Raw genomic sequence first — 540,385 nt, forward strand, 5'->3', positions numbered from 1 at the left:
CTGGAACTGAAGAGGATCATGGAGTTCAGGGTGGGGATTTGATGGTTACAATCTATGGAGTCGGAATGGAAAGATGGTAGCTTATTCAACAAATGCTTGCTGAAAATCTACAACTGTATAGGACATTTGCAATTTTTGTATCAGGAATTAAGTTTTCTGTACTTTATCGAGTATTTTTCAGATATTCCATAATGTAATATAATATTGTTTTTAAGTTTGTAACCACCTCCTTCTAAAATCTCTCTGTGCTTGACCAGTGATGACCAGAAAATGGAAGGTCTTCCAAATCAAGTCAGAAATGAGGAAAAATAGGGAGAACAAGACTCTGTGGAAAACACTCTGTTATTAGTTTCATGAAGATGAATTTTGAGCACTGCCAGTAGGAACACTGCTGCTGACCTGAATATCATGGCACACGGGTAAATTCTGAAAGGCATCCAGGTTGAAAACCTCTTAGGAATTTGCAGCTGGTAGGTAGCACCTGCTGTTATACTCTGACACACACCTAGAGCTTGGCTATGATGTGCTGTCTGCTGCATTTATCATTTTGTCTGTGCCAGATGCCAAAGTAGAAAATAAAAGTTGAATAAACATTTCCATAACCTAATTATGACAGTTTAAACCAGGTGGATCTACCTGGAGTTTGAACCACAGAAAATTTCAAAAATCATCTTTCCCTTTTGCTCAGCCTAAAGATTTCTCAACCTTAGCACTGTTAACTTTTGAGCCGGATAATCCTTTGTTATGAGGGGCTGTCTGTGACTTACAAAGACATTTAGCAGCATCCCTGGCCTCTACCCACTAGAGGCCAGTAGTTTTCCTCCTCAGCATGTCCATAAAAAAAAATAAATAAATAAATAACTGTGGACACTTTCAAATGTCCCCTGGGGACAATATTTCCCTCCCCTGGCCTCTACCCAGTTGAGAACCACTGCTCTATTTAGAGATTCAACCTATGCTGAAATATTCCAAATGACTCTGAGGTTCACAGAACCAAGAGAATGTTAAGAGAATATGGAATAAGGGCTCAGAAAAAGCCATTCTATTTGGCAATGTGAACAGCATAGGAGGTGAAAAGACACAATTCTAACGGAGTGAGAGTAATGTAAACTCTATTCAAGGTTTGAAAGAAAGAAAGATGTGATTTTTTTTAAAGTAGAAATTGGCTGCTTTTCTGTAAGTTGGCTTGAAGGGAGAGAAGTAGACAGATAGTTGGCAGTCCTCTGTGCCTCAATGAAAGTTGTCCTGAACAATAGAAACACATGTTGTGTGTTGTTTGTTTGCTTGCTTAACTTAGGATTGTCCCTCCAGGTTAGAGACAGCTGAGCAGATTTCAAGTCAGGAAAGAGTTAATAGAAAAGAGACTGAAGTCAGACAGAGAAACAGGAAACAGAGGTGGAAGGAAGAGTCCAAGGGGAGCAATGGGAGCTGGAGGGTGTCTCAGAAGGAGGATAATAACATAGCAGACAGAATAACATGGCTGGAAGAATTTGGAATCCAGAACTGGGCTGTGTGAATTTAAATTCTGGGTACATCATTTCTGAGATGTATGACCTTGAAGAAGGTGAAGACTTTTAATCTCTAAGACTTTCCATTTTCTTGTATGCAAAATGGGGATCATAATAACTCCCAAACTTGAAGGATCCTAAGATGTAAAAATGTGATGATGTCTGTAGGCATGTAATACAGGGCCTGCCCGAAATAGAAAAGTTGTAGAATGGTACTGAGGACAACACAAGTTCTACATGTGGTGGTTTCCACAGTGACTACTGTGAGGGTCCTTTGCAGTCCAGGTGCAGTGAAGGTTGGCAGCAAGATGTGGACATGGCCCAGTAGGCAAAATAGAAAGGAAAGGGGAACATTAAAAGGCTTGGCTGAACCACAGACACAGACTGAGCCAATAATCACCAGCTTTCTTAATGAATATCTGAAATGGGTAAACAGAAAAGGCATGTAATGTGTAATCTGCTAGGAGCATTGGCAAGCAAGAGAGATGACAAGTAAAGAGCTGTGGAAAGTTCAGGAATGGAGACACTCAGGCCATCCTCTTAGCAGGACAGCGGGGAGGAGTGCTGCCTGATTCTGTGGTCTAGGTGCTGCCTATACCATAAGAGCATACCTTCTCTATAGGAGTGGGACTTTGTGCTGAAATCCCAGTCTTTAAATGGCATCTTTCCTGTGTAACTGCTCAATAAATATGAGTGAGCAATAACATTGAAGCATAAATGAGGGAAATAGACAGCTTCTTTTCTGAAATACACTCTTCTTTCAAACCTTTTAAATCTTTATAGCAATTAAATTGCAAATTAAAAATCATGTTGGTAAATTTTGTATGTCAACTTGATTGGGACTTGGAGTGTGCATATATTTCATCAAACATTGTCCTAGGTGTCTGTGAGGATGTTTTGGATGAGATTATCATTTGAATCAGTAGAATGATTCTCCCTACTTAACTTGGGAGACCCGAATCCAAAATGGTGAAGACTGAAAGAAACAAAACAGCTCACCCTCCCATGAGTGAGACAGCTCTTTCTGATTAACTGATTGCACTGGGATATCAGTCTTTTCCCATGTTGGACTTGAACTGAAACATCAGTTCTTCTTGCACCTCGAGACTGCTATTCTGGACTGGAATTTATACCATCGTCAGCTCTCCTAATTCTCAGGCCTGTGTATTCCAACTGGAACTCTATATAATGGATATAACTTAAATTTTATATTTGCTGTTTAATTGTACCTTCTTTTCAATATAAATTACTGTAGACATTTGTTGAATTAAAATCAATTTTAAGGCAGTGATAGTGAAAAAAGCTGCAAATCTGTGATATCAGATTGGCTGGAGGGTCATAATTGGGTTCTGTTTTTTCACATTGAATCCATGCATATATTCTTGAGAATTTTTGAGAAGAGGATTTTTAAACTGTGTTTCTTATTTGGGTGATAACCTAAATTAATATCTAATCAGTTATAAACTTGATTTCTCAGGTGGTAATGCATAAATGAAAGATATTTTGATACTTTGAGTTCTTAAGTCAGTGCTTCTCTGAGTTAGACTTTTAATTAAAAGGAATTACTCTATTATTCATACTTAAGAAAATCTTGTTTGGGGAAGAACCCTGGGATGAGTATCAGGATGACAGCAGGATCTAGCCCTACCTCTGCTAACAACATTTGCTAAGTCACTGTAGACAACAATTTTGATATCCATGAAACAAGTGTTTTGAAGTTTATTGATTTCTGAGTTTCCCCCTCAGCTTTAAATTTCCATGTTTCTAAGGATACTGAAGTTAGCAAGGGAAGTGGAAAAGAATAAAAATGTGAACAAGATGGTACAAATTTCAAGAAAGGTGAAAACGGTACCTATAAAGCAGTGAAAACAACCAGGTATCAAGTATTTCCTTTTTTTAAGCCCTGTATTTGTAGCATATATATGTCAGGCATGGTTCTAGGCATTTGGGATTTTTCAGTGTACAAATCAAAATCTCTGCCCTCAGGAAGTTTGCAATGACTGCAGATTTTAATAAATGGGTAAGTGGATTAAAAAGAAAATAAGTAAATGAATAAATGAGTTAACATATCAAGTATGGGACTTTTGGTGGTCTAGTGGTTAAGAATCTACCTTGGAATTTAGGGGATGTGGGTTCAATCCCTGGTGGGGGAACTAAGATCCCACATGCTGCAGAGCAACTAAGTCTGCTTGCTGCAACTAATGAACCCACAAACCAAACTAGAGGGTCTGCCTGCCACTATCAAAGATCTTGCATGCCGTGAAGAAGAACTCTGTGCCACAACTAAGACTCAAGACAGCCAAATAAATAATAGTATATATATATATGTATATATACTATATATACATATATATATATACACACACATATATATAATATAAACCTATTATATATACAGTGTAGAAAACGTTTGTGCTTTAATTGAAAATGATGCACTGTCAGGAGGATATCCCTCTAATTTATCTGCTTTTAGTCATTCATCTTTCAGCAATTCTACAGTTCCGTAAGTTGTAGACAACTGATAGGCAATGTAGAATAAATCTTGTACACTTGCAAATTCTGTCCTGTCTAGAAGTACATTTGGCTTTTCTTCTCAATCTCCCTCCAATCTCCTCCACTCCTCTCAAAAAAAAAAAAAAAGCCTATTTTGTCTCTATTTGCACGTTCATTTCAATAGTCCTGATCTACAAGTTTGTCTAACACACAGATTTGTATGATGTTAGTTGAGGAGTGGTAGGGAATCTTTGTTTAGTTTTATGTCTTCTTGAGGCTTGTGATTTTAACTTTTTCTGAAAGTTACCTTTTTAACAATGGTTGAAACCTATGAAGGAAATACGTGAGGTTAGTGAGACAGAGATGGATGAGGCTGGAAGAGAGGCTGAACAGCTTTAGACCTGGTGGTCAGGGAAGACCTCTGGGAGAATGGAGTCATTGAATTGAGAGCTGACTGATGAAAGGGGGACACCTCAGAAGCCTAGAGGATGGTCATTCCAGGAAAAGGCAGCAAGAGGGGCAATGGTCCTGAACTGAGAATTTCTTTGGTGTGTTTAAGCTTCCAAAAGAAGGCCAGCATGTGTGGCTGGCATATGTGGAGCAAAGGGAATATAGTGTATGATAGAGAGAGATATGTAGGTGAGTCTCAGGTGTTTACAGCCTCAGAAACCTTGATAGTATGTTTGGATTTTATTCTCAGTGCAATTAGAAAGACATAAAAATGATTTGGATTGTATTTTTAAATAATATCTATGGCTAATACACTTGACTTATCGCTTTACATAGGGTTTCCAAGGTGTCACTAGTAGTAAAGAGCTTGCCTGTCAGTGCTGGTGAAGCAAGAGACCTGGGTTTGATCCCTGGGTCAGGAAGATTCCCTGGAGGAGGGCATGGCAGCCCACTCCAGTATTCTTGCCTGGAAAATCCTATGGACAGAGGAGCCTGGTGGGTTATAATCCAAAGGGTCACAAAGAGTCAGACTCAACTGAAGCAATTTAGCATGCATGCATTGCTTTACATGCATTACTTTAGTCAGTCCTCACATAATTCTATGGAATAGGGATTATTATATTACCCACTTCATAGATGAGGAAAATGAGGCTCAGAGGGTAAGTGAACAATTATTATCTACAAAGTAATGATCATTATTTATCAGTGTAAATAACAGGTGTTTCTATCCACTGTTTGTAAAATGATTGTGATTAAGCTTGAAGAAGTTCAATCATAATCAGCAATACTTTTCTGAACCATTACACTGAATTAAGTTTTGTAGATTTACTTTACAGAGTTTCTTGTCCTCTCTTTTCAGATTATTTTCTGGCCTTGCTTTCAAGAATTATTTGAAAAGTAAATTTTGATTCTGAGGTTGAGTTAATGCCAGTATTGAATCAATGCTGACTGTGAACGCATTGGTAAACTTTCCAGCTTTTATATTATTTCTGTGGGGTTTTACTTGTACATATAATGGAGCATACAGTAGCTTGCATTTTTTCTTAAACACAGAAGATATTTAATTGCTGTAATCACATAATATACTTAAAATGACATGTTTCTCAGACCTACGTGCTATATCAACAGCCAATAAAAATACAGTATGTTTCATCAAGTTTTTGATGGCTTCTAGGTTGCATTTACAACTTGATTACTTTAATAATAACTTGATCATTTTTTTCCAATTTAGTAAATCTAATCAAAAATCTTATTATTAACATTAATACCTCACTGTTTAAAGCTTACAGTATTCTCATTATTAGAGTAGGGAAATATCATTTTGGGGGAAAAATCAGTGAATCAGCAAGTAAAATCCTGCCAATGAATTGTGATGAGACTTGTCAGTGTCTGTAATCTCTTTAGCTTGATACCTTAGCTTTTCAGGAATTGTAATCCTTTTTCATGATGGTCTTCTGACTTCCTGTCACTATCGACTTTACTTTCTTTTCTTAGCTAGACAAGTTTACTATGTACTCAACTTGGAAGCTTTTTCATCTCAAAATACAGATGATTTTGACAAGCCAGACAATAGCAACTTGGACACACACTGAAATGAGCCACCAGTGGTTTCTTTGAAGAAGTAGAATGACTATTTTTTGTGATAACATTTCTCCCCAAGTCCCCTGAATCATTGAGCTTGGCTGCATCTCAATTTTCCTTTCAGCAAAAATGGAGAAAAGGAAAAAACTTGGATGACTAGCTAAACAAAACACAAGCTGCTTAAAGACCAAAGAAGCACAAAGGCTATTTCAGGAAGGGCAGTCAACTGGAAGTTTGAAGTCAAAAACTATCAGCTTGTTGGATCTGAAGACTTTAGGATTTCACACTTTACAAGAGCAAATAAAGCTACACCAATCTTCCTATATGAGTGTGTGTATGTATGTGTGTGTGTGTTGATATCGATACACTCATTGTGCATTTTACATTCATTTTAACTAGATTTTCCAAGCCAGATGGCTATGTTTGAGCAGATAACTTCCATACCCACAGTTGTACTGTGAGAAACAAAAATAAAACACTAAGCATATTAAAATGTGTAAATATTTTCTCCTACTGATTTTGTTAGCTGAGTATCTCATGTGTATCTTGCTCCTGCTTTAGCCTGTCAGTTTTATTCTCTTAATTCGCATTTTACTTCAGGTTGGGCAGAATGCCTCTGAGGGGAAGATAACTGATCTCCCTGGACTCCCTGGTTACCCCAGTGAAGGAGTGCTTTTATTGCTTGCCCAAGCTTAAAGAACACTGCTTGTTAAGCCTAAGAGATTATAATACTGTCCTTAAAAAACCCAGAAATAGGGTGCCCATGTGCTATACTAATCTCTCTTGGAGAAGAAATAGCAAACAGAATAACTTTTTTCTTACAAATCAAGCAGAGTATGGTTAAGGAAAACGGGTGACTGCTCTTCTGACAAGACCTTGAAGGCTTTTATTGACTACCTTCTTCTATGCACAGGAGTTATTGTATAAATTAAGATATCCATGTGTTAGGGATCATTTTTAGGGGAAAAAAAGCCTACTTACAGTTTAGGTACCACTTACTATTAGGATATAAGAGGTTTCATTAAAAACATCAAATAATGATAGGAAGACATTATAGATTGAGTCAAAACAGTTACTCTAACTAGATTAGAAGTTCACTTTAAAGTTCAGATCAATAAATATATTGCTTATTTTCAAGGTGGCAGTTACAACTGTCATTTTCCTTGTATACTGAACATTAAACAACACTAATTACTAACAGTCCTTTTTCAAAATGTTTAATGCATAGATGAATTGTTCACAAATTTTATATGTTTGTTAATTACTTAATGTGTCTTTGTTGGGCTCTGACATTGCCTCCATCTAGCACCTGTTATATAGCTTCTTTGAAGGTTAATGGAGCAGAAGGATGGAATTAAATTACACAGAGAGAAATATAACAAAAGGAGAATAAAGGAAAAATACTAGCCTTTCAGAAGCACATACTGGAAAAAATATCTTATGGCCTTTTATTGCTTCCGACATGGATTTTAAGGATTTTTTTAAATTAGATTCTCAATCACGTGAAGTTACCCAACTCTTACCTATTCTAGGCTTCCACATAGCTTTTATCTGGGACTTTAAAAATAGCTTAGAACTGTAGTCCTGAAATCCACTAAAACCACTTTTTACTCTAAACTTTTTTCCAACTTAATCAGGACCCACATTGTATAACCAAGCAAAAAACCTGAAGGCAATGAGATGGGACAAAAACACACATGAGGTCCAAATGGCCTTGGGTTCTCAGGATGGCCTGCAAAGCTGTCTGCAACTTATTGCTCTGTTAACGAATCTTGATGGAACCCTGGGGTGGAAAATTTGGATGATCCCGTTATCCTGGAACTATCCACTCTCCACCAAATAGTTTTATCTGCTTCTCTTCAAAATGGTAAGATGTCCCATTTGAAATTTTAAAATATAAATAAATAATAAAACTGCCCTATGATCCAGCTATTACATTTTGGCCATTTATCCACAGAATAAAAAACACTAATTTGAAAAGAAATATGCATCTGTATGTTCCATCACATTATTATATACAATAGCCAAGATGTGGAAGCAATCTAAGTGTCTAATGATAGATGAATGGATAAAGAAATAACAGTATACACAAGGAATGGAATATTACTCAGCCATGAAAAATGAAATCTTGCCGTTTGGGACAACATGGATGGATCTTGAGGGTATTACACTAAATGAAGTAAGTCAGGCAAAGACAAATAGCATATGATTTCACTCATATATAGAAAATAAAAAGCAAAACAAATGAACAAAGCAAACCAAACCAAAAAACTTGGGAATAGAGTCCAGAGTAGTGGTTATCAAAGGGGAAGAGGAAGAGGAGGGATAAAATGGGTAAAAGAGATCAAGAGTATAATAATGAATGGAAACTAATTTTTGGTGGTGAGCATGCTGTAATGGATACAAAAGTAGAAATATTTTGTTGTAGACATGAAACTTACAAAATGTTATAAACCAGTTACAACAATAAAAAGCATGATAAAAGGAGCTGCTTAGGCAGCCTCCAGAATTCTTTGTTCATCAACATTTCAATACTTAGTAGCAAAACTCTTGATTGAAAAAGTATAAATATCAAGACTAAACTTTAAAAAATTGCTTATGAAACTTAGAGCCTGTTTTATGAATAACAATAGGCATTTCTCATGGAAATAATAGCTTATGTCTATGTGAACTTAAAAATCTTTGAAGTAGTTTTACATTATATTCAACTTGATTCTTACACTTGTCAAGATAGGATAGCTTTTATTGTAATGACAAACCACCGCAGCATATCATTGGCTTAAAACAAGCCAAGTCTTGCCATGTATCATCCACACTTAGGCACCCAGGCTAAGAGACCCTATCTTTGCATTTCCAAGATGGGAAAGATGAAGAAAGGGAGTATGGTGACTGGTGTGCTTACTCCTTTTTTTTTTTTCAATTGGAGTATAATTGCTTTACAATGTTGTATTAGTTTCTGTTGTACAGTAAAGTGTATCAGTTATATGTATACGTGTATCCCCTCCCTCTAGAACATCTCTCCTACCCTCCCCCCATCTAGGTCATCACAGAACACTGAGCTGCTATCTATTTTACACATGGTAGTGTATATACGTCAATCCTAATTTGTCCCACCCTCCCCCCCCTTTCTCATCTGTGTCCACATATCCATTCTCTACATCTGCATCTCTATTCCTACACTGGAAATAGGTTCATCTCTACCATTTTTCTAGATTCCACATATGTATGTTAAAATACATTATTTGTTTTTCTCTTTCTGACTTAATTCACTCTGTATGTATTCTTAAGCTATGTGCTTGAAAGCGATTCATGACACTTCTGATCATAGTTTTGGGGTCAAGGCAAGTCACACAATTCCTTCTAATTTAAGAAGTAAGAAAGTTTAATCTTGTCTATGTCTAGAAAGACAAGAAATTGAATGTCTGGATGAGATCAGTAACTGTCATATTCCCTTTCACATCTCTATGAGAACATATAGCTAGTAAGGCAAAGCCATGAAAACCAGGAATGTTTTTCTAAAGATGGTGTCTAGTGAAAGAACAGAAAGTGACCCACTTGTGGTGATTCTTTTCCTTTTTGTTCATCAATATTTTCCACTCACCATGCCACAATGCCTAAAATTTTATTCTTCACTTCTTTAGACTGAGCAAAGCCTTGCTTAAAAGGCTAGTACCTTTCCTAACATATTGTTGTGCTAGTTGTCAAGAGATGAAGGGAAGATGCTCTTCAAGATGGATTGGGGTTCCTGAGGGCAGCATGGGAGGTAACGAGGTCTCTTAGGACTCTTGTAGTATAGTGAGGTGAGGAGGATGGGGGTTAAAAGGCTCTTTTTACTGAAAGGCTTGGCAGTCTCTCTATAGTTCCTGGGATAGGATCTCTGTAGACATTTTTACAGATAATGCACTGTGAAGGAGTTAAGTTTTATGTCCTCCTGAAGTTATATTTCTCAGAAAAGTAAGAGAAAATTAAAGGCAAAAGAAGAATCAAACATGATGCATTTAAACTGTGAACTTTATGAAAATTCAATAAGAGACAGAATTTCCTTGAAATTGCTGTGCTAGCACTATCCAAGGAATTGTCCATTCCAGTGAAGGTCATTTGGAACACTGAAATTCAGAATTAGAACCATGGAAGAAGAGACATCTGAGGAGATGTGGAGACATACTTCTCCAAAATACACTGAAGTCACCTTAGACAGAAAGAATTGAACGTTGATACCAAAATCATTCTCTGTACTATTTGCTTGCAATATGCATGTGCCTTTTTATAGTAACAAGGTGCTTTGGTGCTCTTGATCATGAAGTTTTTTGAAGCTTTCATGAAGTCTCATATCAACTTCTAAACTTTTTTCTTCTAGTGTTCTCGTAAAACAGTAGCATATTTTCAATCCACAGTTTTATTCATTCTTTTTACTCAAAAGCTCCAAATGGAAAGATACAAGTGGCTTTAGGCAAGTCATCTATTATGATAATAATTTTTCATGCTTAAACTAAGAAGTACTGAGATATATCATAATTTTAAAATATGAAGGGTTTTGTTCAAGCTTTTTATGAATTGTTAGCTTCAGGCAGATTTTTATATTTAGGGTATTACAAATGATAGAAATTTTAAATTGTTGGAAACATTTAAAAGTTTTAATGAAGTTACTGCATTGTTTTCTTCTAAAATATATGATAATAAGCATTTTCTTCCTTGTTCATCTTACTTTTTCCCACTTAAGAATAAATACTAAAATCCATCTATCCTGTTAACATTTACTGTTCAATTCCTTAAAATTAATTCAGTATACACCTTTTAGTCATTAAGATTTTATCTTGATTTCCAGTTTTTCAATTTGCATTTTGTAATAAAGTTTGCAAAGAAATTGCCTAACATTATTGTTTTATGATTTTATGCTGTATTTTTATTATCAAAATAAAACTATTCACTATTTACAAGGATGTACTATACAACAGGGGAGTGTAGCCAATATTTTGTAATAACTATAAATGCATATAAAATCATATTTTTTTAAATTAAACATTTACTATCTTATAAGATATTTTAAAAACTTAGAATATATTAATCATTGTTGAAATATATTTGTAAATTTTTACATTAGTGTCAGTCTTATTCTGAATTCCTATATAAAAATCAGGAGATGCTACTCAATGTACTCTTTTGACACACTGACCACTGAAGTCGGAAGACCACCAGAATTGGAGTTCTGGCTTTGCCTCTTAGGAGTTTTCAGACTTAAACCTAGTCATTTACCAGCTCAGCTATGACATGCATCAAAAGGAAACAATATTTGTCATGTCTTTCCTAGATTTTGTGTTTTGAAAATTAAATAAGTATAAATCTTGAAAAAATGCTTTGCAATTCTAAAGCACTATAGAAACTTAATTGGTATCACTGTTGAACCATTGGATTTGTTTCCTTACCTGTTGAAGTAAAGAATTCATTTTAATTAAGTGAGAAATAGAAATATTACTAAAAGACTTAGTTTCCTTTTGTGTCAGTTGAACGCCTTGAAGATTACAAAGATTACAAACGCCTTTTACAAATTTCTTGTTTCACATACAATTTAGGACCTAAAATTATTCATAGTTTGATAACAATCTCTTCTCAGTCCTAGAGGGAAATTGATCTCTTTATGAAGAGCCAATGAAATAGGAAGATGAGCTGGCCAACAGGACACAGACGATGTGTTTAAATTGGAACGAGGGAGGCCAGGTGGCTGATGTGGTGGATTCATCCCTCTTCTCCAAGATATCCAGGTATGATCAGTTCATTCCAAACTCTTCAGAAAAAATAATATAATTCTTGAAGAAATATAACTGAATCCAAATGGATATGAGAAAATTTATGATATCAAAAAGATAAGTTTAACATAAAGGAAGAATTTATTTGCATATCAGTTCAGTTCAGTCACTAAGTACTGTCTGACTCTTTGCGACTCCATGAATCGCAGCACGTCAGGCCTCCCTGTCCAAATCCAAATACCAGAAATATACACAATGGTAAGTGAATTGATATGGACATCTATTTAAATTAAAAGATGTTACAGTTTCTCCCTAAATATTATTGGATTAACAGACTCTATCACTTTAACAGTAAATGCCTCCTGGATAATAACTGGTCCTCCCAAATGTGGTCTGATTCTTTATCTGTTTATCTAAAATAACTTTAATGTTTCTCTTGACTTTTCCCCCTACAGTTTCTTGCCTATGGGTAATTCTCCTTCACTAAAGCAGCAAAACAATCATGATGTTCTTTATCTGTGGTGGAAAGAAATCAAATTAAGGGTCTGTGGTTTCTAGCATCATTAGGAATGTTAGACTTCCCATTTCAAAGGAAAAGGAAACTGCATTTTTCAAATACCCTTTTCTCCATTTCTCGAGAATCTTATTTGGGTAATTCTAGTAATAAGATAATCATCACATGGGTGCTTTCAGCAAATAACAGAAGGATGGAAAAGAGGAACTGTGTCTTCACTAATGCATAGGATGTGTACGATAAGAGAACCAAACTTTACCTGTGCAGGACTTTCAGGGAAAACAGTCTCAAGATATTTTGAAAGATGAGTCTTATTATCACACTCAAACTACCAACCTATTTGGTGTCAACTGGACTTGAAAGCAGAGTCCCACTCCCCTCCCACACATGTCTACAGCTGCAGTCAATTCCTTTTATTTTCTTTAATTTATTCATTTATTTATTTTTGGCTGTGCTGAGACTCCATTGCTGCATGCAGGATTTCTCTAATTACAGTGGTGAGTAGGGCCTACTCTTCCTCATGGGGTGAGGCCTTCTCATTGTGGTGACATTTCTTGTTGGTCTTGTTACACAGGCTCTAGGCACACAGGCTTTAGTAATTGTGGCCTGCAGGCCTAGTTGCTCCGCAGCATATGGAATCTTAGTTCCCTGACCAGGAATTGAATCAGTGTCCTCTGCAGTAGCAGGTGGATTCTTAACCATTGGACCACCAGGGAAGTCCCTATTCATTTCCTTTTACATTCCTTTTCCTCAACGATTCCAATGCCAATTCTCTCCTTTCCATCTCTAGTTTAGACCTCTACATGTCCAAGTTCAGGCTTCCCAAGTGGCTCAGTGGTAAAGAATCTGCCCTCCAATGCAGGAGACAAAGGAGACATGTGTTCATTTCTGGGTCAGGAAGACCCCCTGGAGGAGGAAATGGCAACACACTCTAGTATTTGCCTGAAGAATCCCTTGGATAGAGGAGCCTGGTGGGCTACAGTCCCTAGGGTCTCAAGGAGTTGGACTCAACTTAGCGACTGAACCCATGTCCAAGTTCAGTCTTTTCCCATTCTGACTTTGTTCATGCTCTTTCTCCATCTATAATCCCTTTTGGTATAACAAGTGAATTCTTATCTAAGTTCCTTTTAGATGTATTTTTAAATTGTCCTGCCCTGATGCACCACTCATGTACCATACACTATATTCCCCACCATCCACCCCCTCATTCATGCAGTAGATATCCCTCGTTTTACTTGGTTAACGACTTTTTTTGAGCATTGAACACAGTACATTTCTTATGTCACTTCTGTTAAATCATTTACCTGCTACTGACAAGTCTTCACTTCGTATTCCTGTTTTAGAGGATTTATTACTATCATAGATTTACCATCATGTTACCATTCCCTTCAACCTGAACTGTAACTGCCATCATTTTTTAACAAATATTTTTTAAAAGTATACTAGCTGCAGAATCTTATGTGATTATCGACTCACTTGGAAGAGACAGCCAATGAGGTGCTCTGTACAGGGGAGGTCTGTTAAATGCTGGAGTATTACTCAAGATGGAAGGATTATTTATGACAGTTTCTTCAGCCCTCTCATATTGTTACAGAATAACCTGTCAATAGTTCCTTATTGCTGTGGATGACTTGGCAACAAGGATAAAATTTAGGACGGTTGTTTTAATGGATCAATAGAGTTTGAGGAATGTGATGACCAAATTCTGGGTGTGTGGGGACACAGAAAGCATATGGCATTAGGAGAAGCACCAGATAGTGGAAAAACACAGTGAAGTGGCTAAGAAATGCTTCACAAATGGATTGGGAAGAGGGGGGACTGGGCAGGAAAGAAGGTTCTACATATATGAGTACATCTGTATTTACTCACATTTTAATTAGAATAAACTCTGGTCATGAAGTGAAAGTGAAGCGTTGGTCACTCAGTTGTCCCTGAGTCTTTGTGACCCCATGGACTTCAGCCCACCAGGTTCCTCTCTCCAAGGGATTTTCCAGCCAAAGATACTGGAGTGGGTTGCCATTTCCTTCTCCAGGGGATCTTTCCAACAGAGGGATCGAACCCGGGTCTGCTGCACTGCAGGCAGATTTTTTACCAATTGAGCTCTGAGGGAAGTCCAACTCTGGTCCTAGGGAAGGCATTTAAAAGGAAAGAAGGACATTATCAATGATTGATACTAGAGAGTATAGTATCATAGACACATGTACTTCCATGGGGTCCTAAAATGAATGTGTAGGGTGGGACCAAAGAATCTACACTTTCAATAAGCAGCCCAAGTGACTTTGATGTATGCAGTTGAAGGGCCATCCTTTGGGATTCTGGTAGAGACTAAAAGATTTCACTGTCAAAATGTGGCTAAGCATCTCCCAGTTAATTTACACCCTGCACTGTCCATGAATCTGGTGTATGAGTAGGAGGAAAACATCTAGATGGCTTTGCACACATATTGCTCACTCCTCTTGAAGCCACCAGAAGTCCAATTTAAGAGAGCAAAGAGATCTTCAGTTTTGACATATTCAAATCTTAAGGCCCCACATCTGCTGCATTTAGTACTACATGATTTCAACGAAACAGGATGTAGTTTTCCTTTCACATATTTTAAGTGGCTTAAAGTCTAACATCATGCACAGTTTTCACTAGTAAATGCTCTATAGATGCCCCAGTGATAATTCATAAAGCTTCCTACAAAAGCCAAACATGCAAGTATAAACACAATCTTTTAGCTTTTCAACTTTCAAACTACATCCAAAGAGCACAATTATGTCTCTGTGCAGTAATTTTCTCATGAAAAATGGTGAGTAAATGCTTCCCATAGATAATTTATTTTACTGTTATTGATTTTTTTTTTCCTTCTAAAAAGCTGTATTGAAACAACAGCCATTAAGGCTTGTAGAGCTTTACAACATCTGGTTATGATTGCAGACAATTGCTCCATTCCTTATTCTTAAGACTGCATATAATACCACAGAGAACACCTTCATTAGCGGCCTACTACTCCCTTTTCAGATGGCACCTGGGGAATGGCATGCAAAGGAGATAAAGAAATATCCGAAGGCAAAGCAATGGTTATTGTCCATAAATTACTTATGTCATTTACCCACAGTCTGCTCCCTGGTGTTGTGTTAGAAGAACATTTTGCTTCTATATCCGTTACTTGGAATAACTTTGCTCAATGTATTTAGTGAATTAAATACATTCATTTTAAATTAGAGGCATACTAGCACATAGTCGTCCACTTAAACAGTTCTGCATAAGTAAATTTCATCAATAGTTATTAGTAAATTTTGTTAGCAGAAAGAAACAAAAATTGACTCTGGTCAATTGAAGCTGAAAGATTTTATGAACAAGATGGATTAACTTAGGAAGCTCCTCAGAAATCTAGAAAATCAAATGCAAACAAGTGGCAACAAGGAATATCAGGCAGGTGGCAGGACCACAAGAGCGGTTATGTGAAGATATTGCTTCCCCTGCTACTGGAGCGGACATGGCTGCCAGCTATCCTATCTGGGAAATGGGTGTGGCGTCCACGCAGTTGAACGCATTCTGCTGTCTCTGAATTTAGTGTTACTCCCTCAAATGTAAAATGCCAGGAGTATCTTGATCTTGTTGACTAAACCTAGATCTCATTTATGAGAGAAGCTTGAATCCAAATTAACTGGGCTCTATGGAGCTTTGGTAGAATTCACGTGCTGCATCCCAGCAAGACACACAGTAGAAGCACAGGAAGGGGATTCAGATGCTGGGCAGTCAAAATATCCATGTGTCTGTCCACTCCACTTAGTGGGAAGATCCAACATGAAGTTTGAATTATGTTTTCTTCAATGCCTTTCGATTTTAAATGGTTAATTTTCAACATGGACCATATCACATCTGAAAGAGTAGAATCAATCACCAGGTCCAATTCACAGTATTAGTTCACTTTGCTAGTGACACTTTTTTTTTTACCTGAACTATTTCCTTCTGCTTATGTAGAGTTGACTCCTCACATACGTGTCCCTCCACTGTGCTCTATACATAATTTCATAAAGCACTCAAGCTACACTATTGTATTGTCTGTTTGCACACGTCTTCTACTATAATATGTTCATTGAAGACAAGAACAAGGTTAAATTCACCTCTGAACTCCTGATACCTACCAGGAGAGTTTCTTCAGAGAATCAAATATCAATATACTAAAAGATAAAGTTTATAAACATACAAATAGGTAATAGAATACCATCAAATAAATAGAAAAGTTTCGCATCATTCTTCCATCCCATCTTTCAATAAACATTTAGTGTTTTCTATAAACTAGGTGCTCTGTTAGGTATCAGGAGTTCAGAGGTGAATTTAACCTTGTCCTTGTCTTCAATGAACATATTATAGTAGAAGACGGGCAAACAGACAATACACTAGTGTAGCTTGAGTGCTTTATGAAATTATGTATAGAGCACAGAGGAGGGACACATATGTGAGGAGTCAACTCTACATAAGCAGAAGGAAATCGTTCAGGTCAAAAAAATAAAAAGTGAACAAGGACTTCCCCAGTGGTCCAGTGGTTAAGAATCTACCTTGCAATGCAGGAGACTCAGGTTCAATCCCTCCTTGGTGGAGGAACTAAGATCCCATGTGCCTGGGAGCAACTAAACCCGCATACCACAACTATTGAGCTTTTGTGGTTTGTGTTTTATGGGCTAGTTTAAGAAGGTTGTTCTGGTGTAAAGAATGAATTGGAGAAGACAAGAGGAGACAGGAAGATCTGGTAACTTCCCTGGGATAATATTCCAGGGAAGGGAAGAAGAGAGCCGCAACTAGTAAAATTGAAGTGTTAGTGGAAAATGGGAGAGAAATGATAAAGAAAAAAAAGGCAGGGATTTATCACTAGCTGCACACAGGGAGTAAGTAGAGAAGCATGCTGGACTGACAGTCAGTCTTTGGTGGAGGTATAGGGTGTCAATGGAAAATGAGTTAAAAGATTTGGTGGAAAAAGAAAGGATGTTAAGTAAATTGGATATATATGGATTTGGAATGCAAGAGAGATATTTTACTTAAGAGTACCACTAATGGCCATCTGTGTTAAATTCACCCATTCCCATTCATTTTAGTTCACTGATTGCTAGGATGTCAATGTTCACTCTTGCCATCTCCTGCTTGATCATATCCAATTTAATCTTGATTCATGGACCTAACATTTCAGGTTCCTATGCAATATTGTTCTTTGCAGCATTGAAGTTTATTTTCACCTTCAGACACTTCCACAACTGAGCATCGTTTTTACTTTGGCCCAGTTGCTTCATTCTTTCTGGAGCTATTAGCAACTGCCCTCTGCTCTTCTCTGGTAGCATATAGCATGATAGTGGTGCACGCATGCATGACTGGGGAAAAGCAGAGGGTGCTTATCAATAGCTCTAGAAAGAATGAAGCAGATGGGCCAAAGTGGAAATGATGCTCAGTTGTGGATGTGTCTGGTAGTGAAAGTAAAGTCCAATGCTGTAAAGAACAATACTGCATAGGAACCTGGAATGTTAGATCCATGAATCAAGGTAAATTGGAAGTGGTCAAACAGGAGATGGCGAGTATGAACATTGACATTTCAGGAATCAGTGAACTAAAATGAATGGGAATGGGCTAACTGAACTCAGGTGACCAATATATCTACCACTGTAGGCAAGAATCCCTTAGAAGAAATGGAGTAGTTCACATGGTCAACAAAACAGTCCAAAATTTAGTACTTTGGTGCAACTCAAAAATGACAGAATGATCTCCGTTTGTTTCCAAGGCAAACCATTCAATGTCACAGTAATCCAAGTCTATGCCCCAACCACTGATGCTGAAGAAACTGAAGCTGATCAGTTCTAAGAAGGCCTACAACACTTTATAGAACTAACACCAGAAATAAGATGTCCTTTTCACATTAGGGGATTGGGATACAAAAGGAGGAAGTCAAGAGATACCCAGCATAACAGACAAGTTTGGCTTTGGTGTACAAAATGAAACAGGGTAAAGCCTACAGTTTTGTCAAGAGAACATGCTGGTCATGTTCCAGCAACCCATGAGATGACTCTACACATGGACATCACCAGATTGTCAATATCAAAATGAGATTGATTATGTTCTTTGCAGCCAAAGATGAAGAAATTCGATACAGTCTGTAAAAACAAGACCTGGAACTGACTATGGCTCAGCTCATGAGCTCTTTATTGCAAAATTCAGGCTTAAATCAAAGAAAGTACAGGAAATCACTAGGCCATTCAGGTATGAACTAAATCAAATCCCTTATGATTATACAGTGGAGGTGACAAATAGATTCAAGGGATTAGGTCTGATGAACAGAATGCCTGAAGAACTATAGATGAAGGTTCATAACATTGTACAGGAGGCAGTGACTAAAATCAACCCAAAGAAAAAGAAATGCAAGAAGAAAAAGTGGTTGTCTGAGGAAGCTTTACAAATAACTGAGGAAAGAAGAGAAGCAAAAGCAAAGCAAAAGGGAAAGATATACCCAACTGAATGCAGACTTCCATAGAATAGCAAGGAGAGATAAGAAGGCCTTCTTAAAGGATCAATGCAAAGAAATAGAGAAAAACAGTAGGATGTGAAAGACTAGAGATCTCTTCAAGAAAGTTGGAGATATTAAAGGAACATATCATGTAAGGATAGGCACGATAAAGGACAGAAACAGTAAGGACCTAACAGAAGCAAAAGAGATTAACAAGAGGTGGCAAGAATAAACAGAAGAACTATACAAAAAGGGTCTTAATGACCCAGATAACCACAATTGTGTGGGCACTCTCCTAGAGCCAGACATACTGGAGTGTGAAGTCAAGTGGGCCTTAGGAAGCATTACTACAAGCAAAGTTAGTGGAGGTGATGGAATCCCAGCTGAGCTATTTAAAATCCTAAGAGATGATGCTGTTATGTGCTACATTCAGTATGCCAGCAAACTTGGAAAACTCAGCATGGCCACAGGACTGGTAAAGGTCAGTTTTCATTCCAATTCCAAAGAAGGGCAATGCCAAAGAATGTTCAAACTATCATGCAATTCTACTCATTTCACAAGCAAGTAAGATTATGCTCAAAATCCTTCAAACTAGGCTTCAGCACTATCTGACCTGAGAACTTTCAGCTGTACAAGTTGGGTTTTGAAAAGGCAGAGGAACTAGAAATAAAATTGCCAACATTCCATGGATCATAGAGAAAGCAAGGGAGTTCCAGAAAAACATCTACTTCTGCTTCACTGATTATGCTAAAGCCTTTGCCTGTGTGGATCACAACAAACTGTAGAATATTCTGGAAAAGATGAGAGTACTAGATCACCTTACCTGTCTCTTAAGAAACCTGTATGTGGGTCAAGAAGCAACAGTTAGAACCAAACATGAAACAATGAACTGATTCAAAATTGGGAAAGCAGTATGTCAAGGCTGTATATTGTCATCCTGCTTATTTAACTTATATGCTGACTACACCATGTGAAATGCCAGACTAAAGTAATCACAAGGTGGAATCAAGATTGCTTGGAAAAATACCAAAAACCTCAAATATACAGATGATACCACTTTAATAGCAGAAAGTGAAGAGGAACTAAGCTTCTTGAAGAGGGTAAAAGAGGAGATTGAAAAAGCTAGCTTGATACTCAACATTCAAAAAACTAAGATCATGGCATCTAGTTCCATCACTTCATGGAAAATAGAAGAAGAAAAAGTGGAAGCAGTGACAGATTTTATTTTCTTGGGTTCTCAAATCACCAAGGACAGTGATTATAGCCATGAAATTAAAAGATGGCTGCTCCTTGGAAGGAAAGCTATGACCAATCTAGACAGCATATTAAAAATCAGAGACATCATTTTGCCAACAGAAGTCTGTAGAATGAAAGCTATGGCTTTTCCAGTACACCTATGAGAATTGGACCATAAAGAAGGTTGAACATCAAAGAATTGATGCTTTGTATATACAGTGCTGGAGAAGACTCTTGAGAGTCCCTTGGATTTCAACAAGTTTGAAAGTCAATCCTAAAGGAAATCAACCTTGAATATTCATTGGAAGGACTGAAGCTCCAATACTTTGGAGCTCCAATACTCTGATGCAGAGTCAACTCAATTGGAAAAGATTCTGATGCTGGGAAAGATTGAAGGCAAAAGAAGGGGGCAGCAGAGGATGAGATAGTTAGATAGCATCACTGACTCAATGGACAAGAATTTATGCAAACTCCAGGAGATAGTGGAGGACAGAGGAGTCTGGCATGCTGCAGTCAGTCCATGAGGTCCCAAAGAGTCAGACGTGATTTAGTGGCTAAACAAGAACAACCACTTTTAATCACCAGGTTGGATTGTATGAGATCACTCTGGGAGAATATGAATATCCAAGAGAGAAGAAGACAAAATACAGGGCATGGAAGCACACCAACTTTTGAGGAATTGATGGAAAAAGAGGAGCCTGCAGTGGGAATAAAACGGGAATGATCCGAGAGGCTAAAGGAACCTGGGGACAGTTGTAACACAGAACCGTGGGATGGAGACAGATTGAAGAAAAATAGCATGACCGATACTCCATTAAACAAATTATTTTCTTTTTCTGTAAGGGCTTCAATAGAAGGGACAGTGATTTTTTAAACCCCAAATGACCCAACATCTAATAAAATATCTGGCACATGGTAGGTACTCAGAACCAGGGGCTTCCCTGGTGGCTCAGATGGTAAAGAATCTGCCTGCAATGCAGGAGACCTGGGTTCGATCCCTGGGTCGGGAAGGTCCCCTGGAGGAGGAAATGGCTACCCACTCCAGAATCCTTGCCTGGAGAATTCCATGGACAGAGGAGCCTGGTGGGCTACAGAACATGGGGTCGCAAAGAGTTGGACACGACTGCGTGACTAACACACACAGGTATTCAGAAGTGTTCTTTGGATTGAAGTATAAAAGAAGACGTAACAATCATAAATATATATGCACCCAACATAGGAGCACCACAATATATAAGGCAAATACTAACAAGTATGAAAGGGGAAATTAACAATAACACAATAATAGTGGGAGACTTTAATACTCCACTCACGCATATGGATAGATCAACTAAACAGAAAATTAACAAGGAAACACAAACTTTAAATGATACAATAGACAAATTAGATTTAATTGATATTTACAGGAGTTTCCACCCCAAAACAATCAATTTTACCTTTTTCTCAAGTGCACATGGAACTTGCTCCAGGATAGATCACATCCTGGGCCATAAATCTAGCCTTGGTAAATTCAAAAAAATTGAAATCATCCCAGCCATCTTCTCTGACCACAATGCAGTAAGATTAGACCTCAATTACAGGAAAAAAACTATTAAAAGTTCCAACATATGGAGGCTAAACAACACGCTTCTGAATAACCAACAAATCACAGAAGAAATCAAAAAAGAAATAAAATTATGCATGGAAACGAATGAAAATGAAAACACAACAACCCAAAACCTATGGGACACTGTAAAAGCAATACTAAGGGGAAGGTTCATAGCAATACAGGCGTACCTCAAGAAACAAGAAAAAAATCAAATAAACCAACTAACTCTACACCTAAAGCAACTAGAGAAGGAAGAAATGAAAAACCCCAGGGTCAGTAGAAGGAAAGAAATCTTAAAAATTAGGGCAGAAATAAATGCAAAAGAAACAAAAGAGACCATAGCAAAAATCAACAAAACTAAAAGCTGGTTTTTCGAGAAGATAAACAAAATTGATAAGCCATTAGCCAGACTCATCAAGAAACAAAGGGAGAAGAATCAGATCAACAAAATTAGAAATGAAAATGGAGAGATCACAACAGACTCCACAGAAATACAAAGGATCATAAGAGACTACTACCAACAGCTATATGCCAATAAAATGGACAACTTGGAAGAAATGGACAAATTCTTAGAAAAGTATAACTTTCCAAAACTGAACCAGGAAGAAATAGAAGATCTTAACAGACCCATCACAAGCACGGAAATCGAAACTGTAATCAGAAATCTTCCAGCAAACAAAAGCCCAGGACCAGACGGCTTCACAGCAGAATTCTACCAAAAATTTAGAGAAGAGCTAACACCTATCCTACTCAAACTCTTCCAGAAAATTGCAGAAGATGGTAAACTTCCAAACTCATTCTATGAGGCCACCATCACCCTAATTCCAAAACCAGACAAAGATGTCACAAAAAAGGAAAACTACAGGCCAATATCACTGATGAACATAGATGCAAAAATCCTTAATAAAATTCTAGCAAACAGAATCCAACATCATATTAAAAAGATCATACATCATGACCAAGTGGGCTTTATCCCAGGAATGCAAGGTTTTTTTAACATCCGCAAATCAATCAATGTAATACACCACATTAACAAATTGAAAGAAAAAAACCATATGGTTATCTCAATAGATGCAGAAAAAGCCTTTGACAAAATTCAGCATCCATTTATGATTAAAACCCTCCAGAAAGCAGGAATAGAAGGAACATATCTCAACATAATAAAAGCTATATATGACAAACCCACAGCAAACATTATCCTCAATGGTGAAAAATTGAAAGCATTTCCCCTAAAGTCAGGAACAAGGCAAGGATGCCCACTTTCACCACTACTATTCAACATAGTTTTGGAAGTTTTGGCCACAGCAATCAGAGCTGAAAAAGAAATAAAAGGAATACAGATAGGAAAAGAAGAAGTAAAACTCTCACTGTTTGCAGATGACATGATCCTCTACATAGAAAACCCTAAAGACTCTACTAGAAAATTACTAGAGTTGATCAATGAATATAGTAAAGTTGCAGGATATAAAATTAACACACAGAAATCCCTTGCATTCCTATACTCCAATAATGAGAAAACAGAAAGAGAAATTAAGGAAACAATACCATTCACCATTGCATCAAAAAGAATAAAATACTTAGGAATATATCTACCTAAAGAAACAAAAGACTTATATATAGAAAACTATAAAACACTGATGAAAGAAATCAAAGAGGACACAAGCAGATGGAGAAATATACCGTGTTCATGGATTGGAAGAATTAATATAGTGAAAATGAGTATTCTACCCAAAGCAATCTACAGATTCAATGCAATCCCTATCAAGCTACCAATGGTATTTTTCACAGAACTAGAACAAATCATCTCACAATTTGTATGGAAATATAAGAAACCTCGAATAGCCAAAGCAATCTTGAGGAAGAAGAATGGAACTGGAGGAATCAACCTGCCTGACTTCAGGCTCTACTACAAAGCCACAGTCATCAAGACAGTATGGTATTGGCACAAAGATAGAAATATAGATCAATGGAACAAAATAGAAAGCCCAGAGATAAACCCATGCACATATGGACACCTTATCTTCGACAAAGGAGGAAAGAATATACAATGGAGAAAAGACAATCTCTTTAACAAGTGGTGCTGGGAAAACTGGTCAACCACTTGTAAAAGAATGAAACTATAACACTTCCTAACACTGTACACAAAAATAAACTCAAAATGGATTAAAGATCTAAACGTAAGACCAGAAACAATAAAACTCCTAGAGGAAAACATAGGCAAAACACTCTCCGACATAAATCACAGCAGGATCCTCCATGACCCACCTCCCAGAATATTGGAAATAAAAGCAAAAATAAACAAATGGGACCTAATTAAAATTAAAAGCTTTTGCACAACAAAGGAAACTATAAACAAGGTGAAAAGACAGCCTTCAGAATGGGAGAAAATAATAGCAAATGAAGCAACAGACAAACAATTAATCTCAAAAATATACAAGCAACTTCTGCAGCTGAATTCCAGAAAAATAAACGACCCAATCAAAAAATGGGCCAAAGAACTAAACAGACATTTCTCCAAAGAAGACATACAGATGGCTAACAAACACATGAAAAGATGCTCAACATCACTCATTATTAGAGAAATGCAAATCAAAACCACAATGAGGTATCATTTCACACCAGTCAGAATGGCTGCTATCCAAAAGTCTACAAGCAATAAATGCTGGAGAGGGTGTGGAGAAAAGGGAACCCTCTTACACTGTTGGTGGGAATGCAAACTAGTACAGCCACTATGGAGAACAGTGTGGAGATTCCTTAAAAAACTGGGAATGGAACTGCCATATGACCCAGCAATCCCACTGCTGGGCATATACACCGAGGAAACCAGAATTGAAAGAGACGCGTGTACCCCAATGTTCATCGCAGCACTGTTTACAATAGCCAGGACATGGAAGCAACCTAGATGTCCATCAGCAGACGAATGGATAAGGAAGCTGTGGTACATATACACAATGGAATATTACTCAGCCATTAAAAAAAATACATTTGAATCGGTTCTACTGAGATGGATGAAACTGGAGCCCATTATACAGAGTGAAGTAAGCCAGAAAGAAAAACAACAATACAGTATACTAATGCATATATATGGAATTTGAAAGATGGTAACGATAACCCTACATGCGAGACAGAATAAGAGACACAGATGCATGGAACAATTTTATGGACTCTGAGGGAGAAGGTGAGGGTGGGACGTTCTGGGAGAATGGCATTGAGACATGTGTATTGTCATATGTGAAACAGAGCACCATTCCATGTTCGATGCATGTGACAAGGGCTCAGGGCCGGGGCAATGGGATGATCCAGAAGGATGGGATGGGGAGGGAGGTGGGTGGGGGGTCCGGGAAGGGGAACACATGTAAACCCATGGCTGATTCATGTCAATGTATGGCAAAAACTATTACAATATTGTAAAGTAATTAGCCCCCAACTAAAATAAATAAATTTATAAAAAAAAAAAAAATAAAATAAAACACATTTCCCTGCTAGAGAGGTATCTGAAGACAGCATTCGAATTTTTCCCCTAAGGGAAGTCTATACATTAGTGAATTAACAGGAATACCCTGTGTTGAAACAGTTATGGTGGTGTGACATCTATATTTCTACCTTCCAATAAATGGGAGAATTAATGTCAGCTGAATACAATTAGGACGTTATTCATCTGGCCTAGAAGATTATCTCTTATGTATCAACTAGAAAAGAAAAAACAGTTATAGAAAATAGTGGGGTGGAACAAAGACACAACCGGCCAAAGACTTCAAAGAAATCATATCAACCCTGGTTCCAGTGAGACACATGGAGAGCAGTCATTTTCACAGCAACAGTAATCAGTGGCAGGCATTTGTAGAGCATTTTACAAGAACCTGAAGCTTCCTTGGAATTGTGGTTGATGAAGGTGTAAAAGTGAACTGGGAGTATTTGTTGAAGTATCTGTTAAGAATACCAAGCAAGGGCCCTTGCATCACTGAACATCTCAGGATAAATTAATGTGGGTCAAATACAGCATGGAACACTTAGAGAACATCTGTATAATTTCAGACTCTTTGCAACCCCATGGACTGTAGCATGGATAGAGGACCGGGTGGGTTGCCATTTCCTACTTCAGGGAATCTTCTTGACCCAGGGATCAAATCCACATTACTTGTGTCTCCTTCACTCGCAGACAGATTCATTATCAATGAGCTACCTGGGAAGCCCATAAGAAGAGAAGAAGCTTCTTTAATAAGGAAGCAAACTAGTATGAAAAACTTACTATGGAAAAGATACCATTTATAATAGTTATTTATGCTTGTGCTAAATGAATAGCAGAATGTGAAGTCTCATCATTCCATAACACAAGTTCAGCTTGTTCAAATATTTTTGTTATAAATTCCCTTCTGGTATATTAGACATAGACAGAGAGATGTGGTATAGAGAGAGAGTCACAGGTTCAGATATATCTATTTATATTATACATATAGTTTAAACTGAAAATAAACTCAAAAAGTTTATTTCACATTATTAAAATTTAAAAATAAAATGCAATGATTTTTGAGGTTTACTCTGAAATATTAAGGGAAGGAAAAGAGGTGGTGCATTGATCAAACAAGACTAGATATGAGTTGGTCCTTTCCAAAGCCAAGCAATGGATACATAGATGTTATTTTACTAAATTGTCTGTTTTTGCACTTGTTGAAATATTTTTCTACAACTTAAAGTTTTTAAACAGTGAAATTTCACACCTCAGAGTTCTCTATGTTAAAATAGCATTTAACTCAAAACTCAACTGCAGGGTAGAGATTATTAAATCAGAGAATGTTTCAGAGGAGTGTCAAAAAGGGGCTTGGACCCGAGGTAGGACATAGAAGGGTAGGTCTAGTTTGGAAAGGCAAATGAGTTGTGAGGGCACTCTCAGCAAGGGAAAACAACGGGGGAAGGAAAAAGGGGTGTATCATTGAGGAACAAAAGTACCAGTTTATAAGAGTAATAGATGAATGATACAAATATTGAATTAGGCAGATAGCTCTGATTGTGAAAACTCTCTGAGTGCTAAAAGATTCAATTTCAAACCTACATAGCATAAAAATATGAACCCACAGTTTTTGATAGAGGAATAATATGAAGAAATTTACTGAGAGAGCACTTGAAGAAAAAATTAAATGATAAAAACTATCCAAAGGTAAGGCAAAGGGTTGCATATAGCACCAAAGTAAAGAGAACATTAAAGTAAACCAGTTTTTTATTTATAATAAGATAATTCTGGTAAGAACTGGGAGTTGATTTAAGGTTTTAAAAAATGATATGTTCAGACATTTTAAAAGATATACATCATTTAATTTTCCCAACCTGACGTTTTAGAAAGCCTGATTTTTTTTCTTGATCCATTTTCCTCTAATATCTATTACCAATATTCTGAATACATTCTATATGTAGGCAGGTATTCTGAATTAAACAGAAGAATGCAAGGACAGGGCTACTCTGTTAAAAGTTAGACTTTTCTTGTGTAGAGAGGAAAAAATATGTAAATGTACATTATAACACACCTATGCAATATAAGTCAATATTCATGAAACCCTATTTTCTACTCATTATATAAGAAGGTTAAGTACATCTCAATTGTTCACTTAATGCCACTGTGCGTCTAAGTTTATTAAGATTGGGCATAAAAATCAGTATTAAAATACTGAAGTGAATTTAATTCAGTATTTATGGAACTGAGTATATTTTGTTCTAATAGGGAGCAACTTAATGCAATTCAGAGTCTGAACAAATGCAATATACGCAGAGGATGAAGTGTAAGAGTGACAAGATGCCAACACATTATGACAGCTACTGTGCCGCCTGACCTGGAACATTTATGCATTTTCTAAAATTGCATAAAAAGCAAATTGTATCATTGTTTCCAGAACATCAACCTTACATTTTTAGTTTTTATCACCCATAATCCCATGGGCTCTGGTAAAACATTAAACTGAAGTTCATTAGTTAACATTTTAAACGGGCATGATTTTAAGATGCTCCCGAGGTTCATTGAATTCAGCAATTTTGCTTCCTATGCCAACTAGCAGACAAATCACTAGCCCTGAAAACAGCCAACAGAACTATTATTATCAACAATGAAATCCACCCACATATCGAACCAGCACCAACCAACCGCTCTGAAATGCTGACAGTATTGTGTGACTTTCCAACTGTGGGGACATGGAAAACAGCTGTGATGCCCCTCACTAAATGCAGATGGTGAGACGTTAGACTGATTTTGTTGGTGTTCAGGAGGATGGATACTGATGGGAAAATCACTAAGAACTTCCACAGAGGTACCCAATGATGAAGCAGTTAGTTCCAGATATTGGTTACAAACTGATCTTTTCATCTCCTGCCTGCTTCTCTTCCTCCATTTTCTTTCTCAGATCACTGCATTATCATCTACCTGATGGCCTAAGCTCCAAACTGGCTCTTTTGTACATTCGCCAACCACTCAAGTCAGGAAATCTCAATTCCATCTTCTTTTCTCTGGCCTCATTGCCACACTTCAGGTCCTTTTATTTCCCTCTGGATGATTTCTAGAGGTCTTAATTGGGTTTGCCTTTGGCCATAATTAATTGCTAACATAGTATTCTATCTTTAATAAATGATTAGGTGACATATTAGAGACTTGTTGCGAGAAGATTCAGAAACTATTAATTTAGAAACTAGAAATAAAATTAGTGATCGTTTCCATGGGGTGCTTAAACACACACTCAATATTCAAAGGGATGACAGATAAATTCTTTAATTAGAGATTCCAAATTTTCTAAGAAATGATACATTTTCTTCAGAAAAAAGCTACTGAGATCCATAAGTAGTATTGGTTAAAGCAGGATTTAGAAATCCTATCCTCCTGTTGTTGAGAAGTTAGTGAAGAATGTGTTTCCCAGATTCTTCTCCCTGTATGTATTTGTTAATGTTGCAAATCTGAGTTCTTAAGAGATTTATTTTGTAGAAAATTAATATGTTATCTTTGATTTTAAATTTCAAGATTGATATAGGCAGTGTCATATCACATTTTCCTTTTCTGCCACTGAACTCAATGTTTTGAGGAATTTAGTCAGATCTAGTCTATGTGTGACAGCTCTGAAAGGGGCTGTATTGATTACACTGGCCCTCTCCACCAGCCTTGTCAGAGGGCCTGCCCATTGCTACGTGACAAACTGTCACCTTGGAGACGCAGCAAGAGCAGCTTCATCCAGTGCCCTTTTCTTTAGTTACTCACTTTGAAAGCCACTTACACTTGAATGTATTATTTAACGTGGTGAAAATTGCATTACTCTCACAGACCTTCAGAGCTCAAACAAGTTTAAAAAGCTTTTGAGACCTTTCTAAAGCTAAAATAACTCTGCCCTTGGAAGAATGATGCAGTGTTCTTATCAGGATTATCAGCAGTGGGCCTGGATGAGTAAAAACAATTAAATGAACAGTTTTATGAAGTTTGGTGCTGTGATGCCTCCACCCCCCTGCTCACCTAAGAAGCTTAAAAGGGCTTCATATGTCATAAACCAATTATCTCCCCATCATGCTTGAAAGAAGTGCAAAATTCGTATAGTTATAGTCTCAAGGTAGTGTTAAATCCTAGACACACGATAACTATGGCAAAGAGAAGTGAAATAACTTGATCCAGCTTAAAGACCAAAGAATAAAATAGGGTTAACCAGATGTCCGATTTCGTGACAAATAGAATAAACTGACCTTGCTGATTGAATCAGAGATTGCCAATTCAATCAGGTCTTTTAAACAAGACCTAAAGAGTTTACATATTATTTTTCACCACACCTTTTGAGATATAGGCTTGAAGCACAGATGTGAAGAAAGAAAATGATGTGGAGTCTCTGTACTATGCCAGCTAAGCTAAGCTTGAAATATGTTTCCTAGAACTCTCTTCTCTGTATGATTCTGGTTGAGGGCTAATCATATGGGAAATTTGTGAAAGGAGTGGACTCTGGAAGTGAATCAAGAGGCTGGTTTAGCTTGGCAGGTCAGATGCTAATGCAGCTCACTATGTTGTTGTGAATATGCTGACTCATCATGTTGGCTTTTATCTAATCTCCTTGGGTTTCTCCCACACCTGGGTTAGGTGCACTTTCAGTATCCTAAAGAGTGTAAATCTCTCCTACAAGTCAACTGCCTCATCTAAATTAAAGGATTGGCAGTGATGAGAGATTAACTCAATTTTCAGCTTATCCTTTGGGTTCCAATATATCCTCCTGGATTATAGATTGTCCTTGCTCTTGTCTACTTCCCATCCATCTCTCCTTTCCAACTCCCTGCTCACTTCAGGTCCAGCACCAAATGCAAAAGCAATAGCCATACATAAATTTTTTAACCAACTCCTTCACTGGCTCAATGTCAAACACCTCTAATAAAGCCCTTATTCTATCTCATTTCTGATGGTTTTGCTGCTCTGATAAAATCCTGAATGACAGAGAAGGTACGCCAGGCCTTCTAATAGATGCATTGCTATACACTGTCCAATTAAAACCTCACAAAACTTCATTGTTAAGTAAATTAGGAAAAAGTACATAAAATTACTAAAGCCACACAAGAAAGTCCATGGCACCAAATGCAGATTTTATGCTATTTTCTCTGTGTCACAGAACTTGATGAAGCATCCTTCTTCCCCGCTGAAGCACATTAAGAGCCAATTTAGAGGAGTGTTGGTGACAGAGCAAAGAATTCAGCGCAAAGAGTTAGACTAGAATGATAGGGTCAGAAGGAAATAGGTTGACTATGATAGGGTAGAGCTGAGAAGCAGATGGCCAGGGTAAAATTTAGGGTCAGGAAATAAGTTGCCAATTGCTGGGTCCCAAATTCTCAGTAAGATTTTCCAGGGAGAACCCTCACAAAATGGAGGAAGAGGCAAGATCAGTGCAAGTGATAAGCCAGCAAAGAACCAGAAGATGTCAAATCCAGAGGGCAATCAAATACAGAAGATTTTAGAATTTTGGAAACCAGGTGATCAAACAGTTTATAAACACCTAAATTTATGTAAGATAAATTTGGGTGCCATGGGATTCGAAGAACAGAGCAAAACAAAAAAAGTAAACCGATAGTTAAGAACCAGGTCTTAGGGATTGAAGGAGAAGGAAGAACTCCAGGAGGACAAATTCAGAGAATGACATTTTCTGCCTGGGGATCTGGGTTTTTTGTTGAGTTAAGAATCCTTCTCAGTGGAGTTTGGTCTAAGTCCATGTCTGGTCTCAAAATTTAGATGCAAGGAGCAAGATGAAGATCCAGGTAGTCATGAGGACTCAAGCTTAGAGCCAGATTAGAGGCAAATCAGAATGACTTAAGTGTTGAACCACAAAGTTTTTCCTTGAGATTCTGTCACTCTTGCAGGAATTCAGGGCTGGTCTCATCAATGCTTTACACCAAGGCCAAGTGACTCCTGCAGCTAGGGAGAGCCAAAGAACCAGAAGGGATCACAAACTGTGAGGCTTGAAAAACAAACTGCATATGAGTAGGTATATTAACTATACATAAATCCTAAAACTCAAAATGGGTGATTATTAGGTAACATACTTGTGATATATATATATGTGTGTGTGTCTGTGTGTGAAAGTCGCTCAGTCATGTCTGACTCTTTGCAACCCCATGGACTATACAGTTCAGGGAATTCAGCAGGCCAGAATACTGGAATGGGTGTATATCCCTTTTCAAAAGGATCTTCCCAACCCAGGAAATGAACAGGGGTCTCCTGCATTGCAGGCAGATTCTTTACCAGCTGAGCTACCAGGGAAGTTTGTAATACATATATTTCCATATATTTTTTCCATATATATAATATTTGTATGTATAATATGTGTGGTACTTAACAGATCATATATACCTAATATATGTAAATAAGATATGCTGACCCCACTTTCATGACCATCATATTTAGTAAAGTGGAACAATATATATGCATATATGACCTGGTTTAATAATTAATTGAATTTCCTGAATTCAAAGAGCTATTGGATTTTCCTAAACTACTTACACTGGGGTAAAATAATTTTACAGATATTATTTCACAAGTATTATTTTTTCTTCTATAGTTATAGAGATCCATTATCACACATCAAGTTGTGCTCTTCCAATTTCTTAAACTCTTTTGCCAAAAACATGCAGATAAACAATTTTATTCAATAAATTTAACTTTGGGGTCCTAACATTTCCAGAATTTCACAAGATAGAATTTCAATGTTAATGAGTTCACAGATATATACTGCCATAACCTCCTAACCACCCCCTTAAAACTGACATTTGAAATAAGTACAAGAGGACAATTACTTGCTATTTATTGCCACAAAGGAAATGTTTGAAAAGCATATAGTTATGGCAGTTTTCTGGCTTTTTGGGCTATTAGATTCTATGATTAACAATAATAATTTTTGTAAGTACAAATCTCTAAGGCTCAGCGAATAAAAACTCGCAGTCAAGACATGATAAAGTTTGCAGAAGGAATCTACTTCAGCAGTATTGGCTTTGGTCCCATTTTGGTAATGATTCATTTTAATATCCTGTCTCTCTGAATTATTATACTTACTTTTATTTGCTCACTATGTCCTAACCAGCAAGAAAGCTATTAACAAGATATTCATGCATGATCCTTTCTTTAGATATTCTATTTTCTGTTCCCCTTCACTGGAGATAACAGCATTAAAATGAATATTAGATCATTATACTTTCATCTATGTGTAATTTTAATGCATTTAATCTGGACCAGGAAAGCCTCTCTGCTAGTAGAGCTATGAGCAAAGAGAAATTTCCAGGTTTCTCAGTTCAGAAACTTGGTGTGCAGTAGAGAATTGGGCCAAACTGATCTCTAAAGGAAATGGGATAAATCACATCATGGCCAGTATTATCTATTACCCTCAGGCTGGCTGTTAGATCAGACAGAACTACAGTTCTCACAGGGAGTTTTAGAAAGAGACATTTATAGTAAAAGTTCTGATCCCATGAAGATCATTTATATTGCCATTTGAAAGAAATGTGTGTGGACAAGGGGGAAGAATGACAGGTTGCTCCACACCAGAAAGGACTCACTTGACCTTAAGTACTTTCAGTTGTGTGGAAGGGCACAGGAGATGCTAATTTGAGCTACTGGAATTTTCTTCAAGCTGAGTGGTACCAAGGCCAGTGTTGGGAGTGGTCTGTCCTGGGCAGCAATAAGAGGAAAAGGGGATGATTTGATTCTATGGAATTGAAAAATAATACAACAACTGAAAGTGGCTGTATATTTCATTAGCACCATTAGTTGGCAATTCTTCACATTAGTGACAAATATCTCTCTCAAAAACTATTTCGCTCATTTAAGTTCTAAACAAATCCTTCAGTCATTGCTTGTTTTAGTGTTTACATATATATGTAATTTGTTTTTATTTGCATCTACAGTTTAAAACATGGAAACAAAGTGTGAAGTGATAATATTATAATATAATACTTTTCTGTGTTGGGTGCTAGTTTTAGTTCATAGGTAAAACATTCACTGAATTTGAATAATTTCTTTAGTTTTTAATCTTTCACTTTTATTAGTTTTTATTATAAAACTAAATAAAGAATCTAAAAATAATAAGTTTTGATTACTGCATTATTACCATAAATATTTTTGTCCTATAGAAGAAGGGGTTAAGAAAAATTACATGCTCCAGAGACTATATACTCTAAACAGACCACTCTAAAATAAGCCAGGTTCTGAGACTATGGTTTATACAGTATGTCAGGCACTCACTCCAGAGAAATAAAACAGAACCAGCTTGGAAAGGACCCTCAGAAGCATAGATGTGATCAGTTCTGTGATATGCCATGAGTAATTTATCACTTTGAGTAGTTAGCCTGTTCTAAATGTTCAATAATTTGATTTCTGTTTAGGGAAGATCCAAATTTTCTTAAAATAATAATCTTCATTCAATATATTTCAGAATAGGGAATAAGCCAGAACTATACCACCCCTGTAAGTCCTAGCTAGCTTTCTTGATTAAAGGTAGTTTGCACAGCTACTTTGTGAAGACTATCCAGTGTGGTTTAAAGATATCCTGAATCTAAGAGGAAGAGGTGGAGAGCTGCCTGTTTGCCCAGACTCTTAACTTGAATGTTGATTGTGGGGTATCAAGGGATATCCCACAAATGATTCATGCCATCTGTGATTTTTTACCACCATCCTTTTCAACATCAATTCAGTGTGATGTATTTCCATTTTTTCTGGACCCAGAAAATGTATTTAATAAATAATAAGAACTATTCTTTAAAAAGAGCTATTTTACTAAAAATTAATTATCAGCCTTGAACAAGGGTATAGCAATGTTGGACATGCCTGCTACACAAAGGATATATAAATGGAGCAAACGCAGGATTCAGGAGTATTTTTGCCTGTTTCAGTAGTTAATTTATTTAATGATGGGGAATCAGCAAATAGAGCCACTGTTGACTGCTTCATAGACAAGCATGGCTACTAACATAATCCAAAAACATTTCATTTTATATTTTTATACTTGCACTTGTATATAGGAGTATGTGATACCCTATGGAAAACAGTTAAAAAGGAAGTCATGGTCATAGTTGAGTAGAGTAAGGCTTCTACTATTTATTTGCCCCTTCTTTTATCGTCTATGCTTTTTAGGCTCCATGCTTTTATACATGAATAGAGAAAGTCGAGAGATGACTAAAAAGCTTCTTAAAAAGATCTTTCCTCATGTCCCAGACAAAGTTCAGACAGGGTCTCAAGTCTTCATTATTGATAGTGTTTGTAGTGATTGCCATCCTTAACCCTCATTTTCTTACTAATGAAAAAGCCAATGGGAGGTAAAGCAGTATATCACCAAAGGTGAAACAGCATAGTTCTGGTGGATAATATACTATAAAGATCATATTTACAGATATTATAAACACATTGAGGAGAATGACACTTTCTATCCACAGTATAGCACATGTATTAATAGTTGCTATTTTTAAAGTAAGGTTTCACTCTTGGTGACAAGAGAGTTTCACATATTAATCTGACTTTAGACCAAATTTGGATAAATAATTCAACAGGAACTTTGTTCAGCTTTCAACCTTGTCATATTTAATCATCGTATGAGTGAATATTATGGGAGAAATTTTGAGGTTACTTACATGTGAAATAAGTGCAACTGTGTGATAGTTTGAACATTTTTTGGTACTGCCCTTCTTTGGGATTGGAATGAAAACTAACCTTTTCCAGTCCTGTGGCCACTGTTGAGTTTTCCAAATTTGCTGGCATATTGAATACAGCACTTCAACAGCATTATCTTTTAGGATTTGAAATAGCTCAGCTGGAATTCCATCACCTCCACTAGCTTTGTTTGTTGCAATGGTTCCTAAGGCCCACTTGACTTCACACTTCAAGATGTCCGGCTCTAGGTGAGTGAGCACACCATCATGGTTATCTGGGTCATGAAGATCGTTTTCGTATAGTTCTTCTGGGCATTCTTGCCACCTCTTCTTAATCTGTTTTTCTTGTTAGATTCCATACTGTTTCTGTCCTTTGTTGTGCCCATCTTTGCATGAACTGTTTCCTTGGTATCTCTGATTTTCTTGAATAGATCTCTAGTCCTTCCCATTCTATTGTTTTCCTCTATTTCTTTGCATTGTTCACTTAAGAAAGCTTTCTTATCTCTCCATGATATTCTTTGGAAGTCTGGATTCAGATGGATATATCTTTCCTTTTCTGCTTTGCCTTTCACTTCTTTTCTTTCTCAGCTCTTTGTAAGGCCTCCTCAGATAACCATTTTGCCTTTTTGCATTCTTTTTCTTGGGGATGGTTTTGATCACCACCTCCTGTACAGTGTTATGAACCTCTTACTGCCTCTCCTTGTCTTTGACCTAGATACTTTCTGCCTACTTCTTTATATACATAAAATATGTTCCTTGCTTTCAAGGCCTTCTTGTATTTCACAGCTGCCTCCAATATTCTTAATTCCATTGTCTCGTACTTGAAGACTCACTATTTCAAGGTAGTATATACTAAACTATTATTAGATTTTAATAATAACATGCCTAGATTTGGTACAAAAATCTCTAATATAACTAATATCCAAAGATACTTCATATCTACTGAAGCAGAGAGAAAAAGGTGCTAAAATAGCATCTAATACTTTGGCCCACTGGTTCAAACAGTTGACTCATTGGAAGAGATCCCGATTCTGGGGAATATTGAGGGCAGAAGAAAAAAGGGGACAACAGAGGACATGATAGTTGGATGGCATCACTGACTGAATGGACATGAGTTTGAACAACTCCAGGAGATGGTGAAGGATGGGAAGCCTGGAATGCTATCATCCTTGGGTCTCAGAGTCCGACATGACTGAGCAACTGAACAGCAATAATATTTTAAATAGAAGCTTTCTTTAAAGTAAGCCCAGATTATTCTTGCCACCTTATTACAATTTGTTGAATATTTATGAATATCCTCTTCAAAGATACAATAATTAATCTTAGAGAAGTTGTGAAAGTCTCTAAAGTTAGACTGTGAGCTCAAATTATGACTCTGTGAGCTCAAATTATGTATGACTCTGTTGTGATGTTAGCAGGATAATCTTGGACCCGTGACTTAACATGTCTATGCCTCAGATCTTTTCACCCAAAAAAGTAGAACAGGGTTTTTGTAAGTATTAAATGAGTTAATATTTGTAAAGCTCTTGGACTAGCATTGGACATAGGTACATAAATTGCTCTGATACAGTGTAATTCTTACTCTCATAGAGACACTGGGTAAATATATAGTAAAGGAGAAGGGACTACTTATTTCAGTGATGATCAGGGATGTTACCACAGAAGAATGGACTCACACCAGTTGAAAGGAGAGACCATCAATGCTAAGAAGTTCATTTTTATTGTAATACTTCATATAAGAAAAAATGGGAGCCTGAATCGGAGCAACAGCCATGGATAAGTTAAGGACACCTTTGAGATGGTGAACAAAGAATCTACACAATGTGGCAAGTGGCTAGTTAAGTGAAGTGAGGGAACAAGGAGGACTAAAGGTAACAAGATATTGGCCTCAGCATCTAGTAGAAAGAGTACCTCTTAAAAGCACACAACACAGAGCACTGTGAGGTTTTGCACAACGTAGTGGTATAGTGAGACATTTGAGAACAGACCACTGCAGGAGCCTGAAGGCAAGTATACATGATTGATGGGAATGTGCCAAGATCAAGGCAGGGATGAAAGCAGGAGACCAGGTCCAAAAGTCAGGGTTAAGGAATGAGAACACTGAAACAGTGAGTGACCCAGTCTAGGAGCATGAATTAAGACATAAGATCAGAGAAGAAGCTAAAGTAACCATCTGTCTCCCAGGGTATTAGATTAGAGCATCCCAAATCTCTCTTTCCAAATGTCAAGATTCATCCTAGACACAAGGGAGTCATTATCATACTGTAGGAGTTCAACTAGAGAAGAATCAAGAGTCCAGAAAATAGGAGAAGTTTGCCTCCCTAAAATTCTGGAAAGGAATTTCTACATATTTGGATGATCCAATATAGGGGTTTCCGAGTAAAAATGGAGACCAAGAAATAATTATAAATATCAATCTTTTAAAGCAACTACTTGGAAGTGTGTAAAGGTTAGCAATGAAGGAAGTGTAAAAAAGGGGTCAGAAAATATTCAGATGTCTCTATTATGATGTACAGAGATTTGGTAAATTGAATTCAGGTCTTTCAGGTTAAGAATAGATGTAGTAACTAATGTACATTGTCAAAACATAACAACAAACAAATATCTGTGGGAAACTACAGCCTGCTCAAAATAAGTATAGTCTTTGCTTTGTTTGCTTTAATTTGGTTCAATTTAGTTTTCACAAAAGATATGAAAGATGTTCTTTGTTAAGAATGCATATACATCTGTGTAGTGTCAATAATTTATCTATAGAAATTAAACCTTTGGCTAATTATTGGAAATTAAAGGAAAGAGGGGATATGAAGAGGAAAAAGAGCTCCTGGAAGAACCAAAGACATATTTTGCTTAAGAGTTGTTCTAGGCTTGGGTCTGGTCATGAGACTATGGAAGCAGTCAACTGAGCAGACAGAAGTTAAGATATGACCTTATTTTAGGCCTCAGGTAAGCCCGTAGGAATTGTGATGGTAAGCAGATTGTGTTCTCAATAAGACTGCATCTCCAGATTTCCTAAGGGCCCAGTTGCTCAATAAGGTATAAGGAATATTTAACAATAGACTGTTTTGGTTATATCCTGGCTTCTGCAGCATGAATATTGAGAATACAATTTCTGAATAACAAATATCAGTAATCCTAAACCACAAGAATGTGCATGCAATTTATCTGATGCAAAATTATAGTGGACAATAGTTTCAACCACAAATCAAATATTGATGCAGATTGGGGACAGTGTGGTGAGGTCCACCACTTGGTATCGATCATCTAAGCCACAGTCTCACACACAGATGATAATTACCACCAGTCATAACCACAAAGATAGGACCACAACACTTCTCTTGTGCATGTCAGTTCAGTTCAGTCACTCAGTCGTGTCTGACTCTTTGCGACCCCATGAATCGCAGCACACCAGGCCTCCCTGTCCATCACCAACTCCTGGAGTTTACCCAAACTCATGTCCATCGAGTCAGTGATGCCATCCAACCATCTCATCCTCTCTCATCCCCTTCTCCTCCGGCCCCCAATCCTTCCCAGTATTAGGGTCTTTTCCAATGAGTCAACTCTTCGCTTGAGGTGGCCAAAGTATCTCAAAAACAACAGAATGATCTCTTTTCATTTCCAAGGCAAACCATTCAATTTCACAGCAATCCAAGTCTATGCTCTGACCAGTAATGTTGAAGAAGCTGAAGTTGAATACTTCTGTGAAGACCTACAATACCTTCTAGAACTAATACCCAAAAAAAGAAGTCCTCTTCATTATAGGGGACTGGAATGCAAAAGTAGGAAGTCAAGAAGCACCTGGAGTAACAGGCAAATTTGGCCTTGGAGTACAGAATGAAGCAGGGCAAAGGCTAATAGAGTTTTGCCAAGAGAACACACTGGTCATAGCAAACACCATTCTTCCAACAACTCAGGAGAGGACTCTACACATGGACATCACCAGATGGTCAATATTAAAATCAAATTGATTATATTCTTTGCAGCCAAAGATGGAGAAACTCTATAGAGTCAGCAAAAACACGACCGGGAGCTGTCTGTGGCTCAGATCATGAACTCCTTATTGCCAAAATGAGACTTAAATTGAAGAAAATAGGGAAAATCACTAGACTGTTCAGGTATGATCTAAATCAAATCCTTTATGATTATACAGGAGAAGTGTCAAATAGATTCAAGAGATTAGATATGATAGAAAGAGTGCATGAAGAACTATGGACGGAGATTTCTGACATTGTACAGGAAACAGGGAGCAAGACCATCTCCAAGAAAAAGAAAGGCAAAAAGTTTAAGAGGTTGTCTCAGGAGACTTTACAAATAGCTGTGAAAAGAAGAGAAGTGAAAGGCGAAAGAGAAAAGGAAAAATATACCCATTTGAATGCAAAGTTCCAAAGAATAGCAAGGAGAGATAAGAAAGCCTTCCTCAGCAATCAATGCAAAGTAATAGAGGAAAACAATAGAATGGAAAAGACTAGAGATCTCTTCAAGAAAATTAGAGATACCAAGGGAACATTTCATGCACAGATGGGCTCAATAAAGGACAGAAATTGTGTGGACCTAACAGAAGCAGAAGATATTAAGAAGAGGTGGCAAGAATACACAGAAGAACTATACAAAACAGATCTTCATGACCCAGATAATCACAATGGTATGATCACTCACCTAGAGCCAGACATCCTTGAATGCGAAGTCAAATGGGCCTTAGGAAACATTACTATGAGCAAAGCTACCGGAGGTGATGTAATTCCAGTTGAGCTATTTCAAATCCTAAAAGATGATGCTGTGAAAGTGCTGTACTCAATATGTCAACAAATTTGGAAAACTCAGCAGTGGCCACAGAACTGGAAAAGGTCAGTTTTCATTCCAATCCTAAAGAAAAGCAATGCCAAAGAATGCTCAAACTACTGCACAATTGCACTCATCTCACACACTAGTAAAGTTATGCTCAAAATTTTCAAAGCCAGGCTTCAACAGTATGTGAACTGTGAACTTCCAGATATACAAACTGGATTTAGAAAAGGCAGAAGAACCAGAGATCAAATTGCCAACATCTGTTGGATCATGGTAAAAGCAAGAATTCCAGAAAAACATCTACTTCTGCTTTATTTCCTACACAAAAGCCTTTGTGTGGATCATGACAAACTGAAAAATTCTGAAAGAGATGGGCATACCAGACCACCTGATTTGCCTCCTGAGACATCTGTATGCAGGTCAGGAAGCAACAGTTAGAACTGGACATGGAACAACAGACTGGTTCCAATTAGGGAAAGGAGTACATCAAGGCTGCATATTGTCACCCTGATTATTTAACTTATATGCTTAGTACATCATGAGAAACACTGGGCTGGATGAAGCACAAGCTAGAATCAAGATTGCTGGGAGAAATACCAATAACCTCAGATATGCAGATGACACCACCATTTTGGAAGAAGGCGAAGAAGAACTAAAGAACCTCCTGATGAAAGTGAAAGAGGAGAGTGAAAAAATGGCTTATAACTCAGCATTCAGAAAACTAAGATCATGGCATCCGGTCCCATCACTTCATGGCAAATAGATGAGGAAACAGTAGAAACAGTGGCTGACTTTATTTTTCTGGGCTCCAAAATCACTGCAGATGGTGACTGCAGCCATGAAATTAAAAGATGCTTGCTCCTTAGAAGGAAAGTTATGACCAACCTAGACAGCATATTGAAAAGCAGAGACACTAGTTTGCCAACAAAGGTTCATCTAGTCAATGCTATGTTTTTTCCAGTAGTCATGTATGGATGTGAGAAATGGACTATAAAGAAAGCTGAGTGCCGAAGAATTGATGCTTTTGAACTTTTCCCTCCAACTGGATATAAGCTGGATATAAGTTCCCTCGTGGTCCAGTGGCTAAGACTTTGTGCTCCTTATGCAAGGGATCCAGCTTAGATCCCTGGTCTGGGAACTAGATCTGGCTTGCCTCAACTAAAACTGGCACAGACAAATAAGTAAAAGTAAATATTAAAAATCATCGACACAATGGACATGTTTGAGCAAACTCCAGGAGACAGTGAAGGACAGGGAAGCTTGACCCTGGCGTGCTGCAGTCCATGGGATTGCAAAGAGTCAAACACAACTTATCGACTGAACAGCAAATTATTTTAAAAAAATTATAACTTTGGCAGAAACCAACACCATTCTATAAAGCAATTTAGTCCATGGAATTCTCCAGGCCAGAATACTGGAGTGGGTAGCCTTTCCCTTCTCCAGGGGATCTTCCCAAACCAGAGATCAAACTCAGGTCTCCCACACTGCAGGCGGATCTTTTACCAGCTGAACCACATGGGAAACCCAAGAATACTGGAGTCGGTAGCCTTTCCATTTTCCAGGGGATCTTCCCGACCCAGGGATTGAACCGGGGTCTCCTGCATTGCAGGCGGATTCGTAACCAACTGAGCTATCAAGGAAGCCCTATAAAGCAATTATCCTTCAATTAAAAAATAAATTAAAAAAATTAGACTCCTAAATTAAAAAAGAAAATTAGTTTCTCTCCCTTCTGCTGTCAACTCTGACTACTTAAATTTATTCCTTTCCTTTCCTTAAGTAACAACTATTTTTAAGCAAGTAGGATAAGTTTGCTTCCACTTTTTCACTATCTTCTTACTCTTAACCCCTCAAAGTCTGGGTTCTGCCATTACCACTCTACTGAATCTGCTATCTCAAAGATTCTACTTTCCAAATCTATTGGCATTTTCTGCCTTCTTTCTCTAGGAAGGTTATGACCCTGGGAACCAAGGTTCCCTTTGCTTGCTGACTCTAGTCCATTGGCCTCTTCTGTTGTCCTTCCTCTGTCTTCTTTGCTAGCCTCTATTTTCTCAACCACTACAAGCACTAAACAATCAAGACATAACAATGATTTTCATTATAGTAATGACTAACACAAATTACCACCACCAGAGGACTGATACTCAAAAATTATATCTTTATAACAACCCAGTGAGGCAGGTACTATTTTCTTGTACATGCTGAATCTGTCACAATGAGATTGATTCACCTATCCTTGGTGACAATATTAGTAATTGCCCACAGAGGATTTGAATTCAGAGTTTGACTCTGGTTTATAATCATCTGTAAATCTGGTCTAGATGATCATTTCCAGAACCTTTCCTGACACTCTCATCCAGCTCCTGCTTACTTCTCATTGGTACACTTCTATTGGGATAAGTGTATATTTACTTTGTGTGAAAAAAGTGAAAGTGTTAGTTGCTCAGTCGTGTCCATCTCTTTGCGACCCTATGGACTATAGCCAATCAGGCACCTCTGCTCATGGAATTCTCCAGGCAAGAATACTAGAGTGGGTAGCCATTCCCTTCTTCAGGGATAGTTACTTTATTTTCCTCCATTCCTTCTTGTCTCTAATACACTTTACACACTATAGTGAAATTATTGTCCTAGAATATAACTTTAATCATGTCACTCTCTTGTTGGTACCTTCAATAGCTCACCATTTTCTTAATGAATTCAGAACACATTTGCCATTTAGTAATGCACGTGGGGCCTACTTTATTTCAGCCTCCCTAAGCTTTTTGTCTTCATCTCTAACACATGGTGTAGTAAAGCCATCCCCCACCCCCTAAATTAATGCCATTATTTCACATATCCATAACTTTGTTTATACTACACATTTTATTTTCACCTCTCCCTCAATGCCACCCATCAACATAACAGCCATTGGAATTCTATTCTATTCTAATCCATCCATCAAATTACAGTGTCACTTCTTTTTCCCTTGAGTTCCAAACCTTTATAGATCCTTTATAGCACTCACCATATCATTCTTTAAGCAACAGTTAGTTATTTTACCCATCATCCCATTAAAAGTGGTGGGTGTATCTTACTATTACAGCCCTAGCAGCATAAAGCTTAGTCTTTCATAAATAGTAGATTTTGAAAAAATATCTCTGCACAAACCCATTAAATGAATTAGCTATGTGACTTTGTACACAGAAGAAAAAGATGGTTTACCAAGAACTTTCCTAATTGAAGCATTCAGTTATTTCACATGTTACTTTGGAATATTAAGTGTAAAGCAGCATCATAAACATTTTACTAGGACTTTGATTTGGAAATCATCTCCCAAAATCCATTCTGCTGTTTCTATTTCACCAAGTGACCCAGTATATTTGGCCAACCATATTATCACCCTGCTAAAACTCAAAATGTCCCAGTCATTCTTACACCTAAGTAGGGTCTGTAACTAAGTCTTGGCCAATGAATGTAATCAGAAGTGTTGTGTAGTATTTCTAGGAAGTCTCCTTAAAAGTTTGAGACCCATGTCTTCTTTCTCCTTTCTCCTGTATCTGCTGCTTGGAACACAGATGGAATGGGCTCTAGGAGCCATGTTTGATAGTGAGAATTAAAGTCCCCCCTTGGAATGATGAACCTGAAAACTAAAAGGAGTATGAGTTTCAGAAGGCTCTACAATAGTCATACTAGCCCTATTTTGGATAAAATAAAACAAAACGCCTATAGGTGGAAAAACTAACCTAAGATTACATCCTACTAAGGGATAGAGCTAGGGCCAGAACCCAGTGAGGCTTACCCCAGAGACAGCATTCTTAGCCATTGAGCTTTGCAGTCTCCTCAAGTCCTAGCTGCAATAGACTATATACTATAGATAATACTATAATTGATAAGCTAGAATGATCATAAAAATGAATACTTTGAGAATATTAGTATTTTTATCAGATAGAATGGGGACATATCTGGAGTTAGACAAAACACTCTTAAAGTGATATGAATAAGGAATAATATGGCACTAAAATTTGGGCCCAGTTAAGCTGCTAGTCATATGCTCGGTTCAATAATAATTTGTAAATTTTCAAGAAATTTAAACATTAAAGAAATGCTTTTAAAGGGCACAAAATATTGATTTTTCACCTCTTAATGAACATGCCAAGATACAACTTTATGTGTTGATTATTTGAAGATGATTATCTGTTAATGCATATGGGCTTCGCTGGAGAAGGAAATGGCAACCCACTCCAGTGTTCTTGCCTGGAGAATCCCAGGGATGGGGGAGCCTGGTGGGCTGCCGTCTATGGGGTCGCACAGAGTCGGACACGACTGAAGCAACTTAGCAGTAGCAGCAGCTGGGTCAGTAGGCAAAGAATCCACTTGCAATGAGGGAGACCTGGGTTCAGTCCCTGGGTTGGGAAGATCCTCTGGAGAAGGGCATGGCAACCCATTCCAGTATTCTTGCCTGGAAAATCCCAAGGACAGGGGAGCCTGGCAGGCTACAGTCCATGGGGTCACAAAGAGTTGGACACGACTGAGCGACTAAGCACATGTTACTGCATAGCTAAAAAACACTATATAGTACACATTTGAAATTAACACAGGGAAAGAGTTCCCATTTGTCTTCAAGTTACTTTCAAAAGAGAAACAGGATAACCTGCGAGGTTTTTCTGTTTTTTACATTAATGAGACTTTCAAGTAAGATAAAAAATATATCCAGCGCAGATTACCACAACATACTTCAGTATTTTCATGTTCAACCTATACTTTCAACTATATTATTCTTATTACTACTCATCAAAATTTATCTCTACAAGAAATAGAATACAGCTTCAAAGTCCTTTTATGCATTAGATGTTGTCATGTCTTATTCATTATAAATTACCTTTCAATCTAACAGCATTTAAACTGAGAAACATTTGGAGCCCTTTAAGCCCATTTTCTCAAGAGAAAAAACTTTATAGTAAAATGACCTTTTTTTGAAAAGGGAAGAAGTATCACTTTTAAAATTTTTCAACGATACGACTGTGATAAAGCAGGTGGCTTTTATCCAGATGTAATATCTAAGGCTCACCTGTGTTCATTGTATCAAACCCTTTTTTGTATAATTCTAACTATAGAAGCTGAAAATGGTCTCGTAAAACTTGTTGTCATGACAACAAAATCTTCTAAGAAATGATTCCAGTCTGAATGTGAAGGAAGTATTCATGACATGATTTAATAGAAAGATGCTTCAACCACCCACTGCAATCCCGTTATTCAGCTTGTCTACTGTTTGCTTTTGTTTTTTAACATTTAACAAAATTTCCACTCTACATAGCCTTTACTAAATATGCTAAATGTAGGAGTTGTTTTCAGCTTTCTTCTACCAACTGTTATCTATGGTAAGAAATGGGTATTAAAATTTGTCAATCTTTATATGTTATTCAGAAATATTTTTCTTGGTCACTTGGTTTGGTTTGAAGAAGCTCTTCAAACATCCTCTAATAGATTTCTTTATAACAGAAAATTTGATAACTTTGAGCAAGAAGAATTTATAAGGAGTTACGAATTTACTATTTAACAAAGCTGGGAATATAATAAGTGAAAAATAAAAATAAATTTAAATAGAAAAGCATAGCTGTGTTTGTCTTAAACACACACACACACAAAACCTTCAAAACCAGTGCCAAAAAGAAAACTTGCTACTTTACTTTTTAAAAATCTTAGAATCTAGGCTCTTAAATGGGGATAAATTCTAATAGCCTCAAAATGTAAAATATGGGTGATATTGTTGTGAGGTAAAAAGTAAGAAAAAGCAACTATGAAAAGCTTTGGTTTGTAGCCTTCATATCCTATGTGTCATGTTACTTTCTACCATTTGTTCTGGAATTTGGCATCTTTCCCACTGCAAATGTAAAGCACCTCTCTAATCCCTTCCTCCTATTACATCAAGAATTTAAAAACAAGAGTTTGATAATCTTCGTTAAGGTTATCAAATGTTAACCTTTGTTCTTGCCAAGTTAAACTTCTCATTGCTCCCTGAATAAGGTGTTAGCCACCTAATTTTTTTTTTTTCATCTCTCATCAACTGTTTTAGCCAGTGTAATAAGGCAAGAAAAGGAACAAAGTGTAGACTGATCAAAAAGGAAGAAATAAAACTGTCTCAACTTGTAGATTCTCTGTCTACATAGAAAATCCTAAGGACATTATAAAAATACTCCCAGAACAAATGAGTAAATTCAGCAAGGTCACAGAATACAAGAAAAACATTCAAAAATAAATTATATTACTATACAATGGGAGTAAGCTTGTAGAAACCAAATTAAGAGTACAATACCACCTACAATCACTCACAAACAAATATTTACATGTAAATCCAATAAAAGTTGTACAGGACTTGTATCCTAAAAACTACAAAATGGTAAAGATATTCAAGATATCTCTAAATAAATTGAGAAATGCTCTAAGTCACAGATTGGGAGACTAAAGACAGTGAAGATATTAATTCTCCGCAAATTTATATACAGGTTTAATGCAATTTCCATCAAATCTCAATGAAATTTTCTATAGATATAGACAAGATTATTCTATAATTTATATGGAAGACAAAGAGACTAAAGTAGTTGAAAATAATTTTGAAGAGAGAGAATAAATTGGGAGGAATTACTTTATGTAATTTTAGTTCTTATTCTATAGCTCTAGAAAGCAAGATCATGCAGTCCTGGTAGAGTAGCAGACAAATAAGCAGAACAGATTAGTAAGGCCAAATGATTATTTACAAAGGTGAAAATACAATTCAACAGAAGAATGAACTTTTTCACAAATGGTTCTAAAATAATTGAGCATCTGCAAACAAAAAAGGCATGAATCTCATACCTTTTACAAACACTAACTCTAAAACAAACCATAGATTTGTGTGAAACATAAAAATGTAAAACTTTCAGAAGACAGCATAGAAGAAAATGACCCAGCACATCGTGAAGAGTTCTTAGGCACAGTTTGAAAAGCATTATCTATTAAAAACAATCTACAAATTGAAGTTAATCACAGTTAAATACTTTGACTTTACCAAGAAACCCTGTTAAAAGGATGAAAAGATATGCTATAGACTGGGAGAAAGTATTTGCAAACCACACATCCAACAAAAGACTCACATTTAGAACATATAACTAATTCACAGAACTCAACATTAAAAAAATTAAACTTAAAAAATAGCAGATACATGAAGAGACACTTCCCGGAAAAGGAAATACCAATGGCAAATGAACATGAAAAGTTCAACATCACTAGCCACTAGGGAAATGCAATGTAAAGCCATCATAAGAAATCATTATACACCTGTTAGAGCAACTCAAGTGAAAAAACACAAACTGGAATCAAGATTACTGGGATGAATATCAGTGACCTCAGATATGCAGATGACACCACCCTAACGGCAGAAAGCGAAGAGGAACTAAAGAGCCTCTTGATGAAGGTGAAAGAGGCAAGTGAAAAAGCTGGCTTAAAATTCAACATTCAAAAAACAAAGATCATGGCATCTGGTCCCATCACTTCATGGCAAATAGATGGGAAAATAATGGAAACAGTGAGAGACTTTCTTTTCTTGGGCTCTAAAATCACTGCAGATGATGACTACAGCCATGAAATTAAAAGGTGCTTGCTCCTTGAAAGAAAAGCTATGACAAACCTAGATAGCATATTAAAAAGCAGAGACATTACTTTGCCAACAAAGGTCCATATAGCCAAAGCTATGGTTTTACCAATAGTCATGTATGGATGTGAGAGTTGGACCATAATGAAAGCTGAGCACCAAAGAACTGATGTTTTTCAACTGTGGAGTTGGAAAGACTCTTGAGAGTCCCTTGGACTGCAAGGAAATCAAACCAGTCAACCCTAAAGGAAATCAATCCTGAATATTCATTGGAAGGACTGATGCTGAAGCTTCAATACTTTTGCCACCTGATGTGAAGTTGACTCATTGAAAAGGACCCTGGTGCTGGGAAAGATTGAGGGCAGGAGGTGAAGGGGGCAACAGAGGATGAAATGGTTGAATGGCATCATCAACTCAATGGACATGAGTTTGAGCAAACTCTGTGTGATGGTGAAGGACAGGGAAGCCTGGTGTGCTGTAGTAGGTGGGTTCACAAAGAGTTGGACATGATTGAGTGACTAAACAACAAAAACAAGTGAAAAATAGTGACAGTACCAAATACTGGCAAGAATGTCGAGACACTGGGTCTTTCATGCATTGCTGGTAGGAACATAAAGTGGTACAATCTCTCTAGAAACACTTGGGCAGTTTCTTAAAATACTATAAAATGAAATATATGTATGAAATGAATTATTTTCTGCTATACCAGTAAACATGACTTAGTGACTGAACAACACCAAAATACCATGTCACAGCTATGTCACAGTCATCAGGGATTCTAGCCTTTCAAATGCAAATTTCTGAACCCAGGTTGTCATCTAGCAGTCATCAGCTGCTTCTTCATCTCCTGAGCTGAGGAGCTCAGGGAGGCAAGAAAGTGCAAGAGACAGCCATCTGCCACATCCACCACCCCTTAAGGTGATTGATGAATTAATCATGTTGTTGCTCAGTCACTCAGATGTGTCTGACTCTTTGTGACCCCATGGACTGAAGCCAAATTAAGGATGAGAACAATCAAAAAGCACAGTTTGGCCCCAGATAGCTGAGATGCATATGAAAAAAATGATTTCATAAAGCCTGGATGCTTGCATCTCCCCATACATAAAAGAGTGCTAATCATTTAATGCAAGAGATCTGGTTCTCCTTAATTAACAGTAATCTCTTAATATTCAGATTACCTACCTCTTGCTGAAAACTTCTAGGTAGCCTGGCTCCTCCCTTCCCCACCTCCTCAGAAACAGTTCTCTCAGGGTCACCTGAGATATTGTCTCCCGAGCTTGAAGTCCTCACGATTCCCACCAAATAAACTTACTCTCAACTTTTTAGGCACGTGTATTTTTTCCAAACGACAATACTAAACATGCACTTATCACATGACCCAATAATTTGCACTCCGAGACATTTATCTCTGACAAATGAAACTAATGTTCTCAAGAAAGGCCTCTACACGATTGATCACTGCAGTGTTGTTTGTAATAGGCTAAAAATGGAAACAATGAAAATGACCCTCAGTTGTGAAACAAACACGATGCATTCATATTGTGGAATGCTCTGCCAAAGTTAAAAGGAATCAACTATTAATACACACAATGAATTGGTTGGACCTCAAGGTTATATGCTAAATGAAAATGTCAATCTCATAAGATCTCATACTGTGTGAGTTTACTCACAAAATATTTGGAAATGATAAAATTATAAACGTAGAGAACAAATTTGTGCTTGCCAGGGTTGGAGATGAAAATGAAATGGGAGAGTGGAGGTTGTGACTAATAGGCAATAGAACAAGAAAGATCTTTGTGGAGGTGTTACAGCAGGCAGATAGCTAGGTAGGAGCAGAGAAATGTGGAAAGGGGCCAGATGGCAGGAAATCAGACATCTTGTTAACAGCAGGGTTCCATAGGCAGACAAAGCAAAGCAAGAAGCTTCAGACTGACAGGAAATCACACATTCAGGGTGATAAGGGTCCATTGTTGTTCAGTAGCTCAGTCCTGTCTGACTCTTTGCCACCCCATGGACTGCAGTACAATAGGCTTCCCTGTCCTTCACCATCTCCCAGAGCTTGCTCAGGATCATGTCCATTGTCAGTGATGCCACCCAACCATCTTGTCCTCTGTTGGCCCCTTCTCCTCCTGCCTTTAATCTTTCCCAGGATCAGGATCTTTTCCAATGAGTCATCTCTTCACATCAGGTGGCCAATATGAAAAGGCAAAAAGATAATGGTCTAGGTAGCAGACAAAGAAAGGGAAGGAAAGGAAGGAATCTCCTGCATTCAAATGTAACCCTTTGCTCATTGTGCTCTCATTATACAGAAGATTAGCCTTACAGATAAGAAGTATTCATGCACCATCACTTTGTCAGGCGACCGTATGCTCCTCGGTTCTGTCTCATCACAACAAAGATTTGGAGTGATGGACATTAGAGCCCTCGGTGGGTCACAGCTCTCGGGTCTTGGACAGACCGTGTTATAGCTCTCAAGTCTCGAACAGACCGTGTTACAGCTCTTAGACGAATCAGTGTTACAGCTCAGTGTTACAGCTCTTTTATTTAGACAATAGCAGGAAAATCCATCCTTGAAGCGTGAGGGCATGCCGACCCAAAGACATGAAGAGAACACCCCAGCACGCGGGAGAGAGAGAGAGAGCGTGCTTTGGCTCCTCTTTGTGTATGTTTTTTCCTCCCCCTGGGCCTGCTCTATGTAAGTTGCGTTAGCCAGTTGTGTTGTTTGTTCTACCTGAAGTCCTCACTCTGGTCCTCGGACCTTCCTTTGACTTTCCTTTGTTCTATTTTCATGGACTTTTCCCTTCCTTGTCTTTTAGCCACTGCCATTTTGGACTCCTGTTTTCTATTCTAACTACCTAACAGCTTGACACTTCTGATCTTAGCTAAATAAGGACAAAAAGCTCTTCTTCCCCAGGCAAAATGGAGCTGGGATGAAAATCAGGGGAAATGACCCCCAAACTTCACTTTCCCCAGTGAATATTCCACCCCTTCATTTGTGTGCCCCTTGTAACTGGCTTGCCAAAGTAACCCAGGGCAGCCGCATCACTTCATCTAACTGCCTGCTCTCCTTCTGAGAGTATATCCTTGCTTAAATAAACTTTTACTTTCTTAACCTCTCTGCTTCATCCCCAAATTCTTTCAAGACAAGAAAAAACCTGAAATTCACCAGGAACAATGGTAGAACAGTTCTGTGTTTTGATTGCCATCGTGGTTACCCCACCATACTACCCATGCGGGAAAAGACTTAGAACTATAAACACACATTGTGCCAATGTCAAATTCCTAGTACAAGTGGGTACACAGGACCTCTCCAAACTACCTTATGACTGCCCATGAATCTGTAAGTATTTCAGAATTATAAATTTAATTAAAAATGTCAGTGCTGGATTCTAGCCTTCAGAAATGGCCCATATGCCGCCTGTGGAGTGTGTTCCTCACTAATGAATTCCACTTCTTACCTATCTGTTCATTTCTGAATTCTTTCATGAAGAATCAAGAACTTTAAACTCACCATCAGCATATTGGCGAATCCAGCCAGGAGAATTGGGTAAGTCTCAGCCTCTCGTTTTCCCTGTGCTTGGGGGCTATTTTCCGTACTTCCCATCACTACTCTCCTACTCTCTCCCTTACCTCACTCTTGCTTTCCACTCTAATCTCATGCATTTCTCTGCTGAAAATGGAGCAAAAGAACTGCCGAGCATTTTCCAAACTTGCTGCTAGGTCTTCCATTACTTACTATTACATATGTTCAGGGCATGTGAGGAAAAGTTTCCAGCCGTCCTCACAGGCAGCTAGGGACACAACCCATAGGCTCTTCGCCCTCTGGGTTTGCCTTATCCATGTTACATTAACTGTTAGTAAGTCCAACTGTGTAAAATTATGAAATACAGCCTTACTTAGAGTTTGTGCCAGGATTATAGTGGCTGTGATCCCTTTGGGATCTCCCTCACACAGTAGGTGGTCTGTGCCTGTACCCCCAGGTATTAGGAGATGGGGGATGGTCATGCACCACGTGGTTGGGATGTTTGGGACTCATGGCAGTAAGATTATCATTCACCGCCCAGCCCACATCCTGGTGTTTGGCCCCCTCCAGGGTTCACCCTGACTCCACCCCTATCCCACCCTATTAGGGCAGGGCAGGATGCATTTCATAAACCATCTCCCTTAATGGCCAGTGACTGTTTTCCAGAACTTACCACCTTTGTAGAGAAAAAAGCTGGAACTTACATAGGTCCTAGAACCATGAGGATGCCTGTACCAGGGAAAGGTATCTACAGAGTCTATAGGAAAGGCTTCAGGAAGGCCAGCCATCCTTGGTACCATGGATGCTAGGATAGGACACAGGTCCCAGGACATAGGGACCAACAGGGCTGCCACAGGGCTGTAGCTCACCCTCATTGTGGATCAAGTGAACAGGATTAGGTGGACAGGGATGCCTGGATCCAGTCCTGATTTAGAGAGTCCTCCGAATGCAAATGCTCCTCTCTGGTATAGGAACATCCTCTCCCTGAAGGAACAGTGGGGAACAACTTCTTTCATTCCCAAGGAGTCACTCCTCAGGCGAATTTTGAGTCATTAGGACAAGTTTCCTCCAGACTTTTTAAAATGAAAAGGCTCACTTTCTTTAGTAATAAAGCTGAATCCCAGTATAAACTTGAAGACAATGAGGCCTGGTATGAGATTGGAAGTCTCAACTACAATACCATTCCACAATTAGACATCTTTTGCACAGGGCAGGGGAAATGGACAAAAGTTCCTTACGTACAGGCTTTTATGGCCCTAAGAGAAAATCCAGAGCTATGAAAGTCCTATGTTAGGTAACTTTGCCAGCTGGGACCCATTCAGGCTGCATAGAAGCCCTCTCAAGTGGCAGCCCTGGAAGAACAGGAGCCCCAGACAGAAGACCCAGGCCCCACACTCTTCTACCCTGTTTAGCCTCTTCCTTACCCTATAAGCCTCTTTACCCTTCTGTACCCAAAAATGCAGGCAGGGTCTCTCTGCCCCCATCAGGAATTAGTAGATGGGCCTCAGAGAATTATCAGAGTCCATACCCCTTTTCCCTTGCCTGACCTTAACCAATGTCACACCACTTAGGCAGATTCTCGGAGGACTCTAACTGGTTCACCAAAGAATTTGAGGCCAAAAGTTTGCCATGGCTCCCTAAACTCCTCTCAGCCATTTTACTGATACAGTCTTCAGTGTTTTTAATAAGAGAGACCAGGCTGAGGATAAAAAGAATGAACGGCCTGACTTAAGGAAGAGATGATGGCAAGCCAGGCTTTTGACAACTGTCCTGACAAGACCTAACCCACCTCTGAAAGGTGAAAGTGAAGTTGCTCAGTCGTGTCCAACTCTGCAATACCATGGACTGTAGCCTACCACTCTCCTCCATCCATGGGATTTTCCAGGCAAGAGTACTGGAATGGGGTGCCATTTCCTTCTCTAACCCACCTCTTGGTCATATCAAAAATACTCCCAGAAGACCTCTCCCAGGAAAAGGAGAAAATGTCAGTTTGGGGTGTCTTGAACACTGGAGTAAGGAATGCTCAGGAAATAGGTCCTAGCCTATGACCAAACACTGTGCTCCGTCTGAAAAAATATGGGCCACTGACAGAGGGAATGCCCCCAGGTCTAAAGGGGACAAGGAAATTCTCCCATGCCAGCCATGGCAGTGACTGACAGGACTTGGAACTTCCTAAGGCTCCCAAGAAGACAGTCATCATCACAAGGGAGAAACCACAGATGAGGTGACCATTGATGTGACAGTCTTTTGTCATTTATATTTTTGTACTCTGATGCTGTTACAAAAAGTGCTTCTTTTATTAAGGAGATTCATGGGAAGGTTAAGGAAACAGTTACAACAGTTCCACATCAAGATGATGGATATGCAAGGATTCCAGCTGATATCAACTTAAAACAAGGAGCTGTCCTGCCCCTGGGCCCACAGATCAGGTATCCAGAGATTTTAACTCCCTGACAGGCAGGGTCAATGGCCCTACTCAGCCTTGAAACAGTTACAGGAGATGAACCATGGACCGTCTGCTTCTCATAAAAACACAGGAGTAAAATCTTTGAAGGGAACAAGAAACAAGAGGCAATGGGGCAGGACACAATCTTTAAGAAAATGACAGAGCCATAGGACATGACAAAAACTGGTTAGAAGCAACATGGCAGACAAGTCAACCTCTAATAGACCTTGAGCCTTATCATACACTCATTGTAATACATTAGCGTAGTAAATGATACATCCACCAGCACCATGACAGTTCTGAGGCTAACCATAAAATGCCAAAAAGTAGGCAGTGGCCCAATTCCTGGAAATTTCCACCCCTTCCCTGAAATAATTGGGATAATCCTCCTACTCATTGGGCTTTCCTGGTGGCTCAGATGGTAAAGAATCTGCCTGCAATGCAGGAGACCTGGGTTTGATCCCTGGGTCAGGAAGATCCCCTGGAGTAGGAAATGGCAACCCACTCCAGTGTTCTTACCTGAAGAATTCCATGGACAGAGGAGCCTGGTGGGCTACAGTCCATGGACTGACAAGGAATTGGACACAACTGACCGACTAATACATATTCATTAACCTATGAAATTACTCACCCTGTAAAAATTAACCATGCCATATTTTGAGGCTCTTTTGCCTTCTGAGATGGCCCACACTGTCTGTGGAAAGTGTTTCTCTCTAAACAAATCCACTTCTAACCTATCGCTTTTTCTCCAAATTTTTTCATGACAAAGCAGGAACATTAAATTCACTGGCAACAAGAAGAGAAATTCAAATACATATAAGAAGAAGGGTGTTCACTTCAGAGTTCATAAAGCTCAGTATGTCATTTTAATTCAATTTGGAAAGATTTTGGAACATTTCAATAAAGTAAATAAGAGAGCCATAGACTCCCAATATTGGCCCACGCGAAGGTGACATTTGTTTGTCATCTTTAAATACATTTATTCAAGAACTGAGAGAAATTTCAGGGAAAAAGTCACTGAAAAGAGAAAACTAATGAAATAAATGAAAATTATTCTGACATCAAAGATAGAACTATTACCAAAAAATGTTTCATCATATCAAAAGAAGTAATTCAGTAAGTGGAAGAGTTAACTTTCCAATAGAATAATTATGAATAGATTCTGGGATTGTTTAATAATCCAGTCAGTGAAGAAGAGCTAGCCTTATAACTGTATTACAGAAAGACTTACATTCCTCACTGACAAACTGACACCTATGAGGATAATATACAATTCATAATACGCCTCTATAAAAAGGACATGGATGACCAACTGATTAATCAATCAATGATTATTTCTCAATTCAAAGAGTGTTTAAGATTAGTCACCGCTGAAAAAAACTCGATAGACTCTGGAGTCTTGAAATCGTATAGGAAAGAAATCTTGTTGGAAGTTTCCCCAAAATTGACAACTGTAAACATTTACATGACATTTCCAATAATGAGTCATGAAACTGGAAAATTTTTAAACTATCAATAAGAGAAAAATATTGAACAAACATGCTACAAATAAGACTGACTTGTCTCCTCTCTGCAGAGCTAGTATTAAATTGGTGACATTTGGAGAAGTAATCTGAGTAGATTTTTTGAATATGTAGCTCAAAAAAGTTAACAAAAGGTATTTTAGTCATACATCAGACAGCTAATAAAATATAATTTTTCTGGACTTTCTGATATTTATGGTATTGGTCAGAATTTTTAAGCTTTGAATTTTATGATTTCTTTTCTCATGCTAAGTAAATTATGACTTTCAAATCTCAAAAAAAAAAAAATAGTGCTGGAATGTATTGTTAAGAATTTAATGTGGAGTTTGAATTGAAAAAAGTGTCACTAGCCTTTTTAGCAAGGCAGTACTAAATGATGGTGAATTTTATTCCCTCACAGACAATAAAGATGGGGAGGTGTCTTCTGCAAAACTTGTGAATATCTAGAATAGTATAACACTCTTACAAATCAGAAAATAAAATAGTACATCTTTATATCTATAGGACACGCATTTTCAATCTAATTTCTATCCAATAAAATAATCTGGTTTCTATAAACTTCAAATCTTAACTCATAATAGACTCTGGGAGAAACTTAGGTAATGTGGTAAATTAATACATCTATGCTCAGAAAGGGCTTCCCTGGTAGCTCAAAAGGTAAAGCGTCTGCCTGCAATGTGGGACATCTGGGTTCAATCCCTGGGTTGGGGAGATCCCTGGAGAAGGAAATGGCAACCCACTCCAGTACTCTTGCTAGGACAATTCCATGGATGAAGGAGCCTAGTAGGCTACAGTCCATGGGATCACTCACTACTATGCTCAGAAAACTTAGCATGACAGGTCTGGAAGATGTTATAGGTTATTCTAACAACTTTTACCTCCCTTGAACTAGGGCATGGCTCACTCTGAGCATTATGTACACCTCTGGGACTCAGGAGTAGTGCCTTCTGGCCATCTGCCTTTTAGTTCACAGCTCTACATCCCTCAGAGTGAAAACTAGGGTAGATCTTACCACTAATGTTCCCATTTGGAAGTTTCAGAGGGATTCTTTCCACAATCATTTTCTCTGTTTCTTTTCCTATTCCTTCCACCTGTGCTAAGTCTCTTGATATTTGTTTATCTCTGTGCCGCCTATGGGGCTTCCCAGGTGGCTCAGTGATAAAGAATCTACCTGCAATGGTTTGATCCTTGGGTCGGGAAGATCCCCTGGAGAAGAGAATGGCAACCCACTCCAATACTCTTGCCAGGACAATTCCATGGACAGAAGAGAATGGGGTTATAAACAGTTGGACGTGACTGAATGACTAACACTTGTGCCTCCTATCCAAATCCTAAGTTCATTTGAAAGCAAGTTCTTTCTCTCTGATTTACCTCTGTAACTCTCCATTTCCAGGCATAGAAGTTCTATATAGTATAAATCTAATGTATGTTTGTAAAATAAAATACCTCTTCAGAATTAAAGGAAAATTAAAATGGCACAGTCATGCATTGGTAATTCCATATATTCTCTAATGTTGTTAGCATTTTATCAGAACATATAACTTTTGTTTCTTCATTTTAATTGTATTGCACCAAAAGGAACAAATTTAAAGAAAACTGAAAAGACTGAGCCAGAAGATAGTCTCTCTGGGAGGGAGCCAGTGAGGTATTTAGATATTACCTCAACACTGCAGTGTTAACATTTGACAATGTTAAGGTAACATTCAATGCTTGTTTAGTCAACAAAGAACTATTGAGTATATTCTAGATGCATGGCCACTTTCCAGGTTCTGAGCTAAAAATGGTGTCCAGGAGATGTGGTCTTAGTCCTCATGGAATCAGGTCACAGAATCAGTCCAATGGAAATGGGATTTTTTTTTTTTATAAATTAGTGGAAGACTGGTTTGAACTTATAAGCTATACTAAATATACTTCAGGACAAGTACATTTAGAAGCAGCACAGTCTGAGGTCCCAGGATTGTCAAACAGTTTTCAATAGGCACTTCTTTCAAAGTTTCACTGTGGCTTGAGATGTGGCAGAGAAAACTGAGCCAAAACACTAGGTTTGGAACAATACTGAATTCTAACTGTGAGCAAGTCTGTTCTGCTCTGCATATTCCAAGTCCTTTCTCATTAGGTTATTCTGGAAGAACAAATCAAGGCTAACAAGTCAAAAGAAAAAAGTCTTTTCTTCATAAATTTCCAAGAATGAGTTTGCAGTACAAACCAACATGGGTGGATCAGTATGTTCTATACCCCTACATTTCCTAAGCTTGAGAACTAAAGTAAGATTTTTCTAAAGAGAATATCAGTACATAGCACTGTTATATAGCCATGTCTACTTGATTTCAGAGCCAGAAGAATCTTTTTTAACTAAAAAAAGCAAAACAAAAAAAACCCACCAGTAAAAACTGCAGGCTGCTAAAGAATCTAGTGGATAAAACAAAATAGGTGACTTTTCTTCCAAATAAAGAATTTAACAAGTACATTTTTGAATAATGGACATGTTTTAGATCTGAATTATGGTGATGATTAGACAACTATATAAATTTACTAAAAGTCATTGAATTTTACACTTATAATAATAAGCGAATTTTGTTCTGTTTAAATTAATTCCATGAGGGGAGAGCAAATTAGCCAAGATGGCATGTACAGGCTCTCCCACCCCATGCTTTGTAAATAATGATTATGTAACAGCTGAGAGCATTTATAGCACTATGTATGTATGTCATGAGGTACTCACTTGGTCACAAGTCACTTTGTGCTGTAGGGATATGCGAGCTCCACTTAGAAAGTGGCGCCATTTTCTGCTGTATCACAGTTATGTCCGTTGGGTCAGTAGGTAGAGGAGAGAATATAGTGTGTCTACTGCTGTGGCTGCTGCTTCAGCTAGGAGGCAATACTGTTACGGCTGCTATGCCAGCCAGGAGAGAAATTGTGTGTGTTATGCCATGGCTGCTGCGTCAGCCAGGAGAGAATAAACATGTCTGCAGTTCCTACAGACCCTTTAGCCTCCTTCCGGCCTCTTAGCTTGCACCTTGCCTACCCTGGGTTCAATGAACAGTGCACACAGTGAGATACAGCAAGACAACTGGCGTCACGAACAGGATGAAGAGCGATACAACTTCAAAAAAGTTGTTTGTAAAGAGACAATAAAGCTTCTCCAAAGAAAGCTTATCCAATAGATCTTCACCCGGTAACGAATCTCTAATACCAGAAAAAATTCACTTGTACGACTTTGTATACTTTGGATACAAAGGGAGGCATATTTGTTGGAGACAATAAATATTTCTAGGAATCATGATATTCAAAAAGAAATGAGAATGAGGCTATTTGCTCAGATTATGTATTGTCTCCCAAACTTCATCCTCTCACATGAATGTGATATATGCATGTGCTCATGTCGAAGCCATCACATTTACTCTGAAGCTGTAATAACAGGAACAGGAACATGAACTCGTGCAGGCTCTCAATGAGTTTTCTCATTGACAGGCACAGGCAAGCTCACATCTCTGCCTCCAAGCTCAGACTTTCCTTCCAAAGATCGTTTAATGAGTCCATCAGAGCTATTACAACTTAGAAGGCAAAGAAGAAGGTGAAGAAGGGAAGAAATTCCAACAAAATTAAGCCAGTCTGCATTTCTTTAAATCATCCATAATGAGCCCAGAAAATATATTATTGTCAAAATTTATTCTCTCGTAATTTAAGCTGTAATATACTGGGTACTGCTTTTGTTTAAAAAAGGCTAATTTGTAATTTGAGAGATCCTTCAAAGAATCATTTAATTGTTCAGTGAGTTCTTCTAAAAATGAAACTTAGGAATTCAAATATTTTTCCATCCGCAAATTTCAAGTGAAAGAAGCATATATAAATATATGAAAAAAAACTTAAATATCAAATGAAAAAGATACAAATGTTCTGTAAAAGATATTTGAGCTGAAATTTACAGAATTAGACTGAGATCTGCCACTCTATCATGGCAGAATATAGAATGAATTCTGCTTTGGTCAGACAGGTAGGAAGAGATTTTTGGGTATAGAGACTATATACAAACTAAAACGGTTGAAAATTTTTGATGGGTTATACCATAGCCCCCAGTCTTTATTGTGTTTTGGACAGTTTGGGGCTGCTTTGTGGGTCAAAGCAGTCACATTATATTGTAGTGTTGTTGTTTTTTTTTTTTAATTTGAACAGAGCAAGCAATACACCCTATGGTTATGGTCTAAATAAAAAGTTTCTCAATGAGATCAATTATAATGTGAGTGGGTGTGTCTTTTGAGTGGGAGTGGGTATTCCACACTTGCAACAATTCTACGACACCAGCTGGGTGCCCTATGCATGCTTACATGCATAGTTGCTTCAGTCATACCCAACTCTTTGTGACCCCATGGCCTATACACTCCTCTGTTCATAGGATTCTCCAGGCAAGAATACTGGAGTTGGTTTCCATGCCCTTCTCCAGGGGATCTTTCTGATCCATGGATCAAACCCATTATCTCTTATGTCTCCTGCATTGGCAGGAGTGTTCTTTACAACTAGTGCCACCTGGGAAGCCTAGGTGCCCTATAATTCAACTCAATTTCAACACTATCCACCCAGAGACAGCATCAGATCCCATGGGTTAAGGGCACAGTCCCTCAAGTCTGCCTCCACTTCAGCTGCCAATTGCAGGTCCAGATTGTAACTTGTACTTCTGACTGACCAGGTATAAAGCAAAAGTTACCATGACCACCTCCTTGAGTTTAATCTGTTAGAGAGGCTCACAGAACTCAGTGAAACATTTTACTTGCTAGATTTCTGGCTAATTACAAAAAGCTATTAACTCTGAATCAGCCACATGGAAGCAGAGGGCAAGTTATGTAGAAAGAGCATGAAGCTTCTGTACTCTTTCTAGGCATGCCATTCTCCTCAAATCTCTACAGGTACACCAAGCTGCTCTATGAACCTAATCCTTCTGGGTTCAGGTAATGCTGGCCTCATTACCTAAGCAGAACTGATTAAATCTTTGGCCATTGGTGATTGAATTCAATTTCCAACTCACTCCCCTCCTCAGAAGTCACTGGGGTGGGACTAAAAGATTCCAACCCTCTAATCACATCATTGGTTCCTCTGGCAAACAGAACCCATCTTAGGTGCTATCTGAAAGTCACCTCTTTAACAAAAGACATCTCCATCCCTCTTATCATGTAGGAAATTCTAAGAGTTTTAGGACCTCTGTTCCAAAAACAGGGACAAGGACCAAATATATATTTTTTTCTTATAAATTGCAGTATCACAACTCAAGCTCATAATTATGGATATATTAGGCTACGTAATTTGTTATTATGGCAAGCTATTTGATACAATGAAGAATGCACTGCAGCCTCCTTGGTCTCTATCCAGTAAACACCCATAGCATTTCTGCTCCAATTAGACAACCAAAATGTCGCAGAAACTGACAAATCCCCCTGGGAGCAAAATTATCCATAGCTAAAAACCAATGGTCTGAATAATCAGTCCAAATTCTTTAGTCAAAAGATTGCATATGAATTTGGAAAAAATATAATGTCTCTCGCCATCAAATTATCCAGATAAACTATAAATCTGTTGATACCTAAACAATTCAAAGTGAGTATCTTGGAAAGTTTAGACATTTGCAAGAAGGAAAGTATCATTAGTTATGTTTTATTGCATCAGCAAACGGCAGCATCAAGAATAGTGAGGTAAATGAGTCTGTTCTAAACTTTCAAACTACATAAAAATAGACTGATTTTTACTACATGGCTGATCCCCATTATGCTAAATAAATTGCCTTTATTATGAAATATTAGCAATGAGTCAAAAGACAAAATCCAAAATCTATACCCAATCAAACTTTATCACCACATTTGACTACAAAACCCCACTGTGTATAGAGATTGTCAATTAATTAATTAAAATGAGAGGAGACATAATGTGCTTATTCTTGAAGAGCAGTGTTTGTTGGTAGACATTAAAATTCTCTTCAGTAAACTGAATTAACACTCTGTTCTAACTGCAACCCCTTCACTTTGTTGGTTATGGAAGAATCCACCATTTCAAATGGTGAAAGATGGTTAAACACACAACACCAAACGTTGGAAAGGTGAAATAGCAGTCAGAGTCACATATACTCACAGTCTGGGGGAGAACGAAACTCTGTTCCATGAAGGGCTGCACTGGGGTTGCATTTGAGAGCAGAACAAGCAAGAGCTGTGAAGGGAAGGCTTTGTAGTAACAAGAGGGTGGGAGCGGCCTTTGGTTCCCATCTGAGGTTGTGATTGGCTTGTTTGAAAAACTCATGGGCTGGCAGGGAAGTGAAATCTGTTTAGTTGAGGACTGAGAGGAACACAGCTGTTCTGACTGATAGAGAATTAGCCAGGTGGGGAGCTTTTCATGCTAAATGGCGCTGTTCATGCAACTATGGCAAGAGCAGGGAACTCATGGTTATCTTTGACAGGTGGAAGTGATGTACGATGCCTTGTTCATCCTGAATGCAAAGAGATGACCATGTGTTAGGTATATTTTGCCTGTATGAGTTAGCTGTGTTAAACCTTTTCAAACTGAAGTGAGTCTAAAAATAATAGACCTGTGATATTTCCAGCATCCTTTCAAGACCTGCACTGTGTACAGAGCACACTTGAGCACTGAGGGAAGCTATAGAGGAAGAAGAAAACACAGATTTTTTTTTTTTCTTTAAATAGCTTCAGGTCTACATCCTCAGATAATTTTGCATTGATCTCAGTGCTCCTGTGGGGCTTTTCCACACAGATCACCATGCAAAGGAGAAACTAAGGTGATGCCATGGATTGCAATATTTCACACCTGTGAACGTGCACCCCACACACAATGGTGAACCTTTACACTGTCTCATGCCCTAGAAACAACATAAGGTCAAACCCTGAAATTCTGGGCATGTGTGTGTGCTCAGTCGTGTCTTATTGTTTTGCAGCCCCATGGACTGTGGCCGGCCAGGCTCCATTGTCCATGGAATTTTCCAGGCAAAAATACTGGAGTGGGTTACCATTTCTTACTCCAGGGGTTCTTCCCAACCCAGGGATTAAACCCACATCTTCTGTATCTCCCACATTGGCAGGCAGATTCTTTACCACAGAGCCACCTGGGAAGGTTGAAATTCCGAGATCAGATGATAATTTTCTGTGAGAACCATGAAACACTGAAGAGTCCCCCCCAAGTAACATTAACATTTATTTTATTTCTTCAAATGCTATGTAAAAACCAGATATCTAACGCAAATCTGAGAGACACTTTAAGGCAAATGTAAACTTGGTGTCAGAGCTCTGGCTATGAAAACTTTCTCTGCACAACAGATGCAGTTCTGCATAAGCCACAGATATCCTGTCAGGGCATGGAAGGGAGGCTTATAAAGGAGGATATAGTTGTTGGTATTGAATTTTGGTCCCTGTGTCATGTTCAGTATAAGCACTAAATTGCCACACTCACTTGTAGGTAAAGAAGTTGGGTGAGAGTCCTAAACTAACTCAACATCTAGGGGCCTCTCTACTGCTTTACCATCAACTTTGGGAATTTATCTTATAGCTCTGAATCATAAATCAGAAAGGATGCTGAAATAGTACTTAATTTCCAGTTGGTGTAACAGAGATTTCATAAGATACTTTCATTGAAAGTAAAAATGTTGAATGGTACTGTTTCTTGAGAATTTCAGATTAATTAAATTAGGGCTATTATATAGCCTATAAGTTAATGAGGTTTTTAAAAAATATATTTTATTTCCTCAAGTGGGAGGTAGGACAGGAGAGGGTGTGTGGGGTATGTGTTTGCCTTTATGGTTGATAGGGAAGTAAAAGCACTCTAGCTGCTAGCCATGCTTGAACAAACTTTGATCTTGACTGATTTTCTCTATAAAGATGGTTAGAAAATTTGGGACATCAGTAGAAATTGGGTGTCATGTGTGTTACTGATATTTACGACTCCTCAAATAAATTCTAGGATCTACCCTTGAGTACCGGGAAAATTAATAGTACATAGAAAGAACCTCAAGTTTTGTATCAGCTTCCCAGGTGGTGCAGTGGTAAAGAATTCTTCTGCCATTGCCAGAGATTCAAGAGAAATGGGCTCGATCCCTGGTCAGGAAGATCGCCTGGAGTAGGAACTGGCAGCCCACTCCAGTATTCTTACCTGGAAAATTCCATGGACAAAAGAACCTGGTGGGTTACAGTCCATGGAGTTGCAAAGAGTCAAACACGACTGAGCGCGCGCGCGCGCGCACACACACACACACACACACAGAGTTTTGTATAACTCATTAATCTTTTCAAAGTACTTTCACTATTATCTCATCTGATTATGCCTACCTACTCCAGGCTGCACAAAAAATAAAGTACCCACTAATAGAGGAGAGGACTAGGTGAGAGGCTCCTGGCAGCCCCACAGCACAGAAGCCTCTTATGTACTGCTGGTGTGCTGAAAAGCAGGTCTCCTCCTTGCAGTCCATCCTGTCAGACCCTGTCATTAAGAGGGTTTAATGGTGATTGTTGGATATCTTGCTTTAATCTTCCTTTTTTTTTCCTGAGGCAGGCAGGGAGTCCCAAAGGTATCAGCTCAAGGTCACCTGCAGAGCGTTTCTTCTCCTCCCCCTGCTTAGAGCCCAGTGGAAAACTACAGGGAACAGCAGGTAGTGTGCATGCACAGCAGTGAAAGAAACAGGATTCTAAAAATCTGCTCTCTTCTCTCTTTGCCCAAATTGTTCAGTTAGAGGAATGGTGAAGAGGGTAGAAATTTAAAGAAGTTATGAGAAAAGAGATGAGATGGTTAGATGGCATTACTGACTCAATGGGCGTGAGTTTGAGCAAGCTCCAGGTGACAGTAAAGGACAGGAAAGCCTGGTGAGCAGCAGTCCATGGGGTCGCAAAGAGTTAGACAAGACTTAGCAACTGAACAACAACCACATGAGAAAGCTGAAATTCTTCCTTTTCTCTAAACCCAGGAATCATTCTTGGCACTCCTGCCAATCAGTAAATTAAATAGCTCAAAAGTCATTAGCATAAGCATTTGAACAGAATCTTGCTGTGGGTGTTAGAACAGAACATTCACAGCTCTGAAAGACAGCCAACCCTAAGGTCCATACCTTGGGTGTAGCTGTATTTGATCAATATGGTCATCATATCATACACAGAAGCAATGTTTGTTGATGGGTTGAATGATTCCAGGTGACAAGATGCCAGCACTTCTCTACCAGCCACTGACCATATTGACCACCTTTATTTATAAACTGTAACATAGACATATATTTTCCCTTTGTATTGAAACAGTCCCAGTGAGCTTTAAGAATTAAGGAAGATACCCTCCCTAAACACACACATATACATACATACACACATTTAAAGACTTAAGTTTGGGTACCAGGAGAGAGTAGAATCAGGCACAATGGAAAGTAATGTTTGATGCACCCACATGGACTGCAGGAGACAAAAGGCCCAGAAGTTCTAGCTTTTGCTCCTCACACAGTGATCTGGGTTGCTCAGCAACCAGTCAAGGTTTTGCATCTTCTTCAACTCTTTCCCAACTTACATCCATTAGTCAGATACAACAAACCTGATCTATTTAGTTCTGACTCTAAAATTCGTAGGAATATAGAGAGTATTATGATTGTAGGACACTAAACAATAATATCAGAGGGAGAGTACATCATTTGTGAGATACCATTTTAAGAAAACTGAAATAAAGGACACACAGCTTTAAGTAAATGGCACAGTCAGACAACTGTTATTTCAACAACACTCAGAGATGAGACTAGCAATGTTTTTGTAGCATTAGCTGCAATGTGTGTGTGGGAGACAGAGAGAGTGTGCACATGTTCATTGTGGAAAATGAACACAGCCATGTGATATAGCGGAACAGGCTTGGGCCTGGAATCACGATAGCTGAATTTCAATCCTAGCTCCTACGTAATTACAATAACCATACATATAATTTTGGAGAATCACTTACCCTCTCCAATTATTGGTATCTTCATTTCTTGAAGTGAGTGTGGTGCTGATTGATTTCCCAAGTCCATTCCAGCTGTAAAATGTCAGTTCTGGTTTGCTCACATTGGGCATATTTTTATTTAATCCAGTTAAATTATGCTTGTTGCTTGTTTACCTAGATTAAGCAAAATGGATATGACTGGTTTTCAGCAATGTTATAGAAAGCAAAACCTTCCTTGCTGGTTGGGAGTAGTAGCATGCTAATATAAGATTGAGAATCTAAAGGTTTATACAAGCTTTGTTCTTCACCATACACACTCAGGAGAAAATGTCTCATGGGAGAGAAATTTATGTCTCATCCTCCTCTTAATCTTATATAAATCCATAATATATTTTATCACGTTTTGAAAATTGATGTCTTTCTCTATTAAGGTATTACCACCAAACTTGCATGGAGAGACTGTAGTATATTGCTGACTGTGTGTGTGCAAGGAAAGAGAGAAAAAAGGGGGAAAGAGTAGAGGAAGCATTAATTACTGATATTTTGAGCAGAAAGTATGCAACAACTTTGATATTCATTTAGTTTTGTGTGATCATCATATCCTTGGCTTTCATATGAGAGCTGACTCCTCTAGAACCTCTGCCTTCTATAAATATACCCTAATGTATCCATACCAAAGAGAAAGCTTTATTAAGTTCTCTCTAAATCAAAAGGTTACATTTCAAAGAAAAGAAATAGATATCAATAACTATTCAGTGATGTTATTAATGCCTTAAGTGAACAATACAAAAACATAGAGGAAAACAATAGAGTGGGAAAAACTAGAGATCTCTTCAAGAAAATTAAAGATATCGAGAGAACATTACACACAAAGATGGGCACAATAAAGGACAGAAATGGTAAGGAACAGAAGCAGAAGACATTAAGAAGAAGTAACAAGAATACACAGAAGAACTAAACGAAAAAGATCTTAATGCCCAGATAACCAGGATGGTGTGGTCACTCACCTACAGCCAGACATCCTGGAGAGTGAAATCAGATGGGCCTTAGGAAGCATAGTGAAGGTGATGGAATTCCCACTGAGCTATTTAAAATCACAAAAGAGATGCTGTTAAAGTGATGCAGTCAATATGTCAGCAAATTTGGAAAACTCAGAAGTAGTCACAGGACAAGAAAAGGTCAGTTTTCATTCCAATCCCAAAGAAGGGCAATGCTGAAGAATGTTCAAACTACCATGCAACTGCACTCATTTCACATGCTAGCAAGGTAATGTTTCAAATCTTTCAAACTAGGTTTCAGCAGTATGTGAACTGAGAACTTCCAGATGTACAAACTAGATTCAGCAAAGGCAGAGGAACCAGAAATCAGATTGCCAACATTCATTGGATTACAGAGAAAGCAAGTGAATTCCAGAAAAACATCTGTTTCTGCTTCACTGACTATGCTAAGGCCTTTGGCTGTGTGGATCACAACAGACTGTGGGAAATTCTTAAAGTGATGGAAATAACAGACCACCTTACCTGTCTTCTGAGAAACTTGTATGCAGATCAAGAAGCAACATTTAAACCAGATATGGAATGACTTGTTCAAAATTGGGAAAGGAGTATGTCAAGGCTGTATATTGTCACCCTGCTTATTTAACATATATGCAGATTGTTGCTGTTGTTCAGTTGCCAAGTAGTGTCCAACTCTTTGCAACCCCATGGACTGCAGCACGCCAGACTTCTTTGTTTCTTGCCATCTCCTGGAGTTTGCCCAAGTTAATGTCCATTGAATTGGTGAAGCGATCCAACAGTCTCATCCTCTGTCACCCTCTTATCCTTCTGCTTTCAAACTTTCCCAGCTTCAGGGTCTTTTCCAATGAGTCAGCTGTTTGCATCCGGTGGCCCAAGTACTGGAGCTTCAGATTCAGCATCAGTCCTTCCAAAGAGTATTCAGGGTTGATTTCCTTTAAGATTGACTGGTTTGATCTCCTTGCATTCCAAAGGATTCTTGAGAGTCTTCTCCAGCACCACAGTTCGAAAGCAGCAATTCTTCAGTGCACTGCCTTCTCTATTGTCCAGCTCTCACATCTGTACATGACTATCGGAAAGACCATAGCCTTGACTATAGGATCCTTTGTCTGCAAAGTGATGTCCTTGCTTTTTAACACACTCTAGTTTTGTCATAGTTTCCTGCCAAGAAGCAATCGTCTTTTAATTTCACGGCTGCAGTCACCATCCACAGTGATTTTAGAGCCCAAGAAGAGGAAATCAGTCACTACTTCCACCTTTTTCCCTTCTATTTACCATGAAATGATAGGACCGGAGGCCATGATCTTGGGTTTTAATATTTAATTTTAAGCTGGCTTTTTCACTCCTTCACCCTCATAAAAAGGCTTTTTAGTTTCTCTTCACTTTCTGCCAGTAGAATGGTATCATCTACGTGTCTGAGGTTGTTGACTTTTCTCCTAGCAATCGTGATTCCAGCTTGTAACTCATCCAGCCTGGCATTTCTCATGAGGTGCTCTGCATATAAGTTAAATAAACAAGGTGATAATACATCATGTGAAATGCCAGACTCGATGAATCACAAGCTGGAATCAAGATTGCTGGAAGAAATATCAGCAAACTCGTATATTTATATATGTTCTCTAATGGCAGAAAGTGAAGAGGAACTAAAGAGCCTCTTGATGAAGGTGAAAGAGGAGAGTGAAAATGCTGGCTTTAAATTCAACATTCAAAAAATGAAGATCGTGGCATCTGGTCCCATCGCTTCATGGCAAATAGATGGGTAAACAGTGGAAACAGTGACAGATTTTATTTTCTGGGGTTCCAAAATCACTGTGAATGGTGACTGCAACCATGGAATTAAAAGATGTTTGCTTCTTGAGAGGAAAGCTATCACAGACCTCGACAAGGTATCAAGCAGCAGAGACATCACTTTACCGACAAAGGTCTGTATAGTCAAAGCCATGGTTTTGCCAGTAGTTATGTATGGATGTGAGAGCTGGAGCGTAAAGAATTCTGAGCACCAAAGAACTGATGCTTTCAAGTTGTAGTGCCAGAGAAGACTCTTAAGAAGCCTTGGATTGTAAGGAAATCAAACCAGTCAATCCTAACGGAAATCAACTTTGAATATTCATTGGAAGGACTGATGCTGAAGCTGAGGCTCCAATACTTTGGCCACCTGATGCAAACAGCTGACTCATAGGAAAAGATCCTGATGCTGGGAAAGATGTAAGTCAAAAGGAGAAGAGGGCAGCAGCGAATGAGATGGTTAGAGAGCATCACCATCTCAATGGACATGAGTTTGCGCAAACTCCAGGAGACAGTGGAGGACAGGGAAGCCTGGGGTGCTGCAGTTCATGGGGTCACAAAGAGTCAGAGACAACTTAGCAACTGAACAACTACATTCAGTGACATTCAAAAATGCACCTCTCAAACTGGATTTCTTCAATTAGAAAAAAAAAAAATGTAGTATTCTCAAATAACAATTTTTGTTATATATTCAACCCTTACCTTTTAATGCTTCAAGGGCTAGTGGCAGAACCATTTATGAATGTTTCCAAAAAATGAATTATACATTCTACCCTTATGCTTCATAGACTGGGATAAACCTATAATGTTAGGAAAATAATAACATTTTTATATGTTGATAGAATGAAGAAATAATAAGAAATCTTTTTTAAGAAAATTTTCTCCAAAATTCTATCTAGATTTTATTTTCTATCTTTCATAAAACAGATATATCTTCTAATTCAAGCACATTTACCACTGGGGTTTAAAATTCAATTTCAGATATGACTAATTTTATTACTTCTCTCATCACTACAATTTATCAGAGGAAAGGTGTTATAGAAGTTTAAAATAACATTTTAAGCTAATGTATTAATATCAAAAGATTTTTCTTTGAACCCACTGCTTCATATGTTTGTAATGTGAAACTTTTCATTTTCTAAACTAAATTCAAGACAATAATTTTCAACAAAGACTCAATTCAAACAAGTTCCATAAAATGCACATTTTATTCTGTATCATGAAAAAATATTCACATTTAAATAAAGTGGGAAAAAATGAAAGTTAATCCTCCCTGATGAAATACAGTTCATTGTGCTGAAACCCAGAATTCTTTTGGGTTAAAAATTTCCACCTGCCAATTCACTTTTTAAAAATGCTTTTTTCTTGAGAACAAATCTTAAGTAAAGTGATAATCACCACAAACTTCCCAGAAATAATTAAATTTGATCACAAGCATTCAAAAATTTTCACACATTCCCTCAGCAATCAGTTATAAGTCAATAGTACATACAAAATTTCTGTATTACACACTGCAATACCTTTAAGTAGAAAAAATGATCTATTAAACATGAATTAAATTTTGAACAGAAGAAACTAGCACTGCTTAGCATAGGTATTAAAAACATCACAAGAACTTTTTGCATTATTTCCTTGGCCAATACATAAATCAGTTGTTTCCAGTGAATTAACCTTTACAGATACAGACATTTTTAATACCCCAAATTCCCTTCAGTATGGTTGCAGTGGCAAAAACATTTACAAATTTGCAAAAGTGAATTTCCATAGTAACATTAGTGTTTTAGTCAGGAATCTGCAGTATAGTACACAAAACACTGCAACTAATGTAAACAAAGTCACTAGAGCATGGAATAAAAAGAAATCTATAGTCTCTGATATATCATAAATATGCACATTTTACTTTGTTTTGTCTGAGTACCAAGCACTTCAAGGAATCATTGCTTTTCCCATAAACTACAATGGACATTTAGGGTAGAAATAGATCTAAACTGGCTTCCGGTTTCAGTGCAGTAACAATCACATTGTTCTTAACATCAAATTCATGTTTTAGCTCACTTTAACTGTGAATAGAATCTAAGGAGGAAAAGGACTGCTCAGTGGAAGATGGTAGTGCTGCCAATAAGATGGATGGGAACAAGACATCAAGACATTTTTACCCTCTTTGAAAAAGAACACTGAGAATCATAACATGAAAACATTTCTGAAGAGGTCAAAAACCAATCTTTGCCACTATTTTTATAAATATGGACTACTTTAAGTAATCTTGATTTTAAGTGAAAGCACATTGGGCTTTTTTTTAATAAACTTGCAATGCATGACTATGATATATTGTTATTAAATACCCAGGTCTATCAAAATGTCTTTGACACGAAATTCAAAATGAATCTTGATCATAATTTTGCATAGTTTGCTAGCTGTTCTTCCTTTTTACTCAATCATGGTCTTATCAGGAATCTTTCCCATCATAATTTGGTTGGAAAAAGTTGAAGAGCAAATGAAGGATTCATGATACAAACATCTCTGTGACCTATAGGAATCTTTATGTTGCCCTAATCACAAAGTCCAGTTTCCCAATAGAGAGTCTGACTATGGAAGGAAGAGGTTAAATTTCATGTCATCGAAGAGGATTTAGCAGAGGAAGATACATTTTTTGGTAGTGAATGACTTAATTTGGTTACTATGAATACTCAATATGGTTTATTTAGGCATCATCGTAGACATTTTCAGCTTGACTGGGATAGTCATTCAACAGTCAGTATATATGCATGAATGAGAGAGTGATTGGATCCTCTTGGTTTTACTCCATGAAGATAGAATCCAACCAGCTAGGTACTTATGGGCCTCGGCTTCTTGGTAAGAGCTAGAGGTTCTAAACACAATTGATGGGGGAGCACTCATTTATATATGTATTAAAGCTATGGCACTTGACAAACTTTCACTTTCCTTCCTATGTGTCATTAAAGGTTCAATGATGTTTTTTGACAACGTGTTATCTGTAAATAAATAAACATCTAAAAGCATCACACAGAGGAAAACACATTAAGAGGAAGTAACTGTTATTTTTTTATATTTTTGATTTTCCTCAGTTCCTCTTTTTTATTTTCCTCAGTTATAACTCTGGCCCAATTGCACTTTTACATCAACTATTCCTTGAACAAATATATTTAGATGTAGCACAAGTCATGACCTTATTTCTATAGTAACACAGTGATAATGTAAAAGCCAGGGATGAAGGTGAGCCAACTATAAAAGCTTTATGCAGAGTCATCGGGGGCCTTCCCAGTTGTTATGAAAAAGGTAGACTGATCTTGTCTATGGTTACCTCTCACTGTATTATCATCAAAGTGAAAACAAGATGGTTTGGGCTGAGGATCCCAGAGTATAATGTAATACCTTGCTTTTCCTCCTTATACCAAAATATTAGCTTAAAAAATAATTCAAAGAATAGAATAAATAAATCACATTAAGAAAATCAACATTTTTTTCATTAGAGAAAACTATTTAAACTCTCTGAAGTAAATGTACATACAAAAAGTTCATTAAATTTGGAAATAATACAAATTGCTATTCTAAGCTGAAATAGTTCATTTGGATAATGCATTTAGTAGTGGTTTGGCCAAGAAGCCAACAGTGGTATAATTAAAAAAAGAAAAGATCTGCATAATCTACTTAAAACTCAGTGGGTCAAAATAAATTTTAAAAATAAAATATTTCTATAGTCTCATTCAAATACCAATAAGAAAAAATAAGAGAGATTATAGGCAAAAAAATCTGAATATTTCTTGTTTTTCTTGAATATCATACATTACCTCTTTATGTTAAAGTAAAGTTGGAAAAGGAAATATTAATACTAGTGACCACAATTTGCTTCTTACTTATAACCACATTTGGCAACTTACCGCTACTGATACCTGTCAATTGTTGGGAGAAATAAAGGAAAAGTTCATTATTAGGACAAGGCACTCTGTGCTTGCAACAGTTATGACTTCAATCTCTGTCATTTATTCTAATCTATTATGGAAAATTAAAAAGCTACATTTATATCATAGAGTGAAGTTTTTAAAATTATTTTAATTTTAGGAAACTTTTAAAGTACATATCTTGAAATATTTGAAATTTGTGGTTGGACTAGATAGCCCTTGCAATGACAGTAGTTTGTAAAATAAAGTTTTCTCTCCAAGGTCTGCCGGCCTATGTTAAAATCTCAATAGCTATGCTGTCATGACAAGCTTTCTCATCTACTCCCCAGCCATATATACATGATGATTAATGAAAGACTCAGACTTAGCTACCCCTTCTCATTGAGAAGGCTGCACATATTTACACAGAGCAGTCAATAAAAGTAATGTAAATCAACATACACCATTAAAACTAAGGGAAGTCAAAAAAAAAAAGAAAAAAATTCTCCATAAACTCACCAAAGTTGACCTGATTGTACCTGTAAGCTTTGCCAAAGACCACGCTTATATTTCCATGCACTAAACTGCAATCTCCATTACATTCTTTGTAGATTTGTTCTAAATGTGAAAATGCAAATCCTGATTTGGGCTCCTGAAATCATGCAGTCTGGCATGATTATCCTACTTAAAACCTTACTCTGTTTTTCTTCTGATCCTGTAGTCCCCTATGCATCACTTCTTGGTATGTTTGCTTAGGCCAAAATGAGAAGAATTTTCCTATAATGCCAAATTAATATATATCAACCCTCTAAAAAATAATAAATGTCATGCCATACTTGGAAGAGTCTTTATTACTGAAGCTGCTAACAACATTTAGGAAGTACAAGTTTATACTGAGAGCACGCTGCTTGAAACCATTTATTTACATATGCAAATACATATGTAATAAGACTGTGAGTTGGAATTCCACAGGCCCATCACAGTAGATAAAAATATGTTACTGATCACTTAGCAAATAACTCATAAGGATTACAATGCATAGCAAAAAGTCATGATCTATCTATCCCCTTAAACCTTCTCTAATACTCCTTGAAAGTTTCAAACATTTATAACTATTCTTCCTTTAACTTGAGATATTGTGTCTATTTTCAAAATAACGCCTAATTCCTAATTTTTAATAGCAATTTTAAAATTCTGATTTTATGGAAAGATTAGAAAATCCAAAAAGAGATCTAAATACCTCTTGTAGTACATTAAAACTTCCCCTTTGTTTCTACATGCTTTTGCTGTTTTCTTTGCTCAAAGGGTCACAGCAAACGTAGTACAGCAGGTTTGAGTGTATAGCTTAGCTTACAAGACTGTCTTTGCAGAATGAACAATCATTAAGAAAATGAATCTCATTTTTGAAAATAAATTTTTACATACTATAAGTGGCTTCTTTGAGTTATCGATATTACTAATTATAAATTATAACTTTTTAAAATTAAAACACTCTTATTAGGATACAACATGAGTAGTTCTCTAATGTAATTCAAATGGTTTTCCTTTTTTAAAACTGTTCTTTTTCCAGTTCAAGATACACACTGAAAAACTGATTGATCATTGGAAAGGAGTCTTTCATAGTTAAAAATTTTGGTATAAGAGTATCTACCTATGTGGAGCCATTATCTTGAGTAAGTCATGATTATTTTCATAGAAAAGGTTGAAGATGAAATATACCTTGAATGCTCAATTTGTTTACATTTTCTCACAAAATTGAGAATTTCTGCCGAGCTACATGATTAAATAGAATAAGAAAAATCATAATATTTATATATGACTTTTTCTCTTATTTCTCTCTTCCTTTCTAAAAGTCCTTCATTCTTTTCATGTTTGATTAGTAGCTCTATATTCCCAGATAATTTTCAAATCTTACATTCATATGTCATTGACCCATAATTATTTAGCCACTTAGTCTTTCTCTAGCAACCTCTGACCAGAGAAGTCTTCTCTAAAACCTAGAATATTTAGAAAATGCATTTTGGCTGGTATTCTATGAAAGAAAAAACAAAACAAAATGATAATTTGTTTTTAATGTTATTTTCATCAGAGAGGAAGATGATTTTCCAATGACCTAACATCATCTTGATATAAGAAGAGGACAGTTCTTATCTTATTAATTACTGATTTGGAAACTGAAGCCCAGATACACTAAAAAACAGCTAACTTGCCCATAGTTACAGTGATTATGACAACGGCAGATTCAGAATCCAAGACAGAGCTCAGATATTCGTCCTAGAATTGAATCCTAGTTTTCCAAAAAGTTGTTCTTTCTTCTCTCCCTTTCCATCTAGACCACAAGAGAAATACTCTTATACACAACAAAGTATGAAACACAACATTCATGTGATTACAAATATTCATATTTTAAAGTTATCCATGTATGATATGTACATTCTAGACAAATTTTCTCATTACCTACATGAAATTTTGGAAAGGAGACATAAAATAACTTAAAAGATAAAAATTATACAAGATAGTGGAATTTATTAGGGATATAACAAATAATTTTACTAGTATCAGCCACTGCACACTTCATAAACAATCACTGCTCTGAAGACTAATTTAAAAATAAAGCTTTCTAAAAGAATTTAGTTATTTAAAATAGAATAGGTGACCAAACCTCCTTAAAGTTAAGGACAGAAAACTGAGATTTTCATTTAGGCTCCAATAAGATTAGCTTTCAAAATGCATTTTAGTTAGTGGTCATAATTAATATTCCTATTAAAGTGCTGGGTACTCCAGGAATATATATTTGTTCTAAGGAGCAATTTAAAACTCCACACTTTCTAAATCTCTTGCTCTGATCTACATAATTCTTTTTAAACTGAATACTTAGGACATTTGTGTTGCTGTTGTCGTTCAGTTGCTAAGTCATGTCCAATTCTTTGCAATCCCATAGATCAGAGCCAGAGAATTAGAAAGGACATTTGTACTGCTATACTTAATGTAAGATGAAACTTGTGTCATAACAAAAAAATTTCCATTTTAACCATGAAGTCTGTGTCTCTATTCAACATCTATGCCCAGACCATTCTAAAGACTGTTTATGTCAATGTGGGACACGAGCTGCTTTGAAATTGTCATCTGCATTCTGTGTTCCTATTTGCCTTTATCATAAGTTCCTCTATTTACTAGATCAAATTTAGTGCAATAATACCCTAATATAGACTGATAAAACTTGTCATCCTGATATGCAGCTCACATTTTTTTGTTTGACTTCTGCTATCACATTGCAACCACCTGTCCAGGGTACAGCATTCGATCTTATACATCATCATAGAAGAGTATTGAAGATGTGTAAGTTGCTTTGGAAAATGTTCCAATTTTAAATACATATCTATTTACTCCTATTATTACATTGTTCAGAAAGATAGTAATAAAAAATTTTTTTTATTCTGGATGCACAAAGAGCATCTATACAGTGTAACAATAAAACATGCAGTCATCTGGTCCCCCAAAAGAGAACCTACTGTCTATGTGCTGGTTGAGGCAACACAGAACACGATTGTATCATTATTGGACATATTAAAGTAAGTGCTCACCTTTTACCCAAGTCTGAGTAAATGTGACTGGAAAGAGTTGTGGAATCTGGGAACCTATAAGATTGCTCTATATACAATGTTTGCTGAACACATGCATTCCTGCTGAAAACAGCAGAGTGTATTCAGCACCACATCATGTCATGCACACAGGAACAGGGGTGGCTGGAAAAGAATACTGTGATAACTGCACCATAAATAAGCAACTGATACTCTTTCCTCCTTTGTACTAAAGTAGTTCTAAACCATGTTTCTTTTCCCAATACATGAACATCAATATTGTAGGTCAATTAGATGAAGTCAATGTTAGAACACAGTAAATATTAGCAATGCTAATAAGCAAAGGCATGGCTTGCCAACTACAAACCACTCTGATGTTTCAGAGTTACTCATACTTTTACAACAACCGTTATTTCTGAAGCACATGGCTAAAGTTAAACTAACCATTTCTGTACTCAGATTATTTTTTAGCACTCACTTTTGAAAGCTTAGGCAAGCTTGTCTCAGACATGGTTAAATAGAAAATACCCTGAAATTCAATAAATATCAGAGGTCAAGGAAAAGTACCATCCTCATCATGAAAGCAGTGGAGTCCCACTTTCAACGTTGATTTCTTACACCATGATTATTTCATTGTCCTGTGCCTATGGTAGGTAGTTATTGTAGCACAGCATGAAGACATGCTACCCTGAAAACTTCCATGATGAGCAGTGGAAGTTATGGGCACAAAAATAGGAAAATGGAATCCATGGCACATAACATCTGTTCTGAAACTCCTGGATTAAAGAGGCACATCTTGTGGGCATGTGAAGAAGCTCTAATAGAAATTCTAAAATATCAACTGTTTTTACAAATCACTTTGCTTTATACTTCTCCAGGCTGATGGTCGTAACTTGTCTTTTAGTTCTGTTGTTTTTGTTTGGGGATCCTGGGAGATAGTTTAAAAAGCTCATAAAAAATGGGTATAATACATCAAAATATCTCTTTTGATTTTGCTATCACCTCGTGTATGTTAATATATATGTACAGATGGTCCAATAATATACAAATTACTGTTATATATTTTCAACTCAGTGCAAACATTAACTGCCCTGCTTCCACTATTAAATGTCATTCATGCACCAATTTAAAAGTATGCCTCTCTGATCAACTTTATAAAATAAACTTTAGTCAAAAGAAATAAACTTTTGTAAGTTCTTACAAATGAATGTGCATTTTATTCTCAATACATAGCATTTTAGAGTCTAGCTATACATGATCTTTTGATACTTTTTTTTCAGTTGATAATAGGCACTTTCTAAGAAGAGGATTTGTGGCCCCAAAGACTCTGAAATAAGGTCTTTAGTACCCTCCTTTCATAAGCAGATCTGCCTGAGCCATAGTAGTCTATTGTATCAACTCAGCAGAAATCCAGCAGTAGATCTGTGTGCAAAAAAAGCTTTAGAAAATTGTAACTAGAATAATATATAGAAAAGCAGTTGTCTGAGTTGAGCAACTTAACATCTACATTTTAGTGTTTGTTTTTTTTTTTCTAACCACATTTCATGTAGTACCTCTACAAGCAGTAAGAATCAGGCGTGAACAATTCTGTACCTGTGTTTCATTCTTTCTAAGTCACAAATATGCTACAAAACTTATCTTTTTATATTCTTTTCTATTTTATATCATTTTAGTTAAATTTTGTATACATTAAATATTGTTTTCTTGGAATTTTTTTTTTTTGCTAAGAACCTTTCAAGTTCATCTTTGAGTAAGTTTAAAAAAAAAACAAATTTAGAACATTCATCACCTTTGGAAAATCAGCATCTCTAACGTGAATTGTTAAAAGACACTTTTACCCTGTGGTGCAGTATTTCTATAATAATATACACTATATTAATAGTTCAGTATTTATGGGGTTGAAAAACATGAGCTTGTAAGATGGTGGCTGTTATCCAAGATGAAGGGAGTAGGGATATCCTTACATAAGAGTTAATGATTACTATCTAAGTAAACGTTAAACAAGGAGAGGTACAGTTGAGCAAAAATGCAATTCATGCACAAACCCCAGAGTAATAAGTTCCATATCCCATGTTGATGTCTGACTGAGGCAACAAAACAGTTATTTCAATGGAGCAAACACTGCCTGTTGTAGAAAATAACCTAACACTATGTTACAGAAAAATATCCTATGGAATGAGATCATAAAATGGCACTAATAGTTTCAAAGGTTGAATGATTCCTTGGCGTTAATTTATAATTTTAACTTAACAGAAGAGTGAGGATATGACAGATCAGTATACTCAGCCTGAGATCAAATTTGTCATGGCAACATTGGCAGGTTGGACCCTGATTCTTCAACTATTACACTGCCTTGGTTAACAAAAATCATACTTTTTAAAATTACAGAATAGAGATTATAAATAAATGTAAATTGTGCATGCAGTCAACTGCATAATATACAAGCAATATCTATGTTTTTAATAATTATCTTCTTTGGCAGGCCAGAATCCAGCTGGACATGCAATATTTACACATCAAAATCCATATTGTGTTCATCATATTGAAAGCAAGTGAAAATATATATATATGTATATACTGTATATACACACATATGTATATAGATGTATATACTGTTTTTAATATATTAACAAATATATACGTATATATATATATATTAAAAGTGGATTTCATCTTTGTCAGATTCAGGTGACTCAGGCCTTGAAACACTAAAAATATCCTGACAGGGTATTTGAGGAGGTACTTGGAGAGGCATTTGGGATTTTGGAGAAGAGATTGGGGGTGCGCTTTTCTCTGAGAGTATTTTTAAGATTTCTGCCACCTGCTTCTCCAGGGCAGTCATTCTGCAGCTTAGCAGCTGAATGTCCTCTTTGAGTTCGTGTTTGACTTCCTGCAGTGTGGTCTGTAAGGCCTGCTCAGGGATGGGATAAAAGGGGTGTTTGGCATCAGCCTGGATGGGGCTGTGCTCTAATGGACTTCGTGCCTCCCCAGCCTTATCCAAACGAAGGTCACTTTTTGTAATCCCACTGTCACAGGAATCCGTTTTCCTTAATGGGTTTTTGGTGACACTGTTCTCTGAGTCACTGCCCTTGGGGTCCTCGGATAATAGCCCCATCGACTCGGCTTTAGTGACGTTATTCCAGTCTTCTTTCTTCTCCTCATGGGCTCCCATATTATTCTTGAGTCGCAGCCACCCTTTCCCATTTCCATTCTTCATTCTTATGGGGCTGTTGACTTTGAGACATTTGGGGTCAGCGCCGCCACTGGGCTTGAGTTCCATGGCATCGCGGTTGTTTTGCTTGAGGGACTCGCTGGTTTTCACGTAGGCCAGAGATGTCTGAATGGGTGTGATCTGTGACACGGTGACCACACTGGTGCCGGTGATGGGGGCTCCATTCTGTAAGGAGCGGCTTTCTACCTGCAGCTGGTTCCGCTCGAGGTCACTCTGCGTTGACCCCTGATTCCGCAGCTCCTTCTGCTGCTTGAATTTCTGGAAGAGCTTTCTTACCGGATGGTCCACAGGGATGCTGAGGGTGACCTCATTCTTTTGCCTGAGGCGCTCCTCCTCTTCTTTCTTCACATCACTGATTTTGCGGAAAATGATCTGTGGAGGGGCAGAAAGATTAAAAACTTGACTATAAAAACAGATGACTTTATACCTGTGTGACAAGATACCAGGTATATTCTGTTTTCCAAAGGAAATTCTTGAAGATAGGGCAAGCAAGCCCACTTCTGAAGGGAAAAATAGTCTAGCGCCAGTTAACAGGTACAATACACTTGAAATCTGACACAGAAACACTGACTAAGCTTACTCAGCTCATTTTGTCCCACTTCCTTGCATATCAGAGGGGGAATGTAGTAAAGAGACAACTAAATAGAGCTATTTGCTTTCTTGTTCACGTTCCCATTTCACAGAAAATATACAAATACGTAAATATAAACATCTATTAATATGTTAGTATATATGTATATGCATATATGTATACATGCATGTGCAAGAAAACATATTTATCTCTTTGCAATATATCACTATTTTCTGTAAGTTTTTCTTTTTCCTTTTTGATCATATTAATATGATTCAAACCCATTCTTAATGTCACCCTCTGTTTAGAGGTCAAATAATAAGAGTTCTAAGCTATAAAAATACTGAAAAGTTAGGCAGTCTACCGACATAGCACCGTGAGTTGGGTGGAAGGAGGGATTAAATTTATTTATGTGGCTCTGAGGCCAGAACAAGGATTTATATATAGAAGCTTTGGGAAGGTAAATACCAGGTCAGTATACAAACTCCATTTCAAACTAGTACACATTAATTGATTACACTGCCTCAAAAACTCATGAAACTCACACCACTGAAATATTCGAGCAGAAATAAGAATGTTGTCCATGTAATACTTTCACTGAATAGGAGGCTGGACTCTTCAAATTCCAATATTTTAAAAATTCAAATATAAAGTTAAATACGTAGTACATGCAGGATTAGATGAGCACTCACAAATAAGTATGCATAGATTTTATTTCAAATGTATTTTGAAAATAATATTGTGAAGAAGTTACAACTCCATCAAGAAAAATATAAAAGACTGACTATGTAAGAAATTATTACCACTTATATTATCAGAGTCAGAGGTGAATTTGGAAAGTGCAAGATTTTTTACTCAGTCTTCTAAAGAACAAAATAACTACAGATGAGGGTTATAAGGGATATTCACAAGGGAGTTATATTAATGTGCTTTCAGAATCAGATAATTTTATGATGCTAGCAAAATTACTTGCCTCCATCACCCTCTCTTATTAAGATGTTGGTTGGATTAGAAATACATGTGAAGTATATAGTCTCTCTCATGTAATAGACTCTCAGAATACATTGATTATCTCCCTTGAACTCTCATAAAACACTTTCTGTTTGAAACCATTTTCATCACCTCTGTCTCCATATAGTCATTGATCTTATGCTAGAACCAATGCTAGTGATGATCACTGTAAACAGAGAAGTCAGGGAGAGGCAATTCTCCCTATAAAAGCACATTCTCTAAATTGATATTGATGCACTAAATATAGCTTATCAAGAAGTAATAATTTATACTTTAAAATAAATACTCTCTAAATTTGGTAACTGTCTATAAAGACCAGCATATTTTCCCTTCTCTACTAGTACATTAAATGGATCTTTTTGAAAAATGTAATTCTAATCTCTTTAGTCTGACATCAAAGCTCCAGCAGTTTAATAAGAAGTCTTTCAAAGGTTTGACATGTTTCTCAGGCTTCCTAGGTAAACAAGGCTTGTGCTAAACTTCAAGATATTAACACTTTTTGAGACCAGACAAATCCAAACATGGAAATGAAGATACTCTATTCCTGGATCATTCCCTTTCATTGTAAATGCAGTTACTTTGATTCTATGAAGTGACATGAAGGGACTAATGTAAATGGTGGGTCACATCCTTCTTCCCACTGGACTCCAGCCTTGTTTGTTTTTAAATGCAGTTACTTAGCCTTGGGAAGACATATCCTTGGTGAGGGGTGGTAACTGAGATTACCCTTCACATTTGGGGGTTGGGGAAATGCATCTATGTCAAATGAACAGTGGAGGAGGGCAAGTGCTTGGCGCACAGGGATGTCAGATAAAATACAAGACATCCATGCAATATTTAGGACACACTAAAAGATCATACATTATTTATCTAAATGGGATAAATTTATACTGCCATGTGAGGTTCACAGATGAAAGATTTGGGGTTCCTGGAGACTGAGAATTTGTGGGCATCTTAGGCCATACCTTTATGCTTTAAATTTTCAATACAGTGGCTAATAATTCCTTATAATTATTGTGTGCTTACCAAATTGCGGATGCTTTGTGATTTGAGGATGTGATATGCCCAAGTAAAACATCAGTTAAAAAAAAAAAGCCTTCTTTCTCCAGTTTCCCTTACCAGCCAGGCCCTCCCCATCAACCAAAAACCAACAAAGACCTTTGACACTGCTATCATTAAGTGGAGAACAAAGACTCCTAATGCCACACTACTGAGTACAAGGGGAGTTCTGTGACAGGGCCAGGCTGTCACTCTGCATCAAGGGACAAATGAGATAGAACTGTGTTGGCATATTTTGTCGCCAAGAAGATGTAAAAGGAAATGAGAAAAAGAAAGAATGAGGTTTTGTATAAGAAAAACAGAATCCGAAGAATTCATACCTGGATTTAATCAACTATTTAGCATAAATAGACTTGTAAGTCAGAGGTCACTTTAAAAAATAAAAAAACTCTTAAATTGAATGGAGTTTACTGAATGAGACTAAATTTATTTATTTTGACTGTAGAACAGAAATTATGACTTATTAAAAAATACTTATAAAAATACTTCTAAAAAAAGAGGTCACTTCTACAAGCATATTATCTCATTTAACTGCCATTACTCCTCTATGAGATAGGTCCTATTATTCTCATGTTACAGAAAAGCAGACTGAAGCACAAAAAGTTTAAATGGTCTGCAGTAGGTCACACAGCTAGTAAATGGCCAGGATACAAATCCATGGAGTCAGATTCCAAACAGTTAACCATTACAGTCCAATGCAGTTCTTCAGGATAACTTTGACACCACCTCCTGTACCTGTGAAAACCCAGACAGGTGAGTGGATGAAGTAGGGAGTGATACAGCAGTTTAACACCCAACAGGTAACCCTTCACAGAGCATTTGTCATGATGAACCATCCCTCAAAGTGGTGAAATGAATAAACAATTGAAGTTCTGTGCTTGTTGAAAGAGTTGACAAACACTTGCTGAGTAGAATTAAGTTCAAATTTTTGATCCACAAATCAATCTTTAAAGAACTTGAGTAAGAATCCTTGAACTGTAAGAACAGAATAACATCCATTAAGAATGTATTTTCTAGCTGATGACAAAGCGAAACTTTCCTAATGCAAGGTAAGAGGATATAGACCCTGAAATTAAAAAAAAAAATTACAGAGGTGTCACAAGCAGTTGGCCTATGTCTTACGTGCAAAGCCTGATAGACTTTGCTATGACTTATAAAAAATGTGTTATATAACAAATAAGAAAATAGAGTCACCATTATTTCTAAAACATTAAATGTAGTAACATTAAATGTAATAAGTGCTCATAGTTTGAAGATAATTTTATGACTCTAAACCCCAACTTTGAATAACAACAAGTTTTTATTATGAAGAAGATATTTCATCATAAAAATAGGATGGAAATTATTCTACATTACCATTACAAGCATGAACTTTCTCATATAAATTATATGAGTCCATGCTGAATCTTTCCTTCTAAAGAAGTGCTTCTTACCTTTAACGTTTTAATCATGTAGAATAAAATGGTTTAAATTCATAAGGAAGAGAAAGATTGATAATTTTTAGTTAGCTAAACCTTCAAAACAGTGTGTTTTTATTTTAGATTAAAATAATCTGCAGGCTACTTTTTGGCATTGTAGGAATCTTCAAACAATAAGAGTTTTCTTTATCTAATTGATTCTTACATTGGCAATGTGTCATACAGAAAGTAAAAAATTTCCTATTAATTCAATAATTCAATACATAAGCTATATACATTAATTCTGCCAAATGAAAACATGGAAATTATGATAATTTTTCCTTAGAAAACAAAGATTAAAAAACAAAATCCCGCAAAACATTATTTAAAAAATAATTAAAGGATCTGAGTGAAGTTCATAGGAGATCAATTTATACAAGAATTAAATCATGTAAAGAAACAACTTGGATTAAAATAAATCAGCTTTTAAAAATGCAATATTTGCTTTTTTCTTTAGTGTTAATAACCTACAACCTCTTGCACTTGATATATCTTGTGTCTATCTTTTGCTGAATGGCAAGTCAAATTGCTAATAAACACTAAAAAAATTAGGACAAAATTAGAAAAGAAAAATCACAAATCAGACTATGATTAGAGTCACACATTTATTGGTAGAATGCACAATAGCCTGTACTGTTTCTATGAGTAAAGGGGTTTATTTCATTTAAGCTTTTCTTCTCCTTGCTTCATTATGTTCTGTGGAGCCCATGCTTGAAGGTTTAATTTATTTAAATGATAAAAGCTTCTTAAACTTGACAGGGAACATGGCCAACTAAGCTTTCCATTTCAAAAGTAGGACATTTGATAATAAAAGGGATATCAAAATTGAATAATTTGAATGTGTACTGAACTTTGAAATCCAATAAAGGCAAGGGGGAAAAAAAGGGTTAGAATCATTTATTTAATGACACGGATTTAGTATTATGTAATTTGGAGGATAGAGGTATACTCTCTGAAATGGCTCATCACTTCCCAGATCTGTGAATCTACAGAATTGACTAGGAATTTATAGCTATTTATACAATCAAACACCAGCTCCAGATTATCTGACTCTCCTTAAGGACCTAGTTGGTATGGTGCTTTATTCCTTTTACTGTTTCTATAAACTTAGTCACTAATTCTAACTCTAGTCTTTTCAACCATTCCAATCTGAACTAATACAACAAAGAAGTACTTATCAATCACTATTTTGTATATATCAGACACTATAAACTTTTTTTAACAAAGGCCACAGTGACAGAGCTGTGGCAGCTCTGTGTGACTGAAGAACAACGATACACCATACTCTGATTTGAAATATGGCTGCCTTGCTTCATTCAGCCGTTCATAGGCTCTTCCAGGGCAAGGAATGTGTTATAGATGTAGTTTAGCCCCTTAGGTTCTAAATGAGCTTCGAGGAATTAATTAATTTAGTGATTAATACAAAGAAAAAGGAAGGAAGGGAGGTGAGTAGAAAGGAAAAAGGAAGGAAATGAGAGAAAAAGAAAATTGCTTGATTTTATTAATGTACTAGGAAATGCCTAATGCAAATAGGTGTGGTTAATAAGATGCAAATGCAGGACATTCTAGACTTAACTGATATAATTGCACATTTCTATTACTAAGGTTTTTATTTTCATTAAAAAATATAAAAGAAGGAAGCCAAAGTCTTCAAAACCAAGAATATAGCTAGTCCAAGGTAAAGCTGGCAAAGTTTAGATTCAGTATCAAATATTGCAATAATCCATGATTTGTCTTCCCTGTCTCAGTTTCTACCTTTATTTCCCTTTATTCCATTCTTTTCTATTATATATCAAATATGATAGCGTCCCACACACAAAAATCACAGAGTAAAATTAAAGCTCTTTAATGCAGTCAGCAAGCCTACAGTGGTTTAGTCAACCTTCCTTTCCAACTTCTGTTTTCCTTCACTCTCATTTGACCTTCACACACCAGCCACTGAGTCAATTTGAGATCTAGAATCTAACACTGCACATAGTGTTCTCTCCCCTCCTCCTCACCTGCTAGGGAGCTCCTACTTATCCTTTAATCCTCAGCTCACTCTGCTCTTCTTTATAAGGCAGGACCAGCTAAACAGTGCGCTATTTTTTTTTTTTTTTTAGTTGCTCGGTCATGTCTGACTCTGTGACCCCATGGACTGTAGCCCACCAGGTTCCTCTGTCCATGGGGATTCTCCAGGCAACAATACTGGAGTGGGTTTCCATGTCCTCCTCCAGGGGATCAACCCAGCGATTAAACTCTGGTCTCCTGCATTACAGGCAGATTCTTTACCATCTGAGCCACCAGGGAAGCTGCTAAGTCACTTCAGTCGTGTCTGATTCTGTGCGACCCCAGAGATGGCAGCCCACCAGGCTCCTCTGTCCCTGGGATTCTCCAGGCAAGAATACTGGAGTGGGTTGCCATTTCCTTCTCCAATGCATGCATGCATGCTAAGTCGCTCCGGTCATGTCTGACTCTGTGCGACCCTATGGACAGCAGCCCTCCAGGCTCCTCTGTCCACAGGATTCTCCAGGCAAGAATACTGGAGTGGGTTGCCATTTCCTTCTCCCCAGCGAACAACATATAAGGCCAAATACAACATAAAAATTCAGGGCCTCTAATAACGTACTTAATGGTAAAATACTGAAAGCTCTTTCAAGAGTTCAGGAAAGAGACAAGCACGTACCATTTGCCACTCCTATTCATCACTGTGCTGAAGCTAATAGTCAGGGAAATTGTCAAGAAAATGAAATAAAAGACATCCAGAATGAAAAAGAATTAAAATCATCTCTATTTGGAGAAGACATGATTAGGTACACAGAAAATCCTAAGGAATCCACATACAATTGTGCATGCATGCACACATACACAAACACACACACACAAAAACTAATAGAGCTAATAAAGGACTTCAGCAAGAATGTAGGATACAAAATCGATAAAAAGTTAGCTGTATTTGTATACTAGTAATGAATGATCTAAAAATAAAACTAAGAAAATAATGTCAGAAGACAACATCAAAGAAAATAGAATACTTAGGAAAAATTTTAACAAAAGAAACACAGGACTTATACACAAAAACTATAAAACATTGTTCAAATAAATCAAAGACCCAAATCAATAGATAGTCATGTTTATGAATTGAAAGACTAAATATTGTTAGCATGACAATATCCCCCAAATTCATCTGTTGATTTAATTCCTAAATTAATTAGGAATTAAAATAAAAACTTTACTTTTCAGGAACTGACAAAGTGACCCTAAAATATAGGTGGAATGTGAGGGACCCAGAATATTTAAAAATATCAAAATATAAGAATGTAGTTGGAGGATTTGTACTTCCAAGTTTAAAAACTTATTCCAAAGCTTTAGTAATCAAGACAATGTGGTACTGGCATAAGGACAGACATATACATCAATGGAATAGAACTAAGAGTCTAAAAATAAACCTGTGCATTTATGGTCAATGGCTTTTTGACAAGAATGCTAAGAGGATTCAATTAGGAAAGATTAACCTTTTCAACAAATGGAGCTAGAGCAACTGCATGTTCACACCAAAAAATATATATGTTTATAGATAGATATAGATATAGATACAGATGCCAGTCTCATACCATATAGAAAATTCAACTCAAAAATGTATCAAAGACTTAAATGTAAGAGCTAAAACTATAAAATTCCTAGAAAGAACTCAAGGCATAAATTTTAGTGACCTCGAATTATGCAAAGCTTTCTTAGACACCTAAATCTCAAGCTACCAAAAATATTAAATAAATAATTTGGACTTCACTAAAATTCAAAACTTAATCATAAAAAAGAATGAAATAATACCATTTGCAGCAATATGGATGGACCTAGAGATTATCATGCTAAGTAATTCAGAGAGAAAGACAAATATAATAACACATATATGAAATCTCAAAAAGCTTTTACAAATGAACTTATATACAAAAGAGAAATAGGCCAATAGAAATAGGACACAAATTTATGCTTACCAGAGGAGAAACAGTAAGGGGGAGGGATAAATAGTAATGTGAGTCACTTTGCTTTACACTTGAAACTAATACAACATTGTGAATCAACTGTACTTCAATAAAAATATATAAAAATAGTCAAAGAATTAGAAAAGATATTGACCCAAAGATGATATACAAATTATTAATTGGCGCATGAAAAGGTGCTCAGCATCATTAGTCGTTAGGGAAATGCAAGAGGATGGCTATCATAAAAAGATAACAAGTATTATTAATAGCAGAAAATACCAAGTGCTGGGAGGATGTAGAGTAACTGGAACCTCCACACACTGCTGCTGCAAATACAAAATTGTCTCTGTGGAAAACAGCTTGTCAGTTTCTCAAAAAGTTAACATAGAGTAGCCATACAACCCAGCAATTCCACTAGTAGGCATATATCCAAGAAAAATAAAAATGTAGTGATGCAAAAACTTGAACATGAATGTTCATAGTGGCATTATTTATGATAGCCAAAAAGTAGAAACAACCCAAATATCTAATAATGAATGAATCAGCAAACAAAATGTGGTATACTCATACAAAAAACATTACCTAGCCATAAAAGGAAACAAAGTACTGATCCATGTGCACCTTGAAAATATTACCCTAAGTGCAAGAAGCCTGATACAAAGTGTCATGCATTGTATGATTTCACTTATATAAAATGTTTAGAATAGGCAAATTTAGTCAGGAAGTAATGTTTTCCAAAGTTTAGGGGATATAAGAAATGGGGAATGAATACTAGCAAGTGTGAGATTTCTTTTTGGGGTAATGAAAATATTCTGGAATTAAATGGTGGTGATGGTTACACAATTTTGTGAACATACTAAAAATCACTGAACTGTATCCTTTAAAATGGTGAATTGTCTGGTGCATGAATTATATCACTAAAAAAAAAAAAGCAGGTCTCCTTGTTCAAAATGATGAAGAATTTCAAGATAGCAGCAACAGAGTATTCAACCAAGACCAGGGCTCTTCTCCTGAGAGCAAAGTCTTAAGGCTGGGCATCCAGGAAGCCACCATGCTGGAAGACTTTCACTTACTGCCCCCAGGTAGAACTGGTTCTGTCCTATTCTACATCCTCAGGGCATTTATTTCGTGACACATGAATGGTGGGATACAGAAGCAAATAAGATTACCATTCACACTGTATTTGTTAAACACTTACCATGTTTCAAGCCCTGTTTAAGAGTTATGTATATATCAGTAAACAAAGAAAACCTTTTAACTATTCCACAGAATGTCAGGTGATGTGGGCTACAAAGAAAAACAAAGAGTATAAGGACCTAGAGAAGGAAAAGTGGTTGGACCTCTATTGGGAAATGATATTGGAGCAAAGACAGTCATGGAATGAAGAAGCTGGCCATGCAGATGGCCATGGGGACAGGGGGAGCCTGAGCTGAGAGCATCTGCATGTTTGATGAACAGGAAGGAAGACAGAGCAGGTGGCATTTAGTAACCATGGGGAGAATTACTGCTGAGGATATTGGAGAGGAGGCCATGGACTTCAGTTTTTAAATGTGAGGAGACGCCATGGGAGACTTTGGAGCAGAGGGTCTCACTTCCGCCTGTAAGGATAGCTCAGGCTGTTGTAGGGAAAATAAATTATATGGTCAGAAGGACAGGAGGAAGGTACCAATTAGGAAGCTTTTTGAGTAACTGCTGAGACATCATGTTTGACTAAGACAAGAGAGATAGAAATGGAGGTAGTGACAAGTGGTCAAATTATTTATTTATTTTGCCAGTAAGACTAATGGAGCTTGCAGATGTACTGAATAAACAATCTTAGAAAATAAAAAAAAAAAAATTTAAAGTCTCTCTTTAGGCTACGCAAAAGTATAAAGAGCAGTACCATTTTCTGAGATGGTACAACATGATATGGTATCCTATAAACTAGAAAGACAAGCTATCTGTCCTCCTAGACACACACACACACAGATGCACACATATATACACACATGCATATATAAACATGTGCATAATGTATCAAAGTGGAACACAAGCAGTATAACTGACTTAAGACTCCCATTAAAAGCTGTAGGGGATCATGGCTCAGAGGCTCAGCCGTCACTGGTCCACAGCAATGATGAGATCTGCCAGGCAGGCACCGTGAGGGCCCTCTGCCCTGGCAGTGGGGTAAAGTCCTATATTAGTTTCTCAGTCTGCTATGTGGGATAAGCTCTACCATCCACTGCTCTCTGTGGTTCATGATTCCATTTCTTTGGATGCTCATTTTTGTCCATTTTCCTCTACAGTTCAACCTGTTATTGAGGTTGGAAAATTTATCCTATTTCAGGACTATAAACCTTCCTCAGCTTCTTCCTGCCTGCAGATTAGGGGCCTGAGGTTTGGTTTTGAGCTCACATAAAAAAAAAAAAAAAAATGATTTTTTAAGATCAAGCTTATGGTTTCTTTGGCCATATAATTATCCTAAAAATATTAGCTTCTGATCTGTTTACAGTTGATTCCATAGTCCTGCAACCTCACAAAAAGTTATTTCCTAGATAAAGTTCTCAAGTCTGGTTTACTCCTTTACTTTCTTGGCACCATGTCTCTCTGTTACTCTTGGTCTCTGCCTCTGTCTCTTTCTCCATGATGGAAACTACATTGAAAGCATCAGGTTTGATGGGATGTCACATCTCTATTTTCTGACCTGTGCCTTGTGAAAGTCACTCAGTTGTGTTTGACTCTTTGCAACCCCATGGACTGACTGTACAGTCTGTGGAATTCTCCGGGCCAGGATACTGGAGTGGGTGGCCATTCCTTTCTCCAGGGGATCTTCCAACCCAGTTATCGAACCCAGGTCTCCCACATTACAGGCAGATTCCTTATCAGTTGAGCCACCAGGAAAGCCATGAAACTGTCTAAATAGACTTTTTTTGTACCAAAAAGTCATTTTTGTACAATAACTTTTCCATCTTATTTTTACATTTTCATGTTCTAAATCCTTTCTATATCTGCTTACAGGCCAGCCAGCTCTTGCCTGTGATCACCTCTTTCTTCTCATGCCTTGCTAAATGTAACCAGTCACAACCCCCACTGACTACTAGTATTCTGCTTTACAAACTTTTCCAAAAGAACTAGTGCATTGGAACACAATCACAGGTGGCCACTATACCACGTTTTGTCACTGGAAAATATTGGTCTCCATCTTTTCATGTCTCAAGTATCAATTTCCTTACTTATTTCTACTCCTGTTAAGTTACTGCCTCATATTTTAGAATTAATGGTGGCAGAGTCTCACTCTTGGTATCAACTTAAGCTGATACCCAACAGTATTGCAATTTATTTCCAGTGACACAAATATGAGAATATGTTTAACACAGTGGACTGTATGGTTTAAATAAAGCTGGTAAATTTTTATGTTATGTTTTTTCCAACAATTAAGAATTCAAATAATATCTAAAAATAGAATCATAAACTTTTTAAAAAATTATCTTCAATTCAACAAAGTCCTCTTGCACCAAAAAAATATAAATTCATCAATAAATAGACATGAAATTAAGACTATTTCCATAACTACTGATTAAGACAAACTAAAACACTGATCATTAACCAAGAAGGAAAATAAATTACATAAGACAAGAACAATGGAGGGGTAATAATTAAGCAAACACATAGTTTTACTGGCAACAGATATATGGGAGATTCAAATTTCAATTCAACATCACAGTTTCAAGCGTACTGAGCAGAAAATTGTCATTTACATACTTGATATATAGATAAAAAGAAAAATGAAATTAACTTTGGGAAACAAGTCATAAAAAGGAAATAATTGTTAAGGCAGTGCTAAAAAAAAAATTAGAGAAAATTTATTTTCCCAGAATCTGAACACAACATACATATACTATTAAAACAAGGATTCTTATTAAAGAATTACAATTTTCAACTGCAACTATTTGTAAGCATTTACACATCTAGAAGAAGATTCAGAAGAATAAAGTTATTTTACTTTTAAGTTCTTATAGAATTTTTAGCACATCCAAGTTCAAAGGGACACAATTGATTAAAAAAAAATCACCATTACATGTTACTTGCTATGCAATGTAAGAATAAAGCCACTAGTATTGGTTTAAATCCATAAATGGACCATTAGACCACATGTGTTTGATAACATAAAAACCAGTTATTCTGGTCACAGTAGCAATTGTGTCCACATGTCTTCATCTTGGAATTGCTGCAATAAAAATACCAGATTGAGGGAATTGTACTAAGTATTTCCCATGGATTATTTTCTCATCTAAATTTAACAATAATCAATTTTATAGACTAAAACACTGAGGCTTAGAGAGATTTTAAAATCTTCCCCAAGTCTACACAACTCACGAGAGGCAAAACTAGGTGTCCAACCTTGTTCTGTTGGACTCAAAAACTATATTTCTCTGATTTAAGAATGTCTGATCTAAATTTAGGAGAGATGCAAAGGATCTAAAGGATCAAAGGCCTAGGGAGAAGGAAATTAAATGATAAATGAGGTTAAATCACTTTAGTAATAGCATACACCAAAGTCATGACTGGGCTGAAAGTTTAACACACAGAAGGAGGTACAGACATATGAATATGTAATAGGACTCTTCAGCATGCAAGTAGAAAGTAACACTGCTTAACATTTGTTAAATGTGATACATTTTATAACACACTTTAGCATATGTTGCCTCATCCCCCTTCTCCAAACTCTACAAGTCAGGCAGGGCAATTATTATTATCCCTATTTGACAGATGAAGGTCAGAGAAGTTACATGACTTGCCTGAATTCATTTAGCTAGCAAATGGCCAAGCTGGGACTGAAATCTATTTTCTACTGCCAACTCCAGTGTTCCTGTCACTATTCCATGCTGACACTCTTAATGCTATGTATAATTTTGTTTTATAGTTTACAATGTACTTTCAGCTATATTACTCTACTAGATCTCATTTGATACTATTTCTTTGTCCCCAGGAACACATCTAATATGTGGCTTTAGCATTTGCCTTGTAAGGTAATTGCTGTGACTCAGGGAGAACCATTATTGAGGTAAGGTAGTTACAATACCTTAAAAAATATTTTCTTAATGAAAGAAAATTTCTATGTTTTTTTCTGAAAAACCAACTCTAGTATATTTAAATATGTGTTAATTTTTGCCTTTGATGTTAAAAGAATGTTGCATTAAAAAGAATACATTTGAATCAGTTCTATTGAGATGGATGAAACTGGAGCCCATCATACAGAGTGAAGTAAGCCAGAAAGAAAAACACCAATACAGTATACTAATGCATATATATGGAATTTGAAAGATGGTAACGATAACCCTATATGCGAGACAGAATAAGAGACACAGATGCAAAGAACAGTCTTATGGACTCTGAGGGAGAAGGTGAGGGTGGGACGTTCTGGGAGAATAGCATTGAAACATGTATATTATCATATGTGAAACAGAACACCATTCCAGGTTCGATGCATGAGACAAATGCTCAGGACTGGGGCAATGGGATGACCCAGAGGGATGGGATGGGGAGGGAGGTGGGAGGGGGGTTCAGGATGGGGAACACATGTAAACCCATGGCTGATTCATGTTAATGTATGGCAAAAACTACTACAATATTGTAAAGTAATTAGCCCCCAACTAAAATAAATAAATTTATTAAAAAAAAAAGAATGTTGCAGCTTTTAGTTACTATCATACACAATTTCTTTGCTGCTGGGAAATATAGATTGATAGGTAAATAATTATCTCTACTGGAGTATTATCTTCTAGAAAGATTTAGCAATGTATATCTAGTCTAGATGATATCTTACTGTTTCAGTCTTTTACATTTGGAATCAAACTTACATAAAATAATTCTTGGATATTTCTTTATTTTGTGGAATTTGATAGCTGAAACTCAAGAGGAATCAAGTGAATGGGTACTTCGATGAATAGCCAACCATTCAGTTAGATTCAGAACTAAGTCCACTCTCTTGTTTGTAGATTAAAATGGTGATCAGTTTTTTTTAAAAGATGTCTCTAAGAGTCAGGAGACAAGGGTTTGGATACTATCTCTGACTACCTGTATAAAGTTGACCAAGCCACTCAGTCTTTCTAAACATCAGATGTACTTAAATATCTATTTATACAGGTAAATAAATCTCTATTTTATCAGGCTGATTTAGCTATTCTCTGTCAAACAGACATTAATTGCTTATGTTGAATCTAATGAGTGGTATAAATATAGCATATGTTGACCCAGCTGAATTCAAAATGGTGTCTGTAAGTATTTGTTGATTGCAAAATAACCAAGTTCTTGTGTAGAAATCACTCCTCTTTCATTCACTACTTGGATTATTGAACTTTCCATAAATGTGCAAGTAATTTTGTTAAATGTGCAAGTAATTTTGCCCTGCCTCTTTGGAACATCTCTATTCCATTTGAATAACTTGTACAATACTTTCAATATGTTACATTCTGGTAAAAGGCTAGTAGAAACAGAACTGGTGATAAGGGCACCCTTCCAACTTAAAAACACCTTTTGCAAGTGACTTGATGTTTAGAGGATCCAGTGGAAAGAACAATGATGGGTAATTTGGAGAATGGAGTTCTAGTCCTAGCCAGGGATTTAATGAGCTATGTGACCTTGTGTGCAAGTCCCATAATCTTTTGGGACTTTAGTTTCTTTAGTTAAACACTTATCTATTGGGCTTCCCTGATGGCTCAGCTTGTAAAGAATTTGCCTGTAATGTGGGAAAACTGGGTTCGATCCCTGGGCTGGGAAGATCCCCTGGAGAAGGGAAAGGCTACCCACTCCAGTATTCTGACCTGGAGAATCGCATGGACTGTGTCATCCATGGTGTCACAGAGTCGGACATGACTGCCAGCTTTCACTTCACTTATGACAAGGCTGGATTTAGTTCTTTTCAGCTCTAACTGTCTTCAGATATATGAAATAAGACAGACAATCTACTTTACTCTCTTTAAATTATTCCTAACCTAACTTCTTGCTAGAAAATTGCACCCTTGCCTCATTTTCCAAGTGTCAATATTCTTTTCATCAAACCCTGGCTCTGCTGAGTCTTCTATGACCCTCAGTAACAATTACAGAGCTAGGATACATACATGTGCTGCTTTTACTTTTGTTTTGATTCTGCTTCCTCCACAGGTAACTGCTCACATGCTGTGCTGAGATAAGATGAAAGTTTGCTGCTAATTACCAAGGTTGTGCTTCTAAAGACTGTGGGCCAGTAACTGAATTGCAGCATCTAGAGCTGAGTATTAGCTAATAACTTTGTTCCCACAGTGCTACACGGTAATTAGTTATTCTAGCCAAAGAGTGAGAAGCTGTTTCTTTAGTGCTGCAGTTGTCAGGAGCTGGAAACTACAGTTTTAAAAAGAACAGAGCTGTGAATTGACTGAGTGATTGAGATGTGTCAGTTCAGTTTCCCACCAACATGCATACAATGTGGGATACACACACTGCAGGCCAACAGAGGCAACTGGAAGTAAAGTTTGAGCTCTCATCATTGTAAGGTCTGGTTAAAGAGATCTAGGCTCTGGGAACAAATTTTGAAAAATTATATGTGAGTATTAGATGGCATTAGAATATATTATAACCTTACCTGAAACTTCCTATAATAATATATTCATATATTGGTACCAAATTACTATTCATTAATTAAAACATATATCTGTGATTTATTCTATTTGGAAATATGTTTACAAATATGCTTACAGTCAAGATACATCTGCCAGTATCATTTTCTATTTATTATTAGCTATTATTTATTGTTAGCTAGTTGTGTTATCCTTATGTGGAAGGTCATCATATTCCATACATTACTGTGGTTGGAGGTATTGTCTCCTAATAACACAGGTAAAATAATATGTAACTTGAGAAGAATCTTTGCCCTGTTTTCTTAGAAAGCACAAACTATATAGCTCATCTGATACTGCAGAGAATTTTGGATCTGAATGAAAGATAATCTCTGAGGAGTAAGCTAATTATTTTTAGTTGAGAATCACATGAGATAAAAGGGAAAAGTATGAGAGATCATAGTTGATTGAGGACATAAGCAGGGAAGGAGAGGGAGTATGAGAGTCTATGTTTTTGAGGGTCAGCTAGGTTCTGGGAAAATTTTGCATAGAGAATATAAAAATAAATGCAGAGACAGACCATGTGTATGGTTTGGAACACTGACTATTGTTATGATGGAAGAAGCTCTCCCCTAATTGATTCATAGATTTATTATAATGCAAATTAAAATCCTAGCAGGATCTTTTGAAGAATTAACAAGGTAATTTTATAATTTATATGGATATGTAAAATGTATATAATAGCCAAATCACAACCAATTGATAGGAAAGATACTAGAAGACATACTGCCTATATTTTCCTATTAAAAACTATAGTCATTAAGATACTGGGGTATAGCATATGTCTTAGTCTTGTCAGGCTGCCACAACAAGATTATAGACTGGGTGACTTAACAGTTCAGTTCAGTTCAGTCGCTCAGTCAGTCGTGTCTCTTTGTGACCCCATGGACTGAAGCACGCCAGGCCTCCCTGTCCATTGCCAACTCCCGGAGTTTACGCAAACTCATGTCCATTGAGTCAGTGATGCCATCCAACCATCTCATCCTCTGTTGTCCCTTTCTCCTCCTGCCTTCAATCTTTCCCAGCATCAGGGTCTTTTCAAATGAGTCAGTTCTTCACATCAGGTGACCAAAGTATTGGAATTTCAACTTCAACATCAGTCCTTCCAATGAATATTGAGGACTGATTTCCTTTAGGATGGACTGGATGGATCTCCTTGAAGTCCAAGGGACTCTCAAGAGTCTTCTCCAACACCACAGTTCAAAAGCATCAATTCTTCGGCTCTCAGCTTTCTTTATAGTCCAACTCTCACATCCATATGTGACTACTGGACAAACCATAGCCTTGACTAGACAGATCTTTGTTGGCAGAGTAATGTCTCTGGTTTTTAATATGCTGTCTAGGTTGGTCATAACTTTTCTTCCAAGGAGTAAGCGTCTTTTAATTTCATGGCTGCATGAATTTCATGGGTGACTTATAAACACCAGAAATTTATTTCTCACAGTTCTGGAGGTTGGGAAATCCAAGATCAAGACATTGGTAGATTTGGTATATGGTGAGGCCCACTTCCTGGTTTATATGTGTGTGTGTTTAGTCACTCAATCGTGTCCAAATCTTTGAGACCCCATGGACTATAGCCCACGAGGCTCCTCTATCCACGGGATTCTCCAGGCAAGAACACTGGAGTGCATAGCCATTCCCTTCTCCAGGGGATCTTCCTGACCCAGGGACAGAACCCAGGTCTCCTGCACTGTAGGTAGATTCTTTACCCTCTGAGCCACAAGGGAAGCCCTGTCTCATCTTTCACTGGAAGGGGAGGGAAGTTCTCTGGGGCCTCTTTAATAAGGATTCTCATCCCATTATGGTTCTACCAAATGACTTACTCACTTTCCAAAGGCCTTTCTTCCAAATACCATCACATTAGGGAGTAAGTTTCAAGACATGAATTTTGAGGGAACATAATTACTCACTCTATAGTAGCACATGAATAGACAAATAAACAAATGAACAGAATAGACTGTCCAGAAATAGACCCATACATATTTGGACACTAAATTATGATTAAAGTAATAGTATAGTAAATAGGGGGAAATAATCTTTTCAATACAGGTATATGATAAATGGAATACCTGAAATACCTTGCCCTTTATCTCACATTATAGCACAAAAATAAATGAGATAGATTGCAGATCCAAATAAGGAGAGCCATACCCATAAAGCTCCTAAAAGAAAATATAGGAGGAAATCTTCAGTACCTTGGATAAGAAAAGATTTCTTAAACAGCAAGCAGAAAGTGGGAATCAAAAAGAGAGAAAAGAATAAATGAAACTAACTACATTAAAATTAAAGCTTTTTGTTCTTTGAGAGACACCATGAAGGGAATCAAAAGACAATCAGAGTGAAATTCAATACCTATACCCAATAGAGGTCTCACATGCAACATTTATGAAGAATTGTTACAAATCATTAAGAATAAAGACTCATAACCCCAATAGAAAAATGAACATTTTACCAAGAAAAATCTATATATAAATTACTATTAATTATATGGAACAGTACTCATCTTAAATAGGAATCAAGGCAGTGCAATTTAAAACCACAATGTGTTTCCCTTACACACTCACCAGAACAGCTCAAATGAGAAAGAAAATAACAAATATTGGTGAGGATGTAGAAAAACTGAATGTTCATAAACTGCTGGTGGGTGTACAAATTCATACACTTGTAAAATTTGTTTGATGAGTATCTACTAAAGCTAAAGATAAACATACTCTAAGAAATTTCACTTCTAGGTGTATACTTCCTCTCAAAAAATTTATACAAATGTAAATAAAGAGGCATACACAAGATGTCTGTAGCAATATAGTTTATAATAATCCCAACTGGAAACCCAAATGTCCATCAAGAGTAGAACAGACAAATTGAAGTATATTTATTTAGTAGAAAACTACAATGGATGTTAGTGAACAACTATAGACAACATAAATGATACCAAAAAAACAATACTGAGTGAAAGAAGCCAGATACAAATGGGTAAGAAATATGTATTTCCATTCATATAACTCTAAAAATCAAAGAGCTGGAATTAATCAAAGTATTAAAAGTCAGAAGTCAGGACAGTAGTTAACTCTTGACCATAATCTGTCTGCAATGCAGGAGACCTGGGTTTGATCCCTGGATTGGGAAGATCCCCTGGAGAAAGGAATAGCAACACAGTCCAGTATTCTTGCCTGGAGAATTCCATGGACAGGGGAGCCTGGCAGGGTACAGTCACAAAGTGTTATGCTGAGCGACTAACACTTGAGATTTAATTTGAGATGTTACAACCATGAACACCTTAAAAAAGATCATAAGAGATTGTTATGAACAATTACATGCCAATAAAATGGACAATCTAAAAGAAATGGACAAATTCTTAAAAAGGTACAATCTCCTAAGACTAATCCAGGAAGAAATAGAAAATATGAATAGACAAAGTACCAGTACTAAAATTGAATCAGTAATTTAAAAAGTCCCAACAAGCAAAAGTCAAGGACCAGATCATTTCATAGGTAAATTCCATCAAATATTTAGAGAAGAGTTAACACTTATCCTTCTGAAATTGTTCCCCAAAAAATTTACAGAGGTAGGAACACTTCTGAACTCATTCTATGAGGACAGCATCACCCTGATACCAAAACCAGACACAGATATCACAAAGAGAAATAGAATTACAAGCCAATATGACTGAAGAACATAGATGTCAAAATCCTCAAGAAAATATTAGGAAACTGAATCCAACAATATATTAAAAGGATTGTACCCCATGAACATGTGTGATTTATCCCAGGAGTGCAAGGATTTTTCAATATATGCAAATAGTCAATGTGATTCACCACATTAACAAAATGAAGAATAAAAACCATATGATCATCTCAACAGAGGCAAATAAAGCTGTTGATAAAATTCAACATAAGTTTATAATTAAAAACTCTCCAGAAAATAGCTATAGAATGAGCATACCTCAACATAATAAAGGCCATATAACTGTCAACATCATACTCAATAGTGAAAAATTGAAAGCATTTTCTCTAAGATCAGCAATAAGACAAAGATGTCCATGTTCATCACTTTTATTCAACATAATTTTGGAAGTCCTAGCAATAGCAATCAGAAAAGAAAAAGAAACAAAAGTAATACAAACTGGAAGGGAAGAAGTAAAACTATCACTGTTTGTAGATGATGATGCTATATGTAGAAAATCCTAAAGATACTACCAGAAAACTACTAGAGCTCATCAATGAATCTGGTAAAGTTTAAAGATACAAAATTAATATACAGAAACCTGGTGCATTTCTATATATTAACATAAAACTATCAAGAAAAGAAATTAAGGAAATGATTACATTTACCATTGCATTCACAAGAATAAAATACCTAGGAAAAAACCTATCTAAATTTGGGTGGGCTCTGGGAGTTGGTGATGCACAGGGAGGCCTGGCGTGCTGCGGTTCATGGGGTCGCAAAGAGTCAGACCCGACTGAGAGACTGAACTGAACTGAATTGAAGAAGGTAAGACCTGTACTCAGAAAACTGTAAGACACTGATGAAAGAAACTGAAGATGACACAAACTGATGGAAGGATATAACATATTATTGCATCAGAAGCCCTCTTATTGTTAAAATGACAATACTACCAAAGGCAATCAATAGATTCAGTGATGGCCCTATCAAAATACCAGTGGCATTTTTCACAGACAGAGCTAGAACAAATAATTGTAAAAACTGTATGAAAACACAAAAGATCCTGAATGGCCAAAGCAATCTTAAGAAAGAACAAAGCTGGAAGAATCAAGCTCCCTGACTTCAGACTCAACTACAAAACTTCAGTCATCAAAAAAGTATGGTACTAGTGCAAAAACAGACACATAGATCAATAGAGCAGAATAGAGAGCCAAGAAATAAACCCACACACTTATTATCAATTAATATATGACACATGAAACAAGAAAAACTAATGGAGAAAAATCAGTCTCCTGAATAAATGGTGATAGGAAACTGGATAGCTACATGTAAAAGAATAACATTAGAATAGTATGTAACATTGTACACAAAAATATACTCAAAATGAATTAAAAACCAAAATGGATTAAGACTGACACTATAAAATTCCTAGAGGAAAACATAGGCAGAACACTTTTGGACATAAATTGTAGCAATATTTTTGGCTCTGTCTTTGAAAGCAAAAGAAACAAAGACAAAAATAAATTTAATTAAACTAAAAACTTTTCCCCAGCAAGTGAAACCATCAACAAAACAAAAATATAACCAACTAAATGGGAGAAGATATTTGCAAATAATATGACCAGTAAAAGGTTAATTTCCAACATATATAAATAGCTCATACAAGTCAATAGAAAAAGATTAAAAACAGGCAGAAAACTTGAGTAGATATTTTTCCAAATATGGCATACAACAAGCATCAGGCACATGAAAAGATGTTCACTATCACTAATTATCAGAGAAATACAAATCAATACAACAATGAAATATCACCTCATATCTGTCAGAATGACTGTCATTAAAAAGACCACAAATACAAATATTGGAGAGGATATGAAAAAAGAGGACCTTTTGTATATTGTTGGTAGGAATGCAAATTGGTGCATCCAGTGGAAAACAAGGATAGACATTTTTTTCTTGGGCTCCAAATTCACTGCAGATGGTGACTGCAGCCATGAAATTAAAAGACACTTGCTCCTTGGAAGAAAAGCTATGTCAAACCTATATAGCTTATTAAAAAGCAGAGACATTACTTTGCTGACAGAGGCCCGTATTGTCAAAGCTATGGTTTTTCCACTAGTCGTGTATGGATATGAGAGTTGGACAATTAAGACTGAGAGCCAAAGGACTGATGTTTTCAAACTGTGGTACTGAAGAAAGCCCATGGACAGCAAGGAGATCAAACCAGTCAATTCTAAAGAAAATCAGTCCTGAATATTCATTGGAAGGACTGATGCTGAAGCTCCAATACTTTGGCCACAAGATATAAAGAGCCTACTCAGAAGATCCTGATGCTGGGAAAGATTGAGGGCAGGAGAAGAAGGGGGCAACAGAAGATGAGATGGTTGGATGGCATCACCAATTCAATGAACATGAATTTGAGCAAACTCTGGGAGATAGTGAAGGACAGGAAGCCTGGCATACTACAGTCCACGGGATCTCAAAGAGTCAGACATGACTGAGCGACTGAACAACAACTATGGAAAACAGCATGAAGGTTTCTCAAAACACTAAATAGAACTAAATATGACCCAACAATTCCACTACTGGGTATATATCCAAAAAAAAAAAACCCCAAACACTAATTTAAAAAGATAGATGTACCCCAATGTTCATAGCAGCATTATTTACAATTGCCAAAACATGGAAACAATCTAAGTGTGCATCAACAGACAAATGGATAAAAATGGTGTAATATATATACATATATATGTATATATACATATATATATATTTACACACACATATATGTATGTGTGTATACAAAATGGAATATCATGCATGCTGCTCAGTCGTGTCTGACTCTTTGCAATCCCATGGACTGTAGCCCTCCAGGCTCCTGTGTCCATGGGATTTTCCAGGCAAGAATACTGGAGTAGGTTGCCATTTCCTCCTCCAGGGTATCTTTCCGACCCAGAGATCAAACTGCATCTCTTGTGTTTCCTGGATTGGCAGAAGGATTCTTTAACACTGAGTCACCTGGGGACCCCTAGCAGAATAGCACTCAGCCATTAAAAAAAAAGTGAAATTTTATCATGTATAACAACATAAAAGGACCTGAAGGACATTATGTTAAGTGAAATAAGTCAGACGTAGAAAAACAAATTCTGCACAATATTGCTTTAATGTGGAATCTAAAAAAGTACAGCAAACTAATAAATAATAAATAAACACAACAAAAGAAGACCCACAGACATAGAGGAGAAACTAATGGTTACCAGCGGGGAGAAGGGAGGGGAAGGGGCATTACAGGGGGAGGGGAAAGAATGGATTATAATGGGATTATATGAAATCATGCATGTGCAGCTTTTGAAAACTGTAAAGCACTACAGAATTTAAAGAATACTTCATTCAATTTATTTAATTAATTAATTAAAGTGATAAAAGCACAGTTCTTCATGAATGCAGTGAAGCAGGAAAAGTTCCGATGTGCTTACTCAGCTTTTCAAGCTAGATGGTGATTATATGTGTGTGCTCAGTTTGTAAAAATCTCTTAAGCTGTAGAAGTCAGTCCTGAATATTCATTGGAAGGACTGATGCTGAAGCTGAAGCTCCAATACTTTGGCCACCTGATGCAAAGAACTGATACACTAGAAAAGACCCTGATGCTGGGAAAGATTGAAGGCAGGAGGAAAGGGGACAACAGAGGATGAAATGGTTGGATGGCATCACCAACTTGATGGACATGAGTTTGAGCAAGCTCCAGAAGTTAGTGATGGACAGGAAAGCCTTGAATGCTGCAGTCCATGGGGTCATAAAGAATCAGACACAACTGAGAGACTGAACTGAATATTTTGGTTTATACATATATCTATATATAAGTTATTTACCAATTAATAGTTTACTTAAGTAATAAGTGGGTTTGTCCTTTCCCCAATGATTCTCATTGTAGTAGGTAGGAGTAGATCCTCTCATTAGCATGTTACTAAAACGCAGTAGGATAACTTAGTATAATTCATCAAAAATTTATATGAGCCCTTATCATGTGCATGATAGGTTTGTAGGAGCTGAGAATATAATGATGATTAAAATAAGCTTGCTTAGGTTGGATCTTGGGAGGAAGGAATAACTAAAGATAGTTAATTGTGTGAAGTCACTAATGTTGCCTTGGATGGGGACGGGGAAAGCTTCCTAAACTTTTGAGCAGGATCTTTAATCATGAGTAGAATGGAAGGAATTATAGGCAGAGAGACTCATCCAGTAGAACACGCAGAAGACTAAGATCATGGTACATAAAAAGAAACTTAGTCAAACTTTGACTTGGAGTCAAAGTTTCTTGGGACTAAAAGATGGAAGGTTAATCTAAAAATATAATTTAAATTTACTTTTTAAATTTTTCACTCTTTTTGAGAAGACTGTGAGTTCTATAGGGCTTCTCTGATAGCTCAGTTAGTAAAGAATCTGCTTGCAATGAAGGAGACCCCAGTTCACTTCCTGGGTTGGAAAGATCCACTGGAGAAGTGAATTCCATGACAGTAGTCATCATTTCTACCTTTTCTCCAAATCATGTGACCTCCACATTCTCCTGGTTCACTTCCTAGTCACTGGCCTTAGTTTCCTTATCTAGATCCTCATCTTCTTCCTGATTTCCAAATGCCAGAGTGCCCGAGGGTCCACCATTTTAAATAACAGCCATATCCCAAAGAATAACCAAAACATGTCTGTAGTCATAGTCTAAACTTCAAGCTTTCATATTCACATAACATATCATCTAAAATGAATATAGTTTAGATAGAGAAGTTCCTATTAACAATTATTCCAAGATAAGAAGCATAAATCAGGACTGTCCTGGGCAAAATATTCAGGGCTGATTTCCTTTAGGATGGACTGGTTGGATCTCTGTACAGTCCAAGGGACTCTCAAGAGTCTTCAACACCACAGTTCAAAAGCATCGATTCTTCAGCGCTCAGCTTTCTTTAATAGTCCAACTCTCACATCCATACATGACTACTGGAAAAACCATAGCTTTGACTAGATGGACCTTTGTTGGCAAAGTAATGTCTCTGCTTTTTAATATGCTATCTAGGTTGGTCATAGCTTTTCTTCCAAAGAGCAAGAGTCTTTTAATTTTACGGCTGCAGTCACCATCTGCAGTGATTTTGGAGCTCAAGAAAATAATCTCTCATTGTTTCCATTGTTTCCCATCTATTTGCCATGAAGTGATGAGACCAGATGCCATGATTTTCATTTTCTGAATGTTCAGCTTTAAGCCAACTTTTTCACTCTCTTCTTTCACTTTCATCAAGACGCTCTTTAGTTCTTCTTCACTTTCTGCCATAAGGGCAGTGAATTGATGCTTTTCAACTGTGGTGTTGGAGAAGACTCTTGAGGGTCCCTTGGACTGCAAGGAGATCCAACAGTCCATCCTAAAGGAAATCAGCCCTGAATATTCATTGGAAGGACTGATGTTGAAGCTGAAACTCCAATACTTTGGCCCCCTGATGCGAAGAGCTGACTCATTTGAAAAGACCCTGATGCTGGGAAAGATTGAGGGCAGGAGCAGAAGGGGACGATGGAGGATGAGATGGTTGGATGGCATCACCGACTCAATGGACATGGGTTTGGGTAGACTCCGGGTGTTGATGATGGATAGGGAGGCCTGGCATGCTGCAGTCCATGGGGTCGCAAAGAGTCGGACATGACTGAATGACTGAACTGACTAAGTTCAGTTCACCCATTCCAGTCCATTTTAGTTCACTGATTCCTAAAAAGTCGACATTCACTCCTACCATCTCCTGTTTGACCACTTCCAATTTGCCTTGATTCATAGACCCAACATTCCAGGTTCCTATGCAATATTGCTCTTTACAGCAATGTTAAGAGTGCTGTGCTGATGTGTTCAGTCATGGCTGACTCTTTGCGACCCTATGGACTGTAGCCCGCCAGTTTCCTCTGTCCATGGTATTTTGCAGGCAAGAATACTGTAATTATTAGTAATTGCAAGCTTCTTGTTACTACTTAACATCAGTGTCACTACTTAGAAAATGAATATGGAAACATTTTGGATATTGAAACATTTTGGATAGCCATGAAAAACCTAGTATTCTGATGTATTATAGGAAAGTTTTTCGAAGTCATGAATTGATATATTGTATGCAGCAGCCATATACCAGTATAAGGTTCTCTATTATGTGTTCACTTGAAATTAAGACAAGCACAACCAAGTACTTGGTGCAGAGCAGCCTGGGTTTTTACATCTCAAGAGCAAGGAAGGTGTCACGTCAAAATGTGTGAGAGCTGATATAATCACTCTATCCGAGATTCTGTTAGAGATATTGCAGGAAACAAAGCTTAATGATGTTCAGTTTGGAAAGTGGAAGGACAACTTTGTAGCATGCAGACTTTTAGGTTCAACAGGGAGAGTTGATATCAATTTTGGTGAAATAAAGAGATAACAAGAGTGCTGGAGCTGCAGCTGCAGTTAGTAAGTCCCTTGGGTGGCCTCTGGTATGGTAGTTATCCCAGTTACAGGGCAAAGCAAGCGGTAGAACACAGTGAGGCAAGATGACTTAGGACCACGTGAGCTACCTAAGGACCCCTTGAACTGAAGAGAGGTATTTGATGTCTGGTGTTCCTCAGATGCTTTCCTCTTGCATCACCTAAAAAATCTGTATTCGTATATACTTTTGAAATATATATCTATAATAATTGAAAATATATTTCAATTAGTCAGTAAATATTGATGCTTACTATTTCCACTAATACCAATACCATTCTGTTCTAAGCCACTATTACAGGCTGAATAGTGTCCCTCAGAAAAGATCTACTGAAGCTTTAACCTCTAGTACTTCAGAATGTGGCTTCATTTGGAAATAGACTTTACAGAGGTAATCAAGTTAAAATGAAGTCTTTAGGATTAACCCTAAACCAATATGACTGATTTTTCTCATAAAAAGAGGAAACTCAGAGATAGACATACACAGTGGAAAGATGTGATGACACAGGAAGAAGACAGCCACATGACTGAAGTGACATACCTACGAGCCAAGGAATGCAGAGGATTCAACAGAAGCTACAAAGGCAAGCAAGGATTCTCCCCTAGAGGCATCAGACAGAGTATAGCTCTGCTGGCACCTTGATTTCAGACTTGGGGACTCCAGAACTGTGAGACAATAGATTTTTGTTCTAAGCCGCCCATATTTTGGTGCTTTATGCAGGCATCTTTAGCAAACTAATGCAGGCCCAACACTTGAGTAGGTGCAATAGCCTCCTCACTGGTCTCTCATTTTGCAGTTCTACATCTCCCAGCTTCTCTACCCCATAACATATTCTTAGTGTATAAGATGAAGCAAGAGTGAATCTTTAAAGCATGTATGTCATCATGCCATACTAGCCTTCTACTCCAAATTCTCCCATGGTTTCCCATTTTATTCGGAGTAGAAATCAAAGCCCTTGTAGTAGCTCCTAGACTCTGTACCTTTTGATCTTATCTCTCGTTAGCCTCTTTATTGCTTGTCACAGTCCAGCCTCATTGGCCTCCTTTCTGTCCCTCAGACATGCTAAGAAAACTCCTATTTCAGCCCTCTGCACTTGCTATCTCCTCTGCATAAAGCCCCTCGATATCATAAGACTCTCTCCATCTTTTTTAGGTCTTGCCTCAAGAGTTACTTTTTCACAAGGTCTAATTATCCTATGTACAGTTGCAACCCTCTGAAAATGCACCAATCTGTTTCCCTGCTTCATTTTCCTCCACATTATTTATTACTATCTAATATATCATATATTTCCTTTATTGAATTTGTTGTTTTTCCAGCCTGAATTTAATCTTAAAAAAAAGACTTGATATTTGTTTTTTTGTTCACTGACGTACACTGAGTGCTTAGAACATACAGCATCTGGCACAATGTATAAGGTGTACTTGTTGAGTGAATAAACAGATTTCTAATTCCTTAGAGGTAGCACAAAGTAGAATGATACTGACTGCCACAGGAGTTAGAATTCCTGGGTTCTGTACCCCATGGAATTGCCTACTGAGGGTAAGTGGACTGGTGTGGGTCATCTCGGAGTCTGTTTATTCATCTGTAAAAATGAGAATAAAATCCACTCTATCTACTTCACAGTGTTGTTTTGAGGATCAACTTGGATGATACATATAAAAGTCCATATGTAATTTATACCATGCTATATAAATATGAGCTATTATTAAAATAAATCTATTCAGAGTTTTAGAGAGTGAAAGTGATTCTCTATATTAAGAGGTAAGTAATAAAAAATGGCATTCTTAATTGTGGATAAGTCAGACTTCCTGAAAATAGGTTCTAAAAAAGAAAAAATAAAATAAATCCCTGCCAAGCATGACTTCAAGATTTTTTAAAGTGGGAGCTGAGAAATGCAATATTCATTATTAACAACTACTACCTACTAAAGGTTACTGAGAATAAGAACCCAGGACATTTACACTTTCTTGAAACATGAAGAATTCGTTGTGAATGAATGAGACTCAGCACTATTGCCTGAAAGCATATCACTCCATAAAAAAGGGAAGAGAAAACACTTTAAAATATCATACTGTGATTTCAATATCATACTGTGATTTCTTTAATTTACTTTGCCCACTATGATTTACAATATGCTAACATATTCCTGTATGTTATGTATGGATGTGAGAGTTGGACCTGAAGAAAGCTGAGGGCCGCAGAATTGATGCTTTTGAACTGTGGTGTTGGAGAAGACTCTTGAGAGTCCCTTGGACTGCAAGGAGATCCAATCAATCCATCCTAAAGGAGATCAATCCTGGGTGTTCATTGGAAGGACTGATGTTGAAGCTGAAACTCCAATACTTTGACCACCTCCTGCGAAGAGTTGACTCATTGGAAAAGACCCTAATGCTGGGTAGGATTGGGGGCAGGAGGAGAAGGGGACGACAGAGGATGAGATGGTTGGATGGCATCACCGACTTGATGGACATGGATTTGGGTAGACTCCGGGAGTTGGTGATGGACAGAGAGGCCTGGCGTGCTGCAGTTCATGGGGTTGCAAAGAGTCGGACACGACTGAGCGACTGAACTGAACTGAACTGAACATATTCCTGCCAAGTAAGTATTCTATGGATAATGTATAGTGCTCATCTTCCTATCAAATCCTAAAATTGCATTTAGGACATCTGGTATCAACTTAACATTCACCCCGCAGTTAAACAGAAATCACCTTTTAAGTATCTATTGAGGGTCAGGCAGGGACTGATAGAGGGAGCAATGATGAATAAACATAATCTCGCTCTTATAGCAGGTTGCAATCTACTTAGGAATATACAGCCATATAAACCTCAATGCAAATCAAACTCTAAAAGGCCTTTAACAGAAGGAACTCTCTCACACACACATACAGAGCACATTATGAAAGATAGAACTGACTGAAGGGTTCTAAAAGAGATTTTAGAGATGGTACTATTTTAGCTGAATCTTAAAGGACTTAACAGAAAGAGAAGTAGGGAGGATGTAGGGCATGCCAGGCAGTGGGAGTAGCTTGATCAGGAGCAGTACCAACTTCAGGAAGAATTTAAACAGACTTGTGGTAACTTCATCTGTAAGTAGATTTTAATGGTAATGTGGATATTTAGGGGTCATCCTTGATCTGTGTAAATTAATAATGGCAGCAGTAAACTTTCTGTCCAGTACAAATTATAGTATGGTTCCAGAGTCAAAGGCAGGGGTATACAGCATGTCTTATTAACTAAATTGAAAGAAGTGTTCTACCTCTTGTGAGGTCATGTGCTTCTTTGTGAATATAATAAGGCTTATAAAATATCCCTCAAGAATATACATTGCCCAAGACATGAAACATTTTAAATTTTATTTCAAAAATTTAATAGATTTCTTTGAAGCTTGATTTGAACAAAGGTTTAGAAACTTTAGTCCAAATGGCATGGCTCTTTGAGGAACTTTTGTTTCCTTTTTTGTGTCAGTCTAAGTTTAAGAGTTCTTAGAGGGGGAGTTCTGAAGCAGTGCTAAGGTAACACATCATTTGAAAAACAAAACTTATGCATCAATGTGCTGAAGGACATCTAAGATATTGTTCGTGAGCTAAGTTGCTCCAGTCATGTCAGGCTCTTTGAGACCCCATGGACTGTAGCATGTCAGGCTCCTCTGTTCATGGGGATTCTCCAGGCAAGAATACTGGAATGGGTTGTCATATTCTTCTCCAGGGGATCCTCCAGACCCAGGATCGAGCCCAAGTCTCCTGCATTGGCAGGCGGGTTCTTTACTGCTAGCGCCACCTGGAAAGCCCAAGATAATTGTTTACTAAATATCAATATTTACCATCTTAACAGAGAAAACTGTTATGGAGCATAGAGAGTTCTGTGACCCATTGAAACTATAAATCCCAAGGGCTGTCAATTTCAATCATGGCACCATTGTGCAGATTGAAATACTATGAGAAAGTTCTGCATGAACATTTTAACTGGACGGAGATTTATGTTCCTATAGACTCAGGGCATGGGATTTGAGTGTTACTCTTTGTTATATAAACCTGCAAGAAGTTTGAAGAATTGAAGGGAAAGTTTGCTGCAGAGCTCAAGGATTGCCAGTAGCACATTATCTTTGATTTACAACAGCATTTAATGGTGTTTTATAGATAGGCCATAAACATAAAATATAATCAAATGTGAACCTTTTAGCAAAGTAAGATGGTGTTTTTGGTGATGTGGGATGGGAATGTTTTAAAATCTGAATCAGCACTGCTAAAAATCCTTTCTCTGACAAACAGACCATATAAATAGCTAAGCTGCTTTCCATTCCTAAAATCACACATTTAAATAAATCCGGTTAACTAACAGAAGAAAGAAAATCAAGTAGGAGTCAGTTTGTAATAGAATCATTACATGGACTAAGACATCAATGTATGTCTTTCAAACCAAAATGTGGCCACAGTATACAGCAGGTATGTATATGGGCATTTGTCAGGATATATTTGACTACAGAAAGACACATTTCTTGTCATTCCTCACATTTGTCTATTGTTCAAACTTTCTGTGTGTATATGTGTGTTTGTCTTATCTGATTTTATAAATGCAATTATAATAATGACCATCATATCTCTTGCTTAGGTGTTCAGACAGAGGTAGCCTCGTTCCATCTATTTTTTCAATCTATTGCTCTCCTCCGGAGAAGGCAATGGCACCCCACTCCAGTACTCTTGCCTGGGAAACCCCATGGACGGAGAAGCCTGGTGGGCTGCAGCCCATGGGGTCGCGAAGAGTAGGACACGACTGAGCAACTTCACTTTCACTTTTCACTTTCATGCACTGGAGGAGGAAATGGCAACCCACTCCAGTGTTCTTGCCTGGAGAATCCCAGGGACGGGGGAACCTGTTGGGCTGCCGTCTATGGGGTCGCACAGAGTCGGACATGACTGACGCGACTTAGCAGCAGAAGCAGCATTGCTCTCCTCTTGCTCACCAGCTCCCTACCCTATGTTGCTCTCCTGCTGATTTTCCCAACATTACACCCAAAATTTGTCCTTGCTTTCATCCCTTTCTGAAAAAGTCTTACTATTCTGTGAAGCTAGTTCAAAGAATGTGACTTTTAAGAGATATAATCCCAAAAAGAAAACATTCCTATGTACTCTAACCTCATTCTGGTTTGCTTCTTTTGTTTATTTTAGTAAGCTCATCTTGCTATTTTGACAAGCTATACATAAAAGATATTTAATACTGTGGTAGAAATGAAGTTTAGTCAACTCTACATTCACAGCTGATCGTTTAGTGTCAAGAAATCACTTTTGGATAATTCTTAGTCAGAATGAAATTAATATCCACCAACATATAAAGCCTTCTCCCTGTCTCTTTAGAGCAATACTGACTGATAAGCTCTATGCCACAATTTAAAACAAAGAACTGACGGGAAACCATTAATAGTCTTATTTCTGGCTTCCATTACTTACTTAACTAGACTTAATCTGCTAGTTTCCAGACATGTCTTATTTTTAAGAAGAAGTCACTTAAACATATGCCTTGATTTCACTGAGTGTGGAAAAAAAAGGAAAATGCTTATAAAAGACATCCTTCTCACATTTTGAGGGCAAGCATTATAATCTCAAACTCTGTAGATCACTATGTGAAGAAGACTTATAATGGAATGTTCCCAGCAAAACAAGTATACTTTCAGATGAAGTGGCTTGGACCTATTCTTCAGAACTTTTCTAAGGTACTTAATGCTTCAGATGTAGGGAAAAAAAGACTATACTGTATTTTCAGATGAGAGGATGATTGACAATACAAGGACCTGTTCTGTCAAGAGACTAGATTAAGATGGGAGAAAAGCATTAAGGATAGCTCATGATACTGCAGATAGAATGATCTTCTAACCCTGTGTTACAGATTGCCTGTAGATAGTGAACTACTAGCATAGTAGCATACTATGGCTCATTCTTTTAACGAACTGAACATGCCAAAGCAACTTTCAGTTAACACTGATTGAGTTATCCAGATTTTAGATTGTAAAAACTCTGTCATCTCTTCCAATATCTTGTAGAACCTCTGAGTCCCCTCCCCCCACCCAATAATAATATAAGGCTTGGAGAGAAGAATTCATCCACATGAGTGATATTTGCAACTTAGAATGACTTTTCAAAATGTATTGCCAGAGAGAGAGAAATGGAATATGATAAAGAAACTTTTGGCTAATAGAAGTTAGTATTATTTTCTAAAAATTCTATTATCTATCTAATCCTCTTCCCTAGCAAAACACAGCAATAAAATTTCATTCTCTGCTTTTATTTTAAAAACAGCCTCTACATTTGTGTTCTAGCAAAAAAAGAATAGAATTAGTGTTTTAAATGAGAAGTATTACAAATTGTTAATTCTATAAAAATCATCTGTGATTTATTTTTAGCTATAAGAAAAGACCACCAGCCTCAAAGGGAGATCCTGGTGCTTAATTCCATCTCAGCTGCTTATCAGGATTACACTCTTTGGTCTTAACTTTTGTGGATCTCAGTTTTCTGGATTACACAATGGAACCACAATATCTTCCTCAAAAGCCTGGTAGGATTAAATGTAATAACATCTGTAAACCAGTGGCATGAAAAGCATACAGAATATTTAGAAACTGGAAAAGAGAGCATGAGATACCCTATAATATGTGATTCAACTTACTTTTTTACAGCAAAGTTATTTTATTTTTTTAATTTTTCTTGCCACACAGTGTAACTAAGTGGTTATCTTAGTTTCCCAATCAGGAATGGAACCTGTTCCCGCTCCAGTAGATAGGCAGAGTCTTAACCACTAGACTGCCAAGGGAAGTCCCTCAGCTTACTTTATATTTTTGAAAGATCTTCAGGTTTTTGTAGGTTTTATTATCAGACTTTAAAATAAGCTAACACAATTATATTTTAATATGTAAAAATACTAAATAAAGTGAATGTGTGTGTGTGTGTATGCTCAGTTGCCCAGTCATGTCTGACTCTTTGTGGTCCCATAGTTTATAGCCCACCAGGATCCTCTGTCCATGGAATTTTCTTGGCAAGAATATTGGAGTGTGTTGCCATTTCCTACTCCAGGGGAACTTCCTGACCCAGGGATCAAACTTGCTTCTCCTGTGTCTCCTCCATTGGCAGATGGATTCTCAACCTCTGGCTCCACCTGGGAAGCCCAAATAAAGTGAATAAAATAATTCAATTACATTGTAATAATAATCCAAAGCAGAAAATCTTAAAAGATTTTATAGACTGAGTCTAAGTCCAAAAGGGGAGACACTCTTGCACAACAAACACCTAATTTTATTGATGAGTGGGAAGGGCCAGAAACTTTTTAAAAATTAAGGAAGAAATAACTATACTTTTCTCCCTTAGCTATCTGAGAAAGCTGATTTTTTAGATATTCATTTCAGTGAATTAAAAGATCTAGTCTGGTTTCCACAAAACAACCAATGAGATTGCAAACACTTGAAGCTCAAAAGTGGTATTTCTCAAAGTGTTTTCCAAGAAGCATCCAATTTATAATCATTTAGGGTAGATTCCTGGGTCCTACTTCAGATGACCTAAATCAAAATCTTTTAGGACAGGCCCCAAAGAATCTAAATTTTAACCAATATCCCCCAAGTGAATCTTATGCACGGTTTTAAAACCACTGACCTAAAACATGGTTTTCAACTCTGGCTGCACATTATAATCACTTAGGGAACATAAAAAATAAAATTAAAAGAAAAAGATATCTATGCATTGTTCCAAACCAATTTAAATTGGAATCTCTAGGGGTGAGGTCCAGCATCACACTTTTATTCAAAGCTCCCAGAATGATAGTGATTCTGAGCGCAGCCTGAGTGGAACTCCACTTCATTAAAGCGCTCCAAAATCCCAGCTTCCTCTGTCAAGGCAAGAGTTGAAACATGTATATTATCATATGTGAAACAGAACACCATTCCATGTTCGATGCATGTGACAAGGGCTCAGGGCCGGGGCAATGGGATGATCCAGAAGGATGGGATGGGGAGGGAGGTGGGTGGGGGGTCCAGGAAGGGGAACACATGTAAACCCATGGCTGATTCATGTCAATGTATGGCAAAAACTATTACAATATTGTAAAGTAATTAGCCCCCAACTAAAATAAATAAATTTATAAAAAAAAAAAAAAAGAGTCAGAAATCTGCATCAAAAGACAAACTTGACTTTACACACAAACCTCCAACTTGACCTCACTGCTAAGGCCAGGATGGTCCTTTACCACCCGAATGTATCTTGCCTACATTTATTTCAGAGGAGTAAATATTTGGATTTTTTCCACTGGACTCCATCTCCAACTTGGTTAATTTAACCAAGTCAGTTCTCAGATAAAACTGATGCTCAAAAGAGGTTATTTACTTCATTATGATTTTTCATTCCCTTCAACTTTTTGTTACACAATAGTCATTCAACACATATTTGTTGATCTACATATTTGTGGATCTCTGTCTTAGTCTGTTTGGGCTGTTGTAACAAAAATGACATAAACCAAATGGCTTATGTAGTTTGCACAGTTCTAGGGGCTGAGGGGTGCAATATGGAGATGCTAGCAGCTTCTGTGTCTGGTAAGGACCTCTTTTCTGTTTCATAGACAGTCTCTTCTCTCTATGCCTTCACATGGTGGAATGGGGTGAGGGAGTTTCTTGTGTCTCTTATTGTTTTTTATTTTTATAACTAATTGAACATTTATTATTTGAAAGACTCTGTTTTGCCCTACCTAGTTTGTGTTTTTCTTTTTTTAATGCTTTTAATTGGAGTATAATTGTTTCACAACATTGTGTTAGTTTCTGCTTGTACAACAATGTGAATCAACTATATGTTTACATCTATCCCCCACTCTTGAGCCTCCCAGCATCCCCCCATTCCACCCCTCTAGATCTTCATAGAACACTGAGCTGAGCTGCCTGTGCTATACAGCAGCTTCCCACTAGCGATCTGTCTTACATATGGTAGTGTATATATGTCAACATTACTCTCTAAGGCCCCTTTTATAAGGGAACTAATCCCGTTCACATGGAACACAGCCTGGTCTAACTCAGTGAAACCATGAACCATGCTGTGTAGGGCCACCCAAGATGGATGGGTCATGGTGGAGAGTTCTGACAAAAGGTGGTCTACTGGAGAAGGGAATGGCAAACCACTTCAGCATTCTTGCCTTAAGAACCCCATGAACAGTATGAAAAGGTAAAAAGATATGACACTGAAAGATGAACTCCCCAGGTCGGTAGGTGCCCAATATGCTACAGGAAAAGAGATGAGAAATAGCTCCAGAAGGAATAAAGAGGCTGAGTCAAAGCAGAAACAACACCCAGTTGTAGATGTGTCTGGTGGTGAAGGTAAAGTCTGACGCTGTAAAGAACAATATTGCATAGGAACCTGGAATGTTAGGTCCATGAATCAAGGTAAATTGGAAGTGGTCAAACAGGAGATGGCAAGAGTCAACACTGATATTTTAGGAATCAGTGAACTAAAATGGACTGGAATGGGTGAATTTAATTCAGATGACCATTGTATCTACTACTGTGGACAAGAATCCCTTACTAGAAATGGAGTAGACCTCATAGTCAACAAAAGAGTCTGAAAATGCAGTACTTGGGTGCAATCTCAAAAGTGACAGAATGATATTTGTTTGTTTCTAAGGCAAACCATTCAATATCACAGTAATCCAAGTCTATGCCCCACTAATGCCAAAGAAGCTGAAGTTGACTGGTTCCATGACAACCTACAATACCTTCTAGAACTAATACCCAAACAAGATATCCTTTTCATCATAGGGGACTGGAATGCAAAAGTAGGAAGTCAAGAGATACTTGGAGTAACAGGCAAATTTGGCCTTGGAGTACAAAATGAAGTAGGGCAAAGGCTACCAGAGTTTTGCCAAGAGAACACACTGGTCATAGCACCCTCTTCCAACAACACAAGAGAACACTCTACACATGGACATCACCAGGTGGTCAATACTGAAATCAGATTGATTATATTCTTTGCAACCAAAGATGGAGAAGCTCTATACAGTCAGCATAGGAACCTACTATATAGCAGAGGGAATCCAGCAGACGAATGGATAAGGAAGCTGTGCTACATATACACAATGGAATATTACTCAGCCATTAAAAAGAATACATTCGAATCAGTTCTAATGAGGTGGATGAAACTGGAGTCTATTATACAGACTGAAGTAAGCCAGAAAGAAAAACACCAATACAGTATACTAACACATATATATGGTAATTAGTTAATTGGTAAAGATAACTCTGTATGCGAGACATCAAAAGAGACACAGATAAATAGAACAGTATTGAGGACTCTATGAGAGAGGGTGAGGGTGGGATGATATGGGAGAATAGCATTGAAGCATGTAAATTATCATATGTGAAACGAATTGCCAGTCCAGGTTCGATGCATGATGCAGGGTGCTTGGGGCTGGTGCACCGGGATGACCCGGAGGGATGGGATGGGGAGGGAGGTGGGAGGGGGGTTCTGGAAGGAGAAAACATGTACACCCATGGTGGATTCATGTCAATGTATGGCAAAACAAATAAAATATTGTAAAGTTAAAAAATAGATAAATAAACTAATTTAAAATAAAAAAAATACTCTGTAATGGTCTATATGGGAAAAGAGTCTAGAACACAGTGGAAATATATATAACTGATTCACTTATCTGTACAACAGAAACTAACATAATATTTTAAATCAACTACAAAGATACAAATTCTTTGTAAGAAACAAATTCTTTAAAAATAATCAAGTCTAAAGGCTAAAAATCAAGTTTAAAAACTGCTATCCAACTACAAAGCTACAGTCATCAAGACAGTATGGTACTGGCACAAAGACAGAAGTATAGATCAGTGGGACAAAATAGAAAGCCCAGAGATACATCCATGCACCTATGGACACCTTATCTTTGATAAAGGTGGCAAAAATATACAATGGAGAAAAGACAATCTCTTTAACAAGTGGTGCTGGGAAAACTGGTCAACCACCTGTAAATGAAACTAGAACACTTTATAACACCATAAACAAAAATAAACTCAAAATGGATTAAAGACCTAATAAGACCAGAAACTATAAAACTCTTAGAGGAAAACATAGGCAGAATACTCTCTGACATAAATCACAGCAAGATCCTATATGATCCACCTCCCAGAAAATGGAAATAAAAATAAACAAATGGGGTAATTTATTAAAAAAAAAAAAAAAAAGAATGGAATTGTGTCCCTCAAGAAAAATATGTTCAGGTCCTAACCCGCAATAGCTTAGAAAGTGACCTTATATGGAAATAGCATCTTTGCAATTGATGTAATTAGTTAAGATGAGGTCAGACTGGAGTAGGGTGGGCCTCTAATCCAACATGACTGATGAATTTGTAAGAAAGCCCTGTAAAGACAGATACGCTAAGCAAATACCATGTGAGAGCAAAGCCCAGCCAAGCCACACAACACCCAGGACTGCCAGCAAACCACCAGCCTCTAGGAAGAAGGAAGGAAGGATCCTGCTAAAGGTTTCAGAATAGGCATGGCCCTGCTGACACCTTGACTTCAGACTTCTAACCCCCAGAACTGTGAGACAATAAACCTGTTGTTTTAAGCCAAAAAAAATAAATAAATAAACAAATGGGACCTAATTAAACTTAAAAGATTTTTCACAACAAAGGAAACTAAAAGCAAGATGAAAAGTCAGTCTTCAGAATGGGAGAAAATAATAGCAAATGAAGCAACTGACAAAGAATTAATCTCTAAAATATACAAGCAGCTCATGCAGCTCAATACCAGAAAAATAAATGCCCCAAATAAAAAATGGGCCAAAGAACTAAACAGATATTTCTCCAAAGAAGACATATAGGTGACTAACAAACACATGAAAAGATGCTCATCACTCATTATCAGAGAAATGCAAATCAAAACCACAATTAAATATCATCTCACTCCAGATAGAATGGCTGCCATCAAAAAGTCTACAAACAATAAATGTTGGAGAGAGTATGGAGAAAAGGGAACCATCTTACACTGTTGGTGGGAATGCAAACTGGTACAATCTCTATGGAGAACAGTGTGGAGATTCCTTAAAAAACTGGAAATAGAACTGCCATATGACCCAGCAATCCCACTGCTGGACATACACATTGAGGAAAGCAGAATTAAAGGAGACAAGTGTACCTCAATGTTCTTTGCAGCACTGTTTACAATAGCTAGAACATGGTAACAATCTAGATGTCCACCAGCAGATGAATGGATAAGGAATTTGTGGTACATATTCACAATGGAATATTACTCAGCTATAAAAAAGAACACATTTGAGTCAGTTCTAGTGAGGCGGATGAAACTGGAGCCTATTATACAGAGTGAAATAAGCCAGAAAAAGAAACACCAATACATTATATCAACACATATATATGGAATTTAGAAAGATGGTAATGACGACCCTATATGCAAGACATCAAAAGAGAAACAGATGTAAAGAACAGTCTTTTGGACTATGTAGGAGAAGGCGAGGATGGGACGATATGAGAGAATAGCATTGAAACATGTATATTCCCATATGTAAAATAGATGACCAGTGTAAGTTCGACGCATGAAGCAGGGCACTCAATGCTGGTGTTCTGGGACAACCCAGAGGGATCGGGTGGGGAGGGAGAGGGCAGGGGGGTCTCAGGATGGTGAGACACATGTACAACCATGGCTGATTCATGTCGACATGTGGCAAAAACCACCACAATATTGTAAAGTAATTAACCTTCAATTAAAATAAATTAATTAATTTTTAAAAACTGCTATCCAAATGTTTACCTCTATATTAACTTCTTTATTTCATATGAGCTTTGAATTCTTCTAATTTCAAGGAACTAAAGAGAAAAGTAAGAATCTCAAGGGTTTCACTAGTAAAAAAACAATCTTGCTTTATTAAATATTAATTTACCCTTGTATAGCTATTGATTTTTTAAAACCCTTTTTGCTCTACCTCACTTAACTGCTAATAATTCCCAGGGTTCTGTAGAACATATTCATATAAGGGAAAAATTAGTAGACTCTAAAGACAGGTTTTGGTTCCAGAACTGTTATTTCGCCATTTAATGTTGAGAGGTCTTGGTAAGTTATGTTGCTTTTCTTTTTTCTTTTTATGTTTTCTCACTTATTAAATGGAGATATGATCCCTGAAGGATACACAAAATATTGCATTTTAAATAGATTCCTAAACTTCAAGAGCTACAAATGTGTCAGATATTATAACTATTTCAATTTTAAAGGTGACCAGATTGAGGCACAACAGGTTAAGGTGGCCACTCAATAAAAAGTAAATAAGAAATGTTACCTTGGTTTAAATATAGATTCTCTCATTCTTAGTCAATAATTTTTTTTTCATATTACTACAAATACTCTCAGAACATGGCCAAATGGACTTTTTGACATCAAACCAAGTAAAAAAATAAATCTATGTCTATTTATATCTATCTATATCTACATATAGATATAAAGAAAGAGAATCAGAATTTTGGGAAAAAATCTAGTAAAATATCACAGCTTCCAGAATGCCAAATTCAAAATCTGATTTCAAATCTGAAAGACTCTTAGGTGCAACGAATGGAGAAGGAAGGAAACTGAGATAAGTAACCAGGAAGAATGTAAAGTGTATGTCCTTCCAAGGACATATTAATATCAACAGACTTACACAATTTAGTCTTCTCCTCTACATTTTGTTTTGACCTGGAGTTTAGCAGAGAGTTCTTTACCACTTGCTTTCCTGTGACTCTTATATTACACAAATTGACAGCAAGAGTGAAAGTCAGATCATCAGACTTTTAATGTACAAAAGTGATCTTGAATGGCAAATCAATTCAGTAGCTGGTTACTCAGTTTGTCTATGTAGATCACAGCTCATAATGTAGAAAGTCTTAAAGAATCACTCACTCCCCACCCCACCCCCCCTTAAGGCCTGCATTGTCCAAGACGGAGCAGCAGTCATATTACTTGTAAAGAATAACAAGCTGTCCTCTTGCTACAAGTGGTTGTCATCCTAGACAAGGCCACTTTAACCTAAAATCAGTATTGAGTCTGACTTTCCAATAAAAGCAGTATTTCCTCAGAATATCTACCATCGTAGGGAATGTTCTAAAACACCAAGTCGATCAACTCTCTAAACAAGGATGATTTAAAAGATCTATATGATACATAATTTAAAATGGGCTTCCCAGGTGGCACTAGTGGTAAAGAATCCACCTGCCAATGGAGGAGATACAAGAGATGTGGATTCAGTCCCTGGGTTGGAGTAGATCCCCTGGTCGAAGATTCCCTGAAGTATGAAGTGGGAACCCACTCCAGTATTCTTGCCTGGGAAATTCCATGACAGAGGAGCCTGGTAGGCTATAATCCATACGGCCACAAAGAGTTGGACATGACTGAGCGACTGAGCACACAGCACATGTAGTTTAAAACTTTCGGAGAACCAATCACATGTATTTTATCCATTTTTATTTAAGGAATCATTGGAAGAGGGTCTTTGGTTAGAGCTAGTGGCCAGAGAGATATTTAAGATAAGGACTGCAGGGGACTGAGGATTGGCCAGGGGGCAGGCATTAATCACAGAAGCCCAAAATAAGACAGACAGACTGGATACTAGTCAGTGCCCTGCTTCTCACGTGGACCAGATGTCCTAGTATAGACATAAAGTGCCAGAAATCTCTGGGAAGGAAATACTGCACACTTGGAACCATCCACAATTCCCTTACAAAGCAGCCATTTCCCTGGTTAGCCTTAGTGTCAGAAGAGTCTTCACTCAGAATCTAAAGACTTCATCTTCTCCATCTCTTTTCAATGGGGAACAAGGGATCACAAATGCTGGTCACAACCCTGGGTAAGCAGTAGCCACTTTAGCAATGGCTTTTCAACCATACTGGGCATGTGAATCACTTGGAGTGAATCTTCCTGATTCAAGGCTAATGTACTAGAAAGTACACTTGATAAAGCTCTAAAGCCACAACCTCCAATCTGCTTTATTAGTAATAGTCATATTTTAATCTCTCTTTTGGTTGCAAACATGAGTTAGACAAAGGGTTTTTATATCTTAGATCCTTCAGACCTCTACAACACTCCAAAAGATGTTTTGGTCAAAAGAATAATGGGTGTTTCTAAGCTCCAAAAAGCTACATGGAGAATAAAGCTTGGGGAGTAAGGGTAGAGGCAAAACTAGAGGTTTTAGAAGGTAGTAGGGAGATATGAATGCATTAAAGGAAAAAATTGTAATTTTTTTTACAACCTGTCTCTACTGCAGATTTTTATGACATAAGCTCCTCTTCAAACAATTCTTAAAAAAATCTAACCTCTTTAAACTTTTCTTAGAGATATTATTATGTTCAGTTCAGTTCAGTCGCTCAGTCGTGTCCGACTCTTTGCGACCCCATGAATTGCAGCATGCTAGGCCTCTCTGTCCATCACCAACTCCCGGAGTCCACCCAAACACATGTCCATCGAGTCGGTGATGCCATCCAGCCATCTCATCCTCTGTCGTCCCCTTCTCCGCCTGCCCCCAATCCTATCCAGCATTAGGGTCTTTTCCAATGAGTCAACTCTTCGCAGGAGGTGGCCAAAGTATTGGAGTTTCAGCTTCAACATCAGTCCTTCCAATGAACACCCAGGATTGATCTCCTTTAGGATGGACTGGTTGGATCTCTTTGCAGTCCAAGGGACTTTCAAGAGCCTTTTCCAACACCACAGTTCAAAAGCATCAATTCTGCGGTGCTCCGCTTTCTTCACCGTCCAACTCTCACATCCATATATGACTACTGGAAAAACCATAGCCTTGACTAGACGGACTTTTGTTGGCAAAGTAATGTCTCTGCTTTTCAATATGCTATCTAGGTTGGCCATAACCTTCCTTCCAAAGAGTAAGCGTCTTTTAATTTCATGGCTGCAATCACCATCAGCAGTGATTTTGGAGCCCAAAAAAATAAAGTCTGACACTGTTTCCACTGTTTCCCCATCTATTTCCCATGAAGTGATGGGACCAGATGCCATGATCTTAGTTTTCTGAACGTTGAGCTTTAAGCCAACTTAAGGGAATGTAAATCCATGTATATGATAACTATGTTCAATCCTCTTGCAAATAGGATGCACTCCAAATATTGATTCACTCAATTGTCAAAAACTGTTTGAACGACACAGTATAAAATGCTAATAGATGCTATGATTACACTATTCACAATCTTTGACCTCAAGTAGTTTACAATTATGTGAGAACAATGGACCAAATGTAAGAAATATAATAAGTGTACTAAGTACTAAGCTCAAGGAGTTACTTCTTTAAGTTACCATAGCTTTGATGCAAAAACATCTCATGCCCAGATGACACAGGTACCATCCAGGGTATAGATGAAGGTCACTTCAATGGCCTGGTCTGCCACCGATCGTGGAGAGAGTACTTCCCTGAGCTGTATTTTTGACTGGGGACTTTCTCTAATTCATGAGTTGCTCTTTTTAAATGACAGCTCTCTCTTCCTGCATTTCTTTTAATTAATAACCCTGTGGGATGTTTTTCATTAAAAATGAATTTTACCTTTACTATGAAATGTCAAACATGAATAAAATGAGCAACTTTTTCTTGCAGAGAATATTAAAAAAAAGAAAGATATTAATTCACTTTTACTTTGACAAATTTGACTGGTGGAATGAACTTGTTAAAGCAATATATCTCATTCTTCCCATACCAGAGGAGTCTCTATTCTGTTTTTTCACAAGCAGATGAATGGATGCAAACAATTTTTTTAAAATTAAGTCCTTCAAAGATGCCAGAATGTTAAGGGCAGGTGAAGCTAAAATTCTTATGGAAGCAAAATGTAGTCGCCTCTTACTTCTATAAGTGCAATTAAAATTTAGCTCAAGGTTCTAAATAAGAGTAGACTTAGCTCTTGGTTTATAAAACTACGTAATACTAAGCACAGATTAGAAAAGTTCTTTTCTATTTTTCCTAGTGCTTCCCAAGTGTTTCCCATTAAGTGAAACACATTTATGTAATAACATCACAATCTCTGCCTGTTCTCTTAACATGTATCACTAGCAAAATCATTTCCTCAAATGTTAGGGACCACAGCTGAGATTTTAACCCTAACAGAGGTTATGCATGCTGAATATGTGAAGTTGAGAAAAGGTAGAGCTACATATTGTTTAGTGTTAATAGAAGAAAGTAGGCATTTCTTTTGGGAAAAGGCAACATTATTCTGGGCAAGCATGAAAGTGCTTATTTCTACAATTCTCAGCTTGTTCCACTGCTGCATATGAAATTTGTCACCAGTACATATTATATTTGGCTTTAAGAGGAGGATTCTACTTTCTAAAGAGATCAGATCTGATCTGAATGTCTTGCTAACATTGCTCTTACTTTCATTGCTCTTACTTTCATATCACCAGTAACTTACAGATTCCAGTTATACTGAGACTAAAGGTTGACCTTTTCTTCCCATTAGAATTTTGAGAGGGTCTTGCATACCAGTCTGGCACAGACACTTAGGAAATGCATCCTTATCAACATCTTCATCACCATCATCATCCCCATCAATACCACTAATCTCCACTAAGACTCCCATGGAATAGTCTATGCATTTAACACTCGCAAAAACCCTATGAGGAGGGTACAAGACCCTAAGCCCCATGAGGACAGGAAACTTCATTTTATTCACTCCTAATACTCTTGATTTACAAAAGTATCTGGCACTTAAGAGGCACCTCTTGTATATTTACTTACTATTATCTCATTTCATAGATGTACAAACTGTGCCCAAGATCACACTCTTGAACCCAAAGCTGGCTCTCAAGTTCTCACAAAGACAGATCCTGGAACATTCCCTATGAAAGAGCATAGATGTCCCTTGACCATGGGTGTAAACAAAACTGCTTTTAGTTCTGAATCAGGTGGAAGCTGTGGTCCACTTTTCCCACCTGAGTTCTTTAGGAAAGAAGGAGCCATGTGTTTGAGACATATTTTCCCTTTTTCTCCTTTCACCAAAACAACAACTAAAGATTCATCCTAAATTCAGCACCCACAACTGGCAAAGAAAGAATTCAGTTACCTCTTGGAGAGTCCCCAATATTACCATTTTCCCTTAATATTTTTGGGTAGGTTTTAACCAGTTAAAATATATCTGCTGAGAGTTACCCAATGGCAAGCCTACATTTTTTATCTTTAATTTCCCAAGGAATGTTTTTAATTTCTCAAAAATGCAATCTTTGCAAATTCCTATTAAAGATGTATTCAAAATGATCCCAGTAGTTATCAGAATTTTAAAAAATACAAAATTGGATATCTCTTTTCCTGCTACTTTACTCTCAGTACTTACTCCCCCATGGGTATCGGGCTTTGCTGCCAGAAAGGGAAACAGCCCACAGTGCTTCAAAGTAATGAACTCTGCAATAGCACTACTCATTTGATCAACGAATGTCAGGGGAGTGCTGGAGCACAAAGAACAGTCGGATGTAGGGGATAATAGACATTTCTCTGTTTTTAAGAGCTTGACAGTCAATGTATGGGGACAAGGCATCTGTTCAATATGTATAGCCCTCCAAAGCAGTATACAGTAAACACTGAATAAATGACACAGTGGTGGGTGGTACAGGGGTAAAGAGAAGGGAGAGGTCTTGTGGAGCTGGAGTAGGTGGGGAGGCCAGTGGAGAAGGTGGGGGCAAAGCTGACCCTTGAGGAGAGAGAGGAAGTCATAGGATAGGTGATTGATTGCTTTTATAAAACAGCAATTCAAGTGGCACATATCTTTTTCCTTGTAATATATTCTTTTCCCATGCTCTCCTGTATTTGTCTAAATCTTGATGATTCCATTGTCCCATATTTTAAAGATGTGATCTCAAATTTTTAGTTTTGAGAAAAAAGTCTTTTATAATTCAATAAAGGAATACTTTTGCCCTTGTTCTGTATTGAAAATAACTACTTTTTTGTATGAATTGTTATACTTTGCCTTTATTATAACCCTGGTCATTCTTTTTTTTTTTCTTTTTGGCCACATAGTGTGGCATGCAGAACTTCCCTAGGGACTGCACCCAAGCCCCCTGTAGTGGAAGAATGGAGTCTTAACCACTGGACCACCAGGGAAGTCCACTCTGGTCATTTATTTTAGCTTGACTTTATTTTGGTGGTGCATTTCTGATAGTCTTTAATCAAAATTAATCAGTTGCATCTTTGACAAAGTAGAACACTCTGAGTGTTGGATACTTCCACTGTCTGAAATCTACACAAAAGTATCTGTTTTCTAATTTGGACATATTTTTCCAAAGAGGATTTGGACAAAATGAGAAAATGCCTGAATGATTTAAAGCTTTATGGCGATAATTATCAACTGATTTCTAGTATTTGGATATTTGACCATGGAAAATACAGAGGTGACTTTGCTTCCAAAAAAAAAAGTGATATGTTCAAAAAAAAGCTCAAAAGCTGGAGATCCAAATCTCTTATATTCTGTTATATAAAGTCAGCTTACCCTTCAAGCATCAGATACACTTTCATATAACTGCATTTGTTGCAAGTCTTTTCTGTTGACAGACTTGCTCTGATTGATGTTTTGCATTTTTAAAGTCATCTCCCTCTGCATTGTTTGAGCTTCATTACTGTTGCCAACTTCCATAGAATTTCTGGTTCATAATTAAAACATCCATCTAAAAGGAGTATGCCAAGTAGAATGGCCTAGGAACGTAAAACAGAGATTTTTCAGTTTGGCAAAACTACCAAATTCAAATCTACTTAAATAGTTTTCTCACCAGAGCAAAGGTCCACATTAAGTCCTCTTTTTGCAAGCTCTTTGGAAAAGTCAGCTGCATTAGAATGAAGGTGATGAGGCCTTGTCAGGCAGTTTTCTTTGCTCTCACTCCATACGCATTCCCAAGAGCCTACAGATAAAGTCCTCCTAGTGCCTGATTTCAGTAACAAGCCACTCCGTGACTGTCAGGTGTGACAATGTTGCTATTAGCAAACCACCAGTCAGCCTCATTTTATGGAGACATAAATCCAGCAGGCTGGATCTGATGTTTCATTCTCGCTTTTTGCTTGCATAACAGACCCTTCCCCATATAATAGCATGCCCTGCAATGGCTAAGTAGGTCATTCTACATCCTGGTGTCTGAATTTCCAAGCATTAGGAAACACTATTTTCTTTCTCTGAAGGGGCACAACGCATTTTCTCGTCACAGTAAACTACTTTCAAAGGACCTGTGTTACATGTCACCCACTTAACGTGCTGGAATTATGATGCAGTCCACAACCATACCCAAGGTAATTGCTAAGGCATCTGCTGAAGGAAGGAAGCAAATTCCTGGACAAGGTCCAATGCCCCATACCACCTCTCTGTGCTGCCTGCAGGGGAAACTGGCTGCATTTTACATGCAGATTTAGCAGTTACAGTTTTTACTCTGCAGTTTCCATTCCATACTGTGAACTTCCTAAGAGACAGCACCTCTGCTGAACTTCTACAGATGACATCACTCCCTAAAGGATAAAACTGTGGACACAGAACGAACCTAGGTAAAATTAAACGCCAGCTTCTCAAAATGTTGGGTGAATCAAGTGTAACCTGATTCAGAAAGAAGAGGCAGAAAATGAAGGATTTTTTTCTGGGAGAATCTAGCCTCTCTGGGTCCATCTGAGTGTCTCTGGCTATTTAGTAGAACGATTTGATTTGATTCCTTTGGGAAAAGATAACTTGATTGGAATGTCAAAATCTGTGACATGCACCTCTGAGCTGGGGAAAAAAATGGACATTCCAGGAAGGCAGATTCTATTTTGGTCAAAACAATCAACTGTTAAGAAGTAAATCTAACCACAGAGCAGCTCTCTATTTTCTCATTTGCAAAATGTATACAATGCTTTAAAATTCTTTTTTATTTTATAAAAATTGTAATGTTTTATTACAATATTTGTTTTACTTTATTGGAAAAAGTCTGAATTCACAATAAACATCTTGAAACTCCTCTCTGAATAACCAGAACCTTCTCAAAATATGTCCCACTATTAACTGTTACAAACCTACTTCTCAAAATCAGTGTGAAAGGCTTTTGAATATATGACTTTTGAGCTATTTCCTCAGGTACCTCAGAGAACAGAAAAGGCTGAGTCAATAGATTTTACTTAAAAAGTGAAGGAAAAAAATCCCTACAATAAAAGCTATATCATCAAGTTCAGGTGTTGTCTTGGGGATTGAGGAGGAAGGAATTCCCACAAAAGAACTCTGCTTAAAAATTCATTAAAATGCAGATCCATAAATAGATCCAGATTTGGTATTTTACATTCAGCCACATACATTGACTCCTTTTTGCATAAGAGAGAAAGGAAAAGAAAATACAATTGCATGCATACCAAATTTAAATCAATACCAAAGGCATTAGGGAATAAAAACTATGTGTATTTCAGCCTTAATACTAATAAAAATCTTTGCTTTTACATTAAAAAGGAGTATTTTTCTTTAAATGAAGATGGCATGATATAGCACCGGGCTTTCTGTGGTCCCTTGTCAAATATTAATTTCTGAGAATTAAGAATGTAGACATATTGGAAATGAACCATATGGCATACAGTTACGACGCTCCTAGAAAGGCACTACTGGAAGGCAGAATTCAGCTCTAAAATAAAACAATGATTGCTTCAAGTGATTGTTGGCTACTTTGAGAATTCCCAAGAAAAATAACTAATAAAATATCTACCTTCTTTTATTATGTTAGTTAAATACTCTTCTGTCTGCAACAAGTTTATTCATTTCGTTCTTGTTTACTACTAAAATACATACTTCCTTGCAATCAGAATAAATTCCAGTGTTGCAAAAAGTGGTCAAAGGACAGCATAATCTACTGGCAAGTATGTTGATAAATTATTCAATCTAGCCCCCACTCTGAAACTTGGGAAACTCGGTCCTTAGCTAATGCTTTGGAGGCATTATTGAAGAGCAATGGATCTGTGAACCTATGTCCTGGTAACTAAATGTGGGGAAAGTTTCTTTTCTGTCTGGAAGCAGACCAACATAGAGCTCTAAATAGAAGCAGCTTAAAGGCTCAGAGGACTGCATAATTAGGTTTCTGCTTCATCTAAGTGCACATGACAAACTTCTGGAATTGCTGAAAGTCCGCTCCTTTTTACCAACATCAGTGAAATGAGAGCCAGCTTGGAGTTGAGAAACCAAGGCTGGGGCCTCAGAACAGCTATCAGCTCTGTGGCCCCAAGCAAGACACCTCATCTCTCTTTGTTCACTTCCCTATAGTGTTGATTTGAAGCTAAAATGAGATAATGCCTGTGGTGTGCAAACTACATCAGTTTAGAGGTGAAAGTTCTACAAACCATAGCGTGTAAGCAGAGCAATTGCCAGCAGGGCCAGTCGTTCACAGTGAATTTGCAATCCTGATATTCAATTGAGGTCATGAGAGTTATAACAACACTCTGCTCAGATTCACATGTGGTGTGCAGATTCTTCAAAGGAAACTGCAAAATAAAAAAATGTTTGCTCTGCGAAGTTATTTAGAATGAGATTAAGGCACTGTCCTGGTAAACATAGCCCCTGGCATCAGGTGATCTTAATTCATTCAACAGTGATGTTAAAATTGCTTTACTATCCTGAGAACACTAGTATTATACAGAATCTACAGACATAAATGGTTAGAAACTGCAGCTGGAAGTTAACTGTAATTGTGATTTAACACTAATTAGTAACAGTCATTTTCATAATCCTATTTCATAAGGCTCTTTGCCAAAGTTGTCAAGGGTATCATTTGTTTCTCAGAATGACCGAGATTATTCTGTGCTGGGCAGCATGACTGATTCATATTTCACTCCTTCAATTAACAAGCACTCCAGGCACTATTCTGGTCACTGGCAATAAAGAAATTACAGAAAATACCTTCTTTAGGAAGCTCATTTTTCTGTTGAAAAAAACAGAAATATAGATAGGAAACCAAAATATCACAATCAATCCTGTGAGAGAAGTAAATATAGATACTATATAGAATACTTCAGAGCTTTACATATCTTTTGCTTCAACTGTGGACAACATTTTCCTAATGTCTTTTTCATGGGATTAAGAAATATGGATTTGTGGAATGAATGTGCTCCTATATTTTATCTAGCTGATATGGGCGGGAGGTGGGCAAAGGGAGTGAAGCTGGAATTCCCATTATCACCTTTCTAAACTATTTCTTCAAAGATGCCAGTCTTGAATATTAAAATACCCGTGGGCTACAATACATGTACACCAATAAAATACTTTAGACTTGTTTGATACCCAATTTCAGAATATTTTCCATCCACAAAAGGTAACTGCTGTAGAGATGCTCCATTGCTCACAGAAAGAAAGGCATTCTGTGCCACTGGATTTCCCATTTTAAGAATGCTGTCTGGAAAGAAACACCGTTACTTAGTTCTGAGCCTGTGATAATGCAAGAGTGGGTCTAAACCACTATTTCTTACCACTGACACATTAAAATACAGAATTGGTACTGTGCTTATCCATGAAATTGCCAGTTGGCTTCAACTGCCCTCTACTTAAAAACAATGCCTTCTGTGGAGGTCTCTGGCTTTATGGGGTGAAAAGAACACTACAGGTACCTCTATTTCTGTTTTTCCAATTGAGTATTTATGTTGATCATTCTTGGAAATTTTTCTAAATTTAAATGAGAATCCTTTTTCATATTCCTGTATTGTGAGTGCAAGAACATTTATCAAGTACTGATAATTATGCACTTCCCAGGAAAAAAAAAAATGCTGAATACTGATACTACTGAACATCCCCAGTAATACAGACCTATTTCAGCTGTAACTTTCGATTTTAGAATATTTCTAAAACTTACTCCTTCACATTTAATTTTAAAAAAATAAGGTTGTTATGGACTGAATTTTTCTTACCTGCCCTCCCAACTCATATATTGAAACCCTAACACCTAATGTGACTATACTTAAAGGTGGGACCTCTAAGGAAGCAATAAAGGTGAAAAGAGGTCATGAGAGTAGGCCACTGCTCCAGGGAAATTTTCTTTTTGCTTTTTTTTTTATTGTGGTAAAAGTTACATAGTATAAAATATACTATTTTAACCATATTTAACTGTACAGTTCAGTGGCACTAAGTATATTCACATTATTGCGGAAATCTTCCCATTATCAATCTCCTGAGTTTTTCCCCTTCCTAAACTAGAACTCTGTCCTCATTAAACACTAACTCCCCACTCACCTTCTCCATCACCCTTCCCCTCTCCCCATCAACCTCTGGCATTTAAAAATGTACTTTCTGACTCTATGAATTTGACTATACTAAGTACCTCATATAAATGAAATCAAACAATATTTTCTACTTCATACATCATGCATATATTCACTGTATAAAGTGGAAGTTGCTCAGTCATGTCCAACTCATTGCGACCCCATGGACTATACAGTCCATGGAATTCTCTAGGCCAGAATACTGGAGTGGGTAGCCTTTCTCTTCTCCAGAGGATCTTCCCAAGCCAGGGATTGAGCCCAGATCTCCCATATCGCAGGCAGATTCTTTACTAGCTGAGCCACCAGGGAAGCCCATACACAATACATAGCAATGTATACACATCAATCCCAATTTCCCATTCCATCCCACCACCCACCACTCCGCTTGGTGTCCATATGTTGTTTTCTATGTCTGTGTCTGTAATTTTTATAAAAAGAGACATAAAAGAGTCCACTGTCTCTTTCCCCACACTCACACACGGAGTAATGGCTGGCCATGTGAGGACACAGCAAGAGGGGAGCCATCTGTGACCCAAGAGAGTTCCCACCAGACAGCAACCCTGCCAGCACCTTGATCTTGGACTTATAGCCTCCAGATCCTGTGAGAAAATAAATTTCTGTTTAACCACCCAGTCTGTGTTATTTTGTTATGGCTTTCTGAGCATACTAATACAAGGGTTAAAAAAAACATCATTGAGGTGTTTCAGATTACCCTGCTTTGGACTAAAGGATACAGAAATGTATGGTAAAATGCAGTATCAACCAGAAGCAAGAGGAGTCTCTGAGGCAACATGGAGGCATTTCTTTGCAACTACAACTAAAAGGCAAGCATCTGTTTGGCACTGTTTTTTATCAATGTCCAATGGGCTCCCCTCCATGAATAAGCCTCCAAGGGTCCTCTCTCTAATTCCTCCAGCAATGAGCTGTGACAACACCTGTGAAGTGTTGCCACCAGGGAGGCTCATTATGGACTCAGTGCCCAGGGATTTTATTGGAGTTTAGCCAATAGGTATCCTCTGTCTGGCACATACTAAAATTCCACATTCCTTGAAGGAAAGCAGATGTCCAGCATGAATCATATTGTTTGAACAAACAGTAGGCATAGTGAGCCACTCTTATTAGTCAAAATATTAGAAACCATCTTGAAATTCAAGTTCTCAAATGCCAGCCAAGGGCCCACTTTGGAAGGAGGACTTTCAAAGTCTAGTAGTCATGCCTGCTGTGTTAACTCCATACACAAACTGTAAACATCAGTGTATAACAGGAGGCAGAATGAGCAGAAGTATGATGGTTACTTTTAAAGTCTGATTAGAATTCTTTAAAATTTAGATATCACCTTCACTGGTTTTGCTGTGTGCCTTCTGGGCTTGTAACTGAGTGCTGGTCCTCAAAATTAATAAAAGCATTTAGTCATTCCAGGAAATGGTATCTTAGATTGGTAAAGGAAATAATCTTTGAATAAAGTCAGAAAGTGAGGCAACCTTCCTTTGCTGCTCTCCTATGCCTTTTCTGAATATGTTTAAATTTATTGGAAACTATAGAATTGCCTTATTATTATTGAAAACTATATACCAATCAGTCCTTTTGCTCAACTTAGTCCAGTTTCTGACTCTCATATTGAGGGGAGGCAGGGCGTGGGTGCTGCCTTAATCTCCAGAAGTCTGGTAAAGCCTGTGAAATAGGCCTCATTCCAGAAGAGTTGCTTTAAATGCACAAAATAAAATACATAGTGTTGCAAAGGAAATATATTGAAATTCAATTATAAAAATATTAAGAGAAATTCACAAGACAGTAATCTATATGCTTTTTTATTAACACAATAACACATCTAGCAGCAGGTCTAAAAACTATCATAATTATGAAGCACTGATTAGTATAAACATTTCAGGATGTCTTCAACAAAAATAATATGCTGTGAAAACATAATCTCTTTTGATAACACTAGTAAAACTGTGGTTTGGTATCAACCTTCATAATTGAAAGAAAAGCTAAATTTCACTTATAAATTAATAATGTAATAATTTTTCTCATCCAAATTTTCAAGATCCAGGTAAAAATTTCAGGCTTCTAGTATCATGAGATCAGAGGTTCATGAAATCATTCCATTCAATTCACAAAATTGTTGACCAAGGGCAGGTAGACCTGTTTTGTTTGACTGAGATTCCAAGGCAAAATACAATCAGAGTGAGTAGCAGCTTCCCCTCCACATATGGTATGAGCTCTCTGGTCTTCACAGACACATAGTCTTAACTCATGTGTGTTGTCTACCTGACTCCTATAGCCATATCTTTTTTGTTTTGTTTGTTTGGATTTTGTTTTTGTGTGCATCCACCTCTTATATATGGCATTTTCCATTTCATGATAACCCTCTACCTGGGTGGCACTTAGTAGAGATTTGTTTTCTAATAAAGGGGAGAATTCTATCTGCATACCTTCTGCCATTCCCATCTAACTTGCAGGCTTCCACTCAGCTATTGACACACTCAGGCCCATCAGAAGCCACCTGTATTTGTAAATAAATTTTCACTGAAGCACAACTAACCTCATTTATTTACATACTCTCTTTGGCTGCTATGGACTGTATTGGTTCCTCATAAAATTAATATAGTGAAGCCCCAATTCCCCCAATATGATGATATTTGAAAAGTTTCGAGGAGATAATTAGGACTAGATGAGGCCATGAGGGTCCTCATGATAAAATTTAGTGCCTTTATAATTGGGCTTCCAGGTGGCTCAGACAGTAAAGAATCTGCCTGCAGTGCAGGAGAGCTGGGTTTGATCCCTGGGTCAAGAAGATCCCCTGGAGAAGGGAATGGCTACCCACTCCAGTATTCTTGCCTGGAAAATTCCATGGACAGAGAAGTCTAGTGGGCTACAGTCCATGGGGGGCAAAGAGTTGGACACAACTGAGTGACTGACACTTTTACTTTCACAAGAAGAGATACTAGAGAAATTGCTTCCAAACTCTCTGTCCACCACATGAGGGCAAAGCAAGAATCAGATGTCACCAAACCAGAAATAAGAGTCCTCATTGGGGAACTGAATTGACCAGCACCTTGATCTTGGAGTTAACCTCCAGAACTGTGAGATATAAATTCCCATTGGTGAAACCACCCAATCTGTGGTGTTTTGTAATGGCAACCCAAGTTAAGACAGCTAATATCATGCTACAGTAGGAGGGCTGAGTAGTTGAGACAGGAACTATATGGCCCTCAAATATCTTGTCCTCAGAAAAGTTTGCCAACTCCTACTCTAGTTTTTGGATGAAAATACCAGTTACAATTCTAGAAATTTTATACTGACAGACCTAACGATGTTTAGTGGGAGCTATATTTGCAAAAAAAGCATCTTGTTTCTCTTTAATGGAGATGGAAACAAGCAGCTCACGCTATCACATTCCTCCTACTGCAGCCACTGAGAACTACACACTATAAAAACTCCCCACTGAGACACCTTAAATGTTTATGTGGCCAGAGCTATAAATCTATGAAGGCTGAAAACCTGGGTCCCAAATATGCTTCTCCAACTTAGTAGGAGCACACTCTTAATTAATGGTTTTGATAGCTAGAAGACATGAATGGAATGCTAAGGACACAGACTTGACTCTGTAATTTACAACAAATATTCACTTCAAGAACGCTTAAAATAGTATCAATAAGAACAATATATTTTTTGTTAACAGTTCAGTGGGGAAACTATTAGTGGAAGTGTGTCTGTGGGATATCTTTGGGGGGAAAAAGTCAGCTCTTTGAAAAACAAAAGCAACATAGTATAAACTAAAGAATATGGGCTTTAGAACAGGCAGAGATGGATTTAAATCTAGGCTGTGACCCATAATTGATTTGGTATCCAGAAAAAGCAAGAGAGTTCCAGAAAAACATCTATTTCTGCTTTATTGACTATGCCAAAGCCTTTGACTGTGTGGATCACAATAAACTGTGGAAAATTCTGAAAGAGATGGGAATACCAGACCATCTGACCTGTCTCTTGAGAAACCTGTATGCAGGTCAGGAAGCAACAGTTTGAACTGGACATGGAACAACAGACTGGTTCCAAATAGGAAAAGGAGTACGTCAAGGCTGTACATTGTCACCCTGCTTATTTAACTGATATGCAGAGTACATCATGAGAAACGCTGGGCTGGAAGAAACACAAGCTGGAATCAAGATTGCTGGGAGAAATATCAATAACCTCAGATATGCGGATGACACCACCCTTATGGCAGAAAGTGAAGAAGAACTAAAGAGCCTCTTGATGAAGGTGAAAGAGGAGAGTGAAAAAGTTGGCTTAAAGCTCAACATTCAGAAAACTAAGATCATGGCATCTGGTCCCATCACTTCATGGGAAATAGATGGGGAAACAGTGGAAACAGTGGAAACAGTGCCAGACTTTATTTTTTGGGGCTCCAGAATCACTGCTGATGGTGACTGCAGCCATGAAATTAAGACGCTTACTCCTTGGAAGGAAGGTTATGGCCAACCTAGATAGCATATTGAAAAGCAGAGTCATTACTTTGCCAACAAAAGTCCATCTAGTCAAGGCTATGGTTTTTCCAGTGGTCATGTATGGATGTGAGAGTTGGACGGTGGAGAAAGCTGAGCGCCGCAGAATTGATGCTTTTGAAGTGTGGTGTTGGAGAAGACTCTTGAGAGTCCCTTGGACTGCAAGGAGATCCAATCAATCCATCCTAAAGGAGATCAATCCTGGGTGTTCATTGGAAGGTCTGATGTTGAAGCTGAAACTCCAATACTTTGGCCACCTCATGCGAAGGGTCACTCATTGGAAAAGACCCTAATGCTGGGTAGGATTGGGGGTGGGAGGAGAAGGGGACGACAGAGGATGAGATGGTTGGATGGCATCACTGACTCGATGGACATGGGTTTGGGTAGGCTCCGGGAGTTGGTGATGAACAGGGAGGCCTGGTGTGCTGCAATTCATGGGGTCGCAAAGAGTCGGACACGACTGAGCGACTGAACTGAACTGAACTATCTCACTTTCAGAACCTCAACCTCCTCATCAATGAAATGCAGGTTATACTGCCTAATTTGCAGGTTGTTGATATTTAATTCGATTAATTATATATAAAATATGTTGAAGCACATGGATATAAAATAGACTTTCAAAATGGTAGCTCTTCTCATGAATCACAGGAAGATATTGTCTCAGTTTCTCTTATTTATGAAAATACTTTTATCTGAGAACAAAGTGACACTGAAGAGAAATACACCTGAACCAACATTCAAGTTATTGGGACTATTCATCAATTATAGAAGGGCAGGAAATATTTTTTAAAAACAAGCAAACAAAAAACCTGACACACAATATAACAAGGAACAGGTTATTAAGGGAAGAAGCCATTTGATTTAACTCACACACTGGCACCTACAGAGGCAGGTGCACAATTCCTGGGTCCTCTTAAAAAACAGCACACATTTTCTACTCTACTTCTATGCCTGTCAGAGACAGACATGCTGCTGCACACACTTGGCTCTCATAACCAATGTGTGTGTGTGTGTATGCCCACACACGTGTGATATGCATGTGCTCAGATGTTTGAAAGAGAAAAAAAGATGACAGAGCTTTGTGATTAACACATTTTGAAGAACCAAAGTTTATTTTGTCTTTATTATCCCTCTTTGAGGAATGCAATCATTTGCATTGCAAGTATATCAGTTGGTTATTTAATATTAATCCCGCCCATGTGTTTTGAAGGGAAAACAACTGCCCTTTTTTCCCACAAGAATATTATAAACGTCAGATGAGATAATGTATAAACAACAATACCTAGAGGAGGACAGTGACAAATGATATCTGCCCCGAGGACTGTAAGGACAGATCCATGTTGTGGTAAGTTTGTAGTATGTGGGAAGATTCTAAAACTGGCAAAATGTATATTGGGAAGATTTAATAGGATATGAGTTTCAAATATCCACCCAGCAGTCTTATAGAAGAGGAATTTGTCACTAGAAAAAGTAGAACACAGAGTGAAGAGACATATTTCTGTGTAATAATAGACAGGACTCCAATCTCCCTAATGAAGGAGCAGGTGCTCTGTTTAGTTCTATTTGGCACCAGTCTTCCAGGTTTATCATTACCTTAAATCTCAATTACTTGTACAAAGAGATGTTTCACATATTTGCATTTTACATAACATTCACACTCGCCTGTCAGCTCCTTGAGCATAAAGACTGTGTTATTTAGGCCTCATGTTCTCTATAGCTCTTAACATTTTGTCTTTCAGGTTGTGGATGCTCAATAACTACTTGTTAACAAAATATAAACTGAAACTGCTTTTCAAATATAAATCAAGTGTTGTGACACTAGTACGAATATGACTCCTACAGTCTTATCCTCTCTTATAACCCTGAGTAGAGAATTATATTGATTTGCTTATGCTCATTTCTATGTTGATGCAGTATAGATGTTAATTTGCCACTTGGATTGATTTTTTTTCTCTATGTTAACTAGCAGGAAGGTTCTATTTAAGGGGTTGGTGGAAGGGAAGGCTTGTTATTTCAAAATACTTCACTGGAGACAGGCAATCATCTTAGATGAAATTCCTTAAGTGCAATTATCCAAACGTCTATTTCATTCTTGGCAATAAAAGAGCCCTCACCAATGTCCAATGACCTATAAATCAGAGCTAGAAGAATTCTTTATGCAAATTAAATTTGTGCCACACTCATCAATAAAAAAGAAAACAGCAAGAAGATTAAATTTGCAGCAGCCACACAAAGTAAAGGATTCCTGTATCTATTTGTAGGATATGTCAGTATGGCTTATTATTTTTTGAGATAGTGTGCTTTGAAAGAATTAATGGTGAATGAGCTTTATGATTATTAAATGAGAGGGAGGGTGTAAAGAGAGTCAGGAATATAAAGTAGGCAACCAGTTTGATTAAACTTAGCAGCTTTAAAAGACCCACATAATAAAGTAAGAGACACTGATATTAATTTTATAGCAGTATTATAAACCCCAAGAATTAACTAATTATATTATAGCAGAGTTTGTTTCTCCTCAGGTCCATTTTTCGTTTTACATTTAAATAATAGATATTCAAACCTTTATCCATGTATTCAGGGTTTTTATCACTCCTTTAAAAAGTAAGCAAAATAAAAAGAAAAGGGGAATATTATTTCACTTTACATTGATGTGAATGTACTACTACAAAATAAAATCACTATACCACTCTTTAACTAATAGAATATAATGTATTAACCCTCTAGAGGCTAGTAAGTGGAAATGGATCCAGACAACTTACCCGTTTTCTTAGATTGCAAGTAAGAGTGAGATTCCTTGAGAACGAGTTTGCAAAAGCTGTATAAAAGTCCAGGACTTTAAGCAAGGCTTCTCGCTTGATGATGTGGAGGTCACAGTATGTCAGTGCTCGGACATTGGCACACGCGTGAGCAAGGGTAGTTTCCTTCCAGAAGATGTCTCCAAATACATCCCCTTTCCCTGGAAAATAGTTAAGATAAATACATTCAAGTATCTACTCTAGTTTTTTTATCTTAGTCATGTTCTTTTTTCTAATTCAGTTTCATATGTTACTAATCATCTAACATAATTTAAAGTCTAAGTATGCAATACCACATATATACATATAACAATGTACAACACTTTCATATAATATGTAAAGTAACATCATACTAAATTCAGTCTTTGATGGAAATCTAGAGTGACATGAATAAATGAAATCCAACAGAGAAGCCAGGAACCTCATTTTAAGAAATAGTTTCATTACCTTCTGCCACCTTAACTTTTCCCATTCTGACTAAAAGGAGCAAAGGTGACTTCTTAGTTTCATCTTTTCTTCTGCTCCTTCTGGTAGAAATGACAGTAAAATGCAATATGCAAGAACCTCCTGTTATAGCTTTATAAATCTGGAACTGACTTGACATACATTAAACATAAATTTTTCAGCACCTAGGTCTTGTGCTCCAGGCAAACAAAAGCTCACCATGACTGATTCTCCAAGGATGCCTTTCCCTCTTCACAGAGCTAAACCTCATACACAGCTTCAGAGCCCCTGGAGAGACCTCCAGTTCACAATTATGGAGCCAAAGAAACTAAGCTGGGTAAAACACAGAGGCCCAGATTTGCTATGCCATAAACAGTTCCGTAAAGAGTGCTATACTGTAGTCAAATGTGGATGTTAAAATAATAGAACACAGAAATCAACTATTTACTTCAGAGCAATACCCACTGGTGACCTGGAATCAACAGTTCACCACCCTGAGTCAAGAGTACTTAGTTGCCCAAACACAGGGAAATGAGGAAACTTCAGAGTAAGTGCTAAAAGGTTTTTCTGCTGAGGCAGTTCCATTAAGTGCCCCTGGCTTGTGAAGGGCCATCAACTGCATTCTCCATTCTTCTGCAGGAAAGGGAAGGTTTTAAAGTGGAAAAGATGGGGAATATTTCCAGAAGGGAAAAAAAAAATCTTTCTACAGTCACTCTTCCAAAGATTTATTCTTTATGTACTCTAACCACAGAGATGAGTGAAGATTAAAGTGAAGATTAAAAAGCTCTTATCATGAAGATTAAAGTCAGGACTGACAGGAACTAAGGAAGAAGAAAGATGCCTTATAACACTTCAGATGTCAGACCAACAGAGAGAAAAGATAATATGCAACCAGAGAAATGAGAGAAAAAGAGAGAGAGAGAGAACAAGAGAGACAGAGAGGCTGAGGTTAAGTGAGATTATGGATTCTTTGCCCACCCCACACAGGAAGTTTGGGAATCCTTATAGAACCAAGAGCCACTCTGGGATGGAGAGAGAAAACACATATATCATTGAGGAGGTGGTTAAAACCACTATGTGATCAAATGATCATCATAAAATAACCATAATAGATATTTAATAAATATTGAGCAATCTCATTTGTTTCCAGATTCTCCCAACATTTCCTTTTTAGTTAGTGATGATGATCTTTTAAGCTGCTGATGAACAGCTTAACTGCATGACAGTCATATATTTGTTCAAGGAAGTATGATTAGGGACCTGAGAGGAAAATAAGGTGCCTGGGGTGATACAGCATCAAAGCAACCCAGGGAGACTTTAATCATAGAAATTTAAAAGATAAACCCTACCTCCACTTAACACAGATGAATTTCAGAGCTCCATTTTCTTTAAACTAGCAATTCCAATTATAGGTATTTATCCTAATTGCATTGTCTGAAGTACCAAGCTCACTGAAGTGATATTTATAATTGTCAGAAAGTGTAGAAACAAGATAAATGTGAGTAAAAATAAATAAATAACTAATGAAATGTAATGCAGCCTCTAAATATCATAATTTTTTTTAATGACAGTGAATTTGCCTTAGCACAGGTGGCACTGTGTCAGTCTCATAAAAATGACAGAGATATGTTCACATGATGTGAAATAATAAAAGCAGAATATTAAATCATACATATAGTACATATAGTATTATCTCATTTTAAGCACCCTCTTCTCCCCAGAAACACACACAAAGCAAATGTATCAAATAGTAGGTTTTCTTGTAACACGGTAATTATTGTTGCTGTTTTCAGTTGCAAAGTCATGTCCCACTCTTTGCAACCCCATGAACTGCAGCATGCCAGGCTTCCCTGTCCTTTACTATTTCCCTAAGTTTACTCAGACTAACGTCCATTGAGTCAGGGATGCCATCCAACCATCTCATTCTCTGTTGCTCCCTTCTCATCTTACCCTCAATCTTTTCCAGCATCAGGAAGAGTTGGCTCTTGAAAAGAACCAATGAGTTGGCTCTTCGCATCAATATAATGGATCAGTTTTACTATATCTTTTAATTTACATGTGCTATTTTTAACCAGAAGAAATCAACTATTATATTATTATAGTCCCCAGTGTTATGGAAATAACAGGACTTTTAAAGGGCTGCTTTGAGCCACTATTATGATTCATTTTCCCCTATTGTTATTGTTACTCTTTCTATACTGGGTTTTACATTGAAGAGAGACAAGTGATTACATTTCTTTCTGAATCATTTCTGAAACCTTTTCTCAAGTTATCACTTATAATACAAGCTCTGACCTATTTATAAATATTAATTACTTTTCAACTATTTGATTTTCACGTACAGCAACAACAATAATTATTAGTGTCTTTGACTCAGTAATTTTGCTTCTGGGACTCAATCAAAAGATTTAAAACAAATGCATATAATATTCACTAGAGTGCTATTAATTATCACCTCAGATTGGCAAAAATAAATAAATAAAAATATCCAAAGACAACAGAAATCTATAGCTATGTATATATTAATTCATGAGAATTAAAACTAGTTTCAGAAATTCCATGCAAAAATGCAGATATCATAATGTTAAGTAAAAAATAAAGATACAATTATGGTTACAGCTATAGTAAAATACATGATGTATGGGTCATGTATGGATGTGAGAGTTGGACTACAAAGAAAGCTGAGCACAGAATTGATGCTTTTGAACTGTGGTGTTGGAGAAGACTCTTGAGAGTCCCTTGGACTGCAAGGAGATCCAACCAGTCCATTCTAAAGGGAATCAGTCCTGAATATTCATTGGAAGGACTGATGTTGAAGCTGAAACTTCAATATTTTGGCCACCTCATGCGAAGAGCTGACTCATTGGAAAAGATCCTGATGCTGGGAAAGATTGAGGGCAGGAGGAGAAGGGGAAGAGAGAGGATGAAATGATTGGATGGCATCAGTGACTCAATGGACATGGGTTTGGGTGGACTCCAGGAGTTGGTGAAGGATAGGGAGGCCTGGCGTGCTGTGGTTCATGGGGTCGCAAAGAGTCGGACATGCCCAAGAGACTGAACTGAACTGATAGTAAAGTACACAAAAATGAAACTGAAACTCTAATAGAAGTTTCTATTAAAAGTCTATTTCTTGACATTTCTCCAAAGAAGACATACAGGTGGCTAATAAACACATGAAAAGATCTCAACATCACTCATTATTAAAGAAATGTAAATCAAAACTATAGTGAGATACACATCACGCCAGTCATAATGGCTATCATCAAAAAAATCTACAAACAATAAATTCTAAAGAGGATGTGGAGGAAAGGGAACTCTCTTGTACTGTTAGTGGAATGTAAATTGATAAAGCCACTATGGAGAACAGAATGGAGATTCCTCAAAAAATTAGGACTAAAACTACCATATGATGCAGGTATCCCACTGCTGAGATATATGCTGGGCGTACACGCTAAGAAAAACAGCAATTCAAAAAGACACATGTACCACAATGTTCATTGCAGCACTATTTACAATAACCAGGACATAGAAGCAACTTAGATGTCTATCAACAGATGAATAAATAAAAGAAGCATGGTACATATATACAATGGAATATTATTCAGCCATAAAAAGGAACGAATTTTAGTTAGTTGTAGTAAGGTGGATGAACCTAGAGTCTGTTATACAGAGTGAAGTAAGACAGAAAGAGAAAAATAAATAGAATATATTAAAGCATACATATGGAATCTAGAAAAATAGTACTCATGAAACTATTTGCAGGGAAGGAATAGAGAAACAGATATAGAGGACAGACTTGTGGCCACAGACGGGGAAGGAAAGGGTGGAATGAATTGAGAAAGTAGCACTGACATATATATACTACCATGTGTAAAAATAGATAGCTAGTGGGAAGCTGCTATGTAAGTGATGACCTAGAGGGGCGGGATGGGGGTGGGGTGGGAGGGAGGCTCAAGAGGGAGAAGATATAAATATATAGCTATGACTGATGCACGATATTGTGCAGCAGAAAACAACACAACATTGTAAAGCAATTACCCTCCAATAAAACATCTACTATTCCTTAATTTCTTAAAGAAGAGTAATCTTGATGGACACAAAACTATTATTATGTTTTATTATTCTATGTTAGTCTATATGGTATATTATAGGTTATTATTAATTTATCAATTGATAATAAATTGTGTTAAAAATAAAAAGGGACATAAGACAAAAGAAAATGCACGTAACTATTACAGAAATTGGCTTCAAATGATGTGTTTATTGTTTTCCTTCTCTCTACTTTTTGTTTTCTAAATTTTTTCTAATGAATTTTTTATTTAAAAATAACAAATTATTTCACAGATGTTTTTCCTTATACTTTTTAGTGAGACTGAATTAATAAAGTAGGTACACAGATCTGCAGAACAGTAAATAAATATTCATTGATAAATAAGTATATCATCAATAGATAAAAGATACTCAATATATACATAAATTTCTCCTTGCCAATATAGATCATTTTAAATTGTGGAGGCATTCAAATGTCTATTATATGTTTTATTTTAAATAAACTGATGAAATTAAAATTCTCACCATATTTCTATCAAAATTTTAAAATTTAAATTATTTATCTTTTTTAGTATCATGGGGAAATAAAAAGTCTATGAGGCTGAAAAGTAATATGGGAAGTTAACTGACTTAGCCAAAGTAAAATTACTCTCTATTCCTCTTCCTAAAATTGTCTAGAGAAGCATAGCAAAATTAATAAACATGGATTATCCTGCTCCAAACACGAGAACTCATGTTACATATAAGCAATACTGACTGTTTTATAACACAAAATTTCCATTAGGATACACAATATATCAATTAGACATTAATCAAACTATTGTTCTTTATCCAGTTCTCTATATCACCTAATAGTCATTCAATTCACAAGTTTTAAGGCACTTGTGAGAAGATGGTTGTCACGTAACTCAACTAATCAATTTACAACCTGACTCATGTTCCTCAGGAAATATTATGCACGTTTACACTGAGTAACGTGCAGGAATCACAGCTGTGAAGACAGAGGGTTATGTATGGACTGTCTAATAGAAAAGCACCCTTTTTTTCATCACAAAGGCTTTGTACACTTTTAGGACTGGGAAATCCTGTTCATCCTCTTAACTATAGAATATTTGATGTTAGTTTTTAGGTCAGCTCCCACTGGGTGCAAATAGTTTCAGCTATAAACATTTTAGAGTTTGAGAAAACTAACCTTTCCCCAAAGTGCTAAAATTAGTAGATAAGCTCACGCTCTACATGAAGTTGTTGTTTGGTCTATTTACATTTTCTCCGTTCTTTGCATCAAGTCTTATGAAGCATTTTGCTTCCAAACCACAGGATACTGGATTGTAACATAGAAGAAAATGTTAACAATTCATACAGCAGAAAACTGGAAAAATTAAGACAAAATAGAGACAAATAGTTACTACATAACTAAAGGAGTAATACAGATCATAGTATGCCAGTCCCCTGAGGTGATTTTACAGTGTTTTTATTTTAATGTGAAACACATCATTTGATGAGTTAATGATACAGATAAAATGAATTCATAAAAATTATCTCAGTTATTCATCAATGAGTACAGCAATCCACTATAGCCAATGAATTCCTAAAAACAGAGTGCTTGAGGCTTACTTAGGTAGTTTTCTGTGAGTGTATGTGGGGGTGTGGTGATAGCTCTATTTAATGATTCTTCTATAGAATGGACTTAATTCACCTATTTACTTTTATTAGTCAGCCCTTCACTATAACAGATTGTTTTAGTCGGCTCATAAACTTTATTGTGAATTCATATGCACAAAAATTCATTTATAAATTAACAAAGCTAAGAGTTGTTAAATTGTGTGATTTTTAAATTGACTTTTATAAACAGCAAATGTCATAAAGTAATATTTTGAAGGAAAAGAACATGATGAGCACTAAAACTTGGAGATTATAAAGGTGTGTTAGAATAGAGTTTTTGAAACATTTAGAACTGATGCCCACCAATCTTTAGTGATTGATCCTCAAAGTCATCTTGTTGAAAAATTATAACAGATGCAAATTTGACACCTTGAAAGAAGTAAATAATTCTTATCTACCAAAAAAATTACTGATTTAGCTTATGAATTTTTATTGACATGCACAGAGAATGAGCCAAATAGCTCTCATTAAGTGGATGTATAAAAACAGAAAGTATTCTGATTAATAAGTGAAGGACAACGGTGGCTACCTTTGCAGAGGTAGAAGATGTGGTAATAAGCAGGCTGATAATCCTGAATCTGGCACTGTTAGTATTAAGAACAAATTGGTTATATACAGAAATTTGAACATGTGTCCAAATCAAGAAAGTTAGTAGCATATTATTAAAAAACAGTCTAAGAAAGAGAGTAAATTGAAAAGTAGTTAAATCTTAAAATTCTATTTTCTCTTTCAAAGAAAGCATTCAGAGTTGAAGCTTATTATAATTTCATACTATAACTAAGTCTTATAACTGTCACGTCTGTCAAATGGGAGAAATGATGGCTGTCCACTTCACCCCATTCAATGAATGCATCCAGCATCCTAACCCTAACTCTACCACTACACTTAAGCTAGAACATGTGTTTTATACTGTGGGGGCTGTGGGGAAAAGACATGCAGAGAATAGAAATTCTGCTCTCAAGAACGTTTAGGTATATAATAAGAGAGACATGTCCAAAAAATATAGGAGAAGACAAGTACTGTAGGATCAGGAATGGCGAAGTACATAAGAGAAAATGTTTATTTTGAATTAAAGAGAGTTTCATTAAGACCTCACAAGTAAAACAGTGTTTGAGTTTAATCACAACAGAGTTCTTGAGAGAAGAGCAGTACTTTTTATGAAAGCGCAGCATGAACATGATCTGCCTGGGGCATGATGAGCGGTGTTAGCCCAATACTGGAAACCTATGGGATGCAGAGAGAAGGCCACGTCTGGAGGGAAAAAACAACATCCAAGAGGGAGAAACTTTAGTGCCATGCAATAGTCTGCTTCATCCTATTTCAAAGAGAGAACCACCAGAAGTGTTTCAAGTAAAGACAGTCATGGCCTATTCAGTGCTTTAATGCCAGAACTAGTGATGGTATGAAGAGTGTCAAAGGAAGTACTGTTACATCACTGTGAGACAACCATATGATATTTCACAGATTACAGATACATGACTTCACCTTGCCTCACAATCACCTCATCACAAGTTAAGACAGTGACAAGATTAAACAGGAGAGAAAGATATAAAGGATATGATGGTAGGAAACAAAAGCTCCATGATTTGCCTATTGATTTGAGTGAGATCGAGGGAGTAACATATTTAAAATACTCTAGGAAGAAATATGAACCAAGAATTCCATACCCACCAAAACTGATTTTCAAGAATAAAGGATGCAAACTATATCACTAATATAAAAGTACTCAGGGATTTTGCTCCCATGGATTTTCCCCATGATTAGTGAATACCCTTCAGACAACTAAATTATCTAGAGAGACACTGATACAGACTAGTGGTAGCCCTAACTATATAGTTACTTGCAGAATTAAGACTAAATGAAGGTTAAAGGGAAAAGGTACAGTATGCTATGCTATAGGCTCTGAAAATATAGAGCTAGTACAGCTGCTAAAAATAGTGATGGGTGGGGAAGAATGGGAAAACAAGCATATGCAAAAATCTTTATATGTATTTTCAGTAAGTATACTGGTGGTAACGGTATTAGTATTGTTATTCTGAGGTTGCTATATTTGTAATGTCACATAAAGCAATTGAGCGTTTATGCAATACTTTAATTTGATCATCCCCAGCATTCTCAATATGGAAGAAGTAGTTGAAGATGTAATATAGAAGTGAGTAAATAAAGCCCTAGTATAATGAATTTTAGTTAAATACAATCTGTATTAACTCATTAGAAATTTTATTTTTATCTATCTATCTATCTACCTATATATATATATATATGGGTGTATATACACATATACACAGAAACACAGACACAGAAATATTTTTTCCTCATTTTATTTATTAAGTGGACCAAGAAACAATGACCGACTCAGTAGCTGTAAATATCTGTAGGACCAAAACTGTGAAATAAATTTCATAAAAACGAATTCAAGCTTCTTGGAGAAATGCCTCATGAATGATTTCAGGTGTGAGGCAGAATTATACAAGATGAGGATCTGGTTATACTGCATAGCAATGAAGTCATCAAAAACTACTGTATCAAAAAGACATAGGAGCCAACTTGAAGGGGCTCTAACTTGGCAAAGGCAGGAAATTGGCACTTCAATAGTAGTCAAAATTGTAATGCACTAAAATTCATCATTTGTTTAAATTCATTAGTCCATAAGGATATTTTTAAGGAACTATCTAGGTACCCTTAAAGCACAGGAAACCAACTGGCTATCTTAAAAGTTGGTAACTAATGGAAAAGTATTAAGTATATATGCAGTCACTCCTATGTGAACTGCATGCTGCTGCTGCTGCTGCTAAGTCGCCTAAATCATGTCTGACTCTGTACGACCATAGACGGCAGCCCATCAGGTTCCTCTGTCCCTGGGATTCTCCAGGCAAGAATACTGGAGTGGGTTGCCATTTCCTTCTCCTGTGAACTGCATAATGGGTAACCAAATAGTAGTTGAGAGGTAACTCTCTATAAAAGCATTCCAATCAAAAGCAAAAATATAAAACTAGAATACTTTCCTTTTGCAACTCCCAATGAATTAATGGAGCTAGGCATTGAGTATTGACAGTTGCTAATGAAACAAAAACACAGCTAGAGTATCATGTGTCATCTGATGAAGGAACACAGACCCACTTATAGTCTTGCAAAGGGATTGAACCTGAGTGTGATCAGGCCTCTGGATCCAGCTGCTAGTTGACAGGAAATAGAGAGGATGGAGAAACCTGCTAAATGACAGTCAGGATGCAATCAGCAAAGTCCAGACTGTGGGAACTCTGCAGGACAAAGGGCTCAGGGTCTTCAGCAAATAATTATAAAGGAAAGAAAGGGGTAGAGGAGGAACTTGTAGATTTAAATGATAGATCAAATTCAGAAATAGGTGAATTAAACTTGGTGTTTAGAATGGATCACAAGGTGTAACTTCTCCCAGGTGTATGGAGATTGTAAAAGATCTTTCACTTGACCTGTGAAACAGTTACAAGATCTTTGAAATATAGAGCTCATTAGGTTATATGTTTATATTGTTATACTTTATGAACCTGTTTTTTAGTTTTCAAATTAAAAAATTCTAGTAGTTTTAATCGGAGAAGGCAATGGCACCCCACTCCAGTACTCTTGCCTGGAAAATCCCATGGACGGAGGAGCCTAGTAGGCTGCAGTCTATGGGGTCGCTAGGGGTCGGACACGACTGAGCGGCTTCACTTTCACTTTTCACTTTCATGCATTGGAGAAGGAAATGGCAGCCCACTCCAGTATTCTTGCCTGGAGAATCCCAGGGACAGAGGAACCTGATGGGCTGCCGTCTATGGGGTCGCACAGAGTCGGACACGACTGAAGCGACTTAGCAGCAGCAGCAGCAGCAGCAGTAGTTTTAATGTGCACCTACTCACTAACACCTCCACCTCCATACACCAAAAGGAAGACTGACTTCTCAATGGCATTCACAGAGCAAGTCAACCAACACCTAGAATTTACTAGCTTTGATCTTCTTAATGACAAAACAAAACCCAACTTATTAAACTTGTAATTAGTTAAACTTTCAATCCCTTAAAGACAAAAGCACACTTGATACTTTTGGAGAAAATATGAAATAATGAGCTTGACTAAGGGAAGGCAGAGCAGAGAAGGGTAGTGGGAGCAAGACATTGGTATGTAGTTAGGTATAAAAAATCTAGAAAAATAAAGATGAAGCTTTCTGTACATGGATGCCATGACTTCAGGAAAACAGAAGAACAACGAGAAAAGCAAGACAAGCCTCCCAACTCATTTCAGAAACTGTAAGCACTTAAGGGAAGAGTGGAGGACTAATCATAGGAACCAAGACAAGTCACAAGACCAGTACAAACTCAAGGAGTGGAGAAATAGACTCCACATCTTCATGGAAGAAACTTAAAAGATTTGTAGCCATTCTTGCAATCATGATGCATCCTCCACATTAATACCTACCAACTAGATGGACTCTGAAATTTTCCAATACCCACATGAAAGACAGAACTTAATATCCTCATCGTATGTTCTGAGGGCTCATGTCAGTTCTCCCCAGAACTAAACACCTTTATGGGGTAAACTAGTCACTTGGAGGAGGGCCATATTTGTAGACATTTAGTAGCTGATTAACCATCTTACACCTGGGTACTGTTTGGTTTTTGTAATATACACTGTATGGTACTTTTTTTTAAGATTTTTTTTTTTTTTATTGAAGAATGGTTGATTTACAATTTTGTGTTAATTACTGGTATGGTACTTAACACTTTTGTTAGAAGAAAAGCTATTGTTTGGCTGTGTGGCATGTAGGATCTTAGTTCCTCAACAATGGATCAAACCCATGGCCCCTGAATGGATGAGCAGAGTCTTAACCACTGGATCATGAGAGAAGTTCCAGAAAAAATATTTTTAGTAAAAGGAAACAAAGTGGTAAAGTTAATATTCAGCACTCTAATTTCTGTCAAGATTAAACCAAAATTTCAAAATTCTATTTTAAAATTCCTGGTAAAGAAAGCATCACATTTGAAATGTGATGGTTAAGAGAATGGACATTGAGCCAGACAAATCTGGGTTCAAATCCTATACCCACCATTTATTTTCCAGGTGTGACCTAGGGTGATTCACTGATACTGCAGAGCCTTGGCTTCTTTATCTGTAGAATGAATTCCCTAGGGCTCAGATGGTAAAGAATCTGCCTGCAATGCAGGAGATGACCTTGGTTCGATTCCTGGGTCAGGAAGGTTCCCTGGAGAAGGGAATGGCAACCCACTCCAGTATTCTCACCCTGGAGAATTCTATTGACAGAAGTGTCTGGTGGGCTACAGTCCATGGGATCACAAAAAATCAGACACAACTGAGCAACTAACAAGATGACTATACTAAGCACTTTTTTCACAGATAAATTAGAGAATTTGATGTAATAATATTTATAAGATAGTGAGTATTTAACAACTATTAGTATTTAAACCAGACTTTCAAAGGAGTCTAGGGGTCTAGACTGCATTTCTCAAAAATACACTTTAAAAGTTGTGATAGGAAATCTTAAAATCCAAACATATCGAGGTGTTTAAATTTTACTTAAGCATGGGCATGGACATGCTCAATTACTAACTAGAGATATGATGTTTCTTTCTATAAGTCCCTTTTAACTCTAAAGCATTGATATTCCAATAAATAATTCTAATTTGTAGATCTATTCATTCCAGTTGATGGTAAAAGTAATACCAATTTCAGGAATTAAAGCCAAATTCCCTTCCACAGAAAAAAAAATTTCTATCATGGCAAACAACCAGAGTGTAAGTTCAATTCTTTCTTGATTCTGGGAGTTGCTAATGGAGAACAAGGAAATAGTGTTTTATTAAAGAGTTTTTAGTGGCCTGAGATATTTAGCATTTATCCCTTCTTATTCTCTGTGTTCAAACTGCCCAACTAACAGTAGGAAAGTGTTTGCTCAGTTTGTATTAGATCTATGCTAAAGCTAGGATCTTAGAAAAACACATTTTACAAAAACCACATAGATGAAAGAGAAACAGAGGGTAGTCAGTATCTCAAGATAAAACAAAGAAAATGGCCACAGAATACAACGCAAGAACTAAAACAGCTATAGAAACAACTTAATGGCAAATCAAAGTGCTGAATAATTTGGCTCATTGAACCTTTACTGAGAACCTATTAAAGAGGTCCTTATCACAGATGAGAGAGAGACAAAAATGAGTGAGACCTTTCAAGTACTCACAACAGAGTAGAAGAATAAACAAGCAAAAGACAAAGAACCCTGCATAGGCATGTAACGGAGCCAGAAGAGAGGTCCTTATCCAGACCAGGGCAAGAACGGAGAGAGTGAAAGAAGATGAAGAAGCAAGAGACACACAAAAGCAGGAGAAAAGATGTTTTAAACAAAGAAGCAGTCTACTCAATAGCTTGCCAGGAAGAAACAACTTGGTGCTCAGAAAACTTTCTGTGATTCAACATGGTGAAAAGAGAGTAGGAGTAGTGAATGGCACAAATCAGGCTGGAAAGCAGGGCACAGACCAGAACCTAAACCTCGCAGTCCAGGCTAAAAGTCATGTTGTATTCTGGGGCTAAAAAGCCAATCCTAACAAAGAGACTATAAAGATATTTTCTATTTTAAAAAATTATTGTGATGGCAGCACAGCGTAGAATTGGAGGTTGAAGTTGACAACAGATAGCAAATAGATAGGCCTTTCAGGTGGTAGCCATGACCCAGAACCAAAATTTTAAGAGCAGTGGTCATGGGAAAGGACATTCAGTTCAGTTCAGTCGCTCAGTCATGTGTGACTCTGCAACCCCATGGACTGCAGCATGCCAGGCTTCCCTGTCCATCAACAACTCCCGGAGCTGAATCAAACTCATGCCCAATGAGTCAGTGATGTAATACAACCATCTCATCCTCTGACGTCCCCTACTCCTTCTGCCTTCAATGTTTCCCAGTGTCAGGGTCTTTTCAAATGAGTCAGTTCTTCGTATCAGGTGGCCAAAGTATTGGAGCTTTAGCTTCAACATCAGTCTTTCCAATGAATATTCAGGACTGATTTCCTTTAAGATTGACTGCTTTGAATTCGCAATCTAAGGGACCCTCAAGAACCTTCTCCAAACACCACAGTCCAAAAGCATCAATTCTTTGGTGCTCAGCTTTCTTTACAGTCCAAATCTCACATCCATACATGAATACTGGGAAAACCATAGCTATGACAAGATGGACCTTTGTTGGTAAAGTAATGTTTCTGCTTTGAAATATGCTGTCCAGGTGGGTCATAGCTTTTCTTCCAAGGAGCAGGGCAGTTCAGTTCAGTCACACATCATGTCCAACTCTTTGCGACCCCAGGGACTGCAGCACATCAGGCCTCCCTGTACATCATCAACTCCCGGAGTTTACTAAAATTCACGACCATTGAGTCAGTGATGCCATCCAACCATCTCATCGTCTGTCGTCCTCTTCTCCTCCCACCTTCAGTCTTTATCAGCAACAGGGTCATATCAAATGAGTCACCTCTTCACATCAGGCAGCCAAAGTATTGGAGTTTCAGCTTCAACATCAGTCCTTCCAATGAACATTCAGGACTGATTTCCTTTAGCATGGACTGGTTGGATCTCCTTGCAGTTCAAGGGACTCTCAAGAGTCTTCTCCAACACCACAGTTCAAAAGCAACAATTCTTTCTTAGTCCAACTCTCACATCCATACATGACGACTGGAAAAACCATAGCCTTGACTAGACAAACATTTGTTGGCAAAGTAACATCGCTGCTTTTTAATATGCTGTCTAGGTTGGTCATAACTTTTCTCCCAAGGAGTAAGCCTCTTTTAATTTTGTGGCTGAAGTCACCATCTGCAGTGATTTTGGAGCCTCCAAAAATAAAGTCTGCCACTGTTTCCACTGTTTCCCCATCTTTTTGCCATGAGGTGATGGGACCAGATGCCATGATCTTTGCTTTCTGAATGTTCAGTTTTAAGCCATTTTTTTCACTCTCCTCTTTCACTTTCATAAGAGGCTCTTTAGTTCTTCTTTACTTTCTGCCATAAGGGTGGTGTCATCTGCATATCTGAGGTTATTGATATTTCTCCCAGAAATCTTGATTCCAGCTTGTGCTTCATCCAGCCCAGTATTTCTCATGATGTACTCTGCATATTAGTTAAATAAGCATGGTGACAATATACAGACTTGAAGTACTCCTTTTCCTATTTGGAACCAGTCTGTTGTTCCATGTCCAGTTCTAACTGTTGCTTCCTGACTGCATGCAGATTTCTCAGGAGGCAGGTCAGGTGGTCTGGTATTCCCATCACTTGAGGAATCTTCCACAGTTTGTTCTGAACCACGCAGTCAAAGGCTTTTGCATAGTCAATAAAGCAGAAGTAGATGTTTTTCTGTAACTCTCTTGCTGTTTCGATGATCCACCAGATGTTGGCAATTTGATCTCTGGTTCCTCTGCCTTTTCTAAAACCAGCTTGTATAACTAGAAGTTCATGGGTCATGTACTGTTGAAGCCTGGCTTGGAGAATTTTGAGCATTCCTTTACTAGCATATGAGATGAGTGCAATTGTGTGGTAGTTTGAGAATTCTTTGGCATTTCCTTTCTTTGGGACTGGAATGAAAACTAATATTTTCCAGCCTTGTGGCCACTGCTGAATTTTCCAAATTTGCTGACATATTGAGTGTAGCACTTTCACAGCATCATCTTTTAGGATTTGAAATAGCTCAACTGGAATTCCATCACCTCCACTAGCTTTGTTCATAATGATGCTTCTTAAGGCCCACTTGACTTCACATTCCAGGACGTCTTGCTCTAGGTGAGTGATCACACCACCATGATTATCTGGGTCCTGAAGATCTTTTTTGTACAGTTCTTCTGTGTACTGTTGCCACCTCTTCTTAATATCTTCTGCTTCTGTTAGGTCTATACCATTTCTGTCCTTTATTGAGCCTATCTTTGCATGAAATGTTCTCTTGGTATCTCTAATTTTCTTGCAGAGATCTCTAGTCTTTCCCATTCTGTTATTTTCCTCTATTTCTTTGCACTGATCACTGAGGAAGGCTTTCTTATCTCTCCTTGCTATTCCTTGGAACTCTGCATTCAAATGGGTATATCTTTCCTTTTCTCCTTTGTTTTTTGCTTCCCTTCTTTTCACAGCTATCTGTAAGGTCTCCTCAGACAGCCATTTTGCTTTTATGCATTTCTTTTACTTGAGGATGGTCTTGATCCCTGTCTCCTGTACAATGTCATGAACCTCTGTCCATAGTTCATCAGGCATTCTGTCTATCAGATCTAGTCCCTTAAATCTATTTCTCACTTCCCTGTATAATCATCAGGGATTTGATTTAGGTCATACCTGCATTGTCTAGTGGTTTTCCCCACTTTCTTCAATTTAAGTCTGAATTTGGCAATAAGGAGTTCATGATCTGAGCCACAGACAGCTCCCGGTCTTGTTTTTGCTGACTGTATAGAGCTTCTCCATCTTTGGCTGCAAAGATATAATCAATCTGATTTTGGTGTTGGCCATCTGGTGATGTCCACGTGTAGAGTCTTCTCTTGTGTTGTTGGAAGAGGGTGTTTGCTATTACCAGTGCATTCTCTTGGCACAAGTCTATTAGCCTTTGCCCTCCTTCATTCTGTACTCCAAGGCCAAATTTGCCTGTTACTCCAGGCGTTTCTTGACTTCCTACTTTGTGTTCCAGTCCCCTATAATGAAAACATCTTTGTTGGGTGTTAGTTCTGAAGTTCTTGTAGGTCTTCATAGAACCGTTCAACTTCAGCTTCTTCAGCATTACTGGTCAAGGCATAGACTTGGACTACCATGATATTGAATGGTTTGCCTTGGGAAGGAACAGAGATTCGGTTGTTTTTGAGATTGCACCCAAGTACTGCATTTACAGACTCTTTTGTTGGCTATGATGGCTACTCCATTTGTTCTAAGGGATTCCTGCCCATAGTAGTAGATATAATGGTCATCTGAGTTAAATTCACCCATTCCAGTCTATTTTAATTCACTGAATCCTAAAATGTCCACGTTCACTCTTGCCATCTCCTGTTTGACCACTTCCAATTTGCCTTGATTCATGGACCTAACATTCCAGGTTCCTATGCAATATTGTGCTTTAGAGCATCGGACCTTGCTTCTATCACCAGTCACATCCACACCTGGGTGTTGTTTTTGCTTTGGCTCCCTCTCTTCATTCTTACTGGAGTTATTTCTCCACTGATCTCCAGTAGCATATTGGGCACCTACTGACCTGGGGAGTTCATCTTTCAGTGTCCTATCTTTTTGCCTTTTCACACTGTTCATGGGGTTCTCAAGGCAAGAATACTGAAGTCGTTTGTCATTCCCTTCTCCAGTGGATCTCATTTTGTCAGAACTCTCCACCATGACCCGTCCGTCTTGGGTGGCCCTCCATAGAAAGGACATTAAGTATAGGTTGAAGAGACACCAAGAAGATAGAATGAGCAAGATCAGTTTTGAAGGATGGTAGGGAGAGGGTGTGAAGTTAAGTCTTAACTTTGTGTTGTTGTTTAGTCACTAAGTCATGTCCAACTCTTGGTGACCCCATGGACTGTAGCCCTCCAGGTTCCTCTGTTCATGGGATTTCTTAGGCAAGAATACTGGAGTGAGTTGCCATTTCCTTCTCCTAGATATCTTCCCAACCCAGAGATCAAATCCGGGTATCCAGCACTGGCAGGAGGACTTCTTTTCTTTCTTTCTTTTTTTTTTTTTTTTTACTACTGAGCCAGCAGGAGGGAACCCCCTAAGTCTAAATTACCAGATAATAAAGACTATATTTTACCCTAAAATCTACATACTGAAGAACTCTAAAGTGTATAATTTAAGCCATAGACAAACAATGTTTTACTCACTACTTAGAAAGTTTAAAGGAAGACAGGCATGAGTGTTTTAAAACAAATAACTGGTTTACTTTCATAAAAATGTCTAAATTAACTAAGTTCATCATCATCACAATATGTAGAGCAAACTTACCTGGTTCATAGTACAGCAACTCAAAACAGAGAAATGTGGATACAAAAGAAAATTTTCTGGAGCTTGGGAAAAGCCCTTTAAAGAATTTAAGTGTGAAACACTTGACTTTCAACAAGTATATGGGAAGAAATCTTAGCTACAACACAAAAGTAACATTTTCACAAATTCTCAAAATAGAAGAATATTATTCATTCACATCTCAGGTTGCTTTTTTGGCAGGGGATAAAAATAAGAGGCATATTTTGAGTCCTTATGTTTTCTTTGAGAGAAATATTCAAATTCTTTGAAGATTTGATATGAACAAATGTTTTCTTTGATAATGGACAAATGTTTATAAGAGACGAACTGATTCTAAATAACTGATTCTAATTAAAATGGAATCTTTACCCAGGTAATAGAAATTACTCTTTTCATATTACTGTGTTATATTGTGTTTTGTTGTGTTGTGCTGTGTTGTGTTGTGTGTGTGCTCAGTCTTGCCCAACTCTCTGTGGACTATAGACCACCAAGCTCCTAAGTCCATGGAGTTTTCCAGGCAAGGATACTTCAGTCAGGTTGCCATTTACTACTCCAGGGGATCTTCCTCACCCAGGGATTGAACTTGTGTCTCCTGTATTGGAGGCACATTCTTTATCACTGTGCCACCTGGGAAGCTATTTTATATTATTAAGTTCATTTAATTCTGTCTCTTTATTCTTCTCTTATGCCTTCTTCCTTCAACTTAAAAACAGCATCTAAGCCTCTGTTCAAACTCTACATAAATAAGCATGGTTCTCTTCGGAACTTAAAGTTACAGTTAACAGACTTAGATATAGATTGCCTTAGATTAATAATTCTACCCATATAATTTTAATAATCAGTGAAGAGAGAAAAGTCAAAATGTAAATGTAGCAAATCAACTATTTTAGAAGATGGGTCTAAAGTTAGTGGAGAAATGCCATTTGTATAGTCTCTATAAGGTACAGTATACTTTGTCAGACACTTAAAAGTAATCTGGCTATTTTAGGCATACCAATAATCTGTTCACATTAAGTAATTATAGGGTAAAAATTAAAATGCAAGAAGATATAAAGCACATACAATATTATGTATGCATCATGAACTTAATTTGGAATTCTTTGTGCTTTATAAAAAGTGGGAAGGTCAAAAAAAAAAGGAGAGTTGTAAGAACTGAAAGAACTTCAATTTAGAAAAAGACATGAACTGCAATTATCTTCATGTGCCCTATTTAGAAAACATCTTGAAGCCATCTCTCCATGTTAAACGAGAAGGTATTTATTGACTATATTTTTATCTTTCCATTAATTAGTTCTGCTTCAGAACTTATTCATTAAACACCTTAACACTTTTGACACACTAAAGAATTATGGAGCTACCAAGAGACCGTTGAGAGGCAAAGATCCAAGGGAATGATCTGCACCTGGTTTTTGGATTCAGAGATTTTAATTAATTTTAAAATGACCTCACCTCTACTTTTCAACTGGCAAATAAATCAGCCTACGAGAGAACAAGGCCTACTTATTTCCCCTATCAGATCAACTTAGACAAATTCTCATTTTTCTGAGGTATATGCAGATGGGGGAGGAGATGCTGTTTCTGTCTGACCCTTACAAGGGTTGTGATGAAAAAGAAAAGAGTTCAATGCTAAAAGTCACAATTCAGCTGAAGGTATAATAGTTACAAATATCTGTGTACCAAATAACACAGTAATAAACATTACAAATAGCAAACTACAGGATATACAAAGAGACATAGATACAACACATTAATAACAAAATAACATGTCACTCTCAGTTCCAGGATAGATCAAGAGGAAAAAAAAATAAGTAAAGATACTGAAAACCTAATTAACTTACTCAATAAGGTAGAAAACCTTGATATTTGTCAAACTTCATGTGCTGATAACTTTTGCAACTTTTCATTAAGTTTGCAATTATTTCAAAATTTAGCTACCAAAAAATCAGAAATAAGAAAAAATAGGATTATAAAAAGAATGAACAGTCATCATAGTGTCAGAAGTGATGTGGATGAGTTACTCTTTTTCCGTCTCCCTCTCCTAAAACATTGTTAAACATCTTAAGTGTTAAATAAAAAACAAAAATCCTTTTTAATTATAAAAGAAAGTATTGTTGGCTTAGAAAAGTCTGAAAACATGCATCCCCAGTGGAAACCACACTGTGAAGTCACACAACAGAGCTGGTGAGACAACCTACAAATCAAGAAGCTGGTTCATTAAGAAAGACCCTTCTGGCAGGTTCCATGCCCCTTAGATGAAGCATAGGTGGCAACAGGCACAGGCTTCAGCAGGCTCATAGGTGGAACCTATAAGCCATGTGAGCACAAGAGCATATCTGGACCATGGCAGACACACTCCTTGGGGCATGTGGTGCAAACATCTCTCACATGTGACATCACACACCGTCTCCCACAGAAAGTCACTGTGAGTCCACACTCCTACTCTACAATCTCCTCAGACTGCCTTCCTATAAAGCCAGATTGGTAGAAGGTGCAACACCAAGGCAGAGTTCTCAAAGTTTCTCTCCACAACCATCTTGTCACTGATGATCCAAATCACAGTTACCATGAGGATGTGACTTTGGCCAGCACTAGGGCACCTAGACGACCCGTTGAGCCTCTCCAGAGTCACGCCTTCCCACACCCCCGCCCCCGCACTTACGTCTTCCTTGGAAGATCACTTCCAGGGCAAGTTTTTTTTTTAAACAGAAACCTTTTGATTGCCTTTTGGCTGAGCTAATCTTTGTTAGAAACCCACAGAGTAAAGGAAAGAAAGATTGCCAGAGAAGTATACATGTAATTTAACTCATTAAACCAAGAGATAAAAAATCTTTGAAATGTTCAGATTTTTGAGGAGGATAAACAAAAAGCATTCATTCAAAGAAATAAAATATGACGGATATATGATGAGATTGGACCAATACCTAGAGGCCCTGTGTTCATTTTTACTGTGTCATTGGGCAAAACTAGCTACCATTTTATTTTAAAATGAAAAGAAAATGCATTTTGTCTGTTTCACTGAGCATGATTCCAGCTTAGCAGACCTAGCCCAGAGGCACTGCACTCAGGGCTTTCTCAATCCATCTTTTTAGAAAAGAAGCTAGCAAGGTGAAGCTACAATGAAGAAAATGGGGCAAAACAAATGACAGTGAGTGCACAGTCTAGGAAATTTATCACAACAGTACTCATTTTAATATTTTTGATGTCTGCTATCCCACCCACCATTGAAATGAACATGTAGGAAAAAATACACCTGTTTTGGGCTTGTGTTTTATCATCTTCTTTAAACAAACAAGAATTATTGTAGTGTGTATATGCTACATTTTACCACAAAGGATTATTCTGGTGAAAAGTACATTTTTTATGAAGTATTATATAACTCCTTTATGCTCCAGGAAACAAAGCAGAACACACTAAGCAACATTAAACACACCCAGAGTGCTGATTCTAAGAGCTGCAGGCATTTTTCTAACCAAACAAAAAAAATAAATAAAAATAGCTTCTAAAAGAAATTTATGCATAAATGTAATATTATTTCACAACAGTTAAAGAAAGTTTTATGAACAATAGTGTTCAGTCATTTGCACCCTTGAACTATTTTTTGTAACCCTTACAAATTTATTGAACCTATTTTCTTAGGAAGAGTCACTGTTTATCAATTCTCAATTCTGTCTTTTTCAGGTAATTGTGCTTTTTGAATCAATCCTTCATTTTGGGGCTGGATTTTGCTTTTGCAGTTTCTAAAATACACCAGTCAATCTTTTACTTATGAGAATAAGTAGCATTCAAGCTATGGTAGGTTGACCTCAGTAGCTAAAAAATCCAATAGTTTAAAAATTGAGCTCATTTTTCATGAGACAGAAGCCATGAAAAATGTGATCAAAAGAGAGCTGACATCCTACAATTCTAACTTATTTCACTTGAAAAAACATAAGAAATGATTCTCCTCTGGCCTCATTATTGCTTCCTTTTTGATCTATGTGGACTTCATGCTGCAGATATTTGAGCAGAAAATGATCTAAAATATCATTTAGCAATTTTTTACCAGGATAAAATGTAAAATGGATTACACTGTCCCCAAACATGCAATTAAAAAAAATTTTTTTTTTCACTCACATGTACTGTCACTGCCTTTTTCCATTAGTACAACTATATCAATCAGGTCTCTGAATTTTAGAACAAATTTATTACTAGCTGAATAATTTTCCTCACTCAAATATAGATGGGTAGAATCAGCTTTAAAAACCTAAGTTTACTTGCATTGTGATCATTCCAATATAACCGGTCAAATTCATCTACCTCCTCATCACTTTCCATTCATTACTTAGGTCCACTGCGAGCAAGCAGAAAGATTTGGGGAAAGATGATCTGTACTCAAGTACTAATTCTCAGGTAACTAGCTGAACCAGGCACTGAATTGGTTGGCTGTTGTTGGATGTATAAAGCCTCAGTTTATACATCTCTAAAGGGAAGTGTTGATCTGCAAAGGTTCTGTTGTCCCTCTGAGACAAATACTGTAGGTTACTAACCTGACAATCATTTCACAAGCCATTTTCACACTTACCAACATGGAAGTTCAGTCACCCTAGGCTGTGATCACCTCTCGTCTAAAAGGCATTGTGGTACTGTTGCCAAAGAAAGTTGAATCAAACCCTCGTGCAGCCCATTAAGCTATGACCAATACTAATGCTCTTTGCTGAAATGGCATTACTAGTTTTCACTGAGATTCATCATCTCATTAGTGACCCAATTTCCAAAGTCACCCAGCAGAGGAAATTTCTCTTAAGAAACCTGAGAAATAAAACCTCTAAAACTGTTACACGTTTGCTACTACATTAGGAAAGTTCACAGTACCTAAAATAGCCACCACCTCATCATCCTGGATGACTTCCAAGGATCCTGACACCACAAAGCAGAGGGCATCCACACTTTCTCCAGCATGGTAAATGAGGTCCCCAGGAGCACAGTGAATAGTTTGGAACTCTACTGCCAAGGCTCGCAGACACCCATCGCTGGCCAATCGAAAAGCAGGATGTTCATTAAAAACCTTCCGGTTTAGATGAACACAGATATCAGCTCTCATGTCTTTGGGACAGATGGAGAGGACCTGAAGAAAGTGAGAGATGAATAAGTAAGAAGAAAAAAGAGAGAAAGACTATTTCCAACAAAAAGGAATCTGACAAATGCTTATTAACTATGGCACAGTCTGCAAAATGCTGTATTGAGGAAAAAGGTAATGAGACACAGCTCTGCTCTGAAAGATCTAATAATCCAGTGAGATGGGCTGATGAGCATATGGGCTATTATAACACAGCACCATGTAGTGAATCTTTGAGTGGGTATGAGTCTCATCATGGAGAGAAGACAGTCTTAAGATGGCTGGGAAGAGTCTCAGAAAAGAATATATTATAATGTCATCAAAAAATAAATCAAATAGGTCATTAACATTCATTTCAGTCTAGTTGCTACTTTATAATTTTTTTCATAACTACCTCAAAATTCAAGGTAACAGACCTTACTACACATTGGAAGTGGATTTATATTAACCAATTACAAGACAACAAAATCAACAAAAGCATCATTGCAATATGTCATGCAACTTGACATGGCTGATAACTCCACTTTCCATATGTTTTCTTCACTCTGAAATATTTTTATTTTACTAATAAATTTAAGTTCAGGGAGCAAAAGGGTATTCATCAGCCTTCTGTAAGGCTTAAAAAACTGGCAATGTCCACGCTGGCAGAGGTGGGCACTGCAGGCTGCATGGCAGCCCTTGCTCATTCAGGTCTTTGACTCCTGAAGACTGCTGAGAGCAACAGCAGAATTCAAGCTCCAAGCACCATTTAGAAGGGGAGGCAAATGACAGAAACATGCTTAAAGAGACGGAGGTATAGAAATTTTATTCCCGGTAGCTTTCAGACAAGGCAATTAAAGACCCAGATTAAAATGGACATATAATCACATTATCGTCAGAGCATCATCGAGCATGATTATAGAAGTCAGGACAGTCCCCGTGAAAGGTACATGTGCAAACTCAGAATCCCCTCCCAACTCCCTTGGTAAACTCTTATAATCAGAAATGTTTTTCTTTGATAGAATTTGAATCCCTTGAGCTGAAGTCTAAGTTGATTTGTCTTCATTAAATTATACCAAATAATGTTTTCATATAAAATAGTTTTCCTTCCTATGCTAATTGCATTTTAACCTTTAAAAAATGACCTAAGGCCTGGAATATTCCTTTCACTTGGAGCTCACTATCCATGAAAAGCAGGTTGCTTCTGTGTGTAGAAGATGAGCCATCATAAATGTAAAGACCCTTGATTAAATTATGCTTTCAATATCCATCCCCTGAACCTTTCCTAATACTGTGATACCATGTCACATCACTTCAGGATCTTTGCGGATTTTTTCTTACTCTTCTGAATTCCTATATGCAATAGTGATCAGCTCTCCTATCTTTCTGAAAGAGTTCATCTTTGAAAAAAGGAACATCTAACAGAACTATAGAAGCAATTGGCACTTGCCACATCAGTTAGTTTCCATAACAATACAATGTTTTCTTTACTATATTAACTTTCAGTGACTCCTGAAAATATTAGTCTTTCAATGGGCACTTACTGAGCTTCTACGGTGAGGCATGTCACTGCATTAAATTCCTGGAAATAGAAAGGTAATATGCTGTCTTTGCTTTGGTGGAGCTAACGATGAAGTAGGGGGAGGTAGGAGGTACAAAGACAATAATAATACAGTGAGAAAAGTATGATGGGGGAATGGCCATGAGGACATGGGAGAGTGCCTAGAGGTATCATGAAAGATCAGCCTCAGGAGGTCATAGGTCTGGGTACAGATCTACTACTTATCTTTGTAACCTAAGGCAACTTATTTATCACTCTGAATCTCATCTGTGAAATGGGATGATAGTGTTTATTTCATAGGTTCATTGTAGGAATTAAATGAAAGGATTTGAGTTTAGCCCAGTTTAGTCTTGCACATGGTAAATGTTAAAGAAAGGCTAGGCTTTATTTTCCCTACCGAACATTTGAGTAGTCCAACAAAATGTAATGCTTTTTTTAGCTCTCTTTAAAAGCAGTTTTTCTTTTTTTTTCATTCTCCACTCCTGCCTGAATTTTGTTTCTTGATTATTTGATGAGGTTCTAGGCAGAATTAAGAAAGTATTTCTGCATGAGCCTGAATATATTTCAAGTTTTAGCTAATGTTAATATTTTCCTCAAGTTGAAAATAGAATTTGTGCTAGGGGAGCAAAATCCATAAAAGTAATTTTAAAATATATACATACATGTATAAATATTACACTGAATAGTTTAATGGTCAAACAGATCAATCTATTTCTATTTTCATTACCTTAAAGAATTTTCATTGTTTTAGATTCACTTTGGTAACAGTCATTTTACATCCTTTTAATGATTTCTTTCAAGATTCATGCTGAAAATGAAATCTCCCAGTATTAGCAATATTCTCTGTTTAGTAGCGTATCAAAAGAGGACTTTTATTACATTTTAAGCGCATCTTTCTTTTCTTCACTTTCCTTAAGACATTGACTTTTTTATTATTTTGATTCACAGTATATACTAAAGTCCAAATGTCATAAAGTGACAAATTAAAACTAACTGTTAAATAGACCAAAGTCACACCTACTGGCAAGCTCAACCCCAGTCCCTTATATACAGCATGTGCTCTGTCATGGTGTGTCTGTCCTCAAAATATGAGCATAGATTTTTTTTTTTTTCTGTAAATGAAAGGCCAATAAGTATCTTTGTGCTTGATGCCTGTGCTCAGTCATGTCCAACTCTCTCTGATCCCATGACTGTAGCCCACCAGGCTCCTCTATCCATAAAATTTTCCAGGCAAGAATACTGGAGGAGTTGCCATTTCCTCCTCTAGGGGATCTTCCCGACATAGGGATTGAACCCTCATCTCTTGTGTCTCCTGCATTAGCAAGCAGATTATTTACAACTACACCACCTCGGAAGCTAATAAATGTCTTGCCTGAATGTGTGTGTGCTAAGTCACTGCAGTGGTTCCCAATTCTTTGTGACTCTATAGACAGTAGCCCGCCAGGCTCCTCTGTCCATGGGATTCTCCATGCAAGAATACTGGAGTGGGTTGTCACGCCCACCTCCAGGGATCTTCCTGATTCAGGGATCAAAACTGCCTCTCATGTCTCCTGCATTGGCAGGTGGGTTCTTTACCACTATTGCCAACTGGAAAGCCCAGTAAGTGTCTTATGCAAGGCAAAATTTAGTTTTAAGTTATAAAATAAAACTTTCAAGATAACTGTCACATCTGGTCCATTATTCCCAATTTCAATGTACTCTGCTTTGAAGGTCATATCCAATCTCTTGTCAGATAGCTCCCAACTGGATATCTTATCAGTTCACTTCAGTCACTCAGTCGTGTCCAACTCTGTGACCCCATGGAATGCAGTACGTTGGCTTCCCTGTCCATCACCAACTCCCAGAGCTTGCTCAATCACTTGTCCATCGAGTCAGTGATGTCATCAAACCATCTCATCCTCTGTCACCCCTTTTCTTCCTGCCTTCAATCTTTCCCAGCATCAGAGTCTTTTCTAAGGAGCCAGTTCTTTGCATCAGGTGGACAAAGCATTGGACCTTCAGCTTCATAATCAGTCCTTCCAATGATTATTCAGGACTGATTTCCTTTATGATTGACTGGTTGGATCTTCTTGCAGCCCAAGGGACTCTCAAGAGTCTTCTCCAACACCAAAGTTCAGAAGCATCAATTCTTCAGTGCTCAGCTTTCTTTATGTGAGAGGTTCAACTCTCACATCCACACATTACTACTGGGAAAAGCCATAGCTTTGACTATATGGACATTTTATGATAAAATAATGTCTCTGCTTTTAAAATGCTGTCTAGGTTGGTCATAGCTTTTCTTCCAAGGAGCAAGTGTCTTTTAATTTAATGGCGGCAGTCAACATCTGCAGTGATTTTGGAGCCCTCAAAAATAAAATCTGTCACTGTTCCCATTGTTTTCCCATCTATTTGCCATAAAGTGATGGGACTAGATCACAACAAACTGTGGAAAATTCCTAAAGAGATGGGAATATCAGACTACCTGACCTGCCTCCTGAGAATCTATATGTAGGTCAAGTAGCAACAGTTAGAACTGGACATGGAACAACAGACTGGTTCCAAATCAGGAAAGGAGTACATCAAGGCTGTATATGTCACCCTGCTTATTTAACTTATATGCAGAGTATATCATGAGAAATGCTGGACTGGATGAAGCACAAGCTAGAATCATGATTGCTGGGAGAAATATCAATAACCTCATATAGGCAGATGACACCACACTTACGGCAGAAAGTGAAGAAGAACTAAAGAGTATTTGATGAAAGTGAAAGACGACAGTAAAAAAGTTGGCTTAAAACTCAAAATTCAGAAAACTAAAATTATGGCATTGGGTCCCAACAGTTCATAACAAATAGATGGGGAAACAAAGGAAACAGTGACAGACTTTATTTTGGGGGGCTCCAAAATCACTACAGATGGTGACTGCAGCCATAAAGTTAAAAGACGCTTGTTCCTTGGAAGAAAAGTTATAACCAACCTAGACAGCATATTAAAAAGCAGAGACATTACTTTGCCAACAAAGGTCCATCTAGTCAAAGCTATGGTTTTTCCAGTAGTCATATATGGATGTGAGAGTTGGACTATAAAGAAATTGAGTGCAGAAGAATTGATGCTTTTGAACCGTGGTGTTGGAGAAGACTCTTTAGAGTCCTTTGGACAGAAAGGAGATCCAACCAGTGCATCTTAAAGGAAATCAGTCCTGAATATTCACTGGAAGGACTGAAGCTGAAGCTGAAACTCCAATACTTTGGCCACCTGATGCGAAGAACTGAATTATTAGAAAAGACCCTGATGCTGGGAAAGATTGAAGGCAGAGGAGCAGAGGACGACAGAGGATGAAATGGTTGGATGGCACCACCGATTCAATGGACATGAGTTTGAGTAAGCTCCAGGAGTTGGTGATGGACAGGGAAGCCTGGTGTGCTGCAGTCCATGGGGTTGCATAGAGTTGGACATGACTGAGCAACTGAATTGATGGGACTAAATGCCATGATCTTAGTTTTTGAAAATTGAGTTTTAAGCCAGCTTTTTCACTCTCCTCTTTCATTTTCAAGAAGCTCTTTTGTTCCTTTTCACTTTTTCCCATAAGGGTGGTGTCATCTGCATACCTGAGGTTATTGATATTTCTCCTGGCAATGTTGATTCCAGCTTTTGCTTCATCCAGACTGGCATTTCACATGATGTACTCTTATAGTCATAAACAAATGAAGCTACATTTCAGTAGACTATATCTAATTAATAGTGACTTCTTTTATTTGACTCCAGGGTTGATTTTTTTATCCCCTCTTCATGTCCTGCTGCTGCTGCTAAGTCAATTCAGTCGTGTCCGAATCTGTGTGACCCCATAGACTGCAGCCCACCTGGCTCCTCTGTCCACAGGATTCTCTAGGCAAGAATACTGGAGTGGGTTGCCATTTCCTTCTCTGTGTTCATGTCCAGGTAGTAATAAATTAAAGTGTATTCTTAATTAAGACAGTAAGCTTTGTCTTTGGAAGAACTCTGGCTATATATACGGGATCATTTTTAGAATTCTGCAAGTTGAGTTCAGTTCAGTCACTCAGTCATGTCCAACTCTTTGCAACCCCTTGGACTGCAGCGTGCCAGGTTTCCCTGTCCATCACCAACTCCCAGAGCTTGCTGAATATCGTCCATAGAGTCGGTGATGCCATCCAACCATCTATCTCATCCTCTGTTGTACCCTTTCCTCCTGCCTTCAATGTTTCCCAGCATCAAGGTCTCCTTAAATGAGTAATTTCTTTGCATCAAGTGGCCAAAGTACTGGAGCTTCAGCTTCATCATCAGTCTTTCCAACGAATATTTAGGACTGATTTTCTTTAGGATTGACATATTAGGATTGATACATATACGGAATCATTTTTAGAATTCTGTAAACCAAGTGTGAAAAAAGAGAAAGTATGCCATGGTCTGAAAAAAGATAACATTTTTGAGTATTTATGATACCAGTTTCATTAAACCCAAGATCAAGAGGTATCTTAACAGATAACCCTCAGACTCCAAAGAGCTAATCTCAACACTGAGACTCATATGCGTTTTACTCATAGTAAAACACAAATATCTCACTTTCTTAAAAATCTAAAGACTTGCTTCCCCACCAGATACAGCTCAAGTCCTAAGCAAGCATACAAGGCTCTTTATGGTGGGAGCCTCTTCCAGCCACATCTCTTACTATCTTCCTTCAACCTTGCACCCATGTCACATATTTCTTGCCTGCCTAAAGTTGGGCTTGTCTTGTGGCTCAGCTGGTAAAGAATCATCCTGCAATGCAGGAGACCTGGGTTCAATCCCTGGGTTGGGAAGATCCCCTGGAGAAGTGAAAGGCTACCCACTCCAGTATTTTGGCCTGGAGAATTCCTTGGACTGTACAGTCCATGGGGTCAGAGAGTCGGAAACAACTGAGTGACTTTCACTTTCATTTTCAAAGTTGCCATACTCACTTGTGGCTGTTTGCCTTTGTACATGCTGTTGGTTTGACTGGCATACCCCATCATCTCCTTCTCTGCCTTGTCACCTCCAATCCATCCATCAAAATACATATCATCCTTTGCTGTTTCACAAATACAATTTACACACAGCTTTATCATAGATTTTTAAATCGTATAGAAAGGGAAAATGAGAGTAAGAGGTGTTGTGATCTTCATTTTTTAAATAATAGCACAATAGTAACATTAAATTATCACAGTATTGAAAAGACTTTATACTAAAGCTTTTAAACTTTTATTTACAACAGTAGAATTATCCTTTACATTTTTAATGCAATCTTACCTTATACATGCGGCATTATGCTGGCTGAAAATCTGATAGAAAAGCTGACTTCAGGCAGGGCTCCAGAGGACACATTCATTCATTTAACTCACAGCTACTAAGTTCTGGTTATGTACTAGCCACATGCAGGCTACTATGCAGGCCCTCCAGATATGTGAGATAAAATTCTCATGGTGCTTATCTCCCCAAAGCTTCCAGTCAGGAACAGTTTGAAAAATCACTGTTCCTAGTCCAGTGCCCCATTTTACAGAAGGGTATCTGATGTGCTCAAGGCCTCTCAATAAATTAGCAAAGCCTAAAACTCTTGAGTTCCAGCTCTTAAGCCAATGCTCCCAAGCAAAGCTCAACCAGGATTAAAATATAACATTTGGCACTTTCTGATATTCTCTGGTTCTTAGTGTATTACAAAGGTATAACTGCTGATTTCTGAAAATCAAAGTCCAATTAATCAAACTAGTTTATTAGGAAATCAGTAATGCCACCACCACCATCACTGAACAGCCTCGATTTCTTTGCAAATTTGTTTCCGTTTCTAGCTAAACATTTTATTTTAGCTCCATTGGTATTGCATACAAAATGTGTTGGTAAAGACATGAGGATTCACTGACAAATTATTAGTTTATCTCATTACCATTTGACAAAGGGAAGGCATCTTATTCCATACATAAGTTTTAGCATATGTATTGAAAGGATCTGAACTAGATATTAGTATGAAAGTGAAAGTGTTAGTCGCTCAGTTGTGTCCCTGTCTGACTCTGCAACTGCATGGACTGTAGCCCACCAGACTCCTCTATCCATGGAATTCTCCAGGTAAGAATACTGGAGTTGGTAGTTATTTTCTTCTCCAGGGGATCTTCCTGACCCAGGTATTGAACCCAATCTCCTGCTTTCTGGCAGATTCTTTACCATCTGAGCCACCAGGAGGCCCAGATTATATCATACAGAGAAAATTTGATAAATGTCATTCAGGTAGGTCCCCTCCCCCAACACTTTCATCCTTTATGGTATTAGTGTTTAGAAGAAGCTTAGAAGAAGAGAGACCTAAATACTTTCACTAGAAACCAAGAAGTTAAATCAAGATTCTCTGAGGAAATGACTAGAGTCAAAGGAAGAAGGTTGATTCTCTTTAATTCATTCTTTGAATATACTTTAAAATGTATTTTAATACTCATCATACAAAACATGGGAAGTCAAAAAACTATAAAGAAGAACACAGGATTTTTTCATTATTTATACATATTTATACACATACACGGAGAAGGCAATGGCACCCCACTCCAGTACTCTTGCCTGGAACATCCCATGGATGGAGGAGCCTGGTGGGCTACAGTCCACCGGGTCGCTAAGAGTCGGACACGACTGAGCGACTTCACTTTCACTTTTCCCTTTCATGCACTGGAGAAGGAAATAGCAACCCACTCCAGTATTCTTGCCTGGAGAATCCCAGGGACGGCGGAGTCTGGCGGCTGCCATCTATGGGGTCGCATGGAGTCGGACACTACTGAGGCGACTTAGCAGCAGCAGCAGCATACACATACAGGGATTTCCATGGTGGCTCAGATGATAAAGAATCTGCCTGCAATGCAGGAGATCCATGTGGAGCTAGTTGAAAAGATTTCACCTGCCAATACAGGAGATATTCCATCCCTGGGTTAGAAGATGCCCTAAAAGAGGACATGGCAACCCACTCCAATATTCTTGCCTGGAGAATCCCATGGACAGACAAGCCTGGTGGGCTACAGTCTGTGTGGTCACAAAGAGCTGGACACAACAGAGTACACATATACACATGTAGAGTATTTTTATAAAACTTGAGTCTCCAAAGTTTTATTTCAGGCTATAATCACTCAATGTCATGTTATAATCATTTCCCATGCCATGAAATACTGATTCAAAAACATAATTTGAGTCACTGCAAAATAATTCCTAATATAATTATAACACAATTCACTTAACCATTGTATTATAATTGGATGTCAAGATTTTCAGTTTTCCTTTTCATAAATCAAGTCATAACAAATACCCTGAACCTTTTTTTTTTTCTAGCCATCAACACTTTATATCAGATTGTCTTAAGGACAGCAATTTTAGAAGTAAAATTACTGAATAAAGTATAAAAACATTTTTAAGGCTCTTGCCAAATTGTTTCTCAGAAAATTTGTACCAAATTACACTTTGACTGGTAGTATATGAGAGTATCTTACACGATTTTAGAATCTGTCTAAAATCTCTTGCTTGCATTTGAAAGAGAAACAAATGGCAATTTCATCTGAAACAAAAGAACTGTAAGACAGGGGCTGAAGAGCTTCAGTTTTAGTGGAGGTATCTCCTACCACTGCTCCTGAATTCAGTGACCATAGACAGACCACTTCTAAATCATCTTCAACAAATTTTTAATGTGAAAATGAGGATAATAAGTACAATTGTATTTTAAGTGCCTGAAGGTAGTGAACTAAACAAGGCTCCCTCTTGATGTCTCTTACTTCTCTAAAATATTTTATGGTTTATCTATAAAATCTTATATCAGGGACAATATAGTGCTAGTTATTTTTAATAATAGTTGATTAGTGAAAATGATCTCCCAGTTTTCTTTTTTAAAACAATGGAATAAATACATTGATGACATTATGATAGGCATTGAAGTCATCATTCACATTCTTCAAAATTCCTGCTCCCTTTGTTGCAATTAAGTTATGCCATGCTAATTAATCTCTGTCCACCAGTCCAACTGAATTAGTATTAAGTTAGTGAAAATCAGTTCAAAATGTCAAGCAAATGACATTTGCACTTAAAACATTTTTACAATCCTTCCTGGGAATGAGAAGCTCAAGACTGCCAACAAGTGAAGCAGTGTTTTCTGCAGGAACTCAATTCTCATTCACTTTATGGGAAGAAAAGAAAGCTCACCTTATTATTATTATTATTATTTTTTTGAGTATAGCCAGGCAGCCATGTGGACCAAAGCAGAGCAGCTGACTGGATGTTAGTCTGCCAATTCCCAGGGTATCAAAATCCCTACAGAATTAACTCAGAGAAATGTAATAAAATAAAGCCAAAGTAAATTAATTTCCATTATTTAAAAGTAAAAGGACATTTTTAGCAATAGAAGACTGCTATAACCATTCCAGGATTATAGGTTAAAATTCATAGGTTTCAATTTAAAGGTAAATTTTCTATGACTAGACTTCACATACAAAAGTGAGACATAAGGTTTTTGTTTAAAAAATACAGAAAACCACTCCTACCAAGCTTTTCATGGTCTTTGTTTTCTAACAAAATGAACAGTGAAAAAAGCAAATAGCAATTGTTATCAATTTTTAACTTGTGGAAGCTACTGTTTGGGACTTTTAACTTTCCAAATGTAGGACTCTGACGAAATTTAGAGTTTCTATTGTTCTCTGTCTCATCTCTGTAATTTTATATTTGCATATATAACTAAATAAGAATACTTTTCCACATGTGAAAATATTTTCTAAAATTATATTTTAGAAGTAATTTGATTAATTATCCAGAAGACTAGAAACCATCTTATAAACAATCTGGCTATGATCCTTTTAAAAGTCACCCATGACAAATGATGTTCCTGGTGTCTTTAAAAGAAGGAGTTCCTCTCATATGCTGTGGGTAGAAATGAATCACCTGATTGTACTGACAAAACTGAATATATATATATATATATATATAGACTGTATATATACATACATGGACTGTAGCTTGCTAGGCTCCTCTATCATTGGAATTGTCCAGGCAAGAGTACTGGAGTGAGTTGTCATTTCCTACTCCAGGGGATCTTCCCGACCCAGGGATCAAACCCTCATTTCCTGCATTGATAGGGAGATTCTTTACCACTGTGCCACACACACACACACACACACACACACACACGTATATACTTTACTCAAGGACTGCAAGATCAAACCAGTCAATCCTAAAGGAAATCAACTCCAAATATTCATTGGAATGACTGATGCCAAAACTGAAACTCAAACATTTTGGCCATGTAATGTGAAGAGCCAACTTACTGCAAAAGACTCTGATGCTAGGAAATGTTGAAGGGAAAAGAAGTGGGTGGCAGAGGATGAGGTGGTTAAGTAGCATCACTGACTCAATGGACATGAATTTGAGCAAACTCTGAGAGATAGCGAAAGTCAGGGAAGCCTGGAGTGCTACAGTCTATGAGGTTGCAAAGAGTCAGACATGACTTTGCAACTCAATAACAACAGTCCCTCCTAAAGGAGATCAGTCCTGAGTGTTCATTGGAAGGACTGATGTTGAAGCTGAAACTCCAATACTTTGGCCACCTGATGCAAAGAGCTGACTCATTTGAAAAAACCCTGATGCTGAGAAAGATTGAAGGCAAGAGGAGAAGGGGATGACAGAGGATGAGATGGTTGGATGGCATCACTGACTCAATGGACATGAGTTTGGGTAGACTCTGGGAGTTGGTGATGGACAGGGAGGCCTGGTGTGCTGTGGTCCATGCGGTTACAGAGTCAGACACGACTGAGTGACTGAACTGAACTGAACAACAAAAATACTTTATTCATTAATTTTACTTCTAAAAATACTGTCCTTAGAAAATCTGATATAGATAGAGGGTATTTGATATGGCTTTATATATACTTATGGTGACAATTATTTCTAGAATGAAACATTATTTTATAACTCTAACACTTAGATACACAATAAATAGCAATGTATGAATGCATAAAATGACCAGGTATTATAAAACCAGAAATCTTTCATAGAATACCAAGCTCTTCCATTCACTCTCCCAATATGCTGACATTTATCAGACTAGACACTGATCAATATGTTCTTAGTGAATAAAGCCTGCTTTGTTATTATTTATAGTTGAAATGGGATAGCAATACCAGACAGAGCTTCCTTATAATTAGACCTTTCACTATTAGTAACATGTCTCAGGAATTTAGCTCTCTGGGACCATTAAAACAGAAATAAAAAGTATAGTTACTTGAATATTTACATGCTCCAGTATTCCTCCTAAATTTTCTATGGCAGTATTTCATGAATAAGTAAGCTATAAGAAATAACATACAGACTATAATTAAAACCAATTTTAAAAAACTTGTATAATAAATATAATTTTAAAAGTTAAGAAAATTAAATATAAGCCTTAGATTGAAAGAAGGTATTTGTCACACATGTATCTTTCAAAGGAGACATATCCAAGATAAAATGAAAACTTCTTCAAATCAATAGGAAATAGGCAGAGAACCTAATTAAAAAAAAAGGAAGAAAGAAACTTATGAGTTGGGCAACTACAAAAGAGATTACCTAAACAATGTGATTTGTAAAGGTTTTCAAAATCATTAAATATGGGGAAATGCAAATTAAAACCACAATTAGATGTCAATATACACACACACAGACTGCAGTGGCTTAAATGTAAAAGGCTGCCAACATACCAAGAATATACCAAGAACATGGGGAATATATGGAGCAACTGGTCTATCAGGTATTCTAGTGGGAATGTCAAATAATACTATCACTTTCAAGACTCTTTGACAACTTCTTAATAAAACCAAACTCCTACTAATACTACAACTCATCAATTTAATTCCTATGAATATACACTACAGAAGTCTGTAAATATGTTCACTAAAAGAAATTTCATAATACATTTATACATAACAGCCCCAACTTAGAAGCAACCCTTATGTTCATCAGCCACAGAATGAAGATGGCTCATTTGATCAGTTCAGTTCAGTTCAGTCGCTCAGTCGTGTCCGACTCTTTGGGACCTGATGAATCGCAGCATGCCAGGCCTCTCTGTCCATCACCAACTCCCGGAGTCTACCCAAACCCATGTCCATCGAGTCGGTGATGCCATCCAACCATCTCATCCTCTGTCATCCCCTTCTCCTTCCGCCCACAATCCTACCCAGCATTAGGGTCGTCTCCAATGAGTCAACACTTCGCATGAGGTGCCCAAAGCATTGGAGTTTCAGCTTCAACATCAGACCTTCCAATGAACAACCAGGGTTGATCTCTTTTAGGATGGATTGATTGGATCTCCTTGCAGTCCAAGGGACTCTCAAGAGTCTTCTCCAACACCACACTTCAAAAGCATCAATTCCGCGGAGCTCAGCTTTCTTCACCGTCCAACTCTCACATCCATACATGACCACTGGAAAAACCATAGCCTTGACTAGACGGACTTTTGTTGGCAAAGTAATATCTCTGCTTTGAAATACGCTATCTAGGTTGGCCATAACCTTCCTTCCAAGGAGTAAGCGTCTTTTAATTTCATGGCTGCAATCACCATCTGCAGTGATTTTGGAGCCCAAAAAAATAAAGTCTGACACTGTTTCCACTGTTTCCCCATCTATTTCCCATGGAGTGATGGGACCAGATGCCATGATCTTAGTTTTCTGAACGTTGAGCTTTAGCCAACTTTTTCACTCTCCTCTTTCACCTTCATCAAGAGGCTCTTTAGTTCTTCTTCACTTTCTGCCATAAGGGTGGTGTCATCCGCATATCTGAGGTTATTGATATTTCTCCCGGCAATCTTGATTCCAGCTTGTGTTTCTTCCAGCCCAGCGTTTCTCATGATGTACTCTGCATATCAGTTAAATAAGCAGGGTGACAATATACAGCCTTGACGTACTCCTTTTCCTATTTGGAACCAGTCTGTTGTTCCATGTCCAGTTCTAACCGTTGCTTCCTGACCTGCATACAGGTTTCTCAAGAGACAGGTCAGATGGTCTGGTATTCCCATCTCTTTCAGAATTTCCCACAGTTTATTGTGATCCACACAGTCAAAGGCTTTGGCATAGTCAATAAAGCAGAAATAGATGTTTTTCTGGAACTCTCTTGCTTTTTCGATGATCCAGCGGATATTGGCAATTTGATCTCTGGTTCCTCTTCCTTTTCTAAAACCAGCTTGAACATCTGGAAGTTCACGGTTCACGTATTGCTGAAGCCTGGCTTGGAGAATTTTGAGCATTACTTTACTAGCATGTGAGATGAGTGCAACTGTGCGGTAGTTTGAGCATTCTTTGGCATTGCCTTTCTTTGGGATTGGAAGAAAAACTGACCTTTTCCAGTTCTGTGGCCACTGCTGAGTTTTCCAAATTTGCTGGCATAATGAGTGCAGCACTTTCACAGCATCACCTTTGAGGATTTGAAATAGCTCAACTGGAATTCCATCACCTCCACTAGCTTTGTTCGTAGTGATGCTTTCTAAGGCCCACTTGACTTCACATTCCAGGATGCCTGGCTCTAGGTGAGTGATCACACCATCGTGATTATCTGGGTCGTGAAGCTCTTTTTTGTACAGTTCTTCTGTGTATTCTTGCCACCTCTTCTTAATATCTTCTGCTTCTGTTAGGTCCATACCATTTCTGTCCTTTATCGAGCCCATCTTTGCATGATATGTTCATTTGATATATCCATATAATTAAATACTACATATATACTGTATGATTCCCTTATATGAAGTTTAGCATCAAAATAGCGGTTACAACAACTCAAATGTCCATCAATGGATGAATGAATAATCAAAATATAGTAAATTCATGCAAGAGAATATTATTTACTTATTAAAAAGAAATAAAGTACTGATACATGTTGTAACATGGATGAAACTGGAAGACACGCTAAATGAAATAAACCAGTCACAAAAGACCACATATATGAATATGATTCCACTTATAAGAAATGTCCAGAATTAGCAAATCCATAGAGACAGAGAGTAGATTAGTCTATTCCAAGGGCTTGGGAGAGGAGATAATAGAAAGTTATCGCTAATGGGGCTGAAGTTTATTTTCCAGGTGATGAAAATGTTCTGGAGGGTGGTGATGGGTACACAACATTGTTAATCCACTAAAAACTACTGAATTGTACATTTTTAAATGGTGAATTTTATATGTGAATTACATCTCAATTTTTAAAACTGATTACTTTGGAGTGGGGAAAGTGAAATATGCGTATGAAAGTGAAAGTGTTAGTCCCTCAGTTGTGTCCGATCTTTGCAACCATATGGACTGTAGCTCCCCAGGCTCAGTCCATGAAATTATCCAGGGAAAAATACTGGAGTGGGTGACCAGTCCTTTTACCTGGGCATACCATGGGATGAGCCTTTTTGAGTGATAAAAATGTTTTTATCTTGATCTAAGTAGCAGTTATATGGTATATACATACATAAAAACATATTTATCTTTGTGCCTATGATTTGTATGCATTATGTGTGTTACATATGGGTGTGTCAGATAAAACACTATATGGAAAATCATTACTATCACCAGTTTGCAACCACTAAAAATATTAGCATTAGGCAAATTTGGATAGAATTAAGTTGTACCACATATGGAAAAGAACAGGAGACACGACTAATTTCATTAAATAATTACATAGTATTGGTATAGAGCGTCTTTTATATGTAAAACATATAGGAGATGGCATTAATAGTTACAGTTTCTACATGCGAGTTGCTTGCCTATCTCACCAGGAAAGTAAGACACACTCACTAGTCAGTCAAATTCACAGGGAAAGGTAAGCAAGTTGCAAAAAAAGAAGCCAGCTTTAGAGGAAATAATTGGCAGCAGCTCAGAGGAGGATATAATTAAGGAATATTTGAGGGAAAGTGAGCTGGTCTACGTAGGCCAAACCGAAGTGAGACTTGGTTATTTTATAATTAATCAATCTTGTGAGTGTGAAACGTCTTTTTCACTTTACATAATTGGAACAACTTTTCTTAAATTATTGGTACATCATAATGAATTTCTATCACTAAATGCAGTGTCTACCATCTTAAGTTTGTATCAATGCTGTTAATAAGACCTAAAAACAGAATAGTAAATACTGCTAGTTATTTAATTGTCTACTTAATAGTATATATGTTGTCATGGTGACTAAACTGTTCCAATGTTTTTAGGACCAAAAATAAACTTTTCTTATTTACATGAGTCCATTTAGTAGCACAGGGGAAATACATGTTTTTTTGCAAGTTTAAAAATTCTGTCAAAACTCATTAGTATTCTACAATATTCCAGAAACCAAATTATTATCTTTTTGATAAAGCATGTTATTTTGACATTATTAAAGGGATTTCAGGGAAATTAACCCAAAATGAATTTTGATTTATGTATTACTTACATTGATATTTGTCACCAATGTCTTCATTGCTGAGAAACCAGACATGTCAGTAATCAAACTTGCAATTTTCATCATCCAGAAAACAGCCATGAATACAAGAGTAAGTAAAACTGCCCATGAAAAGAAGACTTGCAAGCATATGATATCTGCCTCAGAGGTCACTTGATTCTTTTTTCTTTTAACCATATATTGAATTCAACCATTCTTTTTTTAACCATTCAATATGGAATATTTATTCCATATCGAACACTATGAGTTTTGTATGCTGCTGCTGCTGCTAAGTCGCTTCAGTCGTGTTCGACTCTGTGCAACCCCATAGAAAGCAGCCGTGCTGTCCTTGGGATTCTCCAGGCAACAATACTGGAGTGGGTTGCCATTTCCTTCTCCAATGCATGAAAGTGAAAAGTGAAAGTGAGGTCGCCCAGTCATGTCTGACTCTTAGCAACCCCATGGACTGCAGTCTACCAGGCTCCTCTGTCCATGGGATTTTCCAGGCAAGAGTACTGGAGTGGGGTGCCATTGCCTTCTCCATGATTTTTGTATATTATTTAATTTTCATAGGTGCCTCAGGAAGTAGGTACCACTATTGCTCATCTCCATTTCACAGACGATATTACTTGATTCTTTAAGGAACTCTACCAGAGTCCCAGATCCTGCAAACATGATCAAGTTTCTGCCCGTGGCACATCAAAGACAGCAAATTATTAGAAATTTTGCAGGCAGTGCATGCTGACTGTGAGGAAAAGCAATAGATGAGAGCCGAGAGCCAATGAAATAGTCAAAAAACTAAAACATAATGATGAACATGTGGAAATGAAAACTTAAATCATAGTATCATCTATAATCTATAAAATAGTAAATCTATCAAATATGGACAGGATCTATTTTCTGAAAATTACAAGATGTTGATGAAGAAAATCAAAGAACATCTAAAGTAGTGGAGAGATATACAATATTAGTGAATTGGAAGACTCAACATATTAATAGTAATTAATTGGGTAATTCGCCCCAAACTTATCTATAAGTTTAATGCAATTCCTATCAAAATTCCAGCAAAGTTTCTTGGTAGACATAGACAAGCTTATTCTTAAATGTAAACAGGAAAGTGTAATATCTAGAATAGCTAAGAGCATTGAAAAGGAACAAGGTAGTAGGAATCACTCTTTCCAGTGTTATGGCACATTCTATCGCTGCAGCAATGAAGACAGCATGATACTGCCAAATATAGTCTTTTCAACAAATGGTGCTGGAAAAATCGGACATACATTAGGGAAAAAAGCCAACTTCAACCTAAACGTTACATCTTATACAAAAGTTAACTCAAAATGCATCATGGACTTAAATATAAAATGCAAGACTATAAAACTTGAAGAGAATGAAAAAACAAACTACAAACTGGAAAACAAAAATACTTGCACATATCCAACAGAGACAAATATATTAAAAAATACATAAAAGGTACAAAAACTCAATGTTTAAAAAAATCCATTTAGAAGAAAAGACATGGAAGATGTTTTACTAAAGAGACTATACAGATAAAAACTAAGCACATGAAAGTATGTTCACTGTGATTAGCCATTATGAAAATAGAAATGAAACCCACAATGTAGTATCATTGTACACCTAATATAAGAAATATGATGACCCCAAATGATAAGATGCAAATAAACTAGTTTGTCCATATAATGCTGGTGAGTATACAAAATTGTATATCTACGCTGGCAGTTTCATACAAAACTAAACATGTACTTAACATATGACCTAACCATTACACTCTGGGCATTTATCCCAGAAAAATGAAAATTAATGTCCACACAAAAACCTGCCCACAAACATTTATAGTTCTATTTGTAATAGATCCAAATGGAAACAATGTAAATTTTCTTCAGTGGGTGAAGAGTTGAACAAACTGTAGTAAATCTATGCCATAGCATACCCTTCAGTAATAAAAAGGAACAAAACTAGCAATACATGCAAGAATTTAGGTAGATCTCCAGGGAATTAGACATAATGAAAGAAGCTAACCTTACAAGTTTACATGGTTCTATTTATACAGCATTCTTGAAATGACAATTTAAAGTACTGGAAAACAGATTAGTGGTTGCCAGGATTTAGGAAGGTGCAGGGGAGGGAGGTGACTGTGGCAGTGAAAGGTGAGCCCAGTGATGGAACTGCCCTGTACCTTGACTGTGGCAGTTGTTGCATGAATTTATGCTTGTAGTAAAATTGTTTGGTGTAGAACCAAGCGCACACACACACACACACACACTCACATACAAACATACACAGACATCAGTGTGTGCAAACTGGTGAAATTTCAATAAAGTTGATGATTCATATCAATGTCAACTTCCTGTTTATATGGTAAACTGGGTGAAAGGTAGATTCTCTCTCTGTTATTTCTTAGAACTGCATGTGACCTACAATTATCTCAAAATAAAAATTTTTAAATAAAGCTAAGAGTTTTATATTAACAAAAACTAAAAGTTTTTTTCCCTCCCTTTCCAGGAAGAGACAAATATCCCTTCAAACAACCAGTGTCTCTACAACATCAGCTAATAACAGAGTATTGCATTTGGTGACATTAATACACTTTTATTAAGCATTACTTTTCATGAAGCCAAAAATACTTGAGAACACCCCTCAGTAGGAGAACTGTCTGTATGCTCTGGATTTACACGTGCCAGCTTGGCTGGAAGATTAGCTTAATCTCATCAGAGACAACTACAGTTTGTCCCTCTGCCCCAGGGTAAACCCAGTGCCAAACCTCTGACCTGAGCCATTACTCTCCAGCACAAAGCCAAAGGCTTTAGCCAACAAACACTTTGCTCTGGGAAATCAAGCTGTAATTTTACAATTTATAACAGAGATCTCTATAAAATATTCCAGTTTCATCTTCTTAAATGCCAAGACCCTTCAAAACTGTACTGAAAATCTCATTTAGACAAAGAATTTATTTGGTATTTAGTGATGTTTTATATCTGAACAAAATCTTTATGCAATTATTTTATTTTCAATTATGAATCCTTTAATGATATTAGCTTTGCAAATTGTAACTAATCTAATAAAGTGAGAAAGCAGTATCAAAGAAGTAAAGGGAATAACTCCTTCCCTAAATTCATAATTCTATCAGTCTGCTATTTCATTTGCTCATTGGTTGATGGTCACCTATGAATTCTAGAATGAATGATTTGTCTTTCAGATATAGACAAAAATATATATACAGCTACTACCTTCAGAAGGTTCTAGTTTTCTGATTAAGATAGTTTAACAACAACAATAACTAAAACTAATGTATTTTATCAATGAAATATGAGTAACATTCTGGGAGAGTCCAAAGACCTGAGTGACTCAGAAGTTATCTTGCCCTGAATAGTCAGCAGCCTTCAGCCTATTTTTGAAATCACAGTATCTAGTGAGTAGAAAACAAAATATCCCTCTTCTAAGGTTCAAATATAGCTTGGCAGGGATTTCAATATTGTTTTCTTAGATTCAATTGGTTTGCACTTTGAAAGAAATAGAAAATGACACCACTATTTTAATCTGTATGAAAATGATACAAAGCAGATCTTATTGTTTCCATTTTACAAAGTTGATAATAAATTCATGGTCTGGGTGACTTAAAGGCCCTTTGTTCTTTCTATAACATAGCATTTTCTTATATCTGTTGGCTATTCATATGTCTTTTATGGAGAAATGTCTATTCATGACTTTCACCTGTTTTTAAATTGGGTTATTTGGTTTTCTCACTATTAAGTTTTGTGAGTTCCTTATATATTTTGGATATTAATCTCTCATCAGATATAGGGTTTGTAAATACTTTTCTCCCATTCTATAAGTTATCTTTTCACCTGTTATTTTTTTTCCTTTGCTGTACAGAGCCTTTTTAGTTTGGTATAGTCCCATTTGTCTATTTTTGCTTTTGTTGCCTGTGTTATTGTTTATATCCAAAAAATCACTGCAAAGATTTAAACATAAGACCCGAAACTCTAAATTTCTTGGAAGAAAACACAGGGGAAAGCTTCTTGACATTGGTCTTAGCAATTTCTTAACTCATTTTGAGTTGATTTTTGTGCATGGTATCAGGTAAGAACCCGATTTCATTCTTTTGCATGCAAATGTCCAATTTTCCAAACACCAATTATTGAAAAGACTACCTTTTCCCCATTGTGAATTTTTAGCACCCTTATCAAAGATCAGTTGACTATGCGCCAGTTCAATTCTGGGCTCTGTATTCTGTTCCTTGGTCTATATGTCTGTCTTTATGCTTGTACCATATATTCTAATGACTGCAGATTTTTATAAAGTATTTTGTTATCAGTTAAGTGTGATGTCTCCAGTTTTGTTCTTTCTCGAAATTGCTTTGGCTATTTGAAGTCCTTTGTGGTTCCAGACAAAACTGTGGAAAAACGAGGTCAAACTGAACTTTGTTTTCCCCATTAAGCACAATAACATTTATGGTCTTGCCTTTCCCACTTATGTATTAATATGTTGGTCCATCTCTGTCATATATAATGCCTCCTCATATGTTTGGGACTATTTTTTAGATTTATTTACTTGTGCCATTGTGGCGCTAGTGGTAAAGAACCCACCTGCCAATGCAGAAGACTAAGAGAAATGGGTTCGATTCCTGGGTCGGGAAATTCCCCTGGAGTACGAAATGCAACCCACTCCAATATTCTTGCCAGGAGAATCTCCATGGACAGAGAACATGGCCAGACACAACTGAAGTGACTTAGCATGTACACACACCATTACCATATGTTAATTTGATCATCCCTATGCCAAAATCACACTCCTAATTACTACACATTACTGCTCTTCACTTCACTGTTGCATCTGTCTCCACTACTCCAATAAATCTGCTTCTATTATATCAAGTCCACCAATATGTTCTATGTTGAAAAATCCAAGCAATATTTTTCACATTTCATTTATATTTTAGATTTCAATATAATTGTTCATTTTCTCTTTTGAATTCCATGAAATCAAATATTTCTGCTTTTGATCTGATATCACCAACCACTTTTCAATGTTCTTTCAGGCCCTTTCTCATCTATTTCACCTAAATGTAGGAACTTCTCAAAGGTTGATCTTATTCTCTTTTCTCTTTCCTAGCTACAGTGTCATTTTGAGTTATCACAGCTAAGTGCTTATGGCATTTTATATATTAATGGCTTCCAAATTTATATGTCCTATAAACATCAGAACTATACCTATTGATAAAATAAGCATTTACTGATCATATAACATGTACCAGTCACTATTCTAGGTGCTAATTATTTACCAATGAACAAAAGACACAAAACTCCTTGCCTGTGTGAAATGTTTATTCTAATAGTGACACAACAAATAAAGAAATGAACTATATATACAATAGTTAAGGCTGTGAAGAAAATTAAATAATAGAAGGTACCTAAAGACTCTAAGGGTAGAGAGCTGCAATTTTAAACAAGATAGAAATCTGGCAATCCAACTAGAGATGTAGTAATCTTAAGCAGCGGTCAGCCAACTAAGACCTGAGGGCCAAACGTGGACTGCCACCTGTGTTTGGATGGCCAGTGAGCTAAGAATGGTTTTTACATTTTTAAGAGATTAGTGAAAAAGGGAAAGTAATGTTTTATGACATGTTAAAATATATGAAATTCAAATTAATGTGACTATAAATAAGCTTTTATTGGGAAACAGCAATGTTCATTATTTACATTTTTTCTGCAGCTCTTTTCATGCTACAACTGCAAAGTTTAGTAGTTGAGACAAAGACCACATGGCCTACAAACTCTAAACTTTGTACTCTCCTGTCCTTTCTATAGAAACTTTGCTGTTTCTTATCTTAATCAATGCACTTTATTGTTTGCAAACAAAAAGGTTTGCATGACAAAGTCCTCTTTGGATCTAATGGCAGCAGAAAGTATTTTAGTGTTTAGGCAAACATGTTTCTTCCTTTAATAGACATTATTTCTCTTTTTTAATTCAGCTTCCCAGAGAAACAAAATCTCAATAAGAGCAAGCTCAATAAAAATTAGACTTCAGGTGGTTGGACACCTTTATTGTGTTTAATCGTTTCCTTGTAAATGTATGTGGAAGTGTTTATGCATGCCTTATATTGTCTTGTTTTATATTTGTTTTAATTTTATGAGAAGTCTAATTTTGTGTGAAAATGTATGCATATATGAACAAACAAGGATACATTTGATACACTATTTTAAAAGGTTACCCTTAAGATTATAGTAACAAAACCGCCTTACCCTATTATGGAATTTGGAATTAAGGGGTTAAATGAGTATGAGTACATGTCCAAATTTATGAGGAAGTATAGTGCTCCTGGCGATGAAAATATTTTCTTAATTTATGTAATATATAATATGCATTATAAAAAAAATATGTAGTATCGTTTGAAAGACTTTTCTCAAATTTCTGTTTAAATAATTGTGCGGGAAGGTACAAAGTTATCTGGAAAATATACGTCTGTGAAATAACTCATGCTTTCACACTGACATTTTTATGCATCGTTGCCAATAGAGAACAAAAGTATATTAAGATTAAGTGATATCAGGTCACATGTTTTATTAATTAGAAAGTAAATGTCATATAAATAAGACTTGGAGTTTTCTATCAGCTCTTCTGAATCTTCTATAATATACTTTAAAACTAAGCTATCAAAAAGGAAAAATTAGACTGGGTTTTTTTGTTCATTTGCTTGTTTATTTTGGTTTGTTTTTGTTTTCGAATATCTTTTTGTCTTACTTTTGAACCTTTTACAATAGCCCTCAAAATGTCAGATAAATGAAACTCTTCCTCTGTGAATTTGTAGGGAGATTTCACTACAAGAGCTTTCTTAAAACCAATTAAAGATAAATCTATTATCAAATATACTAGCTCTAGTACTCCACTAAATTTTGATTACAGAATCAGGTCTTTTTATTAGGTGTTCTACATAAGTAACAAGTTTGATGGTAGTACCACTACTAATATATTCATTCTGTACTTTCTTATTGTGGTACTATATGTTTTTAGCTTAAGTAAGACCTAATGGCTTTCTGAAATCTGTTCATTAAAACATTAAGGTTTTAAAGGAACTGGAGTTCTTAAAGGAATTTAAGAAAATAAAATTTGCATATTTTTTTCAAAGAATACTTACTAAACATCTGCACAAATGAAAGCAGCTTTTCTTAACCCCAATACAAATAAGAATACAAGGACTTTTTTTCAGTACTGAAAACCCTGCTGTCGCTGCTGCTGCTGCTTTTTAATTGCTAAGTTGTGTTTGGATCTTTGTGACACCATGGATTGTAGCCCTCCAGGCTCCTCTGTCCATGGCATTGTTTTTTGTTGTAATTATGCCAATTCAATCTAATAAAATTACATATCTCCTATTGATAATTAAAAACAACACTTGTCACAATAATGCTATTAGTTTGCTTCAGGGTAATTACAAGGTAGTGGTCGAAAATCACCTCATTGTAACATGTACCTACGTGGCTCAGAGGGTAAAGAACCCACCTTCAATGCAGGAGACCCGGTTTGGAAAGATTCCCGGGTTGGGAAGATCCCCTGGAGGAGGGCATGGCAACCCACTCCAGTATTCTTGCCTGAAGAATCCCCATGGACAGAGGTAACTGGCGGGCTACAGTCCATGGGGTTACAAAGAGTTGGACACGACTGAGCAACTACACACAGCACACCACAACATGGACATAAGGATTCAGTTAAATCACAGAGCACAGTGCATTTAGGAGTAGCACATTTACACACCATTCTCAATGCAAGCAGAATCAGCCTTCTCTATGTTAAGACAGAATACCAAAGATTTTTTTTTTTTAATTTCTTCTTTTACCCTGAATGCTAACACTTCAAAATTATTTAGATTTTTGTTAGGGATTCAGTTCATTTCAGTTCAGTCGCTCAGTAGTGTCCGACTCATTGCAACCCCATGAATTGCAGCACGCCAGGCCTCTGTCCATCACCAACTCCCGGAGTCTACCCAAACCCATGTCCATCGAGTCGGTGATGCCATCCAACCATCTCATCCTCTGTCCTCCCCTTCTCCTCCCGCCCCCAATCCTACCCAGCATTAGGGTCTTTTCCAATGAGTCAACTGTTCGCATCAGGCGGCCAAAGTATTGGAGTTTCAGCTTCAACATCAGACCTTCCAATGAACAACCAGGATTGATCTCTTTTAGGATGGATTGATTGGATCTCCTTGCAGTCCAAGGGACTCTCAAGAGTCTTCTCCAACACCACACTTCAAAAGCATCAATTCTGCGGCGCTCATCTTTTTTCACCGTCCAACTCTCACATCCATACATGACCACTGGAAAACCCATAGCTTTGACTAGACAGACTTTTGTTGGCAAAGTAATGTCTCTTCTTTGAAATATGCTATCTAGGTTGGCCATAACCTTCCTTCAAAGGAGTAAGCGTCTTTTAATTTCATGGCTGCAATCACCATCTGCAGTGATTTTGGAGCCCAAAAAAATAAAGTCTGACACTGTTTCCACTGTTTCCCCATCTATTTCCCATGAAGTGATGGGACCAGATGCCATGATCTTCGTTTTCTGAACGTTGAGCTTTAAGCCAACTTTTTCACTCTCCTCTTTCACCGTCATCAAGAGGCTCTTTAGTTCTTCTTCACTTTCTGCCATAAGGGTGGTGTCATCCGCATATCTGAGGTTATTGATATTTCTCCCGGCAATCTTGATTCCAGCTTGTGTTTCTTCCAGCCCAGCGTTTCTCATGATGTACTCTGCATATCAGTTAAATAAGCAGGGTGACAATATACAGCCTTGACGTACTCCTTTTCCTATTTGGAACCAGTCTGTTGTTCCACGTCCAGTTCTAACTGTTGCTTCCTGACCTGCATACAGGTTTCTCAAGAGACAGGTCAGATGGTCTGGTATTCCCATCTCTTTCAGAATTTCCCACAGTTTATTGTGATCCACACAGTCAAAGGCTTTGGCATAGTCAATAAAGCAGAAATAGATGTTTTTCTGGAACTCTCTTGCTTTTTCGATGATCCAGCGGATATTGGCAATTTGATCTCTGGTTCCTCTGCCTTTTCTAAAACCAGCTTGAACATCTGGAAGTTCACGGTTCACGTATTGCTGAAGCCTGGCTTGGAGAATTTTGAGCATTACTTTACTAGCATGTGAGATGAGTGCAATTGTGTGGTAGTTTGAGCATTCTTTGGCATTGCCTTTCTTTGGGATTGGAACGAAAACTGACCTTTTCCAGTCCTGTGGCCACTGCTGAGTTTTCCAAATTTGCTGGCATATTGAGTGCAGCACTTTCACAGCATCACCTTTGAGGATTTGAAATAGCTCAACTGGAATTCCATCACCTCCGCTAGCTTTGTTCGTAGTGATGCTTTCTAAGGCCCACTTGACTTCACATTCCAGGATGTCTGGCTCTAGGTGAGTGATCACACCATCGTGATTATCTGGATCGTGAAGATCTTTTTTGTACAGTTCTTCTGTGTATTCTTGCCACCTCTTCTTAATATCTTCTGCTTCTGTTAGGTCCATACCATTTCTGTCCTTTATCAAGCCTATCTTTGCATGAAATGTTCCTTTGGTATCTCTAATTTTCTTGAAGAGATCTCTAGTCTTTCCCAATCATAATGGCCCTTAATATGTGAGGTTTGTTCCTTCTGTACCAACTTTCTGGAGTTTTTTCATAAATAGATGTTGAATTTTGTCACAAGCTTTTTCTACATCTATAGAGATTATATCATCATATTACTTTTTATTCTTTAATTTTTTAATGTGATAGATCACATCATTTGATCTGTGAATGCTGAACCATCCTTGCATCTATGGGATAAATCCCACTTGATTGTGGTGTATGATCCCTTTTATATACTGCTGAATTTGGTTTAGGGTTGAATTTGATCCATAGGATGAATTCATTGAATTCATTCATAGAATGAATTTGAAAGCATTCCTTCCTGTGCAAATTTCTGAAATAGTTTTAGAAGGATAGATTAACACATGAACATTCTCTAAATATTTGGTAGAATTGAGCAGTGAAGTCATTTAATCCTAGACTTTTGTTTGCTGGGAATTTTTTATTACTGATTCTGTTTCATCACTGGAAATTTGCCTGTTCATATGTTCTAGTTCCTCCTGGTTCAGTCTTGGAAGATTGTACATTTATAGGAAATTGCCCATTTCCTCTATGGTGTCCACTTTATTGGCATATAATTATTTGTAGTAACCTTGTATGATCCTTTACATTTCTGTGATGTTGGTTGTGACTTCCTTTTCATTACTGATTTTATTGATTCAGGCCCCCTTTGTTTCTTGTTACAACTGGCTAAAGGTTTATCAGTTTTGCTTATCTTTTCAAAGAACCAGCTTTTCATTTACTAAAAAATTTTTTTTCATTCTCTATTTAATTTTTCCTGCTCTAATCTTTATGACTTCTTTTCTTCTACTAACTTTGGGGTTTGTTTTTTCTTCTTTTACTAGTATAAGGTTAGGTTGTTTATTTAAGATTTTTCTTGTCTCCTGAAGTAGGCTTGTATTGCTATACCCTTCTCTCTCACCATTGCTTTTCCTGTATCCCACAGACTTTACATTGCTGTGTATTCATTTAATTTGTCTCAGGGTATTTTTTTATTTCTTCTTTGAATTCTACATGATTCACTTGTTTAGTAGCGTATTGTTTAGACTTCCTGTGTTTGTGTATTTTTTGCCATTTTATCTTGTAGTTGATTTCTAGTCTCAAAGTATTATGGTCAGGAAAGATGCCTGATGTGATTTCAATCCTCTTAAATTTACTGAAACTTTTGTGAACTATCATATGATCTACCTTGGAGAATGTAAAATCATGTTTCCCTTTGATGTGGATGTAAATTTTTAAAAGTTAGCCATTTTCCTTTTTGTAAATTCTACTATAGCATCAATGCTTCCTTAATTGATGTCTTCTATGTCTTGGAGATAGACCAGCAGAAATTAGGGAAATGAAAACTTCCACAAGGAAGTTTGAGATATAAAGAAATAGAAAGTGTGTTAATATAGGAAAAGAAGAGAATGTTGAAAGGTCTCAAAACAGACCAATACCCATAAGAAGCAAAATTTAGAGAAAGATGCTAAACTGCACAGCAATATGTCTCTCTCCTTAACTCCAGGAACATGCTCAGAGGAGGGCATGAAGCAGCATCTCAGGCAATTGTCAGTAAATGACTAGAGGAATTTCTTTCTTAAATAACAAATATTCATTTTCTTGTAATGTATTTACTCTATTTGCTCCACCTTCTTGCTGCCTTCTGCTGTGCCAGACAGGGCTGATCATGGTAATCTAGCACTACTAATAAAGAAGCTAAAAGTAGCTTTTCATACTTCATAGACTATGAATGACCAAAATAAAAAACAATCAACCTGTGCCAAAAAATAGGCATTTTTTGTCATTATCAAAAGAACAAGGAAAGAGATGGGAAAGTGGATGAAGTATAGAAAGTCACAGGTCCTGAAACAAAAATAAAAAAAAAAACAGACATCCTGTAGGGTGAAGTCAAGTGGGCCTTAGGAAGCATCACAAAGCAAGTAGAGGTGGTGGAATTCCAGCTGAGTTATTTCAAATCCTAAAAGATCACGCTGTTAAAGTGCTGCACTCAAAATTCTTAAAGAGATGGGAATACCAGACCACCTTACACGCCTCCTGAGAAACTTGTATATAGGTCAAGAAGCAACAGTTAGAACCAGACATGGAAAGATGGACTGGTTCCAAACTGGAAAAGGAATACATCAAGGCTGTATATTGTCACTCCGCTTATTTAACTTATATGCAGAGCACATCATGCAAAATGCCGAGCTGGATGAAGCACAAGCTGGAATCAAGATTGCTGGGAGAAATGTCAATAACATCAGATATGCAGATGACATCACCTTAATTGCAGAGAGCAAAGGAAGTAAAGAGCCTCTTGATGAAGGTGAAAGTGGAAAATTCAAGCTTAAAATTCAACATTCAGAAAAAGAAGAAGATGAAGTCCAGTCCCATCACTTCATGGCATATAGATGCGGAAATGATGGAATCAGTGACAGACTATTTTCTTGGGCTCCAAAAGCACTGTGGATGGTGACTGCAGCCATGAAATTAAAAGACACTTGCTCCTTGGAAGCAAAGGTCTGACAAACCTAGACAGTGTATTAAAAAGCAAAGACTACTTTTTTGACAAAGGTCAGTACAGTCAAAGCTATGGTTTTTCCAGTAGTCATGTATGGATGTGAGAGTTGGACCATAAAGAAGGCTGAAAAATTGATGCTTTTGAACTGTGGTGTTGGAGAAGACTCTTGAGAGTCCCTTGAACTTCAACAAGATCAACCCAGTCAATCCTAAAGGAAATCATCCCTGAATATTCATTGGAAGGACTGATGCGGAAGCTGAAGCTCCAGTACTTTGGCCACCTGATGCAAAGAGCCGACTCAGTAGAAAAGACCCTGTTGCTGGGAAAGATTGAAGGCAAGAGGAGAAGGGGATGACAGAGGATGAGATGGTTGGATGGCATCCCTGACTCAGTTGACATGAATCTGAGCAAGCTCAGTGAATGGTGAAAGACAGGGTAGCCTGTCATGCTGCAGTCCATGGTGTCACAAATAGCTGGATATGACTGAGCAATTGAACAACAGTACCAACAACAACAGAAATAATGGAAGTGGAAGCTTTTTTTAAAGCTTATTTTATAAAATCCAACCATTTGAAAAATCCTACCTTTATCTAGTATACTGCAAAAATTGTAGGAAACAGTATAATATCATTCATAAAATAAATATTTTGATGGCCATTTCTACAGGTTTGCTATAGTAAGTTTAGAGAGTTTAAAAACAGAGCAATCAAGGTGGCTTAGTACAAAATAGTAAGTTTTTTACAAACACCTACTCATACTATAACACCACCTACAACATTCATGATTCATTCATTATTTATTTTTTTTCACCAAAGTCCAAAGTATATTTATTTTCATTCATTTTACTCATCCAAATTGTCCTCAAACTGAGGTTCTATTTTCATCTATATTTAAAGACAACAGTATGCAGTGAATACCAAGCAAAGACTACGATTAAAAATGGTTCCATGCATGACCTAATTCTTATAGTTTATGATTAATAAAGGAAGAAATCAAAAGTAACCACAATAAATGAAATTATTTAATATTGTGTATTATTGCTTATCTTATGCAAGCCCTATGTGCACACTTTTCATACTCTAACCAACTAAGTGATAGTAATCTCTATTGTGGATGTGAGTGACATAAAAGCATCGAAAGCAATTCTCATATCAAGATAAATCCAGGCTACTGAGCAAGTTATCAGTGGTCTTATATGAACAACTCCTTCTCATTCCTGGACTATAGCTATCAAATAATTCCTTAGTCCCTTCCTCAGAGGTTATGACAAGAATGTTGAGAAAATGAAATACAAACTAGCCCACTCTAATGCACTAAGGTAATTTCAACATGATACATAAAAAGTGCACTTAATATTATTCCTAGAGAATGATTTGAGCCACTGTGGTTTTAACCTAAGTTATACAGTGTCTCCCTACCCTTCCTGGAGGAAAATAATACTGCCTACTACCTGACACACACAAAATTTACTACTAATTATATTAGCTAACAATAAAATAAAGCTGGCATTGGAGCACTCTTAAAATATTTCAAAAGCCATGACACATCAAATATAACTTGATGTTTCAAATTACTATCCAGAAAATATTACTTAAAATTCCTATCTACTTACAATGTTTCTAATAAACTCATGAATGTTATTTTTTTTAACTTCTGATTCATGGAAGGAAAAATATAATTGAGATTTTAGATAAGTCTACCTTTTCAGAAAATGCCTTCAGTTCAGCTAGAAAAGTGTGAATGCTTACCCTGTAATTTTTCAGAAGTTAACAACTGAGAAGCACATGCACAGATGACAATAATTAAGTTTCCTTGCCATGTTAAGGTGTAGATAGAAAAGTCATAGTTTTCAGATATTTGGAGCATGTTACTTTCACACAACAGGCTGAAGTATAGTTTCCTAAAATAATAGACTACCCAAAGTATCTTTTGTTCAACAAGCAGTTTATTTAAAAACCATAGGAAAAAAATGCTAGTTGTCCCATGGGCCTGGCCTCAAGATTATTTTTAAGATGGTGTTTGTTACGCCACATTGGAAAAACCAGTTAGTTTCACGTGTAAAACTACAGCCATTAGATGTACTAATAAAAATTATTGAGAAATCATTAATGAATCATTATTGTATTTTATTATATAATATTCAATAAAGGATCTCTTGAATATATGTTTTTGAATTGTAAAATGGCTATGATATTTAATAGTACTCTAAATCATTCAGATACAATTAGCATGTAATTTTAGTGTCAGGACCTCAAAATTCACTTTGTACTATGTTCTGTCTATATCCTTTACTGGCAGGGAGTTAATTTCTGCCTGATGCAGACAGAGCACTGCATCTTTAAATACTCCAGATATCTCAGGTTACCCATCATACCTCTTTCCAAAATCTTTACTTAGCCAAACTAAGTATTCATATTTCTTTTAACTAGTCATCTTATAACAAGATTCCCAGAAATGTATGTCATCATGATTATCTCTCATAAGTGTACTGTCATTTGATAATATTTCTTTAAAATATTCAGCTAAACATAATATATTTAGCCTATGATATGAATAGCATGGACTATATTGGGATGATTATTACCTCCCTTGACCCAAATGCAAAAGTCCTATTAATTCATCTTAAGATCAATTCAGTTTTGTTTAACTATCTTCACATGTGTATACTCACATTGCCTCTTTAACCAGGTGAGGCTCTTCTTAGAGAGCCAGTACCTTCACTCAGTTTCACCTATGCATTGCTATAGAAACTTCTTGAAGTATTTAAATAATTTAAATATTGAACCAAAATAATGACACCATGAATATATAAGAATGTCATCCCTGTTTTTCACATTTAGGAATACAAAGAAATATTTAGAAAGACTTTTCTAAATTGAAAAACATATGTATAAAAGTAAACAAAAGAAAGTTAATTTGTAGAAAAAATATGTATTGCCTACTATATTTGGAAGAAGTGCTTCTGTGATAGATATGCTTTAAAAATAATCCAAGATTTTAAAATATTCAAAATCAATTTCTTTATATTCTAAAGGCGAATGTTTTGCATAATTCTGCCAGAACTTTTCATATAATGGGATCTGCCTACTGATACTTTATGCTTATTACAAAACACATGAAACAAGAAATGAAGACCAAAGAACTTTTTTTCTTATTGAGATTTTTCAAAGAATATATTAGCAAAAATTTGTTAAGACAGTGGAAAATTAAAAAATGGTAAGGTTTTAAACTTTATTCTACAAAACAAGTTGTATATTTTTTTCATATACTCCTAAAGCTGAAAATAAAGTCTCTAGGCATTATTATTTAAGTTTTTTCTCAGAAAAGCTACTTCAAACTGTAGGATAGATTTTTTTTTTTAGGTTTAACTAGCATCATTTCCGGAGAAGGCAATGGCACCCCACTCCAGTACTCTTGCCTGGGAAACCCCATGGACGGAGGAGCCTGGTAGGCTGCAGCCCATGGGGTCGCGAAGAGTCAGACACGACTGAGCGACTTCACTTTCACTTTTCACTTTCATGCACTGGAGAAGGAAATGGCAACCCACTCCAATATTCTTGTCTGGAGAATCCCAGAGACGAAGGAGCCTGGTGGGCTGCCGTCTATGGGGTCGCAGAGTCAGACACGACTGAAGTGACTTAGCAGCATCATTTCCATTCCCCCACCCCCATAATTTGCTCTTTCCCTTTTAAATCCTCTCATTCCACCGATTTCTCTTGTTTTTTAAGTGCACAGAATGTTATCAAGTAGCAAAGCCCAGAGGATGGATTTTGGTTACTGAATTTTAAAAGAAACTGAAGCAACTATAGTAATTAGTAGTCAATAAAATACTTTCAACCAAATAAAATTAATCTAGATACTGTTCTATATTTTTAAATTTCCTAAGGCAACCTTTCATGATAAAAATGCTGCAACTTCACATCGGTACTGATCTTAATGCCACAACTTGTATTAGAGAAAGCATTATTCACAAAAGACAAGTTAAGACTGAATTAAATCACACTGATTAATTTGTTTGTGGGTTTAAAGCTGAATTCAAAAAAATCTATAAAACTAAATATGTGGAAGTGGTAGAATGAAATCTCAGTAATTGGGGTGAAGGTTTTCTCTAATTAGCTGCAATGCATCATTAAATTCTATAGTACCAGCAGCTGAAAAAAATATAGCTGTTTTAAAACTAACAAGAGAAGCATTAGAACAAAGATTTCGTTTCACACACTATTTTTGTTCCAGAAAATAATACTAAAGTGGGTAGTAGCCATTCCCTTCTCTAGGGGATCTTCCTGACCCAGGGATCAAACCTGGGTCTCCTGCATTGCAGACAGATTTTTTTAAGAAATGAGCCACCAGGGAAGCCCAGTATCAAACAGCATAACTCTTAAAAACCAGGTGCTGTTTACTAAAGCTATCTTCAAATAAATCCATATTTCTAAGATTATTTCTACAACTACAAGATTTATGTGATTACTGTCATCAAACTTTCATTTACTTTTTTCTATCCTATTTTAACAGGCTCAACCAATGTCATTCCTATTATCAAAAGTAAAGATGAATTATATAACAGATAGATACACGGATGGATGAATGGATGGAGGGATGGATGGATTAGATAAATAAGAAAAAGAAAAGAGAGACAAGAAAGAAAAAGAAAAGATAGAAAGCTTTATTATGAAAGCCAAATAAGCTTATTGGTTGCTGTTTGAAAATAATTTATAAAGGGACAGAGGAGGATGCACAGATCAATCACCTGGCTACAAAATAACTCACATAGGACAAAAGAGAGTGACTTTAATCAAGTAATAGCAATGGAAGTGGTGAGAAATAGAGATGGAGCCAATAGGATTTTGGTGGAAGTTTCAATGTAGGAGGTTTGTCCTAAGCAACTGAGAGGTGGAGTTTCCATTAGCTGCACTTGGGAAGAATGTCAGTGGAGTTGATTTATGGGAGATGATTAGGAGTTCAGTTCTGGACAACTTCATTGGATATCAGTAGGCAGTCAATAGGGGAATCTGTGAATCAGAGAATAAGTCCAGGATGATTATGTACACTAGGGTGGTGTTAGCATATATTATTACAGTCATCAGATTGTATGATAATCACTGAAGGAGAGATTCTAGAAGGAATAGGGAAGTGGTACAATGACTGAGGTCTAGAATAACTCCAAATTTTGTATATTTTCTTGGTCAAACTGCTTTCAAAAGAAGTGCCCTACTAAATTACATATAGACCAGAGTAACATAATAGTATCAGTCACTACAGTCTATGTTAATATTGGGAATTGTCTTTAACAGTCTCTTGTTCCTTCAGTATTTATTCACTACAAGTGAAAGGAAGACATTTTGTATATTTATTAGTAATTTGTACTTTTGCCTTCTATAAGTTATCTATGCAAACAAAAAAATATATGGGGATAATAAGTTTAACCTTATTATCCCCATATATTGTAATTTTTCCTATTGCTCTGTAAAGTCACTTTACATATGAAGGCAGTTAGTCTTTCACCTGTGATATTTGTTGCAAATGCTTTATCTCTTTGTTTCCATGGGTGTGGTGTGAAAAGTTGTAAAACCTCTAGCGGAATTTATTTATCACTTAATTTATGTGTTCTATTGCACTAATACACAAGAGACCTTTCATATTTGCCACAGTTCTTTAAATCTGCTTCTCTTACTAGCCAAAAACTACTCTAAGGATTTCTTATTCAGTTAGAAAGCACATCCATGATTTTGTTTTATCCAACAGCTAATTCATTTTAATATTTTTACTTATTTCTTTAATAATCTTTTCATGTGAATAAAAATTTTATTTCAGTTTTAATATTAACTTCATCTTTTTTCCCTAACACTCCATTTTCCATGGCTAGTCTACCAATCAGAAGTACATGCCTGTGACCACAAATAGTGAATAGCAAACAACCAAAAAAATGTCCATACTAAGAACTACATTGTGGATGCACTTCCATACACACTTGATACCAGTGTATTGTACCCTAACTGTATCATGAAGCAGACAGGTGAGTAGGTACTGGAGAAGCTTGTGAGAATCTGTTGATTTCATTATTGAACTAACCCAGCATCTGGGAATTCAGAGAAAGAGAAAGGAACTCAAAGATCAGATCTGTACCAGATCTGTGGCAAAGGCTCTGGGTTTATGTAAAGAGCTATCATTCCAACATTTTACTGATGTTTTCTGTCAGCTACCATAAGACCCCACTGAATTTTCTGGAAAGAAAAGCTTCTGACCAAGATACTGATTGACAAGGTAGATGGTTGCCTCTGAGCTCAATTTCACTGAGTGTGGACCTCAAAGAATATCCTGCATTTGGCAATTTAAACACTGATTCTCACATGCACCTCTGAGGAAGATTCTTTTCCTTCTTTGGATTCCCTAATAACCTTATATCGGTTCAGGCACACATTAATCAAATTCCACAGATGTGCAATTTGTCCTTTTCCCCTCTGTGGTCACATATTCCACATTAAGGGGCCACTTAATTGTGTCTTGTAAACTGTGGAAAAATGAGCAAATCTCACTCTCTTTCATAATTCTTCCACACAGCTATCCTCCAGAATCTCACTTGCACTCTCTGCAGGCTCCCCTCCTTCAACTCTGACTTTTCAAGTCCATTCCCTTCAACTCCCCTCAGCCATTCTGCCCCTAACAACACCTGTTCTGGCTTAAAACTTCCTACTTGCTTCATGAAATTCCCCTAACTAAACATCTGCTTTGTTCGTTGGTTCTTTCACCATGACACTGAAAGGTGCTTGTTGAGAAGGTCTGAAAGAAATACTATGTCAACCTCCTATGATTAAAAACACGAAATTTGTAGGAAATGGCAAGGGAGATTATGTGCTGATTTGTTGCTGTTCATTTGCTCAGTCATGTCCAACTCTGCGATCCCATGGACTGCAGCATGCCAGGCCTCTCTGTCCTTCACCATCTCCTGGAAATTTCTCAAACTCATGTCCATTGAGTCGGTGATGCCATCCAACCATCTCCTCCTCTGTCATCGCCTTTTCCTCCTGCCTTCAATCTTTCCCAGCATCAGGGTCTTTTCTAATGAGTCAGTTCTTCACATCAGCTGGCCAAAGTAATATTCGGGACTGATCTCCTTTAGGATGGACTGGTTGAATCTCCTTGCAGTCCAAGGGACTCGCAAGAATCTTCTCCAACACCACAGTTCAAAAGCATCAATTCTTCGATGTTCAGCCTTCTTTATGGTCCAACTCTCACATCCATACGTGATTACTGGAAAAACTATAGCTTTGACTATATGGACTTTTGTTGGCCAAGTTATGTGCTGATTACTATGTCAAAAATCAGTACCTAAAAATAAAGCCGTCGTCAATGCTTATAAAGTGAAATAGCTCAAGATCAGTTTTCTCTAAAATTCTTATATGCAAGCCCTACTTGTCATTCTCTACATTTGATGTGAATCAGCTGGGTATAGGAAGTGAACACTTTTTAATTTGACTTTATTTATCATGAGAGGACTTTGATTTCTTCTTTCACCCTTGCATAAGCTAGATGGGAAAAATTTAGAGATTCCATGAAAAGACAAGAAAAAAATTAGGAATGTCAGGTGGATTACAGAGGTGGTATTCAATTCATAAGTTTGGTAAGGAAATGGGGAAAACAAAGAATTTAAATTGCATTATAAAACATAGAAGAGAGAGAAGAGGAATTTAAATAGAGAGTAAAATAGAAAACATATAATCTTCTAGTTATAGCAAGGACGTTTCTAAATTTTAAATGAGCAAAGTATCAAAAGAGAAATCAAGAATAAAATCTAGCAGGAGAAATGGCAACACTGTTAGCATTTTTGAGGAATTCGGAAAATTATTCTGAGTGGTAATGAGAGTGTTTTAGGCAAATGAAGTAATTAGTTGTTTTCAGGAACCACAATCCCTAAATTAAGTGTGATGACTACTAGTACTAATTGATGATTAATGGTTGACCGCTTTCTACCTTCTAAGTGCTAAATAATATGATTGACTGATATTTGCTTGTGAAATACAGAATGACAATAATATACAAGTAATATGTGAGTGACAAAGTTACATGCATCTGAAGATCCTATTGAAACATAAAATAAGTAACAAAAACGGTTATAATAATCCATACCTTTTCTGTGTCAATGCCTTTTGACATGGACCATGTTGAGACAATATAATCCATGACTCGTTCACTAAGGCCTTTGGGGACCTGATAGAGTTTCAGAAAGTCCCGTACATTATTCAGCATCTCATGGTATCGGTTGGTGTTGGCATACATTTGCTGGAAAATTGTGGTAACATTTCCAAAAATAGTTGCATAAAGAAGAGCTGAAAGAGAAGAAATGATGAAAATAAAACAAATATCCCAAGTGAAAATAAATGATGTGAATACTGGCCAGATCAATAAATTATCTGACAGAGATACCTTAATAAACTTTTCAGAATTATGCATGATAACCCCCTGAGAAGAGTGCCTAGAATTTGGTGTTCACTCAGTAAATCTTATCTTTAGTATGATAAACATGATTTTACGAGTGACCACCAGCTAGTCAATTTGGTAAAACATGATGGTGATAGATAGGTTTCATGAAGAATTAGATGATCCAAGTTTATGATTTGCCTCTTAGCCTTATCATTAAAGTTATCCTCCAGCCCTGTCTTCTTGAATGAAGCTTAATCAATTTAAAATTTTGAGGAATTGATGATTCAGTTTAGAAATATATGCTCATTCTCATTGCATGCTTCTTCCAGCTTTTGGAATATTTCTCTGCTTATCAATATTTTTGACAGAATATCAAAAATGCAGGATAAGAAGACAAATCAAGGTGTTTCATTTCTAGAAGATTCTAGGAAGAAACAGGACTGGAATTAACAGCTACAATAAAACGTTGGGAGTGCCCATAATTTCCACTTATTAAATTTATGTCAGTAATCCAGTACTGTAAGGATTTTTTTACTTCATTATTTTAATTAAGAACAAAGTAATTTGTAACCTGCAAGCCACTGTTATCTATCTACAATAGCTAAAGAAAAGTATAAGGTGTTTTAATGCCCCTGATTGCTACTTCCTCCATCAACCAATAATTTACCAACTCCTCTTTCTCCAGATCTATCAGGTTACTAATGTTGACCTGATCTTGAAAAAACTTTTAAAAGCAGTTGAGTTCAGAGCCCAATCAACACATCTTCAATCACATACCACTCCTCACCTATCCTGTCCCTTTAGTCTTATCCCTTAACAGTAAGCTTTTTTGAAAGAAGGCAGTATTTCATTCCCTTTAATATTCAGGAAACACTATGTTTAATAACCATACTCATTCCAAAAGCATTTCACAAATAAGTAGAATATAAGACAATGATCACTTCCATTCTTGTTCCTCTAAGCATTTGACAAAATAATTCCTCTGAACAAAAAGTACGAACTGTTTCATTTCACAGTTTCATCAATAAAATCCCACTTGATAGAAAGAGTATAACATCAAATCAGTGAAGCAACTTAAGATCCTCAATCTATTTTCAGAAAACCATTTGTTTTCTTTAAGAACAGTGGCTCTTTGAGCATAACAAATTAATATTTCACAATAGGAAGTTATGATTTTATAAGCAGTTACTTGGGTTCTTTTTTTAATCACTTTTTGGGGTTTTTTTTTGGTTTTTGTGGGGGTTTTTGTTATTATTTTGGGATGTTGGTGTCAGCACAGAACAATTTTTAAGATAGACAATATTTTGTTAAAACTAAGTAGGAAGAATATAATGCTGACACTTCTCAACAAGATCTTTAAATCTTTGAATATTTATATTTAAAAACAACAAAAAAGTAGAGGTAATCAGACTTAAAACTCTATTCCTCATTGTTGATATTAAGAAAGACAAGCACGGAAATAATATGAACAAACTAATGGTAGAAGAATCATATAACAAATATGGAATTTTGAATTTCCAAGAAAGTGACATGAAGAGAATTTGTTTTTAAAATAATGAGCTTTTTACAGGTTAATTAAATAATGCTACAGTCATGCTTTTGAATAGCCCCCAGCTATTTTAAGATGTCAATGAATATTACAGAACTATTATTTTGACATGTTCAACTTGTTTGGCTCCCTAAGATGCTTGTAATATGCTATATTTGCCAAAGTGTCATACTACTGCCTTTTAGTTAAACAAATTACCACACATTTCATCCTTTGGGGTACATTAAATATGCACACATTCTAGTCATATGAATAGCTTAAGCACTGAAATATGAATAAAACTGTCAATGTATTTGCAGTTTTCAGCATTAATAAATGAAGGATATAATCAACATCCCATTAAGCTGGGTATGTTACAAAGATATCTTCTGCCTCCAGCTTTCATGTGAGTGTGGTGTCCTACACTGAGTAAGACTAATCAAGGTCATAATTTACAGTAAGACATTCAACTATATATATAATTATGTGTATACATATATGTATATGTAATATATGTAATTTATATGTATATTTATACATACATATTTGTAATATATGTAATATATGCATAATTATATATACATATATAATACATACATAATTATGTATATAATCTTTTACTTTGAACTGTTATAAAAATCAGCAGAAAGCCAACATATACCCACATGTAGCTCTCTCAATTATGACATCCTACAGAACTATAAGAATCTGCCTGCCAATGTAGGAGATGTAAGATATGCAAGTTCAATCCCTGGGTTGAGAAGATCACCTGGAGGAGGAAATAGCAACCCACTCTAATATTCTTGCCTGGAGAATCCCATGGACAGACTTGGAGGGCTACAGTCCATGGGGTCACAAAGAGTCGGACATGACTTAGTGACTGAACAACAAAAACAAATAGACATTATATTTAACTAGTATTTTACATGCAGTCATTTTTGGGGTATACAACTTTATATAAGTTTTATCATCTGTACAAATCTATGTGATATATGTGTATTTTTAAAAAGAGAAATCACTTCTTCTTTAAAAATATTTTCAACATTTAGGACTAATGCACATTTCATAAAATACGGTGACAGCAAGTATGACAGTCAGTCCATGGCAAGCAACAATACGGCTTCCCACCACAGTTTGTGTTCACAGGATAAATGAGTACATCCTTAAGGAAAGTGACCCTGGAACATGACACCTGACAATGAAAGAAATCGATCTCAATAGAAACTAGCTCTATGCTGCTAACTCCCAAAGTAATAACCTCACTCTTGAATTACAGATACACAGATATTCTTGAATGTCTAATGCCATTCAAATCTAATGTGTTCAAAACAGAACTCATTTAACACTACCTTCTCTTCAACAACCAAGTGCATTTTTCATCTCATTAAATTGCAAAGCCACACCTATTTGCAGACTAAAGCTAGAGTCTTTCTTCAATTCACTCCTTGATTCATCTAATCTACTCCATTATCAATTCCTCTTGGCTCTACCTTCAAAATAGAGCCTCAGTTCAATTTCTTCTCACCACCTCTACCAGCAGCCTTGTCTCCTTTAAGAGTACATGCTTTCCCACTGACTAGCTATGTGTCTTTGGACCAGTTACTAGAGCTCTCAAGGATTCTATTTCCTCTCTTACAACTTTACAGTTACTCTAGACTCTTTACAAAGGAGTTGTGCTAATTAAGATAACGCATATAAAATAGTTTTAAAAGAGTCCAATAGGGAGTAAGCATCCATGAAATGTTATGTATATATCATCATCATCATCATCAAAATAGCTTCCAAACAAGTGACTTTCACTCAGCAGAAAAAACATCCCCTTTCCTCAGTATCAGTCTCCACCCCATATTATGTCTTTGTTCCTAAACTTATTCATCACTACTTTTAATTTATATGACATATTTATCAGTTGATATCTACCTTCCCAATTAGAAATGCAAACTCCGTAAGTACTAGCCTGGACCATGTCCTTTCTTTTTTGCTCACTGCTGTTGTTTCCAGAACAAAGATCAGTTCCTGCAACACTATAGGTATTTAAATATTTTCTTTCAGTAAGCTGACACACCAAAAACCTAGGAAACATTTTTTTCAGAAACATTCTTTTTTTCAAGTCAGTTTCACTACTGATGACACAAAAACACAGAAGAAGTACACATTATTAATGCATGTGAGAAAATAAAATGTTGAGAAGCTAAGGTGATACATGTCCTGGCCATATTAAGATAGTAAATGAATTGGGAAGGCCTATTGTCCATCAAATACGAATGCTCTTGCTTGGCCTGGCAAGGTTGTAGGGGACTATTATATAATTTTACACTTTGAATGGGATGCCATGGAGGTAATTTTCCTACTTTACTACTAATAAATGATTGACCAGTTAAAATTTGTTAAGCCTCTTTTTATATGCTCTCCTGTAGCCTTTTAAGCTTAAGACAATTTAAGACAAGCCAGTTTTACTAGCTTATCATATTTAAGTGCTTCCCTCATGGCTCAGCTGGTAAAGAATCCGCCTGCAATATGGAAGACCTGAGTTCAATCCCTGGATTGGGAAGATCCCCTGGAGGAGGGAAAGGCTACCCACTCTAGTATTCTGGCCTGGAGAATTCCATGGACTGTATAGTCCATGGGGTCGCAAAGAGTTGGACACAATTGAGTGACTTTCACTTTCACATCACATTTAAAGACTTGGTAATTCTGACATATATACTGGTGAATGTCTTATCTAAAAAGTCTTATAGTTTTCTTATTCACCACAAGGGGATTATTTTAAAGAGAATTATATTAGATTAAAGATGACTACAATTCTCTGACACTCCATAGACAGCCAGGGTCTTTTTTACTTTCCCTTGAAGCTAGGCATACTCTATTTACTATTTTACTAACGGACTATGGTAACTATAATCACATGCCAATATCTGGGCCTATGCCTTAAGAAACTAGAAATTTCTAATTCATCACTACTAAAATACCGCTAAAATAACTAGAATATAGTTTCTGTGTTGTGAGGGGGACTGAATATTCTTCTGGAAAGGGTCACATGGAGAGAAATCAAGGCCCCTGGCCAAGAGTCTTGGCTGAGCTCCCAGCTAAACACTGGCCTTAGGCTGAACAATTTAAAATATGGATATAAGAAGACATTTCTGATAACACTTAAGGCAGGGTGGATGGTTCAACCATCACTCCCCCTTCTATTTATATTCATATTTAATAATGATAGTTAAGACAGGAAGGAAAATGTCCTATCAATCTATGATTCTGTATGCAGCACTTAGCTTGACAACATCAGCTTACTAGCCATGTGTGTGGCTGAGCCAACTAAGAAGTGAATTTTTCAGACCCACTCAAGCAAACGGAGCGATAACTATGTGTCAGAAATAAGTCATGCCTTCCTAGCCCTGCACAAATTATAGATTCATGAGTGAAATAAATGGCTGTTCTTGTTTTAAGCCACTCATTTTGATTAGTTATGCAACTCTAATATTCTAATAAACAGTTTTATTAATAGTTGATTCTCAACTGATTAGTAAACCTGAGAGAGGAGAGTAGCGAGTTCCTTATGATACACATCAGTCTAATAGCATATTTAGGAAAAGGAAATTTTAATATATTTTATTGAATATATTTTAATACTCAAAAACATCCATTATTTTTATAATATAAACATTGAAGTCATGAATGAATGTTTTCAAAAAGAAACAAAGTTTGAATGATTTAATAATGTCATATAACTTAATCCCAGAGTTCATTCATGCATTGTTTAGTTCCATGGATATTTATTGAACATCTATTATATGCCTCCACTACAATAGTCACTAAGGATAAAATATAATCTCTGTTCTCAAGTAGTAATCACTACTTCCAAAGGAAAAGTATCAATCTTAATTCTCCAAAATCATATCCTTTAAAAGAAAACTAATGATCATCATACCCTTTTCATAGTTTACAAAAATTCACAAATGAACTTATACCGATACCAAGTACATAATTTAAGTATAGTTTATTTCTCATGGTTAAACAACTGGCAGAGTCAAACAGAATCTATATTGAGCTAATTAATTGTAACTTTACCTACACTCTTATAAGTTGCACAGAGTAACAGATCAGATGATGATATCCAGTTCTCTGAATAAAGTGTTCTCGGTCACTTCATTTTGTTTGCTCCTTAGGTCACGCTGCAGCCATTCACCTTCTTATTAACAATTTATATTTTTTAGACTTTTTGTGCCCATTCATATTGACATCAAACATTTATTTTTCCTAGTTATCTTTCTTTTCTAAATCTTGGCAAGTAATCATTAGCCTTAGACTATGTAGTTTAAAATACTTACATGAGAATGCATTTCTGGTAAACATTAAAGCCACATAAGTGGTTCAACCATCATTTCCATTTCTATTTCTACTTACTAAAGTCTACCTTTAATAAAAGAAATTTAATACATGGAAGGAAAATGTTCCACCAAGATTTGATTGTATATGTATCACACAGCCTGTTAAAACACTTGAAATCACTCCAAGTGGCTGAACAAAGTGAAGCTGATCATCAGGCCTCCAATTTCGAAGTTTTATTCTCCTTCCAGCTGTCTCATAATGGCTTCAGGTTTCCCTGGATGCTCTTTTGCAATGACCCATAAAAGAAAGCACCCTCCAGGCATCAGTTATGAACCAGACATTTTCTCTTTCCCAGTATTCATTTAATCCATGTACCATTTCACCTAGTACCTGAACCATGCCAACTATCTTGTTAGAAATTAATTTCATTAGTTACTTGATGTTAAGTGCTAAATATTGAAAACTATTTGATACACTATCCCTCTTAGGGATGTTGGCATTTTGAAGGAGGAATTCGAGGTAATACAGTGAATTGACTGAATCATTATTAGAATTGATGCTCAACTAGTAAGATAAGTTGACACAGACAAGAAAACATTTTTTAACTTTATCAAATTATAGCAAGATATTGGAATGATTTCAATATCTTTCAGCAGATACCATGATCATTATGAGAACTGATTACAGCAAACTAGCTTCAATAATTACATGTGTGCATGCTAAGTCGCTTCAGTTGTGTCTGACTCTTTGCAACCCCATGGACTGTAGCCCTCCAGGCTCCTCTGTCCATGGGATTCTCCAGGCAGGAATGTGGGAATGGGTTGCATTGCTCTCCTCCAGGGATCTTCTTAACCCAGGGATCAAACCAGTGTCTCTTACATCTCTTGCACTGGCAGGCAGTTTCTTTATCGCTAGAGGCACCTGAGAAGCCTGCAATAATTATATAGCAATGCTTACTATTTTTATTGATGTGTAATTTATTTACATAATACTCGCAGATGTGCAGGCTTCCCTGATAGCTCAGTGGTAAAGAATCCGCCTGCAATGCAGGAGACCCAGGTTCGATTCCTGGATCAGGAAGATCCGCTGGAAAATGGATAGGCTACCCACTCCAGTATTCTTGGACTTCCCTTGTGACTCAGCTGGTAAAGAATCCGCTTGCAATGCAGGAGACCTGGGTTCGATTCCTGGATTGGGAAGATTTTCTGGAGAAGGAAAAGGCTACCCACTCCAGTATTCTGGCCTGGAGAATTCCATGAACTGTATAGTCCATGGGGATGCAAAGACTCGGACATGGCGGAATGACTTTCACTGCTCATTACAACGTGAGCTATTTATATATTTTGGATATTAACTCCTTTCCAGCCATATCATTTGTAAATATTTTCTCCCATTGAGTGTGTTGTCGTTTCATTTTGTCAATGGTTTCTTTTGCTGTGTAAAAGCTTTTAAGGTTAATTAGGGTCCATTTGTTTAGCTTTGTTTTTGTTTCCTTTACTTCAGGAGACAGATCCAAAAAAATATTATGTCCAGAAGTGTTCTGCCTGTTTTCTTCTAGGAGTTTTGTGGTTTCTAGTCTTACATTTACGTCTTTAGTACATTTTGAATTTATTTTTGTATATAGCATGAAGAAATGTTCTTATCTCATTCTTTTAACTGTCATATTTTCCTGGCACCACCTCCTAAAGAGAATCTTTTCTGCTTTGTATATTCTTGCCTCCTTTGTCTAAGATTAATTGACCATGTGTGTGTGGGTTAACTTCTAAGCTCTCTATTTATTCTATGGATCTATGTGTCTGTTTTGTGGCAGAATCATACTGTCTTGATTATTATATCTTTGTAACACATTCTGAAAACAAAGAGCCTATATTACAGGGAGGCCATAATATAGTTTGAAAACAGTCTGATACTTATAGCTTTGTCCTTGTTTCTCAATATAGCTTTGACAATTAAGAATCTTCTGTGGTTCCATATTAATTTTAGGACTATTCGTTCTAGTTCTGTGAAATTTTTCATGGGTATTTTGATAGGGATTACATTAAATCTGTAGATTGCTTTGGGTAGAATGACCATTTTAACAATATTAATTGTTCCAATCCAAGAGAATGGGCTATCTTTAAATTTACTTCTATCATCTTCAATTTCTTTCATAAATGTTTTGTTGTTTTCAGAGTTCAGTTCTTTCACCACCTCCGTTAATTGTATTCCTAGGTATTTTACTCTTTTTGATAGGATCTTAAATAGGATAATTTTCTCTTTCTTATAGGTCATTATTGGTATATAGAAAGATAACAGACTTCTGCATATTAATCCTATGTCCTGCAACTTGACTGAATTCATTTATTAGTTATATTTTTCAGGGTATTCATATATATTCTTATACCTTTTTATTTAAAAAAACTTTAAAACACAAAATAATGCAACTACAATGGTGAGATCAGATAGTCTTGCAGTGGTTCAATGATTTGATGCAGAGATTTTCCCTTTCTCTTCAAATTATAAAATGCAAACATCAATTCACTATACCAAGTTGTAAGTCTAGATTTATCAGCTACAGAAAAGAAAAAAGTGAAAGAAAAAATATGGTGAATACAGAATGGATCCACTATGGTGAAAAAATAAATTTAATTTATAACTCTCCTCTGTTTATTTTGTATTAAATAGACATTTTAAATGTAATTTTCATTAATTATACCTGCAAGCCATTTCTCTAACCTTAAGCACCAGAATGTGAAAAGAAGCAATAGAGGGAGGTAACATCAGATCACTTATTCTTTCTATATAAAGTGGGTGTTACTATTATACTTACATTAATATGGAAGCATTAAATATAAAACTTGAAATAATATTAAAATACATCTTTGCCAAAACATGAGTATTATTGATACAAGACTCAGAGTGAAATGGCACTGCCAACAACCTAAATAAACTGTTGAGGCTACTAAGAATGGTATCTGTGGGATGGACAAAAGTTTCTCATATATTCTGAAAAACAGTGTCATAACCTATCTTCTTGTTGAGCCTCCAAACAGTTTACTCTTGCTTCCAAATCTTTGTCATTAAGTTCCGGTGTGGTAGATTTCAAAATCTGATCACACATTTTTCCTATCTTGGTATGTACATCATTTTGCAATAAGACTTTATTGCTCTTCCCACCAAAAGGTGGAATATGCTTCCTTTAATATGGGCTGGTTTATGACTTCCAATAGAATATGGCAATGATGATATTATGCAATTTCCAGAGCCAGACATTAAGGGGACTTGCATGTTTTAGAATCTTGTCTTAAGATCATGATTCCTGAAGAAACCTGGGATGTACTAGCAGACAGCAAGAAAGCAAGAATGGTGAGATTTAGTTATTCAGTGGTCTCAGCTGAAGTTTTAATGGGTACACTATTTGGAAAAATTATCCCATTTCTTGGAAGTTATACCATGACATTATAAAATAAGCACACGAAAATGATCACTGAAGTGTTCTTTATAATATGCAGAAAGAGTAAAATGTTCAACAACAAAGATTGGGTAATGATGGCAAAACAACACAATTGAAAACTAGGTTACCATTAAGATGATGAAGGGGATCTCTTAGGAGAGATCTGAAAAGATTAACAGCATATTTTTAATTATAAAAGGGACATTTATTAATTCATATGTATATTTGGCAAATATGATTTGTAATGATTTTGATGTTCTTTAAACTTCAGCATTATGCAATATTTGCAATGAACAAAAAGAAATACCAAATTTTTTAAGAAAGAATAATTTATTTGTATTCCTTAGAAAGGTAGAAGCTATAAATCTCTTTAGAGAACATTTTAGGTCAATCCCCAGGGGACATATACATAAAAGATCATCAGGAAACCTGAGATAAGCAACAGCACCATTGATCTTCTCAGGTCTGTTGTTGTCTCCAATCTCTGTGTGACCCCTTTATAAAATTAATTACCAAGAGTTTTTCATTCTGCCTTCAGAATGTCTCAGACTGATAGGTTCCTTTCAATTAAGATCCCAGAATCTGGTATTTCAATCTATGGATAGGTTACCACAACAGCTTCCTTCCTGTTCAATCTCCAGTCTCTGTTGGAATACAGTTGGTACACGGCTATTTGGCAAACTTTCCTAAAATACTAAAATGCTGTGATCTTATTTTCTCCATAAAAAATACTTAGTGTATACACATAGCCTTTAAGGTAAGGGCACTCTGAAAGAATCTATGGGATCTATTCAATGGGGAAAAGTTTCTACTACCAGACTCAGCACTTTGTATTGATATTTCTTCCATAAGATAATTTATCATTTCCCTATCTGCACTCATTTCCCTGCACACAACAACATCAATCTCTCCAACTGCCTGTATGGTGCATGAATAATCTTAATGCCTAACAAAATTTCTTGTAATGTGTAGCAAACAATTCATAAAAGGATAGGCAATATAATCCTTACACAAATTTATACTCTAAGCTGGTTTTAGAAAAGGCAGAGGAACCAGAGATCAAATTGCCAACATTCGCTGGATAATCAAAAAAGCAAAGGAGTTCCAGAAAAACATCTATTTCTGCTTTATTGACTATGCCAAAGCCTTTGACTGTGTGATCACGATAAACTGGAAAATTCTGAAAGAAATGGGAATACCAGACCATCTGAGCTGTCTCTTGAGAAACCTGTATGCAGGTCAGGAAGCAACAGTTAGAACTGGACATGGAACAACAGACTGGTTCCAAATAGGAAAAGGAGTACATCAAGGGTGTATATTGTCACCCTGCTTATTTAACTTATATACAGAGTACATCATGAGAAACGCAGGGCTGGAAGAAGCACACACTGGAATCGGATTGCCGGGAGAAATATCAATAACCTCGGATATGCAGATGACACCACCCTTATGGCAGAGTGAAGAAGAATTAAAAAGCCTCTTGATGAAAGTGAGAGAGAAGTGTGAAAAAGTTGGCTTAAAGCTCAACATTCAGAAAACTAAGATCATGGCATCTGGTCCCATCAGTTCATGGCAAATAGATGGGCAAACAGTGGAAACAGTGAGAGATTTTATTTTGGGGGGCTCCAAAATCACTGCTGATGGTGATTGCAGCCATGAAATTAAAAGATGCTTACTCCTTGGAAGGAAAGTTATGACCAACCTAGGTAGCATATTAAAAAGCAGAGACATTACTTTGCCAACAAAGGTCCATCTAGTTAAGGCTATGGTTTTTCCAGTAGTCATGTATGGATGTGAGAGTTGGACTATAAAGAAAGCTGAGCACCGAAGAATTGATGCTTTTGAACTGTGGTGTTGGAGAAGACTCTTGAGAGTCCCCTGGACTGCAAGAAGATCCAACCAGTCCATCCTAAAGGAGATCAGTCCTGGGTGTTCATTGGAACGACTGATGTTGAAGCTGAAACTCCAATACTTTGGGCACCTCATGTGAAGAATTGACTCACTGGAAAAGACCCTGATGCTAGGAAGGATTGGGGGCAGGAGGAGAAGGGGATGACAGAGGATGAGATGGCTAGATGGCATCACTGACTCGATGGACATGAGTTTGGGTAAACTCCGGGAGTTGGTGACGGACAGGGAGGCCTGGCGTGCTGCAATGCATGGGGTCACAAAGAGTAAGACACGAATGAGTGACTGAACTTAAATGAACTGAACTGAAGCTCTTTAATGTAGAGCCAGGAGTATCAATTTCCTTCATAATCCATAGGAATAACTAGAAAGTTTTTCAACAAATGGGTTACTCACCATACACAAATAAAACTCAAAATGGATCAATGATCTAAATCTAAGACCAGAAACTATAAAACTCTTAGAGGAAAACATAAGCAGAACACTCTTTCACATAAATCACAGCAAGATCTTCTATGACCAACTCTCAGAATAATGGAAATAAAAACAAAAATGAACAAATACGACCTAATTAAACTTAGAAGCTTTTGCACACTGAAGGAAACCATAAGCAAGGTAAAAAGGCAGCCTTCAGAATGGGAGAAAGTAATAGTAAATGAAACAACTGACAAAGTATTAATCTCCAAAATATACAAGCAGCACATGCAGCTCAATACCAGAAAAACAAACAACCCAATCAAAAAGTGGGCCAAAGAACTAAACAGACCTTTCTCCAAAGAAGACATACAGATGACTAATAAACACAAGAAAAGATGCTCTATATCACCCATTATTCAGTTCAGTTCAGTCGCTCAGTCATGTCTGAGTCTTTGTGACCCAATGAACTGTAGCACTCCAGGTCTCCCTGTCCATCACCAACTCCCGGAATCCACCCAAACCCATGTCCATTGAGTCGGTGATGCCATCCAACTATCTCATCCTCTGCCGCCCCTTCTCCTCCTGCCATCAATCTTATCCCAGCATCAGGGTCTTTTCAAACGAGTCAGCTCTTCACATCAGGTGGCCAAAGTATTGGAGTTTCAGCTTCAGCATCAGTCCTTCTAATGAACACCCAGGACTGATCTCCTTTAGGATGACTGGTTGGATCTCCTTGCAGTCCAAGGGACTCTCAAGAGTCTTCTCCAACACCACAGTTCAAAAGCATCAGTTCTTCGGTGCTCAGCTTTCTTTATAGTCCAACTCTCACATCCATACATGACCACTGGAAAAACCATAGTTTTGACTAGACAGACCTTTGTTGGCAAAGTAATGTCTCCGCTTTTCAATATGCTGTCTAGGTTGGTCATAACTTTCCTTCCAAGGAGTAAGCATCTTTTAATTTCATGGCTGCAGTCACCATCTGCAGTGATTTTGGAGCCCCAAAACATAAAGTCAGCCACTGTTTCCACTGTTTGCCCATCTATCTGCCATGAAGAGATGGGACCGGATGCCATGATCTTAGTTTTCTGAATGTTGAGCTTTAAGCCAACTTTTTCACTCTTCTCTTTCACTTTCATCAGGAGGCTGTTTAGTTCTTCTTCACCTTCTGCCTTAAGGGTGGTGTCATCTGCATATCTGAGGTTATCGATATTTCTCCTGGCAAACTTGATTCCAGCTTGTGCTTCCTCCAGCCCAGCGTTTCTCACTATGTACACTGTATATAAGTTAAATAAGCAGGGTGACAATATACAGCCTTGACGTACTCCTTCTCCTTTTTGGAACCAGTCTGTTCTTCCATGTCCAGTTCTAACGTTGCTTCCTGACCTACATACAGGTTTCTCAAGAGGCAGGTCAGGTGGTCTGGTATTCCTATCTCTGTCAGAATTTTCCACAGTTTATTGTAATCCACACAATCAAAGGCTTTGGCATAGTCAATAAAGCAGAAATAGATGTTTTTCTGGAACTCCTTTGCTTTTTTTGATGATCCAGCGACTGTTGGCAATTTGATCTCTGGTTCCTCTGCCTTTTCTAAAACCAGCTTGAACATCGGAAGTTCATGGGTCACATATTGCTAAAGCCTGGCTTGGAGAATTTGGAGCAGTAATTTACTAGCTTGTGCTGCTGCCACTGCTAAGTCACTTCAGTCATGTCCAACTCTGTGCGACCTCATAAACGACAGCCCACCAGGCTCCCCGTCCCTGGGATTCTCCAGGCAAGAACTCTGGAGTGGGTTGCCATTTCCTTCTCCAATGCATGAAAGTGTAAAGTGAAAGTGAAGTCGCTCAATCGTGTCCAACTTTCAGTGACCCCACGGACTGCAGCCCACGTGTGATATTAGTGCAACTGTGTGGTAGTTTGAGCATTCTTTGGCATTGCCTTTCTTTGAGATTGGAATGAAAACTGAGCTTTTCCAGTCTTGCAGCCACTGCTGAGTTTTCCAAATTTGCTGACATACTGAGTGCAGCACTTTCACAGCATCATCTTTCAGGATTTGAAATAGCTCAACTGAAATTCCATCACCTCCACTAGCTTTGTTCATAGTGATATTTCCTAAGGCCCATTTGACTTCACATTCCAGGATGTCTGGCTCTTGGTGAGTGTGAGTGATCACACCATTGTGATAATCTGGGTTGTGAAGATCTTTTTTTGTACCGTTATTTTGTGTATTCTTGCCATCTCTTCTTAATATCTTCTGTCTCTGTTAGGTCCCTACCATGTCTGTCCTTTATTTCTGTCCTTTATCTTTGCATGAAATGTTCCCTTGGTATCTCTAATTTTCTTGAAAAGATCTCTAGTCTTTCCCATTCTATTGTTTTCCTCTATTTCTTTGCATTGATCACTGACAAAGGCTTTCTTATCTCTCCTTGCTATTCTTTGGAACTCTGGATTCAAATGGATATATCTTTCCTTTTCTCCTTTGCTTTTCGCTTCTCTTCTTTTCACAGCTATTTGTAAGGCCTCTTCATACAGCTTTTTTGCATTTCTTTTTCTTGGGGATGGTCTGGATTCCTGTCTCCTGTACAGTGTTATGAAACTCCATCCATAGTTCATAAGGCACTCTGCCTATCAAATCTAGTCCCTTATATCTATTTCTCACTTCCACTGTATAGTCATAAGGAATTTGATTTAGGTCATACCTGAATGGTCTAGTGGTTTTCTCCACTTTCTCCAATTTAAGTCTGAATTTGGCAATAAGGAGTTCATGATCTGATCCACAATCAGCTCCTGATCTTGTTTTTGCTGACTTATAGAGCTTCTCCATCTTTGGCTGCAAAGAATATAATCAATCTGATTTCAGGGTTGACCATCTGATGATGTCCATGTGTAGCATCTTCTCTTGTGTTGTTGGAAGAGGGTGTTTGCTATGACCAGTGCATTCTCTTGGCCCAACTCTATTAGCCTTTGCCCTCCTTCATTCTGTGCTCCAAGGCCAAATTTGCCTGTTACTCCAGGTGTTTCTTGACTTCCTACTTTTGCATTCCAGTCCCCTAAAATGAAAAGGACATCTTTTTTGGGTATTAGTTCTAGAAGGTCTTGTAGGTCTTCATCGAACCATTTAACTTCGGCTTTTTCAGCGTTACTGGTCAGGGCATAGCAGCGGCTGTGACTGCGATGGCTCAGGAGCTGTGGCTGCAATGGCACAGGACCTGCCGAGAGGAGTTACCCCACGTCCAAGGTAAGGAGCAGTGGCTGCGCTTTGCTGGAGCAGCCGTGAAGAGATACCCCACATCGAAGGTAAGAGAAACCCACGTTAGATGGTAGGCACTAAGAGAGGGCATCAGAGGGCAGACAGATTGAAACCACAATCACAGACAGCTAGCCAATCTGATCACATGGACCACAGCCTTGTCTAGCTCAATGAAACTAAGCCATGTTGTGTGGGGCCACTCAAGATGGATGGGTCATGGTGGAGAGGTCTGACAGAACGTGGTCCACTGGAGAAAGGCATGGCAAACCACTTCAGTATTCTTGCCTTGAGAACCCCATGAACAGTTTGAAAAGGCAAAAAGATAGGACACTGAAAGATGAACTCCCCAGGTCAGTAGGTGCCCAATATGCTACTGGAAATCAGTGGAGAAATAACTCTAGAAAGAATGAAGGGATGGAGCCAAAGCAAGAACACCACCCAATTGTGGATGTGACTGGTGATGGAAGCAAGGTCCGATGCTGCAAAGAGAAATATTACATAGGAACCTGGAATGTTAGGTCCATGAATCAAGGCAAATTAGAAGTGGTCAAATAGGAGATGGCAAGAGTGAACATCGACATTCTAGGAGTCCGCGAACTAAGATGGACTGGAATAGGTGAATTTAACTCAGATGACCATTATATCTACTACTGTGGGCAGGAATCCCTTAGAAGAAATGGAGTAGCCATCATAGTCAACAAAAGAGTCCAAAATGCAGTACTTGGATGCAATCTCAAAAATGACAGAATGATCTCTGTTCATTTCCAAGGCAAACCATTCAATATCATGGTAATCACTCATTATTAGAGAAATGCAAATCAAAAAACCACAATGAGGTATCACCTCATGCTGATCAGAACGACCATCATCAAAAAGTCTACAAGCAATAAATGCTGGAGAGGGTGTGGACAAAAGGGAACCCTCTTACACTTTTGGTGGAAATGCAAACTAGTACAGCCACTTTGGAGAACACTATGGAGATAACTTAAAAAACTGGGAACAGAACTGCCATATAACCCAGCAATCCCACCGCTGGGGAAACACCCTGAGGAAACCAGAATTGAAAGAGACACATGTCCTCCAATGTTCATTCCAGCACTGTTTACAATAGCTAGAACATGGAAGCAATCTAGATGTCCACCAGCAGACAAATGGATAAGGAAGTTGTTGTACATATACACAATGGAATATTACTCAGTTATATAAAGAAATGCATTTGAGTCAATTCTAATGAGGTGGATGAAACTGGAGCCCACCATACAGAGTGAAGTAAGTCAGAAAGAGGAACACAAATACTGTATATTAACACATATATAAGGAATTTTAAAAGATGGTAATGACAATCCTATATGCAAGGCAGCAAAAGAAACACAGATGTAAAGAACAGACTTTTGGACTATGTAGGAGAAGGCAAGGATGGGACAATATGAGACAATAGCATTGAAACATGTATATTTTCATATGTAAAATAGATGACCAGTGCAAGTTCAATGTATGAAGCAGGGCATCCAAAGTCAGTGCTCTGGGACAACCTAGAGGGATGGGGTGAGGAGAGAGGTAAGACAGGGGTTCAGAATGGGGGGACACATGTGTACCTGTGGCTGATTCATGGTAATGTATTGCAAAAACCATCACAATATTGTAAAGTACTTATCCTCCAATTAAATTATTTTTTTAAAGTGGGTTACTGACAAAAGTAGTCAACTAACATGAAAATATTAAAACAGCTAGTCTACACTCTGTACTTTATGGTGAAATGGTAAAACTAGTTTGTGTCTCTACGGAAGACATTATATTCTATCAGTCAGGTCAGTCGCTCAGTCGTGTCCTACTCTTTGCGACCCCATGGACTGCAGCACTCCAGGCTTCCCTGTCCATCATCAACTTCCGGGGCTTACTCAAACTCACGTCCGTCAAGTCGGTGATGCCATCCAACCATCTAATCCTCTGTCATCCCCTGCTCCTCCTGTCTTCAATCTTTCCAAGCGTCAGGGTCTTTTCAAACGAGTCAGTTCTTCGCATCAGGTGGACAAAGTATTGGAGTTTCAGCTTTAGCATCAGTCCTTCCAATGAATATTGAGGACTAATCTCCTTTAGGATTGACTGGTTCGATCTCCATACAGTCCAAGGGACTCTCAAGAGTCTTCTCCAACACCACATTTCAAAAGCATCAATTCTTCGGCGCTCAACTTTCTTTATACTTCAACTCTCACATCCATACATGACCACTGGAAAAACCATAGCTTTGACTAGATGGGCCTTTGTTGGGAAACTAATATCTCTGCTTTTTAATATGCTGTCTAGGTTAGTCATAACTTTTCCTCCAAGGAGCAAGTGTCTTTTAATTTCATGGCTTCAGTCACCATTTGCAGTGATTTTGGAGCCCAAGAAGATAGTCTGTCACTGTTTCCATTGTTTCCCCATCTATTTGTCATGAACTGTTGAGACCCAATGCCATGATCTTAGTTTTCTGAATGTTGAGTTTTAAACAAACTTTTTCTCTCTCCTCTTTCAGATTCATCAGAAAGCTCTTTAGTTATTCTTCACTTTCTGCCTTAAGGGCGGTGTCATCTGCATATCTGAGGTTATTGATATTTCTCTCACAATCTTGATTCCAGCTTGTGCTTCCTCCAGCCCAGCGTTTCTCATGATGTACTCTGCATATAAGTTAAATAAGCAGGGTGACAATATACAGTCTTGATGTACCTCTTTTCCAATTTGGAACCAATCTGTTGTTCCATGTCCAGTTCTAACTGTTGCTTCTTGACCTGCATACAGATTTCTCAGGAGGCAGGTCAGGTGATCTGGTATTCCCTTCTATTGAAGATTTTTCCACAGTTTATTGTGATCCACACAGTCAAAGGCTTTGGCATAGTCAATAAAGCAGAAATAGATGTTTTTCTGGAACTCTCTTGCTTTTTCGATGATCCAGCAGATGTTGTCAATTTGATATCTGGTTCTGCCTTTTCTAAATCCAGCTTGAACATCTGGAAGTTCATGGTTCACTTACTGTTGAAGCCTGGCTTGGAGAATTTTGAGCATTCCTTTGCTAGCGTGTGAGATGAGTGCAATTGTGCAGTAGTTTGAACAGTCTGTCCAAATTTAAATTCATTTAAATTGTATGCTGGAGAATATGCACATTGTCAAAATTTCTACAAAGGTGTTTTAGCTATTTTATAATTATATTTATGTCTTTTTGATATTAGTCAATAATTAGATTATCCATCAACATGTCAAGTACACATTTATTAAGTGCTTACTGTGTGCAAATGCAATACTAAGCACTATGGGAGATAAAGAGATGCACAGTTTTCTATATATAATTTTATTTTTTGACTAATACTTAAAGCAATTTAGTTGTAAAAGTCTATGCTCAAGAATGATTATGAATTTTCTTGTATTTCTTAAAAATCTTCCAAACATTGTATCAGAAATCTGACAAAATATCACGACCATAAGAAGCCTGATCATTTAATAATAATACAGTTGGCAAAATGTCCTGAAGGGTCAATAAGGTCAAAACTGAACAGGTAACTTACTTTCCTACTGAAACTATTCTACATTAAAATCTTAGGTCAGCCTCATCATCGCTGACTTAACAGTGCCCTTAACAACTTTCATTATTCTTTTCCTTTTAAGTAATGTTTATCTCCTTCACATTTAGGACACATTGATTCTTATCTTCTCCCTTATCTTAACTGTCTATAGAATTAATCAATCAAACCAACACTTTCTTGAGAGTGAAAGAGGGCAATCTTATTAGTTATGCTGGGACAACAAGGGTAAGGAGAGGTATCCCAGGTAAACCAGATACACCATGGGTGACTCCATGTTTATTCCAATTCCTTTCTCTATGGCCCCTTTTCTTACTACAAGAGATGGTCTGTGGGCTTGTAATGATCACTTGCATCACAGCTCACTCTAAGAACTTCTGTTCATTCATGGGATCTCAACTAACATCTGAACTCATATGTCTTCCCTGACTACATGCCGTATCATCTCATGACATTAAGAGCCTACACAATCACTTTATTTGGATAACTGTATCTATCCAACTGCCTGATGCAATGCCTAAAAGGAATCATGCCATTTCCTCATAGCCTAGAGTACTACTCTTCCCCAAACTGCTCTGTACATTCATTGGAATGGGTATGAAGCGTAAAACCAAGGCTCTAGAAGCTAAAACCACTATGCTGCTTTTTTTTGCTGAGACTGTATACAGACTAATATAACTGACCATGGGAGTTTAAAATGAACAGTGAATTTTTTTTTAATATGAGTGATACCAAAACAATATTTTCTAGAGAAGGAATGATGACTTGGTCAAGGTATAAGGAATTAGATTTGACATGCAGTCCAAAATTTGCAAAATTTATTCTTTTGGAACACTATAATTCCCTGTGATGGTGACAGATGTTTGTCTTTAAAAAAAGTTTCTGGATCAAATAAGTTTTATATTAGTTCTCCCTCTTAGAATCCCAATTCACATTAGCATATCACAATGCATACTAGCATATCAAAAGCTTCAAGACGCCTTGCAGTAAAGACACTATTCTTCACACTTGTTTGTTCTTAGAACCTTTTTTCTTCATTAAAAACCTTGTAACATTTTGCAGATCTCCATGCAAACCATTTCACAATCATTGCAGTAGACAGGAAGAAGCAGATGCAGGCATTGGAGCACAGGAGAAACTGTTGCCACAATCCCAGGATGCTAATGCAGGCCAGCAACTGAGGAACCCATTTTAGCAAATCTAAAAACTGGTGTGCTGCATCAACCCATGTCACAGATTGATGGAGAGAAGGAACTAGTCATGAAAGGTAACACCAATCTGTAGGAAAAGCAAGAGTAGAAGTGCCAGGTGATGAAGTCAAACTCGAATTTGGTCAAAAAAATAACCTAGGCAAGTGGCAGAGAGCAAGGTGAAGAACAGTACATGTGAGCTGACTGGGCTCCTTACTTTCTCTAGCCAAGGCTTGTTGAAGTTTTAGGCATAGACTTCCTGCAGTCCTCTGTCACTAAGCTATGTGAGTCTTAAAGTGGCATTCCTTAATTGACTCTTGAGTCAATGTTTGATGAATAATGGATAAAAGGCAAATTGAAAAAGCATACTTTTATCATTTTAGACAAGCTTACTAGAGTGGGAAAAAGATTACAACAGGCAAACAAGCTACCAGCTTGGACACCATCTCTGTGAAGCGAAAATGATGAGGATCTAGAAGATAAACCAAAAGACATGAAGAAGATTCAGCAATGCAGAGCAACTGAACTTAAGTCAGTGGACTCTAACACAGTTATGTTCTTGCAGTCTTGGAGAATCTGAGAAGGGTTGGCCATAACTTGGCAATAATCAGTCTGTTTTTTCCTTTATGTTGATCTGTATCTTCTAAGTTCTTTTTTTTCTTTTTTTTGTAAATCACTTCAGCTGTATATCGTTAGCATCTCCACATAAGTGTAAATTGATTGGGCATAAGAAAATATATTTTCCATGAATTGCACACTTCCCAGGAGAATCTTGTACACTGATTGCAACAACAAATTAACTGATGTTAAGCAAGCACTGTAAGCATGTATTTTATATATGATAGGGTACTTCCCTGACTTATTTTAATGATAATACCCCATTAGATATTTAGACAGGATTGGACGTCTCAGTGAGTAATCACCAAGAGATTATAATGTGTAAGACAGTCATATCATCATCAAATTAAAAGAACAAATTCATGTAATAATATATAAAAACATGAAAAAAATCCATCCGCTGGAAACTTAAAAAGCAGAATACATTACTTCACTTATGATTCCTGGGAACTATCATTTGTAGAAACTTTGAGCATTCTATCCACAGAAACTTTGTAACCTCTGTCTTTTCATTAGGAGCTAGCTAAAGAGTAACAATTAACTGCTCATAATGAATGGAGTCAACACAAACCTGTTAGGTCTATAAAAATGGCATTGATTTAAAATATTTCAAAGGTTTTAATTCTTGATACTATAAAATTATCTTCATCTTTCTAATTTTCAAGATGGTGTATCCCATGAAACTGTGTATCCATAAAACAGTGCATGATACATTACTAAACTTCTCTATCTTCCACATGACTAGGTTTCATTTTTTTTCTAATAACACTAGGTATGAAATGTTCACTTTTTCAATAAATCATTACTGCCAAAGTCTGACATGTATGGAATAAAGCCATACCAAGTTCATTTTACTGGGCACATCACTATGGCAGAAATGTCAACTCTAATAAACATGTGATGAAAAAGATCTTCAGGGCTCCCATCAGGTAGTACATAACCTGACAGTAGGTTAAAACTGAACATTTACATGAAAAGGTTGGGTGAATGAGGCTGACAGCTGTCATTAACATTCTGAAGAAGAAATATGCTACCTAAGATTCCCTGGCTTTCACAGTTTCCATGTGCTTTCACAATCCCATTTAATCCTTCTAACAAACATGGGCCTGGGCATTACTTCCCCCATTTACAGATAAGAAATCTGCCTCTTCTCCCCACCCATACTACCACTGCTGTGGTTAAGCACTTACCACTGCTCAGCCCCCTGACTGACAGCCTTGCCAAAGATCATGTTCCAGTTGTAAAAATTGGATAATATTAAGCTTTTCTAGGGGAGAAAAGAATCTGAAAACAGTTGCTTAACAATAACCAAATGGGTATATCTTTCCTTTTTCTCCTTTGCTTTTCACTTCCCGTCTTTTCACAGCTATTTGTACGGCCTCATCAGACAGTCATTTTGCTTTTTTGCATTTCTTTTTCTTGGGGATGGTCTTGATTTCTGTTTCCTGTACAATGTCATGACCTCAATCCATAGTTCATCAGATATTCTGTCTATCAGATCTAGTCCTTTAAATCTATTTCTCACTTCTACTGTATAGTCATAAAGGATTTGATTTAGGTCATACCTGAATGGTCTAGTGGTTTTCTCCACTTTCTTCAATTTCACTCTGAATTTGGCAATAAGGAGTTCATGATCTGATCCACAGTCAGCTCTCGGTCTTGTTTGGGCTGACTGTATAGAGCTTCTCCATCTTAGGCTGCAAAGAATATAATCAATCTGATTTCTATGTTGACCGTCGGGTGATGTCCATGTGCAGAGCCTTCTCTTGTGTTGTTGGAAGAGGGTGTTTGCTATGACCAATGCATTCTCTTGGCAAAACTCTATTAGCCTTTGCCCTCCTTCATTCTGTACTCCAAGGCCAATTTTGCCTGTTATTCCAGGTGTTTCTTGACTTCCTACTTTTGCATTCCAGTCCCCTATAATGAAAAGGACATCTTTCGGGGATGTTAGTTCTAGAAGGTCTTATACGTCTTCACAGAACTGTTCAACTTCAGCTTCTTCGGCATTACTGGTCGGGGCATAGACTTGAATTACCATGATATTGAATGGTTTGCCTTGAAAACGAACAGAGATCATTCTGTCATTTTGAGATTACATCCAAGTACTGCATTTTGGACTCTTTTGTTGACTATGATAGCTACTCCATTTCTTCTAAGGATCCATCTAGTCAAGGCTATGGTTTCTCCAGTAGTCATGTATGGATGTGAGAGTTGGACTATAAAGAAAGCTGAGCACCGAAGAATCAATTCTTTTGAACTGTGGTGTTGGAGAAGACTCTTGAGAGTCCCTTGGACTGCAAGGAGATCCAACCAATCCATCCTAAAGGAGATCAGTCCTGGATGTTCATTGGAAGGACTGGTGTTGAAGCAGAAACTCCAATATTTTGGCCACTTTATGTGAAGAGCTGACTCATTGGAAAAGACCCTGATGTTGGGAAAGATTGAGGGCAGGAGGAGAAGGGGATGACAGAGGATGAGATGGCTGGATGGCATCACCGACTCGATGGACATGGGTTTGGGTGGACTTAAAGAGTTAGTGATGGACAGGGAGGCCTGGTGTGCTGCAGTTCATGGGGTTGCAAAGAGTTGAACACGACTGAGCGACTGAACTGAACTGGACTGAACAATAACCACTTTTTACTTGTAGTTCACAACTACAGGGTGGATGTGGATCACAGAGTTCTCTGTGTTGTTACCAGCTTAAAGGCCTATAATGGGGCTCTTTCTGAGTGAAACGAATGCCTTTTGTAATTGTTTAAGTCATTAGGCAAATTTGTAGAATTTATCTGATAATAAAAACTATACACAAATCAGAGATTCAAGCACATATTGTATGCTATACAGCCTTGGGCCCTTGATAAAAATGAGTTGTCCAACTGGTTAAATCATAGTCCGTATATTTGGGGAGGATGATTGTCTAATGTCCCGATATTTTGAATTTCATTAACTACTGTTGGGAGGCACTTAAAAAAGTGAACACTAATATTTTCTTTTCTGAGATTTGGAGTGGAAGAAAATACTACAATTTTGTACCTATTTATCATAAATCCAAAAATCCTACTCAATATTTTCTCCCAGTTAAAAGGATCAGGTGGCAGGGTATAGAAGTAGCTGGAGATGAGAACAGCCCTTAGACTTTGCAAAGCACATGAGTGACTGTCACCAGTCTGCTTCTGACAGATGCAAAGTGATTTCTCATCTGTGGATGTCAACTGACAGCTCAGCTCCAAGGGTTGATACATTTCAAGCTTTCTATTTTTAATTTTAAACCCAGAATTCTAACATAAGAGGCTAATTTAAGTGACTAACACCTACTAACTCTTAAGCAAACAGAAAACCTGAAATTCCTGAAGCTAATGATGAAAACAGTTTATATCAATATTCTAATTGTTCAGTTCCTAAGTCATGTCTGACTGTGACACCATGGAATGCAGCATGCCAGGCTTCCCTGTCCTTCACTATCTCCTGGAGCTTGCTCAAACTCATGTTCATTGAGTCAGTGATGCCATCCAACCATTTCATCCTCTCTTGCCCCCTTCTCCTTCTGCCTTCAATCTTTTCCAGCATCAGGGTCTTTTCCAACAAGTCAGCTCTTTACATTATGTGATCAAAGGATTGGAGCTTCAGCTTCAGTTCTCCCAAAGAATAGTCAGGGTTGATTTCTTTTAGGATTGACTGGTTTGATGTCCTTGCAGTTCAAGAGACTCTCAAGAGTCTTCTCCAACACCACAGTTCAAAAGCATCAATTCTTTGGCACTCATCCTTCTTTACGGTTCAACTCTCACATCCCTACATGACTACTGGAAAAACCATAATTAAACTAAAAATATCCTTCCATAGAAGAAGGAACAGAGTACAGACTAAAGCTTATCTCCTATACTTCATTTCTGAAGACATGAGGTTTTTTTCTGGAGACTCTGCTTGTATGTTTGTTACCACAAAAGACCTGAACTTCACAAAGTAGCTCATAATAAAAATTTATAAAAATGTTGTATATAAATGTGCTTCTTTCATTTTAAATGGCTGGCAAGATTAAGAGTATGGGATTTTTGAATCAGGTGAATATGGGTATAAGTCCCAAAATTACTACAGACTAGTTTCTAATCTTGTTAAATTTATTTATTTTTTCTAAACTGTTTCCTCAGATAAAAAATAACAACAATAATAATATGCTTTGCCTTTTCTATATGGTTTGGGGAGGGAATTGAGTGACATGATGTGTATAAAATGGTCTGTACAGAGGTTGCCACATACAAACACTTAAGAAAAGTGAGCTATGGTTCTAAAATAATAAATAGTAAAATTTTTTAAGTATTTATTTATTTTAGCTGGAGGATAATACTTTACAACATTGTGATGATTTTTACCATACATCAACATGAATCAGCCACAGGTGTGCACATGTCACCCCCATCCTGAACCCTCCTCTCTCCTCTCACCTCCCTCCCCACCCTATCCCTCTGGGTTGTTTCAGAGGACTGGTTTTAGGTGCCCTGTTTCATGCATCGAACTTGCACTGCTCATCTATTTTACATATGGTAATGTACATGTTTCAGTGCTATTCTCTCAAATCATCCCACCCTTGCATTCTCCCACTCAGTCCAAAAGTCAGCTCTTTGTATGTTGTTAAATGAGAAAATTGAAATCTGACATTAATATCATATTGACATACATAAAGATTTTGGAAGCCAGAAAAATACTTCTTAAGCATTCTCATGACAAGAACTTGAGTGCAGGTGATCAGCAAAATCCCAAATTCTAAGATTTTCTTGCTATCTTCAATGCATTTTGGATTTTTTATGTATTAGTCTTAAATAGTAACCTATTGCTTTAAAAATTCTGTAAAGCAAATAAACAAGATGGCAAGGTATCAAGTCTGATTTTAAAAGTATTGCCTGATGAAAAGCTAATAAGGGTAATTTAGACTAGAAAGATTTATTTTTTGTAATTCTTCTTATTTCCCATTAAGTTCATGTCTGAACAAGTTGAAATTATGGTAGATATGTTTTAGGGAAAATTAAACAATTTCCTAAAAATGAAACCTGAACTTCTTCCAACCATGATAAAGTAATTGATAACAGACATATCCTCTCATTGTAAATAATGAGAGAACAAAAATAAACAAAATACATGAAACAACTGATTTAAAAGTTGAGAAGGAAAAGGACATAACTATTACACTGAAGGACAGGAAGTAAATAAGATGAGCCAAACAACTACCTTGAGTATCTTTTTGGAGACAAAAGAATTGGGTGGAGGAGAGTGAAGAGAAAATGGATTTCAAGTTGATGAGGGTGATCAGGCTGAGCTGACGAGACTGAGATCAGAATTTGGGGAAGTCTAAGCAAACTAAGATTTTTGTGATTAAATATGAGAAATGAATACACTAAGCAAAGGAAAAAGCTCCAGGAATATACATATATACTCCATCTTGAGTTTTTGTCTGAATATTATACTGTGTATGGACAAAGAAAAACTCCTAGAGACCAAATAAAAATAGCTGTTGAATATGTAAGCTGAATCCAGATACCATAAAAGGCTATCATTGACTTACTTCCAAACAGCCAGAATGAAGAGACCTTATTGAATACAAAGGACACTCACTAGAGAGCGCAGAAGAGTCATGCCTTGGGAGTAGGGTTAAACTAGTAAAAGAATAAAGGATATTTCATTGTTGTTGTTGTTCAGTCGCCCAGTTGTGTCTGACTCTTTGCGACCCCATGGACAGCAGCACTCCAGGCCTCCCTGTCCCTCACTATCTCCCAGAGTTTTCCCAAGTTCATGTTCATTGCATCAGTGATGCCGTACAGCCATCTCATCCTCTGATGCCCTTTCCTCCTTCTGCCCTTGATCTTTCCCAGCATCAGGAACTTTTCCAATGAGTCATCTGTTCACATCAAATGACCAAAATACTGGAGCTTCAGCTTCAGAATCAGTCCTTCCAGTGAATATTTAGGGTTGATCTCCCTTACGATTGACTGGTTTGATCTCCTTGCTGTCCAAGGGACTTTCAAGAGTCTTCTCCAGCACCACAGTTCAAAGGCATCAATTCTTTGGCATTCTGCCTTCTTTACAGCCCAGCTCTCACAACCACTGAGTTCTTATCATGAATATGTTCCCAGTACGTGACCACTAGGAGGATCATAGCCTTCACTATATGGACCTTTGCCAGCAGAGTAATGTCTCTGCTTTTCAACATACTGTCTAGGTTGTCATCATTTTCCTGCCAAGAAGCAGTCATCCTCTGATTTCATGACTACAGTCACCGTCTGCAGTGATTTTGGAGCCCCAAAAGAGGAAATCTGTCATTACTTCGACCTTTCCCACTTCTATTTGTCATGCAGTAATGGGACTGGATAATAATAGAATGGGAAAGACTAGAGATCTCTTCAGGAAAATCACAGATACCAAGGGAATATTTCATGCAAACATAGGCTCACTAAAGGACAGAAATGGTATGGAACAGAAACAGAAGATATTAAGAAGAGGTGGCAAGAATACACAGAAGAACTACGCAAAAAAGATCTTCACGACCCAGATAATCACGATGGTGGGATCACTCACCTAGAGCCAGACATTCTGGGATGTGAAGTCAAGTGGGCTTTAAGAAGCATCACTATAAACAAAGCTAGTGGAGGTGATGGAATTCCAGTTGAGCTATTTCAAATCCTAAAAGATGATGCTGTGAAAGTGCTGCACTCGATATGCCAGCAAATTTGGAAAATTCAGCAGTGGCCACAGATTGGAAAAATCCCAAAGAAAGGCAATGCCAAAGAATGCTCAAACTACCGCACAGTTGTCCTCATCTCACACACTAGCAAAGTAATGTTCAAAATTCTCCAAGCTAGGCTTCAGCAATACGTGACCCATGAACTTCCAGATGCTCAAGCTGGTTTTTGAAAAGGCAGAGGAACCACAGATCAAATTGCCAACATCCACTGGATCATCAAAAAAGCAAGAGAGTTTCAGAAAAACATCTATTTCTGATTTACTGACTATGGCAAAGCCTTTGACTGTGTGGATCTCAATAAACTGTGGAAAATTCTGAAAGAGATGGGAATACCAGACCACCTGACCTGCCTCTTAAGAAACCCGTATGCAGGTCAGGAAGCAACAGGTAGAACTGAACACGGAACAACAGACTTGTTCCAAATCAGGAAAGGAGGACGTCAAGACTGCATATTGTCACCCTGCTTATTTAACTTATATGCAGAGTACATCATGAGAAACGCTGGGCTGGAGGAAGCACAAGCTGGAATCAAGATTGCTGGGAGAAATATCAATAACTTCAAATCCTCAGATATGCAAATGAGACCACTCTTATGGCAGAAAATGAAGAAGAACTAAAGAGCCTCTTAATGAAAGTGAAAGAGGAGAGTGAAAAAGTTGGCTTAAAGCTCAACATTCAGAAAACTAAGATCATGGCATCTGGTCCCATCACTTCATGGCAAATAGATGGGCAAACAGTGGAAACAGTGAGAGACTTTATTTTGAGGGGCTCCAAAATCACCACAGACGGTGATTGCAGCCATGAAATTAAAAGACGCTTACTCCTTGGAAGCAAGGTTATGACCAACCTAGACAGCATATTAAAAAGCAGAGTTATTACTTTGCCAACAAAGGTCCATCTAGTCAAGACTATGGTTTTTCCGGTAGTCATGTATGGATGTTAGAGTTGGACTATAAAGAAAGCTGAGCGCAAAAGAATTGATGCTTTTGAACTGTGGTGTTGGAGAAGACTCTTGAGAGTCCCTTGGACTGCAAGGAGATCCAACCAGTACATCCAAAAGGAAATCAGTCCTGGGTGTTCATTGGAACGATTGCTGTTGAAGCTGAAACTCCAATATTTTGGCCACCTGCTGTGAAGAGCTGATTCATTTGAAAATACCCTGATGTTGGGAAAGATTGAAAGTAGGGGGAGAAGGGGACGACAGAGGGTGAGATGGTAAGATGGCATCACCGACTCAATGGACATGAGTTTGGGTGGGCTCTGGGAGTTGGTGTTGGACAGGGAGGCCTGGGATGCTACAGCTCATGGGTTCGCAAAGAATTGGACACGACTGAGCGACTGAACTGAACTGACTGAACTGAACGGAACTGAACTGAACATCATGAGAAACACTGGGCTGGAGGAAGCACAAGCTGGAATCAAGACTGCTGGGAGAAATATCAATAACCTCAGATATGCAGATGACACCACCCTTCCCGCAGAAAGTGAAGAAGAACTAAAGAGCCTCTTGATGAAAGTGAAAGAGGAGACTGAAAAAGTTGGCTTAAAACTCAACATTCAGAAAACTAAGATCATGGCATCTGGTCCCATCACTTCATGGCAAATAGATAGGGGAACAAAGGAAACAGTGGCAGACTCTATTTTGGGGGCTCCAATGTCACTGCAGATGGTGATTGCAGCCATGAAATTAAAAGACCCTTGCTATTTGGAAGAAAAGCTATGGCCACCCTAGACAGCATATTAAAAAGCAGAGTTATTACTTTGCCAACAAAGGTCCATCTGGTCAAGGCTATGGTTTTTCCTGTAGTCATGTATGGTTGTGGAAGTTGGACTATAAAGAAAGTTGAGCACTGAAGAATTGATGCTTTTGAACTATGGTGTTGGAGAAGACTCTTGAGAGTCCCTTGGACTGCAAGGGGATCCAACCAGTCCATCCTAAAGGAAATCAGTCCTGAATATTCATTGGAAGGACTGACGCTGAAGCTGAAACTCCAATATTTGGCCACCTGGTGCAAAGGACTAACTCATTTGAAAAGGTCCTGATGTTGGGAAAGATTGAAGGCAAGAGGTACAGGGGATGACAGAGGATGAGATGGTTGGATGGCATCACCGATTCGACAGAGATGAGTTTGAGTAAGCTCCAGGAGTTGGTGATGGACAGGGAAGCCTGTCGTGCTGCAGTGCATGGAGTCGCAAAGAGTCAGTGACTGAATTGAACTGAACACAGTCAAAGACTTTAGTGTAGTTGGTGAAACAGAGATAGTTGTTTTTCTGAAATTCCCTTGCTTTTTCTATAATCCAACAAATGTTGGCAATTTGATCTCTCATTCCTCTTCCTTTTAAACCCAGCTTGGACATCTGCAAGTTCTTAGTTCACACAGTGCTGAAGCCTAGCATGCAAGATTTTAAGCATGACCTTACTAGCTTGCAATTGTCAATGTTTAGCACATTCTTTGGTACTACCCTTCTTGGGAATTGGGATGAGGATTTGCCTTTTCTAGTCCTATGGCCACTGCTGGGTCTTCCAGATATTCTGATATAATGAGTGTGAAACTTTGTTGGCACCCTCCTTTAGGAATGTGAATAGTTCTGCTGGAATTTCATCGCATTCACTAGCTCTATCAACAGTGGTGCTTATTAAGGCCCACTTGACTTAGGGCTTCCCTGATAGCTCAGTTGGTAAAGAATCTGCCTGCAATGCAGGAGATCCTGATTCAATTCCTGGGTCAGGAAGATCTCCTGGAGAAGGGATAGGCTACCCACTCCAATGATCTTGGGCTTCCCTTGTGGCTCAGCTGGTAAAGAATCCACCTGCAATGCGGGAGACCTGGGTTCGATCCCTGAGTTGGGAAGATTTTCTGGAGAAGAGAAAGGCTACCCACTCCAGTATTCTGGCCTGGAGAATTCCATGAACATTCCATGGGGTCACAAACAGTCGGACACAGACTGAGCAACTTTCATTTCTTTCACACTCACTTTACTTCCCATCCCAGAATGTCTGGCTCTGGGTGATTAACCACACCATTGTAATAATCTGGTTCATAAAGATCTTTTTTATACATTCTTTCATGTATTCCTTCCATCTCTTCTTGATCTCTTCAGCATCTCTGAGGTCTCTACGATTTTTATCCTATATCGTGTCCATCACTGGGTGGAAATCTCCCTCGATGTTTCCAACTTTCCTGAAGAGATCTCTAGTCTTTCCACTGTTGTTGTTTTCTTCTATTATTAAACACTGTTCATTGAAGAAAGCCTTCTTGTCTCTCCTAGCTATTCTTTGAAACTCTGCATTTAATTGGTTGTATCTTAGCCTCTCTCCCTTGCTTTTCACTTCTCTTCTCTTCTTCCACTATTCATAAAGCCTCCTCAGATAACCACTTTGCTTTCTTGCTTTTCTTTTCCTTTGGGATGGTTTTGTTCACCACCTCCTGTACAATATTATGGACCTCTGTCCATAGTTCTTCAGGCACATTGTTATCTAGATCTAGTCCTTTGACTCTATTCTTTACCTCTGCTGTGAATTCATACAGGATTTGATTTAAGTCATACCTGGCTGGCCTAGTGTTTTTCCCGGTTTTCTTTAGTTTAAGCCTGAATTTTGTTATAAGAAGCTGATGATATGAGCCACAGTCAGTTCCAGGTCTTGTTTTTGCTGACAGTATACAATTCTTAGGCTACAAAGAATGTAATCGATTTGATTTCAGTATTGACCATTTGATGATGTCCATGTGTAAAGTCATCTCTCGTGTTGTTGAAAAAGAGTATTTGCTATGACTAGTGTATTCTCTTGGTAGAATTCAGTTAGCCTTTGCCACACTTCATTTTGTTCTCCAAGGCCAAATTTGGGTTTTACTCCAGGTATTTCTTGACTTCCTACTTTGCATTCCAATTCCCGATGATGAATGCTGCTGCTGCTGCTAAGTCACTTCAGTCGTGTTCAACTCTGCGCGACCCCATAGACGGCAGGCTCCCCCGTCCCTGGGATTCTCCAAGCAAGAACACTGGAGCGGGTTGCCATTTCCTTCTCCAATGCATGAAAGTGAAAAGTGAAAGTGAAGTCACTCAGTCGTGTCCGACTCTTAGCGACCCCATGGACTGCAGCCTACCAGGCTCCTCTGTCCATGGGATTTTCCAGGCAAGAGTACTGGAGTCCTGATGATGAATACAACATCTTTTTTTAGGCGCTAGTTCTAGGAGGAGGTCTCCTTGGTCTTCATAGAACTAATCAACTTCAGCTTCTTTGGCATCAGTGGTACGGGCATAGACTTGGAGTACTGTGATATTAAATGACTTGCCTTGGAAACAAACTGTGATCATACTGTCATTTTTGAGGTTGCACCCAAGTACTGTGTTTCAGACTCTTTTTGTTGATTATGAGGGCTACTCCATTTCTTCTATGGGATTCTTGCCCACACAATGGTGGTAGAAGTAGAAGAATGGTCATCTGAACTAAATTCGCCCATTCCCATTCATTTTAGTTCACTGATTCCTAGGATGTCAATGTTTATTCTTAGCATCTCCTGCTTGACACATCTAATTTTCCTTGATTCATGGACATAACATTCCAGGTTCCCATACAGTACTGTTCTTTGCAGCATCAGATTTTACTTACATCACCAGGCATATCAACAACTGAGTGTTGTATCCACTTTGGCCCAGCCACTTCATTCATTCTGGGGCTATTGATAATTCTCCTCTGCTCTTCCCCAGTACCATGTTGTACACCTTCAGACCTGGGGGAATTCATATTTTGGTGTCATATCTTTTTGGCCCTTTATGCAGTTCATGAGGTTCTCGTGGCAAGTATACTGGGATGGTTTGCCATTCCCTCATCCAGTGGATCATGTTTTGTCGGAACTCTCTGCTATGACTTGTCCATCTTGGGTGTCCCTGCATGGCCTGGCTTATAGCCTCAATGAGGTAATGCAAGCCCCTTCACAACAACAATGCAGTGATCCATGAAGGAGAGTCTTTTAGACTTATCTTAAAAGAAGTGGCCTTCCAATGCAGGGAACACAGGTTTGATCCCTGGATCAGGAAGATCCCTGGAGAAAGAAATGTCAGCCCACTCCAGTATTCTTGCCCAGGAAATCCCATAGACAGAGGAGCCTGGTTGTTTGCAGTTCATACAGCTACAAAAGGGTTGTACATGATTTAGCAACTAAATGACAACAATAAAGCTTTTAAAACAAGCCTTAAAAAGATCAAAGTTATCTTCAAATTACCAAGCCATGTATAAAAACAATATTCAAAACACTTCAAGTGAAGGCAATAAAATCTAATCAGTAACATAAAACTGATAATGCTCAACATTTGTTCAAAAATTACTAGATACATGAAGAAGAAAACATGATGTACAAACAGAAAAAAACTCAGTCAATATAAATAGATTAAAAGAGATGATATAACTAGCACACAATAACTTTTAAATGACTTTTATAAATATGCTTAAGGATTTAAATAAAAATATGAGCATAAAGTGGAGAGAAAGGGAAGTATAAAAACAACCAGACAGAACTTCTAGAGGGAAATATACAAAATCTAGAATAAAAAATGTACTGGATAGAGTTTATAGCTGGTTAAACTCTTTCACAAGAAAGAAACAGTAAGCTCGAAGACATAGCAATAGAAATTATCCAAACTGAAGAATGAGTGAAAAGTCTTAAACATATCAACCGAATGTGAATAACCCATGACACATGGCAAATCCTTTTACATGCATTACTTAGAGTCCCAGAAAGACAATGAAGATAGCAAAATATATTTAAGATGAAATGCTCCCAAATTTAATGAAAATTCAAAAGACATAGATTGAAAAAGTGCAATAATCCCCAAGCAGGATAAAATATCCCCTGAAGGAGGGCATGGCAACCCTCTCCAGTATTCTTGCCTGGACAATCCCCATGGACAGAGGAACCTGGTGGGCTACAGTCCATGGGGTCGCAAAGAGTCAGACATGACTGAGCAATTGAGCACATGCATGCATGCGTGTGCACCCGTGCACACACACACACACACACTATATGAAAAGAGATAAAGCATCATGTGAAGGTAAAATATGGTGATAAATTAAAGTTACATATTTTAAACCATAGAAGAATCATTAAAAATTAAAATGAAGAGGTTTAGCTAATTAATCAACAGAAGCAATAAAATTGGATGTGTAAAAACAGTCACTAAATATCAAGGCAGAGGGGAGAAAAAAAGAAAAACAGCAAAAACAAATAGCAAAATAGTACGTATAAATCCAACCATAGTGACAACACATTAAAAGAAAATATTCTAAGCATTCCAATTAAAACGCAGAGAAAGTCACATTAAATAAACATGCAACACCAAACTATAAGAAGTGCACTTTTAATATAAAGACACAGCTTGAAGCTTTAAAATGGCCAAAAATACAGTAAACATAAGAAAACTAGGTGGGATAAATTTATCAAAGGAGGCTTCAGTACAAGAAATACTAACAGAGGAATACTTTATGATAATGAACTCATTACTTCATTAAGAAAACACAAAAATTTTAAATGTGTATGCATCTAGAAGAGTCTCAACATAAATAAAGCAAAAACTATAAGAATTCAACTTGGAAAGAGTCAATATTGCAAATAGAGATTTTAAATCTCCTCCCTCAGGAATTCATTGAACAAGTATGAGAAAATCAATTTAAAAAATGTAAAACCTGAACACTACTATCAAGCAGCTTGACCTAACTAACTATAAAACATTACTCCAAACAATGTCACAATATACAAAATTTTCAGGTATATATGAAATATTCACCTGGCTAGACCATACACCATATGATGAAACTAATCTTAATACATTTTTTAAAAGATTGGAAATTCTCTAGAAAGAAAGAAAGAGAAAGTTTAAAGCATGGATCAAGAACAAATTAATATTTGGAAAAAATATTAAATATTTACATATCAAATAACATACTTTTTAAATAGCTATTGATTAAAGGAGAAATCCAAAGGAAAATATTTTGAAATAAATGAGAGTCAAAATATATTTTTAAAAAACTTATATGAAATGAAAGCAGGGTTAAATTGAGAATTTGTAAATTTAAACATGTATATTAAAAGTGAAATAGAAGGATAGTGATTGAAGCTTGACCTTAAGAATCTAGAAAAAGAAGTCTAAATTAAACCCCAAGTAAGTAGAAGGAAGGAAATAAAGAAGTAAAAGCAGAAATCAATAAAATTAAAAAAAAATGAGAGAGAGAGAAACCAATGAAAGCTAAAGAAAATTATTTTTTAAAGAAGGAATAAAACTGATTGATCAAGAATAGCAAAAATTATGAATATCAGGAGTGAAAATGGAGACTTTCACTAGTAATAAAAAATGCTATAAATGATACTTTATGTCAGTCATTTAGATGACTTAGGTAAAGTGTTTAAATTCATGACTGACAAAAACTAACACACTGCCATGAAAATAGAAAATTTGAATAGCATATTAAAGATATGACATTTGAAATTGAAGGTCTTCCCACAAATAAAACTCTACCCAGATGGCTTTTCTAGGGAATTTCTCAAATATTCAAGGAAAAGATGTTTGGAATCTTTAGCAAGGTTTTTTTTAGAATAGATTCTTAAAAAATAATTCCTGACTTATTTGATGAAGGTAGCATTACCCTGACACTGAAATTAGTCAAATGTGTTAGAATACTAATATTACAAAACTGGAGAAGGAAATGGCAACCCACTCCAGTATTTTTGCTTGAAAAATCCAATGAACAGAGGAGCCTGGTGGGCTACAATTCTTGGGGTTGCAAACAATTGGACACAACTTTGTGACTGATCAAGCATGCATGCACTACAGAATACTACAAACGAATAACTCTCATAAATGTTAATATAAAAGTACTTAATAAAATATTTGCAAATTTAATTCAGCAATATTTTAAAAATATAAGTATCACAACCAAGTGTGATTTATCCTAGGAAGGCAATGTTGATATAACATTTGGAAAATTAATTAACCTAATTCACCATAGTAACAGACCAAAGCAGCAAAATCATACATCATCTCAATATATTCCAAGAAAGCACTTTATAAAATTTAATACCCATTAATGATGAAAATTCTTAGAAAAGTAAAATTTGGTGGGAATATCTTCAAAGGGATAGAAGTAATTTACAAAGACATAGGTGATGTATTTAATATTAAAAGATTTAAGATCTTCCTCTAAGATGGGAAGTAAAGCATATTGACTCTCAACACTTGTATTTTATATTATGTTGAAATCTTAACCAGTGGAATAAGGCAGGAAACAGAAAAGACACAGTAGTTGGAAAGGTGAAGGATAGCTGGTTTGCAAATAACATGATCATACAAATAGAAAATCCCAAGAAATCTACCAAAAGCTATTAGAACAAAAAAGTGTGAATATAGTCACGTGCAAGACACAAAAAGAATAAACAAAAATCTAATTTTATTTCTATATATTACCAATAAATAACACAAAAATTAAATTTGTAAAGCAATAATACTTAAAAACCAAAATCAAATAGTATAAAATACTTAAAAATAAGTTTAAATATATGTACTGAACAATAAAATTCTACAAACATACTATATATTACATACTATATAGTGATCTTTATCAAGATGAAATTGTATTGCCATATGGGTAAGCTATATAGATTAATGGAACAAAAGAGAGTCCAGAAAGTTAATTTATGTTTGTTCAGGTAACTAAACAGAGAAAAGACCACAGTAAATAGAGGCGGAAAAATACCATCTTCACACAAAAGAAAAAAAAACCTTGATTCTTACCATACATAAAATTTTAAAATTCAAAGTATAATCATAGACTTAAAGGCAAAACAAGAGCTACAAAATTACTAAAAGAAAACATCAGACAAAATCTTATTGACATTAAGGTAAAAAAAGTATTACTATAGAATATCAAAAGCACTAAATATTTTCAAAATTGATAAACTTCAGTTCAGTCACTCAGTCGTGTCTGACTCTTTGCGACCCCATGAACCGCAGCACGCCAAGCCTCCCTGTCCATCACCAATTCCCAGAGTCCACCCAAACCCATGTCCATCGAGTCGGTGATGCCATCTAACCATCTCATCCTCTGTCGTCCCCTTTCCTCCTGCCCTCAATCTTTCCAAGCATCAAGGTCTTTTCAAATGAGTCAGCCCTTCGCATCAGGTAGTCAAAGTATTGGAGTTTCAGCTTCAACATCAGTCCTTCCAATGAACACCCAGGGCTGATCTCCTTTAGGATGGACTGGTTGGATCTCCTTGCAGTCCAAGGGACTCTCAACAGTCTTTTCCAACACCACAGTTCAAAAGCATCAATTCTTTGGCGCTCAACTTTCTTTATAGTCCAGGTCTCACATCCATACATGACCACTGGAAAAACCATAGCCTTGACTAGATGGACCTTTGTTGGCAAAGTAATGTCTCTACTTTTTAATATGCTATCTAGGTTGGTCATAACCTTCCTTCCAAGGAGTAAGCGTCTTTTAATTTCATGGCTGCAATCACCATCTGCAGTGATTTTGGAGCCCAAAAAAATAAAGTCTGACACTGTTTCCACTGTTTCCCCATCTATTTCCCATGAAGTGATGGGACCAGATGCCATGATCTTAGTTTTCTGAATGTTGAGCTCTAAGCCAAGTGTTTCACTCTCCTCTTTCACTTTCATCAAGAGGCTCTTTAGTTCTTCTTCGCTTTCTGCCATAAGGGTGGTGTCATCTGCATATCTGAGGTTATTGGTATTTCTCCCGGCAATCTTGATTCCAGCTTGTGCTTCTTCCAGCCCAGCATTTCTCATGATGTACTCTGCATATAAGTTAAATAAGCAGGGTGACAATATACAGCTTGATGTACTCCTTTTCCTATTTGGAACCAGTCTGTTGTTCCATGTCCAGTTCTAACTGTTGCTTCCTGACCTGCATACAGGTTTCTCAAGAGACAGGTCAGATGGTCTGCTATTCCCATCTCTTTCATAATGACTAGAACAGAATGGTATTGGTATTAAAGCCACATAGAGCAATGGAAATAGAACAGAGCCCGAGAAATAAACTCATGCATATATGGTCAGGTAATTTAGCAAAGTATCCAAGAAGATAAAATGAGGAAAAGACAGTCTTTTCAATGAACTGTGTTGGGAAAACTAGATAGTCACATGTAAAAGAATGAATCTTCAACACTATTTTAGACCATATACAAAAATGTGCTTGAAATGGATTATAGGTTTGAATATAAGACCTGAAACCATAAAACACCTAAGAAAAAACATAGTTGGTAAGCCCCTTGACATAGATCTTAGCAATGATTTTTTTTTTTATTCTGGCACCAAAAGAAAGAATAAATAAGTGGGACTATATCAAATGAAAAAGCTTATGCACATCAAAGGAAACCCTCAGCAAAATGAAAAGGCAACATACTAAGTGGGAGAAAATATTTGTACATCCATCTAATAAGGGACAAATACCCCTAATATAGGAAGACCCCATATAACTCAATAGTAAAAAACAAATAATACAATTTTTTAGAAGGGGAAAAGACCTGACTAGACATTGTTCCAAAGAAGAAATATGAATGATCCACAGGTACATGTAAAAAATTGCTCAACATCAGTAATCATCAGGGAAATACAAATTAAACCACAATGAAATGGATATTATAAAAAAGACAGTAAATTACAAGTTTTGGTGAGGACATGGAGAAAAGGGAACCCTGTGTACTATTAGTGAGAGTGCAAAATGGCTCAGTCATGTAGAAAACAGTATGGAAGTTCCTAAAAAAATTAAAAATAGAACTATCATATGATCAGTAAATTTATTCCTAAATATCACCCAAAGAAAATAAAAACATTAACTTGAAAAGTTATATGCACCCCCATGTTCATTGCAGCATTGTTAAAAGAGCAAAGACATGGAAACAACCTAAGTGCCTATCAATGGATGAACTGATAAGAAAATATGGTATGTATATATAATGGAATATTATTCAATCATAAGAAAGAATCAAATCTTGCCATTTATGACAACATGAATGGACTGGAGGACATTTTGCTAAGAAAATAAGTCACACAGAGAAAGACAAATAACATGTGATCTCTCTTAGATGTGCAATCTAAGGAAATAAGCAAAAAAACAAATTCATAGAGAGAGCAGACTGGTAGTTGCTAGAGGTAGGGGGTGGGGGTTAGAAGAAATGGGTGAACTGAAATTAAAAAAATGATTAATAACAACAAAACTAATTCTCAAAACCATTAACAGCTAGGCCAGTACAAATTGGTCACAATGAGATATTACACACTCGCCAGAATGGGTAAAATTATAAAGACTAATTACACAATATGTTGAAAAGGACAGAACAACCAAAACTCTCATACATAGCCAATGGAAATGCAAAGGGGTACAACTACTGGGAAAAACAGTTTGGCAGTCCCATATTTACCATATAACCAGCAACACCATGTAATACATGTGATTAAACTCTAATATTTTAATCTATAGGTAGTATCAAATCACGTACATGTCATCTGTCCCCAGCAATACCCCCAGAGACTAGAACAGTGTGTGGCATATAGGGAATATAGACAAAATATTTACTAAATGAATGAAAGCATTTCTTTAACAAGTTCATTATTATTGAACATTTAGTTTATTTGCAGTGTAAAGGTAAACTTTTACCTTCAATCACACTTCTGATAATTTAACCACATTTTAAGTTCCTTGAAGCACATTTCTTAATACTATCCAAGAAACTTGTAGCAATTTATATTCCCATCTGTAGTGTGATACAGCTATTTCATTCTGCTCTCTACCCAGTATCAGGCATTAAAATTTATTGCAACTTCACCAATTTGATTTGGAATTTACACTCTATTTGCATACTGTTAATTATCAGAGTATAAAAAATCTTTTCAGAATGTAAAAAACTAAAAAGCAGAATCTGGTTTTCAATGCTGGCATAATGAGAAACTGATCTCATTCAGCACACCTGTTAGGATACTGTCACATTCTACAACCAAAAGGAGAGTCTCACTCAAAAAAAAAAAAAGTATTTAGTACTAACTATGGTCCAGAACTACATGCAATTGCAACTTTTTAGGCTGATATTAAAACAAGGATGTAGAGGTGTTCTGGAGGACAAGGGCAAAAGATAAAAGAAACTAGGTTGTAGGCAGACAGAAAAGAGAAGATTCTAAAGAATTTCATTAACATTTGTGGCAATTTTATCACTGTGCACAACTTTCATTTATTTCTTTTTTAAAATAAAAAACAGCCATTACGGATTTGGTGTAGTATTTGTCCATTTTAAAATATCTGAGAAACTTAGATCTATTTTTAGAGAAAGATGGAAAATAAGTTCTGGAAATGTCTGTTGCCAAGTTGAACTTGGAACTAACAAAGGTTCCACATACAGAGCCAGCCAGCCACTAACATATGGCTCAGTCCTTCCTTTAATTGACATAGAGTGGCAAAAATTGCTACAAACTGCAGTAGCTCAGTTGGTAAAGAATCTGCCTGCAATGCAGGAGACGTAGGTTCGATCCCTGGGTCAGGAAGATCCCCTGGAGAAGGAAAAGGCAACCCACTCCAGTACTCTTGCCTGGAGAATTCCCTAGACAGAGGAGTCTGGTGGGCTACAGTCCTTGGGATTGCACAGTCAGATGTGACTGTGCGACTATGTTCAATTCAGTTCAGCAGCCGCTTTATAAGAGCTGAGTTTATTGAACTTTGTCACCTTTTCATTGGAACAAAATTGCTTTACAGTGTTGTGTTAGTTTCTGCTGTACAAGATCGTGAATCGGCCATATGTATATGTATATCCCTGCCCTCTTAAGCCTACTCTCATTCTGTCCCTCTTGGTCATCACAGAGCACCAAGCTGAGCTCCCTGTGTGAATTATCACACAGAGTGAAATAAATCAGAAAGAGAAAAACAAATATCATATACTACTGTGTATATATGGATTATAGAAAAATGGTACTGATGAAACTATTTGCAGGCAGGAACAGAGGTGCAGAAATAGATGTTTTTCTGGAACTCTCTTGCTTTTTTGATGATTCAGCAAAGGTTGGCAATTTGATCTTTGGTTCCTCTGCCTTTTCTAAAACCAGCTTGAACATCTGGATGTTCATGGTTCATGTATTCTTGAAGCCTGGCTTGGAGAATTTTGAGCATTACTTTACCAGCATGTGAGATGAGTACAATTGTGCAGTAGTTTGAGCATTCTTTGGCATTGCCTTTCTTTGGGATTGGAATGAAAACTGACCTTTTCCAGTCCTGTGGCCACTGCTGAGTTTTCCAAAATTGCTGACATATTGAGTACAGCACTTTCACAGTATCATCTTTCAGGATTTGAAATAGCTCAACTGGAATTCCATCACCTCCACTAGCTTTGATCATAGTGATACTTCCTAGGGCCCACTTGACTTCACATTCCAGGATGTCTGGCTCTAGGTGAGTGATCAAACCATCATGATTATTTGAGTCATGAAGATCTTTTTTGTATAGTTCTTCTGTGTATTCTTGCCACCTCTTCTTAATATCTTCTGCTTCTATTAGGTCCATACAATTTCTGTCCCTTACTGAGCCCATCTTTGCATAAAATATTCCCTTGGTATCTCTAATTTTCTAGAAGAGATCTCTAGTCTTTCCCATTCTATTGTTTTCCTCTATTTCTTCACACTGATCACTGAGGAAGGCTTTCTTATCTCTCCTTGCTATTCTTTGGAACTCTGTATTCAAATGGGTATATCTTTCCTTTTCTCCTTTGCTTTTGACTTCCTTTCTTTTCACAGCTATTTGTAAGGCCTCCTCAGGCAGCCATTTTGCTTTTTTGCATTTCTTTTTCTTGGAGATCGTCTTGATTCCTGTCTCCTGTACAGTGTCACGAACCTCCGTCCATAGTTCATCAGGCATTCTGTCTGTCAGATCTAGTCCCTTAAATCTATTTCTCACTTCCACTGTATGGAATTTGATTTAGGGATACCTGAATGGTCTAGTGGTTTTCCCCACTTTCTTCAATTTAAGTCTGAATTTGGCCAAAATCACTGCAGATGGTAATTGCAGCCATGAAATTAAAAGATGCTTACTTCTTGGAAGGAAAGTTATGACCAACCTAGACAGCACACTAAAAAGCAGAGACATTACTTTGTCAACAAATGTCCATCTACTCAAGGCTATGGTTTTTCCAGTAGTCATGCATTGATGTGAGAGTTGGACTATAAAGAAAGCTGAGTGCAAAAGAATTGATGCTTTTGAACTGTGGTGTTGGAGAAGACTCTTGAGAGTCCCTTGGACTGTAAGGAGATCCAACCAGCCCATCCTAAAGGAAATCAGTCCTGGGTGTTCATTGGAACGACTGCTGTTGAAGCTGAAACTCCAATATTTTGGCCACCTGATGTGAAGAGCTGACTCATTTGAAAAGACCCTGATGTTGGGAAAGATTGAAGGTAGGAGGAGAAGGGGACTACAGAGGATGAGATAGTTAGATGGCATCACCGACTCAATGGACATGAGTTTGCATAAACTCCAGGAGTTGGTGATGGACAGGGAGGCATGGTGTGCTGCGGTTCATGTGGTCGCAAAGAATCAGACACGACTGACTGAACTGAACAGAGGTGCAGATGTGGAGAATGGACTTGTGGACACAGTGGGGGAAGGAGGAGGGGGTGAATTGAGAGAGTGATATTGACATATGTAAATTTGTCACTTTTCAACAATTGAATTGACACTGCATAGAAACACCATTAAGACATCAATCAAATTCATATGCTTTAGGGGATATTTGTGTGGCCTAATGGATTTCCACCTGATATGAAGAACTGACTCATTTGAAAATACCCTGATGCTGGGAAACATTTAAGGCGGGAGGAGAAGGGGACAACAGAGAATGAGATGGTTGGATGGCATCACTGACTCAATGAACGTGAGTTTGGGTAAACTCCAGGAGTTGGTGATGGACAGGGAAGCCTGGCATGCTGCAATCCATGGAGTCTCAAAAAGTTGGACATAACTGAGAGACTGAACTGAACTGAATGGGTTTCCCAGGTGACTCAGTGGTAAAGAATATACCTGCCAATATAGGAAATGTAGGCAATGTGAGTTTGATCCCTGGGTCGGGAAGATACCCCAGAGGAAGAAATGACAGCCCACTCCAATATTCTTTCCTGAAAAATCCCATGAATATAGGAGTTTGGTGGGCTACACTCTATAGGGTCTCAAAGAATTGGACACAACTGAGCATGCACAAGGATAATACGTCCAAATAGAGCACATTTTTCTACCCATATTTGGCAGTATAGGTGATCAATGGTACACTGACATGGTGCTTAGTTTCCAAGAGCTTATATTCTAAAATAAGCAACAGTGAGGTACACAAGAACAAAATAAACTAAATACACATAACTTGTCTAAAGATGTCCATGGAAGATTTCATTAGTTCCACTGTTGATAAATTCTCATGACAAGAATGTCTCACTTCTGAAATCTCTGAAATGCCTTGTGCTATAATAAATGGAAAATAGCTCATTATCACTGTATATATTGCTAGTAATAGTGCCATTTAAGAAGCACTTTGTATTACAATACTCTGTGAAGTTGATATAAATGTCCATATTTTACAGATCTAGATGAAGAAGAAGGATATTCAGGAGATTAAATAACTTCTCAAAGTTACATTGTTAGTGAGCAGTGAAGGCTGGGTTCAAATTAATTTCAGGCTACTTTCAAAATCCTGAACAGATATGTTCTTCTAAAATAACTCTGATGGTTCACTATATTTTTACCACCCTCAGAAACTTTTTATTTTAGACATTCAATCATCTTTTAAGGACCTTCTGGAATCCACTGAAAACTCTTCAATCTCATTTTCCAGCCTAGTCAGCTTGGGAGCACCAGACATTAAAAGTCTTTTTCAGGAAAATAATCATTGCTTCTAAGGGGAGTGAATGTGAGTTACAGAATCAGTATTGAGCTTCATGCTGTTATTTTTATGTTCCACGAAATGCAACACCATGGAACTTTAGCCAAGTCTCATAAGCAATGTGTTCAGTTTAGTTCTGTTCAGTTGCTCAGTCATATTCTACTCTGAGACCACATGGACTGCACACTCCAGGCTTCCCTGACCATCACCAACTCCAGGAGCTTGCTCAAATTCATGTCCATCAAGTCAGTGATGTCATACAACCATCTCATCCTCTGTCATCTCCTCCTCCCACCTAGCATCAGGGTCTTTTCAAATGAGCCAGTTCTTCGCATCAGGTAGCCAAACTATTGTAGTTTCAGTTTCAGCATCAGTCCTTCCAATGAATATTCAGGGTTGATTTCCTTTAGGATTGACTGGTTTGATCTCCTTGCAGTCCAAGGGACTCTCAAGAGTCTTCTCCAACACCACAGTTCAAAAGCATCAATTCTTCAGTGTTCAGGTTTCCTTATAGTCCACACCCATACATGACCACTGGAAAACCATAGCCTTGACTAGATGGACCTTTGTTGGCAAAGTAATGTCTCTGCTTTTTAATATGCTGTCTAGGTTGGTCATAACTTTCCTTCCAAGCAGTAAGCATCTTTTAATTTCATGGCTACAGTCACCATTTGCAGTGATTTTGGAGCATAAGAAAATAAAGTCTCTCACTGTTTCCCTTGTTTCCCCATCTATTTGCCATGAAGCGATGGGACTGGATGCCATTATCTTAGTTTTTTTTACTTTTTCACTCTCCTCTTTCACTTTCATCAAGAGGCTCTTTAGTTCTTCTTCACTTTCTGCCTTAAGGGTGGTGTCACCTGCATATCTGAGGTTATTGATTTTTCTCCCAGCATTCTTGATTCCAACTTGTGCTTCATCCAGTCCAGCGTTTCTCATGATGTACTCTGTATAGAAGTTAAATAAGCAAGGTGACAATATACAGCCTTGATGTCTCCTTTCTCAATTGGAACGAGTTGGTTGGTCCATGTCTGGTTCTAACTGTTGCTTCTTGACTTGCATACAGATTTTTCAGGAGGCAGGTAAGGTGGTTTGGTGTTACCATCTCTTTAAGAATTTTCCACCGTTTGTTGTGATCCAACAACAAGCAATGTGCTGCACACTCAACAATCAAACTCATGCTTCATATGTAACACTAATAACTTGACAGTGTTCACAATATAGTCCTAGACTATAGAGCAGGGCTGCATGCCTTTGCGGTTGTAATTTATAGTGTAATACGTGCTCTGGAGTAACAGTGCCACTATTCTCACTCTCACAACAGTCAATTCAAAACTGAGTTTGGAATGTTTGTTTTCTTGCCTTTTCTTTCTTCATGAAGCTTAATAAATTTGTTTTACTATTAAAATACATGCAGAACATGCTTCTTGGGTGGATTTTAACTGAGCGGCATTTAAGGCTTCAGGATTAGACACAGATGCAAATTTACAACCAATCAGGGCTTTTATTAATAAACCTGTAACTTCAGCCTTGTATTGGTTAAATGAATTCGCATTTAAGAAACTAAGCCAAAGAAAAAAATTTAAGTACTTTCTGGACAGCAAGAGTTTGTAGCTTTCTATTATTCCTTTCTACTATATGGCCTAAGAAATTAAGGAAACAATTCCATTCACCATCGCAACGAAAAGAATAAAATACTTAGGAATATATCTACCTAAAGAAACAAAAGACCTATATAGAGAAAACTATAAAACACTGGTGAAAGAAATCAAAGAGGACACAAATAGATGGAGAAATATACCGTGTTCATGGATCAGAAGAATCAATATAGTGAAAATGAGTATACTACCCAAAGTAATCTATAGATTCAATGCAATCCTATCAAGCTACCAACAGTATTTTTCAGAGAAATAGAACAAATAATTTCATAATTTGTATGGAAATACAAAAAACCTCTAATAGCCAAAGAAATCTTGAGAAAGAAGAATGGAACTGGAGGAATCAACCTGCCTGACTTCAGGCTCTACTACAAAGCCACAATCATCAAGACAGTATGGTACTGGCACAAAGACAGAAATATAGATCAATGGAACAAAATAGAAAGCCCAGAGATAAATCCACGCACCTATGGACACTTTATCTTTGACAAAAGAGGCAAGAATATACAACAGAGAAAAGACAATCTCTTTAACAAGGGGTGTTGGGAAAACTGGTCAACCACTTGTAAAAGAATGAAACTAGAACAAGTTCTAACACCATACACAAAAGTAAACTCAAAATGGATTAAAGATCTAAACATAAGACCAGAAACTATAAAACTCCTAGAGGAAAACATAAGCCAAACACTCTCTGACATAAACTACAGCAGAATCCTCTATGACCCACCTCTTAGAATATTGGAAATAAAAGCAAAAATAAACAAATGGGATCAAATTAAAATTGAAAGTTTCTGCACAACAAAGGAAACTATAAGTAAGGTGAAAAGGCAGCCTTCAGAATGGAAGAAAATAATAGCAAACGAAACAACAGACAAACAATTAATCTCAAAAATAACCAAGCAACTCCTGCAGCTCAATTTCAGAAAAATAAACAAACCAATCAAAAAGTGGGCCAAAGAACTGAACAGACATTTCTCCAAAGAAGACATACATAAGAAAAGATGCTCAACATCACTCATTATCAGAGAAATGCAAATCAAAACCACAATGAAGTACCATTTCACACCAATCAGAATGGCTGCTATCCAAAAGTCTACAAGCAATAAATGCTGGAGTGGGTGTGGAGAAAAGGTAACCCTCTTACACTGTTGGTGGGAATACAAACTAGTACAGCCACTATGGAGAACAGTGTGGAGATTCCTTAAAAAACTGGGAATAGAACTGTCATATGACCCAGCAATCCCACTGCTGGGCATACACACCGAGGAAACCAGAATTGAAAGAGACATGTGTACCCCAATGTTCATTGCAGCACTGTTTATAATAGCCAGGACATGGAAGCAACCTAGATGTCCATCAGCAGACGAATGGATAAGGAAGCTGTGGTACATATACACAATGGAATATTACTTAGCAATTAAAAAGAATACATTTAAATCCATTCTAATGAGGTGGATGAAACTGGAGCCTATTATACAGAGTGAAGTAAGCCAGAAAGAAAAACACCAATACAGTATACTAACGCATATATATGGAATTTAGCAAACCGGTAAAGATAACTCTGCATGTGAGACAGCAAAAGAGACACAGATGTATAGAACTGTATTTTGGACTCTATGGGAGAGGGCGAGTGCAGGATGATATGGGAGAATGGCATGTAATTTAATGGCATGTAAATTATCATATGTGAAATGAATTGCCAGTCCAGGTTCAATGCATGATACAGGGTGCTAGGGGCTGGTGCACTGGGATGACCCAGAGGGATGGGATGGGGAGGGAGGTAGGAGGGGGGGTTCTGGAAGGGGAACACATGTACACCCACGGCAGATTCATGTCAATGTATGGCAAAAGCAATACAATATTGTAAAGTAAAAAATAAATAAATAAATTTTTAAAAAATAAGAAGAAATTTTTCTAATGTGCCTGAAAGTTTTATCAATAGTTTACAATGATAAGCTTCTGCAGTTAGGTTTTAAGTCTCTGACATCAGATTAGCCTGAAATTACACTGAGGAATCACAGTGGGAACTGTTTAATGAGTTAATTAGTACTCACTCTTCCAATAGAGCTGCACTCATTAATCTGGGAGATAAACAGCAGATGCTTGCTTTCTGCTCTCTGAAGTATGGTTCTTCTCCCACATCCTCCTATCCATAGAGTTATTTGATCCAATCAGGACAACTGTGAGTAAGAATTAGATGTATCTCCAAGTTCAGTAGAAATAAATCACCTAAGCAATATCTAGGAAAATTTAGCTGCCCAGTTTAGAAAGCTAGTAAATGTGTCAGTTCCTTAGGTACTCCAGGAAATGTAATGATTTCACATGAAAAAAATAGAAGTTTTTCTCAGTATGGAGTATCACGATTAACTAGAGACTGCTTCTAAGTTCAGGACAGTGATAACTCTGCTGCTTCATGTTAAAATAAAAAAACTGAAGACAGTCTTGAAACATTCCCCAATCTGACAAAACCAGTCAAACAAGCAAAGCTGAATTTAGCTTATTTTGCAAGCCTAACATAGCCTGGGTCATTTCTTGCTTATACCTCCGGAAATCATAAGCTAACCAAAACTGCTTCCCAAAGTTGATAAGAGGTAACCACAAAAAAATTTCCCATCATTTAAGAAAACTCTGGTATTATAACTAATCACTGTGAAGAATTAAATAGAGACTGCTTTCTTACTTTATCAACTGTTTTATAACCATATACCCCTGAGCTTCCTTCCATGTTTTGGTTTGAGTGTTCCTGGTTTGCAAGCTGTCCTTGTGGTTTATGCAGAATAAATTTTCACTAATTACTATTTGGTAAATTCATTGGTTTTATCTCTGTTATTTTTAAACTTTTGACATTTTATGGCATCAGAATTGAGATCTAAAGAAGACTCTCAATGACTCTGGAGCAGTGAGCTAACAGGTCCTGATATCCACAGGACTCACTGAGTTCACAGCTTTCTCAGTGACTCCAGGTGGAGAAGGCAATGGCACCCCACTCCAGTACTTTTGCCTGGAAATCCCATGGACGAAGGAGCCTGGTAGGCTGCAGTCCATGGGGTTGCTAAGAGTCAGTCACAACTGAGCAAATTCACATTCTCTTTTCACTTTCCTACATTGGAGAAGGAAATGGAAACCCACTCCAGTGTTCTTGCCTGCAGAATCCCAGGGATGGGGGAGCCTGGTAGGCTGCCATCTATGGGGTCGCACAGAGTCGGACACAACTGAAGTGACTCAGCAGCAGCAGCAGCAGTGACTCCAGAATTTGAGATAAATCTCTTGGATGTGAGCTCTCTGCCTTCATTTTGTTTTGAATACTTAGACTATATTATACACACCTGTATTTTGTTTCTTGGTAAGTTATCCTAATCTGTTCAAAAAGGGAGAAAACATGTGATTCCCTGTGTTTTGGAACTGCTATTGGGGGGGAAAAAATGCCCCTCACAGTTATACGTCTTAGAAAATCTAAAGACAAAAATGGGTTCCATCTGGTCTATGGGCAAGGCTCTTGTGCCTTTGGTGAAACAAGTGAAATTTCAGGAACTGTAGTAGCGGTTTTGGAACCTTTATCTTAGGTAAATCCACCTAAAAGAGCACCCTTAAAAGAGAGGATTGCAAACCTCTCGGAGCTTCCCTAATGGCACAGTCATAAAGAACATGCCTGCCAATGTAGGAAACTTGAAATACATGAGTTCAATCCCAGGGTTCGGAAGATCCCCTGGAGAAGGAACTGGCAACCAACTCCAGTATTCTTGTCCAGAAAATTCCATGGACAGAGGAGCCCAGTGGACTACAGTCTATGGGATCTCAAAGAGTTGGACACAAATGAGCACGTACATATAGAAGCTTCTAAAAGACAAAATGACTCCAAAAATATCTCGGTATGCAAATAAAAATCTTTAGTGAAAAATTCTGACTGTCTGAGCAAGTAAAATTAACTTTAGTGCATCTGAAGAAATATAATTTGGATCCAGGTATAATTTGAGTTTTATACCTACAACATGGCTAGAATTTTTAAAACAAAAGCTATAGGATTCCTGCTTGCATCTACATGTCTATTTATGTATGTCTATGTCCATATTTTAGATATGTGAAATTGTTCTACCTTTGGATGATATTGTCAAAATTAATTTCTAAAGAGCTCCATTTAATTGGCTTAAAGAAAAAATTTTATATAAATTTGGTATTCCTAAAACTCTCAGAAATATAGAAAATAACTCAAACTGTCTTTCAAGTTCACATGATCTGGGGTAATTTTTCATGAATGACAGCTAGTTTATGTTTGTTGGCTTAACGAAAGCAGGCATTTCTTCAAATTTGTCCACTACAAAAATAAGATGATAGCTGTTTAATCTCTGATCCAAGCATAATTGTTAAAAACAAGTAACTTACATAGGTGGAAATAAGATAAAAGTTTATACTAAGTTAAACTAAATAATATATATTCATTGAACATCTAAATAATTTCAAATAAAATACTGAAACATTAGTCAGGATAAACTTATCCACCTTTGGTTTCTTAATTTTTATAGAGAGATGAAGAATATCTGAGTCTATTAATACATAAGACTCTTGTCACATTAAAAAATTGTACTATAAAAACAAGTCTTTGAAACCAGGAAGAAATAGAAGATCTTAACAGACCCATCACAAGCACAGAAATCGAAACTGTAATCAGAAATCTTCCAGCAAACAAAAGCCCAGGACCAGACAGCTTCACAGCAGAATTCTACCAAAAATTTAGAGAAGAGCTAACACCTATCCTACTCAAACTCTTCCAGAAAATTGCAGAAGATGGTAAACTTCCAAACTCATTCTATGAGGCCACCATCACCCTAATTCCAAAACCAGACAAAGATGCCACAAAAAAAGAAAACTACAGGCCAATGTCACTGATGAACATAGATGCAAAAATCCTTAATAAAATTCTAGCAAACAGAATCCAACATCATATTAAAAGGATCATACATCATGACCAAGTGGGCTTTATCCCAGGAATGCAAGGTTTCTTTAACATCTGCAAATCAATCAATGTAATACACCACATTAACAAATTGAAAGATAAAAACCATATGATTATCTCAATAGATGCAGAAAAAGCCTTTGACAAAATTCAACATCCATTTATGATAAAAACCCTCCAGAAAGCAGGAATAGAAGGAACATACCTCAACATAATAAAAGCTATATATGACAAACCCACAGCAAACATTATCCTCAATGGTGAAAAATTGAAAGCATTTCCCCTAAAGTTAGGAACAAGGCAAGGATGCCCACTTTCACCACTACTATTCAACATAGTTTTGGAAGTTTTGGCCACAGCAATCAGAGTGGAAAAAGAAATAAAAGGAATACAGATAGGAAAAGAGGTAAAACTCTCACTGTTTGCAGATGACATGATCCTCTACATAGAAAACCCTCAAGATTCTACCCGAAAATTACTAGAGCTAATCAGTGAATATAGTAAAGTTGCAGGATATAAAATTAACACACAGAAATCCCTTGCATTCCTATACTCCAATAATGAGAAAACAGAAAGAGAAATTAAGGAAACAATACCATTCACCATTGCAACAAAAAGAATAAAATACTTAGGAATACATCTACCTAAAGAAACAAAAGACTTATATATAGAAAACTATAAAAAACTGATGAAAGAAATCAAAGAGGACACAAACAGATGGAGAAATATACCGTGTTCATGGGTTGGAAGAATTAATATAGTGAAAATGAGTATGCTACCCAAAGCAATCTATAGATTCAATGCAATCCCTATCAAGCTACCAATGGTATTTTTCACAGAACTAGAACAAATCATTTCACAATTTGTATGGAAATATAAGAAACCTCGAATAGCCAAAGCAATCTTGAGAAAGAAGAATGGAACTGGAGGAATCAACCTGCCTGACTTCAGGCTCTACTACAAAGCCACAGTCATCAAGATAGTATGGTACTGGCACCAAGATATAAATATAGATCAATGGAACAAAATAGAAAGCCCAGAGATAAACCCACGCACCTATGGACACCTTATCTTCGACAAAGGAGGCAAGAATATACAATGGAGAAAAGACAATCTCTTTAACAAGTGGTGCTGGGAAAACTGGTCAGCCACTTTTAAAAGAATGAAACTAGAACACTTCCTAACACCATACACAAAAATAAACTCAAAATGGATTCAAGATCTAAACGTAAGACCAGAAACTATAAAACTCCTAGAGGAAAACATAGGCAAAACACTCCCCAACATAAATCACAGCAGGATCCTCCATGACCCACCTCCTAGAATATTGAAAATAAAAGCAAAAATAAACAAATGGGACCTAGTTAAAATTAAAAGCTTTGGCACAACAAAGGAAACTATAAGCAAGGTGAAAAGACAGCCTTCAGAATGGGATAAAATAATAGCAAACGAAGCAACAGACAAACAATTAATCTCAAAAATATACAAGCAACTCCTGCAGCTGAATTCCAGAAAAATAAATGACCCAATCAAAAAATGGGCCAAAGAACTAAACAGACATTTCTCCAAAGAAGACATACAGATGGCTAACAAACACATGAAAAGATGCTCAACATCACTCATTATCAGAGAAATGCAAATCAAAACCACAATGAGGTACCATTTCACACCAGTCAGAATGGCTGCTATCCAAAAGTCTACAAGCAATAAATGCTGGAGAGGGTGTGAAGAAAAGGGAACCCTCTTACACTGTTGGTGGGAATGCAAACTAGTACAGCCACTATGGAGAACAGTGTGGAGATTCCTTAAAAAACTGGGAATAGAACTGCCATATGACCCAGCAATCCCACTGCTGGGCATACACACCGAGGAAACCAGAATTGAAAGAGATGCGTGTACCCCAATGTTCATAGCAGCACTGTTTACAATAGCCAGGACATGGAAGCAACCTAGATGTCCATCAGCAGACGAATGGATAAGGAAGCTGTGGTACATATACACAATGGAATATTACTCAGCCATTAAAAAAATACATTTGAATTGGTTCTATTGAGATGGATGAAACTGGATCCCATTGTACAGAGTGAAGTAAGCCAGAAAGAAAAATACCAATACAGTATACTAATGCATATATATGTAATTTGGAAGATGGTAACGATAACCCTATATGTGAGACAGAATAAGAGACACAGATGCATAGAACAGTCTTATGGACTCTGAGGGAGAAGGTGAGGGTGGGACATTCTGGGACAATAGCATTGAAACATGTATATTATCATATGTGAAACAGAACACCATTCCAGGTTCGATGCATGAGACAAATGCTCAGGGCTGGGGCAATGGGATGACCCAGAGGGATGGGATGGGGAGGGAGGGGGGAGGGGGGTTCAGGATGGGAAACACATGTAAACCCATGACTGATTCATGTCAATGTATGGCAAAAACTACTACAATATTACAATATTGTAAAGTAATTAGCCCCCAACTAAAATAAATAAATTTATTAAAAAAAAAACATGTCTTTGAAAAATGCTTTTATAATTACATATTTAGAATTTGCTAATCTAATACAGGATGGTAATGATTGTTCAAAATTTCCTCCTTCCTTGTTTTCACTGGAAAGAAAAGATTACAAATGTTAAAATTCATACTCAATATGTAAAAATAAAAGTACTAGATATACTAAGGGTAAAAGAAAATGCATTATATAAAAAGTAGGTAAGAAAAATAGAATGTGTTATTTTGATAAGAAAAGTTATGAAGGACAAGGGTTTGGGTTTTATTGTTTCTTTGTTTTAGGTAAGGCAAAAAAGAAAATAATTTTGTCCTAAATTAAATTATTATTCTAGAATAAGAAAGGAAAAAGAATAAACCTAAATGAATATAGAAAGTGACAGAAGGTTTGTGGAATAGGAATCTTGAGAAATGAAATCTTATGCGTGGTCAAGCTAAAAAATGCAATGAGTTTAAATTAGAAAAGAGAAATATAGGAAGGGGTGGTATAGGGGTATGCAATTAAAAGACAAAACTAACTCTGTAAAACAAAAGAGTCCAAAATGCAGTACTTAGATGCAATCTCAAAAATGACAGAGTGATCTCTGTTCGTTTCCAAGGCAAACCATTCAATATCACAGTAATCCAACCCTATGCCCTGACCAGTAATGCTGAAGAAGCTGAAGTTGAACAGTTCTATGAAGACCTACAAGAACTTTTACAACTAACATGCAAAAAAGATGTCCTTTTCATTATAGGGAACTGGAATGCAAAAGTAGGAAGTCAAGAAACACCTGGAGTAACAGGCAAATTTGGCCTTGGGGTACAGAATGAAGCAGGGCAAAAGCTAATAGAGTTAGCCTGAAACTAACTAATAGTTTAGTTAGAGAACCCACTAGTCATAGAAAACACTGTCTTCCAAAAACACAAGAGAAGACTCTACACATGGACATCACCAGATGGCCAACACCGAAATCAGATTGATTATATTCTTTGCAGCCAAAGACGGAGAAGCTCTACACAGTCAGCAAAAACAAGACCGGGTGTGCTATCATGAACTCCTTATTGCCAAATTTAGACTTAAACTGACGAAAGTAGGGAAAACCACTAGACCATTCAGGTGTGACCTAAATCAAATCCCTTATGATTATACAGTGGAAGTGAGAAATAGATTTAAGGGACTAGATCTAACGGACAGAGTGCCTGATGAACTATGGATGGAGGTTCATGACACTATACAGGAGACAGGGATCAAGACCATCTCCAAGAAAAAGAAATGCGAAAAAGCAAAATGGCTGTCTGAGGAGGCCTTACAAATAGCTGTGAAAAGAAGAGAAGCAAAAAGCGAAGGAGAAAAAGAAAGTTATACCTATTTGAATGCTGAGTTCCAAAGAATAGCAAGGAGAGATAAGAAAGCCTTCCTCAGTGATCAGTACAAAGAAATAGAGGAAAATAATAGAATGGGAAAGAGATCTCTTCAAGAAAATTAGAGATACCAAGGGAATATTTTATGTAAAGAGGTGCTCAATAAGGGACAGAAATGGTATGGACCTAACAGAAGCAGAAGATATTAAGAAGAGGTGGTAACAATACACAGAAGAACTGTACAAAAAAGATCATCACCACCCAGATAATCACGATGATGTGATCACCCACCTAGAGCCACACATTCTGAAATGTGAAGTCAAGTGGGCCTTAGGAAGCATCACTATGAACAAAGCTAGTGGATGTGATGGAATTCCAGTTGAGCTTTTTCAAATCTTAAATGATGATGCTGTGAAAGTGCTGCACTAAATACGCCAGCAAATATGGAAAACTCAGCAGTGGCCTCAGGACAGGAAAAGGTTAGTTATCATTCCAATCCCTAAGAAAGGCAATGCCAAAGAATGCTCAAACTACCACACAATTGCACTCATCTCACATGCTAGTAAAGGAATGCTCAAAATTATCCACACCAGGCTTCAGTAATACGTGAACCATGAACTTCCAGATGTACAAGCTGGTTTTAGAAAAGGCAGAGAAACCAGAGATCAAAATGCCAACATCTGCTGGATCATCGAAAAAGCAAGAGAGTTCCAGAAAAACATCTATTTCTGCTTTATTGACTATGCCAAAGCCTTTGACTGTGTGGATCACAATGAACTGTGGAAAATTCTGAAAGAGATGGCAATACCAGACCACCTGAGATGCCTCTTGAGAAATCTGTATTCAGGTCAGGAAGCAACAGTTAGAATTGGACATGGAACAACAGACTGGTTCCAAATAGGAAAAGGAGTACGTCAAGGCTGTATGTTGTCACCATGCTTATTTAACTTGTATGCAGAGTACATCGTGAGAAATGCTGGGCTGGAGGAAGCACAAGCTGGAATCAAGATTGCCGGGAAAAATATCGATAACCTCAGATATGCAGATGACATCACCCTTACGGCAGAAAGTGAAGAAGAACTAAAGAGCCTCTTGATGAAAGTGAAAGAAGAGAGTGAAAAACTTGCTTTAAAGCTCAACATTCAGAAAAATAAGATCATGGCTTCCAGTCCCATCACTTCATGGCAAATAGATGGGCAAACAGTGGAAACAGTGGCAGACTTTTATGTTTTGGGGGCTTCAAAATCACTGCAGATGGTGACTGCCGCCATGAAATTAAAAGATGCTTACTCCTTGGAAGGGAAGTTATGACCAACCTAGACAGCACATTAAAAAGCAGAGACATTACTTTGCCAACAAAGGTCTGTCTGGTCAAGGCTATGGTTTTTCCAGTAGTCATGTACAGATGTGGACTATAAGGAAACCTAAGCGCCGAAAAATTGATGCTTTTGAACTATGGTGTCAGAGAAGACTCCTGAGAGTCCCTTGCACTGCAAGGAGATCAAACCAGTCCATTCTAAAGGAAAACAGTCCTGAATATTCATGGATGGACTGATGCTGAAGCTGAAACTCCAATACTTTGGCCACCTGATGAGAAGAACTGACTTATTTGAAAAGACCCTGATGCTGGGAAAAATTGAAGGTAGGAGGAGAAGGTGATGACAGAGGATGAAATGGTTAGATGGCATAACCGATTCAATGGACATGAGTTTGAGTAAACTCAGGAGTTGGTGATGGACAGGGGAGCCTGGCATGCTGCAGTCCATGGGGTTGCGAAGAGTCGGACACGTTTGAGCAACTGAACTGAATTGAACTCTGTATCAAATAAATAAGCAATAAAGATATGTTGTATAGTATAGCCATTGTTTTCAATAACTTTAAATTAACTAAAAAGTACAAAAATATTGAATCACTATGTTGTATACCTGAAACTAATATAATATTGTAAATGAGCAATATTCAATTTTAAAATGTTTAATATTAAAAGTATAGTAGAGCAAAATTAGAATTTGATTTTTTCTGTTAAATCCCAGATATTTTTAATTATTGATCTGCTCTTAATAAGAAACTGTAAACAAAAGCTTTCTTTACCTATAATGTAATCTGCCTAGGAAACAGAAAATTCTGTATCTCATGGAAAAAATTTCCTATGCTTCTCCTTGTCTATGCCAGGCCTTTGGGTACTTAGGAAAAAATGGCGTTTTCAATATTAAGAGAGCTAAGGTTTTTTTCAGAACTATGTAACTTTTTCTAATTGAAGGATAATTCTTTACAGAATTTTGTTGTTTTCTGTCAAACCTCAAAATGAATCAGCCATAGGTATACATATATCCCCTCCTTTTTGAACCTCCTTCTTGTCTCCCTCCCCATCCCACCCCTCTAGATTGATACAGAGCCCCTGTTTGAGTTTCCTGAATCATACAGTAAATTCCTGTTGGCTATCTATTTTACATATGGTAATATAAGTTTCCATGTTACTCTTTCCATACATCTCACCCTCTCCTCCCCTCTCCCTATGTCCATAAATCTATTCTCTATGTCTGTTTCTCCATCTCTGTCGTATAAATAAATTCAGAAATTAAATGAAATTCTTAGAATCTGAGGTGTTCTAATATAATCTCATCTAATTCCATCTTAAAATTTAAACTTTATCTTGAAATATTCTTATATCACAAAAGTAACCAAATGTCCTTGATAATTGCATTATCATGAACTCTTACTAGATCTTTAACCATGGCTATTCTTAGGTCTGTTAACATTCAGTTATTGTTTTCTTTTGAAGCATTTGCAAAAGTATTCCTACAAAAATGCTTCATCTTCAAAGAGATCCATAGGGAAAGAGTCTTTAATGGAAAATTGATTCATAAAGCCACTAACCCAAGGTCAAGGAAAATAATAATTAATTACATAACACTAAATGAACAGATAAACATGATTATAATTTTTATGACTTCATTTAAAACATTGCTAGTTGATTTAATGTTTTGTTTTCCAGATTTAAATAACCTCTTTTTCTTTGGTCTTTTAAGTTTTCTACAGCTTACAATGATTTGGTAAAGTATGTCTTTGCAACAAAGATTGAAACATTTATCTTTTTTCTTTACCTGACACTTCTAGAACTCTGAAACTTATTAAATATTCTTATTGTTCATGACAATATAGATATTTACATGAATTCAATAAGAATCTATTCTCCTATTTAAAAAACTCGATTGGATGGGTCCTCAATGACTTTCTTAGCATAAAGGGATGCTGAAGGTATAATCTGAGCTTCCCTATTACCAAGCAATTTTAAATAGCCAAAATTGACTTTATAGAGTCAATTATAACCTCTTGTATATTACCAAAACTTTGAAATGTCATGTTTGAGAACATGCATAGAATTACTGTTCTGACTCCACTTAGGTATATAATCAAGTCAGTTCAATAAGACTAGGCTTAGTTTATAAACAAATCAGTTTCATTATAAGTATTATTTGATAAAAATGGAATAATATCAAAAAGTGTGTTTTAATTAAAAACTACAGTGTATCCATTATCAAATTCTAATCCTGTCTTTGAGGTTTTATTTACTTGGAAACTTCAAAAAAACAAAAACACGACAGGTTACATATGGACAAGCTGTATCCCTGTTGCTGTGTGGGCCACTCAAGTAAGCTCTGTAGAACACCTGATGACATCATCAAAGACATTCAAACTGCAAACCAGAAAAATTCATCAGATGGAAACTGTCATCTTTATTCCACCATCTAGAGATGCTTCGAACTTCAATCCAGAAATTTTTTAAATTAACTTCTCTCCAAACTCAGAAGCTGAATTTATGATTTGTTCAAACTACCAAGCTTTGTTTTTCTTTTGTTACCATAGAAACACCTCTCATTAAATTATCTGATTGCTGCCATCATACAGAAGCCTAATTGAGGTGGAAGCTTACCTGCATCACTACCTCCTGAAATAAAGTACCTTCACATTCATCCTGTCCTAAGTAATCATGAGTACATGTAACTGCCAATATATCAGGCTGTGCCCATGTAAATAACTTTAAGGAGTTATAACCCATTTAAGTTATTTAATTGGTTAAATCTTGGCTCCTGGGAATCTCTGCTCCAGGAAATTTTTTGATTCTTGGCTGTTGTTCTCCTTTTAGTCATCATATTAACCTTTTTAGTGTGTTGTATTTGCTCAAAGGTTTAAAAGCCTGTCTCCAGCCACTCACATGCAAAATGGGTATCTATTACAATCAGACAACTGGATCAAACCAACAAAAAACACATAAATGATGAAGACGGTGACTAGACAGCCCTCTGACCTAATGACTCAGCCTAATGGAAAAAACAACTATGTGATTCTTGGGCCTGACTACATCCACAGTAGTAACTGAGAGTAAGGCTACACTGGTTGGTCTTACTCTCAGCCCCCTGAGAGAATGACCAAAAGAGGGTGGGATTTTTAAAATCACCAATAGAGAGCAGACTTGAATAACTCCCTAAGCAGACAAAACCAGTTTAATCAAACAAGCAAACCTTAATTTAGCTTATTTTTTTTTGCAAGACTAACTTAGCCTTGCTTATGCCTTTGGAAATCATAAGTAAACAGTTCCCAAGGTTGATATGAGGTGACCACTAGCCAATTCCCTGTCATTTAAGACAATTCTAATATTATAACCAATCATCGGAATAATAAACAGTGACTGCTTTGTTATATAAGCTGTTTGATTACCATATATCCCCAAGCCTCTTACATTTTGGTTTGAGTGCTCCCATTTTGCAAATTGTCTCTTTGGTATGTGTACAATATTATGAATAAAATAATAAAACAAAATAAAGTTTTACTAATTACTACTTCAGTAATTCCCTGACTTTACTTTTGTTATTTCTGAGCTTTTGACAAACTTGTGTGTGCATACTGAGTTGTTCAGTTGTGTCTGACTCTTTGTGACCCTATGGACTGTAGCCCACCAGGTTCCTCTGTCCGTGGGATTTTCCAGCTAAGAATACTGAAGTGAGTTGACATGTCCTTCTCCAAGGGATCTTCTTGACCCAGGGATCGAACCCATATCTCCTGCTTGGTAGGTGAACTCTTTATCACTGAGCCACCAGGGAAGGTCTTTGACATACGGAATGTAAATTTTAAAACATCAAAATTCTAGGATGCCTGGTTCATTAAGACCAGACTTGTAAATGGTATATTCAAAGAGAAAAACTGAGATTGAGATAAGCTAATGAAATCTACTTGTAGGTACATAAAAACTCTATTAAATACACAAGAAAGCTATTAATCACACTAACTGCATTCGTTGACTGGAATGACAGAGGGAAACATTAACATTTCATTTTACACCCTGCTGTTCTTTTTCTACCATAGATATGTATTACAGCAATAATAATTACAATAACTTAAAAATGGGTGTAAAGAGCAAATTTGGTGGAGTGAGCACGAAGAATCATCAAGCCATAGAGGATAATGTCCTTTGCTCCCAAGTTAGAATATCTGGATATATACATAGCCATCTGCCTTCTCTTACCCAGACACAGACATTTAACAAGTTTTATCCCAAGAGAATCTACCTGATAACCACAGTCCTTTTTGCCACTTGGAGAGTCACCAATACTGAAGAAAGGGCAATATATAAAGTTCTGTTTTAGAACTAAAAAATATTTTTTCTAATTTATAATAAAACTGGACAATAGCTCACAAAATCCCATTTAACTTGTAACATACCTATAATACTAATAACATTCAGAATGTGTTATATTTATACACTTAAAAATCTGATTTCCCTGAGTCTATAATTTGCATTCCAAACAACTGACTTAGAAATGAAAATTATTACTCTAGGCTTACCATTTACACAGCTTTAAGGTACATATATGTAGAGAATATAAATATGCCATAAATATGCCAGATGTTTTTAAAAATGCAAATGACAAACACAAAAGATTGGAAAGTAGTAAGTAAACTAGTAAGCTAGTAAGTAAAAATTATTGATGATATAAACATTAAAATTCTAAGCTTGAATTAGTACAAATTGACAATCCAGAAAAGTTTCACCTGAATTCTATAACACACAATTATATCAATTCCAGTGTAAAGTGAGTAAATTTTGAAACAAACTATTTGATTTTATAAAAAGCATTGAAAAAGACACATAATCAACTTATGAATTATTTGTACAGCTTTGTAGGATGCCAGTATACAAAAAAAAAAGAAACAAAGATGATCTTATATCCTTAAAAAACAAGAATTGTACTTTAATGAATAAAAATGTAAAGACTAGTTCTTGAAGAATGAAGTGGATAATGATAGTAATTATATTTCCATGTTTGACCTTAGTGCTTAGGAAAAGATTCTTGAAATTCCACCAGACTAAATATATATAATACATAAAATCAAATAATCCACAACTGAAACTAATACCTACCCATATGGTACTAGACAAATCGGGTCATCTCTATGTACTTTAATTTCATGTTTTTTCCCTTGGATTACATGCTATCTAAAGTTCTTTTAAGTTCTAAGACAATTATGTTAGTTATAATTATTATTATAGCCCACATTTCAAGAATATAGTAAGCATATAATGTTACAGAAGACTATATAAGGGCAAAGTACTTTCCCAAACTGCAATGAGAAGATAAAGATTTATAACTAAGATTATCAGTTTCTATCATTGGCCAGGCTCACAAATAATAATTTAAAAATCATAGTTAAAAATACTTCTGACATGAGACAATGACAAAATTACATGGCCTGTGCTTTAGGGAGTGTTAGATTCCAGTGGAAGTAGCAAGTAGATAAACAAGTAAATACTTTAAAATATTATGGGTATAAAGTTTGTTGACAGAATGGTGAAGATCGCTGTCAAAGTATCCCTTTGTGTTTCAGAGTTGTTATTTATCATCACAAAGTAGAAGGGAGAAATAATTAAGTACAAAGTTAGATGGAGAATATATATCATATAGTATTTTTATACAAATAAATAAAATGTTGAAGTTCCAAAGAAAGACTGTTAGAAGAAAAGGGAAAATGAAGCCCCAGATCCCACAGCACTTCTCTAATGTAATAATTTCTGCTTTGGATTCTGTGCTGCCAACACTTGTCTGTTTGCAGATAAACATCTCACAATTATTAGTCATGTTTGCTCAAGCTGAACATTTCTCTCCTTGAAAACGGAGCACCTGCAGAGAAAACACACACACACACACACACACACACACACACACACACACACACACACACAAGAATATCTCTCTTCTGAACATCCTTAGACTGCAACAACTTTGGTACAGACATGCCAAGACATCTCTAATTATAAGCTGGTTTCTGTGGAACCCATCAACCCAAAAGATAACACACAAGCAGGGAGCAATGTCATCAAACACTATACTTGTTGCATGTAAAATCTGTGCTTTCATTTTTGTATTATGTCATGTGGTCTGCATGAAAAACTAACAAAAAAATAAACAAAACAGGATCCTGCTGGATACAGGTTTTCAAGAACACAACCACATGTTATCCTTCATGGTTGTGCTGCACAAAAGCTGTGGCACAGCAAGGCTTCCCATGGCTTTAACTGGGAGTGGAGTGAGAGTATATTTGGAAACTCACAATGATTATAACACCAGTTGAAATTTTTTAAAGAATAGTTTGCCATTTGCTCCATGAAATTCTTCAAGCTGTCAAACTTGAGTTGAACCTTGAAAGAAACTGATCATGAGCTCTTTGCAAAATTGGCTTCTTCAATCATGCTTTTCAGGAAAAAATATGATTCCTCTCAACATGAGCATTATAATAATATACACACCTGGTTGAACATTTATTTGCTTCCAAACACTTGGCTAATGGAATAGGCTTGTGAAGTGTATGGAGCATCTTGAAAAAACATAAAATGGGCAAATTACTACATCTTTGCATTAAAAAACCCCAAAATTGTGAGGACTTAATGCCAGAACCAGAAGTGAGGGACAGGGAGGCCTGGCGTGCTGCAGTTCGTGGGGTCGCAAAGAGTCGGACACGACTGAGCAATTGAACTTAACTGAATGCCAGAACAGCTAAGACTGTTAGATGAGACTACACAATAAGAAAACATTTAGATATGTGTAGAACTGGTATGGTATGAACCTAACAAAAGCAGAGATATTAAGACAAGGTGCAAGAATACACAGAAGAACTATACAAAAAAGATCGTCAACGCAGATAACCATGATTGTGTGATCACTCACCTAGAGCAAGATATCTTGGAATGCAAAGTCAAGTGGGCCTTAAGAAGCATCACTACGAACAAAGCTAGTGGAGGTGATCGGATTCCAGTTGAGCTATTTCAAAACCTTAAAGATGATTCTGTGAAAGTGCTGCACTCGATATGCCAGCAAACCTGGAAAACTCAGCAGTGGCCTCAGGACTGAAAAAAGATCACCTTTCATTTCAATCCCTAAGAAAGGCAATGCCAAAGAGTGTTCAAACTACTGCAAAATTGCCCTCATCTCACACGCCAACAAAGTAATGCTCAAAATTCTCCAAGCTAGGCTTCAACAGTATGTGAACCGTGAACTTCCAGATGTTCAAGATGGATTTTAAAAAGGCAGAAGAACAAGAGATCAAATTGCCAACATCTGTTGGATCATCAAAAAAGCAAGAGAGTTCCAAAAAAACATCTACCTCTGCTTTATTGACTACACCAAAGACTTTGACTGTGTGGATCACAAAAAAATGTGGAAAATTCTTCAAGAGATAGGAATACCAGACCACCTGACCTGCCTCCTGAAAATCTATATGCAGGTCAAGAAGCAATAGTTAGAACTGGACATGGAACAACAGACTGGTTCCAAATAGGAAAAAGATCACGTCAAGGCTGTATATTGTCACCCTGCTTATTTAATTTATATGCAAAGTACATCATGAGAAATGCTTGGCTGGAGGATGCACAAGATGTTATCAAGATTGCTGGGAGAAATATCAATAACCACAGATGTGCAGATGACACCACCCTTATGGCAGAAAGCAAAGAAGAACTAAAGAGCCTTTTGATGACAGTGAAAGAGGAAAGTGAAAAAGTTTGCTTAAAACTCAACATTCAGAAAACTAAGATCATGGCGTCCGGTCCCATCACTCCATGGCAAATAGACTGGGAAACAATGGAAACAGTGAGAGACTGTATTTGGGGGGCTCAAAAAACACTGCAGATGGTGACTGGAGCCATGAAATTCAAAGACACTTGCCCCTTAGAAGAAAAGCTATGACCAACCTAGACAGCATATTAAAAATCAGAGACATTACTTTGCCAACAAAGGTCCATCTACTCAAAGCTATGGTTTTTCCAGTAGTCATATATGGATGTGAGAGTTGGACTGTAAATAAAGCTGAGCACTGAAGAATTGATGCTTTTGAACTGCGGTGTTGGAGAAGATTCTTGAGAGTCCCTTGAACTGCAAGGAGATCCAATCAGTCCATCCTAAGGAAATCAGTTCTGAATATTCATTATAAGGACTGATGCTGAAGCTGAAACTCCAATACTTTGGCCACCTGATGCAAAGAACCAACTCACTGGAAAAGACCCTGATGCTTGGAAAGATTGAAGGCAGGAGGAGAAGGGGATGGCAGAGGATGAGATGCTTGGATGGCATCACCAACATCATGGATGTGAGTTTGAATAGACTCTGGGAGTTGGTGATGGACAGGGAAGCCTGGCGTGCTGCAGTCCATGGGGTCGCAAAGAGTTGGACACAACTGAGTTACTGAACTGAACGGAACTGAGAACTGGTAGTGTGAATATAAGGGAAGCTGTACTTCTCAGGGGTTTAAAATAATACTTCTAAACCTAAGAAAATGCCAAACAACATGCCACATTTGGCTTACCTAACCCTCCATCTCTGACAATAAGAAAGGACACTCTCAGGAAGAATACATAATCAGTCCCTTTGCTCCTATTTCTCATGATATAAATTGTTATTATGCTATCTTAGTTAAATGAGATAGCTATTTTATTATTATCACTGAAGAAATTTGACAAAATATGGGTCTAATCATTTCCACATACTAAACCTGGACTCCAGGTAGATTTCAGGACTATACTACTCAGCTTGTGTGGTCTTTCCGGCAACAGCAGGAAAGGACTACAAGCCAAATCAGTTCTCGATTGAGGCAAGAGCAAAATAGCACTATTTAGATATTCTGGTGCTACTACACTGTAGTTACAAATAAGGACCATCCAAGACTTCAGGTTAGCGCTGTACGGCCCATACAATTCAATATTAGAATTTTAAAGTTCTGTGGTGAATATTTCCAAACATAAGAAGACAAAACACAAAGTATGAGAAAAAAGCAAGACAAAATTGCCTCTTATCAATGCTCCAAAAATCATTTGGATATATTAAAAAAAAAAAAAACTGTTGAAGTAAGCTTTCAACCTAAAGCTTGGTACTGAACACATCAGATAAAATAATGCTGAGCATGATATAAGGTTTGAAGATCCTAGAAGGGAACTGACTTCATTAAAACAGAAAAAGCCTTGGCACGGGGGTCAGAAGCAGTGTATTCTACCATCAGCTTTGCCTTTGAGAGTCCAGCATGAAACTCTTGGAGCTCCAATGCTTTTTCTTTAATTGTGGCCAAATATGTAGCCTCATCACTTTTTAGGACCCAATTCTTCCTTCTTAAAATAGGAAGTTGCAGGTGAGATGGCTTTTATTATCACTTATCTATGAAATTTTATTAAACCTTTCTACTAATTTTAATGCATGTGCTTCTAAGAGTATTTTACATTTCCTTTATCTAAGAATGATGAAAAATGTTGGCATGAACATTCTCAAGCAAGAGTCTGAGGTTCTGCAGATAACCTTGAATCTTCTGTATTTTACTAGATGTGTTGTGCTTTGTCTTACCAAGAGCACAAACCCTCTGCCTTGAAAAAAAGGAGAAAACCTTAGATTTTACCCTCTAATCCCATTTAGCTAAAACTACAAAGACTCAAAAGCCTTGTACATGTTATAGAAAGATGCACTTATAACATTGCAGATTATTTCAAAGCTTTCTATGAAAGCAAAATTTAAGCAGAAATTATGAGAACATATATCACCTTTTGGACTATAACCAATAAGTGAGATTTATTTTATTTCAAAGCTTTGCTATGTCACACTTGGCAGGAAAATCATTCCACCTATTTGGGTCTCAGATATATGCCTTGTGTGAAATTTGAATTACACCTAACCTGCCTGTAGGCAGGCATCTAAAATAGATGATTTCTTAAGGTGGCTTTCAGCTCTAAGATCTATATTTCTGTGGTTTTAAGTTGGAAAATAATTTGATATACATTCCTATAATTCTCCTCAGAGAACTACATTAAATTCTCAGTGGCAGACATGGAGCCACTAGATATTAGAAGCAAGTGTCAGTGTACATCTTGACCTACACAACAATATTATTACTTGTAGATGTTCTAAGATTGCAGAACACCTGTCGCTTATCCACATAATCCATTTGGATCTGTATCCTTGTTTGCAATATTTACTTTTCATGCCACAGAAAAGATCACTGACCACAACCAAATAGATAGTATACAAAAATAAGTAAACTTATCTAAGAATTTCCTCAAATTGCTCTTTGATAAATCCTAAGAACTTTAACTGATCACATGGACCACAGCCTATTCTAACTCAATGAAACTATAAGCCATGCCCTATAGGGCCACCCAAGATGGATGGGTCATGGTGGAGAGTTCTAACCAAACATGGTCCACTGGAGAATGGAACGGGAAACCACTTCAGTACTCTTGCCTTGAGAAACCCATGAACAGTATGAAAAGGCAAAAAGATTGGACACTGAAAGATGAATGTCCCAAGTCAGTAGGTACCTGATATGCTACTGGAGATCAGTGGAGAAGTAACTCCAGGAAGAATGAAGAGACGGAGCCAAAGCAAAAACACCACCCAGCTGTGGATGTGACTGGTGATGGAAGAAAAGTCCGATGCTATAAAGAGCAATACTGCATAGGAACATGGAATGGTTAGGTTCATGAATCAAGGCAAACTGGAAGTGGTCAAACAGGAGATGGCAAGAATGAACACTGACATTTTAGGTATCAGTGAACTAAAATGGACTGGAATGGGTGAATTGAACACAGAGGCAGCCGCTGGGGAAAAGAACCCCTTAGAAGAAATGGAGTAGCCATTATTGTTAACAAAAGAGTCCAAACTGCAGTACTTGGATGCAATCTCAAAAATGACAGAATGATCTCTGTTCATTTCCAAGGCAAACCATTCAATATCATAATAATCTAAGCCTATGTCCTAACCAGTAATGCTGAAAAAGCTGAAGCTGAACAGTTTTATGAAGTCCTTCTAGAAGTAACACCCAAAAAAGATGTCCTTTTCACTATAGGGAACTGGAATGCAAAAGTAGGAAGTAAAGAGATACCTGGAGTAACGGGAAAATTTGGCCTTGGAGTACAAAACAAAGCAGGGCAAAGGCTAACAGAGTTTTGCCAAGAGAATGTACTGGTCATAGCAAACACTCTCTCCCAACAACACAAGAGAAATCTCTACACATGGACATCACCAGATGGTCAATACCGAAATCAGATTGATTATATTCTTTGCAGCCAAAGGTGGAGAAGTTCTATACAGTCAGCACAAAAAAGACCGGGAGCTGACTGTGGCTCAGATTATGAGCTCCTTATTGCAAAGTTCAGACTTAAATTGAAGAAAGTGGGGAAAACCACTAGACCATTCAGGTATGACCTAAATCAAATCCCTTATGATTACACAGTAGAAGTGAGAAATAGATTCAAGGGATTAGATCTGACAGACAGAGTGCCTGAAGAACTACAGACAGAGGTTCGTGACACTGTACATGAGGCAGAGATCAAGACCATCCCTGAGAAAAAGAAATGCAAAAAAGCAAAATGGCTGTCTGAGGGGGCCTTACAGATAGCTGAGAAAAGAAGAGAAGCTAAAGGCAAAGGAGAAAAAGGAAAAGTTATACCCATTTGAACGCAGTTCTCCAAAGAATATAAGGAGAGATAAGAAAGCCTTCCTCAGTGATCAATGCAAATAAAAGAAGAAAATAATAGAATGGGAAAGACTAGAGATCTGTTCAAGAAAATTAGAGATACCAAGGGAACACTTCATGCAAAGATGGACACGATAAAGGACAGAAATGGTATGGACCTAACAGAAGCAGAAGATATTAAGAAGAGGTGGCAAGAATACACAGAAGAACTATACAAAAAAGATCTTCACGACTCAGATAACCACAATGGTGTGATCACTCACCTAGAGCCAGACATCCTGGAATGTGAAGTCAAGTGGGCCTTAGGAAGCATCACTATGAACAAAGCTAGTGGAGGTGATGGAATTCCAGTTGAGCTATTTCAAATCCTAAAAGATGATGCTGTGAAAGTGCTGCACTCAATATGCCAGCAAATGTGGAAAACTCAGCAGTGGCTATAGGACTGGAAAAGGCCAGTTTTCATTCCAATCCCAAAGAATGTTCAAACTACCACACAATTGCACTCATCTCACTTGCTAGCAAAGTAATCTCAAAATTCTTCAAGCCAGGTTTCAACAGTCTGTGAACCGTGAACTTCCAGATGTTCAAGATGGATTTAGAAAAGGCAAAGGAACCAGAGATCAAATTGCCAACATCCGCTGGATCATCAAAAATGCCAGAGAATTGCAGAAAAACATCTACTTCTGCTTCATTAACAGAAAGGCCAAAGCCTTTGACGGTGTGGATCACAACAAGCTGTGGAAAATTCTTAAAGAGAAGGGAATACCAGACCACCTGACCTGCCTCTTGAGAAATCTGTAGGCAGATCAAGCAGCAACAGTTAGAACTGGACATGGAACCACAGACTAGTTCCAAATCGGGAAAGGAGTATGTCAAGGCTGTATATTGTCACCATGATTATTTAGCTTACATTCAGAGTACATCATGAGAAATGCCAGACTGGATGAAGCACAAGCTGGAATCAAGATTGCCAGGAGAAAAATCAATAACCTCAGATGTGCAGATGACACCACCCTTATGGCAGAAAGCTAAGAACTAAAGAGCCTCTTGAGGAAAGTGAGAGAGGAAAGTGAAAAAGTTGGCTTAAAACTCAACATTCAGAAAACTAAGACTATGGCATTCCGTACCATCAGTTCATGGCAGATAGATGGGGAAACAATGGAAACAGTGAGACTGTATTTTGGGGGCTCAAAAAACACTGCAGATGGTGACTGGAGCCATGAAATTCAAAGACGCTTGACCCTTGGAAGAAAAGCTATGACCAACCTAGACAGCATATTAAAAAGCAGAGACATTACTTTGCCAACAAAGGTCCATCTAGTCAAACCTATGGTTTTTCCAGTAGTCTTATATGGATGTGAGAGTTGGACTGTAAATAAAGCTGAGCACTGAAGAACTGATGCTTTTGAACTGTGGTGTTGGAAAAGACTCTTGAGAATCCCTTGGACTGCAAGGAGATCCAACCAGTCCATCCTGAAGGAAATCAGTTCTGAATATTCATTGGAAGGACTGATGCTGAAGCTGAAACTCCAATACTTTGGCCACCTGATGCAAAGAAGTGACTCATTGGAAAAGACTCTGATGCTTGGAAAGATTGAAGGCAGGAAGAGAAGGGGACGACAGAGGATGAGATGTTGAATGGCATCACCAACCTGATCGACATGAGTTTGATTAAGCCTCGGGAGTTGGTGATTGACAGGGAAGCCTGGTATGCTGCAGTCCATGAGGTCTCAAAGAGTTGGACACAACCAAGCAACTGAACTGAACTGAAGAACTTCTTAGTCATAAAAACATCTAATTTGGGTGAGGCCAGAGTCTCTTGGAGACTCTAATTTATCCTTAGGTCCCAGTTGCAACACAGTCTAATGGGTGATAACATTTTACCATATTAACATCTTTGGTTATAACATGCAGTATATGGCCACGGGCCAGGAGTGGGCTAGTAGAGTACATGAGCTCTAAGAAAGAGGGGATTTTGTCCAAGTTCCTCTATTACCCTATAGATAATGCAAGTTCAGTATCTGAAGAAAAGACTACTCATGGCAATGCAAAGGTGAGAGAATTGAGGAAAACAAAATGACAGAGACAAAAGAAAGTAAATTTCAATCAATTAATTGAAAGTCTCTCCCCTGCCAAGCACTGACATAGACACTGAAGACATAGTATTGAACTAAATAGAGAAATACCCTCTCTTTGCGGAGCTTTCATTCTAGCAGAATATCACATGCAGACCCAGTCAGGGAAGACAGAGATTGCACCAAGGAAACTCAATCATAGGGGAACAGGATATCAGGAATAGCACAACCAAGTGACAGAAGTAAAGAAAGGCAAGAACCAAGAGTCAGATACCCAGAATCCGGGGGAAAGATGATACAGTAGTCTAGAGAGCAGCCCATGATCACAGTAACTGACAGGGCAGGGCTGGATTTTTATGCAGGCGCAGTTTCCATTGCTCTGAGTCTTGAGAATCAAATGTTCACAAGGTGAGAAGCCAGGACAGATTCTGACATTCAGACTAGTTCCACACCACAATGTTTTGGATATGAAACAAAATTGGCTCATTAAGTACCAAATTCTGCACAGTAACAATTCTGTGTGGTAATAAATTATCCTGCATAGTTCCTGTGTATTTGGGGCTTTCCAGGTGATGCTAGTGGTAAAGAATCCACATGCCAATGCAGGAGAAATAAGAGATGTGGGTTCAATCCCTGGGTCAGGAAGACCCCCTCGAGGAAGGCATGGCAACCCACTCCAGTGTTCTTGCCTGGAGAATCCCATGGACAGAGAAGCCTGGCAAGGTACAGTCCAGATGGTTGCAAAGAGTCAGACACAACTGAAGCAACTTTGCACGCATATGTGCCTGTGTATTTCAGTTGAGTATATAACTACATGGGAGATAAGCTAGTTACCCACAAGTATGGAAGATAGTTGTTCAAAAAGGCATTAGAAGGTTATATGGAAAACTTAGAAGCTGAAGGTTATAAAAATGCCATGGATTAAATGGGCATCAAATCATCAAACCAACATGAGTCACCAACACTTGAAACTAAACATTATGTCCCTAATTCTATAACCCTGTGCTCAGAAACACACACACAAACATACACACCACAAAACATGCATGCACACACAATCTAAGTATCAAAGAGAAGGAATCTGTATCTTAGGAGGTGTGGGAGTGGGAAAAGAAGCACTCAGATCAGTAAGTAACAAACGCTCTCATCAGCTTAGGGGTATCAGTCATTTTATTGTCCTCTTGTGTGTTTGCAAATGCATTTGTGTTCAACTACCTCATAAATTTCCTCCATATCAAGTAGCGACAACACTAAACCAACCTCAGTTTCTTATTCCAGCAAATTTTTCTATCTTTACTTTTATCAGTATATTTAAACTGAATGTTCAAACTGGACTCTTCAGAATACCTAAAAGTCAAGGTTACTAATGATTTCCCCTATGTCATAACAAAAGCTGTCTAACAATGATTAACATCCAGTCAACTCTAGCTAATTTTTGTCTATCTGCTAAATTATAAGCCAAAAGTTCATTGTAAGTCATTTTCCACTCTTAAGCCTCTGCACAGAACAGTTTCCTCCACCTAATGGCCTTAACTAAATGGATCCATGTTTGATTTTCATTAAATGTGCTGAAATTAAACTCACCAAGGCTCAATAAGCTTTTCAGATATTTCAAAAGATAACTCCTCAATTTAATTTCTTTAATTCTGAATGAATCCATTCTCCTCATCTTCTACAGCTAGGAATCTATAGCTGACCAAGCCTATAATCTACTCTAATTGGTAACTGAGAAACAGAGCAAAATACCTTAAATTCATAATAATGGAAGAAAACTTTACATAGTTTTAGACTCAGTTTTAGACTCAGTTAACAAAATTACAAATAACATGTAATTCCTATGTGTTCAGTTAATTCTTAAATAAGCCTTTTAATCTTTGGAAATGTGAGATGACAAGGTTCTTTCCTACTTTCTATTTGGGATATTTTAGAGTGCTAATGTTAATTATAAATGTCATTTGTTGTTTTATTTACTTCAGTCTCCTAGGAAATTATACAAAGATTCTGATAACCTAGCACCTACAAATTTAATCTTTGTGTTATCACTACAGATGAAGGAACTCATTAGTCAACATTAGCTCATTCAACATAATGATGTGAATAAAGCAAATCATTTTTTTTTGAGTCAGGATGGAAGCAAAGAACAAATTGAAATGCACCACTTATGATCACAGTCTTCTGAGTTCAGAGATATGACAAGAATACCCTGAAATTTCAGACAACCAGAAGACTCATGTCTTTTTCTCACAAAAATCCACTGATGGAACTTATGCTCCAAAGAGATGTCTTATAAAGATCGATCAGCATTACTGAAGAACATCTCTTTGTAGCATACATGAATAGCCTACATCAAGTTCTCCTTTCTATGAATTCCTGTAGCAGGTATAACCCTTACTCCATTTGGGTAAAGACTTAATTCACTCTCCTAGTAGGGAAAAAGATGATGAAGGGTGTGGGCATAGAAAGAAGAAATTGCTTTCACATCACAAGTTATACCAGTAGGAAGAAATGGTAGAAACATCTGCTGTGTATTCAATCCAACAGTCCATAGGAATATCCAGAAAGAGGGAACCTACGACAACAATCTCAAGAATGTTGCTCTCCCTGATGGCAATTCTCTGGAACTATGAGGGGAAGGGCAGAAGTCATGGTCGTTAGTGGCACCAAGCACATCCTCCTTTTTCATTTGAAATGTCAATAGGTCACTGCAATTATAAACTATGAATCAACCAGAATTACATTCTGTTTTGACTGAAAAGGGCCTCTACAGCAATACAGTGAAACAGTTTGATTTACTTTTGTCAGCAAATGGTAGATAGCTGACATAAAAATTTTTTTTCCAGATAAGGAGTGCTCAAGATGGAGGCCTACTAGTGGTAAAGTTACTTCAATTCTTCATCTTGCATTGCCAGTGAATATTGGGCATTGTGAGGGAATCTTCCTTCTACCTTCCTCTTATTATGGGGAGTATCCTGAAAGGAAAAATAAAAAGTAGACTGATCCATATGTTTCAAAAATCTTTCTGAGGTATATTCAGAGTTCAATTTTATGATCAATATAGTATATGTTGCACAGTCATCAATAGAATTTACACAGGAAGCTGCTTTCTTGACTTAAAGACTATGAAATGAATTCCTGTTTCTTTTATAGGCATTTTGTTCAGAATTCAAAGATTTTTTTGTTTTGTTTTAAACAAAGATCTTTATGAGTCCTTAAGAAGCCCTCTTTTAATCCATTTCAGTCCCAGTAACTTTGGCTTCCCTGGGGCTCAGCTGTAAAGTATCCACCTAACAATGGAGGAGACGCAGATTCATTCACTGGATTGGGAAGATTCACAGGAAAAGGAAATGGCAACCCACTCCAGTGCTCCTGCCTGGGAAATGCCATGGACAGAGGAGCTGGCGGGCTACAGTCCATGGGGTCGCAAAGAGTCAGACATGACTTAGCAACTAAACAACAAAACAGCAACAGATAATATCAATGAAAGATTTTAAATTTGTTTAAGATCATATAGATAATATCACATGGTCACATATGAGGAATACACGTGAAAAACACCTTGCCTCTCCTTAGAAAAAAAAAAAATTAACAATTATTGAAGCTACTAATAGCATCACCAACTCAATGGACATGAGTCCATCTGCAAACTCTGGGAGATGGTAAAGGGCAGGGCAGCCTGGCATGCTGCAGTCCATGGGGTCCCAAAGAGTCAGACACAACCTAGCAACTCAACAACAACAACTAATTCCAAATTACTCTGCAGCAACTGAATAAGGTGACAAAAGTCACTTTGAGGCAGTGGTTAGAACTGACAAATTTTGATCACTAACTTGCTTTATGGTGGTGGTCCCCTGTCCCGCACTAACAACCAGTGTTTCAAATTCTACTTACACTTTACTGACATCACCAGCAAATTGAAAATGACTAAAGACAATGAATGAGTCTTCTGAGCAAGCAGTCTGAGAAATAAATAGCAATAAGTCCTGATTAGCATGACTTTTAGCCAGAGGTTATAAATAATGAGTAACAGATGTCTGATCTGGAGTCCTTTATTACATTATCTTAAGTAAAATTCAGGTTTATTTTTAAGCTATTCTTGAATCAGATATTGTAAGGCAAAAAAAGTATTTTTATTAGTGGGAAAGAAATGTTTTTCTAGATGAACCAAGTAGAAAAAATAAGGCTAAAAAATTAACAAGGGTGTTTATCACATAATGAAGAAAAAAGCTTTTTATCTGAAAGATGCTAGAATATTAAAAAAAGAACATTATGGATAAGAAGAAAAGAAATGTACATTTGTTTCGGGTCTATCATGGCTTTGTTTGATGCAGAAGAAGGCCAAGGAATAAAATGTTATCACTGTCTCATCTACAGCATGGGAACATTAAGAGAACTTATAGAGGTCAATACTTTGAAAGAAAAGAATATAGAAGAATATAGTTAGGAAGAAGAGCAGCAAATGAAAAAATGGAACCATATGAGTTTTACTGCTTTTCACATAGTCACAAAATGCAACAATATTTTGTGCATTCCTTATAGTTTCTTTTTATCTCTATTTCTACCCAATACTTTCGGTACCAACTTGACCTGGTAACTGAAACATCCAGTTGAATCAGTCCCAAGGAAATGGAGAATGAAAAACCAATATTAACCATAGCAGAAAAAAAAAAAATCTTTAAATGTTTTAACTTGAATGTTAAATTTCTCAGTTAATGAAAACTCATGAGTATAATTGGAAGCTAAGTCAATGAGCCAGTAAATTATTAACTACCTACTAAGTACATGGCATTGTCTCAAGCACTGTGAATTAATAAAAAATAAAATCAGATACCTGGTCTTAAGGAACACAGGATATATTAGAGACACAGAGTGGAGAATATAATCTATCATATTATAAAATAAAGATTAAATTCTAAGGTTACATTTTAGAAATCAAGAGAAAAAATAGTCACATTATGTATATTTTAATGACTATGATACCTAATTTCTGGCATTAAAAAATAGGTGGAAATAAAAAACTAGAATAATAGTACAAAGCTCAGAAGGAAATGAGTGAAGTTGATTTTAAATCCCTTATATTGCACTGAAAGAAGGTAAAAATATTCATTAACAGTAGACTTTGTTACACATTACACATACACATTAAGATATCTAGAGAAATCACTAAAAGAATAGACATGGAAATTATAACTCCCAAAATAGTACACAGGGAAAAACTCAATACAAAAGAAAATAGAAAAGAAGGAAAAGAAATAGAAAAATTAAAAATTGAAAAATCAAAGTAGATTATAGATATAAATTTTACAATATTGGTAATTAAAAATAATGCAGGTAAATAAAACTCTTTGATTAAAAGCCAGATTGTTAAAGTGAACTTTTTAAAAATACATGAATTTCTTATAAAAGATTCAAAAGAGTGTAAGAACATTGAAAGATTGAACATTAAAGGCTAAATTTATGTGCCAGATAAAGCATAATTGAAATAATTATGGTATTAATAACAGATAAAATAATCATCCATCTAAATATCATTGTTAGAGGTAAATGCAAGTATTGCTAGAGATCTAATCATTTAAAATTATTGCTAGAGATATTGTAAATTATTGCTAGACATATAATGAATACATAATAGACATGAGATGCATAATAGTGATATGTAGAGCAACTACATATTGATCAAAATTTCAATCACCTAGGAAGACATAATTTAAATGGTATGCACCTTGTAACATAGCTTCAAAATATATAAAGCAAATTGCCAATATACAAAGAGATTTTGAAAAATTTACAGAGATAATTGGAGTTATTAAAACATCTGATTTACCAAACAACTTATTTATCAAGCAGATAAAAAAATCAGTAAAGATATGGAATAACACAATTCAAAACCCACAAAAACTGGAGAACTTCATTCTTCTCAAACATACAAGGATGTTTGACAAAATTGACTACATCAAGGTCATAAACAAGTCTTGACAAATTTCAAAAACACTAATACAATGCAGAATATATTTCTTACTAAAAGCACAAATAAGCAGCCAATACCAAAAATAAAATAATCATGAATTTAGAAATGTTAAAATAGGCTTTTACATAGCCTATTGGTCAAAGAAGAAAGAAGACATCAAAATAGAAATTAGAAAATACTCTGACCTAAGCACTATCTCATATGTAATCCAGTGTTCTTGCCTAGAGAGTCCTGTGGACGGAGGAGCCTGGTGGGCTGCCGTCTACAGGGTCGCACAGAGTTGGACACGACTGAAGCGACTTAGCATGCATGCATACTTTGGAGAAGGAAACGGCAACCCACTCCAATATTCTTGCCTGGAGAATCCCAGGGACAGAGGAGCCTGGTGGGCTGCCATCTATGGGGTCGCACAGTCGGACACGACTGAAGTGATTTAGCAGCAGCAGCATATCATGTATGTAATCCACATTTTTCACATTTTAATATTTCAGAAATCAAAATGTATCTTATAATCAATGATGTCTTTCAATTTTACTTGACCAGATGACATAATTGCATTAACTGCATTTAACTGTTATTCCTGGTGACTTAACAAGAAAACCGTACCCTCCATATTTAGTGTACACAATATTTAGAACCATTTGAGGAAGAAATACAAATCCTGTTTGCTGACCAAAAATGATCCAGTGACATACTTCTGGGAAGATCAAAAAAGCACCAGCATCAAAACTCACATTTTGGAAGAAAATTCCATGGAAAATAGTAAAGCACTCTTTAATAAAAGCTCTTGATAGCATAGAGGATGACATAAGGCAAACAAAAATAAGAGTCCATGACTCTGAATCAATAAATGATTCAGAAGAGCTTGATCTGGATGTGAAGAAGTTTATTAAATATCCTAACCAATTTAGTTTTACATTTTCTTTCATATGTAGGGAAGCTTATGTTTTAAAACATTTAAAGAATCTTTCAACAAGTATAAATAAAAATTAGAAATTATGAAAAGCTACCATGTTATCATTGTATTTTTCTAAGTGTTATATAAAATAATGCTTATAACATGTGATGAACATGGTACCACATATGAAAATTATAAGATAAAGCTAAGAGAAAGTAAGTATTGAATACTTATAACACAGAAATGAAAAGCTGAAAATGAGCTCAGTATCCAAATGAAGAAGTTTAAAAAAATAAAATGAAATTTAATAAATGAAACAGCTAAGTGCAAAAACTAACAAAGATGAAAACAAAAATTGGATGAAGACAATAAACAAACCAAAAGTTGGTTCTTTAGAAAAAAAAAAAGAATAAAAGTACCTAACATCCTTGTGTCAAAGGAAAAAATGAAATGAATAAAAATAAAATTAAAAATAAACATAAATGATGGTGCAGCAGATACTAACAACTTTTTCTCAGGGTTGAAAATTGTATGATAATAAATTTGAAATAAATCCTAGCTCTGCCACCAGTTAGCAGTAGGACTTAACACAAATCACTTAATTTTTCTTTGCCACAATTTTCTCATTTGAAAAAGGTGTGGGTAATAATATCTATTTCATAAGACTGTTATCAATGCATTTATGAAAATTATATGATTTTTCATAAGTTATGAAAATTAAAAACTGTCAGTCTCATTATTAAGGCCTAACAAATAGTTGAGCAGAATACTATAGTCCTTCAGTTAATGTTTTACAAGTGGAAAAAAAAGAGCTCCCTTCCTCTTCACTCCACTCTATGCTCTTGTCAAAAGATGGAATCCTCAAACCACCACCACCATCACCACTGCACACACATATACAGGCACACACATACACATATATACTCCTATACTACCAATTCTCAACCCATTATTGGTTTCCATTTAGCTAAAAATCTTCTCAGGATAAGAATATGTCAAGTGTTTAACATAGAAATTAGGTTCCTCCTAGAGAAAGAAGGAATAAGAACCAGCTGAGTGTGCTCCTGAATAAATAGGGAGGAACCATTTATTTTTCTGAGATTAAAACTGGAGCCCATTATACAGAGTGAAGTAAGCCAGAAAGAAAAACAACAATACAGTATACTAATGCATATATATGGAATCTTAAAGATGGTAACGATAACCCTATATGCGGGACAGAATGAGAGACACAGATGCATGGAACAATTTTATGGACTCTGAGGGAGAAGGTGAGGGTGGGACGTTCTGGGAGAATGGCATTGAGACATGTGTATTGTCATATGTGAAACAGAGCACCATTCCATGTTCGATGCATGTGACAAGGGCTCGGGGCCGGGGCAGTGGGATGATCCAGAGGGATGGGAGGGGGAGGGAGGTGGGTGGGGGGTTCGGGAAGGGGAACACATGTAAACCCATGGCTGATTCTTGTCAATGTATGGCAAAAACTATTACAATATTGTAAAGTAATTAGCCCCCAACTAAAATAAATAAATTTATAAAAAAAAAAAAAAAAAAAAAAAAAAATAAAGGGAAAGATGGGCTGGAAATGCAGACAGTTAAAATGAATATAAAAATAGTTTGGATATCATCAATTTTATTACTTTGATCTCTAGACCTCAGTCTCATTGACAACACGTCACGGTCCTCTTCAGTTCTAACTCTCTACTAGGCCATGAAGAACTCTGAGTCACTGTCGACATAGAAAAAAATCATCTAGAAGTGACAGGGAAAGTGCCAGGGTTTCAATGATAAACAAATAAAAGATGGTTTCACAATGTCAAAGATGAAACCAGACTGAATCATTCATATGGCCTGAGGAAATAGCTAGAAAAATAATAAATGAATAGATGGATGGATGATTGGTCTCATTCTTAGGGCTGTCAAGTTATATAAAATGCATGATTACTAATGCTATTATAATAGTTTAATATTAAAAAGTTGATCAGACTCTATATATAAAAAGTTCATTATATTGTAAATCATGTTTGTTTACTTTTCAGAAAATATTGTGAGGTCACCACAGCCTTTTTTTCTTGAGTGAAAAATACCATTCTTATACCAGTTTCTTAAGGAACTGTAACATTTATGTCCAATTAAGAGAGTAGGGTTTTCCAATGTATCAGAATAGTGGCATTCCTATAAAAATACCTTAAGAGTACACCCTGATGAATTTGTTACAGATGCAACTCTCTCAGAAATGCACACCATCTTCATTAATAACACTTGAAAAAGTAATTGTTTCCACGTTGGCATATAAATAATTTTACTCTAAGCAATCTCTATACATCAAGAATGAGATTATCAGAATATTTTCTCTTAATCACTATGTGTGTTTTTACTTCATTGGCAAGAATGTTATTCCACACTGTGAAGGTTCTCCACCACACTGAATTCAAGCACATTCTCCCACTTTTATGCTACCATTATAGAAGGAAAAGAGGAGGAAACTTAGTTAGCAGTTGCCTAGTTAATTATAATGTACAGTGTGTTATGTGTGATTTCTCCCATCCAACCACAGAGATCCTCTCATCTTCAGCAAAATCCCACCCACACACTAATCCACGCAGGTCCCATGGTCCTGAAAGGTTTCCTCATAAACCACTCCTTCTCTGACCTAGAGAACTCGTCATGCTCACACACACAAGCGCATGTACACACATACACACTCTATAGAAATTTAGCCCTCATCAAAGGTAGAAAAAGTTTTCTTTTAGACATGTTTATCATTTCTTATATTTTTACACATATCATTATAATCATAATAATCATCTTCAACTGAGGCTTATGTGGTAATTTCTAGCCCAGACTTTGACAAAAGTCCTGAATTCCAACTTGGGATGTATTTCTCAGTTCATTTTGCCCCTAACAACAAGTCAAATTGAGGTCTTACATCTGAAATTTGATTAGGTTTGACTTCTGTTAACCTGCCAGTGATAATTATCAGTTCACATGTTCAAATTCTGCTTTTGAGATAAAAGGAAGCTTAAAAGGAAATGAGGGGCGTCCCTGGTGGCTCAGTGGTAAAGAATCTGCCTGCCAATGCAGGAGACATGGGTTCTATTCCTGGTCTGGGAAGATCCCACATGCCTAGGAGCAATTGAGCCCATTCGCCACAACTATTGAGCCTGTGCTCTAGAGCCCAGGAGCCGCAACTGTTCAAGGCTGCAAGTGCTTAGCACCTGGGCTCCACAACAAGAGAAGCCACCACAATGACAAGCCCATGATCAACAACGACAAGGCTGCACACCACAATGACAAGCCCGCACAACACCACTACAGAGTAGCCCTCACTCTCCACAACTAGAGAAAAACCCACTCAACAACAAAGACCCAGCACAGCCAAAAAATTAAAAATTAAAAAAAAGGAAGTGAAACATACTTAGAGTATAATGTAAAGGACATCCATTATAAAATTCATAATTTACCCACCACTGATCTAGATGCACTTCTGAGTGTCAGTTTATGTCTTTAGAGTGTTCACAAAATCAAAGAGATTAAGGAGTCATTGAAAAATCACCAAGCCAATTACCCGGGTTCAGATGGAATTGAACCCATACTAGACTAAGAAAATATCTCCTTCTAATGAACTTCAAATAAATAACCACAACTTCCCTCCTTATCTCCAAATCTCAAAACCTCACCAGTTCATCAGATCCTTTGAATGACAATCAAGACTCTTTGTTTCAAATGAAAGGGAAAATACTTGGCAACATTTGCATTATAATCTTAATACCAAAAATTATTAGTGAACATAGAAAATAATGAGTCACAGGGAAAAGGCTGTCTGAGGCTGGAATCATGCATGTCTGCCCTGAAAACCACCATTGTTCCAGACTTAATTTCATAGGGACTATAAGATGAAAGTTTGGATTTTTTTCATCTTATTTTCCCCTTTCTTGCTAAGACCTCTTTTCCTTTCTTCTCTTTAACTTTAGGAGAAAACAAAATGACAGATGTAAGATATGAGTCCTGGACTTTCCCAACAAAGAGGAAGCCATGATCTCATGAAGTTGACAAAAGTTAGAAAATTACTCTGCTAAATGTGTTCAGCTGCTGTGAAAACCACTATTATCTTTCCTGGTCTTCAGTAAATGAACCACCTTTCTGTTCCGTGAACCAACTGTTAGTGGAGGGGAGTGAACAAACCAGCCTTCCAGGGTGAGCCAACGGGGTTTAGTTCTCTTCCGGCTTTGATCACTCTCACTTGCTATATCAAAAGGACCTGCAGAATGCTTTTAATGGGCCTTTCAATTGCACGATGAAAGAGAAACATGTTCAGTAACAGTTGTCGAAATTGGGTCGAGACAAAGGCTGGAATAAGGCCCACTTCACCTCCATCCGCTGCCCACCCAGCACGTGACAGCGTGGCCTCCTACCCACCACTCTGCCTCTTCCATGTTTGGAAATTTGCCTTCCTTACTCAAAAGGTAACACACTTACTGTAAAACTTTTTAAGTGAAAACTCCTTTCATGGGCAATGACCACATTTTTATTCATCCTCATAATTTATTTTTTTTGTTTTTCAAATTATTTTAGTATCTAGACTATATCCACTTGTTCACTGTCTCATTCACTTATTGGGAGTCTAATAGGTGTCAGATACTAGGCTTCGATTATAAAATAGTGAGCCAGAACTTGCACATTTCCTATGTTCAGAGGCGCTTATAGTCTATCTACTGTAGAATATTAAATTAAAAAGTCACAAATAGGACCTCTGTATGCAGATGTGTGTCACACACAGACTCCTACATATACTCAGTGCTGTGAATATATGAAAGGCTGAGCCAGCCTTGTCCAGAGGTCAAAGAAGACTTCTCTAATGCAACCTTGATCGAGCTGACAGGTAGAGGAAACATCAAAGCTCACTCTGTAACAAAACCACTTTCCTCCCTTTTACACAAATCTATATATTTCAGTTGGATCAACCCTGTTCACAGTTTCCACTAAAAATGAGAATAATCCATCTTCCCTTTAAAAAAAAAAAAAGTTGAATACTGAAAATATAAAACCCATTCATCTCTCTGTTAAACAATAAACAGAACTCAGTCAGGCTTTTACCCTTTGTTTTCCCATTGAAACTATGAAATCCATAAAGAAAAACTGAATAGACCACCCTTCACATGTAAAAGTCATGTTCCTCATGCACCCCAGGTAGGATACAAATTAGAGAGTCTGTTTTCTTTTTCCTTTAATAACAAAACATTTTTGTTCTTGTCTCATCTTCTGGTGACATCTATATTCTTTATCATTCCAATTTCCCCATGAAAGTACATATGTAAAAATACTGCACTGGATAGAAGAAGGGATCCAAAGCCAGCCCAGGCCAAAGCATTCTCAGACATTTTACCTAAAATGTCTCAAAGACAAAACTTGTATCCTTCACTGAAAAATTACAACACTCTCTCAATTCTTCCTGGATTCTTTGTTTAGATACACCTTGCATCTTCAAGCCCCAGTGTATTTTCTTAACGTTACAATCTCAACCTCTTCCTGCTATTCTGATTATAACTTTCCACATGTAGGAAGCCTCTAGTGGTCTTTTCTAGATGGACAGAGTTAGTTTAATTCTTTATTTAGCTCTGTTGCCCTGATTTTTGTTTAGCACAACTTATTCAGCATATTGGCTCAGATGCAGACTCTCAGAAAAACTGGACAGATTAATCAGGCTTGGTGACAAAGATCCTGTTTCTCAACTGTATGGAAACATAAAATATGGCCTGTCATACCCGGAATGTTTCAGGAGTAATTACAGGGAAGCAACATAGATCTTGTCCATTACTCCCCCTTGTTTATGAGGCCTGTCACTCTATCAGAGAAGAAAATGAAATAAGTCTACCATGATTTGTCTTCACAGCACCACACTGTTTCCTAGTTTATCATGCATTCATATTCTCTCCCACATAATGGTCTCATTGATAATTTCATGCAAGTCTTGAAGTAGAGGGCAACTGCCAAGGTTAGTATATAACAAGGGAACTGGAATCCAAGGAGGTCAGTGTCTGGGACAAGCAGCAAAGTAGCTTCAATCCAGGAATGCCTACAGAATGTAGAATCTGAGAATTGGTAGCTGAACAAGGAGTCTGAGTAACAAATATTGGAAATTAAAAGTAAGTCAGATCTCAATACTGTTACAACTTTTTGTCATTTCATGTTTATTCATATGTTTTCTGTAATGCAGGAATCAGTTCTCAAGCTCCAGTGAGCTGTCTGCTGGAGTGGCAAGTGATAGGTCCAAAGCAGAGCAGCATCTGGACCTTACTCTGGACAGCTCCCCTATGGAGCAGCAGCATAAATAACTCAAGAGATCATCTGATGGTCAGTGCCCTTCTGTGGCTAGATCCACATAAGAGCATTGTGAAAGACAGAGTCATCTACTGCAACACTGTCTTCAAAATATCGGGGATACATTCCCAGACATCCCAAGGGTATATCCTTGATCAATACATCAACAAAGTCACTCTCTAAACGATTATCAAACGTAGTTATGTGTGCAAACTAAACATACTCTTAGGAGTGATAGATTCCACATGTTTACAACTTAGTTTGTATAAAAGTATCATATTTCATTTTATTTAACCTAAAAAGAAATCAATACTTATTACACACTGAATATGTGGTGATACAAACTTATTTGTCATTCTTCAACTCATTTTATCTTTACAAGACTGCTATGATGTCCATTTTACAGGTCAGGAAACTAAAGCTCAATTAGGTTGACTACTTTTTTAGTAGTCAGGAGAGCAGAGATAAGCAGACATACGACAGACAAGTCTGACTTCCAAACACCTGCCTGCCTCCATTCACAAGTCTACTTCCTATTCACACAAAAAGTGCCTCCTAAATTGTTGGTCAAGATGGCAGCCTTAGTCCACACCACGATCTCTCCTTCCTACCCCAAATTCCTATTACAAAATAGCCTGCTGTAATTTAAAATAGCCTGCTTAGATGAGGAAACCTAAGCAAACCCCATATTCAGGGAAACTTTCAGGAATCCATCCAAGATAGGAAACAGCATCTAAACAAAGAAAGAAATGAAATGGAACATCCAGAGGAATGGACTAGAACTCAACAGTGGTAAATAAGGAGAGATTGCTAACAATTGCAAGAACCGCTTGAAATAACTGCAACAGATTGAAACAAATTCTAGATAATGTCAACATGGTGGTTGACAGGGGATAGAGAAGGAGAGGAGAAAATTAAAAGAATACTATAGGTCTTTTCTTGGACAAAGTAGAGAAACATATTGGAGAAGGCAAGGGCACCCCACTCCAGTACTCTTGTCTGGAAAATCCCATGGATGGAGGAGCCAGGTAGGCTGCAGTCCATGGAGTGGCTACGAGTCAGACACGACTGAGCGACTTCACTTTCATTTTTCACTTTCATGCATTGGAGAAGGAAATGGCAACCTACTCCAGTGTTCTTGACTGGAGAATCCCAGGGACGGCGGAGCCTGGTGGGCTGCGGTCTATGGGGTCGCACAGAGTCGGACACGACTGAAGCGACTTAGCAGCAGCAGCAGCAGCAGAGAAACATATAATCAATTCTGAGCTCTGCTAAATATATATGTATAAATTTATATAAATACATGTATATAAATATATATGTACGTATATAAGTCCCTTCAGTCATGTTCCACTCTTTGCAACCCTGGGGACTGTAGCCCACCAGGCTCCTCTGTCCGTGAGATTCTCCAGGCAAGAATACTTGAGTGGGTTGCTGTTTCCTCTTCCAGGGGATCTTCCTGACCCAGGAATGAAATCGACATCTCTTGCATCTCCTGCATTGGCAGTCAGGTTCTTTAACATTAGCGCCACCTGGCACTATATATATACATATGGCTTCCCAGGTGGCTCAGATGGTAAAGAATCTGCCTGCAATGCAGGAGACTGGGGTTTGATCCCTGGGTTGGGAAGATATTCTAGCGAAGGAAATGGCTGCCCACTCCTCTATTCATGCAGAATCCCAAGTACAAAAGAGCATGGCCGCCTACAGTCCACATAGTCACCCCAGACACAACTGAGCAACTAACACTTGAAGTTGAACTTGAAAGAAAATATTTTTTTTTCTAAAAAATAATTGTTGTTTACTTTCTAAGTTGTATCGGACTCTGAGACTCCAAGGACTGTAGCCTGCAAGTCTCCTCTGTTTATGGGATTTTCCAGGCAAGAATACTGAAGTGGGTTGCCATTTCCTACTCCAAGGGATATTCCTGACCCAGGGATCAAACCTGCATTTCCTGCATTAGCAGGCAAATTCTTTACTGCTGAACCACCAGGAAAGCTGCATACTTAAATATATTATATGTTAAAAATAAATGTATACTTAGTAGGCTCTAAATTGGTTATATGTCACATATTAAAGTATATTTTTATAATTCAAATATTTGTGTTTTAAATATATAATTATATATAAATCATATATATTGGAAATATATTTCAAAATATAAAATTTTATGCTTTAAATATATGTAGTTTATTGTTTTTATATTATATATTATTACATATCAATGCATTTCAACAAATTTATTTTAAAAAGAAACCAAGTATGTGCATTAAAAATTTAGAATGCCAATCAGATAAACTTTCAAATAACGAAAGGGGACATAAATTTTAAAAACAACTACAATAGCAAACACAACAAGATATCAGTTCAGCAAAAGGCTGGAAAAAATGTGGGGAAAGAGTGAGAAACATAAAACGATTCCAATTTTGCATAATTCAAACTAAACAGAACTATATTAAGCATAATTTTCAAACTACAAGTTTTCATCAATGCTGTTAAATGGAAATATACCTAAAGCAAAATTTCACACAAGTATAGAAATTAGAGGGGAAAAATAATATATCTAAAAAGATAATAAAAATCAGAAAGCTTGCAATGGTGAAAAAGAAGCAGAGGAAGAGGGAAGAGGGAGGGGAATCTAGTAATATGAAAAGCAAGAACAGGAACCAAAGAGAGTATTTAAAATTAATAAAAGAAACAATCAACAACAAAGAAATGTGAAGAAGCAAGCAACATAATATTTTTAAAAATGCAATAAAATTAGGAGAAACTGATAAATCTACACACATATTGGGATTTCAGTATACCTCTCTAACAAATCAACATCTTTAAACAGAATATAGAAGATTTGATTAGTATTAATAAGTTGTATATATATAATATATATATATATATATATACACACATACACACACACAACAGAGGATACGCATCATTTTTAAACATGTAAAAGACAGCCTCAAAAGCTATTAGACTACATCATACTCCAAAAGAACTTATTTCATAATAGTCACAATCAATAAATAGAATGAAAGAAAATTGCAACTAAAAGAGACATCAAAAAGGAAAGCAAAAATTTTGACTTGGAAATAAAGTAATTTAAAATAACTCATGTATTAAGAAATAAAGTTAAAGACAAATTAACAATAGAAAATTTAACAATAATGAGATCATTATATATCAAAACTAGTGGTGTATATCCAAAGAGATTCTCCATGGAAGTTTTCAGAATTAGATATGCTTAAAAGAAAGTAAAAAGACAAACAAAAAGATGTACATTTTCAATTAAAAATAAAAACAAAGTAAACTCAAAGGAAATACAAAAGGTAAAAGTTTAATTAAATCAAGAATAAAATTATCAACTAATTGAAATAAGTTGTTTTCAAATAAACAGAGAGATAGCAAATAAGCATATAAAAAGATGTTCAAAGTCATTAGTCACCAGAAAAACAAAAATTAAAACCAACATATCATCACACACCTCTCGGAAAGGATAAAATAAGAAACAGTTAAAGCATCAAAGGCTGGAGAGGGGAAACTGCATTGTTCATGCAGTGCTAATGGAAAGTTAAAATGATACCAGTTCAAAAGACAGTTGGGCAGTTTTTTATAAAACTAAACACACAATTATCATAGGACCAAACAATTGCACTCTTGAGCATTTATCCCAGAGAAAGGAAAATGTGTATTCACACAAAAACTTATCAACAAAAGCTCATCGCAATTTCATTCATAACAGCCAGATATCTATATATTACATGGAATATCATCCAGGAATAAAAAGAGATGCTTTATTGAAAGGCACAACAATTTTTATGAATCTTTGGGAAATTATGCTGAGTGAAAAAAAATATTTCAAAATAAAATTTCTTAGGAAAGGAAAAAAGATTAGTGATTGCTAGGGATAATAACATCTACTCTGGCTTCACTGTCTACCCTAAAGCCTTTACAATGTGGATCATGACAAACTGTGGAAAACTCTTAAAGAGATGAGAATCCCAGACCACCTTACCTGACTCCTGAGAAACCTGTATGCAGGTCAAGAAGCAACAGTTAAAACTGGACATAGAACAATGGGCTGCTTCAAAAGAAAGCATCAATTCTTCAGTGCTCAGTTTTCTTTATGGTCTAACTCTCACATCCATACATGACTACTGGAAAAACCATAGTTTTGTCTAGACAGACCTTCGTCAGCAAAGTAATGTCTCTGCTTTTTAATACGCTGTCTAGGTTGGTCATAACTTTTCTTCCAAGAAGCAAGCATCTTTTAATTTCAAGGCTGCAGCCCACCTGCAGTGCTTTTGGAGACCAAGAAAAGAAAGTCTGTCATGATTTCTATTGTTTTGCCATCTATTTGCCATGAAGTAATGGGACCAGATGCTGCAATCTTAGTTTTCTGAATGTTTAGTTTCAAGCGTTTTTTCACCCTCTTCTTTCACTTTCATCAAGAGGCTCTTTAGTCCCTCTTCACTTTCTGCCATAAGAGTGGTGTCATCTGCATATCTGAGGTTATTGATATTTCTCCTGGCAATCTTGATTCCAGCTTGTGCTTCATCCAGCCTGGCATTTCACATGATGTACTCTGCATATAAGTTAAATAAGCAGGGTGACAGTATACAGCCTTGACGTACTCCTTTCCCAATTTGGAACTAGTTCATTATTTCATGTTCGGTTCTAACTGTTGCTTCTTGACCTGCATATAGATTTCTCAGGAGGCAGGTAAGGTGGTCTGGTATTCCCATCTATTGAAGAATTTTCCACAGTTTGTTGTGACTAGACAGTCAAAGGCTTCGGCATAGTCAATAAAGCAGAAATAGATATTTTTCTGGAACTCTCTTGCTTTTTCAATGATCCAACGGATGTTGGCAATTTGATCTCTGGTTCCTCTGCCTTTTCTGAATCCAGCTTGAACATCTGGAAGTTCACGGTTCATGTACTGTTGAAGCTTAACTTAGAGAATTTTGACCATTACTTTACTAGCATGTGAGATGAGTGCAGTTGTGTGGTAGTTTGAGCATTCTTTGGCATTGCCTTTCTTTGGGATTGGAATGAAAACTGACCTTTTCCAGTCCTGTAGCCACTGCTGAGTTTTCCAAATTTGCTGACATATGGAGTGCAGCACTTTCACAGCATCATCTTTTAGGATTTGAACTAGATCAGCTGGAATGCCATCAGCTCCACTAGCTTTGTTCATAGGAATGCTTCCTAACGCCCACTTGACTTCACACTCCAGAATGCCTGGCTCTAGGTGAGTGATCACACCATCGTGGTTATCTGGGTCATAAAGGTCTTTTTTGTATAGTTCTTCTGTGTATTCTTGCCACCTCTTCTTAATATCTTCTGGTTCTGTTAGGTCCATATTTTTTGTCCTTTATTGGGCCCATCTTTGCATGAAATGTTCCCTTGGTATCTCTAATTTTCTTGAAGAGATCTCTAGCCTTTCCCATTCTATTGTTTTCCTCTATTTCTTTGCACTGAGCACTGAGGAAGGCTTTCTTATCTCTCCTTGATATTCTCTGGAACTTTGCATTCAAATGGGTATATCTTTCCTTTTCTCCTTTTCCTTTTGCTTCTTTTCTCAGCTATTTGTAAGGCTTCTTCAGACAACCATTTTGCCTTTTCCATTTCTTTTTCTTGGGGATGGTCTTGATCACTGCCTCCTGTACAATGTCACGACCCCCATCCATAGCTCTTCAGGCACTCTGTCTATCAAATCTAATCCCTTGAATCTATTTCTCACTTCCACTGTACAATTGTAAGGTATTTGATTTAGGTCATACCTGAATGGTCTAGTGGTTTTCCCGACTTTCTTCAATTTACATCTGAATTTTGCAATAAGGAGTTTATAATCTGAGCCATAGTCTTGTTTTTGCTGACTATATAGAGCTTCTCCATCTTCAGCTGCAAAGAATATAATCAATCTGATTTACTCCAAACTTTGTCCCATGCCATGTGCCTTTGCTCTTTTCTTATTATTATACTGAGTGAAGGAAGTCAGAGAAAGACAAATATCATATGATATCGCTTATATGTGGAACCCAAAAAAAAGGTACAAATGAATTTATCTACAAAATAGAAATAGAGTTCCTGATATAGAAAATAAACTTATGGTTACCAGAAGGTGAGGGCAGATAAGTTGGAAGATTGGGATTGACATATACACGATACAATAAGCCTTTGCTCTTTGTTGACTGTGCTGTACACCCTTTGCTGAAGTAAATCTTAGCCACAAGAACAACTAATACTGAATCCTGTGAGTCCTAGCAAATCACCAAACTTGGGGTTGGTCTTGGAGACCCCTCACACATCTCTCCACTATCTCAAAAAAGACACAAGTCCAAAAGACTTTTTGAGCATGCTTCACCAAAACTGTAGTTAGGAAATTCATTGCATCCAAACCACTCCCAAACATGCAAAAAGCTGCCCTATGTATTCTAAAAGACTAATATAATCAGGCAATTTACTATATTAACAGATCACAAACACACATACACCCATATACAAACCCATAAGAAGTTCAAAATATATGTTGAAAAGTTTTAGTTAAAAAAAAAAAAAGTCTTACCAAATTATAAACAGGAAAAAAATTCCCCAACTTCATTAAAGAAATACATAGTAAACATGATTGGAGCAGGAAATAGCAACCCAATCCAGTATTCTTGCCTGGAAAAATCCCACGGACTCAGGAGCCTGGTGGACTACAGTCCATGGGGTCGTAGTCAGACACGACTTAGCAACTAAACCAAACATGATGTTTTATTGTGATATTAGAAGCATTTCATTAAAATTAGAAAAAGGAAAAAATGTTCAGTTTCATAGATACTGCTAAGTATTTTATTGAGCTTCATAGAAACGTAATAAGACAAGGAAAAATAAATAAAACATATAGTTAGGCTGTGCCTTTCCTGTAGCTCATATGGTAGAGAATCTGCCTGCAATGAAGGAGACCTAGGTTCAGTCCCTGGGTCAGGAAGATCCCCTGGAGAAGGAAATGGCAACCCACTCTGGTATTCGTGCCTGGAGAATTCCATGGACAGAGGAATCTGGTGGGCTACAGTCCATAGAGTCGCAAAGAGTTGGACATGACTGGGGCACTAACACACACACATAGTTAAGATGGAAGAGATAGTCACTAGGCAGGATTGTCACTTTATAGAAAGTTAAGTGAAATCAACTGTTAAAATACAAGGACTAAATTCAGTAATGTGACAGGGTATAAAATCAACACACCAGAATCAGAAATTCTCTGGTACACCCACAATTACCAATTAGAAAGGTAATTTTAGAAAGATCATAAAAAAGATGTTAAGAGCAAGACTGTAAACTACCTTGAATAAACTTAACAAGCAGTATTCAAGATCCTCATGGTGACAACTGCAAATGTTTCTCCATGTCTATTCTGACCACGCTGGACTCTGTACTGTTTTTTCAGTACAGAGTACAGCCATATCAGGCCTCTTTACCTCACAGCTTTGCATCTTTTGTCCTGGAAAGCAGCTCTTTCTAAAGATATACACATGGCTCACTTACTCTCCTGATTCAAGTCTATTGCTTTATTAATGAAAATTTCCCTAACTTAACAGGGTATACACACATGTACACACACAGACAAACACATTTCTACTATTCTTTTTCCTTATACCCTACTTTATTTTTCTTCTGAGTGTCTATCACAATGAAACATACTATATATATATATGAATCTTATTTGTTGTTTCCTCTCTTCTTCCATTACATTAAGCTATTTAGAAGTAGGGGCATTTTATATCCCGAACACCTATAACAGTATCCTAAAAGTAGTATGTGTTCAAAAAATATTGTGTGAAGGACATATAATACCTGAATTAATTGAGATAAACCATGTGCATGGAAGGGAAGTGTTGATGCTATAAATATGTTAATTATTCCAATTTAACCTATAAATTTATTATAATCTTAATCAAGAGTCAAATAGAATGTTTGTATGGAACTTGACAAGATAATTCTGAAATGCATATAGAAGAGACAATGCTCAGGAATAGCCAAAGCTTGGTGGTTCAGAAATTAACATCTTGAGCAATAAAATAGAAGATAAATAAGTGGGACCATTATATGTGAAAATTTTGTATGTAAGAGGAATCAGCATTTCAGGTTAGTGGGCAAAGGCTGTTAAACACTTTTTAAAAATTCAGGAAATATAAAATGCTTTACATACTCCTTTGTTTATTTCACAATATATACCTATTTCAACTCATCACATTATACACCTTAAATTTACACAATATCATATGTCAACAATATCTCAGTGAAGGTAGGGAGAAAAATATACTGAAAAAATATATATGACTAAAGATTATTCATACGTAAACTTCCGTACATCTTAGCACTGTGAGAATCAAATGAAATGGTACTTGTAAAAGAATAACAAAGTGTATTAAGATGACTTTAATATAATAACAGCTTGTAAATTATTAAGAATTATTTTATAATTTTATAATAATAATTGAAAACTGAGTAATGGTAACAATCAAATCTAATTTTTTTTTTAGTCCTTAGAATGTTTGCTGAATTACATCAGAATCTAGTCTTCTATTCTCTTACCTTGGTCTATTATCTTTTAGTTTCTTTTATATATTGATTTATTTTAATAATTAGCTAGAAAAGCAATCTTCCATATACAAAGACAACACAATCAAATCTTGTATTTACCACTCATATAAAGCCATTTTGAGTGTGAAATTAGAGGGACTAGGAAGCTTCAACTGCTTTTTGTTTTGGTTTGTTTTTTAGACACAGAAGCAAGGTATGTTTACCTTTAAATTTCACGGTTTGATACATCTATCTACTTAAATTTAAACCCCTGCTGGGATTATAAATTGCTACAGAGAGCAAAAATGGTTAAGTTTTTCTTCTCTCAAACTGTGGAGAATTACCTAACAAATATATTTATATTTTCTAATAACACCTATTAGAAAAATGACTTCTAAATTGGTACTTAGTTAAAAATTTCTTTCCAAGGAGTAAAAATGTAAGTGAGGAGGGATTACAGCAGTTATTTGTCAAGACAAATGAAGCCACAGGATAAATCAAATGCATCTTTGTGGCTTAAGATATAAAATAAGCCATGAATGATCAATGGTGACATAAATCAAGGACAGACCGCATGTTAAAATAAATTTGAAACTTCTATATTTGGCATGGACTGCTGAGCAACTGATTCAATAGGTAATACAGCAATGGTTTGTCTAATTTACAGAGACTCTCTAAATTCAATTTATATAACCACCTAGAAAATTACAGTACTCAGGAGAAGTTAAAGAGCACAAACACTATAAAATCTAAGGCAAAATGGTTTTTAATGCATACTTGGAAAAGCTTTGGTTTCTTAATGATTCATAATCATCACCTAAAATAACGTAGTTTGTCAAAGAATTTTATTCATCTTTCAAGTAACCATAGAGCAGTAATACTTCCCTGAGGCTTAAAAAAAATAAAAAATTTCTCTTGGCTTTTTTCTTATGTTAAGCTCCTGGAGTCATGGAGAAAGAAGCAACAATTTTAGCCTCAACCTCCCCAACTAAAATCCCTCACCCTTGTATAAAAATCAGGAATTAATTCTCACTTCATCCTCACATCTGACCAAAAAACACTTTCACAGAAATTCTGATAATGGAAATTAGCAGAGTGGAAATGGATGGTTAGGAGTAGATGAACACTAATTTATTTTCTTAACATAGGAAAATATATTAGGAGTTATTATAAAAAATTAAATTTTCTAATGATGTATAAAGAGCTCTCAGATATTAACCATATTCCTTCTCCAAAAAATAGAAATCATTAATCACCATCTCAATTGAGTTACTCATTGTGAGTCATCATTAATGTTGATGTAATGTGGTCTGGGATAGTCTCAATCATGATTATATTTTCTGGAGGCCCCCAAACCACTCCTTTAAATTGGAAGAGATACAATGAGGGGAAAGAAGTAAAAAATGGCATAGGGATCTGTATCACCATGGAACTGCCAGCTAACAGCTATCCAGAACTTCATGAATAAGTTAAATAAAACTAGCCTCTAACAGAGACACAGTTGAAAATAGAACATTAGAATCATGATTTTATATGAAACCTCATTTTAACAGGGTGGTTACAATGTGGCTTTATAAGTGACCAGAATTATTCTTTTTTTGGGAATTTTCCATTTCAAGAAAAGGAAACAATCTCATTTCTGTCTTCTCATATTTACATGTAATCTTTGTTGCTATTTAGTCACTAAGTCCTGTCCAACTCTTTTGCAACCCCATGGACTGTAACCCACCAGGCTCCTCTGTCCATGGCATTTCCCAGGCAAAAATACTAGATTGGGATGCCATTTCCTTCTCCAGGGGATCTTCTCAACCCAGGGATGTAACCCGAGTTTCCTGAATTGGCAGGTGTATTCTTTATCACTGAGCCACCAGGGAAGCCCTACATGTAATCTACATGTACATAAAACATGTAGTATGTACATTTACACATATTACAGGTGCATGTTTCTTTGAAGATATGTAAAGGACATGCAGAGTATCAGTGGGGAAAAAAATAGTAGAATGCCCAACCTTTGGCAATGGAAACCAGAGACTTGGTTTAGATCATGTTGCTGGGATGATAAAACAGTTTGGGGTAAAGTCCTAACCTCTTTTTTGTTGTGGGGCTAAATAACAAAATTCAGACCAATTTGCATGCCCTGTCTACATTCCATCTGTGCCTTAATTTACATCTTAAATACCACTGATTCCACAAAACCAGTTCAATGCCTACCTCGGATCATGGGCTCCCGCTGCAGTAATATAATTGAAGAGTGCCTGTTATTTGTCGGACACAATGTGGGGCAGATTGCATATATGTAGTTTCCCTTCATCCCACTTACACTGCTATAGTCACATTGGCTTCCTCTTCATTATTCCTCAGATATTAACACAGCAGCCACAATCCCACTAAAGGGCTTTCCATCTGCTGTTGCTTCCATCTCGAAGGCGCTCTCACAAGAAATACACAGGTAACCTCATCACCTTCACAGCTTTCCTTGAACATCACCATCTTAGTGAACATACACGATGCCGTCCCTGCCCCCACACTCCCAAACACCCAGATTCTGCTCTACTTATCCTTTTTCTACCTAGTAATTATTGTCTGCTTGTTGGTGTTCAGTCGCCCAGTCACGTCTGACTCTTTGCGATGCCATGGACTGTAACACGCCAGGCCTCTCTGTCTCTCACCACCCCATTTCCCAAAGTTTGCCCAAGATCATGTCAATTGCACGGCCATCCAGCCATCTCATCTTCTGATGCCCTCTTCTCCTTCTGCCCTCAATTCTTTCCAGCATCAGGGACTTTTCCAATGAGTCAGCTGTTAGCATCGGGTGAACAAAATACTGGAGTTTAAGTGTTAGCATCAGTCCTTCCAACTAGTATTCAGGATTAAATTCCTTTCAAATGGACTGGTTTGATCTCTTTGCTGTCCAAGGGACTTTCAGGAGTCTGCTCCAGCACCACAGTTCAAAGGTATCAAATCTTTGGTGCTCCGTCTTCTTTACAGTCCAGCTCTCACAACTGTATGTGACCTCTGGGAAGACCAGAGCCTTGACTTACATGGACCTCTGTTGACAGAGTATTGTCAACAGAGTATTGTCTCTGTATTTCAACACACCATCTAGATGTGTCATTGCTTTCCTGTCAAGAAGCAACCATCTTCTAATTTCATGGCTGCAGTCACTGTCCACAGTGATTTTAGAGCCCAAGAAGAGGAAATCTATCACTATGTCCACATTTTCCCCTTATATTTGCCATGAAGTTATGGGGCCAGATGCCATAATCTTAGTTTTTTTAATACTTAGTTTTAAGCCAACTTTTTTACTCTTCTCCTTTGCCCTCATTGAGAGTCTCTTTAGTTCCTCTTCACTTTCTGCCATTAGAGTGGTATCATGCGCATATCTGAGGTTGTTGATGTTTCTCCTGCCTATCTTGATTCCAGCTTGTGATTCATCCAGCCTGGCATTTAATATACTACCAATTCCCTTATTTACTGTGTCCATTATTTATTGCCTGTCTTCCCTCTTTAAAATGTAGGCTCCTTGAGAGTAGGAATCTTTGTTTAGCTCACTCTTATATTCCAAAAGCCCACAACAGTATCTGATATATGTGTGTGTGTGCTAAGTCACTTCAGTCACGTCCAATTCCTTGTGATCCTATGGACCATAGTCCCCAGGCTCTTCTGTCCATAGGATTCTCTAGCAAGAATATTAGAGTGAGTAGTCATGCTCTCCTGCAGGGGGTCTTCCCAACCCAGGAATAAAACCCATGTCTCTTTTACTATCAGCAACTATATGACAATAAAATGGACAACTTGGAAGAAATAGATGAATTCTTAGAAAAGTATAACCTTCCAAAACTGAACCAGGAAGAATAGAAAATCTTAACAGACCCATCACAAGCAGAGAAATTGAACTGTAATCAAAAATCTTCCAACAAACAAAAGCCCAGGACCAGATAGCTTTACAGGTGAATTCTACCAAAAATTTAGAGAAGAGATAACACCTATCCTACTCATCCAGAAAATTGCAGAGGAAGGTAAACTGCCAAACTCATTCTATGAGGCCACCATCACCCTAATTCCAAAACCAGACAAAGATGCCACAAAAAAAGAAAACTACAGGCCAATATCACTGATAAACATAGATGCAAAAATCCTCAACAAACTTCTAGCAAACAGAATCCAACAACATATTAAAAAGATTATACATCATAACCAAGTAGGCTTTATCCCAGGGATGAAGGATTCTTCAATATTCACAAATCAATGTGCTACACCACATTAACAAATTGAAAGATAAAACCATGTTATTATCTCAACAGATGCAGAGAAAGCCTTTGACAAAATTCAGCATCCATTTATGATAAAAACCCTCCAGAAAGCAGGAATACAAGGAACATATCTCAACATAATAAATGCCATATATGAAAAACCCACAATAAACATTATCCTCAATGGTGAAAAATTGAAAGCATTTCCCCTAATGTCAGGAACAAGGCAAGGGTGCCCACTCTCACCACTACTATTCAACATAGTTTTGGAAGTTTTAGCCACAGTAATCAGAGAAGAAAAAGAAATAAAAGGAATCCAGATTGGAAAAGAAGAAGTAAAACTCTCACTGTTTGCAAATGACATGATCCTCTACATAGAAAACCCTAAAGACACCACCAGTAAATACTACAGCTAATCAATGAATATAGTAAAGTTGTGGGATATAAAATTGATACACAGAAATCCCTTGCATTCTTATACACTAACAATGAGAAAACAGAAAGAGAAATTAAGGAAAAAATTCCATTCACCATTGCAATGAAAAGACTAAAATACTTAGGAATAAATCTACCTAAAGAAACAAAAGACCTATATATAGAAAACTATAAAACACTGATGAAAGAAATCAAAGAGGACACAAACAGATGGAGAAATATACCATTTTCATGGATCAGAAGAATCAATATAGTGAAAATGAGTATACTACCCAAAGTAATCTATAGACTCAATGCAATCCCTATCAAGCTACCAATGGTATTTTTCACAGAACTAGAACAAATAATTTCAAAATTTCTATGAAAATACAAAAAACCTCAAAGCCAAAGCAATCTTGAGAAAGAAGAATGGAACTGGAGGAATCAACCTGCCTGACTTCAGGCTATACTACAAAGTTACAGTCATTAAGACAGTATGGTACCAGCACAAAGACATTAATATAAATCAATGGAACAAAATAAAAAGCCCAGAGATAAATCCATGCACCTATGGACACCTTATCTTTGACAAAGGAGGCAAGAATATACAATGGAGAAAAGACAATCTCTTTAACAAGGGGCTGGGAAAACTGGTCAACCACCTATAAAAGAATGAAACTAGAACACTTTCCATAAACAAAAATAAACTCAAAATGGATTAAAGATCTAAACGTAAGACCAGAAACTATAAAACTCCTAGAGGAAAACACAGCCAAAACACTCTCTGACATAAATCACAGCGTATCCTCTATGACCCACCTCCCAGAGTAATGGAAATGAAAGCAAAAATAAACAAATGGGACCTAATTAAACTTAAAAGCTTTTGCACAGCAAAGGAAACTATAAGGTGAAAAGACAGCTGTCAGAATGGGAGAAAATAATAGCAAATGAAGCAACGGACAAAGAATTAATCTCTAAAATATACAAGCAGCTCATGCAGCTCAATACCAGGAAAATAAACAACCCAGTCAAAAAATGGGCCAAAGAACTAAACAGACATTTCTTCAAAGAAGACATACAGATGACTAACAAACACATGAAAAGATGCTCAACATCACTCATCATCAGAGAAATGCTAATCAAAACCACAATAAGCTACCATCTCATGCCAGTCAGAATGGCTGCTATCAAAAAGTCTACAAGCAATAAATTCTGGAGAGGGTGTGGAGAAAAGGGAACCCTATTACACTGTTGGTGGGAATGCAGCCACTAGTACAGCCACTATGGAGAACAGTGTGCAGATTCCTTAAAAAACTGGAAATAGAACTGCCATACCACCCAGTAATGCCACTGCTAGGCATACACACTGAGGAAACCAGAATTGAAAGAGACACGTGTACCCTAGTGTTCATCGCAGCACTGTTTACAATAGCTAGGACATGGAAGCAACCTAGATATACATTGGCAGACGAATGGATAAGAAAGCTGTTGTACATATACACAATGGAATATTACTCAGCTATTAGAAAGAATACATTTGAATCAGTTCTAATGAGGTAGATGAAACTGGAGCCTATTATACAGAGTGAAGGAAGTCAGAAAGAAAAACACCAATCCAGTATATTAATGCATATATATATATGGAATTTAGAAAGATGGTAACAATGACCCTATATGCGAGACAGCAAGAGAGACACAGATATAAAGAACAGACTTTTGGACTCTGTGGGAAAAGGCGAAGGTGGGATGATTTGAGAGAATAGCATTGAAATATGTATACAATTATATATGAAATAGATCACCAGTCCAAGTTTGATACATGAAACAGGGCACTCAAAGCTGATGCACTAGGGCAACCCTGAGGGATGGAATGGGTAGGAGGTGGGAGGGGGGTTCAGGATGGGGGACACACGTACACTCATGGCTGATTCATGTCAATGTATGGCAAAAAACACTACAATATTGTAAAGTAAAAGACGCTTACTACTTGGAAGGAAGGTTATGGCCAACCTAGATAGCATGTTTAAAAGCAGAGACATTACTTTGCCAACAAAAGTCCGTCTAGTCAAGACTATGGTTTTTCCAGTGGTCATGTATGGATGTGAGAGTTGGACGGTGAAGAAAGCTGAGCACCGCAGAACTGATGCTTTTGAACTGTGGTGTTGGAGAAGACTCTTGAGAGTTTCTTGGACTGCAAGGAGATCCAATCAATCCATCCTAAAAGAGATCAATCCTGGGTGTTCATTGGAAGGTCTGATGTTGAAGCTGAAGCTCCAATACTTTGGCCACCTCATGCGAAGAGTTGACTCATTGGAAAAGACCCTAATGCTGGGTAGGATTGGGGGCAGGAGGAGAAGGGGATGACAGAGGATGAGATGGTTGGATGGCATCACCGACTCGATGAACATGGGTTTGGGTAGACTCCGGGAGTTGGTGATGGACAGAGAGGCCTGGCGTGCTGCAATTCATGGGGTCGCAGAGAGTCGGACACGACTGAGCGACTGAACTGAACTGAATTAGCCTCCAATTAAAATAATTAATTAATTTTTTAAAAAATGTCTCTTATATCTCCTGCATTGGCAGGCAGATTCTTTATCTGCCATCTGAAAATCAGTGTGCAATAAATACTTGGTTAATGAACAAATGAACATATGTCTCTGACCCTCACAATGACCCACAAGATAGGTGTTACTTTTCGTTTAAGATGAGAAACAAACCTTATAAAGACCAATAAGTGATCCAAGGTGACACAACCGGGAAGTACAGAATTATTACTGCATTATTATTATCTATATTATTACACCTATTACTTTGACCTCAAATATAACATCAGTTCTATGCATGCCTCATCATTTCCCCAGGAGTACAGTGTCTGGTGTTCATTAAGTGCTCAGTAAACACAGCAGAGAAAGGAAGGAGAAGAAACAGGTCAAAATCACTATCCATTATCAGTAGTTCCAACTTTCAAAAAGTAAGCTATTAATGGGAACAACAATGCAAATTAATAGTCCATTTTCCAGCAACGCCATCCTTAAAAAAGTCAAGTAGAAGAATAACCCATCTGTCATAAGAAGAGCAGCCTACATATTACTAGCTACCTTAATTCTTCTTTAGAAAAATGGTATCTTCTATTCTTATTCCAGTCTGAAGGTACTAGTCTAGAAAATGACTTGAAATTAATAATATGACAGTTTCATATTTGACAATCTCGAAATAAATGACATGTTCTTAACCTGACCTTTCTTGATTTGTGTCATTTTTCAGCTTCAGTACAAAGTATGATTCCACTGAAAAAAATATCTGTTAGAAATTATCATGAAGCTAGTTGCTTTGATATTTTCTTTATGTACCCTTCTCTAACTTTTTAAGGAATCCTCTGTCACTGTATTAATACAATGCTTCTAAACATAGTAGTGTTTATTTGTAGAAGTACGCACATGGCCCTCATAATCTGGCAATCATATGCAATACTGCCATGTGAGATGCTACAAAGAGTGAATACTTTGATAAAATACTTATGAGAATATTCAAATTTTAAATGTGCATATCTTTCTATTTGAGCAGTGAGAAAAGACAGGAAGTGAATTCTTAAGGATAAATTGTCAGGGAAATTCCCACTAGATATTGGATTTTATATTCTTTGAGAACAGGTTCTTTGTTTATTCACCTTTGTATTTTCAAAGCTGAGTCAGTTCCTGGCACAGAACAACATTTAATAAATGTTTATGGAATCAGATCAGTATATCGCAGGTCTCAACCAGAGATCTCCTTGCTTCAATTAAGCAGTGTATAAAGAATAACAGTTGTTTTTTCTAATTGACTCTGTAACTTTGTAACTGGCCAAAACTCTTGTGAGGTGCCCACCAATTATTTGGGTATAACTAATTGTGCTCTTGTAATTTTCTGCATTGACTTAATGCCATCAACCCACTATATAAATATGCATATTCTTCTAACTCTTTCCCTATTTCTTGAGAGTGAAGACTATATGTTCTAGTGTACATTTCATTTAATAGAATATTTAAGGCTTGTAAAGTTCCAGAACTACTGTCATTTATAGAAGAAATCTAAAGAAGAAACACCAAAGCAAAAAATGGAATTTTGGGGGGTAGAGGCTTTTATTCTTTCCCAGTAGACTTTTTTAGGGTTACAAATCCCATAAAAATTTACACACGATATTTAAACAAGTGTGAAGAAAGCTGAGCACTGAAGAATCGATGCTTTTAAACTGTGGTGTTGGAGAAGACTCTTGAGAGTGCCTTGGACAGCAAGGAGAACAAACCAGTCAATCCTAAAGGAAATCAATCTTGAATATTCAAGACTGATACCTGAAGCTCCAATACTTAGGTCTCCTGATGCAAAGAGCTGACTCATTGGAAAAGACCCTGGTGCTGGAAAAGATTGGAAGGCAGGAGGAGAAGGGAACGACAGAGGATGAGATGGTTGGATGGCATCACTGACTCGACGGACATGAGATTGAGCAAGCTCCCGGAGTTGGTGATGGACAGGGAAGCCTGGCGTGCTGCAGTCCATGGGGTTACAAAGAGTAGGACATGACTAAGAGACTGAACTGAACTGATTTAAACAAGTGAAGGCAGTAAAAGTAAACATGGAATTATCTCATAAGCTCCTAAGTTTCCAAGAGTCATGTACTATTCTATCTATATCCCAGTGTTAGAAAGATAGCAGGTCCTCAACTGATGTTGAAATGAAAGTATATGTAAATGAGGAAAATATTATTCCAAAAGTCATTTTCTAAAGGTTAGCTATTTATGGAAGTACCGCCATTTTGGTAACAATCATACCTAATCGTAGTACTAAATCTTTTTTTATTGAACACTTATTTGACAGGTGCTATGAAAGCATTTTATGTACATTATCTCATTTAATCTTAAATTGCAACTTCAATAACAGAAAGGCATTCTAATGCCCACTTGACAAATGAGGAAATTGTGGTTTAGAAACAAGCAACTTGCCCAAAGTCATTCTTGGCCCAAAGCCAGGATTTGATTCCAAATGTGGCTGATGTATACATTCTCTGCCACAACCATGCCCGGAGTAATCAACTGATTGTGGGATCAATACTGAAAGGAAGACATAGCTAAAAAGAAGGTCAGTACATTTCTTAAGCACCCAAATTCCTTAATACTATTTTTTAAAACACATCAAAAAATAGACTTCTTCTTAAGGTTACAGTTTTATTATATTAGAAAGAACAACGCTGATGTGAGAAGTAACGAACTTCAAGGAAAAGCCCCTGGTTCAATGAAGCCTTTTTATTAGAACACTGAAACAGTGAAGTTTGTTGTACCACTGACGTGCGTTTTCTGTTTTTCTGATGAGAAAAAATCTTTCCCTGTTGCTATATAAACTCTGGATTCTGTTCTGAAAACCTCCAGGCCAGAAAACACAACTAATGGGATTTGAGAACACAGAGATGCTCTGGAACTGAAAGGTTTGATTAGATAGGCGAGAAGCACGACTCAACAGAGGCTCACACCAATATGCTCACAAGGTGGCACAGGTGCAAATACATGCTGAGCCTCAGAAAACAGTTTCTCATCCTTTCGGGCTCTCAATCCCAACAAGTAACTGACAGTTCAGCTGAAAGAGAAGAGGTCCAGATGAAGGTAAAACTAACAGAGCCCACATTGTACAGGGAGGCAATTTTCTATCCACTTAATCTGAGCAAGATCCTAAAAGACTGAGAAGCAATTCATATGGGAGGTAATGTGGTTCACTTTCTAGAAATCTGAGAAATTGGGTTTTGAGGATTCATACCAATAAAATAGGAATACAGACTAGCATAAAAACTGGAGCCTACCCTACAGTTTAAAATATTTTTAACTACCATGAAGGGGGTTATACTTTGTTTTGCTACAATCAGCATAAGATCTGTTTTACTCCTGTTATATGGCTTTACATTGTCATATAACTTCTTTTGTTCTGCATTAAATGTCCTAACATTTTTGATGAGACTGAGTTCTGTTCATCTCATTGCAAGAACAGAAATTATTCACTTACTACTGCCTATTTAAATGTATTCTTGGGGGACAAAAGGGCAAAAAAAAAATGTTTACTTTTTGCATTGTCTTAAATACAGTGCTTGCTGAAAATATCAGTGCATTCATACATGTACTGATAGTTAATGATGTACTATCAACTGAAATCTATACACCTCTTAAATAGTAAATTTAGAACTGAAGACTGAAAATGTTCTGTGAATGAGAAATTTATCTGCAGTAAAATCCAGTATAATACCAGGGATAAAATCTTTTCTAATTGTACATGTAAAATCCTACTTAATACTTGCTCTGACTATTTACTGGAAATGAGATGAGGGAAGAGTTTGCTCAATACGCCTGCCTGAAAATGGACCAAGCATTCCAACGTGGGGCTCTCTTATTGACCCATTTTTACAAATTTACTTAACTACTTGGACGTCATCCTCTTAATTCTTAAAATCCAAAGCATACCCCACATTATTCTTAATCTTAACATTCCTGTGGCTCTTTTCTTTTAATGTCTAATTGCTTTTCCACTGAAATTCCTTTCAAAAGATTCAAATGGAATCCAATTACTAGAAGAAGGATCATATTAACAATCAAGGATTCAATTCCTAATCTTTCTATCAAAAGAGGAAAGTATTTTTCAGCAAGAGGCTGGCCATTTAACCTTTTTATTCCTCTGCTTTCTCATCTGTGTAAGAGGGCATAGTGAAGGGCCATGGCTGAGAGTGTGGCTTTGGCATCAGACTAATCAACATTCTAATCCTTACTAGATGTGTGATTTGAGGTAAGTGATTTATCCCCTTCTTCTGATCTCCTTCATTTGAGAAATGTTAAAAATAACATTATATTAGGAACTGGAATAAATGAGAAAGTGTTTGTGAAAGCCTAGTAAACTTAAAAGTGATTGACTAACAAATGACAGTTACATAGCTTGGTTTTCTGTGCTATTAGAGGAAGTCATTTCTAAACGTTGGGGTAAGGAAGGTTTTATTAAGAATGCCTAAAAATCCAGAAGAATCCATTAAAAACTTGTCTGAGCACATAAAATGTTTTAAAATTTTATGGCAAATAATAAATAGACAAATCATAAACTATTAAATGAGGCTAAAGAAGTAACCTCTAAACTGGAAAAAATTATTTGTAACACACTGAATAAACAAATATCTTTAATATATAAAAAAAATAGTAAAAAGAAACTACACATGAACAAAAACAATGGATAGATGACATTAATAGGTATATAACTTGCAAAATATACACATATATAGGTATAAATGGTCAATAAGCATAATACATATATTCAAACCTACTCATCATTGAAGTAGCAGAAATAAAAACAAATTTTTTTAAACTCTCAAACAGGCAAAGCTATTTTAAAACAAAAAATCAACATTGGAAAGAAACAAAAGAAATGAGGATACTCAAAATATATTGGTAGAGTGTTAAGTTGTTACAGCCTTTCTGGTTTGGCACTGTATAGCCAAATAAAAATAAGAATGCCCTTTGTGCCAGCAATCCCACTTCCAGGAACTTGCTTCCAAAAAAGCAATTGTCCACATACCAAAAGATCTGTGGAAATCATGTTTATTATAATATGTTTATAATATACATATTGGAAGTGATTGTTCCTCAATATGGGGCTGCTTAAATATATTATGTTAAAGCCATATAAAGTGAAAGTCACTCAGTCGTGTCCAACTCTTTGAAACCCCATGAACTATACAGTCCGTGAAATTCTCCAGGCCAGAATACTAGAGTGGGTAGCCTTTCCCTTCTCCAGGGGATATTCCCAACCTAGGGATTGAATCCAGGTCTCCCGCACTGGAGGCAGATTCTTTACCCGCTGAGCCACAAGGGAAGCCCATATAAAGCAGTACAATATAACCATTCTAAAACATGGTATATACTTATTGTCATGGCCACAGAAAATATATTGTGAGCATAGGAAAAGGTTACAGAACAATATGCATAGTTTTGTGTTACTTAATAAAAAGCCCTGGTGGCTCAGATGGTAAAGCGTCTGCCTGCAATGTGGGAGACCCAGGTTCAATCCCTGGGTCGGGAAGATCCCCTGGAGAAGGAAATGGCAACCCACTCCAGTACCCTTACCTGGAAAATTCTTGGGACTGAGGAGCTTGGTAGGCTACAATCCATGGGGTTGCAAAGAGTCAGACATGACTGAGCTACCTCACTTTCACATGTACATGGAGAAATTTCAGAAAGCGTATTCACCCAAATACGTCTAGGTAGTGGGACTTCGGGTGATTATGATCTCTCATTTATATTTTCCGTATGGTTTCAATTTTCTTCAAAAGTGTGCATTACTTTTATATTCAGAACAAAATGAAATTATTTTTGTCTTAATAGCAAACAAATATTATAGCTAATTCCCTAGAAATGATGTCTTAATAACAATATAACTGCTCTAGGATTTTTTTTTTTCCTGTAAGCTTTATAAGGTTAGAAAAGCATTCTGGAATCCACAGGGATAAAAAAAAAAACATAAAAGGAAATTACAGTATTGCTGAGATGATTAAACTGAAAGCATCTCTCATCCTAGACTAGAGTGAAACTTAACCAAGTTCCATAACTTACGAGCTGGGCGGCTTTCAACAAGTGACTCAACCTGTCTGTGCTCAATTTCTCTCCTCTGTGAAACATGGGCAATAATATCACTTAACTCAGAAGATTATTATGTGGATTAAATGAGTCAAATTATGTAAAGCACTTAGATTCATACTTGACATCCTAAAAAAATTGTCAGCTATTCACTGTAAAATGAGATCCTCTAAAGAATCATTCTTCCCTGTCATAGAAGCACATGAAATATTTACTGTTGTTATCATCTACCTGCTCACAATGCATCACCCACAGACACTGTGAGAGGATGAATCATTTCCTCTGTCTCAGAAAACTGAGGGTCAAACAGTCTTTTGAATGTGCTTAAATTTACATATAATATTGCCAAACCAAAAGTAGAAAGAGAGGTCAATGAAGGCTTAGGAAGGCAGACTAGACTGCCAAGGTCCCAGGGTATCTGAGGGTGTCCAGTCTTGGCAAGAAGATATCAGTTACTCTGACAAATCAATAAAGTCCTATAAAAAAAACTATTACTAATACCTTACATTTACACAGTGCATGACAGTTTTCAGGGAGCTTGCCTATCTCCATAATGGGTTGGCAGTGTTTCTGATCACTGTGCCAGTTCAACATGGAAATGGAGACTCATGCTTGACCAGCACTTTAGGACACCATCTCCCACTGGGGCAAATGGTACAGTAGAGCTGCAGGTCTAGGAACAACGGTGGAGAAAAATGTGGAAGAAGAGGCAGATGATTGGAAGAGGAGCCAGGATACTCCTGTGTATGAGTAGCAGCAGTAGGGTAGAACACCCCAGAGAATATTTTACATCAATTCTGGAACTCCTCTAGTGAAATCCGGAAAGCTTACTCTGAGTGCAATGAAGAAAATGAGAAAAACTGAACCTCTCAAGCTAAAGCAGGGTTGGAGGGGTGGGGGTTAATTTGTTCATTCATTTATTCTGAGGTACAGAGCATTCTAAGTGTCGGATTACAATGAGATGCAAAACCCTCATGGGTTATACAGTGTGGTACCCTGCCAGCTCACCTCTCTTACCCTTCTTCCAGTTCCAGGGTGACCCTAAGAAATCTTCAACCCTCCAATGCAATTTAAAAGCCACTGGACTCAGTGTTGTTGTAGTTTTTTTTTTTAATTCCTCATAATAAATTTATTTAGGTTATTTTGTCAAGAAATAAAAATTACAGTCTTGAAAATAAAATTCATTAAACATGAAATCTAAAACACCAATAAATTATTCAAAGCTATTAACTTCTGAAAAATAATTTCTCTTCCCTTTCCCTCATTAACAATTTATAATAATTTATCTCATTAGGGAACTCAGTTCTGAATGTATACGATAAGAAAGAAAAATGCTGTCTGAAAATTTAAAAAACATAAATATATTACCAACACTCCCCTAAAACAGAGGCCATGCATTCATTTATAAACTTGTGAACATTATCATTACATAAAAGAAGTACTGCAAACTACAAAAGAGCTTTCTGTTTCAATAAAGCAATTAAGTACATTAATTGTTCAGTGTTATCACTTAAAAGCAGCACAATTAATTTGTCATTCTATTAATGCCTGTATGCTTTTGTGTGGCTCTCTATCTTTTAGATATCTCAAGGTGCTTTCCCAAACATTTATTTTATTTTTATCCTTTGTTGTGGAGCTGAAAAACACATTTCGTAGCAGACTGGAGAGGTTGACATTAGTTTAGAAACAACAAAACAAATGGTCAAGTGTGGCTCAGCATGTTCCATAATTAAACACGTTTGCAAGGACATAGGGCTCTGTTTTCACTTTCTTGCTACAAAAAACGCCTTATTAATCCAAAGCAAATCAAAAATAGAATCTTAAAAACCTATCAGTTCTCTGACTAAATGGAAGATAAATTAAGCTTGTTCTTTGAAACACAAGAAAGTATGAGTTGTGTTTCATGACTTTGTGGATAGAATCTCAAAATCCTAACGAATATGTCGTGTCTGAAAGACCATTAGTAAGAAGAAAATAGCTGTGTCTTATACCCAGAAATTGAGTGTAATGGAGAAAGGTTTAGAGACAAATCCATCTGTTCTGATCAAGTTTTGTGTCATCAATATCCCAGGAAATCTCCATGAAGACACATGATTTTTTATGACTACAAATAACCCTCTAAAGCCACATATAACACCTGGGGAAAGAGATGCACCACAGAACCACGCGGAAACAGCTCTGTACACATCTCGCTGGCTGTTCCTGAGCCCTGCAGTGGATCAGGACCCACTCGCCTCTCAGTATCCACCAGGCTGGTTGTGACCTGATCTCAGGATGGGCAAAAACTGATTCTTCACCTCTCAGCCTTCTGGGCTCAGATGTGATGAATAAAATACATCTTGATTTGCCTCATTTTGACAGGAACAGACACCCAGAGGCTGGATTTTGAGTATTTTGAGAATATCAACAATAATTTTTGTGCTGAAAAATTTTAAACAAAACATGCTCATAATGCGTTATTTCATCTGACCTCATAACAACTCTATGACATACATAAGACTATATGATGATATCTATAACTGACTCTTTTTCTGGGTTATTCCAAGATAATGATGTAGAGGACATATATTCTGGGTTCTACCTTACATGAGTGCATTCAGATATCTAAATTTTATTTCTTCCATATTCAACTTTATAAGGCAGTTTTTCTTTAGTATCTCTGAGGTCTGGAGAGCAGGAAATGACTTTACCTCATTTTGTATCCTTGGGCCTAGATATCTATATCTATACCTATCTCTATTAGATAGATAGATGGGCTTCCCAGGTAGTGCTAGTGGTAAAATACCCATCTGCCAATGCAGGAAACATAAGAGACGTGGGTTTGATCCCTGGGTGAGGAAGATCCCCTGGAGGAGAGCATGGCAACTCACTCCAGCATTCTTGCCTGGAGAATCCCATGGACTGAGGAGCCTGGCAGGTTACAGTCCATAGGGTTGCAGAGTCAGACATGACTGAAGCAACTTAGGATGCATGCTAATAGATAGGTAAAAAGATAGCCAGGCAAAGACATAAGAAATTAAGGCACTGGAGCATACAAATTTGTATTAAATAGTAGATATACATAAATATGAAATTTCTTACATAAGTGTTTGATTAATAGTCAAATGAAGACCTAGAAATTCTTTCTTTTCAGCTAAGCAAAGTATAACGAAAAGAAAAAAGACATATACTAACATAATAAAGATGGGTTGAAACTGGGTCTCTGAACCACACTTTTTTTTGTTAACTGGAACTTAGACCTAGCACCAAGAATAAGAGAGAGAATACCTCATAAATTACTCTGTGTTTAACTAAAAAACATACGTTTCCCTATCCCACTTGAAAACTAATTAAGGCACATATTCATTTTAAATTGAAAATAAACCACAAAAGGTTTAAAACAAATTAATGTACGACATTAAACCATATGGCTTTCTTTTGTGTAACTGTAGTTTGCATATTTAACTATTCATCTGAATGTTTCCTCTTCTTTGAAAATTCTCCACAAGTATACTGCTTTGTTTTTCCCTTGAGTACCATAATGAATTATGGTACTTCAACATTAGATTTGGTGTCAGCCATCTTATTATGCATATATTTATGCATAATAAGATACATAATGTTACACAGGATATGCATATGTGTGTGTGTGTTCAGTCACATCCAACTCTGTGACCCCATGGACTGTAGCCCACCAGGCTCTCTGTCCATGGGATTTTCCATGCAAGAATACTAGAGTGGGGTGCCATTCCCTTCTCCAGGGGATCTTCCCGACCCAGGGATCAAACCTAGGTCTCCCAGATAGCAGACAGATTCTTTACCATCTGAGCCACTAGGGAAGCTTAGACATTACATATTCATTCTGCATTTCACAGGTAGAAGATAAAGAATTAACCAACCTCTCCATTGCCCCTGGTACCTACCTGGTATCTTTAAACCATTAAATTCCCAATGAGTAGCCATTCTCTTCTGTGCCTACATTACAGAGATGGCCCATAGTCTGTATCACATAGCCACAATGCAGCTTATAATCAACTCTTGTAGACATAATTCTGGAATCTGAAACTAGATTTCCAATCATGGATTTCCAGAGACTGCATATAATAGTTTTAATGTTTTAGTGTTTTGTGACAAAATATTAAAGAAGAAAGAAATACCCATATTAAGAAAACTAAAATCTGGATGAACTATGGAAAAGACCTCACAGGTACTGGCTTTTTTGTTGTTGCTAATACATAAACCAGAGGAACAGATAAAAAGAAGTTCTTGCCATTCCAGATTGCAAAGGCTTTAGAAATGACAAAGACTACATATTGATCAAGAACAGATTAATGTTTCATAAATCCTGGAATACCATACAGTAAACATTTCAAAATGTTTCAGGCAGAAAATATTGCAAGTGATTCACACAGAAGGAAAATAAGGGAGCAAGAGGAAAGAAAAGGATGCAAGGGAAGCAAGAAAGATAGGCTTGCATCAGCAACTCAACTTTTAATTTTAGGAAATTAAAGTAATTCAGTGCAAAGGAGCCTGACAAGCTAGAAGTGCACCTTCGTAGCTGCTCTGATAAATGTATGAAACTTTTAGATGCTCTTCAGCACAAAGTACTATGTTGGATGCAGTTAAAGGAGCTGCCAGTATTTCAAAGCCTTAATGGGGAGTTATTGCTATGCAGATAGTTGACTAGATTGTTAGTAGATCTAAAGGCCCCAAAGAACTAATGTTTGAAAAAAATGCCAAGAATAAGTAGTAGCAAAAAAACAGAGTCCCACTATCTTAGTCTGTCTGGATTGCCATAACCATTACCACAGACTGGATGTCTCAAACAACAAAAACTTATTTTCTCACAGTTCTGGAGGCTAGTAGTAAGGCTCCAGCATGGGGTTCTGATGAGAGCTTTCTTCCTGGCTTCCAACAGGTAATCTTGCTGGGTCCTCACACGGGGGAGAGAAAACCCTGTTGTCCTTTTCTCTTCTTATAAGGGCACCAGTTCCATCAGATCAGGGCTTCATGCTATGACTTCATTTAACCTCATTTAACCTTAATCATCTCCTTAAGGGCCTTATCTCCAATACAGTCACATGGAGGTGAGGGCTTCAACATATGTGTTTCGGGGAGAAACAATTCTGTCCATGGTGCCTGCTTCTTGGGTTGAAAGATCAGGTCCCACTATCTTTCTAACCTCACCCTACAGCATTTTCTCCATTCTCTATTTCAGAAACTCTGGCCACTTGATTTACAATGAGGATACAACCTTTTCATAAAAACTGTAAGGCTTTACAGGTAACCATGATGATTTTTATTAGTCAGCCTTCTCTTGATGTAAATTTCTCTATCTAAAGTTCTATCAGACACCAGAAAATCTCCACATATCACAGTAGGAAAACATTTCATTTTTACTACTGCTCAGCTGGTAAGCCTGTACTCTATAAACCTATTTAGGACTTCAAACTCAAGCTCAAGACTTTAAAGGTAGCACTTGTATAACAATGTTCACAAGATAGAGCTTCACAGGAAGCCCAGTGATTTTCACTGCAAAGCGGCTTTCATCAAAGGCACATATGTTCCCATCCAACACTGACTGCCTCAGTGAAGTATTCCAGCTGACAGCATTTCAGAGCAAACACAAACTGAGAAACATCTATACCAGGTTTCTCAAAAAATCCAAACATCACTGTGCTAAATAGCTAAATGCTATTTATTAAAGGCTGATAGAAGAGGAATTTAGCCCCTCATACTGAGGATGGTTTTTCCTTTCACTCTTTTATTCCTGACCACGTCTAGTCCTAAGAATGTAAGAGAATTTTGACATTAAGAAATGGAATATATTTTGGTCTGGCTTCATTCATCATACTGGTAAATTTGATGCCTCCCTTTAACTCTAATGTATAAACCTACATGAAAAGGTTAGGCTCCATCCACCCAACTCAATCTAGCTAATGACAGAGTGTTTAATCATTTTTACAGTGTCATTCTATGTATTTAAGGGATTGGGAAAAGATACTCTGCTGGAGATGGGCTTCAAGACTGATGTAGTATAAGAGAATGCTTGGCATCAATGCATACAGAGGGAAAGAATGCAAAAGAGAATGACTGAGCAGAGATTGTTATAACAGCACAGGAACGCCAAAGATCAGGGACCATAGGGCATAGCTGAGAAGTCAAGCAGACATTGGAGTGGACTTGCAGGTTAAGTAAACAGATATTATATCAATGGACTTCTGATGGGTTTAGTAAGGATGTGGTATTCCCTAGGGAATACCCTACTTAGTAGATCAAGACACGTGGCAAATACTAGTGCAAAATTTTAGATCAAAGGCTGTACAAATCTGGATAACAAACAGAGGAAAGAGAAGTAAGAACCAGTATAACTGACAGAAGCACTCAGAAAGCCCCAGCCAATATAGTCAAAATGATTCTTTAATTTATATGCCTCTGCTGCTTCACAAAATTTCACAAAATAACAGTAAATAGATTTTTTTAACCATGATCCTACAAGGACAAAGGAAATAGGAGAACAACAACAACAACAAAAAAGCTTTTTAAAGCTGGAAGGACAAGTATTAACTGACTTAGCAGTTAGTTATGATTGAGGATGAGGAACCCGTGAGATTGTGTGTGCCTGTGCACACACAGGCGCATTCACGCACACACAGCATTTTCATCCCTCTAATTCTTTGTTCTTCCTAATGGCCCCTCTGCTGTCCTCCCATTGAAATGGTAGCAGTCACTTTTCAAAGGAAGTGCAAAGACAGCTAAGAACAAAGAAAACAGCATAGCTCTGAGTTTCAAATTAGACATTTTTTAAGCCCATAGCCAAAACAGTAATCTTGAAAGCATAGATTTTCTTTGCGAGTGCCAGGCCCCTGAGAAAGCAAATGGCTTTTTTTGTTGTTATTGTGTTTTGTTTTTAAGGTTAAATCTTAGCTCTTTTTCCAGAAAACGTGGAGTCAGAGGAAGGAGCAGTGAAACACAGGTGGGCAGAATAGAAAGAAATATAGGTGAAAAAAGAAATCTAAAATAGGTTAAAAGGGAAATTTGAAAGCAAAAGAGAAGTGTATCCTGCCTCCCATCCAGAATTCTGGGACTGGACAGACACATAGTGACAGGAACAACAACGGGACAGATGCCACATTAAAGGGTACTTTCAAGAGTAGAAAAGAGTCGGGTTGCAGGAGTAGAGAGATCACCTACTTAGTGAGCTCTGTTACAGAAAACTGAATCAGCCACATATATTCATGTGTCTAAGTTTTAATATCTATTTAAACCCACCACTAAAAACTCAGGTCTGGAGAACCAGTGCAGTTGTACTTTGCTCTGAATTTACAACTTTTCACATATGGAGTATCAAAATCCATTCATTTCTAATGAATTTATTGAGCACCTACTATGTTCCTATTATACCAGGGATACAGAGTTGAATCGGACAGACAAGATTCCAATCTTCTTGGCTCCCATTTTAGTTGGAGAGACAAGCAATAAGTATATAAAGGAGGAAAGAGTATAATTACAGACCACAATAAAGGGATAATAAGATATAAATAGGGGACAGGGATACTTTAGACAGACTTTGGAAGAAAGTTCTCATGGCAGGAAACCAGAGAAAAGGGGCGCGAATCATCAATCCTTGATTATTTTCCCAACTTAGAGCTAGGAAGAAAACAAATGTCCTTCTCGAAGAGTCTCTTCACTCTTGGCATCATCACCTTAGCTCCTTTCCATCCCTGCCTGCCAGCCAAACAGCACCCCATGTTCCAAATGTTTTCTTCACCCTCCTCTGAAATTTCAACATCTCTTTTCGCTTCATTGTGATAGTGAACTATTTTGAAATTCAGTCTGAGCTGACATGGTGATAGAGGCTAGAGTTACACTTTTCAGAGAACAAAATGGCAGTTTCACAGGGCCTTCTGCAGGGAAGGACATGCAAAGAAAATATCATCAGGCGAAACAATCAGGAATAGATCTTAAAGTTGGCTTACTCCCTTAAATCACTCCTTGTAAAGAGACACTCCTCAGCCTATCAAGAGAGCTGCCTTTGATCTTTCAATAAATTGTTGCCAGTATTACAGTGTTCAATATTTAAGAGACAGACAGGGTACAACGATCCAACAAAGCAAACAGAGAAGAAATACTCAGAGCAGTGGGAGGGTACCAGGGAGAAATAAACATCAAAGAAGCTGTAAAAGATGACATTAGTAGAGACATTTAAAACAGAGCCAGAGAAACCATTCCACAGAAACAACCTTGCATATCCCATTTTCTATACTTATGAACTGGACAATCTGCCACTATTTTAAGAAGGCTGCAAAATAAACCAGAATATTCTTTCTGTTGAAAGGATTGATAAATGAGCTTTTAGCTAGTGACCATGTCACCTGACCAATCGATGAAGCACAAATCTAGCTTTATATCATCTTGTATCAATGAATACTTCTAAAAAAACACCTTACTTCATCTTCCTCATTCTCCTGAGAAAAAACCCTGATCGCCCCTCCTTTGATCAGAAGACTATTTGGGTTTCTACCTATATCTGTATACCCTCAACTGTAATTCCTTGATCCCAAATAAACATTTTGCCTCTTGAACTAGATTCTTGTTTTTCAGGTTGACAAAGCCAAGGAAGGTGCTGCTATATGGATGAAAAGGTGTCTGTGAAATTTAGCAAATGTACTTTGAAAGGTGGTACAGGAGAAGTCCAATGTCAATAGAAGAAAGTGGAGCTACAAAAGTAAAGACACATGCTTTAGGAAGCCTGCTTAAGGGTAGAACTGGTAGATTGTCAATAGTTAAAGAGAATGCAAAGTCAAGTGTTTTATTTACATATGTGTATTTTTTTAGAATTGAAAAGACATGAGCATGTTTATAGGGTGATGAGAAAGAGCCAGTAGAAAGATAGATGGACAACACAGAAAAAAGAAGGGAAAAAAACTGGAGGAAAGAAAACACCAAGAGACAAAGTAAATCTATGTCCACATCCTAGACCACTTCACAGAACTCTAGGTTCATACTGAATACATAACTGCCCGCTAGACATGACAAATGACCATGAACAATTTAGCTTCATAGTTGCTAACACCAAAAGGCTAAAAGTAAATCCTGATCTTCACTTTCTCTCAAACCCTCACATTGTGTTGGTACTAACCAATTGTCCAGAATCTAACCAATTCTAACTACCATGACCATCTTCTCTCACCTTAACTATTAACCTGTCTGCCCGCTTCCATCCTTGTCCCTGATAGTCCGTTTTCCATGCAGCAGCCAAATTTATCTTCATAAATTATAAGACAAATCATGCCATTCTTTGGCCCCAAACTTTCAAAAACATTGCCATCTAAGTCAGAAGAAAAGCCACTACATTGGCCTATAACTTAACTGTCTGTGTGTTTTACTCACCCCATCTCTCACCCCTTCCCCTCCTCTAGCCTGCCTTTGTCAGAAAGGGGTCAGGAATGAAAAGAATGTATGTCTGCTATAATTGTCCTTTCTTTTTCAAAGAAATAAAAGGAGGGCCAGCTGCTGAGATGAAAAACACTGGTCATAGGTTTAAAGAAGTGGGAAGAAAACATATTGCAAGTTGCATAAGAATAGCTACTCTGCAAACATGAGCAAGAGATGACCTGAAATAAGTAAAGATTCCTAAGGTTGTGAACCATGCATTTTAGTGGTGCCTGTTCACAGGGATGTGTGGTTTATTCCAGCCAGTACTCAGCAATCCTGGAACAGGAGCAAAAGAGACAGACAGATCCAAGCTGGGAATTATTTAGGGATAATGGAATCTACAGTGTCTGTGTGTGTAATAGTGGGGGAGGTACAGGGAAGTGACATTATTCTCCAGACTGGGCCTCCTCTGGGAAGGGAGTTGGGGAAACTCACCTACTATGAAGGTGTTCTGAAGCCTTTTGTAAGCAATCTGACAAACACGTAAGCAGCTTAGTATAGGAAAAGTTCCCGACGTCTTAGCTTCCACCCCAAAGTCTCATTGAAAGAGTTAACACTAGATCTGTCTCCTTTGCTAAAGTCTAACCAGATGCATGAGTTTAAGCTTCCTTCCTTGAATTCATTTTAAACCTGTAAGTTTCCCAATTTAGACTTCCATAGATTAAGACTTTTGGGGGTTGTTAAACATAAATTCAACTTGAAAGAAGATAGGATCTAAAAGGGTAGTTCCAGAGCTAGCTTCAAAGAGAATTTTTTAAATTCTAGCAGTTGAACTCCAAGGGAGGCCTATCTCAGTCATCACAATTTTTGCAAAAATTAACAACAGCAACAACAAATACCTAGATAAGAAGCAGCCACTTGGGAACTAATTGGATTAGAAAGTGTCCCAAAGAAAAGTCTATTGGAGCATTCCAAAGCAATACTTAAATCCATGCATAAAGGTCTTTGACAAACATAGTAAGTGTGTTAAAAAGCAAAAACATTGCTTTCCCAACAAAGGTCTGTAGTCAAGGCTATGGTCTTTCCAGTAATCATGTATGGTTGTGAGAGCTGGACCATAAAGAAGGCAGAGCACCAAAGAATTGATGCTTTCGGACTGTGATGATGAAAAAGGCTCTTGAGAGACCATCCCCAAGAAACCGAAAAGCAAAAAGGCAAACAGTTGTCTGAGGAGGCCTTACAAATAGCTGAGAAAAGAAGGGAAGCTAAAGGCAAAGGAAAAAAGGAAAGATATACCCATCTGAATGCAGAGTTCCAAAGAATAGCAAGGAGAGATAAGAAAGCCTTCCTCAGTGATCAATGCAAAGAAATAGAGGAAAACAATAGAATGGGAAAGACTAGACATATCCTCAAGAAAATTAGAGATACAAAGAAAACATTTCATGCAGAGATGAGCACAATAAAGGACAGAAACGGTATGGGCCTAACAGAAGCAGACGACATTAAAAACAGGTTGCAAGAATACATAGGAGAACTGTGCAAAAAAGATCTTCATGACCCAGATAACCACGATGGTGTGATCACTCACCTAGAGCCAGACATCCTGGAGTGTGAAGTCAAGGGGACCTTATGAAGTATCACTATGAACAAAGCTAGTGGAGGTGATAGAATTCTACCTGAGTTTTTTCAAATCCTAAAAGATGATGCTGTGAAAGTGCTGCACTCAATATGCCAGCAAATTTGGAAAACTCAGCAGTGGCTACAAGACTGGAAAAGGTCAGTTTTCATTCCAGTCCCAAAGAAAGGTAATGCCAAAGAATGTTCAAACTATCACACAATTGCACTCATCTCACACGCTAGCAAAGGAAGGCTCAAAATTCTCCAAGCCAGGATTCAACAGTATGTGAACCATGAACTTCTAGATGTTCAAGCTGGATGAAGAAAATGCAGAGGAACCAGAGATCAAATTGCCAACATCTACTGCATCATCGAAAAAGCAAGAGAGTTCCAGAAAAACATCTACTTTTGCTTTATTGACTACGCCAAATCCTTTGACTATGTGGATCACAACAAACTGTGGAAAATTCTGAAAGAGATGGGAATACCAGACCACCTGACCTGCCTCCTGAGAAATCTGTATCCAGGACAAGAAGCAACAGTTAGAACCGGTCATGGAACAACAGACTGGTTGCAAATTGGGAAGGAGTACATCAAGGCTGTATATTGTCACCCTGTTTATTTAACTTATACACAGAGCAAATTATGCAAATGCCAGGCTGGATAAAGCACAAGCTGGAATCAACATTGCTGGGAGAAAAATTAATAACCTCAGATATGCAGATGACATCACCTGCAAAGAGGAACTAAAGAGCCTCTTGATAAAAGTGAAAGAGGAAAATGAAAAAGCTGGCTTAAAACTCAGCATTCAAAAACCTAAGATCATGGCATCTGGTCCCATTACTTCATGGCAAATAGATGGGGAAACAATGGAAACAGTGACAGACTTTATTTTCTTGGACTCCAAAATCACTGCAGATGGTGACTGCAGCCATGAAATTAAAAGGTGCTTGCTCCTTGGAAGAAAAGCTATGACAAACCTAGACAGCATATTAAAAGCAGATACATTACTTTCCCAACAAAGGTCCATCTAGTCAAAGATATGGTTTTTCCAGTAGTCACATATGGATGTGAGAGTTGGACCATAATGAAAGCTGAGCACCAAAGAACTGATGCTTTTAAACTGTGGTGTTGAAGAAGATCTTTGAGAGTCCCTTGGACTTCAAGGAGATCATAGCAATCAATTGTAAAGGAAATCAGCTCTGAATATTCATTAGAAGGACCATTGCTGAAGCTGAAGCTCCAATACTTTGGCCACCTGATATGAAGAACTGACTCATTGGAAAAGACCCTGATGCTGGGAAAAATTGAAGGCAGGAGGAGAACGGTCCACCAGAGGATGAGATGGTTGGATGGCATCACTGACTCAATGGACATGAGTTTGAGCATGCTCCGGGTGTTGGTGATGGACAGAGAAGCCTGGCATGCTGCAGTCCATGGGGTCACAAAGAGTTGGACACTACTGAGCAACTGAACTGAACTAAATTGGATAGCAAGAAGATCAAACCACTTAGTCTTAAATGAAATCAACCCTGAATACTCATTGGAAGCACTGATGCTCAAGCTGAAGCTCCAATGCTTTGGCCACCTGATGCGAAGATCGACTCATTGGCAAAGACCCTGAAGCTGGGAAAGATTGAAGGCAGAAGGAGAAGAGGGCAACAGAGGATGAGATGGCTGATGGCATCACTGATGCAATGGGCATGAATTTGGGATAACTACAGGAGATAGTGAAGGACAGGGAAGCCTGGCATGCTACAGTCCATGGGGTGGCAAAGATTCAGACATGACTTGGTGACTGAACAACAACCAAGGTCTTTGGGGATGGCATTTATCTTAACATGTTCTAAATAAAGTCATCTATGGATTTGTCAGTCTTTCAATATATAGGGGGAAAAAATCTAACTATTTTATCTCCAGCAAAATTTAAATCATATGTACATTGATCCTTGATACTACGTATGTAAGGATCATTAAGTCCTCAATGTTTTCCTATAGCAGAGCACCACTTTCCCTTTAAAGCAACAATCTGCCCCAGGCAATATACACAATCATGGAAATCAAAACTAAATTTATTTAAAGTTCCCAAAGCAGCTTGTAGTCATCAGTAAATAAAATTCTCCCCTGACTGGGAAAGGGGAGAGCAGCTCCAGAGGAAGGGAATATGACTGATTCGAGTTGTTGTATGGCAGAAACAAACACAACATTGTAAAACAAATATCATCCAATTAAAAATAAAATAAAACTGTCCCTTGACTAAAATACCTGTTCTTAGAAAGCAGACTTTCATTAAAAACTCTCAAAATCAATTTTTTGTTTTCTGCTTTGTAATATGAAAGGAAATCCCATTCATATATAATCACCAAATAATCTAGTAGAAATGTATTTTATTGAACTTGAAAGTGGAACCCAAAGCTACACTTCTAAATTTTATCACTTCTAACCTTGTGGACATTTCTAACAAATGACCGGCAGATCCCTCACACTCAGCATGTCCAAAAACGAACTGCCCTCTTGTCCCAGTATTACCTGCCCCTTCTTTCCCACCTTAGAAAGAGCTTTGTCATTCGCTTATCGGAATTAGCCAGAAATCTACAAATTCCTTAGAACTCTTCCTTCTACTCGCTCATTCATTCATTCAATCACCAAAACAACTTAAATGTTTTAGGAACTTTACATCAGTTCAGTTCAGTCACTCAGTCACGTCTGACTCTTTGGGATGCCATGGACTGTAGCATGACATGAATTTTACATACAATCTCTTATTTAGCATTTCAAATAACTCTGTATGTAGGGCCAATTATCTCCATTTTATAGATGAGAGTTTAGATAATTAATGTAAATTCTTAATAAGTGATAAAAAATAAACCTAGATTTGTCTGATTACAAAGTCCAAGGTCTTTTTATAAGTCAAACTGTCTAAGCTAGTCCATGGGCAACTATGGGCCATGTGCCATGTCTGGCCATCTATCTGTTTAAAGTTTTATTAGATCATAGCATGCTCATTTGTTTGTGTGCTATCTATGGCTGCTTGAGCACTACAACAGCAGAGATGGGTAGCTGCAAAAGAGACATTACAGCCTGTGAAGCCTAAGACAATTATCTATCCCTTTATGGAAAATGAAGATTTTTGCCAATTCTAAGATGTATCATCCATCATATCCCTACCAACTCAGTTTATGTCTTCCTGGATTACTCCAAGAGCACCCTAACTGGTTTCTTTGCCCACAGCCTCTGTCTCCTTCAATCTATCTTCCAGATTGAAGGATAAAATCCTTATTTATCTCATAACCATTAGCAAAAACGGCAAAATCCTTCTCAACCTATACAAGGCCTTTGGCATCTTGGTACCTTTCTTCCTTGCCTTCCTCCTACTTTCCCTTCAAGCCAAAGTGAAATACACAGAGAACAGCAGAAAGGTCAACTCAGTTCATTCCTGTGTTTTTTCACAAAAGTTCCCTTTCCCTGGAAAGTACCATAGACTTGCCTCATTTACCTACTTGCTTTTGCATCCTGAGGTCAAGAGTCAATTCCTCCTGGAAACTCTCCTGGATTCCTCGGGCTGAACTAGGTGAACTTTTTTACTAATTTTTTTTCAACTTATGTTCAATGAGCACATCTACCAACTAGGGCTTCCTTATTGACTCAAACAGTAAAGAATCTGACTGCAATGCAGGAGACCTGGATGCAATGCGTGGGTTGGGAAGATCCTCTGGAGAAAGGAATTGCTATCTACCCCAGTACTCTTGCCTGGAGAATTTCAAGGACAGAGGAGCCTGGTCAACTATGGTCCATAGGGTTGCAAAGAGTCAGACACAACTGAGCAACTAATACTTTCATTTTCATCAACTAGGCACAATACTTTGTACTAAACACATGTCAAACAGGACAGTTTTCAAACTACTGGACTGTACACCTTAAACTACTAAACCATAAAAAAGGGTGCCCATAACCCTGAACTTTGGGCTCCACGAAATATGTTTCTTCATGGGATACTAAAGCTCATTAAAGAAAAGGGAAGAAAACAGACTCTTTTACAAGCAAGGGTAAAGCAGATACAAAGAACTGACCTAGTTTCCAAAATAAACATTAAGCTTAAAGCTCTCTCCATCTGGCTAAACTAAAACCAGAAATGAAAATCAGCATGTCCACACTCTATGTCCTACCTAAATCACAATAGTAAAGAAAAAATTTAACATATAACTTAATATTATATCAGTGTCACCTAAAGTCTCATGTTAAGATTTGTAGACAAATTTTTTAATTTTTTGGAGAAGTGTAACAACTCTTAACCCTTTTAAAAGGTTAACAACTTTTAATCCTGTCTAGATATCTATACAGACCAAATATCCCTCAGAGTCTCCATTGGGCATTCTCCCTGGGCCCATTCCTATACCCTGAGGCAAACGCCTTTCAGTCTTCCAAGCTACCTACCTTCTATAGGGTAGAATGCTGTTCCTTCCAAAAGCTTAATTTCTTTTCTCCATAATATTCCTTGGCAGTCTTCCCTCTCAACTCTTTATTGAATATATTCTCTACAAGACATATCTTACTCTCTGTAAAACAAAGTATGCACTGCATATGAAAAGTCCTAAACTTTTAAGTGACACCTCTTCTTTTTCCATATTTAACCTCATCTCCAATAACCAGTCCAATTCTAAGAACAGGGTCATAACTATACTAACCGAACATTGGATATATCAAATGTTAGTATTGAAAGGGATCTTAAAAGTTATTTATTTCAACTTCTGCATTTTGCACTTGAAAAATTTAAAATCCAAAGAGATCCAAAGACATCCAAGGTCACACAGACCTTTGCTCCAGCTTATTCTATTAATATATTTTCACAATCTCTGAGTCTCACCATCTTGCATTTATTTCTGTTTCCTATGGAGCGGGGCAAGTGCAATGCCACACTCTCAGATTGGCTTTTATCTGAACTCCACTGAGGGTGCCAAATGAGCCCATGTACTAGAGAATATGTGTGGCATCTGTCTCCTCTGCATGATGTTGAGTGACCAGTGTGTAACTAAGTGCTCCCTGATGACTCTTAACTACCCTCATGGAGATCTGAATTTCCTGTCATACATATCCCACTGGCAGATGGTCCTGCTATTCTTCTAAATGTGTTAAACCGTTTGCTTGATGCATTATAAACCATACCAGTCAATTATAGAAAGTTCTTAGACTGTTGGAGCTATCATCAATTACAGACCATTTAAAAATTACAGTAGCATTGTTATGACTGGGATTTCTTCTCTACCAATTAAACCTAGGCAGTTTTCATATTTGTAGTTTTTGTTTTGCTTTGTTTTACTTTTGAAGACTTATTTTGCATGGCATCCTACCAGGACAGATTCTGATCATTACAGACCCCATGAGTCAGGCTGCTTCAATTGGCAACTAAGCAGGCAACAATGAAAAAAGTGAAAACTGTTTTAAAATAAAATAAATACCCAAGTATTTATAGTCCTTTGAAATAGGCTGTTAACATGTTTACTAACATGTATAACATTTTATAATATATTAAAACAAAACAAAGCAAATGAAAACAAATTTTTGATTAAACATAATTTATGACAAAAAGTTATCTAAAACATTCTTATTTTATGTTTCTTTTTTTATAAAGTTGTAAACACACAAGTGTTTGAAAAGTTGAAAAACACAAGTGTATACTATTTTACAATGGTTAGAATAAACCAAAATACAATTTATGTGATTATTTAGTAATGAAGCAAGAGCTAAGCAATTGTTCTCTTGATACATCTGTCAGGGGAGTGTGTAATTTCCTCGGTTCCATCTTGCCACAGCAAAAATTTGAAGCAACAGACAGACCTGTGTTACAGCTCCATGTTACAGCTCAGTTTCATTAGGCAAGCAAAGAAAAATATATCCTCGAGGCATGAGGGCAGGCTGACCCAAAAGACACAAAGAGAAGAGAAGCCCCGGCTCAATTTTGGCTCCTCTTTTATGTTTTTCTCCTCCCCCTGAGCCTGCCCTATGTAAACCGCGTTGCCAGGAGGGCTGTTTGTTTTACCTGAGGTCCTCACTCCGGTCCTTGGACCTTCCTTTGTCCTATTTTCGCGGGCTTTTCCCTTCTTTGTCTTTTAGCCACCGCCATTTTGGACTCCTTTTTCCTATTCTAACTACCTAACACATCTTTAAAAGAGGATTCATAAAAATATTAAGGCAAAAAGGATAATTATATCAGAAAATTCTGTAACTCATATTTCTTTGTTTTATAGCAATCAAAACAAGTCATCAGCATACAAAGGCGCTTTCTGAATAGAAAAGCAAAATTAGTCTGCTAATCTTCAGAAAAAAGAAAGTGTTAGGGGTTCAATAATAAAATTATATGAACGAAATGGGATAGAAAGCATTTAAGGAAGACATCATTAAGTATTTACTGAGCAAACTGGCAGAGATTACTCACATCTTGATCTAAAAAAAGAAAAGGTATGCTATTCTTCACAACTACTACAGAACTAAACTTTGAAAATGCTCTTTTTCACAAAGCCTTTTAGTGGTGATTAGTGAATATTAATAGAATAGTTAGGTTCATTCATGATTAGTCAGAGGAATGAGGAGGAGCTGACTGTCCCGGGGTAGTAATGGCTGCTACCAGAACCAAGGGGTGCACTCAAGGCACAGATCATAGAAGAAAAGATAAATCTGAGAAAAAGAATACATGATAGTAGACCTATGTAAGAATCAACCCTTCCAGATCTGGAATCTGAGCAGGAGCAAATGTAAGAACACTAGGTTTAAGCCTAAGAAATCCCTAGGTAGCAGAAAAGAGAAATACCCTGGGACAATGCTGACACAGAAGGTATCAAGAGGAAACAGAAGGTGTCTGGGGTTGAAGGGAGGCCATGGTTATAAACTATGACAACAACAAGGAGAATCTTGAGACTGTGGTCCAGGACAGAGTTCACACAATTCAGCATCAGGGAGAAAAAACTGAGGAGTCTGAGAAGACAGGCCATTAAAGAAAGAAGAAGGTTCAGAAAGGCTCTAGGAACTGGAATTGCTGCCATTTAAATTTTTAAACTTTGCTGTTGCTGCTGCTAAGTCGCTTCAGTCATGCCCGACTCTGTGCGACCCCATAGACCACAGCTCACCAGGCTCCGCCGTCCCTGGGATTCTCCAGGCAAGAACACTGGAGTGGGTTGCCATTTCCTTCTCCAATGTATGAGAGCAAAAAGTGAGAGTGAAGTCGCTCAGTCGTGTCCGACTCTTAGCGACCACGTGGACTGCAGCCTACCGGGCTCCTCTGTCCATGGGATTTTCCAGGCAAGAGTACTGGAGTGGGGTGCCATTGCCTTCTCCGTTAAATTTTTTGGAAGACACAGAAGTTTCAGATGGCTTTCTCTAGAAAAAAAGAAGCTATCATTTACAAGTAGTGATTACTTTCTCAACAGAAAATAGGCAGTTGGTATCTCCATCAACCTTCTGAAAAACATCTTTCTCAGTTATTGAGTTGTAAGGTTGGAAGTGGTGCTTCTCAAGCAGCTAGCATAGATTGACTAGCATCCTAGCACAACTGAAATCATGAACCTGTTTTTTATCTCCTTCTTCCCTACCTCCCTTCTCCATCATACACACACACATACACACATACACACACGCACGCACACACAATCTCTGGATAAGTCTGAGGCTTATAACACTTTTTAGGTTCTAAGAAACTTACTAGGCTTGTTTTCCTGTTTCCCTTGGTGCTGTCACAGGAAAATAATTATACTGGAAAAAATTTATACTAAGAATACAAACAGTTGCAACAGCCACATTTGGCTGATATTTTGTGCACGTGTGTCTAATAAGATTTGGAATTGTGGGAAGTTACTGTAACACTTCATGGCACTTAACAGTTTTCAATCATCTTCTTGAGTTGTTTCAAAGGAAACATTCCATGAAATTACCAAGGACCCAAGGACTAAGAAGGAAATTAAAAGGCATCTCCTTGGAAAACTCTGGCTACAGAATATGGATTTTTTCAGAGGCATAAAAAGAAAACCAAACTCAAAAGATATCAGAAACTGGTTTATTCAGGTTTGAAAGGAGATATAGCAGAAACTCAGGGAGGAAAAGGATCCACTTTTTGCCCAGATCTTCATCTTGAAATCAAGACAGGAACTGAAGAGGAGGAGACAGGAGAAAGAAATGTTGACATAGCAATATAATTGGCTATACATGAATTAGGGAAGAAGGAGGCCAACAATGAACTAAAAGAAGTTTTGAAAACTCAACTGAATCTATGTGAAAATTTCTAGAGGTGGTAGTTTCAGAAGGTAGTTGGTAAAAAACAAAAACTACGGTGGGAGAAACGGTTGTTGGTGATTCTACTGCCTAGCCTCTCAGAACTTATTATCAGGCCACATGAGAAACTTAAGGCTGGGACAACCCATGGACAGAAGAGCCTGGTAGGCTACAGTCCATGAGATCGCAAAAGAGTCGGGCAGGACTTAACAACTAAACGACAACAACAGCAACAATCCAGCTGAAGTAGCTGCTGCACTGCCACAGGCAGACAATACAGGTGAGCTCACCAGGCTTTCACAAAGGAATCACAGCTAAGATTCAAATTGTGCATTCCTCTGGCAGGTGTGTTCATCAGAGATCCAAATGGGGTGGATTCAAGGACGAGGATTTTCATTATGATCATCAGGGACATCTTCAACTTCATTCATCATACAACAAATTTTGATTGGGCACAGCATTAAGAACTTTTTAGAAGGTGAGTATATAGAGACCAAAAAAAAAAAAAAAGAAGAAGAAGCAGAAGCAGACAAAGGCCATACTGTCACGGAGCTTACATTCTGAAGGAACGGAAAACAGAGTAAACATGGCTTCAGGCCTTGTAGATACAATAAAGAAGAGATTAAAGACAAGAGAATAAGAGTGATTGGCATTGCAGTGGGTAGCACTGAGAAGAATTTCTGGAGAGGTGGTTTGAATGGTGACCTGCCTGAACTGGGGCATAAGTCAGGGGAGGGGTTTATAAGCAGTGGGGGAAGCAGTACAAGGAGCCTGAGACAGTACTATTTTCTGATGTGTACAGCAATATGGTTGGCATGGATTGAGTAGGATAAGCAAGAGTGGGAATGGTAAAAAGTGAGGTGAGCGAAGCAGGTGAGGGCCAGACCATTAAAGCTTTGACTGAAGGGGTGGGAGATCAGGATTTTATTTTATATGCAGTGTAAAGCACTGGAAGACTCTGCACATAGGAATAATATGTTCTTACCTTCTGAGCAGAGATTATGAGTCAAGGGTAAAAATAGAAGCAACATATAGGAGATTATTAGTTGATCTTGGATGGTGAGCTATGGAAGTGGGGAGAAATAATCAAATATACTTTGATGGTAAAGTCAACAAGACTTGTTATAAATAGACATAATACATAAGAAAACAGGAATCTAAGATAATTCACAGGTTTGGGGTCTGAGAAACAAAGTGAATAATGGTGCGCTTCAGCTCTACATAGATTTTATTTTTCTGTTATTGTCTTGTTAAAAAATTAAACTACACTAATATGTCTACTCTGAAAAATAGTTTGACAAGTTCCTTTTTAAAAACAGAACACTATTTGTCCAAGAAATCTCTTTTCTGGATATTTATCCCAGAGAACTAAACAGTTATGTCCAAACAAAAAACTATACACAAACAAGGTATGCTATTCTCCACAACTGCTTCAGAACTAAACTTTGAAAATGTTCGTTTTCACAAAAGCCCTTTAGCAATGAATTTAGTGAATTTATTTATTATAATAACCAAAACCTGAAAATTATCAAAATGACCTTCAATGGATGAATAATTAAGCAGCAGTATATCCAAACCATGAAATACTGTTCAGGAATAAGAAGGAACAAACTGTTAATACACTCAACCACTTAGATGGATTTTGAGAGACTTATGCTGAGTGGAAAAGACCAATTTCAGAAAACCGCATTTTGCATGATTCCATTTACACAACATTTTCAAAATCCCAAAATTATATAGATGAAGAACAGATCAGTAGTTGCTAGGGTTAGGGAGGCTTGGGGGAAAGGGTGAGTGTGACATGAAGGAGATCTTTGAGGTAACAGAATAATTCTGTGTTTTGCTTTCAGTAGTGGTTACAGGAATTCACAAATGTGATAATACAACACAGAGCTATCCACACACGCTGTATCACAGCCAGTGTTGATGTTGTACTAGAGCCCTATAAGATATAACTATTGTAGGAAACTAAGGGAAGAGCACAAAAGTGCTCACTATTCTTTTTTTTTTTTTTGGAGTTAAATTTCTTTACAATGTTATGTTTGTTTCTGTTATACAACAACAAGAACCAGCTGTATGTATACACACATCCCCTCCCTCTTGAGCCTCCTTCCCACCTCCCTACCCCGGCATCCCATTCCTCTAGGTTATCACAGAGCACCAAACTGAGCTCCCTGATCGATACAGCAGGTTCCCACTATCTACCTATTTAACACACATAATGTATAAATGTCATTCCTACTCTCCCAATTTGTCTTATCCTCGCCTTCCACTAGACTACCTTTGCAAATTTCAGTGAATCTATAATTACTTCAAGATGAATTTTTTTTTTTACTTAACCATGCTCAAGTATAAGGCAAAATGCATTATATAAATATTAAAAAGTAGTATAATAATAAAGACTACATCTGACAAAATGTTGTCTTCTGAATTTATAAAGCACCTCTTCTGCCAATACATCTTATCACTTTTGGTATGTAGGCAGCAGTTTAATTAAGAGATCATCAAGATCTCGTTGTGAGAACATTTTCCTCCTAAAAGCCTGTGGAGAAAACATAACTTGGAATTGACATTCTACCTCTGGTACTTTTAAGTAGCAAAGAGAACCTGTGTGTTCTTATTTCTGTACCCAATTAAAAGAGTATGGAAAACTAAACACTGTTAACATCGGTGTCCAGTAACTTGCAGACATTCTGAACTCTGAAAATTACCTTGTTTAGACCCAGGATACTGACCTTTCACAAGTCAACTGACATTCCTAGACTCTTAACATTTTTCCTATTAATGTCAAAATATAAAATTGTATAACACGGAATCTCAAAAAGGATGGCTTAGACCAAAAACAATTAACATGACCCAGAGGCTACATAGTAACACTAATCATAACTTCAGTCCTGAGGTTACTCCAGGTAACCTAGGCTTGGAAAATCATCCAAGTCAATGTGACACATGGTGTATATGGTGGTGAAGTCCCCCTCAAAATCTCCTTTTTCAACAGCTTCTTTTGTATATATTTCCTTAATGTTCTGATCTCCTGTACTGTCCAATATCAGTTTGATGGTAGTGATAGAATACCTGGTCCTTCACTCCTGTAGAGAAGCATCCTACTCCTAAGAACACCATCAAGTCATTTAGTACTCAGGTCTGCATGCCTCATCTTAGACACATTCATCATTGCTGAATGCACTGACAATTACTAATACTTTCATTCTCTCAGATTGGCATATATTCCACCTACAATTCTGTAATGGAGACTAGTTTAAAAACACTTTAACTAGTCCAAATTGTAAAAACCTACATAAGACTATTAACTAAAACATTTTCTAAATAGGCTATCTCACATCACATCCTGTCTACTTTTCAGAATTTAATGCACTGCCAACAAAACCTATGGAATATGCCAGACACTGTCTTTCTTGATGTTGCTCTTTCTTTGGAAATAGCTCTGCTGGGAACAATGCCATAAACAGAATTAAACCAAAGAGATACCATTCTGATTTTTTTATCACTCCATTCATACTGTTTTTCATGTGCTAATACATTCTAAAGAGTAAAATATATCAGTTTGCATTTCTATTTTCTAAGGCTGAGTAAAAATTAAAGCAAAGTAAATGAAATGGATTGAACATCCTTCTGAAGACAAAGTAGTTTCATTTTACTCCTTTCCAAGATTGGAGCTGGAGAGCTGCCAACGATATTTTTTTTAAAAAAAAAAGAAAAGATACTTACAGCCAACCATCATCATGGCCACTGAAAACATCTTCTCCACGTCTGTGGTAGGAGCTATATTTCCAAATCCTATGGTGGTAAGGCTTGTCATGGTAAAGTAGAGAGAGGACACATACAGGGAATCCTTGCTGGGTCCTCCTTCCCATATCCCTGCACTGGTATTGTATCGATACGGAGTCCCAATGCTCAAGGCCAGCTGGTAGAGCCAACTGTCTATTTGGATGGTGTTCGTGACTTCATCAATGACCTCATAATCCCCAATGCTGTACCATATGCAGGCCAGCCAGTGAGCAACTAGTCCAAACACACAAACCAGGAGCACAAGGACGGCTGCTCCATACTCCAGGTAATGGTCCAATTTCCTGGCAACGCGGCCCAGTCTCAAGAGACGCACCACTTTTAAAGAACTGAAGAGACTGCTGATTCCCTGAATAAAAGAAAAGAAATGATACAACACTTTCAGAAAAGCAAAGGCTGGTGAAAACTAAACAATGGCTCACCTTAATTAACTCAAGCACAATTTATATACTAAGAACATACACATACATAATACAGCTCTGGCTTTAAGCCAACAAAAAAGTTTAAATGGTAAAGAAAGTTTTTATATGCAGATTCCTTCTCACCAGGAAATAAGATATTTGTGAATTATTAGATTTACAGAAAAGTTTCATTAGGTAAGACCCAGTTTATTTTCATAAGGGGAATATAAATAGCACAGAGAAAAACCAAAGAAGAAAATAGCTCAGATGCAATACACAGAGTATAGAAATAGGGTGATAAATTCAGACCTTTCATTTCTTCTCCTTGCAAAATGTTTCCTCTACTCTAAAAGATTTTATTTTATTTCTTACTTTACAAATGCTATGAACAGCAAAACTTCTGAAAAAAGGAATCCTAGTTTTACTGTCAAGAAAACAGGAAATATTTCTGCGTATATTAGGAGAATGAGCAAATGTCACTGCTATTTCCACCACCTCCTGCCAGTTATGAAAATTACTAAATTTGTAGAGCTGTGAAAAAGTGAAGAGTTGAACCTAGAATGGGATACCTATGAAATCCTATCATCCTCTAGCAATAGTCATAGAAAAGAATACTATAAGGGAATATAGCAGCAAGAAGATTCATATTTTGTTGAGAAGCTCAAAATACCAAATAGAGCATTATCCAAACAGAACCACAGCATAGACTTTATTCAACACACCATCGACTTTATTCAGTCCATGAAGTTCCCAAAGTTACTTTTTTTGCAAAGCATGCAATAAGCCACTCAGAGAGGTTAACGCCATTCCTGGTGCAGAAGAGGAAGACAAAGCAGTGACCCAGGACCCTCTCATCTGATCATCACCTCAAGTCTCACAGAGTCCATGACTTCCTTACTGCTAATTCTATCTTCCAGAGGGGAGACAAGGAATCTAACGTAACCTGAAAGTGAAGTGAAAGTGTCAGCTGTTCAGTTGTGTCCAACTCTTTGCGACTCCATGGACTGTAGCCCACCAGGTTCCCCTGTCCATGGAATTCCCCAAGCAAGAACACTGGAATGGATAGCCATTCCCTTCTCCAGAGGATCTTCCCAACCCAGGGATCAAACCCAGGTCTCCTGAATTGCAAGTAGATTCTTTACCTATTCTGAGCTTAGTTCTGATCAACATAGAAGAACTTGTTGGTAAAGCAGAACAGATGGAATATTAATGAGACTCTAATTATGGCATTGTATAGTTACAGTGAAAAAGGTTAAGAATGTATTTTATTATACTCTATATGATGGTATATGTTTGACATTTTGCAAAAGAAAAATGTGAAACGGAGAGAGTGAAAACAAAGAGAAGTAGAAACAGGAGACCTAGTGGAAGCAAAAGAGGAACAGGAGCATCCTGTCTCAGTTTTCTGTCTCAAGCTCAATATCCTTAGGCCTGGCTCTATTTAGATTCCTACTCTCAAAGGCTGTGGCATATACACAGCCTTAAATCAATTCTTACTTCACTTGAACACTTGGGGGAGGGGAGATATTGAACTTCAAACAGTTCGAAAGGGTAGCATTAATACAATTCAGATGATGAATAGCATCATTCAGTGACATGAGATATTGAGAGGTAAGAAGATTCAAGAGAGTCTGGAAGCTCTCAAAACAAAGGAACTATGTAATCATGAACAAGAAGACCAAAATAAGTATTTATCAAGCATTTCTATATGTCAGGCTATGAGTTGGGCCCTGGGGACATTAAGACAAATATGCCTTGCTTATGCTCTAAAGAAACCTATAGTCAAAATGCATGAACTCAAACGGGGTTTGAGTTAAAAAACAAATTAAAAAACAAATACAGTGCTGTAGATGTTTTCTTCCACTTGGCTCCAATTTTTAAAAGAACCATGGTACTTCTATTTAAATACTACAGAGAAAATTTATTTCTACCGTAATTTTTTTTTCTAAAAACAAAGGAAAAAGACACAGAAACTTTATCCCCAAATCAAACTGAAAAATAGTCACAACCTTCGGCTAGACTGTAAAGGATCAGGACCTACTAGAATTAAGGCCAAATGATGGAAGAACACACTCTCTTGACCTCTGATGTGGGCAGATCTCTACAAGAGGAGGTGATCCACCCTGAGGACCACCTGCTCTAGACTCCAAACAATCAAAAAGCACCATTTTCTGTAGCCATGTTCAATATCGTTTCAATATTACAAAATACTTGCTAAGCATTGTAAAGGGTTCTATGACACCATGTCCTCCTAGATCTTAGTCAGCTCCCCAGCTGACATCTCTTGCAAAATCATTTTCTGGGGCTAGCCTTATCCCTGCTTCTATTATGCATTAGGATTCTCAATACAATTACCCTCAACCTCTCCTGGTTGATTTACTGCCTATCCATGTTTCAACTGACTTCAATACATGAAGGATTCACAGGTTTACTTCTTAGCACAAAACTTTTTCCCTAAGTTCCTGATACAGAAGCCAAATGCCTGCTGCACATTTCCATTTAGATATTCCATAGGTGTTCAAAAGGTAAACGTCCCAAAGGGAATCTCATTTCTCCTGAATCAGTTCTTCATCTGCTTCTCTTATGAACATCACTATGAACCCCACCCCCTTTCCTGTCACACCCAGACAGTCATCAAGTTTTGAGGATCTCAGCATTCAAACTGCTCAAAATAAATATGAATAAATCTCTCAAAAAATGTCCCTTCTTTCCTATTCCCAAGGTCATGTCTTGGTCATGGCATCATAGTTTTCCTCCCTGTGTGATAGAAATAGGCTCTCCATCAGCCACCTCACCTCCATTCTCACTCCCTTTACTTATCTGATCACCCTGGCTAGGCTAGCCTGGTGTTGTTTTATATTATATATATATATATATATATATTCTATTTTTTATTATATATTTATTATATTTATATTATATATATATATATAAACTCATGCCCCTCTCTGACCTAAAATCTGAAGTGTTAGCTCATTACATAAAGGATTAAGTGTTTACTCCTTGCTCTGACATGAAAAGTTCTTCAGGACCTTGAATCTGTCTATCTGGTGAGCATCTCTCCCAGCAATTCCTCCCCATGCAATCTAGGCCCCCACCATACTCAACTATATATAGTTCCCAGAGTGCCCATGCTGTTTCATGCCACTTTATAAGTTGTTCCCTCTGCTTAAAGCACCCTTCCCTCCCACTATCTTGGTAGCCAGGGCCTTACTTAGAGTTTATGACAAAGACTCTCTCCTCCATATGCATTTCTCTGACATTCCTCCCCAACCCATTATCTGCATGGCTAAACTCACTGTGAAAGTTAGCTATTCTTCCTTTGTGTTATTATATACTCTTTGCTCATCTCTATTACAATAATTATCACAATAGTACTTTATTACAAGTCTCTGTTTGCCTGCACAACATGCCAGGAAATGCTAAATCACCTGAAGAACATATCTGGTATCAATTACAAAGCTTTTCGTTGTTGTTATTCAGCCGCTCAGTCATGTCCGACTATTTGCGACCCCATGGACTGCAGCACACCAGGCTTCCCTGTCCTTCACCATCTTCCGGAGCTTGCTCAAACTCATGTCCATTGAGTCGTTGATGCCATCCAACCATCTCAACCTCTGTTGTCCCCATTTCCTTACTGCCCTCAATCTTTCCCAGCATCAGGGTCTTTTCTAATGAGTCAGCTCTTCACCTCAGGTGGCCAAAGTATCGGAACTTCAGCTTCAGCATCAGTCCTTCCAATGAATATTCAGGACTGGTTTCCTTTATGATTGACTGGTTTTATCTCCTTGCCGTCCAACGAATTCTCAAGAGTCTTCTCTAACACCACAGTTCAAAAACATCAGTTCTTTGGTGCTCAGCCTTCATTATGGTCCAACTCTTACATCTGTACATGACTACAAGAAAAATCATATCTTTGACTGTATGGACCTTTGTCAGCAAAGTAATGTCTCTGCTTTTTAATACACTGTCAAGGTTTGCCATAGCTTTTCTTCCAAAGAGCAAGCATCTTTTAATTTCATGGCGGAAGTCACCGTCCACAGTGATTTTAGAGCCCAAGAAAATAAAGTCTTTCACTGTTTCCATTGTTTCCCCATCTATATTGCATGAAGTGATGGGACCGGATGCCATGATCTTCTTTTTTTGAATGTTGAATTTTAAGCCAGCTTTTTCACTCTCCTCTTTCACTTTCATCAAGAGGCTCTTTAGTTTCTCTTCACTTTCTGCCATAAGAGTGGTGTCATCTACATATCTGAGGTTACCGATATTTCTCCTGACAATCTTGATCCCAGCTTGTGATTCAGTCAGCCTGGCATTTCACATGATGTACTCTGCATATAAGTGAAATAAGCAGGATGACAATCTACAGCCTTGAAGCATTCCTTTCCCAATTTTGAACCAGTCTGTTGTTCCATGTCCAGTTTTAAGTTTTGCTTTTTGACCTGCATACAGGTTTCTCAGGAGGCAGGTAAGGTGGTCAGTTTATGCAGTTTAGTCCCATCTCTTTAAGAATATTCCACAGTTTGCCGTGATCCACACAGTCAAAGCCTTTAGCATAGTCAATGAGGCAGAAGTAGATGTTTTTCTGGGATCTCTTGCTTTTTCTATGATCCAATGGATTTTGGCAATTTGATCTCTGGTTCCTCTGCCTTTTTTAAATTAAACCCAGCTTGTACATCTGGAAGTTCTTGGTCATGTACTGTTGAAGCCTAGCTTGGAGGATTTTGAGCATGACCTTGCTAGCATGTGAAATGAGTGCAATTGTGCATTAGTTTGAACACTCTTTTGTGTGGCTTTTCTTTGGTTTTGGAATGAAAACTGACCTTTTCCAGTCCTGTGGCCACTTCTGAGTTTTCCAAATTTGTTGGCATATTGTATTCCAAAGCTTGGCATACAGTAATGTGTTAAGCAATCAATATATTCAGTAATGTATGAAAAACTTTTTACAACACAAGTATTTGTGAGTGTGATGAACTGAATGTGTCACAGGGCTGGGAGGGGGCATAGTTAATAATCCTATATGATAGGTATCACTACTAAAACGTAGCCTAGAAAAATTAAGTACAGTAATTTGGCTACGTTTATGTAGCTGGTAAGAGGAAGAGCTGGCATTCAAATATAGACAGTCTCATCCACACTCCTTGCTCCTAATCACTTCACTATCTGACCTCATTCTAAACCTCACTCTATCTAGAGCATAATATATTATTTAACTAATCACATTAGTACCCACAGTATTGGCTTAAACAGAAGCATTCTCTAGAAGACTGAATCAAGAAGATTAAACAGCTTGCTTCCCTCTTATTCCCACCCAGGCACAGCAGTGACTTGCTTAGGGGTCTGTGGAGGCCCCAGAACCCTGGAGAATCTACAGTTCTCTAACATGGACCAGCTCATCTCATTCTCACAATACCAGGACTCCTATCTCCACTGTTCGTAGGAGGACACTGAAGCTCAGACAGGTTAAACGACCTGTCAAAAGTCATACAGCTAGCAAGGAATGGAAGCATCACTCAGACCTAGTCCTTCAGATTCTACATGCATTTCCCACGATAGCCAATGGCAGCACAGTCTTCCTGTCCTCAACCGCAATAATCATTGCAATAATAATCTTCCTAGAAGACAATATCAAGTGTATCCTCCAGGGGCTCATCATAGACATTAAACACAATCTCTTCTACTCGCCTTCAAGGTCCACAAGCCCATCTCTAAACTGCTGGGTCATTTCCAACCATGACTTTGCTGAACAATAATGTTCCAGTCAAATCAAACTTTTTGCTCTCAAAAACAACCCCCAAATTTCACCTTTTAATTTGTCCACAGTATCCCTTTCATCTACTTATGAAACCAGAAACTGTTATTCAAAATAAGTAATACAGAAATAAGGAAGTTTGCTTTATTTGGAAAGATTTTTTTTTTCAACTATAACATTCTCCATTGTTTTGTATCCAAAAAAGTTTACTACAATCACTATAATCAAAATTCAAAGATAAATGACTTTCTTTTAAAACTTGACAAAATACTTAAAACTTGAAACAATCCAAATGTCCATCTCTGGTAGAAATGATTTTAAACATCATTGCATATTCACTCGATGAAATACTATCCAGAAATAAACATGAACAAACTAGAATTATATGAAATAACAAGAATAAATCTAAAAAGTGGCATATTGAACAAAAGAGTATATACTGCATGATTCCATTTATAGAAGTTTAAAAACAAATGGAACTACTCTTAGGGATTAGAAGTCATTAGAAGTCAAAGTGGCTTTCTTTGTTTGGGAAGGGATTGTGACTATGTAAGTCCTGAATAGATTCTGGCGATATTCTGTTTCCTGATATGGCATTACTAGGAATTACTAGGTGTGTTTGCTTTGTGAAAATCCCTCGAACTCTACTTATGATTGTAAGATTGATGGAATTTTTAAAGTATAGTATATTTAAATATCAGAAAAAAAGTGTTAAGAAAAATCCATTAGTCACTGTTGTGTCGTTAAGGTTAACATTTCATCACAGTACATATCTGGATTAATGATTTCTTCTGCATCATATGATTTGGAGAGAGGGAAAGAGGAGTCACACTCAACTCAATCCAAAATAAGATTTTACTTATTTTATAACTCACCCTCATAAACTTTAGATTGGGTCTCAAATTATACTTAATCCCCTGTTGGGAATTTTAACCCATGTGGTAATACTGGATACTTTGTCCAAAATAAAATTACTTCCTTCTGTACTACCACCTATTTATAACAAGCTCTTGATTCTGTACTTTCCGCCAGTTTTGTCTGCTCATTCATTTTCTGCTTAATTTCACTGCATGCTTTCCAATTTTTTCTGTGCCTTCATCTGTACTCCAGTGGCATTCTGCCTCTATCCCAACCTCTGAGCTCTTAGCACACAAATCCCTGGGGTTCCACTGGTGGAAGAGAATATCAAACACATCAAATGCATAATAGAACACAGCAGGGCTAATGGAGAACTTTCACTCATCAGCCTTCCCTTCTAGCCAATTTCCCTACTTGACAAGCCCCTTAAGCCATGAGAGCACAAAGAACAATATCCTGGAGATATCTCAGTGTTATTTACTCTTCAGGTATTTTTGTGGATTCCCACATTATAAGTACATGGGGTGTCATCAGCATAAAAATAATGTCTTGCAATGATAAATCCATTTAAAATACAAATCAATTCTCTCATCCGAGCCAAGGATATAAATAACTCAGCTGGTATTCTCTCCTACCTTCTTCCCCCATTGCTTCATAAACAGAAAAGAAGTGATCAAAGAACTTGTCCAAGGACATACGACAATTAAGTGGGGTGAGAGAACAGGAATCCAGACTTATAATATTCAGTTGCTTGGTTTTCCTCCTACAGCTAACATTCTCTCACATAGGATGTGTAGTAGATTGTTTGAAAAAAGCAGCTGCAGTCATTTCCTTCCCTGTATCTATGCCCTTTAGCCACATGACTTTGCAACCTCTCCCAACAAAAGATAGACTCTATTTCCACATCTTGACTTGAGTCTAGACTGGCTTTATGATTTACTTTGGCCAACAGAATGTAGTGTAAGCGACATTTGTGCCAGCTCCAAGCCTAGACCTCAAGAAGCATAACCTCTAATCATGGTCTTAGAACCTATGGCCATTCTAAGTTGTCATATGAAGAATGGCAACTAGGTTTGAGGAGGATGAGAGGTTATAAGAACAGTCCTCTGAGCTATCCATGTGAGCCATTCCAGATCAGCTAGCCACCAGACATCTCAGCAATCTACCATGGATGCATGGGTGAACATAGCTGAAATAAGCCAAACCTAGCCAAAGCCAGCAGAATCACTCAGAACACAGACAAATGAGTTAAACAAATGGTGATAGAATTATCCATAAAGTTTTAGAGTAGTTTGTAATGCAGGAAAAAAAAGGTAACTGATACAAATGTGAGGAAAGCATATTCATTTATGAGTACATTATTTCATACTTGTTTGACATAAAATGGGGGCAAAATAAATACATACTTGGCATCTAGTCCCATCATTTCATGGCAAATAGATAGGGAAACAGTGGAAATGGTGACAGACTTCATTTTGGGGGCTCCAAAATCACTGCAGATGGTGACTGGAGTCATGAAATTAAAAGACGCTTGCTCCTTGGAAAAAAAGTAATGACCAACCTAGACAGCATATTGAAAAGCAGAGACATTACTTTGCCAACAAAGGTCCATCTAGTCAAAGCTATGGTTTTTCCAGTAGATATATACAGACGTGAGAGCTGGACTATAAAGAAAGTTGAGTGCTGAAGAATTGATGCTTTTGAACTGTGGTGTTGGAGAAGACTCTTGAGAGTCCCTTGGACGGCAAGGAAATCCAACCAGTCCATCCTAAAGGAAATCAATCCTGAATATTCGTTGGAAGGATTGATGCTGAAGCTGAAACTCCAGTACTCTGGCCACCTGATGCAAAGAACTGACTCATTGGGAAAGATCCTGACACTGGGAAAGATTGAAGGTGGGAGGAGAAGGGGAGGACAGAGGATGAGATGGTTGGATGGCATCACCGACTCAATGGACATGAGTTTGAGTAAACTCCAGGAGTTGGTGATAGACAGGGAGGCCTGGCGTGCTGCAGTCCATGGGGTTGCAAAGAGTCGGACACAACTGAGTGACTGAACTGCACTGAACTGATAAAGAAGTCTAATTTTAACAAGACAGTCTCCCAAATAGGTAAGATATGAATGTATAAAATAAATTTTAATATACAATTGGTAGATATTAGCTTACCTTTTGTGTTGGGAAATATGTCACTATCTTGCTTTGCAAGAATTTATCATGATTGGTCAACAGAAAAATAATAGAATCCTATATCACCAAAACTACCATTTAATGGAAAAATCTGTAATCACTTTTTAAAATCCAGATGCATATCAGGATTATCTTGGAATTTTTTTGAAAAATATAAAGCTCAGGAATTACTTTTTTTCTCCAAAGTTCCAGATATGTTTCTAATGAGCAGCCATCTTTAAAAACAACTGGACTATATGATGATCTTCTACCTTTACCTAGCTTGTTTCACTTTTTCTATTTCATATTCAATGCTCCCATTTCATTTAGTTTATATTTTCCAATTGCTCCATCTCTTTTTTTATGTGCTTTTGCAAGGCTTTATCAAGCATAGTAGAAAAGCTTTTGTATACATATATATAAATAGTATGTATACTATATACATTTTAGAAAACTTATGAATTTTTGTCTCACTAAAAAACTTATGACATTTTGATTCCACTTGTTTGACTCAGCATGAATAGAATGTTAGATTTCTAATTTAAACAACAGATATGCAACAAGCAACAAAGTTTTACTTATAGCACATGGACTTATAGTCAATATTTTATAATAACCTATAATGGAAAATAACCTGAAAAATAACATATGTGTATATGTATAACTGAATCTCCTTGCTGTGCACCTGAAATTTGTACGTCATCTTTACTTCAATAATATATATATATATATTAAGAAAAAAATTATATAGGGCAGAAATCACTGCTTATGAGTGGAGGAACACCAGGCATCTTCTTCCAAAGGATCTGACTTCAGAGCAGTCTTTATTGCAGTCCTCAGAGCTATGTTCCTTGTGAACTTCCCACCAGGGGACAAATCAGAAGTGAGCAAATAAGACTCAACTGGCCAGTACTGAATCCATCTTACTCTAAAAATGTTAAGAATTGAAATTGTCTAGCCCCATACTTAGCTTGGACCCAGAGAATTGAAACCATAATTAGCCATCTATATTGACATGACTTGGTACTATTCGTGTCCTCCTTAGCATGATCTTATTCTTCAGGACTTCTGCCCAGGTAAATAGTTTGATTATACATTATAGGAACTGCCCAAAGACCCATTAACTCTTCAGTGGAAAGCATCGACAGTTTAAGCCCTAAGATTCTTTGAACTTTTTGCCTCAAAATCATCACCTCACTGTTTCCACCAATCCTGGACGATAGCATCATGATTCTTAAACCTTACCCAATTCTAACAAAGCCTACTCTCCTAAACCTTTCCTGATTTGAAAGAGCCACCTTAAATCAGACTTCCAGTTCCCAATAAATTCTCTCATTTTCTGAGAAGATACTATCAAATTTCTGAGATACTACCAAGTCTTTGCAAGATAGTGCTCTCCCATCAAATGGTAAACAATAAACTCAACTCAGCTTTGTCTTATCAATGAATTGTGTTTGTAGTTCTAGCTTTTGATGCTTCATGCCCTACCTAACTTAATACCTATAATGACAATACAGGTATAACTTTCAGAGTTCCACAAGAGATAGGCTCAGAATTGTATCAGTCAGGGAACCCTTAAGCTATGGTGCCCTTGTCAAGTTATTTATAGTTCATTAAAAGTTCTTCACAGTTGAGATGAAATTTACCCATCAGAGATCATTTTTAAATATAAGTAAGATTGCCTAGAAACGCAGGTAGTGTATTTCCTTCATCAGTTCCCAGAGGAAGAATGGAAGACAGCTGACCAAAGGTAAAGCTGTCATGCAGGAGAAATGGTTTTTTAACCCTTTATCCACAATGTGTAATAAACAAACTTCTTAAGGATAAAAAATTCCGATATAAAGGTAACCATGTTCCCTGTGAGTCAGCATGTGTTATGTGAAAGCAGAAATAAAACCATAGTATAAAATAAAGCAATAAGAAGACTAAATGGAGTAGGAATGGAAGTTTAGAACTTCCTTCAAAGAAGAATGAGGAAATGATGAATTCTCAGCATAGTGACAATTATTATACAAATAGTAAAGAGAAATTTCTAAGCAAGTATCCATGGTTAATTAAGGCAAAATTTTTAAGAGTTATAATGTACATATTGTAATATATTTCACCCTTCTTTGCCTTTATATCAGAATCATTTCCCAATGCTTAACAATAGGAAGCATTTACCATGAATGAAGATCAATACACATAAAAATTTCTATTTATGTAAGCAACAAAATCAAATGAAGGAATCTCACTGCTGTCCTCTTCGCTTATAACTTCCTATCCTCCCAAATTTAATTTACTCAGTTAAACAGATTGTTTTGTCTCTGTAGAAAATTAATGCAAAAGAATATATTCCTGGAACACCATCAGCTTTTTCAAATATAAGAAGGATATCTATCTTTAAACCTTCTTATTACCCAAACTTGATAACATTCTGTGCCACCAATCCCCACTTGGAAAAGAATTTAAAAGTTCAACCTACTGCCATTCTGCTCCAATTTGAAATCTGTGGCTGATTCTCATCCATTTCCCAATCCTTTCCCCATCTCCTCTTTCAAACTGACTTCTCTTTTATTCACACTTTTGAGTAGTTTGTGAGAAAGTTTTACTCTCAAGCTAGAAGGTAGGTACATTTGAGTTCAGTGACTAACCCTTGTACATCTTTGTATTCATTTGTCCACAATGCTTTGTACTCGTAGTGGGAGATCCCAGCTTGGGGATCTAAACCCTTTGGTAACCTCTAAACATGTATTGAAAGTTGGTAGGGTAGGACATCTGACAGGAAGATTATTTACATGAAAATTCATGAAAAGAAACTTATGAATGGAGAGTTGAGCAGAGTAGCCAAAGGATAATGCTAGATTTTCTGAGTGGAGGATTTGGGGTCACAGATAAGGTTGTGTCACAAAGACTGCCCTTGTCCCTGTCTTTTTCATTACTAATAAGAAATGGTTTATGCCTTATTCACTTCAAAAGAAATATATATAGTGTGACAATTATGTTCCAGGAACTGCAAAGCCAAGATATTAAGAAGATAGAATCTTTGCACTGAAGGAGCATAAGGTCTATTTTTGATTCCACCAGAAATGAGCCCAGGGCCTAACCCTTGGTTTTCTAAGGATCTTTGTTGTATTTGACCTCTTAACTTGAAGTAAAATTGAAGCATAAAAAATAGGGTCACCCATAAACCTTCCCCTGAGCATACAGATGAAAGATGAGTGTTAGTAAACCACTAATCCAATCCTCAATAAAAATATAAATGTTTTTATTGTTATTAGAAGCTCTAGGATTATTAGTGGGCTTTCTTAAGTAAAGACCTGGTAGGTAACTAGGACTTAAAATTGCAGCTAAAGTTTTTAAAGCAAGCTACTTAGAAACTAAAACAAAAAACTTAAACGAGAAAGTCCCATGGAGAAGGTAAAATCCTCCCAGAGATAATATATTTCATCACAGACAATACATGTACTACAATATAGCACATCCAGAAACATCTTATACTTTTCAGAGTTAAGTATATTTATCAGAGATAAAGAAGAATGCTGCTGCTGCTGCTAAATCGCTTCAGTCTTGTCCGACTCTGTGCAACCCCATAGATGGCAGCCCACCAGGCTCCTCCGTCTCTGGGATTCTCCAGGCAAGAACCCTGGAGTGAGTTGCCATTTCCTTCTCCAATGCATGAAAGTGAAAAGTGAAAGTGAAGTCGCTCAGTCGTGTCCGACTCTTCGCAACCCCATGGACTGTAGCCTATCAGGCTCCTCCACCCATGGGATTTTCCAGGCAAGAGTACTGGAGTAGGGTGCCATTGCCTTATCCGAAAAAGAATGCTATACAAATGATAAAGGTATAAATTCTCCAAGAAGGTATAACAATTCTTGTATGCATGAACCTAACAAAAACTAATAGAACTTCAAGTACAAATGAGATTAATTCACTACTATCTTTACTGACATCAACATCCCTCTGTCAGAGATAGTCAGATCTAACAGGCAGGAAACCAGTAAGGACATAGTGGAAGGCAATGGCACCATCAATCAACAGTCTATTATTGACATCTTTCACTACTTTATACAATAACAGCAAAAGAAAAAGCTCATGTGAAACATTTACCAATATGGACCATATCCTGGGCTATAAAACACACCTTAACAAATTAAAACAATAGAAATCATACAACAGCTGCTTTTGGATCACAGTGAAATTAAACTAGAAATCAATAACAAATATAACTGGAAGATACAAAAACATGTAGAAATTAAACAACACATTTATAAATAAAATATGGATCAGAGAAGAAATCTCAGGAAAAATGTATTGCTCTTTGAATTAAATGAAAATGAAAATACAACTTACCAAAATTTGTGGGATGTAGCAAAACAGTACTCAGAGGAAAATTTACAGCTTAGAATGCATATATTAAAAAGTAATAAAGAACTAAAATCAACAACCTAAATTTCTCAGCTTAGCATACTAGAAAAAGAAAAGCAAATTAAATCCAAAGTAATAAGAAGAAAAAAACATATTAAAATTAGAGCAAAAAATCCATGAAATTGAAAACAGGAAATCAGTAGAGAAGATCAACAAAATTTTAAAAGCTTTTTCTTTGAAAGCATCAACAAAATTGATAAACCTCTAGACACACTAACCAAGAAAAAAAGAGGACATAATTACTAACATGAGAAATGAAAGAGAGGACATCACTACAGATGCTAGACAATTAAAATATAACAATAGCAATAATAATAACAACAATAACAGAACAATACGAACAACTCTGTGCCCATAAATTTGATAATCTAAATGAAGTGGACCAATTCCACAATCTACCAAAACTCAAATATACACACAAAAATAATTATTTGAAGAGAACTATATCTATTAAACAAATTGAGTCAATAATTAATAATCTTCCAAAACGCATAGCACCAGACCCAGATTAACTCATAAGTGAATTCTATCAAATATTTAAGTAAAAAATTATACCAATTCTCTACAGTCTCTTCCAGAAAAGAAGCGGAAACAATACTTTCTAACCCAGTTTTAAGAGGCCAGCTTTACTCAAACACCAATACTCAAATACACAAATACTGTACGAGAAAAGAATACTACAAATGATTATCTCTAATACATAGATGCAGAAATCTCAACAAAACATTAGCAAATCAAATCCAACAATATATAGAAATAATCATACAGTATGGCCAAGTAAGATTTATCCTAGTTATGCATGGCTGGTTCAACACTCAAAAATCAATTAATATAATCCATAACATCACAGACTAAAGAAGAAAAAGTCATATGTTTATATCAATAGATGCAGAAAATGCATCTGACAAAATACAGCACTTATTCATGATAAAAAAGTCTCAAAAAGCTAGCTACAGAGAAGACATTTCTCAACTTGACAAAGAACATCTAGAAAACCCTACATATTATATCATATCGTAAAAAAAAAGGAAATAACAGGTATACAGATTAGGAAGGGAAAAAAATATCTTTCTTTAGAGATGACATAATAGTCGGACACAGAAAATCCAAACAAACTGAGCTGGGGGTGGTGAGAGGGAGAAGGAGTCTGGAACTAATTAGCAATTAAAGGAAGTTTGCAGGATATATGATCAATATAAAAAGCCAATCACTTTTCTATATACCGACAATGAACAAGTGGAATTTAAAATTAAAATTGAAAACATGATACCATTTATATTAGCATAAAAAACGTAGATATAAATCTAACAAAATATGTACAGGCTGTATACTAGGAAACCTATGAAACTGATGAAAGAAATCAAAGAACTAAATAAATGGAGCAATAGGCCTTGTTTATGGACAGAAACATTCAACATTGTGAAGATGTCAGTTATTCTAGACTTGATCTAAAGCTACAATGTAATCTTAATTAGAATTCCATCAAGTTGTTTTGCATATATCAATAAACTGATTGTAAAGATTATATGGAGGGATAAAAATTGTGCAAAATAGCCAACACAATATTGAAGGAGAACAAAGTCACAGCACAGACACTCAACTTCAATACTTGCTATAAAGCTGTAGTAACCAAGACAGTGTGGTACTGGTGGAAAAAAATAAACAAATGGATCAATGGTACAGAATAGAGAGCCTAGAAACAGAACCCCATAAATACAGTCAACTTACCTTTGACAAAGGAGCAAAGGAAATACAATAAAGAAAAGATAATTTTTCAACAAATCTTGATAGAACACATAGGCATCCAATGGAAAAAAAAAAATGAACCTAGTCACAGACCTTATACCCTTCAAAAAATAAAATAAAACAGATCATAGACATAAACATAAAACATAAACTGTAAAGCTCTAAGAAGATAACATGGGAGAAAATCTAGGTGACCCTGAGTAATCATTTTTCAGATATACCACCAAAGGTACAATCCATGAAAAAAATAATAAACTGAATTCACTAAAATTAAAAATGTTGCTCTGTGAAAGATACTGTCAAAAGAATGAGAAGACAAGCTACAGACTAGAGGAAAATATTTGCAAAAGACATGTGCAAACAATAAAGGAGTACTACTCAAAATATGCAAAGAACTCTTAAAACTCAACAATAATAAAATTAACAACCCCATTAAAATTGAGCAAAAGATCTCAACAGACACCTGACAAAAGGAGATACTCAGATGGCAAATAAGCATATGAAAATAGGTTCATATACCACTGTGTGTGCATGCTAAGTCACTTCAGTCATGTCTGACTCTTTGTGACCTCATGGACCATAGCCCAAGCAGACTCCTCTGTCCATGGGATTCTCCAGGCAAGCACACTGGAATGGGTTGCCATGCCCTCCTCCAGGGGATCTTCCTGACTCAGGGATTAAATCCACGTCTCTTACATCTCCTGCTCTGGCAAACAGGTTCTTTACCACTAGCACCAACTGGGAAGTCCCCTCATATATCATTAGAAAATTGCAAATTAAAACAAGATATCACAAGTCCTAGAATGGCTAAAATCAAAAACATTAATAATGCCAAAGACTGGTGAGAATGTGAGCCAATAGGAACTATCATTCATTGTTGGTGGAAATGCAAAGTGGTGAAAACCACTTTGAAAGATAGTTTGGCAGTTTATAACAAAACTGAACATATTTTTACCACATGATCCAGCAACCATGCTGTTTGATATTCACCTAAACGAGTTGATAACTTACCCAAAAGGTTTTGCCTACACAAAAACCTACACTCAAAAGTTTATAGCAGCTTTATTCATAATTACCCAAATTTGGGAGCAATCAAAATATCCTTCAGTAGTAGGTGAATGGAAAAATAAACTCGATGTGTCCAGATAATGGAATATTATTCAGCACTCAAATTAGCTATCAGCCATGAGAAAACATGGAAGAACCTTAAATGCATGCATATTATTAAGTGAGAGAAGTCAATCTGAGAAGGCTCTCTAAGGTAGGATTCCAACTATATGACATTCTGGAAAATGCAAAACTATAGAGATAGTAAAAGGATCAGTGGTTGCTAGAGAGTAGGAAGGAAGAAGGGATGAAGAGGCAGAGCACAGAGTTTTAGGACAGTGACACTACTCTGTATGATACTGTGATATGCCCTTAGGCATTTGTCAAAATCCATAAAATGCACAACACCATGAGCGAGCCCTACTGTAAACTATGGACTTTGAAAAACATGATGTGTCATTGTAGTTTCATTCTGGTGGGGGGTGTTGATAACGGGGGTGGTTATGCATGTGTGGGCAACCTCTGTTATGGGAAGTCTCTGTAGCTTCTTCTCAATTTTGCCGTGAACCTAAAACGGCTCTTTAAAAAAGTCTTGTTATCACACAAATAAGAAAAATCAATAATTATAAGATGACTTGGCAATGTTTCTACGGGTTTAATAAGGTTAAAGCTAGTAAAACTAAAAACAAATACTATGAAATCCTCTCCTATACCACTCAAACATTATTTTCAATTATCTAAAGGTTTTAATGAAAAAGGAATCATGATCAAATTATATTAAATAGCAATTGCCAATGTGTCCTTAATGGAGGGTCTGAAATTTCTCAAAAGTGACAAAATAAATATATGAATACAATTAGCTTTGATTTCCAATTTTTTGCTTTGATGTCTAGATGAGAGATAAAAATTTGATGTATAAACAGTTATGCTAAAATGAAATGATATATGTGCCCATTTGACAAGCATAAATCAAGAAAAATTATAATTTAGAAAATGATTTTCCTAAACTTTTCTGGAAATTAAAAGTATTTGTAATACTTCCACCTAGCAGTTTCTGGCTCAATCATTTTGTCTCCTGAAACAGTGCATTAGTGATCACTTTTCCAATTTCAGTTTGTTCTACCTGGTTTATTGTGTTTACCACTTACTAATACCACTCATTGTCCCCTGAATTCCCCAAGTATCATGTTTCCTAATTCCATTTAGTCTACCAAACTGTTTGTTACCTGCAGCTGCCCCATATTTCTATGATGTCTTATAATTCAGTTCCCCCTAACCTCCCAGAAATCAAGCTCCCTGGACCTCCCAGAGCTGTATTCAAATACTTACTACAAAGGAGTTTGTTTTTATTCCTTAGATTCCTTGTGATAATGTCTTTTACGCCCATTATATTGTCTAGGAAATTGACATTATTTCTTTTCAAACAGAATTCTTTCCTTCAATGGACTCTATCTTCCCAGCCTCACAGTTCTCTTAAAGAATGACATATCCAGTTCGTGAATTCATAGTAAATCAAGTTGTCTTCAGAAATCATGTCATCTAAGACACTCTTGAATATGAAAATGTCATTACATCCTAAATTATTTTGCACCGTATCATGTTAAAGGCGTAAGCTGTGATCTTCAGGCTCATATTCTCCTATTCCGAAGCTACCAGTAGCTCAATTCCTCATTTTTAAGTTCTGTTTTGTTTTACGTCCTTGTACAATCTACTAAAACCTTACTAACACTTTATTGCTTCAGGTCGATGAGTCACCAATATGCAGTAAGCAGTGAAGAACTGCCAAGGAGATGGAATGCATTCCTAACCATCACAGGGCTTGTCACCAGTTGAGGAAATAGACACACACAAGCGAAACAATAATATCCCCTCAGACATGCACAATTCTACAAACAAAAATTATTCATATCTATTTTTTCCATTGACTCTTTAAAGACATCTTGTGAAATAAAAAAGTCAAGCATCCCTTCCCTTTTTTTTACAGATATGGAAACTGAAATCTATAGTTACCATCCCAAAGGCTCACAGTAAACAAAGTCCTAAAGAAGTCACCCAATAATTGAAAGAGAAACTTAAAAAAAAATGTGGAACCAAAATATAAAACAATACTAGTTTGAAAAATGAGAAGGCAAACAGAGGCCCTTGATATATTTAGAAGGGCAAAGGTACTTATAAGTCAAATACTGAAGATAAAAATATTAAGAGCAATCAATTAATACAAAAGCTTCCAATCCATTAGAGGGAATCCAGAAGATTTTAAAAATTCAGTCAATCCAAAAAATGGCAGAAAAGAAGAAGAATAAAGTAAAAAAAGAGAAAAGTGAATAAAACACATTTTAGAGTGGAAAATAAGATGTTCTACCTAAATCAAAAAGTAATTAATTACAATAAATGTAAACAGACGAAGCTTCTGAGTTAGAGAAACTCTCAGAATGTATAGACTATTTACCAAAGGTACAACTAGAGTATAATAGTTTAGAATGATGAAAATTTAAATGATAGAAATACATATATCAAGTAATATACAAATGCTAGCTTAGCTCTTAGTATCAAGCCAAACAAACTTTAAGGGGAAAATAAAGGCATTATTAGTTACAAGAAAAGTTGGAAAATAATGTTGAGAAAAATTTTCAGAAAGTATAGCAAAAAGATAAAGGACTGGAAAATAAGGAAAGAGGGGAAAAGGAATTAGAGAAAAACATCTATTCCTGCTTCATTGACTATGCCAAAGCCTTTGACTATGTGGATCACAATAAACTGTGGAAAATTCTGAAAGAGATGGGAATACCAGACCATCTGACCTGCCTCTTGAGAAACCTGTATGCAGGTCAGGAAGCAACAGTTAGAACTGGACATGGAACAACAGACTGGTTCCAAATAGGAAAAGGAGTACGTCAAGGCTGTATATTGTCACCATGCTTATTTAACTTATATGCAGAGTACATCATGAGAAATGCTGGGCTGGAAGAAACACAAGCTGGAATCAAGATTGCTGGGAGAAATATCAATAACCTCAGATATGCGGATGACACCACCCTTATGGCAGAAAGTGAAGAAGAACTAAAGAGCCTCTTGATGCAAGTGAAAAAGGAGAGTGAAAAAGTTGGCTTAAGGCTCAACATTCAGAAGGCTAAGATCATGGCATCTGGTCCCATCACTTCATGGGAAATAGATGGGGAAACAGTGGAAACAGTGCCAGACTTTATTTTTGGGGGCTCCAAAATCACTGTTTATGGTGATTGCAGCCATGAAATTAAAAGACACTTACTCCTTGGAAGGAAGGTTATGACCAACCTAGATAGCATATTTAAAAGCAGAGACATTACTTTGCCAACAAAGGTCTGTCTATGGTTTTTCCAGTGGTCATGTGTGGATGTGAGAGTTGGATGGTGAAGAAAGCTGAGCGCCGAAGAATTGATGCTTTTGAACTATGGTGTTGGAGAAGACTCTTGAGAGTCCCTTGGACTGCAAGGAGATCCAACCAGTCCATCCTAAAGGAGATCAGTCCTGGGTGTTCATTGGAAGGACTGATGTTGAAGCTGAAACTCCAATACTTTGGCCACCTCATGCGAAGAGTTGACTCATTGGAAAAGACCCTAATGCTGGGAAGGATTGGGGGCAGGAAGAGAAGGGGACGACAGAGGATGAGATGGTTGGATGGCATCACTGACTCGATGGACATGGGTTTGGGTAAACTCAGAGAGTTGGTGATGGACAGGGAGGCCTGGTGTGCTGCAATTCATGGGGTTGCAAAGAGTCCGACACGACTGAGCAACTGAACTGAACTGAACTGAACTGAGTAGGTATTAGAATAAAAGGAGTTTCAACAAGAGAGAGAACAGAGAAAAGCAGGAAAGGAGATGGAGAAAAATCATAAGAAAAAAAAAACTGAAACAGAAGACATGCTTTTCCACATTGAAAAAGACTACTGAGACAGTGCCCAGCAAAACAGATGAAAATGGACTCACAATAAAGCATAGTACTGGAAAGAACCCTAGACAGAGAAGATATATCAAATTTCCAGAAAAGAAAATAGATCACAATGCCTCAAAGTTTCTTACGAGAATTATTAGAAGGTAGACTGTAATGGCATCTTGTCCTTCAAAATCTGAGGAGAAACTATGAATGGCCTAGAATATTAAAGATAGTCAAACTGCCCATGAGGTGGGAGGGTAGGATGAAGAGAGATCTGTTTAAGAAAATGATGTTGATAGGATATTGCCTGCATCAATGTAAGGAAGGGAGCTTTAGACAATTGGCATAGAGTTTAGTGGTTGAGTGAGTGATGAGTACATAAAAGAAAGCAAATGATAAAACCAGACAATTATCAACTCTCAGGAAAATGGAAAGTGCAGAAGAGGAAAAGTAATCACAATATGTTGAAGGTTCAGTTATAAATGGGCTTGCCTCATGGCTCAGCTGGTAAAGAATCTGCCTGCAATGAGGGAGATGTGGGTTCAATCCCTGGGTTGGGAAGATCCCCTGGAGAAGGGAAAGGCTACCCACTCCAGTATTCTGGCCTGGAGAATTCCATGGACAGTATAGTCCATGGAGTCACAAAGAATCAGACACAACTGAGCAATTTTCACTTTCAGTTATAAATAGCATATTTGTAGACATAATGATGTAAACACTATTTACAGAACCAAAAGGATGATATATCTATATTGTGAGAATGAGGTGATGGAAATAAGTGCATGGATACAGTGAAGGCAGGGAGAAAGAGGCTGAAATCTCCAATTTCATAGTGAGAAGTCAAAGACAAGCCCCCAAACTGGAAAACCAAAAGGGGTAAGTACACAGTCTTGCTGTTTGGTGATGGAAGCAAATATTAAAATAATCCTCTAAAAAGTCTGAAAGTGGTTGTCTCTAGGGTCTTCTCTTTTAAAAAATGAGATATTGCCAATTATTCTTCATGTAAGTTTTATCAGTATTCCCTTGAGCAATGTATAAGGGATACATTGATACACCGTCACTGTATCAATTCAGATCCCTTACTGAGTCATGCCAAGTCAGGGTTAGATATGCAAGACTTTCACTGAGAAAAAGGCCTATGAAGGAAAAAGAGAGGAGGGAGGAGTCTTCAGACCACAACACATGTCTGAAACCTATGAGGATGGAAGGAAGAATTGTGTAGAAAGAGCCTCAACTACAGCACAGGTAAATGGGGAGTTCCAGGGCAAAAGTTGCTCAGCAGAGGGGTTCACTGAGCAGGAATAGACTAATTATAATACTGGTGGTGGTGCTTTAGTCACTAAGTCGTGCCTGACTCTTTGTGACCCCATGGACTGTAGCCAGGCTCCTCTGTTCATGGGATTTTCCAGACAAGAATACTGGAGTGGATTGCCACTTCCTTCTCCAGGGAATCTTCCTGACCCCAGGGATCAAACTCACGTCTCCTCCTTGGCAGGTGGATTCTTTACCACTGAGCCACCTGATAAGCCCAATCATAATATTACCACTATTCTTAGTCATAGGCTGAGTGCAGCCTTGGGGAAACAGCTTCTAACTGTGACCCACAGCAGATCAGAAAGCCATAGCAAGTGTCAGTCAACTGTATTCAGTGGTATATTGGTAAATGATTAACAACTAATGCCATAGAAAGTTTAAAAAAAAAAAAAAGCCTTTATTCATAGCATTTGCCACTTTCTGGGTGTAAATACTCCCACTGTGGCCAGTTTCAAGCTACCAGGGTGACAGTGTGATATCAGTGAATGCTGAGTTTGACAGGGATGCTAAAGAGTGTCTTCCAAACCAGGAGCCACTTCCAGGAAGCCCCTAACTGTGCTCCATGCAGCAGGTTTCCATGCAGAGAGATCTGAGCAGTACACATTCTCAGACACCACACTCACCAAGCCAGTGTCATGTCGGCTTAGTCTGTAAGTGTACTCTGCATTTTCCTTAGTAAGTCTGAGGATATTGTCATATATTTGTATAGTATATTAGATGCATTTATTATTATGTAATCTAATTTATTTTCTTTTCTGTGAACTAAACCAATCTTTTGATTATTTTTATTAAAATCGTTATGCTTATGCTCTAAACAATGGAAATCTTAGTGCATTGATCTTAATATATTAATCTATTTAGTAAGTGAACATATAAATACTACTTATTATCTTCTTATCATAATATTAGCATTTTTAAAGTTAACCCCTATCAGTCTTTCCAGCAGGGAAAGAGGAAAGAAATATACCTTAAAAGTTTGATGTGGGTGGAATTTAAAATTAGAAACAAATTATTATGACTCTTTTTTTCCTCGAATTTTTAAAGTAATAATTATGGGTATAGCATCAAAATACAACGCCTATACTAAACTTTTAGGAAATATTTTTTAGTATCATTAAAGTTGATTCAACGCAGAAATTTTTATGGAAAAATATCCTGAAGAAAAGTTGCAATCTACCTCCCAATACACACAGAATGACAACAATGTAGTGGAGACTTTTCTATCTGAACAGTCTATGAGGACAGAGTAGAATCTTCAGGGAGATTAGGTTTGTAACTATTATTATTTTTATGGACACAATTTAAAAACAGATACATTCTATGTTGATTTATTTATATACATCCTTAGTATAGCAAGTTGAAAATCATCCACAACTAAGTTAGAAACTAAGAAGCTCTGGATGAAATGGTCATTAAGACATTACATATGTTTTAATATTTCTAGTTGTGGAGATAACACTGAATAAGCAAAATCTTGAATTAAACCAGACATCGGAAGTCATCTAATACAGTTTCTAACCACAAATGATTAGACAAAACTTAAAGCAAAAACTTAAGAAAAAAAGAACCAAAAAGGCAAAAATTCAAGAATTTCTCTACCATAAAAGTTTCCTGGATCTTTTTGTTAACACAAGCACTGCTACCATATGTATCTGGAGGGGAGGAGTCAAAACATCTATGGGTACACAGAGTTTTCAAATGCTACAATTTTCCAAAAAAAAATACATCTATTTCATTATCTTTCAATCAACTGTCCAGTTCATAAACCATATTTGACTTCAAATGTTGTAGCTTTTCTTCTCCTCTTTCAAACACAACCTCCAACCACAGCCATTTCCTAGTACTTTCAACCAGAAATTTTTTAAAGTGGATAAAATTATAAAGTAATAAAATGTAATCATTTATGGCAGGTATTTAGTAGGATGAAGGTTGAAAGTGGTGGCTATAAAGAAGTTTAGGTTATTTATAAATTCCTTTTATCCTAATTTTCTCAAAATGTGATTAAAGTACTAAAAAGAAAAAAGAAAGGAAACTTACCTCATCCACATTTTCAAAGGCATTGATGATGTCATAAGGTAAACAAGACAACAGATCGATCACAAACCAAGTTTTCAGATAATTCATCCTTATCAACTTGGGGTCAGAAATGACCTCTCCACCAGGTCCCACAAAGGTTGTGTGAAAATTTAAAACAATGTCAACCAGAAAAATAACGTCCACCACACTGTCCAGCACCAGCCAGGCTATGTTGTTCTGCTTTGTTTTGAAGGAGACGTTGTAAGGAACCATAATGGCGGTGTAGAAGGTAAGAATTAAAATCACCCAATCCCAAGTTGTTTTAAAAGCACAATAGTGTAAAATAATGTGTGGTGGCGTCTTTGGCGCTTCTTGCTTATACTGAGGAAGGATATCTGATCCCAGCTGAAGAACCTAAAAGAGACAAAATGTATTTATAAGTAACCCGGACATCTCTGCAAAGTTAGTAACGAATTCAAATTTTCTGGCAGCCAAACCACTGATTTCAAAGCCAGCTATTCTCTGTAATTATATCTCTTCTCCTGAGTGGTATCAAGGTTCATCCAAAGTCACTACAAGTCCAATCACTCTCTCGAAGTTGATCTGTCTGCCCTTCCCCCTGACTTCCTCTCCCGTGGCCAACTGGTTCAGAAACTGGTCCCCACACACGGAGGGCAGAAAGAGACCAAATAACGGCAGACCACTCCAGATTGGTAGGTGGCAGTTTTCATAGGCAAGGGAACTTACAACGTTTTATTGGGTAGCCACAAAACCAGAGGTCTCAGAACCCACCCACCAAATCTTAAAAGTTTATACAGAGGTTTAACTGGCTTCAGTCACATATACAGTTCAGATGGTCTCAACCACAGATAACTCTCTCAAGGTTGTATCCTTGAAAATGGCTCCCACGATGGGAATGGTGGGCAGAAAGTACATTTCAAGGACAAGGGAGGGGGTGAGGAGCTTCCGATTGCTTGGGTCTAGCTCAAGGATCACCTAGCAGTCCCATCCTCTTGATGACCTCCTCCAAAACGTACATTGATCCACAGCATTGCTGGACATCCACTACTGGAAGTGCCTTCTGCACATTCACTGGGCAAAGGTGCCTAGAATCACACATCTCACAGACTGTCCAGCTGTTATTTGCATGGCTCACCATTATCCATTTTTTATATATCTGGGATTTGAAGGAGCATAACTTTTATTCTAAAGGCTTTGCTGAACCCCAGGGCCGCACTGTTCGTGATCTTGCTGTTGCATGGGACTCCACCAGGGCCCTAATGACGGGCACAGCGGTATCCGAGTTATAAATGTTATAGCCTGCTTTCTCCTGTTTCTCTTTCAATCAGATTTAAAGAATACTGGGTTTCCTGCCCAGATGCAAATTTCCTTTAGAAAAAAATTCTAAATACTCAGGTTTGTTTCTCCATACCTTTTTGACAATTTGACAATTTTCCGTACAAAGTTATATGAACTCTGACTTATACTGATTAGGTCTCATTAAAGAGACAATGAGAAAAAGCAGATGACAGTGCAAAAGCAGAGGTCTGGGCAACCCTGGGAAAAGGTAACAAACACAGGACTTAGCACTTCCTTCTAGAATCTGGAACATGGAAATTGTGAAAAGGAGTTGAAGAAGCAGGTAGAAGACCTCTGCTTCATGCCACCAATGAAGCTATAGCTGAGTAAACCTGTGTATTAAGGAGTTTGTAAGTGGGACTTTAGTGAACAATATTTTCAGCAGCTTTACTATCTTATACATTCAATTATTCAGTGTCCCTAAGACTAATGGGACCCAGAAAGTAGGAGTCAACAAGATCAAATTATAAAATCATAAATGCACTAAATGTATATAAATGCACAAATAGATGTAAACAAAAAATACCTGTTAGCCTGTAATTTATATGCCACAAAGCAGAATAAGTATACTAGCATTTTTTGAAATTTGAGACTTATCCTGAAGTCTCTCATAAATAGAACTTATACAACTGAAAACTAAGCATATAATATAATGACTGCTATTTTGAAATGTGAAGAAATCACTGATATTCACTTTAGATGTATATTATAATTATTGTTTTAAGTTTGGGAGTTATATGAATTATTTATAAATATTTTTACATATTTATGTTCATTATCAGTACCCCAGTAATACTTTTTCCATGAGATCTTAAATTACTTAGCAACAAATTATCCTACAGGTAGGTTAAGTTTCACGTTGAGACACAGAATTACATATACAGACTCCTACAGAATCATGGCTTCTCTTTCACCTTTCAACCACAGATCTATTCATCCCAACATCACTGTGTTAAACATGAAAATTTCCTTCATACTCAATGTTAGTATTATACCATCTGTATTTACACACTCTGTAGTTTGAGCACAAAGAAACACACATAGAAAATAAACTCAGTGCCAATTTGCTTTAGGACCTTTATGGGCACTCAGTACTTTTGGCTTCCTCAACCCCTTCCTCCTTAAAAATAAAAAAATAAAAATTATACTTTATGTAATATTTTTATCCTTATTTAAATATAAATGCAACATAAATGCATAAATTTTATTTAAAATTACATTTTAAATAAAAATGTAGTTTAATATTTATATTTTTATTTGAAATTACATTTTTATTTTAACAGCGTTATTACAAAGATGAATATTTAATTATATATTTTTTTACATAAAAGTTCCTTTTTTTCCTTCAACTGCTAGTAGAAATTCAGGCATCCTGGTGGACCCCTGAAAATGTTATTGGTGCTACACTCTGTGCTAATAGACAAATTGGTCCCACTTAGCACCCTGGAATAACATAAGGTGTCTCCTCTAGAGATGAACTCACTCTTGAGTTCAGTATTTCTTACATCTGGCTACAAACTAGAATCATCTAAAGAAGTTGTTAAAAATACAGTATACTCATGCCTAGACCCCTATGCCAGAAAATAATTAAATTCATTTTGTGTATTAAATTAAATTCAGAGAATCTGTACTTTCAAAATCTTTCCAGGTGATGATAGTGTATAGTTCAAAATAAAAACCCTTGTCTTCTATTTCTTTAAACATTCATAACCCAGTTCTTCAGACGGTGACATGAATTTTTAAAGCAATCCAAAACTGCTCCAAGAGAAAAAGGAGGAGCAGGAAGAGTAGGAGAAGAAAGGCAACACCAACAAAGAAAGGGATGAGACGCACCATGTGCTTCAGTTTTGATGTTTCTCCTGTGTAGGCACTGCTTTAATCTCAGCCCCATCACTGGGGCTTTTCTATAAAGCAGTGAGTAACAACTGTTCGCTTTATTTCATTTGTACTTTCAGGAGCAGTAAGCCTTGGATAGATGGGGATGAAATCACATGTCCTGATGTATTTTTGTACTGATACAGACACATTCTTTCTCTCTAAATATCAGGAGCACACTGACTCCAAAGGAGTCAGAACCACAGATGCAAATGGAAGCTGAATTCAATCAGTAGAATGTCAGAGCATGTTGAAAACTGATGAATTGCCTACACAGAGACCAGAATCCCTGAAACTGGGGATCAGTTCTAAATTTAGGAGGCCTAGTGGAAATAAGATAAAATGTATGTGTGTTGGAAAAAGTGAAAGGGCCTGAAATTTAACAGCAAATCCAAATACTCAAGCTGAGCAAATTACATGATTCTGACTACAACTGGAAAAACTGTCTTTCTGCTAACTTGGTGCCTCTTTTTGGTCAGTCTTTGAAAACCTAAGAGTACATATAGACTAAATCTCTGTAGAAAATCTTGTGATTTCCACATGTTCTCTGAAATCAAGGCCTAAGATCTGACATAAAGCAGTTTTGTATCTGAATCAGCTTCATAAATTAGGGATGACTGATAAAGAAATGAACAATAACCAAAAGGCAAAGCAAAGAAAGAAAAAAATCAGATGGGAAGAAACAGGAATGAAGATTCATCAAGAGTAAAAATGAAAAGTGATGAGCTGTCCAGGGGATAGGAACTCTCCATTTGAGGTAGAGGAAAAAAACCATCTTCAGTGATTTGGGGTGCTAAGGTAGAAATTTTTCCTCTCTATAGTCTCTTTCCTCATGTTCTTGCCTAGTTGGATTAACAAAGAAAGAAAAACTGAATAGGATGTAGTTAAGACCTAGAAAGAATCATGACAAGAAAAATCAGTAGTCACAGAAACAAGCTCCTACACTTTACCTTGATTTATAGAAAGAAATGAACAATCAAAGGCCGAAAAGAAAGTAGCTTCAAAATCAAGTAGTACTTAATAAAAAACACTATATGAAAAAGGAAATTGTATCTGATTGAGTGCATTAAATCTTGTGCCAACTGCGTATTATCTTTTAAAATATTACGATTACTATTATTATTTAACATTTAGATATGTTAATGTCTTACTTGGTCTTTTAAAAACATTTCTATACATCAAAGTATTACTCTCCCCTCAAAGGTACCAGAAAATCAGACACATCTCCCTGTTAGTTATGCTCCAAGAAAAACTCCAGAACCCTTCCAATTTGAAGAATACACTTTGCTCCCTAACTTTCTCCAAATGAAATTTAGTATCTGCAACAAGTTAAGAAAGCTACTCTGGAGAAATTCAGCTAACTTTTCACCAGCAAAACAAACTGATGAACTTACATTTTTAATTGTATCTTTCTCTTCCTTGGTTAGTTACCTCAGAATATTTTGTGAGTGCCCAGTAAGTGCTCAGCAGTTTTGGTAACTTGATTAGCTATTTTGTCGTCTTTTGTACCAGTAAGACACAAGATGATTATGTAAAACATGTCAACAGCAAAATTTCTAGCTGCTTTGGAGTTCTGTCCTCATTCCTTTTTTCTTTGGTTTCAATACACTCTGTATGGGTAACATCACCCAGTCCTCTGACTTTAACAGCCATATCTGTGAGTATGATACTAAGGCCTGCAACTCAAACCCAGATACCCCTTGAGAGGCGGACCCATAAATCCCACTTCCTTTTAAAGATGTCCACTTGAATTTCCTGTCAGGAAATTCAAACTTAGTATGCCCAAGAGTAAATATATTATCATTGCTCCCAAACCTCCTTTTCTTCCTCTTCTATCTGAGATTTTATTAACCAACAGTAGCCACTATCTGTTACAATGCTGCACTCAATATGCCAGCAAATTTGGAAAATGTAGCAGTGGCCACAGGACTGGGAAAGGTCAGTTTTCATTCCAATCCCAAAGAAGGGCAATGCCAAAGAATGTTCAAACTACTGTACAAGTGAGCTTATTTCACATGCTGCTAAGATTATGCTCAACATCCTTCAAGCTAGGCTTCAGTAATACATGAACTGAGAACTTCCAGATGTGGGAAATTCTTAAAGAGATGGGAATACCAGACCACCTTACCTGTCTCCTGTTAAACCTATATGCAAGTCAAGAAGCAACAGTTAGAACTAGACATGAAACAACTGACTAGTTCAAAATTGGGAAAGGAGTACTACAAGGCTGTATGTTTTCACCCTGCTTATTTAACTTATATTCAGAGTGCATCAGTGAAATGCTGGACTAGATGAATCATAAGCTGGAATTAAGATTGCCAGGAGAAATATCAACAGCTTCAGATATGCAGATGATATTACCCTAATGGCAGAAAGTAAAGAGGAACTAAAGAGCATCTTGATGAGGGTGAAAGAGGAGAGTGAAAAACCTGGCTTAAAACTCAACATTCAAAAAACTAAGATCTTGGCATCCAATCTCATCACTTCACGGCAAATACAAGGGGAAAAAATGAAAGTAGTGATAGATTTTATCTGGGGGGTCTCCAAGAATCCACCTGCAATGCAGGAGACCCCAGTTCGATTCCTGGGTTGGGAAGATCCCCTGGAGAAGGGAAAGGCTACCCACTCCAGTATTCTGGTCTGGAGAATTCCATAGACTGTATAGTCCATGTGGTCGTAAAGAGTCAGTCACGATTAAGCGACTTTCACTTTCACTTTCAAAATCCCTGCAGACGGTGACTGTAGCCATGAAATTAAAAGATGCTTGCTCCTTGGAAGGAAGACAGAATATTAAAATGCAAGGACATCACTTTTCTGACAAAGGTCCATAGAGTCAAATTATGGTTTTTCCAGTAGTCATATACAGATGTGAGAGTTGGACCATAAAGAAGACTGAGCACTGGAAAATTGATGCTTTCAAACTGTGGTGTTGGAAAAGACTTGAGAGTCGCTTGCACTGTAAGGAGATCAAACCAGTCAATCCTCAAGGAAATCAACCCTGAGTATTCATTGGAAGGACTGATGCTGAAGATGAAGCTCCAATACTTTGTACAACTGATGCGAAGCACAACTCACTGGAGAAGACCCTGATACTGGGAAAGATTGAAGGCAAAAGGAGAAGAGGGAGGCGGAGAATGAGATGGTTAGATACCATCACCGACTCAATAGACACGAGCAAACTCTGGGAGATAATGAAGGACAGGAAAACTTGGCGTGCTGCAGTCCATGGAATCGCAGAGTTGGACACAACTTAACAATTGAACAACAATACTATCTGTCCATCCAGTTGTTGAAGCCAAAAACATAGAGTTAACCTTGACTCATCCCCTTTCTCACATTCATTTCTAACCCATCAACAAAATGTGTTGACTCTAATCTTAGTACATCTGCAATCTGCCCACTTCTGCTACTGGCTCCCTTGCTTAAGGTCATAGTTGTCCTAGCTGAATTACTATTAGAACCTCTTAACTTGTTTCTCTTAGTCACCATTTCAATATAGAGCCACTAGGTCAAACAAGGGATCTTGACCATTTTTGTGCCATGGGTCTCTTGGAAATCTGGTGACATCTAGAGATGTCAACTTCTTTGAATAATGTTTTCAAATTAATATAGTTCAAACAGGATTACAAATACCACTGAGACCAATCTCCCTTTGAGAGGTTTGTGAAGCACAAATATGACCATGTCATTTCCCTGGCACATGGGACACCAACCACCACTGTTCACTATATACCACCTTAACCTTTGCTTTCCTATCTGACTTCATCCACATTGAATTCACAGTCAAAGGCACCACACTATCTCATCACTGAGTCTTTGGACATGCTGGCCTCTCTGGCATAAATGACCTTCATCTCTTCTTCACTACATTTTTCCTTCAAGATTCACTCAGCCCAATAATTCTGGAGAAAACTCTAATTTGAAAAGGTACATGCACCCCAATATTTATAACAGAACCATTACAATAGCCAAGAATGGAAATAATCTAAATCTCCATGGACAGAGGAATAGATGAAGATGTGGTATATATATAAAATGGCATATTACTCATCCATTACAAAGAATGAAATAATCCCATTTTCAGCAACATGGATGGATCTGGAGATTATCAAACTAAGTGAAGTAAGTCAGACGAAGAAAGACAAATATCATATATCACTTATATATAAAATATGACACAAATTAACTTATTTACAGAATAGAAACAGACTCACAGACTTTGGAAACAAACTTAAAGTAATCAAAGGGGAAGGGGGGAGTGAAAAATTAGAAGCTTAGAATTAGCAGATACAAACTACTATGCATAAAATAGATAAACAATATATTTTTAAAATCTTGTAACTACTATATATTCAATGTCTTATAATAACCTATAATTCAAAGAATATGAAAAAATATATACTATATTATATAAACATATATATATATATATATAATCACTTTGCTGTATACCAGAAACCAGTAACACAACATTATAAATCAACTATATTTTTTTAAAAAAAAATTCACTTAGCCCAGGTATCATCTCATTCAGGTACCACCTCCCTTCTCTGCTGGATATTTAACTCCTTGATGATTGATAGGGTCCATAGCCTATTCATCTTTATATCCGTTGCATAGTATCAAGCATAGAGCAAACCCTCAATAAGTCTGTGCTGCACACACAAGTGAATGAATGAACTTTCTCATTTGTCCAAAGAAAACCTCATATTCTACAGACATCACCTGGGATGTTGTAAAATACCTTCCCAATTTCAAAGTAGGAGAGCATAAAAAGAAATACATGAAATTTCTACAATTCTACAAGGGCAAATCAATCAACATATAAGTATTTGTAAAATAATAGCCAGAAATATCAATATTGAGACATTTGGATGGGGGAAATGTACCACCACCAGCATGTTGAGAAGTAAAGCTAATCTTGCACTTACTTCAGCTAGTCTTGAATGTTTGTGGACCACCTCTGTTTTATTCATTGGCGTGAGCTGTTGCAAAACACTTCGGCTATTTGTCAAAGCCCGTGTCAATCGGGCAAATTTTGTCCAACCTTAAAAATAAGGAAAGAAAGTCTCAGTTTTTCACACATGATGAATATAGAAGTCAATATTCTGCTCATATTCAAGGGATCTCAGAAATAGCATAAGTAATGAAAAGTTAGCACTTCATGCTAATGAAAATGCAGAACTAATGAAAAGTATCAAGCTAAAGCATTTTATATTTACACAGGCATCATCATATACTTCAAGTGAAGTTATAAAATAATAAGTACCTTTTATGTGTGATCTTTGTGTTTTGTGCAAATCTATTAATATCATATAGTCCAAGCAGCTAGGTGTCCATAAAATTCTATCCTCCCCCTTGCATTGTATAGGTTTGTTATTGGGAAACAGTTGCCCAGCCAGGAATCCATTTTCCAGCATTCTGTGCATCTAGGTATGGGCATGTCTCTAGTTCTCACCAATGGAACGAGAGCAGAAGTGATGTGTATCACCTCCATGCATGCAACAACTTAAGAGGCAAGTGAAACTTCTCCATACTTTCTCTCTCCTTCTGCTAGCTGTATGCAAATGACAATAAGGCCCCTGAGGATGGCAAAGCCACTGAATCAGTGCATGGAAGAACGCCATATGCCAAGGATCAATTGCTTGGATTGTTATATGAGCAAGAAATAGGCTTCTATTGTGTTAAACTACTTAGGTTGGGGGGTATTTATTATAGAAGGTAGCATTACCATAATAAAAACAGTCTTATTGTGTACTTATGTGAAGAGATACATATATAAGAGAATAAAGTCCAACTTCAACAAATCTCACCTACTGTAGTTCATATCACACACCTCTATCTTCTTTGTAACATAGCAAAATGTTATTTCTCTCTTACTAACAAGTTCACTGATATTTAAAGATTATTTGGGCAATATATAGAATCTTTAATAATGTTCTCTAAAAGTGTAGTAACTTTAACTTCTGAGGAGAAGGAATGTGAATTTAATAAAAAGAATTTTCTTCCATTACTTCCATTATTAAAATCATTAATTTTTCATTATTAAGCTAATTAACTTTAAGAAAATGTCAATGAGATGTGACCAAGTGGAACAAAACCAACCACAGGCTGCTCCTATCTCAATTAGCCTTTCTCTGCTGCTGCTGCTGCATCACTTCAGTCGGGTCTGACTCTGTGCGACCCCATAGACTGCAGCCCACCAGGCTCCACCGTCCCTGGGATTCTCCAGGCAAGAATACTGGAGTAGGGTGCCATTTCCTTCTCCAATGCATGAAAGTAAAAAGTGAAAGCGAAGTAGCTCAGTCGTGTACAACTCCTAGCGACCCCGTGGACTGCAGCCTACCAGGCTCCTCCTCTAGCTATCCCAAAAAGCTCTAATCTATTACAAACTCCATTAAGATCATTTGATAGTTTCCATGGTACTATCTTTAACTAGGGTATTTACCAAACAACTCCTTAAAAATGAAAACTCGTGATGGTCCAATGGAATGACTCTAATGGAATTGATGAAATTTCAGACAATGTGACAGAAAAATGAAGGAAGAAATCCTGGGCAGACACAACCAAATGTCTTTCAAGCCACACAAGGTAGATGACATCATACTTTACTGCTATTCTTCAATCTAATTCTGGCTTCATTTAGGCTTTATATTGCCCCATCAATTCAGCTCACTCTATGATATCAACTATTGGATTGGGGAAAAGAGTAAAACTGGTACTGGTTGATACAAGATTCTTTATTCTTTTTCATTAATAGTGCTCATCCTAGTGACTAGAATGTTAGATTTTGGAAACTGTATGCAACCCTAAAGCTTGCCTTGTGCAATCTGCTAGAAAAACAAGGAAGCACCAGATATGCCATCAACTCTAAGAACTAAACATCAACGTAAAAGACTATCAAGCAATCTATATCACCGACTTAGACTTTTCTTCCAAGTACTAGACCTGTGTCTAACTGGCCATTGGTCACCTCTTACTCAGATGACTCTTAACATGTTCAAAACTGATCTTATCATAACCTTCTTCCCACATCTCCAACTCTGCTTTTTTCGTGGATTCTTGGTCTCGGTGAATGACTCAACAATATTTCCAGATGTCCAAATCAGAAACTTGAGATTCACCAGCCTCCTTCACTATCATATCACACACACACACATATCCAGTTCCTTCCATAAATATCCTAAAATTTAATCTCCTTTCTCCATCTCTAATATGTCAAGTCATATATATCATCTTTCACCTGAGTTAGACAGTAGCTCCTAAAAACTATAGTCTATATTCTGTTCTCTGACCACATATTTTCCACATTGCTGCCAGAGCTCTTTCTGCAGCACAAGTTTTACTATGCCCTTCTCCCATTTTAAATTCTTTAAGAGATCCCTAGAGGCCTTCAGGATAACACTGAATATCCTTGGTATATGTGTCATTTAGTTTCTGACCCTAAAGATTTGCTCTGCATCCATCTCCTTCTACTTCTCATACACACTCTGTACTCAAATCACTACCAAATTAAAATGACAAGTTGAAAAATAAAACTAAATCCATTAGGAATTCTTTGTTCACCCTATGACATTCAATGCTTTCATGCTTTCACAAGTTATAATCACGCTGCCTGCCTGAAATGCTTTTTCCCTTCCCATCATTCTGGCTAATGCTTACTGGGACCTCCAAACTCAAACCATTCTGGGATCCATTGGAAGCTTCTTGGATCCATCCATGAGAGATGTACTACTCTCCTCTGTGCATTCACATGACAGGATACATACCTCACATGGCACTAACAATACTAATGCAGTCATTGATAAGCATGTTAGTCACTCCCATTAAACTGCCATTCATCTCTCCATTCTCAGAACTTGGTAGAGGCTTGCCATAAAATAGACCTTTAATTGACTAATTAATCAAAAATTATTTGTGACTTTAAGATTTAAAAATAAGCTGCATTTTTATTATCATGAACATTAACATGAAATATTGTCATGTATTATTATCACTGGGTTTTGGTTTGGTTTTTGATTTATTGGGTTAAAATGATGAGGATGTCCTCAGATGACAGCAACTATATTGGCGGCAGGTATATTAAAATATTTCCTGTTGATCATTTCTCTTTTACAGCAACTGAGTATTATAATTGCAGTGAATATTTTTAGAAACTTCCAAGTCAACATTGATTCAGTTTCTTTTCTTTTCTTTTTCTCTGGCTGAGCCACAAGTCTTGCAGGATCTTAGTTCCCTGATGAGAGATCAAACTCAGGCCCTCAACAGTGAAAGGACAGAGTCCTAGCCACTGGACTGCCAAGAATTACTGCAAGTCAATCTTACACTAACTTAAGGTTCATATTTCTAAGATAAATAATGTTGCACATATTAGTACATCTGATTATTGGATTGAGAAGATAATTTTTATTTCCTGTGTGTGATAACTGTTTGTTCAGAAAATATTTTTAAAAAATTAAAGGAGACATCAGAGGAATAAATTCAATAACACATGGAAGAATACAAATCATCAAATACCATGTGTTCACTCCTTTCCCAGGATAGTACAAAGAAGCAAACGTGTGAGGAAGGAGAAACATGATGATGAATGTTTATCATCATCCTCTGGTTTTCTGTTTCAAGAATCATGAGTACACACTACCGTTTCTTAGTGTGGAAGCAGCAGTTCCTCATTTAAACATAAAACAAATGTGCCTGTGTATGTGTATCTCATTTTACACATGAAGTCAACATAATCAAGAACTATTTCATCCCTTTACCTTATTTCAATGTCCTGGAGTTAGACAAAATGTTAAAATTATGAAAATAGACACATACACTTTTCTTCATGGTAAACAGTAGAAAGAAACAGAAAGCAAAACGTTAATTCTTCATTCTGAAATTTTCACACAGTGTATTCTGAGTGAGACAAACCTTAAACATAGATGAAAAGGGAGTTTACTGCATGATATGACTTTTAGGTGCCAGATTTTATTCTTTCTATCCCTGGTTGTCTAGTTCCATGACTGGCACATAGTGGGCACTAGACACATTTTTGAATGAATGAGAACATTAGTTAAAAAGTTAAATAGAAATTAACACAGCACCCAGATTATATGTATTAATAGTTAAAATTAGAATATAAAGAAGCAAATCTTCTGTTTTTCTATGCTCAGCTCTTAGCAGATACTAATACAACTCTGTCTTGTGAAGGAAGGGCTTTGGGTTGGGGAAGCTAGAAAGGGTATGGTAGAGGGTTGAGGAGGAAGTGTGGAGGACTATAATTTTTCTCTCAAAATGAAAACTGGGAAGTTGTTAACAGGAAAAAAAAAAAAAGGTGGTGACAATTGTCAAACTGACTCAGACATACTGAGAGAAGTTTAGAAGGAAATATCAATACTTGGTGAGGATTCTTCCTAGAGAAAGCAAAGGCAGTTGTCTAATCATTTAACCATTTAAACGCTTCAATATCAAAATGCTCGCAGAGCTAGAAAACCAATGCAAAGCCGGGGAGTGTTTTGATTCACATTTAAATCAAAGGGAGCACTCAAAGATGCACTCCCTAAACTGCTCAGTGATCTTTTGTCTCTGGTGAGAGCTTTCTTGCAGTCCTCAGTTCTAAACAGCATTATTTGCTTTATGCTCTCCCTCTGTCCTCACTCTCAGCAGATTACCTTATCAAATATATTATTGAAAAAACAGAAGACAGAAGAAACACAACAGCCTTCAACCTCCCTTCTGTTCCCTCCATCTCAGGTTCCACCCAACCATGGCAACTGATTCTTGCCTGTACCTTTGTTATTGCAGAGAATTAGGCATTTGCTCTTTTCCGATTATGTATATATTCTACTTATAAACATTTAAATGGCTTCTAGATTTTTCACTATCACTAACAACGCCACAGTGAATTTCCTTATACCTATACCTTTGAGCTCTTGGATACATCTGGAATTGCCCGTGTGATTAGATGAATTAGTTCATTTGATCTGTCAGCAGCCCCCACTGAACAGTCAAACTTTGAAAAAGTTAAGCAGTCACACTGTCTAGGTCAGAGGGGAAAAAAGGCATATCAGCAGTTCTAACTTTTCCCAGCGATACATTTACTGATTTCACCTTTACTGAGACCTAACTGGTGTGACTGATTATTCAGCACAGTTCGCTGATGTTACTTAGACGTGGTCGATATGGGGTAATGTGAACAGACAGCTGAGTATGAAGAGCCTAATACTTGCTCTATAAGTTGTTCATGGCATTATGAGAACATTTGTTCTCCTAAAAGCTTAGGATGCCAACTCCTTCTTAATAAAACATTAGTTTAGCTCTATTGGGTTGCAATTAACCTCTTTGTCATGGACTGCCTAATCTTAAAAATAAAAGGAAGTCACAGAGGCAGTTCAATCAATCTACTAGACTGCAACACAAGATTCTAATCTATAAGAAAAAAGCTTAGGTAAACAATTATACTCTTGGCCAAAGAGACTACATGGTATAATTACTCATATTTCATCTGTTGTTTCCTCTCTAAAGAAAACCATTGGCTTCCTACAAGGGGAAGGCTGCTATTTTTGCTGTTATTTTCATTCTACAGGAATTTTTTGTCTCAATTATTGGCACAAAGATGCCATAACTATTTGGCACAGGATATTTCACACTGTTAAGTGTATTGGCAGTTTTTTAATCTGTTTGAAAATACTGTACTGTATAAATGGGCAGAGATTTGAACCAATGCTTTTAGAACACATATGGATAATCAACAGAATGGATTTCTTGGCTGTAATTTTTCCTCTGTGTATTATTATAAATGATGTATCAGGTACCACTGACTGACTATCTGAGCAACAGTTCCAGGACCTCAGTATCAGAAACAAAAGATAACAAAAACACTTTTCCCTCCTTGAATTATCATCAGTAAATTCTGTTGATTCAAAACAGTACAGTCCTGTCAGAATCAGACTGTTCTCAACCTGTGCTTCATCTTTGTAGGGAAAAAGGAGAGCAGGGGGGTTAAGGGGGCCAAACCCCAATAAGTATCCACTGGAAAGGGATAAGGCAGCATGGTCCAACAGAGAGAGCACTGGATTGAAAATCAGTCAGACTTTGAGTGTCAGAATCTTCAACAGTAAAATGGAGAAAATAACACTAATTTTCAGAATTATAGGAATGAGCTACAAAGAATACAAAGCTCCTGACACATATTAACTGCTTCATCAAGACCGATTTCTTCCCCTTCAATAGTTTCTGCTACCACCCATCATGTATGTATAATGACATCACTCAGTGCCATTCATTTTAAAGACAGAAATTCATCTAGAATGAAGTTTTGGTGATCATAGGATTCATTATGAGGAAGTGCTACTCTCAAATTAGTTGGCTACCATTACATTCTAGTTACCATTCCAGATACAACTTAGAAGTACAATTCACAGTTAGCCAATTTACTCAGGGTTTTGACCCAGACCCATATGTCTGAGTTGCTTGGTAAAAATACCAATATAAGCTGAAGGAGACTGATACCAATTCCAATCAATTCTGTCACATTCTTAAAAGATATGGGCCTTTGTTCCAATCACTGCCCCTTTTCCACATTAAAAAAGGTAAAATGGCCTTGTTCTAGAAATTTTTTTTAAAGTTATATCCTGGCTTTCCTATGTGTGGATTCACTTGTTTATTCTGCATCTAAAAACACTATTTTCTATATACCCATCCAAGCTTTTATTATCTAAGTATTGCTTCAGATTTTTGCAAACACCTTCAACCTACACTGTTGCAAATATCCTCAGCTCCTTGATCCCTTCTCCCTGATCCTTGAGCTCCCTGATTCTTTTCATCTTGCTCACCTAACCAAATCCCAACTCTGGTTAGATCCAACTCACCTACTTCACCATCTACACACCTTTGACTCTACTAGGGTAGAGTAAACACATAATCATGCTCATAGATACTAATGAAATGTATGACCACAAGTCTCACGTGGACCTTAGTGCTGCACTGAAAACCTGTTGAATTTAACCTTAGCCACTCACTGCTCCACTCTCTACACAACTGTTCCATACCTCCTCCTCTCCCCTTCAACCCTTCCCTACCCCCTCACTATCCTTACTCTTAGTTGATAACCACGTTTCCTCTTTTACTGAGAAAATAAGAGTAATCCGAAGAAAGCTTCCATTATATATGCATTTGTTTGTTACACCACCCCTCTCCGCATTAGGATATGATGGAAGGAACTTTGCATCTCCAAGACCTAGTTAACAGTGTCAGCGACCATACTGTGTGCTCAGTCAGCATGCTTGGTTGGGGAAAAATAAATAAATAAGATAAACGAAAAGAAAAAATACTCCTAGAGGAGTCACAAAAAGGCTCATGTTAAGTAACTCTGGTGCCCAAGGTTGAATCTAAAGTAAGATTACTATATATGTAGAATCTAGAAAAATGGTACAGATGAACCTAGTTTCAAGGCAGGAAGAGAGATGCAGACATAGAGAATGGACATGTGGGCGTGGTGCAGGGCAGGGCAGGGTAGGATGAAGAGAGAGAGAGATTAGGATTAACATATATACACCACCATGTGTTAAATAGATAGTTGGTGAGAAGCTGCTATAAGCACAAGTTCAGCAAGGTGTTCTGTGATGATCTAGAGAGGTGAGAGGAGGCTGTGGGAGGGAGCTTCAAGAGGGAAGGGATGTATGTATGCATATGACTGATTCACTTGATAGTACAGCAGAAACTAACACAAAATGCAAAGCATTTATATTCCAATAAAAAAATAAGATTGCTGCCTCCATGTTCAATGTTCTATACTCGAATCATATTGATACTCTGGTGTTATCATGAAATCTCATCTGCTTTTTCCCAAAAGTTCTATGGTCCCCTTTGCTCAAACTAAAAAGTTGAAAGATGCATTTTTGTGCCAAGTTTTCAAAATATACTTTCTGATATGCTAGCTTCATAGGGATAGTAGGATGATTGCTTAATGGCATAAATATTTTAGTTCTATTGAATTTTTCATATTAAATTTACAACTTACATGAATAATAGAAAGTAGCTCATATACACCATTCACAGTTACATTGTGCAATACATTTTTAGAAATCTGTTATGTATTTGAAAGGTGTGGAGGAGTCTCAAAATAAAAATCTATTTAAAATAAGCTCTTCCACTACAAATTCTGGAGATATTTTACTCTAAGGTTTTCACAATGAGGTTTGATTTTCCCTATAAATTTTAATTTACAGGTCTATTGAACACATTACTCAAAAATCAAGTGGTCTGAGTTGTCTCAAGTTTATTAAAATGGAGTTCATTTTTGTAAGAATAAAATAATGCATTCAAAAGAGAAAGAGCTCTATGAGTCTGATGAAAGGATGCAGGGAGATGGAGGTAGAAGCAGATAAATGGAGAGCTTGAGAAATAAAGGTCAGTCTGTCAATATTAGCATCCTTTCTCCTAACCTCATTGTAAAATGCTGCCAATTTTTAGTTTCCATAAACAGATACCACCATTAATGTTCAGCAGGTCAAACTTGTGAGAAAGTACTGTACTTTTCTTGGCCAACTTTAGCTGTGCCATGAAGTCAGTTAAAGTGAATGAGAAAAACAATAACCATTAAATATGAAAGTTAAAAATGTATAAATATTTTTGAGGGGAAAAGTCTGGTTTTTTACTCAGTCTGGCTATCATTCATGTATGAAGGCAAGAAAAATTCATCTGAATAATATATTGGGTCACAAGTCATATGCCAATGATTTTTCTTTTATTTTAGAATATAGCACTTTACCAAAATTTACAAACAATTTACTGAAGCCCAATATTAAAAAACAAACAATCCAATCAAAAAATAGGCAGAAGACAAGAATAGATATTTCCCCAGCGAAGACATACAGATGGCCAAGAGGCACATGAAAAGATGTTCAATATCGCTAATTATTATAAGAGAAAAACAAATCAAAACTATAATGATATATCACCTCACACTTGTCAGAATGACCTTCATCAAAGTCTACAACCAATAAATACAAGCAAGGGTGGGGAGAAAAGGCAACTCTCCCATACTGTCAGTGGGAATGTAAATTGGTGCAGCCACTATGGAAAACAGTATGGAGATTCCCTAAAAACCTAAAGATAGAGCTACCATATAACCCAGCAATCCCACGCCTGAGCATATATCACAAGAAAAACATGGTTCAAAAAGATACGTGCACTGCGACGTTCATTGCAGCACCATTTACAATAGCCAGGACATGAAAGCAACCTAAAAGTCCATCAAGAGATGAATGAATAAAGATGTGGTATAAATATAAATATATATATATATATATATATATATAAAAATATAACTCAGTCATTAAAAAGAATGAAACAATGCCATCTGCAGCAACATGGATGGACCTGGAGATTATCAAAATAAGTGCAGGAAGTCAGACAGAGAAAGACAAACATCATAAGATATCTCTTATATGCAGAATGTTTAAAAAATGATACAAACAAATATACACAAAACAGAAACAGACTAACAGACTTAGAGAACAAACTTATGGTTACCAGGGGGAAAGGGTAGAGGGAGGGACAGATTGGGAGATTGCCATGTACACATTGCTATATTTAAAATGGATAACCAATAAGGACCTACTGTATAGCATAGGGAACTCTGCCCAATACTTTGTAATAAACTAAATGGGAAAAGAACTCGAAAAAGAATAGACACATATGTATAACTGAATCACTTTGATGTACACCTGAAACTATTAATAACACAACATAGTTAATCAACTCTACTCTAGCATAAAATAAAAATTAAAAAATATATATGGCACTTTAAGATACAGACAGCTGTTAGCTGCAGGTTTTTCATAAATGTTTGTTGTCAAGTTAAGGAAGTTCTCTATTCCTACTTTGCTGAGAGTTTTTATCATGAACAACTTTTGGGTGTGGTGAAATGCTTTTTCTATGCCAACTGATATGATCAAATCAATTTTCTTCTTTAACCTGATATCAGTACTATGAATGAGAGTGATAGGTTTTTGAATTTTGAAACATCTTTCCATGTGGAATAAATCTCAGTCATTAAGTGTAATTCTTTTAACACATCCTTGCAATCTATTTTTGTTGAGGACTTTTATATCTACATTCATGAGAAATGTTGGTCTGTAATATCTTTTCCTGGTGTTGGTATGATGAAACAACTGGCCTCATAGAATGAGTAAGGAGATTTTTCTCTACCACTGTTTTCTGGAAGAGACTGAATTCACCAGTGAAACTCTCTGTACTTATTTTGGAACTTTATTAATTATTAACTTATTTAATAGATATAGGACAATTCAGGTTATCTATTCCTCCTATCATGAGTTTTGGTAGTTTGTGTCTTTCAAGGAATTGGTGTGTTTTAACTAAGTTATCAATTCAGTGGCTATCAAGTCACTCAAAGTATTTCTTTACATGCTTTTATGCTCATGGGATATGTAGTGATGGCCCTTCTTTAATTTCTGGTAATGGTAATTTGTGCCTTCTCCCTTTTTCTTGGTTATCCTGGCTAGAGGTTTGCTAACTTTAACATTCTTTTCCAAGAATCAGCTTTTGGGTTACAGTGAGTCTCTCTAATTTTTTTCTATTTCATTGATTTCTACTCTAAGTTTTATTACATCTTGTCTTCAGCTTGCTTTAGTTTAAATTACTCTTCTTTGTCTAGTTGCCTAAGGTGAAAGCTTAGGTATTTAGTTTCATATCTTTCTTCATTTCAAATATATGCATTTAATGATATACATTTCCCTTTAAGCACTCCTTTTACTACATCTCAGAAACTTGATATGTCATATTTAAATCTTCATTTAGTTTAAAATATTTTTATAATTTATCTTAAGACTTCTTCTTTGGCCCGTGGAGTATTTAGGAATCTGTTAATTTCCAAATATCTGGGGATTTTCTACCTGTCTTCCTCTCATTGATTCCTGACTTAACTCCATTGTGATCTGAGAACATACCTTGCAAGATTTATACTCTTTTAAAGCTTTTAAAGTATATTTTATGGCCAGAATATGATCTATCTAGTGAATGTTCCATGTAATTTGAGAAGAATATGCATTCTGCTGCTGTCGGATGGAGCACCTTGAATTTCAAAACAAAGGGGCAATAAACCTAAACACTATAAAAAAACTATTCTATTAAAAATAGTATTACAATATATCCTAAACTTCCTAGATACTGGGTCTACAAGTAAAATCAGAGCAACAGGTAGTACAAGTAGAAAAGTGAATACTTTATTTGAACTTCCAGGAGATGATTTTGTATACACATTTTTTAGAAATAGTCACAATGAATTGCTCTCTGTCATACTTTCAATGATCTGCACTTCATAAAATTTTCCTCTTGCAATTTGATGCTAAATAGAAACTGAGCATACACACACATACATGAGTGTACATATATGATATATATATATACATACATGTAATTTTTCTCTGATTATAATTACAGTTGAAAAGATTAAAACTGCTGTGCCAGTTTTTTTTTTAAGAGGTAAAAAAATGCAATGTTTGCTAAATGTAAAGAAAACATTCTATTTTTAGTCTCCTAAGAGATAATTAAAAATGCCATTTCATAAAAACTTCTTCTAAGGGTATTTAAAATCCTTCATTTATATGACATCAGTTTCTAATTTAAAAATAATTAGAGAAAATAAAATGAGAGTAAATTACATATAAAAGGGGATAGAAGCACATGCCACTCACTAATGTCTTCTATAGTAGTCTCTCTGAATATTATATAGTCAATAAGACTCCAATCAGAATGTTTGCATTTTGCCAGCCACTTTCTGGATGACAAAAGCATTCTTTACATAATTAAATAACATCTACCAAAGAGAATCTACAACAACTAAATAAAGGAAGAAAAGTAGCCTGAAAAAGTCAACTATTCATGCTCTAATCAATATAACAAAATTCAATCAACTAATCAATTGTGCTCCAGTAGGACTTCACCAAACAACTCCACAAGCTGTTATACTTTTTGTTTCTAAGTCTCAGTATGATAGAAGTTGTTGAAATTCCCATACTGATTCAAAATTTATAATGCTCCATGAAATCTCTTCCTTATAGCTCATCTCAATTTCTCTAATTTAAGATAACCACCTAATATTTCAATGTCCTATTTCCACTCAAACAATATCACTGAATAAAATTGATTCTGCACAATTACTAGAATAAATATAAAGCCAAAGAAAGGCCATGTAGTAAAAATTTTCTTTAAAAGTTCAACCTATGGATATTGTTAAAATAATAATACTATATTTAAATGACAGGCTAATCCTTAAGTATGGTAATTCCTTTGAAAATTACCTTTTGTTGAATCATCCTCTATTGGCTGTTTAAACAACGTAATATCCTTGAAAGTGCATAAGAACAAAACCACCTTTTCATGTTCATTTCTTATTGGTGCAATTTGCATATAAAACCAAACAGGGGTTCCTGTAAAAGAGAGAAAGGACAACAGAGTGTGATGCAGCCACCACAATGATTTGGTCTCTTGCTTTCCCTCCTCCTTCAGCCACAAACTGCTATGCCAGGAATCAACACCAAAACAACAGTATTTTAATTACTGAAAAGAATCAGTAAAATTTTCATTTTATATCAATTACCAGTTGCTCAAAAATTAATGAAAATGTTTTTCAACTCAAAATATCAAAATTTGAAAATAAAGCACAGGACATCATTTCATAATACAGTGGAATAAAGGCAGTCTTGCTATTTAAGTATTGTTAATGGGGCTTCCTGGTGGCTTAGATGGTAAATAATCTGCCTTCAGTGAGGGAGGCCTGGGTTGGATCCCTGGGTCAGGAAGATCCCCTGGAGAAGGGAATGGCTACCCATTCCCGTATTCTTGCCTAGAAATTTCCATGGACAGAGGAGCCTGGTGAGCTACAGTCTCTGGGGTCACAAAGAGTTGGACATGACTGAGGGACTAACACTTTCACTTTTCTTTCAGTGGCACCTTTAGATCTGGGTCTCTACACCCACTGCTGCTTTCACCAACTCCCCTCCTTATTCTCACCAAGTGTGAGCATTCCTATGTGCTTCTCCGTGTTACTTCGAGAAGTGTTTCTGGACAACTTCAACATCAATACCTGATGCTTTGATAAGTATTTCTCTTGCAGGAACTTTTGAATTGCTGTTTCTACCTCAAGGTTCTCTCATCAGTCAAACAGACTTAAACTCTTCAGTTCTGACCACATCCCCACATCAGAGAGATAGGATGTCAGCAACACTACAGGCCTGATGTACACAAAGCTATACCTGAAGACTTTAAGGCAATGTTAAAGAAAAAAATGTCCCCAGGCCTTGAAAGTCTCAGACATCTTCATGAGACACTGCTTCCAACCTCCCTTGCTCAAAGCATGAGCCTGGACTCTGTCACAATGATCTTTAAACAATAGCTCCTGCAGACTTCGAAAGACACAGTGTTTCAAAGTATTCAAGCCTTAGGATTTGGACAAATTAGAAACTGGCATTATATCAAATAATAAATATTTGAAGACACAAGAAATGCCTTCAAAGGAGTAATTACTCACTAAATGATAAAACACTGAGGGAATTTTCCATCAGAATCAAAATGATGCATTTTCCGTTATAGTCTTTCCAAGCCACAGTGCAGTAAAGCCTCTCTGAATATTCTATTCTAAAGACATACGGTCTTTTGTCAGGTTTAGGATTTGGGGACTGAGATGTGCAGCTGTTAATATTTAATCTTTAGAGGAAAGTCAATAGCCTGTTAGTGACTTTCAATGAAAACCCATAAGAAGCATCTCCATATCCGTGGTTAAAAATTGTCTGGTGATAATATCACCATAAAGGGGAATTTGCCATTTACACAGAATAGGTGACTTGACTACCAGGTGCTAGAAATCAAAGAATTCCAAAGAGGTTTTTATAAATATTCAATTCTGACAACCAGGTCCTTTGCAACCCCAGGGAGCCTATAGAAGGATATAACCTTTTCCAAAATGATTACAGGATGAGACAGGGACCTCAAAAACAATCCCACCATCTCCCAGAAAGCCTTGTTCTGTTTTCTGCTTCTTATTTTACACAGTATGTCCATAAACTGTGAGTGATGTGCACAGTTTGACAAATCACCAGACCCAGACACTCGCAGATACATGGCCTATGGCTGTTCCAACACAGTGAGCTTGAGGCAGGAGGTCATAAACAGAGAGAAAAGGGCTTTAAAAATAAGTCGTTTTCCAAGGTCTGCTAGAAATCTAAACAGAAAGAGATGATGTTTCAGCTCAGACCTTCCAAGGAAAACAGCAACTTTTCAAATTTCAGCATTGAGTCAGAGCTGTCGTTAAAATTGCTTTCAGAAATCACAGTATACTTTTTTCAAGTTTAGTCACAGGCTCAGACTTCTCCAAGGAGGCTGAGTTTTTGCTGCATGGCTGGTGAATATCTATATTCTGCATTTGAAGTTCAAGGTGGTGGAAAGTCTGGGAGGGTTAGGTAGAGAGACCTGTAGCTGCTGGAAACTCAAGGCAGTGCCCTGGCATTGATTATTTGAGTTGTTCTAGCTATCACACGGAGAAGGCAATGGCAACCCGCTCCAGTACTTTTGCCTGGAGAATCCCATGGACGGAGGATCCTGATAGGCTGCAGTCCACGGGGTCGCGAGGAGTCAGACACGACTGAGCGACTTCACTTTCACTTTCCCCTTTCATGCATTGGAGAAGGAAATGGCAACCCACTCCAGTGTTCTTGCCTGGAGAATCCCAGAGACGGCGGAGCCTGGTGGGCTGCCGTCTATGGGGTCGCACAGAGTCGGACACGACTGAAGCGACTTAGCAGCAGCAGCAGCAGCAGCTATCACAGCTCTGCCTTTGTGTAAACAGAAAGATCCATTTTCAGTCATCCTCCCAGAGCCACTGCTTTTTTTCTCAACAGTATAAGCAACCTGCTATAATCAGAGCAATGGACTTAAAGAATTGAGGTTGCAACCTTAAATGTCAATCGTGATACATATTAAATCAGACGTCTCAATCTCCCCATTTGCAAATGGTGTTTAGCTAATTATTTAATGGAAGTGTTGGGAGGACTTGGCATTCAGGCCAAGATTTTGGCATTCCCAAAACAGTTCTCTACAGACGTGTGAATTTTTCTAACATTAAAAAACATCATAAGAGCACACTTCTTTCAGTTGATGTTCAGAAGCCTTTAGCTAACTATTTACAAGATTTTTTAAAGTTGCTTTTAAGTATCATAGAACTCCATTATAGTGCATGGACAATATCTATTCTTCATATTAAGAAAAAAACTCAATGCAGATACTATCCAGAAGTGACAGGAGTTTTAATATAGAGTGCTATATGCCAAAACCCCTACTGGCTCCAAACAGACAACTATGCATATATAAGTTATCTGAAAAGAACCAGATAGGCCTGAACAAGGGTCAGACAATTATTACAAGCTATTAAAATAAGGCAAACTATCCAAACCACTTTCATAAGAAACTTTTAGAAATGAAATATTAAAGTTATTGCTAACATGATTTAAAGGATCTAAACAAAATTTCCACAAGGTATTTTTGAGAAAATCAGAAGCTATGTATCTGGCTTTGAAGCTTTAAAATCAGAAAAAAAGATTTTTCTGTTCAAATCTCAGGTTAAAAAATGACCTTAGTGAAGTAAAAGTCGCTCAGTCGTGTCCAACTCTCTGCGAGCCCATGAACTGTACAGTCCATGGAATTCTCCAGGCCAGAATACTGGAGTGAGTAGCCTTTCCCTTCTCCAGGGCATCTTCCCAACTCAGGGGTCAAACCCAGGTCTCCCGCACTGCAGGCAAATTCTTTACCAGCTGAGCCACTAGGGAAGCCCAAGAATACTGGAGTGGGTAGCCTATCTCTTCTTCAGCGGATCTTCCCAACCCAGGAATTGAACCAGGGTCTCCTACATTGCAGGCAGATTCTTTACCAATTGAGCTATCAGGGAGGGAAGCCCCTAAAATGACCTTAGTAATATGGAATAATCTTAAATCATTTGCTAAACTTGAGGTATATATTGAAGTCATTCAAGGGGTAACAACCCTGTATAAAAATGAAAGGGGGCATTCCCTGCTGGTCCAGTGGGTAGGATTCTACACTTTCACTGCAGGGGCATGGGTCAATCCCTGGTGAGGGAATTAAGATCCTCCCTTGTGGTGAGGCAAAAAGAAAGAAAGAAAGGGAGTTTTGGCATACAAGTTTTGGCTACAAAATATCAGTATGTGTTTGGATCTAGTGAAAAAGCCCAGAAAGCACCTAGAAACTGGCTTTTTTCTTGTAGAAGACAGAGCTGATTATTCAGAATGGATAGTTCTCTAGTTGATAAGCCAATAGACATTTGGATATGATGTCAAAGAGAAATATATTTTCAGTTTTGATTCTAAAATGAAAGATAAGATGATAAAGCATTCCTTAGGTAAAACCACTGAAACTAATTCTTCCATTGCCAGTAGCACCTGGTAATGGGAACTTCACTACTAATGTGAAGCAATGCCTATGGTTGTAGTTATCCCTATGATGGCCTATTAATAGAAGGAAAACCTAAATATTCAATAGAGAGCAAACGTTTAAAGTACAATGGAGAGGATAAACTATGCTTCACAAAACCCAACCAGTACTAAACTTGGTAGAAGCATTTCCTGTTGAAGCTAGAATGCTTCCTGAACTGGGGAAGAATTTAGTAACCATCAATTTTCACTAAAGATAATAATTGGCTTTGCTATCATTTAACCATTAACACTAAATAAGTTGACTCATCTTATGCAGTGACTGTTCTTTTTTTAAAAAAAAAAAAAAGGCCCATTTGGAAATGCAACAAAAAAGAAATAAAGTAAGTGACTATTTATAGAAAACAAATTAGAAAAGAGACTTGGTTAATGAGTGTATTAGTTGGTTTTTTGTTTGTTGTTTCCTCCAAACTCTACTGGAGAGTCTCATCAAACTCACTCATAATTACCTAAGACCCATATTCATGAGGTATTATGTGATTATATAATGGACAACTGACCATTCATACCTCCCATCATTAGACAACAGCACATACAATCAGTACAAAGTTACTAGATGTGAATGGTACTTTCTGAAAGTAACAACTATTCTCACCAGTCTTCCAACAAAGCAGTTTGGTCTAGCAAACAGCCATAGTGCTAAAAATTCACCTCAGATAGATACCATACACTCACATGTCATCTATGTATATGTTGAAACATAACATACTCACTGATAACAATCCACTTTCCCTTTAACCATAAGAAGAAATGAACGAATTTCTCAGTCATTTTTAGCTGCTGTCACAAAACTATAGGGTCTTTACCATGGATATTAATCACAAAACAACCTGCCATCTGACACACAAAAGAAATCACATTCAAAATGCATTATATTTTTCTTTCATTCCTCAAAAGGTTGCTTTTCATAAGCATTATTTATTAATTTTGCTATCTAATTTTTACAAATACCTCCTGCCAAGAGAAGCAATAAATCTTTTATATTCTCTCTACACTATAGCTTAGCTACCACTTACCAATATATAATATTAATAAGGAGTTGACACATCTTATTGATGACTTAGATACCTACTGTTTTTCTTGTACAAAAGAACTTCAAAGCAGTTTGACTCGTAGTTGTCAAAAGTCTGCCTGACTTTCTCAATGGTTTTTTTGTCAGTCAATTCTCCATACATAAAACTGGAAGAAAAAAAAAAAAAACAATTCATTTCAGTTTGGGGTTGCTTTTCAAATGCTACATAAAATCATATACTTGTCTTTTTTAAATTAAGTATTCAAATTTAGTTACAAAATAATTGCTCCCACAAAATGAACTAAAATATTTAAACCATGTTTTAATCATGACTATTAAACTCTTGCTAGAAGCTAGCTTTTTAAGTGATTTTGAACATATAGTGAGAAAGAGTAAGAGAGAGAAACAGTCCTTACTTTACACAAGTCCAGTATGCATCAATTTTAGTTACTTAGGCAATCCTTTTGTTAAATCATACCAGTTTCCCAACAATACAGTTCAAATTTTGGTTTTCATAGTATATTAACTATGATTGATACCATAAAGTATAAACTTTGCTGATAGCTCATCAGTCTACAAGTCACGAACAAATAACAAGTACACATAACAATCAGTGATCAATTTCACTACTTGTTTAAAGCCTGTCAGAATTACAGTGCATCCACTACTCAGCTCATGCATAGACAGCAAAGTGTGCAGTTGTGTTGCCTCCTTGTCTCTCAGTGGTACACTCATGGGACATTTTACAAAAATGGATAAATAAAAGCAGGAATTCACCATCAAAGATTAAAGCCCACCAAAGAAATGTAAAGTGATCATGGTAGACGTGAAATTCAAATTAAACATAAAAGAAGTTATTTCTTCTCAAAGAATGGTGGGATGTCAACACTGCTATACTTCAGAGACTTGAAATATGCGGCCAGAGGAACCTAGTGAGGACAAACCTATTAACAAAAATCAGGAAAAGGATTGTTGTAAAAAAGACCAATGTTTCCCAGAGGACCTAATACCATTAAAAAAAAAAAAAAAAACTTCACAATAAAGGAGTACTAGGAAGTAATTCACAGTACTGAAAGTAAAAGGATAAAGGTGAAGAGGATTCAAACTTAAAAGAAGTATACTGTTTGCTAAGAGGTAGAAAAAATGCTCTCTTCATATCATAAAATATATTACAAGAATGCAAGAATTGTTCAAATGACTCATGATAGGTTTTTGCAAAGAAATGAAACACTTTAATCTCAATGTTTCTAATGTTATAGATCACTAAATAATATACTAAATAAATATTAATGTTACTATTATTTTCATTTCCCTGCACTTAAAACCAACAGAAAGAGGTTTTTTTTTAATGCTTTGACAAACATTGTTAAAGGTCACGGAACAATCATACTTTGTCATTGAGTATTAAGATCACACTACATGCTTTCAGCTTGTATGGTCTTTTTTCACATTCCCATACTACCATGAAATGTGAAGATTTAGTATTACATGCATTACTGAATTGGCATTCTCGTTACTTATGAGGATTTTTTTGAAATCCGTACAAGGAGACCTAACGGAAGGAAAATAAAGAAGAGAAATTGAAGGAGACATACGCTATTACTATGGCTAGAGGAACATAAAAACAGAGATCAAAGAGTAAACTTTGACATCTCACAAACATTTCCTGACATTTGAAATTATCAATTTTTTTTAAGAGAACTTCACCAAAAGTCTGCAAATTTACAAAACAGAACTCAGTCAAAGGACTATAAGACTCTAAAACTATTCTTGATGCTTTTGCAATCATAAGCTGTGCATCTGGTTTCAAATACCTAGTTCTACTAGTTGCTATGATTGTCCAGGTCATTTGTTCCACCAGGAAAAATATGTGTGACTTGACTAAGTTTTCAAAGCCTCAAGTATATCTTAGTCATTGCTTTTCTTAGAATTTTCAAGAAATTAACTTATTAGTCAGCAGTAAATCCAAGTCTGGTGGGGCCTGAAGCTTATACAGTTTTACAGGCCCTCTTTAAGGAGCAGAATACTAAATTTATAAAACGAAATTAAGTACAGAGCCTTGAAAGCCATGCATTCACGGAAAGGCATAAAGGTTAAGGTTTTTTTATCGTCATAGGAAATCTGCTCCTCAATATCTCAATCTAGAAAGTTTACAACATGAAAAGCATAATTTGTTAGCAAGAATCAGCAAAACTAGCAGGATTCAACAATGATACCATATCACAACTAAAAATTACAGAGTAACAACCCATCTTAGGGTAACACCAACCTGAGCAACTAAAATTCTAGAAACTAAGTACTGATAGATGAAACTCAAAGTGTTAGTAGCTCAGTTGTGTCTGACTTTTTGTGACTCCCATAGACTGTAGCCCACCAGGCTCCTCTGTCCATGGAATTCTCCAGGCAAGAATACTGGAGTGGGTAGCCATTCCCTTCTCCAGGGGATCTTCTGGACCCAGGGATAAAATCCTGCATTGCAGGCAGGTTCTTTACTGTCTGAGCCACCAGGGAAGCCCACTGATAGATGTGGTCAACAAAATGTTCTCCAATCTGTATCCTGCATTTTCAATTACTTTTATTTTTTTATTAAAAAGGAATAGCTAACTGTCATTATAATAGTAAAATAAGCAAGAAAATCTTAGAATAGGATGACAGGTTCTAACTCCATCATCTTAGAGACAGACTAGCACATGACGCTTCAGAGGGCATTGAAAAGCCACTATTCCTGTCAAAGCCTGACTTACCATCATGTGAGTTTTATGAAAATCTCCTGAGGGCATCACAATTAAATTAGAATTCCTCAGTTAAAGTGAACAAAGTCACCCACCTTGCCTCCACCAAAACAACACACTAGTTTAATACTGCTAATATTTTTTACAGACAGGTAAACTTTTTATTGACTGGTATTTTTAATCTAAAGACTCTACTAAAGATAAAACATTAAAACACACAAAAACAAAAAGTATGATATGAGCAATTAAACTACTAAATGTTTGTGGTCTTTAAGAAAAGAGAAAGCATTTACTTCTATTACTAAATGTCAGAGTCTATGTATGGTTCAATAAATCAAAACACAATATTCACAATCGGCCAACAAAAAAACATGAAAAAGAAATCATCTAAAATATAACAAGGAACTAGAATAACATTGGTGAAAAATTAACTCTAATAGGATTAAAGATAAATTACAACTCAAATTAAAAAAATAGAAACTATCTTGGAAACTGATGTAACAGTAACACCTAAGAAGAAATACAACACAAGTTTGATTCAGCTAAAATTCTAAAGAGAAGTTGAAAACAAGCAGTTTCTCAAATAAACCCTGAAAATTCTATAACCCATTCCTCTTTAGCTCTCCCAATGCTAAAACAGCCTGTTCTAAGAAAAACAGGGGCATTTTAAGAAAAAAAATCCCAGATTATTATACTGTGGATAATTTCTCAAAAATAATATTTTATATCATATTATTTCACTCATATTTTTATTTTAAGCTTGTTAAACTATGTATTTCCAGTGACAGAACACGTATTTGAAGCAGTAAAATACGGCAGTTAAATAGTAAAAGGTATTTCAAAACAACCCAAAAGAATGTCTGAAATGTATTATCCATTCTTCCAAGGCAAATGTTCTGGAAATTAATTCAAATTTTGTAAGTATTTCCACCCAGCACTGTCCAAACCAAAATGACTAAACCAGTGTTTCTGCATATACTACGGGTACTATGGATATGGCACATTTGCTTACTTGCTCAGCTTTCCTTATGTGTAAATGCTGAATTTCTTTACCGAGGTTTCCTGCAACCTGACTCCAGATGGCTGAAGCTCAATGCAGTCTTTGAATGGTTAATGATATTTGAATGGAAACAAGATTTAGAAATTATAACCATCAGACTTTAGAAACCACATATCTATAAAATAATTTTATACAGCTTTTACGTATCTTATTGACTATCCTCCAGGAATATATAATGGGAATACTAAAAAAGTATAGAACTTCAAATTACTCTGTTGGATCACCAAACTCCCCTTCAGTAATGATAAATGACTTCCACAACTACACTGTTGTCTTATTGGACAGAAAATAAAATTAGATGCACAGAAGCAATCTATCCCTGCTATAATACAGAGCAGCCATGATATAACAGAGGACCTGCACTAGAGGACCACTTATAAACTGTATAATCCACGGCCAAGTCATTTCACTTCTCTGACTCTTAGTTCTTTCATCCGTGAAAAGTGAAAATGTTAATTGCTCAGTCATGTCCAACTTTTTGCAACCCCATGGACTGTAGCCTACCAGACTCCTCTGTCCATGGAATTTGCCAGGCAAGAACAGTGGAGTGGGTAGCCATTCCCTTCTCCAGGAGATCTTCCCTATCCAGGAATCAAACTGGGGTCTTCTTCCCTGCAAGCAGATTTTTTACCTTCTGAACCACCAGGGATGATAATGTTACTATATAACTCAGACAGTGAGAATTAAGAAGGATAATGTACATGAAGTTATAACTTATAATGTACTATACAATCACTGAATTATTACTGGAATGCTTCTCATGGGTGGGGTTAGAAGAAGGCCCTTCCAGCCCCAACCCTACTCCCTTGATCCTTTACAATTTGAGGGCAAGAGTTAGTTCATTCCTGCTACTGGGCAGAGTCACTGTGTCTGAAAGAGAAACACACATCATTTTGTGTGTCTTCTTTCTTTGTGAGCCCATGACATTGAGGTATACATTCACCCACAGCCTGCTGCTGGATACTCTGGCCACTTATCTTGCCACACAACTAACTTGTAGGAAGATCTGATCTTGGGAGTAAGAGAGATTTCCTGATGGCTAGCTTGGGCCATATCCACCTTGTCTGAGCATTTGGCAGTGTATCTTTCATGTACATCCTACCCCGGAAACTTCTAGGGACCAGTGGCTTTGCTTTATATCAAGATTTACTTAATTTTTGGATCCCTTGTTCTGCCATCAAAATCTCACAAATGAGCTTCATTATGATACCAGACAGGAAGGATGGCTACCATGTTGACAGACTTCCATGGAAGAAAGGAAACAGCACACTGAGAAAATATATAAGCTAATCATAAACACTGCCTATCTATCTTCACCTGCTAATGGTCAACAATGTGAACTTACTGTACAGCTCAGGGAACTCTCCTCGGTGCTCTGTGGTGACCTAAATGAGAAGGAAATCCACAAAAGAAGGGATATATGTATACATAAGGGCTTCCCCAGTAGCTCAGATGGTAAAGAACCCACTGCAGTGCAGGAGCTGATTCACTTCACTGTGCAGTAGAAACTAACACAGAATTGTAAAGCAACTAAACTCCAATAAAAATTAACTTTAAAATATCTGCTAAGGGTTAACAATGCTCTTGGACTGAGCACATAAATATTCAGTCCCCACAAGAAAAGGATAAAATTACATACAGGCTGTAGTTCACAGCCTAGCAAATGCTTCATCACAGAAACCACACAGATTGACTTAAAAATATGTGGTCTCCACCTCAGACTCAGCGACAAAAGTAAAATCATCATGAAAGTTAATCACAGGATGGGCTGAAATCTATAGTCAAAGGATTAAAAAGAAGCGTAAGAGAGAGTAAGGAGAAGGATTTAGAAATAAATAGCAACAGCTTTCAAAATCTGAAAGAAGTAATTTCATAATAAATCAAAGCATTACATACTTTCTACAATGGATCATAAAAGGTTTCACAGCCCATTAATTTATATGAGGTTAAAAGGATTTAGATCGAGTCATAAGAGGTAAATCTATGACATGTAATTAAGGGAAACTAGGACTAGAATCAGACATCTCTAACGTTTGGAGTGTGACATGATCACTGAGGCACTCTGCCCTCCAGAACTTTTCTCATTGTAAAGGAGAGCCCTCAGCCCAATGGAAAGGGACTGACTGACATCCATCATGTGGAATGTTCTCTTGTTGACTGAGATAACCCTGTGTTAATAAAACTACTTGTGAAAACAAAGTGTCATTTAACAGCTCTGCTTTATTGTCTAATCTGATAGCTTGGTTAAGGATTATTAATGGGCCTTCCATGGGAAAAAAAAAAAATTGTATTCGAATGCATCTGTCTACTCCTATCCTCCCTACCTATATGATTGGTCTTCCCACCCTTCTATCTTAAACGGTAAAAACAAATAAAAATAATTTTTTAAAAAGCAGAACAGGCTTTTCAAAGGCTCAGATTAATTAAAAGTAGAACGCTAAAGTGGTTTTTACCTGAACTATGACAGTATGTGTCTAATGTCAGGGCTTTATAAGGGTCCTGAGATAAGATCAGACATTTTTAAATGCCATTCCCCCAAAACCTACAATCCCTTTCTAACACACAATGTGTTCTATGTCCTTCAGGATAGAGCAACAGCCCGAAAGCTTGGAAATGCAATTATTAAATAATAAAATGAACATTTGAAATTACTAGGAATCTAGAAATTTCATAAAAAATCGTTTTTGAAATTTTAGCTGAAATAAAAACGAAAGTACATGGCACACATCTGATTTTTTTGATAGAAATTTAGCTGCTACTATAAAGTACAAGGACGTGAAAGTGAAGTCACTCAGTCGTGTCTGACTCTTTGCGACCCCATGGACTATAGCCTACGAGGTTCCTCCATCCATGGAATTTTCCAGGCAAGGATACTGGAGTGGATTCCCACTTCCTTCTCCAGGACATCTTCCCAACCCAGGGATTGAACCCAGGTCTCCCACATTGTAGGCAGACGCTTTACTGTCTGAGCCACCAGGGAAGGATATAACCCTCCCTCATGGCAAATGAGAGTGGAAACAGAGGGCCGTTCTGGACAGCAGTCTGACAGCAGTTAATTTACAATTTCTGCATATATTCTACTGTATAGCAATCTAATTTCTGGGCATAGTGACAGACACTGCTCACATGGGGCCACAAGAAGATGGCTATAAGGATGTTTACCTCCAAGTTGTTGGAGTAGCAAAGTGGCAGAAGTTGGAATTCAAGACTAGTAAAGTGGATAACAAAAATGAAGGCTATGAGAACACTATAAAATGGTCAGACATGATGAAACAGATTATAATATAGCAACCAAAAAAAAAAATCTCAAGAACATAATGGTGAATGAAAAGAGCAAGAAACTGTATATTTTACTGTATGGTATAAATTAGGCAGGCCTTAAAAACAAATGCACATAAAGCAATATCATTACAAGAATACACATATTTATTTTACAAATGGAATTGTTAGAAAGACATAAAATAAATACACTAAAATGAATAACTATGGAAGATGAAGGAGGATGGAATGAAGGAGAAAAGAAATAAAAGAAGAAGAAATAAAATGAAACAAATAAAATAGAGACTTTGTCCAGAGTAATCACAATGAAAATATTGGAACAAACTGAGGAATATATTTAATTTTTTACTCTATACACCTGGTCTAATGAGAGAAGGATTGGGAAAGACAAATACTCACTGATGTGTAGTTTCTTATTCTGTCTAAAACTTGTCATTATTAAAATCAGTAAAATTCTTTGATTTGTTTACAAGGCTACCCTCACTATGAAATTATTTGTGTCCATATTTAGCTAGAATTCAGTGATTTCAAAACTGTATAATAACATTTAATCTAAACGCTGCTGAGACATAAGGGAGCAGAAATGGTCCATACAAACCTTAGCCTCCCAGAACTTAGAACACACACCTCAATAAGAGTGCTAGGCCAAGAGCCAATATCTACCCAGGAGATAAAAGGCATAAGAAACAACAGTGCTAACAGAGGGAGTCTCTCAAAGAGGGGCCACCATTTTCCATTGTTCCACTTACCAATTTCACGCCTGGAAGTGAAGGCTGAATGTGAGAATGACTTTAATAGAGAGAAAATGAGAATCACTGGAAGAGGATAAGTGAAAGAAGAGGATGTTTGAACAGATAATTTCTTAAAACTCACTAAGCAGCAGAAGGATCTGAGCTGCTGGTTAAAAGTACTGATTCCTGCTCCCACCTACCCACCTGGGGTGATCCTGATTCAATAGGCTTAAGGTGAGGTCTGAGAATCCATGTTTTGCTAAACCTCTCTAGGTAATTTCCATGAATAGTCAGGTTTAGACTCCTCCAAATGAAATCCCTACCCTCCATGAAGATGTAGAATATATATATATTTGCACAGGCATATAATGTTTTGCAGCATAAATGGGTAGGAAAAAAAGAAAGAAAAAAATAGGTAGAAAAAAATCAATCACTGTTTCCCTGGGCAAATCCCTTAACCTATCTCTACCTCAAGTTTTTTCTTCTGAAAAATAATGAATATGGAGCAGAAAATAATTCATATACCCTGCAGTTCTAAAACAACATGATTTTGGTACTTAGTTAAGTGGGAGCATTAAAGAAAAATTAACTCAAGGAAAAACATCCCATCTGGTCTTACTGAAATATTGTGAAAAGTTTTCAGTTCTAAACTGGTTCCTTATATAGAGCTTCCTTTTCTTTTTTATGATCTTTTTTGGTAATATTCTCTTTAAGCTCACAGATATGGAATATTTTAAAAGCATTGTTATAAATAATATAAATGCCAGATTCTGTTTTACATAAGTCAAACAAAATAGCAGTGGTACAACATACCAACACGACAAAAGTATGTGTGACTTATTCAAGATGAAAGAACTTTATCTTGATCTCTTTAAATGTTTAAAACCATGTCCTACCTGGTTGAGGGTTGTTGACTCTATGTTCAAGACAGTTTTAGAAACTCAAAAAGTGCTGATGATATCAGTGGGTCTCTGATATAGGCTGCTCCAATGATCACTTTTCATTTTTGCCTTTTCATACAGTTCTTGGGGTTCTCAAGGCAAGAATACTCAAGTGGTTTGCCATTGCCTTCTCCAGTGGACCACATTTTGTCAGAACTGTCCACCATGACCCATCCATCTTGGGTGCCCTACATGGCATGGTTCATAGTTTCATTGAGTTAGACAAGGCTGTGATCCACATGATCAGTTCTGGTGAGTTTTCTGTGATGGCGGTTTCATTCTGTCTGCCCTCTGATGAATGAGGATAAGAGGCTTGTGGAAGCTTCCTGATGTGAGGTACTGGCTGTGGGTAAACCTGGGTCTTGCTCTGGTGGGCAGGGCCATGCTCAATAAACCTTTAATCCAATTTTCTGCTGATAGGCAGGGTTGTGTTCCCTCCCTGTAGTTTGGCCTAAGGCCAAACTATGGTAGGGGTAATGGCAGTAATGGGCTTCCCCAGTGGCTCAGCTGGTAAAGAATCTGCCTGCAATGCAGAAGACCTAGGTTTGATCCCTGGGTTGGGAAGATCCCCTGCAGAAGAGAAAGGCTACCCACTCCAGTATTCTGGCCTGGAGAATTCCATGGACTGTATAGTCCATGGAGTCACAAAGAGTCGGACACGACTGAACAACTTTCACAATGGTGGTAATGGCAACCTCCTTCAAAAGGACCTATGCCATCAAGCCACAGCTCCCAGGACTGTTGTATTCAGTGCCCCTGACCCTGCAGCATGCCACTGTCAACCCACACCTCCGCCAGAGATTCCTGGACACTCACAGCTATACCTGGTTCAGTCTCTTGTAGGTCCTGGTGAGCACAAGGGTTTGTTTGTGCCCTCCATAAGTCTATTTCTCCAGTCCTGTGGTGTTGGGGAAGACTCTTTAGAGTGCCTTGGACTGCAAGGAGATCAAACCAGTCAGTCCTAAAAGAAATCAACCTTGAATATTCTTTGGAAGGACTGATGCTGTAGCTCCAATACATTAGCCATCTGATGCAAAGAGCTGACTCATTAGAAAAGACCCTGATGCTGGGAAAGATTGAAGGCAGGAGGAGAAGGGGACAACAGAGGAAGAGATGGTTCAATGGCATCACCGACTCAATGGACATGAGTTTGGGCAAGCTCCAGGAGATGGTGAAGGACAGGGAATCCTGGCATGCTGCAGTCCATGGGGTCACAGAGTCGGACATGACTGAGCAACTGAACAACAACATTGATCACTTGGCACCTAGAATAGTTCATGGCCCATAGAGGGTGATCAAAAAATATTTATTGAATGAATTGATAAATTCACAGCTATGCAAAAATACTTCTCTTAGCAAAAGCTCTCACCAGTGCCTCTTAAACTATATATTTCTACTGACAATTTAATCTCCTTAATATTCTAATATAATTTTTGCCCTATAGGTTTTATGTGAGTCAATAGGTTCTCAATTCCAATCTGGGGGAGAGGGGAATTGGAATTCCAATTCCAACTATCTATCCAGAGGCAGCATCAGATTCTGTAGGTTGAACATTGAGGGTTCTGTCCCACATGACTGCCCTCTCGCTGACTTCAGGCATCAGCAGAAGCCTAGGTGTCGGCTGTGCTTCTGATCCACCTAACTCAGATTGGTTCCCAAGACCCCACCCTTAAACTTCAGCACCAGTTATAAATCAGAGGTTCCCAAGACCTCTCCCTTTGATTTGAATAATTTGCTAGAGCAACTCACAGAGCTCGGAAAAACATTTTACTTACCAGACTTCTGGTTTATCACAAAAGGATATAACTCAAAAAGGGACATGGAACAGATATGCCACTCTCGGCTCTTCTACGTGTTGCCCAAACTGGAAGGTCTCTGAATCTGTCCTTTGAGTTTTTACAGAAGCGTCATTACACGGTCATAACTGATTAAATCATTGCCATTGGTACTGATTCAACCTCCAGCCCCTCTCCAGGAGACTGGGGAAAAATTGCGCTTCTAATCACATGGTTCATTTCTCTGGCAGTGAACCCCATCCTTAGGTTATCTAAGGGCTTTCCAAATGTCACCTTATTAACATATCACAAGAAAAGCCAAGAATTGAGGAGATCTATGCCAGGAACTGGGTGGAAGACCAAATATGTATTTCTTATCACAAATCATGATATCACAGTGAGTCTAAGTTTAAGTCTTTTAAATCACCTTCAACATTTAGTTAAACTTTAGAAAATATTCCTGAGCTGTTCTTTTACCTACCTGCAAGTACTACTTTTCTGCATGACGTCAGCTCGATGATACCCAGAGAGTTTGCAAAAACCGTCATTACTATAAACTACAGGCCAATCCACAATCTGGGCATTTCCCAGTAAGAAACTCGATTCTAAAGAAGAAAGAAGAAAAGGGAAGTTTTTTAGCTTCATTTAACAATGTACATCTTTCAAGTACTTAAAAACACAAATTCATAAAAATAAACAAATGTAACTGTGGCTTTTATAGCACAAATAACAAAACATATCCTTGAAATTATTATTAGCATAGCAACACCAGCAAGTGAGATCTGCAAAAAGTACGAGATTTGCATATGAACTAAAAACTCCACTGAAAAGAAGCTAGTTTACAATACTCTTGCATTCAAGTAAATACTATGCTATGAAAATACAGTATGGTTAATATTAAATAAATGTTAATGACTATAACAATCACAGCTAAAAACAGTTTAATTTATTAAGACTAAGGCTACATTCACTTCTTCACAAATTGAGAATATTACACTTAAAAGCAGAGGCAACTTTGGATGACTCTTCCAAAAAGTGTATTAATGTAATTTTAACATGATGGGACAAATTCTTTGTACATCAGTTTGATTTACAGAAGAGCTTCCCTGGTGGCTCAGATGGTAAGGAATCTGCCTGCAATGTTAGAGACCAGGGTTTGATCCCTGGGTCAGGAAGATCCCCTGGAGAAGGGAATAGTTACCCACTCTAGTATTCTTCCCTGGAGAATCCCATGGACAGAGGAGCCTGGAGGGCTACAGTCCATGGGGTCGCAAAGAATCAAACATGACTGAATGACTAACATTTCCTTTCGTTTCCTTGATTTATAGAAGTCTAACTTAAAATAAAATTTTTAAAGTCTCTTTTTAAAATAAAATTATTCAAAGACATTATTTTCAACCACATGCTACAAGGAGATCAAACCAGTCAATCCTAAAGGAAATCAGTCCTGACTATTTATTGGAAGGACTGATGCTGAAGCTCTAATACTTTGGTCACCTGATGCGAAGAACTGATTCATTAGAAAAGACCCTGATGCTGGGAAAGACTGAAAGCAAGAGAAAAGGGGACAACAGAGGATGAGATGGTTGGAATGGCATCACTGGACATGAGTTTGAGCAAGCTCCGGAAGTTTGGTGATGGACAGGAAAGGCTGGCATGCTGCATTCCATGGGGTCGCAAAAAGTCAGACACGACTGAACAACTGTATGACTGAGCAACTGAACTGACTGATGTTTTCTGACCTCAAAGTAATTTAATCAGAAACCATCTTTTAATTATCTAGAAAAATCTACAACATTTGGATGTTATCCAATTCATTTCTAAACCACTGGGTCAAAGTAGAATTAAAAGAAATATAGAAGGTATTTTTAACTGGATGATAATAAGTTTGTGGTATACATTTAAAGCAGTTCTTAGGGAGAAATTTCTCACTTTAAAAGTTTATTTTTAATGAAAAGTTTAAAATCAATGATCTAAACTTTTATATGGAAAAAGAACTAGAAAAATAATAGCTTTTAAACCCAGATTAAATAAGAGGAAATAAATAAATCTTGGAATGTTGATCAATGAAACAAAAAGCATTCAAAGAAAAGTGAACTATTAAAGAAAGCATTACTGACCAATACATGTTATGAATGTATTTGTAAAAATCCAGAAGAAAATATTGGCAAATAGAATCTAGCAATATATAAAAAGAAAATAGATCATAACCAAGTGGGGTTTATCTCATGAACATAATTTGATGTATCATTATAAAATCAATCAAGGTAATCCATCAACCAAATAAAAGAAAAAAGCTATATGATTATATTTCAATAGATGCAGTAAAAAGCATTTGACAAAATTCATACTTATTCATGATTAAAATATCTGAGCAAACTATAAATAAAAGGAAACTTCCTCAAACTGATAGAGGAGATCTACTAAAAACTCCATAGCTAACATCATTTTTAAAGCTAAAATATTGAACATGTTTCCCCGAAAATTAGGAAAAAGTCAATGATATTTACTCAACATTTTATTGGATGTCCAACTAATGAAATAAAGAGAAAAGAAAGAAAAAGAAAAATATAAAAGATGCAAGTGTGGAAAAGGTAAATGAAATGTTTTTCTATTTGCAGATGATATGACTGTTTACATAGAGAAACCTAAGGTATAGTCAAAAGAATATCTAAAATTATTAAGTGAATTTAGTAAGGTCATAAAACGCCATATAAAGTCAATATAAAAGTATATTTTATTTCTATTAACTAACATTAAACAATTGGAAAATGAAAGCAATTTTACTTAGAATGATATCAAAAAATATAAAATACTTAGAAATAAATTTAACAAAATACATGCAAGACCTCTAGAGTGAAAACTAAAAAAGGCTGCTCTCAAATGGCTTGAACAAATGGAGAATTATGCCATGTGAAAGAACTGAAAGACTAGATATTTTAAGACTTCAATTCTCTTCAAATTAGTCTGTAGATGTAAACAATTCCAATGAAAATACCAACAGGCTTTCTTGAAGTAACTGACAAAATAATTATGAATGTCAAAATACAAATTACCAAAAATAATCCAAAATAAATTCTGAAAAAGAAGAACCAAGTTAAAGAAATATACAGCTATAGTAATTAATATAGTATGAAATTGGAGTGAGGACAATAGATCGATGAAACAGATCAAAGAGTTCAGAAATAGACACTTACATATATGGTCAACTGATTTTTGGCAGATGCCAAGGCAGTTTCATTAACAAAAACAACTTCAATGAACTGTGCTAAAACAACTGGCTATCCACACAGGCAAAAACTGAACCATGACCCCTACCTCATGCCACACACACAAAAGTAATTTAAAACAGGTCATAGACCCAAATACAAAAGTGAAAACTAAAAAGAAAACATAGGGGGAGATCTTTGCAACTCTAAGGAGACAGAAATTTCTAAGACTCTTTCAGTGGGTGCGTGTGTGTTTGTGTGTTTGTGTGTATGTGTGTGTGTGTGTGTGCACACTCCATCACATCCAACTCTTTGCAACCCCATGGACTGTAGCCCATGAAGCTCCTCTGTCCATGGAATTTTCCAGGTAAGAATACTAAAGCAAGTTGTCATTTCCTACTCTAGGGGATCTTCCCAATCCAGGGATCAAACTTGCATCTCTTGAGTCTCCTTCATTGGCAAGCAGATTCTTTACCACTTGCACCACCTAGGAAGCCCAAGACTCTTATAGTAATCACCATAAAATAAAGTGTTGATAAATAAATTGTTGTTTTAGTGGCTAAGTCATGTCCGACTCTTTTTTGATCCCGTGGACTGTAGCCCACCAGCCTCTTCTGTCCATGGGATTTCCCAAGCAAGCATACTGGAGTGGGCTACCATTTTCTTCTCCAGGGTGTCTCCCCAACCCAGGGGTCAGACCAACATCTACATTGCAGGCAGATTCTGTTGAGCCACCAGGATAAATAAATTAGACATTATCAAAATTAAAATCAACTGCTCATTCAAAGATAGTCAAGAAAATGAAAAGGAAATCCACAGATTGAGAGAAAATATTCACATGTTGATACCCAAGAAGAAATTCTATCCAAAACAGGTCCCAAAAATCCTACCAGAGGGCAAATGACCCAACTGACAAAATGGGCAAATGACTTGAACAGATATTTCACAGGAGAAGATAGATATACAATGGCCAGTAAGCACAAGAATAAGATGTTCACCATCATCACGCATTAGGGGAATACAAACTAAAAACACAATGATATATCTCTGCTCAACCACTAGAGTGGTTATAAAGGCTAATGATACAAAATGTTGACAAAAATGTGGAATAACTGAAATTCTTTATAAAATGCCAATAAGAATATAAAATGGTATGATCACTTTGGAAAACAGTTTCAAGTAAAGTTAAATATTCAACCCAGAAATTTCACTACTAAGTATCTACTCAAGTGAAATGAAAATATATTTTAACAAAAAGACTTGTTGAAAATTGTTCACATCAGATTTATTCATAGTAGCCAAAAATCAAAAACAATGCAAATGTCCATCAACAAAAGAATGGATTAAAAATTGTGGTATATTCCTACAAGACGCTACCCAGATGTACAATGGAACGAATTACTGATAGATTGCACCAATACAAATTAATCTGAAAAATATTATGTGGAGCTAGTGGTAAAGAACCCGCCTGCCAATGCAGGAGACATAAGAAACATGGATTTGATCCCTGGGTCAGGAAGATCCCCTAGAGGAGAACATGGCAAGCCACTCCAGTATTCTTGCCTGGAGGATCCCACGGACAGAGGAACCTGGCGGGCTATGGTCCATGGGGTCGCAAAGAGTCGGATATGACTCACCAACTGCACAACAACAACGGTGCAATTATGTAAGCCAGAAATCTGGGAGCCATCTTTCAACATCCTTCTGATTACTCTTATATCTAATGTATTCAGTTCAGCTCAGTTGCTGAGTCGTGTCCGACTATTTGCAACCCCATGAATTGCAGCATGCCAGGCCTCCCTGTCCATCATCAACTCCCAGAGCTTGCTCAAACTCATGTCCATCGAATCAGTGATGCAATTCAACCATCTCATCCTCTGTCGTCCCCTTCTCCTCCTGCCCTCAATCTTTCCCAGCATCAGGGTCTTTTCCAATGAATCAGTTCTTGGCATCAGGTGGCCAAAGTATTGGAGTTTCAGCTTCAACATCAGTCCTTCCAATGAACACCCAGGATTGATCTCCTTTGGATGGACTGGTTGGATCTCCTTGCAGTCCAAGGGACTCTCAAGAGTCTTCTCCAACACCACAATTCAAAAGCATCAATTCTTCGGCACTCAGCTTTCTTCACAATCCAACTCTCACATCCATACATGACTACTGGAAAAACCATAGCCTTGACTAGACAGACCTTTGTTGGCAAAGTAATACCTCTGCTTTTTAATATGCTATCTAGGTTGGCCATAACCTTCCTTTCAAGGAGTAAGTGTCTTTTAATTTCATGGCTGCAGTCACCATCTGCAGTGATTTTGGAGCCCCCCAAAAATAAAGCCTGACACTGTTTCCACTGTCTCCCCATCTATTTCCCATGAAGTGATGGGACCAGATGCCATGATCTTAGCCTTCTGAATGTTGAGCCTTAAGCCAACTTTTTCACTCTCCTCTTTCACTTTCATCAAGAGGCTCTTCAGTTCCTCCTCACTTTCTGCCATAAGGGTGGTTTCATCTGCATATCTGAGGTTATTGATATTTCTCCCGGCAATCTTGATTCCAGCCTGTGTTTCTTCCAGTCCAGCGTTTCTGATGATATACTCTGCATGTAAGTTAAATAAGCATGGTGGCAATATACAGCCTTGACATACTCCTTTTCCTATTTGGAACCAGTCTGTTGTTTCATGTCCAGTTCTAACTGTTGCTTCCTGACCTGCATACAGGTTTCTCAAGAGACTGCTCAGATGGTCTGGTATTCCCATTTCTTTCAGAATTTTCCAGTTTATCGTAATCACACAGTCAAAGGCTTTGGCATAGTCAATAAAGCAGAAATGTTTTTCTGGAACTCTCTTGCTTTTTCGATGATCCAGTGGATGTTGGCAATTTGATCTCTGATTACTCTGCCTTTTCTAAAGCCAACTTGAACATTTGGCACTTCATGGTTCACTGAAGCCTGGCTTGGAGAATTTTGAGCATTACTTTACTAGCGTGTGAAATGACTGCAATTGTGCGGTAGTTTGAGCATTCTAATGTATTACCAAACCTTATTAATTCTATCTCCTAAAACCCTTTCAAATCTCGCCATTTCTCTAGATCCTCATCATCATCTTCCAATTCCAAGCTTCCATCATCTCTCCCCTAGAGCATGCCAAGATCTATCTAATCGGTTTACTCAGACCCTCTCAATGAAGGAATCACTGAGGACTCTTTCAATGGATTATCCACACTGAAGCCAAGCAGGTCTTTTCAAAATTCAAACCAGATCACGTCCCCTTGCTGCTGTAACATCCATCAGTAACTTATCAGAACCCTTCAACGTATCCATGGTCTATAATGACCTCAAAGTCTGTCACGCCTCAGCTCTCAGCGTTCTGCCCCTTGCCCTGAACATGATAGCCACAGTGACTTTCCCTTTCTCTTGTAAGCTTCATCCTCTTCCATCAGAGCAGGCCTTTTAGCTTGACATTCTCGCTATCTAAACATCATTCATTTCCCTCTGTATCTAGTTGACATCTACATTTATTTAGACCTTAACTCAATTGTCATGACCCTAGTAAACCTTTCCCTGATCTTTGGACCAGGTCATCCCTAATAATTTTAGACACAATGTACCTCTCCATCACAGCCCTTATCAAGGTTGCAAGTTTATACCTATCTGTGTTATGACATGATTAACACATATCTGCCTGTTGAGCTGTATGTTCCTATTTGACCCTCCAGTACCTAACACAGTGCCTGGCATATAATATATGCTTGCTAACTGAGTGACTATGTCAATGTTGTTGTTGTTGTTGTTTTAGTTGCTAGGTTGTGTATAACGTTTTTGCAACCCTGTGGACTGTAACCCGCCAGGTTCCTCTGTCCATGGGATTTCCCAGGCAAGAATACTGGAGTGGGTTGCCATTTCCTTCTTCAGGGGAACTTCCTGACCCAGGGATTGAGCCTGCATCTCCTGCACTGCAGGCAAATTCTTTACCACTGCTCCACCTGGGAAGCCCTGACTACATCAATAAACAGATACATTCATAGATTCTTACAGAGATCTCTTTATATAATTAATATCATTAAATTTAGTGTGAAGTACCTCCCTAAATACCTCATGTATGCTTTCATCTATGGTAATTTTTATCTTATCATATGGATGATATAGTCCTCAGAATTATAAATTTTATGCCTACTGTGCATACAAAGTCCCAATACAGTAATTACTTTTTTGATGAGAGGAATAGCCCAGTATCCCAGGAAAGGGAATTCCACAGTTCTAAAACAGAAGGACCTTAAAATATTAAAGGGCCTTCTTTCCCTAAAAACTATCCAAATCAGTGTTCTTCAATTTTGTTTAATTAAAGCTCATAGTAAGAATTCTACGTAGCAACTCAGTGTGTTTACACACATGCACACATGTACACACAACTGAAAATATTTATCAGATAATGCTCTTACTATACAAGATGTACTCCATTTCTGTTCTATTTCAATCTTTTAATGTGCCAATCAAGACCCATTAAATCGATCTATGCCCTGTGAAGGGTCATATCTCATGGTTTTAACAACCTGCTTCAAACTGTCCCCAAAGGCCTTGCACGTCTGCCTCTCTCATAAATAGACTTGTTTTCAAGATATTTTTTAAGATTTAGATCAGAAGTTCTTACTGTCCCTAGTTAAGTCTGTTATTAAAAATATTAGCCTGCCCCAACATACCACTTTCAATAGTTCCACATGGGAAAATGAAGACTCCAGCTCAGCAGGGCCCAGCTATCATGATCCATTTGCTGTTGATATGTTACTTCACTTATATCCTAGTATTACTGTGTAATAACAAAATTAGTAACAAAAGCAGCCAGGAGCAGAGCCCTTGCTCTGTGCCAGGTCTTGGACCATATGTCACATGTACAACTCCTTCCAGCAATGAGTGAGAGACTCACTAAGCCCCAGTGCCCCAGGAGGTCAGAAGCAGGAAGCACAAAGCTCCTTAAATTCCAATTCTTGACTGAGATATTTGCAAATTCAAATCTTTTCTATGGGAAATATGACTAGGAATGAAAGATAAGTCTTAAAACAATCCACACCAAGGAAGACTAATTCTTATATTAGCTTGAAGGCAGAGTGGTTTGGGAAAAAGAATACAGAAGTTGGAATCAAAAGCAAGCTGTTTCACTCTGTTTAACAGGCTTTAGGTTCACCTACCTCACTAGAACTGACTCAAATACATTTCTTTTTATGGATGAGTAATATTCCACTCTACATATATGTACCATGTACCACAACTTCTTAAAATATCATATATTGATGCACATTTATGGAATCTAGAAAAATGGTACTGATGAACCTATTTGCAGGGCAAGAATAGAGATGCAGACATAGAGAACAGACTTCGGACACCATAGGGGAAGGAGAGGGTGGAATGAATCAAGAGAGTAGCACTGAAAAATATACATTATCATATGTAAAATGATAGCTAATGGAAAGCTGATGTATAACACAGGGAGCTCAAAGCAGTACTCTGTGATTACCTAGAGGGGTGGAATGGGGTATGGGGGGCTTCAAAAGGGAGAAGACATATATATACTTATGGCTGATTCACGTTGTTATATGGCAGAAGCCAACACAATATTGTAAAGTAATTATCCTCCAATTAAAAATAAATCTTTTTAAACAGTGAGTTGTTGAAATATTGCCTGACTTCAATCTTATTTTTAAAATAAATATACTTAATTTTAACTAATAATATAGAATATGGACAATCCAGATATTTGCTAGGTACATACTAAAATATTTGCTTGTACTAGAGTTTAAAGTTTAAAAAAAATAGTCCAAGGAATATGCTCTCTATTCATCATTATGCTTGGAGTTTGATTCCATTAATTTAGACCAACAAAGGGCAAAGTAACTAGACTGTGTGCTCACCAGCCCTTACCTCAAGGTCTTAATGATTACGTGTTAGCAATATGTGCTCTGGGTTTAGGAAGGCAAACATAAGAACTGCTCCGACCATTTCCGAATATTTTATAAAGCCGAACTGAGAATTGACTATGCCAAAGCCTTTGACTGTATGGATCACAATAAACCGTGGAAAATTCTTCAAGAGATGAGAATACCAGACCACCTGACCTGCCTCTTAAGAAACCTGTATGCAGGTCAGGAAGCAACAGTTAGAACTGGACATGGAACAACAGACTGGTTCCAAATAGGAAAAGGAGTACGTCAAGGCTGTATATTGTCACCCTGCTTATTTAACTTATATGCAGAGTACATCATGAGAAACACTGGGCTGGAGGCAGCACAAGCTGGAATCAAGATTGCTGGGAGAAGTATCAATGACCTCAGATATGCAGATGACACCACCCTTATGGCAGAAAGTGAGGAGGAACTGAAGAGCCTCTTGATGAAAGTGAAAGAGGAGAGTGAAAAAGTTGGCTTTTAAGCCAACATTCAGAAAACTAAGATCATGGCATCTGGTCCCATCACTTCGTGGCAACAGATGGGGAAACAGTGGGAGCAGTGGCTGACTTTATTTTTTGGGGCTCCAAAATCACTGCAGATGGTGACTGCAGCCATGAAATTAGAAGACGCTTACTCCTTGGAAGGAAAATTGTGACCAACCTAGACAGCATATAAAAAAGCAGAGGTATTACTTTGTCAACAAAAGTCCATCTAGTCAAGGCTATGGTTTTTCCAGTAGTCATGTATGGATGTGAGAGTTGGACTGTAAAGAAAGCTGAGTGCTGAAGGATTGATGCTTTTGAACTATGGTGTTGGAGAAGATGCTTGAGAGTCCCTTGGACTGCAAGGAGATCCAACCAGTCCATCCTAAAGGAGTTCAGTCCTGGGTGTTCATTGGAAGGACTGATGTTGAAGCTGAAACTCCAATACTTTGGCCACCTGATGTGAAGAGCTGACTCATTTGAAAAGACCCTGATCCTGGGAAAGATTAAGGGCAGGAGGAGAAGGGGATGACAGAGGATGAGATGGTTGGGTGGCATCACCAACTCAATGGACATGGGTTTGGGTAGACTCTGGGGGTTGGTGATGGACAGGGAGGCCTGGCGTGCTGCGATTCATGGGGTGACAAAGAGTTGGACACGACTGAGCAACTGAACTGAACTGAGAAAACTAACCACAGTGCTAGGTCCTTCATGTAACAAGTCATCAAGTAGTAAATTTTCATTACAAATTATCACCAAACTACTCAAACCTCTGTCGTGACCTAAATAGGAAGGAAAAGAGGATGTGTGCATACATATAGCTGATTCACTTTGCTGTGCAGCAGAAACTAACACAACATTGTAAAGCAACTATACTCCAACAAAAAAAAATTGTTTTTTTAATTATCACTAGAAGCCCTTTCCACAAATTTTCTGCCAACACTTGGATTGTCTCAATACAACCAAGGGAGCTACTGTGAAAAACCTGGGGAATTTTAGTTAGGTTATTTGTTTCCTCATAACAATATCTACCACTCTTGAGTAGTTTATGGAGATTAGATTAATGTGAGCAAAATCTTTATAAACTAACCATTGGAGTAAAAATTGCCTGTAAACTATAAAGTATTATTGTTTATTGTGTACAAGATTCTTTTACAACTGTATTATATACGCAGAGAGAGCTTTCTGTGTGTAAGCGCTCTCTGTGTGTGTATAAACAAATACCCTAGGAAAAATAAAAATTTAAATGTTGACCCTGCAAACCAAAACCTATAAAATTATACTAAGAGCTAAACTACAAAATAAAATATTAGGAGAAAGTGGGAAAGAAAGATAAAGAGAGACAGACTCTTCTTTATGTTAAAGGCTAAATTAAATGGAAATTACTAAGTATTAAATAAATAGTTCAGGAGCTTCTTTTGGAAACTTGTCTGTTTGTTGGAACTCAGTATGTATATATGAAATATTCACACAACTGCTCCATTTCCCTATAGTCATGAAAATTATTACTGCAGTAAATGTGAAATCTGGTATTATTAACAAATATTAAGAACAGGATAGCAGGGTAATTAAAATTGCTTCCAGAAAGTTTTAATTCCCTCTGGCTTTAAAACATGGCAGGGAAAAGCAATCTGGTTACTGAAGGATAACGTCCTTTGCAAAGGAGATAGTTGCAAATCTCGAAAGCGAGACCACCTCAGAAGTTTTGAAAACACAAAGCCATTAAAGAAATTGCCCATAATTCTGAGCAAACATCTACATCCTGATTATTATGGAATGAATGTATGCGTTCTCCCAAAACTGATACGTTGAAACCCTACTCCTCGTGTGATGGTATTAGGAGGTGGGACTTTGGGGGTTTGATTAGGGTTCAATGAGGTCATGAGGATGGAGCCCTTCATGACTGGGATTAGGACACTTATAGTAATGACAAGGGAGCTTGCTCCCCCTGCTTGGCTTCCATCATATAAGGAAGATACGATGAGAAGTCAGCGGTCTGCAACCAGGAAGAGCATTCTCACCAGAATCTGACAATGCTGGCACCCTGCCATGGCTTTGCATACCCCAGAACTGTGAGAAATAAATTTTTGCTGGTTATAAGCCATGCGATTTATGGCATTTTGTCATAGCAACACAAACACACTGACATTCATCAACCAATCAGGGAAACCAGTTCTGATTTGTCCTCACAGCTCTTAAAATATGAAGAGCCATGAGTTCTAAAAAATTAAATCTTCCTTAGGATTCAGACTGTTTCAGTTCTTGAAGATATTTATAAATATTCTCAGTGTTCAGTGGCTCAGTTGTATCTGATTCTTTGAGACCCTATGGACTGTAGCCTGCCAGGCTCCTCTGTCCATGGAATTTTGCAGGCAAGAATACCGGAGTAGGTTGCCATTTCCTACTCCAGAGGATCTTCCTGACCCAGGGATCGAACCCCCATCTCCTGCGTCTCCTGCATTGGCAGATGGAGTCTTTACCACTAGGGCCACATTGGAAGACCTATTTAGCAACAGTCATGTCCAAATGTTTTAAATACACATATGTTCCTATTTGAGGAATCTTAGAATTGGGTAATTTTCTGTCACAGGTGGTAGTAGTCCAGCAAAACATTTCAGAAGCAATAATCCCACACAAGAACAGATTCTCAAATGGATCTCTGCAAGAGACTGGGGCTCAAAAACATTTCACTGTATTTTTTCCAAGACCATCCAATATCCTCCCAGAGATGGACATGAAGTGAAACACTTTTTCCTCAAGGGTTGGAAGGTCAAAAACTAAATCACTCATGTCAATGTATGGCAAAAACTACTACAATATTGTAAAGTAATTAGCCCCCAACTAAAATAAATAAAAAAATAATTAAAAAAATAAAATAAAAATAAAATAAATAAAAAAAAAACTAAATCACCAGACCACCAAAATCTTTATGAGTATTTCTCAATTTTGACTATTCATTTGATGGGGATGGAGGTTGAGGAGAATTGAAGGGGATCACAGGAGTTACTCGTTCTGGGCCCCACCTCTCGAAAGAGTGATTTTCATGGATCTGGAGTGAGAAACAGACATAAGCATCAATATTTAAATCTTCTCAAGTGATCTAACATGCAGCCAGGGTGGAGAAGCCCTGATCTACTTCAATAAATCCTAAATGTTGGCAGCCACACAAAAATACAACCACAAAGGTCAGCCTCATGCTGTCAGGTTTGGAAAACTTTGCTCTCATATTTTGCTACTCAAAGTGTGGACCAGTATCACCTGGGAGTTTATGAGCAATGCAGAATCTGGGACCCACCCCAGACCAAATGAATCAGAATCTGCTTTTTAGTGAGGTCATCAGGTGATTCCCCAAGCTCATGAATACACTCATCTTGTGCATCCTTTCCTTACTTTTAAGGCTAGGAAAGCTGGCCAGGGTGTTAGAAGACTTGGCAAACACAGGAAAAGGGAATTTAGTGGGGGAGAAAGATAGAATTAGGTCTCACTGTCTAAGACTTTCTCTTCCGCCATTATATTTCTGAACTGCTGTTTAAACTTTTGTTTTCATGTTTTGTTTTCATAAAGGAAGCCCTTCCTCTTTACAGGGCTATTTCTTCAGACAACAAGGAAAATAACTACATTCAATTTAACACCACTACACATTAATCCCATTCCTAAAGGAGATCGTGTACAAACCATGAGGTCAATAATTTTGCTGACAGAAGTTTCTGGAAGAAGAAAGGTTATATTCAGTCAATGAAAACAATATAAAAGCATATTAGATGTTTCTCCCCTTCGATAGCAATTCTAGGAAAATGATGCCTTTCCTCTACTGCAACATTGGCTGTATCTGGCATGATTAGATTCTTATTGAGGTTTTTGTTTCATTTATTTTGTTTTTAATAAAAACTACACCCTTTTCTGATCCAGAAATTTCATAAACAGTAACAAGCGTGGAACACCTTTTGGCGGGTTAAACCTCTCTCTCTTCCTCGTCTCATTTTTATGCAAATTACCCTTGAGAGAAGTATTTCACCACACAAGCACAGAGAAATTTTCAGATATTTTAACAAGTGCTACCATAATGCAGGAGACCAGGATTTGATCCCTAGGTCAGGACTATCCCCTGGAGAAGGGGATGGCCACCCATTCCAATATTCTTGCCTGGAGATTCCATGGACAGAGGAGCCTGTTTGGTCCCGGTCCATGAGGTTGCAAAGAGTCAGACACAACCGAGAGACTAACACTTCTGCTTTCACAAGACACAAAGGAATTCTATAGAGTCCTGAGGAAAAGAGAAAACAGGCAGTGGAGGTAGGAAAGGAAAGGCCTTCACAAAAAGAAGCCAGAAGCACTGAATAAAACTTGCTCACAAATTTATACTTTTTCCAAGGTCTAGAGCTGCTTCTAAGGAAAGTCAACCAGATTCTCCTTCTGATTATATTCATTTAGTCCTAACCTTGGAGAAGCACATCACCTAGAAGTCATCACTCTTATTCTGAAAGCCCTAAAACCCTGGCATAGAGCTCCTCCAACAGAGGTGAAACCCATAATGTGAGCACTGGAACGGAAGGACTGAGGTGTAGACTCTCACAGCTCCAAGTATTACCCCGCCCTCCACAATCCTCCGATTCAAAGAGCAAGAGAATTCAAATTCCAAAGATTAGTGGCCAAGAAGGGAAACTTGGAGCTTGAAAGCGACAAAATGAAATTCATGTACCAATTACTAACGTTTTCTAAAAGGGATTGAAAAGGGTATTTCAACACTGAAAAGTGATATTGAAAGGTCTCCTGCACTGCAGGTGGATTCTCTACCATCCGAGCCACTGGGGAAGCCCAAGAATACTGGAGTGGGTAGCCTATCCCTTCTCCAGTGGATCTTCCTGCCCCAGGAATTGAACTGGGGTCTCCTGCATTGCAAGAAGATTTTTTACCAGCTGAGCTACTGACTGTCAAATATTCATTATAAAGTTACATTTGATTTAGAATTTCGGTTTTATTTAAAATTTTATTTTGGATAGAGAGAACAACCTAGTGGTTACCATGGGGAGAGAGAAGGGAGTAGGGGCAAGATAGGGATAGGAGATTGATCTACAAACTATTGATACTGTATAAAATAAATAAGCTACAAGTTATGTTGTACAGCATAGAGAGTATAGCCAATATTTCATCATAATTTTAAATGTAGTATAATCTATAAAAATTTTAAATCATTATGTTATACTTCTGAAATTAATACAATATTATAAATCAACTATACTTACTTCAATTTTAAAAATCCACTTAAGAAACATACATACATACCCCTCAGAATTTTGTTTCTCATATGAGCTGGCCTCCTATTAAAATCTGAAGCTACATGTTTCTCCACAAAACAACCAGACTGATCAGCTTAATTACCTGACCTGTGATACTCTTTTCTGAACCTCTGAAAGAATACAGAAATCACTTCTGTACACAATCATACTGAACAAAGCTCTCTTCAGCTGCATTATTTTCTTCCAAGGAATGAAGAAGGAGCTAGAAGGCAAAGTGATAATGCAGGTGATATCTAGAGCTTCACACTATACCTGGTAATCTTCCAATTTTCTCCATTTCAGTTTTCCCCACCTCCATCCCTACCTCCATCTAGTCCCAGGTGCTTGAGCTGAAACCCCATGCTTCACACCTCTTCATTCATGCCATCCAATTCATCTCTTATTGCAATTCATCCTTTTGCAAAATTCAGGCTCAAATTGAAGAAAACCATTTGGGTATGACCTAAATCAAATCCCTTGTGATTACACAGTGGAGGTGATGAACAGATTCAAGGGATTAGATCTGGTAGACAGAATGCCTGAAGAACTATGGACAGAGGTTTGTAACACTGCCCAGGAAGTGGTGACCAAAACCATTCCCAAGAAAAAGAAATACAAGAAGGCAAAGTGGTTGTCTGAGGAGGCCTTACAAATAGCTTAGGAAAGAAGAGAAGTGAAAGGCAAAGGAGAAAGGGAAAGATATACCCAACTGAATGCAGAACTTCAGAGAAAAGCAAGGAGAGATAAGAAAGCCTTCTTAAGTGCACAATGCAAAAAAACAGAGGAAAACAATAGAATGAGAAAGACTAGAGATCTCTTTAAGAAAATTGTAGATACCAAGGGAACATTTCATGCAAAGATAGGCACAGTAAAGGACAGAAATGGCAAGGACCTAATAGAAACAGAAGAGATTAAGAAAAGGAGGCAAGAATACACAGAACAGTACAAAAAAGGTCTTAATCACCCAGATAATCACAACGGTGTAGTTGGTCACTCACGTAGAGCCAGATATCCTGGAGTGCGAAGTCAAGTGGGCCTTAGCAAGCATTGTTACAAACAAAGCTAGTGGAGGTGATGGAATTCCAGCTGAGCTATTTCAAATCCTAAAAAATGATGCTGTGAAAGTGCTAGACTCAATATGCCAGCAAATTTGGAAAACTCAGCAGTGGACACAGAACTGGAATAAGTCAGTTTTCGTTCCAATCCCAAAGAAAGGCAATGCCAAAGAATGTTCAAATTACCATAGAATTGCACTCATTTCACATACTAGCAAGGTGATGTTCAAAATCCTTCAAGCTAGGCTTCAGCAGTACATGAACTGAGAAATTCCAGATGTACAAGCTGGATTTGGAAAAGGCAGAGGAACCAGAGATCAAACTGCCACCAACCTCTGGATCATAGGGAAATTCCAGAAAAATATCTACTTCTGCTTCATTGACTAAGCTAAAACCTTTGACTCTGTGGCTCACAACAAACTATGGAATATTCTTGAAGAAACTGGACTATTACACCACCTTACCTGCCTCCTGAGAAACCTATATGCAGGACAAGAAGCATCAATTAGAACTGGACATGGAATAATGGACTGGTTCAAACTTCATCACTAAACCCTAATAATTTTACCAGCAGAAGCACCCACTCCTCTCAAACTCTACAGGTACCATCCCAAGCAAAATACTCCACCATTTCTTGCCTGGACTATCACAAGAGTCTCCTGGCTAGTCCCCTACTAGCACTGTTCTTTCCTCCAACCCAACTTGCCATTATACAGCAAGTGATCCCTGTAGCCAGAAGATCTGTCCACTGCACTTGGAATACAATCCAAAAGCCTTTCCCTGAATAGTCAGGTTTCTGTCTCTCCACCTTGGTTTTCCACATTTCTCTTTTTTTGTCCACTGAGATGCAACTGCACTCGGCCACTCATTTTCTCCTTCTTCTTAGGGCTGTTCACACGTTTTCTCTGTCTGAAATATTCTTCTGTCCACTTATCATCTATTTACCTCTTACTTTAGGCCTGAATTCAACACTACTTTCTTAGAAATGTCTTCCCAGACACCATCTCCCAGTCAAAATTAGTCTCTAATACACTTGACTACAGCACCCTCCCCTTTTCCTTCAAAATGCTTACCACAATTTATAATTTATATTTGGTTTAGGTTGGTGAAATGCCCGTTTCCCCACAAGACTACAAGTTCCATGAGGGCAGAGACCATGTCTGTTGGTTCACCACTGTATACCCACAAAAGCTTGTTGAATGATCAAATAAAATAGAAAAATTCTTATTCCTAAAGTCATACAGTCAATAAATAATTATTAGAGCAATGCTAGACATTGTCAAGAATATAGATAAGGATTGTGCTAGGTATTTGTTTTTTCAAAGAATGAACAATTCTGTTAAAAAAAAAATTAGGTGTTCCAACATAGATTTCCCTGAACTCTGGAAACTTGTGAATTTAAATCATGCAGCACATATTACTTTTTAAATTTGTCTTCTGGGTGAGTGGTATCTAGAGATATATTTAAGTTTCAGAGAACAGAAACAGCAGAACAATCCCTAAGGCACATACAGCACACTTTATTTGGGTTAAATAAAATCCTGGCACAGATGGCTAAACAAAAGCATAAATAATTTATATGTCATGCCCACATCCACAATGTTGATTTCTGGTAGGTGCATTACCCACTTCTACTATGTCAATAATAGAATATAAGACTGATATGTTTTAGTCCTCACAAATATACCTTTATCTTACAGCTCTGTTTCAAAGAAATGTGTGTGTGTGTGTGTGTGTGTGTGTGTGTGTGTGTAGACACATATGCTTTGTACCTTTCACAATGAGACTAATTATTATATAGTAATATTGGCAACATTAAGCAGACCATCACTGTGGGAGTTTGAAATATGCAAAAAAAATCTGTTAATTTATTCAAACTTGTTCAGCTGTCATCAAAGATAAAAATATGCCTCCACTTTTCATCTCCTTCAAGATCAAAGGTACATTTTTAAGTTTCTGTGTTTCTTTGATGGCATTAAATTCATTTTTCCATCCAGCCAAAGTGGTTCAGGATTCACGAGCTATTTTAACATATATTCCTGAAATTCTAATGGTAGGAAAATAGCAATTTTGTTATAGAAAATATTTCTTACACACACACGTAAAAGAATGTCCATCAATTCAAGGTTTCTACTTTTAATAATTGGTGTTTTCTTCATGAAAGATATGTTTCTTAAAAGTACACTCGCCAGCATCATTAAAAATAAAAGATAACTGTAATGATGGCCTATGTGATTTGTAGTCTCATAGTACAACAGAAAACCTTCACCCATGTAGATAAAAACAAATTTTTACTAAATTTTATTACAATGATATTTCTTAAAATACATAAGAATGTAAAACATTCACTAGTTATATAATCTTGGATAGAAGCTAAATCAGTCAAGTTATGTTTATTGGGGGGAGAAGTATTACATTTTTAATGTTTAAGCATCATTTTCAATCTTGCAAATAAACAAACCTTGTTTTTGCAAATGAACTGCAGCTGTTATGAAGGGATTCTATTTTCTTTAGAGTTTACCTTTTAAGGCTATCAAACACTAATGGTAAGATAACTAATGAAGAATTTCAATTAAAAGACTAGTCTAACCTCCACACCTGGTAGAAAAATAGAAGCGAGGCTTTTCTAAATACATTTATAATCCAATTAATTGCTAAAGCTTTGTCCTATATATATTTTTTAATTTCTACTATCTATGCAATAGGAGCTAATTGTTCAAGGGAAAGATACAGATCACATATTCAAATTTCTCTCCTTTGGCCAGATTTAACTCAGCCGGTTACAAAAAGAGGCTAAAATTCTGCCTTCTTCTTGAGCTTATCCAAGCATTACCAATTACTGAGGTAAAAAGAACTGATGCTTCTTTGACTGTAAGTAGTAGTTTTTTGCTGTTGTCATTGAAGGAAAGAGTGGTGTTTATTTGTTTTGGTTTTTTCTCCAAATATTAAGCCCTTGGTAAAGTGAAGCCAAATGCCTTTAAGCTAAGATCCACCAGGATAAAACTTAGGAAAGTCTCAGCTATTTAATACTTTGCTTTCTTCAGGTTAAAAAAAAGAGAAAAAATCACCACTACTTTAGAGAAAAATAGGAACAGGTGAATATTTTTTAAGTCCTTGATGAGGCACAGTGCCAGAGCCACCACATTTGTGAGTCTGCTGAATCTTTCCAGCAACACTGCAAGGTAGTCATTAATACTGTAATCCTGTAGAGTCCTAGATGTCACCCAGAGTGATGGCTAGAGTCAGGATGGAAGTCCGTGTCGAGACAAGATGGAAATGCCTTTTATCTATTGAGAGCACTGTTTTCTGCCCTACAGAGTTCCAGAAGATGACCGGTTACTTGACTATGGTTGCTCTAGTAGAAAAAGAGGCTGCCTAGGAATAAACGAGGAGAATGTATCACACCTTTCATTCCTCACTCTCAGAGGAGATCTTTTGTTTCTGGGCCCAGTTAATGACGCAACTCTTCTTTCAACTCCTACTTTAATCCATCATACCTGTACACATTGACCATACATGATGCCAGTTACGGACACATCTCACACCCTGAGATGATGAGTCAGTACAGTGAACTGTCATGAATTCACTTATTCTGCACCCAGAGCTTATAAAGAGTACAGCAGGAATATATGGCAGAATTCTTACCCCTAGAGATTAATAATCTGGTTAGGAAGTAAGACTAGTAGTATACTGCATGGGAAGCCAAAAATGACTCTAAGATTTCTAGACTTAAAGATTAAAATATTAAAGACACCTTTGACAGAAATGGGGAAATACCAAAGGAAGTAAGTCTGCTTGATGCCAAAAGCGATGATAAATTCAATGCTGTGGCCACACTGAATTTTAGATAACTTGGGGGGCGTACAGGAGAAATTCTGTAGGCCACTGGTCATATGGGACTGGAGAACAGAAAGGATAAAGTTTAAATTATGACAGAGGACAAACTTGCTCTGAAAAGAAGGGTATAGATATAAGAAACACAGTTGAAAGTTGAACCTGAAAGACCATTCACCCTTCAGGAGGGGAAAAGGGAGGAGATGGGAGGGAAGGAGAGTGGAAAGAGGATAGAAAATGAGAGGGAAAAGGGCAAGAGAAAGTACAAAGTCAAGAAAGCCGAAAAAGTGTGGAGAGGATAGGGGAGCAGAGTCTTAAATCCTGCAAAACTAGAAAAATATGGACAAATGAAAGGTTTCTGGACTCACAAGAATGCTCACTTGTAACCTTTTAGGAAGTCTCAACATTACAGTTCAGTCAGAAATCCACTGAAAGGAGGTTCAAAAGGAAGTGGTGACCAAGAATTAAAGGCATCAACTACAAATGTTGCATTCAAAGTGTTAAACATCTAAATAATAACAATAACTAGCTGCACTAATACTGATATGGAATTTGTTAAGTGCCAGACTCTGTCCTCAGCACTTTGCACGTACCTTCTCATTTAATCCTCACTTCAGTACCGTGAGCCTATTATTACTTGCACTTTGCAGAACAGAAAACTAGGGACAGACAAGTTCGTCCCAGAGCTAGTAAGCATCAGAGCCAGGACTTGAACGCAAGCCTCCAGAACCTGTGGTGCCTAACCAGTGTGTACACTGCCCATCACAGGAAAAAAAAGGGTGGTGGGGAAATGTTAGTTTTATCATTGTGTTCAGTGTGCATCCTCAGTGCTTAGATCAGAGTCTAGCACATGGTAGGCGCTCAACAAATTTACGTCAAATTATCGAATTAGTGAATGATTAACTAGAAAGAGTATGAAGGTCAAGCAAAAGGATGGGAGTTATTTTAGGTGAGTTTATTCCCAGACTGTTTAACCGGCATTGAAACATTTCTCTATTCTCTCAACACTATGAAAATCAACTCATTGTGCTATAATTTGTCCCAAATTAAAAATATGCCAGGAGACATAAAAAGGCTTACACAAAAGATGAGGATAAAGATGAACTTTTGCTCTTTCTTAATCTAAGTGAGTTGTTTTCCAGTTAAACTTGGTGACCTGAGGCTGACCCTGCAGGCTCTAACAAGCCAAAATCTATCCTGCCTCTTCCTTTGATTACCGCACAGGACTGCAAGCTGCTTCTCAAGGCGGAACTCACTCAGAAGATATATAAATTGATATGGATCAATTCCCAAGGATAAAACTTACCCTCAATAACTCCTAATGCAAAATCGTTTTACAAAAAGAATTAATTAGAATCAGCAAATTTATAAACAGTTATTTCCTATACAAAATAGTCTACATTTTAAGCCTTGGAGATCAGAACAAAAAATGATAGGAAATATTTCAGCTGTATATCCAGTTGCAATAAGAGATGAATGTGAGATCACTCACTCGTTCACCTGTCATGCTCTCATGAGTCACATCTGATTTTCCCCATTCAATGTGATTTTTATGTTCAGATCTACACATTGGTTATCTAAATGTTTTAAACTATGCAGTTACTGATGCAAGTTTACCTAACAGATTTAATCGGCAGTGTTTTAGAAAAAAATCAATTCTAGACTTGGTTAACTTAGGAGACAAAATAAAAAAACATTTATTCAACTAGTACATAGTGTTATGTGTTCTTCAGAGTGGAGGATATAAAAGTATGTGTAAGGTATAACCCATATCCGGAAGAAGCTTAGTCCATATACCAACACTTCCCTGACTTCCCAGTTATCTGTCATTATCTCTAGAAACTGCTGATTGTGCACCTAAGCTCAGAAATAAAATCATATATCTTGTGAAATCAATAAGACTTAGTACTTATGTTTCTCTGATGGGACCAGACCCAATAAAGAAAGAAAACCATTTCAATAAGATTTCAAATTGCTTTTCAACCACTCTTCCTTTATAAATTATTTCACTTTATATTTAGTTTTCCTATCTTTTCCCATGTGAAAGCTTAATATATCAAAAAACCATTATCTAGAATGTATACAAATACTTCTTTGTATTGGTAATAATATTCATAAACAACCAAATACTAAAATAATGTCTAAAATGCACTCTGAAATATGTGACAATATTGTCAGTGTTCGTTTGATCAACTATCTTTCAAGACCAAGTCTTTCCAATATTAAAACATCTACATTATATAAAATGAGAATATTCAAATGACTGTTTTTAGTCATTTTTCAATGATGAAAAGGAGTTATATCCTACATTGTTAAGCTAGCGTATTTAGTGAAATACACTGAGGATGTTTTTTCAGGTTTGCTGAGGTATAACTGACAAATAAAAATTGTATATATTTAAAGTATATAAGTTGATGATTTGATATCATATGCAATCAAGCTAATCAACATGTCCATCATTTCACATAGTTACTACTTTGCTTTATTGTGTGTGGCAAGAACATGAAACCGGAGTTTTTAAAATTCTATTAGTAAAGAAAAATATTTTACAAATGTCCGTTTCTTACAACACATAAAGACTACTTTCTTTGACCTCAATTTCCACACAATAATTACCACTGGTTTTGTGACTTGTTATTCAGTTTTATTTGCTTTCACACTGTATCTATGTTATTCATAAAAGTACTATATGACACATTTTAATTTTTCCCACTAAAACTGATTTTGTTTGGGACATTTCAGAGCATCTCTCAAAATATGGTTCTAACCCTACCAAAAAGAAAAAAAAAAAATCCCTAAAACCAAGATTCAAACTTGATGACGGACAAGAAATAAAACCTCTTAAAGTAGTACTGTACCTCCAATCATATTTTTTGAGAGTTTAATAAGTTTAGAAACTTTGAAGGATATTTATTTTAGCTCTGTATTTTATTTTTAAAGTTTGTATAACATTGAACTACTAGAATCATGTAACATCTTAGGTAAGTATCTGTAAATCTGTAAACTATCTTTTAATAAAATCAAAACACTATCATGAACTGATTCTACTTGGCCAAACTTAATCAAAATTATATTAAGACATCTGATGAGGAAATTTTGTTGAAACAGAAAATATGTATTTATCCTTCTAATGTGAACATTATTTATACATAATTATTCTGCAAAACTATATATTTTATATATATTATCACCACACTGAGATGGTTACAATAACATTTTGTTCATCTGCTAAAGTGAGTGTTATACTAATCTAAAATTTGAATTTGTTTACATAAACTCTTTTTACTAATATCACATTCATTCAGCCAGAATATGTTGGCTATCATCAACTAATATAAGATTGCAATTCCTTTCTTCGTTTCACTTTCTTATACGTCTTATATTTTAGATATTTTCTGCCAAGAGTAACAACTAACTTCATTGATTTTTAACCCCCAAACTTGAGGAAAAGGACAGAAAAGAGAACCAGATAAAAATTAGTTTACCTGTGGTAGAACCGATAGTGCCCTCTTGTGGTGAATCTTAACTACAGTACTACAGAAAAGTGCAACCTTTTCTTAGGCTAAAAGCTAGAGAACGTGGAAGCATTGTTCCTCCATGCTAGCAAGCAGCTGTTATTAACAATGAAAGAAAAGATAAATATTGACTAAACTAAAAGACTCCTTTACAGAAATTTACTCAGTCACTGTCAAAACAATCATAGCTACTCCCTTCTACTCTATAAAATACTGTGCTATAGGTTTCTTTTAGTAGGGCAGTTGACCGATGGCCAAGCATGTGGATTTCTTATACACTCTACTTCTTATACACTCTACCTCTGCAGTCCATGGGGTCGCAAAGGGTTGGACATGACTGAGTGACTGAACTGAACTGAACTACTTCTGGAATCAAGCAAAAGATAGACAAACACAGCAATTTCTAGTGAACACAAGGATGTCCTGGGATAAGCAGCTCCCTAGTCAACAAAGTACTGCATCTGTTATATAAGGCAATGTGGGCTCTGAAGGAAGGGACAATCCTCTGGCTTACTTATAAATATAATTTAGGAAGTGGTCAGTGTGATTTCAACCTCTATGATGTTTTAAAAGTAGAACTGATACATTATAAGACTTGGGTAAACCTTCAGGAATTCTAAGTGGTTTTATCAATATCTCCTGAAGAATGTTTTAGATCTTCCAAGAAAAAATATCAAGTGCTCTATACCAAAAAAAAAAAAACTTTGTCCTTGATCATTTTTTTTAAATTGGATGATACTTATGAGTCATTATTTCTTTATTTTGTTTTTAAATCACTAGTTTTCTACTTCCTCTCCTATAGGATCTTATTTAAGATCTCAGTTTTTACAAATATTAACTATAGCACAAAAATTATTTTAGATTTTCCTATTGGTAACAGCAAAGAAAGTACCTGGGGAGGTGTTTCAAGTAAAATGGAAAACTGAGTATACTGAGTTGCTTCTCTTGAAGGTTAAGCAATTCATAAAATATTGCTTTTTCTGTTTTCTTCTTTCTTGAGCCCCTTTTTTTCTCTAAAAAGAAAACATTTCTAGTTTTTCCTAATGCCTAAAATATTAAAGAACAATAGTGAAGTTGCTCAGTCGTATCCAACTCTTTGCGACCCCATGGCCTACCAGGCTCCTCAGTCCATGGAATTTTCAGGCAAGAGTACTGGAGTGGGTTGCCATTTCCTTCTCCAGGGGATCTTCCCAACCGAGGGATCGAACCCCAGTCTCCAGCATTGCAGGCAGACACTTTACCGTCTGGGCCACCAGGGAAGCTAAAGAACAATAGTCATATTCTAATTTAAATTATTTTTATAGTTAAAAATTTTTAAATGGCAACTAGTTTACTGTCACTCAAACTAATAATGTCTGCCTATTTGCTAAGGAATCAAAGACAACATATACATTAAAATGTACTGCCCAAAGCAGTAATCACATTGCTGCTGCTGCTGCTGCTGCTAAGTCACTTCAGTCGTTTCCGACTCTGTGCGACCCCATAGACAGCAGCCCACCAGGTTCCTCCGTCCCTGGGATTCTCCAGGTGAGAACACTGGAGTGGGTTGCCAGTTCCTTCTCCAATGCATGAAAGTGAAAAGTGAAAGTGAAGTCACCTAGTCGTGTCCGACTATTCACGACCCCATGGACTGCAGCCTACCAGGCTCCTCCATCCATGGGATTTTCCAGGCAAGAGTACTGGAGTGGGGTGCCATTGCCTTCTCCGAATCACACTGAAGGCCTTGTAAATATTTTATTTTGTTTAAATCTCAAGTTCCACCTAAAAGTCTTAAAAAACTGCTACTTTCTTTCAGGTACCTACCCTCTACCTATAAGTGTACTGCTCCCTACAGCCCAAAATATATGGATGAAGAGCTTGCAAAATACTGAAATTTAAATAAGGAAAGCTAACCAAATAATGTTTCAGACACAGATTCAGTCAGTAAGCACTTTGGATGGAAGCCTTCTATGAGACATTGCATGCCTGTAATGAACTCGCCACATAGTTCCTAAACTTTATCTTCCTAACAACATATTTTGATTTTACTAGCCAAAAATGTATCTAAATCTTGCTATTGCATTTATGCTCTTGACCTTTACAACTTGTTGGAGTAAATAATGTGCACTCTCTACCTATTAGAATCACATGTTAAGAATGATTGTAATTCCTTTTATTTGTCTGAAAATGATCTTTTATCTTAAAACTAAAAAGAGGAATTTCCTACTTCTACCATTTGGGTATTTGGCTATAAAATATGTTTGTATCCATCCTACTCAACGGCCCTCATTATTTTATTTTATAGACTTTGAATCACCAATAACAATTTGAAATGCTTTCCCATAACAGACTGAGTCAACTAAATAAGGAAAATAAAAATCCAATCTCGAGAAGCGTAAAATAACAGCAAATAGGCTATAGTGCCACTCTAGGGCAAAGAATACAGCACTGTTATTCTGGAAAATTGCAACTGAGGAGTTTGGAACTTTATTAGGAAATCCTCATGTTTAAAAACTATATCCAAATATATCACACTTCTTGCTCTTTTGTTCTTCATCAAGAAGTATTCTGATGGATCTCTAATTGACTGAGATTTCAGCTCATTAGTGATAGCCTAATAAATAAAAGCTGTATCCCTCCTTTTCTCTCTCCCCTACCTCTTGTTCCCACCCTCTCTGTATTCTGCTACTTTTTACATCTCTTTTGCCCATTGAGTGTGTGAAAGAATGTATTTCCTCTGCATCTATCTTTGTGTCTGAGTGGATACCTGTCTGTATTTTATCTGTGTGCATCTCTACATATGTTTCTACTCCATCTGATTCTCACTAAAAGATCTGACCTTTTCATAAGAAGAAAATGAGGTTGTGTCAGAAAGAGAAGAATTTCATGGAGTACAGGTAAATAGCCAATCCCAAACCATCTTTCTTCAATTCTTAAATATATTGGGAGTACCGCTTCCTTATTTTTTCCACTAAAGCTCTGCCAATACATCACTTTCAATGTTGTTGAGTTATTGAATAACAAAATCTTTACTGTGACAAACTCAATCCATCCGTGAGAACCCCGTTCTCAATTATTTTCTGTTAATCTCAATTAAACAATTTCTCAGAATGAATTTTTTGATTTCTCTGCCAAGTCATATAGAAGTGACAACAATTGTGGGATATTCCCACAAAATTTAACACTGTAATTCTCAATTTCTGAGGTACTTCCAGTGTAAGTGGCTTTGAGACATCTCAGTACTGATTACATACACAAAGACATACACTTACCTCAAATATCTAACACATTTCAAACAAAGCTGAGAGATTCTGAGTGAGTTAGCCACAAGCAATTAGAGGTGATATTTAAAATGTGAAAACAGATGAATTTTCATTTGTACTTGGTGCTATCCATGGAAAGAAACATTAAACCAGTGAAGCAATTATAACATGAAGTGTAAAAAAGATAAAACATTCATTAATTTGGATAGTGGATTTAAAATGGAGGCAATAGAAGCAGCTATTTAAAGCCACATAAAGTAAGTCATAATTTCATGGTATATCAGAAATAAAAGATATTCTGCAAACTGGCTCATAGTTTCAGTCTGTATAAGAAATTTCATCCAAAGATGCCATATGAGTAAACTTCAGTCAATTCTCATCTACTTTCTAGTTACCATGCAGAGCAATAGAGAACCCTCCAAATTTTATTTTTTAAGGCCTTCTCTTAAAGTCCTCTTGCAGACCAAATTGCGTGGAGATGAAATAACCCAAGAGGATGAGAAAGCTGAAAAAAATGGCTTTATCTTAAAAGCTATATCTTAAATAGCTAATTCCAATAAACTTTAAATTTCCCAAACTGGTTGTTTTAACAGTAATATCTCTTTGTACACCAGGTTTCTATACAATATTAATATAGGAAATAATGCATAAACATATAAATTGTCTACCATAATGAGTTCATATTTTATATTATCATAAAAAATCAAACACACATTCGAAATCACACTGGAATGGCTAAAAATATTATAGTTATTTTTTAAAACTAGACCAGGCCTATTAGCCATTTTTTCCAACCCAAAAAGTCAGTTCAAAACTTGAAACAGGCATTGATAAAATAGGAAGAAATAAAGTCAAAAGTCACAAATTAAAGCCTAATATCATGTCAGAGATTGATGAAAAGTACCTTGGGACACTTACATTACAGTCCCAAAATCAAGGGAAATATTTGCAAACCTAGTTTTAGAAGAGATTATATCCTAAGAATTAACACAACCTAACCTACCAATTCAGGAAAAGCACAATTGTGCCTCTCTCTGTCTTGCCCACTAAGCAGGGAGCTTTTTGAAAGCAGAAGTGTCTTAATCACTTTTTATCCAAAGGACCCCACAGAGTGTCTCTTGTATAAGGCATCCAAATAAATATTGTTTAATTGAATGAATGAATGATTAAACAATGGTTATGGAACTGCATAGAGCATTTCCATTGTTTTAGTCCAAGATCTACTGTAATAAATATGCAGAAATGTCTTTCTCATAATTCTCCAAGCAAAAGATCTCAAAATAACTGGCTTCTGAAGGAAAAAAGGAACAACTTTAAAGCGTATTTTACACATCTTGCTTGTAAAATTAAAAATTATATAAAAGATGTGAAAACAAGTAGAAGATGTATATTTCAGTAAAACGCAAAGTTTACAAGGTCCTAAAAGGTGAAATATATAACCATCCCCATTCAGATATCTTAGAGGAAATGAATGCACAAATGGACAGAAATTTAAAGACACTTTAGGCAAGAAAACCCTAGCCTCAGTAGCAATGTAGGACAGCATTTTTAAAATTGTTTCTTTAGTTACTTTAAAAGCACAGTAGCTATTGCTTCCCCTCTACATTTCTCCTATTTAAGTCAAATCAAATATATCATATAGATCAATATAGACCAATGCCTAAAAAAAAAAAAAAGAAACTTCAAATTTGACCAAAATAATCGCCTTTCCCATTTTCCAGAACCGACTCTTTCTTAGGTTCAACTCCAACCACCCTCCCAAACACTAGGCTCCTTTCAATGGCGCCCGCTGGGCCTGAAAGCCATTCCAGAGACTTAAATCTTAAGGAGCCACTTTCACAGCCATTCCCAACTTAAGGGAAGCCCTTCCACCGAGATTAAAAATTTGATCCGTCTCCGCAGTCTACTCGATTTAAAAAAAAAAATGTGGTGGAAAGATGAACAAGAAAGACATCCCTCAACAAACTCAACTCAGTTCTCCAGCTGTACCTCCTCCCTACCCGCTGCTCCCCTTCGACTTCCTCTGCTCCCGGCTCTGGACAGGTGGGAGGGGGGTGAGTACGTCTTGGGGAGGGGCTGCAACAAACTTTCCTTCTGCCACCTCGTTCCCACCCCCACCTCTTGTCGGGTCCAGCTGGTAACTGAAGCCACTGGGAAGGGCTGTCCGTATCCCCCTCCCCCCTTGGGAGAGAGATGAGATGAGGTGGATGGGGGCGTGGGTGGGCAGGATGCAGGTGGAGGGGTGTTCTGACTGTAACTCTTCTTACCACTGGAGCGCCTGACGATGTTTTCCAGAAACGTGTTCTGCGGTGCCACCAGCCCTCTCTTGCCCCCCGGCATCCTGGGTCTAAAGAGCAGCGGCCAGGATCCGCGGCGGGGGAGGGGGGGTTGCAGGAAGAGAAGGTGGAGCAAGAAGAGGAAAAGGTGGAAGAGAAGATCGAGCCGAAAGAAGAGGGGGCGCGGCGGCGGCGACGGGGTCCCCTGACTGTGTCTCCAGCCCGACCCGGATGAGCAGCTCTGGGGAGGAGGACCAGGCAGTTCATGGTAGTAGCACTCCCCCGGCCGCCGCTGCCCAGATTGTGGCGGTGCCGCGCGCGGGGCTCGGGAACTGCAGGCTCCGCGGGGCACAATGCGCCTGCGCCGCCCCCGCTGTCGCTGTCCCGCCGGTGCTGATCCTGAAGCTGCCGCTGAGGCTGTTGTCGCGGCGGCGGTCACCTAGGCTCAGCATTTCTCCCCCTGCCCCGACCACCGGGGCCGAGGGAGCAGGAAAAGCCCACTCAAAGCCCTCTCTCCCAGACCCTTTACTGCCCCTCTCTCTTCCTTCCCTCGTCCACCCCTCTGGCGCGGCTGGATCAGGGCTGCCCGGCTGAGCCCAACTTCTGCCCGGCCGTGCGCGGTGGCCGCTCCTCTCTCCCCGGAGATCGAGGCTAACGCTCGCTGTCCAATGGGGCCCTGGAGAGGGCGAGGAAGTGGGGAGAGGCAGGCAGGATGCCAAAGAGGGCAATGGGCAGTCGGCGGGGGTCACATCTCGGTTTCTCCTGCCAAGGTCCCGAGTCCCGACTGCTCCCGGGAACGCGGCTGCCGGGGCGGAGGTGTTGATCATCTCCCGCTCCAGCCCAGGCTGAGAGCGGAACGGGGACTGAATGGGCGGCGCGCGGGGACGCAGAGCAGCCACCTGACGCTGCTACTGCCCCCCTCTGGGCTTGGGCGCCCGAAGCTCAAAAGAGGAGCTCTTCGCACCCGCCCTAGCCCACGCCTTGGAGCCAGAGCCAGATAAGGTCCGAGCGCAGAGTTGGGGGTGGGAGGGCGGAAATGGCCCCTGCACCCCAGGCTGGGTCCGGCGCGCGGTGGGGCTCAGCGACCGCGCTGGGATGCTTCTCAGGGCTGCGGAGCGCAGAGGCGAGCGGCGAGCCCCGCCGCCGCTAAGTTACGGGAAATGTTGCACTTAATGAAACGAGTAGGGGAAGAGGGTGACTAATTCACCCTCCGAAAGAAGGAGAGCGCAGCGAGCAGCGTTTGCCATGGAAAAACAGTGAAGGCGGTGGGCGCGAAGCTGCCCAGGACCGGAGACTGCGAGCGGGAATCGTTTCCAACAAAGCTCGGAACCGGCGATAGGAGGGGAACTGTTACAAACCGAGCCCGCAAGCCAGAGTCTGTGACGGAGAAGGGAAAAGAGCCTAAGTGTGAAGGGATCGGGGAAACAGAGGGAAAGAAGTGAGAGAGCTCACGGCGTCTAAGGCCGTGGTTCTAAGTGGTCCCGGACTGGAAGCGCCTCCGAAGAACCTGTTTAAAATGCAAATTATTTGGCTCTAGCCCAGAGCTCGGAAACCAGGAACTCTGGGAGCTGGGGCTAACAATGCTTTAAGAAGCCCTCCGGATAAATATTCTGCTTGCTCAAGTTTAAGAAGAACTGATCTAAGGCTTTCGCTCCGGAGGCTTCGCCCGGGCCTGTCTAGAAAGGACAACTGCATAAACAGGGTCGAGGAGTGAGGACAGAAAGTGCGCTCTGGCCAGGTCAGAGGTTGGTGGCGAAGGCAAAGCATAAAGTAGGAAGGCTAAAGGAGACTTGGATGGGGGCGTCCCCTTCGCTGGGACCTGTGCTAGATAACTTCTGCTAGAAACGGTCAAACTGGGCTATTCAGAAGCAGTAGGATTCTCCCTGGAAGGCGTCAGAGGAAATAACCTCTGCTCTGCCCCTACCTGGGCAGAGGGATAGGGAAGCGGGCGTGGTGTCTCGACTTCCTTTGGAGACCCCCTGATTACCAGTCACTTGTCTCAAGTTACTGTCCTCCTCTCCAGAGCAGTCTGTGTAAGGGCCGTAGCCTGTAGCCAAAGTGAGTGAAGAGAAGTCGCTCAGTCGTTTCCGACTCTTTGCGACCCCGTGGATTGTGGCCTACCAGGCTCCTCTGTCCATGGGATTTTCCAGGCAAGAGTACCAGAGTGGGTTGCCATTTCCTTCTCCAGGGGATCTTCCTGACCCAAGGATTGAACCCTGGTCTCCCACACTGCAGGCAGATGCTTTACCCTCTGAGCCAGGACGGAAGCTAGCCTGTAGCCAAGAGACACATAAATGCACAGCCAATATTCAGGCTTTAGTTTAGGGTCATTTTCTCCCTCTCCTCTGAAATTTCCACCGGTCCCTCCAGAGACTGGGCGACTGAGCAAACCCAGAAAGTTGATGCACTTTAAAAAGCAGTTTGCTCTGCTAGGATTCTTGCCACACAAAATCAAGAGACTTGGAATAACACTAGCAAATAGATGGGGAAACAGTGGAAACAGTGGCTGACTTTATTTTTCTGGGCTCCAAAATCACTGCTGATGGTGATTGCAGCCATGAAATTAAAAGACGCTTACTCCTTGGAAGGAAAGTTTTGACCAACCTAGACAGCATATTAAAAAGTAGAGACATTACTTTGCCAACAAAGGTCCATCTAGTCAAGGCTATGGTTTTTCCAGTGGTCATGTATGGATGTGAGAGTTGGACTATAAAGAAAGCTGAGCACAGAAGAATTGATACTTTTGAACTGTGGTGTTGGAGAAGACGCTTGAGAGTCCCTTGGACTGCAAGGAGATCCAACCAGTCCATCCTAAAGGAGATCAGTCCTGGGTGTTCATTGGAAGGACTGATGTTGAAGCTGAAACTCCAATACTTTGGCCACCTGATGTGAAGAGCTGACTCATTTGAAAAGACCCTGATGCTGGGAAAGATTAAGGGCAGGAGAAGGGGACGACAGAGGATGAGATGGTTGGATGGCAACACCAACTCAATGGACATGGGTTTGGGTGGACTCCGGGAGTTGGTTATGGACAGGGAGGCCTGGCATGCTGAGGTACATGGGATCTCAAAGAGTCGGACATGACTGAGCTACTGAACTGAACTGAACTGAGCCTTGCTTTCTGGGCTTCCTCCTGTGGCTCATAAAGAATCCAGCTGCAATGCAGGAACTACAGGAGACACAGGTTCTATCCCTGGGTCAGGAAGATCCCCTAGAAGAAGGCATGGCAACCCACTCCAGTATTCTTGCCTCAAGAATTCCATGGACAGAGGAGCCTGGCAGGCTACAATCCATAGGATCTCAAAGAGTCGGACATGACTGAAGCAACTTAGTACACTGGCAGGCAGCCTTGATTTCTGCCCCAAGCACTCCTGTTGGTACCAGTTCATTTCCCTACAACTAGAATGTCTTATAAATGCATAGAGATGTTTTTTAGTATAAATGCATTGGGGTGTCTTTAGTTAAATAACAAGGAGCTCAGGTTCAGATTGGATCCTGCCAGGACAGGAGTCAGAGATGTGGTGAGGTTATAGCTCTCTTTCTGAAGTTTACTGTGTGATTTAAGAGGAAAGTTAAAAGTCAAAATCTCTCAGTTGTGTCCAACTCTTTGGGACCCCATAGACTGTAGCCCTCCAGGCTCCATGGAATTCTCCAGACAAGAATACTGGAGTCGGTAGCCATTGCCTTCTCCAGGGGATCTTCCCAACCCCGGGATCGAACCCAGGTCTCCTGCACTGCAGGCAGATTCTTTCCCATCTGAGCCATCAGGGAAGTCTGTATAAGCAGAAGAGGAACGAGAAACCTGAACTTAGACGCACAGTTAGATTTTGCCCCTCTTCTGGTGATTCTTCTGGGACCTCTGCCTGTGGCTACTAGGTTACTGTACAGACCACGACTAATCAGCCATTCACAGTCTGAGATACTGAGGTAATGAACAGCAGGCTAATTTCATATATATAATAGAAAGTCTATAAATATCTATAAAATACATACACAATATCAATATATATTTCATAGATTGTGATCCTAGACTTCTAATATATGATAAATCTATCATCACCATTTACAGGAAATATCTCAAATCTATATGTTCTTTTGCACATCATCAGCTGCCCACATCTCACCTCTGGGTATGATATAAAATCTCAGCTTGCAGCATTTCCCATCTAGTATAAATATCCCTGTTTCTAATCACTCCTCTGTGGGTGTATTAGCTCATACTTCCCAAAGAGGAAACTCTTTTGGACTCCATTAAGACACAGTCACACAATTACTGGTAGAATTTCCCCATTTATTTCCAGCTGCAGATTTAATTAAAATGACATCCTTTCTTTTTTGTCCTTCATAATATCGTAGCATTATAACTTTGCAATTATTTTGATTATTGCAAAAAAATTGATCGTTAGAAAGTATCAAATCCTTGGTTTATACACTTTTCTTAATCCTCTAGTTTAAATTTTCAATTTACAGAAGAGGAAAACAAGGCCTGGAGAGATAAGGTGCCTAATCCAAGATGCCACAGTGCTTTAGAGGCTACATTGTGACTAGACTCGCGCCATCTAAACCTGTAGTGAGAGTTCCTTGTAAATAATAGAAAATAACCTGATGTTGGTATAACGTGGTAACGATCAGCAACATCTGATGATCTCTGTTGCCATCGCTGGTTTTGCAGAACTAGAGAGAAGAGAAACCCCTGATAATCACTAGCAACAGCTCCCAATCAACAGAGAATTAAGGAAAACAGAGCAGCACTGGCACCGTATGGACTGACTGGCTCTGAGGAATGTGCTGGCAGATTGAAGCAGGTGCCGATACAGCATTTTAAAAGTGGTTTTCACCATATGGTTATCTCAATAGATGCAGAAAAAGCCTTTGACAAAATTCAGCATCCATTTATGATTAAAACCCTCCAGAAAGCAGGAATAGAAGGAACATATCTCAACATAATAAAAGCTATATATGACAAACCCACAGCAAACATTATCCTCAATGGTGAAAAATTGAAAGCATTTCCCCTAAAGTCAGGAACAAGGCAAGGATGCCCACTTTCACCACTACTATTCAACATAGTTTTGGAAGTTTTGGCCACAGCAATCAGAGCTGAAAAAGAAATAAAAGGAATACAGATAGGAAAAGAAGAAGTAAAACTCTCACTGTTTGCAGATGACATGATCCTCTACATAGAAAACCCTAAAGACTCTACTAGAAAATTACTAGAGTTGATCAATGAATATAGTAAAGTTGCAGGATATAAAATTAACACACAGAAATCCCTTGCATTCCTATACTCCAACAATGAGAAAACAGAAAGAGAAATTAAGGAAACAATACCATTCACCATTGCATCAAAAAGAATAAAATACTTAGGAATATATCTACCTAAAGAAACAAAAGACTTATATATAGAAAACTATAAAACACTGATGAAAGAAATCAAAGAGGACACAAGCAGATGGAGAAATATACCGTGTTCATGGATTGGAAGAATTAATATAGTGAAAATGAGTATTCTACCCAAAGCAATCTACAGATTCAATGCAATCCCTATCAAGCTACCAATGGTATTTTTCACAGAACTAGAACAAATCATCTCACAATTTGTATGGAAATATAAGAAACCTCGAATAGCCAAAGCAATCTTGAGGAAGAAGAATGGAACTGGAGGAATCAACCTGCCTGACTTCAGGCTCTACTACAAAGCCACAGTCATCAAGACAGTATGGTATTGGCACAAAGATAGAAATACAGATCAATGGAACAAAATAGAAAGCCCAGAGATAAACCCACGCACCTATGGACACCTTATCTTCGACAAAGGAGGCAAGAATATACAATGGAGAAAAGACAATCTCTTTAACAAGTGGTGCTGGGAAAACTGGTCAACCACTTGTGAAAGAATGAAACTAGAACACTTCCTAACACCGTACACAAAAATAAACTCAAAATGGATTAAAGATCTAAACGTAAGACCAGAAACAATAAAACTCCTAGAGGAAAACATAGGCAAAACACTCTCCGACATAAATCACAGCAGGATCCTCCATGACCCACCTCCCAGAATATTGGAAATAAAAGCAAAAATAAACAAATGGGACCTAATTAAAATTAAAAGCTTTTGCACAACAAAGGAAACTATAAACAAGGTGAAAAGACAGCCTTCAGAATGGGAGAAAATAATAGCAAATGAAGCAACAGACAAACAATTAATCTCAAAAATATACAAGCAACTTCTGCAGCTGAATTCCCGAAAAATAAATGACCCAATCAAAAAATGGGCCAAAGAACTAAACAGACATTTCTCCAAAGAAGACATACAGATGGCTAACAAACACATGAAAAGATGCTCAACATCACTCATTATTAGAGAAATGCAAATCAAAACCACAATGAGGTATCATTTCACACCAGTCAGAATGGCTGCTATCCAAAAGTCTACAAGCAATAAATGCTGGAGAGGGTGTGGAGAAAAGGGAACCCTCTTACACTGTTGGTGGGAATGCAAACTAGTACAGCCACTATGGAGAACAGTGTGGAGATTCCTTAAAAAACTGGGAATAGAACTGCCATATGACCCAGCAATCCCACTGCTGGGCATATACACCGAGGAAACCAGAATTGAAAGAGACGCGTGTACCCCAATGTTCATCGCAGCACTGTTTACAATAGCCAGGACATGGAAGCAACCTAGATGTCCATCAGCAGACGAATGGATAAGGAAGCTGTGGTACATATACACAATGGAATATTACTCAGCCATTAAAAAAAATACATTTGAATCGGTTCTACTGAGATGGATGAAACTGGAGCCCATTATACAGAGTGAAGTAAGCCAGAAAGAAAAACAACAATACAGTATACTAATGCATATATATGGAATTTGAAAGATGGTAACGATAACCCTATATGCGAGACAGAATAAGAAACACAGATGCATAGAACAATTTTATGGACTCTGAGGGAGAAGGTGAGGGTGGGACGTTCTGGGAGAATGGCATTGAGACATGTGTATTGTCATATGTGAAACAGAGCACCATTCCATGTTCGATGCATGTGACAAGGGCTCAGGGCCGGGGCAATGGGATGATCCAGAAGGATGGGATGGGGAGGGAGGTGGGTGGGGGGTCCAGGAAGGGGAACACATGTAAACCCATGGCTGATTCATGTCAATGTATGGCAAAAACTATTACAATATTGTAAAGTAATTAGCCCCCAACTAAAATAAATAAATTTATAAAAAAAAATAAAATAAAATAAAAGTGGTTTTCAGACAGAGCCCATATGTTGTAACCAAGCCACAGGATATACAGGTGAGACAGATAGGAATCAGCCAGCTTTCAATGTCACACAAAGGGCATTTCACTGCAAAGATTACATTTTAAAGCAGAATCATTGTCCTTTCCTTTTATCTTGGGGTATTGTAATTAGAGAGGTGTCGTCTGTGAGAACCAAGAGTTCCAATACCCAGAGGTGTTCACCAACTCCTAAGTCACAGTTCTGAAATGAAAGGAAAGCTAGCTGAGCTGCAGGTGTGTTTCAGTTTAACAGCAACCAGTACAAGAGTGAAGAGTTAGAAAATGATATATTAGGAAGCAATGGTTTGTAATTACTATAGGTTTGCTGAAGGGTTCTTTTATCCCTCCTTTGAGGATTTAAAATATAGTTTATTTGACAGTAGTTGTACTTATGTGTAAACTCTCAGAAATGCATTAAAAATAGGTCCAGTCTAACACTGTTTGATCTTTTATTTGAAAGTAGCCCACCCACTACACTCTCTGGGGATGGTTTTTCTCTCCATCCCTGCTCTCTGTTTCTGGGCAGAGGTATAAGATGCAATCTCTAGATGCTAAATGGGTGGTTCTGATGGAGAAATGGGAGGAAAGAAGAAAACAAAAAGCCAGAAGTTTCTCTCCATCCTGGCCTCCAGGATTGGTGACATTAGCTGCAGTATCAGTCCAAACCATTCCCAGTTTCCCAATCCATTTTCCAAATCTCACTTTCCACCTCCCCCAGAGCCCCACCTCTGCTCTAGCAATAAAATATCCAAATTATTATTTGACTCCCTTGCTTGCACAAAGTCCCACACTTAAACTTATAACCTTCCTCCTTCTCCCTCCCACCCCAGAATCTAAGAGAAAGCAGAATATTTAGCTTCAATTTCCCCTGCTACAAAAATGGAAATTTGAAATTCTACTTGAGAGAGCTGTTATGAGGATGAAATGAGATCCTATTTGATAGCTATTAAAATAATATCTGGCATGTAACAAGGACCATATAAATGTTTGTCAACAAGCCTTTTCATCCCTTTCTATTTTCATCGACAATAATGGCTCTAGGTGGTGGTCACTACTTATGCTCACCAATAACCAAGCACCTTCTTCACTTCCTTGAAATTAACTATGGCCATAAACTATTAATAGTTCTGGTCAATGAACTGTGAATAGAGGCAATGTTTATCACTCCCTGGTGAAAGCAGATAAAGAGTCAGAACCCAGTGCTTGACGCTCCTCTTCCTCTGCTTCAGGGACTGTGGAATGCCAAGCAACACAAGAATAGCTACAGGAAAGGTTACCTAGACCTGTGGTAGACATTATAGAAGCAGGAAATAAGCTTCTGTTAAGACACTGAGATTCTGGCACTGTTCCTTACTGTACCATACCCTAATCTATCCTGACTGACATGAATTGTGAACTTGCTGTAGCTACAGCAAATTAAGGGAACAATAATTCCCTGACTGTACTCTAGAATCACCTGGGGAGCTTATAAAAATCCCAATGTCCTGGCCACAGCCCCCAGACCAAGAACATCAGAATTTCTGAGCGTGAGACTCATACATCAGTAGTTTTTAAAGTTCCCAAGGTAATTTCAATGTGCAGCAAAGTTAAGAGCCATTGTCCTACGTGGAAGCATCTTAAATGTCCATCAACAGAGGGATGGATAAAGAAGATGTGGTACATATACAATGAACTATAGTTTCAACCATAAAAAGGAACAAAACTGTACAATTTGAAGAAATGTGGATGGACCTAGAGACTGTCATACAGGATGAAACGTCAGAAAGAGATAAATATTGCATATGAACACATATGTGGAATCTAGAAAAATGGTATGATGAACCTATTTACAAAGCAGAAATAGAAATACAAATGTTGGGAATAAATGTATGGACACCAAAGGGGCAGGAGATAAATTGGAAGACTGGGACTGATATATATACACTACTATGTGTAAAATAGACAACTACTGAGAATCTACCATGTAGCACAGGGAACTCTATTCAATGCTCTGTGACCTAAGTGGGAAGGAAATCCAAAAAAGAGGGGATAACTGTGTACCTGTAACTCATTCACTTTGCTCTACAGCAGAAACTAACACATTGTAAAGCAGCAATATGCCAATAAAGTTTTTTAATAAAATAAAATGCATAGTATTTGCATATAAAAAAGAACCATTGTCTTCGAGCAACCCTGCACTCTATGGGACTCTCTGGGATTTAGATATTGTGCCAAGATCCTCAACTCTCAAGGATCAGACCTATGATACAACCACCCAGCAAAGATTCCACACTAATATATCCAACTATGAGTTTCTCTCTACTCATACCTGCTGAGCTTCTCAGGAGAGAATCACAAAACCTCTAGGATTGATGCACCAGAACCTCAAGGTCTCCATAATCAATTTGCCTCTCCATTGGATATATTAGGCATCCCTAGTCAACTGACCCTTCCGTTCTCTACAGTAGCTTTCCAAACCTGCTTCTCTCTTTTCACACCTCAGATGTACCCTCTTACCTCTCCGTCTCAGAAGATGAGCCACAGAGAACAGGTTATGTTGTCAACCCTTACTCTCTCTTCTTTATCTTCTTTCTTCATAGTGAGCAGAAAGCAATTCCCCTCACCATCCCTCCACTAGCACGCTGGATCCTATTCACTAGTTCCTCTGGAGGGACTTCACTTTACTAGCTGTCCCATCATTCCTCTCTTCAACATCTAATATGTTTTAAGAATGCTTTCTTTACTCACTGTTCTGTTCAGGTTGTTTTAATTGTCAAATCCAGGGAGGCAATTTCATTCTTAATTTCACTTTACCTGCCTGTGATGGTTGACCCTGTTCCAACTCCTGTCTGCTCAAAACGTTCTCCTGCCTAAGACTGCCTGTTTTTGAATATTATTGTGTGACCTCAGGATTTTAATTGACCTGTGTATGTTTGAGTTTCTTTATTAGTAAAAATAGAATAATAATAGTCCCTACCTCATATAATTGATTGAAGAATTAAATGAGATACACAGTCAATACTCTGTAATTGCCTATATGAGAAAAGAATCTAAAAAAGAGTGGATATATGTATATGTATAACTGATTCACTTTGCTGTGCACCTGAAACTAACAAAACATTGTAAATCAACTATACTCCAATAAAAAAATTTTTTTTAAGGAATAAACAGTCAACAGGGGCCTACCGTATAGCACAGGGAAATCTACTTTGTAATAACCTATATGGAAAGAGAATCTGGAAAAGAATGGATATATGTAGATGTATAACTGGATCACTATGCTATACACCTGAAACTAACATAGCATTGTAAATCAACTATAGTCCAATATAAAATAAAAATTACATTTAAAAAATAATAAAAATATTGATTTCTCACCCAAACAAAAAAAGGCTGAGAAAAATCATTAAACAAGAAAAAACAGAATTAAATGAGATAATGCAGGTGGGCAGTCTTGTATCCACATTTTTTAATGGAAAACTCTGAAATCTTAAACTTTTTTTTCATAAATTTGTCACAAACTCATTTGCCAGAAAAGTCTGACCTGAACTGTCATGAAGCTGTTTGTTCTCTTTTGTTATCCCACTTGCTGTGAATATTTTTCATGTTTTGCTTCATAGATACTTATGTGTTTGATAACAGGTAAAGTGGTCACTAATCTTTATAGAAGAGATAAAAATATATCAAAATCTACAAATTTCTGAATTCCAAAATACAGATCTCTTCCTGTAACTCTAGACATACCTACCTATGTGCTGACTGACCCTCTTTATGTGGCAATTCCATGGAGATCCCAAAATCAACATATCCAAAACAAATGTACCATCTTGTATCCTGCCCAATCATTCTCTCCCTCCAGTGTATATCACCTCCATCCACCCAGTTGTCAAGTCAATAACTTCAGTTCTTCTCTATCCCTAGCGCTGACAGCCAATCTTGTTTATTCTACCATCCAGAGGTCTCTTAAAAGTTGCCACTTACTATCACTGTTGGCACTGCTAGAGATCAAACCTTCTCCTATGCAATCAACATTGAGAATTCTTGTTACCCTAATTTCATGTACCTAGAGCATATTCATAATCTGTATCCATCAGGATAAATACTTCAGGGTCTCATCGTCCACTTGGATTACTACAACAGTGATGTAAATTTATCTCCCTGCCATACTGCTCTCCGCCTCCATCCCCAAGCTCCACCCAATTCATTGTTTACCCTACACTGTAGCTAAAGCTCTTAAAGCATAAATCTATTTACATCACACTCCTGAGTTGTTGTTTGTCCTCAGCTAAAAGTCCAATGCCCTAAGCTAGCCTTTTTTTAATCCTTCCCTATCAGACTCTTGCTTACTTACCCCAGTGTCAATGCTCACATTCCCCTTTGCAACCCACTTCCTCATACTTCCTTGCTCTCCACACTCCTTTTTGTTCCTTGTACTTACCATGCTCTCTCTTTCTTCCTTTGTTATTGTTTAGTTGCTAAGTTGTGTCTGGCTCTTTTGCAACCCCATGAACTGTAGCCCACCAGCCTCCCCTGTCCATGAGATTTCCCAACCAAACATACTGGAGTGGATTGTCATTTCCTTCTCCAGGGAATCTTCCTGACTCAGGGTTCAAACTCGTGTCTCCTGCATTGGCAGGCAGATTCTTTACCACTGAGCTACCAAGGAAGGCCCTTTCTTGCTTTACCCATGTCCTATATCACCAGGCATATTCCTTCTGAACCTAGATTAGATACCTTTTCCTCCAAAAGGCCTTTGACTGTCCAAGACTTAGTGAAGAGCCCTTCCTGTGTCTTCTTCCAATGTCACCATATGCTTTTTCTGCTGTAGCATTTGCCTCACTGTTATAAAAAAAGGTTATAAATACCATTGAGATCCTAATTATCTTCTCACTAGAGCTGCCACTAACCACTTTGGCATCTTCATGAGAATTAAGAAATCTTCTTTGGACAGTCATAGGCCCAAGGCAAGGACATCAATTGGTGAAATTATTGTGATCTGGATTTCAATTTCTATTTATCCCTCTGATGGGTGCCCTCAGTGGAAAGAAGAGGAAGTCTTTCTACGTGAGAGAACTAGAAAAGGGAAATTCACAGTAATAGGAAAGTTTATGATATGTGACCAAAAGTGAATAATTCAGATTTAACAAAGACAAACAGAAGACAGAGTTGGAGACACAGATAGGGACTCATTATTAGGGACTTTGGCTTATTCTGTAGGCAATGAAAGATATGTTTTGAGTAAAAAAGTAACATTGTTTTTTAGAAGGGATCTATATGTAATGGGTACACAAGATGCTTTGGGGACTCATCACAAAAATTTTTTTTGTAACTCTGTATTTTGACAGATGTTAACTAGACTTATTATGGTGACCATTTTACAGTAGATGTAAATATCTAACCATTATGTTGTATACCGAAATTAATATAATGTTGTATGTGAGTTATACCTTAATTTTCTTTTAATGCTTTGGGGAAAGAGAACATCAGGATCAGAGAAACAAAATAAGAGACTCCTGCGTATGAAGAGATCATACTTTGAAACAGTAAATGTTTTCCTTCAACTTCTAAATTTACTGTTACTCTCTTGCTATCACCCTTATATACATTTATTTAGCTCTTATTAAGTGCCTATAACATGCAGAACACAAATGAAATTGATTTGTTAATTATTCAACGCTATTGAGAAAAACTTTTTGTATAGAATTAAAGATTTTAATTTCTACCCACAGTTCACACCACATACCACTAAAAATTCCAAATATACTACTGAGTTAAATACTTTAAACCTGTTAAAAAATACATTTCTAAGTTTTTTCTGAAACATAGGAAATTATAAATAACAAGGTAAGCAGGTTTGATTACATCAAACCATATCACCTACACACACACAAAAAGCACAATGGAGATGAAGAGGAATTTCATGATTAATTTGACTGGGAAACTTTTTCTCCAAAATCTGCTTGGAATGAATACAAATCTATATATAAAAGATTCCAATGAACAAATAGCCCAATGAATTAATGGATAATAACCATAATTGTAAATTTTTGCATGATTCTCAACCACATCTTGTGAGATTAATAGAACATGTATAATTACTTCTATTGCTCACATTTTCTAAATGCCCCAAATATATTAAGTGACTTTTAGAAGATCCTCAGCCAGTATGTGGCAAGTCAAAGCTCAGCCCAATTCTTTGGATACTGTGTTCAATATCCTTTCCTCTATGTCACACTGAAATATCAATAATATAGGGCAAGGGGATAACTCAAATGAGAAAATACATTTATGAAAATTGCTAAAACTAAACTATGCATTATTGCTAATAAGCTTAAATGATCCAAATATTTAGATATGAATAAATCAATAAGCAAATCACAGTATGTGAATTTAATTGTAAGCAAAATTCCATTAGAATTGACACATTCAAGGACTATGTAGAAATATGAAAAAGATCTTTAAAAATACAGGCCAAAGGAAAAACATATGTAATGTGAAACATTACATATTCATTGATTTCTACAATATACATTTTGACTTGTAATCAGGAACATGATAAAAGGCTATAGATTTTATGACTCAGTGGTGATTTACAAGATTGGGGTTTTGTTTTTCCTTTTCATATAATAATATTTCATGTTACTACTGATTTTGATGTTTCTATTCAGTGTTCACTGTCAGTTGTTAATAGATCATTTAAAACCAAGCAAAAACCTGCCTGAAAGAAATGATACACACACATACATAAAATGTCTAGGGAATAAATATAAAGCAACTTATTTCCAAAAACAAAAAGCTATATTGAGGTATAATTGACATACAATAAACTACACATATTTAAAAAGTTAAATTTATTGACTTTTGACATTTTGTTGTTCAGTCACTCAGTCATGTCTGACTATTTGCAACCCCGTGAATGCAGCACACCAGGCTTCCCCGTCCATCACCAAGTCCTGGAGCTTGCTCAAACTCATGTCCATCGAGTAGGTGTTGCCGTCTAATCATCTCATCCTCTGTCATCCCCTTCTCCTCCTGCCTTCAATCTTTCCCAGCATCAGGGTCTTTTTAATGAGTCAGTTCTTAGCATCAGGTGGCCAAAGCATTGGAACTTCAGTTCCAGTATCAGTCTTTCTAGTGAATATTCAGGGTTGATTTCCTTTAGGATTGACTGGTTTGATCTCCTTGCTCCCCAGGGGACTCTCAAGAGTCTTCTGCAGCACCACATTTTGAAAGCATCAGTTCTTGAGTGCTCAGCCTTCTTTACGGTCCAACTCTCACATCTGTACATGACTATTGGAAAAACCATAGCTTTGACTCTATGGACCATTGTCAGCAAAGTGATGTCTCTGCTTTTTAATACACTGTCTAGGTTTGTCATTACTTTTCTTCCAAGGAGCAAAGTGAAAGTCGTTTAGTCATGTCCAACTCTTTGCGACCCCATGGACTATACAGTACATGGAATTCTCCAGGCCAGAATACTGGAGTGGGTAGCCTTTCCCTTCTCCAGGGCATCTTCCCAAACCAGGGATTGAACCCAGGTCTCTCTCATTGCAGGCAGATTCTTTACCAGCTGAGCCACAAGGGAAGCCCTCCAAGGAGCAAGTGTCTTTTAATTTCATGGCTGCAGTCACCGTCCACAGTGATTTTGGAGCCCAAGAAAATAAAGTCTATCACTGTTTCCATTGTTTCCTCATTTATTTGCCATGAAGCGATGAGACCGAATGCCATGATCTTAGTTTTTGAAAGTTGAGCTTTAAGCCAGTTTTTGTTAAACCATCACCACAATTAAGTAGTGAACATATCTTTCACCCTGAAAAGTTTCCTGATGCCCCTTGGCAATCAATGCCTCCTTCGTGGTCTATAGGCAACCACTGATCTGCTTTCTTTCACCATAGTTTCCATTTTCTTGAATGGTATGTAAATGAAACGATGTCATAGGTACTCTTTTTTTTGTTTGTCTTCTTTCACTCAGGATAATTACTTTGAAATTCAGGTACAATTTTGTGGATGTGACTAGAAATATGATTTCCATGTACACTAAAGTTTGACAACTATAGTCAAAGGGCATTAATAGTGACAAAGACAAAATTTCCTTCTGGCATTTGCAGAATTTATTGACAGAGGCACAGTGGTATTTTTCAATTCTTCTCTTGCCAACAGTCAGCCAGAGGGAATCATCCCCAGTTGGAAAGTAGGGTGGGGACTCTGGCTCCAACGCTGCCTGCAGTTCTTGGGGTTCAGCTCAAGTTTTGGTAAGACAGTTTTCTTATCTGTGAAATGAAGTTAGACTGACTCCTTTTGATGAATAGGAACTGCTTTTTTTCCTCCCTAAGCTGTTAACATCTCTTGACTTGAGAAAACAAGAGGATTAAATGGTGAAATATACAGGAAATGCCAAAAAGGCAGACTGGGGAGGGGGCTAAGCAGTGGAAGAAGCCAGTGAACAGATGTTTTCTTTTCTTTAGGTTAGAAGCTTAGTAATCTTACAGACACTGATCTGTTTGCTGTTTAGTAACCCTACATTTGCTGAGAAGGCAGGCTGAGGAAGTTGTTTTGCAGTCAGACAGAACTGGACTTGAATCTCACCCAAGCCCATGTCACTTCCCTTCTCATGGCTTATCGGAAAAAAGAGAACAAAGAAAAACAGGCATTCAGACATCTGATAGATTGTTCTAAAGATTAAATGAGACAGCATTTAATAACCAAAAAACTTCACCTGTAAAATGAAGACTATTTTAAATGGAAGTAATGAAGTTCAGAGCTCTCGACATTTCAGGAATATTTGGTAGCAACAAAAATCCAGGTCCATCTAGCTAGAAAACAAAAGGAAATGGAGAGAATCCCTGGGCAGAATCCCTTCTGTAGGTCTCTCCACACTGCTTCCCTTGAGGAGCCTCTATTCTGCAGACAGACTCTCTCTATCTAGTAAAGGAATTGTCCACACTGCAACAGCCTTTTGTTCAGTGATATGCTGAAACTAGCTTCTACTGGCTTGTGAGAGCCCACTTTCAAATTTTCAGGGATCTAGTGAGCCGGTGGTTAATCACTAACAAAAAGTAAATTATAGTGATTTGAAATTAAATGACATATTAAAAAGGAAGGCAATCAATACTCAAAACCCTTTGCTTCCTAATTGTGTAACTACATTTTACTATTATCTCTGCTGTTAAGGCTATTGATTTCTAATAAATCTGTATAGTGGAAATCCACTAGACTGGCATGCTACAGCACATTAATTTCCAACCCCCGTATTCAGTGATGTCATATTGGAACCTTAAAGTCAACCATGGATATCAGCTAATGCTACAAATCAGGGTTTGATTTACTGTTTGTTGACTATCTAGATTTCAGAAAATGATGGGAAAAATGCAGATTATGAATAATGAGCATTAAATTTAAGTGTTTGTGTCTATAACTGTTACATTGTAAATACTAATAAGCAAATATTCTTCCAATATTCAAAAACTATTACCCAGTTCAATAAAGAAGTTACTCACATCATTAACATGAATGTAAATTCTAGCATATATCTTCATCTTTTCATTTCTATCACTAAGATAAATGAAAATACCAACTAATGATTATGTTGGAAGTACATTATCCTCATTGACAACCATAGGCTGATGACAGACTTAAGAGTCAAGCGGAACTCAGTGAAAGTATCCTGTGAGAATCAATGGGCTATATGAAATTCACAATAAACAGTACTGAATATTTTCAGTTCAGTTCAGTCACTCAGTCATGTCCGACTTTTTGCAACCCCATGAATGGCAGCATGCCAGGCCTCCCTGTCCGTCACCAACTCCCGGAGTCTACTCAAACCCATGTCCATCGGTCAGTGATGCCATCCAGCCATCTCATCCTCTGTCGTCCCCTTCTCCTCCTGCCCTCAATCCTTCCTAGCATTAGGGTCTTTTCCAGTGAGTCAACTCTTTTACTATTGCTTGAAATTTGTGCTATACACCTCTTATATCAGTGGACTTTATAATAAATTTAAATATATGCATATATATGCTTTTCTTGGAAGTCAGCCAGAGATAGCCATTAAACGTTTACCTGCATGCTAATGTCTAGACTCACCAATTCTGAGTTTAGTAGTCCCATTTTAAATAGAAACCTCTCTTTTCACTATCTAAGCATCTGTCCAACTGTGTCACACATCTACATGTCTATGCTTGCACCAAGAATGGTTGCGTAGTGTACATAATACAGGAACTGACTTAGCATGGGGCAAGTGCCAGGCAATACCATATTTGATAATTTCACTGACTACAGAGACAGGCACAGTTCCCCAAAAGGAACAGAGATACTGGACAAACAAAACCAGCAGATGCCCATTATAGTAGGTCTTCCTTAACTAGTAACTCACTATCATGTAAAGCAGCTCAGACCTTTTAATCTCAGCAAATAAAATTAGTGACAGTTTATTCATGCAGTAGTACATCTGACATTCTAAGATTAAATAATCTGCAACATATTTAAATATTCCCCTTTCCCTAAGTCGTCAATAGGTTTCCAGCCATCAGTTGTTTATGATTCATTCTTTCTTCTAACCAGCATTTCTTGAGCTTCTACCTTTTAAAGAACTGGGTTAGGTACTCTGGAACTACTTAGGTTTACTCTAAATTTGATAAGTGGCAGTTTAGCTTGATCGCAAGTACATCTGTTGTGTCTCAAACATCCTATTCTGAATATGGTACCACTTCTTTAAAAAACAGTTTATGCCACCTCAGCTTCAGTAGACTAATTGAACCAAACATGTTCAAAGAGGCAAACTCTAAGAATAAACCCCCAAATGTCAGCGCTGTCTAGGAGGAATGAAGAAACATATGGGATCTCAGCCATTCTTCAAATTATTCCTGCTAAGGTGTCTGAGGGGGCCGGGCTCTAGAGAGAAGCTTTATGCCTTCCAGAAAAGTCATATGGTCATGTAATTCTAATTGTAACCTTGAAAAAAATAATAAATTGTGCACTTGGAAATCATTGCAAAAATACTCTTATCACAAAGGGCCATCACATTACATCCTATTTGCTGTTCAAAGCACTGTTAGAGCCTTTAAAATGCACAAAAAACTCCCCCTATTGTAAGAACATCCTTTGCATGTGAACATAATGAATGCCATCCACCCTATACCTCATCTTTGAGGAGATCAGGCCAATGTCTTCTCTGGAGATAACTATAGTGTTCTTTGAAAATGCATCTTACTTACTTCCCAAAGAGAACAAATGGCTCTTATGCTAAAAAGAAATAGATCAAAGTGGCTCAGATGTGTAAACTAGAGGCAGTTAAAAGAGTTTTTGCTTAAAGGATATGGGCCAAAAAGAAAACATAATCTCAGGAAGTTAAAGCAGTCAACTCAGTTCAAATCAAGAGACAAAAAACAGCCTGAAACAGTTGACGCAACTCTGCAGACATAGGACAGAATCTGTCATGGGCTAGTGGAATGGAAGAAAGAAGCTGGGACAGAGGAGCTAGATCAGGCAGGGTGGGGAGGCTTGAGTGCCAGCTATATGCGAGGCTCTGCTTTAGCTACTTGTCATAGGAAATCAGTAATCCTCTCCTCAAGGTAGATATTATATACCCTCAAATGACAGATGGTGAAACTGAGGCTCAGAGAAGTCAATAACTTGTCTCAGACCACACAGTAAAAAGTGTCAGAAGCAGAATTCAAATTTAGAACTCTTTGGTTCCAAACCCCTCTTCCTACAGTTTGTCTCCAATGAAACTGGACAGCAAGCAAATGCAAATCCTAATATCCAAAGGGACAGTGATGTGCTTGATTCCAGTGTAGGCTGTCATTTATACCTGGGAGTGAAGCATAGCAGAAAGCTCTAGACAGTGGCAATATTTTCAGTCAGGTCATGAAACAGGCAGGGAGAGTAGAAGGACAAGTAGAAGAGAATATTCTATCTGATTCAGGATCTTAGACGCAGGATCTTAGCCAATGGCTAGGGATGGACCTGGGAACAAGTCCAGGTCCAGGGAGAGAGCCTGGTATGGCTATACAAGCTTTACTTTATTGTGCTTCACAGATATTGCTTTTTGTTTTTTAAGCAAATTGAAGGTTTGTGGCAACCCCGCATTGAGCAAGTCTACTAGCATCATTTTTCTAACAGCATTTGCTCACGTCATGTCTGTGTGCCACATTCTGGTAATTTGTGCAATATTTCAGACTTTTTCATTGTTGTTTGTTGTGGTGATCTGTGGTCAGTGATCTTTGATGTTACTGTTGTAATTGTTTCGGGAAGCCACAAACTATGCTCACATAAAACAGTGAACTTAATTGATAAATGTGTGTATTCTGATTGCTTCACTAACAGACAATACCCTATCTCTCTCCCTCTCCTTGAGCCTCTATCCCCTCTTTAAACAAGAGTATTTAAATTAGACCAACAAATAACCCTACAATGGCCTCTAAGGGTTCAAATGAAGAGTTGCACATCTCCCACTTTAAATCAAAAGCTAGACATGATTAAGATTAGTGAGGAAGGCGTGTCAAAAGCTAAAACAGGTCAAAAACTAGGCCTCTTGTACCAGTTAGCCAAGAAGTGAATACAAAAGAAAAGTTCTTGAAGGAAATGATAAGAGTGCAACAGCCTTATTGCTAATATGGAGAAGGTTCTTGTGATCTGAACAGAGGCTCATACCAGCCACAACACTCACTTAAGCCAAAGCCCAACCCAGAGCAAGGCTCCAACTCTCTTCAATTCTGTGAAAGCTGAGAGCGGTGAGGAAGCGGTAGCAGAAAAGTTTGAAGCTAGAAGAGGTTGATTCAATAAGGTTTAAAGAAAGCAGTCATCTCCATAACATAAAAGTACGTAGTAGAGCAGCTGATGTAGAAACCACAGAAAGTTATCCAGAAGATCTTGCTAAGATAATTAATGAAGGTCACTACACTAAACAATGGATTTCCAGTGTAGATGAAACAGCATTCTACTGGAAGAAGATGCCATCTAGGACTTTCACAGATAGAGAGGAGAACTTAATGCCTGGCTTCAAATCTTCAAAAGACAGCTGACTGTCTTGTTAGGGGCTAATGCAGCTGGGGACTGAATTTGAAACCAGTGTTCATTTGCTATCCTGAAAATCCTAGCACCCCTAAGAATTCTAGGAAATTGACTCTGCCTGTGCCTGTAAAAAAGCACAATAAAGTCTAGATAACAGAACATACACTGTTTACAACATGGTTAACTGAATATATGAAGCCCAATTTTGAGACCTACTGCTCAGAAAAAAAATATTCCTTTCAAAATATTGATAATACACTCTGATGGAGGTGTACAATAAAACTAATGCTATTTTCATGCCTGCTAACACAAATCCATCCTGCAGTTTATGGTCTTGGAGTAATTTTGACCTTCAAGTCTTATTTAAGAAGTACAGTTTGTAAGGCTTTAACTGCCAAATTTGCCAAGCCAGGCTTCAACAATACATGAACCATGAACTTCCAGATGTTCAAGCTGGTTGCAGAAAAGGCAAAGGAACCAGAGCAAATTGCCAACATCTGCTGAATCATCAAAAAAGCAAGAGCGTTCCAGAAAGACATCTATTTATGCTTTATTGACTATGCCAAAGCCTTTGACTGTGTGAATTACAATAAACTGTGGAAAATTCTGAAAGAGATGGAAATACCAGACCACCTGACCTGCCTCTTGAGAAATCTGTATGCAGGTCAGGAAGCAATAGTTAGAACTGGACATGAAACAACAGACTGGTTTCAAATAGGAAAAGGAGCACGTCAAGGCTGTATATTGTCATCCTGCTTATTTAACTTATATGCAGAGTACATCATGAGAAATGCTGGGCTGGAGGAAGCACAAGCTGGAATCAAGATTGCTGGGAGAAATATCAATAATCTCAGATATGCAGATGACACCACCCTTATGGCAGAAAGTGAAGAAGAACTAAAGAGCCTCTTGATGAAAGTGAAAGAGGAGAGTGAAAAAGTTGGCTTAAAGCTCAACATTCAGAAAACAAAGATCATGGCATCCAGTCCCATCACTTCATGGCAAATAGATGGAGAAACAGTGGTAACAGTGTCAGACTATTTTTCTGGGCTCCAAAATCACTGCAAATGGTGATTGCAGCCATGAAATTAAAAGTTGCTTACACCTTGGAAGAAAAGTTATGACCAACCTAGACAGCATATTAAAAAGCAGAGACACTACTTTGCCAACAGAGGTCCATCTAGTCAAGGCTATGGTTTTTCCAGTAGTCATGTATGGATGTGAGAGTTGGGCTATAAGGAAAGCTGAGCACCAAAGAATTGATGCTTTTGAACTGTGGTGTTGGAGAAGACTCTTGAGAGTCCCTTGGACTGCAAGGAGATCTAACCAGTCCATCCTAAAGGAGTTCAGTCCTGGGTGTTCATTGGAAGGACTGATGTTGAAGCTGAAACTGCAATACTTTGGCCACCTGATGTGAAGAGCTGACTCATTTGAAAAGACCCCGATGCTGGGAAAGATTGAAGGCGAGAGAAGAAGGGGACGACAGAGGATGAGATGGTTAGATGGCATCACCAACTCAATGGACATGAGTTTGAGTAAACTCCAGGAGTTGGCGATGGAGAGGGAGGCCTGGCGTGCTGCAGTCCATGGGGTTGCAAAGAGTTGGACACGACTGAGCATCTGAACTGAACTGAACTGCCATAGACAATGATTTCTCTGATGGATCTGGGCAAAGTACATTGAAAACCTTCTGGAAATGATTCACCATTCTAGATGGAATCGGGAATATTTTTGATTCATGGGACAAGGTCAAAATATCAACATTAATAGGAGTCTGGAAGAAGTTAATTCTAACCCTCACAGATGACTTGAAATGGTTCAATACTTCAACAGTAAAAAAAAAAAAAAAAACAAAAAACTGAAGATGTGGTGGATATATCAAGAGAACTAGAATTAGAAATGAAGTCTGAAGATATGTCTGACTTGCTGCAATCTTACTATAAAACTTTAATAGATGAAGAGTCACTTCTTATGGATGAGCAAAGGAAGTGATTTCTTGAGATGGAATCTACTCTTGGTGAAGATTCTATGAAGAGTTTTTAAATGAACGCAAAGGATTTAGAATACTACATAAACTTTGTCAATAAACCAGTGTCAGGATTTGAGAGGACAGACTCTAATTTTGAGAGAAGTTCTGCTGTGGATGAAGTGCCATCAAATAGCACCGCATGCTATAGAGAAACCACTCATGAAAGGAAGAGCCAGTCAATGCAGCAAACTTTATTGCTGTCATAGTTCAAGAATTGCCACCGCCACCCCAACCTTTAGCTACCTGATCAGTCAGCAGCCAACAACATTGAGACAAAACCCTCCACCAGCAAGATTACAATCTGCTGAAGGCTTAGATGATTATTCAAATTTTAAGAAATGAAGTATTTTTAACTAAGGTATACAGTTTTTACGCATAATTCTTTTTCATACTTAATAGACTACAGTATAGTGTAAACATAACTTTTATATACCCTGGGAGTTCAAAACATTCCTGTCACTGGCTTTATTGTGAGATTCACTTTATTGTGGTGGTCTGAAAGCAAACCTGCAGTATCTCCAAGGTATGCATGTCCTCAAGGAACTGTCAATCCTAGTTGGCAACTGAAATTCAAACTCAAACTGGAGGCAGAAGCCTCATCATATGGAACAGCTGCCTGGGGGAAGAGGAGGGGATGAAAGTTGCAGCTAAATACACCACAAGCTCCTAGCACCCCAGTCACTGTACCTTGGACTTTGGCAGCAAAATCACATCTGGTGGGGACATACCTCCTTAGGTCCTGAGATGGCCGCAGCCTCTGAGGGGAGTCAAGCCTGCAGGCTGAAGGTCTGCAGCACTGGAATCCAAGCATGGCTCCCAGTAGAGGAGAGAGAGATTGAGTAAGAAGACCAAGAAAGAAGTGAAACATTTGCAAACACCAAAAAAGTTCTAAGAAAGGAAAAAACAAAAGATGGAGATCAAAGAGAGAAGTAAAGGGAAAAGGGACATACTTTAGATTAAATGTTTTTAGGAAGTCTCCCTGTGAAGGTCATATTTAAGCTTCAAACTAAGGGGAAGGAGAGAACATAACCCAAATGGAATAGAAGCAAGAGCAGACCAGGCAGAGGGGAAAGCTCACGTAACAGGCTGCAAGTGCAGCTAAGTGTGGGATGTTAAAGAAACCATAAGAAAGTGAGGCGCCTGTGGGGTAACGCAGGGCAGAGGAATACAAAGTGATGTTGGACATAACAAATGCAATATCATTCAGTTTGTAGACCAAAGTAAGGAGTTAGAACTTTTCCCTGCAAAGTACAGAGCCATCAAGACACTTACAGGTGGGGTGTAGCATGATCACTCTGCAGCAGAAAGAAACAGAAAAGCAGAGTGTGGGACCAATGAGAAGGCTGTTACCATCATCTAGGCAAGAGGTGAGTGTCCTGCCACAAAATGAACAGTGAAGACAGGAAGAAGAAGACAGGGTGCAGGTAAAACTAAGAGATAAAATCAACAGGAACTCATTGATGAAATGGGCGTGGGAAGAAAAGACAAGGGAAAAGTCAGGGATAAATTTGTTCCTGCCATCCGCAGTTGGATGAACAATGGCACCGTTGGCTGAGATGGGAAAGCTCTGTTAGTGAAAGCCATGTTTCAGAATAGAAATCAGAAGATGCATTTTGGACACGTTGAATCTGATATACCCAAAATGGAAATGTCAAGGAAGGCACTTGATAGTTGAGTGTGGAGCTCATAGAAAAGGTTTTGACTCCCGGGAGCAGATGATGTTGTTGTTTAATCGCTAAGTCACGTCTGATTCTTTTGTGGCCCCATGGACTGTAGCCCACCAGGCTCCTCTGCCCATGGGATTCTCCAGGCAAGAATACTGGAGTGGGTTGCCATCTCCTCCTCCAGGGGATGGAGGAGACTCCTGACCCGCGATTGAACCCGCGTCTCCTTCATTGTCAGGTGGATTCATTACCGCTGAGCCACCAGAGAAGTTCTGGGAGCAGATGGAACTATCCCAGAAGGGAATTCTACAAGGATTTCCTCTTAAGGTATCTACATTACCTCTGTGTCTACATTACCAGTTCCACAATTGCACACAAATGTTAGAGTATGTTGTTTTATACCTTTCATGTATGTCTTAGTAAATAAAGAAATTGGAAGTAGAAAGAGGTATAATAAGACAAGAACCACAACAAAAAGACTAAATCCTCACAGCACTAGTCATATTAGGAAAACACTAGAAAAACCTAATTACCTTCAGTAGGCGCTAGGCCAAATAAGTTATTGCACATTCCTTAAATTAAATATAATTCAGCCACTTGAAATTACTACCATAAATCTATATTTTCTAATATGGAAGATATACAAATTGTGTTATATGGAAAAGGCATATTATAAAAACAAGAGTATATAAGTCATGTCATGTATTTGTTAGAGATAAATTAATAACCATATGGATATAACCGCCCCAAAGCCTTGAGGAATATATGTTCCAAAATTTAAATAGTTACTTTGGATGTTGAAATTCTAGGTGAGTTCTACTTTCTTCTTCATACTTTGATACATTACCAGGTTATACTTTACAATGAATACACATTTCTATACGTGTATGCTTTTACATCTTTATAGTCAAAGAACAAAAACAGTCATTTTTATTTAGGGAAAATGAAACGAAACTCCAGGTGGAAACTGGAAAGAGCCAGGCTGGCAGCCAGCTGCTCTGCCACCACCGTGATCAAAACATGGTTTGTGTTTATTCAACAGACACTTTCCATGCACATATTCTAAGCCAGACTCTGGTTAGATGTTGAGTAAGCATAGATCAATCCACCATATTTTGTGACCTCAATAAACTCACAAGAGAACAACCTGGCTTTAGATACACAGTCATAGAAAACTGTATTGTTTTGCTAGGGCAACAAAATGCCACAGACAATGTGGCTTAAACAACAGGAATTTACTTGCTCTTAGTTCTGGAGACTGGAAGTCCAAGAGCGAGGTGTCAGTTGGCAGGTTGGGTTTCCACTGAGGCCTCTCTCCTTGGCTTGCAGACGGCCACCTTCTCTCTCTACCCTCACATAGTTTTTCCTTTGTGCTGGTGCCTCCCTTGGATATCTGTGTGTTCAAATTTCCTCTTCTTATAAGTCAGATTGTATTTGGGCCCATGTTTAGGACCTCATTTTAACTTTATCATGTTTTAAAGACCCTATCTCTAAATGCAGTCATATTCTGAGGTATTGGATGTTATGACTTTAACATATGAGTTGGTAAAGAATCTACCTGCAATGCAGGAGACCCCGGTTCAATTCCTGGGTTGGGAAGATCCCCTGGAGAAGGGAACAGCTACCCACTCCAGTATTCTGGCCTGGAGAATTCCATGGACTGTATAGTCCATGAGGTTGCAAAGAGTCGGACACAACTGAGCGACTTTCACTTAGGGAGATGCAATTCAGCCCATAACAAGGATCCACAAAATTAAAACCTCATCTGAAGTTTGTAAGAATGCTATTTATTTTGTGATTCACTCTGATGTCTTTTAAATTTTCTTTGTAAAATCTGGACCAGATACTCAGAAATCTCTTACAAAATAATAATAATCAGATAAAGAAAATTATTCTGTATTCTTATAAAATGATTAAAGTATGTAAGTCATTCAGTGGTGTCTGACTCTCTGTGACCCCTTGGACTATAGCTCTCCAGGCTCCTCTGTCCATGGAATTTGGGCAAGAACACTGGAGTGGGTTGCCAATCCCTTCTCCAGGGGATCTTCCCTAGCCATGGATTAAACCCAGGTCTCCTGCATTGCAGGCAGATTCTTTACCATCTGAGCCACTAGGGAAGCCCTATAAAATGATTAGATACTATTAATATATGACACATTCACCTTTATGTTTTAGGTTTAAGATGTAGAAAAAATTTACCAAAATGCAGCAAGACAAAGAAATTTGACAAAAGTGGGAGTTGCCTGTGAAAGGGCATGATATCGTGATAATTTTCTATATCTTGATAGGTATTTGCATCATACAGAGGTTTTCATTTGTCAAGACAATTAATATACACTTAAGATTTGTGCATTTCTTTGTAATATGTATGCTGCTGCTGCTGCTGCTAAGTCGCGTCAGTAGTGTCCGACTCTGTTGCGACCCCAGAGACGGCAGTCCACCAGGCTCCTCCATCCCTGGGATTCTCCAGGCAAGAACACTGGAGTGGGTTGCCATTTCCTTCTCCAGGGCATGAAAGTGAAAAGTGAAAGTGAAGTCGCTCAGTCGTGTCCAACTCTTTGGGACCCCATGGGCTGCAGCCTACCAGGCTTCTCCTTCCATGGGGTTTCCCAGGCAAGAGTACTGGAGTGGGCTGCCATTACCTTCTCCTGTAATATGTATATTTTACTGTAAAAGAAAATAACTGTAAATAAATACTACAGACTATATACTGATGTCTGCAGTTGACTTTGAAAAACAAAAGAAATTTGACAAAGAAACTTTCATTCTGGAACCTATGAAACCTAGAATATGAGTATTCAGAATAAAATTTCCAGTGAATGAGATTATGTCTATTAATGCAATAGATTTTTATAAACTGTTAATAACTCTTCAATTCACTTTGTTTTACATGCAGTAAGGAGAATCAGAATGAAATAAAACCAGGAATTCAAAAGCTAGAACCACCTCTAATATTTAAAAAATATTTTTCTATATGTCATGTTCATCAAACCTGTCAATCCTAAAGGAAATCAACCCTGAATATTGATTGGAAGGACTGATGCTGGAGTTGAAGTGCCAATACTTTGGTCACCTGATGTAAAGAACCAACTCGTTGGAAAAGATCCTGATGCTGGGAAAGATTGAGAGCAGGAGGAGAAAGGGGTGACAGAGGATCAGATGATTGGATGGTGTCATCAACTCAATGGACATGAGTTTAAGCAAAGTTCAAGAGATAGTAAAGGGCAGGAAAGCCTAGCCTGCTGCAGTTCCTGGGGTCACAAAGAGTCAGACACGACTTAGCGACTGAACAATAGCAATGTCATGTTCAAAAAATCAACTCACTTTGTTCAGGCATTCTCAAAATACATTTTGCCTTAAATAATTCCAAATGAAAGGAAAAGAAAGCACCTCTTCACTGGAGAAAAGAGGGCTTCCCAAGAGATTTAACTGAGCAAACACCAAACATAAGCTGCCCATGGTAACAAAAATCAAATGAAAGACAATTAAATTACAAGCAAGGCCACACCTTCTCAGCAATATCCAGGTTAATGCTATCAACATATGCAACTGAGAACACTTGAAAAAAAGACTATTCCATTCCTACCTCCTCTGCATTCTCTTTTGTGCAAGTTTCTACCCGTGAAATAGAAAATTCTACCCATGAAGGGAGCAGGGATGCCAAAAAAATATCGGCTTTTACCACCACAGTGCTGGGTATAGAGTAGATTATCAGTACATGTGTAGGGGATGTTTGTTTGCTCCTTCTGTGAAATGTATACCCCTATTGCCCCCCTCCCTTCTCAATTGTACCCAAGGTACCTTTGGTAGCATCCATCTCCCAATTTCAGTCATATGGTGTAAACAGCATGACCAACTCTGGGAAAGAAGTCTATATTGCTTAAGTCAGTCAGCATTTCCTATCTATCATTACTGTTTTAAAAATGAGCACATTACTTAGTCAGAACCAAAGAGATGTGAAAAGCCTTTATTGAACACGCCTGGGAAGAAGAAGCTTTCTCTATCTCCCCTTGTCAGTGGATTATGAAGCCTAGAATTAAAGCACTGATTTTTGGTACCTAAAAGGAAGAGCCTGGGGCTATAATGGGTCAACAAATGGAGCTTCCAACTGACACCCACTCACGTATCCTTGGCATCTAGATCTGATTATTACATCAGGGTGACATATAATTCCCTTAAGAGTCTAAGCTCTTTTGATTTATGATTTTTGTCACTTGCAACCAAAAGATCTCTAATTTAAGTGGGAAAAAAATAAATGAAATAAGCGATAAGCCAGGCATCCAGCCCTAGCAGGTATATGGGGAAAGATTGCCGTAGGCATATTCTATATGCATGCGCTATGGACAAGATTGTAATCTGTCACACAAAGACAAAGGGAAAAATTGCTCCCAATTTCCCCCACAAGATAAAATTAAGATAAATCTACCCAATAGTCCTAATTCCCACTTCTACCCTTGGATGGCCAATTTTCAACAACATGTAGACGATTCAGGCTTATGACCAACCTAGACAGCATATTAAAAAGCAGAGACATTACTATGCCTACAAAGGTCCATCTAGTCAAGGCTATGGTTTTTCCAGTAGTCATGTACGGATGTGAGAGTTGGACTATAAAGAAAGCTGAACACTGTAGAATTGACGCTTTTGAACTGTTGTGTTGGAAAAGACTCTTGAGAGTCCCTTGGACTGCAAGGAGATCCAACCAGTCCATCCTAAAGGAAATTGGTCCTGAATATTCATGGAAGGACTGATACTGAAGCTGAAACTCCAATAGTTTGGCCACCTGATGTGAAGAACTGACTCATTTGAAAAGACCCTGATGCTGGAAAAGATTGAAGGTGGGAGAAGAAGGGGACAACAGAGGATGAGATGGTTGGATGGCATCACTGACTTGATGAACATGAGTTTGAGTAAACTCCAGGAGTTGATGATGGAGAGGGAGGCCTGGAGTGTTGCAGTCCATGGGGTCACAAAGAGTTGGACATGACTGAGTGAGTGAACTGAACTGAGACAATTCAATTTATAAATTCCCAGTAGAAAAATATCCAATTCCAACATAACTTTTTTCTTCACATTTAATCATCAGTTGCTATATTTGATCCTTTTGATACAATTGAGCACATATTTTGGAAACGTTGGGGATGAAACTACTTTATCTATTAGAAGAAAAATACATGCTAAATTCTGTTAGGAACTTTATGTACATAATCTCATTAAATTGTACAATAACCCTGTGGGAAAGATTGTAATGGCTTCATTTTAATTAATAAAAAGGAGGTTCAGAGAGGATATGAAGCATGCCTAAGTTTACACACAAGTAAGTCATAGAGCTGAGATTCCAGCCCAGGTCTAATGATTAAAACTGTACTTCTGAGTTATACATTAAATAAAAATAATTTTTGCATGTCACTGTGACATGGGAATGCAAAAGAGAATTTTTACAAGGTTCTCCCTTCAAGCAATGCACTTCAGTCTCACTGAGGAAAATACATATATGCAGTTGAATTACCACAATACACAAAAACTGCTTTTACAGGGACTTCCCTGGTGGTCCAGTGGTTAAGAATCTCCTTTTCAATGCAGAGAATGTGGATTTGATCCCTGGTCAAGGAACTAAGATCCCACATGGCACAGGGCAGCTAAGCCAGTGCTTTCTAGAGCCTGCATGCCACAACAGAAGATCCTATAAGCTGCACTAAGACCTGATGCAGCCAAATAAATAAATATTTTTTTTAAAAAACCTGCTTTTACAGAGCAATGAACAAAGCAGGACAGGAATATAGAAGTTAGAGTATACGAGTAAAAGAAAAGTTTCATAAAGCAGGTTGATCCTGGGACTCAAAGAATGAATAAGTAAAGAAGAGAAAAAAGAAATGTCAAAGCAAAAGCCACAGCTCTGAAAAGAAAGAAAGAGAGAGAGAAAGAAAAATGGGGTTGGGGGAGGGAGGGAGGAAGGAAGTAGAGAAGAAGAAAAGGAGAGAAGGAAAGAGGGAAGGAGTGAACTAGAGCCTGGAGTGTTCGAGACACCAAAGACTGGCTATAGCAAAAGACTCAGGGGCAGGGTGTGGTCAGAGAAATAGAGGAATACAAAATGAAACTGGAGAGGTCTGCTACGTAATGGAGAGAAGTAGGGAAAATATTGATATTAATATACATCTTTCCTCTTTTTAAATAGATCTGGGGCCTGGGGTGAGCCAAAATTTGACTTTTAACAGTGTTATCATTTTTGCCATTGTTACTTAAGAGAAATCAGTCTGACAGTGAGATAGGAGGAAGAAACCATGATTTAAGTAGAAACTGTGGTGCAATAGAAAACACCAGGCTCTCTACCCTGTGGTCTCTGCCCTATGGTCTATCTATCTAGCATACTGCCAGTGAAGAGAGAAGGTACTTGTGTTTGCAAAGGAGAAGAAATGTAGACGATCCCATTATATGTGTTATCTGCTTTAAAACCTGGAAAGCCAATGGCATACTTTTGTGAAATATTGTTAAAGTTGGAAGTTTCAAAGAATATTTAACAATTACTGGAAAATTTCAAATGCAGGGATTTCTGTCAACCATAAAAGTGTCTACCTTCTGATGCATGAGGTAGAAAGATAATGACTCATTTTATTTAATTGAAGTAGAAAGCGTCAGGTATTAATCCACCCATGTAGGCTAAGCTTTAAAAAATTATGACAGTGTAACAGCTGCTGAATAGAAAGAACCTTCTTGTGTTCTGCACTATCTTTTATATTAAATTCCTTTTTCTTGAGAATGATTAAGTCCATGTTTCAGTTTCCTAATACAGCTAGTGACAATGCTGGGTTTACAGAAAATAAAATTATTATTCTGCTCTGATTGCTGCCTCCACTGTTGAAAGATAGCATGGTAATTTCAGTCACCAACATTTGACAGTGTCTACTTCAGTGGGATGTTAAATCTCAGAGATAGTGAAATTAAGTTACTTGACTAATAAATGTCACCGATGCATGTTTTTAAACTAAGACAATGTAGTCCTGGAGAGTAGTTAGATAAGAAAATTATAGCTTAGGAAATAAGTCAAAACTAGCGTTTAATATTTCTGAAAGGTAAGGCAGGCTTTTAAAAGTCACTGGCAGCATGATAGCATTGTGGTCAGAATAGGAAGTCTCTGAGGCACTTAAGAGTGGGAGCCTTGGAGCCAGATCACGGGGCTTGAGTCCCAGTTCTGTTGCTTGCTAGCTAAGTGGCCACGGATTTAGCCTTTATCTGTAAAGTGAAAATGGTAATAGTGCTTACTACAAAGGGTTTTGTGAGGATTAAATAACATTTTCTTAAGTAACCACTGTTGCATGAATATATTATTCAATACATATATATCAATCCCTTATTCCATGTATTAGTTGGGATTCTTCAAAGAAACCAGCACCAACAGGAGATTATTTATACCTATATTGTATCAAGATTGCCAGAAGAAATATCAATAACCTCAGATATGTAGATGACACCATCCTTATGGCAGAAAGCAAAGAGGAACTAAAGAACTTCCTGATGAAAGTGAGAGAGGAGAGTGGAAAAAGCTGGCTTAAAACTCAACATTCAAAAAACTAAGATCATGACATCTGGTCCCATCACTTCATGGCAAATAGATGCGGAAACAATGTAAGCAGTGACAGACTTTATTTTCTTGGGCTCCAAAATCACTGTAGATGGAGACTGCAGCCATGAAATTAAAAGATGCTTGCTCCTCGGAAGAAAAGTTATGACCAACCTAGACATCATATTAAAAAGCAGAGACGTTACTTGCTGACAAAGGTCCATCTAGTCAAAGCTATGGTTTTTCCAGTAGTTATGTATGGATGCTGAAGCTCCAATACTTTAGCCACCTGATGAGAAGAGCCGACTCATTGGAAAAGACCCTGATGCTGGGAAAGATTGAGGGCAGGAGGAGAAGGGGGCGACAGAGGACAAGATGGTTGGACAGTATCACAGACTCAATGGACACGAGTTTGAGCAAACTCGGGGAGTTAGTGAAGGACAGCGAAGCCTGGCATGCCCCAGTACATGCGGTCGCAAAGAGTTGGACATGACTGAGAGGCTGAACAATCGATATCTATTTGTTGTAGTTGTTTAGTCACTCAGTCAAATCCAACTCTTTCATGACCCCGTGAACTGTTGCACACTAGGTTCTTCTGTCCATGTAATTTCCAGGCAAGAATACTGTAGTGGGTTGTCATTTCTTTCTCGAGGGGATCTTCCCAACCCATAGATCAAAGCCAGTCTCCTGCATTGGCAAGCGGATTCTTTGCCACTGAGCCACCGGGGAAGCTTATAGATATAGATATCTATATCTATACCTATAAAGAGATATAGAAATTGGCTCATGTGATTATGGAATACTCTGTATAATCTGCCATCTGTAAGCTGAAGAACCATGAAGCCAATGATACAATTCAGTCCAAGGCTGACACCTGAGAACTAGGGTCCACTGATATAAGCTCTGGAATCCAGAGGCCCAAGATCCAAGACCTCTGATGTCCAAAGGCAAGAAAAAGTGGACATCCCAGCTCAAGAAGAATTTGCCCTTCCGTATATTGTTGTTCTTGTTCTTCTAGTCAGGCCCTCCACAGACTGGATGATGCCTGCCCACACTGGTGATGGGGTGCTCTTCATCAGCCTACTGAATCAAACGCTAATTTCTTCTGGAAACACCCTTTTAGTCACATCCAGAAATGATGTTTTTCCGGTTACCCCAGCACTCCCTGGGCTAGTCAAGCTGACATATAAAAATAATTATCACATTTCATGGAAGGCCTTAAACTCTGTGAAAAACAAGTAAATGAACACAAGGTGGCCCCTAATTATCAGGCATTCACCAGGTAGTAGGAACACCAAAGCATGAATAGAGATAACAGTAATTCTTTTCAGTAAACATGTAGCTCCTATCTATTATATGCAAGCTTTTGTCCCAGGTGTTGGGAAGAAACACTCTGCACTAGCTTAACTTATAACTGTCTATCACATTACTATGTATTATAATAAGACAAGTTCCATGAAAAGTGTTGTTGAAACATAATGCTGGTAGAAGTTGTTGCCAGTCAGTGGAGGAGACAGGATCAGGAAGAGCTTCATGGATAGGTACAAAATAATCTGGAACTCAAAGAGTGAGCAGGATTTCAGCATGTCAGATATGGGACATGTGTGATAAAGGGTTAACTCAGCAGGCCTGCGTGGTTCAAATCTACACATTAGAAAAAAATGACTGACCCTTGACCAGCACATTAGAAAAAAATGACTGACCCTTGACCAGCTCCTGGGAGATAACTTGGAATATCATACTTGATGAGATTGTCTTTCTATACCTGGGCCTTGGGCCAATGACAGGTAGTTTTTGCCAACGATCTGAATTATCAGGGATGGGGGACAGAAAGGTGCCATGGGCTACACTGAATCAGTTTAACCTCTGATGAGCTGGAGACTGAGTAACTAAGGCCAGGTACAAAGGATGATCCATACCTACCTCACTCACCTACAATTAGATCTCCGCAGACCTAGGCTCAAGGAAGCTTTCCTGGTTGACAGGACTCTGTACACACTGTCATACATCATTGCTGGAGAAACAAGCACTGTCCAGACAGCTCCACTGGCAGAGGACAACTGGACGTTTGCACCTCGTCACACCTGGACTCTGCCCTATGCAACTGGTTACATTGTTGATTTCAATCTCTATCCTTTCATATAATAAACTGCAACCATGAATATAACAACTTTTATGAATTCTGTGAGTCCTTCTAGTGAATCACTAAATCATAGTGTGGTCCTGGGGACCCCTGACACTGGATGCAAAATAACCAGGACCTTAAAGAATGGGCAGAATTTTAGCAGTTCAAATAGGGGGCAAAAGTCAATTCAGGAAACTTGAGAATTGCACTACAGAGAGAAACTGTAAATATTTCCATGTCAACACAGTCTCAAGATTGGAAATTATTTGTAAACATTCAGACATATAGAGCTACAAATACTATAATTAGTATAATTGATATGAAATTAGAAAATACTATAATTTCTAGCAGGAACAAATATATTGTAGACAAAATGTGTACATGAGTAATTTACAACTTTGTCATTATTTATGATTCATCCTATGATATTTTTGTATGAGTTTTACAAATAAAGACATTCATTCTTTTTGTCATTAAATATAAATGATAGCATACTTGTTCTATATGTAGCTCTCATTTTAAAGCTTACAATTTTCTCCATTATATATAGGATTAGATGTTTATTTTAAATCACCAGATGGCCTTTTTTTAAACTTTGATACATTTGTATTTGGTAATTTCAAAATAGACTGATGTGCAATAAAGATTTTTATATGTATTAAAATACATTTTGCCCTAATTAGGTCATTTACATTGCAAAGGTATATTAAACAGCCATTAAAAGGAATGAAATCTTGCCATTTGCAGTGACACAGAGGACCTACAGGGAATTATGCTAAGTGAAATAAGTCATACAGAAAAAGGCAAATACTGTATGTTTTCACTTATATGTGGAATTCAAAAATAACAAAAACAAATGAGCAAATACAACAAAAGGGAAACAAACCTACAGAGAACAAACTAGTGTTTGCCAGAAAGGAGGAGCATGTGCAAAATAGGTGAAGGGGATTAAGAAGTGCAAACTCCAGTTATAAAATTAATGTCACAGGATGTATAGCATAGGAAAAATAGTCAATAATATTAAAATAACTTTATATGGTGTATAATCTATAAAATATTGAATCACTGTGTTATACACATGAAACCAAAATAATATTGTAAATTCAGTTCAGTTCAGTTCAGTCGCTCAGTCATGTCCGACTCTTTGCGATCCCATGAATTGCAGCACACCAGGCCTCTCTGTCCATCACCAACTCCCAGAGTCTACCCAAACCCATGTCCATCAAGTCGGTGATGCCATCCAACCATCTCATCCTCTGTCGCCCCTTCTCCTCCCGCCCCCAATCCACCCAGCATTAGGGTCTTTTCCAATCAGTCAACCCTTCGCATGAGGTGGCCAAAGAATTGGAGTTTCAGCTTCAACATCAGACCTTCCAATGAACACCCAGGATTGATTTCTTTTAGGATGGATTGATTGGATGTCCTTGCAGTCCAAGGGACTCTCAAGAGTCTTCTCCAACACCACAGTTCAAAAGCATCAATTCTGCGGTGCTCAGCTTTCTTCACCGTCCAACTCTCACATCCATACGTGACCACTGGAAAAACCATAGCCTTGACTAGACGGACTTTTGTTGGCAAAGTAATGTCTCTGCTTTTAAATATGCTATCTAGGTTGGCCATAACCTTCCTTCCAAGGAGTAAGCGTCTTTTAATTTCATGGCTGCAGTCACCATCAGCAGTGATTTTGGAGCCCCCAAAAATAAAGTCTGACACTGTTTCCACTGTTTCCCCATCTATTTCCCATGAAGTGATGGGACCAGATGCCATGATCTTAGTTTTCTGAACGTTGAGCTTTAAGCCAACTTTTTCACTCTCCTCTTTCACCTTCATCAAGAGGCTCTTTAGTTCTTCTTCACTTTCTGCCATAAGGGTGGTGTCATCCGCATATCTGAGGTTATTGATATTTCTCCCGGCAATCTTGATTCCAGCTTGTGTTTCTTCCGGCCCAGCGTTTCTCATGATGTACTCTGCATATAAGTTAAATAAGCAGGGTGACAATATACAGCCTTGACGTGCTCCTTTTCCTATTTGGAACCAGTCTGTTGTTCCATGTCCAGTTCTAACTGTTGCTTCCTGACCTGCATACAGGTTTCTCAAGAGACAGGTCAGATGGTCTTGTATTCCCATCTCTTTCGGAATTTTCCACAGTTTATTGTGATCCACACAGTCAAAGGCTTTGGCATAGTCAATAGAGCAGAAATAGATGTTTTTCTGGAACTCTCTTGCTTTTTCGATGATCCAGCGGATATTGGCAGTTTGATCTCTGGTTCCTCTGCCTTTTCTAAAACCAGCTTGAAATCTGGAAGTTCACGGTTCACGTATTGCTGAATCCTGGCTTGGAGAATTTTGAGCATTACTTTACTAGCATGTGAGATGAGTGCAATTGTGTGGTAGTTTGAACATTCTTTGGCATCGCCTTTCTTTGGGATTGGAATGAAAACTGACCTTTTCCAGTCCTGTGGCCACTGCTGAGTTTTCCAAATTTGCTGGCATATCAAGTGCAGCACTTTCACAGCATCACCTTTATAATACTGTAAATTAACTATCCTTAAATTTTTAAAAAAATATTGATATCTGTTTTTATTTATAAGATTGACTAAGATATTTCTAGATTATAAAAAAATATTTATTCCAGTATGTAGAAATGATCCTTCACCTGTTTCTGGTAGTAGTTACCCTGAGCAATAATTTTCCAATACATCAAAATCACTTTTGTAGACATCTGCTTCTAGCAACAAAGATTATTATTAAAGCTTGAAGCATACCAATATATCCCATAATCTACTTCAATCCTCCTTAGATAACCAATTGGCCTTTCCTTTTCTTTGGGTATGAGTTGCCCAGCTTTGAAGTATTTGAAGAATTAGTCACATATCTCATAATTGTCAAGGATAAAGCATTTGGGACTACTGTGACTAAAGAACAGGGCTACCTACTAATACTTTTAAATACAGGTGTAACAATAACAAAGAGCATAAAAAAACTAGAAAATCTGCCAGGAAGCTCATGGCAATGAGTGGTTCTTGGAATCTGGGAGTCTGGTGCTATGATCTGGGAAGGAAACAACCTGCTTTGCATCGCGTCCTGCTTCTGAACCCAAATAGTTATGGAAATCCTGACTCAGTCACCTGTTGGTGGTGGTGAAGGCAATGATAACTACAAACGGTTTCATTTACACTATCTGTTCCACTTACTGCATTTCAGAACAAAAATCAATTCCAGTTACTATAACTGCATAACAAATTATTACAAAATTTAGAGGCTCAGAACAACATTTAATTTGCTCATGGATCTGTAATCTGAGCAGAGCTTGGTTAAGACAGCTCATCCCTGCTTTACTGGGCACCACCTGGGATGACTTGAAGGATAGAATTGGAATCACCTGAAAGCTTGCTCCTTTACTTGACTGATGTCTAATGCTGGCTGTGGGCTGAGACCTTAGCTGGCAATGTTGGCCAGAACACGTTTGTATGACCTGGCTTCCTGGCAATATAGTGACAATTTTCCACCAGTGAGCATCCCAAGAGGAGGGGAGGGGAGGGAAAGATAGAAAGAGAGAGAGAGACTGTTGCAGTCCTTTACTCAGATTCTTTTAGTGTTGCTTTCAGAAGACACATTCCAGATACTAATCTTACAATCAGAGGACTTTAGGGGAATGAAAAAAAGAAGCAAAAACCCCTGTGAATAATAAAACTAAATGCTCTGTTTAATTTATTGCAACAGCTAGTAATATCAGAATGAAGGAGAATGAAACCTTCTACTGAGTTATAACACATAATCAATTTTATAAAAATTTAGTCACTGATTATTCCAGGAGAAAATTGCATTATAAAAAGTGAGAGAACTGACATACCTATAGGCCTTTAACTTATCCCATAAACTGTATTATAATTGTCCCTGATCGACAAGGCTGTTAAAACCAAGAAACAAAACCTTCCTGGAGATATCCTCAGCCTTTGTACATGAACATGATAATGCTTATTTTAATATAAAAGATACAATTGAGATCTATTCATATTAACACATTTTAGTTATACATCAATACCCTAAGAAGACCAAAATTCTCTTTTGATTTGCTGGTTTCACATATTGTTCTTTTATCTTGTGTTTGGTAAACAAAAGAACTCTCACAATAGTTGTGAATTAATTAAAATGTAGAGAGTGCCCAGCAGGCATAATTATTCCTATATACTTTCTTTTATAAGGATGAAGGAGGAGGAAATCTTTGAGTTTCCTGGTGGCTATTCTAGGAAACCCAAATATAATTTAGACATAAAGATCATCTTAATAATTTTATTGTTATTAATTTGGGGTTTGAGTTTGGGAAAGGCAAAATCCAGGTGACTTGTCAGACCAAAACAGAAGATAAGTCATAAATACTCAAAGACAAATAGTTACATGCAACATTTAAAAATATGTAACTATAACTATTAATAATTTTAAGAAAATAATCCTTTTGCGAAGTAATTTAAGAGTATTCAAAAAGCACAGAGTTAGAACAACTTATTAATATAAGAAATCTCTGTTATCTGGACACAGATTATTATTATTATTTGCTACACAGAAGAAAGCTAAAAAGCCTCAAATTCTAGTTTTATTCTTTGTGAACTTAATCTATTTGACAATTTGCGATAGAGGATTTGTATATATATAAATTCATACAAATTGTCAAATTTTTCAATACTGCTTTTCAAGTCATTAATTGTAGGCATTATAACTAAAAATATGGCCTCAACTTTGTCTCTTTTAGCTTCATCAAGGCTGACATCTTTCAGAAACAAAGTTGCAAAATTCCTTAAGAAAATTCTAGGAAATGAAATCCAGTAAAATAAAAAGGAAAATACTGCACGGTCAAGTGGAGTTTACCCTAGAAATGTTAAGTTTAGTTTAATATTCCAAAACAATTTGGTATAATTCATCATGTTAAAGAAAAATAAAGGAAGAAAACCACATGATCATTTAAATAGATGCAAAATACACATTTGCCAAAACTCAATAGTCATGTATAATAAATCTTAGCAAGTTAAAAGCAAAAGGAAACTTTTTTTAACCTAATAAGGGACAGGCATCCAAAAACTCCTAACACGATACATAATCATGAAATATTGAATGCTTTCTCTCCAAGATCAAGAACAAGACAAGGGAAATTGATGAAATTTTAATATGAACATGGATGAATCTTGAAAACATTACGCTAAGTGAAAGAAGCCAGCCACAAAAGACCACAAATCATATTATTCCATTTATATGACATATCCAAATAGGCAAATCTGCAGAAACTGAAAGTAGATTAGTGCTTGCTTAGAGTTGGGGAAGATGGTTGGGGAGAGAGATGATGGCTAAACTGTTTCTTTTTGAGGTGATGAAATGTTCTAAAACTGGGGTGATGGCCACACCTATCCATGAATATTCTAGAACCCTTGATCTGATTTCTTTAAAAGGGCCAATAAAATAAATTTTCTCAGTAAAGATATAATTTAAAAATTCAATGGTCCCATATGCATGTTCTGTTTCTCAAAATTCATATTATCTTAGATCATCTTCCCTAGCAGCAGAGCCAGAGTCTGGGATTCTAATGCATATAGTGTATTGAGGCACTGCTCTTGAGGAAAACTTTCAAGAGAGTGAGGACTGCAGTTCTAGAAGAGGAAAGAGTCAGGCACGGATGAAGGTTAGTTCTGGAGCCTAAACTGTCCTTGTAGAATTAGTCCCACTTTTAATCAAGAGGGTTGGTCTTCCTTATCCTCATGTTAGTCAGGCTTTGGCTTGCAGCCACCACCGCAGTTGAGGTTGTAACCTTTTAGTGGCAGGTTCCCATTAGCTGAGAGCAGCCATCTATCTGGTGAAAGCGAGTAGCTGTGAGTCATTAGCAGTCAAAACATAGCCCCTAAGAGATGGAGGCACTGGTCCAGTACAGGGAATCTGGGCACAGCATCATCCAGTCTACTAGTCACTCCAAAGAAGTTCTCATGGAAGCTGGAAAATACTTATGGAAACTAATTCAGTCTATTATTGTTTGTAATAACAAGAACTACATTTAATTTCCTAACAATTTAGGAGGTATATGTTTTGTTCATACTGCAGGATGCCATTAGCCATTTACAGAAGTGGAAATAAATTCCAGAAATATCATGAGGTGGACAGACCACAAAAATATAAACAGTATAATCCCATTTTTATAAATGTAGCAGTATGTTTATCTTATACACATTCTTTCCCCCTTTGTGGAAGGATGTATTGACATAAAAATATAAATAGCAGTTACTGTGCAGTAGCAGAATTAAAGCTATTTTTATTATCTGTATTTTGTTTATCTGTTTATTCTGTTTCCCTTATATAAAGAGGTAATTTCAAATATTATACACCAACAAATTAATTCTCAAATTTGAAATGAAAGACTGTGGTCATGCTCAAATGCTGTGAGACTAAAGATCCCCAAACCAAATCTGATTCTTGAAGAGGTCGCCATCCTAATGTGTAGTTCTCCACTGTGCACATTCAGTTTTGTCATTACACCTAAGGCTTGTCAGACGGATGGTCGCTGCCCAACCAGAGGTCTACAGACCAAATATCCATGTACTAATTTTCAATGGCATGACCATGACATTTCTGCCGCCACTGCATTCATAACTTATTCACAGCCCCATGTTCCCAAGGTCAGATACCTGAGAAGAAATGTGAGTTGACAGAAGGTGTTTTGGTGAGTATATGAAGCCAATGACCTGAGTATATATTCATGCAGGTTTTATGTAGATTTCTGATGACCCCCACTAAACAACCCAGGGCCTCCCTACTCACCCCTTCTCCTGTGGGTTATCTATCAATCCTGGCCACAACTGACAGGATAAGGAACGTGGATATGATCAGAAGCAGCATTCCGCTCTGGTCAGGGACTTGGTGTGACTTGGAGAAAAAAGGTGATATGATCCAAGTTGTCTCCCTTAGAAATTTTAGACATCATTAAGATAATGAGGCTGCAAGTGAGCAGAAACTGGCGCAGTCATGAAATCTTGTCAGAGCCATGGTAGATCACAGAAAACCAAAGTTAAGAGGCAGGAAAAAAACCACAGAGAGAATCAAGACACCATGAACACAGAGACTATAGCAGAGCATGAAGAGGCAGTCTCCCCTGGTCTGTAAAATGATCTCAGTTCTTGGCTGCTTTCCTTTATCAGCTCACAGACACCCTCATGATAAACTGGGATGAGCAAGACTGAGTTTCTTGTATCAAAAGCAATTCACCAAGAACAATACTCTAACACAAACCACAGCAAGATCTTTTTTGACCCACCTCCTAGAATAACAAAAATAAACAATTGTCACCCAATTAAGCTTAAAATCTTTTGCACAGCAAAGGAAACTATAAATGAGGTGAAAAAACAACCCTCAGAATGAGAGAGAACATTTGCAAACAAAGCAACAGACAAAAGGTTAATCTCCAAGATATATACACAGCTCAAGGACCTCAATATAAAAAACACAAGCAATACAATCAAAAAATGGACAGAAGACCTAAAGAGATTCTCTCCAAAGAAGGCATACAGATGGCCAAAAGGCATGTGAAAGGACACTCAGCATCATTAATTATTATATAAACGCAAATCAAAACCACAAGGAGGTTCACCTCACACTGGCCAGAATGGCCATCATCAAAAAATCTACAAATAATAAATGCTGTAGAGGGTGTGGAGAAAAGGGAACCCTCTTATACTGTTTGCAGGAATGTAAATTGATATAGCCACTGTGGAGAACAGTATGGAAGTTCCTTTAAAAAAAAAACTAAACCTAAAACTATCATATGACCCAGCAATCCCACTACTGGGCAAATACCCAGGCAAAAGGCATAACTCATAGGGACACGTGTACCCCAGTGTTCATTGCAGCACTAATTATAATAGTCAGGACATGGAAGCAACCTAGATGTCCATTGACAGATGAATGGATAAAGAAGATGTGGTATATATAGAAATGGAATATTACTCAGCCATGAAAAGGAACAAAATTGAGTCAGTGTAGTGATGAACCTAGAGCCTGTCATACAGAGTGAAGTCAGAAAGAGAAAAGCAAATACTGTATAATAACTCGTATGTATGGAATCTAGAAAAATGGTACTGATGAGCCTATTTGCAGGGCAGGAATAGAGATGGAGACATAAATAATAGACTTATGGACACAGTAGGGGAAGGAGAGGGTGGGACAAATTGGGAGAGTAGCACAACACATATACACTATCATGTGCAAAATAGATAGCTAGTGGGAAGCCGCTATATAGCACAGGGAGCTCAGCTGGGTGCTCTGTGATGACCTAGATGGGTAGAATCAGGGGGTGGTAGGGAGGCTCAAGAGGGAAAGGATATATGTGTACATATGGCTGATTCATGTTGTTATACAGCAGAAACTAACACAACATTGTAAAGCAATTATATTTCAATTTTTTTAAAAAAGCGCTTTACCTGCACTATTTCTGACTTACCTCCAAGTAACCATAAGCCTACCATAATCAGTATCTCTTTGGAACCCAGGTAGATTTATTGTCTAAAGAGAAGAGTCTACAGAGTGGTTCTTCGGTGTTCTTCTTTGAATAATGATAGTCTCCACACTCTAGACTCTCAGCTTCCCGAGAGCAGCAACCTCATCTGGTTCTGCACACCCATGTATACCCAGCATAGTGCCAGCACACAGACTCTTTCAGTAAACATATTTTGAATGAGAGAAACCACAAGTCATTTTAAAATGTTCAATTTACTTAATTTCCACAGCAGCCCAGTGAGATATTTCTGTTAACCACAGCTTACTGCAATGCAGTTGTTGTCTATTGTCCCATGTAATATTATACTTTTTACCAGTTTCATCTGAACCATTAAAATAAAGAGCCAGAATAATAGCTAAATTTTAGTATTTCGATTAGTCTCTATAATCAAAGAAAGATAACAACTAATCCCTTGCTTATCTAAAGTGCAACAAACCATTTTTGTTATTCTAATTTAATATTCCCATAAACCAGATGAAATAATGTTACATTCTCACTTTACAGACAAAATTCAAGGCAGAGAGGAGTTATATAACTAGAAAGGAATGAAGCCAGAATTGAAACATAGGTCAGAATTAAAAATTAGTTCTTTCCCTTTATCCTAAGCTGCTCATAGCAATCTCAGAGATCATCCAATTCACCCTTTTGTTTTACATGTGGGAAAACATAAAGGTCTTAATGTAGAACTTCTGATTCCTCACTCTGAGAGTTGAGAAGACATAGATATCACTGTTCTGCTGATGAAAAGATACCAACACAAAGCCAGGATAATTCTTGACTGGAGTCATTGAATGTATTGAGGATTTTTTAATCCAGATATTAGTATTGCTGATTCCATTTTACTACTGAAGTTGTTCCACTGGCCATAGAAGAAAACTTAAATCTCATAATCTACTGTTAGTTTTTCTTATGGTATGCATGCATGCATGCATGGATAGATCAATGGATATATCCCTCTATTTACATATATGCATAGATAATTTCCCCTGCATAGGAAGTTGTTATACTTTACATGATCAGTTCCTCCATATTCAAGCAAATGTCGATTTTTTAATAATTTTGTAGAGTCACATATGGTCTAGGTAATTTTATCTATATGCCACTTTACTAATGTAGAGTCATAAGAGAAGCCTACATTTTCCCAAGTCTCTATTCATCTGGGGAATTAAAATCTTCTCTATAAAATATGAGTCATCATGAAAAGATCTAATCTTCCAATTGTTCATCATTCATGATTCCTATTCCTTCCAAGAGAGATGGAAGTGTGAATCACTGCCAGTACTGTGTCCTGAGTGCTAATTTCTAAAACTGTCTATTACCAGACCTCTGGCTTCATCTCATGCTCATTAAATTAACTTTAGGTCAAAGTCCCTCCAGCAGGTTGCACTGAATTTTATAATAATTTAGAGTTTTCTAAGTTTCAGTTTTCTAAATTCATTGCAATTCATTAGCAGTGATACCTTTGCACTAGATGTCATCAGGGAAAAACACCCAAAGGCAAGATCTCTGCTTCCAAAGAGGTGTGTGTGTGTGTGTGTGTGTGTGTGTGTGTGTGTGTGTGTGTGTGTGTGTGTGTGTGTGTGTGTGTGTGTGTGTCATGTCCACGCTGACTAAGCAGTTCAGACAAATGCTAGACCACGTCCACATTTAGGCTCTGCAATTGTGGTCTCTAGCTACACTGGGACTCCAACCTACTTCAAATCTTGATTTGCAAGTTGGTAGACTATCACTAAATATGTGCGTGCACACACACACACACACACATACACATCTACCTATTAAATCCATGCACAATGTGATAATTTACTATACTTGGATGCTTTCTTTAAAACATTCTTACCACTACCTGGTACAGTATAAAGATCATAAACTTCAGAGTCTGACATCTAATCTCAGTTGCCATATACTAGTTTGTTTGCTATTATGCTGGAACAAGTTACTAAACCTCTCTTTTTCTCATTGTTTTTTTCATTTGTATAAGGACAGTCCTGACTGTTCATTGGAAGGACTGATGTTGAAGCTGAAACTCCAATACTTTGGCCACCTGATGTGAAGAGCTGACTCATTTGAAAAGACCCTGATGCTGGGTAAGATTGAAGGCGGGAAGAGAAGGGGACGACAGAGGATGAGATGGTTGGATGGCATCACCGACTCAGTGGACATGAGTTTGAGTAAACTCCAGGAGTTGGTGATGGACAGGGAGGCCTGGCGTGCTGCAGTCTGTGGGGTCTCAAAGAGTCGGACACAACTGAGTGACTGAACTGAACTGAACTTATAAGGACAATAATACATTTCCTCATAATAACACTCTATGGATTAAATAAAATAATGCAGGTAATTCACCCAACACAGCACCCAGGAACTAATACTCAATGAAAGTCTCTGTCTAAGAAGAACAGAAGGCACAACTAGGTCACAAAGGTAGGCCACCAACTCATATTTCAAAAATTACCGATGATTATATAGAGGGCAAAACATACAAGAGCCTGGAAAACAATATGGAATATTTAGAAATTCAGAACAAAATGATCTAAAATCAAAATACCCCTAGCTGTCTTCTTATGAAAATGAATCATAACTTTCAGTTTGAAGTGTATTTTTCTGAGGAATTTATCTCTGAGATATTTTGCTTTAAGGCATTGGTTTAAAGAGTTGAAATTTCATCAACTTGAAACTGGTGGCATAAGGACCTCTTAAATCCAAATGGGAACACATGGAATTTATCTGTAAAATAATTTTAACAGAAAGATCAAAGAGAGAAGATGTTGTACAAAGTCATGACATTGAACATAAAAGATAACTATGAAACAGCATAACAAGTTTCACTTTTCAGCTAAGTATATTTTGGGGGATCATATAATTATTAGGCCAGGTAGTGTCTTTAGGCCTCTGTGAATCTTACTGCACTTGGGCCTGGAGTGCCTTAAACCTGGTCAGACAGATGGGCCTCCATCATTTCAAAAGAGCCTTATTATAAGCTCTAGAGATTCACAGACAAATCGTAGCAATAAAATTCATAGAAAAAGCTTTTGAGAACTATCTAAAATGGGTGAAGTCAATTGAATAAAACAAAGTAACTGGTACTGGTACAGACATCTTTTAAAGGCCATTTGTCCTACAAACAAATTACTTAAGGAGTAAACCAAATTTAACCTTCTAGGCAGATGAGTGACTTAAGTCTTTGGTGTGCTTTCTTTATACAGTGATCACAGATAAGGGCAAATATGCTACGTGGGGAACCACTTGAATCATACAAACCATGAACGCAGAGTCTAGAAGATAATGGCAAAATGTTGGTTTGTAAATCTATCAGTGGACATAATGGCTTAAGCCCAGCAGTAGTCTTAATGATAGATCAAATCAAATAAATTGGATAATTTTCATAAAAGGCAACAAATTGTTAGCATAAAGGTCACTTATAAAAAAAGATGTTTTCACAGATAATGTACACACTGAAAAATGGAAACACCAGTGAGGGATCATACAGTATATGGGGTAGCGTCAAAGTTTCTCTTTCCTGAGACCATTCATTGGTGGTATATACTCCTGAGAGAGAAAAAGGAAGTTAACTATAGAAGTTCAAACTAGTGGGACTTCCCTGGTGGCTCAGTGGTTAAGAATGCACTTTCCAGTGCAGAGCACACAGCTTCCATCCCTGCTCGGGGAACTAAGGCTCCACATGCCGCGAGGCAACTAAGCCTGGGCGCCACAACTAGTGAGCCCACGTGCCACAACTAGTGAGACGTCCACACAACACAACACAAGATCCCACCGGCTGCAACTAAGACCTGACACAGTCAAATAAAAACAAATAAATGAATGAAGCTCCAAATAAAAATAAGGACTTTTATCATCGTGTATTTTGATCCAAAGATTTCATCAAATTGAGGCAGAAATGCTCCAAAAATCAGAATACCCAGTATATGAAAGGAACCTGTTTCTCACATGTTTTCAATAATTACTAATTGTTATAATTATAATTATAATTAACATTGTTACAATTACAAATAATTAAAGCAACTAATAACAGTATTTTGCTTCCCAGGGGGTGCTAGTGGTAAAGAACCTGCCTGCCAATGCAGGAGATGTAAGAGACACTGGTTCAGTTCCTGGGTCAGGAAGATCCCCTGGAGAAGGAAGTGGCAACCCACTCCAGTATTCTTGCCTGGAGAACCCCATGGACAGAGGAGCCTAGAGGGCTATGGTCAACAGGGTCACAAAGAGTTGGACATGACTGAAGCGACTTTAGCACCTACAGAGTTGCTTACTGTGTTTAACAACTACATTCAGATTCATAGTCTCTTCTAAGTCTTAAAAAAATACCATATGTTGTGTCATATCAGACAGATGAAAAAATGGAAGTAAAAGAGATTAATTAACCTGACCAAGACAACACAGCTAGTAAATGGTCCAGGTAACATTTAATGTTGTTTTCCCCAGTCTCACAAATTCACTTGAATGGTACAGATACAGCATATGTAATGACCTCATGTTAAAATATCCTAGGATAAAAATAAAATCACAAACATAAACACAAAAGTGTAACAGAAGTACAGAGATTATCAGTTCTTTGGAGAAAAGTGGCCGTGGGTAAGCCAGCACAGAACAATTATTACTACTCATTAAGAGAAAATAATCACTTTCTGAGGATATTCAATTTACTGTAACATTAATAAAGCTTTAGAAAGCCCAAAAGATGGGTTTACTGTGTGGAAGCAGTGGGGAGTGTGATTTTTCTTGATTGTATGGTCTTTTTTTTTTTTAATTCATTGTCTTTGCTTGGTCCAGTAATTACATTTTGAAGTTACATAGCACAAAGAAGCTGATGTAGCAAGTAAGCCAATTTGAATAGGCTTTTCACTGTTTCTCATAAAGACATGATTTGCAGTTACAATATTTTTCTTCACCCAGTGCCTTCAGATGATCAAATCCTCCCTCAGGAAAGGAAACAAAGCCAGCCAAATTGCCAACATTCTTCACCTCTTGAGACAGCTTATTTGCATGTTGCAATGAAGGCTCTTATTATCTCTTATTCCGTCTTGAATCTAGAATACTTTATTGTGATCTTAAAACAAAAAGACATCTCTACGTTGATGAGTCTGATGATGTCCCTCCTGCAGAATTCAGTGATAAGCTTGACCCTCTGCCATTTTCTCAAATTATATTTTGGGTCAATTTGCAAATACTTTTTAAAACATGCATTTAACAACTTCTCCAAAGCACAGAATGAGTACCTAATGGACTTTCTCCTTATCTGAAATCAGCGGCACCCTCCCTTCCTACCTAATCTGTGTAACCAAGGTTCCACAATACTGAGTCAACTCATTCAGATTCAAAAGACATATTATAAAATTAAAGTTGCTAATAACTTTAACATCTGAGCAGAATCAGAGATGCAAAAAAAGAACATTTCCAAAGGGAGTTGTGGGAAGAGATGACACACATAGAACTGAGCCTTCTCATCCTTGAACTGAGCTTTGGAGATGCTCAGACACCGTGAAGAAGTTAACAGAGCTCAGAAGACCTAAACCCGTAAGAAACCTCTGTGAAGGCAGAATTTAGGACCCAGAGGTGCAGAAAATGGCTGCTTGGAACAGAAGATGGCCAGGAACCACACCACGGACAGGAAACAAGCTATGGGAAGCTGTTTTACCTCCTGACATGCTCTGTATAACAAATGAGTAGCACCAACCTGTAATCAGCCAGCTGCAGTAGGGATCCAATAACCATAGGACAGGACACTCCTTCCTCCCTAGAGCCCAGTAGTGGCAACTATGAGAAGCACCCGTGAGGAAAGTGAAGTGCCCAAGCCAAAGATACAAAGGGAAGCGGAGGGACTGAGGTAGGGTCTGGCAGAGGCGAGCATCCCTCTGGGTCAGCCAGGTGAGCACAGGAAGTGCTGCCTTGACTAGAAGACAGAGGAAATTCTTTTCTGCTAAACACTCATCTTTGTATTTCCTTTCTGCTTTGCTCTCTGCTAGCAATTTCTTCCTCACCTGGAACTACCTCCTGACTTCAATTCTTTTACACAATTTCACCACCAGTTCAGAGCAGGGAGAACAGATGATAATGAAGATTAAAAAGGAGAGAAGAGAAGAGAAATCGGTGAATCACCTCCTTGATTCCTCCTGCCTCAGCTTTGGTGCATCCTTAAGTTTCACTATAAAAACCTAATCCGCTGACATTAATATAAGATGCTGTGTAGTGCATGCCTATCACATATCAGGCTCAAGGCCACTTGCTTAACAAATATTATATAATTCAGTACAACATCTTGGGGCAAGGATCATTGCCCCTAATTCAGAGATGATGAAAGTATTAAAATTTTAAAGTCTTAAAATCTATCCATAGTCATACAGATTTTATACATGTCCAAATCCAAGATTCAAATCCAGATCAGGGTGGCTCCAAAGATCATATTTAATTATGCTCTTCACTACCATTTCTAGAATTCCCTTTGAAAATACCAAACAAGCTGGCATCTACACCCACGTATAACTCAGATGCCCTTATAGGTTAGAAAGGTGATTCTCGATACCCAGGCAGTGGCAACAGGCTACTTTGCCCATACTCCTCACCAGGGATTCTCCCTAAGTGAGGCAGGATGGAAAGAAAAACATTTTGTTTTGTTTTTTTTTTAAAAAAAGGATGCTTTTGTTTTTTCTAGTCATACTTTTGGAGAAGGAAATGACAAACCACTCCAGTATCTTGCCTGGAAAATCCCATGGACAGAGGAGCCTGGTAGGCTACAGTCCATGGAGTCACAAAGAATCGGACAGGACTGAAGCAATTTAGCAGACACAGAGAGAGTCATACTTTCTCTGTCCTCTGAGTTCTGTGTCAGAGAAAGAACACAACCCCTATTTGATTCCTACCCAAAACACAAGGCATGAAGGCTGAGCACTGTGTATGGCAAGGCTAATGAAATTTGAACACTAGACATTCCCCAAAGACTCCATGCTTCTCTGCTCCCCAAGCTCTCCTCTTGGGAATCCTCTTTGCAGAACACTTCGGTGCTCTGCCCACTGCGGCTTGGCTTGGCCATCACTGCTTTTCTAAGATTCATTCATGTGCTTTGCTCAATTACAGACCAGCTTCTCTGAGTTCCCTGATTTATGTGTCCAGAAGAACAGGACAAAGGCCCATTTTCCTCTCTTTTCTCTCCCCCTCCTCCATCAGCTCTCATATAGGGGTTCGTTTTTCTCACCCATGTAAATTATTTTACCTACTTTGAAAGTCAGATGCTTTTCATTGCAGTCAGGGTTTTTTTAACTGCTCTTACTAACATTAATTAAGAAGTTACTTATAACTAATAATTTAGTTACACAGAAAACATCTGTCTCTTCAAACAGAGTAGCAAGAGGTGCTCTTACTAATTCTCTAAGGTCACTGGCAGACCAGTACAGTGCTTAGACTATAACACTTTAGAGAAAAAGTATTTGATTAATCCCAGACCATGCTATTAAAATGCTCTTTAGTTAATATTTCCCCACAAAATCCTTAGCAATACCAATTTAGTAACAAAGGGACTGGTCTATGTTTTAGCCACATGGAAGGAGAGGTGTTCCAGAACTTCCAAGGCAGTGGGATGGCCCCTCAGTGGGATGTGAGGAGAGCTCAGAAGTGCAGCTGGAAACCGCCCAGACCCTCACCGGTAGGTTACAACAGAAACCAGGAAAGAGCAACAAGCTCTCTTGACAGAGTGGGGAGAGCAGAGCACAGGGCAGAACCTTGGAGTGCCCCATCTCCCCAGTGCAGGAAGAGCTGAGAATATTTCTACTATTTTTTAAAAGGATTTAAGTGGTTCCTGAAAACTAAGATCAGTGTTTTGCATAAGTATAGCCTTCATGGCTGCTGAAATTTTTTTATCTGATTTCTCTTTTCCTCCAAACGATGTTCTTGGAACATGTTCTGAAATCTCAGAGGAGAAAAATAAAGGCAAGCCAGGACCTCCAGCATTTGTTAAAATGTTTTGTGTAATCCATCCCAGTTTATTTGACTCTAGGACAGGCTGATTTTAATCCTCATATGCAGTCCTTCCTGACCCTTTGCCCACAAAGATAAGAGGAGTAAAGCTTTTACAATAATGCAATATTATATCTGGAAAGGATTCCACAAATCCTCCTGTAAAATCGGTATGAAAAAAATCCAATTTAGCAAAAGCTTTAAATACATGCACAGGCTTGCAACTGCACAACGTAGTGTACCTCCAACCTGGGAAGCTCACAGTGAACAGGGACCAAAGGGAAACAAGGTCTGTATTCTGAAAAAGCACACCCCTTCAGCATGCAAGTCGTAATTCAGCATTTTTTTAAATAGATACTGAACTAGTTATTAAATAAATATTAAGATTACTCAACTTTCTTTTTCTCTTCCTGTTTGCTCTGGATCTCAGACTATAAAAATAAAACTTTTGTTTTCCCTTACGAATCTCCCAATTTTTTCTAGCAAAATGTCTAGCTTTGACAGTTTTGCGTTCCCTTCTCCTTTACCATGTATTACCATGATTTCAGAGTAAAATCTTTTTTTTCTTTCTAATTTTAAGCTTGCTGCTTTATGCTCATAGTATTATCCAGATTTAATGGAGAATTGATAAACAAACAAACACAAAAATCAGCGTAATGGTTTCCCAACCAGCAGTAGTGCAGATAAAAGTAGTTTGCTTCCCCTTGGCAGATTTTGACCAACATTACACAATGACCTTATCTTGTAAAGCAAAGTGATCAGCCTCCCCCAGAGCAGCCACCCAAACTACCTGCTCAGGCTATTAGTCTATTTTCATTACTCACATATTTATTTTACTTTATGTGTGCCCCTAGGTGTTTTGGTGCTGATACAGTTTAGCCTGGTGGGGTCACACAGAGTCAGACATGAATGAAACAGTTTAGCATGCACACACATACACAGTTGACAGGTTCAGGCAATGAGATGCAGCAGTAGAGTCACATGCACTAAAAGAGGAAAAATGCTAGAGGCCTGTGTGTGAAATTGAAAGACCTCGCATTGAGTTAGAGCTGGAAAGTTGTATAAAGAAAAATTTTTTAATAAAATTCTCTCTTGTCTTTCCGGAGAACACTGCTGATTTATTCTACAGTGAATTCTTTCATAAAACCAAATATCACTTGGTGACACAGTTAAACTTCCTCTTATTTACCTGTTTTAAATCTGGATCTTTATTTGTTGGGTTTCATTGAATGAATTTCATTTACTCACAAATTCTGTCTTCATCCCATTCTGATTGCACCACATGCTCTATGACAATCCCAGTCCTTTTTTCTTTTGCACAGACAACAAATGCACTTGCATATGCATGGAACCTTTGTCTCGCCCATCATTCTTCACCCACCTTCCCTGGAACTTCATTTCCCTTATTTCCTGACTTTAAAGTCCTCAGTCCCCACATTCCACCTCTTAATGTAGTTATTAGTTTGCGTGTCTCATTTCCCTACCAGATGATCATTTCAAAGATCAGAACCAAGTCAGGCCTTGTTTTATGTCATCCAAAGCTTACTTAATAGGTTCTCAATAATTATTTGTTGGATTTGAACCAAGGTTTTTCTTTCATCTTCATCCAAGCCTCCTCTGACACCAGTTCAAGCAAATTGAGTTACAACACAAAATCTAAATACCTTGTGTAGCATACAAGACTGGCCATATGTTTGCCCCTTTCTCAGCCTTATCTCTTCCATCCACCCAGAACTATGTGCCAACTCATATATATTTTAAGCTATATTGATTAAATAACAATGTTGTTGTTTAGCCGCTAAATCATGTCCTACTCTTTTTGAGACCTCATGGACTGTAGCCCACCATGTTCCTCTGTCTATGGGATTTCCAGGCAAGAATATTGGAGTGGCCTGCCATTTCCTTCTCCAGGATCTTCCCAACCCAGGGATTAAACCTGCAAGTCCTGCAATAGCAGGCAAACAGGAATCCTCAAAAACAAAAACAGGAATACTCAAATAAAAATGTACCATATTATTTTAGGGCTTCCCTGGTGGTTCAGATGGTAAAGAATCCACCTGTGATGTGGGAGACATGGGTTCAATCCCTGGGTTGGGAAGATCCCCTGGAGGAGGGCATGGCAACCCACTCCAGTATTCTTGCCTGGAGAATCTCCATGGACAGAGGAGCCTGGCAGGCTACAGTCCATGGAGTCGCAAAGAGTCAGAAACGGCTGAGCGACTAAGCACATATTATTTTAAAAGAACAAATTGTGTAAGTCTTAAGCATATTACTTATCTTCCCTATAAGTGTTTATTTCAATGACTGATTGGTTCTCTATGTTAATTTTCATTTTTAAATTTTAGTTCCCCCAGCTAATATTACCTTATGCTTCGGTGCTTTTGCACATTATCCTCCTTCTTAGAACACTTCCTACCCTGACCCCTTGTCCACTAACCCCTCCCTCCAATGACTCTGAATTCAAATCTCTGCTCCCAGATTCTCTCCTGATTCCCAAAACCATACATATAATTGGCTTGTTCATCTCCACCAAGAGATATTAGGAGTCTGTGGCATTGATCCAGTTGAAATACTATACTGATAGCTGTGAAGATGGGTGAAAGAAGTAGTCTGGGATATATTTTGAGAGCTGTGTCAGTGGGAATGTCTATGACATATAGATGCAGATTACTTCACATTATTAGAAGTTTACCACAATGAGACTGAGAGCATAAGCTCACTTTCCTGTTAACTTTGCTCCTCTTCATTGTTAAAGATCTCCTGGCTAAACACCCTATAAGCAGATGTCTTGCAATCACATGAGTTTAGTTGTCAGACTCCTTTTTGGAGATCCAGACTTATATTTCCACCTTCCTTCTCAAAATTTCTACTTAAATGTCTCACAGTTATCTCATATTTCAGTTCAGTTCAGTTGCTCAATCGTGTCTGACTCTTTGCACCCCCATGAATCGGAGCACGCCAGGCCTCCCTGTCCATCACCAACTCCCGGAGTTTACACAAACCCATGTCCATCGAGTTGGTGATGCCATCCAGCCATCTCGTCCTCTGTCATCCCCTTCTCCTCCTGCCTCCAATCCTTCCCAGCATTAGTGTCTTTTCCAATGAGTCAACACTTCGCATGAGGTGGCCAAAGTATTGGAGTTTCAGCTTCAACATCAGTCCTTCCAATGAACACCCAGGACAGATCTCCTTTAGGATGGAATGGTTGGATCTTCTTGCAGTCCAAGGGACTCTCAAGAGTCTTCTCCAACACCACAGTTCAAATGCATCAATTCTTCGGCGCTCAGCTTTCTTCACCGTCCAACTCTCACATCCATACATGACTACTGGATCAACCATAGCCTTGACTAGACGGACCTTTGTTGGCAAAGTAGTGTCTCTGCTTTCCCCAAAATGACCTCTTGTATCTTATGCTACCTCAAACTGCTCTTTCTCTAGTGTGCCTTACCTAAAAAGTTGGACATTTCTTCACCTAGTGCCAGAAACTTGGGAGTCAACTTTAATGATGATCTCTGTTACTGCTCAGATCTAAATGATCATCATGTCCCAATGATTCTACCACTAAATTATAACTTGAAGTCACATATATATGCCCATTTCTATGGCGACCACCCTGATTCAATCCAATTTCATCTCTCACTGGACTAGCCTGAATAGTTATCCTTTCTGCCTCTACTCTAGACTTTACTCTGTGCTTCTACATAAGCCAGCATGTTGTTTTAAAACTTCAAATCTAATTATGTCTCCTCCATTTTACATTCTTCAATGACTTCTAACCCTTTTAGAATAAAATTTTTAAAAATCCCCACCCTGGTTTATAGTACCATGCATAATTTGGTTCCTATCCATCTTTCTAACTGCATCCCACAACATTCTTTCCCCTTACTCACTTGGCTCCAGACACACTAAGTTTCCCTCTGTCTTTACAAGTTCATCAGCTCCATACCTGTGATCTCCTCTACTACATACTCAGCACCTAGGCCATGCTTGGCACATACATGTTCAATTATTTCAATTAATGTTTATTAAATGTATAAAATAATTAATGAGTTCTGAGGACCATCACCTTTATGCCAGAAGAATAGTTCAATCTATTATGATCCTTTTAGCTATAAGTAATGGAGGAGCCAATGAACAGAGGCCTAAATATTAAGAATTCTATTATGTCACACAACTAGGAGACCAAGGAAAGGGCAGTTTTGACTCAGCTTTGACCAATTATTTCAGCTTCACAATAACATCCTAAAGCCTCCAGGTTCTTTTCTTCTCTCTGCTTTGCATGCTCAGCATGCAGGAGCAGGCCCATCCCCTAATGGTCACAAGAAAACTGGAGAATTTCAAATATTCTCCAGTAGATGACAACATCCAGCTAGCTTTGGGAGTGTTTCCTCCGTTCAGCTCCTTTTATTAATGAAAAAACACCAACTCCTTTACACCCTACCCCCTGCCCTTTACCTTACCCCCTGCCCTCTACCCTCATCATTTCTTGGCCAGGATTTTTGTAATAAATCCCATGGTAGTACATCTTCCCCTGATAGTCAATCCTCCCTCCTTTAACCACAATGATATTTCTAAAATAAACATCCAAAGTTATTTTCTTTCTTACAATTTTTTCCCACAGCTCTGGAAAGTTCAGCACCTCAGCGGGCCCTGAAAGCCCCACCATGATTTAGTCCTCACTTTGTCTCTAGCCTGGACTCCTCTGGTGGCTCAGATGGTAAAGAACTTCCCTGCAGTGCAGGAGACCCAGGTTTGATCCCTGGGCTGGGAAGATCCCCTGGAGAAGGGAACGGCTACCCACCCCAGTATTCTTGCCTAGAGAATCCGATGGACAGAGAGCCTGGAGGGCTATAGTCCATGGAATAGCAAAGAGCTGGACAGGACTGAGGAACTAACAGTCTCACTTTCACTTGTTTCCAGCCTAATTTCTAAAACTTTCCCACTCATGAGGAGAGGGAGTCTCAGAGTCCAGACTTTGAAGCTAGACTCCCTGAGTTTGAATCTTGGCTCTGTTACTTCCTTAAGTACTTGAACAAGCAATTTAACCTCTATACGTCTCTGTTTTCCCATCTATGAGATAATATTCCCTGAAAATTAAGTGAGGTAATATATGCAAAGTATGTGAAACAGTGCCTAGCTCAACACTAGTTACCGTCTTATGGACAAATCATTCCAAGGTTCTTTGAACCTGATATTTTTGTTCTGTCTCTGTGTATCTTCCTCAAATCCCCTTCCTCATTTTATTTGCGAGGCAAAGTCTTCACTGTTCAAAAGTCACTCAAGAGCCCTATCTTGTGAGGACTTCATTAAGCTTTCAGATGTGTTATCAACTACTTCTTAACATTTGCTCTGGGTTAGAGAAAGTTTGGAGAAGGCAATGGCACCCCACTCCAGTACTCTTGCCTGGAAAATCCCGTGGACGGAGGAGCCTGGTAGGCTGCAGTCCATGGGGTCGCTAAGAGTCGGGCACGACTGAGCGACTTCACTTTCATTTTTCACTTTCATGTATTGGAGAAGGAAATGGCAACCCACTCCAGTGTTCTTGCCTGGAGAATCCTAGGGACAGCGGAGCCTGGTGAGCTGCCATCTAGGGGGTCGCACAGAGTCGGACACGACTGAAGCGACTTAGCAGCAGCAGAGAAAGTTTAGTTTTTCTATTAGTACCAGTCTTCCCTATCAAGCAGTCTCCTACTCATTCTTTGTCACTTCTACTGGACTCTTAATACTTCAGAAACAAACTCTTGATCCTTCAGTCCAATTAAAAAAATAAAAAGGTTAAACATTTGTAGAAAACTAATCTTAGACTTCAGAAGTGACATAAAGGAATTCTTAGTTGTTCTTTTTATTCAACAAGAACTTATTGAGCATTGATTACAGGCACCATACAAAAAGCAGGGATCACAAAGATTAGTAATATAAGAGTTTATAGTCTAAAGTACAGACCGACACAGTCAGTGGAACTTTCTGTAATTATGTAAATGTTCTATAGTTTCTTTTGCCAAAATAGTGACAATTAGCCAGATGTGGCTATGGAACACTTGGAATATAACTCATGCAACTGATGAAATGAATATTTAATGTTATTTAATTCTAAGTAATTTAAATAGCCACACGTGACTAGTGACTACCATATTGGACAATATAATATAAACCATTATATAAAGAAATAATTACCAGGCAACCAAGACTGTTGAAGAGATACATATAAAGCAACATAGGAGCAAAGAGAAGTGAGTGACCAATTGTTTATGGTGGTGAGAAAAGCTTCCAATATTTGATCACAAAGGATGAGTAGACGACTGCATGAGGGGGAAGAGCGGTGCAAATGGAAAGACAAACTTTCTCCAGCTCAGACAGAAATCTAAATAGCTGACAGCTCATCTGAAAGCTTAATGATCTCACAAGCTGGGGCTTTTGTCACTAAATGCTTTATTTAAGATCTACACACCACACCACTTGTTGGTTTTTAATCTTCAGTGAAACTGAAAGAGCACAATTAGGAAGGAATGGAGAGAAATGAATGAAGATGAGTGAATTATGCGGTACATAAAAGTGTGAAATATTATAGGTTGAGATAAGTGACCTCACAGATTATAATTTAGTAGAGAATATTTCTTCATCTGTGAGTTTATACTATATTAAACTAATTTCTGAGAATTTATGTGTCCTTAGGGAGTATGTGTGTGTTGTAATGTGATATGTGTGTATTTGAGAGAGAACCATTCATCACTCAACAAGGAATATAAAGGAATATAAAATCTGCACTCATCTTAATAGAGAGATTTACGGGAAAGGACTAGGCTCCAGACTGAAGGCTCCATTCCAAAGCCATCCTACACTGTCTTCCTAGAGCCCCTAAGGCATATCTCTACACTACATTACTCCAACTTTGACAAATATACTGTTGAGTTAAAAGGAGAGATCCTGAAGTCATACTTGACCCTATGGAAAAGGTCTCCAAAAGATGAGCAGAGATTCACCCTGAGGAAGTTAGGAGAGAAGGTAAACCTGAGGACACAAAAATAAATTTAGAAGAGCGTGGGACACATTGAGAGAGTAGCACTGAAACATATATAGTACCATGTGTAAATTTAGACAGCAGGAAGAAATTTACTGTATGATGCAAGGAGCTCAAATCCAGTGCTTTGTGACACCCTAGAGGAGTGGGATAGGATGGGAGGTGGGAGGGAGGTTTAAAACAGAGGGGACATATATATACCTATGGCTAAATCATGTTGATGTATGGCAGGAACAAACACAATATCGTTAAGCAATCATCCTCCAATTTAAAAAAGTAAATTTTAAAAAATAATAAAAAAATAAAAGTTATAGTTTTGCTTTTTACATTTAAAAAAATCAATAAAGTTAGAAAATGTTACAGCAGAATGACAACTGCCCACAAAGTGGCTGACAATGGTTTAACCCCTTGGATAAATTTCTATTGAGTCATGAGACAGGTAGCACTTTGAAGAAAGTTTTAAATGTCTTCCTTTAATATAATCCTTGTTGTTCAGACAACTTAGCACATTGAAGTCCTTAAGCAAAATGAGGAAGAACATGAAGAGAAGTGAGCCCTGCCAAATGTTCGCTATCTCTACCTCCTCCACAACTCTCTCCACAGTGGCCTTGAGACAGGAACAACACTGTCTTAAAGGTACTATGGACAATTTGTTGTTAGATTTCACTCTTAACAACAACAGCCATGTCCAGCAGTAGAATGAATAGTGGTAAGTGGGAAGATGAGACTCAGAAGAGCAGTAATCCAGTGAATGGAGGGGGAGAAGACCCAAGACTTCTCTCCTTGAGCTTGTACACACACACACACACACACACACACACACACAACTACACAAAGATACTAGAGGGTGGTGACTTTCAAGAGATGAAAAATGCTAAAATTTTGATTAACAGTGAGAAATGCATTCCAATGAGCTTATATGCAAGTTACTACATAACATTTGAGAACCGTGCCTAACTCCATACCATTATACCTGTTCTAGTCTACTTGAAGAAAAATCTGAGTTAGTGAAAAGTCTTAATTATATGTGATTTTTTAAGGATATACAATTACATTACTTTTTAGTGAGCTGAACACACCTAGTGATTGATACAACCCAGCCAAGCAGAGGTCCACAAGACTGGCATTAATGGTTAGCTAATTATCAATATCAGCAAATGAAACCATTTCCAAATTGAAAATTTCTGCCTCCTTCTTCCTATTTGACTATTCATTTTGTAATCTCTGTTCTTCATGAATGATATACAGGTAAACTCCAAACCAGCCCTTTGTTCAAATAAGCATAACATAATTTTTAAAAACCACGCACACCTAATACCATACACAAAAATAAACTCAAAATGGATTAAAGATCTAAACGTAAGACCAGAAACTATAAAACTCCTAGAGGAAAACATAGGCAAAACACTCTCCGACATAAATCACAGCAGGATCCTCCATGACCCACCTCCCAGAATATTGGAAATAAAAGCAAAAATAAACAAATGGGACCTAATTAAAATTAAAAGCTTTTGCACAACAAAGGAAACTATACGCAAGGTGAAAAGACAGCCTTCAGAATGGGAGAGAATAATTGCAAACGAAGCAACAGACAAACAATTAATCTCAAAAATATACAAGCAACTTCTGCAGCTGAATTCCAGAAAATAAACGACCCAATCAAAAAATGGGCCAAAGAACTAAACAGACATTTCTCCAAAGAAGACATACAGATGGCTAACAAACACATGAAGAGATGCTCAACATCACTCATTATTAGAGAAATGCAAATCAAAACCACAATGAGGTACCATTTCACACCAGTCAGAATGGCTGCTATCCAAAAGTCTACAAGCAATAAATGCTGGAGAGGGTGTGGAGAAAAGGGAACCCTCTTACACTGTTGGTGGGAATGCAAACTAGTACAGCCACTATGGAGAACAATGTGGAGATTCCTTAAAAAACTGGGAATAGAACTGCCATACGACCCAGCAATCCCACTGCTGGGCATACACACCGAGGAAACCAGAATTGAAAGAGACGCGTGCACCCCAATGTTCATCGCAGCACTGTTTACAATAGCCAGGACATGGAAGCAACCTAGATGTCCATCAGCAGACGAATGGATAAGGAAGCTGTGGTACATATACACAATGGAATATTACTCAGCCATTAAAAAAAATACATTTGAATTGGTTCTATTGAGATGGATGAAACTGGAGCCCATTATACAGAGTGAAGAAAGCCAGAAAGAAAAACACCAATACAGTATACTAATGCATATATATGGAATTTGAAAGATGGTAACGATAATCCTATATGCGAGACAGAATAAGAGACACAGATGCATAGAACAGTCTTATGGACTCTGAGGGAGAAGGTGAGGGTGGGACGTTCTGAGAGAATAGCATTGAAACATGTATATTATCATATGTGAAACAGAACACCATTCCATGTTTGATGCATGTGACAAATGCTCAGGGCCGGGGCAATGGGATTACCCAGAGGGATGGGATGGGGAGGGAGGTGGGTGGGGGGTCCAGGAAGGGGAACACATGTAAACCCATGGCTGATTCATGTCAATGTATGGCAAAAACTATTACAATATTGTAAAGTAATTAGCCCCCAACTAAAATAAATAAATTTATTCAAAAAAAAAAAAAACGAAAAAAAACCATGCACAAAGTAAAGAATATTATCAAAGTAAGTCAGCAAACCTGGTATAAGGCAGGTTCTATTTCAGCATAAGCGGCAGACAGAAGCTAGAATCAGTCTAGTCAATCTGTGTTGACAACTGCAAGTGAAGCAAGTTCTCTGATATTTTTTTCCAACAAAAACTAATTCTAGTCTAGAAGTCAAATAAAGCAAGTCCTCTGTTACTTTCCAACATAAAATAACTGTAGAAGTCAAAAAGATAACTTCCCTCCCCTTTAGACTCCAGGCATGGTATGCTAGTTAACTGCTTAACAACCGGCTCTCTAAGTATAATTCTCACTTGAATTTTGGTTGATGTTTTGGTTTTTGTTAGCAAGAAAGATGAATTTAAAATATTTAAGTTGAAACTTTACCAGTTTGCTGATTATGTGAATACATTCTTTGCTGAACCAGATGACAATTTTCTAACACTGGAAGAATATTTTTTTCTTCTTTTGTGCTACTCACAATGAAACAGCTAAAAACATCACATATTTAAATTTAATCTTCATTATTAGCTTTTCCTTCATTACTTTCTTAAATCTAGATAGACAATTAACAAAATAATAGCTCAAGCCTTAGTTTTTAGTGTTTGCTGATTTCCATTGTATAAGTTTTCTCACCACGCACCCCTCCAGCTACCAACAGGATGCCAATGAATGCAGAATAGGGGAGAGATACACAGTAGCCTAATATTAACTAATTTTCATCACACAGATAAATACAAATAATCTCAAGAGCATAGGGATAATTACAGTATGAAATAATTAAGAAATAACAAGTTTTTCCTTTGTTTTTAATATAACTCATTTCATTGTAAGTTTACATAATTTAATTGTAAGTTTACATAATTTAATGTTGACAGTGCTTCTTAACATTCAGCTTGCAAAATTCCCAAAAATTTAACAATCAACTCTCAGGGGACGGTAGAGCAGGCTCCAGCACACAACCGGTCCAGCCACAGCCTATATACGTGAGATACAATTCTGAACAGAGTAACATGAAACCCACTAGCATCCTCCAACATGTGAGTTTGTGTGAGCTTCAGAGACTTCAGAGAACAGAGCACTGTAGCAAAGAGACACAAGGCTAAAAAAAAATTACAGAGAATATTTGTAACAACCAAAACAATATAGGAGTAGATATAATACAAAGCACTGAGTATGTTAGAAAGGGTTGTTACATTAAAAGTATCACAGATCAGACTTTTCCTACTCAACCCAATACCTATGTCCCCTATAGATTAGTCTATTAGCTGCCTGTCAAATATCCATTCTCCCTTCCCTTTCCGCTAAAAGGACACTGCTATTCTTGGGAGCACCCTGAGCTCAATTAATAAATTATACTTTCCAGCCTCCTTTGCAGCCATGTGGCAGTTTGAGCCAATGAAAGTGAATATAAGTCATGGTTTCCAAGAAGACTTTATTAAAGAATTCACTCTGTCATATGATGTTTGTTCCTCAGTCTTTTTCTCCCCCATCTGGAATTCTGTGTCAAGGCCCTGAGACCTGAATGCTGAGAAAACATGCTTGAGATATTTGGCAGAAAGATAAAAGTCAGGTCCCTGATGACATCCTTGATCACATTGCCATCCCTACCCTGCCTGCCTCCAGTTTTTCATTATGTAAGGAAAACAGAAAACATAGCTAGATTATATCCAAGCTACTCTTGCTTTGATTTTTCTGCTCCATGCAGCCAAACTTAAAAAGCCTAAAAAGGGATCAACATGAGAAGACCAGGAAAGATTGTCAAACGAGAATATGATAAAGCTTAGCCATCAGCATCACCATTCCAGCTTAAAATGCATCTGAAAGAGTCCTTCATTAATTCTCACTCAACCTCCCAGTAGGCATGCACAAGGACCATAAAGGAAAACTAGGGCTGACTGTTAATGTATCCTAAGAATCTGAAAGGAATTTCAACTAACTGTGAGGCCATTAAAGTTGGAATGAAAAATAATTGGTGACCTATGGGTCATCCTTTGCTACCAGAAGCATAGGTAACAAGAAGGCAGACAGACACTCTGTCCCTCTGCCACTATATCAGCCAGTGCTTGTTTTCAAATAGAAATTCAACACAAATTAGCATAAAAATTCAGACAGAGATCAATTTAGGGGCTTGAACTACATTATTAAGACTCAGCTCCTCTTCATGTTTTGACTCTGTGCTTTCTCACATTGACTGTATTGAATGGATTTCGGGTTCCATGAGGTGGCCTGCACCAGCTCCAAGATCATATTCTCCTGGGCTCAAATGCAAAGAAAAAGAACATCTATCTCTTTCTCAGCCTGGGAAAATTATGTCTCATTGGCTCTGCCTGGGTTATATCCTATCTTTGAAAGAATCACCATGACAAGGAAACATGCAATGCTCCAATTTGCCATTCCAGAGCCACCTGCCTCCTCCTTAGAACCAGAAAAGGAGTCCCTTTGAAAATACCTTGAGAAATGGAGTGTTTCCTGTCATATCAGTAAACAAGAGTGTAACAGTCATCAGCTATTGCAGCCCTCTGATGGGAGCCCTAAGGGCACTCAGGAAGGAGAACAATACCTGAGCTGCCAGCCTTCAGGCTACAGCCACTCCCTACAGTGAGCCCCAAGGAAGCTCAGTTCAGTTCAGTTTAATTGCTCAGTCGTGTCTGACTCTTTGAGACCCCATGGACTGCAGCACACCAGGCCTCCCTGTCCATCACCAACTCCCAGAGCTTGCTCAAACTCATGTCCATCGAATCGGTGATGCAATCCAACCATCTCATCCTCTGTCATCCTCTTCTCCTCCTGCCCTCAATCTTTCCCAGCATCAGGGTCTTTTCCAGTGAGTCAGTTCTTGGCATCAGGTGGCCAAAGTATTGGAGTTTCAGCTTCAGCATCAGTACTTCCAAAGAAGTGCAGGATATGAAAAGCACAGGATACTGGCCCCAGGATAGCTGAGATGCATATGAAAGGAATGATTTCAGTGAGCCCAGGCTCTTGCATCTTCCCATACATGTGCTAAATTACTTCAGACCCTTCTGACTCTTTGGGACACTATGCACTAAATTCCTTAACTTGAGATATCTGGTTTTCTTTAATTAACAGTAATCTTTTGATGTTCAGACTCCCTATCATTTGTTGCTAAACTTCTATAAAACCTGGCTCCTCCCCTTACCTTCTCAGAGCAGTTCTCTCAGGGTTACTTGAGAGGCTGTCCCCTGGGCTTGAAATCCTAAAAAGTCCCACCAAATAAAACTACTCTCAGCTTTCAAGTTGTGACTATTTTTTAAGTCGACAACAAGAACCGGGTGGAATTACATCAGTATTGTCAGTTTCTACCTACAGGGCCAGTGAGGACATACAAATCTACACCTTGGCCACCTTCTCAAATGATTCAATTTTCTGAGACAGAATCACTTTGGGAAAATGTGCTCAAGTGGAACACTTGCTTCCTTATTCCCATCTCATGTCAGCTCTGGAGAATGGAAAAAGAGCAGTCTCTCAAAAAAATTGAATTTGATACCAAAAAAAGGACGAATACATAAAAGAGGGCAAAAACAATGCCCATTATACTCCTTGTTTCCCTCAGAATAGAAATTCTGAGTTTGCACTTAAGAAAATCTGAGCAAGTCCCTCTCCTGTGGTGGGAATTTATTTGGAAATACCAGTCCCCAGATTGCTCAGACAGTACTACACCTGTTTTGACTTTACACACACCCCGGGAGGCTACAACTTCAAGGAACCAGCTAAGTAGGCAGGTGGGGGAAGAAGCATGAGGTACAGTCCTCAGTGTAGAGCCTTGGAGGGAGGTAGAGAAAGGAAGAGCCCTGGATGAAGTCAATGCTGGGGATTATGATTTTTCATGGGCCACAGTGATTCATAGAGTCAGAAGCAGTGGAAACACAGTAAGATCCTACCTCAACCAGGCAGTTACCACACCACATTAATGCCTTCCAGACACTAGGAAGCAAATTGGAAGCCCTTCATAACAAAAATAAGAAGATGGAGATATATTTATCAGGTGGAAAAGAAACAAAAATGAAAGAGACACATACCAATTACAAAGACTTACGCAGAGGAGGAAATGGCAACCCACTCCAGTGTTCTTGCCTGGAGAATCCCAGGGACAGGGGAGCCTGGTGGGCTGCCGTCTATGGGGTCACACAGAGTCGGACACAACTGAAGTGACTTAGCAGCAGCAGCAGCAGCAGCAGCAAGCAGCAAGGAGAGGCATTTATGTTGACAAAAAGAACAAACCACCATAAATTTTTACATCAACTATACAGAGCAAAAACTATTATAAATTTTAAAAATTGATCAAAACTATCATTTTAGATTGACAATAACAAAAATAAAATCACTACCTGTCAAAACTTATCAGTAATATAATATAAATATTTATACTGGAGAATTGTTCTAGTTATTTATTCAGTGGAGGAAAAAAAACACCCCAGGACAAGATTTCAAAATTAGTTCTCTCTCCTTCCTGTTATTATCCTAATCAGCAACCCTACTTGAGACTGAATAGCCTTGAATACTTCTGTCTTTTCACAATGGTCTTTGTTCTACTTACTGTATTCTCTGTTTTTCTTTTTCACTACACCCAGGCTATATTCTTAACTGTGCATGCTTGCTAAGTCACTTCAGTCGTGTCTGGCTCTTTGCCACCCCATGGACTGTAACCCACCAGGCTCCTCTGTCCATGGGATTCTCGAGGCAAGAATACTGGAGTGAGTTACCATGCCCTCCTATGTTCTACCTACCACCTATCCAATTACTTACTTAATATTACATCTTATTGACCTATTATTTTGACTCAAATAATTTTTTAAAGGCAAACTGGTTAATAAGAAAATATAAAATAAGGAACAAAGGTAGAAAGGACCATCCATGTCCTTGTAATTAGAGTGCAGAATGAGAAATACCATATGGAAAGTAGCCTAGTTTGATAGGGCTGCTGTAAGGAATTGCCATAGGCTGGGTAGCTTAAACAACAGACAACACTATGAGACAATATTTCTGTGTTGTCTCACAGCTGTGGAAGCCAGAAGTCTGAGATCAAGGGGTCAGCAGGGTTGGTTCCTTCCAAGGGCCATAAGGGAAGGATCTGTTCCAGGCCTCTCTTGTTGGCTTGTAAATGGCCATCTTCTCCCCGTGTGTTTTCACATCTTCTTCCTTCTGTGCGTTAGTGACTCTGTATCCAAAGTTCCCCTTCTTATAAGGATACCAGTCAGACTGGATTAAGGCCCACCCTAATGACTTCATTTTAACTTGATTACCTCTTTAAAGTCTATATTTCCAAAAAGTTCACATTCTGAGTTACTAGGGTTCCAGCATATCTTTTTTTCATTTTCAGGGTTTAGGGAGAGACACAACTGAACCCATAACAGGAGGGATGGGTCTTCCTGAGAATGGACCAGAATAGAATTGTTGCCACCTGCTACCAATGAATAAAGCTTATATCTCTTTAATAAGTCACTCAAAACTGTCACATGAAGAAACGCTCTCCTTCATGTTTTTTGCCTTATTACTACTTAATTCACATTATCCAAGTCCTCTCCTCTCATAAATCAACTGGATCTATATTTTCCTATCTCATTGAATTTTTTGTCACTTAGTAAAATAAAGCACATTCCTTCTTAATAAAGCAAAACCAAAGTTACCATACACAGGCACAAGAGTGGTATAAAGCCCTCATAAAAGGTCCCTGAATATCTCTAATCTACAAATGGACCCAATGAGTCCCTCTTTGGCTCTGAACCCAATCTTACGAATACACAGTGAGTGTAAGAGTCTGGTCTCGAGCTACACTTCTGGTTCCATGCTAATAGAAAACTTCAGTTTGTCAGTAATTGATTTCCTGATTTGTGATCCAGGCTCTCTGTGACAGAATCCTTACCCTTTCTTCTAATTATTCATTTTCTAAGTTCCTAATTTCTGGTCCAGTATCTCATGGCTCGATTCTTGTTTTCCCCTTTAAGAATAGGATTTACAATTTCTGAATTCTCTGCCTACTATCTCCATATGACCAAGAAATATAGTCTTGTCCTGGACTTCACTCTCCTTAGAACTGGGTCACTGATACTGGGTTGCAAAGTTTTATAATGCTAAACACATACCCCATGGAAAAATTGTTTGTCCTGTCTCTACTTGGATATCATGGTATCTGCAGACAGTAAGTATATAGCAAATGTTTGTGGTTTTTGAATAGATATCAATTGGTGTTGGATAGTGAACATTTGTTAATGTCACTCCTTCCTTACCAGGCCAAGGACCAATACCCCAAAAGTATATCTTCTTTCAAGCTCACATGATTGCTCTTCCATCCTTAAAAAGTCTTACTCTTCTCCCATGTATAAATCCCTGATCCTAATGGGAGTAAATGAGTCTCTGCAGATTCAAATTCAGGACTTGCTCAGACTAGGAATCAAATCAAGTCATGTCAGCCCTGATCAGACACTGACAGTACCACATGGAGTATGGCTCCACATCATAAGGAAAAATTGCTCAGTCCTAAAACAAAGAAATGATCAAACATCCTTCAATTAACCCTAATATCTCCTTCTTGCTAATAGATCAAGACCTATTTTGACAGAATCATTCCAAGAAAGTTCAAGCAGCCTCTACAGAAAGGCGTTAACTCAGGCTGGTTGTTCCAGCCCCAGCACATTCTAAAGAAAAGTCTGACATGAGAGGACCTGGCTCTTGGCCAGCTTCTGGGAGACAACCACTGAGCCTTCACCAATTCACCTTTAACCCTTGCTGGTTTTAATCTGTATCCTTTCACTGTAATAAAAATAACTGTGAATGTAACAGCTTTTCTGAATCCTTGCAAGTACTTCTAGCAAATCATCAAGTCTGAGTATGATCTTGAGGAACCCTGATTCAGAGGCACTCTGAGTGAATACCAGGACAAGAAGCCAAGTATCTTAGCTTTTTTTAATCCCTGTTGATTTTGGGTATTAAGAACATTTAGAAATTTTATATAATCTATTTATTTTTCTTGGTTTTCACTTACATATCAAATTCTCAAATGAACTGACTATATCTAGAAAATTTTTTAATACCTAAACGCATTGACCAAGAAATTCAACCTCCACAGATTTAGCAAAAGGAAATGCTCACACATGTTCACATAGATGGGCATAAAAGATTCATTCCAGTATGACTTGTAAATAAAAAAAATCAGAAATGACATATATCCTTCAGCACAGGAATGTTATAATGCATACTTTGGAATATTATGTAGCTGGGCACTGCTATGAAATGAAATCCAAAAAAGATTCTGGGGGATAAAAATCTAGTATGCAGAACACAGCTTCATTTTTGTAAAAACAAGATGAAATCCTAGTTCTTTTTGTTTGTATAATGGTAGGAAATGAAGTGGAATCTCATCCAGTGGGGACCATGGAGCAAAGAAGAGAGGACGGAATAAGCGGAAATTTCTTTGGTATTATTTAAATACTTTTCAATCACTTTTTGGCTTGGTTTAGTACCACTTTTGCAATTTTCCCAGATTTCCAAAATACCAGGCATTCCAACTTTTAACCATTTGCCTTTATCTACAATGCCAAAACACCTGGCACTAATCACAAAAGTCAGCAACGTCAGAGTTGCTGTAGCATTTACCTCGACTCCCTCTGGACAAATCTCACCTGAACTGTGGTTCTGATTTAGCAGATGCGATCTGGCTCACCAGGTGTGAGAATTGGTAGCTGGAGGGGAGTTGGCAGATACCCTGAGTGAGAATGAGCCTCCTTTATAGGTGCTTATTTGACCTTACCTTAAAGATCTTTGAAGTATGAATGCCCTATTTTCTCTGGGTCACAAACCAGACCATACAGGACTTCCTCCCATGAACACTTGGAGCTGGGGGAGCTCTCCACTAATGAAGAGTAGTGTGAGTACTGAGCGACCATTTTGATATGATAAAGAGCATTTTTCCTAGCTATATTCCTGCTTAGCCAACTGGTGATGTTACCTCATGCAAATCCACTTCTACTCCAGATATCACTTTTCATCATCTGTAAGAATCATGAATAGATCATCTCCACCCTTATGGCAGAAAGTGAAGAGGAACTGAAAAGCCTCTTGATTAAAGTGAAACAGGAGAGTGAAAAAGTTGGCTTAAAGCTCAACGTTCAGAAAACTAAGATCATGGCATCTGGTCCTATCACTTCATGGTAAATAGATGGGGAAACAGTGGAAACAGTGTCAGACTTTACTTTCCTGGGCTCCAAAATCACTGCAGATGGTGATTGCAGCCATGAAATTAAAAGACGCTTACTCCTTGGAAGGAAAGTTATGACCAACCTGGACAGCATATTAAAAAGCAGAGACATTACTTTGCCAACAAAGGTCCGTCTAGTCAAGGCTATGGTTGATCCAGTAGTCATGTATGGATGTGAGATTTGGACTATAAAGAAAGCTGAGTGCAGACGAACTGATGCTTTTGAACTGTGGTGTTGGAAAAGACTGTTGAGAGTCCCTTGGACTGCAAGGAGATCCAACCAGTCCATCCTAAAGGAGATCAGCCCTGGGTGTACATTGGAAGGACTGATGTTGAAGCTGAAACTCCAATACTTTGGCCACCTCCTGAGAAGAGTTGACTCATTGGAAAAGACCCTGATGCTGGGAAGGATTGGGGGCAGGAGGAGAAGGGGACAACAGAGGATGAGATGGCTGGATGGCATCACTGACTCGATGGACATGAGTTTGGGTAAACTCTGGAACTTGGTGGTGGACAGGGAGGCCTGGCGTGCTGCGATTCATGGGGTTGCAAAGAGTCGGACACGACTGAGCGACTGAACTTAACTGAATGTCTTTTACAGCACTACAATTCTAACTGTATATTACAATAAATTAGCTCCATTCTCCTTCACCTGGACACGGTTTTTCCCCCTTTACACAGCTACTGCTTCCAATCAAATACCCTTGTCATTCCCATCAAGAGAAGAAAAGGTGAGGCTGCTGTAGGAAAAAAAAAACCAGAGTGATTCTTGTTGGGAAAGAATCACCCACCATACAACTCACCTAAAATGAGAATAAATAAATATATTAAATAATTCTCATGTTTAAAATAAAGCTACATATTTCATATTAGTTGTATTATATAATTCTAACACAATTTATGTCTTTTGATGTTTATCAAGAAGATGAATTAAAACTTTGATTAATGAAAAGAACATGTTTCATATTTATATATTCTCTTTAATCTTTTGTGTGAATAAGGAAAGAACGTTAATCTCTGACAAAACAAAAGGAAGCCTCAGTGTGGGTAGAATAAGGAATAGACCACAATGTTAACAGAAATGTAAGAACTCACAATCATTTTCAATTTCTAGGACCAACTTCTAGCTATTCTGAACATTTATTTTTGTCTTTCAATTTGAAGTCCTATCAGGAAATACAAAAAGAAAAACATTCATTTATGGTCTTTATTTCCAGAATAAATTGAACCTCATTATAAAATATCCAGACTTTTCTACTGCAATTAATCTGTTCACAAGAAGACCAAATTCAGATTAATGGATCACAAATGAGGGCTGCTATACATGACAGAATGACTACCCTCATCACTTCAGTCATGACACTACATGACCTAAGTGTTCAGTTCTTCTACTACAAATTGCAACACATAACTGTGGCACTAATTCTGTTTCCAAAACAGCTTGGCATTATGTGTTCCTGAAATTTTATTTATATTCTTTTTCACTTTTACAATTATAAATCCCTGCAGTTAAGGGTCATGGAAAAATGTTGGTAAAATCTGTCCTATAGCCCTAAATGGGCAGTGGATATCAACAGTATTGGTGGTGTTCTTGGGACAGCTTTTGTGCTTCAAATTGTTTACTAAAGGAGCTAATTTTAGGTTGAATACCAATAACACCTGAAAAAAATAACCTTGAAAAACTACACAAATAGCAACTAAAAGGCAATGTGATATGATGCTGTAATTTAGCTAGGGAGCACATTTAGAGAACAGCTGTAAATCAACAGATTTTATTATTAAGATCTGAGGTAGGCACAAAATATATAGATGACAAAGTCCTTTTCTTCAAAAAACTAACACTCTACATAGGGCCCAGAACATAGAGAAAAACACTGTAATTTGGTAAGGAAAGGTATAAACTCATCTGAAATCAAACTGAGAATGTACATTCTAACAGTCAATCAGAGGAAGGTGTGACACAAACTGGAAAGGATTAAACATGTATGGCACATACTCAGGGGAGCTTGTTTAGAAGGAAGATGTAACAAATGAAAATATTTCATGGAATAGTAGAAATGGCCTCAAGTTTGGATATAAAAATTGGAAAGGGCAATAGAAATATCAGATGGAGATAGGAATCAGTAACATTTTGGCATACTCTTTCTGATTAATATTTCTTGAGTACTGCTTGGGGCAAGAAAAGTATAGGGATACTCAAAGTACTTGGACTGGACTCTAAGAGGAAAGAAGGGTAGCAACATTAGGCACTCACATTATCAAGAGATTCTGGAAAAACCTAGGGTGCCTGGAGTATCATGAGTGCATATTCATACTTTGGGGTTCCATTTTAGAAATTCTAACTATTGTACAATGGTGGGTGTGTGTGTTAGTCACTCAGTCATGTCCAACTTGTTGCAACCCCATGAATGGTAGCCCACCAGGCTCCTCTGTCCATGGAATTCGGTAGGCAAGAATACTGGAGTGAGTTGCCATTCCCTTCTCCAGGGGATCTTCCTGACCCAAGGATCAAATCTAGGTCTCTCACATTGCAAGCAAATTCTTTACCATCTGCAGCACCACTTTAGAAATTCCAACCAACGTACAATGGTAGCAAACAATATCAATGCTGCGTACCTTCTGTGATTAATCCCAAGGCAATTCCTCTTCAATCTGGTTGGTGTTGCATAACATTTTTAAATACTTACACATGAGCCTGACTCATATTTTAAAACTCTGAAAATTCCTTGTACAACCAAATCCTTGATATCAGCTTCTTTTTTTTGTTTGTTTCTTTCACTTAAAGGTATATTTAAAACCTTTCAATAGCAACTGTAATAGGATAGCTGGTAATCAAATGAATCACCCCACTGAATAAATTACAATATTTTTAAATAATTATGGTATTGGAGGGAATGGAGCTTTGGCACATGTGAGAAGAAAAGGTGGTGAGATTTATCATATTTATCTGGCTCTTTTCTTGAGGTTGCTTTCTAGTTTCCCGTAAGCAGAGGTAAACCCTTAGCAGAAATACAGTGGTCTAAATGGGCTATGGAGAAAGAGTTTGGGGTTTAGGTGGCCAATGCAGCTGGCACTTGAAGATTAAAATCACAGAAGATAAGGAGCTTCAGGAAAGCAACCCCATGATCTGTATAGAGTGAGTGAGTGAAGTCACTCATTCGTGTCCAACTCTTTGCGACCCCATGGACTGTAGCCTACCAGGCTACTCCGTCTATGGGATTTTCCAGGCAAGAATACGGGAGTGGGTTGCCATTTCCTTCTCTAGGTCTGCATAGAAATCCCCCTCAAGTCACTGACTAACACCTGAACTTCACATTGAAGAGTTTGAGCATAAAAGAGGTAATTTCTAGCACATTGATAAGGCAAGAAAGAAAGAAAAGCCATAGTTTGTCATCCAATCTCAGACAACGTGATCATCTATTAGAAAATTCCACTAAATCTATTTTAAAAAAGCCCTTAGAACCAATAAGTGGGCTTAGCAAGACCACAAGATACAGAAATCAATCGTATTTGAATATACTCAAGCAATTGGCAATTAGAAACTGAAATTAAAGAAACAGTACTATTTACAATAGCACCTCAGGAACTAATCTAACAAAATATGTATAGCTATTTTATGTTGAAAAATATATAACAGTGATCAAAGAAATCACACTTAGGATAAAGCAGAGCTAAATGAATAGAGACACACACTTTTCATGGTTCAGAAGACTCTGACTTCAGTTTTTCCCAAATTGATCTTTAGACTCAACATAATCTCAGTGAAGGGCTTCCCTGGTAGCTCAGTGGTAAACAATTCATCTGCCAATGCAGGAGACACAGATTCTATCCCTGAATAGAGAAGTTCCCCTGAATCAGGAAATGATAACCCACTCCAGTATTCTTGCCTGGGCAATCTCATGGATAGAGGAGCCTGGCAGGTTTCACTCCGTGGGGTCACAAAAGGTTTGGACACGATTCAGCCACCAAAAACAAAACAACATCTCCGTGAAAATCCTAGTATTTTTAATAGAGAACAACAAACTATTTCTAACATTTATGTCAAAGGCAAAGGGCTAAAGCAGTCAAAACAATTTTTTTAAAGAAGAGCAAAGCTGGAGAATTCCAGTTACCTAATTTCAAGAAAATATGAAGCTGTAGTATCCAAGACAGTGAAGTACTAGTGAAAGAATAGACACAGATGAACATAGCAGAGTAAAGGCTCCAGAAATAGGCTCATGGAAACAAGGTCAATAGACTTTTGACAAAGACGTTAAGGGAATTCAGTGCAGAAGACATAGTCATTTAAACAATTGGACATGTATATGAAAATAAAATATTCTCAAGAAATGAGAAATAACCAAACATCCATCAGAAGAGGAATGGATAAGTTGTGGTATATTCATTCAATTGAATATTACACAGTGCAAGATAAGAACAAATTCCTAAATACTCAAGAAAAAGGATAAATTTCACAGACATTATGTTAGAAGCCAGACATGAAACACTATATACCCGTGTGATGCCATTTATATGAATGTTTACAATAGGTAAAACTAGCTCATGAAAATAGACATCAAAATAATGATTTTGTTTGAGGACTACTGATGGAAGAGAAAAAGAAAGCCTTTTTGAGCGGTGATAAATGTCTTTATCTTGATCTGATAGTAGCTGCACAAGCATATACACATGAAAAAATTCAATGAAATGAACACAGGATTTGTGCACTTTACTGTTTTTATATTGTATGTCTCAATTTTAAAAGGAAAGAAGGAAAAAAGAAGAGGAAGGGAGAAAGGAAGAGAAGGGGAGAGAAGGGGAGAGAAGGGGAGAGAGGGAGAACTTTATATATTGCTGTGGTGTGATGTTGTGATCTCCAGGATACGTTGTCAAGTAAAAAATTGAAACTCAGAGCGATATTTATGACATGACACTTTTATCTAAGAATGGAGACAGGGAGATACCAATATGTGTATTTATCAAAAAGTAACAATCGAGGAATAAACCAAAAATGAATAAACTGCTCCATATAGGGCAGGAAGAGAATAGAGTACAGGCAACAAGGACGAAAGCTACATCTCTGAATGTACTTTGTTTATTGTTTATATTTTGGAATCATGTAAATGCTTTTACATAATTTTTAAAATAGATTTTAAAAAGTGCTCTGTAAAATAACAACTGAAACAAATGTACCTAATATTAAATAGTGTATCAAATTGATAGCATGAATATATAGAGAAGAATTATTTCAAGTGACTCTAAAACATAACCTGCTGGGCATACACACCAAGGAAACCAGAAATGAAGGAGACACATGTACCCCAGTGTTCATCGCAGCACTGTTTATAATAGCCAGGACATGGAAGCAACTTAGATGTCCATCAGCAGATGAATGGATAAGAAAACTGTGGTACATATACACAATGGAATATTACAGTGATTAAAAAGAATGCATTTGAATCAGTTCTTATGAGGTGGATGACACTGGAGCCTATTATACAGAGTGAAGTAAGTCAGAAAGAAAAACACCAATACAGTATACTAACATATATATATGGAATTTAGAAAGATGGTAACAATGACCCTATATGCGAGACAGCGAAAGAGACATAGATGTAAAGAACAAACTTTTGGACTCTGTGGGAGAAGTCAAGGGTGGGATGATTTGAGAGAATAGCACTGAAACATGTATATTATCACATATGAAACAGATTGCCAGTCCAGGTTCAATACATAAGTCAAGGTGCCCAGGGCTGGTGCACTGGGATGACCCTGAGGGATGGGATGGGGAGGGAGGTGGGAGGGGGGTTCAGGATGGGGAACACATGTACATTCATGGCTGAGTCATGTCAATGTATGGCAAAAACCACTACAATATTGTAAAGTAATTAGCCTCCAATTAAAGTAAATAAATTAATTTAAAAAATAAAATAAAATATAACATTTGAGTGTATCTCCCCCTGGGAATGTATACAAAAGACAAAAGAACTGCCAAGAAATCACAAACTATATTCATGCTTTAAATCTTTTGCTAGGATAGCAGAAGAGGGAGCTCTTGAGAGCTGTGAAGCCTAGAAATCTACCCTGGCCTTATACCTCCACAGGAACTTCCTGCTAACCACAGAAAATCTCATCTCATTAAAATATTAGTGACAGAAACAAGGAAATATAAAAAGATGAAAAAGAGCAAGATAACTTTCTTACAGATAGTGAAAACACCAGAAAAATATTGACACAAAACAGGTTAAAAAGTACAACTTAACATTTCAGCTGAGAATTTTTAAACTTTATGTACCAACTGAAGCTGTAAAGGAGAAATACCAAAACTCAAAGAAGAGATGATCAGACAAGAGGAATTAATAGTTGATAACAGGTGGATAGGCAGGATGAACTGACAGTGCTCAGAAAAGAAAAAGAAAAAAATGACAAAGTCATTTCAGAAATAAAGGCTAAACTATAAAAAAAAAATACAAGGAAGAACAGACACCATCAGTAAGGATAGAGGATAGAAAAAGAAAATCAAACAAAATACAAAGTAAAATAGAAAGAGGCAAAAAGGACTACATTTAAAAAGTCAAGACTAAAAAAAATATAAATAAATAAATAAATAAAAAGTCAGGACTAAAAGATTATAGATAGATCTATATATCTCTGGTCTTCCCAGGTGGCGCTAGTGGTAAAGAACCTGCATGTCAATGCAGGAGATATAAGAGCTCCAGCTTTGATCCCTGGGTCAGGAAGATACTCTGAAGAAGGGAATGACTACTCACTCAAGCATTCGTGCCTGGAGAATCCCATGGACAGAGGAACCTGGCGGGCTACAGTCCATGGGGTCGCAAAGAGTTGGACATGACTGAGCACACACGCATTTACTTTTGCCTTTGCTCACACATGATTACAGTGCTGTCATTTTGTCTTACACTATCTTGTGACCTTGTCTGATTTGGGTATCTGTGATGTGTGAGTTCAACAGCAGAATATCATGGGCCAATTCCTATCACTGAATAACACAGGCAAAAGCATAAATGAGTGAGTTAAAACAAAAACTCAATACAACAAATATTTGAAACAACAGCAACAGAGGACGAAATGGTTGGATGGCATCGCCAACTCAATGGACATGAGCTTGAGCAAACTCCAGGAGACAGTGAAGGACAGGGAACCCTGGCACGCTGCAGTCCATGGGGTCACAAAGAGTCGGACATGACTTAGTGACTAAACAATATATACAGTCATTTTACTATGTCATGGGGGTGGCGGGGAAAGGTGCAAAGCAGAATGAATAAATAGATGAGAAGAGAAACAAGTCCTTACTTGAGGGAGTTTTGCTAATTCCTCTTCAAAGACACATTCTATAAATATCTAATATTGATCATTAATAATTAAACATTTTAATAGTCACAAAAGGAATCTCTTTGTTTTCGATTGTCACTGTAGAAGAGTACATGAAATAATTTAACTTTATTTTATATTGGAGTATATCTGATTAACAATGTTGTGATAGTTTCAGGTATACAGCAGAGCAACCCAGCCAAGCCTATATATGTATCCATCTTCCCCAAACTCCCCTTCCATCCAGACTGCCACATGACATTGAGCAGAGTTTCCGATGCTATACAGAGTAGGACCCTGTTGGTTATTCACTTTGAACATAGCACCGTGTACCTGTTCAGCCCAAACTCCCTAACTATCCCTTCCCTGCCTCCCCTTCCCCTCTAGTAGCCATAAGTTCATTCTCTACATCTGTTGGTCTGTTTCTGTTTTGTAAATAAGTTCATTTGTATCATATCTTTTTAGACTCTTCATGTAAGGGGTATCATATGATATTTCTGTTTCTCTAACACTATTGAGATAATTTTTAAAACTTTAACACAAACCTTTCTAGACTAATAGAATCACAGGCTCTAATTTTACAAATCTCTTCTTCTAGCATCAACAATTAAAATTTGCAGAACAAAAACATTTTCCTAAAAACAAGATGTCAGCTACTACTTATGGGAAAAGTGCTGCTAGTTTTCAATAACATAACATAAGGTCGATAAATGAGAGAAAGAGAGACAGAGATTAAACAGAGAGTTTGAGGAAAGGCATAAATTTTCTGTGTATGCTTTTTCCCCACTGATATGAGTCAACAATATAATTTTTTAAAGTAAAAGAAAAATATAAGGATTTTAGAAGGCTCTGGAAATGAATTCAATAATCAAGAAGACAAAGCATCTCCTTCCTACAGGGTTTTTCCCATCAGTCTCTAAGCTCACCTATTAATAGAAGTGACTTCAGTGATTCATCACTTTCTTTTGTGAGAACCACGAGCCTCACCAGCGGTGCCATGGGGACCTTTTGTAATGCAGGTAGTACAGGGGCTGTAGCCAGAAACAATGTATTTTATAGAGTTTCCAAATTGGTTACACAGTATAAACAGTCTGAATGGAACAGAATGAGAAAGAGGAGCCAAATGGAAACCAAGGCAGGAACTGAAGTGAGGTGGATCTTCAGTAACAAAAGGAAGAAATAACTCTCTGAGCAAATTCTGGGGCTTCCTGTAGCTTTCTAGGCACAATCTTCCCCCTCAAGCATGCCACACTTGAGGTGGGCAGGTTGAAAGCCATTAAAGCAGAAGAACTCCTCATTTCTGTCTGGTGCATCCAAAGATGACACTCTGATTCTTCTGGAAACTAATACACAGCAGGTATCAAAAGTAACCTACCTACTGATCCAGGGCTTGTGGATCCATATCACCTTGGTGACCACACTAGATAGACAGATAGATTGATAGATATTTTTCCCTCTTTCTTTTTTAATTGCTAAAATGCTGAACATGTTTTGTTTTTTCCTATAGTACACCACATACTCAATCCAGATACAAGACTTACCCACGTATACAATAGAACACTGTCAACAACACTTACATCAAGCACAACAGTCAGCCTTTGTAAATGGCTGCCTGGATAGTGTTACCTGAAATGAAAAGAAATGTTCACCCTGAAAAGTACCTCCCTGATTGTTCTGGCACATTGTAGGCCAGTTCTGATTAGCTCTGAAAATTTGTGGCATAAATGCTATCCAGTCGAGCAGGCCATAATAAAGCAGATTTAAACAAGAAGACTGAGGGCCTGGGGTTATTGGTGCTTAAATTTTTACTAAATAATCAAAACTGTGATTAATAAGATGAACAGTATTATAAGATTTCTTAACAAAGAGAACATATTTTAAGGTATTTTATACACCAACAATATACAAACACTGAATTTCCAACCTCCAAACGAAACTTACCCCAAATGGTAACAATCTAGAACTTGAAATGCATTTTTTTATTAGATCAGGGGTATAAACCTGCTCTGCTATATAATGGGTAGTTCCTCAGATCAGCCCAAAAGAGATATTTTTCCCTCCTGACCAAACTTTTTTCTCTAGTTCACTTCCATCAACATATACCTTGGCTCTCTCCATAATATCTAGTTCTCATTCACTTTTCAATCTAGGATGTGCTACCCTCTAAACAACTCTTCTCAAATTGTTTCCAGTAGGGTCACTCTTCACTCCCTCCCTATTCCCCTTCTTCATATGTCCCAGTTTGGGCCCCTTCCATACTAGCCCCCACTCCCAGAATCCAGTCCAGAAATGACACAAAGCAGAACTAACTACCAACCATGGTCCAATAGCTCAGCAGGAAAAGCCCTCTCTTTGGGGCAGATACTGATGGAGAAGGAGGGCTTATCCAGGGAAACATCCCATTTACAACTTCTGATCTGTATAACTGGAAAAGTCATGGTAAAGGATTGAGGAAAAATCCAGAGGGGCTCCTGAATCTGACTAGGGGATCTTTCAGACCAATGACTCCACCTGGTTGAACATCCAGAGCTTCCTCAAGCTACTCTTAGCAGGGAGGAAAGGCCAGTCCTTTCAAAAAACCTAGATGAAGCAAGCAAAGAGAACAGAAACAATGCAGGTCATGTTGTTATCAGAGCGAGGAAACAAATTGTCCCAGATACCAAACCCAACTTGGACCACTGAGACCATGGAGAAGATGGTAGAAGACAGAGGCTGACCCAGTATAAAAATATGTTCCTAAAGGGAGTCCAGGCAGCAGGAAAGAAACCTATCTATTGGAAAGAGAGAAAGTCAATCAGGAGCCAATGGAAAACCCTGCAGCATTTCTACAACATCCAGGGGATGCCTCTGAATCTATACCACCACTGACCCTGAGTCGTTGGAAGGGAATGCAATCCTGAGGTCATATTTCATTTCCCGAAGTGCCCCCAACATTAGGTGTAAACTTCAGAACCCAGAAATAGGACCATATACCCCATTTCACCTGGTTGAGGTTATCTACCAGGTTTTTAATAACTGAGACATAAAGGAGGAAAAGTCAGAGCACTAAAAGGCCCAGAGGTAAGCCTACCTACTTGCTGTTGCCCTCAATCCTCAACCGGTTGGCACAGGGAATCTGGACTAATTGCCCACAGAAACCCTCAAGTCTGGTGAGCCACCCCTAGCCCCTACCAAAGGAGAGCAAGCCAAGGAAACAAGGAACAGTCAGTGCATGCACATATGTAAACAAGAGGGACCACTGGAAGGGAGAATGCCCTCATCGCCCCCAAAGGGAAACGGAAATGGCAGATCCCAGCTTCCACCCTTGAAGGCAGATGGTCCAATTAGAGGAAGAAAGATGACACCAGGGCCTCCTAAGCCAGCACTCCAACTGACCCTCAAGGAGACCCAATTGACACTGGATTGGGTCGGTAGGGCGGTAAGCCTAATGAATTCTTAGTTGATGCTAGTGCCGCTTATTTGGTTCTGAATACCAGATCAGGTAAACTCAGTCACCGAGTTGTAAAATTATGGAGGTATCAGGGAAGGCCCAAGAATGAGCATTCATAGAGCCATCAGAATGTAAACTGGATTAACACATGCTTATCCATTCCTTCCTGTATGTCTCCGAATGCCCTACACTCCTCCTGGGAAGAGCTGTCTTACATACATTGAGGGCTACTGTTCGCCTGATGGGAGACAAATTGGAGACTGGTGTCCCCTTAGACAAAGAGCACTAGATGATGTTTAATGGCTGAGGACAGACCTCTGCAGACAGAATGAGTCAACCTCTCTGGAGTCAGAAATGGATAGAACAAGCTATGGGAACCAGTCCTATGCTAATCCATCTAAAATCTAACATACATGGCCCAAAAAGAACAGCACCCTCTCCATCAGAACACCTTGCTGGCCTTACCTATGTTATACAGGGCTTAACTGACCACGGTCTTATTAGACTTTGGCAACCAGCCTGTGACATCCCCATTCTTTCTGTCAAAAAAAACCCAATGGGGAATACTGGATGATACAGGACCTCAGGGCAGTCAGTGAAGCCCCTGAGGATATACATCCAGCAGTTTCTAATTCCTATACCATGTTGGTTACTCTACTACCACCAGAATGTGGTATTCTGTGTTAGATTTAAAAGATGCCTTCTTCCGCATTCATTAGCCTCAGAGTCACAAGAAACATTTGCTTCTGAGTTGCAGGACCAAAACATGCAACAAAAACAACAATCCTGCTGGACAGTCTTGTCCCAAATGTTCAAAATCCCTCCCCCCCCCCATTTTTGAGAAAACTTTAGCTAAAGACCTAAAAGATCTACATCTGGAGGAGGGAACCCTCTGCCAGTATGTGGACAATACTCTGACCACCAGTTCCGCTAAGGGGGCCTCTGACAAAAATACTATAAACACTCTGAATCATCTAGCAATAAAGGATATAAGGGGCCCAAGAAAGAGGCTCAAATATCACAAGCTAAGGTGACCTACGTAGGCTTCATTCTCACAGTAGGTCAGAGAACCCTAGCCCAGGAAAGGAAAGAAGCCATTTTTGCAACCTCACCTCTCCTAAAAATAGACCGCTTAGGGGTTTCCTGGGATGATCAGATTTTGATGCATCTGATTCCGAACTATGGTCTAATAGGTAGGCCTTTATATGAAAAATTGAAGGAAAAAGATGATGATCGTTTTGGATGGGATTCAGCATGTAAAGCGATTACTTCAGGCCCCTGCCTTGGCCCTCCCAGATTTAGCTAAACCCTGTGACCTCTACATTCGTGAGAAAAGGAGAATCACCTTCAGGGTATTAGCTCAAAAACTGGGACTCCTTACTCTGTTGGTTGCTTGTTTCTCTAAACAATTAGATCAAACCACTAAGGGATGGCCTCTTTGCCCACAGGAAGTAGCAGCTACTACAGTCTTAAAGGAAGCTGAAAAGTTAAGCGGTTTGGTCAGCTGGTTATTAAATGGACTTCACACCAGTTCAGGCTGTAGTGAGTTCTAAGGAAATGGAATGGCTATCTCCTGGAAGTTTGATTCAAGTTCAGGCTCTGCTTTTAGATGACCCAGTGGTTACCATAAAAGCCTGTTGCACACTAAATCCTTCCACCCTGCTACCCACAGAAATGGAGTCCCTGGTGCATGACTGTACAGAAACAATAGACACGATCTAGTCCAGTCACCTTGACTTGGGAAGTGAGCTTCTCCCAAATGCCAAAGAGAAATGGTTCACAGACTGGAGCAGTTTTATCAGAGACGGGGAAGGTTTGGCAGGATACACAGTAACCTCACAGACCTAAGTCACAGAAGCAAGAAGTCTACCTCTAGGGACTCCTGCCCAAAAGGCCAAGCTGGCAGTACTTGCCAGAGTCTTAATGCTCAGGACAGGGAAGATCTTAAATTTTTACACAGACTCTCTGTAGGTATATGCCACCCAACACACACATGGGGCTATTTGGAAGAAAAGAGATATGTTTACTACAGAGAATAAACAGGTGAAACATGGCTTAAGGATATTCACGTTCTTAGAAGCAGTACAGCTTCAAAACCTGGTGGTGGTGATTCATCGTAGGGGTCATCAAACGGGGGGTGCAGACGTAATAAAGGGAAACAAAAAGGCAGACCAAACTACCAACAGGGCAACCCTAGAACCACTTGGCTACTTCCCCTCACACCTTGAAAGCCAGATCCATCCAATTATTACCCAGTCTACACAAAAGAAGATTAGAAAAAGCCCAAAGTGGGGGCTTCAGCGGAGACCTAGAAGGCCAGGTGTGGCTAGTTAATGAACGTGACAATACTGCTCTCCTCAAATTGCAGCTTGTCAAGCCATCAGGGAGGCTCATCAAGGAACTCACCACGGGAAGGAAGCCCTATGTAACTGGTTAGCTGAGGTCATGGTAACTCCTGGCATTAAAAGTACAGTCAGTCAGATAGTTGAGACATGTCCCATCTACACAATGAACAGCCCCGACACTACTGGTGTGACCCCCCCTCTCTGACCTGAAGCTTCTCTTCTGAAAAACAGTGAAAATGTTAACAGGGATACTCAGGCCAGGGCAGTGAGCCTCAACAGCAGGGAACGATTGTGCCTTCAGGCAAAAGACCTAGATGCCTTTGTTTTCAGGAAAAAATTGACTTGTGACTATCATTCTCTTGGCCAAGTATCTGAAATTGTCTGGTGTCCTTTGTCTCCCAAAGGTTAACCAATGGTGGTCCCTAGGGATAGAGGGACCTGGCCCTGGACTGAGGCCTCTGGACTGAGGCCTCTGGACTGAGGCCTGGTGACCATCACACACATCTAAAGGCATTTGGGGAGAAACTCTTTTCCTCCACCTGGGGTTCTGACAACACCCAAACTCAGCAGGAAGACAGACCTATGCCCCTTAGTGCCCTCAAGAACAAGGATCAGGACAAAAGACAGAAGGGATTTATCACCGGCAAGGCCCATTAATAATTCCCAGAAAGTAAAGACAGACTCTGGGAAATAAAATAACATCTAACCTGTTTGTTTTTTTTTTTCCTTAGTGCCTTGTCTAGTTTCACTTGCTTGTAGGAGCCCCCACACAGAGGCCTTACCTGGCCCTTCAGACGAGAGTTCCTGGTGCAAAACTGCTGTGCCAACACCTCAGATGGGCAGGCCGTTCAAAATGGAGGTAGCGGGCCGTGTGTAGAGACATTGCATCCAGCACCACCACGTGGAGCCTGAGCCGCACACCTGCGGCTGCCCCGTGAGAACTCTGCTCCCCTCCCCCCTCTGACAAGAACCCTAGGAGGCAGCCCCACCCACAGCCTGCCTGTAGGGGAGTGTGTGCTCTGGAGCGTGAGCTCACACCTCTCCATCCTTTCATCAAAAGAAAAGAGTTTTCCTTCACTTCTGAACTGGACTTGGTCTATTCTATTGGCTCTAATGACACCAAGCAGGAGGATCCTTGCTGAGGATGGACTTGAAAGGGTCAGTAACAACTTTTCCTCTCCATCCCGTTTCTTGACTCCACAATAGAAACTGAAGTCAATTTTTGATTCCTTGACCATTCCATGCTTCCTCCTGCCTCAGAACCCTTATCTCTCTGCTGGACTCCTCTGCCTGAAACTCTCCCCCTCCTTCATTATTTTCTACTCAGAACACCCAATTCCCATACAGGTCCAGCACATATGGTTGTACAGGCTGTGCACTGAACAACTCCAGGAGAACTCCATTCACGTCTGAGTCTATGTGACCACCATCCTCTGGAGCTTTGTAGTGTCTACATGATAGCTCTACACAGTCATACATGATAGCTCTGGTCCACCAGTGTTATCCATACAGATAACAATGCTCTTTTCTTAAGTCTCTGCTTAGAAGTTCCCTTCCTTCAGGAAGTTCTTCTGGACTTCTCCTCTTGGTCAAAGTTATTACCTGTCTTCTGTCCTCCTTTGTTACATCATGCTATTGAAGACAGCCCTTTTCACAAAATATTGCAACCAGCTGTTTTCCTCTGTTAGCTCCTACTAGACTGTTTATGGTTCAGCATGTCCAAACTAAACTCAATAACTTCTCCTCACCCCCACCTCACTCACCCAGTCATTCACTTTCCATCATCCAAACTTCCCTTCTATATTTTCTACTTTAGATGAAACTATTCACTCAATTCTTCAACCCATTCTTAGGCAATATTCTCATTTTACAATCAGAATTAATTAGTAACCACAGCACTATTACAAAGACTTCCAAGATAGCACGTATCAACCTGAGTTATATTGTAATTTTTGCTTCACATGCTAATTTCTCCACAAACCATGAACTTATTAAAGACACAGACTTCCTTCCTTTCACCAATATCTCACATAATGCTTGAAACTATTCTGTATTAATATCTTTAGTAAACTAGAAATCCAAATAAACCATTTGTTAGGACCTGTTCATTCATTCTTATGTCTTGGGACATTGATTCTTTTAATTATATCTTATTCATTTGAAATTTGGCTTTCATTCAGAGAAATACTAAAAAGGGAATTTTTCTATAATCAAATGAACATTTTCTCATATAAATAAAAATAATTTTAGTGTACATTCACATTTATCACTACTTGTAAAATCTACCTCATTGCTGAAAATTTAACTAGCATAAAATAGATATTGGCAGTTATGGTGACAAAAGGATGTTGTTTAGAAGAACACTATATATAGTAAAGCAGTCTGAAAATAAAATCAGAATTCTAAAAACTGTTCTTTTAAGTAAATGTCCATCACTTTGTTGATAACAAAACACTCTTATTTGTTAGAGATATAAAAACATAAATGTTTCCTTTTAACAATAAAATCTCTCCCTACAAAAGAAAATTGAATAGCTACTGTTTGAGTCTAGGCTCTGATGCTTACTGATTTGGGGATCTTGGACAAGTCAATTAACCCTACAAAGCCTTAGTATCCCTATCTATAAACAAAAGAGATGTAATCATAATATGATCTCACAGAGTTAAATATCAAGATTAAATGTGAATTGGTAAGTAAAGGTGATTTCTAAACTCTAAAGTGTTAGGTCACCATATAATCACTGTTATTATGATTCCTACAAGGTAAATGGCTTTCCAAAGAATGACCCAGTCCCCATATGGATTTAGTCCTCATTTCCTATAGTTACTTATTATTGGAGCTGGCTCCGAAAGACAAAGTTTCAAGTAGTGTTATCATGAAATTGGATAAGAAAATATAGCATGTATAAACAAAATGTACATGTACACTAGTATTTTGGCATAGAGTATATTTGCATTGAATATTTTAATGATTTTTAGGAAATTAAGCCATAGGAAACCAATGCTCCAAGTCTTGCTTTCAGCCACCAAATAGTATAGAATCAGAGTAAATATTTCAGGCTTTGCAAACGATACAGTCTCTGGTATCACAACTACTCAATTCACATTGCAAAAACGGCTATAAACAATATGCATATACATGAGAATGACTGTGTTCCAATAAAACCTTACTTATGCACATGAAATTTTGAATTTTACATTATTTTTAAATGGCCATTAAGTATTATTCTTCTTTTGATTTTTGAAACCACTTAGTAATGTGAAAACACTTAGCCCATGGAATGTACTAAAAACAGGTGTCAGGCCAGATTTGGTCAATGTGCCAAACCCTAGTATAAAAGATAACATCTCAAATTGAAGATTATACAAATAAATAGAAAGATATTCAGTATTTGTGGATTGGGAGAATTAATATTGTTAAAATGGCCATAGTACCCAAAGCAATCTACAGATTTAAAGCAATCCCTATCAAAATACCAATGACATTTTCCACAGAACTAGAACAAATAATCCTAAAATTCATATGGGACCACAAACGACTGCAAATTGTCAAAGCAATCTTGAGAAAAACAAACAAAGCTAGAGGAATCAGGCATCCTGACTTCAGGCTATCTTGCAAAGCTATAGTAATCAAAACAGTATGGTACTGGCACAAAAACAAACACAGATCAATGGAACAGAATAGCCCAGAAATAAACCCACACACCTATGGTCAATTAATCCACAACAGAGGAGGCAAGAATATATAATGGAAACAAAACAGTATTTTTAGTAAGTGGTGCTAGGAAAACTGAATAGCTATATGCAAAAGAATGAGACCAGAATATTTCCTCGCACCATATACAAAACTCAAAATGGATTAAAGACCTAAATTTAAGACCTGGAACCATAAAACTCCTAAAAGAGAATATAAGCGGAATACACTTTGACATAAGTCATAGCAATATCTTTTTGGATCTGTCTACTAAGACAAAAGAAAAAAACAAAAATAAACAAATGGTACCTAATTAAGCTTAAAAGTTTTTGCACAGCAAGGGAAACCACAGACAAAATGAAAAGGCAAGCTACAAATAGGAGAAAATATTTTTAAATTATATGACCAACAAGTGGTTAATATCCAAAATATATAAACAGCTTGTACAACTCAATTTATTAAAAAAATTTTTTTAAGTGGGCGTGCATGCTGTCACTTCAGTCATGTCCGATTCTTTGTGATCTTATGGAACATAGCCAGGCTTCTCTATCCAAGGGATTCTCCAGGCAAGAATACTGAAGTGGATTGCTATGTCCTCCTTCAGCGGATGTTTCAGACCAAGGGATTGGACATGTATCTCTTACATCTCCTGCATTGACAGGCAGATTCTTTACCACTTGTGCCAAAGACCTTAATAGACATTTTACCAATGAAGACATACAGATGCCAAAAAGGCACATGAAAAGAAGTTCAACATCCCTAATTATTAGAGAAATACAAAGCAAAACAAGGAGATATCACCTCACACCTGCCATAATGGCTATCTATCATCAAAAAGCCTACAAATAACAAATGTTGGAGAGGATGTGGATATAAGGGAACTGTGTACAGTGTTGGTGGGAATGTAAATTAAGGCAGCCACTGTGGAAAACAGTAGGGAGTTTCCTCAAAAAATTAAAAATAGGACTACCATATGATTCAGCAATTCCATTCCTGGGTATGTATCCAGAAAAAAAATGAAAACTAATTTGAAAAGATAGATGTACTCCCAATGCCCATAGCAGCATTATTTACAAGAGCCAAGATATGGAAGCAATCCATATTGCCATCAACAGATGAATGGATAAAAATGTGGTATATATATTCAATAGAATATTGCTCAGCCATAAAAAAGAATAAAATTTTGCAACAACATGGATAGACATGGAGGGTATTATGCTTAGTCAAACTTTAGAAAACGACCAATACTATACATTATTACTTACATGTATAATCTAAAGAAATAAAACAAATGAATATAACAAAACAGAAACAGATCACAGATACAATAGAACAACTTAGTGGTTACCAGTGGGAAGAGAGATGAGGGAGGGGTAAGATAGGGGTAGGAAATTAAGAGGTACAAATGACCATGTATAAAATAAATGAGATACAAGGGTATATTGTACAGCACAGGGAAAAGAGTCAACATTTTATAACTTTAAATGAAGTGTAATCTATAAAAAATATTTAGTCACTATCCTATACAAGTGAAATGAATTCAGCATTGTAAACCAAATATATTTTAATTAAAAATAAACATATAAATAAATAAGTAAATAAAAGATAACAGCTCACATTGGACAGTTTTCTCATAAAAGCAATGCAGGTTAACTCCTTTTGGTGTAGTAATTTAGCCAAGGTTGGCAGTTTTCTAAATTAAAATACTTTTGAGATTATATTATATATAAAATTCTTGATTGTTTCTATGAACATTGTCAGAAGAAATTGTAAGTAGCTATCCCACAGGAGGTCACTGCCTGCTTTAATTTAAGGTACGACAAAATATACTTATGCACATCCTGTAACACATCATCTGTCTTCAGGCGGCATATCATGTAATCTGGAAAGATTTATATATAGTGATTTCTCATTATACATTTGCATCTGCAAAATCTTTGCATCTTGTTTATTTATTCTATATCCCAGGCAGTGTAATGAGAGTGTGGTTCAGAGAGCCACTCAAACCATGCTTAAATCCCAGCTTCCCACTTAATATCTGTGTAACCTAAAGAGAATTTATCAAATTCTTTAAAATTTATTCCTCATTTGCAAGACAAGAAAAATGACAAGAGTATTTTCAGAGTTGCTGTGAAGTGAAAGATCATGTATCTAAAATGCCTGGGGCAAAGAATGGTTCCTTTTCCTTATTCTGCTTTCAATTTCAAAAAAAGTTTCAAAATCCATCTCCTACTCTGAGTTAAGGTGAATTTCCCTCTTTGATTTCTCCTTTGTCTGATTCAGTATGATCACACAAGGAACCATTAATGTTTTTAAAATTTTTATCAGCATTTTATCTACATTTTAAAATGCTTTTTTACAATGAAGCTGAGTACTCATTTTATGGAAACATTTAGATGCCTGTTTTTAAAGCACAGAGATTCACAAGAACATCTAAGCATTAACCTCAAATACATGTGTGTGTGCTAAGTCACTTCAGTCCTGTCTAACTCTTGGCAACCCCATGGACTGTAGTTCCCCAGGCTCCTTTGTGCATGGGATTCTACAGATAAGAATACTGGAATGGGTTGCTATGCCCTCCTCCAGGGGATCTTCCTGACACAAAGTGCCATAATTCCAGAAATCATTCATATTTTCCCTTATAAAACATTAATATCCTTTATATTTGTCAAAAAAAAATACAAGTCTACTTTGTTTTTCTTTTAGATGTACAGACATTTAAAACTGTTCATCTTTCCTTTTTCATCAAACAAAAAATCTACTGAGAATTTTCATCATCGAACCGGAAAAGGCTGAGAACAAAAAAAATCTCTTGACAATGAAGGGCCAGTGATCAGAGACAATCAGGTATCCTTCCCAGCTATTTTCTCACTTGCCCCTCAGATTACTGATTTGGCAGAAGGTTCTGGAGTCTGCCTATGCTCAAATTTCAGTTCTTCAACTAGAAGTCTGAGTAATATTGAGCAAGTTTAGTAACTTTCTCTGTGCCTCAGTTTCCTCTTCTATCAAATGGAGCTAAAACTAGTATCAGCTCACAGGAAGGGCTATAGTGAGGATTATATGTGTGTGTCTCAAACTGGGTCTTCTCAAAATTGAGAATGAAATGGATTTGGGTTCAGGTAGCCTGTCTGGGAGGTGCTCCCAGGGAGCAGGGATTGTAAGACAACAGAGGGAGAAACCCCAAGTCCATTCAGATGCATTCATTCTAGGACTGGTTACCGTTCCAAGTCACTTGCCTCAATCCTGCAGGGAGACCTCTGAAGAGCCTTATATTAATAGAATGACCCTCAAAGTTAAACCTTTAAAGGATAGAAAGCTGGAGGCATTAGTCCACTAACTCCCACTCTTCATTTGTAGAGGTTCACTCCCAGTAGCTTAACTTCCCCCTCACAAGCTGGTTGGCTTGTTCTCTGACTGAGCAGACTTCCTCAGCTTCAGAGGAAGCCCAGAGGCAGGAGAGCTGAGACAAGTCCTTGAGGTGGGATGATAGCAACAAGCACAGAACTTTTCATCTTGGCTGCACAAAACACCGATGGCAATAGGTTCAGAAACTCTCTAGCACAGTATATGAAATATCAAGCACAGCATTTGGAAAATAGTAACTCCTGAATAAATCATAGTTCTTAATATTAATTTTGTTATCAGAGTCAACTCTGTGCTATAGAAAGACAAACCCTATTCATCCTTTGGATCCTGAATACTGAATGATAATGACACAGACCCAGATAGGAAATGGCAGCAAGAGTGCAACTAGCAGAAGGGCACAGAAATAATGAGCTCAGTTAGGACTTCACAGGGTTCTAGGTGCCTTCGGGATACTCTGGTGAAGATAACTAACAGACAGACAGGAATTTGGGTCTGGAACTTAGGAGAGAACAGATAAGAGCGGGAGATGGAGACTCTGGAACCACCAGTATCTACATTAGAGTTCAAATATTAATATTTGATCATAGAGAAAGACAGGCTGAGTGGAGAAAAGAAGAGGGCTAAGAATAGAACCTTTAAGCCATAGTGGCATTTAAGAGACTATGAAAAGAGGGCAACACTGGGAGGCAAACACAAAATAACTGCCAGGGAGGTAGGAGAAAAGCAGGAGAGGCTGGTGTCATGGAAACCAGAGCAGAGAAGAAGAGGAAAGTTTCCAGAAGGAGGGAGTATCCAACAGGGTCAAATACTGCAGAGATCAACATGAAAACAATCAAAAAATGCTCATTACATACATATTTTAAAGTATGTATTTGTTTTTAATGGAGTATGTTTTTAGTTGGGAAAAATAGAAACAACAGGGCAATTTAAAGACTGAGATACAAGCAGATCTATCAAATTCAATTCAATACAAAAGATTTTTACTGTGCACTTACAGCATGCCCGGAGCATAACTGAAACTGAGTAACCAAAAATCACGTAAAACTGAAAAAAAAAAAAATCACATAAAACTAATAATTTAAGTTTCTTTGAATCTCTTATCTTTTTCTGCCCTTGAAAAGTGAGTTTTATAATGTGAACATTTGATATCATGAAATTGGCCTCAAGCTTTAACTCTGTTTGTGTGCATTGCTTATCAGCAAGCATTCCGGATTGCTCTTTCCACACTAGAATGCAAAGCATGTCAGTTGAACAATGGAAACTATGCAAGCCAACCTCATTATTAATACGCCCACTGACTTTTCCAAACATATGCTTAAATATCTTCTTCATTCTAGGATTTGATAGCTTAGTATCTCAAAACAAGAAACCCTGCTGTAATAACCAATCGTCTTTTAGTTTTGTGGTTGGAAGCCATTGGCCACTAGGTGGAGAAAGATACCAAGTGACCCCCTAGCTAAAGGCATGAACTGAATTTTTAGTTCCCCATATTCACTTAGTGACTTCTGTAAATAGTAGGTTGGATTCAGTTATGAACAAAGGAAATCTCTATGAATGGTGATGCCAAGTATTCCATGCACTTGGGGGTCATTCTTTTCCCTGGAATCTGTGCATTCACTTTGAAAGAATGAGTTCCCTGCCCTTCTCATCAAGATAACCCTCACAATTTGGATTAATGAGTTATTGTTCTGCCTCTCAGCCTTGAGCCTTCCACACAGCACTGGTAACATAGTTCTTGCTCCATGGGTGAAACAAAGGGTAGGACACCCCACAAGCCATCTTCTAGGCCCTGTACCACACTCAGATACCACCCTCCCCCTCAAAAGCACAACCATACCCTTCAGAAATATTTGAATTTTTACTGGGGACCTCGGAAGGACAAAAAATCTTTAGAATCGAAAGTTAAGAACTCTCCAGGGTGAAATTTGAGAACCATGACTGGCACACCCATAACTCACCCAGAATCTGTCTTGATCTGAATCATAGTAAATTTACTGTTATCTTGAATAGCTTATGTGAATAGTATTTTATAGAGAAATCTGTTCCTCTAGTCAAAAGACATTTTTATTCAAGTAAATTTTATTAAAAATTAACTCTATTAAATTCCTTTCTGCTATATTCTTTGTCTTTCGAACTTTTAAAATGAGAATACAATTTTTGTCCTTTTTGTTTCTAAAGTTTTTCTCTAATACATCTCTCCTAGTTTTAATGAATTAATCACTTTCACAAAAGACTTTAAATAAAGGTTTTTAACTTTCTCTTCAAGTAAAGTTATATGTTTATTTTCTCACCCCTCATCCAAACATGTCCAAATATGTGAGTTATTTATTGGAAAATATTTCCCACTTTGCAATTAATCACTGTTTACAGAGAGGAAAAATAAAAAGTCATAATTGTTTTATAGATAGGATTTTCTTCTTGTCTAAGAATAGTCTAGCATCTACCAATTTAAATCTTATATAAATTTTAAATTATAAGAAGTGGATCCTAAGAGTTCTTATTATAAGAAAAAAATGTATCTGTATGAGATGATGGATCTTAACTAAACTTATTAAGGTAATCATTTCAAAATAAATGTCATTATGATTAACACTTTAAACTTATTTTAAAAATGAAAAGATAAAAGTGGACTAGTGGATGGACAAAAATAGTTAGAGAAGATTATAAAGCTAAAAAGGAAACACAGTGAGAAAATGAAAGAAGTAAAGACTGAATGGAAAAATATTTAACAGGGTCGTGGGGTTGTATCTAAAGACTTTGTTGCTGATTTTTATCCCAGGCTCATCCCTTTCTAACCATAAGTCTTTTCAAAATTGATTTCTTACTCCTTCCATCTCCAGATTCACTGCTTTCCCTGATGTTTTAGATCTTGAAAGATAGCAGTAGACTAAAGATAAGCAATAACTTTATTTCAAGGAAAAACCCCTATAAGTAACTTAGTGATTTATTAACTACCAGGTTATTACCTTCTATAACTAACTTAATTGGCCTGAAAATTGTGAGATCAAATCTCGTATTCTGTTAGATATTTCAGGCTTTAAGAAAGCAAGCCCCATGCATATGTGCATACTCCATACACAAACAGGATCACAAAACTCAGAGTGAAGACCTTGGGAAGAGCTAATCTCAGCCCTGTCATTCAAATGACAGGGCATCGAATCCTGAGGAAGGAAAGCACCCTCCCTTGCATCTCCTCGTGCTGGTGGATGGATTCAAATCTTAAAGCGGTGCTCCTCATCCTAGTCCAGTGCTCATTCCACATTACAATTTTCCTGAAATAAAGCCAAGTTCAGCCTGCACTTTGTCTGTCTGTTGCTCTAAGACAACAGCAGACACTCTGACTTCCACCAGCAGAAGCAAACAGCATCGTCTGTACAGCTCAGATTTCTCTAACTGCTGGAGTTCATCATATGAAGGGCTCGGAGGGCCGTGAGCCCAAGACTCCAATTTAGACTTCACTATTTCACTTTATCTTTGATTAAGATTAACATTCAGTCACAGAAAGACATAAACCGAATTGAAAGACATTTCCCACACAACTTCAAACTTGGATCCCTTCCAGACCACCCTGTAGGGAACCAGGATCCCATAAATAATACAATCATGTTGCATGATACTTTTTGTGTGTACGTGCATGTGCTACCAACATTGATTTGTTAGATATAGTTATGTGAAGTACATATCTGCTTTTGCGTTTCACTTCATATACCAGAAGTTTCAAAAATGAAAATGCTCAGAACTCTCTGGATATCTGAGAAGCTCTGCTGACAGGAATACCAGATTGTGTTGTAGGAAAATAGGGAATTCCTCCAACATGGAGGCACCATTCACTATGCACACTCATCCTCTGCTGGGTGTTCTATTTGGAGTTTTGTAATATTATACCATGCAATAACATATGTCATCCTCATGACATAGGTACTGTCATAGCACCCAGTTTACAGATGAGGAAAGGAGGTTTAGGTTAAGGGCTCTAGCCCAGATGACTAGTAGGTAATTGAGCCAGAACTAGAGAGAGAACCCAGTCCTGGCTGACACCAAAGCCATGTTCTCACCCCTTTGGATCACCATCTCTCAAGGGGGGTTAATTTCCATGACATAACCCTACTGGTTCAGAAAAATCCATGGAAAGCCTTCAACCTCCACCTAGTGACCTATTGAAACTAAAGTGTTAGTCACTCAGTCGTGTTTGACTCTTTGCCACCCCATGAAATGTAGCCCACCAGGCTCCTCTGTCCATAGAATTCTCCAGGCAAGAATACTGGAGTGGGTAACCATTCCCTTCTCCAGGGGAATCTTCCTGACCCAGGGATCAAACCTGGGTCTCCTGTATTGCAGGCAGATTCTTTACCATCTGAGCTATTAACCACATAATAAGCTCTTCCCCTCAGCCCATAGTACTCTCATTAACATGGAGGAAGTGAGACACTCCAGCCTGTGCCAGAAATAGTCTGTGTGATAGTCTGAGTGTGTGCATTACATTCAGAGCTTAATGTTGGAGACGTGAGGACTAACTGCTGGTTGACTTACCTGTAATCCTGTACCCTTTCCCTGACCTCTGTTTCTAACACATTTCTCACTCTAGCCATTTTTTGGTCCCAGTTTTACATGATAATCTATTGAATTGGTGCATTTATGGCTCATTCCTCAGCTTTTCTGCCTGCTTCCAAATAATAACCAAATCCTGTTTCTGTTTCTTTCTCTATTAACTCCAAAAGACAATGTTTTTGTTCAGTATGCTCTCAGCCTCCATGGTATGCCAAACCACATCAAAGCCTAAAGTTATGTGAACTGCTTACCTAGGACTCACATATGTGTGCTCAGTCGTGTCTGGCTCTTTGCAACCCCATGGACTGTAGCCCACCACGCTCCTCTGTCCATGGGATTTTCCAGGCAAGAATACTAGAGTGGGTTGCCATGCCCTCCTCCAGGGGATCTTCCCGACACGGAGATCAAACCTTGTGTCTCCTGTATTGGCAGGTGGGTTCTTTACCACTAGCTCCACCTATGAAGAGCTCACCCAAAACTGGGACCAGGTAAAGACAGAAAAATGCTTAATTTGTCCCAATGTCTTGCTCTATTCACTCCGTGTATAAGTCTCTTCTACTCTGTTCTCCCCAGAACTCTTATGCCCACATACTACTCTGAATTCCTATAGTTAGGAAAGATCATGGTATTACTAACTATATGATTGACTGGTCACTGTTCCTTATCCTGCAGAGGACTCCTGGAGGGAACAATGCCCTTGGTAGAATTTCAGACACTGTGTACCCAGTAAGGAGATTTTTTTGGTAGGAGTATTCATTATAATATTTAAGCGGTTATTTGGTCACATAAAGTTGGCCCTTCTTGGAGCCAAGCACAACTCAGAGGATGGCCAGGTTTCTGCCCCCTGCCCTGAGGCAGGATGAGGCACCCTAGGGCAAGAACACAAAACCAGACCCACCCAGTGAGGACAGCCAGGCTTCAAGAACAAGTGCAAGCCAAGAAACAGAACACACAGTTTCCAGAGGATTCACAGCAACAGAGAAAGGAAGTGGTCGCAACTTTAGGAACATCCTGAAACCGGAAGGAGTGTCCCAACAGGCAAGTGGAACAGTAAGGGGAGATTCACCCTGGAGCAGGTCATGCTCTGAGATCCAAGCCGGAAAGAGCCATGGGGAAAGCTAGCAACCAGGCTGAGGAGCAGGAGCGCTGCTTGAATTCCTGGAAGGTGCAATTACCAGACCAACAGAGGTCCCTGACTCTAAAGGGACCAAAATGCGAGGCATGTATCTGAGATATCAGTTCAGTTCAGTTCAATTCAGTCGCTCAGTTGTGTCTGATTCTTTGCAACACCATGGACTGCAACATGCCAGGCCTCCCTGTCCACCAGCTCCCAAAGTTTACTCAAACTCATGTCCATTGAGTCGGTGATGCCATCCAACCATCTCATCCTCTGTCGTCCCCTTCTCCTGCCTTCAATCTTTCCCAACATCAGGGTCTGTTCAAAAGAGTCAGTTCTTTGTATCAGGTGGCCAAAGTATTGGAGTTTAAGCTTCAGAATCAGTCCTTCCAATGAATATTCAAGACTGATTTCCTTTAGGATGGACTGGTTGGATCTCCTTGCAGTCCAAGGGCTCAAGAATCTTCTCCAACGCCACAGTTCAAAAGCATCAGTTCTTCTGAGATATCAATTTGGCTCAAAAAATAAGACAAGAATCTATCTCTTACACATAAATGGGAAGCCAGAGTTTCAGGACAAACTTCCCTAATCAGAATAGAGACACAATTAAGAGCCGGACTCTGTGCTCTGACCCTTGGACAGAGTCCTACAAGTTCTCTGTTTGTTGTCAGAATGAAGACTTGGGTGCTGCTGGCACAGCAACTGAAAGAATGGTGGTCCCAGTTTGGAGGTCTGAGGGTTAGATTGGGCCATAAGCCTATATAACACTTTATGCTAATGAGGAAAAGGCATCCTGTGCACACAAAGGTAAACCTGTCACCACAGCTCTCGGCAAGTGGACATCTTTGTGTTCTTTATAAAAAGATACCCCTCCCAGTTGGGCACAGACTTATGCAGGTCACAGCCTGGTGTCTGGAACACAGGCTAGATTCTAGACACCTTCTTATTCCTCAATCAGCCACCCTTGGGCAGTCAACAACCTGTCCAACCATACCCAGCTGACCTGGAAAATATCATACAATGGCTTAATAGTAGGAGAAAGCCTGTTCTGGAAAAGCCTAGAATCAGAGGCCAGGAAAGTGTTTTCCTTCTCTCTTCTAAGGTATAACCAAGCCTTGTCCACGTACCCCATGGAACATAAAAAGTGGAATCAAGAGGAACGTGCATCAGCAGCTGATCAAAAGACTTATTTCCTTTCAGAAAGGACATTTCAATATGAATTCAAGCTAAGTAATCTGAGAAACTCCAAAATAAATGCTTTGGCAAAAACATGCGTTTCATGACTTTCTTTTCATAGACCAGTTATGTTCCTTGTTTTTTTCCAGGCCTGTCTAACAAGAGTTTTTATTATCTATGACCAAGTGGAAGATAAGTTGGACAGATGCACCATTCTGAGGCCAAGATCCTCACAGCAGTTTTTTTTTTTTTTCCTAGAAGCAACATCTGGCTATATGGCTCTTTTCCCCTTGGAGATGCAGCGGCTGTGGACGTGGCTGGCTGCTCAGTTTGTTTGCAGCTGTAGAACTGCATCCCAAGTTGTTTCTGGCATAAGCTGCAGCTGGGCAACATCTGACTTCGTCCTTCCACAATCTCCCCCATCCTTTTATATAAAGCAGACCCCAAGGGGGTTGGGGCAAGATTCTGGATGATGTCAGCCCTCTGGCCCTATGCCCTCGGTAGACACTGAAAGTGAGGCCCAGTGGTGTAGGGACCAGCATTCTGTACCATGTGAAGGTTTAGGAAAGAGCATAATCACATCAGTCAGGCAGGAGCTGGGGGAAAAAATGAGTTTCTGTTCACAGGGGAGTTGAAATGAAAAATCTTTTTGGAGCCTGGGTACTTTCCTGTCAGTGATGCCTGAAGATAAAGAATGAAGAGAGGAACCTATAAAGATGCTCATGAGAGAAAGGAAGCCAACAGTCCCCAACGGTTCCAGGAATACCTTTGAATTAGAAGGATTCTGGTCTGATAACTTTTTGAAAACAATGTTTTCGTTTTCCAAATGATATATAGTCACTGAAGAAACTATAGAAAAAGAAAGTAAAAAATACACACCTAGAGAAAACCCTATTTCTATCATCCAAACTCGGTCCATTTGGGATATTTCCTTCCTATCTTTTTTTTTTCTCCCAGTATACAGAATGAGGAGAGGATCTCCCTAGATTCACTCACACATGATATATGTTTTTATATTTTTTATGTGATATACTAAATTATAAAACTTTTGCCATGTTAATGTTCTCCTTAACTATTTTTAATGGCTACATAATCAGGCAGTGATGTCAATTTTCTAAATTAACATTATTTAGGTTCAGAGGTCACTGAAGAAACATTTTCAAAAAGGAAACAGAATCAGTAATAAATAAGTAAATAAAAATGAAGATTGGATTTAGACAATGAGAAGGAAGAAAAAGTTGACGTAACCTGAAAGATTTATATAGACTGGGAAACTAGCAGGGTGACAATACAAACAGTAGAAATTCTGAAGCTGGACCTTAGAGCTTGTCTAATTCTTTGCTACTCAAAGTGTGGTCCTCAAACCACCAGCATCATCTGGGAGTGTGTTAGGACTGCAGAATCTCATTCTCCACCCCAGACCTACTGAATCAGAACCTGCATTTTCCAAAGACCTTTGGGGAGCTCATTTGTGCATTAAAGATCAAGGATCATTGGTCTAGAACAATCCCCTCCCCTAGCCAGAGAGGTAAAATCTGACCACAGTCACACACTTGTTAGCTGCAGACCTGGTTTCTCTGCCTTTCTACTAAACCAAAATTGGTACTATTCAACTAGTAATAATAATAGGTAATATTTATCAGCAACTATGTGCCAGGAATTATTCAAATTGTTTTACATTTAATCCTTATAACAACCCTACTAGTGTCCCTATTTTATAAATAATTTTTAAGTAACTTGCCCAAGGCCAGATAGTAATTGACAGAGCTGAGACAGAGCTCCATTACTTGAGCTCCTAACCACTGAACTAGATGGGTAGATGGACCATTTTGCTATACTTTAGCCTAGCTTATCTGACACATACCACACTTGAGTATGTTAGAGACCTACACAAGGGACAGTGTGCAGAGCTATATGGGTCTGGACCAAAAAGTCTAGTTCCAAAGCCCCCACTTGCTCTTAATGAATCACTAGGCCAGCAGAACTGCAAAAGAGAACAGTACGTACTGCTGTCTGAAAATCACTACAGCCAATGTAAGGAGTCTTAATCTGCAAGTAGTTGCCTATATGTTAGGCTTCCTTTCTTATTGAGTTTTCTATTATTTTCTGTTTACCCATTATTGATTTCTTCTCCCAATTTATTCATTCACCTTAACATTTTATCCTGCCTGTTTTTTCTTTATTAGTTATTATAGCACTGCTCAGAAGACTATGTCAGAAGACAGTCTCTGCCCTCCTAGATTTTGCAGTGTAAAAAGAAAGGTAAAGAGTAAATAAATAATTATATGAAATATAAATATATTGACAATATATTACATATTATTTATATGAATATGTCTAACTTCATGTAGTGTTATGAAGGAAAATTACAAGTGCTGATAAAAACCAGCATGGGCTGGTGGCCTCATCTTGGAGTCAACCTTAGTCAGGTCTATCCACTCCCTGCAATTTCACACACACATTACCTTCCTTCATCATTGTCTCTCCACGTAAACATCAAACTCATTTTGCAAATACTCATATTTTTTCAAATCAGAAAACTTTCTAACATCCCCATTAAATTTAGCACCTGAATTACTTTCCTACTGCTGTTATAACTAATTACCACAAACTAAGTGGCTTAAAACAAATTTATTATCTTAAAGTTCTGGAGGTAAGTACTCCAAAATGGATCTCCCTGGTGGCTAAATGGCTAAAATCAAGGTGTTGGCAGGGCCTCGTTCCTTTTTGAGGCCCTTGAGGGTATTGATTTCCTGGCTCTCCCCTTCTAGCCAGCAACTGCATAACACTGACCTCTACTTCTTTTGTCACAGCTCCTTCTCTATGATTCTTCTACCCCCTCTTTCACTTATGGGGACCCCTTACATTGAGCCCATCTGGATAATTCAGGATAATTTCCCTAACTCAAGATTCATCACTTAATCCCATCTGCAAAGTTCCCTTTGCCATGTGTAATAATACAGGTTCAGGGGATTGGGAGGTGGATGTGTTTGGGGGTCATTATCCTGCTACAACAGCAGGCTCATGCTGTGTCCCTCACCCTGTTCCTAGGCTGTGTCTGCACCTAGTAGCTTCATCCTATCACCACTGTCTCCTCATTCTTTCCCCTCATAATACAACCATGTAATGATTCCAGTAACACACCAGCTAAACAGGAAGAAGGAAGCATAATGGGGTAACCCCTGAACCACAGTTTTCCACTGGAGCATAGGCTTTCTCCTTTTTTTTCAAACAAAGCTTTTGTCTTGGACTCGATTTTCTAAAAAAAGCCAAAACAGCACATTTCCTGATTCAGAATGTGCCTACAAAACAACAGAAAGACTATTATTTTTTTCCAGGGAACTTTTATAAAGGAAAAAGTTACACTGAAACAGTTCATTATATTGGTAGAGACATTGGGAAGGTTGATTAGAATGGATCAAAAGGAACTTCAACACCAAAAATCTATCCCCAAAACAATTAGAGATGAAGCACAGTGATGTACAATCATTTAAAAATGAAGAGGTGAAAACAACCTAATTATTCAAGGTTACAGGATTGAAAAAAAAAGATTACAGGATTGAATTATTTTATGTTTGGGCAGTGGTTCACTCTGTAGCCTTTTAAATAATATTGTGATACATATTAAGTGACATGGAAATAGAGTAGTGATATCAATTTTCAGAACCATGCAGCATGGTTAATTAATATACATGATTATGTTCAGAATTATATAACTAAGACAACCACAGAGGTTTTATTTTTTTTAGTTCTTTTGGCTTTGTCTGTGATTTTCTAATTGTTCCACTATAACTTAGATTACTAAGCAATAAAAAAGCAGAGCTTTTACAAGTAGGGTTAACTGACAAAAACATACAGATATTTAATCATTAAAATAATAGCAATAATAACCAGAACGCATTTAGTTGTTTTCATTTTGCAAAGCATATTCTTATGCAAATTTTATACCCATTAAATGATTTGGACACTAGCCAGGAATATTTATATCCTAAACAATCAATGAGAATCCACATAGCCATAAATAGCAGACACAAGATCACTTTTATCATCTATCCCTCTCCCCATGACTCCCTATGCTCTTGTCACACAGAACTTCCACCATTGTTTCAAGCGGGCCACACTTACTGTCACCATACGACCTGTACGCTGACTGTCCCCTCTGCCTGAAATACTCTTCCCACAGATCTTCACATGGCTGGCTCTTCCTTATCATTTAAGAGTCAACACAAAACCACAAATGTCACTTCCTCCTCCTCAAAGAAGTCTTTCCTCACTACCTCAACTAAAATATTGCCCCCCCCCGCCTTCTCCCAGACAGTGTTTTTCAAGGCACCGATCTGAATTATTTTCCTCTCTAAGGTGTTTGTTTATAGTCTGCATCTTCTCCCCACTCCCATCATTTTCTTCCCCTAAAATGCAAAGCACATGAAAGCAAGGCTATTTTTTGCTCTGTTCACTAATTCCTAGAACATGCCTCATACACAGGAGGTGCTCAATACATTTTTTGTTAAATTAAAGAATTACCAGAAAATGGTATCTATTGCCTTATAGAACATGGGCTACAGGAGAGTTTTATTTTTCTTTGCAACATTCAATTCCTTACCATGATTCTGGAAGGTTCTTTACTCTTTTTTTTTTTTTTAAATAGAATCATCATGTACATAGAGTGAAATACATAGATCTTGAGTGTACAATTTGATGAATTTTGACAATTATATAAGCTCACTTAACCCCAGCCAAGATATATAGCTTTTAAATCACTCTAGCAAGTTTACTTTGTCCCTTCTAGGTGTCTCCACAGAGGCAATTAATATTCTGATTTCTATCATTATAGATTGGAACTCCCTGCTCTGGAGCTTCATATAAAAGAAAATATAGTACTAAGCTCTTTTTTTTGGCTGCATGCTTTCATTCATTATACTTCTAAGATTTGCCCATATTGTTGTATTTAACAATTTATTCATTCTCAATACTGTGCAGTATTACATTGTATGAATATTTTTCTAATCTTTTATTTGCAGACATGTGACTTAGTCCCAGTTTGGGGTATTATAAATAAAGCTGGTAGAAACATCCTTGTAAAAGTATTTTTGTTAATATCCATTTTCATTTTTCTTGGCGAAATAACCAGGAATAGGATTACTGGGCTATACAGTAATTATATATTTTAACTTTATACAAAAAAAAACGTCAAACTGTTTCTCCAAAATAGCTGTGCTGTTTTACATTCCCACTAGCAAAGGACGGAAGCTCTGTTGTTTCACATTCTCACTGACAGTTGGTGTTGTCAGTCTTTTTAACTTGAAACATTCTGGCAAGCATGATATGACATACCCCTGTGGTTCTAAATTGCACTCTCCTCATGATCAATGATGTTGAGTACCTTTCATGCATTTGTTGTTCATTTTTGTATCCTCTGAATAAAATGTCTGCCTGTTCAGCTATTTTGTCCATTTTCTCATGTGGATGGTGTGGGTTTTGATTTCTTCGTTATAGCAGGTGTTCATATATTCTGCTTGTGAGATGCATAGATTACAGCTATTGTCTCCTAGTCTGTGACTTACCTGTTCATTTCCTTAATGATGCCTTTAGATAAACTGAGGCTTTCAACTGAAGTCCAGTTTATCTTTCTATTCTATAGCTAATGCTTTTTGTATCCCACTAAGAAATCTTTGTATGCCCCAAAGTCAGAAAAATACTCTCCTATTTTGAATCAATATTATGTATGGTATATAGTAGGAATTGGTACTCATCTTTTTCATACACTTATCTTGTTCTTTCAGTACCATCTGCTGAAAAACCATCACTTTACCTATTGAATTGCTATGGTGTCTTTGTTGAAAATCAATTGACCATAAAAAAAAGAGTGGATCTATTTCCAGACCACTGTATTCCATAGATCTATTTTTCTATCCTTAGTTTAATATCATGCTAGCTTGATTGCTGTATCTTCATAGTTAATCTTGGAATCAGGTAATGTAAATTCTCTAATTTTGTCCTTTTTTTAAAGGACTATTAGTAATTTCTATTTCTCATACAAGTTTTATAAGTTTTATCTTTCAATTAAATTATTGAATGTCTTGACAGAGTTATTCATAATATTCTTCTATGCTTTCAGTGTCTGAGATTTGCAGTTATGTCTTAACTTTCACTTCTGCTAATAATAATTTGTAAGGGTTTTTTTTTCCCCATCTTCATCAGTTTTGCTAGGAGTACATCAATCTTATTCATCCTTTAAGATTCAGTTTGGGCTTTGTTGCTTTTCTCTATTTGGCTGTTGTTTCTGGTTAAAGATTTCTCTTGTTTTAACTGATTTTTAGCAATTTGACTCGGATTGTCTAAGGACGGTTTTCTTTGGAGTCTGTCAAGCCTCATGGATCTATGAGTTAATGACTTGCATCATATTTGAAAAATTCTTTGCCCCATTTTCTCTCTCTTCTCTTGTATTCCAAATGTGTCATGATTGTGGACTGCTTGAAATTATTCTACAAGTTACTCTTCTGAAACTTTTTCTAATCTCTTCACTTTCATTTGGGTACTTTTTATTGGAATGGTTTTAAGTGTACTGATCTTTTCTTCAGCAATGTCTTGCTAGTTTGAGCCCGTACACTGTTGATTTTAGTTCAGAAATTACCTTGCTCTAGTTGCAAATAAGAAACTACCCTTCATCTCCAACCCATGAGTTCTGCGACTTCTACCAACACCAATGAAATTGTGGCAGGCTCACTTATTAGCTTGCAGGTACATGGGCATGAATCTGAGCAAACTCTAGGAGATGGTTAAGGACAGGAAGTCAGGAGTGCTGCAGTCCATGGGGTCACAAAGAGTCAGACATGACTTAGCAACTGAACAACAAAACAACAGTAAAATCTCAGACCCTCACAGTCTTTCATAACCAGAATTTAAGCTAAAAAGTGTTTGAAGACTGCAATTAAAGATATTATTTTATTCATCTTTAAATTTAACTCTGATAGAACACTGGAATTCACTCCCACAGGAATATGTGAAGCAATATTTCTGTTTTTTAGCTCCTCATCCATTGCAGCTTACTCAACAGTCATCAAGGACACTGGAGACTGAGCAATTTGCTTTTGCCTCTAGTTCTCTTCCAGATTCCAGTTCATTCCACCTGCCCATGTAATCATCTACAGCTTAAGTGATTTCTCCTCATCCCTACAAGATTTCTCAACTTATGGCAGGTTTGCAACACCATCTGCCCAAACAGAGACTGACAACTTGATCCAAAGTAAAAGAGCTGCCACACTTCTCTGCTCATCCTTAAAGAACCCTTTCCTCTCTTTTTCTTCTTTTCTTTATTTCTTTCTCTTTTTCAACTAGGATTTAAGTTCTTCACAGGTTCCTGCATTCACCCTTCTCCACTAACCCCATATAAAAAAATAACTTTTCTTTTATCTGGCTTTTTAGTTGTTGTACCATCAGCTCAGTTCAGTCACTCACTTGTGTCCAACTCTTTGCAACCCCATGAACTATATAGCTGAACGGTAGCACGCCAGGCCTCCTTGTCCATGACCAACTCCAGGAGCTTGCTCAAACTCAAGTCCATTGAGTTGGTGATGCCATCCAACCATCTCATCCTCTGTTGTCCCCTTCTCCTCCTGCCCTCAATCTTTCCCAGCATCAGGGTCTTTTCCAATGAGTCAGTTCTTCGCATCAGGTGTCCAAAGTATTAGAGCTTCAGCTTCAGCATCAGTCTTTCCAATGAATATTCAGGACTAATTTCCTTTAGGATTGACTGGTTTGATCTCCTTGCAGTCCAAGAGACTCTCAAGAGTCTTCTCCAACACCATAGTTCATAAGCATCAATTCTTCATTGCTCAGTTTTCTTTATGTTCCAACTCTCATATCCATACATGATTACTGGAAAAACCATAGTTTTGACTATATGGACCTTTGTTGGTAAAGTAATATCTCTGCTTTTCAATATGATGTCTAGGTTTGTCATAGCTTTTCCTCCAAGGAGCAAGTATCTTTTAATTTCATGGCTGCAGTCACCATCTGCAGTAATTTTGGAGCCCAAGAAAATAAAGTCTCTCACTATTTCTACTCTTTCCCCATCTATCTGCCTTGAAGTGATGGAACCCTTGTTGTACCATATCAAGGAGTAAATATCTTTCCTATTCTCCTATATCATAACCAGAAGTTTCAACCCTGATTCTGATATATAGCTTTGCAATGTAGTGTATAAGAACTCTAAAGGTATTTTATACAAAAATTCAGGAGCTATATCATTGTTCTTGGGTATATGTGTTTAAGGGCTTCCCTGGTAGCTCGGCTAGTAAAGAATCCACCTGCAATGCAGGAGAATCCAGTTCGATTCCTGGGTTGGGAAGATCCCTTGGAGAAGGTATAGGCTACCCACTCATTTTCTTAGGCTTCCCTGGTGGCTTAGATGGTAAAAAATCCACCTGCGATGTGGGAGACCTGAGTTCAAACCCTAGGTTGGGAAAATCCCCTGGAGGAGGGCATGGCAACCCACTCCAGTATTCTTGCCTGGAGAATCCCCATGGACAGAGGAGCCTGGCAGGCTACAGTCCATGGGGTCCAAAGAGCTGGACACAACTGAGCAACTAAGCATAGCACAGCACATATGTGTTTAAATTCAGCTCAACCACAACAACTTTTAGATGTAATTAACAAACTTTAACAACTAGACTAGTGTAGTTAAGTGACAACTGACAGCTGCTGATTCTGGGAAAGATTGAAGGCAGGAGGAAAAGGGGACAACAAAGGATGAGATGGTTGGATGGCATCACCACCTCAATGGACATGAGTTTGAGCAAGCTCCAGGAGTTGGTGATGGACAGGCAAGCCTGGGGTGCTGCAGTCTATGAGGTGGCAAAGAGTCAGACACAACTGAGCGACTGAACTAAACTGAACTAACAGCTGCTAGCAGTGCTGCTCACTAAAACTCACAGGGATTTTACTTTGCTTAGAATGATAATCGTCAGTGACCAAAAAAAATGAGAAATTTAAGAGTTAGATTTGATTGCATGCTTAAAACTAAGGACAGAAAGCAACTTTAGAAATGATGTTAAGAAAAAGTCTTTCTTTTTATATCATCATATTGAAAGAACATAAAAATGTTGAACTGAAGTTGTTGAAAATCAATAATTTAGCACAACAGGGATCATCCACCTTCAGAATTTGGAAATTTAGCTGTACACTGTAGTAAAACCTCCTTAAAATGCCCCCACTGTTTTATGAGTTTGGTCTTTACTGAGAGTTGAATTCATCCTATGAGTACCCATGGGTAAGTAAATAGAGACTTTATTTCCCATCAGATCAGAGACCACAGCAGAGCAAGCCAAGGCTCTTTTAGGCACCACTTCCCACAAAACTGGAAGAGACAGATCATCCACTACCAACTAGCCTCCTGGCTTTTTAGTTATAATAGCACCCACTACTACTCAACTTTATTGGTTAGGAATTTTCTCACTTCCTCTGTAGTGTAAAAGTACTTTATCTAAATAAATATCTATGAGCATCTACTACATATCTAACATAAATTCAACTCTAAGGATGTGAGAGTAAATGGGATGCACTCACTGCCCTTGAAGATTTCAGGGTGATCTTATCTCAGGTTACCACCTGAAATTTCAGCTCTTCTCTCAATCCCCTCCCTTGCCATGCTCCCAATCCCAATTGATCCCATTGCTGTCATCCCCAGTGAAGTTTACTTCCCACTGCTGACTGCCTTCTACATCCCTGACTCCGATTTGAAACAATATTGGCCCCTCTACCTTGTGCTGGAAAGCTTGAGCTCACTGCTTCTCACAGACTCTCCCTCTGAATGCAGAGGCATCCTAACCCCAAGATCCAGACCTTTTTATTCAGGGAACATATCCTCTTGGTTATACTCCAGAGGAAGTCATTCCCAACCTCGAGTGCCCTTAAGTAAATACAACTAACATATGCTCACTCATTAAGCCTCCTAGTTCATTGAACACACCCCAAAATGTAACACATTATACCATAGGAAGCTAATGGTATCTTTCACCCACTCAAAACCAGACATTCTTCCTTAGTCGTTTAGTCTAATCCTGCACGCTCCCTGTCCTGATCTTCCCTTAGGGTGGAATAAAAATAAGAAGACCACAGATCCCATGTAGTGCCTATGTGAATTTCAGACATGGATCAGAGGATGTCTCAGACTTTAATTTCCCTAGATGCTTTCCAATCCTAGATTTTGAGAAATAGAATTGCCTAGTATTTGTGATAAACTGTTCAGAGAGATGGATACAACAGTAGCTCCCATCTCATCTTATCAACTCAGTTCAGTTCAGTCGCTCAGTCATGTCTGGCTCTTTGCGACCCTATGGACTGCAGCACACCAGGCCTCCCTGTCCATCACCAACTCCCAGAATCTACTCAAATACATGTCCCATCTCATACACCTTTTACAATTAGAGTTTTCTACTACTCTCATGAAGCTATGGAGTCTCCTGTGAGATCTGCATTGGCCCTCTGACTTGATTTTACCTAAAGATTGCAGTAGAAGTGAAGATGTGTGCCTTCTAATACCAGGCTTTCAGAGACCTTGTACCTTCTAATTCTATGATACTGGAACACTCCCTATTGGAATCCTGTCTTACATGCCTTAAGGAAGCCTAAGCTAATCACATGGTGAAGCCACAAGATAAAGAATCATAGTGTCCCAATCGCAACTTCAACTGAACCCGGACTTGAGCCAATCTGACATCCGAACATAGCCATATGAGTGACTCTAGACAACAGAAGAACTGCCCAGCCAATCCACAGAATCATAAAAAATAGGTACATTTTGGGATGGTTGTTACACACCAAAGAAAACTGAAATAATATTTAAGGGCATTATTTAAGGAATAACAGTGTCTGGGTTTGAATCCCACTTACTATTTCACTTATTAGCTTTATAGCCTTAGGCAAGTTATCCAACCTCTCTATGGAATTAAATGTCGACCTCTTTTTTCATAGTAATAGAAATTTCACTCAGCTAGACCTCATTTTCAAGCCTCCCTTACATTTAGTCACCATGTAGCTAAGGAATATGAGCAGAATACACATTTACCATTTCTTGGCCTGGACCTTAAGACATTGGACATGCACTTCTTCATACTCTCTTCCCTTTCTGCAGGACTGGACAATGGATGTGCCCATAACCTAGCTTCAGCCATGCAACGACAAAGACAACCTCTTAGAAGACAGTGCAGAAACAAGGTGAAAGGAAACTGGTTCCCTGAATGGCTACATGGAACAGAAATATCCACCTAGACTATAGCACAAGGGAAATATGCTTCTATACTCTTTAAACGAAGATGATGACATCCGGTCCCATCACTTCATGGCAAATAAATGGGTAAAAAATGGAAAAAGTGAGAGACTTTATTTTCTTGGGCTCCAAAATCACTGCAGACAGTGACTGCAGCCATGAAATTAAAAGATGTTTGTTCCTTGGAAGAAAAGCTATGACAAACCTAGACAGTGTGTTGAAAAGCAGAGACATTACTTTGCTGACAAAGGTCCGTATAGTCAAATGTATGGTTTTGCCTTGTGAGAGGTGGACCATAAAGAAGGCTGAACACTGAAGAACTGATGCTTTCAAACTGTGGTGTTGGAGAAGACTCTTGAGAGCCATTGGACTGCAAGGAGATGAAACCAGTCAGTCCCAAAGGAAATCAACTTTGAATATTCATTGGAAGGACTGATACTGAAACTGAAGCTCCAATACTTTGGCCACCTGATACAAAAAGCCAACTTATTGGAAAAGACTGAGGAAAGATTGAGAGCAAGAGGAGAAGGGGACAACGGAGGATGAGATGGTTGGATGGCATCGTCGACTCAATGGACATGAGTTTGAGCAAATTCCGGGAGATGGTGAAGGACAAGGAAGCCTGGCATGCTGCAGTTCATGGGGTCACAAAGAGTTGGACGTGACTGAGCAACTGAACAGTAGCGACTGTTTAAACTAATGTAGTATTCAGTTTCCTTGTTACAGTATCTTAGTCTTTACCTAATATAATCTCTGTGCCTTAGCTTTAAATAATGCTTGAAGGCAATTTGAAACTGGTTGATAGTCCTTCCATGAAAGGAAAATAACAGGCACATTGTAAAAATTATTAGTGTCTTTCAATATTCCCCCACAGGAAAAGTGTCTTACTGTAACTGAACACTAGAAGAGAGTCTAAAACCATGTTGTGCAAGAAAACATCTTATAAATTATTATAAAGCACAGTGTATTCAAGGCCACAAAATTTTTTTCTGTAGTTTTTAGTTGAAAGGTATTCTAAGAGCACTCAAAGTATTCAACATATTATTGGGCGAGGATTAGTTGCTGTTGTCAGCAATGTATATTTTTGAAATGTCCAATCTCAGTACTTGACCAGATGAAGTGAGGTGATGGATGGTAAACATTTTCTAATTTATTAATAGTACATAAGGCAATTGATAACCAGATGTGATATACTACTAAAGAGCATAAGATATACTTCTCTATCTTGTAATCCATTTCATTGCTTTGTGGGTGACCCGTGATTGTGGGTCAATCATGAAGACAATATGATCGAATGGAATACATTTTCTATAATTGTTTTTAGATTGCATATCAGTTTCTTTTTTTTATGTAAGTTAGATTTTTTTTTCAGTTTCATCTCTTTAATTTTATTTTTTATTTATTTATCTATTTTTTACTTTACAGTATTGTATTAGTTTTGCCATATCTTGACATGAATCCACCATGGGTGTACATGTTTTCCCCTTCCAGAAACCCCCTCCCTCCTCCCTCCCCATCCCATCCCTACGGGTCATCCCAGTGCACCAGGCCAGAGCACCCCGTATGATGCATCGAACCTGGACTGGCGATTCATTTCACATATGATAATTTACATGCTTCAATGCCATTCTCCCATATCATCCTGCCCTTGCCCTCTCCCATAGAATCCAAATTACAGTTCTATACATCTGTGTCTCTTTTGCTGTCATGCATACAGGGTTATCTTTACCGATTTACTAAATTCCATATATATGCGTTAGTATACTGTATTGGTGTTTTTTTTTCTGGCTTACTTCACTCTGTATAATAGGTTCTAGTTTCATCCACCTCATTAGAACTGATTCAAATGTATTCTTTTTAATGGCTGAGTAGTATTCCATTGTGTATATGTACCACAGCTTCCTTATCCATTCATCTGCTGATGGACATCTAGGTTGCTTCCATGTCCTGGCTATTATAAACAGTGCTGCGATGAACATTGCGGTACATGTGTCTCTTTCAATTCTGATTTCCTTGGTGTGTTTGCCCAGCAGTGGGATTGCTGGGTCGTATGGCAGTTCTATTTCCAGTTTTTTGAGGAATCGCCACACTGTTCTCCATAGTGGCTGTACTAGTTTGCATTCCCACCAACAGTGCAAGAGTGTTCCATTTTCTCCACACCCTCTCCAGCATTTATTGCTTGTAGTCTTTTGGATAGCAGCCATTCTGACTGGAGTGAAATGGTACCTCACTGTGGTTTTAATTTGCATTTCTCTAATAATGAGTGATGTTGAACATCTTTTCATGTGTTTTTTAGCCATCTGTATGTCTTCTTTGGAGAAATGTCTGTTTAGTTCTTTGGCCCAGTTTTTAATTGGGTCGTTTATTTTTCTGGAATTGAGCTGTAGGAGTTGCTTGTATATTTTTGAGATTAATTCTTTGTCCGTTGCTTTGTTTGCTATTATTTTCTCCCATTCTGAAGGCTGTCTTTTCACCTTGCGTATAGTTTCCTTTGTTGTGCAGAAGCTTTAAATTTTAATTAGGCCCCATTTGTTTATTTTTGCTTTTATTTCCAATATTCTGGGAGGTGGGTCATAGAGTATCCTGCTGTGGTTTATGTCAGAGAGTGTTTTGCCTATGTTCTCCTTTAGGAGTTTTATAGTTTCTGGTCTTACGATTAGATCTTTAATCCATTTTGAGTTTATTTTTGTGTATGGTGTTAGAAAGTGTTCTAGTTTCATTCTTTTACAAGAGGTTGACCAGTTTTCCCAGCACCACTTGTTAAAGAGATTGTCTTTTCTCCATTGTATATTCTTGTCTCCTTTGTCAAAGATAAGGTGTCCATAGGTGCATAGATTTATCTCCGGGCTTTCTATTTTGTTCCATTGATCTATATTTCTGTCTTTGTGCCAGTACCATACTGTCTTGATGGCTGTGGCTTTGTAGTAGAGCCTGAAGTCAGGCAGGTTGATTCCTCCAGTTCCATTCTTCTTTCTCAAGGTTGCTTTGGTGGAACTCATTTGAGAGTTAAGCAGATAGAAATACAGGACAAGGAGGCCAATTTTTACGGGAGGGGTTTAAGCACAAGTACCTTTGAATACTCATGCTTAAAAGGAATTCTCTCTGAAATCTCTGTCATTCAGAGCAGTCCTTATACAGCAGGAATTTTGGTAAACTTGTTATAAGCTTTAAGAAGATATAGAACAAGACAAAATGTAGCCCAATGTTTATCAGAGTCTGAAAAAATCACAGAACAGTATTACTTTATGTGAGTCTGCCAAAATTTTTACTGGATGACACATTAGAAGTTTATAAAATAAAAATACGCAAAAGCCTTATATAAGTATGTTATTTTTCGTGTTTTATGGCTGTTACATAATTTGTATTAAAATTGATGATAATAGGTCCAAGAGAATAATCATTTAATGCAAGAATAAAATGAAAACAAGCATTGTTGTACATTTATTCATAAATATATGAACAGATTTTTAATGTTTTAAGGTCTGTTTGGCATTCTAAGATTGATAAGTGCTGGAAGTGCAACACGAGGTATAAAAGCCAATAACCAATTCCAGGATATTCATGAAAGTGAAAGTCGCTCAGTCATCTCTGACTGTTTGCGACCCCATAGAACTATACAGTCCATGGAATTCTCCAGGCCAGAGCACCGGAGTGGGTAGCCTTTCCCTTCTCCAGGGGATCTTCCCAACTCAGGGATTGAACCCAGGTCTTCCGCATTGCAGGCAGATTCTTTACCAGCTGAACCAACTGGGAAGTTAGGAATGTTAAAATCCTTATGAAGGGGGAAAATAAGACAATGGTAATTTATATAAAATAGTGTGAATGTATATTGAATAATACTCAGACAGCCTTTCTTTGGACAGCCTCTATTTGGTTGTTAGGGAAAGCAGGGGTGGTACAGAGACCAGATGTTATCTTCTGTCTTCCCGAATGGGCTGGAACCACATCAGGAATTTGATCTGGTGCCACCACTCTTCCAGCTTAACCCCACGGTGTGACTGAGAGATTTAGACAAATGCATCTTAGAAGCTGAACAAATTAATATGGGTTCCATGCCAGGTTCAGTTAACTTGCTTCTAGATTCCTAGTTCATCTTCCTCCTAAGAATCTGGCAATTAAAAAATCAGGCTTTGAGTTGTAGCTTTTAGGGGAAAAGCTTTACCTTAAAATTTAAGTCTCTCAGATTTACTTTAACTCTTCACAATTGCTTAATATTATAAAGGGACAAAGTATAACTTTATTCTGAGGAGTCCAGCAAGTGTAGTTTAATGAAGTGACCAAAGTTAACATCACCAATAATCAAGTCAACTGGATCATTTGCCTCCTGACATGGTGCACTGGGAATAACACAATTCTAACTGCGTAAATGAACTTATCCATAAAACAGAAACAGAGTTATAGGAGAAGAAAACAAACTTTTGATTAGGGAGTAAGGAGGGGGGATAAATTGGAAGATTGGGATTGACATATACACACTACTTATACCAAATGAATAACTAAAAGGACCTACTATATAGGACAGGGAACTCTACTCAGTACTCAGTACTCTACTCAATACTCAGTACTGACCTATATAGCAAAAGAATTTTTAAAAGAGTTGACATATTTGTATATAAAACTGATTCACTTTGCTGTACCCTGTACCCCTGAAATTAACACAACATTGTAAATCAACTATACTCCAACAAAAATGTTTTTAAATGCAAACCCTAACATATAGTGTTCCTACCAAAAATGCATAACCTGAGTTCGATCCTGAAAAAACATCAGCTAAATCTGAAGTGAGGAGCATTTTATAAATATCTACATTCTTCAAAAATTACATCTTAAAATACAAATAAAGAATAAGGAACTGTCCAAAGTAGAAGATTTAAAGAGATATGATGACTAAATGAAATGCATGATCTTAGATTGAATTCTCTACTGAATGGTTGTGAGGAGGGGAAGGATTGTTATGAAGAAACTTGAATATAGGCTGCAAATTATGAAATGGTATTATAAAGATGCTGTTATTTTCTGAATGTAACCATTGTACTATGGCCATGCATGAGAATGAGCTTATTCTTAGGAAATAAAGGAATATAACATCTGCAATATATTCTCAAAAGGTCCAAGAAATACTATATAAACATAGAGGGAGAAGGCACGATAAAGCAAATGTCACAAAATGTTAATAATTGGTAAATCTGGATTACCAATGCATGGGAGTTCTTTCTAAAATTCTTTCAATTCTTCTTTAAAATTATTCTAAATTGTAAAATATCTAACCCTATTTTTAAAACACAAAGCTATTAAGACATGAAAGACATGAAAAGTTATTGTTTTCAATACCCACTATCTTGGTTAATAATATTAGGGAGTCCTAGCAGTCCAAGGGGTTGCAAAGAGTCAGACATGACTGAGAGACTGAACTGACTGAGAACAAAAAAAAGATGTTTATCTCTTAGCAAACTAAGAATACAGATCATTAGAGCTACTCATTAAACAGACAGTTTTAAGTGTTCATGGACATGTTCAAAATAGACACTTTTCCAGAGTGTTTTTCTGTTGTTTTTTTATTTTTTTCACGGCCATGTCACATGGCATGTGGGATCTTAATTCCCCAACCAAGGATTGAAACCAAGTACCCTGCAGTGGAAGGGCAGAGTCTTAATGACTGGGCCACCAGGGAAGTCCCCAGAGTGTTGTTCTTTTACGGTAGTTTCATTGGAAATGTCTGAGGTTTGAGATTGTCTCAAGTGGATATTTTTAACCACCTAACATCTAGAAAGGTAAACTTCGAAAAGCAGGACCTGTACTATACATGTTGTTGTTGTTCAGTCACTAAGTTGTGTCTGACTCTTTGTGACCCCATGGACTGCACACACTAGGCTTCCCTGTCCTTCACTATCTCCCAGAGTTTGTTCCAACTCATGTACATTGAGTTGGTGATGGTATCTAGTCACCTCATCCTTTCACCCCCTTCTCCTCCTGTCCTCAATCTTTCCCAGCATTAGGGTCTTTTCCAGTAAGTCGGCTCTTCACTTCAGGTGGCCAAAGTATTGGAGCTTCAGTTTCAGCATCAGTCCTTCCAATGAATATTTAGAGTTGATTTCCTTTAGGATTGACTGGTTTGATCTTCTTGCAGTCCGAGGGACTCTCCAAAGTCTTCTCCAGCACCACAATTTGAAAGCATCAATTCTTTGGCACTCAATCTTCACATCTGTACATGACTACTAGAAAACCATACCTTTGACTATACAGACCTTTGTTGGCAAAGTGATGTCTTTGCTTTTTAATACACTAAGTTTTTCATGGAGGAGAGAGAAAAGGCTGGCTTAAAAATCAACATTAAAAAAACTAAGATCGTGTTATCTAGTTCCATCATTTCATGGAAAATAGAAGGGAAAAAGGTGGAAATAGTGACAGACTTCATTTTCTTGGGCTCCAAAATCACTGCAGATGGAGACTGCAGCCATGAAATTAAAAGCTTGATCCTTAGAAAGAAAGCTATGACAAACCTAGACAGCATACCATGCATGATGCTCTCCAGATCCAAAGATTCATGGCTCCTCTACAAAGTCATTCAGCATCATTGGACTCCCATTGCATGTCAGGTGCCACATTATTTGTGGGCTGATTCACAACACAACCATGGTTTCCAATAAGTTGCCAGTTCATAAATAGATCACTTCCAGCCCAGATGTCTCTCCTTAGCTGCAGCTCCACATGGGCCACAGCCTACTCTATCTCTTCACTGGATGCCTGACAGGCATCTTAGCCTGCACCTGCCAAACTGCACTCTAAATCTGTGTATCCTCCAGTCTTTCTTTCAATAAATATGGAATCCTTCTAGTTGATTCAGGGAGAAACATTGGAGTCACCTCTGCCATCTTCCATTGTATCACCACGACAACCTAACCATTACCAAGTCCTCTTGATCCTATCTCTAAATATATCTTCACCTACTTTTTTCATCTCCATCTAAGAAAGACAAATAATTTACTGATTAAGATCATGAAGTATGGAATCAGATTACTTGGATTGAAATGCAAGCTCCAATCTCTCGGCTGTGTGTCCCTAGACACATTACTTTGCTTCATTGTGCCTCAGTTTCTTTATATGTAAAATTTGGATCAGTGATAGTATCTATTTCTTTTTAAATTTATTTTATTTTTGACTGCACTGGGTCCTTGTTGCTGCACAGCCTTTCTCTAGTTGCAGCAAGCAGGGTCTACTCTCTAGTTGCTGTGTGTAGGCTTCTCATTGCAATGGCTTCTCTTGTTGCAAAGCCTCTAGGGCATGCAGGCTTCAGTAGTTGCAGCTCTCAGGCTCAGTAGTTGCGGCTCACAGGCAATAAAGTGTGAGCTCGGTAGCTGTGGTGCACAGGCTTAGTTGCTCCACAGCATGTAGAATCTTCCCAGACCAGGGGGTCGAATCTTTGTTCCCTGCATTGGCAGGCAGATTCTTAGCCACTAAACCACAGGGCAGCCCTATTTCATAGGATTATTATAGTAACTACTCGGTAAATGCTGAATACTACTGTCTCCTTTGCCACCACTCTGATCCAAATAATCATCACCTGTCAGCCTCTTATTTATCTCTGTAATTCCACAGTTGTACCTCTCTGATCAATACTACTAGAGGATCTTTATTTCAAACACTGGTGAAAATATGTTATTTCCCTGCTTAACGTGTTTCAGTGGCTTTCCACTGCCTTTGAATATAATCTGAACACATTCCAAAGGCTACATGCCCCTGCATAACCAAGCCTAGTGATTCTCCAAATTTTGACAGCTGAAGACCACATGATAGGCAGTCATTTGACACACTGCTGCAAATCTCAGGTTAAGAAAAAGACAAAACTCATACCAATATTAAAGAATAAAAGTATAATTTTAAAGTGATAACAATTACATGTAAATGAGAAGTAGAATATTGTTTGCAGTTTTCTACCAAGTCATCCAGCTCCATGCCCACTTTCATCAGTTTCCATCCACATATAGGTGACTTATTTTCTTCTACTTTATCTCTAATAAACTGTACAATCCTAAATCACAATTGAATCAGAATTGTAGATATCAGGAATGGCAATCAAGGATGGACCTGTCAGAGCACTTAAAACTGAATTAAGCAGAGAATCCAAAAATTATATGATAATTTTTTGCTGAAGATCACTTTCAAAGCTCTGTCAGATGCTAAATGAAGGAGTACATCAGACATGAGAGTAGAAAGGTTAGCAATTTGAACCAATTTCAAATCTGACAGCATCCAATGCTAACAGCATCTATTCATCTTCTAGTATAGCATTTAGATATGGCTTGCAAATAATACATAATCATTTTTATCTGGGACCAGTGAAGAACACCATCATGTACTGGGGGGAAAAAAACAGATTCTCAGCAGTGGAGACTTCTTCACTATAGGTCAATCTTTGTAATCAATCCTGCCATTTCACATTTAAAATGTTGAAATTTTGGCTTTCAAATAATGGATCAGGCTGTTTGACATTCTGATATCACTGAGATATACCACTTGAAAATAGATTTCAATGATAAAGCTGTCATTATCAGATCAAGAAGAAATACTTTTATCTCTTTCCTCATTGCAAAAGCTTGTGAAAACCTTTCCTCTCACCAACAATTCTCCCTCTGTCTTCTGAATCTTTATTTTCCTATTTATTAGGTCATTATCATTGGCATAAAAAACTATGCTGTTATTCCTTTATTTAAAAGAGTAACTTAAAATAAAGGCTGTGAAAAGAGACAAAGAAGGACACTACATAATGATCAAGGGATCAATTGAAGAAGATACAACAACTATAAATATATATGCACCCAACATAGGAGCACCCCAATATGTAAGGCAAATGCTAACAAATATGAAAGGGGAAGTTAACAATAACACAATAATAGTGGGAGACTTTAATACCCCACTCACACCTATGGATAGATCAACCAAACAGAAAATTAACAAGGAAACACAAACTTTAAATGACACAATGGACCAGCTAGACCTAATTGATATCTGTAGGACATTTCACCCCAAAACAATCAATTTCACCTTTTTCTCAAGTGCACATGGAACCTTCTCCAGGATAGATAACATCCTGGGCCATAAATCTAGCCTCGGTAAATTCAAAAAAATTTAAATCATTCCAATCATCTTTTCTGACCACAATGCAGTAAGATTAGAACTCAATTACAGGGAAAAAAACTATTAAAAATTCCAACATATGGAGGCTAAACAACACGCTTCTGAATAACCAACAAATCATAGAAGAAATCAAAAAAGAAATCAAAATATGCCTAGAAACGAATGAAAACGAAAACACAACAACCCAAAACTTATGGGACACTGTAAAAGCAGTGCTAATGGGAAGGTTCATAGCAATACAGGCTTACCTCAAGAGACAAGAAAAAAGTCAAATAAATAACCTAACTCTACACCTAAAGCAACTAGAGAAGGAAGAAATGAAGAACCCCAGGGTTAGTAGAAGGAAAGAAATCTTAAAAATTAGGGCAGAAATAAATGTTAAAGAAACAAAAGAGACCATAGCAAAAATCAACAAAGTTAAAAGCTGGTTTTTTGAGAAGATAAATAAAACTGATAAACCATTAGCCAGACTCATCAAGAAATAAAGGGAGAAGAATCAAATCAACAAAATTAGAAATGAAAATGGAGAGATCAAAACAAAGAACACAAAAATACAAAGGATCATAAGAGACTACTACCAGCAGCTATATGCCAATAAATGGGACAACTTGGAAGAAATGGACAAATCCTTAGAAAAGTATAACTTTCCAAAACTGAACCAGGAAGAAACAGAAGATCTTAACAGACCCATCACAAGCACGGAAATTGAAACTATAATCAGAAATCTTCCAGCAAACAAAAGTCCAGGACCAAATGGCTTCACAGCAGAATTCTACCACAAATTTAGAGAAGAGCTAACACCTATCTTACTCAAACTCTTCCAGAAAATTGCAGAAGGCAAACTTCCAAACTCATTCTATGAGGCCACCATCACCCTAATACCAAAACCAGACAAAGATGCCACAAAAAAAGAAAACTACGGCCAATATCACTGATAAACATAGATGCAAAAATCCTTAACAAAATTCTAGCAAACAGAATCCAACAACATATTAAAAAGATCATAAGTCATGACCAAGTGGACTTTATCCCAGGAATGTAAGGATTCTTCAATATCCGCAAATCAATCAATGTAATACACCACATTAACAAATTGAAAGATAAAAACCATATGGTTATCTCAATAGATGCCGAAAAGGCCTTTGACAAAACTCAACATCCATTTATGATAAAAACTCTTCAGAAAGCAGGAATAGAAGGCACACACCTCAACATAATAAAAGCTATATAAGACAAATCCACAGCAAACATTAACCTCAATGGTGAAAAATTGAAAGCATTTCCCCTAATGTCAGGAACAAGGCAAGGGTGCCGACTCTCACCACTACTATTCAACATAGCTTTGGAAGTTTTGGCCACAGCAATTAGAGCAGAAAAAGAAATAAAAGGAATCCATACAGGAAAAGAAGAAAAACTCTCACTGTTTGCAGATGACATGATCCTCTACATAGAAAACCCTAAAGACTCTACCAGAAAATTACTAGAGCTAATCAATGAATATAGTAAAGTTGCAGGATATAAAATTAACACACAGAAATCCCTTGCATTCCTATACACTAACAATGAGAAAACAGAAAGAGAAATTAAGGAAACAATATCATTCACCATTGTAATGAAAAGAATAAAATACTTAGGAATATATCTACCTAAAGAAACAAAAGACTTATATATAGAAAACTATAAAACCCTGATGAGAGAAATCAAAGAGGACACAAATAGATGGAGAAATATACCGTGTTCATGGATTGGAAGAATCAGTATAGTGAAAATGAGTATACCACCCAAAGCAATCTATACATTCAATGCAATCCCTATCAAGCTACCAATGGTATTTTTCACAGAACTAGAACAAATAATTTCACAATTTCTATGGAAATACAAAAAACCTCGAATAGCCAAAGCAATCTTGAGAAAGAAGAATGGAACTGGAGGAATCAACCTGCCTGACTTCAGGCTCTACTACAAAGCCACAGTCATCAAGACAGTATGGTACTGGCACAAAGACAGAAATATAGATCAATGGAACAAAATAGAAAGCCCAGAGATAAATCCACGCACCTATGGACACCTTATCTTCAACAAAGGAGGCAAGAATATACAATGGAGAAAAGACGATCTCTTTAACAAGTGGTGCTGGGAAAACTGGTCAACCACTTATAAAAGAATGAAACTAGAACACTTTCTAACACCATACACAAAAATAAACTCAAAATGGATTAATGATCTATTGTAAGACCAGAAACTATAAAACTCCTAGAGGAGAACATAGGCAAAACACTCTCTGACATAAACCACAGCAGAATCCTCTATGACCCACCTCCCAGAATATTGGAAATAAAAGCAAAAACAAACAAATGGGGCCTAATTAAAATTTAAAGCTTCTGCACAACAAAGGAAACTATACACAAGGTGAAAAGACAGCCTTCAGAATGGGAGAAAATAATAGCAAACAAAGCAATGGACAAACAATTAATCTCAAAAATATACAAGCAACTCCTACAGCTCAATTCCAGAAAAATAAACGACCCAATTAAAAACTGGGCCAAAGAACTAAACAGACATTTCTCCAAAGAAGAAATACAGATGGCTAACAAACACAGGAAAAGATGTTCAACATCACTCATTATTAGAGAAATGCAAATCAAAACCACAGTGAGGTACCATTTCATGCCAGTCAGAATGGCTGCTATCCAAAAGACTACAAGCAATAAATGCTGGAGAGGGTGTGGAGAAAAGGGAACACTCTTGCACTGTTGGTGGGAATGCAAACTAGTACAGCCACTATGGAGAACAGTGTGGCGATTCCTCAAAAAACTGGAAATAGAACTGCCATACGACCCAGCAATCCCACTGCTGGGCAAACACACCAAGGAAATCAGAATTGAAAGAGACACATGTACCGCAATGTTCATCGCAGCACTGTTTATAATAGCCAGGACATGGGAGACATCTAGATGTCCATCAGCAGACGAATGGATAAGAAAGCTGTGGTACATATACACAATGTAATATTACTCAGCCATTAAAAAGAATACATTTGAATCAGTTCTAATGAGGTGGATGAAACTAGAGCCCATTATACAGAGTGAAGTAAGTCAGAAAGAAAAACACCAATACAGTATACTAACACATATATATGGAATTTAGAAAAATGGTAATGATAACCCTATATGGGAGACAGCAAAAGAGACACAGATGTATAGAACAGTCTTTTGGACTCTGTGGGAGAAGGCGAGGGTGGGATGATCTGAGAGAATAGCATTGAAACATGTATATTATCATTTGTGAAACAGATCGCCAGTCCAGGTTCGATGCATGAGACAAATGCTCAGGGCTGGTGCACTGGGATGACCCAGAGGGATGGGATGGGGAGGGAGATGGGAGAGGGGTTCAGGATCGGGAACACATGTAAACCCATGGCTGATTCATATCAATGTATGGCAAAAACCACTACAATTTTGTAAAGTAATTAGCCTCCAACTAAAATAAATAATTTTTTTTAAAAGAGAGAAAAAAAGGAAAAAAATAAAAGAGTAAGAACTGGGACCCCCCTCCCCTAGTGGTTCAGTGGTTAAGACTCCATACTTCCCCTGCAGGGGACACCAGTTCAATCCCTGGTTATGGAAACTTAGATCCGGCATGCTTCTCGGAGTGGCCGAATAAAAAGATAAAATAAAATATCTTTTTAAAAAAGAATATGAAACTTTAATTTCTCTGATCTATCTTTTAAACCACTCCAGTCAGTTTAACGTTCCCACAAACTTCACCAAAATCACTCTTGTCAAGATTACCAGGGACACTGATGTTGCAAAATCCCCCAGTCAGTTGTCTGTCCTCCTCTTACTTGAATGTTAGCAGCATTTGGCACTGTTGATTACTACATCCTTGGGAAACACCTTCCTCATTTGGTCTCCTGGACACCATGTGTCCTTAAGTTCCTCCTTGAGGGGCTCTCCTTGCTCCTCTCAATCTCCTTTGTGCTTCTAACCTCAAGAGGGTTCTCCTTTCTCCAGGGAGGCAAATCTATACCCTAAGCCTCAGTTCTCCTTTAAAATCCAGGACTATATATGTCTCTGTCCAATAGATACATCATTTCCAAAACTGAAATCTTGACCTTAGTTACTCTTAAATCTCCACTCACAGTCCCAGTTAATGGAAGTGTTATTTTTCTGGTTTCTCAGACCAAAATCATCAGGGTTCATCCTTGATTCATCTTGTTCTCTCACAGCCTGCATACCATCCTTCAGATCACTACTGTACCCATAACACAAGCTCTTGTCTCATTTTCCCTCTGGCCCAAGCCACCAACATATTTCAACTGGATTATTGCTATTGATCTCCTTGCTTTCATCCTCCAGTAATTTCCAGTCTATGTTCCCCACGGAAGCTAGGGTGATCCTTTTAAAATATGCCCAGTTAGAAGCCACAGAAAGGTACAAGAGCAAATGCAGAGTTCCGGAGAAGAGCGAGGAGAGATAAGAAAGACTTCTTAAGTGAACAATGCAAAGAAATAGAGGAAAACAGTAGAGTGGGAAAGACTAGACATTTCTTCAAGAAAATTGGAGATACCAGGACAACATTGCATGCAAAGATGGGCACAATAAAGGGTAGAAACTGTAAGGACCTAAAGGAAGCAGAAGAGATTAAGAAGAGGTGGCAAGAATACACAGAAGAACAAAAGAGATCTTAATGACCCGGATAACTTACAATGGTGTGATCACTCACTTAGAGCCAGACCCTGGAGTGTGAAGTCAAGTGGGCCTTAGGAAATATCACTACGAATAAAACTAGTGGAGCTGATGGAATTCCAGCTGAGCTATTTCAAATCCTGAAAGATGATGCTGTGAAAGTGCTACAGTAAATAAGCCAGCAAATTTGGAAAACTCAGCAGTGACCACAGGACTGGAAAAGGTCAGTTTTCATTCCAATCCCAAAGAAGAGCAATGCCAAAAAGTGTTCAAACTACCACACAATTGCACTCATGTCACATGCTAGCAAGGTAATGCTCAAAATCCTCCAAGCTAGGCTTCAACAGTACATGAACCTAGAACTTCCAGATGTACAAGCTGGATTTAGAAAAGGCAGAGAAACCAGAGACCAAATGCCAACATCCATTGGATCATGAAAAAGCAAGAAAACTCCAGAAAAACACCTGCTTCATTGACTACACTAAAGCCTTTGATGGTGTGGATCACAGCAAACTGTGGGAAATTCTAAAAGAGATGGGAATACCAGACCACCTTACCTGCTTCCTGAGAAACCTGTATGCAGGTCAAGAAGCAACAGCTAGAACCATACATGGAACAATGGACTGGTACAAAACTGGGAAAGGAGTACATCAAGGCTATATACTGTCTCATTGCTTATTTAACTTATATGCAGTATACATCATATGAAAGGCCAAGCTGGATGAAGCACAAGCTGGAATCAAAATTACTGGGAGAAATATCAATAACCTCAGATATGCAGATGACACCACCCTTATGGCAGAAAGCAAAGAGGAACTAAAGAGCCTCTTGATGAAGGTGAAAGAGGAGAGTGAAAAAGCTGACTTAAAGCTCAACATTCAAAAAACAAAGATCATGGCATCTGGTCCCATCACTTCATGGCAAATAGATGGGGAAACAATGGTAACAGTGACAGAGTTTATAGTCTTGGGCTCCAAAATCACTGTGGATGTTGACTGCAGCCATGAAATTAAAAGATGCTTGCTCCTTGGAAGCAAAGCTATGACCAACATAGACAGTATATTAAAAAGCAGAGACATTACTTTGCTGACAATGGTCCATATAGTCAAAGTTATGGTTTTTCCAGTAATCATGTATAGCTGTGAGAGTTGGACCATAAAGAAGGCTGAGCCCTGAAGAATTGATGTTTTTGAATTGTAATGCTGGAGAAGACTCTGGAGCATCCCTTGGACAGAAAGGAGATCCAATAAGTCAATCCTGAATGATATCAGTCCTGAACATTCATTGGAAGGACTGATGTTGAAGCTGAAACTCCAATTCTTTGGCCACCTGATGTGAAGAGCTGACTCATTGGAAAAGACTCTGATGCTGGGTAAGACTGAAGGCAGGAGGAGAAGGGGACAACAGAGGATGAGATGGTTGGATGGCATCACTGACTCTATGGACATGAGTTTGAGCAAATTCTGGTAGGTGGTAAAGGATGGGAAAGCCTGCCATGCTGCAGTCCATGATGTCGCAAAGAGTCAGACATGACTGAGTAACTGAACAAGAACAAGTACCCCATAGAATAGCCCTCTTCTTCTCCAATTCCTCATTTGATTTTTCTAGCATAACTGTGAGAGAAGCTATGTCATACCAGTGTCAATTGTAGAGTTATGTCTGAGGTTAAAAAAAGGCTTAAGGAAAGACAGTGAGAAGTCTAAATTTCTGCAAAGTTATATCAAACCAATTGAACCATCACTTCATTTTATGGAATCTGCTTCTTTCAGTATACTCAGGCCTGCATCTAAAATCACAGAAAGTTTACCTAATCAGGCTTCACAAATCTCATCCCCCCAACCAGATTTTGAAGGCTCACATTTACTCTAAAGGAGCTTTCCGTAATGACATAAAGGGAATTTCAACATTTTTAAAACAGATCTTCAGTCCAGAATAATTTAAGATTTAAGCACTGTACTGATTCCGGTAGTGTAAGAAATACTAGGAATAACTGTATGAGACTGATGTCAAATGAAGAAAAAAGAACTTTAGAAATGGATTTAGTTATTCTCCTACAATGTTGTTATTCATCCAATTGATTTGGTCTGGTAACAGTATCTCTCATGTTTTCATGGCATAGAGAATGTGATGGCTTAATTTTCTGAACATATATTGTGTCCAAAATATATTTTAAAGAAAGGAATAGAGTGGGAAAAATTGTATTTTGTTTTTGTTTGTTTTTTTTTCAAGTGGTATCAAAGGTAGTCAATACACCTGACAATAAGTTTTTGTACCCAAAGTAGGAGGAAACAGACATTTCCTATTATGGGCCAAATTTACCTACTGGAAAAAACAAAACAAAAATTAAGCCAAACAAATGACTTCAATGACTTCTATTCTATATCAAATCAAGAAATTGTGGCTATAGTCACACATCTAAGCAATAATGTTGCAGATTACTATTCCAATCCTCTTTTGATTATGCAATAGATAGCCATGAAAACAAACAAGAGAGAAGAATATTTAATATTCATCCTTGGAATCAACTGCAGAGATCATATACTATGAAATATAGTGCTTTATCAACACCTTCAGTAAGAATAAAAATAAATATATAGAAATGGTCTGAAGAACCAGAGTTCAGAAACTGATAGGTTATCCCATGTGGTTTATATAATCCCTGCAAACAGAGCAAATGAGGCATGGATTGTAGGGCACAGCACTAAATGCTACTGCATGTTATGGGCTCTTAAAAGGTCAAAGATTATAATTGGTGGGTAGAATTGAATGTAGGACACTCACTATGACTCAACCATTCATTCTTAACACAGGCAAGAGCGTCCTGCAGCCAAAGCGCTTGTGGGAATCGTGGCTCTGCTACTTCCTAGGGATGTGAACTTAATCTCTGTTTTAGCAATCCTATCTGTAAGGTGAGAAGTTTTGGTACCCTTAGCATAGAGTTGTGGTAAGGATTATGTATGTTAATATATGCTAACACACACAGTCATATTATTATCATCATCATTACTACCACCAATTGTATTCATTATTATTATTACTTTTTTTTTCCACTTCTTTTCCTAACATCAATATCTAGAATTTCCTCCCTCATTCCCCTTCTCCATTTTCAGCCCTGTGATTCCATGGGCACAAGTTGTGCAGCTTGATTGGCTTAAATCTATCAGCATATCTCACTTAACCCAAGTCAGAGAAGAACTTGTGAGGAAATACCAAGATATACAGTCTCCTCCCTAACAGGCTGGGTGACTGAGGAGAGGAAGGGAAACTTACCTCCATCATGTCTGTGGAGTGGCAGAGAGATGCCAAGGGCCATTTTGTAGAGCCTGTTGTTGTTCAGTCGCTCAGTCATGTCTGACTCTTTGCGTCCCCATGGACTACAGCACGCCAGTCTTCCTTGTCCTTCACCATTGCCTGGACCTTGCTTAAACTCATGTCCATTGAGTCAGTGATGCCATCCAAGCATCTCATCCTTTGTCATCCCCTTCGCCTCCTGCCTTCAATCTTTCCCAGCATCAGAGTCTTTTCTAATGAGTCAGCTCTTTGCATCAGGTAGCCAAAGTATTGGAGTTTCAGCTTCAGCATCAGTCCTTCCAGTGAATATTCAGGGTTGATTTCCTTTAGGATTGACTGGCTGGATCTCCTTGCAGTCCAAGGGACTCTCAAAAGTCTTCTCTAACACCGCAGTTCAAAAGCATCAATTCTTCAGCACTCAGCTTTCTTTATGGTCGAGCTCTCACATCCGTACATGACTACTTGGAAAAACCATAGCTTTGATTAGACGGACCTTTGTTGGCAAACTAATGTCTCTGCTTTTTAATATGCTGTCTAGGTTTGTCATAGTTTTGCTTCCAAGGAGCAAATGTCTTTTAATTTTGCAGCTGCAGTCACCATTTGCAGTGATTTTGGAGCCCAAGAAACTCAAGTTTCTCACTGTTTCCATCATTTCCCCCACCTATTTGCCATGAAGTGATGGGCCCAGATGCCATGATCTTCTTTTTTTGAGTGTTGAGTTTTAAGTCAGATTTTTCACTCTCCTCTTTCATGTTCATCAACAGCTTGAGGATGGAACTAACCCAGAAGTAGGAGGCCAAGAACGGATCCTACTGACAACATTAATCTTGGATTAGTCAAACCCAGTAATAGTAAATCTCAGTTACATAACTATAAATGGCTTTTAGCTTAAGTTAGTTGGAGTCCAGCGATGTTCCCTAGATCTTTCTATATATTTATAACTATGTCTAGAGATGTGAAGAGTTTATTTTTATTTAAAAGGCAAAAATTAATTATTTATTGAGGATTTTTTATAGTCTACCCAAATAGGGGTTTAAGTGACTTCTATCTAGTTCTTAACCATATGTCTTAGTCTGTTTGGGCTACTATAACATAATACTAGACTGTTACAAACAACAGAAATTTATTTCTCATAGTTCTGAAGTCTAGGTAGTCCAAGATCAAGGTTCTAATAGATTTGGTGTCTAGTGGGAGTCCACTTCCTGGTCCATAGACAGCTGTCTCCTTGCTGTGTCCTCACATGGTAGGAGAGGCAAGGAAGCCCTCTTATAAAAGAGCTCTAATAAAGGCACTAACCCCATTCATAAGGGCTTCATCCTCGTGATCTAACCACCTTGCAAGACCCTACTTTCAAACCCCATCACATTGGGAATAAGATTTCCACATATAAATCTTGAGGGGACACAAACATTCAGTCTATAGTGTCATGTAAAAACAGAAGCATAAGTTTGAACAGAAAATCAACTCGTTATAATCACGTGTCTGGAATGCTCCTCCAACATTTCATACCTTTGTTAAGCAGGCATAGACTTATTAAGCAAGTCTTCTCTTTATACATTGTCTTAAATACCACATGGCAAAGCACAGTGTATCTAAGACTTCCCTATCCATCTTTCAGGCACTAACCAGGGCTCCTTCATGTGCAAATAATAGAAATACATCCCAAGTTATTTTCAATCAAAATAGGAATGCATTGGAGTATTCAAAAGGGAAATCCAGAGCTGTGTTAAGAATAGCTGGATCCAAGGGCTCAAATTGTGTGACCTGGAATCTGTTTTTCTCTCTATGTTTCAGCTATGTTTCTCCATAGTATCAATATAATGATTTAAAGTCTTAGCTCTAGAAGAAAGCTGCCAGACTTAGAATCCTGGATCCACTACTTCTTAGCTGTCTGACACTAACAAATCACCTGATTTCACTTAGCCTCAGTTCTTTAATCATAGAAATGGAGTTAATAATAAAGTTCACCTCATAAGTTTTTAGGGGAGGATTAAGCAGTTATAAAATAAAAATTACTTTATCACCCTTATTATTATCAGCATCAGGCAGGATCTTTACAGCTGGTGGCAAATAATGGCCCCAACAACAAGTTTATGTGATCCTTAGAGAAGTTTTAGGGAAGAAGAGCATCTCTTTCCAGAGAGAATCAGCTGGAGCCCTAAAAATAATTCTCATCAACCATTCTTGGATCATATGCCCACTCCTGCAGTAGAATATGGGGTTAGCCCCAGATGAGCAAATTGGACTGAGGATAAAAAAGAGCAGAAGGAAAATTGCTATCATCAAATGAGGAAAGATATCTTAGATAGGAAAAAACAACAAATGTTACAGAGCCAACCACACCTTAATTATTAAAATAGTAAATAATAGCTGTAGCTGTTTTATAGAGTGAACAATAATAGTCATGAAAAGGATGCAGCCTGTGAGCCATGTTATAAAGAAAATTCCTTTATTATTTAGAAAGTTCTTCCAGATTCAATGAGATTGAGATTTGGAAAGATTTTGAAACACAATAAAAATGAAAGTCCAACAGAAATAAATCTTTTGGTACTTGGAGTTTGCTATGTGTTGGAATCAGACAAGAATGTTTCATCAATGTGGGCATTTTTAAAGGATTATCTTTCTTTGATATGGAAAAGTGAAATAAAGATAGATAAAAAAAGTACACCTGAAATTTACAAAAACAAAACCACTCTAAGTATTGAATATATTGTCAATTTTCCCATTATCATCAGTAAAAATAATATGATTTTATCATACAAAATTAAAGTAAGAAGAAGTTACTTTTAAACTTCCAGAGCATACAAAGGAGATATGCATCTCACAAAATTAATTATAAGTCTTTTAGTTTTCCAAAAAGTGAGGTAAAGTACAAAATGATTACCAAGTATAATATAATCAAAAACAAAAGATGCACACTAGAAACCACTACTTAACATTTTTGAAATACCCATAGTGCTTTTAATAAATCAGCACAATAAAGAGTGAATAGAAGAACAACAAAAAAAGAAAATTGCATAAAATTGTCTGGAATTCTCACATCACAAGAATTCTCCATCTTAACAACTCTTACTGTCAAGGGACTGATTTTCTAGGGCACTCAACCTGAAAACCACATGTCCTTCTACATAATGACTCCATCCATACTGTGCCCAGGGTTGCTAGCATTATAATCATAGAAGACTTTCTCTTCTTTCCTCTCTCCTGGGAATTTTTATAGACTTGTTTGAAGGTGTTTTCTTTCCCCTAACTCTCTTTCTGCTTATCCCACTGGGAGCTGGTTTTCAGATCTTGCCTCTCAGTCCCTGTCATGCACAAGCTCTGAATCTGAGACTTAAGCTGTGATCGCAGCTCATGCTTAGCAGTCTTTTTGTCTCTTTTTTTCTGACCCATAATTTTTGCACACAAATCAATTAGCACATGGGTGTTCAAGAAAGACAAACAGATACATTAAGTCTACAGAGTAGAATTGTGTTTCCTCTGCATTTAGTGTTTCACCACAAGGAGTTGGTTGGTAACCTGCAGACTCTCAGGAGGACTCATTTTTGTGTTGAATCCAGTCACAACCAAAATGTCTCCTCGTACATAATATATCTTGTACGTATTATGTCTTGTATATATCCCATATCACCTGTTATTGTTGACAGGAACTTCAAGTCCTCAATCCACGTATATTAATTTTTTATATAACAATAATGCATCCTAAGCAGAGGTCAAATTTCAAGTTTTCTAACAGAGAAAAAAAATGTACACCAATCTTTCTCATTCTCCCAACAGACCCCACATGCAAAGCAGGCAACAGAAGGGACAAGGCCCAGAGCTCACAGAAGGTCAGCCTATGGCAGTGACACTGTGATGCTAGTTCACTCAAACAATGACCGATCCAGTGACCTTAGCCTTCTTGGGCCCATATCACTAACCTGTTGAAATAATCATCAAGGATCTTTGTTAGACCCTAAGATGGCTATTTCCAGCAACTATTTCCTGCTCCATGACCTTGATGGATGAACAACCTAATACCACTTCAATCTCAAATTTCTCCACCTTCCAAAATATATCTTTCCAGTCTGTAAGATCAGGAATCAATGTAAAATTTCTTTCTAAACTGTTCTCTTTCTCCAGATTTTCTGGATAGAGGGAACTTCAAAGTTCCCTAACCTCTTAGTTTCTATGGAGGGAGACCAAAACATTAGATCATCTACTGGACTCTTTCTGGAACAAGGCTTTGTTTTCAGAATTAAGGTATGCAATAGTGAAACAGAGAAGATATACACACACACACACACACACACACACCCCTCAACCATTACTAGTCAAATTGGCCTCTTCTTTCCTAAAACAGAAAGAAGTTTCCATCTGTCTTAGATCTGAAAGTAATCTATTTCTATCAGAATTAAGAGATTTGGGAAAGAAAGAAAATTCCTTCAAGAAAGAAAAATGAAAGCCATTTCTGGAACTATAAGAAGATCATATCCAAGAAGACGTGGCTGATATATGATTATGATATGATATATGATATGATATGACACAGACAATGGCCAGAGGCTGAGTACAGGTAGCCTGACAGATTGAAAAACACAAATCCAGAAGGGTCCCTGGTGGCACTGGACTTGGGGAGGAGCAGTTCCAGTCCATACTTACCCCAGGACAGCCTGTTAACTTTTAGTAGTTCTCCAATTAATCTTGAGGTTTGGTCCCAGTGTGGTATTTAGGTCATATCCCCTAAAACTATTCAGTCTTCCTACCTCACGCCATACCCTCCACCTCTGGAGGCCTGACTTCCATATTAGCCCCACAGAGGGCTTTCTCTGGGGCTTCCCAGGTGACTCTAGTGGTAAAGAATCCTTCTGCCAATGCAGGAGACATAAGAGATGCGGGTTCGATCCTTGGGTGGGGAAGATCTCCTGATGAAGGACATGGCAACCCACTATAGTATTCCTGCCTGGAGAATCCCCATGGATAGAGGAGCCTGACAAACTATAGTCCACAGGGTCACTACCGTCCATGGGGTCACGAACGGTTGGATGTGACTGAAGTGACATAGCACACAGGCACATACAGGCTTTCTCTGGAATGGGAGTGACTCATGGATGGGCTGGGCTTGCCAGAATCATGGGAACCAAAACACATCCCACGTTCCTAAGCCTGAAGTCTTAACAGTCTCCTATGCAGAGGCTAGTCCAGAACCAGAGTATCTGACCCAATTGCATTATTTCCCTGTATAATTTCTAGTTTCAAGCACAAAAAGGAAAAAAAAAAAGGCAAGGGAGAAAATCTGGGCTCTTTTATTAAAGTCAGACTAAAACTGGAATCAATCAGAGAAATCAGAATTTTATGCAAAAATACTCTGTCGGCATTTGGGAAAACTCATCTGAAGCCAAAGCTCACAGGACAAGAGGAAGTCAGGGAATTAAGGTCTCTTGGGAAAAGCAGGAAATATCGCCCAGCAAGATTTCACCATGTACTGTTAAGTTTGTGTAACTTGGTGCTTGAGGTAAACCAGATAATTAATGGCTACAAAACCACCACTCAGTTGTTGACATGGCCCAAGATCCTAAAGTAGGCATCTGGTAAAGCATATTTTAGCAAATGGTCTTCAAACCTCTTCTAAACTCATACCTATAAACTTTTGAAATTAAAATATATTCTTGACCACTCTATCTAGACAAGTAGTCACAATTGTATTGACTCATGGACCTATAAGAACAACACTGAATTTACTTTTTTTATTTACTTTTATTACTTTTTTATTTACTTAAAAAAATATTTTTTTAAGATTCTAATATTCTGATTCAGATCAGTTTTTAATGTTTAAAGAGTTATTCTCACATGGACAACATGATCCATATAATCAGCAGGTTAATAAAATTCTAACTTTTTTGACCATTTTTACTAGGATGTCATAAACATTTTCCCCTATAAATATTCACTTTGGCCATGGAGGGGATGTGGTTGAAGAACAGTAAATACCAATGAAACAAGTTTAACTTGAGAAATACAGCATTGGCATGATCCATCTTTGCATGTAATCCAATCCGTCAGGTTGGATTTTAAGTCAGTGGTAAAAGACCCATAATTGGTTGCTTCAGCTCTCTTAAATGTCTGTTAAACTGCAACCCACGTAGAAATCAGCTTGGACTTAAATATCTGTGTCTGCTGGCACACTGTTTAGGTTTATACACAGATATAGCAAAATTTCACCCAATTTGATTTCCCGTTCTTTTCCCAGGGTTTATTTGTAATGGAGGAACACAGACTGGGCAGCCACGTTTGAGAACTCCATATCTGAACGGAGTATTTACTCCGTGCCACATTTACTGCTGGCAGGTTCAAGGTCAAAGGCAGAACCTCCTCAATGTTCTGCCAGACATATCATCACATGGTGCTCAAAGTGACCTTACTCATCTTCAGGATGGATTTCTTGACACTATCAATCACTCCTTTACCTGCACAGATTTGTTTGGCTGCTGCCTTCACACTTGAGCCGATTGTAATTTTATTATTACAATTGTATTTTGTAATGTATTATTTTGTAAATGCATTATTACAATTGTAATTTATGTTATTAGATATTCCAGATGTTTCACATAAACTAAATGAAAATGAAATTATAAATCACATGCAGTTGTAGGTGCCTTCAAATGTTTCAGATTGGCACTAAACATGAAACAATTCAACTTTCATACTTCTTACTTAACCTCTACTAACCTATCTCTGGTTGTTTAAACTATCTCAACTTTTCAGGCTGTTCATCAATATTTAGTTCTCACCTTCTTCGCACATGGTAGGATCGTACTTCTGACCCTCGTGTTGGGTAGCATGGGAATGTGACTTACTTTGACCAATGAATGAACAGAAGTGTCACTTCCAGAGTAAAGCTTTAAGAGTCAATGTATAATAGACTATTACTCAGCCATAAAAAGAATGAGATAATACCATTTGTGGCAACATGGGTGGACCTAGAGATTATCATACTAGGTGAAGTAAGCCACACAAATATCATATGATATTGCTTATACGTGGAATTGGAAACAAAGATACAAAACAGAAAACAAACAAGGTTTCTGTTCTACACATGCATTCATTTGATTTTTTGAAGATTCCACCTATATGTGAACACACAATATTTGTCTTTCTTTGACTTATTTCACTAAGCATAATCTCTAGGTCCATCCACATTGTTGCAAATGGCTGAATTTCATTTTTTATGGTTGAATAATATTCCATGATATATATATATCATATATATGTGATATATATGATATATATATATGTGAGAGAGATATATTTATATGTGATATATATAAAACACATCTTCTTAATCCAATCACCTGGTCATGGACACTTGGTTTGCTTCCACATGTTGACTATTATAAACAATGCTATTATGAACAATGGGGTACCTGTATCTTTTCCAATTAGTGTTTTCATTTTTTTCCAGATATATACCAAAGAATGGAATTGATAGATCATATGGTAACTCTGTGTCGAACAAGTGTATTGATGCCATTTTTACAACAGCATTCCTTGTTAAATAAGGTATATACATGTTTCTTTGGCCTTTTTTGGGCTTCCCTGGCAGCTCAGTCAGTAAAGAAACTGCTGCAGTGCAGGAGACCCAGGTTCAATCCCGAGGTCAGGAAGATCCCCTGGAGAAGGAAATGGCAGCCCACTCCAGTAT

The 540,385-nt window shown here is 37.6% G+C and overlaps 1 protein-coding gene and 1 long non-coding RNA gene across 2 annotated transcripts; one reads left to right on the forward strand and one right to left on the reverse strand.

Moving 5' to 3' along the window:
• Positions 1-77,449: 77,449 nt before the first annotated feature.
• KCNH5 (potassium voltage-gated channel subfamily H member 5) lies at positions 77,450-409,356 on the reverse strand. The gene is made up of 11 exons (XM_081509807.1): positions 409,284-409,356; positions 380,954-381,077; positions 370,015-370,121; positions 364,746-364,874; positions 352,371-352,486; positions 344,227-344,619; positions 320,505-320,931; positions 193,782-193,981; positions 157,365-157,617; positions 135,346-135,542; positions 77,450-78,397 (listed from the first exon to the last, which is right to left on the reverse strand). Exons 1-11 carry the CDS (start codon positions 409,354-409,356, stop codon positions 77,450-77,452), a joined length of 2,967 nt encoding a protein of 988 aa, XP_081365933.1.
• On the forward strand, positions 320,767-327,165 carry LOC145513443 (uncharacterized). Its single transcript, XR_014059399.1, has 3 exons — positions 320,767-320,850; positions 321,376-321,937; positions 326,299-327,165. It is a non-coding gene; the product is annotated as an uncharacterized LOC145513443 (long non-coding RNA).
• Positions 409,357-540,385: the final 131,029 nt, after the last annotated feature.

This window comes from Giraffa tippelskirchi, chromosome 7 (assembly GCF_054371585.1).
Source record: "Giraffa tippelskirchi isolate mGirTip1 chromosome 7, T2T-mGirTip1v1.2.pri, whole genome shotgun sequence".
Classification (NCBI taxonomy): domain Eukaryota; kingdom Metazoa; phylum Chordata; class Mammalia; order Artiodactyla; family Giraffidae; genus Giraffa; species Giraffa tippelskirchi.

What these genes read in the sequence shown, in the direction of transcription:
- KCNH5 (XM_081509807.1), bottom strand. Translation starts at nt 409,356, where the DNA reads ATGCCGGGGGGCAAGAGAGGGCTGGTGGCACCGCAGAACACGTTTCTG. An exon ending in TCTTTTGTACAAGAAAAACA is followed by an intron (nt 364,875 to 370,014) that starts GTAGGTATCTAA and finishes TCTCTTTTACAG; the next exon opens with GAACCCCTGTTTGGTTTTAT. An exon ending in AGAGGATGATTCAACAAAAG is followed by an intron (nt 352,487 to 364,745) that starts GTAATTTTCAAA and finishes CTTATTTTTAAG; the next exon opens with GTTGGACAAAATTTGCCCGA.